At 44.3% G+C, this 547,366-nt stretch overlaps 1 protein-coding gene across 4 annotated transcripts; it reads right to left on the reverse strand.

Moving 5' to 3' along the window:
- Nucleotides 1–5,919: 5,919 nt before the first annotated feature.
- On the reverse strand, nt 5,920–486,328 carry GRAMD4 (GRAM domain containing 4). Of its 4 annotated transcripts, none has more exons than XM_078679714.1 (20): nt 486,059–486,328; nt 300,258–300,468; nt 263,468–263,591; nt 181,774–181,894; nt 142,030–142,088; nt 137,492–137,627; nt 124,765–124,790; nt 111,415–111,506; nt 92,672–92,763; nt 72,655–72,703; nt 70,250–70,321; nt 60,086–60,129; nt 59,871–59,980; nt 53,022–53,176; nt 49,280–49,297; nt 46,549–46,696; nt 39,248–39,341; nt 26,626–26,710; nt 21,275–21,343; nt 6,685–6,927 (listed from the first exon to the last, which is right to left on the reverse strand). In XM_078679714.1, the coding sequence occupies exons 1-20, from the start codon at nt 486,079–486,081 to the stop codon at nt 6,826–6,828; spliced, it is 1,830 nt and encodes a 609-aa protein (XP_078535840.1). In that variant the 5' UTR covers nt 486,082–486,328; the 3' UTR covers nt 6,685–6,825. The 4 variants fall into 4 exon arrangements, with proteins under 4 accessions (XP_078535851.1, XP_078535840.1, XP_078535860.1 ...); XM_078679734.1 differs by lacking the exon at nt 486,059–486,328 and adding an exon at nt 483,631–483,731; XM_078679725.1 differs by lacking the exon at nt 49,280–49,297 and having other exon boundaries at nt 5,920–6,927.
- Nucleotides 486,329–547,366: the final 61,038 nt, after the last annotated feature.

Genomic DNA, 547,366 nt, shown 5'->3' on the forward strand with positions numbered 1-547,366 from the left:
TAGTGGTGTGCACTATACAATCTGTGTGCATATGTGGTACTCTCTTTTAAATGGGTGTTTTGCCTCCTCTCAGCAGGAATTATTCAGACAATGTAGATCGGAGACAAAATCATGGGAGACAACTATATGTACCATTACCCTAAAGTAGACATTCTTAAGTGCAAACAGTAAATGACAAGTAACATTTCAAACTAAATCTAAATGTTGTACATTATATTGACTTACACATGTTTACATTTACAAATAAGCAACGAGTTACAAAATTATATTGCTTTTTTTGAATAGGGAAAGCAGTGAGAGTTTGTACAAAGCCCTAAAATCAGGACACAGGAGAAGCGTATGCAGAATTAATGTAATCTCAAATACAGCCCTAAAATTACTGTGTAATGCCATGTATCTATTGTACATACATTACAATGTAACTACCTCTTTCTGTGCAGCACTGTATAAAGTATCACTTAATGTAAGTGTAACAGAACAAAATGTTCAATAGTTATGTATTCCTCTACATTAAAACAGGTGCTACACAATGTTTTCACTATACAAATCCAGTTATTTTGTACTGAAAATAATCAATCATTGCTCTATTAAAATGACTTTTAATACCATGTTCAAGAAACTCTTAATGCCCATTAAAGTGCTCTTCTGTCTGCATCCAGCAAAGTTTAGCTGGGTAATAGGGCTTTAAGTCCAGCAGCATGGTTTAAAACATTCTGAGCAGAAACATCGTTCATGGAAATTAGTCAAAGTTAACACATGAAATACTCATGTAAATGTATTTCAGGTGAATGCCTTGGTAAAAAACAGAACAAAGAACTACAGTACAAAGCATAAAAAACACTGTTAATCTGCTTTTTTTCACTGAACAGTAGATGTATTTCTACACTGCTTATCCAATCGGCCTCCAATTACTCCAAATATCTCTTGCCAATGAGAAAGTACCAATTCACATTACAGTGTTTATCAAAAGTTTAAATCAGTATAAATTTGTTATTACTAACTAGGCCAGAAATCTATTTACAAAATAGGTATATATTTCAAATTAGGCGCGACTTGAACATTTCTCATTGAACTATATTTCCATTGTTGATTTGCTTTGTAAGACCACAACTGCATTTCAAACAGCTGACCAGACTGACAATATATAGATGTTTACGGTGTGAATTTTCCATTCAAATAAGACAATCATTATAGGACAATATTTCAACATGACTTAGGGTAGAGTTGAAGATTATCCAATTTACGAAAGGAGTGATAGTATCCTAATGCATACAAGTCAAGTGTCAAGAACAGAAGGTATTACAAACTAAACTGTTATGGGGTTTAAAAAAATGATTTTCAAACACCCCTGCAATACTTCACATCAGGATCTAAAAATAGTATTGACTCCAAATGTTTGTAACAAAAAGAACAGCTTTCCTAGTATCAAGCACTGTGCCACCTACCTCTGCAATTCTTGGACACAAAAATCACAAGAATGAAAATAACGTTGACGCATAACGAATCAGCGATATTCTAAACCATTTTAAAATGGAAAATTTGTTAAGAAAGGATAACGTTTTATCTGTTAAAGACACCTGTTTAGTTCCACATAATTTTAGTCTGAGGCTGACTGTGTAAGTGATACTAGATAAAGCCATAGTTCAGAGACAAGGCAATTACTCTGGACTTTTAATTATGATGATAACAATGTAAATGTTAATAAGCCGCTGACATGTAAAAGTGAATTAGAGTAACTGTCAAGACTAAGTGCACATTCTCTTCCAGGAGGCATAATTTTACTCCTCAGTGTATTATATATATAGATAAGGGCGGGAATGTCGTGATACTCAGCCGAGAATACTACTGTAGAGAAGCACTTTGACAATTACAGGATAGGGACAACTATTTACCAACAACGGAAGCAGATTACCAATCCAGCATACGAGAATATCATACCCTGATTGGACAATGGTACGGGAAAGGAATTCTTTCGAAAGAAGAACATTTATTCCTACAGAACAATCACCCAAGATACCCACCTTCTACCATCTGCCGAAGGTCCATAAAGATGCCGCTAGACCACCAGGAAGACCAATCGTGTCATCAATTGGAGGGCTGACTGAAAATATGTCAAAATTAATGGACTCTTTTTTAGTCCCGTGGGTAACACAACTGAGTTCTTATACAAGAGACACGAAAGACTTCCTGAAGAAAATACAAGATGTAAGCTGGGAGAGTGACTTCATTATGATAACTCTTGATATCTCTAGCTTTTATACGAGTATTAGACATCGGGACGGAGTTAAGGCAGTGGGAACGTTCCGTGGCCTTCGATCAGCCAGATACCTGGAACATAGTCAAATGATAATGGAATTCATTACATTTTGCCTTAATAACAACATCTTTATTTTCCAAGAGCAACGGTACAGGCAAATCAGAGGGACGACGATGGGCACCTGCTTCGCCCCCAGCTACGCAAATTTATTCGTGGGCTGGTGGGAAAAGCAGGTGGCCTGGGCCGATGACAAAGGGGAGTGGGTGGACCGGGTGGTCTGCTGGAGGAGATACATCGATGATCTCTTCATCATTTGGAAGGGATCAGAATCCTCAGCAGAAGAATATATAACAGCTCTGAACCAGAATGAATTAAATCTAACATTCACCCATGAAATAAGTTGGGAAGGAGTCAGTTTCCTGGACCTGAGGGTATTTGTTGAATCAGGGACAATTCAAACGGCCCTATATAGGAAAAGTACAGCTGGGAATTCGGTCCTTCATGGACGAAGTAGCCATCCCCAGACCCTGGTTAATAGTATCCCTTATGGGGAACTATTAAGAATAAAAAGAAACAGTTCAATGGGGACAGACTACGAGGATGCAGCAGACAAAAGCATTAAACGCTTCAAATCTCGCGGCTATCCATCAAAGGTACTCCAGCATGCCAAAAGTAAGGTTGATATGACCAACAGAATAACATTACTGAGAGACAGACAGGGTCGTAATTCGAAAGAGGGAACAGGCGCTGTACAGCTCATCACCAATTACTCGGTGGCAGCGAGTAAGGTGAGGGCGATTATGTGCAAGAATTGGAATATCTTGAAGTCAGACGTAGTGATTGGGAAAGAGCTCTCCAATCATCCTCAAATCTCTTTCAGAAAGACGAAGTCTCTGAAAGATAAGCTAGTCCAGAGTCATCTAGCTAAGGAAAAAGGAAACATTTAAAACTGGACTGCATGCAATGCATGGCTCGTATCCCTGCGGGAAATGCAAGGCATGCAGTTCTAGTAAGAGAGTCATGAGAGTCCTGTCTTACCAAGTGCCAGAAAGAAACTCGCACACTAAGATTTCAAAATTCATGACCTGCTCCACGACACATGTGGTATACTGCCTAGAATGCCCCTGTAGCTATCACTACATAGGAAGCACAGTGAACGCTGTAAAACTACGTATATTAGAGCACCAAAGGGCGATTTCCAACCGAGATGAAAACTACCCGGTGGCTAGGCACTTTTCCACACACCACAATAGTGACAGAAATCTCCTAACCTTCTTTTGCCTTGACTGCATCACATTGGACATAAGGGGAGGGGACTACAAGAAAAGACTAAGGCGTCTGGAGTCCAGGTACATTATCGAACTTCAAACGAAAATGCCGAAGGGGCTCAATGCGGGTGAGGAACTCATTACTCACCTGTAGCCCATCACCTACAAAGAGCAGCACCAGTGTCAGGGTAGGTCCCTTGGGGGCTATCGGTGACCATGAGATCTCTATTTAATTGGAAGCAGATGATTTACACTTTACAAACATTGATAGTTGTTCCAACCAGTGATAGGGAAGGGAACAATATATGTGAGAATTTGTCACTGTTTGCCCATTCAGGGCTTAATCACATATCAATGCAATTATGTTCAAAGTGAATCATGCAACGATTAATTTGAAGAATGCTATAGGAGTGGCTAATTGAAGTTTTAACTACACATCTGTGAAGTGAGAGCGGAGACATAATGTTGATGTATTTTATAACGGTTATGTATCGTTTCTCCAACTATACCCATCCTTAAATCACCTCTGTATAATCACGAGATGTAGAAAATGAATTCTGAAAGCAGTTTTCTGCTAACGAATGTTTTGTATATACTTTTGTTATTTAGCCACTCTAAGATGGCGACCAAAATGGAATGTTAAGTCCTTTGTTTATGTTCTTACATGAAAATGCCGATATTTACTTCCGCCTCACCGACACCAGCTGACACTGACGAAGGCTAAGGCTGAAACACGTCTTGTTATTTTGCGTAATAAACCTAAGCAAGGTTTGTTCTAACCTGAGTGCTGGTCCGGTCTTTTTTGACAGTGGAGCGAGAAAATATATATATATATATATATATATATATATATATATATATCAAAACAAAACCCTTTCAGGGGTTGCTTTTAATCATTCCAGGTTGGCTTGAGTTGGTATTTTACTAATTCAAAGCTGTAATATTGTGCCTGGAGTGATAAATGGCTTTTGTTATTTGACAGCTCGGCAAGGACTGCACTGTACTAGTCCTATGCTTAAAGACTTTGCTGTTTAAATGGCGAAAGACTTTGTCATTTTCTATCTCGGCATGGATAGCACTGTCTAATCCTATGCTTAAAAACTTTGATAGAAAAACAGACATTTGAGGTGAGCAGATCTAGAGTGTCGCTGGTGTTGAGAGTGCTCTAACAGGAGCTGCTTTCCACCTAAACTGAGACCTACCCAGAGTTCTCTCCTTTTTTGTATATATATATATATATATATATATATATATATATATATATATATATATATCTCGACAACTCCAGGTAAATCTCCAGGAATAAAGAGACAGCACTCGGGAGGCTCCGTGTCACGTAGTTTATTAACTACAGGCTAAACCACAGACTCGTTTCGGCGATTTGCATTCGTCAGTGTGTGGTTTTCAAATGTCCTCTCACATTGAACCAATCTCTTTAACAATAATGTGTGCCCGAAAGACAGACAGTCACAAAGGTATGTATATTTGAAATGTTCTGATTGGATTTTAATCATTTGCCTTATGACACAAATCAAGTGATAATAGAAGCTTGTAATGTCTTTTAAAGAATAATATTGATGGAGAAATTCTATACTACATTTTCTAAATTAGGTTGTAGTTTACTTTCAGCACAAAATGGCTGTAATACAGTAATCACTCATTCAATTGGTATGTTCTATGGTTTCATGTGTTAGTAGGCGAGACTCAATTGTAATGGATTCAGTAAATCGAGCCACAAACAAATTCAATTGAAATACACACTCAAGGAAATCAATTATTCAAATCAGCTGACTAAATTTGCAAATTGTATATACTTTGAGCAAAATAGGAATAATAAATCTTACTTGTCAAAGGCAAAGTGTCTCAAGCTAAATCATGTACATTTGAGAGGAGGGTGTGCTGTTGTAACTCTGAACTAATATATGAACAGATGTCAATGAATTATATTAAACCCTGTAAGGACCTGCAAGATGGTCTCAAGAATATATTTTAAAAGAGAATCAATAACAATTTGATCCACCAGAAACAGTTGACTAATTACGTATGTTAACCTTGTATTCCCTAAGTATGTGTTTTATGATAAAGTACTATTTTATCACTACAGAAATGTCAGGTGATAAATTATTCAAAGTTGAAAGAACCTGGTTACAAATTGTAAATGCTACAATGATCATGGGCAAGTTTAAGGCCAGGGCTAGAGATAGTTTTCACTTGTAGGAGAAACAAGCACAAATGGCACAGAGGAGAGAGGTACATTGCTACCTAAGCGAGTTAGTACGTATGTGGCTGGTCAGTGCCCATATTGGAAGTCTAAGGAATAACAACGCTGAAAATTAATATGTACAACAAGCAGATACGTATTCAAGTATAATATTAAACAACACATGAACAAAGTTTTTGACGGAAACATTTAGTAAAAAACAATGGGTAAACAATGCCAACAAAAGGAAAAACAGAAATCCTTGTAAAAGTTCAAAAGGAAATAGTGCAGGTAGGCTTTAAAAGCAAGACCCCCATCAAAGTGCAGTTATATTACACAATTACCCAGAGTAATGGTCATAGGGTTTGAATTGTTTTTTTACACTTTCAAAAATATGCACATGTTGCGCTTACTAATGGGACAAACGAATAGGAGACTACTCGAAATACAAGGTGATACATAAAACAAATTCTGTTCTGCTGAATACATGCTGTATTACTTGCTTTGGTTACTCCCAGCAGTATCAACTTTTGGTCATACGAATGGAATCTCTGGCCATGTGGGTGGAGAAGAAAAATAATATGATGTGCCTTACTAATTAGGGAGTTGCTGAAGAATTACAATCACAATAGTCCAGAAAAAAATACTAGATGAAAGATGAAAAATGCACGTCAATCACCACAAATCTTTCCAACTATTCTAGTTTCACCATGCAAAGAACCCTGGACCTCCCTCAGAAAACAAAGTACACATGGAGAGTATTATAGTTCAGGGACAAAGATTATTTTACTAATTTTACTTTAAACACAATGGAGCTTTCGTAGATGAAGAGATTGCAAAGGCAACATATAAAAGTGCTTTCTGTGCAAGGCAGATAGTGATGACAGCGTTTTCTTTCAGCCTTCTAAAAACAAAAAACTTAAAACAAATGTGAAGGCATATATGTATAAAAATATGCAATTAATCTGTAACAAAAAATATAACCCCCATGACCAAATGATTTCAAAATTGATAATGGGAATATTCCAATTTAGTTTCATTCTCAAATTGTTAAGAAGAAAAGAGAAAAACACCAAAGACACGTTCCATCTGGCATGGGACTATGTGTCACCGTTGGATGCTGATGAAGTTATTTTTGTATACTGGCTGAAAATGGTCTCAAAAGCTTCATCTCTGTGGACCATGGCACCAAAAACAAGTGGCTGTAGGGAGAAATAAAATAACCATAAATAATCACATGAAGCATTTTGTTTGAATTTTTATGTTATTTATAACAAGCCCCAAAGCCTCACGTCATGCTACAACACTTCTTGGCACATACTATATCTTGCTATCAAATTAAAATAGCAATCAGAATGAGTACATTTTTAACGTATTAGCGAACACATTCAGGTATACAATCAGATGGTTTAAAAAGGTGTGCTTTAACTACCCTTGTCTAAAAATATTAGAAACGTTTAAAGGCATCCACAACAGGGGACACATTAAAGAGTAGGGTAGAGAGTGGAGAAGTGAAGAGGTGGCAATTTTGGGGATTCGGAGATAATGGTAGGAGCATGTGTCCATTGGAAAAGTGTTTTTTGACTTGCTTATAACTCTGGCGCTGTTTGACAAATCTTCACAACATTTTCCCAAAAAAGTGTTCCACCGATTCAAGTTGTGCATGGAAAGTTTTGGGGTGATACGTTATGTGGGGGCTATGAAAAAGAAGGAGGGGGTAAAAAAAAAGTGCATTTCCTATGTCAATTCTCATAGGGGTTTTGAACACGACTACAGCCTGAACTGCTAGAAGGAATCGCACCAAATTTGGCAGAAAGGCTTATTTTATAGTGATCACGCTTTTGCTTATCTGGTGTAAATCTGTTCTGTAGTTTTGGAGATATTAAAGGAAATCCAAATTTGGATATTTAGAGGTGCGGATTCAACAGTCCCCATGCTGATATCTGATTGGCTGCCAACACTTTAACCAGGAAGTATTGGCAGCCATATTGAATGTTAAAAAAGGAAAGGGGACAAGGTAGCAATACTCTGACCCCCTAACTCTGGTCCTGGGGTCCCCCAGGGATCCCACCAGGTCAAAAAGGAACATTAAAAAAGAAATATTTGCCACGAAATTGTGACAGTCACACATCTGCAGCACAAATAAAAAAAAAACAAGTGCAGTCTCCTGCGCTTGTGTACATTATAGCCCCCCGGATGGGCCAGGTCCCGGGGGCAAGTGGGCATTAAAAAATTAAAAGGAAGTGGGCACACCAGAAACCCCCTCCTGGGGCTTTTATATGCCTATATGCCCCCAGGACCACCACCTCCCCTGGGCAAAATGGAATAATATGCAGAGAACCACGTATACCCCCCCACCCCCACAACCCCCCGGGTCCCTGGGACACCACCTCCCTAGGGCAAATACAATCATAGAAACGGGAAGGGGGTCGCATGCCCAACCCCCTTCCCCCGGAGTCAACAATGGCCATGGGGACCCCAACACCCCCCTTCCCCCCCTACCCGCACCAGCTCCTGATATGTGTCAGGTGGCCCACATAACTGTTTGCTCTGACTTGGTGGGAGCTGTGGCAGTCAGAGCAAACATTAACTCCACTCTCAGACAGCGGGAGTGGTCAAACTACTCCCTCTTGCTGGGAATGAGGTTTTCATCTGTTTCCCTATCCGCCGTCATGCATGTTTAGCAGCTCCCTGTGTGTGGGAGTAATGCTGGCACCACCTGGAGGGGGGGAGCTGGTGGGGACCGCAGGGTCATAGCACACTGGGTGCCCTGAGTGGGCTCCAGGGAGTCATGGCCAGGCCCAGGGAATAGGGTCCCCAGGCCAGAAATCAATACGGGGAAGGCTTGTTTTTCATTAGTAGTATGCACAGGGCTTCCCGCCTTTTCCCCACATTGATGGAGAGATTAACAAGAGGCTCTCGAGCGCGTTTCCAGCCGATTTTGATGACGCGCTATTGATGCAGAGGAATATGAGAACATCTCAACCAAACAAAGAAGCACTCTATTTAGTTAAGAGGAAGCATCCCTGTTTGGTGGAGTTGCACCTCTTTGTAATCTTGTCGACTTCTCTTGACGAGGATTCACATTCTCACAGATTGGTGGATGAAGATGCTGGAGTAACCATCACATTGCCGCGATTACATGCACACAAGGTCACTGGATACATTACCTTGTGGTCCTTTACGGAGCTGTAGTGCAGAATCTGCACAATACATTTACCCGGGGTACCACATACTAATTAACGAGAAAAATTACTCAAGTTACGAAGACTTTTTCGGCAAAACTGGGAACTGTCTCTGAAAAAATTAGGTTCCATTCAGGTACTGGTGCACATTTCACAGAAATTAAATCTCAACGGAGAGCACTTACAAATATGAACAGAGTAGGTGCCCCAGTAGAAGCTCCAATTCAGTAAAGCACAAACGATCCTAACTTCTAGGGCTTGGCAAAAGCAAAGCAAGTGTGTTTTCTCTAGTATTTCATGTTGAAATACTGTCACAAATCCTTAATGGAAGGGACTGCATTGTTGATCTACCGGAGTTCAATCTGATCTGGGGTGACAGTGACAAATGATTTCTTTCTCTTCATTTCCTGGTGAGAGCAGAGTCATTGAAGACAATGGAGAAGCAGCAGCTTATATGAACTGATATAGGCCAGCTGCACTCAACATTTCAAAGTTCTAATATACAGCCTCTGCCTTTCTCTTTCCTTGCCTCTCCAGAACACATGAAGGGGGCAGAGAAAGGCAGAGGCTGTGCTGTATGCCACATCCGAGCTTTCCCCAACTCCCTATCGCTGATCAATTGAGCTTCAGAGGAAGGGAGAGGCTGCTCAGCTCTTGGATCCCCCTGGTTTGGCCAAACTACGAAAAGCAATGTAGTCAAGCCAGAGAGAACCAGGGGCTGACTTCAGCCCCTTTTCACAGCTCTTGCTGTGAATGTTCAAACGCTAATAGCAATGGAACATTCACAGCAACAGCTGTGAACAAAGGCCTCACTGAGCCCAAAGGGATTTTAACCCCCTCCGGCTCTGTGAGGCCTTTGTTTTAATAATAAGATTATTTTGCCCTGATGGGAAGGAATACCAGCCAATAAAGGCCCACTCCCTTGTTAAGGGCCCTCGCCTTCAGCTCAGCCTTTAACGCTGGAGCGGCCCTTTAATGGCCGGTAAAGCCCACTACGGCAGGCTATAATACATTTTTGCAGGGAATAGGGACATAAAACTGTGCACTCTATGGTGTGGGAAAATGGAGATGGATGCCATTAACAAAATACATTCTCTAAGTTTAGTGTGAAGGATCACAACAATAAATGTAATGCAGTTGCCTTGGCTATACAATTATAAAATTTCAATTGCAAAAGGCAAGACATGTCTGCCAAAGGATTTTTCAGTAGCTAATAACCATTAATCAGTCTTGGCCATGGTATTACAGAAGACACTGCCATTGGATCAAAGTCTGCATTTGTCAACAGTGGTTTCTTTAATATAATTAGAATGGGTAACATTTTTCCTACAAAGGGACACCAAATTTTGCAAATGTTTTACAGTCAACAGTGATTAGTGACTCTGGTTATGAGAATTTCCGATTGTTGGAACTTTTCGTGATTATGGGGTACAAGTTGTTCATAGCCATCAATAAATCATTATTACTTATTTCTAAACGACAAAAGAAAAAGCTGTAACAAGGCACTGTTTCCTGAAACCTTGATAAAGTTGAACAGGGTGACTGCCTTGGGATATGCAGTCTTTACCCTGCTACACTTTAGTCCCATGCAGGCCCCTTTGTGGTACTTTACCAGGGAGGTACGTTTCTTTCTTCAAATGTCATAATTATGCTATCTTTTATTTAAAAAAATTAAACATTCAAGAGATGGCTAAGTGTTAAGGGTGGTAAAGGAGGGCAGACCAAAAGGGAGGTAAGATATTTAAAGGGCTCAAGTACTGGTAGAGGTAAAGGAAGGCAGGGTTTTTTAAGGATCAGGGGCGGGTGTAGGTAAAGGGTTTAGACCCTGGTAGCGGTAAAGGGAAGGCAGAGAAAAGGGAGGTAAGAGGTCTTTAGAGTTCAGGGGCAGGGATGTGTTAACTGGAGGTAAAGTGTTTTTAGGGTTTAGGGGAGTGTAGAGGTAAAGGGGGGTAGCAATTAGGGTTTAGGTGTCAGGGGCAGGTAGGTAAGGGGTTTTAATGGTTCAGGCATGGGTGAAGGTAAAATGAGACCAGGTGTTTTTAGGGTTAAGGGCGTGGCAGTGGTAAAGGACGCTAAGTGGGTATTTAGGGCTCAAGGTAGGGTTAAAGGAAGGTAAGGAGTTTTTTTTTAGCTTCAGGCACGGGTCGAAGTAAAGGAAGGAAAAGGGTTTGGGTGGGGTAGAGGTAAAGGGAGGTAGAATTGTTTTAGGTTTCAGGGGCAGACAGAGGTGAAGGAATGTAGGGGTTTTTAGGGTTCAGGCACTGGTCGAGGTAAAGAGGCCGGGGTTTTTTATGGTTCATGGGTGGGTGGTGGTAAAAGGACTAATTTTCTCTAGGGTTCAGGACAGGTAGATGTAAAGGGAGGGAAGTATTTTATAGGGTTCAGGGGAGAATAGAGTTAGAGTGAGGAAAGGAGTTTTTAGGGTTCAGGGCAGCAGCGGCTCCTGTATAAGCGCTCAAGGGCTGTACCCCCTTTCCTGTCATAGCTTCCTTGTATAAGGCCCTGGAACATTTGTCATATAGGTATGAATGCGGCTCACTGAGAAGAATACATATGTCTGAGGTGTGAAGTGTACAAACCTGCATTCTGGACGTCTTAGTTTAGTGAATTTAGAGAGGCTTGAAACAGGTTTTCATCTCTATACCATACCACACGAAAAGCTGTAAAGTTTGGAAATATAAATAAAGGTGTGGTGTAATGACTGTGGAGTCCGGTTAGAGTCTTGAGGTCAGCTTAACATCCTGTCATTCTGGGCAACTCACTTAGTCTCCCCATGCCTAAAAAAACAATACGAATGTGCTCTTGTTTAATGTAACTGATGCTCATGTAAAGGGCTAGAGAATACCTTTGGGTCGAGTTCGTACTAAATAAATTTGCAAAAAAGGAATCCTGATGAGTGCGACCTAACATAACTTTTTCAAGTAAGTGGACCGGATCAGCAGCTGCCTCAAAAAAAGTGCACCAATAAATTGGAGAAAAAAAGAAAAAAATTATAATTTTCTAACTGCTGTGCTGTCTCCTCTGCAGCACCAATGGGGCCAGGGCAAAACGTTTTATACTGTTACGATTACATATGGTTCTTTTATCTCCCATGTAGAACAAATGTGCTTGTTGTGGCAGTAGACATCTAGAGGTCATCTGCAGGGAGAATAAAACAAACACTAACAACGCCACATAGTGTAGCTTTTCATTAATGAAATTGCTGGCTACACAATGAGTGATGTTTGGTGAGTGAGTGTGAATGGGCGAGTCATTGAATGTGGTGGGGTTGACTGTGTGGATAGGTTAATGTGATGACTGATTATATGAATTGGGTGAATGGCAGTGGGAAGCTTGATGCGGATGGGTGAATATGAGTGAGTAAGTGAATGATGTAAGGTGGAAGAAAGCTAAATAATTGTTGTGTGGGTAGGTAGGTAGGGGAATGATCTTACGTGTGTAGTTGAGTGAGTAACTAAGTGGTTGACTGTGAGAATGGTACAGCGGGTAGACTATCTTGTTAAAACATCACGAGTTGACTGAAATACAACCTACTGCCTTCAATAACCTTTTTAAATAACTGAAAGTATAACAGTGAGGCAGTAAGGCAATGTGAATTTGGTGAATGGGTGGGAAGATAGTTAGATGAGAATGTGTGAATGAGTGTGAGTGGGTGAACAGCAGAATGGGTGAGTGTGTGGCTGGGAGTATATAGTTCAGTGGGGAAATGAGAGTGTATGGGTAGATGGATGAATGTGAGTTGATGAGAAATTGTGCTGAACATACGCTGGTAATACTAGTGAAGTTTTAAATGTAATCCAGTTAGCCTCGGGTCTCTTTCCTCTTAGCTGGGTCTGAAGGCTCATTAGACTAATGCATCCACAAAGCCTTCCGACAAGGTTGATGATCTCCACTTAGCCTTTCACCCTCTCTCGGTCGATAAAAGAATACTACTGAGTTGTGTAAAAATGAACATCTGTGTTGACCCACTCTTCCGAGCCAGACTTTCCATGAGAAAATCAGGCATCAGGTTGCTTGCTTTGCTAAATTGCATAGTGCAAATCTGGTTGACTTTTGCCTCTCCACTTTTTGCAGTCACCAGCCGCCACTGGTTCAGGGGTGGGTAGAGGTAAAGGAAGAACAATAGTTACTTACCTGTAAACTGTGGTTCTCCAGTATTGGTGTCTTTCATGGATACACATGCTTGAAGAATTCCCCGTCGTCGAAGTGAGAGTCCCACGGTACATAAAATAGTAGTAGAAACATATATACATAAAGTACATACATATATATATATATATCTGTTAAAGAAGGTGCCTGATATGGAACAGCCGGTAAGAATATGCCGAAAATCTTTAATGAAAGCACTGCTCACAGGTAAAAGCGTGATGACATCATAATTGTAAAGTCCTGCTCCCCGACGCGTTTCGTGCTGTGCTAGCACTTAATCATGGGCTGCATGCTTGAAGTTTTGAAAAACGGCTCGGCACATTTAAAGGCATTTCTGTTGTCAAAGAGCCCGCCCCAATGGGCGTGGCTAACCCCAAAGGCCACCTGGATCTTGTAGTAATGTGTTTTACCCCAGTGGGCTGCATGCCGTTTTTCCACCTCATAAAATGTCAATGAAACCCCAGTGGGTTGTGCACATCAGTTTCTTGCTGTGGCAGCGAGTATCCGCAGCAGAAGCTGCCTCCAGACAATAGTGCCTCGTGAACGTGTGCCTGCTAGACCACGTTGCCGCCCTGCAGATCTGATGTAGAGGCACTCCAGCAAATATGGCAGTAGAGGATGCTACTGCCCTCGTCGAATGTGCTCGTACCGGAGCAGAAAGAGGCTTGCCAGCCCGTTGATGGCAGTAGGATATGGCAGAAGAAATCCAACGAGTGATGGTCTGTTTGGTTGGTGACTGGATGACCCTTGCGCATCCGTCCATAAGCCACAAAGAGCTGGGCCGACCTTCGAAAAGCAGCAGTACATTGGATGTAGAATTTGAGGCATCGTTTCAAGTCCAGGGATTAAAGAGTACGCTCAGCAGGAGACTGAGGGTTAGGGAAAAAGGTTTTGAGTATGACAGGTTTGTTAAGGTGGAAGTCCGAAGGGACCTTGCGCATAAACTTAAGGTTTGAACGTAGTAGAACAGCGTCCTTGGAAAACAGACGAAACGGAGGCTGGATTGTAAAAGCCTGCATGTCGCTCACTCGCCTGGAGGACGTCAGTGCGAGGCGGAGGGAAACCTTCCAAGTAAGAAATTTCAAATCCGCTCAGTGGATTGGTTCAAATGGAGACTTAAGAAGCTGGGCCAAGACAAGATTCAGATGCCAAGAAGGTGGAGGACGCCGGATAGGTGGAAATATCTGGAACAGACCTTTAAAGAATTGGCGAATGATCTGTGAGGAATACAGAGATGTGAAACCATCATGCCGAAAACGTGAAAGTGCAGCCAGGAAAACCTTGAGAGTGGAATGTGAAAGTCCCGACTTTGCCAAAAGGAGGAAGAAGGGCAAGATCTGCTCAGGAGTAGCAAGCAAAGGATCAATGTTTTGCGAGTGGCACCAAACACCAAACACAAAACCGCTTCCATTTCCATTTATAGCTTTTTGTAGTGGAGAAAGCCCATGCGTGGGCAAACTCCCGGTGCTCAGGTTCCAAGCGTGAAGCTGGAGAGATGCCGGGTCTGAATGTCATATCTGCCCGCGGTTCATGGTGAGAAGGTGAGGCAGGGGGCGAAGAGGGAGCAGATCGCACTGGGAAAAAAGAAGATCGGTGAACCATGGTCGACACGGCCACCTAGGCGCAATCAACAGGATGTGACATGGTTGAAGTCTCATTCTGTGCAGGAGGCGAGGTATCAGAGGGATCGGCGGAAAAGCGTATACAAATTTTTTCGATCAGTTGATCGAAAATGCATTCCCGCTCCACCCTTTGTGGGGATGCCAACTTCAGTAGCATAGGCATTTGCGGTTGAGTGGAGTTGCAAACAGATCCAGCTCCGGCTGGCCCCATAGGCGAAATACATACTACAGAGTTGGCTGATGGAGTTCCCACTCGTGATTGTCTGTGGCCGTTCTGCTGAGAGGGTCTGCAAGGGCGCTGGAGATGCCCGGTACGTGAACTGCAGTTAACTGGACACGATCTTGTATTGCCCATTCCCAGATCCGTTGTGCCTGTCTGGAGAGTAGAAGAGATCTCGTACCCCCTTGCTTGTTGAGGTAGTGCATACTGGTGATGTTATCTGTACGCACCAACAGTGACTCTCCTTCCACCAGCAGACTGAATGATTTCAGAGCAAGAAAAATAGGCAAGAGTTCCAGCCGATCCATGTGCCACTTGCGCTGGTCTGACGTCCATTTGCCGTTGACTGACAACCCTTCGAGGTGCGCACCCTAACCCTCTAAGGAAGCATCCGTTGTAAGGGTAAGCGTGGGGGCTGTTTCCTGAAACAGACGCCCTGTTTCAATGTTTGGAAGGTGAGCCCACCATTCCAATGCGCCCTGGATGCGAGGGGTCAGGAAGACTTTGTTGTTGAATGTCCCTGAGAATTGCTGCCATTGTTTGTTTAATTCTTCTTGGAGGACTCGCATGTGTAACCTGCAATTGGGGATCAGCGGTATGCAGGACGTGGTCATACCCAGAAAGGATTTTAACATCCGGACAGAAACGGACTTTCTGGAGCGTAGAAGAGCCACCAGTTTGACAATGCGATCTTGGCACTCCTGCGAAACAAACACCTTTGCTAGATGTGTATATATTAATGCACCTAGAAAGACCCTTTGTTGTGCTGGACGGACATGCGATTTCTCGTGGTTGATGGAAAGACCCAAGTCTTGGAAGACTGACAGGCAAGTCTGAGTGGGTTGTTCTGCTGCGAGAAAGGTTGGGGCCTTTATCAAGCAATCGTTCAAATAAGGGTAGATTTGTATGCCCTGTAGGCGTAGATAAGCCACAACCGGAGCCATGATCTTTGTGAAGACTCTCGGCGCGGAACGAAGTGTGCTGGAGGGGGACCAGAGGGAGGGCGGTTGGGAGGAAATTTGAGAAATTTGAGAGCGTGGCCTTTTGAGATGACATTTAAGACCCAACGATCTGAAGTTATTTTCGACCAAGTGTAAAAGTGTTGGGAGATTCGACCTCCAATTTTCAGAGCAGGATAATACTTGGGCTTTAGAAAGTCATTGTTTTTTAGAGGTAGTACCTCCTCTGTAGTTAGATTTTCTCCTATAAGGCCTGGAATCAGACTGCCTATTCTGATGTTGGTAGGAATAGCGTTGCTTGTTTTCACCATAGGAGCGGTACTGGGAGGAGCCTCGAAAATTGGAGGATGTGCCCCTGCCACGTGCTCCACGAAATGGCCGCTTCCGGTACTGGAGAGATCCCAGGGCGTGAGCAGTGTCCGTATCTTTCTTGATGGACTCTAAGACGTCATCCACATGCTTGCCGAAGAGGGACCCTCCATCAAAAGGCAAATCAAGTACCCTTGCTTGCACCTCAGGCCGAAAAGACTTAGCCTTCAGCCAGCCCTGCTGTCTTAAGGTCTTAAGACTGCAGCACCTGCTAGCTGTCTGAAATCTGTTGAGAAAATATCTATTGCACAGTCTATAATTTCTGAAGATATTTTCTCGCCCTCCTGCACGATCTTTTGTGCCTCTGCCCTGGAGGAGTCAGGAAGTAGGTCGACCAAAGCTGCGATTTCAGACCACATCTGACGGTCGTATCATCCAAGGATGGCTAAGGAATTTACCGCCCTGACAGTAGTTGCAGCCATTGTGGGGAATTTTTTTCCAATGGTATCCAGGCGGCGACCTTCCTGATCCGGCGGGGATGTTACAGGAGAAGCCGGATTACGTGACCTCTTTTTTTTTTGGCAGCGTGCGTAATGACTGAGTCTGGCTTTGGTTGAGACACAAGGCAGGCTGGTGAATTCTCTGGCACCTTATACTTTTTGTCGAGGTGTGGAAGCACGGCCGGGATTGAGTTAGGACGTTCCATGAGTTCGAGTCCCTCCTTCCAAATGAATTCAATGATTGGAATGGTATGCATTTGCTTTAAAGGCTGATCCTTGAAATCATAAAGAAAACAGTCCTGTTGTTTGACGACCATGGGCAAGTGGAAACGCTTTGCGGCTCTCATCATTAAAAGGTGGAAACCCCCAATGTCCACTGGGGGAGAAGCCAGAGGAGTGGTAGGAGGAGGAGACTGAGTCTGGGCCTGATAGTTGTCCCAATCCGCTAGGACAGCGTCATCATCCTGGTCTGTATCATTCCGAATATCATCATCAGTATCAGGATCCTGAGGAACTGGTGATCGTGCCTGTGCAACTTGTAGTGACTCCCGCATCGGAGGAGGCGGATTTGGAGAGGCCTGCGAAGAAGGTGGGAAACGACTATTGTAATCGTCTAGCATGTGTTGAAGGTTAGAGATCAAAGTCACAGGTATCTGTGCCATAGGAACCTCGGGGTCAACATCCTGCTGGTCATCTCAAACTGAGATGTGTGATCCCCTCTCATCATGATCATCATCATCGTCTTGATACTTTATATGTAGCTCCGATGGGCTACTTGCAGGACGAAAGGTGTCATCAGTGTAAGAGCCATCAGAAGATTCCTCCTCTGCAGACGCAAAGAGTTGAGCAGGGGGACCTGTCCCATGTTGGATAGGACTCAGAAGCAGTGGAGGCGGACGTTTTATAGTAGTAGACGTCACCACTGTGAAGGTGGTCGCAGTTGCCAGAGAATACTGCTCCGTCGACGGACCCGTCGACGAGCTAGTCGTCGAAGTCGTCTTCGGGGAATGAGTCAATGATGAACTAGGAGTCGACGAAGAAGCGGATGCCGTCGACGGAGCCGACGCCTTTGTCGTCGACGGTGCTGCCGCCGCCGAAGATGTCATTGTCGTCGACGAGGTCTTCAGTGTCGACAGAGTCATCGACGACGAGGTGGACGTCGGCGAGGTACGAGACGTCGACGAGGCTACCGTCGACGAAGGTAGTAGCGTCGACGAAGGTAGTAGCGTCGACGAAGGTAGTAGCGTCGACAAAAGACGCGTCGACTCATCCTTCATTGACGAGTGGCGCTTTGGTAAGGTCGTCAACGAGGCGGATTTCGAAGTAGGCACAACGTCGACGGATCTTGTAGTCGTCGACGGGCGCGTTGACGAGCTCGTCGACGAGCTGGCACTCGTTTTGGATGACGAGGGCACGGAATGGGACTGCAACGCCAGAGAACTAGGTCCCGTAGGCGTAGAGGCCGGCAGATCCCGTGGGGAGACGGACTTGGGAGCGTCCACAAGCTTCTTCTTTTTAAGAAATGGAGAAGGAATCTCTGTCTCGGACCCACGCTTCAGAGAGGTCTTAGAATGGCAGGAAGACACTCTCTAAATCAGACACGGGGTTGTCTGAAGTCTTCCACCTCTGTAGCAACAGAAGGAGACGGGCATCTCTATCCTTTAGGGTCTTTGAAGGAGAAGTTCTGCAAAACTTGCAGTTCCTCACCTCATGGTCCGTGTACAAACAGTAGATGCATTTTTTATGAGGGTCCTCATGGAAAAGGTGAAGTTTACCAAAGGCAGAACAAGGCCGGAATCAAGATTTCTTTGTAGAAGACGTGTTGTAGAAGATAGATGGTGCGTAGAATGAAGAAACTGAGCAGAGCTCAGGGATACTCCCTTCACATGACGTGCGGTAGAAAATCTGAGGGCTTGAGCTTCTGAGGAGAAGGTTCTAGAGGGTGTTACAGCCTGATTGGCTGGAATGTGGACTATTATAATGACATGGATATGTTACTAAAGTAAACTCTCCCTCAATGCTTTCTATGGGCTAATGTTGTTCTATGGTACTTTAAGGTTTTATTTCTTTTGGATATATTTTGATATCTATATATATACTTATGTGTATACATATATATATATATATATATATATATATATATATATACACACATATATATATATATATATGAAGAAACACTCCTGTTCCGTCAGTGATCGGCGGAACCAAACAGGTATGGACCTCCAGCTATCCTCTTCAAATGTAGTGAACAACAATTACAGGCAAAAGAATCATTCCTCAAGTGAGTTGCAGAATGACGTATTTATTCAATGGAAAGACGACGCGTTTCACTCCACTAGGGAGCTTGCTCACATAACGCGCTCAAAAACACAAGGACAATTTATAGTGGAAATAAAAGTGGGAAAATTCAAAAAAGTGCACGTCTGCTCTGCGTTACTGATGAACATAATAGACAGACTTACTCTTATGTAAATGCATAAAAACGCAAACAAAATGATTTTTTCTAAGCAAACTTGCAATAGATCAACAAATGTGACAATCAAATTAAGGCATGACTAATCAAGTAAATGCAAAATAAGCAACATATATGCGTACGTGTTGACAGGTTAGACAGATGAAGATAGGAAGGCCACTGAATGTTAGCCTAAAAATGCAAAAAACAGAAACTCTCAAAGAACAACGACATAGTGCCAGAAAAAAGAAAGTTTCAAGATTTTACATGAAATTAATTGAAAAAACATGTTCAACATGTTGCGACATAATGTCTAGGTATTAAATTGAATGTGCATTGCATATTGAAAAGACTACCCCTGAAATAAACAACGTCAGATCTGTTGAAGAGTCACAAAATAGATCACTGAACCAACATTTGTATTTGATTGCGTTAGACAAGAGAGAATTTTTATTTTTTTATTTTGTGCTGTCGTAATAGATAGTGACCATAAAAAAAAGTGCAGTGATAAATCATATAAAAAGAAGGCCAGAGTTGTTCAGGCTGTGACCCACAAGAGAAATTAAAAATAAGAAAGTGTACAGCAACTTGATGGCACGCTAGTGACAGCTTTATAAGATATATCCAAATAAGATGTAGAAATGGATAAGAAAATATATATATATGTACTTTATGTATATATGTTTCAACTACTATTTTATGTACCGTGGGACTCCTACTTCGACGACGGGGAATTATTTAAGCATGTGAATCTATGAAAGACACCCCTAATACTGGAGAAGGTAATGTTTTTAAGGTTCATGGTGAGGATAAAAGTAAAGAAAGGGCTATATATATATATTGCATTCATGTATATGCATCATTATCAGAATTGACAACTACATAGCGTAGTGAAGGGATGCATTTTTTTTCAGTTTACGAAATTTTTATTAGGTTTTAACAAACACAATACAAAGCCTTATAGTGGTACATGAAAAAAAAACATAATATAAAACATAAGGCATATGTGGAATGAAAAGTTAAACAGAGAAAGACTAAAGTTTCTATTGCTGCACGCATTACTCAATCACTATTTTGTATCTATCATAGAGCTGTTATTACGCCTGTTAGTATTTCTAGGTTTTCCCCATCAGCTTCTTCATTATGCTGGTCGTGTTCTTTAGAAACAGGTACACTTAAACATCTTTTATATGAATGTCCTTCTGTTTTATCCTTTTGGAATTCTGTTTGGAATATTTGCATGCAAATGTTTCATTGCTCCTCCTCTGTATCATTTTTGAACGTGTTTCTAGGTTCTGTTTCAACTGATATCGATATTGTACCATCTAATGCTAGACTGCTTGATCTTTTTATTGCTGTTGCTTTTAAAGTGATTTTATCTTGTTGGAAAGATAACTCCAAATTATCTGTAATTTCCTGGTGGAATTTCATTTGTGACGAGCATAGGATTGCCATCGCTTCATCCTCCTCTGTATCTCTAAAAATTAAATCTGATCTTCTTTGGCTCCCCTTTACTACCTATCTCTCCTCTAAGTCTCCTAATTGATTACATCGTTATCTTTTCTTTTACTGCATATATTCCCCTTATTCCTATCGTGGATCCCTCCTTTTCTTTTTCCTCTGTTTGCCTCTTCTCCTTCTCTTCTCTTTTTCCCGTTCTTCTTCTTTCAGTCTTTCCTTTCCTTTTCTTCCACTCTTTCTCTGTTTAACTTTATATTCCACATATGCCTTATGTTTTATATTGAAGGGATGCATTTTAAACCTGTGGGTGTTATTAACACACGTTGTAATGGTTGTAATGGTCAACTTGTCTTATTGTAATACCCGCAGGGTGGAACCCTGCATTGTTACGTCTGGTATTCCTGCCTGAGCCTTGTGCTTTACTTCGCTTGCATACATTTCAAAATACTGTCTTTAGGCTATAGGGTAAAAGAAGCCCTTAGAAAAAATGTTGATTTTCTGCGAGTTAGACAAGTTAAAAATAAATTACATTTTAACACTTAGCCATGTTAAAACGTTCCAAAAACTGCAGTATTCAGACGAAAGTGGTTAACATTTCATGAACTATGCTAAGGCATGCAATGCTTGACACCTGTTCCTTTAAATCCAACAAGTTGCATAATGTCTTCCAAAAGGTGTGCATCTCTCACCTTTTGTGTAGAGGGTGTTGAAACAGCAATGCCCATCCCTGATCCTGGCAAAACAGACAGCACTTTATACTGAAAATAAGTAAACAACATTATTATACCTAAAATAGCAAATTGTATACCTTTAATTTATAATTTTAAATCAATAATTTGGCTGAAAACACAGAAGAAAAGCAGGTGTCAAAATACAAGTAAGATATTAATGTTATTGTATATTTATTTTATTGCTTTTGCCCAGAGTCCACAGAATGCATCAAGGCGCTTTGAAAGGAAGGGCGTTACAGGGATTGTGTAACAAAATCAACAGGAAAAATAATTACAGCAATAAAGTAAGTCTCTGAAGCCTGAGTTATCACGTAAAACGAAGGAAAAAAGCCAGATCGAAGCCTTCACGGATCCCAGTAAAGTTATTCGACCCATGCTAGGAGATACTCATTCAGCTTAGCTATACTCAATGAGTAAAACAAAGTGATGGACCGAATACTTGAATCTTAACATATCAGGTTTTACTTTCCATTTTGGGAGAGGGGTCAAGAATGTTTGCAAATCATTGGTCACTGCCTGTAGGGGCACAGGGAACTAAATCAACATGGAGTGGGATGCAGCTAATAGTTATCACCAGTAACTCGCATCAATTATTGCATTCCATTCATCACTTTTTCTCTTTCTCAGTTAAAGTTTATATGAAGTATAGGTATGGAGTGATGTGCGTCTGTAAATCATAATACTACAGAACTGAACTAGGTTGAGAAGGCAAACATATCAAACGTCAATATGCCGCCTTACAGAAGGGATGTGACCTAGCGGTTTGTGTTGGAAGTTTGGACTGGCAGAGGAGTCAAGGATGGTTTACATATTACTGGGACTCGTTTTTAGTGAAATATTAAGAAAAATATTGTTTTACAATTGTTGAAGGAGAAGGGATTGTGACCCCCATCTAGGCTTTGCCTTTCGGAAATCATGGTCCAACCCTCACTCAACGATGGAAAACAAAACACAAGCTACACTTATGCATGTATTCTACACTTACATACATTGCCTATACTAAATGCTTTCGTTTTCCACAGGGCTCTAGTGTTCCTCTTTCCATTTCTCAGCTTATGCCTCTGGGCCTTGCTATGGAATTAACAGATGCTTCCAAAAGATGGTTGTGACAAGAGTATCAGAAATCTGTGGTACACAAAGGGGAGTGGGGGAAGTCTTATAAACCAGCCACGCCCTAATCAGGTTTCCTTTTTATGTACAACCTTGGGACCTTCACCGTTACTTTCTAGTAATGGTGGAAAGCTGTTTCTTTGACGTGAAGAGAAAGGATATGCCAGAATGTCTTGGCTATTTGTAATTTGGGATTTGTACTGGTTAGAGGGCGCTTAAGAAAACAGGTGTTTTTTGAGTAGTTTGGCAGGCTTCATTATTCAAATCCTGATGAGGAGTAGCATAGATATTAAAGTAGCATGACATGTCTGTTAGCAGAAAGTAAACATAAAACGTTGGTTCTATCCAGAGTTCCATGAAAAGCATTGCTCCACTTAAATATGCATTTCAAGTTGATAGACTAGGAGAGGATGAGCACGGTCTGAAGCCATATAATACACCTACATGGTTTTGCAGTAACCTCAACGTTTCCTAGTAAGTTTTAATTACACAATATTCACAAATTTCTCAAAAGACGGTGCTTCCTTGAATCGCCCTGTATGGAAAAACAGAATTCTGTCTTTTATGCTTTGGTATGTTCTCCAAAGATGTAGGCTGCAGCGGGATCCATTGATAGCCAGTGAGGTACTGGGTGAATATACCAAGTGGATTGAAGAGACCAACTCACTCAAGTAGTCACATTTCATTGCTGAAACTTGGAAAGTGTCATTCCAACATACCCAAATCTGAGTCAAGGCTGAGGATTCGAGCAAGGACTGACAACAACAAACCCCAGGCAGTTTAAAGACCAGTGGTGAGTGGTTGCCTGGGAGGAGAATTTGATACAGTTGATGCCTGCCATTCCAACCTCCATTAACAGAGGAGGACATTGAGGGGTGGAGGAGGGGGCGTGTTAGCCTCCCCGCACAGAAACGGAGAGATCTCATCATGCTATGCACTCCAATCAGTGAGCACTAACCACAGTCCGGGGAGACAATCTTAGATTAGAAAGCAGTTAAGAAGCTCATGAATCCAGCGAAGCTTCCTACCAAAGACTCAGTGTGCTCTTTGAGAGACTGCTTTGCGTAGGTGAAAGCAACAGTGACAAGTAAAACTCAAGTGGCCCCCAGCCACAGAACTGGCATAGTATTAGGATAGAATACAGCGCTGGAAATGGAAAAAGTTACCCTGGGATCCCATCCATTGGTGGTAAAGTGGTAGCATTAAGGGGCGGAGTCATAAGTACAGTCTGGCAGTCAAGTTACACACATTAAGAAATTTGCAATAAGGATACATGCAATAGTAAATACATACTGGCTAACTTAATCAGTCATAGAAGGACATTTTAAAATATATCAAGGGTTTAAGGCATCTGTGACTAAGATCTCTGTGTACCAAGCAAGTTCCAGGGCAATATATTAGTAAGATAACTCTGGTGGTTAATGCACTTACTGGAAAGGCCGGTGTGCAAGTAGCTACACATTAAACTAGTCATTAAAAGCACAAAGCTAATTGTCATGCTCCAATGAACAGCGTACAAATCATAGTTTTATATCTTATATACATAGTTGTGTGGGGTACTCTGTTGCAGAGGCCCTTGCATTGCCTGCAGGTCACAGGTTATTTATATACAAGTTCTTTATAGTTTATCGGCAATAAGTAGCTACATGCAAAGTGCAAGGCATACGTTTACAACCTTATCGTTTTTTCGTAATGTTTTATTGCTCTAAGCTTACTAAAGGATACCTTAGGGGAGTAAAACGTGCTTGTTGCAAATGCTGTATAGACTGTTATTCGTATAATCGCTCTTGTAGACTTGCAATTCACATTCTTACAGTACAAGTATATCACTCTTCATTCAAAGCTTAAAAAGGTAAGAAACCAGCGCTACAATTATAGTTTATCTCTTAAGCACTAGTGAAGTGACAGTAGCAGGGTGCCCTTGCCCCATCAAATGCATTGAAAATAAGGTGTTAGGCTCCAGCTAGTGACCAGCCAGGATGAGACTAACAAAGGGAATGATGATGACCCTTTAAATGAGGCATTTCTTTTGGGGCCAGCTGGATCTGAGAATAAGAGGCCTACCTCAGGCTCTGCAATTTGCTGCTCGGAACCCATAACACACTAAGCGTAGTTGCTGTGACACTGTCTATGTATCAACAAACTGCACCAGCACATATTTAGCAAGCATCACTGGTGCTGGCCTGCATCCGGCTAAACATCAACTGCCAGAGATGGCAGGTTCCCCCTGTTCCAGGAGTGTCAGTGAAGGTTACAGGGCAGAAAGATATGCTGGTGGCACCAGCTGAGGCACAATAAAGATTTCTCAAGTGATCCAAAAAAAAGTCCTTGAAGGTCTGAACTGTGCAATTTTGATAACGCTGGACATATCCCCTAGGCCCAATTTGGGCACTTTTCTGTAATATGATAATTTATTGTACACCCTATGGAAATTCCACTCTGCTTTTGAGATAACTTCAAAGAGTACCTTGCTGTGTCGAGCTCAAGCATATCCTGTAGTGTTTTACGGGATCTAGAAATGTATAGCATTAATAAATGGACACAGAAAGGGAACATATTTCATAAAACCTGCTTCTGACTTTTACTTCAAGCTACTTAGTAAGGATTTTTGCTCTTTTTATCAATAATCAGTATAAGATAACTGCATGGGTACATAAAAAAATTACTTAATTTCTGATTTAAGTCTTCTTGTGTTTGCTGCTTAGATTTCTATGCACAGTTTGTAGCCATTTCATATTTCGAGGGAATAAATTACATTTCGGTTATTGCTTGGGCATTTCTTTTCTGTCGGGACTAGTTTACGTTTCTCTTCTAATAAAAAAAAATATCACTACTGGCTTTCCAGAATTAATATTTTTAGGTCAGAAACCCTGAATTGGGCTTTGATGGTGAAGGACTATATCACACGTATAGCTGTGCTAATGATCTGAACAAATTGGTAGCGAACATCACACTGCAGCAAATGAAAAAGGTGATCTGAGATCCACTTAAGATTAATAGGACAAATCATGTTCTTGGGGTCAGAGTGGGTATAATGAATCCAAGGCCATAGTAGTCACATTGTAGCGGAATTTGTTTACCGCTTCAGGCCATTTATTGGCTCACGAGGCACTCAGATTTCTGGGATCTTGGGTGATCTTGTCAGAGTGCAAATTTGATACATGGTATTGAATAAAGAATGCCCTAGAAGGGAGGAGTGCGGTGGCACAGTTAATGCTAAAGCATAAAGTGTTTATAGAACACGTTAGAATTCAAGATGGTATTCAATGATACGTATCTTGTCAAAATAGTTTTCCATATCTTACCAGTGTGACGAGAGAAGTTTGTTTCCCATGGAAATGCAAGGTGTTTAGTGAAGGGACAGAGGAGAGGCAAGTCAGCCTAGAGCGAAGTTGTCTTTGTAGGTAAATAATTTTAGCTGACAGAAGGTGATGGCTTAATAAAGTACACACATAGTACCGAGTTGACATCTCACCACAAACAGTAATAAAGCTCATCTTTGTAGAATGGTACATATCGTTGTCCCTCTGTTCTCACAATGTGAGAACCTTTAGCAAAATTAACGTGTATTTTGAGATCAAAATGCGGTTAGAATATCAGCCTTTAAGATAGGATAAAAAAAAAAAAAAGAGTATCCAAATCGGAGTCTGGTAACATCAATTTCCTAATAATTGCCTTTTAATACGTTTTCTTATGAATTTAGTATGATTGTATTTCAGACCATAAACAATATAAAAATAATATAAACTGTTTGAGAAGTAGAAAACAAGAAAAAAGAAATGTAGCTATGATCTGCATCAATAACAATAGTGCTGCAAATTTGAGAACAGTCATAAGAACAGTTGTTTAAAAGCAACCAATGACGTCACTCATCAAAATACCAGAAATGGAGACGGACTCCATGTGTGCGATGTACGAATATTCATTTTAAAAAAGCACCCTATGTTTTCCTTAAAATAATCTTAGTGTGAAAGAAAAGGCAATAACCAAACAAGACTTTGCATGGAACTCAGACACATGGCACTGGGATGATCGACATCTATCGAGCAAACATGGCTCCTTTTGCAATTATATATTATTTTAAAAAACTGATCCAACAAAACAAAAAACGTCGATAGAAGTCAGACAAGTAATCCTGCTTTCAACAGCGATAAACAACATGCCATCAACAAGCAGTCCAAATATTAGTCCAAACATACCTTCTGAATATCTATGATGTCTGTAAGTTTTATGACCTTATTTTTCTTAGATGAACCAGATTTCGAGCTTTCAAAGCATAAATAACTGAAAAGAGAAGAAAAAAAATTGTAAGACGTGTGCCAATACACAAAGGCATTCAATTTTAACTTGTAGCTCATTTGATCAGTGTTGCTGGTCTAGTATCCAATTGAATACTGCATCTTTTGCAGCTATGCCATTACAATTAAACCCCTTTCAGAGACCTGAGAATGAGTGACAATATACTTAACAGGTGTAAGTGAAAAACGCTTCAATGTCTTAACACCTGCATTTTGATTGAATTTCTAACCTTACTCCTACTCAAACATACTGCATTCTCATTGAGAGGCTACAGAAGCTTTCAACAGAAAAATGGTTCCTGACAATATCACACAGTGCTCTTATTCATGACATGCAAAGCTAATTCAAAATTTGACAAAAGGAGGAAAATTGCCTGCAGCAGCGACAGAGGTGACGCCTAGCAATTTATAAAACAGTATGACTCGGCAAACAACCATTTTGCTATATATTCAAGACGCAATGGAGCCATTTACAGCACATCAGTGTATATTTCTGAATCCCACCGTTACACAGCATGGAGAGCCAGGCCGCAGGTCCACCTTACTGTGAACTCCCATCATAACCGATTGAATGAAGGTTATTACTGATAAAGGCATTTCCAAAGAGAGTATGACCAACTTTTTCTAGTTAATGCCTTGTCGAGTAGCAATCCTGTCATAGTTCCAAGATTATGAGCAATTGCCTAAGAATTAATATTTTAAAGGATCACTTAATAAGCAAAACCGTTTCCTGGCAGCTATTGCTATCTACTGTAGACTTCTCTTAATAGAGGAATGGCTCCTCTTTACTCAACACGGATGCTTGAAGGCAATCCAGCGAGCAATTGAGAGGTCTCTAATTAACGCACCTTAAGACTTCCTCAAGACCGAAATCCGTGCAGCAATATCAGCAAAGCCTTCGAGTTTAACTTTGGCCAGGAAAGCTGTCCATTCTGTGTTGTCCTACTAACAGAAGACACTCTAAGGGGCTTTTGTCCACGGGTACAAGGTCCCTGGAGTGGAAAATTATTCCACTGAGCCATCAGACCTTGACTATGCTGTGCTGAATGATTTAAATTAAACCACGGGAACTACAGGAGTGTGTGCTGTACTTCCAAATGAAATTTTGAATTGGACATTTGATACTTTCCATGACAAAGTAGTTGCCAAGGTTCATGATGTAAGACTACATAAGCATGGCTTCTCTGGATTTCTGCCTTTAGAACAAGCAGCATACTTAAAATAATAACTATTAACCCCTTCGCTGCGGCGGCAATTCCGCCGCAGCGCTAGGGGGGTGGGGGGGGGGCCACGTGGCGCTCCCTTGCTCTTGACGGAACCGCTCCGTCACGAGCCTCGGGTGCGCTGTTCTGATGACGGAGCGGTTCCGTCACGGCCCCGCCCTCTCAACAGAAAGTCCAGCGCAGGTGCGGAATCCGCGCCGCGCAGGCGCACCGAGCGGGCCGTGACGGAATCGCTCCGTCATCAGCACAGCATGTCCGTGGCTGGTGACAGAGCCGTTGCATCACCAGCATGGGAGGGGTTAATAGCAATAAAAACTAACAACAATAAAAAAAAGAGTTGGTACCATTATTCATGGAACTGGATTTATAACTTAGGGAAGAAAGCCCACAATCTTGATATTAGCTGTGACTGAGCTCCCACAAACTTATGCACAAGCAGTACTCTGTGAGGAGTTCAGGCCTTGGCCTCGGTAGACTGGCAGAAATTCTCCCACAGAAAGAGTGTGTGGTTTTTAGCAGCATTAAAAATTATTAAAGTTAAGAAGTGTTAGAAATGGGGGTCTCTAGTTGGCAATGCCTGGCCACTGTCCAAGCAGGGACCCTTCTTCCTAAGTCAGAGTAAGGGGGCTACACCCTTTGATAACCCCTGCTCAACCCTGTGGTAACGTAGTACGAGCAGCTAGGCTTATCTCAGAGGCAGTGTGTAAAGCATTTATGATCATACACAGAAACACAGTGAGGAACACTACAAAAGGACACCACACAAGTAGTTATAAAAAATAAGTATCTTTATATATAGACTTAACACAAGACCAATAACGTTAAAAAGCCACAATACTGTAAAGTAGGATTATTCTTTAAATGCTGTAAAAATAGTTAAAGGTGTGCAAATAGGAGTTCAGTTCAAGGCAGTGGTCTCTGCGACCCTTTTACTTACAAAGTACCTGGATTTCGTAGCAAAACAAACAAAATGTCGCAAACGAGCTGTAGCGATGATTTTCCTCACGCAAGGCCGGCGATGTGTTTAATCCTTGCCACAAGGGAGGATGATGTGCCGGTCTGCGGATGCGTGCGGGACAAAGTGACAAACTTTTTCACGCCAGGCCAGCGATGCGTTGAATCCTTGCCGCAAGTGGGGATGATGCGCTGAGCCTGTTACGTGTGCGATCCTGTTGAGATGAAAGAAAATGGGGCTCAGCGAAGGAGCGACGATCCGGGCATGCTGCAAGGAAAATGGCGGACGCACAGTGCCCACACTGCGATGCGATGATCTCTATGTGATAATCCGGGTTTAGCGAGCACTCAGCGGCCCGCAAACGTGCGATGCGATGATCTTTGGGAGTAGCGAGCACTTTGGGGCCCACAACCGTGCGATGCAACGATTCTTGGTTTGCAAGCACTCGGCGGCAGCAGCGCAGTGATATTTCTGGTGCTCTTCAGCTGCGGCGGCTCGCAAACTGGCGTTAGCGATGATTTCCGCACTCTCTTCTCTGGAGTAGAACTAGAGGCCCTGGAACTCACAGGAGCCTCACCTTCAGATAGAAATCCTCGCAGGGAGGAATCAGAAGGCTGGTGGGGGAGTAAGATGTGCCTTTGACTCAAGCAGGAGGCTAGCTCTCTTCTAGCCCTTGGGTGATTGCTTTAGCAAAATAAAAGTTCTCTCAAAAGTCCTTTTCCCTCTTCTTCGAAGTCCAGGGGAAACTACTGCAGGCCAATCCAAGAAATAGCACACAAGCACAAGGACAGTCCTCTCCTGCAGAGTCCTTCAGTGAAACGAACAGAGGTTCTTCTTGACATCCAGGAGCAATACAAAAATTAGGGGTTTGGGCACAGATATTTATACCCAAAAAATCTTTGTTCTAAAAAGTCTCTAGTCACTGAACCCAGCCAGAACCAGTAGTTCTGCTCAGGACGGGAGCACTTTGTTTACCAGGCTACATCCTTCCTTTCAGAAAGAGGGGGTCTGCCATCAGACGCACAGTAGGAGGTGGAGCCAGCATTCACCTTGCCAGGCACAGTCCTATTCAGGACAAGGAGCTACCCCTCCCCAGTACTCAATGCAGATCTCTCTTTTCAACCCAGGACTGACTCGGCCTGCCTTGCCCCTCTAAACCCAGACAGTCAATACACATAACAGCAAAGCACACTGGAAGGCTTAGGCAAGAAAATACCTACTTTCTTAAAGTGGTATTATCAAACACAGAATATTAAAACCAACTTTGCTAAAATATGTATTTTATTATTCTGAGCTCAGGCATACTAAACTCGAATTTCTACCATGTTCCCTGAGTCAGTTAGGACTATAAGATGTAATAGTCAGACTGCCCATTCTAGCATAAGGAGAACAGGTAGCCTTGCAGCAGTGAAAAACGAAATGGGGTGTAACTCGCTACCAGGACATGCTACACATATCAAGACATGGCCTACCTTACACACACAGTGCACCCTACCATAGGGGTGACTGATATGATGCCACGGGAAGGTTCAGGGGCTGGGAAGTGATGGCACTTCACAGCCAAGATGTCAGTTCTGGACTGCACATAGACACTGCAGTGGCAGGTCTGAGGTACACTTTACAAGCTGCTTCTGTGGGTGGCGCAAACCAGCGCTGCAGGCCCACTAGCAGCATTTGGGTTATCAGCCCTGGGCTTACACAGGCCACACTACTAGGGACTAACAGGTAAATCAAATAAGCCAATCAGGGATATACCAATTCACAGTCATATTTACAAAGGCAGAGCATATGTACTTTAGCACTGATCAGCAGTGGTAAAGTGCCCAGTGTCATAAAACCAACAACAACAGGTCAGAAAAAATACAAGAGGGAGGCAAAAAGTTTAGGTATGACCCTGCAAGAAGGGCCATTTTCAACAAGAAGTAAAATGGATAAAATCCCGAAAACGATGTACTGGCAAAAAATTAAATGACTAAAAAAAGTCACGTTTCTGCAGTTACACATTTTTAAAGTTAATGCAAAAAGAAATGTAGGTAAAACAAAGGTAAACTTAAAAGACAAGGCTATCCTCTTGGGGGCACTACAAAGGGACTTTTACAATCATATCCAGGCTGCCTGCAATGAAGTGAGGGTCAGGCAAACCCTAAATGTTATGTTTGTTATACTTTTACACAGTGCAAGAATACCAACGGTGTCTTGGCACTAGCAATCCAAGAAGCATTAATCAAAGAACAGCCATGTCTTGATGGCTTTCCTGAACAACGTCAGGGAGGTAAGATTTCAGATATTAAACGGGAGGGAGTTCCAGAGCCTAGTGGCTCACACCACAAATCTTCTGCCACCCCAGTTTGATTTGAAAAATCTCTGAGAAAGTATCACTTTTGCCTCTTGTTATCTCAGACATCTATTTGGAGAGTACCAATGCAGTGAACGTTTCAGGAACTGAGGGTCGGTCCCATGTAGTGCCTTGTATGTAATGCACAGGGTTTTAAACTTGAATTGACTTTTACTTGGAAGTCAATGCAGACTCTGAATATGGCTTTCCACCAACTGGAATTTGGGAATCCCCAAGAGGAGTCTTGCAGCCGCGTTTTGGGTCATCTAGAGCCTGCAAAAATGCTTCATGGCTATGCCAAGATATAACCAATTACAGTAATCTAGTCTGGAAAGGACTAGGGAAGTGACTACCATTTTCCTGCTTTCTGTTGGGATCAGGAGGTAGGATTTTCTTGATTGCCATAAGAATCAAGAAACTTGATGACGAAACTGACTTCTCTTGGGCTTCAAAGTCCAGTCTCTGGTCTCTCATAACCTAGGTTTTTTACTTTTTGAGACTGGGATAGGTGCTGTTCCCAGGTCATCTGGCCACCAAATCTGGGACCAGGAGGGGGAAAAGTTAGCAAACAGAATCACCACGGTTTTCCTGGAATTTAGCTTGAGGCAGTGCAAACTCATCCATGAGCTGACTGCTGTCATACAGTCCCTAAATCTGTTTATTGGTGGTAATGGATTTTTGCTATTGGTTACCAAGATTTGGGTGTCATCCACGTACAATGTTAGTGCCATTCCGAAGGATCTAATAAGAGCTGCCAGTTTCGAATCATCGAAAAGCGTAGGACTTAGGGAAGAGCCTTGTGAGACTCCACATGAAAAGGTGAAGGACGGGGAAGTGAAGTTACCCAAAGCAACCAATGGTGTCCTATCAGCTAGAAAGGAGGAAACCAATGCCAGTGCTTTTCCCGAGATGCATTTAGAGTTTTAAGCAGGGTTTTGTGGTCTACCATGTCGAAGACCGATAGGTCAAGCAGGACAAGAGCCACAGCGCTCCCTGCGTCCAGTACTGTTCTTATTTCATCGGTGGCCTTTATTAGTGCTGTTTCGTGCTATGCTTTGCCCTGAATCCAAATTGCACCTTGTCCAGCAAGTTATGTTCCTGTAAATATGATGTAAGCTGGTTGTTCATAACCTTTTCAGGCAGTTTGGCTGGAACTGGAAGGTGTGAGATGGGCCTATAGTTGCCTGGGTCCAGTGCATCCAGGTTGGGTTTTTTCAAAAGGGGTAAAATCAAGACTCTTATTATTATTATTAAAAATTATTTATAACGCGCACTATCACCATCGGTTTCTTGGCGCTCATTGACAAGTAGCGTAGGCCAGAGGCAGAAAGTTAGTCATATGCGGCTTGGAAGAGCAGGGTTTTTAAAAGTCTGCGGAAACAGTCATACTTTGGGCAGAGACGGAGAGAAGGTGGAAGGGAGTTCCAAGTGGAGGGGGCCAGGACGGAGAAGCTCAGGCCACCGTGCTTTTTTCTTTTAAATCTAGGGACCTCAAGGAAGTTTAATGAGGCTGAGCGAAGAGCTCTAGTAGGGATATGACGGGACAAGGCCGAAGTGATGAAAGCGGGGGCTGCATCCGAAAGGACCTTAAAGGTAGTGCATGCCAATTTAAAGGTGCAGCGTTTAGAAACAGGAAGCCAGTGTAGACTACGGAGGAGGGGAGTGACGTGCTGATGTTTGGGCTGGTGGAAAATCAGGCGGGCGGCCTGATTCTGCACCAGCTGCAGTCGTTGAAGGTGGCATGCAGGAATTCCTGCATAAAGAATGTTGGCATAATCGAGCCTGGAGGTGATGAATGCAATGACAACTTGGGTCAGGGCTTCTTTGCTAAGAAACCTGCTGATCTTACGAATCCGCCTGAGGTGGAAGAAGCAGGCAGAAGTGACCGCGTTGATATGCGGTCTCATTGATAGATCATCAGAGATGATCACCCCCAGGCTTTTGACTGAGCTCACGGGGGAGGGTGCAGGCCCCAAGGATGTTGGCCAGAAAGTAGAATTCCAAGGGTGATTGGGGCCTCCCACCAAGACGAGCTCAGTCTTGGTAGGGTTCAGCTTTAAGTGGCTGTGGTGCATCCACTCCGCAATGGTCAGCATGGTGGTCTGGAAATTGGTCCGGGAGGAGGGGAAGGAGTCAATGGGAAAAATTAACTGAAGGTCGTCCGCGTAATTAAAAATTGTGACCGGGGAGTTACGGAGGGAAGCTAAAAGTGGTTGGAGATACAAATTAAAAAGGAGAGGAGATAGTGCAGAGCCCTGTGGAACCCCGCAGGGAAGGGAAGTGTAAGGTGCGGAAAACGTGGAAAGGTGAACGGACTGTGAACGTTGATGAAGGAAAGATCTGAGCCAGTCAAGGGCCACTCCTTGAATGCCGGCGTTAAGGACACGGTCGATCAAGATGTTGTGATCGACCGTGTCGAATGCCGCCGAGAGATCCAATAGGACAAGGGCTTGAGAAGTGTTTTTGTCCGCACCTTTCCTAAGGGTGTCCATGACAGCTACTATGACCGCCTCGGTGGAGTGGAGGGGTCTGAATCCCGCTTGTTGAGGGTCTAAAAAATATGATTTCTCTATAAAAGAGCTAAAACAGCGGGTAACGTAGGTCTCCAAGATCTTTCCTAAGAAGGGTAGAAGGGAAATGGGTCTGTAATTACTGAGTATTGTGGGGTCTGCATTGGGTTTCTTTAATATAGGTAGAACTGCAGCTTGCTTGAGAGAAGCTGGGACCTCCCCGATAGCAAGGGAGTTATTAAGTAGAGCTAAAGGGGGGCCTGGGCAAGCAAGAAAGGCTTCTTTCAGAACCTGCGGGGGACAGCAGTCATTGGGGGATCCCGAGCTGACTTTATGAAGGAGAGAGATGAACTCTTCTGGAGATATAGGTGGGAACTCTGTCAAGATACTAGTATTTGTAGGGGGAAGAGGAGGAGAATTAGGAGATGCCGGAGTCGGAATATTATTTTTTATTGTAATGATTTTTTCTATGAAGTAGGAGTTAAGCGAGTCACAGAGGGTTTGGGTCGGCTGGGGTTGAGGGGTGACTATCTGGCAGGGAGAGCTCATTTACAATTGAAAAAATATCTTTAGTTTTGTTATTAGAGTTCAGAATTTTTTTGTGAAAAATATGCCGTCTTGGCTGCCAAGATAGATAGTTTATAAGATTTCAAGGTCTCGATGTAAGCGACTTTAAGCTGAGGGTCATAATGGCGACGCCAGCGGCGTTCAGTTTGCCGCAGTGCAAGTTTTTCCGCTTTTAGTTGGTCCGTAAACCAACGTTGTGCGTCGTGGGGGCGCTTGGTTTTGATTTTTTTGAGAGGGGCAGCTTTGTCACTAGCCTGACGCAGCCATTCATCAAGAATGTCAGCCTGATTCTCTAATAAGGTCGACGACGAGGGCGCAGTAGAGGTCAGTGAGTCGTAAAACTCAGGCAAGTTGGCCCTTTTCCAATTGCGAGCCATGATATTTGTGGTACGGGGGGGAGGACACAAAGTGTGCAGATGTAGGTGGAAGGAGATGAAATAATGGTCAGACCAGGAGCAAGGGAAAACTGAGGGAGGTGAAATATCGAGGTTTGATGTCCAGACTTGGTCGAGAATATGACCTTTCAGATGGGTGGGGGTGTGAATATGTTGGGAAAGATCCATACCTTTTAGAAGGTCTGTGAATTCTACCGACGGTTGACTTTCGTGGACATCGAATGGCCAATAATTGAAATCACCAATTACCACGATATTGGCGTGGTTAATTGCTAGTTGAGCGATTGCATCACTAAAGAGTTGAGGAAAGAGAGGCATAGAATCAGGGGGTCTATATACAAGGACACAAACAAAGGATGATTTAGGAGAGGTGAATTTTAGTGCCAAATATTCAGTTTTAGGGATAGGAATTACCGTGATCTCAGAAAAGATATGTTCAGAGCGGATGATAGCCGCCACTCCGCCACCAGTCTTCCCAGCAGGCCAGTTAGAATGCATGATGTAGTATCCCGAAGGGATAGCAGCGAGAATGTCAGGGGCTGAATCTTCAGTGATCCAGGTTTCTGCTAGGAGAAGAATATCGATGGAGTTCTGATTCAGTAATTGGAACACCTCAAGCTGATGGCGATAAGGGAACGGGTATTAAGATAATAAATCAATAAGGAGGTGGAGCTGGGGAGGACGGGTCATGGAGAGGAGCCAGTGCCGGAAAGTCGGATGGAACGAGAATGCCACATGTCTGGGCCGCTTTGACGGCACGAGCGGGAATAGGTCCTGGTAAATTAAGGCTCAGGAGGTCAGCGGAGGAGTAAGAGTAGAATTGGGCATTACGACAGGGCCCTGGGCCTGGTCGGCCGCGGACAGGCGCGGACGGGCTTGACTTGTGCGCGACTTCGGCGCGAAGTCGGCGCTCCCGCTGCGCTCGTCCGCTGCGCTTCCTCCATACTGCCATTAAATATTAGGGGTGAGGGAGCACTAGAGCGCTAACCTGCGAAGGTTTCGTGCAGGGCGGAAGTGGTGCCACGAGGCAGGAAGTGCCGCTCCTCGAACTGACCCTCCGCACAAACGGCACAAAAGCCGGGGCGGAACGGGGTCACGAGGGCAGGAAATGCAGGTGAGTTCAAGAAGTGCAAAATACAATTTTAAAAAGCTACAAAGCGTGCTATTAAATCAGCAGCAAAATACAATTTTAAAATGCTTCAGAGCGTGCTATTAAATCAGCAGCAAAATATAATTTTAAAAACAGTCCACAACAACACACCGCCGCAGCCTGGGTCGCCGCGTTTATCACATAGCGGGAAAGACACCTTCTGTAAACAGAGTTGAAAATGGAGGTTAGACTAGTTCCAAGGATCTACAGAGCTTGTTTAAATATCATAGGAGGGAGTGGATCGTAGGGTGAGCCTGATCCTATTTTGTTAATAAGAGTGGTAGTCTCGTCAACAGTTACTGCTCTGAATTCTGCAAGGAGGGGGGCGTTTGGGTGTAATACCCTTGAGATGTTGTGATTATCAGAGTTTGCCCAATTGCCAAAGTGGGGAAGATTTGCTCCACTTTATTTTGGAAGTGCTGGGCGAGTGGATTACAAAATTCCTGGGAGTGGTCGCACCCCTTTCTTTCGGGAGGTGTAGACAGTTTTGTTACCACTCAAAAGTTTTCTTTGGAGGAGTTTTCTGCCTTCTTGATTTGCTTAGAAAATAGGAAGCCTTTTCTGACAGGATCCGTTTTTTGTAGTCGGCTAGTGGTATTTTGTATTTTACCAGTTCCTGTTCATTATAGTTGATACTCCAACCTCTCTCCTGTTTTCTGCACTCCTGTTTTTTTAAGTCTAAGAGTGTCAGAGAACCAAGGGCCAGATGGAGGAGTCCTACTTCTTGAAGATTTTTTGAGGGGGCTATCAAATTGGCGGTTTCTGCAAGCCATTTATTGAAAGGGATAGATGCCTGTTCTAGTTCTAGTGGTGATTTTGTAAATAGATGTGTAAGCTGGAGGGTAAGCTGGTTGCGGTCTACCTGTTTCCAGTTATGATATGATCAAGCTAATTGGTTGGATTGGCTTGTTGGCCCTTGAATAAGTTATCGAGCACACAAATAATAGCACTATCATCGGTCCAACTCAGTGGTAGGATTTACTTGATCTTAAGTGCATTATGGTTGGTAAAAATACCATCCAGAGTGTGGCTGGCCAGATGTGTAGGGCCCTTGACCCTTTGATTTAGCCCAGCGAGTGTCATGGTATCAAGTAATGAGGTTGTGTTTAAGTCCATATCCATGTCCATATGAAAATTGAAATCACTTAGTATAGTAAAATTGTTCTCCAGCACACACGTTTCAAGTAGTGTGTTGAGGAAGGCCAGGAATGTATTTTTCTTTTCCCCTAGTGAGCGATATAGCAACCCTCCTTTAAATGCGAGACAATTGGCTATTTTGAAACTGAAGGATAAGGCCTCACAGTATGTGGAAGGGATGGTCTCAAAGGAGGCTGATAAAGGTGTCTTGATGTATAATAGCAAGGCCACCCCCTTTTTTGTGCTTCCTGTCTTCCTGAAAACTGTGTATCCAGGAGGCACCGCCGTACAGAAGTCCGGGCCTGATGCCTGGTCGGCCCATTTTCGGTAATGAAGAGCAAATCTAGGCCATGGGCCTCGGATAGCTTGGCGATATCTAATTTATGTTTGGGCAGAGATCTAGTATTTGTAAGAGCACCTCGAGGTACTAGTTTGGGTTTGGAGATAATAATTCCTGGGTGGCCAATTGTTGGCGAACAGTTTATGTGTATTTAGGCTATGTTTTAAACAAAAAACGCAGTTGGTGCATTTCCACGGCCTATTTGTAAGAGACCTTTCCAGGGAAAAGCGTGTGCAATATCCAGTGTTAGAGGTAGGCAAGTGATTTAGCATCCGCAGGTCAGTGCTTGAGTAGGTAAAAGGGTTGTTTTTTTGGCTAAGCCAACGACCAGCGTCTCTGGCGCTGGGCGTAGTCCCGGCGCGGGCAGGCGGGCACACCTTTGGCACGCCAGTGCGGGCCCGCTGCGCATCAGGCATAGCATGCCGGTTAAGTAGGTAGCTGCTGACCACTAGAGAGTCACCCTCCCAACCGGAAGTGAGTGTAGCCCATGGGGAAGGAGTTGCGCCCCTCCGCTCAAATGGCACGAATTGCCGCAGCGGACCAAGGACCAACCCGGGAGTAAGCTGTGCAAGAGGCAAGTAAGGTAAAGTAAAAAGGTACGGCGGTTAAATATGGTGCAATTTAAGAAGTATTTTAGTTAAAATGCTGGTGGGAGTAAAACAACATATTAAGATGTGTGTCAGTGGATAGTTTGTCTTTAGAAACGAATTTGGAGTGGAATACCTTCAGCTCGACAAAACCGGATCCCTACTTTTTGCTGTCCCCTAGTAGCCTTGAATGCTTAACTAAAATGCTCTACGCTCAACAAATCAGGAATCAGTGGCTGGTGAGGTTTCATCTTTTTGTATAGGCTTGGTAGCTTTTCCCGGTTCTCCAGAAGTTCAAGGCATCACAGGGCACTTGCTTACTAGCACTCTGCACTTTTTCCCTACACTGGGTCTTCTCCGAGTGGATCCCTAGTTCTTTAGGGCTGGTAGTCAGAGATTTAAATGGAAGCCTAACTTCAACTAACAGTAGTCCCGCAACAGTCGTTTTCTTGCCGTCTCAGATTCCAGAAGCACTGTGAAAGCCCTGAGCAAACACTAGGACTGCAGATACCCCCAACCCATCAACTTCTATAAAACCAAAAGAACATCACAAAGCAATAAATCAGCAAAGACATTGTTTAAATGTGAGGATTTCAAGAAAGCAGGCAGGTATCTTAACCCCTCAATAGTTGCCTGAGGGGAAAACAAAACTAAGGCACCGAAGTATTGAAAACAATTCACAGGCGATATTTCTGCTGAAGCCAGACACGTTTTGGAGGGAATATGCAAATATGGTTTGCTCAGGGACTAATTAGTATACGGCTGTTGCAGGTGATGGAGTGAAAGGAGGGTTATGGTGAGCCCTCAACACCCCCCCCCCCCCCGAGTTAACACAATACAGGAGCCAAGGACGGTGTAGTAAGAGACTCCTACCATCTTCTCGCACGCAGCTCTTTAGTGAGTACAAATGACTACCGCTGAGCCCCAACAACGAGTCTGTGATGACCAGAGACTAAGACAGGGCTAGACATCTACTGAGATTCAACGGATCTTGAAGAGACCTTTTGCATGAACCAATGGCTCAAAGCTGAAAAATCAATGAAAACTATATCATAAAAATCTAAGCTTGAAATTAATTAATTCTGCATCATGGAGTTCCTTGTGACATCCAAGTCTTACGCACTGATACTGCCTCGGTTCATTCTTCTTTGAAAGTTAGTAAAGGAAGACACTATTTCCACAATATTATAACGAAAATAAACTGTTATATGACAGCTGTATTAATAAAAGCAGCAGTTCAGTGTTTCGTTTGGCAGAATATTAAGTGAACAAATCATGGTGACTGTACAAAAATATATATATATCAATCACAAAGAGTGCTTACTTTTCTGTAGCATAAAGAACTCCATTCCGAATGTAGTCTGTAGGCATTTTTCTGTCCCGGTTAATAAGGCAACAACGCCAGCCACTTTCACATGCTAACAAGATAAAAACAAACAACAATGATGAAGGACCAACAGATTCGAGTATATAAATGGTAAACACCAGAATCAATACAACAACATGCTGATGTGTAATTGTACATTATTTTGGGATTTAAGACGTACTCTTCACTAGTTTAAAAACACATTTTGTAAGCACTAAAATACTCCCGAGTGACCTCTATCAACTAGAGCAGCACGTATGACTATGCCCAAACCAAATAAATAAACAAGCATTAGCAAAGCAAATAGGTCTCACCCTGACTGCAATGGCTTTAGCAAAACGTTTAAGTTAAGGAAGTTCCTGGGCAATCGTCAAAAAAACAGCTAAAGCAAAAATATGTGTTTGACTTCAAAAAGTTAACATTGCTATTGTAGAAAGCGGCACTGAAGAGAAGGGAACTGCTCTGTGGGCTCCTTGCGAAAGGTCAGAATGCGGTCACTCAAATTACTGAAATTTACCAATTTCTGAAGCTGTATGCTGTAGCAAGTGGAAGAAATATGTGAATCACACAACCACAGACCAACAAATGAAGAGCGTTGGCGGAGAGCTCCAATAAGTACATTATGGTTATAGCCATAGTACAATCAAAAGGTCTTACTATTAGCAGTGAGAATTTTAGGTGTTCACCACTAGTAAGATGAAGACAATATTGGCAGGCACTAACCGATGAGTACCAGGTATACTTTTGGCGATAGTATACACCCATGTTATTCTATACAGAAACTCAGCAAAAAGTATGATGGCAACATGTTACTAGGACAATTCCAATGCATTTTAAATCAAATTGCTGCTTGCCTGGAATATATACATTTTCGGCAATAGGGGCTGTGCAGGACGAGCAGTGGGAATGTCCCCACAATCACCCTGACAAACGTCTTCAAAGGTTTCCCAAATTGAAAGCAGTGGTAAAGGGCAATCTACAACACTTAGGAGTTGCTCAAATTGAATTTCACTTTTTTGTTGGTTCACAAAAACGTCTTCATCAATCATGATTTAATCAGATTAATTAAGGGTTTGTTCATCACTGTTAGCAGTATCGTTTATTTCTGTTCTTTTATAGGGCACTCTAGTAACAAGCTGGTTGCATCAGGGTTGTGTGTATTTCACTAAAGGTGAAGCGTGCCGTGGGAAAGTGCTACTTAAGTACTCTACGCCCCACATCTGGAGAAGAAAAGGTAAGTCCTCGGCGGTCTTACCAACCTTTGTCAGTTCGGTCCAAGGCAGAGGAGAGGTAAAGGAGAAGACCACTGAAAAGAGCCTTGACAATGAAGGGATTTCACCCCAAATTGAGTGCGCCTTGTACAGGCGACAGGTAGCCGGATCTTTGCAAGGCCAATAGTAGCGGTCTGCTGGCCACTGCTGTGGGAGGACAATGGTAAGGCGGACTGGCCTGTGTCGTCAGGCACAGGTTTTTCAAGTCAATTCGTTTTTTGATTGTTAGAGTTTTCATGGCCTGTGATACGTGATCTGACGCTCCCCTCCTTTGGTAATGTAGGTATTGAGCAGTAAACGATTGGACTTGCTTTTGATTATTCACAATTTTGATGGGGAGCAAATTACCAATACCAATAGCTCGCTACCTCCCTCTCCAAACTGGCACATCATTGCCTGTCAGCTGGGTTGAAAATGTGAGCTGCCTTTTGCAAAGGCAGCACTTTGAAACATTGTGCAGCCCGTTCCGTGAGGCTGGGAAGCTTATAATACAGAGTCCCTCTTCTGAAAATGTTCTTTATTTATCTATCTTTTTCTACTTTCTTTCTCTACTCCCCTTCCTTGGATCTTTCTTTCTTTTCGGTCTAGACTGGTTTTTCATCTTGATTCACTTTTTTACCCTCTTTCTTGCTTTCTCTCCTTTCACAAGCTTTCTCTTTCTTTCAATTGTTTTTATATTTACTTCTTTCATTCTGACTTGCCTTTCTTTTTCCTGCTGTTTTCCCCTCTGCTTTTAATTTCCGTCTTCTACATTTTTAATTTATATATTTTCCTAATTTCAGTTTCTTACTCGTATTGTTTTATTGCTTATTCCTTCTTCTTTTACCCATTGTTCTTCGTATTCTTTTCTTCCTCCTCGTCTTTTATGCACTCCATTTTGTTTTGTTCTTCCGTTTTTCTTTTTTGCATTAATCTTTTCCTTTATTCCTTTTCTGCTTCTCTCTTCCTTTCGTTTAGTTTACCTTTTACTGTTTTTGAATTTTTCTTTACTTCTTTCATCCTTCCTTTTACTTGCACTTTTTCCTTCCTTCTGTTCTATCATTCAGCCTTTTTTCCTTTCACTTTCTTAATTTCTCTTCATTTGTTCCTTTCTTTCGTTAATTCATTTTCTTCTATCTGGTCCTTTTCTTCATTTCTTTTTTGCTCCTGTCTCCGATTTTGTGACACGGGTATTGCGACTATGCTGTAATGCTCACTGGAACACAACTGGAGCACTTGTGCCATGGTGTTTGAGTTGTGTACCCTTTCGCAATCCTGATGTTGGGCAGTGGTTCGGGAAAGATTTCAATGATCAAAATAGCTTTTGAAATGTTGGAGAACCCTGATTCAGAGATAACTCTTGGATGGAGACTTCAATCTGTGCAGAGTACCTGATAGAAAGGAATACCATTCCCATAAACTCCAATAGAATTTTTTCAATTTTAAAGGCCTTCAAGTGTATGCAGTGGTATTTTATCCAGCACTAGATGTGCTGAAAGCAGTCCACCAGTAAGCGACAACCACCTGCTTAAGTTTTAAAAATGGCTTATCAACACACCTGTGAAAGCCAACATTGTGCTGCTCAGAATCTTCACCAGAGCACACCAGAGCAGACCCCGAAACAAGCATTAAAGAGGATTTGCAGCTAAGCATAATCGCATGGTGCATGTTATTAAGGGAGCTTAGGGCATCTATGGACCTAACACCAACACATAGGTATAGTCAGCATGAAAGGAAGTAGATGATTTTAACACTCTGCTACCCTTGAGCTCTATTAAAAGTTTAATAGGACAATGTAACTAATTTTTTTAAGACGGCAGATAAGTCAAGAATGATCATGGGACATGGGGAGTCTGGGATTATGCAATCACAGAAAATCAGAAATAAAAAATATACTTTACAGAGAAATCACTAATGTGATAATGTATAAAAGAAATGTCCAGTGTTGTAAATGGGAACAGAAGAGGTAGGGGACCCCTCTTATAGGGAAATGCGCTAGTAAGCATTTATAAACATCTCCACAAGAGGTATGACCCATGTAAGCAAATATTTATAGAAAAAGTGGTCCTAGACACAATTTGTTAAACCAGACTCAATCAATGTAAATGTTAATTATTCACACTAAGTAAGGGGTCAGATTTAATCTGAACAAACAAAAGGAGATGTATTATTAGCTAATGCTGCTATCAATGCGAAAAACCCAACAAAACAATACCAGAACAATTTATACTGCAGTTTTATTTACATGTTAATAAAAAATTTGGCAATAAGAAAATTAGAAAAAAGGGGGTGCTCAAGTGATGAAAAAGAAAAGGCTGAAGGCACAGGATTTAGAATAGGTTCAGTGCAAAACAAGAAATATATTTACATTGCACAAAAGTAAAGCCTACCCATACAAAGTATATACACACTATCATCACTTGAGCACCCCCTTTTTTCTAATTTTCTTATTGCCAAATTTTTTATTAACATGTAAATAAAACTGCAGTATAAATTGTTCTGGTATTGTTTTGTTGGGTTTTTCGCATTGATAGCAGCATTAGCTAATAATACATCTCCTTTTGTTTGTTCAGATTAAATCTGACCCCTTACTTAGTGTGAATAATTAACATTTACATTGATTGAGTCTGGTTTAACAAATTGTGTCTAGGACCACTTTTTCTATAAATATATAACTACCCAGGTCCTGTTGACTTTCTGGGTCTACCCCATTGTTTTTCAATGACCATGTAAGCAAAGGCAGGTCCAAGTATATTAGAAATAGCAGCCTATGCCGGACACATTGAATGTGAGTGTTGGCAGATGGCATGAGTAAGGCCACTTAAGTCAAAGGAGCAGTTATATGAAATAATTCAGTTTCGTCAAGAGAAATATAAAAAAATTATCTTCTATGTTATAGGTCCCTCCATTCAAACCTGTGCTGTTGGGAGTGACCTAGAAAAGAAATTAAAAGCAGTACTAACATTTATTGGTTTCTTAGCAGATGACTAACTGATATTTGCTTGCATCCATCCAGAACACCACTGCAAGACTCATACTCTACCTCCCCTGCCATATCAACATCACACCCCACCTCAATTTAAACTTCTCATGCACACATACAAAGCCCCACGCAACACAGGCCCAGAATACCTGAACAGCTGCATACACTTTCACCAACCCAACTGACAGACTGGCCTTACTCACACAATACCCACATCTGCAAAAGCAGAACTGGAGATCACTCATACTCCTACATTGCACCCAACATATGGGACGACCCCCCCCCTCCCTCAACCCCCTCCTCACTTCTTGAGTTCCACAAGCAGCTGAAAAGCAGCTTGGAGACCACACCCCTATACACCTGTCCAAGGCCCTGGATACTCTCTTGGGTGATTACTGAGCTATACATATCAAAATGATATAACCTAACATTATAGCATTTTGGAGGGGGGGGTTTAAATAGAAAGTCAACAGTTTAAAATAAAAAATATGCAACAAGAAAAACTTAAATGAAAAAGCAGATATTCCAGAAATTCCCCACAAAGAGTAAGGTTGGAAGAGTGGGCCTGAGATGCTCAGTGGGGATCTCGACAAAATCTTAGTGCGGTCTCCGATTCCAATGGAAGTAGATATTTTCACTCTTCTTTTTGCTTTACTTTCCACATGTGCTGAAATTGGGATGTTTGGGACAAAAATTTAAAAGTGGGAAGTGGCGGCCCTGGACAAAACCTGCATATTGGCAAGGTAAGAAAGCATTTTAATAGATGGACCTCTGACTTTGTTTCTTTTTCTTTACTGCTAAGGAGTAATTTTTTTTAGAAGTCATTTGTCTTCTCATCAGCAGCTAATGACCTTAAGGAACTGGGCATCATCTACTGTTATTAACAATAGACCTTGGTTCCATTGACTTTGGTAATGGGTTGAAATCTGGGAGATACTTTCTGCTGCATGTGTATCATGATGTCCTTCCCAGTATTACATCCTAAAATCAACAATTTCATAACTTTTTTCATACCTTTGGTTGTTCAGTAACAAGGCTAGTTTTGCCCTTGAAACATTCCAGACAGGAGTCGATGTTTCCCAAAGGTAACTTTCAATCATTCTGTACACACTGGAATTTGTGAAATTTCTTCCATTTACTATTACATATTTTCTTATCAATTAGGAGAAGCAAACAAATTTTGGGTTAAAGTTTATCTCCAGAAAGTCCAAAAATGTTCTGCTAATCATGGGTTCATCAATTTGCCCAAGTCACTATTTTGTCTTATTTTTCTCTCATTTTGATGAGACTTTGATTTCCTCTTAGTTAATTCTCATTTGAGTATGATCTGCTGCTTAGCCCCTTCTGTGCGGCCGCGATTCCCCCCGTGTGCGGCAGCCGCACGAACAGGGCGGGGCCGTGACGAACCCCAGGCGTCATCAGCACACGAGCACCGTGGAGCCTGACGGCTGGGGTTCGTCACCAGCATGGAAGGGGTTAAAGTAATTTGTTCTGATATTGTTGTCTGAACACAGCCACTGGAAAGTCCCTGATGGCTAAGAAGGGTGGGTAAGAATGCTGGCTTGATCAGTGTTATTGGTTTATAAGAGGGCAATCATCCTCTGTGCACATATCTATGTTGCCTTTCTTCAACGCCTCTGAAAGAATTTTTCACACTTCACTGCTGGTTGATGATCCTCACATCTTACTCTCTTTTACTCCTCACTCTAGTTTATTCTCTTGAGTATACACCAGCAACGTTTCTGAATTAATTGTGATGTGAGACAGCAAGGAGGGGCAATGATCTACCCCATTGTCCATACTCGTTACTTGCACACTACACTCCACCTCTCATAGAATCCACTTTTTCCTGTCAGAGAACGTTCCTAATCTTGAAAAGGTGGTGAAAGAGTTAATATTGATCACTCTCAAAGCTTTTTGTGGCTGCTGTTTCCCCCTCCTTCATTGGAGGCTCTCTTTTTTCTAAATATTTGTTTTGGGCGTTAGTGGCAAATATGCAACCGCAGCTGGGAGCACCTGAGGAAATTTTGTGATCGCTTGTATATCTGGATGTGCCTAATGTGGTGATGACAGCACTGTGGTGTTGCTGACATCTACAAAATGTGTTGGGTGATCTTTTCTTTGGGGGAGGTCTTTGGAAAATATATGATTGGGAGGAGTAATTCTGCAGGGCAAAATTTTGCTCACAACTTTCTTTTATGCATTTGTAGTTATTGTGACATTTAGTGTCCTAGATGGGGCACCTTGTGTCCATTTAAGACAGTGGAGAATGCTACCTGCCTTTAAACATGGTGCCCATGACAGCCTCTGTTGTACACCATCCTTTTGCCTGGTTTCAAAGAACTAACTCATACCAGTGTCAAATGTTCCACCCTGCCCTGTGCTGGTGGAAATGGCTGGTCAAGGTCTCTCGCTCCCTCTTTCACAACCTGGAAAGCAGGAATAGCCAGGTACAGTCAGACTCCATGTTCCTTTGTTGAAGAATTCTTCCGTATGCTAGTTGCCAGTGATGTCTTCATTCTTTTTGGAGCTACGGTACAGCAGAACCAATCTAATACTGAACAAGTATGGCATGGAGTGGAAACCAATGAACCCCCACTCGTTCAAACTGCAGTATGTTATATACCCACTGTCACGGGAAGCCATAGCAGGCTTTATATACACTCATATATGGATTTACATAACCATGCCAGCATATTTTGATGCATACTTGCTCTTGAATGAATACTTCTTATTCTGTCAGTAGCAGAGTAAGCCTTGATGTCTCAGTTCTTAACATAGTTTAAGATTAAATATATGTATTTTTCGACACATTTCTGCACTGGACAGAGCACAGGCAGGTCAGGCAAACAAGAAACTCAAAAACACATTACAACATTGAGACTGGATCAACATCCGTGTCTTTTTCATGCCTTCACAGGTTCAAAAACATGGAACTCCATGTCCCCTGTCAGGCCATGATTTGCCATGGCTGGCCCTGGATAACCTCAAAACAGGAATGACATTAAGAAATAAGTATAAGATACCTGGCAATGGACGTTCAGATTCTGGTATATTAAAGACTTCATGGAAATTTCCTTTTTTGGTACTATGAAAACGGTTTCCGTCTTCATCTTTGCTCAATCCTGCGGGAGCGTTTGAGCTCACATTGCTTCTTGTTGATCCTGTCTGAACCTGTACAGAGAGAACACAAATGCTCAAGGGTACACTTCACACAGTTTTCCGTTTTCACATGACAAAGTAAGACCAATTCAGAAGTCTAAACTAGAAGCTGTCTTTTCATTCTAGCAATATTGATGCTTAGTGAAGAAAAACAGGAAGGATTTGTCCATGTCTAAAGATCCCATTTTTGTAGCATTCATTTCGTCAGTAAACAAGTTTGATAACCAGGTAAAATTGGTCCTTTAATTGGCAGGACCCAAGGCACTGGAAGCCCTTGATGGGATTTTTTAGGCTCTTTCGAGAAATCCTAGCATTGAAAAGCATTGAAAGATGAACCTCTTTAGGACTTTTGTCACAAAAGACTGCCCATCGATAAATTAGCTTTTAGTGGCTGCTCTTTTTTCATTTCATTGTTTATAATTTGTCTTCAATTCATTATATATTTTCTTTTTATTTATTTTTTACAAACAATGAGAATGACTAACGTCCAGTAATAAAATAGTGTTTTCCTATATATTTTCAAATATACATTGTATTGTTGTTTTGCAGTCTTGTGGATATTATTTCCATTTATGATCTACTCCTACTATATTTATATAAAATATTTATGTATTAACACATTTTAAAATGACTACTTTATAGCTATGTTTATTGTAAAGCATGCCATAATGTACAAAGCAGCCGAGGCTGTAAAACAAAGTAATAAATGAGGTTCTTGATTATGACAAAACATCTGGGGCTGTGACTCTAACAAATCGATAACTGTACACTGATGGAAACGTTACTAATAACCAAGTTTAGCACACATGATAAGCTAAGCATAGGTGGAATAAAACTCGGAAGAATAGATATTCAGACGCTGACCTCTTAAACTCATTACTGAAGACCATAGTTTTTTTGGCCACGTTTTAAGATGAAAAGACGTCTTCAGGGGTAAAAAAAAAAAATTACATTCTGCTACATTCCTCACTTACGAATGCAGACTACACATGAAATGCCAGTCCAGTACTGCTATACTGGAGGCCACTTTGTTTTATCTTGCCCTACACAACCGGCCTGATGAGGGTAAAAAGAGGCTTCCGAATATTCCTGAAACCCGTGTAGTGTATCTAAAGGAGAAGGGGGCTTTATATGCATATTCGATTTATCAGGACAAAGTAAATGGTAACTAGAGAAATTAATATGAATTGAGTAGAGAAAATGTAAGCACATACAACCAAGAGTAATCAACGTACATTTGATATATTCTTTCAAATCATGAAGTAGTACACAACAATGTGCCATAAATCAGAAAATTAGGTGATGGTACGGTGCTAAAGTGCACCAAACATATGAGGGTGAGTAACTGAAGGATCAGCTTAAGAAAAGAGAAAAAACAATTGGCTTCCAACAAAAGTATATAACCCGAGACTGTATGTCATTTATAACATTGAGTCCCAGAACAGTGGCCAACAGGTCAGGCAACTTTTCGACCCGTGGAGTCAATTATGCTGGGCCCTCATCAGGGCAAAGCAAATAGGCACATTTGAAGTAATAACACTCCTAAAAAAGAATTGGAGAATACCACATGAGTCACCTGTAACTGTGCGGTACCTTGAATCACATCCCAAAGAATTTACTGATATCTGCTAAGGAGGGAAAGTGAACAGCAGTGCAACATATTCACTGTCTGCTGAAGTGCAATTGCAGGATTTTCTTGGTTTGATTTATGTTCATATCTCTAGGTAAAACTCACTTACTCCTGGTAAATACTGTTTTCTAACAACCATCCCTACTCAAAATACCTATCATGCTGTGTGACCTTCACATTTTTATCTTCCAGCACAGTGTGTGGGTCAATGTACGCACACCTAGGGGGGTTTCTTGACTCTGTTCTCTATTAACAGTCACAGATGTCAGCAGCCGGGCGTAAGCTCACCACTCTGTAGGGAGTGCTGTGTGCGCAGGTGCACCTCAAAAACAAACCTTTGCATTTTATTCAAATCGGTCATGTGACATCAGTCTGTGCATGAATTACATTTGGGCATCCAGGATCCAGTGCACTGATATGTAGCATGGATATAGATATCTCGATTACTTATCAGATTATTGCCCTAAACTGTGAGAATTATGCTCAAAACCACTACCTTGCGATTTAGGCATGTAGGTCTCATAAATGCATTAAAAACTTTTATTTAATTTTTATAAAACACCAAAAACCAAGTCTTTAAAATATCATTAAAATGGTCTTTGTAGTTTTAGGTTTTAACTAAATCTAATGCACCAAATTTGCCTGAACTACTTGGACAGCTTGTTGATTTTGTGCCAGCATACTCAAACAGATGATGAGTTTGGAAGATGGAACATTAATATCACATCACAAAACTGACGAGTTAAAACTGGTACTGTGAACTCTATGGTCAGCTACGTGGCTCAAGAAAAAATGGGTTAGCATTCAAGATTAGTGTTTAAGTGACAAAACAGGACATTCAATATACACCACGTGCATTAACAGCAAACATTACAAAGGAGCAAATACACACACACACACACACAGAGCATCAGCTTATGAAGACATGTCAGAAATAAATAATGTTTCCAAGCTATGATCCATACCTTGTCATGACCTGATAGCTAGCAGGAAAAGAAACAACAAACACAAATGTGACAGTGACAAAAGAAAAAGTGAAGTCTCTAACAGTATATACAGAGTGACACAGACTTTAGCCCACAAAAAGTACAATACTGTACACAACAAACATACATTTCCAGGCTGCCTTTTACCAGTGGTTAGAGCACACGATTATCCAAGTGATCATTTTGATGATTTTCCAATTTTCAAAAATTTACTTCTGCATTGAAAGTAATAGTTAATGCTGGTTTACATAATATATACCCAGATATAGAATTTGACATTATAACTTTGGTCGCATCCAGGGCATGTACATGGTTTTAAAAGGAGAACAGGCCTATAAACGTTTTTATTCCATTTTCAAACCGCCAGAGTCTTTTTATATTGTTACAGCTGCCTTTAGAGGAATGGTTTAATACCAACTGGGTTTAAACCAGAACAGAGGAGTGTTAAGAGTGTCCTTACGATTCTGTACATAGAAAAAGAGACGGGTCCCACAACTTTTTATATATGTACAGGTGTTTTGCTATACAGGATGATGGGACAAAACAGATTGCAATTTCTGAACTGTGATATTTGGGTATGTCCATTTTAAGCCTTCCTTGCACATGAACTCTTTTGAAACTTTAATTGACTGTGCCTTGGTAAAAACTTACTGGTTAATGAGGTGCATACAATAGCAACAGTTCAACTTCAACCTCAAGCGCATCTCGGGATACAAATAACTATCAAAACAAAGCTCAAAAAGACAGATACATCTATGATTGACGGCTGGGTTGGAAAGATCAGATCTGAAAATGTCACTGGGCATAATGAATGACATGAGACACCCCTCTGTTCACTAAATTACTGCAGAGAACGGTGGTAAAAGTTCACTATCAAAAAAGAATGCCACATCGTTTACTAGATTTAAACTAAAACACATTTTAAAAGAAGCACACCCAAGTGGTCCGGATATTATTTTTAAGTAAAGCCGAACTGAATTGGGGTTTCAATAAAACTATTACACACAAATGAGCTGTAACAGAATTTCTTCTCACTAAAATGTGGAACACAAAGATAATCAAGACACCAACACAACCAGGTACATTCAGGATTATTGACACGTATAACTGGCATGTCTCTTTGCTGCTGCTGAATGAATGAATGAATGAAAATATTTGTAAAGCGCGCGATGGCCAAACGGCTTCCTGGCGCTGGGAGCTCTAAAGAACCGGACAGACAGGGCCAGGAGGATTAGCGGGGGTAGGCCTGGACAAAAAGGAAAGTTTTTAGCGCTTTACGAAAATGAGAAAAGATAGGAATCGAACGCATAGAAAGAGGAAGGGAATTCCAGAACCGGGGAGCAAGAACAGAAAAGCGGGTTCCACCAGTGCGGGATTTGCGGAAGCGGGGAACAGTAAGGAGGGCAGAAGATGATGAACGGAGAGTGCGGGCAGGGGTGTGAAGGGAAATCAGAGAATTGATGAAAGCCGGTCCAGAGTGATCAAGGGCCCGATAAACAAGGCACCCCAATTTGAACAGGGATCTCTGCAAGATGGGCAACCAGTGAAGGGATTTGAGGACGGGAGTGATGTGATGGGATTTGGGCAAGTGAAAGATAAGACGGGCAGCCTGATTCTGGATAGCTTGTAGGCGGCGGGTTTCATAGGCAGGAATGCCAGCGAACAAGCTATTGCCATAATCGAGGCGGGAAGTGATGAGAGCAGAAATAATAATTTTAAGGGAGTCAAGAGAAAAGAAACGAGAGATTTTCCGGATCATCCGGAGGGAAAGAAAACAGGAGGATACCACGGCACTGACCTGTCCATGCATGGACAGGTCCTGTCTGACCTTGATGCCCAGAGTTTTAACGGAAGGAACGGGGGTGGGGGAAGGGCCAAGAATGGGAGACCAGAAAGCAGGGGACCAGGGGCTGGATGAGCCGCCAATCAGAACCAGCTCAGTCTTATCTGGATTGAGCTTGAGGTGGTTGGCGCTCATCCACCCAGAGATAAAAACCATGGTGGAGTGAAAAAAGGATAAAGCGTGAGAAGAGGAGGAAAGGTCAAAGACGAGCTGGAGGTCGTCGGCGTAGTTATACACAGAGACCCCCAGCTCAAGAAGAGATAAGAGGGTGAATGTAGAGATTGAAAAGAAGGGGAGAAAGGGAGGAACCTTGGGGGACCCCACAGGGCATCGGGAGGGAGGAAGCAGAAAAGCCGGGAAGGTGAACAGCTTGAGAACGCCCTGTCAGAAAGGAGGTGATCCAGGAGAGGGCAGTGCCTCGTATGCCCGCTGCGCTGACACGGTCCAAAAGGATGTTATGGTCGACCGTGTCAAACGCAGCGGACAAGTCGAGGAGGATCAAGGCTTGGGGAGAGTTGACATCAGCCTTGGCTTTAAGCTCGTCAAGGACGGCTAACACCACGGTTTCGGTCGAGTGACCTGAGCGGAAACCAGCTTGGTGGGATGCCAGTAGCTGGTTCCGTTCAACATAAGCAGAAAAACAAGAAGTGACATAAGATTCAAGAATTTTAGCAAGATAGGGAAGATGAGAGATAGGTCTGAAGTTAGAGGGAAGAGAAGAATCGAGGCCAGGTTTTTTAAGGATAGGAGAAACAATAGCTGATTTAAATGTAGAAGGGACCAATCCGGTGGAAAGAGAAGCATTAAGAAGAGAGAGAGGGGTGTCAGGGCAAGAGGAAAAAAGGGTTTTGAGAATGCGGGCAGGGGCACAGTCAGTGGGGGAGCCAGACTTGATTTTAGTGAGCAAAGCTAGAAAAACGTCCAAGGAGAGGGGAGGGAAAGAAGAAAAAGAAGATTTAGGCGCAGAGGGGGCAGAGTGAGGAGGAGTAAAAGGAGTGACCAGGATGTTAGATTTAATATTAACAATCTTCTCAATGAAGAAGTTGTTAAGGGAAGAGCAAAGGGCCTGGGAGGGAGTGAAGTGAGGGCAAGCACGATCAGAGGTGGCCAAGTTCTTAACCAAAGTGGGGAATTTCACCACCACCAAGGTATCTACAATCAGAGGAGTCCTTCAACTCAACTTTACTCTAAATAGTATTTTCAAAACCACATGCACAGTTTATTTTCAATACAAGAGAGCAATTGGCAAGCTCCACAATGCTATTCCTTTCAAATTTCTGTTCTGATGTACTACATCTACATTTGCCAGAGGAATCAATGCAATACTGGCATTCAGAATACCATATTCGTGTCCCAATAAGATTCTCCTTCAATCATTTGCCTAAAATCATTCATCTAAAGAATCACAGAAAGGTGAATATGTTCAAGGGTTTTACCACTTTCTAAATGTTGAAAATGTTGATCACAAACTATGGACATCTCAGAAAAGATTACGGTGCAAAAAGTGGCACAAATATTGGGTTCGGAAGGTTCTCTAGAAAGTATCATCCAGTGTTTTTTTTAATCAAGGTTAAGTACACAGGAGAAGGGTTATTCTTATACAATTTTAGAGCATAGCCTTTTGAAATTCTATTTTATTAGCAATATATATAGGCAAAAAAATATAGAAGGGCTAATGCAGGCATGAGATTAGTTCTTAAAAAGTTGCAATAATTAGCTCTACTATATATTGCGCATTTACAATCTACATTTGCAACAAGCTTATATAGTTACTAAGGAAGAGACTAACTTGGACCTCATCTATAAATATGTGCTTGAATCACTGGAAAATGCAAAGTTTCTCAATATGCACCAAAGAACAAACAAAATACGAATTACCCGTCTTGACACCGTAGCGTTTAATCGCTCTTTTAGTTGTGGATCTGTAGGCAAGTTGATCCATATAATGTAAGGTGTGTCATACTTTGATCGAAGTCTTGGACAACGTTTGAAGATGAAATCAATAAGGAAGAACTTGATTCCAGCATACAGCCCTAAAATTGAGAAAAGATTAACATAAATTGAGCAAATAATATAGTTTAATTAGCCCCAGCAATGAAGACCCAGTCAGTACTAAATAAATACGACTAATATTTACATTTAACAGCAAACCAACCATAAACAGCCAGTGAGCACTCATTGAAGCAGATCGATTTTATGGTGCTGGGCAAGATATTCACAAAGATTTGTCAAAACGTGTTGAGAAGTTTATTTGATCAAAGTGTAGGCCGCAAATTGACATTTAGTCTCTGGGTATTCCTACTAAGTGTATATTTTGCTTCGTAGCAAGTCAGTTAAAATAAATTAAGCCATAAACACTTAATGCCTAAGGACGAGACGTACAAAGTGCCAGTGTAGTTATTTAAAAGCAGCTTTGAATTATCATCAACAATCATTGGTAGTGGGTGAACTTTAAAGCAGGCAAGAGGTGAAGATACAACCCATCAGGGAGGCCTAAACAAAGAGAGCCGAGAAATGGGGGGGGGGGGGTTCTCTTTGGAGAATATTTTTTTTTTAAAACCACTAGACAGTATGTATACTGCGGAGCACAATTTCTCACAGGGAAGGGTTAAAAATCCAATTTCAAACAATCTAAGATGTTGTGCCTCCTTATCATTTTTCAAAAACTAAATAGCATCTCACTTCACATCCAAATTCAACTTCTTTTCTTTTTTACCATCTTGCCTGCTTCATGCAGTATTCACCCTTGTAGATGCGGAATTTACTTGAAAGGCACAACAACTACCTTTAGCCTCCACAGCTCCACTGTTAAGTCCAGAACCAGTGCATCTGGCCTGAAAAGATCAGGTCTGAAGTTAATTTAAACCACACGTGACTGTGGAGATCACTCCACCGGCCACAGGGGGTAAGAGAGGTTAGGATGTGGATATACCCTCCGAACTAGACATTAATTACTGTAAGGTATCCAGAACCATCCAGCTCAAGAACTAAAATAAGCTAAACCTTACGTGGCATACACCGCTGAGTGTGTAAAGGAGGCAATTCTTTTTTGTTATTCAACCCTTACACACCCTATTGGTGTCATGCTTCATCATCGGGTTCACCCTGACTCCTAAAGGTCAGGGTGGGCTCGACCGTATTTCAGGGAGCACTTAGGAAATGTAGGCTGGGGGTTTAAAGATAAAAATTATACTCTGTTCCGTTGGGATATGTAATTTTTAATAGTATGCGCAAAGGAAATGAGGCTGAATATGGTCGTCAGTGTGGGAACCACACCCCTCCTTGAGAAGTTTGGACACGGACAAGCTGTGTTATTTAAGCTAGCATTGGGAACAGGAAAAGCGCTAATGCCTGGATATACGCGAGCCGAATAGGTTGTTAATGGGGCAGGACCTTTGTAGTAGTAAGTCCCGACCGAGTGCGCTCCTACAACCCGAGGTAATGTTTTCTTGGTCATTAGGGAGGCAGGGAGTTCTAACGCTGTAGCCTTTTACTTTCCAACAGCGTTTGACTACAAGACCACCCCTTCCCGTGATCCGTGAGAAACGATTATTCCACTCAAATTGGATAAGGGCATACCCAGACCTATGGTTAAACAATGGGTGTTGTGTATGTGTACACAGTGTGTTTTACGGAGTGTTTAAATTACTGTAAGGTTGTGGACCCACTAACACGACGCCAAGTGGATTTTAACTGATGTAGTGAGTGTATGATTCACAATAGGATAAGGTATTTGCTACTTACGAGAGAAAGAGAAGTGTGATAAAGGAACGCATGCTGCCAATAAGGAGAGGTGGGGTCAACGTGACCCAAAATCAGCTCTGCTACATGATCACAGATTACAGATCACAGAGTGATGGGAATAGGAGCACACCTAGCATGAAGGGAGTGCTTTACACAAGGACATTATTTACTGTAGTGCATAAATTGTATTTCTTTTGTGCCCTGTCATATTTCCTTACAGGCAGAGTTTTTACGTACATACCAGAGGAAGAGATAAGTATACCCTCCATTCTTTCACGAGGGGACAGCTTTCTGTTGCTTAAAAAATATACATAGGAAAATCCTCAACCAATTGCAGGGAGGGAATGTTTGTTGTGCCCTGAAAAAAAAGCCCAGGACTGAGCAGGCCATTTTTATGGGCTGAAACATGTTGGCAGATTATTAGGGTCATAGGACCAAACCTCCAAAAATACAAATTTTTAAATATATATTTTAATATTCGCTACGTCCCCGTGAATAAAGGGATACCTGGGGAACAGAGTAGGATTTTTATCTTAAAAAACCCCTGGCCAACATTTCCTAAACCCGATGATGAAGCATGACGCCAATAGCGTGTGTGAGGGTTAAATAACAAAGGAATTGCCTCCTTTCCGCACTCAGTGGTGTATGCCACATAAGGTTTAGTTTATTTTAGTTCTTGAGCTGGATGGTTCTGGATACCTTACGGTAATTCAGGTCTGAAGTTAGCCGACCTGATAATTTCAGGCCTGGAGGCAACTGGAACATTAGCATGGCCTGGAGCAATATCCACTCTGGGATTACAGCTAAGGGCTACTTGCAACAAGTGCCTATATCTTTCCGTCCAGCACTGCTGACAGAAATATACAAAACATCTGTTCATCATTGATCTGTAGCTCTAGGATAATGAGGACTATCATCCACGACTCTAATGACCAACAAAATGTAGAACATTAATTATATGTATTTGTCAGGTTTAGCTGCTGTGTGTGGAGTGGAAATAAAATCCGGTCATGTCTCACCCACATGTTATGATTAACTTCGGCATATTCTCTGATGCAGCACTGAATCTCAGAACATCAAGCATGACTGAAGACCCGCACGCTGCATCTTATCCGGCAGCCTCCAGCAGCACGAGGAACTTATTTCCACAATCACATTAATCTGAGATACTCTCAGTTTTATGGTCTTAGACAATACTGGCATTATGAATGTATGCTCTTCCTGCAAGTCTTGGCTTGTTGCCTTCACTTGCTTTGTGTTTATATTCGGTCCTATTGAACAGAGTGCTCTGCTTTTATTGCCACAATATAAGCAGCATAGTAAACACTGCATCAGATAGATTGCTTGAGAACTTTCTGTTCACCACCTTTATACGGCTGATAGTGCACAACATCCACACCTGGCAGAAAAAATTCAACATATGTCACAGCAGAACAATAATGAGCTAGTGGAAAGAAAAATCCATGGGGGGGCGGAAAAATGAGAAGAAAAGGGATTCCGAACCAGGACATTTATTAGAACAGCAGGTTAGATGGAATCCAGACTTGGAAAAGTGTGGACATAACGCATCATGTTCTTGCAATCCTCACACAGGGCAACCTATTTTACATAAATGTGAATAAGAAGCGTGGTCCTTCTCCAACCACTTATTAAGATCAGACATGACGTCTGAGCCAAGTGGGGTGGTTTAAAAATGTGCGTAGGTGTTGCACCCATATGCGTTTAAGGTATTTTGCTTCCCTTATGGGTGACAAGTGCGTGATTGAGCAGTTTGTGTAGAACATGTAGTGTGCATGCGTACCAATAACCTTTGTATGGTTATACGTGTTACAAAGTGTAAAAGAGCCATGTGTTTCGATAGCTAAATTAGTTTGTATGTCTGTGGCTCAGACCAGAAAGTCTGTGTCTGGGAATGGCAAGTTTGTAGGTCTGCTGACACTATGTATACTGTAAATTTATGCACAACTTCTAGTTTTTGCGCATATTTCAGATAAAAGTATATTTAAGTGTGATTTATTCAGTGTTGGTGTAATCATCTCAACTGTATTTTTGTTGGGCTGTTTTTGTTCTTTGCGAGTTGTATGCCTATAGTTCTATAGCTGTTTGAATAGACCACTGTCAGCCATTTGTAGTCAAGTGAGTTATTCATGTCTTTAGATAACCATTTGCATTGTCGCATAAACTGTGCATGTCTTAAGGAATGGGTGTGGTGATGAAGGCTGTTTATGTTCAATGTTCAGAATGTATGTGATTATCCGAGTTGTAGATACACAGCATTTGTTTTTTCATTTATGAAGTTCCAGCGCCTGTTCTTCAGAGAGTTTTCATCATGAATACATAAAAAAGGGTGCGCACTATAGAAAACAAAAGTACAGACCTTTATCAAACACTCACAGTTCTGAAAGATGCGTTTAACAACATTTCTCATTGACCCTGGAAATCACAGTCAATATGCAGCAACTCTAATACCCAGTATTAATCCTCTATATACAAAGTTTCCACACATTTCATTTTCAAGGTGCAAACATCTGGGCTGGGATCCTCATTTATTTCTTCGAGGAATTTCTGTAGTACCACATGTCATCTTTAGGACACTTGGAGAAGTAGATCTAAAAACTGATGTTTAGTCTAGGATGCAGAAAAACGCTTGGTTAGTAGGGAAGTGAGTCATGGTCTGCTGTCTGACCTGTGATATTGTCCTGAGACATGTCACAAGACACTATGGTATCTTCCCAAGGTGAGCTACACATCAATTTGAAATCCCAAGGGCCTTGCCTTTTGTGCCACATGTGGGCTAGTACTCTCGGCACTTGTGTACAGAGCATAAACATGCATTGCAGACGGTGGTCGAGCTTTGCGCTCCACAGGGGAGTGGGGGAAGGTGCACTTCATTTAGCTTGATCATGGGCATTGCCTCAGCATCCTGGGTGTGCATACCATGGGCCGTAAGATTGAATTGGTGAACGTGCCATTCTATTTCAATGCTTACCAGTTCAACAGAGGCCACATTCTAACCCACATTGTATATCAGTCAGTTCATTAACCCCTTCGGGGCTGATGACGAGCTCAGCTCGTCATGGGCGTAACCTGCCCTACGCTGATGACGAGCTGAGCTCGTCACGTAACGCGGGATTTTTAAAATCGCAGCTCGCAGCGGGAAAACTGCTAGCGCGCATGCGGTTAAGAGTGGCTGAAGAGATTGCTTTCTTCACTCCCAACTGTTTATCCTGAAATAATCAATTAATCCTGGCTTTCAACCTTCCATTTCTTTACCTCTGCGGAGTAAAATCCTGATTGACTGTTAAATGACCTAGCTCTCCATGTTTCCTGCTGTTTTTCAACTTACGCATTGTTTTTTTTTTTCATTCCTTTGACCCTTGCATGTTGATCACTTGGCTTCAGTCTTCTAGTTGTGTTAACTATCATGGATGCATATAATTTACACATGGAATCAAGGTAGGGGTATGTTTTTCAGGACTGTCTTGGAGCCTTAGCATCTTAATGTACTAGAAGACAAGGGTTTTGGATGAGTGTTTATAGAGGCAACATAGTTTCTGATCTTTGTCTCACTTCCCGGACCTATCAGGATAAGTGTTACTTTTTCAGTTGAAGTCTTAGACAGTAGTAGAGGTTTGTGAAAAACTGTATTTTAGTGTAACACAACTCTTTCTAGGACCTTCCCTCCTGCTTCCTTTTAGCTTGAAGTACAGTGTACTGGCGATAGCTGAGGTACAACAGGACTTTGGCATCATAAGCCTGTGGTCAAACATAGCAATACTATAGATCTGTGGTATAGTTGTCAGACATGTTGACTTTAGGGGCGGACACCATTCTTATTGATGTAGGGGTTCCTGCCTATTATGACTGAAGGCTGCTGGGAGGGGTCTAGCCATACCATTTGACTGCTGAAATTGTGCATGGTGAGTTGTACTGAGTTTGAGGGTGACCATCCGGATTTACTCAGTTGCTACATGTCAGATCTTAGGTTTTGTGCATCACTTGTTCATGAAAAGTTTTGCGTTTGGAGAAAAATAGGTAATTTGCTTATGCTTTGATTGTCGGGTCAACTACAGTACATACTTATACATCTATAAGTGTTAACAAAGAATAATTTACTGTTGCCAAAGCAGCATACATTGGGCACTGCAAAAACACAACACAAAGTGTGCATGTTTTTCATGAAGATAAATTTCATTAAAAATAAACAAGACAATGGATACCGGTGCACATATGGTAATCTAATTGTTTTGGGTCTTGTTGCAATAGGTGAGCAGGAATCTGTGTAAACTAGAGCAAAAACGATCATCAAAGCGGATACATGACATAAGGGTAGGTGGTGGCAAAAATTACTGACCTACTCTGATATTGGTGTTATTCAGCAAGCGCCAGACCCAGTCTTATGCTACAATATTTGTATTGGCTCTTGAGACCGGTCAAATATTTTGAGATTCACGGTTCTACCAAATTAATTCAGCCCCAAATGCAATGGCATATTGCAATAATCTACTCTTTGATTACATTGAAGTTGGTTTGGCCCCCTGGAAATGATCTGCTTGCCTAACAGTGCATACACCCCAAAAAAAACAAAAAAACTGTAGCATGCACAGCTTGAAAGTCAGACTTAGGAGTCAAACCGCCTAGAACTCGAATTCTAAACATGATTGTGGGTTTGTTGATCACCCATTTGCTAAATCAGTCTAGGTTGACACAGATCTGCCATAATGTGCTGAAGTCATAAACTGAAACCTTCTCATAGTCGCAGAATCCATACCCATCATTATGATGGCAATGCATTTAGGGGTTTCATATTATTGTAACACTTCACAATAGCAAGGAACTCGCAGTGGCTCGGTCAACATGGTAAGTCAGATTCAAACAACTAATTTGTTGGTAAAGAAATACCACCAATGCCTTTCTCTAACTTCCCTTCTGAATAAACCAATGTAACGGTCTTGTAATGCAAAAGACAAGTAATTACATTACCCATACAAAGTCCAATCATTTTGTAGGGGAAGAAGCAGGATGCAATAAAGGCTGCCCATAGAGCCACATAGAGCTTCTGTGTTATTTCTGGCTGGACCCACATGAACAAGCTGCGAACAAGAAAAGGCCTCATTAAACAGGTGAGTTTGAATGGTAACAAGTGGATACAACGTTTTACTTCAAAGAAAAAATAAATAAGAATAAAATAAACATACTTCTTAATTTTTTCCAGTATGTCTGCCATCTTGCCAAACAGGTTCTGTGTTGAAAGCAAAAGTTGTTAAATTTCTGTTCATGTGTTCATGGTTGAAGACACTTGACACTGTCAAAAAGTAAGTGTGAGGTCTATTTACACTATACAGCAATGTGTGCAATCAGTTAAAAATGTATGCCAAAGTAATGTCTATTTCCTGTGGTGATACAATGCTCAGGATGTTTTAAGGATTGTGCAGTAAGGATGATTATATACATGTACTACTCTTGCATGTTAAATTACTTGTTAAAGCCAATTAGAACATTCGTACTCCGGTTCACATTTTGAGTGAATGGTAGCCAGGCATTAAAGGCCTGCACAGTTTTCTGTTCATCGAAATACAACTTACTAAGAATGGACAGTCCGTACAACTTTGTTAGCAGCATCAGTGCATCGTTTTGGATTCATCTCATATTTTACTTGGGAGGGGATTCTGCAACAATAGTAGGTGCTGTGTCGAGGAGCTAGACATTGATTACTGTGCAAGCATTAAACCTCAAATAAATAGATCATGGCCATCTTTCAGATTCTCTGTGGAAGTGGCATCGAAACTTTGGACTTGGACCTACTACTTTGGAATCACAGATCAAGGATTGGAGGTTTTCCCTTGCAAGGCAGAGAGAGGATTCTGGCCTACCAGATGAAGTAGCCAGTCGCATCTACTTTGAGTTACAAATCAATAAACAAAATGATAGGGTGGGTTTTGTGATGTGTTGGGGAACAAAGATCAAAAGAGGCATAGCACAACTCATTTCATGCAGAACAAGCAGCTGCAGGGATTGAGTATTGAATGTGTCGACCTAGAGGTGGCAGGTTTACAACAATGTCAATTCATATTAAATGACATTGGCCAACAATGGGAATGTGAACTAAATCTGAGAAACAATTTAAGTGCTAAACATTTTTTTAACGAACTATTTAGCAGTAGTGGTTTTCACTGTGGCACAAAAGCAGTAGCAATACTGGTCCCATGCGTCCTGTCCTTCACTGACTTGCTATTGGAGCTTTCAGATGCGTTTTACCAAATTCTGCATGGCTCTTCTTTCATGGAAAACTGACGTTTACTGCCCTGAACTTGGAAACCCTAGTGTGTTTCAAAATTCCAAATTTAAAAAAGCATCAGCTGGCAGCAGAAATGTCTCAATCCTGGCTGCTCCTTTATGGGATGAGACTCTCCTAAACCTTTGCAAACAGCAGGACTAACTAGGATTCAGGAAATCTCTGAAAGCATGTCCCTTAGCTCTATTAATTGGTCTAGCTAGGTTTTCCTCATCTACACAGCTAAGAAGCGCTTGTTAAACAATGTCCTAAGTAAATGCCACAAATTGGTTAGAAGAGCAGCATTTTGTAAATGGGAATTATAATGTATTCCTTTCATACAGATTTATATGTTTTAATTCAGTTTAGAGTTGGATCACTGAACCCTTCATACAATTCCTTCTTTAATGGCGCTTATGTTTTCATACGTATGCACTTATCAAAGCTTTATTTTAAAAATGTAATGGTCAACAAAACATCATATGAAAACACTTGGTGCCTCACTTCTAGAGGAGTTAGAGATAAAGCTCTTAAGTGACAGTACTGTGAAATACGTCGACCAATAAAATATAAGTTACTTGAAATGGACAACAAACAAGTAGCCTCTTTACAAGGCATGCTATCTGTGAAGATGTGTTGCATTGAACAAACAAATCTAGATAGTGCTTGGAATGGGGCAACAGCGTTGAGTTTGAAAGGCACAGGCAGCAGTTGTGTTCAGATGACTTTACAGACTATTGGACAATAAAATGAATACATCACTACTTCATCATAGTTCTTACTAGTAAAGGATGAACACGTAACCAGGCAGATCAGAATTAATGAAAGAAAAATATTGTATATCCCTGTTAACCTTAATATCAATACACTGGCTTGATCAACCTCCTCTTCCTACCCTGAATGTGGTTGAAGATTCTGGCTCCTCAGAAGCGTGTAGTGTAAGTGAACATCCAGAACCTAAATAATTGCATGTGATTGTCTAATGCAGATTTCAAGAATGACAAACTTAAACACAACATTCATTTGTCGACGACAGCCATCATTTGAGGATATAACTATGAGCACTGCCTGCTTGTTGCAGACCAAAGAAACACTGAGTAAAATCAAACAACGACTGACTGCCATGTTTTGTGAGCTCTTGAAGGATGCAACTTCCAAATCTCAGGAAAGGGAATTTCTCCAAGGACTGGAGCTTGGCATGTAGCCAGGGACATTGCCAACCAACTCTGTGAACACCCTCTGACACTTTGTTGAGATGCAGATTCAACAATTCATTCAATGTGGCCACGTCATTTCCATTCCCACCCTAGCTGCATTGGACTAGATGGCTTTTGAACAGAGTTTCTCAACAGGGAACTGTAAATGAGCACTCCATGTTTTTAGGAAGGAAAGCTGCCGCTTTGATCTTGGATGTAGGTGATGTTCTTGTTGACTAAAAGCAGAGCTCTGATATTAAGTGATTGATGGCAGTTTAGACTTCCAAGAAAAATAAATCTGGCTAGGTGTCTTATTGGATGAATGTGACCAGAGTCTTGATTATGACTATCGCCTACTTTGGGATTCAGAAAAGCATAGAAGAGAGAGGTATGTGCCCTTGATGCTTGTAACTGAAAAACATCTTTGTATGAGCAACGATTTGGAAGCATGAGGGAGATAGAAATAGAATATTTTTTTATGCTTTGAGTTCGTAAAAGGAGTATACCAATCTAAGTTTTAGTTAAGGACAAGCTTAATGCCAATTTCCAAAAAATATGCAAATTATGCAATTGCAGATTAGATTTTACCCAGGTCTGATCTAAAAAGTTGTAGGGTTTTGCTAAAGAATTACACGAAGTATTGTGGGTTATTTATCTTTGTTAGGTTGTCATTTTCAGAGTAGCACTCTTTATCCGTGACCTCTGGCTGCTACATTGATCTCTCAGCAGGTACTCTGGCCAGAGCGAATGTAAAGCCTCTGAACTGCTGCTGGAGTGTGTGGCGCCCAGCAGCAAGCCATCCTCATCAAGTGAAGGGTAGCTGACTGATGGGTAGATGTGCCCACCCACACCAGAGGCGTATGGCTTCCACAAAAGGTAGGTGAGCTCAGAAGTAGACAAGTATGCCACACGGAATACTTGAAAATATATATGGAGGTTATATCAGTGTACATACGATTTTGAAAATCTTGCCTGCCTTAGTTAAGGTTTGTGCAGGATCATAGAAAATTAATTAATAATTGCTGGTAAACCAAATTCAGACCAGACTGTCGGTCTCCTAAGGCACTTAGTCCAGGGCCAGTATAGAAGGACACTAAGAACCACTAAACAGAGATTCCTTTTGGTCACGGTGATACTTAAGCTTTCTGTTAAAAACGTAGCCCGTACTTCCTGTTAAACTCTGAGATGCCTTGGTTTCCGGAAACCGGTCATCCTACTTTAGGTCAAAGGCTTTAAGTCTCAAGATGATTTTTAGTAACTCTGGATGGAACGGGGCCGAAAGGAGTAACTTCTTAGCACCTATGCAGGCACTAGTCTATGCATTAGAATTTGCAAAATAGTCTGCTAAGCATTCAGTTCTCTACAAACCTGGCAATGCCAGTTTCTATGTGGCGGTGTCCAATTTTCAGAAGGGACATGTCTGGCAGACAAGGACATAATGTCGCAGTGAGACAGGTGAGCTGCACAGTATGGCAGATATGGAAAGAGAAATTATGAGGGAGCACTGCCAGAGTGGCAAAACAAACAAGCACTAGCATAGCCAACAGGTCGAGCTTGCAGCGGTCAAAACAACTTGCTGCAGTGAAAACAAAACGCTTGCTTTCTGAATACCAAACTTCTATGAGATAATTAATTTAATGCATGGTGATTCAGTGTACTTTTAAACTGCAAAAATGTCACTTATGCTTTATAATAGTGGAAGAGGTGTGGCCCAGCGAGCAGGGCAACTGACGCCGGAAACCCCGGGGTTCACGGTTCGATCCCCGGTGCCGGCGGCAGATCAGCTAAGCACATGTGACTATAGCTCACTTAATCTTCCTGAGGGCCCCAGCGCCCTTGACACCTTCGGGCAATTGTTCACGCTTTACAAATACTGGACATTTACATTTATAATGGAACTCTCTACAGGCGTTTGAATGATACAGTCAATAGCAAAAGGTATGAAAGATATTCTCCTCTAAGAACTGGGAAAGCCCACATTTAAAAATAAACTGTTATAATAAGATCAACAGCTGTGCTACCAAACCCGACCTAAAAAGGCAGAGGGTGGGAAAAGGAAGTCAAAAACACAAGAGGCATGTGAAAGATGATGAAGAATACAACCATATTCGAGGATCAGGTGGGACTTCCTAATGACTCAAAAGTAAAATCTAAAGAAAAAAACTCGAAAGGAAACAAACCTAGATTAACTTACTGTTACTCTTAGAACGAATTTATTTCAGTGCGAGACCACAAATCTGAAAACTGTCCGCTTACATTGTTGGAAAACAAAGATTTCCGAATCTAGGGGCCGATTATGATGGCGGACGGACCTGAGTCCGTCCGCCACCATAGCGTAGGAGGGAACCTCCGCATTGCCTGCGGAGTTCCCTCCTGTGCAATTAGGATGTGACCGCCACCCTGGCGGTCACATCCTCAATCTTTAACATTGCGACGGGTGCAGCTTCAAGCTGCATCCGCCGCAATGTTAAAAGTGCATGCACGGCATTTGCGTGCACAAAGCAGCAGGCACCGCGCGGTGCCTGCCGCTTTGTCCACGCAAATGCAGGGGGGTACCATAGGTACCCCCCATGTGCACCCCCCACCCCCCTTCACCCAGGGGGCCCGCAACGGGCCCCCGAAGTGAAGCTCCGTATGCTTTTCCACGGCGGAAAAGCCGCCGCGGAAAATCATACTTTGTACTCCATCATAATATGGATGGCGGTGTCTGATAGACACCGCCAGCCATGTTAATGCTTTTCCGCTGCGGGCGGAATCCGCCCGCGGCGGAAAAGCGGAGGACAGAGTCTAAGACCCACCAACCATCCTAATATGGCGGTGGGTCTTTCAAGGCTCCGCGGCGGATTTCCCGCATCCTCCGGGCCGGTGGTGGCTTCCGCCGGCCCGGTGGATGCGGGAAATCCGCAATCGTAATATGCCCCCTAATGTGGTGAAAGCACGGAAAGTATGAACAAGGCAGTGGTGGTAGCACTGTGTGAGAAAACATCCCAAGGGAGCATAAGAATGCTTGAAGAGTTCTCGTCTATATCCAGAGAACAACGTGTTTTACTGTTTTAAACAAATATACAGTTTAACATGTATGCATTGATTGAAAAAATGTCCGTAATTAAGCACACCCTGTCACAAAGTAAAAAAAATTATCGCAAAAAAAAGTGCCTTTCAGCAATTACTTCCAGGGATGGTCTAGAGAGGGTGAAGAAATTGCGTTGAATCTGTGGAAAAGTATATTTGGAGAAAAGAAATGGTATTACCATACCACTTCAATGCACATGAAACTGTGCCCTCCAGCACCAGGGGAAGTGTGGTACTTATTCCGCACTTTTAAAATGGAAATAAAATGCAAAAACATTTTAGGCATCTTATTTCTCAAGTACATCTAAGTTCACACTACTATCACAATTCCTGGTTGTAGCAAGATATTAACTTAAATTACAGCTAATGCCCTGCATACTCTATAGCCGGACCTCAGTGATGGATGTTTGCCAGCTAGGACACATTACTTCTTTTAGTCATTTAATTTCTAGGTGTTTTGCATGTTTTAGCAATGATGGTACAAGCAATGCTCTTGAACGTATTTATAGAATTGTTCACATAAATTACGTACTTATATCGTATAATCTTCTGTTACACACGGAAAATGGTGCTTTGATTACAATGCATGGACACTAAAACATTTATTCATTTATTCATTATACTGGGGTCATATTAATAAACTTTATGCACACAGACTTTGACTTCTTGCAATTGTTCCAGCCCAGTATTGAATAATGGAAAACCGTTGTCTCAGCATCACAGACACCAGAGGACAACTTGGACATGGCAGGATGTTGCTGGCGCTCCATTCCTTAAGCCAGCCCCCTTTAATGTTTGCGCTAATGTTTCCAACCTAGTGCTAACTTCTTCCAGCACTTCTACCCAATCCCCAATAGTGGAAATTGCTTTGGCTGTTATAAAGCTCTTCACCAAGTTTCCCTAATGCATAACGCAGTTAAACCTTCCCTACTACAACCCATGCTGTTGGGACGGAAAAGCCACAACATATGTCTCTTTTGCGGATTGCGGGCTTGTTGAACATGAGAAGGGCAAACAAAGGACTACCCTCATAATGGTGGTAGGCTACTGTCTTTACCAGGAGTTAAACAGCCAGAGTACGGGGGCGGCAGCATACTGTGTAATTATCAGTAGGAGTGAAAATCTCCTTTTAACCCTGTTTCACTGGAGGGAGGCCTGCAGGCTCAATCACTTGAAAAGTTCAATCAATCAATCTGAATTTGTAAAGCGCAGCTAATCACCTGAGAGAGTATCTAGGCATTGAAAGGTAAATGGTCCGCTGCTGTGTGGTTAACTCATCCTTGGCAGGAGGATATGTAGAGAGCCTCCGGTCGCTTTGGGAGTGGGTGTATATGTGCCTGTGGATAGTACAATAAATAGAGGATCCTGGGTTCTGTTTTCAGAGACCCAGGCCTGTATGGTTAAAGGTGAAGAGGAGATTGCCCTCCAGACAGATTTGTGCATTGCTGCATTCCTGTAAGTTGGGTGGGACACACTGGGAAAGGGAGAGTGATGCTTCCCCTGTACACTTCAACTGCAGTTCTGTAAGTCAGTGAGAGATCACAGGGAAATGGCCAGAGCACACCTGAGAAAGGAGATGTGGCTAAGAGAATTATAAAGAGTAGGGCTGGGGACCCTGGTCTAACTTTTCAAGAACATATCAAAGTGGAGGACTTCCAGATGTGAACTATTGTCACTCCCATTGCCTGACTTGTGGGACTGTCAGAGTTGGGACACTCCTGCTGTGAAAGATTGCTTTTCAAGAAGAGGGAATAGAGGAGAGGACACTACAAACAAGCAGCATCTCAGCATAACACTTCAAAGACTCAGACCCTAAATCATATTTTGTGTCTGGAAATGAACTATAAAAAGGGGAGCTTGAGACCCCAAATATGGTCTTCTGTCAAGCAACCAGAAAGACTGTGTGAGGAGGGGAAGCTCTGCAGGAGTTTTGTCTATAACCAGGACTGAGGACCAAGGCCTGCTTGTATCCCTGCTGGGTGAGGGGACATCTCCCAAGGCCACCTGCAATGGAACCTGGAGCACCAGTGCCAGCCTGCTTGCCAAGCCCAGCATGCCCTGTGAGGAAGAGGAGACCATTGGAGGGAGCAAAGTCCAGTGGGAAGCCCTATTGAGTAGACTCACGGCATGAATTATGAGGGGACAGGTGCTGCACCAATGGGGTCATTGCCCATGTGCAGGACAGAGTCGGCGACCCAAGTATGGGATGAGGGGCCTTGGTGAATTTAGCCGTCTGTCATGCTGTGTTGATCGGGCTGGAGCCCATGCATAGTATTGAGGCAGCGACCCCCATATGCCAGGAGATGTTGCCATGGGAAAGACTGCATTGCGGTAAGAGCCGTGGCCTCGCCCTGTAGTGTGGTGGTGACCCCTTATGCCTGGAAGGGGCCACCATAAATAATATCACTGTGCTGAGTGGGCGCAAGCCCGTGAACTGCGAGTTGCAGTGACTTCGTATGCCAGAGGGGGTAACCGGGAGCACCAAGGACGTTGACTTGTTATGCTCCCGCCGAAGAGGGACAGTGTTGTGGGAGCAACAGCACACCATCACCCAGACAAGGAATCCCAGAGAGGATTTTTGTAGCAACCCCCCATCCATAGATGTCCCAAACGAATATGTGATGTTACAACGTGATCACAATTATTGCGGTACGGTACATCGCAGTTTTTACAACACAAGTCATTACAACGACTTGCGCTGGAGGGCGCTGGACTTCGGAATAGTATGATTTACTATTCCATCACCAGTCTACGTACAGTAGGGAAGGTGTTGGAATAGTAAATCATACTATTCCTTAGGTTAGAGCGCCATCCAGCTCAAGTCATTGTAACGACTAGTGTTGTAATACCAGCGATGTAAAGGCATTGCGATGCAATGCCCGCGTGGTAATGGATATTTCCAGTCCTAAACACTTACCCAGCAGGATGAACCACAGAGAGCCTCGGGTCGCTTCAGGAGCGCAAGTAAGAGACTGCAATCTGCTCCACTGCTGATGAATATGCCTGACTCACCTGAACTCAGCTGCTGAGAGGGCCCGTGGATGAGGCACACTCAGGAATTTCTAACATTACATACCCACCGGTCTGGGTAAGACTTGATTCAGGCCTGCTGCCACAGGGGGAACTTGCTAAAATTAGCGCCGTAATGCTGGAACACTATTGACTTTAAGCTAGAATCACATTGGTCTCTTAAAATTCGGGCTATTAGTGGGACATACCGTAGATGTTACCAAGAGTGAATGGGGATAATCACAATCTCTAACGTGAGGAGTGAGTGGGACAGAGAAACTCCAAAGAAACACTAGAGCCCCAACCTTAGGGGAGGACTGTATACTTGTTTGTGAATGTCATATTTTCCTTTGTGTGGTTAGTAGTAGAAAAAAATGGATAATTATTTCTTGCATCTGCTGTGCATATTTTGAGTTGTGAGCCTGTATTCACTATCCTGTATCCACCTTTACCCCTGGATCCTTCCCTGTGGGAGCCTTGGGCTACTCAGACCACGCATTGCTGAGAATCAAGTGCAGAAGAGGGATTTGGCCCAGTTGCTCAGGATCTATAGTAGGTCAGGCCCTTGTACATCAGCAGTAAAAGGCCTTAACCCACACATTTGGGCCCAGGAGCCCCTACATTCCCCATGGCCCTCTGAAACGGGTTCTGACACATTTGATCCGTATTATGTGTGCATTACTCAGCAAGTGACCATCTTTTTTAGACACTAAAGCCTAAATGATTTTCATTGCTTGTTTTAAAAGCAGCAGTAACATCCAGTTTTCCACTGTCTTTCAGTTCATATCTTTTTGATTATGTGAACTATGGATTTAATTTCTTACACAACAGTGAAAACATTAATTATTGTCTACTGAACCATCAAACCAACGTGAAAATGGACATGGTGGCATTAACAGAATGAACATATAGAAAAATATTTCAATGTGCAAAGTAAACTAAAAATGATTATAAGAAGACAGTAGTTAATACAAATATATTACTTTTAACTTGTAACAAGAAATGCACTCTGAAAAACAGAAAAGTCTTTAGAAAAGAAATACATTATTATGAATGGTGACAGCACACTAATAAATTCCCAAACACCCAAAATGGCAATTTCCTCTGATGACTGCTTCTTAAAGCATGTTAAGTGTCTATTCAATGGCAGTGAAAATGAACTGGTCACTCATTAACTCTGGGCGTCGATAGCTCATGTGTGCCCTCCTTGCTCGCTACTAAGGCAGTGAGGTGGGAGGCAGTCACTGACACCATCTAATCCGACCCTCAAAACCCTAAGGGTGCCTGGACGATGAGAGTTTAGAGGAATAGGAGGGGACCTTGGGATGATAAGCAAGTAAATATTTGGTTTCAGCAGTAGATCTGCTCAACCATTCCTGAATAAAGTTAGGAGGTATTTCACCACTTAGGCTCATAGAGGTCAGTACACACAGGGTAACACAGGGCTGGCACTTCCATGAAAAGCAGTAAGGTATGAGGACCAAGGTAGTACTACATTGCTGTAACAGGACGAACAATTGCCTGCTTGACGGTATATGGACTGCCCTGGCTGTCAAAATGTTATTTTGCGTGTAGCACAGGTTGATTCTCGCAGTTCCAGAAGGAATGGAGACAGATGCAGTAAAGCCAAATGCTACTCAGGGTGTCCAGGATATGAGAACAGGCAGGAAAACATGCAGACAAACAGGCATGATGGTCACTGCTGTGGTTACCTTCAATGGCTAGTTGATACTTAGCTAACAATGTCTCATTTTGATCACCAGCTTTATTTCTCTTCACCTGGCTAATAATTCCATACTCAGATACAGTACCTGTGCTTTCTGTGCCACATCCAGAACCAGCTGAAATTTCTCTGACACAGTCAAGTCTTCTTTGGGAGGTTCCTTTAGACACAGGAAATAAATATTTTTAATGTCACTGAATCAAGTATATATTTCCTGTTAATCTTAATACTGTTTAAGATCTGAAGATGCGTCGAGTACAAGAGCTGTCATTGCACAATTCATAAGTAACTCAACTGTAACGTGGCAGATGTGAAGAGTTAAAATAAATGCTGCAGCCATGAAAACTTAAAAATAAACCCAGGATGCTTAAATATTTAAATAGTATGGACATTGAAGAGTGGGGGAGTGAGTGTGTATTCCACTTTAAGAAAAGAAAAGGTTAAAATGGCGTTATAGTTCAGGAAAAACGTCAGTTACAACGCAACATGTTAAACAAAACAAAAAAGATTAAAATTCGGCAGTTAACAGTTATAATTAACGGACGTAAACTCCACGCAATACACTATTTATGACCTCAGCTGTTACATAATTTATAGCATCATTAATACCATCACCGATGACATCTAAAATTACACCTTGCATAGTGGGGCGCGAGTTATAGTTACTTCATTTAACTATATCTGCTGGATTTCAGAAGGTTTTTTTAAATTGTTTTTTTACATTTGTTACTTTGGGATTCCATCCTAATGATGGAAAATGAAAACCAATTACAAACTAAAGTGATTTATTAAATTAAATAATGTTTATTGGTATTTGAAAATACAAAGAGAAGAGAAGAATGGCAGGGATCAATCTCAGCTCAATGTGCATGTACAATCCATTATATCGTGTCCTACTTACCCCATCTGCTCTCAAGCATTGCACATAGGAAAAGAATGCTAAAAAACAGAGCGAGCCAGATGTGTTCTCGCTTATAAAACCCCGAGCAGCATCCGTGCTAGGGCAGAGTAGAGCTAGAGCAACATGGCCCCATGCTCTGATGCACACAGTTAGTTTGTGTCATGCCAGTGGGTATGGCATATTTCTATGCTGCAAAGAGAGCAGTTAATGGTGCATGAGAAGCCACCACCAAAGAATTGGTCATGGTGACATCACTCCCTGTGATGACCTCAACGTGAACAGTCATAATATAAAATATTGACTGGTGTCAGGAATCATGTGATGTCACTTCTGTAGATGTAATTGAGATAACATTTTATAATATATACACGATATGGAGCAGGAGCAGATGTGCTCAGGACAATTCAGCATTTAGGAGTCTGGTTTAGTTTAATTTAAAGAAATATTATCTTATTATAGAACATATTGTTGGGTTGCGGATGTGAACCGGGCTGGTGTCAGAATGTTGGGGTCGTAAGGTTTTAGGTTCCTTTAGAGAATGCGGTTAAGGGGGTTCGGTTTTCGGCAGCTGCTGCTGGGGAGGTTGGCAGGAATAAAAGATTGCTCCTACCTGCAGTGTCTTGCTACTTCTTTCACACACATCATGTATATATAGATCAAAAGAAAACCCTTTCAGGCATATAGTGACGCATCCATTATGCAAAAAAAAAAAAAAAAAGAGCAGAGAACTCTGGGATATATATATATATATATATATATATATATATATATATATATAGAGAGAGAGAGAGAGAGAGAGAGAAATAGATGGCACGGATCTTGTGATTTAAAATAAAACACGTGATGATGATGATCATCATCTTTTACTTTTCAACAGCATTAAAGGCAGGGAGGTACCACTGACTTTTATACCCGTTGAATTTTGTAATCCTTCATTTTGTGTCATCGGTGCAATGTACAATACAGAAATGTATCAAAAGCATCTTGTGTCTGCTCAAGTGTATTTTGAGGGGATGTGTGATACTTGTAAATACCCACCCACAGTTATCATTTACCAGAAACCTATGCCATATATCTACTAGTTAATAACCATTGCTTTAATTGCTAGTGCTAGTTCAGCAACAGACAACGGTAAAAACACGCTATTGTCTGTGTGTTAAAGACACTAAATCGGCGATATAAAGGTAGGCAACATAAAATGACAGCATGTTTAAAATGAGGTCCCATTTACACCGTCTTTCTGATTAAAAGGTCATGCGAGTGGTGGAGCACAGCCAGACAAGCACCACTAGCTAAACAATAAGGACAATTTATTGCCCACTGTTTGTAAGCAGGTCCAAAGATAAATAACCACACAAACATAAAAAAGGCCACGAAGGTAAGTGGCACAGGAGAGATTATCGCCGTTTTGTGATATCTGAAATGGCACTTCAAAATAAATTGCACTTTTCATGTTAATTTCAATCCAAATACCAGTAGCAGCAAATTGTATACAAATGTGGTTTACAAACACAAGATGTTCATCTAGCTTTCACTTTGTAGGCTTTTGCAACAAACAGACATAAGGGATAAGAGTAAAATCAAAAACTTACAATAGTTTCAGATACTTGAGGCACAATACTCCACTGTATTCTCCATCCCCTGAAAACAAGTACACAGCTGTAAAGCAAAATACTGCTGAATGTGCAAATTTCACAAGCAATCTATTTACTTGCTTGAATGCCCTGCAGTGACCAAATACCATATTAATATGCTGTTTACCTAGTCTGATTACCATCTATAAGAGGCTGATGATTAAAAACTTTGAGATATATATGGGATCATGGTATCTAGTGACACATACCTATAGCATCAGTAAATTGACTAGATGTTTAAAAATACATTTTTAAACCTGTAAAAAGTTATAAATTACTTATGGATAATCGTCATTATGCCTAGTCTTACTGGCCATTTTCACATTAATGAGGTAGATTTCACTTTCTACAGTATGGAAAAAACATTCCCCCTCGAGCCATTATGGGTACTGTGGAACTTGCTTTCATTCACAGAATGATAGTGATACTAGTCTTTACTGGGCAAGGCCCAAACCATGGACCAGGTGGCAAGGGGAAGCATGAGCACAGAGAGGAGGAAGAACAGGATTAGGACTAATGAAGATTACTGTTAAATACTCTACGAGTTACCTTCTATTCATTCTTCCTCATTCTAGCAACTATAAGTGATGTGTACCAAATCAGAGAGAAGACTTTGCAAGAGTGCAGTTTCAGAAAATGACCAAACTATAGCAATGCAAACCCGAAAAACACTTGCTCCAAACACCCTTTTTTGCTGGAGACACCAAAAGCCAATACTGGTTGCACCATGGCCCTTAACCTGAATTCAATCATGCTGACCATTGACTATGGAGATGCAGAATTGCCAGTCTATTTTTTTTTTAAGAGGGGACTAATTACACTTTGTCAATATTGGACAAGGAAAGAATGCTGAATCCACAATCACTTGTGATTAGAAATAAAGAGAGATGTTGAACCACAAAATGTGGAAACCACCTACAGAACAGTTTATGGAAGAGGCACCACAATTGTTAATGCCCCTAAAGAACACAGTTGAAGCACTATTAACAAAAGAAAGGTGTACCAAAGACACTTCACTCACTCTCAAATGAAAACATGAAACCTTCACACTGTAAGATTCGGAAGGATAAAAGTGCAGTGGAGCCATCATCAAAAGTCAGTGCTCAAAGGGAATTAACTGCTGCACTCCACTATAACGAAACATTGAACCCCCATACTACACTTCTAGGGTTTCATGTTCTTGCAGGTCTATTTTGTATGAACTGCCAACCCACGTTTCAAGGAATAACCCTGTATTAATTTCCTGTTCTCTCACGTTCATAAGCTAACTAGAGTAAACTCTCAGGAGCCTAACCCATAAACTAGGCGAGGAACAGGAGAACTGGATATTACATAAATTTCCAATTAGAACATAGTCAGCTTCCATAGAAGACACAGGTACAACATGGTGAAACAGACTATTACCTCTGACCCACCACCCTTGACCCTACGAGGTACTCAGGAAATCAGATTGAACAAAGAAATGCAGGGGTCAATCGTGCTGGAGTAGCAATGGCAGAACATTCGGTAAAGTTAAAGTCATTGCAGGACCTTCTTTTGAACAAAAGCTGCAGCATAGAGTAATCTCATACAAAGATAGAAACCTGCTGGTAAATTATTCTGTTTAGTAAATAACCATGGACCAATTGCTGCATTATATGACACTCAAACTATGCAACTTTGTTTCTTTTTCAGCTGATGTGCTCATTCTGAATGGAACGTTCAATAGATTCTCCCTTCCAAATGACACAATCTTCTTACAATGTGTTACTCATGGAAAGGAAAGCCACCTGTTTCACTTCCTCTGACTGGATATATCTGCAGGCTTAGTAAACTTTAGTCATTCGGTAGTTGGTAGAAGACTGATTCTGCCTGCGACTCCCTCTCTCGCGCTCAGTCTGTTATGATGCATCTTAAACATCCCAACACTGCCAGAAACTATGCTCCAATAATATCTACCATTGTAACACGTGCAGCAGGACACCACAATCTGCATGCATTCAGTTGGGCTCCTGCTATGTCCAATTCAATAGATAATTTTTGAGGGGTCTGGCTAAAAACCCTTTAATGAACCAGAGACCTAATCTTTTATGCCTCATAGGCGGCACGGAGTTCTAACCAAATGATATCCATTGTGGTCTACTTCTGCCTTCGCACATCCTCCTTGTCCATTAAGAGTGGTAATTTTCTACTTGTGACATTATAGGATTTTCCTTGACTACCATGTAGGCACTTTAGCTCGAGCTTGATTCTTTCAGTTCTCCATCAGTAGAGTGAGAAACAAGCACTTTTGTTGTGTGGGTTACTGGACTCTGGGGTTGGAATTAGAGCATGATTGTTGGGTTAAGATTTATAATTAGGCTTCTGTCCCCTCTACGCTCAGTGGCAGTGTTTCAGGTCTCTTTCAGCAAACTTCTTAGACTTCTAGAACCACTTCAAAACTCCTGGCTCTGGCAATGGAGAGCTCCCTTGACTCGCTTTTGTGTTTTCTTGAGGCTGCAGTGGAGAAATTCGGATTACAGGTGCTCCCATTAAAGAGAAGAGAACCCATAGTGGCTGGAGTAAAAGATCAAATGATGTGGTGTACTGATCTCCTTCCATGGTTCTCTGTTTCCCTATGCCTACTAATGACATAGCAGGAATATTTATAAGATTTGAGAAGAGCTGCATCTTGGTCTGTAACAGGGGCTGTCAATACTTTGACCATCTAGCACCTTCCGCAGGTGCCCTGCAACATTGTGACCCTTTAGACCATTCATGAATGTGATGCTGAACCAAAGCAGCTGTGCCGGAGAGGTAAACCTGATAACCTGAAGGGTACTGCAATGTGCCTAAGCAGGAAGAACTGCACTTCAGTGGAAGGGAGATGGTCTCATATTGGATTGCCAGTGGTCTGGAACAAATGCTCCTGAACCGGTCTGATTATTTCTTTATGGTTCTCCCATCTGATAAGTGCTCTTCTCTAGACAGAGTATAAAACTACCATCTGGATAAACAGAGTATAGCAAAATGAGGAGATAAAAGGAACACAAATGGGAGTATAAGAAAAATGTAAGATAAAGGAAGCCAGGCACAACAATGCTTTGGCGTGCCCCCTCTGTAAGGGTTTTGGGCGTTTTCTTTATTTAAGTGGTAATATTCCCTTTTAGGTGGAATTAATGTGATGGCAGAACTAGTGAGACTAGAATCACAAGTGACATTATCCCACTAGTGACATAAAGCTTTCATGGTACAGTTTAAAACCCAGGAAGACACTATGGAATAGACTTAAGGAAATTCGGGGTAGAGGTCTTGGAGGAGTTTGTGCACTTTTACAGAAGGCAACTTGGTTAAATTATTCCTGGGATAGCGAGGGTTTCATGTGTCGAGGCAAACGTTGATATTTACAGAAGATGGGTGGTGTGATAAGGATTAGAGTGTCCAGGTAAATTTGAGTGATGGAAAATGATGATAGTCGTTAGGGAGAGGATGTTAAAGTATATGCAGGATATTTGCAAGAAAGTTTTTTCAAAAATGTATCACATGCTCTGTTTTTGCATCATAATCAGTAATTTATTGTTAAGCTGATGGTTGTATTGATATATTTTTTTATAGATACCCCTGACGAAGGTTGTATACCGAAATGCATTGGGTTTTTTAAAAATAAAGTCGTGTTGTGCGGAAACGACTCCTGTCTACGAACATTTTTGAATGGAAATGAGTATAATAAATCGATGAGAAATGGAGAAAAAGGAAGATAATCGAGTTTAAGAATGAAAAAAACGGAGAATATAAATATACAATTGGTTTATTGGACTTATTTGGCAGTAGAGATGGCTGTGCAGCTGGAGTGGGATCTGGAAAGGTCCCCCATGTGTTCGTCTGATTTTGCAAGCGCAAGTGGGCGGAGCGCGGATCCAGCGTGCACGCCTATAGAGTTTGGAACAGTAAAGCATGGTTTAAAATGGACTAATTGGAGTGCATCTCAACACTGTTTTGTACATTTTATGAAAAATCCGCCCTACCGTTGGGATGCACCGTGGACTAAATAAAAGGAGAAACTAATGGTTGATTATTGGATAAAGTTTGAACATTCATCATACACAAGCAATGATTTTCAGCACAGGAGTTCTGCTTCCGAGAAACCATCATGAATATTTAATCAGCACCAGACTGATTGTTATATAAATTACTGAATTCGAGTTGGTTTGTATATGACAAACTGGGATGATAGAAACTAGCATGTTTAATACCAGCTCATCAACTGGTTTATTTGTGACAGTCACCAAATGCGGCATAATTTTATTCAGCTTGCAGTGTTGGACAGTGTAAAAACGTTGATATGGATTCATACACATAGCATTCTGGGTAATGTAGTAGCAAAAAACCCGAGGGCCATTGTGCTTTCAATCTAATCCTACACAGAGTTTTCTGTTTACTCTGAGACACGTGACGCACACCGGAGGGGAGTGGGAGGGGTTGATAGATGATTAAGCAGGTTAAAACCAGTAGTAATAGCATCTGCGCACAAAGATGTGTTGGGACATTTCACGATACACTAACGCACTGAAAAGCGGAAACCGAGTGAATAGAGATTTTTAGAATACCATGACACGGTAAGCACGCTGGGAAATAGTGTGAGAGTAAATAGTTTCAAAGAATAACACGGGGTCAAAAGGCAACTTGGTTAAATTTTTTCTGGGATAGCGAGGGTTTCATGTGTCGAGGCAAACGTTGATATTTACAGAAGATGGGTGGTGTGATAAGGATTAGAGTGTCCAGGTAAATTTGAGTGATGGAAAATGATGATAGTCGTTAGGGAGAGGATGTTAAAGTACATGCAGGATATTTGCAAGAAAGTTTTTTCAAAAATGTATCACATGCTCTGTTTTTGCATCATAATCAGTAATTTATTGTTAAGCTGATGGTTGTATTGATATATTTTTTTATAGATACCCCTGACGAAGGTTGTATACCGGAATGCATTGGGTTTTTTAAAAATAAAGTCGTGTTGTGCGGAAACGACTCCTGTCTACGAACATTTTTGAATGGAAATGAGTATAATAAATTGATGAGAAATGGAGAAAAAGGAAGTTAATCGAGTTTAAGAATGAAAAAAACGGAGAATGTAAATATACAATTGGTTTATTGGACTTATTTGGCAGTAGAGATGGCTGTGCAGCTGGAGTGGGATCTGGAAAGGTCCCCCATGTGTTCGTCTCACTTTTACAGACAGCCACATAGTGACGTGACCCCACAATAGAACAGTGTCTTTGTAATAAAATGTAATCTCCTTTCAGGCACAACAATCCTTACTAGACTATGTACAGGCTCAGGGTCATCGCAAGTGCCAACTGTTAGCAGAAGCAGGGTGAAGGAAGCATATCAGTGGGTGCAGCAGTAGCAGTCACCAGTGGTATCCCATACTTCTTGCTTTCTTAGGCATGAGCAGGAGATGGTGAAGAGCAGCCTCTGTGGATATTCTGTACCGGCCATCCATTCACACCAAGCCATTTTTCCCAAAAGGCTACAGATACCGCCTACACTTGCTTAGCCATTTCGGATACAGACCAGCTTTAAACCTCCTCTAGCTTAGAGACAATTCTGAGAACCACTCTGTAAGAAACTGTGTTGTTAGTTGACGGATTGTGAGCCCTGGTGTACGAAACAACCACCATCCTGGTCAGGGTAAGGCACAAGCCAATCCTAAAATAATCTGCGCTCAACCCCACTGGTCGCTTTACGCACAGCAGTCAGGCTTAATTTGGAGGCAATGTGTAAAGTATTGGTGAATCACTTCAAATAGAGTGGAAATACACCACAAAAGAATCCAACAATAGAGGTAGAAAAATCAAGTAGTTATTGAAAAAGAAAACAAGACCACAACACAACAATCCAATTGGTATAACCAGATATATTAAAGATTAAATATTTTAGTGAAAATAACACTAAAAAGCACCACCTGTGGCTATCTGGTCATACCGGGTCAAAGCCACAAGTTCAGGCCAACTGCAACGGAGCGCGGGCTGGCTACAATGACCCACTTAAGCCCGCTGACAAAGAACCTCAAATGCTGTGTTGCAGAGCATTATGTGCATCGGTGAAGCAATGCGACAGTTACAAGCTGTGGTGAGGCTGTGGTGCAAGGTCCTGTTGCCTCATCGTTGAGGATCCGATCGACAGGGCTTGAAAGGCGAAGTCCAGCATTGGGATGCAGCTGACAGCTAGTGATGCGTCAGTTTTGATGGGCTGCGATGCGGAGTCTGTCATCATCAAGGCTGCTGTTGACGAAAGATCAGCAGCAGTTCCAAAAGTAATGCGAGTTGCGGCACCAATGCGAGTGATCGTGAAGGGTCCAATCCACGCATTAGCAGAGATGTGTCGGTTATGCTCCGGATGACCGATCAGCCAAGAAGATGCGTCACTTATGCTCAGAGATGTGCCGCTCAGCAGAGAAGATGCATCAGTTCCACTAGCAAGCACCTTAGGCCCACTTCCAAGGGTCCAGGTGGCACCACTTGGCAGGTTAGACTCACTCTATGGCAGAGTCCAGGTGCAAGGTTGGTGGAAGACTTATGTCCCTGAGGCTTCAAATCAGGAGACCAGCAATCTAGCCCCTGGTGTCACTAGGGGCTCAAGAGATGCACGTCCAGTCCTGTTCAATCAATCAATCATGCCATTTGTATAGCGCACTACTCACCCGGGAGGGTCTCAAGGCGCTTGGGGGGGGAGGGGTATGCTACTGCTCGAACAGCCAGGTCTTGAGTTGTTTCCTGAAGGCGAGATGGTCCTGGGTCAGCCGAAGGTGGATGGGGAGGGAGTTCCAAGTCTTGGCAGCCAGGTAAGAGAAGGATCTTCCTCCGGCGGTGGCTCTTCGGATGCGTGGTACGGCTGCGAGGGCGAGGCTGGTGGACAGTAGCTGGCGGGTGGGCGTGTAGAAGGTCAGGCGGTCGTTGAGGTACTTGGGGCCCAGGTCGTGGAGAGACTTGTGTGCGTGGGTGAGGAGCCGGAACGTGATCCTCTTGTCGACAGGGAGCCAGTGCAAGTTCCTCAGGTGGCTGGAGATGTGGCTGCGTCAGGGGACATCCAGGATGAGTCGGGCGGAGGCGTTCTGGATGCGCTGGAGTCTTTTCTGTAGCTTGGCTGTGGTTCCGGCGTAGAGGGCGTTTCCGTAGTCCAGTCGGTTGGTGACGAGTGCCTGGGTGACAGTCTTCCTGGTCTCGGTCGGGATCCAGCGGAAGATCTTGCGAAGCATACGCAGGGTGTTGAAGCACGATGAGGAGACTGCGTTGACTTGTCTGGTCATCGAGAGGGAGGGCAGCAGGTCAACACAGCAGGACAGCAGTTCCTTCATAGCAGCAGTCCAGCAGAGTGGCAGTCCTTTCAGCAGCATAGCAGTCCTTCCTGGCAGAGTATCCACAGGTCCAGTTGTAATGAAGAGTTGGTGTCTGAGGCCCCCTTTTTATATTCTGGTGCTCTGGTTCTGGAAGGTGGGGAAAAGCTTCTAGACATTGGCCTTGAAGTGCACAGATGCCCTGTCCTGGCACCAAGCTGGCTGACGTGTCAAGTCAGACCCTTTGTGTGAAGGTAGGACAGTCTATTCTAGTGTAAGAGGGGCTTGGCCCAGCACCTCTCTCCCATTCTGCCAGCGGTAGCCCTACCAATCACACCTAAACTTCCATTGTGCCTGGCTGTCTAGGAGGAATCAACAAAGCTCAACTGGAAACTACATCCAGTCATGTGACCAGAGTCAGACTGCAGGCACAAAATGGCTAAGACAAGAAAGTGACAACTTTTTAAAGTGTTATTTTCAGAAGTGCAATTTAAAATCCGAACTCACCAATTATGAACTAGTCATCTCTTTCCATTCGGAAATTACATTTATAAAACATAATAAAATGTAATCCTATGTGAGAGATAGGCCTTGCAGTACTGAACGATGAATTTAAGAGTTTTTCACTTCCAGGAAAAGTAAAAATTATAAGTACATGTCCAAGTTTTCAAATACATTGTATCCTGCCCTCTGGACTGTCGAGAGCCTGCCCTACGGTGACTTACACGTATTAAAAAGGAATGTTTGGGCATAGACAATGGTTTAATATACCAGGCCAAAATGGCAGTAAAAACTGCACACACAGGCTCTGCAATGGCAGGCCTGGGCATGTTTAAAGGACTCATTAGGTGGGTGGCACATTCAGGGTTGCAGGTCGACTAGTAGCATTTAACTAACAGGAACTGGGTACAGGTAGTACCACTTTACCAGGGACTTAAACAGAAAGTAAATATGCCAATTGGGTATAAGCTAATATTACCATGTTTAGAAGAGAGAGCACATGCATTTTTAACAATGGTTAGCAGTGGTAAAGTGCTCAGAGTCCTGAGGCCAGCAAAAACAAATGCAGCCAAAGGTAGGAAGAAGAATACAAAAAGTTTGAGGATGACCCTGCAGAAAGTTCTAGGTCAAACACACTCCTTGTTCAATGTCCTTTAAATGATGTGTAAAAATCATAATGCATACCATGTACATTTATCCATTACAGTGGAGATGTCTCTTTTTGGTTATGAAAAACCTAATGCCATAAAAGCGCCTGCCATACCACTCAGAAGAGGTGGAAGAGATGGACAACTGAACATTCTCTCACATCTTTGATATAGGTAGGGTCATTGCCTTCTCAGAGGATGAGGGCAACCCTTGATGCTAAGTTAGGTGCTTAGGATTTTGCTCCGTTTTTCCCTTGATAAAATCTGGAGGCTTTTCATACGCAGAAATGAATTTAGAGATTGCTAAGGGCTAACACACCCTCTGGAGCAAAAGGGGTGCACTCAAAAAAAGATTATTATTGAAATGGCTATTTTAGCAAATATATCGATTCAACATGGCTCTGTATGGTACGCCCCAAATGTGCCAGTCATTGTTCATAAGCAATTGGCACATTAAAATATCCAGGTTAGTATATATGTTTAACACCCATAAACTTTTAAAAACATTTACACTCACTTGATGATGTCATATGTGAGGTCATTTGAGATATCATTGATGTCACCAGACATGTCATAAGTGATGTCATATGTGAGGTCATATGTGAGGTCATAAGCAGTGCATTTCAGATACACAAGTTATAGTTCTAGCTCAGATAACTATAATTGCTAAATTTCACTGGTTTTCTAAAAAGGAAATCTGAGCCTAACTATAACATTCTTCCAACCTTTGCTTTTTTTCAGTGAATTTTGACAGTTTTTAAAATTAGATTTCCTAACTATAACGTCCATGTGACCTTTGGTTTTTTAAAGTTTTTTTTAAACTAGTAGTCTTGTTTGCAGAGTGGTGGAGTAAGGGGGAGAGGCCTTCAACCAGCCCTCAGGAGTCCCGCTGTGTGGGACTTACTGGAGGTCTTGTTGGCCCCCAAGGACCCTCAGCTGCCAAGGGGACTTCATCCCCCAACAAGTAGTGCGTCAGGAGGTGAGTTTGTAGAGTGGTGAAGAAAGGGGGTGTGGCCTCTGACCACCTCTCTGCAATCCCACTGTGTGGGATTTACTGGTGGTAACAGGAAGGCTTGTTGGTCCCCAAGTATCCTCAGCAGTCAAGGGGACTTAATCCCCCAACCAGTAGTGCACCAGGAGGTGGAGAAATGAGACGGGCCTCGGGTGACCTGCCAGATGGCTTTTTTTCTAGTTTTCTTTTATTCTTTTGTAATTAGGGGAATGAGGCCGCGTAGCTCCCCTTCCCTGGGCCGAATTCAGCCACGAGGAGGTTTTTTTCTAATTTGGGAGGGGCCCCTCTCTCAGGCAGATTTTTTACCCCAGAGACCCAATCAACCAGGGCCTGGCCTACCAGTAATAGCGAAGGGAGGCTGACCTGCACCCCTCCATGGGTCTATTTCGGCCCCATGGGATCACATCCCTTCCTGCATTGCTTTCACAGAGAGGAAGCTGATGAACATGCAGCTAACTCTCTGTGAAAGCAATTCTGCTTCGCTTCCAGCAAGCGAGAGCATTTTTAATGCTCTCACTTGCTGGAAGCAGAGTATTTGCTGTGGCTTGGCGGGAGCGTTAAAGCTTCCTCCAAGGCAAATGAAAAGCTATGTCCCGATGGTGGGCGCCCCTGGACATAGTTGGAGCCGGGGCTAAGGGGTTGGCTGTCGTGAGCGTCATGTATGGCTCCAGGAGGGGGGGGGGGGTTCTTTCTTCTGTGTAGGGACGGTCCCGGGTAGGTGGCGTTCCCGGGGGGGGGGGGGGGGGGGAAGGCCTGGGAGTGGGGTTGTGGGGCCACCCCAATTATTTAAAAAGAAGTTGGCCTGGGAGGTGGTGGTGGTAACTGGCCCCTGGGGGGGGACTCATCAAGGTCCCCCACTACGTATTCATTTCAGCCCCAGGGAGGTGGCGGTCTGGGGCATGGGGGGCCCAAGAGGAGCCCTTCAAGTCATTTTTGGCATCTGGTCCCAGGGAGGTGGTGGTCCCCAGGTGGGTCTGAGATGCCCCCTAATTAACAGTAAATTAGCCACAGGTAGGAGGTGGTCCCTGGGGCACTGATAAGCCCCAGCAGGGGGACCACCCAGTGGCCAATTAATAACTAAGCGTGAGAGCCCACGCTTCATTTTTTTAAGGGGCGGGATCCGCAGATCCAATGAAACTCCCACAGCATTTTTTTTTTAAATGCTTTTTTGGCCCTGCTGGTTCCTATGGGACTCCTCCAAGAGGCCTGAGGGGTCAGGGTATTTCTACCCTGTCCCTTTTTCTGGAAAGTTTTTTCTGGGACCAGTCTCAAGCAGAGTCCCAAGATGGCTGCCAACACTTCCTGGTTTGAAGTGTTGGCAGCCAATCAGATGTCAGCACGACATCAGGAGCGGTCGCGGATCCTCTGCATCCCCGTATATGCAATTGGAAATTCTTTTAAATAACTCTGCAACTACTGAACGGATTTAAACCAATTTACAAAAATGTTACTTACTGATCCAAGACCTACCTTTCTGCCAAAGTTGGTGTAATTCCCCTCAGCAGTTCCGGCTGTAGCCATCTCTAAACTTCATGTGGAAATTAACATTGGGAAAACGTGTTCTAGGACCCCCCCTTTTTTTTCTCGGCCCTGACTTGACGGATCACCCTGAAACTTTCAAGACAGCAGATAAATGGAGTGGCAAACTAGTTTTGAAACTTTTGCGAGGATTCATCAAACTACGCCAAAGTTATTGGCAAATGAACAAACGCTCTTCGTATGGAAACTACATCCTAACTATCTACCTACTGGTGATCACCAGTAGAAAAAATATATACGCCCTTGCAGACTCTCTCAGCAGGTCGGCTACGGACAATCACGAGTGGGAACTCCATCAACCAACTCTGGAGTACGTGTTTCCTTTGTAGTGCCAGCCGGAGCTGGATCTGTTTGCGACTCATCTCAACCGCAAATGCCTACACTTCGCAAGTCGGCATCCCCACAAAGGATCGAGCGGGAATGCGTTTTCGATCAACTGGTTGAACAAATTCGTTTACGCTTTTCCGCCGATCCCCCCCGATACCACGCCTACTCCACAAGATGAGACTGCAACCATGTCACATCCTCTTGATTGCGCCCAGGTGGCCGCATTGTCTGTGGTTCACGGATCTCCTTCTGTTCTCCCAGTGCGAACCGACTTCTTCGTCCCCTGCCTCATCTTCTCACCATGAGCCAGGGCCAGATTTGCCATCCGGATCCAGCGTCTCTCCAGCTTCACGCTTGGAACCTGAACACAATGAGTTTGCGCATCTGAATATTGATCCCGAATGCAGAGAGGTTCTTGCGGGCTCCTTTAACAGTCAAAACCTACAAACTGAAATGGAAACGGTTTTGTGTTTGGTGCCACACGGAGCAGGTCGATCCTCTGCTCGCCACGCCTGAGCAAATCCTGCCTTTTTTCCTTCTCTTGGCAAAGTCGGGACTCTCACATTCCACTCAAAGTCTTCCTGGCAGCGATTTCCTGCTTCCGCCACGATGGCTCCACCTCCTTGTACTCCTCTCGAATCATTCGTCAATTCTTTACGGGCCTATTCCGGATGGTCCCACCTATCCGGCGTCCACCACCTGCCTGGCATTTGCATCTGATTTTGTCACAGCTCCTTAAACCTCCTTTTGAGCCTATTCATTCTTCAGAATTAAAGTTCCTAACTTGGAAAGTTTCACTCCTCTTCGCACTTACATCCTCTAGGCGGGTGAGCGATATCCAAGCTTTCACCGTTCAGCCCCCTTTCCTTCAATTCTCATGGGATGCTGTCACACTTCGTACAAATCCTAAATTTATTCCAAAGTTTCCTTCTGACTTCCACTTTAACAAACCTGTCATTCTCACAACCTTTTTCCCAGACCCTCAGTCTCCCTCTGAGCGCTCTCTTCATTCTCTGGACTTGAAACGCTGCCTCAAATTCTACCTCCAACGCACTGCTGCCTTTCGTAAATCAGATCAGCTTTTTGTGGCCTATGGACCGATGCGCAAGGGACATCTGGTCACTAAACAAACCATTACTCGATGGATTTCTTCTGCCATCTCCTTCTGCCATCAACGGGCTGGCAAGCCTCTGTCTGCTCCGTTGCGAGAACAATCAACGAGGGCAGTTGCTTCCTCTACCGCCCTGTTTGCTGGAGTGCCTCTACATCAGATCTGCAGGGCGGCAACGTGGTCCAGCAGACACACGTTAACGAGGCACTACTGTCTGGAGACAGCTGACGCTGCAGACACTGCTCTGGGTCAAGCGGTGCTACGTGATCTCTTCAGATGACGGTGAGCCTCTGTTGCTTCCGTCCTCCTGTCATAAAAGGTTCTGCTATATGTTTTTTATATGCAATTTTAAATGTCAATGTATTTGATTGCATCTGTTCTTATTGCCTTTTATGACTTTCATGTGTTGGCTTACTGCTTTCTATTCTTATTCAAGCATGTGAATCTATGAAAGACACCCTAATACTGGAGAAGAACAAAAGTTACTTACCTGTAAACTGTGGTTCTCCAGTATTGGTATCTTTCATCGATTCACATGCGACCCACCCTTCCTCCCCTCAGAGGCTCTCTTCTCCTCATGCACTTTTGGTCACTTTGGTGCTACGAAAATCTGAGGGCTTGAGCTTCTGAGGAGAAGGCTCTAGAAGGTGCACAGACTGATTGGCTGGAATATGGACCATATAAGGACATGGATATGTTACTAAAGTGAATTCTCCCTTTAGGCTTCTATGGGCCTTTGTTGTTCTATGGTACTTTTAAATTTCTTATTATATCTATTTATATATTTTATTATATGTATACTTATGTATATATTTTATATCACTACTATTTTATGTACCGTGGGACTCCCACTTCGACGACGGGGAATTATTCAAGCATGTGAGTCTATGAAAGATACCCTAATACTGGAGAACACCACTACTCCACCAATGGGTTTCGACCTCACAGGGTCTTTCTCACGGTAGGTCAGTCTTTCTTTTCATTATCTTTAAATACTCTCTATTTGTAGCTCTTGATGAAGCATGATGGGTGTTGTAGTTTAACATATGTATCCAATTTGCAAGTTACAATTCATCATAGTAAAACTAATTGCATCATCTTATGTTGGACAGTATGTCATTGTATGCCTATTTTGATACATCATTGGTACATATAAGTGGTATATATAATTCATTGATTAATTTCCACCATTCTCTGTATAGTAACAAGTCAAGCACAAATTACATGAGGTCAAACTGTTTTTCATACTTATGTAGTGTTGGATACTTATACATAATTTTAAATGCGTGCCTGAATCAGATTGTATATCTTAATTCATGGTTCAATGACAATAATCAAATCAAATCACACAAGAAGCCAAGAATCGCCACTCAAACACTTGTTTTTTCAACTGGAACGTCTTTACAAAAAAGCGATCAACAAAAGCTGGGAAATCATAGCATTAGAAAAGTATCTGGAAGTAGATCAGGTCCCTAGAGGACTGGGAATATTTATGATGTAGAGACACCTAGACAAGGTCTGAACTTTTAGAGGAATGAGGGTCGAATAACGAAGTGCTCAATGAACATGATGAACATTCTGATCTTGTCTGTCAAAGAATGTCTTTTTATTTAATCATGAGCTTTACCATCAAAAATGCGATGCTGCAATGGGCATTTCCTTCTCACTGAACTACCCGAATATTACAATGGGTTGGTGGGAGAAGAAAATGGCATGGGGAACTGATAACCATGAAGTACTGAAGAACATCATATTTTGGGTCAAATTTATTGATGACCTATTCCTTATATGGAATGGAAATGAGAATGATTTCATGACATATTTAAACAAATTGAACAACAATAATATATAATTATCCTTTACATGTGCAATAAGCAAAACAAATATTAACTTCTTAGACACACATCTATATAGACCAAGGCACAATTCACTCCACGCTATACAGGAAGGAGACAGCCACCAATAGTATGCTCCATGGGGAAAGTTTTCAGCCCACCTCATTGATAAAAATTATCCAGTATGGAGAACTAATAAGGATAAGAAGGTACTGTTCTAAAGATGCGGGAAAAACATTTCTAAAACAATTTCAAGATTGAAGAACAGCGGATATAAAGAAAAAGACTCATTGACATGACTCAGAAATGTTTAACCCCTCCCATGCTCATGAGGAGCTCAGCTCGTCATGAGCCACGGTGCTCCGGTGCTCATGACGAGCTGAGCTTGTCATGGCCCGTGGAACGCTCGCACGCTGGGCTAATTCCCCTGCTGTGCTGAGCGTTCCATTAAACGGGCGTGGTCGTGACAAGCTCAGCTCGTCATGAGCTCCGGAGCACCGTGGCTCATGACGAGCTGAGCTCGTCATGAGCATGGGGGCGCTGTGCGCACCCCGCCCCCCAGCACTGCAGGGGAATAGCCCCAGCAGCCAAGGGGTTAAACAAAATCACGTGCAGATGCGTTAATTACGAAGAAAGAAATACAAGGTCAGCGATGTGATCAACAAGAACAAGCTCCCAGATTAATAATCACCTACAGTAAAGAAAGTAAACAATTATTAATGGAAAACAAAAACATTGGCATTTGATATCCAAAGATCCAGACATGAGTAGGAGCTTAGCACGCACCCAAGATGGTCGTGTGAGCTTAGAGCTCCCGGGCCTTCGCCACCTCCACCGACTATCCTGTACCCTATCCTGACTTAAAGGACGGGTTCTTATTGGCGCGGCCCTGCTGATCGTTTCTCCGTTTTAGGATTTCGATTTGGACCCCGGGAACCGCAGATATGGACTTTTGAACATTTACGGCCTGCTCCATGGTACTGCCCCGGACTTGGTTTCTCTGCCAGCCGGACAGTAATTGAACAACAACGGATCATGCGAGCCTCCCTTGCCCGGTCTTCGACTTTCAGTTTCGTTTCTCGTGCTTAGACCTCTTTGACTTTGCCTCGATCGCCCTGGTTTATCGCTCTCCACCTAACCACGAATCTCCAACTGGTGACCTGGCCTTTCACTACTCATTGCCTGGTGGTAGATCCTCGTCTTTTTCATCAGATTGCTTCAGGCGTATCGAGTGTAGCCATTTTCACTAGGTCTCAGAATACCCTCCGGGGCGCACGTCCCAAAATGGCCACCAAGCCTGAGGGGGAAAAGCGCAAGACCAAACTGGCAAAGCGAGGGGGTTCCGTGCAGTCTAACATTATGGACAGATATACCCTCGCTAAGGGCTCACTTGTTTGCCCTTGCGCTGGAGCCGCTGGCGGCCTGGCTGAGGTGGGAGCCGTCTCTGAAGGGCATTAGGTGGTCTCCGGAGTTGGAAGATCGTATATCTCTATACGCAGACGATATTCTCTTGTACCTTACATCGCCTCGGAAATCGTTGATCGTCCTTTTCGACGTCTTGACTTCTTTCCGTAAAAACTCCGGTCTTGTCATCAATTGGTCGAAGTCTTGCGTCTATGTCCTCTCCGGCGAAGCTCCTCTCCTGCCCCGTGGCTGTCCTATCTCGGTGGAGCTGGAGGGATTCAAGTACCTGGGTATTTTTATTACCTTGGACCCTGTGCTTCGTTATGAACGCAATTTGTTGCCCCCTCTTCAGCGCCTCCGTGATGATGTGATTGCGTGGGGCAGGCTCCCTCTTTCTCCTCTGGGACGAGCGGCGCTATTTAAGATGATGTCGCTCCCGCGGTTTCTTTATGCGCTTCAAAACACACTGGACATTGTACCTGCCAGCTACTTTCGGGAGATTGAAAGTCTACAGAGACAGTTGTTATGGGGGGGCGTTCTCGTATTGCCCTTTCGAAGCTGACGCTCCCTTGGTACGATGGGGGCATCGCGCTCCCGGACGTCCGTCGCTATTATTGGGCCTCTCAGCTGGGGGCCATCAATCACGGCACTTACGCTCCTTTGCCGAACCCGGCTTTTGGGATGGATAAATGGCTACTGCCCGGTGGAGATTACAACAGGGCTCTATACGCGAAATCTGCCGGCAGATCTCTCACGGGCCCCACTAGGACAGCGGTGCAGGTGTGGCATCGTGCTACAGCGGCTATGGGATGGGCTGACAGGCCGACTCGTGCAACTCCGCTTTATGCGTCGGAAAAACTTAGCTCCCTCTGGAAATCGAAAGGTTTTGATAGGTGGGACGTGATCGGTATCAGCAGGGTTAATGATGTATGGGTCAAGGATAGAGTCAAGACGTTTGAGGAGCTGAAAGCTGAGTACGACCTGAGTGATAGAGAATCCTTTCGGTATGCGCAAATCCGACATGCGGTCCTATCCGTTTTTCCCCAGGGCTCGGTTATTCCGGAGGCGTCCCCGCTTGAAGATCGGATATTCGATGGGCATGTCCCTGATAGCACGATCTCGCTCATATATAAAAAGTTAATTAATACCAGACTTGACCTACTGGATAACCTTCGAGAGCTATGGACTAGTGATGGTTTGGAACTCGACGACGAAGACTGGCGGGCTGCGATCTCTTCCCCGAAGGAGGTAGCTATCCCGGCACGCCTCCGGTTTGTCCAGCTCAAAATTCTTCATAGGGTATACGTGACTGGTCCTCGTCTGGTACGCATGGGATTCTCTGCGGATGGATTGTGCAGGCGTGGCTGTGGTATGGTGGGTACCTTTCTCCATATTATTTGGGAATGTCCTGCTGTGCTACGTTATTGGACTCGCGTGCATGAAGTTATGAGTGAGGTCACGGGCGTGCAATCAATGCCTGAGGCGCGGAGATGTCTGTTGAATGTATGGGAGCCGAATGATTATGACCAAGCGCAGCTTCGATGGGTGACCTTGGGTAATATGATTGCCAAGAGAGACATTGCCCAGTTATGGGGCGCCCAGAGGCCACCGACAGTTCTGGTGTGGCAACAAAACATGGACTGGTGCATGTTTAGAGAAAAGACTGTTTATGTTTCCCGTGGCACGCACCGCAAATGGGGGAAAATCTGGGCTCAATGGAACACATACCGTGGTGATATATGTACTCCCCCCCCCCCCCCATCCGGACCTGAATACTGACCTGTCATCCTCCCAACCTGATGTTTCCTCCGCAGGTGTTTAAATATTTTGTTTGTTTCTGATTTCCTCCCCCCCCCTAACCTCATCGTATACTTCTGTCATTTGAATTGCACATGTACCCCCCCCCCCCCCCCCCGGCACCGAGGTGACACATTTTGTATTATATTGCCTTGTTTTTGTTTCATTTCTATGTTTTTTGTTATTTGAATACAATAAAAAGTAAAAAAAAAAAAAAAGATCCAGACATAGGTGAAATGCTGGGAAAAAGACCATTGGTCACCCACAGAAAAAGTAAATCTCTGAAGGACCAACTGGTCCAAAGCCATCTGCAAGAGAAAAGATCAACAACAAACTGGCTAATGGAAGCTAGAATAGGATTCATCAAATGTAATAGCTGCAAGGCATGCAAAATAGAAATCAATAAGAACCAACTGCTGGACACAGAAGTTAAAATGATTCAAATTGAGCAGAACATTACATACAAAACAACATGTCATCTATGTGATAGAAGGCAATAGTGGCCTACAATACAAATGGAGCACAACATACATGTTGAGAAAACGTATACTAGAACATATCAGAACAGTTAAGAATAAGGATGTAAACTATGTTACAGCCAAACATCTGATGCAATGCCAAAATGTCGACTGGAGAATGATGAGATTTTTTGGACTTGATACAGTCACACCAAGTGAACGGAGAGGAGACAGAACAAAAAGACTAAGACGATTGGAGTCTCGCTTCATAATAAGACTTAAAACTAAGACACCGACGGGCCTTAATAATGAAGAGGAACTCTATATACATTTATGAATCAAGAACTAAACAATGCAGCATCTGGTCAACCATCATGGTTGGATGTCACGCCATTGTAACAAGCAAAGGGATTATGTCTTGGTACTAGACCTTTAGACAAACATATGAACCATTGTATAACACGTACATTGTGAATGTAATGATACTAAATCATAACGTCCAAAATATATTGGCACTGAACAGTGAATTATGAATTAAGATATACAATCAGATTCAGGCACGTTTCAAAATTATGTATAATTATCCGACACTACATAAGTATGAAAAACAGTATGACCTCATGAAGTTTGCGCTTGACTTGGTACCCTGTGAGGTCGAAATGCGTTGGTGGAGTAGTGGTGGCTCACCAGTAAAGAAATACAAAGGATTCACTGAGTTTGGCATGTTTGTATCGAAAAAGGAAACATGGGTTCCGAGGTTCAGCTCGTCGCCAGCACCCACAGTTGAGCACGCCAGGTCTGAAGAGAATTGCAGTGACAAACACACACACACACACAGACACAGACTAACACACACACACACACACACTGAAACGGACACTAACCCTGACACACACACACACACACACACTCTCTCTCAAACATATACACAAATGCAGAAAGTAATATTTTATTGAACTATTCAATGTAGGGGGGCCCTGTCTCACGCGAGGCTGCGCCTCTCCATCCTGAACAATGTATATCTGTCAACATGCGCCAAACATTTTTCAGATCAAAACTGGCTTAAATAGTATTCTCTTATTAGAGACTTAAACAGGAACCCGTTTTTAACTCCAAATAGTTAATCTGTGTCAAAAGTATGCCGGTGACCCTTTAAGAAGAATTTAGAGAATGTACTCAAAGTAAATGGTACCTAATTTCCCCATAGTTCAACAATACATCTAACCAGTGCTTAATATGTAAAATAGTAAGTGCCAGGGCCCGACCAGGAAACCAGACTACTGCAGCTTGCACCACCCATTGCCCGTCATCGCTGCCAAAACAACTACTAAACTATTTCTCTCGCCTGCAAGTGTGGCAGTTCAGATTATTCCAGGTCCCCAAAGCTTAGGAGTGGCTGGGTAGCAGGTATTATGATGTTTTTAATGTATATTGTATTTCTAAACAACCGTTGTTCTGCTCATCTCTAAATTAGATGAGCAGTGCAACTATATGGTAAACCTTCGTAAGGGGGGTGTTGACAATTAAGTTCCTGCATTGAGCACTGGAAACCAATTAAGTGCAGGTGCTGAACACTGAAAAACACTGGCTCAAATTAGGCGCTGTGTCTAACAGTCTCCCGCGAGATTGCATAGTAAATCAAATGTTCATGTGCAACTAGTAGCATTAATTTGCAAAAATGACATGCTACATCTAGTCAAGGGGTTCTCTTTGAGGAGCCATCAACTCACTGAAAAATATTAAGCACCGTCTATATTTAGAGTCTGATCTTCTCACACAAACAGCGCTAGTTGGTAGTGGACAGTATGTAGGGACAAGAACAGTCAGGTGCGAGTTAATCACAGTAATCCAGAGAGCTGCTGGAAAATCTTGCAAGGGTATGCCAGAAGTTCACGTGCTTTTAGGAGTACTCAATTTCTTTTTCCAATGACTTACATGTGCGCCTCAAATAGCATTAACTGATGTTCCAAGTGAAAGGATATTAACGACTGTAATAACAAAACACATACAATGTTTAACGAAGGCCAAACAAGAAAAATAATTACTACAGTACCTGGCTATGAGGTAATTAAGAGATAACCTCACAATTGCTAAAAATATGAACATAGGTATGGCCCAGCCATGCCAAACAGCATTCATGTAAATCTGCAATTAAAAGAGAGAAAATGGTTAAAATGCCTCCTTCCAAACGTGATTGTATTCCATTTAATAAATGTGCCCAGGCTATTTACTTTTTAGCATTCCTGCCAGTACGCAAGTCTTACACTTATCCCCACTTTCTTTTTTATATGAAAATATATCCAAGCTCAAGCTTGGTCTTATCATTTTTCTCTTATAGTCATACATTCGACTGAGAAAAGCACAGAGCTGAAATAAATATTCTTTGAAAGCAAATTATGGTCTTAAAAATTACTTAAATCTTTTAAATCAATCTAATAAAATAAATCTTACTCTTTGACACCAATGCAGGTCCTCTGAATGGACGCAAACAGGATAACATTATATGTGCCATCACTTGCAGAATGCAAAGTTGGTGGGATTCAAAAGGAAAGACAGGTTCGACCTTCGGAGACAGTCACATGGAAACAGTTGAGCAGTATAGCTAGAGGCTGACCAGAGTAGAATTATAAGGATCCTACATCCCCCTGTGTGAATCTATAAATGTTTTGCTATTGTTACACTTCACTTGTATCCTCTTCAAGGGGTAGATTGCTATATTTTTGCCTGGTTCACCTAGTCTTTCTGGAAAGTGATACTATGTAACCCTCTGTAGAAGTTATATTGTTAAGTGGTGTGTACCTTGAGATGCCTCAAACCTATGGATCTACATGGGGGATATATTCAGATATACCAGAAATATTCAATTTGAATGGGTTCCTGGAATAGATGTCCACACCTGTGTTGATTCAGTGTTACTCTTAACAGCAAATGGGGGATAATATAATGATCTTGTGTGCTTTGTCTGTCTTTGTACTAGGCACAGTTTAGACACTGAACCCTTGCAAAAGTCCACTCCTAAAGTAAAAGTGGTTATATCTTGCTTAAATCACATTTTAAGAGGGGGGGGGGGACATTTAATTTCCTTTAGTTCAGATATGGGATTGCAATTCTAGGTCTGAATTAAATAAAGTTTTTGCAGGTTACACAATTTCACTGGAAATGATCTTACTGGAATTTCTCATTTGGCCGTATCTATCAATCTTCTTTGATTTACAAAGTATTGGCTAATCTCTGGACTCCAGTTTTTCTTCCTTATGGGCTGGTTCCCTAAGTGCTGAGAGCTACAGAATCCTCAGACACTACAGAAACCTTGCCCCACTGCATTGACTTTGTACATATAGAGACCGAAGCGAAAAGGTTTTGACTGGCTCCAACTAACCACCAGACTGGCTGTCCATCATCTTTCGATACCCAGCGTTACCTGAAGTCAAAGTGCCAGCGAAGGCCTTCGCTATCAGAGATGTTGCATTTTCTGTTTAGTACTGGACTCATTTACCCCCAAAATCTCTGTGTCCACTTTCATTTCATTGGGAATGCTTGAATATATTCAATGTATTTACTTATTATACCTTTCCTTTGTTAAAAACAAAACCTGCATGGGACGTTTAATTTCTTAATCTGTTAATCTCTTAATGATGTGGGAAAACTACTCCCATAGACGAGACAATGGCATATGCCTGGCAACAGTATGGGCTTAGTGTGAAGAGTTTGAAATGCATCAGCTCGGGAAGGGCAGCTGGGGAGGTTCTGGGATCTTCATTAACTTGAAAGGGACATAGGTGAAGCCTGCTCATTCACAGTTTAGTGTAAGGGGAGACCAGAGGAAGGGGGTGCCTTTGTTCTTTAGGCCCAATGCAGCCAGTTTGGCACCTGCCCAGTGGAGGGGTAACTGGTTCCAGAACCATTTTGATATAGCTGAGTAGAGGAATTTTCATTACTATAGACTCCCTTTCAGGGGCAGAAGGCCTGTGCTGTCTTGGATTCCCCTTAGAATGTTGGATTGATTGTAGTAAGGCAAACAGAATTTGCTGCAAAAGTGGAAAGGCTTACTCTCTGGAACTATGCTTGAGCAAAGAAATCTTAGCCAGGTGAAGGTGTGAAAAAAATATACAGCTAAAGAGAATTCTCCAAGAACAAAATGTAAACAATTACCTCTCAGAGATGTTTTGAACCAAACTAATGTGCCTTATACAACGTCTAACCAGCTTTGGGAGAACTACAGCAGATACAATCTGTAACCTTGCCCTCCTACATGATTTTGACTTCCATTTAAGAGACCAAGTCAAAAGGTAGAAGCTTTGACTGGGACAAACCTACTTGGCATATTTGACCCATACTTAACTGTGGTTGGCATGAAATTTGGCCTAGACTCTGGGTCACACACTAACAGTAACTTCAATTGCTGCTTACATTTTTCTTGACACTTTTTCTCTGATTTTTTCAATATCTAAGATCTCTGGTTTCCCGAATTGGATTTTTGTAATTTTAGTGTCGTTTTTTTAAATAAACATTCCTAGATTTTTGTAAACTGGAGTGCAATTTTTATTGTGTTGCGTTTTTGAATTTTTAACTGTTTTGGTACTTCTGAATGCTTCACATTTTAACTCAATTGAGCTTAAATGCTCTGTGCCATAGCTATTTGGGGTTATGCTTAAGTTTTAAATTATTGAAATGTTTGCCTGGACCTAACAGGTTATTAACTGTATTACTTGCAGTGGACTAATATTTACCAAATCAATAGTTCACTTTCTTATAAACGTAATTGATCATCAACTTGATGTGCAAATGAGCCCATGCGTAGTAACTCCATCTTCAAGCCCTCCCTAACACAAATTTGTTGCTTTGTTTCCTTGGTTATTGTTGAATTTTTATCATGAGTTATACACGAAATGTATCAATGTACACTGCGGGATGATTTTACCTTCCATATATTGACATCAAATCGTCTTACTGTATGTATTGGAGACATTAACTCCTGTATGAACAAGTGCAAAGGACATTTCTGTATTGCTGCCGATGTATGAGATTTAACCCTTTTAACATGGTTTAATTAAATATTTTTGGGTTATCTTGAATTTGCCACATTTTCGGTATCCTGTCAATTTTTGTTTTTTTATTTCCACCGTATTTTTTGTCATGCAAATTATATGCCCGCATTTTTATTGTATAGTTTCATGTCTAAGATTTTCAAAAATGCTCCATCTCTTCCCCAGCAAGAAAACCTGTGCTCGCAGAGTACAAAATCATGGTCCCTTGATAATCACACACTGTGACAGTTCCATTCTGACTGGGGTAAGAAGATCAAGAACCCAAGTCTGTGAACTATCCTGTAAACAAGCTGAACCACTTGGTGTGATATGCAGCCAAAACTTGATTGAGGCAAAAGCCTATGTATTAACAGAGCAAAATACCCTCTCATCATAACAATTCCAGCTCCCATGTAGAAATGCTTTAAACACATTTACACAGCTGAAACTGAAGGATAAAGAACTGATAGTACAACAGTCCTAACACACTTGGGGATTCAGAGCCTGTGGCGTTATGCTGCCGATGGATGAGACCTCGCTTCTTCCTTCTGCTCCCGCTTAAATCATCCGGAATCATTGATTTCCTTGGCAGATTAGCCATTGAGTTAATCTGCACCCGGCTTTAACTCATTCCAGCCGCCATATACAAGGTATTCGGCAATTGTGCCTCAACACCACAGGCTCTGAATCCCTAAGCCTGTTAGGACTGTGTATATATAATCCCTGCATCCCTGTCTTGAGGAAGACCCGCTGTGACCACCAACAGGGGCACATAAGGGTCGAAATGTCGACGCGTTACTTAGGTCCAGATTGACCGGGTTTCTGTACTAAGAAAAAAACGCCTGGATTAGAATCAAGCTCTGGCCTTCCCTAAAGAAATAATTGTATATAGAAATTTGCTGACACTGTACACATTGTTCACTATTTTATCACTATGCACAACTTTCACCCATAGACACTTTAAGAATCCCCTGTACACTATTATATTTCACAGTCTTTTTTATAGTAAAAAAACTGTATTGCTTATCATGGAATGAAGTCATTCTGATAAACACTTGATCAAATCTCGTTGAGCGCAGAACTGATTCATTGAGTACTGTTTTTGAGTATTTGTGTGTCAAGAGAGCATACTATTTTCATTTACATCTATTGTACCCCGAATTAATGCCAGCCCTACCTGACAGACCATTTTTTCTTGAATCGTCACCACAGTTAAAAGTCAATAGGTGGTAGACAGGGTGAAGCGATCAGTCGTGCAACAAGTGCAGTGGCCCCGGGGCCAAGAAGTGTGAAGGACCCACTGTGCCCCAATTATGGCTTTCTTAGTATCCAGCAATGGTGCTAGGTACCTTTGTTCCTTGTTTGCACTAAAATTAGGCACAGGGCAACCTGGTTAAAGTACTGAGTGTAGAAGAACAATATGGAAGCAAAATATGAATGCTCTACAAAGAATATACAGCCAGATTCATCATTGAAAAATGGGCTCGCAAAGGGCCAGATTCTGAGAATCTGGCCCTTTGCGAGCGCAATTTTTGCATTTGGGATTCATCATCCCAAATGCAAAAATCGCTAATTGCGAAATCGCTAAATTTCGACGAAATGCATTTAAGGAATCTCTATTTGAGATTCCTTAAATGCAATTCATTAACCATTTTTAAATTGCGAATACGCTATTTTTGGCCGCTATTTACCGAGAAGTCTGACTTCGTGGTAAATAGCGAAAACTTAGAAAAATGCACTTTAGTGCATTTTTCTAAGTTGTATGTTACACACAAACATGTCCTTTGGACATGTGTGTGCGCAACATCAGTCTAAATTTCATTTCAGGGGTGCTACAGGGTGTCCTTTGGACACCCCTGGCACCCTTGAACTCGCATCCTTATTTGCGATGCAAATAAGGAATAAACTCCCCATTCATTCCTTAGGCCCATAGGAATGAATGGGGAGTTATTCCTTATTTGCGATTAGCAATTTGCTAATCGCAAATAAGGAAGCTGTAGAAATCACAATTTTTTTTGCGATTTCTACATGAATCCCGTTTTGCTAGTCCTTAATAGCGATTCCTTAATAATCGCTATTAAGGACTCGCAAGTGGCGTGGCTTGAGCACTGCCGAGCATGGTCGCCTGAGTCCCGAGCTCCGGGCCGATCTCGGCAATTATCCTGGTAGACCCCCTCCCCAGCGGCCCCTCCGACCTGCTGTGGTTCCTGGAGGTTTGGGGGCGACTCGACAGCTGCTGCACACCAGGAGAGCCCCGCGACCGCCTTGATCTCAGCGGCCGCCGGGAGGCTGGAGCGCCGACGGACGGCCTTCTTGCTGTGGGCCTACACCCGTCCCTGATCCCCGGCCTCGATTACAGAGGGATCGCCGAGGGATCTGACCCGTCGCTGCTGTGTGGGAGTCGGCGCGGCCGGGGGGGCGGCCCGGCTCCGGAGGGCACTGCGGACATCCCGCGCAGGCGTCCGAGGGCCTGCGGCTGCACCTGGCTGGCGCGCACGGACGGGGGACCGGACCCGAGTGGAGCTGAGGCGGCGCTACGCCTGGCCGGCGGAGTGTTGTCCGCCGAGGGGCGCCCATCGATTGTGGCAGATTAGACGGTGCAGGCACTGTGTGGGGCAGCACTGGACAAGGCCGCACGTCTGGTGCATTGGGGCCAGGGCTCCCGATTTCATAGCGGAGTCGGCCGGGCACCGGACGCAGGAGTTGGTGCTTGGCCCCCTGAGGGCCCGGTTATTCAATTGGAGGACTAGGAGCTGGTGTAACACCAGGGGCCTGCTAACGCTCCGGGGGGACCGTGCTTGAACTCTGGTGGTGGCACATTGGGGCCCACGCCACAGGTCCTGGACCGCGAGAGGCCGCCGGCCGGCCTGCTTTGGCGTGGCGGATTCCCCTGGCGCAGGACTCTGGCCTTGGTCCCGGATACACGCCGGAATGGCATAGGAGCTCCCCTAGCTGCGGGTCCTGTTCCCTGGATTCCACGGACGTCCGTTGGGTGTCTGGTGGGACCTGGCATAGCTGGCATGCCTGGCGGGTGTTAGCGAACGAGGGAGCTGGAGGGTGGGCCTGCGCTACCCCCCCGGAGTTATCTAGTGGACCCCACCCTGCTTCACACACGAGCCAGCTAAGTGGAGGTGCGCCCTGCAGCCCTGGTTACACTACGGGACAGACACCTGGTGCTTGACGCGATTGTGTGCTCTGTGGTACACTATGGGGAAGCCACGGAAGGGTGCTGGCGTGGCCTCGGCGGACCAAGCTGAGGACTCCCTTGAAGTGCACGACCAGCGATCGGCAGACAGCCAGAGCACGGGTCTCCAGCAGCAGCCGATGGACCAGATCCTCAAAGCCATAGGGGACACGAGGGAAGCGCTACGCCAGGATATTGCACTGGTATCCACGAACCTCGGCCTACTGAAAGCGGATCACGACAAGCTTGCTGACCGCGTCAAGTCTGCGGAGCTGGTGCTGGAGATGCTCGAACCGGCCCAGAAAGCGATGGACGCTACGCTGGATCGTTTGGCGCGAAGGGTGCAGCAGCTGGAGAGGAGGGCGGCTGACGCGGAAGGACGCAACAGGCTCAACAACATCAGAGTGGTGGGTTTGCCCGAAAATGTCGAGGGGGACAATATGGTCTCCTATCTTGAACGCTGGCTGCGGGATGTGGTGGTGCCTGAGGGCCTGACGCACTTCTATACCTTGGAGAGAGCCCATAGGGTCCCGGCCCGACCTCTGGCTCCGGGCCGCCCCCCTCGGCCTGTGATAGCCCGGCTGCTGCACTTCAGGGATCGAGACATTATCCTACGTCAAGCTAGATCAAATGGTCCGTACAAGGTGGACAATGCATCTGTGTCCCTCTTCCCCGACTACTCCCAAGAGGTCCAGCGCAGCCGCTTCTCCTTCGTAGCTGTCAAGCGAGCTCTCCGCGATGAGGGAGTTCAGTACTCTCTGCTGTTCCCGGCACGCCTGAAGGTGCTGGTGGATGGAGTGGCGACGTTTTGTGACTCTCCAGATGACGCCTGGCAGTGGCTGGAACGGTACAGGGCGGGCAAGGATGGTACGGGAACACGGACGGAGGACACGGAGGGCCGGCCACGGCCACGCCGGAGCAGGCGCAATCGGAAACGAGGACTGAGCCGGCGTTCCCCGTCGGCGTCGCAAACGGAACTGGAGAGACAGGCCGCCCTACAGGCGGTGTCGCTCATTTCTGGAGTGGCGGCGGAGGGCCCTGTGTTGGATTCGGGCTCCCGTTTGGGCTCTGATGAAGCGGGACTGGGGGGCTCGGATGGGGGCTCAGAGAAGGAACCTGGGGATTCGCCTCAGGTTACCCCCAGACGGCCGATGGACTGTTGGACGAGTGACCGCCAGGCAGCTGAGAAAGGAACAGTAAGTAGGGGTGCTCGGCCTATGGGGGTGACTATGCCAAGGTTACTGGAGTCCTTTTCAACGGGGTGATGGGTGTGGCTCCTTTCCCTATCTTGCCGGGGTGTTAACGGTGCTGACGGGGGCCCCATGGCACCGTGATCTTGATTGGGCGGGGGTGCTGTTTGGGAGGTGGGGGGGGAGAGGTCCCTTCTTAGTCGGGATCGGCCCATCACGGTGTGATGGGTCTCTGGCTGTCCGGCCGGAGGGTGTTGAGCTATCCCCTCTATCTCACGTAGCCTGTGAGTCTCTGGTGATTTCCAGAGTTTCCCTCACCTGTGGGGGTAGGAGTTTGGATGGGTAACAACTGCTTGGCGCCTGTTCTGGGGGTGGGTGGGTTGGGGGTAGGTTGGGGGTGTTTGATGTTGCAGGGGTTTGTCAGTGTGCCGCTAGGGTTGTTGTGGTTCGGCTGCCGCTATAGATCTACAGATGGCGGCTAAGTTGGAACTGAAATGTGTTACATGGAATGTGCGGGGGCTCAACTCCATGAGTAAGAGGTATAAGGTGCATGCATATCTAGTGCATAGGGGGGTTCAGGTGGCTTTTCTGCAGGAAACGCATTTAACTCTGGCAGAGGGGCGAGCGCTGCAGCGGCGTTGGAGGGGGCAACTTTTCTATACTACCTATTCCGCTCATGCTAGAGGAACGCTGATTTGGGTTCGGGCGGGCGTCCCCTTCCCCTTCCAGCCCATGACGACAGAGGTTGATTCAGAGGGGAGGTTTGTAGCGGTGTTGGGGAGACTGGACGGCCGGGACGTCACGCTTTGGGGTGTTTATGTCCCTAATTTTGACCAGGCCGCGTTCTTCTCAGCGTTATCAAAGAGGTTGATCGGCACGGTGTTCCTGGGGGGGGAATTTAATTCGGTGGTGGATGTGGATTTAGATCGCTCTCATCCCCCGCTGGTTCAGTCGGTGGTGCGCAGGGTGGCCAAGGCCCGGAGGACCTGGCAAGAGCAATGGGGCCTCCTGGACGCCTGGCGTACGCTCCATCCCACCGACAGGGACTACTCGTTTTACTCCACACATCACAATCTCCACGTCCGCCTTGACGCCATTCTCTGTACAGCTGGGGCCCAGGAACTAGCACGCAGTAGCGAATACTTGGCGAGGACTATCTCAGACCACAACCCTTGCTTACTCACGGTCCTTTGGTCTAGACAGCGGCAACCGATTCCCACATGGCGGCTGAATCCGTTGATGCTGGAAGACCCGGTATTTCGCACAGAGTTGCAGGAATGTCTTGAGCGCTATTTTCGGGAGAACGCGGGCACCGCAACTACCAGAGCGATCGAATGGGATGCCTTCAAGGTGGTGGTACGAGGCGCGTGCCTCTCATCCTCGGCCGGGGTGCGTAGGACGCTGCTGGCTGACGTGGAGGAGGACTCGCTCCGGCGGGTGGAGAAGGCTAACCACGCGGCGGGGGGCGATAGGGAGGAAGTGTTGGCAGCCAGGGAACGGGTAGCCGTACAAGTGGAAAGGCTTCACTGCCATGACTACCGGGAATACACGGTCCGGGCCCACGCCGAGAGGGATCGAGCCGGATCGTTGCTGGCGTGGCTAGCAAATCCTCACTCTGGGACCACGCCGATTCTATCCCTGAACACGCCTACCGGGGCGCTGGTTTACTCCCAACGGGAAATTAATGACCAGTTCCTAGCTTATTATTCGGAGTTGCATCGGAGTAGGCTGTCTCTGCTCCCGGCGGGATTGGATGCCTTCTTAGATGAGGCCAGGCTGCCGCAGCTGGAGCAGGGGAATGCCCTGGGTGTCGCGGTTACGCTGGGGGAGATTAGAGCAGCGATTAAACACATGGCCCGGAAGAAGACGCCGGGGGGGAGATGGTCTCCCGGTGGAGTTCTATGCTGCGTTCCTTGACCTTCTGACACCTCAGTTGTTACAGGTCTATGGAGAGGCGTGGGAACTGGGCAGGCTGCCGGAGTCAACAAGGGAGGCGATTATTGTGCCGTTGTTGAAGAAGGGCGGCCAACCCACGGCAAGAACGGCATACCGTCCGCTCTCGATGCTCACTGTGGACTATAAAGTGCTGAGCAGGATTCTGGCCACGCGACTGTCCGCCCATATGTGTTCCCTCGTTCACCCGGATTAGGCGGGCTTTATCCCCACGCGGAGCACCTCGGCGTGTATACGGCGCTTGATACGGGTTATGGACGTTGAGGGGGAGGGCCCTCCGGACGCGGCTGTCCTCTCGGTGGATATCGAAAAGGCCTTCGATAGCGTGGAATGGCCGTATCTGTTCTGTGTGCTGCGTCGGTTCGGGTTGGGGGACAAATTTGTCCGTTGGACGCAGCTGTTATATGCTTCTGCTAGGGTTCGCACGGGTCGTACGATATCCGCGGCATGTGCAGTGACAAGGGGTACTAGGCAGGGCTGCTCCCTGTCCCCGCTCCTATTCGCTTTGGCGATTGAGCCTCTGGCAGCGCGGGCGCCACAGGGACGGCACTACGAGGGGGTGCTGTTGCGTGGTGTTCAGCACCACATTTCTCTGTATGCCGACGACCTCCTGTTGTATCTGACTGGTGTGGAGACTTCGGTGCGGGGAGCGCGGGCCTTGCTACGAGAGTTTGGTGAACTGTCGGGGCTGCGTGTTAACTGGTCCAAGACCTGCCTGTTCCCCCTGACTCCCCAGTGTGCACAGCCCACAGAGCTTGGGGACCTACGTTGGGAGCCGGAATGTCTACCGTATCTCGGGGTTCACGTTTATCATACCCATACGTCCCTGTATGAGGGGAATGTGGGCAGAGCGCTGAGAGGCGTCAGAGGCAGTATTGGATTCTGGCGTACCCTTCCCTTGTCTGTGGCCGGACGAATAGCATTACTGAAGATGGTGGTCCTCCCGCGCTTGCTTTATTTTTTCTGCACACTACCGGTGTGGATCCCGCTCTCCTTTTTTCGGACATTGCGGTCGATGGTGATAGGATTCATATGGGGCTCTGGCAGGAGGCGCGTAGCTTTATCCACCCTACTTAGATCGCGGGAAGAGGGAGGCCTAGCTGTGCCGGATTTTGAATGGTACTACCTGGCGGCACAGCTGCAGTGGCTCACACAGGCTGTGGTGCGGGAGTTTAGGGGTCCGGACGGCCCGCAGGGCAGAATTATACGGCGACATGTTCTATCTTTCATATTGCTTCAGCAGGGACTTCGTCTGGACCAGCTGTCTCTGGAGGAACGCACCCTCCGCCACTGCTGGCTTCGTAGTCAAAAACGGGCAGGTATCCGCGTTCCTTATGCGCCGGAGATCCCCTTAGGCATGTGTACAGCCCTCCCGCACGGCGGGGACTGGTCAGGGCTGGCTGCTTGGGAGGACAGTGGGGTCCACATGGTAGGTGACTTGTACAGGGATGGTGTCTTGCTGTCGTTTTCCGACCTGCAGGAGGCTTTTGATTTGCCGAGAGGCGACTTCCTACTCCACGCGGCTTTAGTCTCTGCGATCCAGAGACGCTGGAGGAAGGGTCTGGCGGAACCTCCCACGTCGTTAGGCTGCCAATATGTCGTGATGGCGGCTGGCATCTTCAAGGCCGTTACTTGTTTATATAGGAGATTGGTGCTAGATGGCCCCCCCCCCACTGGATAGGCTACGGGAACGCTGGGAAACGGACCTGGGCCGACAGATCCCGGAGATGACTTTGCCCCAACTTGTGCGCCGGGCCTGGAAGGGCACGCGCAATGTTCGGTTCCAATTGGTCCAATACTTCACTCTACATAGGGCGTATTGGACGCCGGCCAAGATCCAGCGGGTTTTCGGTGGGGCGCAATCGGCGTGTCCTCGTTGTAACTCAGAGGGTGCTGACTTTGGACACATGTTCTGGGCCTGCGCGGGGCTTGGTTCGTATTGGGCTGATGTTGTGACTTGTCTGAATGAGATTACAGGACGCCAAGTTGAAACTGACATGGGAGCTTGCCTCCTACTCTGGTTCCCGCACACACCATCCACGAAGGTTACCAGTAAATTTTTCGATCTGGGGTTGATCCTGGCCAAGAGAGAGCTCACTCTACACTGGAAATCTAGGGGGGGTCCCAGCTTCCTGAGATAGCGGGGGTGTTTTCAGCAATGGGCGTCTAGTGAAGGGACTCTCCGCTTACAATTAGCCAACCGCGCAGCCAATGATAAAGCACTGGAAACGGCCAGGGCGTGGAGCGCGCTAGTAGTAGAATTACAATCAATGTCAGAAGTTGCAGAGGGCAGTGAGGCAGAGGCTCAAGCGAGCCAAGAGGAGGCGATGGAAGCGGGGAGGGCGGGGACGCCTGCGGGGGGGAATAGCACACTAGGCCTACATACCCGTTACCAGCCGAGGGACTGAATGGTCGCACCGAGGGTAGTGGAGGTTGGACGGAGTGGCATGCACGGGTCTGCGTAGCGTTCAGACCCCAACTAGGCGTGGGAGTTACTGTTTAAGACCTAGGAGGAGACACCTGCTGCTCCATGCAGATTTATGTTGCACTGCAGGAGTAACGTATGAGGCACACTGACATGGGGGTGGTGGGGGTAGAGGGGGTGGGGGGAGCGGGAAGGAGAGGGCATTGACATGTAGGGCGTGTTAATAGAACTATTGCTATGTAACAGGAAACTGGAGGAACCACTGTCATTTGTTTATTTGTTGATGTGTAAAATCAATAAAACTTTGTTTAAAAAAAAAAAAATTAAGGACTCGCAAAACGGGACAATGATGAATCTGGGGGATAGTTATGTAAGAACACGAGTTACTTACCTGTAACTACGGTTATCCAGTATTGGTATCTTTCATAGATTCACATGCCTGAATCATTCCCCGTCGTCGAGGCGGGAGTCCCACGGTAAATTATATATATAATAGCAGTGCCTAAAATTTCTTGTAGTAGGCTGGAAAGCCCAAAGGCCTAACTAGGCCTCAAAACTTAGCAGCCTATCTACATCATTATGTAAAAAGACCTGAAATAGTAGCCTCAGCCAATCAGCTGTCCTCACCCTCTAGAACCTTCCCAGCTCAGGCAGTTCTCCTCAGATTTTCCCAGCACAAATGAGAATGAGTATCCATAGAAAGAACTGCCCTACCGGGGAGGAGGGTGGGTGCATGTGAATCTATGAAAGATACCAATACTGGATAACCGTAGTTACAGGTATGTAACTCGTTTTCTTATCCAGTATTAGGGTATCTTTCATAGATTCCCATGCCTGAATCAGAATAGCAAGCAGTAACATCATGTCTGTCGATAGAGGAAGGTGGGAGCCAAAGAAAAAACCTATATCTATCCCCACTCAACCAGGAAGGTAATAGAGTACAAAACTTGTTAACAAAACATATGCATTAAAACCTTCAAAATATGACTGATAGGACAGCATTATAAATATGTAACTGTAAAGAATAATAAAAAGACTATAAGTTATCCAACCTTAGTGAAGAAGATGTTGCAGCACTGCATCACCAACAGCTGTCTCATCCTGAACCGCCGACTGCAGACAGTAATGTTCGGTAAAAGTGTGGACACTTTTCCAAGTAGTAGCTCGGCAAATGTTCTCCAGCGTCACTCCAGCGAAAAGGGCCGTAGATGTCGACACTGTTCTTGTGGAATGAGCTTTGACCTTCCTTGATAAAGGTCTGTTGGCCTTGTAATGACAGAAGGTAATTGTAGAAGACAACCACCTGGCAATAGTTGCTTTTGTGACAGCTTGACCGAAGGTGTTTCTCCCATAGGCAACAAAAAGTTGTGTAGATTTACGGATGTCCTTTGTCTTCTGAAGATAAAACTTCAGACACCTTTTCACATCCAGAGAATGTAAAACCCTCTCTGCAGGAGTTTTTGGATCCGGGAAAAAGGTTCTGAGTTTGACCGGTTGATTAATGTGGAATTGAGTTGGTACTTTAGGAATGAATTTTGGATTGGTTCTAAGCGTAACAAAGTCCTTAGAGAATTGCAGAAAGGGGTAAGTAATAGTGAAGGCCTGTATTTCACTAACTCTGCGAGCAGAAGTAAGAGCCAACAAGATTGCTACTTTCCAAGTCAGAAACTTCAGTTCCGCTTTATGGATCGGTTCAAAAGGCTTTTTTAGAAGTTGGGAAAGAACAACATTAAGATCCCACTCCGGAGGAGGAGGACGAACTGGAGTAAAAGCTCGGAATAGCCCTTTAAGGAATTGTTTGATCAAAGAGGATGAACACAAGGATGGTTTGTTGGAATTCTTCCTGAATCTGGATATTGCTGCCAGATGCACTTTAATAGAAGAAAAGGCTAGACCTGCCTTAGCCAATGACAGTAGGTATGGAAGGATGGCTTCAGGAAGAGCCTGAAGTGGATGAACCTCATTATCTCCACACCATGAACAGAACCTTTTCCACTTGAAACGATATGTTTTGATGGTACTCTGCGCACGTGCTTGCGACAATATCTTTCTGCAGTCCGAGGAGATGTTTAGGTCCTTGAACTCTAGGAAGTCAGGAGCCAAGCGTGCAAGTGCAGCGATTGAGGATCTGGATGATGGATTTGACCTCCCTCCCTTGTCAGCATCGACACTGTCGGTCTGAGCCGAAACGGAGGTTGTTGAGATAGTAGAAGGAGCTCCTGAAACCAAAATTGCCTTGGCCAACGTGGAGCGATGAGAGTGCAGTGTTCCCTCTTCATCTTTTGCAGCACCCTCGGAATGAGCGGAATCGGAGGATAGGCGTACGCAAACATTCCGGTCCATCTCATCAGGAGGGCATTTCCTCTTGACCCCCGTCCTGGGAATCTGCTGGCATAAAACAGGCACTTGCTGTTTTGCTGCGTGGCAAACAAATCCAGCGTCGGCTTCCCCCAGAGCCGAAAGATCTTCTCTACTTGATGTTGCTCGAGTTCCCATTCGTGACAGCCCACAAACGTTCTGCTGAGGCTGTCTGCTAGAGAGTTGCGAACTCCTTGTACATGCTCTGCCCTGAGGGATATGCCGTGACTCAGGGCCCATTCCCACATCTCCTGAGCTTGCAGTGACAGGGTAAGAGATTTTGTTCCTCCCTGTTTGTTTATGTAGAACATGCTGGTGGTATTGTCCGTACGCACCAGCACGGACGAATTCACAATCCTTGGCAGAAAGGCTTGTAGGGAAAGAAAAATGGCCCTTAGTTCCAAGATGTTGATGTGCATCTGTTGGTACTGATGAGACCATCTTCCCTGGATCCGAAGGTCCTGAAGGTGACCTCCCCAACCTTCCATGGACGCATCCGTAGTCAGGGTGAACTCCGGAATGTCTTGGAGAAAGGTGAGGCCCGGCGACAAGTTGTGTGCCTTTGACCACCAGAGAAGAGCATGTTTCATTTTGACAGTGACTTTGATGCGGTCGTCGAATGATCCCTCGACCTGCTTCCACTGACGAAGTAACTCTTCTTGCAACGGTCTCATTCTGAGTCTCGCCATAGGAATGAGGTTGATCGCAGATGAACACATCCCTAGAAGGGAAGCATATATCCGAACTGAAAGAGACTTTCTTGCGGATATTTGTTTTGCTAGTTTTACGAGTTTGTGTTGTCGCTCCTGTGTCAGGTATGCCTTGCACTAGCATGTGTCCAAGATTGCACCCAGAAAAGTCAATTGTTGACGAGGTTGGAGCTGAGATTTCCTTGAATTGAGGGTCAGTCCTAGATTCGAGAAAAGAGAAAGCGTTCTGCTGACCGCTTCCATTGTGGAGTTTCTGGTTGGACCTTTTAACAGCCAGTCGTCGAGGTATGGGAAAACCTGCATTCCCTGGGACCTCAACATTGCAGCCACTGGAGCCAGGCATTTGGTAAAGATTCTGGGGGCCGATTTTAGGCCGAACGGAAGCACTTTGAACTGGAAATGGACGCCGGCCACTTGAAACCTTAGGAACTTGCGGTGGTTCGGGTGAATAGGGATGTGGAAATAGGCGTCTTGCATATCCAGAGAAGCCAGAAAGTCCCCTTCGTTGAGACAATTCAGAACGTCCTTCAACGTTACCATGCGGAAACTCTGTTTCTTTAGATATTTGTTGAGTTTGCGCAGGTCCAATATCGGACGCCACTCTTCCGAATTTTTCTCCACGAGGAAGAAGCGAGAATAAAACCCCATCCCCTTCTGAGAATGGGGGACTCGTTCTATCGCATTCTTGTGTTGCATCTTTAAGGCTTCTTTGAAGAGTAAGTGAAGACGAGGGGGAGGGGGACCCCTGGGCGGCGTTGTTGGATGCTTCTGCAAAAACTCCAAAGTGTGTCCCTTGCTGATTAAATCCAGGACCCACTGATCTGAAGTTATCTTCCGCCATTGGTGGTAAAAGGCGGAAATCTTGGCGCCCACGGGAAGGAAAAAGTGAGTGGCTGACATCCGGCAAAGCTCATTGGCGCTTGTTAGAATCTCGCCCTTGATTGCCTGAGCGTCGTTTCCCTCCTTGCCGAGAGAAAGAACCAGAGGCAGGCTGCCTGTAAGAAGATTGGTAGTAGGGCTTGTTGTAGTTAGATTGATACTGACGATTTTGTTGGTTGGAATAATTGCCTCTGGATGAGTAACCACGGCCTCTAGCTCCTCTAAAGGACCCCCTCTTGTATTGCAGGGTTCCAAGAGATTTAGCTGTGTCGGTATCAGTTTTAATAGCCAGTAAAGCGTCATCAATGTGCTTCCCAAACAATGACTCACCATCGAATGACATGTCCAAGATTTTGGTTTGGACCTCAGGTCTGAAAGTGGTAGCCTTGAGCCAACCTTGACGCCGAAGCACAATTGCTCCAGCCAATTGTCTAAAATTGGTGTTAGAAATGTCCAGGGCGCAATCAATAATTTCTGAGGCCGCCCTTTCACCCTCTTGTACAATTCTGCGCACCTCCATCTGGTGATCCTCCGGGATCATTTCAAGATATTCCGTGAGGTCAGACCACATTTGTCTATCATAACGACCCATAATAGCTAATGAATTAGCAGCCTTAATGGAAGCTGCTGCATTTGCCGAAAATTTCTTTCCAATTGCATCAAGCCTTCTTCCCTCTTTGTCAGGTGGCGTTGAAATGGGAGCAGAAGGATTTTTGGATTTCTGCTGCGCAGCCTGAGATATGACCGAATCCGGTCGAGGATGACCTATTAAACAAGCAGGAGTATCAGATGGTGCTCGATACTTCTGGTCAATCCTTGGCAAGACTGCAGGAATGGAAGCTGGAGTTTTCATTATGTTGAGGCCTTCCTTCCATATATAATCAATAATAGGTATGGCCCTGACCACTCTCCGATATCCCTCTTTAAAGTCATGTAAAAAACAGTCCGACTGTTCAACTGTGACAACTAACTCAAATCGATTAGCAGCTCTCTGCATAATATTGTGGAAACCCCCAATATCTTCAGGTGGAGAATCTGAAGGGCGGGGAGGAGGTGGAGAAGGCGTAGGGATGACATAATCCTCCCAAGGATCCACAGGTGTGTTATCCGGTAACTCTCCCTCTTCCCTGCGGTCTTCACCATCATTGGAAGAACTGTCGTCAACTTGAGGAAGTGGAGCAGTATGTTGCTGTGGCGACAATGAAGCTCTTGGCGACGGAGGTCTTGGCACATGAACTGGAACAGGTGACCCAGCGGGCGCACCTTGATTGGATGGAAATCTCTGGCGATAATCTGCCAACATAGCCTGCAAGTCCTGTATTAAGGAAGTTGGTAAATGCGTCGTGTCCTCAGACCGAGGAGGTCTAGTATGAGGTGACTGATATGGCGTTGAATAAACATCATGTATGTATTGTTCTTGCACTTCCTCTTCATCATCCTCCTGATATTTAATATTTAATTGAGAAGGGTGACGGGCAATCCCAAAAGGACCATCATCCTCTTCCCCTTCATCCGACTCCTCTTGCATGTATGTCTCCAAAATGTGCGATGGCAATAGTGGAGAAATATGTGAATAATCCTGCCTTTTATACGTTTTCATTTGAAAATGAGTGAATTGTATCTTTGCTGGAGGGGAACCGTGCATCCGATGAGCAGATGTCAGTGCGGAAGCCCCGGTAAACGGAATCTCCGTCAACGGTCCTGTCACTGAAAAAGATCTAGCCGTCGACGAGGCCGGCAATGGTATTTTCATCGTCGACGGGTCCCTCGTCGTCGGGACCGTCGATGGTGTCTTCGTCGACAAATCCTTCTTCGTCGGGACCGTCGATGGTGTCTTCGTCGACGAGTCCTTCGTCGTCGGGACCATCGATGGTGTCTTCGTCGACGACTCCTTCGTCGTTGGGACCGTCGATGGCGTCTTAGTCGACGAGTCCTTCGTCGTCGGGACCGTCGATGGCGTCTTCGTCGACGAGTTCTTCGTCGACGAGACCGTCGATGATGTCTTCGTTGACGAGTTTTTTGGTGACAATGTCTTCGTCGACGACGGCCTCGCGGTCGTCGACGGAGCAGAAGATTTAGTCGACAGGGCCTTCGTTGAGAAGGATTTCGACGACGGTAACTTGGTTTTAGACAGCAATGGTGGAACAGACATCAAAGGTGACGTAATAGCTGAAGTGGTAACCATAGAAGTAGAAGAGGAGGTAGAAGTCCAAGTAGTAGTAGGTACAGACACCAGAGAAATCGTCTTAGCCTGGGTTGTACTCACAGTTGAAGAAGCCGGTGCACTCAGAGGGTTCTGAAGCTTTCTGAGAGGTTTTTAGCTTTTTCTTTCTCTCAGGAGAAGCATTTTCTGCGGATCTAGCTCTCTTGCTGGAAGTAGAGGCTTTGTACTCATCATCAGTGGAAGAAGACTTCAACCACAAAAGAACCCTTGCCTCCCTATCCCGGATAGTTTTCTGAGGGAAGGTACGGCAAATTCGGCAGTCCTTCACAACATGTGAAGGGTGCAGGCAATAAATACAGTCAGAGTGCTTGTCATCCACGTGCACTCTCTTCTTGAAGCAGGTCCCACAAGCTTTGAAAAGAGCCTTCTTTTCAGACATTTTAAGGAATAAAGATCAAAAACTGAGTAGGCACTCAGGGAGACTCCCTTACACACGAAGTGCGGTGAAAATCTGAGGAGAACTGCCTGAGCTGGGAAGGTTCTAGAGGGTGAGGACAGCTGATTGGCTGAGGCTACTATTTCAGGTCTTTTTACATAATGATGTAGATAGGCTGCTAAGTTTTGAGGCCTAGTTAGGCCTTTGGGCTTTCCAGCCTACTACAAGAAATTTTAGGCACTGCTATTATATATATAATTTACCGTGGGACTCCCGCCTCGACGACGGGTAATGATTCAGGCATGTGAATCTATGAAAGATACCCTAATACTGGATAACATATATGCGTATGCACTTTTTTATCAAAGATTCAGTTCTGTTGCAAAACTAGAACCCCCCCAATTATAAAATGTACATTAAGGCACGTTCATTAAATGTAAACTAAATTCAAGAACTAAACACTCACTTACAATAAAGGCAATCACCGAAGTGTAGACAGAATGCCAGTCTGATAAGGCAGAAAGATTCTTCACGAAACTTGTAACCGGTTTGGCACCTCTCTCTAAACAAAACAACGAAAAGCATCAAATCAGTCATGTTTTAAGCATTCTGACAACATTTTCATTGGCATTTTCTACTTACACATATCCCAGTATGTGACTCACATTGCTTGCTCATCTGACTAGTGCACGCGGTACAACCCCAGCAGCAGGCATCACTTAGTGCAGGAACTGAAAACATTAACTTAATGCACTCTGAGTGGCTGATTTGTGGCGTGATGAAACATGCCGCCACTGCTTCATGCTCCATAAACAGTGTCCATTACAGAAGCCTTTATGATGGCTCTAAATTAATGTATTATCTTTTCCTACGCGTCCTCACTTATCTAAACTGTTTCTTGGTCCCAGGCCTAGATCCGCAGACTCTCTGACGCGGATTAGCAGACGAGGAACTGAAAAGTATATACTTATGTTAGTGTACACTACCAGGTCTGTCGATTTCTGTTTTTGTAAACGTCTTTTTGTTATTCTTAGAGAAAAGATGATACACAAAATACATAAAAATGCAAAAGTGTGTCTAAATAGGAGTAATCCCAAAAGGGACGACCAAAAAGAAGTCAACTAAATACATGGCCAGAAAAATCATAATTGCACCAAATACAGCAACAGTCTTATGAGCCCCGCACCCCCCCCGACCCCCAAAGGAAAGGGAGGGGAAGGAAAAGCAGAAAAGAGAGGGAAAAGGGGGTGGCGAAAATTGTCTGGTGTGTCCCTATCGGACTCCACAGTACTGCATTATTTCAATGGTCTACTCTAAACCTAGGCACCCCTCCCCCACACTGGAGTTTCATGTGACAAGAGGGTTGTGATTCCCGACAAAGTTCCGTTGGAAGTTTCGGTCAGTCTAACGTACACGTTAAATTAAACCTCCCTTCAAATTTTACATAGATTAACCACTCCTTAGGCTGTCTAGACGGCCCAGCTGCTTCAGTGCATGTTCCACCATTCACTACCTTAAGTACCTTAAGTCTAATGGGCGCCCACTGCCAACCTTGTTACCCCGGCAACATATACAAGCTGTACATGGAGAGAGGCGTGCATTATTCAGCCACCCTACGACCCTTATACACGCTCAGAAAGAACCAATCTCGCATCCAACAGGGCCACTCAAAGTAGACAGCAAGAGAGGGTATTATAGTCCCATGAAAACCCAAAACCATTTCATTCCACACACACAGCCTCCGTAAAAATTGTATTGGCTATATGCAAAGAAATAAGCCGAGAACAGTCAATGCGCCAAAATTGAATAACTATTCCACAACAATCATGATCACAAAAAGCACCATGAGATGAATGAAGGTAACATTTGTGGAGCGTAATAAAACTCTTGACCCCTCACAAAATGGTTGCCGTCCACGTCACAGCACAGAATCAGCACTGTTGGCAGTGACTGAGGACATACGTAGCAGCCTAGATGTTGGGAACTCGGCAGCCCTAATTCTTTTAGATTTAAGTGTCGCCTTTGACACAGTTTCCCACAACATCCTTCTAGGTCGTCTACACGATATCAGAGTCAGAAGGTCGGCCTTGGCGTGGTTCCAGTCCTTCTTGAAAGGCAGAACTTTTCAAGTAGTGGTGCCACCTTTCACTCACAGGTGCATGCTATCAAACATGGGGTCACATAGGGCTCGATATTGGGCCCTGCGCTTTTCAACATCTATGTTCAACCCCTAGCTCTGTTAGCAAAAAGTAGAGGTTTGTCATTGGTTTCCTATGCCGATGACACCCAGTTAGTTATCGTCTCAAAGGAGTGTCAAGATAATCTTTTTAAATTTAAAGAGGACCTTTTAGCTATTTCTGAATGGATGACTGCAAACTGTTTACAGCTGGATGCAGTCAAGTCAGAAATTCTTGTGATGGGAAGAGACAGGCTCTCTGGTCTTAAAAGTGGTGGCCTGACAAATTAACACCCGCACCTTTGTTAAAGAAGGTAGTTAAGAACTTGGGCTTCTGGATAGATAGTGAGCTTTCATTTGACGCACATTCAAAGGCCTTAGCGGGATCATGTTTCGGTCTCCTGAGAGGGTTGAAACCTCTACTTGACTATTTTTCTCCTAAGGTCCGCCAAACTATTCATCAAACCACAATTCTATCGAGGCTAGATTATGGCAATTCTCTTTACCTAGGTGCAAATAAATCCTGTATTTCTCGTCTCAAAAGAATTCAGAATGCTGCAGCACGTGCTCTGCTAGCACTCCCTAAATCTTGTTCAGTTGCGAACCTTCTGCCTAAACTTCATTGGCTGCCGATAGCTAAAAGAATTCACTTTAAAACTGTGTGTAGCCCACAAAATGTTAACACATTAAGGAACGCCGATCTTAGCGGATCTCCTGGTCCAATATGTGCCTAATCGCCCCCTGCACTCTGCCAACTCTGGCTCAGTTTGTATTCCTCGATTCCATAGAGCCAGAGCTGGTGGTCGTTCTTTCAAGGTCCAGGCAGCGCACCTTTGGAGTTCTCTTCCGATCTCAATTAGAGGACTTCAGAACCATTTGGCATTTCGAAAGGCCATAAAGACCTGGCTATTCCCTGTGTAGGCTACTTCTTTGGGTTGGAGTGGTCCAGTGTCATTTGTTTGGGTAGCGCTGGGACGCCTCGTCACTGGGGCAGCTATGCGCTGTATAAATTTCAAAATAAAATTTAAAATAAATAACATGTTAGAGCCTGTGGCTTTGCACAGAACCATGTAGCAGAGAAAGAACAATAGTCATGCCACACTGTGTGACTTTCGAAATGAATTAATGGGAAAAGTCTTGGTGGATGAGCTGTGGTTTTCAGTTTGCTCTCGGCTGATATCTAGCACTGGTGTAATAATTGGTGTACCACCAACCACAAGTCCTAGTCCTACTAAGCACACGACAGAAGTGTTTGTGGGGTTAAAATCTGCAAACTCATAGCATCTGCCACCATCAACTCGTATTAGATCCGTTACAAGCCTGGTCCTTAATAAAGACAGCATTCTTACTTTTTCGATGTTTAAATTAGTGTTGCAGAGCCCTGAAAAAAGGAGTAGGGACTGGAGAATAAAGACACCATTGCCCTCCTTCTGAGGGGTTCACTGCTGAGGTACATAGTGGAGGTCTCCGCAGCCTTCCTATCTTGCTCTGGGACACAAAACGGCTGCATACCTCTGCATGCATCCAGATACACAAGTAAGTACACACCTACAAAGTACTGCCTGACGTAATGTCCTGCTCCATCCTTTAGACAAGGGCGCTAAGCATGACGGTACAAGCAGCTGAACAGCTTTTAGACAATCAGCAAGCAAAAGGAGGGGTCCTATTAGGTCCGATTACAACTACTTATTGTGGTTATGACCGGATCAGAACTTGCTCTCACTTCACGCGCTCACCAACGAGAATGCTGGCTCTCCTTAAAACCTTGGTCTTTTCATGAATGCACATAAGTTGCTGTGAGGGTACAAAAGACAGTGGGCATTCAGGTTCACTTCACAACTCCCGTATGAGAAATGGCAAGGGAGAGGCTGTGAATTATTAAGATGGCTGAGGTTACCTCAATGCTTTGCCACGCCAACCCACACCGGTTCAACTCAATAGCGCCCCGGTACTTCTCGCCTACCATATGAAAAGTGTGGCAGCAAGTACCTTCGGCACAGAAATTTGGGAGTTCAAAAACACAAAGTGTCTCTGCAAGGCAGAAAATCGATTTCCGCGCAGCCTGACTCGATTAGAACTGGGTATGAGGACTATCAAGCTATTTTTAGCTCTAAAACCTGTATTTCTATTGGGCGCAAATATGGACAAAACCAGATCTGGCTATCAACCGAAAAAAAGCCATATGTTAAGAAAAGTAATGTTCTTCTACACGTGGCAAGTGTGGCATTCATTTCACAGCATGCTCATAATCTGCGCCAATTAGCAGAGTGCGTTAATGGTCTGAGAGAAGGGTGAAGGTAGCCGATATTGTATCAGTATATCGGAGTACTTTGGGTGAAATGTGAGCTGGAGATCCGCCACAGCTTCCTGACCTTGGCTCGGAAACGATATGTCTTGGGAGGAAGGTCAGAAGGAACAGAGCTCACAATAAGGAGCCGCTGCTCTGCGAGCAGCTGCTTTCAGATCAAACAGAAACTGGAAAAATTGTGCGCCAGCAGATGAAGTGTAAAGATCCCAAATTAAGACGACATTTACATTGCGCACAAAGACAGTGTTTAGGGGTGCACATTGAGCCCAGTGGCGCAACACAAAATGATAGGGCCACCCTGCAAATTGTGGTGAGGGTCACTCGTCCCCTAGGCCGCACAGATATTCACTGGTGTTGGGCTCAATGGGGTCCCCCTACGGGGTTGCTCCCCCCCATGCTACAGGTGGCCTCTCGGGAAAGCAGGGTCATTTTGCAGAGCGTTTACCTTTTTCTTAGTCCATGCAGTTGCCTGCATTCTGCAAGGCATGCAATGGCATGGCTTTGGGAGGGGAGGGTAACCAGGAACCCGCCCCCTCCCCCCTTTGCGTGCGCTGTGGGGGCCTCCGTTATGCCCCCGATTGACCCCACTAGGAACGCCACACCTAAGGGACTAGACGAGGAGATATGCGAGCACATAAATTGGCTGGTGGCATTGGAAAGGGGGAGTAGGTGGAGTAGAATTGCTCAAACATCTCAAAGGAAATTGATGGAAAAAGCGAATTCAAAAGGGATAGTGCACTAATAAGGTTGCAAACAAAAATCATACATTTCACTACAGGAAACATTTTAAAATATTAACAGCTGGTGAGGTCATAAGCTATCAGAGATCTAGATGCAAAATTCTTGGCAACTTAAAAAGTTATCATCTGTTGGGGATAGGGGTGGACAATTTAAACATATTGCATCGGGTAATCTGAGTGAAGAAAGGTTTAACATTCTTAATGGCTATGCCATCTTACGAGCCCTTTATTGACAAATATATTCCTGAATGACATACAGATTACTACAGTGGCCCCCTACAGGACTCACTTATTCATTGTCAGATGTTATCAAACCAATGGACATTGAGGCACGTAGAGAGTTAAGCGTATTTTAGTTCCAAATTATGTAGACTGCAAGGGTAATACACAGGTATAGAAAATCTACATATCAGGACCCCAAGCATTTCTTTTGAAACCAGAATACATTTCTGTTTTTGTTTTTTTTACAACAGACAAGCATGTAGCACATAGAAGCCATTTTTCACAGCTTAGTATTTATGTCAACTTTTCAAGGCAAAAGGTCATGGGGACTACCACTAATAATCAGTTGTGGTCAATGATTATCACCCAAGAGACTGATGTCCAGAACCAATTGCACCTCTCATGGTGAAACGAGAATTGGCTAATCCAATAGATCTGGCACTCGCTAACCACCTTTTGGCTTTCACAAGGCTTGCTTTGCTTTGTGATGGTTTTTGTACATCTGAATTGTTGTGGGTGTTGCTGTACACTCAACAGTATTAAAAAAGAAAACACTGGCTAAAAGAAAACATTCTGGGTCTAAAAAAGAGCCCATTGGAACAATAGTCCCTGAGGCTGAAGGGAACTGCGGCGTATGCAGATGTGTTCTTTATGAAGGGTCAGAATGCAATCACGCACAGTCAAGTTAGACAATAACTGAAGTGGGATGGCACTGCCCCCAGCTGTATCTGGTAGTGGGCAACATAAAAATGTGAATGACAAAGCAACAGGCCATTGAATGAAGAAGGCTGACTGAAAGCCCTTATAAGTAATTACATAGTATATAACTTTAGTACAACCCAAAGGTCTTGGCTTACACCAGACTTACAAAAAAGAATGTAATGACTGGGCAAAATCGAAGAATGACTGGTCTTACAGTAGTAAAAGGTAAGCCTCTGTCTTTTATGGAAGCTGCAATTGAAGGAACTGATGAATAGTTCAATATGGTGGATGCTCTGTAGCTTAAAAAGCCAGAAACATCTGAACTGGGTCCAAGATTTCAAAGGTGGCAGTAGATATACCATAGAACTTGGTCTACTATGACAAAGTTAATAAAGTTATCAGGAAGAAGCTCTAGTCAATATCAAAATTGCTACCATCAGTCCATCAGTGAACTCAACTAACAATGGTCACCATTACTATACTTCATTTGTCGCTCCCAAATTACAAATAATTTACAAATACATACCACTGTTAACTAAAACCAACAGAACACACAATGGGTAAATGATTTTTAACAAAGTGTAGTGAACCGGTACATATACCTAGATGTTTTCTCTGCACCATGAAAATCATCGTTTCTAACCTCTTCAATGGCATAAAAGTGTCTTTTAAAAACAATGTACCTAACACAAATGTTGAAATCCTCTAAATTACTGGTAAATGTGCTTTATGTAGATGCATGTCATTATTAAACTGCCAATGAATTCCATCTCAGCTTTGCCGGTTTAAAAACAACATTTAAAGAGGGAAATTGGATGTTGGTAATTTATTATGGTCCCTACAAGTACTAAAACTGAAAACTCTGCAGCAATCAGCTACAGATACAAATACAGGCGATACTGGGATGCGGACCAGTTTATTGGTGTATACATATGGTCAACGGTTGAAAAGAAGAGCACAAAAACATTTTTAATACTAACCTGTACTTGAAAATTCTTTAAAGGAAAGCACATTCATTACAAGAAGTAGATAAATAAAACTGAAAGCTTTAATAATAATTTCATTTCAGATTAATAATTAATAAACAATACTACTGTTGCTGTTAAATCAGGCAGATAACTCACTAGGTTTAGATGTTTAACCACTTGTGTGCTCAGGATGGCCCCCGGCCGTCCTAAGTCACGCTGGGAGTGTGCTCAGGACAGCCGGGAGCCGTCTGAACGCCGCCACTTCCCCAGCGCAGCGCAAATTCCGCACCTGCGCTAGAGAAATAATTAGTGGGTGGAGTTCGGACTGCGCTCACACCCAGTGTGACGAAGGACAGTTGGGGGCCGTCCTGAGCACGCAAGGTTACGCCCCCTAATTAAATCCCCACACTGTGGCGAAATTATCGCCGCAGGGAGTTGGTTAATCCTTATGATCACAACAGTGGAGGTTATCCCTGCCAGCCAGCAAAGTCTCAACTGACCTGGACACCCTTTGTGACCAAAGAACCACTGATGTCATAACATTCCACAAAGAGATCGACTACAACACATTACCTTTCTTTCTTTACAAGCATACAGACAGACACGAAAAAACGAAGGACAATAAAAAACAGATTTGGTTCCACACACACCGTTTAAACTTTTTGCTCATTCTGAAGATGAAACACTACCACACACACGGAGTCTGATGGGAAGTCTATTGACTCTTGATTGATTTGACCTTAAAGTGAAACTCGCATCTCCTTCACTGGAACCAGAACCGTGATCATTCGGATTTCCTTCCATGCACCCGAATGTACATCCCGAGGAACAACCTCATTCCCAAAACACACAGCATCAGCCATCAGTATGGCAGCCCTACAAATCCTTCAATCACATTCCTCACAGGTTGCTTTGCCATTTAGCCTTCATTTTTGATTCAGAGTTATCTAACCATTCTGTAATGTGACATAATTTCTTCTCAATGCAACATTATAAGGACTTTTAAACTTTGACAAGCCCAAAATCAGATGTCCAGTCTTCACTTTTACACAATCACCCTCATTTAATGATTTGATACTGCTACACCCCTTCGCCATGCCAACATCACACACACACCATCACGCTCGGTGACTTTTCTTTTTCCATTTCGGGATCAGTTTGGTTTGACCAATATGTCCTCTAATTATAAAGGAAGTTTCACCTGTGGGTTTATTCGCAAGCACGCACACAGCTTCTGACAGTTTTTCTACAGCCATTTCAATGACTCCTGTAAACATAAGGCTTGTCCTCTCTTCCATTCCACTTGAATATACACAATCGTTTTAACAAGGTTTCACAACCAATTGCATTAAAAATCTTTTTATTTCTTTGAAAGTTAATTGTGTACCATTATCGGTGACAAGATATGACAGCACAACCTCAGAGGCAAAAATATCCCCGAGTACCTTGATAGGATTTGGTATGTCACTCAGTAATGTAACCAAGTATCAACCTCCAAAAAAGACTAAAGCAAACCTCACTTTATGAGTTAATGTGTATAGCTGACAAATGAAGACCAAAAACACAAGGGCTGCTCAGAATCCTGCATTTGTGAGCAAATCTGCACATCTTCCAACCCCAAACCTTGTATTTCCTTTACATATGACACACTCAAATCATATCAAATCAAATGGCGTCCTCATACCTCAATGGCAACTGTAGGAAACTACCATGTTTTATGTGTGGTGTACCCGCAGAGGTCTGCCGTATCTGTTTTTGTTTCCTATAGAACTCTGAGCTCTTTACCCCTGCTAACCAAAAGTAAAACGCCTGAGCTCCACCTCCTTAATATGGTTGAAATGTTATATTTGGCATATTTAGCCTCCCTATGAGTGCCTATTATAACCAGGGCCTCCAAGTGCAATGTCACTAGTAGATTAGAATCTATTGTGCCACGCACTACAGTGGAAGGGCAAACGTGGCTTCCTTTCTACTATTCTACCCTGACTGTAGCCATGTCAAAACAGCAAATCATCCTGTCTAAATAATCCCTATTGCAGGTCAAAACCTCCTTTTTATATATTAATACGTCACTGCTATGTAGGCCATATAACCTAAAAGGCAGGGTGCATGGTATTGAAAATTAGAACATATAGATATTTAATGTTCTAATGTCGCTACAGTGACTACCCCACTCAAAATCTATTTTCTCTGTAGGAAGACTGGCACCAATACGAGTCAGAGAGGAGCTGCCCAGAATCGGTTTGGCGTGACCACAGAGGAAAGTCTGCTTATTATTCTAGTCACATTTCTGGGTAGGTATACAGCCTCTGCACGAGGGGCAAAGGGTTTCAGCATCCAGGATTGAGGCAGAAAGGGACAGTGCTGAATGGTCTGAAGTAGTCAGTCAGAAAATGCAGCAAAAGTGTGTAGGATTACCACTGGGAACTTTTACCCTATTTTTTAGGGAGGAGCCGGAAGTCTCCACCACCCACAAGCTAGTGTCAGGTATACTTGTGGCATCTCAGGTCACCCTCTTTATAACACTCTCTGTACCATAGGAAGAACAGAAGACTGGACCTGCTGCCTGGGATCTAAGAGGAGCCCTGAAGAACTGGACCTGCTCTCTCTTGTAGCTACTGATGTACATAAAAAGCAATGGATGGAGAGCTTAAATTTGTTTCAGCCACTGCTAACTACTCGGGCCGCATCCCAGTCCATTGTTATTTTTCATACCAAACCACCTCAGTTTGGACCCAGTGACATGCAAATCATTCTTAACCCTGCACTTATGGGAACAGTTCAGCCAAATATTTGACTTCTTTATTAAGTAATTGGCACTTCTCTTTATGCAATGTCACACCGGCTCTACCCAGCAGGTTCAAAATGTTTTTCAAAATCAAGTTGTGCTCGTCCACAGTATGCTCAAGAATTATAATGTTGACTTGCTCATGCGCCTTTAAGATGTTGGTCATCATGCTCTGAAAAATACATGCCATAGAGACAAGACCAAAGGGTGTGGCTGAAATGTTAAAATCCTTGGGTCATTATCACCTGAAACTCTGAGTGCTAATTAATATGATGGTAGGTGTGCCGAAGATTCAACTTTGAAAAATATCAATCTTCCTTCAAACTATAACCATCTTGCCAACCCCAATGTAGGGCAACTGTAAACTGTTGATGATATTTTAATTCAGGCTGTGAAGCCCGAAGCACAACTGTAATTTTCCATCTGCTTGTTAAGTTATGACCACAGGGGATACCCACTGCACCAGCCTCATGAGTTCTATCTCACCACCTATGGCCACATCCTTCAGCATTTTCTTCAACTCCTCTCCCTGATAGCAACCGGTAGACTACTTTCACAATGCCTCACACATTGGGTTGCCTGCTTCAATTACACATGTATGTATTTAGCCACGTGATACTCCTAACTTGTCTTCTCTCATCCTTGGCATTGCTCACTATACCCCCCCCTTATTGATGACCTTCACCCTTCACCACCATTTTCTGGTCTTTACCCTAGAGATTGACGACAATGATGATGTGAAGGTCACATGATGAACAAAACCTAGAATATAAGGTCCTGACTTGCTTATGTAAACTTTGCACATGATCCCCCTCTCCCACAACACTATATTTGCCCACACGTATCCTAACATATTGATGCTGCTTCCTTGCTTGTCAGTGGGATTAATATCTTTTCGCCTAAACACAGACCATCATGTTCTCATCTATGATTATTCTGACACTATAGTAAACATGGAGCCTGAATTTACCATAAAGTGTACAGACTATACTGTTAATCAAAAACTCTGCTTTAGGCCTACGACTTCTTCCTCGCTTCACCTAACCTCTTCTATACTCCATACATTAGAGTTCTACGTGTCCTCACCCTCAATTGACACCACTAACTTTGCCCCTAACCCTACACTTTCTTGGCAAATTGACTCTCCTTCCATACCTCCTACATCTTTAAAGCAAATGAATTTTTGCAGTCTGAGCTATGAAAAAGTACTACAACACTGGTTTGAAATTTGCATGAATCAAATCCTTTACTTGCCCACTCACTACAGTTGCTCGACCTTCTATTTCCCGTTGAGATTTGTTTGTACACAACTACTACCTCATCATTCAACTAATCACTCAGAGCAGCTTCAGCAGTTTACCTCCATTCCTTGTACTCTGTAAGCTCTATTTCCCTCACACAAGAAGTCAACTGCTCAACTACCTCTGTGATATTAAGTTCTTTCATTAGCGTCGTTTTTTTCAGCCTACAGTCTCGCCTGCATCTTCGCACTTGAGCACTGGATTTATCAGTTCCTTCGACGTTTCTAGAAATGAAAATTTAATTGCCAATTATCCGAGGCAGGCAAAGAGCTCTTCACATGTTTAATTTTCTCTTTGAGGCAATATGAAACTAGTAGCTCATCACTGCAATATTCACGGTTTTGTCAAATCATATTTTCAATCTGTGTTTAGCTTCCTTATATATACACATATAGACATTCTGTATGGCATAACCTTGGAGGTTTCTGAACTACAGGGAAATATTTAAATATGTGCGGTCTTTCTTTGCCTAAGACACTTATTAACAAGGTTCTCCTTACTACACTCCTTACCAAAGCCACACAATTTCTTGAGGTGTCAGTCCGCTCCTCCCATCAAGTTGAGGGTGCACCTGGATTAGCTAAAAATAACTTGGCGGTTGAATGATGTCTTGGTTGAATTCCATACTGGCCCAAACTCTTGGAATGCTCAGAAAAATGTTTGGTGTTAATGTATAGGCTATTAATAATCAGTACGCTGTAATAATGTTATTGGTCATAAGATGGCAGCGCAGGCTACAACACCAAACTGAAACTGAGCCTTTCTTTGTTTCAATGATGAAAAGAAGGCGGGGTTACAGCACGAAGGCCATGATCTGTTCAGAGAAAGGTTGCCAAGGGCATCTTGAACACAGATGTTCAGGTCTTTTTGCGGGGCACTGGTGAGACCACAGAACGAATTTCAAATGTAACACACGCTGATCTTTGGAAGGTTTATAACGAATATCAAGGTAAGCATGCTTGTTGTCAGCCAAACGCTCGGACACTTTTTGGACCATCAAAAGGGTAGTGTATAAGGTCCATTGCGCTTACTGTTAGCTGTTGCACAGTGGGTAGTAGGTGTAAAAAAACAACTTTAAAGTAGAAAATGGTATTGGTGGCTTTCATAATCAAATATTCTCATTTACAAGACGACAGTCAGATGAAGATGCTTTTGCGTACAGGTTCTCTCCACTATTGACTAGGTCTGGCGGTACTCGTTGCTAACATTGTTGTAATAATCAGGGAGACAGCTCAGTAGTTTAATCCTCACAGACCACAACAATGAAGGTCTTCCCTGCCAGCCAGCAGAGACGACCCATGGTAACCCAAGAACCACTGATGTACGAGTTCAGAGGGTTTGGATTTTTGAGGATCTACATCAAAGCTCTCAAATCTTATGCGGGGCCAGGGACAGGGATGGAACGAAGCATATGCTATACTGTCAGGACTTCTAGTGGTACAGAGCAGAGCCAACCATTTATTAAAAGACAGCAACGAGGTGGATTTCCATTCTGATAGTATAACCTTAATTCCCAAACGAATTAAGATTTAGTAGGGATCCTTGTAGAGTGAAGAAGACGTATTGAATTTGGACCGATAATTCAAACTTTTTTAAACCTGTAAACATACCCTCTATGGTGCCTTGATCTGTGTCGCATTTCCAACAGGTGTCTGAGTTAGTCAATCCCAGTGTGTGTAGCGTTATGGGTATGCAGTAGGTTTTATGTAGGAACTCGTAAATATTTTAAAGATAAACCTCCGACACTCTTTACATAAAAGAATATATGTGTGTTGAGGTATTAGTTGACTGTATGCTTATTATCTATCAGCAGTATGTGTTATGAAGCATTGTATATTGTGGACCTTTATTAAGACACATCCAGAACATGCACTATTGCCGAGTTAAATGTATCGTCTTGATAGCTGGGTGCCATGTCATTCCTTCCTCCCCTTTTCCTATCCTTTGAATCCTGGATTTCAAAAATAGGTGTGATACATGGCAGTTGTATTCGCATTACGAATGCAGAAAATAGACTCTTAGGAGGTGGGAACTATATGAGCTACACCCACCATATCAGTGTCGCTTACGTGGTCAGCTTTGTTGTATCAAAAGATGAAATTATAAATATCTTGTAAATCTTCTTTCTGGTTTCTCATTAGTAAGCATTATTGTAAGAGCAACTACAAAAGTACAATTTGACTTTCATTTCTGAACATTTCTATTCCTTTGCTGAAATGTCCTTTTGTTACATAAAATCAATAAAAGTCACTGGACATAAAAAAAGAACAACTTGTGTCACAAAATTCCAAAAACAGATGGACTAAAAAACTTCTTGTAACTTATTGCAAATTACTTATTTAATTTTTATGTAATTAAGACAATAAGAAAGCCGATGTGCTTTTATAGAGCTAGAACACAACTCGAGAATGTCAAAAGGGTGATATTTCCCTCAGCAATACAGCTTTAGCTGTAACATTAAGTTGTTTGTGTTTCTCCAGGAAGCTACTTTTTATTTTTAATAGACAGTCTCAAAAGGAAAACCAAATGCAATTATCTGGCTAAAACATTTCCTGGCAGAACTTTTACCCATCTCACATTATTTCCGTAAGCATGAAATTTCAATCAATACTTACTTAGCCGTCTCATATTTTCAGTTAACCTGAAAAATATAAAAAAAAATATTTAGCTCTATTGCATATGCTGAAACACACAACAGCACCACCTCTTCTCCCCTCTAGCCCCCACCCCCGGAACCAACCATGTGCCATTTGGTACAAGACAAAGAAAGCAACAATTCATAGTATGAGAGTCACCAAACCGGACTTGCGTACAAATGTCATGCATTTCTGCATTAAAAGTTGTTAAGCCCTTTACTACTTTGAAAGACCAGTCTCTTCGCAATTACTTTTGATGCATACTTTCGCTTGTCAAATGTAAGTAAAAGGCTTGACACGTTAGAAAAGAACCGAATCGTAACATGTTTCTTTTTTGCAATGGGTAATGCTAAACCGGTTTGCTTCAACGAACAGGAGCCCGGACAGGTTGGCAGTCAACACCGACCATCATAGTACTGAAAGTAGAAGCAGACCGTGCTTTTATCGTGGCCTGCTATTTTTAACTTGAGGGCCATTATACAGTCATAAATCATATCATAAGAAGCTTTATGACACTCCTGCCAGACCCTGAGAAAACCCTCTATGGAAAACGTAACCAGAATATTAAAATAGTAGTGGACACTTGCAGCACCCAAGTTCAAGGTCACATTATCAAAAAAGTAAGTTTTAATTTAAATAACTTCCAATCCTATTACCCTACAGAAGGTTGGTGTTATTGCTATGACTGGATTTGCTCCCTTATGTTTAGATTGTGATTCCCCGCCCCCTACTTTACGCTCTACATGACTACCACAACATCCAATCCCCTTTTCAACCCTTTATCCATCTCTGGTTACTCCCTACCTCACTCGCCTCTAGGGTCATGTCTTCGCTAATCTCAACTCTTCAACCATCTGCACTCTTCTGTTCTCCAATGTTCTCTGCATCCCTTTTGGTGCAGTCCGCCGTTCATCATCCTCTCCCCCTACTTTCGGCTGCCTCTGGCCGGTCTATTTTTGTCCCTCTGCCTATGCATCTCTCCATCACAAAGTTTCTCACTTGCTCCACATTCCTTTCTCATCTCCCCTCCCACACATGACGGTATGTCCGCCTTCACTCTTCTAGGTCGAGCAGGAAGCCATTCTGGGGTAATAAACAAAGTTGGGGACAGGATAACATGGGCAAGCAGGTTATGGGAAATCCCATTAGAGTTGTGGCTTGAGTTATCGATGTAGTTAAAGCACTACATTCAGATCGACACTTGGGGAATTTAACCTGTGATTGCATTAATGCTGCAGTTCTGACCCCACTTTTAAGCCACGTACAGGAGAAAAATGCGTTGCTCCCTGCAGATCACATGCATTTAAACCAGGCATGAAAAATAAAGGAATACCTGCTGTGCATGTCAAAAGCCTGCAGACAAAGCCAGATATAGAGATTATCAACTTTTCTAAGAGAAATCACAGTCCATGTAATAGTTCTTAAAATAGCTGCTGAGAAATTACATTTTTCATTTTGAATTTCTATAAATGAATAGCTATATTTATACGGCTGGCCTAGCCATTTGGGCAGTGGGTACATCAGACTGTCAGAAAAACAGACACAATTTACTGAATGTGCTCGGGGTTTTCCCTGTTGTCCATGCAAGAGGGCCTTAGTACAGTCTCGAGACATTTTTAGCATAAGGAAAAACATATTTTTTCCTAAATAGACAGTCATAGCTCTAACATTTGAGTGAGACTCACATTTCAGGAGCAGTTTAGGGTATCTCCCCGGTTTCCATCCTGTGCATACCCTGGCACCAGAAACCACGTCTCACAGGTGTTAGTACGTTTTCCACAGCCGGCACTGTACAGCTGTATTTACATATATGCATCTCTGCTGCTGCCTTCTTATGAAAGTGGTGGATTTAGCCAGTGCCAAAGATATAGGCAGAATGGTTTTATAAGTAAGAGAACGCCTATAGACTACAAGTAACAGTCACAATAATTATCTCCACACTGCCAATAAAGTATCAGAGCTCGGTTCGCACAGAAACAGATATTTTAAAGGTCGCCACTGAAATGTATAATTTATCACTTTATAGAAGGAAGAGACCTTTGCTTACAAATACTGGTTAATCTTTCAGCAGCTTTTGACACTGTTGATAATCACTGGCCAATAAAACTCCCTGAATTCTTTACTGATTTTGAGATCAGATCTTGAACCAGCCCTTCACCTCTCAATCATCACACCAACTGGAGAAAACTAGGAAACACTCGTCAATTGAACAAATGAACCTTGGTGTCGCTCAATTCTTTTTTTTAGCCACATCATGTAATCTACCAAGCAGCTCTCTGCAAATCAAATATTGATGGGCACTGGAATTACCATATATCAATTGACTAATGACAAGCAGCTATATGTCAAGATATCATGCATCAATGACATTATCACCCTCAATTAATGTTGCTGAAAACTAAGCAATGAATGTCAAACTTTTTTATCTGCCTAAATCCCCCAAACAGAATAAATTAATAAATAATGAATTTTATTGGTCATGAATTAAAACCTTATCAATATCAGCATCAACCGTCTACTCAAATTTACCATTACCAGAGTATGGAATGTAAGGGGTATATAGATTGCTTGGGGTGGGGCCGACAGACACCCTACAAAACTTACATGCCAGAAAAAGTATGGAGAATGCCACAAACATCGCCACGGTTCTGGTGGAATGTGCATAGAAGTAAAATATTTATCTTGTAAGGAATAGCAATGAAATGTACACTGAGTAACGCAACTGACAATGGTGGTTTACCCAGCAACCTTTTCCATGCATCTGCCACTGTATGTAATGAACAGGGGCGGTGGGTGACATTTGAAAGTGGTGGGGCACAGTGATTTGCATACTGCACCGTAGCGAGCGCAGCGAGCGAGCCTGAACCCCATAAGGGGGGTTTGGGGGGATAACCCCCCCAAGAAAAGTTTGAAAAAAAAGAAGAAAAATCGTGCATTTTCAAGCAAATTTGAGAAAGCAGGAAGGTTAATAAAGCAATTGTGAAAGTGCAGTTATTCCATTAATAGATGGCATAACATAGGTAGCTGCTTATTCAGTATAACCACAGAATGACCATGCAAGGTTCTACAGCATATTCTAAAGCATAACAAAACAAGTGGAACTACCCCTCCCTTAAACCATACAAAAGAGGATGAATGAACTAGTCAAATAACAAAAAACAGGGGAGGAATAGGAAACATACATGGGCAAAAAAGCGAAATGACAAAGCAAAATTTACAGCGTGATAAAGAAACCTGTAAAATTAATAAAATATCAGATATGCATGTAATAGCAACCCAGCAATAAAAACATTATTCAAATATGTAATCTCTTGTTTAGGAAAGATAGGAATTCTTCAGGCTGCTCTCCCTCCTAGAGAGGGTAAAAGAACTACAAGGACTGGCTACACAGCCATGAACACAGTTGGACGGCTCTCCAGAAGAACCTGTGCACAAATCTGGGGGAGACCCTAAGATTATGTGGTTTTAATGCATTCACCGCCATGTATCTGCAGCAGAAATGCTCTGGGTCTGAGAGAAGCACTGGCTTTTGAGAGATTTTGTTGCTGCCGTCTCTTGCTGCTCCATCATCACAGTCCCTACCAAGACCGGCGTAGCCTCAAACCTATTTGCTCTGGGTCACGCCTTGAGTCCTGCATTGCTTGACAGGTTACTTCAGGCTCGAGGACTCTGATTACTGGTTTACATTTTGCATTTTCTTAGTTACATTGAAAATGGTTCCAGCAAGACTTAATGTTTCAGGTTGGTTTTGCTGCCAACTCTATTTTTGTGGAGTTTCTTTTTAAGTTTTGGCTTTTAGCTAGCTGAAGGCAGACCTATTGTTTTCAATACATAAAAGAGTTTGCGTAACATTTCATAGCAGACCGCCAAAGGGACTAACAGATGCTCTCATCGACCAGTCTCGATGCAGAGAAACGGCGATGCTCCAAAAAGCTATCAAATGGCACCATGCGGCGCATTAGCCAAATAAAAGGCAAAGTAGGACTGAGAGAAAGCACACTTAAGGTCTCATTACTCATGCTAACCAAGTTTGCGCAAGTTAAAACTACCATTTTGGTATGTGTGCGCTTTCAACCTTTTTTGGAACATTTGATTCATGTGCATATGGTATGCTTTTTTACTGTCGTAATGTGAGGAAGGATGCTGCACACTTGTCCTCTACTCACTCCAGAATATTCGTGCTTTTGCAGCGTATAACTGCGGCTCTGTGAGGGTTCACCGCCAGAAACATGGACCATCTCTGCAAAGAGGAGGCTATCCGTCCACTTCCCTCAATGGCCGCTGACCCAACGGAGGGCACATCAGCTGTAGGCCTGCATTCACCCCACTCTACCAGAAGCCACAGGGCAAGCAGAGGGTAGTGGACATCAAATGTGGTTGATGGGGCCTTATTCTCCGGTGAGTTGGAATTCCTTCTAGTACAGCGCTGCATATTGGGCCAAGTTAATCCTTAAAACACCGGACAGCAAGAGCAGCGATTGCACAGGAGCAGTTCAAAGCTGTTTGGGAAGGTATCGAGGAGGGGAAAGACTCAGAACTCAAGCAATAGGTTAAATGAGTGAATACAGACACCAGTGCTTTCCTTTTTAAACAAATAAGAAGTTCTTTTAATCGCATGAAAATATATTGCAGCCTATGTTGAAAAGAACTATAGGAATGCATCCTAAGGGGTTCGACATACAGAGAAGACATTTGAATTAAGCACAGACGCATGTTCAAATGGTGTAGTGGAACAGCTTTCCTGTATTATGTGACACTTGGGTCAGTTGACTTTGCAGTTCCTGTTTGTGGGTTTCAGTCATCTTTAAAAGTCTACCAACATCTGCTTTAACAACTAAGTCAATGCCTCAAACATTGGCGTTCACCTGATGTGGGAAACACTCCGGAAATGTGCGGCTTTTGTCTGCATGGGGTGAACAGCCATGCTCACGGCCATCTGAGCTCGTAGGGACAGCTCAGTTTCACCCTCTGCGATAGGCTTGTGAGTACCGCCGTGGGTCAGTCAAGTCGCTCTGGACAGACGTTCCATCACTCACGGTGGGAGGATGATTTCCTCCGCACCGTGATGCTGGAGCGAGGCCCTTGAGGGCTCATCAAGTAGAGTCTGCACAGGTCCCCTTTCTTCCCCTGTAGCGACTACTGGAATGGGCAACCATGTTCGAATCTGGTCTTTGGTAGGGCTGGAAAGCAGTCTCTCAGGTTCATGCACATTAGACCTGGACACAATTCCTTGGCGATCTGCTTTTGATGGGCAGCTCAGCAACCTGGAACCGGAACCAAGCCGGATAGATCTTTTCTTGATCAGGAATGTTGATCTACCATCTACAGTTCAGGAACCAATTTGAAGTGTTTCTTTTTCATAACTTGCTTCTCATTCTGCTGATTTTGTGTAGGATGACGGCTCTTGCAGCAGGAGTGATTATGCTGGCTCCCAGCAGGAGTACCCGTCACATGAGCACAACTTGTGTGAAGCACCACACCTTGCGGTCAGTTTTACCAGAAGGGCCACTCAAAAGAGAACAGAAGGCTCAGGTCCTGCTTAGAAACTTCTCTCCCTCCAACGACAGCTAGTGACACCACCACCATCAACCAAATAGAAAAGCTGAGCAAGGTCTACTACACAATACCTTGCTAAATAGGTCATAGATTTTCTAAAAGTAGCAGTCTCCATTCATCCACACTTCAGTGTCGAGCTACACCCTGTAGCACATAAATTTAGGCAGTGCAATACCACGGTCTAGGGAGGCTGAATCACAAAATCTTGTGTCACGTGACAACCTTGGCAATCCAAAAAATGATCCCTCTGGCTACAGCATACACATTCTCAAACATCTAGTATGCTACCAGGCACTATATGTACAACGCAGATGGACTTGCAGACTGGGAAGTCATTTCAGTGTCTGTGACATGCTAGAGGAACTTTATGCAAGCAGGCGCTCAAAACAGTTTAAAAGCCCTTTTAAAAGAATAGTGGGTTATGTTGCCACCAATGCTCACAGTAGATGTCCCAGAGATACAGGCTGTGCTCGTGTGCTAACTAGAGTGCGCTCTGCAGGTGCCCCTCTTGGACTCAGAGACAGGCTCTGGGTCTCATGGTCAATTTTGTGTCTGAGCCTCACATACATGAAGAATTTGTTTTTTTCTCTACTAAACGAAAATTAGGATACCAGAGTGACTTGTAGTGACTTAACTCAGGGCATGTAACAAGTTTTTGTAAGGTAGGTGGCAAATGTTTGTTCCGCCCCGCTTTCTTGATGTGAAAAACAACTAGTGATGGTTTTGCTTTTACTCAGCAGGTGGAGTCGCTGTGAAGAATTGTTACTGATCTGTAGTAATTCAGAAAGTGGCTACCTCCAGCTCAGATTTTGCTTTGCTAAACAAGCTTTTGGCATTGCCGTGGCTAGTCGCAGTGGTATTTAATTTTTTATTTTTTAGATATAGTGCACCATGAACCCCTTGTCAACTTCTAAGCACTGTAAATGCAAGTGCTATTAAACCTCAATGGAATGGTAAATTATGTATTGACCTCTAAACATGAAAGGACGCATTGGCCCTGACATATTGATGACATGCTGATCATGAGATTTGTGATATGAAAGTTAAATTCACTGAGCCTCAGTACTTAAAATGGAAATATAGAAGTTCAGCTGCTAACTCAGAGTGCCTGTCTGCTCCAGAGAAGTGCTGGTACTCTCCCTTTGAGTGTATTACAACAGTGCTGAGAAGTGCATGTGCTCTCCCTTTCAAATTAAAGTGGTGCAAGAACTCGGTACTGGGCAGTACCCGCTCATTTTAAGCACTGTTGAGCCGTCTTGCCGACTAAGTAGCAGAAAACAATTCCGCTAATATAACCCAGTTATTACAAAGAGCAGTCAGAAGGGCATATATTAAACATTTATATTAGGGAAAGTTCTAATTAAAATTAATGAGGACACACCCTCCAGTCCTGTACCTCTAATTGCAGGTGTAATAGTTCGATTAGTTCAATTAAGTGAAGTAGGCCTGCCGTGCTGCGCCACAATCCACCCAGGATTGCTTCATAACAAGTGGCAGTTTGAAATCCTGCGGGAGACCCCCTGAGGAGAAAATGGAGGACCCCGAGGGAGCAGGGATGGAATGTAGGCCGAGTGCTCCTCTCCCGCTCATCGTCTGCTCTCCCTGCTGTCTGCAGAGCGCTCCTCCCAGCACAGCGCCCCCTCGCAGTCTGAAGAGGACTACCGGACTCTGGTGGGGGGCGCCGTGACGCTGTCATTCGTGGCGCTGCGTGCGTGCAGGGGTGCTCCTCCACGGTGCCAAGTTTCAATGATATCGTTGTTAGGCAAAGTGTTCCGAGGGCGAGGGCATTATCCTAGCATCACATCCTGCTGGCACGAGCATCCACTGGTGACATTTCGGAGTATTCTAATTCCCGAAATGAGAAGCATATTTATCTCGTTTTTTCTCGTCTAAGGACATCTGTGGGGTTTATTGAAACCGATTGTGCAGCCAGAAAAGCGCCTTGTGTATTTGCATGATGTTTTGATGACTTCTCTCCTGGAGTAACAAACTCAAAATGTTTATTTGCTGTCAGGGTCGGACATGGACGAAAACTAGCCCCGGGCACCAAAATAAAAGGAATTAAATACCAACAAAAGTGTCTCATGTTTGTAAATTGGAGCAGTTCTAAACGTGGAAAGATATGCGGTCTGTTTTTTTTAAAGGTAATGAAGACTGCATGGCTTTGAGATTGCCGCAGGAAATGCTTGTTTTAATGTCATGGAAATCAAGAGTAAAACTCGGCGTAATCCTTGATTCCCACTTCCCTGTGCAGTGCCCCTCACTCACCTATATCATTGCGTGCGTTTGTGCTGTGTTCTCACTTGACTGTGAAGTCACTTCTCACTGCCTGCGAAGCGCCCCTCTCACTCAACGGAATGACTGTGTGCACTTTTCTCCACTCCCTCGCACAGCGCGGTGCCTCTTCCTCCTCGCTGTCTGCGCAGCGCTTCTCCCCCAACTCACTCACAAGCATTATGTCGGAGGGTGGAGCCACACTCAGTTACCACAGAGAGAGGTGCTTGTTGTAGCGTGGGGTCAGCGGTGGGAGGTGGACTGGCGGAGGCAGGCAGCCCAGGATTGCCACCACGTGGATTTCCCACTAACAGACCGCAGTGGGGATGGTTTATAATATATCAGCCAGCCTGTCTCATTCCACAGGGTGTCCCAAATCCGTGAAAAAATATGACCATGAACAGAGGAAGAACGGAACCCACGCACCCGGCGAAATGGCCAATCACTGCATGGCTTCACTCTGAAGCCATGCAGTGATTGGACATTAAGTTGTGGCGCAGAGGCAGTGTGTGTGTGCCACCCCCACGCGCGGCATCCAATGATGGATGCCGCGCGGTGGACCAGCCAATCCTGGCGCTGCATGCAGCGCCAGGATTGGCTAGGGGGGCACATTTGCTGCTCGCCCTGTCGCCCTTTGTAAACCCGGGCTGTGGCAGGTGAGTGGCAGGCGAACAAGTACCCCTGGGTCCCGCAGTGCGCATGCTTCGGCTAGTTGGAAACTAAATCGCACTTGCGCACTAGGGTCTGCTGCAGCCTGAGTGTGTGACTGTCTGACACTCAAGCTGCAGCAGGCCACCCCCCTGCACTCTCCGAAATCGCCGGGTGTGTCCCGGATTCCCGGCGGCTGATTACCTGAATGAATGTATTGATTTTTATGTACATTGTTGTACAGTCAGTAATTTTGCCGGCGGCCGCGATGCGGGTCCATGTGGGCTGGTGGAGCTACGCCCCTACGCCCCAATGGACGCACCGCGGCTGGTAATGAAATGTCCATATAAGTGTGTGAGACTTCGCACTGTGTAACTCCTTGTCAGCTAAGGAAGAGCGAGAGCATGGGAAATAGACTGAGGTTAATCCCATTTGAACACAAATAGTGAACCCTTGAGACGGAGGGTGTATGACTCCGATACGGTTTGTGGATGTGGCTTGCTATATAATCAAACTAGGATTGCTAATTTACATGAGCAGCTACATTTCGTAAGATGCCACTGGTTCTCTAGGCTAGTGCATTGGACAGAAAAGGACAATGACGTGGACTCATCTGGCACGTCTATTTCACCAGAGGGAGCAAATGAACCAGACTGGTGAGGTGAGTTTTAATGGCCTTGTTGATGGTAGACAACGATTATGCTAGTCTATTTCTTAGGCTTCAATGTCTGCCAAACAGATCAACTTGCACATCGGACTTCACCAAGAGTCTGGATAACTGCCTGTCAGTTACGGAGCAGGTTATATGACTGATGCCCTTGGACAAGTATTAGAGGCAACATTTTAACCACTTCCCTTTGCATTGGGGTTTGGTGCCAGATTTCATTTTACTATTGACTTGACATCAAGGTCTTCACAGAAGAGGTCTAGAGGATCGGTGTATACTCTCTCCTAAGTAAACAGACACGTAGGCATCATTCCAAGTTCCATTTCCACTCAGCAAAAGTCAAATAAATGAGAGCCCCTTATTTTCTGCTACTATGAGATTTTAAAAGGAAAGTCAGCAAATATCAAACAATTTGTGTATGACCAGAAATGTCCTTCTAGTGAGGTACTTACAAATACAGTAAATTAATTGGCACAAGTTAATTGGCTCTGTCCCATAAAGCATTCTAAGCCATGTCCCTGAATGGCTTCCCATTCCCATATTCATACATATGTGCTGTGACACAGGCCTACAAATGTGGGTGGCAAAAGTGACTTCTGACTAGCTAGCGTATAGAATAGCCTCACAACTGCAGAGATTACACCAGAGGTGGGTAGAAAAAGAATTACTTAGAAAGGCTGTCAAGCTTCTGATCTCAGAACTCCAATTTAAGAGGATATAGTGGTTTTAAAAGTAGCCTAGCACAAGGAAATGCCAATATGCAGCAAGACAACAACCCAAGAAGCTGCACTCTAGTAAAGATTCATAGTGTCCGAGGAAAGAAAGTAGCTTGCCATGTCCAAAAAAAGCCCCTCGATTCTGAATATTTCTTTATTTCAGTGAGAAGTTTACGAATGTCAACAAGAACCCAAAATTAAAAAAAGTCAAGAGAACTAAGAGTAGGTTTAATGCAGTCATCTGCTTAGAAGTTGCTTCTACCAAGCAACCATCCAGGCACGGGTAGCAATGGAATTTTTTCAGTCTAATAAAGTCCACTACAAGTGGTTGATTTTGGCAGGTTTCTGCAAGATTTTATTGAAGCCAGACCACAGAATTATGTGCTGGAAATTCTGGCCACACTTAGCGAAGCAGAGCTACTTGTGAACATGAATATGATCTGAACATGATTTCAGTGTAGCTGGTCTACAGCTATAGAGTACACTGATTCCACTAAGAAATCCTACTTACCTGTGTGTGTTACTCTTATACAACTGAATAAATTGCACAACACCCATCATCCTTTGAATGCTGTGTTTACTAGCCCCAGTCTTCTCCAGGAGTTCATATTTAAAGATATTGTTTTCCAGTGAACGAGCGGTCCTGCTAGACACACACTCTCCATTGGGATTCTACTCATGCTACTACAGATATTCTAGCGTTCACCAAAAATTCAGTTCCTGCAGTCAGAGAATAAATATAAATGAGCAACTTTAGTCTTCAGGGACCATGGGGTACTCCGGGGGTCCAGATCAGAATTAGTATAATTCACTTTCAATAAATGATCTCCATGAGGAAATCGAATGTTATGTTGCAGAATTTGCAGATTACAAACTTGGGAACGCCAAAGGACATGAAAAGATTTAAGATCATGATACAGATATAGAGAAGAAAGAAAAGGTTGTACAAAGTATGGGATTTTGCTCAGATAAATGAAAAAAATCAAGCACCTTCAGCTTACCGGTCTGCATTGCAGCTAACTGCAGTCTTGAATAAAAAGTTGTAGCGAACTTAAATATAAATTATACTCATAGATCATAATAATTCAGGAGAACATACTTAAAATCCCATGCTCAGTTTCAGTAAACATAAAATAAAACAAGATTACAAAAAGTGAAAAGCTAAGGCGAAAGGCAATACAAGCAATTCAAAACCTGGGTTGTAGCGTGGTTATTTGTGAAAAGACAGGCAAGGATTTTCACATATTTAATGTTTAAAAATTAAGGTAAGAGGGCACGTAGTAATACGAATATGAATATTTAAGGAGGGAGCAATTAAATAAGAAATTAAAAAGAATGTAATGATTAATTTACAGTTACACATACTAAAGTAATGAGGATGGCGATCTAAAGTAGAAAGAATGAAACAGTCTGTTAAGACAATTTATCAGGGGACTGCACCACAGTAGGACTGGCATGATCTCTCTTTGTGCCTTTTAGTTTCTTATATTCCATAAAAAAGAATGTCAAAAGTTGGCCCATGACGATGGGAGGCATTACACATCTTTCGAAAAAACGATGTAAATGACAACCATTTAGATTAAATGTAAGTAGATATATCGCTTGGATATCCTTAACATCGGAAATGGCTCTGGATCTTGTGGATTTAGGAGGGCAATCTAGAAATATAAATATGCATTTACATGTACTGTGGACAAAGGCACTTCTAAAACGTCATTTAAGAATGGAAAGCTCATTCCTGAATGACAGAATGGCAAGATGCAAAAGGTAGCCGAAATATTAAGGGGTCTCTCAACTTAGCAGTGAAAACTATAAAAAACGTATTTCACAATGGGGGTGATAAATGTGACTTAAGTTAATTATCAGTGCATCTATAGCCTTTATTAAAATCGAATGACTTTACATCGCATTTTCTTTGTTTATGTCCATCCAGGTATGTAATGCATGCGACTTGTACTCTTCTGCAGTACATCGTTTAAGGTGTAATCTATCAATGGCCCCAGTGATACCTTCATCTGGACAAGTTAGCTGCACTCTAGCAGAAATAAATTGTCGCATTTCAGAATGGATTGTACAGATTGTCTTTACCTATCAAGATGCAAGATTCTCTAAAAGTCATACTGCATAGCAGAAGAATGATTCTAGGTGCTAAAAATGAGTAAATGCTTTTCTTTGAGAACTCCTCTCCGCTAATCTAATCCTGGCCATGATTCAATATGCTTTTGTAATTGTCAATTTTGACCTGAATCTGTTTGTGTAACTTTGACACTACACCTTTTTATGGCGTTTCTAAAATAGCTAAAGTATAATCTGACTAGTCCAGCTGGTATGAAATGTAGGTTGCCACATTAGTATACCTATAGTTTTATTGCATGCCATATTCCTGATGGAATGTTCAAAATGAATTTCTAGGAATTTTAAAATGGTTTTAACAAATGAAAAATAGACCTTTAAAAACAAATGTTAATTGTTTGCTCTGGCTCATAATAATTTCACCTGGTACGATATGCAAAAAAAATCCTATGTTGTACACCAACATTTAAGCTCTAATTTGAACTGAAATAACATATATGATGGATATTAGTAACAATACATTTTTAAATAAAGTATATATAAAATCCCCATTAAAAACCACAAATGAAATTAGGATTGTGGCGATTTAACTGTTGGAAAAGGCAGCTGGTTTAAGATATGCATGCATGGCCTTTCATCTATGAAAGCTTCTGGAATGAGAGAATTTGTGCAAATTTGTGCACATTTGGATGTTCAAATAAAGGTTGCCAAACAAGCAAAAATAAATCCAGTTTAACGGACACATTACCTATTCAGACTTCAGTAATATTACCTTCTAGCACTAAGTGGCTCTTCTGTCTCCACTGTATTTTCTTCAGGCTGAAACCGAAAATCTTCAATGTACTCGCCGAATCGGTCATTGAACCATTTCTGGATCCTGGAGCAAATTGTGTGACTGCGTGGCTTATCTGAAAATATATACCTTAAATGTTTGAGAATGTGATCACAGAATTCCCAGAAAAGGAAACATTTTACCAAAATGTAACAATATCTAAAGTTCATAAGTCTTTTTGCTATAGCATAATTTAGAAAAACACTTTTTGACACTTAATGATGTGCTTTTTTTACTACATAACTTTACCAAAACGGTGAACTTCTTAGCAGTTTCTGTAGGAATTTTTAATCATGTGTTTATTACAAAGCATTGAAATAACTTTTGTAACACATATAGAATCTTCTTGCAAAAGGTAAAAATTAAAGTTTCTGTTAACAAAATATGTGAATGCAGAATAGCAAAAATCCCCCCACCCCCCCTTCTCCATGCGATGCTTATAGCATTATATATTATCCCAGTGCATGGTACAGTGGCTAGTTATAGTTAATGTAGAGTGGCTACAGAGTTTAATACACTGTGCAACGAGGTGCACAAGTCATAATAATAAGGTGTTGCATAAATTATAAGCATTGGTTTAGAAATATACATTTTTGTGTAGCTTAAGTTTGGTTTGTAGATAATGAATAAAGTAATATTAATGGAAACGTGGTACATAAATTATTAATTTCAGATTTAAAACTAGAACTACTTAAGAATTTATAATGTGTGTATTTTAAATTTCGATTGATTAGAAAAATAAAATACAGTTTTCCCAACTATAACAAAGGTTTAACCTTTGTTATTTCATTGAATTAAAAGGTTTCTTATTTTTAATAAACATGTTTCGAATTGTAGTGTTTACTGTTGAGTGTAGGGTTATTAAGTGTAGTGTGGTACAGTAGAGTGAAGGAGTGTCGTACACTGTACGGTCGTACAGTACAGTGCCATGAATAGAGTGGAATGTAGTACAGTGGTGTGGCATACAGTGAAGTGGCATTAACTGCAGTGGAGTGAGTTACAGTGGAGTGGGGTAGAAAGGAGAATCGTAGAGTGGAGTAGCATAGCACAGTGTGAAGTAAATTGTTCTAAAGTGTAATAGAATGCTGCATTGTACAGTGGCATGGAGTGCACTAGAGTGGGCAGGTGTAGTGTAGAATGAACTAAATTATTATAAATTGGAGTGGGGTTTGTACAGTACAGAGGTGTGTTGTAGAATGTTGGAAAGCAATGTAGAGTGTTGGAAAGTGTCGTAGAGTGGAGTACAGTGTTGTACACTGGAGTGTAGGGGCATAGAGTGGAATAGAGTAATTTACAGTGTAGGGGCATTGAGTGGAGTACAATGTTGTATGGTGGCACGGAGTAGAGTCTTGTAGAGTGTAGTTGCATTGAGTAGAGTGTGGTGCAGTGTAGATTGGAGCATTGTACAGTGCCATGGAGTGGGGTAAAGTGGAGTGGAGTCCAGTGGAGTATTGCAGCATACAGTGGAGTAGCGTGTTCTAGAGTACAATGGTGAATGTCGAGTGGAGTGGCGTAGGATGCAGTGGAGTAAAGTGTTGCAAAATGGAGTGGTGTTTGGTATAGTGGAGTGGAGTGAACTGGTGTGTTGTAGAGTATCAAAGTGTTGTAGAGTGCCACACTGTGTCACAGAGTGGATTAATGGGTTTTGTAGTGTATTAGAGTAGAATGCAGTGAAGTATGGTAGAGTGGATTGGGACAGACGGTCATACAGTTGCTTGGTATAGAGTAGTGTACAGTGCAGTGGAGTAGTGACTCAGAATAGAGTATATTAACCAGGGTAGAGCAGCATAGAGGGAGTTATGTAGAGTCTCGTTGACTACGGTGTCGTAAAGAAAAGTGCTGCACAATGGCATGGAGAGGACTACATTGATGTACAGTGTATGCTATACAGTGGTGTACAGTGTGGTAGATGTGAAGAGGTGTAGACTGTTGAGTGAGTATAAGGCTAAGTGGAGTTTAGTGAAATAGCATGGAGCTGTGTAGAGTGCAGTTCTGTGGCATAAAGTGAAGTGGAATTAACTGCAGTGGAGGAGAGTGAATTAATTATGGAGGAGTGGGGAAGAGTGGAGTGCGGTACAGTCTAATAGCTTAGAGTGGAGTAAAGTGGAAACGTGTAAAGTTGAGTAGTGAAAGTGGAGTAGTGTAGTGGATGGCGTAGTCTGGAGTGACACAGAATGGAGTGGCAGAGCTGAATAGAATACAGTAGAGTATCACACAGTGGAGGTGCATACAGTCGATTGGTGTACAGTGGAGTGGCATAGGCTGGAGTATTATACAGGTGAGCAGCACACAGTAGAGTGGCACAGAGTGAAGTGGCACAGAGTGGCATGAAGTGGCATACAGTGGAATAGGGTAGAGTGGAGTGGCATAGAATGGAATAGCATAGTGGACTGGTGTGCAGTGGAGCAGCGTACAGTTGAGTGGCATACAGTGGAGTGGTGTAGAGTGGACCAGCATAGACCGGAGTGGCATACAGTGGAGAGCATACAGTGTAGTGTTTTTAGAGTTGAGTAGAGAGGAGTTGTGTAGACGGTAGTGGTGTTCAGTGTACTAGCGTATTGTGGAGTGGCATACAGTGAAGTGCTGCACAGTGGTGTGGTATAGAGTAGAATAACGTTGAGTGTTACTGGCTTACAGTGTAGTGACAGAGTGGAGTGGCATATAGTGGAATAGAATATAGTATAGTAGGTTAGAGTGGACAGGCACAGACTTCAGTGGCGCAGAATGGAGCAATTTGCATTGTAATAGCATACAATAGGTTGTCGTAGAGTGAAGTGGTGTGTAATGGAGTGGCATTCAATGGAGTGGCATTCAATGGAGTGACGTAGAATGGAATAGTGCAGAGTCGTAGAATGGAAGAGCGGAGTGTCAGAGAGCGGAGTGTCAGAGAGCGGAGTGTCAGAGAGCGGAGTGGCAGAGAGCGGAGTGGCAGAGAGCGGAGTGGCAGAGAGCGGAGTGGCAGAGAGCGGAGTGGCAGAGAGCGGAGTGGCAGAGAGCGGAGTGGCAGAGAGCGGAATGGCAGAGAGCGGAATGGCATACAGTGGATTAGAGTAGAGTGGACATGGAGAGGTGTGGTGTAGAGAGAGGGGTGGCATAATTGAAATAGATGAAGCATGAAAGTGGGTTAATGGATGTAGATGTGATATGACAGGTTAATACATTAGTAAGTGTAAATTATCATATTTGCTAACATGTGTGAATAGTGGAAGTAGTGGTAAAGTTGTACATTTTAAAATACTTAGTTATATATTGTGCACAGGTATACTGTGAAATATGAGATATACCACAGTACATGCTCATGATAAAGCAATATGCGATTGGCTAACGCTGTATTTATCAAACATAAAACACAGCTATGACATTTTCAGCACTGTTTGGCTGTGTTTTGGGTTTCACTCCATTCTGGGTTAGGGTCTTAGATATAGTTAAGTAGTTGGTTTTATTGTTCTCTACCGTTACCACTTTTTTAAAGTGTTGTTAGGTAGAGAAATGTATTTATATTTTTCTATACATTTTACAGCAGTTTAGGGAGAAGTTTGCATAAAAAATATAAATAAGTAGCAAAGTAATTTGAAGATATTACAGTGGTACACTGTTGACTTTTTTAATGAAGATTTAAATGTGTTAAACGTAGAAAATACACTGTAGTGCACAATATTTGTACAATATAGAGTTTTACAGTTTAAATGAAATTTTAAAACTTTTTTATTTTTTAAGTAGAGTAGTACTCCCGAGGCAGTATTGCAGCACTCCGTACATTTTTTTTAGTACATATAAAAACATATAAATATTTGTCCATACTTAATAAGCTTATACTTACCTATATATAAGGGTGAAAAGTAGGGCAGAACACAGCCAAAGTGTACTTTGAAAAAAATTGCTGTCTTCGACTTTTGTAAAGGCAGTTATTAGCCAATCACATTATGCCTCGTCATGACTGTGTGGTACTTTCATGAAATACTCACAATTTTGCCAACATTTCACAACAGAAGTTTAAATGTCTTATAACTTTAAAAATACTTCTCTGTAGTACCCAAAAGATTATCTGCACACCATAATGTCTAATCCTGTCAACTTTCATGTAAATATGTTTAGCCGCTTTCCCGCTACGTGAGAACAAAAGTCTATGGAAAATGCATTGTTGGAAGAATGTGTTTTAGGACCACCCCCCATTTAGTATTTGCACCTCCTTTACCAATCACCACAAAGCTTTCCATCCTGTGACAACGTAGAAAAAGCATTAGGTCTATAAAGTTTTGTCAAAACACAGGCAAAGTTATTCACAACCAAAATCTTGAGGATTTCCTATACATGGGAATCCTAACTATAACTACAAAGTGGTTAACGCCACTCTGCAACAAATATAAACATATTTATGTTAACCAAGCCTCAGCTGAATGCTCCTGGTTATATTTACATCATGCAGATAATACATATAACACAGTTTTAGAACAGCTATTTATTCATAAAAAAAGTACCTGATCCATTCACTTGCGTTTGTGCTTTTGCAGGTTGCGGCACTGTCGGCTCTTCTGTCCTTTAAAAACAAAAATGCCATCCTTTCAATTGCAGTGTGCTTGAAACAACCACGTTTACAAACAGAAAAAGAAATCCAATGTATATAGGAGACAAATGTGAAAATATAACAATGCTGCCAAATCCTTAAGGTATAAGCATTTCTGAACTTTGCTTCTTCCACATATTTTGAAAGCTAAACTGGATGTTCCTCAACATCCCACAGCAACTAGCTTTCTCCTTGTTTTGCGCACTTTGTGGACTACAATTTGGGTGGGGCAATTCAGTAGAACAGATAGGTCGGTGCTCCAGTTCTGATGTCCAATGAAACTCCAATGACTATTTGTCAGTGACAAATAGAGTATTGTCAATGACAACCTCATTAACTTCTACCCCATCACCCACCAACCTTTCCTAAGACTAATCATTGAGAATGAAGTCCAATAAGAATCTTCTAGAGGACTACCAATGTGGCTCCAGTCCACTCTGTAGCAAGGAAAAATTGATTTTTTAAGTAGCTGACAAAGCTCTGCTCACCAACAATAACAACATTTTTTTTAAAGATCTCTGCCTTCTGATCTTTCTTGTCCTCTCCATAGCCTTCAACGTTTATCATCATACACTTACTCACACTTGAAGACACACAAGTGCTTCTCTACCTCCTGAACCTCCTTCAGTTTGTACAGATTGGACATGTTCGGGATATTGCTGATCCTAACTTCAAAGGAGTGCCTCAAGGATTCCTGCTATCTCCGGTCATCTTCAATCTCGAAATGAAACTACTTAAATGCCTGTTAGTAACAAGATCAAGATCGATAAAGATGCCTGTGATACCCAGCTCTACCTTAAGGTCTCCTCACTATTTAGCATCTCAGAGCCTGCCTGTGTTAACCCAGATCTGAGCATCTACAACCGAACTCAACGCAAGCCATCAAAGACAGAGTTCCTCCTATTCACATGCAGCTCGAAGCAACCACAGATTCACTTTGACATGAACCTTCATAACTTCTTTTCCCAGCTGATTGCCAATGAAACAACAAGTGGAGTAGCTTTACATACAGAACCATCCTTTAAAGAACATGTCACTCAAAAAATAAAGACCACCTGATATCAGTTCTTTTTTGTCTATAAAAAGAGAAACCCTTCTTTTCAGACACACACTTCAGAGCAACAGTGAAAGGCATAATCCTCGCAACTGATCAGAGGCAGTGCTCTGTTCCACTACTTGACACCACTCAGACATCCCTCAAAGACATCCAACGCACCACAGCACATCGTACTCCAGGGTCTTAGGAAGTTTGACCACTTTGCCCTCATACACAAGAAACTTCATGGGCTCCCTCTCCAGGCCTGTACCGTTTTCAAGCCCCGCTGCATCCCTTACAAAGCCATCATCAAGCACACCCGATCTACTTGGGCAGGAACCTAACTGGCACAGACAACACCAGACCAAAAGCCCAGGCAGGGTCAGACTGGAAACGAAAATAAAACAATTAGGACAAAGCTATTAGTCAGGACGTCTGCATCTGTGTTATAAAATATGGATAACCCCCACCCTGAAATCAGAACTGCTCAAACACTCTTACAATTGATAAAAATGCAGGAGACTCATCTCTTCAAGGCATACTAGAAAGTGGCTCACCTTTGAGCATGTCAGTATAAGAGTTTGACGGAATGACCTACTGAGAGCCAAGACACTGAAGAGATGATAAACTACAATATCACACATAATTTCAAATACGACTTATGCTCCTTAGAATATAATTACAATTGTATTACGTGTATATTACAATATGTATATGGGCACCAATTTTCCAATATCCTTTGATTTCCATGCCATCAATTTTATTAAGCAAGTAATAAAATATTCAAATATGCTTCTGCTGGCCCCCATCTCAGTTCCTTGCTTCAAGAGTTGGAGAGGAGGCAACCACATTAGCGGAAAAAGGCTCAAAAACGTTAACCTTCCCCCGAATCCCACTCAAGCTCATAAAAGTATGTTTCTGAAAGCAAATAAAATCCCATCCCACTGAAGCCAGTCAAAACTCACTGTCCATGCTCAGAGGCCCTTGGTCTTAAGAGCAAGAAATATAAGAACCCCATATGTATATGTGGTGTTTGAACTGTTTGCTTCTGTATAATCTGTGTTGGTACATCAAAGAGGTTATATACGAGATAAGGGATCCTCTACCTTACGTTACAAGTATACTGAAAGCTACAGATGAGTTCCGGGGCTATACAGATGTAGGAGGCCTAACTCTTAGGTAGCCTGTAATATTGTTTTAACAGATGGCAGACGAGAAGTTATTCCTGATCCCTAGTCACATCACTACCCTTTCATAACAAACCTTAAAGTTTTGTTCTAGTCTTTCTTCAAATAAACAGGTCTCGCTATAAATATGTAGTAACATGGAATCCATAGCATCTAAAATTAAATACATCACTATACAGCTAACACTCTGCTGTGAAACACGCATGTACTTTAATGTAAGTCACTTTAAGAATACTTATAGGTCATGTTTACACAGATTCCCTTTTTTTCATGTAATCAAGTTAGGAATGCCAAAAACATGTGCATGTTAAATGTCTGCTACAGACCGTACAATTCAAGAAAATAGTACAGAAGAACTGCACAACTGGTACTCGTCTTTTGTTGTTTGGCCTGCTTTTCATAGTGTCAGCTTGCTCTGGCAGCAGGCATTGTGACATCACAACTCAAATGTAAATGCTTATTACAGTTTAGCATCTACATAATTTCTTATTACAATTGACTGGTGAAGACGCAACTAGACTTTAATAGGAAAAATAGAGCTGCTTTCGAGGGACTGCAGGATTCCATACTATACTTTAATAACCATTACCTTAAATGGAACGAAAAGGTCTACTTCCACGCACGTGAAATTTTAATAACAATAATGTAGACTTTGCCCCCATCCACAACACAATGTATTACATTCTTTATAGGACAAACATGTGTTTGTATATCCAGAGTACCAAGCACTGTCTTGTCAACTCTGGAAAGGTGGAAAATCGCTTGTGCTATGAGCCACTCACCACCAATGACTTATGCTACAAGATGTTTGGCTCAAGATGAAGTGTTTATATAGCGGACGCATGAGTAACATTCAAAAGTACACCACATATTACCAAGAACATGATTAATATTAAGTAGAGAATATGGCAATAACTTAGTCATTTCTCATCTACCAGATGAGTCATAAAAATAAGTGATCCGTCAATCTGAAAAGAGGTGCACACAAAGTGTGCTTCTCAAGATGAAAAGATCCCACATTGCTTGCTTCATCTCTGCAACCGCTGTATCAACCACTAGCGATGCATTGGGGCATAAGATGTCACGTAAATGGAGGATAAAGTGAAATAAAAGGAACATGTAACCATGCGGAGGTCTTCAAAGGTTTAGAAACATTATGTTATGAAGATAGCTGCACGTTTTGATCCAACGTCATAAAACCTATTGTGTGACCTTCAGGCTGTGCCTCATTGCCTCTACAAAGTGGGCATCATTAGTCCGATATTAATTGAACAGGTTTCAACAACTTTAGTCAAGACTTTATATTTTTATATTTAGAATGTCATAAAAATGACTGTCACAATGGACATCAGGACAAGGCACCAGATCAAAATAATGGTGAAGTCTCACAACATAGAAGACCAAGGGAGGGCATGAATGAATAGTCAGAAAAGGCAAATAAATTGGCCATGACGACAACTGATTTCTGTACTTTATGCTAATTCCTCAACTAAGTAATGGATTCATCATATTTTTGCCTCCTGTAGTGCTCTTTAAAATTATTTTAATAAACCTTTGTGGTTTGCATTTTGTTGCGGAGTTCAGAGAGCTTATTTTATGAAATGCTAATAATTTATTGTGTTGGGGGTGATGTTGGAGACATTTTCTGATATATTGTTGATGATGACACCGTCCCAGATCTTGCGTAGGCCCTTTATATCAAACTATCTAACAAGGATAGCGCCAACACACATGTTGTATATCAGGGCCGGACTGAAAGTCAAAAGCAGCCCTGGACAATGTCATCGGACCAGCCCCCTCACCGCACAGTCAGTCTCAGGCAGCTCCGTTCGGCTGAGCTGAGGCTTGTATTTTTCATTGCACTTCGCTTCTTTAATGTAACCCATACAAGCATCTAGTGAGAGGACACCAGATAGTTGAAAATTGGCCCCCCTTAGGTGACCCCCCTTAGGTGAAGATCAACCCCTGGCCTCCAGCCCACTGGGGAAATGCCCGATCCCAGTCCGGCCCAGTTGAAAAATCACATGATTGCACCTTCATTTAGCTCCAGCGAAGTGGACAGCCCGAGCACAGTTCACGACACAACAGAAGGCAAACAGATCAGTTGCACTGGCATCAATTACACTACCCGCATCTTCTTGTGTGTATGTCGCACAGTTCCAAGAGTAACCTGCAGGTTGTTTATCGATCCTGGTTTCTGTACACACTTGAAAACACACCTCATGGTCACCCGGACATTAACAGTTTGAATGCTCCTATACTCCATTGAAGCAGAAAGAAAGATAGATTAAGCCGTGCTCCCCATTGCTGGGTCCACACTGTAAACATGACTTGGAGGAAGAACCTGGCCAGGAGCAGCTGAGTTACTTTCAACAGGAAGACCGATAAAGCGAAAGGACATGTCAGAACCACATAAAGCATTACTGATTCACACAATTCTTGAGATAACTTAATGACTATTCTTAAATGATCAGCTTTCTACAGATGTATTATGCCAACAATTTATATCGGGGGCTGTCAGCCTACCTGATTCATAGACTACAGATGGTTCAGAATGCTGCAGCAAGGCTAATTCGCTGGGTCCCCTTCCGTTATCATATCGACCCCCATCGGAGACAGTTACATTGGTTCTCAGTGGCTAAGAGGATAGCATTTAAGGCATTGACCTTTGCTTTCCGAGACATGGGCCCAGGCTACCTTAAGCTTAGGCTCAGCCCATACAGACAGGAACAGACTCTAAGATAACTACCATTGTCTGCTATGTATCCCCTGATATGCCAAGAACTGACAAGGGGGCAGGCCCTTTTCGGTCAGGACCGCAAGATTGTGCAACTCTCTGCCATCTCATTTACGCCAGATAGAATTGGAACATGAGTTTAGGAATACCCTAAAAGCCTGCCTCCTTAGGCAAGGGTAGTTTCTGTTGTTGGCTGCTTCACTGCTGTAGTCTGCACAGTGCCAGGACACCTCTGAGGTAGTTGTGCGCTTTATAAATGCCTATTGTGTTATATGCATCTCTCCAGCACATTTGGCAGTATGAATTGATACCCTACATCTAAATGAGAAACTCCAAGGCCTAAATTCCAACACTGATACTGTTCATTCTCAACAGAAAAGTGTTACTTGTGCCACGGGAACCAAGGTTCACTCAAGTGAAAAGGCCCAAAAAGGCCGATACCGGTCCTGGGTTGTTTGTGTTCCAGTTTAACAGGCATCTGCTTGGCAGTTCGGGCTGGACTGTTCCAATTGGAGCAGGTTCAATATTGATTTTCATAGGACTGGGACTAACCTGAGGTAGCATGGTGGGCAAAAAAATTATCCACTGGGATGTTGCCCGGAGTAATTGTCAGTGACTGTGATTAATTCAATAATTCCATTGATATGTATTTTTCACTGTAAAGCCTTAAGTGTGACGGGAATTACCAGATGGGAGTCCAATGCGCACTGTGCTACTGGAACCAAGCTTCACCGCACTGAAGAGGCCCAAATAAGCCGAAACTGGTCTGGGGTTACTTGAATTCCAGTTCAGAGAGCACCTGGCTTGGTAGTTCAGACGGGACTGTTCCTAATATAGCAGAAACAAGGAAGATTTGAATATGGCTAGCTCTAATCTGAGGTAGCACAGAGAGCAGAAATAGTGGCCTGGCATGCTCCACTGTATAACTACCTGTGGCTGAGATTATTTCAAGCATTCCAGCTATCCCTTTTTGTATTTTTTATTTCTGAGTGAAGATAACAATGGAAGTGGTGGAAGGAGTGAAGAATTTCTGGTGAACAAAGGAAGCTAGTTTTGCTGTAGAGAAATCCCAAATAACGAATTTAAATAGAACATTTGCCTGTGTGCCACAAATGGAATTGTGAGTAGCCCCCTACAACTGTAAATATTGGACTTGTGTCTCAAGAACCATTCCTGAAGATTTGGGCAACAATTATAAAGTCACTTTGTATCAAACACAATTTTTATTTTCTAGTCTCTTTTGATGTAACAGCTCCTTTCTGGGCTAAAAGAAAATCACTGACATTGTAATTACTTTCCAAGCAGACATTAACTGTCGATCTAAACATCGGATTTTGTGGCATTTTCCTTAATCAGTCTCGATCCTTTCCACCAATTTAAAATGGACCTTTTAAGGTCTATTTTCTAAAGTGTACTGAATTATTTGGTTAGTTGTTGCACATGTACCACCTGCATTTATCCGAGGAAAGCCTTGCTTCTGGAGCTAAGCTACTAAGGGAGAGCCAGAGATTACTCAAATATATCACTTGACATATTAGAAGTCAGAAGGTTTTGACTTTGAGGGAGTACAGTAAAAGTTCTCATTGTGACACTGGGATTTCTCCTGCACAGTTTATCAATCAGATTTCCTACAAGCATTACAGGTTACAAAGCTTAAAGACAAGGCAGGTGAGGTAAAAAAAAAAAATCACCAGGCTGCAAAATCAACATTAACAGAGAAGAATAATATTAAACATGCAGAGTTAATGTGCATGAATTAGGCAGTAAAATTTAAACAGCAGATATTAGCTAGCTCGCCCCAGAGACCACAGTAAAAAAATAATTTACTAGAAGGCACATTTGTAATATCAAAACAGGATGTGGCACTCTACAATTATGCAGATATGTTCTAGTAAACAATCAGAGTTACCGAAAAGAATCTTAAGATGCTTTTTAGTTGATACAAGGTAAGTAAGGACATTAGGGTGTAGTAATGCAACAAGCAGAGATCTTCATTAATCACTACAAAACAAGATACATTTGAAAGTTGTAATATAATTGAGAAACTAATGAATATTAATCTATTCAAAATGAGAGGATACGTTCTAATGTTGGGAAAAATGACTATCATAGAGAAGCTCACAACCTGCCAAACAATGCCCAGCCAATAACAGGAGATTCTAAGACGAGAAGAAGTAATAAATGTGCACCAGTATATCGCCAGGCGATTTTGAAATCTCCTAAAATTTTGTCCAACCCCAACAGTCATCGCGTGCGCTGTTTTGAGCCCTCCAGAAAGACAGAGGTGTGGATTTTAATCATAATGGCAGCAGTAACGGAGCCAGTGCTTAATTTGAGATTTGGTTGCAGGTGGGGACCACCAGCACTTATTTTTCCTCATCAGACTTTAACCAAGAGCAAGTGAGAAATTCGGGTCGCCAAAACAAAGGTGGGTACCAGGCCTGTGGAACAAGAGTAGGAACTCGGCTACCTGAGCAAAGTTGGAAAGTTAAACTGAAAGCAAGAAGAATTTTTGACATGGGCCTTGAAATAGGAGTAGGTTATGTGTCCTGGAAAATGGTTGGGAGAAGGGCTCTGGAATCAGGGTGGAAAGGACTGGAATCAGTAGTTGTCAAAATAATGGCAGGAGAACCCGGACTGGTGACGTCAAAAATCACATAGTGGGGAGACCACAGAAAATTGCTTATCGTACAGAGCTTGCTGAAAATCAGGTTCTGGGTTGTCAGATTGTAACTATAGGAGTCCTATAGTGTGCAGTGCCTTAGTCTAAGGAAGCTGTTGGGGGGACATGTGAATTCCTTCCTGCTATTGAAACAAAGGAAGATAAGTAAATTCTGAGTGGAAGAAGAATCAGTAGGAGATATCTGAAGCAAAACAACAGTAAAACTCACAATACACTCACATGCCAAATGAAAACCCAGGAATAGACTAACATTCTGCCAAAAAGGAGTGATCTGGGCAACCCTTATCAAGGATTAAATGAACAATCAATGATTCCGAACCATGGGCCCACACATAGGAAACATTTATGCATGTGCTAAAAAAGGTTTCTGTTTACTTCATCCTCATGGAAAAAAAGCACTTCATAACAACCAAATTATGAGCAAGCGTTTTCTATTTTTACTTCAGGACAGCTGAGTTGCCAGAGGGTGAGGTGGAGTGAAGGGCATATACATACTTCATAACAAAAGCTGCTGAGCACTAAAAGGCTTTGCAAGAGCTTGAATCCACAAATTTGAAATTAACATTTTGCTTTTAAACAATATGCAAATACAATGAAGTCAGGAAAATCAAAACAAACAAAATAGTACAGCATTCATTTTGATTTTCTGCTTGTCATATTTTCTTAGTGACTAGAGAATGCCCTCTTTGACTTCACGGACAGATACATAGAATCTGACTCCTGACATTGGCTACCAGCTATATACAACCTGGTTATCAATTGCGGACTTTTAACGAGTGAACATACATTATCTGCATTATATTTTGCAAGAAATTGGATTATTGTTTGTGTTAGACTTGGCATCCTTGGCATGGGTTTCGCCTGTCTTTTTGCCTCTGCCTCCTGTGTTTTTGCTGTGTGCTGGACTTCGTTTTTACTTGTCTACATGCTTTGATGCTTTGGGCACTTTGCCACTGCTGATCATACCCAAAGTGTGTGCTCAGGGCCTGTAAGTCAAATGCTGCTAGTGGGCCTGCACTGATTGCGCCACCCACACAAGCAGCCTTGTAAAAGGTTCTCAGACCTGCCACTGCACTGTCTGTGCACAGTGTGGTACTGCCATGTCGACCTTGCAAGTGCACTCACTTGCCAGACCCTAACCTTTCCTATTCTTACATGTGAGTCACCCTTAAGATAGGCCCAAGGTACCCCTGGGGTCAGGGTGCAGTGTATGTGAAAGGTAGGACATGGCCTGATGTGGGTAACATGTCCTTATAGTGAAATACAGTACATTTCGTTTTTCACTATCGAAAGGCTATCTGTCCCATGGGATAGAATGGGAATTTATTTATAACATCTTACAAGTATAACTTTCCATTGGGACAAGATAGAAAGATAAGGAAGGGCCAAGGTATCCCCGTCGGCAGGGTGCGGTGTATTTGATAGGTAGGACAAGTGCTGGTGTGTGTAACATGTCCAGATAGTGAACTACAGTGTAATTCGTTGTTCACTGTTTAAATGGGGAATACTTGGTAAACATTTTACGAGCATATCTTCCCATTGGTACAAGATAGAGAAATGGAGTTTAGTATGCCCGAACTTAGAATATAAACATGCATCTTGTATTTATTTATTAAATATGATATTTATATTGTGTGTTTGAAAATATCACACAGTCAGTATTTTCTTGCTTAGCCATCCTGTGTGCCTCTGCTGAGTTGTGCACTGACTGTCTGGCTTTGGAGTGACAGGGGCTGGGGATGTGCATTTACTGTAGACAGCCACCGGGGTGGGGTGTGGGGGAGGTTTAGGTGTGTACTGCCTTTCCTGGATGAGTCAGGGCTTGAATGAATAGACCAGGGCTAAAAGGTACTGCATCATGTTCAACTCCCTCTTTGAGATACCCAATTAACTCCCAGAACAATAGGTCTCATGCCAAGCTACCATGGGGATGAGCAGAGGTAATTTTAGAAGTGCAACCCCTCACCGTGACTAGGAAGAAGGGTCTCTACTTGGACAAAGATACAAACCATTGCAAACTAGAGACGCCCATTTCTAACAGTTTGGGTGGGGGGAGGGACCCCACTCAAGCAACAACCACAACCCTTGTCAGGGTGAACCACAAAAGTAATAAATGAACATGTGATTACCCCCCAGTAGCTTGGCAGAAAGCAGTCAGGCTTAACTTAGAGGCAATGTGTAAAGTATTTAAGCAGAAAAATAGAATATATTTTAATAAATAAAAAAGGATACCAGTACAACAACAAAAAACTATTATAACAAGAGATGTCCAATTTTAGAGTTTTAAGTGATAACACCAACTAACAAAGCACAAACTGTGGTTATATGGTCACGCCAGACTGGGACAGTCACATTATCAGTCCAACCACGTTTGAGCATGGGCCGAATGCAAAGACCGGTGTTTAGACAAAATATCGGGAAAAAATATTGTGTGGGCACAATATCAAACTGTTCACCTTAATCAGCACTTTTCTCGATACTAAAAACATACATAAAATGAAAGGGAAATGGCAAAAAAAATGTGGTTTCTTTTTGGGATATCTATTGCTTGAGGACTAGGTGAACTGAAAGGTCATGTTTTCAGAGAGGCTTATAAATTAATTAAATGACCCTCAGATGGGCCTGTTAACCTCTGGAGTAATGCTGCTCATTACAACAATCCTTCTGGTAGCCTATCATCACGTCTCACCTTTGTCATCAAATACTCTTGTGCAATTGCCCATTCAGTCATATCCTACTGCCATGACTAACTGCGAGTCCTGAGGTTACATCCAATGTATGGCAATATGCCACTTTTCAATTAATGCCACAAACATTACAAGCTTCTGTCTCATCTTACCACCCAGAAGCCAGTGAACGACTCCCAGTAAACATTACAATGAGTTTGGGCATAATGCCTGTGACCGGGTGTAATATGGCATTCAAGAATAAGGAAGGATCGGTTCCAGAGGCCAGTTAATCAGGGTACTGTTGACCGGGTTAGGGGCTGGATGATTGTGCTGTAGGCACTAGAAGATCAGGGATCAGCACTAGGTTCGAAAGAACTATGAGTGCTGGTTAATCTGGAAGAAGATCAATGAGCATCATCTCAGTAGAGGTCGCCTACGGTGAAGGGGAGCACCTTGATGACTAACCATGCAATGAACAAAGTTCCCCAGAGTCTTGGCATTGTTTCTTCTTAAGTTTTCTTTGGGATGACTTAGACAAGGACTCCGGCAACGTTGTCCTTGGTCTTGACTTTCGCTTTGCTTGGCAGTCCTCTTGAGCCCAGGCCATAAATAGTTTACCTGCCTATTCCTTTATGGCCTTAGGATGCATTCTTCTGCAAGATTCGGAGGATTTTACTTCCTGGTACAACTAGAGGCAGATTTCAAGAGGGTACGTGATGGACATTTGTCACAGAGCATGCAGGGATTGAAGCCAGAATGTTTGTTAGGTGCAATCCCTGTACTGCCCCAAGAAATTCACATAAAGATAAAAACTTCACTGTGGTAGTTCCCTGACGAGAGTGAAGCAACGGACTCGTATCAATTGTGCAAGAAAAAAGGCAACTGACTACTAGATGGGTGCTTTATGGCTCCAGTGATGTCAGGGTGGCATTGTTTCAGGCACCAAAGTCAGAGTCCCCTACCATCTGGCGAGCCATTGAAAAGATTTCAAATTCAGTCTGACATTCAAAAGGGGACGAATATGCAGATAGAAGTATGCATCAGAATTATTTTTATCATCACTATTTGCCAATGATAGTGGTCTGCACAACACACATTAAAGCAGATCCACAACTAGCTTAGGAATTAATGTAATTAGGGCTTCCTTTGCAGTATCAGGTAGTAACCTAGCCTTAAGTGCTTCCTGTAGTACTTCGAGAACCTTCTCTGGCAACATGCTGGAAAATTACGGTATAAATGTGCAGAGAGTGGATTTAAGACCTGTGCTTTGCCAGCCTACAGTTCAGCAATAGTGTACATTATCTCTTCTTTGGAAAAGGTGGCGTGTAGCACAGCAGTCTGCCTGCCTGTTATCTTTGTCAGCTCCAGTAAGTCAAAAAAGCAAGCAATCTCACTGCAGTCCTCCTGTGGAGATTGTCTACATCCTTGCATCAAGTGATGTCAGAGGGCAGCACTGATGCCAGGCGACCAGTTTTCAAAATGTTTGTGATGTAGCCCTGTTAACAGTCTTACATTTTACATACAGCTTTTGCCAGCATGCGGTTGTTATGCGTGAACCTACCCAAATACTCCCATGCGTCTCCAATGGCACTTTAAACCCCTAGTAACTCACCTTCCTCAACCCCCAAGTGAAATGGCACCACCTCCAGTAAATGTGAGATGCATAACTTTTGTGGACATATCCTGCTCTAACTAGAAGTGAATGACCTATATAAACGCTAAATACACACTTAGTTTTACCACCTTCATGACTTCCCATTCGGCCACATGGTTACTAGCTTTTCCCTAGTTATCCTAAGTAATTAACGACTGTGCCTTTCAACTTGCTTGCAAAGTCACTGTCCTATAGAGCTTCCACAGTCAATCTGCAGGTCAGAATATTGGTCCTGCAACACCACTCCTCCCATGCCAATCGTAACGGGGAGTGACCTGCCCAGGTACAGAACATTCCCTACAGTTATGTTGATCTTCCTTAATTACCAAAAAATGCTACATGTCATGGAATGCAGAATATCAGAGATACTGTGCCCTCAGGATTCAGTGCGCTCCAGTTACCAGTAACCTACTTCATGCATGGCATTTTTAGACCTGTAACCATGCCTAGTTTTTATCATCTTCTTGGAATAGTACTGCATATCTATATATGGCAATTACCAAGTTTTAATTACCTAAAATACTGCCTGACAAAATATCTAAAAGAGTACTTAAGTTTGGTCTCTGTGGCATCTCATTGTCCGGTGTCCGCTACAGTAATTCCACTCCAGACCAATTCTGGTATTTCTTCATAGTGGTCACCATTTCTTTTGGTGCATTCACTTCTTCTGCCACAAACAATTCCATTCCATCTTACGATTACCCTTGGTGGTACCACCATCCTCGGATGCCCCAGTGAGATTCCAGAACCCAGCTAGTATATACTCTGCAAATTCCAGTCGCTCCCCCCCCCCCCCCCCCCCAACTACTCCCTCCACATGTGTGGGGCATGTCAGACCCCTGTTCTTTCTGTTGACCAAATACAACCATATCTTAGTTTGTTTCTCTCTGGTTCAAAGATCTTCCTAAGCTGCTGCTCCTTTTAAATTTGTTCAGGACACAAACTAAGCGCACACCCCTCACATCTTGGGGTCCCTGCTTATCTGACATGTTGTAGAAAAAAAATCATGATTGCAATAATTGAGCATGTTTGCGATTATAGCCCTAGGTGGTAACCCCAGTGGGAGAGCAAGGCCTAGTGAGCCTGTTTAAAGTAAAACAGCTAAACGGCCTGTTCTGTTGTAAGATCTTTGAAAGACAATTTACAACCAACAGTTACGTAGTTGAATCATCAGCAGATTCCGAGAACCCCACAAACTTAATGCAATTCCTTCAGAATCCTCCCTCTATGTCTTCCACTAAATGCACCAAAATGTGGGTGACCTTCAATAGGGACTTAATCATAGTCCTCCGACCTACGATTTTCATTTTGTTTCTACATGGTTTTCTCCATCTCCATGGTTCTGTCATTTATCTTGCATACATCCTCCCTGAAAAATTTAAATGGTATCAATTTCATTCTGTATTGTCAACCTGTAATTTTCGATAGTGGGAATAATCTGTGCAAAATCTGTCCTGCATCCGGAAGTCTACCTGTACTGAAACTACTTGCCATAACTGCAATGCACTGGTCCATCTTAGTATCTTGCATCACTTTAGGGGTTCTGTCCTTCCCAATTGTTCCAGATTTAAGGAAAATACATACTGTCAGGCTACAATGATTAACCCTCAGTGCCTCTGCTCTCCTGAAGCTGAGCTTATTCAATCAGGTTTCACCCATTTCACTGTTATGCTAAGTCAGTTCTCCGATGTAGTTGGTCCTGGGCCCTTCCTCACTCCATGTCATTAGCTAGAAAGTGGACTTGCATATCCTGTCTGACTGCACTGGCATTTTTAGTCTCACCCAATTTGCTGAAAAGTAAAGAAGCTCTGGAATTCCAGGCCCTGCTTGTTGTACCAGTGTCAACTGCAGATGCTCTTGGTTTTTAAATGTTTCAAGCCTGTCACACTTCCAAGAGTGTTGCCTGTCACCTAATTATTCACACTGTGCACCACTATGCTCCAGGAGTCCTCTATCAAGCCAAGGGACATCTTTGTGCACCACTACTTTCCCACACACTTTTCAATTAATGCCTGTACTTACAGCCTCATAGTCAGTGCAATGCGTATTTGATTGCTGCTCTCCAGATCTCTGTAGATCTCCTAATTGCTAACTTCAATCATCTGATCCAACAGGGGGTGTGGCTTGAACGCTGCAGATGGTGGTCGAGTGAGCCTGTTCAGGACCAGACCGACGGCAATCCACCGGTGCAGTGCCTTCCGGAGCAGCAGCAGACCGGGGCTCCCATGGAGGGGCTGTTTGAGACTGGGGGAGCCTATTTCCTGGCGGCAGAAGACACACGGGCCAAGTGGAATGCCTGGCCCTGGCAGATAAAACATGCCGGACAGAGTCTGCAGAGTGACTGTGGCTGAATTGTGCACCACTCCCCCACCATAGAATGAGGAGATGTGGCGCCGGTGATGGGAGGCCGCACGGCAACTGTCCTGGCCCCTGCCGGGGACACTGAGGGAGGAGAAATGCACATGTGCCCCCGTGGGGCCCCCAGCTCAATGTTGTGCGGACCAGCTGAGCAGGTGCTCAGATCCCCGTTTGGGACACAGTGCTGTAGTGTGAGTTGAGGGAGCAGGTGCAGCTCCTGCTCGATATAGCCCCCCCCAGACCACTGGTGGCAGCAATCGGGACAGCCCCTGGCTGGGGACACGCAGGGGCCAGACGACGCCGGAGCAGTGCCTGCTGAAGAGGGAGCCTCTTTTTACTGTCTGTGGACCAAGCGATGACAGCCATCAGCAGGGGCGGCTGACATACTGTTGGGCCCTGTGTTTGAGGCTTGAAGCTTCAGGGCAGTGGTGGGAGCCCTTCTCCCACTGAAATTTGTTAACAAGGGGCCCATCTCCTGCTGGAAGACAAGTTGGGAGTGCAAGGACACCAGGAGTGGTGCACTACTCAAGGCCCAGTTTGAGGCCTGGCATAAGCGATCAACAGTTAAAAAATCCATTACCTATGCGCCTCTATTCACCCCTTCTCTCTCGCTCCTTGAGAGAGTTGGAGCTACCTGCAACATTCTAGTGGGCACTCTTGCGGGTGAGAATAGCTGGAGGCTGGTGGCTCCTCTGGCCCAACTGGCGGCACATTTGACTACAGAGACCACTATGGTAAAAGAGGCAGGGGCTGTGATGGACACAGGCTGCCCAGTGGTGATATTGGCGCAGCGTAGTAACTTGGGACCCAGTTCAGGACCGGTGTGTCAGATGCTGGAGATGGCTAGAGATGGGGCTGTGTCCTGGATCAGGGGGATTGAAGCAAAGACTGCCCTAAAGTAAAAAACGGTGGGTACGCGGACAACTGAGTTTCACCCTTTGTCCATGTAGAAAATGGATTTCAAGATTCTTAGCAAAGTGCTGGCCCTGTGGTTGCTGCCTTATATGCCACACCTCATCTATAGTGACCAGAATGGGTTTATACCGCACAGGTCCACCTCTCTGAATATTCGCCAGATATATCATATCCTTTAAAGTCAGGTTATTGGTTCCTCCCTAAATGTCCTCATCTTGTCAGTATACCTAGAAAAAGCTTTTGATTCTGGGAAGTGGGACTTTCTCCACACAGTCATGATTAAGATGGGATTGGGTGAAGGCTGGGTAAAATGATGTATTTACTATACTCCAACCCCACTACGAGGGTCAGGACAGGGAATAGCATCTCTTCCCAATATAGGGTCTATCGAGGTACTAGACTGGGTTGTCCTCTTTCTCCTCTCCTGTTTTAGGAGGCAATGGGCTATGGAGTAGTGGTAAGGGTTAGAGACTACATATCTTTAAATGCCGACGACATGTTATTGTATGTCGGGGAAGGCGTAAGGGGTGTTGGGAATGCTTTCACTCTGCGGCAAGAATTCTCTGCCCTGCCGGACTCCAGATTAACAGAACCAAAAAGCATTTGTTCTTGTCTGGCCTTAGGGTTGACTTGATAATCGGTGTTCGGATATTTGGGTATCCAGGTGTTTCAAGCCTTAGACCATCTCAGGAAGGATAATCTGGAGGCCTCAAGTCCAGTGCTCAATTCCGGCATTCTTTGAAATTACCAGTTATGGCTTGGGTCACTTTATCGAAGATGATTGTTACCCAGGTTGCTGTATTTTTTTGTAAATCTCACAGTCAAGATAGCGCGCTCCTGGCTTCATTATTTGGATACCTTGCTTCGAGAACTGATCTGAGAGGGTGGGTGCAATAGGGTTTCCTTGGCGGCGCTCCGGAGACTACTTGGCCGCCCAGCTTCAGTGGATAACCCAGTGGTTAGATGGCCAACATCTCGAAGAACTGGGACCCATATGGTTGGCTGGGAACCAGGGGACCCAATTAGCGAAACTCCTTAACCAGAAAGTAGGGATTCCCCGACCTGGAGTTTTATTACAAGGTTCACTCTATTGCTAGTGGGGAGATCTGCAGAGGACAGCTGGGTCTCCTTGATACGCCCTGGCCCTATCGTTGGTGGGCCTGCCACATGGGAATACCCCTTTTTGCTTTACAAGGCACCAGTTATTTGACTGGATGGCAGCAGGCCTGATGACCATGACTGCTACCAATTGGGAGCACTAATCCCATTCAAGGACTTGGTGACACAATGGGTGCTACTCCCCAGAAAATCCTGATGTATCATGGTTTAGTGCCAGCATTGAAGGACCGGTGGTCTAATAGCCAACAGAAGCCAGAGATGCCATGCTGTTCTTCAGGCCCTGACTGACAACACTGGGGACCACGTGCCACTTGGTGAAGTGGTTCGACCCGGCACAGTTGAACATGGCCATGGCACCCTTGACGAAGATAAGGAAGAGATGGGTGGCGTGGAAGGGACCTCCGGGACTCCGAGTGGAGTGCAGTATTGGCATCTCCCACTCGTATTTCCAGAAACATGAGTCTTAAATGGGAAACAACCATTACAATGCAGTCGTTACAACACACTACATTTATAACGCAGTCATTACAACGCAACAGCCTTTACATCGCATGCCATTACAATGCAGCCATTACAATGCAGCCATTACAATGCAGCCATTACAACGCATGCCATTACAATGCATGTCACTACAACGAATGTCACAACAACGCATGCCATTACAACGCATTATAAGGCAAGTATTGGGAAATAGTAATTTTTACCCCTACACTATCCGACACTTACCCTACTGTTGCACTCACAGGAGTGGGAATAGTAATTTTTACCCCTACGCTATCCAACACTTAACCTACTGTTGCACTCACTGGAGTGGGAATAGTAATTTTTACCCCTACACTATCCAACATTTACCCTACTGTTACACTCACTGGAGTAGGAATAGTAATTTTAACCCCTACACAATCCAACAATTACCCTACTGTTGCCCTAAAAGTATTATGCGTTGTAATGGTATGCGTTGTAATAGAAGGTGTTGTACACGTAGTTTCTAAAAATGCATTGTGATGACATGCGTTGTAAAAGCGTGCGCTGTAATGGATGTTGCGATGTAAAAACTGCTGTTGTAAAGGCATGCGTTTTAAAATTTTGCGCTGTAACAGGTCATCTTAAATACATCCAGTTTAATTATTTACGCATGACATACCTAACACCTCCGACTGCAGGTCATGTATGGGGGGGGGCGGAGTCGAAGGCCTGCCCCAGGTGCACAACACTACGGGAGGATTTGGGGCAGACTTTGGACATACGAGGTGAACTTACCCAGGTTTATGCTCATTCTGGGAGGCTGTACTGTATACACTCAAGGTATTACACCTTACAATTTTGAAGACAGCAGAGGTGTGCCACCTAGGAATGTTCCAAAGACCGCAGGCACACTGTCGGCACCAGATGTGTGGACCTGGCTTTGGGGTTGACCAGTATACAGATAGAAATGCAATGGCAGTCAGAGGAGGGCCCACCAGTTGCAGTGTGGGCCAGAGTGGAGGAACAGACTCTGATTAGAGATGATAAATGAGGGATCAGACGACGCCCACTGGCAGTTCTTTGGACGGACGTTCTGGAGGCGTGGGAAAACTAGGGAGATGACCCTGGGAAAGATGATGGGAGCCAGACTGCACAGTGTGGTGGATATGAGGGCAGCCCTCAGGGGAATAGTGGACACTCTTGATTGAAGGGAGTAGCTTATGTGTCGCACAATGAATCCCCCCTACGTTTAGGGCGCATAGACCCAGAATGAAAAGCGCAGATTATGCCCCAATTGGTAAACCCTAGCCTGATGCATAATTCCATTGTGAGAGTAAAGTTATTGGGGGCACGAGTTGACCTGTGGCCCTACACCTCCCTTCTCCAGTATAACAGATCATAAGACCAAGGTCCCACAAGAATGGGAGCCCCCGGTGGGGTATTACACACAAAGTTCAGGCCCTCAGGAATATTTTATTTTGTGTGCTTTTAGCTTAGAGGAGATTATGTTTTTTGTAACATGGCATTACTGTGGGAGGTTCACAAACATCCATTAGAGAGTCCATACAGAGAGCAGTCCATGATAGTGGACAAGGACATTAATTGTTCTAGCTGATGACCATGTTCATAGGTTAAGGATGAGCTACCTGACACAAGATAACAGCAACATTGTACTGTTTACCACATGTTGATTCTAGGTTACGATTCTGGTTACCGGATGTGCTGGTTTAAGACTGTACTAATTATAGTCTTTTTCCTGGATTGTCATGACTGTCTATGGAATGGTGAACTCATGCACCTTACTGTATTATGTATAAGACTGCGCCTACACACATGTATTTTTGACAGATGCCAATAAAATGTTTTAAATAACAATTATAATATGCTCCAACATCTTGGATTCCAACCCCGGCATTCGGATCTGCTCCATCCATGCCTCCTGCTTTTGGTGCCACACCACACCAAGCCTTGCCTTATGTTGGAACATAAACATCCATCTTTTTTGGGCTCACTTCCACATCATGGCAGGAGGAGGATGCATTGCCAGTTTCCTGCTCCTGTGACTCTTCAGCAGAATGCTGGTTTCAATGCCCGACTCCACTACAGGCCCCAAGGAGTATCTCCCAATCTGAAGGCCAGATTTACACTGATACAATAAATGACTCCTCAAGCCACCTTGTCTACTTGTCATTCTTAAGCCATGTTACTTTTTTAAAGCATTTATGCTACTGCATCATGAAAGAATAGCACAGGAAAAACTAAGGAGTCTGGAAGCTCCATGCTAGAGTTTCACACCGACCATCTTGCCAAAGCATTCCCCCCACTCAACAGTTCTTTTTAAGGAACATTCCAGCCATTTACCTTCTACTTTGAGCTCTGCACTCAATAGAATACACTTGCAGTGACCACATGTAAGTAGATAAATGTCCCTCATTACCAGAAATTATATCATGCATCCCAAAGGTTTAATTCCTGAAGGGTTAGGAAGAACCATGGAGATAGGACATACGAAAACAAGTTACTTACCTGTAATTACGGTTATCCAGTATTGGTATCTTTCATAGATTCACATGCCTGAATCATTCCCCGTCGTCGAGGCGGGAGTCCCACGGTAAATTATATACAATAGCAGTGCCTAAAAATTTCTTGTAGTAGGCTGGAAAAGCCCAAAGGCCTAACTAGGCCTCAAAACTTAGCAGCCTATCTACATCATTATGTAAAAAGACCTGAAATAGTAGCCTTAGCCAATCAGCTGTCCTCACCCTCTAGAACCTTCCCAGCTCAGGCAGTTCTCCTCAGATTTTCCCAGCACAAGTGAGAATGAGTATCCATAGAAAGAACTGCCCTACCGGGGAGGAGGGTGGGTGCATGTGAATCTATGAAAGATACCAATACTGGATAACCGTAGTTACAGGTAAGTAACTCGTTTTCTTATCCAGTATTAGGGTATCTTTCATAGATTCACATGCCTGAATCAGAATAGCAAGCAGTAACATCATGTCTGTCGATAGAGGAAGGTGGGAGACAAAGAAAAACATATATCTATCCCCACTCAACCAGGAAGGTAATAGAGTACAAACTTGTTAACACAACACATGCATCAAAACCTTCATAAAACATCACTGATAGGACAGCATTATAAATAGTTAAACTTTAAAAGAAGAATAAAAAAAGACCATAAACTATCCAACCTTAGTGAAGAAGATGCTGCAGCACCGCATCACCAACAGCTGTGTCATCATGAACCGCCGACTGCAGACAGTAATGTTCGGTAAAAGTGTGTACACTTTTCCAAGTAGCAGCTCGGCAAATGTTCTCCAGCGTCACTCCAGCGAAAAGGGCCGTAGACGTCGACATTGTTCTTGTGGAATGCGCTTTGACCTTCCTTGAAAAAGGTCTGTTGGCCTGGTCATGACAGAAAGTAATTGTAGAAGACAACCACCTGGCAATAGTTGCTTTTGTGACAGCTTGACCCAAGGTGGCTTTGCCATAAGCAACAAAAAGTTGTTTAGATTTGCGGATGTCCTTTGTCTTCTGAAGATAAAACTTCAGACACCTTTTCACATCCAGAGAATGTAAAACCCTCTCTGCAGGAGTTTTTGGATCCGGGAAAAAGGTTCTGAGTTTGACCAGTTGATTAATGTGGAACTGAGTTGGTACTTTAGGAATGAATTTTGGATTGGTTCTAAGCGTAACAAAGTCTTTAGAGAATTGCAGAAAAGGGTGAGTAATAGTGAAGGCCTGTATTTCACTAACTCTGCGAGCGGAAGTAAGAGCCAACAAGATTGCCACTTTCCAAGTCAGAAACTTTAGTTCTATTTTATGAATCGGTTCAAAAGGCCTTTTTAGAAGCTGAGAAAGAACAATATTAAGATCCCACTCAGGAGGAGGAGGGTGAACTGGCGGAAAAGCTCGGAATAGCCCCTTAAGGAATTGTTTGATCAAAGAGGATGAACATAAGGATGGTTTGTTGGAACTCTTCCTGAATCTGGATATTGCTGCCAGATGCACTTTAATAGAAGAAAAAGCTAGACCTGCCTTAGCCAACGACAGTAGGTATGGAAGGATGGCTTCAGGAGGAGCCTGAAGTGGATGAACCTCATGGTCTCCACACCATGAGCATAATCTCTTCCACTTGAAATGATATGTTTTGATGGTACTCTGCGCACGTGCTTGCGACAATATCGCCCTGCAGTCCGAGGAGATGTTTAGGTCCTTGAACTCTAGGAAGTCAGGAGCCAAGCGTGCAAGTGCAGCGATTGAGGATCCGGAAGATGGATTTGACCTCCCTACCTTGTCAACATCGACACTGTCGGTTTGAGACAAAACGGAGGTTGTTGAGAGAGCAGAAGGAGCTCCTGAAACCAAAATTGCCTGGGCCAACGTGGAGCAATGAGGATGAGAGTGCAGTGTTCCCTCTTCATCTTTTGCAGCACCTTCGGAATGAGCGGAATCGGAGGATAGGCGTACGCAAACATTCCGGTCCATCTCATCAGGAGGGCATTTCCTCTTGACCCCCGTTCTGGGAACCTGCTGGCATAAAACAGGCATTTGCTGTTTTGTTGCGTGGCAAACAAATCCAGCGTCGGCTTCCCCCAGAGCCGAAAGATCATCTCAACTTGATGTTGTTCGAGCTCCCATTCGTGACAGCCTGTGAACGTTCTGCTGAGACTGTCTGCTAGAGAGTTCCAAACTCCTTGTACATGCTCTGCTCTGAGGGATATGCCGTGACGCAGGGCCCATTCCCACATCTCCTGAGCTTCCAGTGACAGGGTGAGAGATTTCGTTCCTCCCTGTTTGTTTATGTAGAACATGCTGGTGGTATTGTCCGTACGCACCAGCACGGACGAATTCACAACCCTTGGCAGGAAGGCTTGTAGGGAGAGAAAAATGGCCCTTAGTTCCAAGCTGTTGATGTGCTTCTGTTGGTACTGACGAGACCATCTTCCCTGGATCTGAAGGTCCTGAAGGTGACCTCCCCAACCTTCCATGGATGCGTCCGTAGTCAGGGGGAACTCTGGAATTTCTTGGAGAAAGGTGAGGCCCGGCGACAAGTTGTGTGCCTTTGACCACCAAAGAAGAGCGTGTTTCATTTTGGCAGTTACTTTGATGCGGTCGTCGAATGATCCCTCGACTTGCTTCCACTGACGAAGTAACTCTTCTTGCAACAGCCTCATTCTGAGTCTCGCCATAGGAATGAGGCTGATCGCAGATGAACACATCCCTAGTAGGGAAGCGTATATCCGAACTGAAAGTGACCTTCTTGCGAATATCTGTCTTGCTAGTTTTACGAGTTTGTTTTGTCGCTCTTGTGTCAGGTATGCTTTGCACTGGCATGTGTTCAAGATTGCACCCAGAAATGTCAATTCTTGATGAGGTTGGAGCTGAGATTTCCTCGAATTGAGGGTCAGTCCTAGATTCGAGAAGAGAGAAAGCGTACTCCTGACCGCTTCCATTGTTGAGTTTCTGGTTGGACCTTTTAACAGCCAGTCGTCGAGGTATGGGAAAACTTGCATTCCCTGGGACCTCAACATTGCTGCCACTGGAGCCAGGCATTTGGTAAAGATTCTGGGGGCCGATTTTAGGCCGAATGGAAGCACTTTGAACTGGAAATGGACGCCGGCCACTTGAAACCTTAGGAATTTGCGGTGGTTCGGGATGTGGAATAATAATAATAATAATACTAGTATTTCTAAAGCGCGAACAGCTGCCTCAACTAGGAGGCGTCCCGGCGCTGTGAGGGCTTAACAAGAAAGTTAGCTGGGAGTCTGCAGCCTAGAGAGGCACCGAGAACAGCCATGACTTAACCTGTCTCCTAAAACTTGTTTCTGATTGAGCCTTTCGCAGCTCAGGCGGTAGGGAATTCCAGAGACGGGTCACATTGGCTGAAAAGGACCGGCCGCCCAGTCTAGCTCTTTTGACTCGTGGCACACTCAGTAGTACCTGATCATTTGAGCGAAGACAGCGAGACTGTGTATATCTAGGCAGACGGGTTCTCAAATAATTAGGACATGTGCCGTGGAGGGACCTATGAGCCAGAGTAAGAGTTTTAAATTTTATTCTACTGGCAATCGGGAGCCAGTGTAAGGCCCGAAGATGGGGGGAGATGTGCTCCTTAAAAGGGACATGCTTAAGTAGCCTGGCTGCCGCGTTTTGCACCGTTTGCAGCCTTTGGACCAAGTATTTCGGGAGGCCGCTATACAGGCCATTGGCATAATCCAATCTCGAAGTGATGGTGGCATGGATCACGGTTTTCCGGCAAGACTCAGGCAAAAGTTTCAGGACAGGGCGGAGATTCCTCATTTTGCTCAGGCAGCAACCTGTAACCTGATGGATCTGGGGCCCAAAGGAGAGATTTTCGTCCCACTTGACCCCCAGATTTTTTGCCCCCTGGGAGGGGGAAGGTGGGGTACCCATCTCAGTCGGCCACCAAAGCTCAGCGGGAGGGTGACTGCCTTTACCAAAGAAGATCACTTCCGTTTTTCCCGGATTCAGTTTCAGCTTGTTAGTATTCATCCAGGAAGCCACATCCTGAAGGCACCCCTTAAAGTTTGCAAAAGCCGCCTCTGTAACCTCAGCGTAGGGAAAAACCAACTGGGTGTCATCAGCATAGGATATTGCGGTGACTCCCCAGTTGGCAATGAGGGAAAAAAGAGGGGCAAGATAAACGTTAAACAAAAGGGGGCTGAGGGCAGATCCCTGCTGGACCCCGCATCGCAGCAGCTTACGCTTTGAGGCACAGGTGCCTAAGGTGACCCTCTGCGTTAGGTTTGACAAGTAGGACTGCATCCAACCGAGTGCCTGATCTTGTAGGCCAATGTCTGCCAGACGTTGGATCATTCTAACATGATCCACCGTATCAAACGCGGCCGAGAGATCCAGGAGCATCAGCATAGCTGAGTCTCCTGAATCTAGCGACCACCTCAGAGAATCAGCCACCTCAATCAGCGCCGTCTCCGTGCTGAAGCCGGGTCTAAACCCAGACTGAGTCTCATGAAGGATGTTATTAGACTCAACATGAGCATTCAGCTGGTGATGGATTAATTTTTCCATCATTTTCCCGGGCGCTGCCAGCAGAGAGATAGGACGGAGGTTAGTTAAATCCTCCGCATCCCCATTTGGCTTCTTCATTAGTGGAAGGAGCGTCGCATGCTTCCAACTCTCTGGAAAATCCCCCGTATCTATGGAAGTGTTCCAGATATGTTGGAGCATAGGTGCGATAGCGTCCGCTAAAGGTGCCCACAGTTTAGGTGGACAAGGGTCCTCTGGGGAGCCTGACTTACACCGAATAATCTCTTGCCTTGCCTCATCTAGTGAGATAAGTTGAAATTTCCTCAAGGGGACTGGAGATCGGCCCCCATTCTCTCTATCCTCCCTGGCCGTATGTTTATGCGGGCCAAAGGAGTCATAGACCATCTGTATTTTATTATCAAAGTAGATCGAGATCTTATCACAGAGTGCTATTGATGGGGGGATATCCCTTTCAATGCAGTGGGGCTTCAAAAAGGATTTAACCAATTTAAACACTTCTTTGCTGGGATTCTCCGCCTGTTGAACAATGGAGGCATAATAGCTCTTTTTTTCTTTCCTGATATGCTTATGAAACAGCTTGGAGGCCTCTCTAAATTGTATTTTTGCTAGGGGGCAGTAATGTAGTCTCCATAGTCTTTCTAGCTTCTTACAGGCTCTTTTTTCCACTCTTAGAGCATCAGAGAACCATGGGGCGTAGGAGACGTTCTCTGCGCTGTCACCCTTTTTACTGGCGCTACCGTCTCTACCATGTTGCTAATCCAGTTATGTAGTGCCTGGGCGTCCACGCTAGCATTCATGGTACGCTTAGGCGGGTCATGGGACAGGAATTGATTCATGATGACCGGAGTGAAATTTTTCCACTGCCTCTTCATGAAAGAGTGTTTACTGTTTCTAGGTTCTACACTATTTAATGCTAGTGTGAATGGTATCAGCCAGTGATCTGACCATGCTACTGGGAGTGCGTCATCCACTACTATGCTTTCAAGTGTGGAAGTAGGCGTCTTGTAGATCCAGAGAAGCCATAAAGTCCCCTTCGTTGAGACAATTCAGAATGTCCTTCAACGTTACCATGCGGAAACTCTGTTTCTTTAGATATTTGTTGAGTTTGCGCAAATCCAATATTGGACGCCACTCTTCCGAATTTTTCTCCACGAGGAAGAAGCGAGAATAAAACCCCCTCCCTTTTTGAGAAGGAGGGACTTGTTCTATCGCATTCTTGTGTTGCATCTTTAAGGCTTCTTTAAAGAGTAAGTGAAGACGAGGGGGAGGGGGACCCCTGGGCGGCTTTGTTGGAGGCTTCTGCAAAAACTCCAGAGTGTGTCCCTTGCTGACCAAATCCAGGACCCACTGATCTGAAGTTATCTTCCGCCATTGGTGGTAAAAGGCGGAGATTTTGGCGCCCACGGGAAGGGAAAGGTGAGTGGCTGACATCCGGCAAAGCTCATTGGCGCTTGTTGGAATCTCGCCCTTGATTGCCTGAGCGTCGTTTCCCTCCTTGCCGAGAGAAAGAACCAGAGGCAGGCTGCCTGTAAGAAGATTGGTAGTAAGGCTTGTTGTAGGTAGATTGATACTGACGATTTTGTTGGTTGGAATAATTGCCTCTGGAGGAGTAACCACGGCCTCTTGCTCCTCTAAAGGATCCCCTCTTGTATTGCAGGGTACCAAGAGATTTAGCTGTATCAGTATCAGTTTTAATAGCCAGTAAAGCGTCATCAATGTGCTTCCCAAACAATGATTCGCCATCGAATGCCATGTCCAAGATTTTGGTTTGGACCTCAGGCCTGAAGGTGGTAGCCCTGAGCCAACCTTGACGCCGAAGCACAGCTGCTCCAGCCAATTGTCTAAAATTGGTGTTTGAAATGTCCAGGGCGCAATCAATAATTTCTGAGGCCGCCCTTTCACCCTCTTGTACAATTCTGCGCACCTCCATTTGATGATCCTCAGGGATCAACTCAAGATATTCCGTGAGCTCGGACCACATTTGTCTATCATAACGAGCCAGGATAGCTAATGAATTAGCAGCTTTAATGGAGGCTGCTGCATTTGCTGAAAACTTCTTTCCAATTGCATCAAGTCTTCTGCCCTCCTTGTCAGGTGGCGTTGAAATGGGAGCAGAAGGATTTTTGGATTTTTGCTGCGCAGCCTGGGATATGACAGAATCGGGTCGAGGGTGACCTATTAAACAAGCTGGAGTATCAGATGGTGCTCGATACTTTTTCTCTATCCTTGGAAGGACTGCAGGAATGGAAGCGGGAGTTTATTATGTTGAGGCCTTCCTTCCATATATAATCAATAATAGGAATAGCCCTGATCACTTTGCGATATCCCTCTTTAAAGTCATGTAAAAAGCAGTCCGACTGCTCAACTGTGACAGCCAACTCAAATCTATTAGCAGCTCTCTGCATAATATTGTGGAAACCGCAATATCTTCAGGTGGAGAATCTGAAGGACGGGGCGCAGGTGGAGAAGGCATAGGAATGACATAATCCTCCCAAGGATCCACAGGTGTTTTATCCGGCAACTCTCCCTCTTCTCTGCTTTCTTCATCATCATTGGAAGAAGTGTCCATATCATTTTGAGGAACTGGAGCAGTATTTTGCTGTGGCGACAATGAAGCCCTTGGTGACGGAGGTCTTGGCACGTCAACTGGAACAGGTGACCGACCGGGTGCAACCTGATTTGATGGAAATCTCTGGCGATAATCCGCCAACAAAGCCTGCAAATCCTGTATTAAGGAAGTTGGTAAATGTGTAGTGTCCTCAGACCGAGAAGGTCTAGTATGAGGTGACTGATATGGCGTGGAATAAACGTCATGTGTATAATGATCATGGACTTTCTCCTCATCATCCTCCTGATATTTAATATTTAATTGAGAAGGGTGACGGGCAATCCCAAAAGGACCATCATCCTCTTCCCCTTCATCCGACTCCTCTTCCATGTATGTCTCCAATGTGCGATGGCAAGAGTGGAGAAATATGTGAATAATCCTGCCTTTGATACGTTTTCATCTGAAAATGAGTGTATTGTATCTTTGCTGGAGGTGAACCGTGCAACAGATGAGCAGATGTCAGTGCGGAAGCCACTGTTACCGGGATCTCCGTCGACGGTCCTGTCAATGAGAAAGATCTTGCCGTCGACGAGGTCGTCAATGGTATCTTCGTCGACGAGTCCCTCGTCGTTGGGACCGTCGATGGTGTCTTCGTCGACGAGTCCCTCGTCGTCGGGACCGTCGATGGTGTCTTAGTCGACGAGCCCTTCGTCGACGAGACCGTCGATGATGTCTTCGTCGACGAGTCTTTAGTCGACGAGGCCGTCGATGGTGACTTCGACGACGACGAGTCCTTTGTCGACGATGTCTTCGTCGACGATGAAGTCGGCTTCGTTGTCGTCGACGGAGCAGAAGATTTAGTCGACGGAGCCGTCGTCGACAGACGTCGACGATGGCAACTTGGTTTTAGTCAGCAATGGTTTAACAGACATCAACGGTGAGGTAATAGCTGAAGTGGTAACCGTAGAAGTAGATGAGGAGGCAGAAGTCAAAGTAGTAGTAGGTACAGACACCAGAGAAACAGTCTTAGCCTGGGTTGTACTCACAGTTGAAGAAGCTGATGCACTCTTAGAGGGTTCTGAAGCTTTCTGAGAGGTTTTAAGTTTTTTCTTTCTCTCAGGAGAAGCACTTTCTTTGGATCTAGCTCTCTTGCTGGAGGTAGAGGCTTTGTCCTCATCATCAGTGGAAGAAGAGTTCAACCACAAAAGAACCCTTGCCTCCCTATCCCTGATAGTTTTCTGAGGGAAGGTACGGCAAATTCTACAGTCCTTCACAATATGTGAAGGGTGCAGGCAATAAATACAGTCAGAGTGCTGGTCATCCACATGGACTCTCTTCTTGTAGCAGGTCCCACAAGCTTTGAAAAGAGCCTTCTTTTCAGACATTTTAAGGAATAAAGATCAAAAAACTGAGTAGGCACTCAGGGAGACTCCCTTACACACGAAGTGCGGTGAAAATCTGAGGAGAACTGCCTGAGCTGGGAAGGTTCTAGAGGGTGAGGACAGCTGATTGGCTAAGGCTACTATTTCAGGTCTTTTTACATAATGATGTAGATAGGCTGCTAAGTTTTGAGGCCTAGTTAGGCCTTTGGGCTTTTCCAGCCTACTACAAGAAATTTTTAGGCACTGCTATTGTATATAATTTACCGTGGGACTCCCGCCTCGACGACGGGGAATGATTCAGGCATGTGAATCTATGAAAGATACCCTAATACTGGATAAGCACTGTTCCCTCTTCACACACCCACACCCTTGTTCACAACTCTGCATCACACTTTTCATCCAGTAATTGAACATTGTGAGATCCCACCGATGCAAATGGTGTACGCAGCTCCTAATTTGAGCCAGGGGTTGCAGGTGGTGCCTGTTAGAAAGGGAGGTCTCTAGTTGGCAATGGTCTGCACCTTTGCCCAAAAAGGGGCCCTTCTTGGAGGATAAGGGCATTACACTACTGAAATAACCCCTGCTCAACCCCTTGGTAGCTTGGCACGAGCAGCCAGGCTTATCTCAGAGGCAGTGTGTAAAGCATGTAAACATAACCAACAGTAATACAGAGAAAACACTACAAAAGGATACCCCACCAGTTTTAGAAAATAACCCATATTTATCTGTGTAAACAAGACCAAAACGATAAAAGACAAACATACAGTAATCAAAAATATGCACTTTGCAAGAATACCTTTAAAATGCAGTTCCTTAAAGCCGGTAGCTCCCTCCAGGGCTACCGCGGTGCAGAAAACCACAGAATCAGAATCCAACAGTTCCAGCCGACCGCATTGGTGCGGACCGACGTTCGTTTCAGTAAACTTGTACACAGTACCTTTGGTTCCAGCCAACTGTGGGGGCGATGTGAAGCGTAGTAGTGCGGCATGCGGTGCCCTCAAATCGCGGTGCAGGCAGCGGCTCGGTGGTGGTCGTCCAGCGATGTTGGTGAAACCAGGGCTGCAGTGCAGAGTGAGGCGGTGCTCGTGGCAGTGATGAGAGGTCACAGTGCAAGCAACAGTGCCGGTTGATGGAGGCTGGCAGCGGTTGGCCCAGGCTGCAGTGTGGGGCGGTATTTTCAGAGTACGAGATGCATGGCAGGAGATTAACTACAGAGGGATTTCCCCCCCCCCCCCCCGACTAAATCTTCTCAACCAATCTGAGGTACAGGAGCGACTGCGGTGCTACATGTACTAGACGGTCCGGACAGGATCAGGTCAAATTAGGATATTTGAAGCCGTATAATAGAATTATCGCTGGAGACGAGTGTGTTCACCTGTACTGTGAGGTCAAACTCATTACTCCAGACCACGGACATATATGGATATCTTTTAATATAGCTTTTAGTTGTCCTCATTTGCGGGACCGGAGTACTCTATTGTGCGATCACTTGTTGACTCTGGTGTTCGATACCAACTGACAGATATTTCGAGATTTATTTTTATGATGCTGTAAAGCTCTGAATCCAAGGAAGATAGCCTGAAGGATACAATTTATTCCTAGGATAGTCTGTATCTTCCATCTGCTTAGATGAAAAAAATACTATTGATGAAGCCTCAACAATAAGGTTGGAGTCATATGAAATTTAATGTATATGTATTTATTGTGAAGTTATTGAATATCAACTGATTGAAATAGATTAATATTTTTGAAAATAAAACAAAAAGGTTATAGAAAGGTGTTATTCTTTTTGTGGGACAGTTCTGATGTGAATATGTTTTAAGGGGTTCATTGCTGTATATTTGATTGCAGTGTGGGATTGGGCAGGGCATTGTGTGACTTACGGGTGGAGCCCCAAACCACGGTGCGGTCACATGTGTTTAGGTCAGCAGGCAGCAACGTTGTCGAGACCAGGCGGCGGATCATAGCGAGGCGGCATGGTGCCCAAAAGTCACGGTGCAAGCAGCAGCTCGGTGGCGGCGGCAGTCGTAGTCGGTGAGACAATGGTTGTGGTGCGAAGTGCAGCAGGGCCCTCTGCGGTGCCTTCAGGACACAAAGCCTGCAACGGTGTCGGTGACTAGGTCGGCTGCTTATCCCCTCTGTGCCAACTGAAACCCACAGTTCCAGAGGTGGTAGCCAGACGTTAGTGATGTCTTTGCTGTCCCCGAGTCTTCAGGAACAGGAGACAAGCTCTATTTCAAGCCCTTGGAGATACTCAGCGACAAGTGAAGAAAGTTCAATCCAGTCCTTTCACTGCCCAAGGCAGATTCAGCAATTGCAGCCCAACCAAGCAAAGCAACAACACAGCAAAGGGACAGTACTCCTCCTGGCAGTTCTTCCAGCACTTCTTCTTGGCAGATTCCTTGATCCAAATGAGTTCTAAAATTCCGGGGTCTGGACCCTATTATTTCTCAGTTTCTCTTTGCTCTCTTGGGCAGAGTGTCTGTGCTCAGTCTTGGGCCTCTCTGGCCCAGCTTCCAGACCAGGCACCTTCAGGTGCAAGGAACTCTCTTCCCATTTCTCTAAATGCAGCCCATGTCTATTCAGCCCAACCCTGGCTCATCAAGGAAAGGCAGGACACACCTCAAACCACCAATGGTTGTCTGAAGAGAATGCACATCCCCAGTCGCTATCACTCCAAAGCCAGGCAGTCAATCCACAACCCAGCAGAGGCACACAGGATGGCTAAACAAGAAAATACTAACTTTCTAAAAATTGTATTTTCAAACACAGAACATAAAAATAATCTTTACTCAAAGATGCATTTCTACATTTGGAGTTCAGGCATACTAAACTCCATTTCTCTACCTTGTCCCAATGGGAAGATATACTCCTAAAATGTTTACCAAGTATTCCCCATTGTGACCCTTGGAACAGATAGCCTTTCAACAGTGAAAAACGTATTACCCTGTCAGGGGATATTACACACACCAGTACATGTCCTACCTTTCAAATATACCACACCTGCCCATAGTGGTACCTTGGGCCTACCTTATGGGTGTCTCTCATGTAATAAAAGGGAAGGGTAGGGCTTGGCAAGTGGGTGCACTTGCCATGTCGACATGGCAGTAAAACTGTGTGCAGACACTGCAGTGGCAGGTCTGAGAACCCTTTGAAAAGGCTGCTCAGGTGGATGGCACAATCGGTGTAAATCAAACTAGCATCATTTAATTTACAGGCCCTGGCACTCTCAGTGCACTTTACTAGGGACTTACCAGTAAATCAAATAGGCCAATCATGGAAACAGCAATCCATAATGTAATTTACAATAGGAGCACTTGTATTTCATTACTCTTATGCCTTTTCTGGCATTTGAAGTTTCAGTGCAAAAATATGTTCAGCTCGTTTACAGGAGTAAAGTTAATATGCACTTATTTTGCTGAATTACACACATTCCCCCCGCCTTCCATAAAATTGCATCTTAGTATTGTAGCCTTTTTCCAGTTGGGTTTTGAAGGAATTTATTACCAGAGTAAGATGCAGGCCTCGAGAGGGTCTACCATGGAGCTCTACCCCTGCAAAGGTGTTGCTGACCTTTGTGCCACATGATATACCATGAATGAAGCTGAACAGAAAAAAGTAACCCCCCCCAACAAAAAATACCTGCACACCCAAAAAAATAACTGAATGCAAATTGACCGCAGATCTATGTCATCTGCCTCTTTAGCTAGATTTCAATAATCAGCATTAAAGGGCAAACTGAGGTGATAGATGCCCAGGGTAGCTGAATTGAGAAAGGCGAGGGCACAGGAGGGGACAAGGCCTCTGGCTGCCTATTTTTTTTCTTTTTTCTAAAACAGTCGGAGAAAATGGACCATCTGCTTTTCTTTTAATCTGTCTATACAGATAATAAAAGGTTTGCTTTTTTTACATTACATTGCTCGTCCTAGCCTTAACAATAATACAAAGTTACCAGCAAATTCCATCAGAAAGTTGCTCAAAGGCCTAGGGTTAAGCACAGCAGAAAAGAAAAACAAGGTAGCAAAATCAAACCAAGAAGAGCAGGGGAACGAACTCTACCTTTAACAATGTCTTGCCACATATAGGGCTTATTGTGTGAAATAACTTTATTCGGTAAAAATTTCACCATAAAAGTATACAAAATTATGCCATACATTTTTAAATTACATTAAAAATACATAAAATAGATACTTCATTCAATAAAATCCCATCAATAGTGTGCATAATGTACAGTACACATAATATGTTGAGACCCAACAACCAAATATACCTGTGATATCTCATAACAGTCCCCGTACATAATGGTACCTTTTAACCTATACAGAGATACCATCAAGTATCCTAGCAGAGGCCGGCTAGGTGTTAAGCGGGGTAGGGCGGGACTTCATCCTCCTCATACGTGTCAGCCATGCACTGCCCAGATATTTAGCTACCCCGCATACCATAAGAGCGGAGGACGTATCTGTGCAAAGTACTCGTAGGGCCATTTTGTGGCATCTAAGACCCAACCCCCTACATAAGGGTTTTAGCCAAACCTTCCTGGCAACTTTATATGCGGGGCACGCAAAGAGAAAATGCGCCACAGACTCATTCGGGGCAGCACAACAAGGGCAAGAGTTCAACAAACCTACGACGTTGGTCCACCCCGAAGAAAAGTCATGCACCGGGAGGGTCCCATACCTAAATTTTAAGTAAAGTGCTCTATCCAGAGGCTTTGATATAAGGTCTAAGAAGGGTTCCAGTTTTCTTGTCCCTTTAAACTCTAAGAACCGCTCCATGAGCAAGCCACCCACGCCGCTACGCATTACCTCTGCCTCAACCCAGTCCCAGTAGAGTTTCTTCATCACTAGTTTGGGGGGTGGCATTTGACTAGTGTCAGGATTTCCCGTCAAGCGGGAGGAAACGCCGTGATCAGCGAAACCGGACTACAAGTCCCAGGACGCCTAGCGGGCGTGGTTATGCAAACGGGAGCCGTTGCATAACACAGGGTGCAAACACGCCCATAAAGGAGGAACTCCGAGGAAGAAATGCTGTCGGATATTGAGTTCAGTGCCGGCACGTTATGCAGCGGAGTCAGAGGCGTTCGGAGTGAAACGAAGCAGAGAAGCGGTCTTCGAGAACGGAGGTAGGTTGAGTTGTTACTCCCTGGGCCGTGTCTCCAAGCAACTAACCTGAGTCTGCTTTGGTGCTCAAACTAGCCGCTGCATACAAACGCCGTATCAAGCGGCGGATCCACGGCTTGACATACCAGGCGCTGGTTGGAGCCGTGGCTCCCAGCCCTACCTGCCTTAAAGCGCTACCTGCTGTGACGCACACCGGGAGGTGTTTGCCGCGTCACAGCCACTGGATGTACAAGGCTGATCGAGCGGCTGCTCTCGCCTTGAGCTACTGAATGGTGGGGACCAACTGAGAATTAACACCAGGCGGTGTTAAGAGTTCCAGGGTACATCGAGGAAGAGGTTGAGCGGCTGCTCCCTTCGGGTGGAGACTCCGGCTGGTAGTCTCCCCGTCTCCTCTGTACTAATCCAAAGTACCTCGTCACCCCCGTGATCTCTCGAGTGGTATTGCCGGCCACTGGGATCCCTGCCCTCTGTTGGCATACGCCGGGACCGGCGTATATGCAGAGGACGGTCAGACTTTCCATAAGGCGGGGTGACATAGAGCCTTGAGTACTTAGAGGAAGAGGTCGAGCGGCGGCTCCCTCCAGGTAGAGACCCCGGCTGGGTGACTCCCTGTTTCCTCGGTACCACCATAGCATAACAGTGCCCAGCACAGCATTGGGGGTTAAGAACTTCTACGACGAGTGGTAACGTAGAAGGCTGGAAGACCCAGTAACATTTACTTTGTTCATAGTAGTTTTGTTTAACATCATTAAAACCCCTACTACTTACTTACGTGTTGCGTCCTCCTTGCAATTGTGAGATACCGATCCAGAGACCACCGGGTCGTTACAACTAGTCCATGCATCGCTCAGACCCAGATGCACAACCAGCTGTCTCAGGTTGCTCAACCATCTAATCTTATCACTGGTATGGAGTAGAATGAGTTCATCTAAAACAGCAGCATAGTTTGTAAGCTCCCTGGTCCTTCTCAACCGTACCCAAAATAATAGTGGGCGCAGTCGCACTAAGTCTTTAAAAGAGCGCCTGCCTAAATCTAGCCGTAGAGGGATTAGTGGAGTTGAGACTGGGAGAGCCACCAGGTCCCTCAAGAACTTATTTTCAGCTATAACTAACTCAGAGACATTCTCAAACCCCCACAGCTCAGAACCGTATTGGGCGGCCGGTAAAATCTGACCCTCATAGATTGCCAGAGCCGGTGCCACAGGTTTACTCAACGATTCCCGGTATTCTCTCAAGGTCACCCCTGATACTCTTTTATGGCTCAATAACATTTTGGCCAGATGGTCCTTCCAGTTCATCCAACTATTAACCCGGACCCCCAAATAGTCGAAGGAATCTACCAGCTCCAGAGGTGTCCCATTGAGCGTAAAGTTGTTCCTAAATCTTTTAGAGGGAGAGAGGGCCATAAGCATGGTTTTGGAGGTATTGATGGTAAGGCCTCTATCCGTACAAAAGGTACTAAAACGGTGCAAAAGTTTTTGGAGTCCCACGGGGGATTTGGAGATCAGTATGGTATCGTCCGCGAAGAGTAGAGTAGGTGTTTTTTCCCCCACCAGGGTTGGCGCGTCTGCATCTTCCTCTCTCAGATGGTCCACCACACCATTCACAAAGAGAGAAAAGAGGGTCGGCGCCATAACACAACCCTGGCGGACTCCACTCCTCACGGGCACCCTATCTGTCAGTTGTCCCTGGGTGCCCCATCTAATCCTCGCATAGTTCCCCTCGTGGAGCTTTACAATCAAGCCCAGAAGAGGCCCGGGAAAGCCCATCTTCTCAAGCGTATCCCACAGCCTTGCACGAGGGACCAGGTCAAATGCCATCTTGAGATCTATGAAGGCAAGGTAGAGACTACCCTTATTGATGTTTACAGATTTCCAATAGATGGCAAAAAAACGAAAGACCTGGTCCATCGTGCCTACCTTTTGGCGGAATCCAGCTTGAAAGTGGGAGAGGACATGTTCTTCCTCCATCCAGGTTCCCACCCTAGAGATGATGACCCTGCCAACCACCTTCTGAATCACATCAATCAAGCTGATTGGTCTGTAGTTGGCTGGGTCATCTCTAGCCCCCTTTTTAAACACGGTGACGACCTCTGCCCCATTCCAAGAGTCTGGCACAGGTTGCCCCATAGCAATCAAGTTCATTATAAGTGCAATAAGTTTGGCCCAAACAATAGGATCTTCTAACAGGAGGTCCCCTGGGATCCCATCCGGGCCCGCCGCCTTCCCCGGGGTCAAATGACTAATTGCCACTACTAACTCCAAGGGTGAAAATGGATCCTCAAGCACTAGTGGGAGATGGTCCCTTCTCACCAGGTCCAGAGGGGGACAAGAGTGTTCTTCAGCTCCACCGTACAATGCTGAAAAATGGGAGAACCATTGCTGGCTTGTTATATGGGTAGCTAGTGGTTGAGAGCTCTTCTGTCTGGCTTTATTAATAAGCTCCCAAAACAACGTCGAATTCCTCTTACTAACAGCGGAATTAAGATCCATCCAATGTTGTTCTTCCCAGTCTTGTTTGGCCAATACCATTACCCTAGCATAATCCTTCTTAGCCGCTCTAACTAGTGAGGAATCTTTTTTTAGCAGGGCAACTGTTAGCTCTTTCCGTTTCCCCCTGCACTGAGCCGTATACCAAGGGTTACTGGATATGGAAGATGTCTTTTTTTGTCTTCCTCTTTTCCCCTTGGATAAAAAAATATTGGCCAACTTCTTCTATTGTGTTTTTGTATGCAGTGGCAAAAACGAAAAGCGATTCCTGGGTATTTCCCAATCCCAGTTCTAGGGCCCCCAGATCTGCGGTCAGATCTGCCACATGTGACTTAATACTCACAAGTTGGTCTTCCTGCAGTTGGGCCTTATCCCATTTCAGCCTTCGGTTACCATTGTAAGGGACAACCTCATTGGTTGTCCTCAAGGGAACGCTCTTCACACATCCATTTGAGATGCCCCACCTTAGCTTAGTACAAAGAGGATTGTGATCACTGTCCTGTGTGGGTACCACCTCCATGTCTACCATATTTTAACGTTCAGTAAGATATAGTCAATTCTTGACGGACCACTAAGCCTGTTAAAAGTCATCGCGCCAGCACGGTCGGACATAGTCCTACCATTCAATGCTCTTAGGTTATGATCCCTGGTAAGGGCATTAATTTGTATTGCCCTTGCTGACCATTTTCTAATTGGGGGCAAGGACAGGGATGGAATGGACCATCTAGAATCTTCCTCCTCAATGCCCAAGTGATCATCCCCGCTAAGGGGCTCGAATGTACAGTTAAAATCCCCACCCACTATAGTTTTAGATGATGGAGGGCAATTGGCTAGTGCCAGATCTAAACACGATAGTGTGGGTGAGGCTGTGTCCCCGGTGTCCCTCTAGAGTAGACATTGAATAAATCAAACCTGCTCACCTCATTTTGTTCCCTAATTGAGAGATGTAAAATATCCGTACATGCTGAATTGTGACTAACAACTTCCCAGTTCAAATCAGTTTTAATCCAGGCCAACAAGCCTCCCGCTGGCCTGCCCTTCCCGCAGCTTGAGGCGGGGGAGAAGAAGGTTGAATACCCTGATTTATGTAATGGAACCAAGCTCCAAGTCTCTTGGAACAGACACACATCGAATTTCCCAATGAAAGTGTGCCATTCCAGTAAGGCCATCTTCCTTTTTAACCCCGCCACATTCCAAGATAACAAATGAACAACCCTATAACCTGTAGCAGACACATCGGGGGCCCCCATGTTCCCACTCCTCCCCCGAGCAATGGGCTTTGGGCTGGCTTCCACATACCTAGTTAGATTTATGGTTACATTTTTGCCAACCTTGGAGCCCGGACACAATACCTCTGTGGTAGCTGTGATTACACTACTAGTTGGGAAATTGGCTATTATAGGGTCCAGTTTCCCCGTATCAAGAGAACTGGATTCACTCGAAGCCACTTGAACTATACCCCCTAAGCTGGTATCAAATGGTCGACCACCCATATCTACCCTCGACTGTGATCTTCAATCGCAGTCTTCCATGCCTGATAGCACAGAAAACCTATTCCCTGACTCCAAAGGCGTAAATGGTCTCAAATGGTCCATTCTCCTGTTGTTATTCCTATTGTATCTCGGGGGTACAGTATTCCACCCGAAGGGCTCAACCACATGTGCAGGGTAATGACTGTGAAGTGCATGCCTAGTATTATATAGTGGCAGGGGGTTTAAATGGGTGGGAATCAGCCCATTTGAAAAAGATGGGGAGAACACCAAGGATCTAGGGTAAAAGTATGTCAGGGGCCGTGGGGTAATGCAGTTATCACCACTTCCCATGGGCCAATTTAATATGTAATCCACTGCACGCGGGTCTCTAAAATTAACTACCACCATATCGCCCTCTATGTCTTTACATCTACCACCCAGCCAGGTGAGTCGCCTAACGTGCACTATCTCACCATCAATATTGTGTGAGATGGGTCTATATGAACCCAGCCAATGCATGATTTTATTCTTCAGCTGGGCAAACCCTTCTCTCTTATTGTCTGCTAGTGGTGGAACCCCCGTTAGAACAACTACAAAAGGCACAGCTTGTGGAGGTAGTTCCACTTGTGGCCCTTTGTTCACTGTGGCACTGGTGTGTCTAGCACTTCCCCGTTCCTCCCGAGTGTTCCCTGTGGGGGCCATTGCCAAACCCCTTGGCAATTCACTAACCGGAACTCCTGCCGGCTTGTGAAGCTGTAGCTTTGGCCGGGTAGAGTCGCCCCTACTAGAAGGCTGTGGAGTGGCTTTGGTGATTTGAGATGGAGCTTTAGCGACATTAGTAGAGGGTAACATAAGCAAGGATGTGGGCGAAGCAGCCACGCTTACCTGAGCCTTAGGAGAAATAACCTTAGTACTTATAGCGGTCTCTAAGATCGTAAGTCTAATCTCCACCCTTTTTAAACTCTCTAAAATGGGCTGAAGGAGAGATCTGATTAAATATTCCAAGTTTCCCTGTGGAATTGTGAGGGGTACTGCATTCAATTGTGTCTCCACAGGGACTAAGTCAGGTTCTATGATATTAGTATCCGTGACAGGTAATGGTGGTGCTAGGGGTAATGGTAGGATTGAGGAACTTTCTGGCACCTCTACTGGCGCCGCGACAGGTTTATTAGCGAGTTTTAAGCATTTGCCAAAATCAGAATGGCTAATTTTAGTTTTAGACAGCCCGCCCCCCAACTTCCGTCTTCTTTTACAAGGGGGTGGGCCGTGGATTTTCGCCAAGGGTGGGGGCTTCGGCTTCATCTTTGACAGCTTAAGACATGCGGGGGTCTGGGTGGTTAAGTCAACAGCCGTACAGCTTAATATTGGAGGGAGGGGGGGAGCACTTACAATCTGGTCAGTAGGTACATCAGGAATGAGGGTGGAGTCCCGCAGCAGCAGTGGGACACTATCCATTGCTAATAAATCTTCGATACTACTACTTGGGCTTACTCCCTCCTGGGCAGAGAAGTAGGGTGTGGGGTCAACAAGCAACCTATTTTTCAAGCCCTCTACCGAGCGTCGGCGCTCAGCCCTACGCTCTGCCAAAAGGTTTTCCCTATCACCATCAGTCAATACCCTGGAGAAGTAATTGTCCAGTGTCCCGTTTCTGGACCCCACCCCGACTTGTCCGTGGTGGCGACCTCGGTAATCTGGGCCATGTCCATCAGTTGTTCAAGGACCACACGCGGAAAATGCTAGCGGAGGTAAGAGGGTAGGCCCAGCCCAGCCTCCTCTGGCCTACGAGGGCCTCAGAGGGCCCGCCCTTTGCCCGGGCTTAGCCCCGGGCGCTCCCGCGCGCGTCCCGCTTCGCGGAGAGCCTAGACTGCTATTATAGCCCTCAGCAGGCAAGGGGGCGGGGGCGTGGCCGCTGCGGGAAGAGGCTACAGCTGGTTGAATCGCCTCGAAGTCCCGCAGCGGTAGAGGAGCTGTCAGTGGCACTCCAATAATGCCGGTACGGCGCTTGTATGGCGTCCTTACAGCCCCAACAGCAGAGGAGTCAGGACTCCCAGTCCCTCGCAGGTCCAAACAACAGCAGGAAGTGACAAGTGAGTAGCACCCGCGGAGCGGGTGCTGCGAAAAGTTGTACCTTCGGCAGGCAAGGGGGCGTGGCCGCTGCGGGAAGAGGCTACAGCTGGTTGAATCGCCTTGCAGTCCCGCAGCGGTAGAGGAGCTGTCAGTGGCACTTCAATAATGCCGGTACGGCGCTTGTATGGCGTCCTTACAGCCCCAACAGCAGAGGAGTCAGGACTCCCAGTCCCTCGCAGGTCCAAACAACAGCAGGAAGTGACAAGTGAGTCTTATTTCTGTGGTTTCACCCATATCAAATTTAAAGGGAAAATGATGCAAAAGGAGATGAAGCAACCTGATTAGGATCACTGTCTTTGGTCAACTGTAAAAATGAGATTAATAGTCGTGTGCCCTGGTGCTACAGTTGAAAACAATGCCTACTTGTCCCCTCTCTGTAATGGCTATTGCATCAGCACAGATGATTTGGAAAGCTGGTACCAAGATGTAGAATGCCACAGACGCTCAATGCGCCACAATTCAAAAGGCTATGATGTAAAATGTGCCCAATCACATTATGTGCCATTTTAGGGTCTATCATTAAGGATGCTAAATACGGTGGGGACTCGTGAATTAGCATTCCAAGAACAAGCTTTCAAGGGAAACAGCCAAACAGATTGTGAAAAATGTACAAAACACGTCATAAAACAAAACTACCATTCAGATCAAAGTAATCTTGTTACCTTGTTTTAAGTACTTCATTGAATTTTTGTTCAAGCTCTACTCTCCGCTGTCGTTCTTTTTCCAGTTCTTGCTTCAGCGCCTCCGCATTTGTCTCTTCTCTCAGCTTTCTGAGTTCCTCTTCTGTTGACCAAGCAAATATTTTAGTTTTCCTTTCCATACATGCTCGTACATTGAAATGGTAAACAGTTAGCATTCTAGAAACAGATTTAATGTGAATACGTTATTGCAGGCAACTTTTGCTGAGCAAACCCTCAGACATCACGCTGCATATTCTTTGGATAAGGAATCTTATTTAATAGTTATTAACAAGCTTGACAAACTCAATAAGCTTCACCTTTAAAGGCAAGTGCAAACGTATTGGCTTTGGCAATGGTTGTTTGTGCTGTGTGATAGCACGCCTTTGTGTAATTGCAATGCTTTTACATTCATGTATGCTTTCGGAAACCAGCTTGTTGACCATTTCAAAATAGTATCCGTGTGTAGGCATTGGGATGAATGGGTCACGACGCATGCATTATGATGCACAGATTGGCTATGTTGGGCCGTCAAAGTAAAATGGCAATCTCCATATCAAAATGGTGAAGTACAAAAAAAAAAACACCTCTGGGAGCGTATAAATATGGAGAGTGCAGCCTGTTAGCATTGTATAGCTAGTGAGTGAGGAACAATAATAAGAGTGGTGGCTCCGCCGCTAAGGTGGAGGAGAGTCGCCCCACTGCTTTGCAGCAGTGAAATAAATGAAACATAAAATGACAATATCTCAATGTTATTATCATTTTATGTTTTCCTACTGTGGCAGCTTTGCTGGCGCGGCAGGCTGGGCTTCTCACACAGGAGAAGGGGTGGAGTGGTTTGCCCACTCCAAGTGCGCATGAATGTTTAACCTTGATGTGCACTTTGCATGTTCTCCACCCAGCCTGCCTTACAGCCTGGATGGAGAACATGCCCAGGCTCCCACTGCCTGCCTAAGCGCCGAACCACTGTGCTCAGACCAATCGCAACAGCGTTGTGATTGGCTATTGGGAGCATGGTGCTTCCTGCTTCCTGTTCTGGCCGGAAGAGACAACAGAGTAGAGACGCAGCTTTCAGGTAAGTCTTATTTTTTTTCCCCACCCTCTCTCCCCCCACTCTTTCAGCGTCGCCCCCAACTGTGCCGGCCGCCATTGAATAATAATAATAATAATAATAATAAACAAGCATTTGCAATGCAATAGGTCTCGCATTTGCGAGAGTTTAAGCTATTGCATTGTAAATGACAATGCCTTTTATTTATTTGTTTGCAAAACCAACACATAAATTAAAGGCATTGTCATTTTACAATGCCAATAGCTCAAACTCTCGCCAGTGCGAGACCTATTGCATTGCAAATGCTTGTTTCTTTTTCCATCTAAAGTACACAGCATCTATTATTGTGCTGTTTAGGATAATTTGGCCTCATTGTAGTGTACTTTAAGTGTACAGTACCAAGTACTGGGGCATCTACAAGAATGTGAAAGTATAGCCTAAATACCCTATCGCATCGTCAGTCATCAATTGCTGGGGCACATTCAAATCGTTAATGAAAGAAAAGTATTCAAAATAACAAGCAAATAATCATTTCTTGAAGTCATTCTTCTTCTTAAAACAGTAATTCCAGTGAATACGTTGAGAACCATGTTACACCTATTATACAATAAAAGAAAAAGTATTGTAGCAGCATTGTGAAACTATATTTTCGGCTGATAAGTATTAAATAATTGGCTGCCTTGTGGAAGATACGTTTCATAATTTTTCTAAAGAGAAATGGACTATAGATACCTGAGCCTGATACTGTTCTCAGAATAAATAAGCAGGCAAGTTCCATAAACACGGGTGGCGCACTTGGTGATGACCACAGAAAACTATTCAGGAGCCAAGTAAGCATACAAGGAGTTAATTGGTGTCACTTATTTTGAATCCCTGATGTCGTCTCCCGTTCTCTCCATAACTGCTCCTGCTACATTCTCTTCAGACATAGCACTTTCCACCCACAATCGTTTTACTATAGCCAAGTTATTCCGCGCCTCATCCTAATTTAGATTTGTCAATCGACTTCAGTCCCTTGCACTAACTCTAGATAGCAAGTCAACACTACACTCCCCAGACTAAACACGCACTAGGATACATCTGCAGCATACAATAAAGTCTGATTCAGCATCAATTACTGAATACCATGGACACAATGTGCTCAAATGCCTAAGACCACCTACTTTTTCCTCTGTACTGTTGTAACGTGTTCCTTTCTAAAGGCTTACTCCTAACACAGCAAACAATATAAGCTAGTTCTCTGTTCCACACAGAGTAGAAACAAACTATCTACATAAGTAAGTAGCATACCAAAGTCAAAAACTATCACAAACTCTTGTCTGCAGACAAGCTTAAAGAAACGCAGTTTGGAAAAAGCAAATCCCAGACACAGCCATTGGCACTCTTTAGTTAGTGATATGCCCGCCATGGAGGACCTAGCTTGGCAGTTCACGCTGGACTGTTCCTACTGGAGCAGGGTCAAGACTGATTTTCTTATAGCTGGGTCTAAACTGAGGCAGCATGGTGTGTAGAATAATGATGGATTGGGATGCGGCCCGAGTGATTACCAGTGGCTGAGATTAATTCAAGCATTCCATCCATCACTGTTTAGTATACTTTGGCTTCAGGAAGTCGATGTCACTGGTTATTCTAGAGCAGACGTCTTCAGACTAGGGTCATGAACTGATAAGGAGGGAGGGAGCTGGGCACTCTGGGTGACAGATTAGGGCTCTGGTCAAGAGATGCATGGAAAGCACAGAATGCTACAAACAGGTGCCTCAATCTATAATAGGCAACCACGATCTTTTGTCAGCTGTCTTGGCTGGGAGTATGCATCAAAGGAGAGCTTCCAAATAAGGCTCACCTCTTCATCTATAAGATATCACACGTTTAATGTGTTTATAATAACAGGTCTGCCTACAGCACATGGTAATCATGTACTTTTATAAGCAATAACTAAACTGAACGGATCTCTGATTTTTGTATACAACTTTATTTACATTTATGGATATTACACTGACAGTACATGCCATAAGGAGGAGTCCTACAAAGTTTAGACATCCCACTATCCTCATCAGCTCCTAAATAGACAACGGAAGTATTACTGCTCAGGTGGGAATTACAAATGTATGTAAGAGAAATAGTTAAACCAGGTACTTCATACTTGTGCACACTCACCGCAGGTCCAGACACACATGGCGTGCACAGAAAAAGATGCAAGGGCACTCTGCACAGCGCCGTACTGGGTGAAGCGCTATTTACCTGCCCTTCAAACAGTTTGGACAGGTTGGTTGCAACAGCTCGTGTGCACATCCATGGTGCACTTTTAGAGCTCTCGCAGCACTGCACTGCTGGCCGTTCACTAGCAGCGTCTCACGAGCCACAGGTGCGTAGATTTATTGATAAGGGATGTAAGTATAAAATGCTACATCTGGAATCTGGAGCGTGGTCTAGTGAACCGCCGGCTGGGCGCTCTGTGAGATGCGCGCTCCACTGGTGCAGCGCAAGTGCACGGGCTCCTCTTAGACATTAAAGTGGTCAGTGACACGAGGCACTGCACAGCACTGTACATAACGATGGCATCTGCTGCACTGCGGCACCTATATAAATAAAATGTACTGTGCAAAAACACGACGTGCTGTGCCTCCGTAGGCAAATACATGCTATATGACACATGATGGTTCTTTTAACAACACGAAGAGCACAGCCTGGTCTGTACGGCCGCGGCCCTCACGGAAAACCAGAAGTCAGGCAGGCCAGCCCGGGACGTGGGCGGGGCCTGTAACCAAGCCGGAAGAGGCTGGCGTGAGCTGTGACGCGGGGCTCCCATGCTCGAGGGCGAGCCCAGCGGTGGCGGCCGCATGGAGGAGAGCCCCGGGTCCCAGGAGGGGGCCCGGGTGAATCAAAGAAGGTGGCCGAGGCCGACAATGGCAGTGCGGGCCTCCCAGGAGTCCCAGGAAGCCCCGCAGGAAAAGTGCTGCCGCCACAGAGGGAGTACCCACAGAGCAGTCTGGTAATGTCAGAAGGGCTGGGGGGCTCCATAGGCGCTTAGTTACTGCAGACGTAGCGGTGCAGAGCGGTCCCGCCAGGGAGCAGGGCACTCCAAAGATGGGTTGATTGGGAGGCATGCAGCAGACTGCATGGCTTGTAAGGATGGAAGGGGGACAAGAGATGGGCACATCGCGTGACTGGACGTGCGCGTTCACATTTCCAGTCCGTCCTGCGCGTGTCCATCTCCTGTCTCCCTTGAGAGGCAAGTCCGCGACAATAGGTCTCGCTGGCGACAGCGCTTTCGCGCTCTGGTCGCCAGGCGAGACCTAGAAAGAAGCTGGGGAGGGAGCATCAGGACAAGTTGACGGTGAGGTGGGTTTGGGCGAAGTGGACCTATTTAAGGTATGAACACAGCATATCGCAGATGTAAACTACTTTAAGTAAAGAACAACTCTAAGTCAACGGTCAAAGCCAGCTGAAACAGTAGCCAATGGCTGAAGGAGGCTGTTCAAAAGCCCCTATGCATGGTGTGTGTGTTTTCTGATGGGACATGTCTCTCGAGGAAGCTAATGCGGTCTGTAGGCCAGACCTAAAAATTGAAGAATAATCCCTTCTCCATTGTTTTTTACAGGATTTTTTTCTGATGACCACATTTTATTACTAGAATTCTAAAGGGATGTGCTATGTTTATCACAATGAACACATTGTGGGCTATAATCTACTCAGCTACACAGCCATCATGAAGATTCCTCCTGGAGAGTGGATATCGCCGAATTACCTGAATTAATTCACATTTTCAGAACAGAAGGGTATTATTTTATTGTACGACTCCTTTCATCATGGTGGGAACACAAAACCGCTCAAGATTTTGTGTATATACAACATCATGCACTGAGTAGTTGGGAGACACAGACATGGCTCAAGAGTTAGCAGTAGGTCGGTCATTTACTTTTCTCTTGACGTTATGACAGCAGCGCACCGCTACTACGCCAGACAGCAGCATCAATGTTACTGCACTGAATTTGCCCTGCACCTTCACACAGCCATTTCATTAGAAAGTCATCAACCATTTTTCACTGATCAGACAGATTTTTTTTCGTTTTGCATTGGATCTGTCTACGGTAAGTCGAGGATCTAAAATAATACACCACCATCTGGCCTCAACTGGGACTTCCCTCTGACTCCTTAAACGTTACATCACTTGGTGATGAGACCGATGACAAATTCTGCTAACAGAACAAACGTCATCTCTTCTGTATGCTTTCAAACTCCCCGCACCCTAAATAATGTACTGCTATTCCTACCTAAACCCCTGCATGGCTAAGTCATCTCAACCTGTGTTCTAACTCGCTGGCCTCCTGCAGAGGTCTCTACCTAGATCTTCAGAACAGTGCAGTCAAAAAAGTCCAACATATTCAGAGTTTGGCTACTGGAGTTGCTTTAAACTTTGTGAAGTTTGACGATGCTACCGAAGCAAGGAAAAAACTGCATTGGCTGCCAGTTACACAGACAGTACCGTTTTAAATCTTTGCACCATGTTCCAGTTTGAGAGCAGGGGTTTCGTACAAGAGTCTGGAGCCACTCGCGTAAGAGGTAAGTGATTTATTTACATCTTAGGCCCTTAAGTTACAGCAGCAGGTAGGCCCTCTCTGAGCTCCATCCTCCTTCAAACGTCACTATTTCCGAGCACACACCAATATTCCACCCTCAGCATCCCACCCTCAGCATCCCACTCTCAGCATCCCACTCTCAGCATCCCACTCTCAGCATCCCACTCTCAGCATTCCAGACAATACATCGGACATACAGGGAAGGGACATGCTCAAAAAGGCCATTTATGGATTACAAAAGGCTTGCATTAAAGAGCTTTCGGAGATACCATTTTTCGCACACCTTATGTTCCAACTTGGAACTGCCATTTTAGATTGCCAAGATGAAACTAGATCGTTCCAGGGCCTGTTCTCTTTACTATCTTGGTCACAAAATGAAAACATCATGCGTCGTCTTTTAGGAAATCACGTAAGACTGTTTTTGAAGATCTACATCTTCTTCTCGCTTTCAGCCTTTCTACCGTCTGGGTGCAGTTTTGAATGTCTCTTCATTGCCACGCAATGATGCTGTTGGGAGTGTATGTGCACTTTATAAATAAATAATAACGAAAAAAAAGTGATTTACAATAGTATGTTGCTTGGAGTCCTGTAGAGCCCAGATTAGAAAAGTCTGGATGTAATGCGGCTGGAAGAAGGATATGTAAATAAAGCAGTACTATACAACATATTGTACAGTTTTTTAAAATGTACATGGGCATATTTGCAACGTGAAGCATTTGGAGATAAGGTTTTTATCAGGGTAACAACGTTTTTGGTCAAACGCCAAAACAAAATTATAGACCAAGTCACCAGGCTCTAAATTAAGCCATTGATACACCAGTATGCCATCACGGCCCTTTAAATTAAAATGTGGACATGTTTACTTTGTTTTTCTTTTTTTACCATATCTTACTAAAGTGACATTTGTAGTAAACCATCCAGACTGGAAAGCACTGGGCACTTAACGTGTGGGATACCCAATTGGGATCCTACAAGATAGAATTCAAGGTTTCCTGAGATTCCATTGGATACATCCCTTGATGTGTCCCCCAAATTATGTGTGCTAGAATGCCTGTGAAGCTGCTAATCCCATTATCTCTGTGACATATTTTTTCTAGCATTCATGAGTTAAGTTAAAATTAGCAAAACGGGACCCCTTGAAGCAGACGATTGCTGCAAACCACTGATGCACCATGAGTGATTACAATTTCTTCCAGACTGTAGTTGATCCAAACGTATACCTCTGTCTTACCTATCTTTCCCCAGCTAGGCTCCTCTCAGCGGGACTCATCCCTGAGCCTACCTGAACTTGCTGTGGCGACGCTCCTGACTATTTCTATTACATGGTTTGGCTGTGCCCCTTGGTTAAAAAATTGTAGTCTGAGGTGGTGGGAGTACTGACTGAGGGCCCTCTCTCCATGTTAATGCTTCTGTCGGGTGTCCTTGAGGACTCTGGGGGCACGAAGGCTGATTGGTCCCTCTTGGGGACAGCTATTATGGTCGCCAAACATGACATCATCACTCGTTGGAAGTCCCCTTCTCCTCCCACCCTTTTGCACTGGTGCTGAGGGGTGGACTGGTGCGCATAATTAGGAAGGCTAGAGGCTGCCCCCTTAAGCAAGGCAGAGTGTGGGGGAAATGGCTGGGCCTATGGTTCCGACTAAATACAGGAGTGCTGATGTGGTTGTTGTTTTAGAACACTATGCTGTATCAACTGAATGCCAATGCCTGTAGTACACGCTGTATACTTTTCTTCGACATGCTGTTTGTGTCTTATATATTTTTTATTTTCCTCTTTTCAAAATTCAATAAAATCTGTTAATCAAAAAAAAAATTAGCAAAGCCTAGAGTATTGTTGCTATCCATCTCTGCATTTTGCTGACTGTCAACATTCTATTTCGCGTTTCCTTACTCAGCTGCTTTGACTTTCTTCAGGGATATTTTGAGAAACAATATTTTGCTTTCTGTTTTCTACTCAAACACAATCTTAAAAGAATGAGTAATGTCTAGTCGCCTATGTCTCTAGAGCTTTTCCTTAATCTACTGAATCCACAGACTTTACTAAAATTTGTAAGAGAAGTCGTGTCTTTACACGTATACTCTGGCGATACTGTATTCTGACATACTCGCAAATAGATCTCAGTCTCTACTACGGTAAAGGAAATTTAGATGAACCTATTGACCCCCCCCTATCTTAATTCGAAAGTGCATACTACTTTGTCACACAAGCCATTAATGATACTTGCATGTTGCATCTGGCACAGGGCACAGGTTTTAAAAAACAGTCACCCGTTTAAAGTATATGGTCTGCTTACACCTCCATGTTTTCTTTAACTTAGTAAAATGCATCTGAATATGTGGGAGTGTCTGGCCCACTGTATATTACCAGTGGAAGGCGCTCATTCTCTCCTTTGTTCCACATGCAGTTATTTTTAATATCGTCCACGTATAAATACATTTCCAGTAATTATCGTCGTTCCTAGTGCAAGCACACATCAAGTAAAAAAGAGAAACAACTCTTTGATGATAAATCCTTTAATCCTGTGTAACCAGCTATCAAGTCATTGAAACAACTTCTTGCTTAATGGCAGGTTAATTAATGCCTTAATTGCTTCTCTCTACTGGGCTTCAGGTCTATTACAAAGTGCAGTATCCACATTTGTGTGTTGGCAGCACTTAATCCAACCAAGAACAAATCTAGTCATCAAGGACCAGAGCTGCATACACATTTTTGGGGCGGCACATGAAATCTGTTGAAGGACTTAATTATCACAAGACATGAGGAAGCAATGGCATCGCTGACCAGTGACGGCTGCTGTGCTGTGGCAGTCAGACTTCTAAAGCACCTTAAACTATCCTTGCAGGAAAGGAAAAGAAGAGCAACTGGGGACGCCATCCAAGAACTGCAAGTCAGACCATGAATAATTATACAATAACATGCACATGAGGGGTGAGGCATTCCCCAATTCCAGACACTGAAGCAAATGGGTCCAACTGTAACAACACTCATGGATCAAGAGGGCCTCTCCAATAGGCACCGTGGAATGGACCAGTGTGCAGTGTTAAGATTGAGTGCCCAGCTAGCATTCAGAAGATGGATGAACACACACAAACTAGACCCTCTATCATATTATATCACTTTCTACCACCTACTAGGTGCTAGTTCACTGGATAATTGCTTAGGCATTTAAAGGTGCGCTACACATCACACTGTGGGCAATGGGCATGGCATCGTTTTGGATAATCACTTTGGGGGCGTTAGGCTAAGAAAAAGTAACCATGAAACTAGCCCCACACCTTTAAAAATTTCCTATACAAGCCTCACCTCACACATCTCTATCTATACCAAATTCACATTTCCCATGAAAAGTTAATTTTTTTTCACTCTTGCTTTACTTTTTTGCCTCTATGTCTTTGAAAGGTTTTTAGATTTTCGAAACACAAAGGGCCTAAAATAGACCAAATAAACAATAAAATACAACTTCGTGCACTTTTGAACCAGAAAGAGACCAACGGATGAAACGTATAAACACAATTCCTTTGGAACAAGCACAATAACTTCAAAAAAGCATCCTTGCAAAGAAAAGGTTTTGCAGATATGTGCTAGACCTAAGGTGATAGTGATAAATCTTTCTGTGGAAAAAAAATAACTAATTAAAGTAATCCAGTCTCTCATCCTAGGAGCTGCCATGGGTGAAGAATAGCAAAATTACTCTAATTCCCTTATGCTCGTAACGAATCGGCAAGCCCGTTTTCATTAAACATATTTCATATACAAAGCTACCTCAACTCAGAGGTTCTCCTGGCAGGCATAATGCATTAAAAAATAAATCAGGCAGTCTCGTTAATTTCTAATACACTAATTATCCTTTTCTCATTCAGGCTTCACAGCAACAACGCCATAGGAGCAAATAAACAATGAAATGGAGCTTGCAACAAACACAGATCGAGGCAAAAACTAGTCACGCCATCTGTGCATAAAAAGTAGAACGAAGAAATGCCATTCATATTCCTTGCACTAAAGCCAAATATACCATAAGCTAAACAGTTTTTGGCTGAACTACAACATTGCTGAATCCATATATAAAATCCGACGATCTCAACCCATGAAAAAGACTAAAGAAATAATTCTGTTACATAATTCGAGCTATAAATTATTGATTTAAAAGTTAGTTATGAGAATACACAGCAAAAATGTAAAGCACCACACACACGCCCTAAAGTCTTTTGATATTTCAAATATTATGGGAAAAGAGTGGCTTGCAGGTTTAGAAGAGTACGAACAGCTACTACTCATATGCTCAGGATCGCAAATGTATGTTGAACTGGGTATTAGAGGGTCCTAATCATTTATGTTATATGTTATGTTATATGTTTTATAGAGCACATAGCTGCCCCAGCTTAGTTTACATGTACAAATTAAAAAACGCAAAACTATATAAATGTCCTTTTTAGAGGGCTTAACAAGGATCACAATGTTTTCCTCTGAGCAAGTCTTTTAACCCTTGCCTTCTGGTGTAATCGGTGGGATTTGTGTAACAAAATACCGGTCTAAATTCTTTAATGGAGTATAATAACAATCCATTAGTAAATACCTATGGACTTTACATATTCTTTTCACAATAAATATATTCAGGACTCGTACCTTTCTCGTGATTTTTCATAATACACGTATCGGACCTAAAGCTTTTGAAGTAACTTTCCAAATCAGGCCTATAAATCTTTATTATTGGTTTGTCACCAGAAGCAACCCAGTCCTACTGTATTGCGCTTACGTTTCCCCACAAGGCAAACACCAGGCATACAATCATCAAATTGATAATATCTACAAAATCAGAGTTTCAAGACAGCATATAACCTCCTGTAAGAGGGGCTAAAAATAACACCCCCTGGCCAACTACAGTTATCTGCGAGATTCCATCGAACACAATAACTATTTACAGGCCTTAATGCATTGTAATGAAAATCTGATTATATATGCCTACTGGGTTTCAGCATATGCTTTTTAAAATAAATGTCAGGCCTTGATCTTTATCTTAAAATGTCATAATGAACAAGATAAAAGAGATAAAGAGATTTAATTGTAACCTACAAAACACAGCCCTGCTGCATGACCACAAGTTTTCCATAAGACGAAAAATGCAATACAAGCACTATTTTCAGTGGAAGCACACAACAATTGCCCACTCAAAAGCGGTTCTTGAGGCAATGGGTAGAGCCAAAGCGCCTCCTCTCAGTAGTCAGTCATAAAGCTCGTTTTCTGTTAATTACATAAGATCTGGCAACAGCTGTGCAGCCAAGCCAGCTATAATGACTATGTGCCACAACGTTTTAGAAAAGCAAAAACGATTTCAAAATATAAAAGCATTTCAAAATACAAAAATGACATTTCTAACACAAATAAGTCCCCATCACCTGCTCTGGTAATAAAAATTAAGTTCAGAAATACTGAGGCTGCAGTAAAGGTGATGGAAGACAATTCCGTGTCGATCTGCTGAAGTTTTGAAAATGAGAAGGATACATCTGAAGAACAATAGTTACTTACCTGTAAACAGGTGGTTCTCCAGTATTGGTGTCTTTCATAGATTCACATGCCTGAATCATTCCCCGTCGTCGGAGTAGGAGTCCCACGGTATATAAAAAAGCAATAAAATGCCATAAAATATATAGCAAATATCAGAAATACCAAACCAGGAAGTAAGTAGCACCAGCTACAGCAGAAAAAACTTCCATACTCGTGACTATCCAAGTCATTATGTGTTAGTCCAAACTGCAGCCAATCAGGCGACAGCACCCACCAGAATGTTCTCCCCAGAGGCTCAGGCTCTCAGATTTTCTCGCACAGGAGTGAAGTCCCATGCTATCCGAGAGAGTCTCTGGGGGAAGGCGGGCGGGTTGCATGTGAATCTATGAAAGACACCAATACTGGAGAACCACCTGTTTACAGGTAAGTAACTATTGTTCTTCTCCAGTATTAGGGGTGTCTTTCATAGATTCACATGCCTGAATCAGAATAGTAAGCAGTACTCACATCATAACGCTCGTAGACGTCAGAATATCATATATGGATATAAATATACACAGTAGACATGTATAACAGTAATCATCAATTTCTGAGCAAACGTCTAAAGAGCATAAATGAGGAGGTGGAAACAGAGGCTCACCTTATTTGAAAAGATTGCGAAGCACTGCTCTTCCAACCGAAGCATCTGCATCGTCTGCTGAATCTAGACAGTAGTGTCTAGTAAAGGTGTGCCTGCTAGACCACGTGGCAGCTCTGCAGATCTGTCGAAGTGGCACACCAGCAAAAAGGGCAGTGGAAGAGCTAACTGCCCTAGTTGAATGTGCTCTTGGCAATGCTTGTAAGGGTCTACCAGCCTGTTGATGACAAAGTCCAATCGTAGAGGAGACCCATCTAGCAATGGTCTGTTTTGAAACTGCACAACCGCGGCGTTGCCGCCCATAAGCCACGAACAGTTGGTCTGTCTTGCGGATGGCAGAAGTTCTGGAGAGATAGAATTTAAGACATCTTCTAATGTCTAAAGAATGTAGCGCCCTTTCAGCCGCAGATTGTGGGTCTGGAAAGAATGTTTTTAGGACAACCGGTTAATTCAGATGAAAGTCCAGAGGCACTTTAGGCATGTACGTTGGATTAGTTCTCAATACCACTGAGTCCGTGGTGAACTGAATGAAAGGTGCTTTAGATGTAAAAGCTTGAATATCGCTGACCCTCCTAGCCGATGTTAAGGCTAGTAACAACGATACTTTCCATGTCAGAAATTTTAGGTCCACCTTATGGATTGGTTCAAAAGGGTGACGCATTAGCTGAGATAGTACGATATTCAGATGCCATGCCGGAGGAGGTTTCCGGACCGGCGGAAACATGCGAAATAACCCTTTGAAAAATTGTTGTATGATCCTTACAGAGAATAAAGAGTTTGATCCATCTTGGCGAAACCTAGAGATGGCTGCTAAGAAGACTAAGCGTAGAATGTGCCAAACCTAATCTGGCCAGATGTAGAAAGAAAGGAAGGATTTGCTCTGGTTTTGCATGAATGGGATGCAGATCATTAGATTGGCACCATGTACAGAAACGTTTCCATTTAAGTTGGTAAGTTTTGATTGTGGATGGAGCCCTGGCTTTCGCCAGCACCTCCTGGCAATCTTGTGGAATATTTAGGTGTGCAAACTCCATGTGCTGAGGAGCCAAGCCGACAATTTGAGCGAGTTCGGGTCCGGATGGTAAACCCTGCCCTGCTGGGTGGATAGAAGATTCGGAATGCGTGGAAATTGGATAGGGTTGCATTCCGAGAGCAGGAGTAGTTCGGTGAACCAGTATTGCCTGGGCCATCGAGGAGCGATCAGGATCAACCGGCATGGCTGCTTCTTCATCTTCCTGATTACTTTCGGGATCAGAGGTATCGGTGGAAAGGCGTACGCAAATATTTGATTCCAATTCAGCGAAAGGGCATCCCCACACGAGTCCCTGTGGGGAACCCAACTTGCAAAGTATGGGCATTTCCGGTTCTGGTAGGTCGCAAACAAGTCCAAGTCCGGATGCCCCCACCTCTGAAAGATGCGACGTAGAGATGGTAGATGTAGTTCCCACTCGTGAGTGCAGCCCCCGGACCTGCTGAGAGAGTCCGCCAACACATTGGCGATTCCCGGAACATGGACCGCTGACAGATGGATATTGTGAGTCAGGGCCCAACTCCATATCTCTTGTGCTTGTTGCGACAACCGGGCTGATTTTGTGCCGCCCTGCTTGTTCAGATAATGCATGCAGGTGGTGTTGTCTGTCCGTATTAAGACTGAGGCCCCTTGTAGAGTTGCTCGAAAGGACTTCAGGGCTAGAAATATGGCCTGTAACTCTAGCCTGTTTATGTGCCATCTCATTTGGATCTGGTTCCATTTCCCGCTGACCGTCATGCCTTGGAGGTGTGCACCCCAGCCTGTCATTGATGCATCGGTCGTTACTATGAACCTGGGCACTTCCGCGAGGAAGGAGCAGCCCACTTGCAAGTTGGATCGGTGGGTCCACCATTGTATCGCTCGTCGCATTCGTGGGGTAATTTGAATGATATCCTCGAAGGATCCTGATATTTGGATCCACTGGCGACTGAGCTCTTCTTGTAAGGGCCTCATCCGAAGACGACAGTTGGGGGTGAGAAGAATGCAGGAAGAAAGCATCCCGAGGAAGGACTTGAACATGCGTACTGAAACGTACTTTCTTAGTAACAGTGCCGCAGCGAGTCGGTGGATCTTGTCCTGCCTGTCCTCTGAGATGAATACTTGGGCGAGGTTGGTGTCCAGTGTCGCTCCCAAGAAATTCTTTCTTGTTGCTGGCGTGAGGTGAGACTTTTCTAAGTTTATTGAGAAACCTAGGTTCTGCATCAGCAACAGAGTTCTTTGAATATGATCTTGTGCCATGCCGAAAGAACTGGCCTTGATAAGGCAATCGTCCAGGTATGGATATATTTGAATCGATTGCAACCGAAGATGGGCCGCTACTGGAGCCAACATCTTCGTAAACACTCTGGGAGCTGACCGCAGTCCAAATGGAAGAACTTTGAACTGGAAGTCCCTGCCAGCCACTCTGAACCTCAGAAACTTCCGATGTCTTGGAAAGATCGGTATGTGGAAGTATGCATCCTGAAGGTCGAGTGTTGCCATAAACTCTCCCGCCGAAAGAAATTGGAGGATTTCCCTAAGTGTGAGCATCCTGAATGTAAGTTTCTTTAGGTATTTGTTTAAGGCTCGCAGGTCGAGAATGGGGCGCCATTCTCCCGACTTCTTGCGAATAAGGAAAAACCTCGAGTAGAAGCCTTTTCCTTTCTGATGAGGAGGTACCCTTTTGATTGCTCCTTTCCTGATCATTGTGTTGATCTGGGTGAATAGCTCCTTGAGGTGTGCTGGAGGGGGTCCTTTTGGGGGGCAATTTGGGGGAGCTTTTACAAATTCCAAAATGTGACCTCTGGCTACTACATCCAGGACCCATTTGTCTGTAGTAATTTTGGACCAATTTAAGTAATTTTGGGATATTTGTCCTCCAATTTGGTTCGGGTTGGCAAAAAGTGGTGGCAGGAAGCGTACCTCATTTCTTATTGTCTCTCCCTCGATAGTTAGATTTTCCTCGAGGTTGAGAGAAATTGCCTCTTCTCTGCCCATAAGTTTGCTGCCGATATGGCTGGAATCTTTGGTTACCCTGGGCGGAAGAATAGGAGCGTTGTTGATTGTACCCTCCTCTATTAGAGAAATTCCCTCTTCCTTTTGCTCCACGAAAGGAAGACTTCCGGTATTGCAGAGTACCCAGCGAACGTGCCGTTTCGGTGTCTTTCTTGATGGCCTCCAGCGACTCATCAACATGCTTTCCAAATAAGAATTCTCCATCAAATGGCATGTCCATAATTCTGGATTGGACCTCCTGTCGGAAGGATGTTGCCTTCAGCCATCCTTGCCTCCTGAGAACAGCTGCACCCGCTAGCTGTCTAAATCCAGTGGCAGCAACGTCCACTGCAGCGTCAATCATTTACGAGGAGACACACTCTCCTTCTTGAAGTATTTTCTTCGCTTCAGTTCGATCAGGCTCAGGCAGCTTGTCCATGTAAGGCGAGATGTCCGACCACATCTGCCTGTCGTATCGTCCCAGAATGGCTAGGGAGTTTGCGGCTCTGATGGTCGTAGCTGCAATAGTAGAAACTTTCTTCCCGATAGAATCAAGGCGCCTCCCATCCTTGTCTGGAGGAACAGACACTTGAGACGTAGGATTAGAAGATCTCTTCTGCGCTGCCTGTGCTACCACAGAGTCTGCTTCAGCTTGTCCGATGAGGCATGCTGGAGAAGTATTTGGCGCCCTATACTTCTTATCTACTCTTGGGAGCACTGCTGGTAAAGAATTTGGCTTGGACATGATCTTCAGTCCTTCCTTCCAGATAAATTCTATAATTGGAATGGTCCAACTTTGTTTCTGTGGTGTAGTCTTGAAATCGTACAAGAAGCAATCCTCTTGCTTTGACTCCATGGTTATCATAAACCTTCTCGTTGCTCTATCCATGATCTTATGGAATGAGGCAATGTCCACAGGTGGCGACTCAGATGTAGTAGGTTCTGCCGGAGAGGGCGTGTTTGCATTATAATCCTCATACTCCGACGATTCTGACTCATTATCCAGTTCTCCTTCCTCTTGTTCTTCATGGTCGGAGGACTCTTCCTCCCGTGGCTGAGGAGCTGAACCTTCCGACGCAGGTAACGCTGGACGTCTCTCCTCCAACGGCACAGTAGTCAATGGTTGCGTCCGCTTAGAAAGCGGAGGCACTGTCTGAGGTCTTGGTGTAGATACTGTAGATTCACCAGACTCTGAAGGCGGGAAACGTCTGTAATAGTCACTGAGCATGTACTGCAGATTGCGAAACAAATCGTCAGGCAACTGCCTATCCGGAGCAGGCCTGTCAGCATGTGAAGTGGGCTCAGTGTCCTCCATCTCCTCCTCTACATCCTCCTGTACCTTAATCCGGAGGTCAGATGGACTTCTAGCTGCCCCGAAATTCTCATCCTCATAGGACCCTTCCTCATCGGAATCCAAGAGTTTGTCTGGTACCACAAGCGTAGAGGAAATAGTTTCCGTAGTAGCTCTCTTTTTCAAGAGCGCAGCCTTAGTTGCAGGTGATGGTAATGTAATCCCTGCTGTATGCGCTGACCAAACTTGTAAAGTGGTGCAGCTTGATAGAGGCGGCGTCGACGGGACATCTGTATGCAGTTGACTCTGTTTTTTCGTCGACGGTATCGTCGTCGACTGGGTCGACGACGGTAGCTTCGTCGACGGTGGCTTCGTCGTCGACGAGGATCTCTTCGTCGACGGTAGCATCGTCGACGGGGTCATCGTCGAGGTCGTCGACGGTGGCTTCGTCGACGTGGACTTCGCCGTCGACGGAGATTTGATCGTCGACGGGAGGGCCGTCGACGCCGAGGGCTTCGTCGACGGTACCATTTTCATCGTCGACGGGGATCCAACCGTCGACATTATAGACGTCGACGAGAAACTCGTCGACGGTATCTTGGCCGTCGTCGACGGGACAATTGTCGACGACGAGATAGGCCTGATCTGGACATGAACCAGTGTAGGCGATGAAGCTGAAGACATGACAAGAGTAGGCTTTGGCGAGGAGAAAGTCATGGTGCAGGTAGTCGAAGTGGCCACATGAGAGGAAACACAGTCCCTTTTTGACGTTGAAATTGTCAATGGTGGCACCTGAGGAGGCATTGTTTTCGAAGATTTCTTGGGAACTGATTTTGTCCCAGACTTCTTTGAGGGCGTTGAATCCCCTTTAGTAGGTGGGAGAGTTGTACTCGTAGTACTAGGCCCAGGAGCATCCTGAGAGGATTTAGACTTCTTAACCACCTTAGCCCTTAGAGATGAAACTTCAGTTTCAGCCTTCCTCTTAGTAGAAAGAAATGAAGAGCCAGAGGCACAGCTTCCTACCTCAGACACAGGGTCATCCTTGTCCTTGAGTCTGTTGAGCCACAACAGCAGTCGTCCTTCTCTATCCTTGATGGTTTTAGGGGGGAGGTCCGGCAGATCTTGCACTCCTTGACCTTATGGTCAGGATAAAGGCAATATAGACATTTCTTGTGGAGATCTTCCTTGAAAAGTCTTGGCTTCCCACAAGAGTCACAGGCCCTGAACAGGGATTTAGAAGTAGACATTTGAAAAAAACTTGAAGAAATAGTGATGGAGAAGAAAAAACTGAGCAGAGCTCAGGGAGACTCCCTTCACACGACGTGCGGTAGAAAATCTGAGAGCCTGAGCCTCTGGGGAGAACATTCTGGTGGGTGCTGTCGCCTGATTGGCTGCAGTTTGGACTAACACATAATGACTTGGATAGTCACGAGTATGGAAGTTTTTTCTGCTGTAGCTGGTGCTACTTACTTCCTGGTTTGGTATTTCTGATATTTGCTATATATTTTATGGCATTTTATTGCTTTTTTATATACCGTGGGACTCCTACTCCGACGACGGGGAATGATTCAGGCATGTGAATCTATGAAAGACACCCCTAATACTGGAGAAGTGGAATCGAAGATCTTAACTTCGAAGCAGAGGGAAAGTAAGGAATTTGGAAAATCTGTACTACTAGGAGCATATTGAAACTCAATTTAAACATGGCGGCGTTTAATCATTTACAAAGGAGCATCCATTTGCAGATCTTGAGTATCTCTTCCACGATATATGGCGAGTAACTAGGCACGGTAGAAGGAAAAGTTACAACAATTCAGAAATGATAAGAAAAATACATAGCAAACTTCAAAACCGTTTGACCTAGCATCTTCTGGCGTGCTTTCCCTTGACTTGTCACTTGGTGACCTCCTGTTTTTGACTCCCTTTTTGCAGACTTTAGGACTATCGTAGAGGGTTGCGAACAACATACGGAGTCAGCCCTGTAACCCTAAAAACCAAGGTAATTATAACACAGGACTGTGGATTGCTTGGGATACCGTTGACCCATTGGAATCAAACTATAAAATGTATTTAGACAACTATACTGAAATAAAACAAATAAGGAAAAGAATATGATAAAGCCTACCACATTAACAATGCACCCCCTGACAGTTCTGAAGATAATTCCCCCTCTGATCAGTAGGGAAATTCAGGGATGAACAGGTCCATTTGGCGTCTGTTCTGACGTCGGTCCAGCTCCAACACAGGGATGAGGATGGGGACGGCGTCGGCTGGGGTATGACCGGGGGCGTTGTCTGGATCGGTGCTGGGGAAGGTCAAGTGAGATCGACCGGGGTTGATCCGGATCCAGGCCTGGATCTGCGGGGGCACTCCAGCGCTGGGGCCGAGGCCGCCGTCATCGAAGGCCCAGGAACCCCGACCTGCTCTGACCAGGGCCTGAAGGCACATCGGGGGAGTCAGGCAGCCCAAAGATGAGGTGTAGGGCCTCGTAGAACAGCCAAAGTTGTGCAGGGGACGCCCCAGCTCCCAGAAATGGGGGGGGGAGGGGACGAGGTGCGGAGTTGTCCCTGAAGCAGACAACGGAGATGGAGCCTTTGAGCGACGGCGCTCCGAATCCTGCGTCGCGCCAGCTGACCGATGGGGAGAAGGTGAAGAGCGCTTGTGCTTCTTTGCCTTCTTCTGTTTGAACTTACCAGATGCCTTAGATGGCTTGGCATATGACAAGGAGTACGGCCTCAAGACCTTCCTCACAAACGAGATCGAGAGTGTCGCGGAGCTGACTGCCAGGCCTCCAGCAACCTTCAGGCCCACTCCTGCAAAGTCTTCTGGTTCGGATCGTGGTCACGCTCCAGACACCAAAAGCACATTAAGTGCGGATACGTCACAGACATCATCTTGGAGCAGCAGGGTTTGAAGCCGGTCTGACGTTGGGGCATCTCTCACGCACCAGGTGCAGAAGACCCAAAAAAGATGCTAACAAAAGGTCAAAGAAAGCGAGCCCAAAAAATGGCTAAGGGTTAGCTCTCTCCGGATCTGTGCAAGGCTTGCACGGAAAAAAAAAAGAACTGATGTCAGTGTGCAGGGGCGGGGTCTAAGTAGGCACCGCGACATCCGACGCGCAATAGTACTGCTAAAGAAAAATCTCTGGATCCAGACTGTCTCCTGGGGGAAATTGTAAGGTAAGGAATCTACAACGGTCTCTTTCAGATTGTACTTTTTTCCAGGGCACTTCATTAGCTTTTCTGTGATTTTGTTACATTTAAACTGCTGCTGTGCTGCCTTTGGTCATGAGCAGCTGGAGTTAGGCACAAGGCTTGCCAAATCTAATCTGTTGTGTCTACCCGGCATACACCATGCATGACCTCTGGACATACAAATATAATTGGGTGTGGGGTGAGGCCCTGCACCCAAGTTACAGAGGCCGCCACTGCTCAGTAGGATTTGGGCTGAACCCAGCTTCCTACTCCAATATTCCAAAGCCAGACACTCATTTTAGTCTTTGGCTTTGCTTATGCGTTTTCTTTTTTTTTTTCCAGCAGTGCCTGAAAGTCTAGCACCTAAAATGACTGCTGGTGAACTCGTAAGCCGCTGTTTTTCAGGTTTGCTGTGGAATTTCTATGCATTTGGTTACCTATCACTGCTATCCTGAGGTCAGCCACTTTTGGGATTAGCGATCCATGGCTGTTCAATGTTTTTCTTTCCACAGTGGATACATTGTAAAACTGAGCTGAATCCAGACTTTCATAAGATATTTAAGATTTTCTCTGTAAGAACCCTTGTTAGGCCTATTTAGGAGAGATGGCACTTTTAGCCATCTGTAAATTTGTATACCTTTGTATATTTATGTAAGGCTAATGGTTGCCTTTTGGGAAAGTTTATGCTCCAAATAGCAGGCCTGAGTTGGTTATAGTGCCAAGCTACAGGCTGGATTGGTGTAGTGAAATGTTATGCCCGATACAAAAGGTCTGATCTGTTTATTATGAAAAGCTAGGACAAATGCTTTAGACCTAGCTTATTTATTGTTAAAAGCATTTGTTAAACCCAATAGGCTTTTAACAGTGAATTATCCCATTGTGTTACAGGACAGACAGGTATTTTGTTACTTGTAATCTCACAGATCACTGTAGCAGGCAAGAGCATTGGTGTTGGCCACATACTGTGACAAACCCTGAGGGTTTACACTGAGATGATTCTTATAGGTCCACAGATACAACAGCGGACTCCTAACTCTGCACCTCGCGCTACTTCCACCAAATCTAGGTCCTGCGCAAAACTCTCCAACACCAGCCATTGAGTGACGTCTCTGTGCTCCAGACAAAATACTACAAATGAGGGTGCACCAGGTAATGAAGTCCAGTAGACTAAGTAGTGTAAAAAAATCCTTTATTTCAAATTCCGTTTTTTCTGTTTCATATGAGTAAACAACACTCAGCCAAAACGGTCCAAAAACAAACAGATGTCAGACAGGAACATGTTGCAGGTAGAGGTGGAAGGTGGCAATGACCTGGAAATTGTAAATCTATTTAAAAGACTGCTTTAATCTGATGAAAAGAGCTTACTCTGTAAGGGTCTGAACTTCTGTATGAAATGTATGAAATGTTATGCCAATACAAATAGGCCTGACTCAACTATCGTAATAGCAGGCAAAAAAACAATAGGCTTTTAAGGATGAATTGCTATTACACTGCGCTAAAACCTATTGACAGATAATCTTCTTACATTTAATCTAACATATTACTGGAGTAGACAAGGGTTTTGGTGTTGGTGACCCACCCAAACAAACCATAGAGATAGAACATGTGCACAATATTAGGCCTTATGAGGATTTATTTAGAGGGATTTTATATTTTTTTCGCAACTGTTATTGTGTACATATTTGTAATTTTATTATGGTATACCAGATAGTAATCTAATGGAAGAGCAGATGCCCAACACAATAGATCTGAGTGGGTCATGGTGAGAAGCCAATAATAAAAGGTTAAAGGCCTGAACGTTATGAAGAATTATGATAGGCAGTAGGACCACGCTATTTATTGTGAAAAGCATGTGTTACGGTCAATTCGCATTGAAAGGTGGATTGCTATTACTGTATTAAAGGCTACAAACAGATATTCAGTTACATGGAATTTCACAGACTATCATAGTAGGCAATTAAATCAGTGTTACTCCTTCTGACATACTGTGGGAATCCTCTTAGGAGATAGTGTTTTGCTTTGCCAAGTTTAATTTTGTATACATTTGTAATTTTATGACTGGATGCTTGATGGTTGCCTTCTGAGAAAGTTCTACTTTGTACAGTAGGACGAGGTTGGCTATGGTGACGAGCCAAAAGGAACAGCTGTGGGTCTGATAGGTACACTCGCAAAAGTTATGACAGAAGCAATAGGTCTGTTTATTAATAAAAGTTATAATAAGTTGCAGTAGGGCTGGCTTATTTATTGTGATACATATTTGTTATAACAAAAATTGCCGTAGCAAGGGGTTTGCTGTTGGCACTCACTGACAAACCCTGTAAATAAAAGATCTTCACTATAATGATTTTTCTTGGGTCCTATAGGGTGAGGTTGTATATTATTTTGCCGACTGTAATTTTGTGTCGATTTGTGATTTTAGAACAGTATGCATGATGTTTGCCCACTAATACACAATCCTGTAGGTCTTTGTTGGTTCTTTTGGGTTCTCGCCAATGATAAAGTCTATAATAATCTTTATCCGGAAGTAATCACAACCATAAAAGATAAAAACGAAGTATGAAACACAGCAGCAAAACAATAAAAAACCCATCTGATAATTTAGTACCAGGTCACATAGTCCAAACAGTCCTCAATCTCTTCTGGAATTTCTAGATCTGAATTCCGCTCTCACGAAATTCGGGTACTGCAAAGAGCGTGTGATCAATAGGCAGGAGCTGCAAATACATTAGAGCAACACAGGCTTGTCTAAAACTCAAATCTTTTTAAAGGGGTTTAAGAAACAATCTCCTTGGATGAGTAAAATCTTTACATAAAAACACAAAATGTAGGGTTTCCTGTGGAGACCTATCATCGCAGCCACAGAGACCGCTCTCCTCAAAATGTAAAACAAAGCCAGCCGGGGATGCCAAGATCAGATGAAGCTGAATAAATCTAAAAACAAGTTTTTAAAAATCTGTCAGAGGCACTTGTTGAAATGGAGAGATATTTCTACATGCCCTGGACTGATTTTAAAAAGGCATGCCTTCTCACCGATGGTTTACTAAGCTCATTATCGACGCAGAGAGCCATGGCATGTTTAAAACAAGCATTGAAAATGCAATAGATCTCACCTTTGATTAAGTTAAAGCCATTTGCTTTCCTAATAGTATTGTACAGCCAAGCAAATGGCTTTAACGTAATGAAAGGCGAGACCTATTGCATTTTTAATGCTGGTTTCCTATTGCTAAGACAACAGATTTCAAAGGGCGAATTCTGTCACTCCGTCCCTCGGGGCTATTCATTAATGACTGAGTTCTCTTGTCTGGTTTGTGAAGGTGCATTGTAATACTTTGCAGACTATCATTTTCATTAATAACCAGAGGCATGTCTGTAGATTATTTTTGTAATTACTTCACCTAAAAATGACTGTTGCGAATGATTAAGCCTGTGTTTGTTTTCTATCGCAAGCCTTTGTGGTTAATGTCAGATGTTTGAAGTTGTTGACTTCAGCAGTTTATCTAATGCTCCGAGAAGATTCAAACATCTTGGCCGACCTCAGGGGAGTCGAGCTTATTAACCCACTCCACCACCAACTAGCGTGCCACGAGGAAGGGAAGCCTTACAAATGTCATCCAGTTTCATAACAACACTGGTGGGGACAAGACATCATCAGGTTTTTTTTAACATAACGCACATATGTGAAAAAATGAAAAGCGTTCTGTAAGTCATAAAATACCTAATTAAACAATGTGTCTTGTTGTGATCAATAATACCAGCGGCAGCAGACTCTTCCTGGCTCCTTCCACTCAGAGCGAACGTAGACATTAAATATGGGCATCTTTGCATGTAAGAGGGAAAGGGGAAAGTGTTGGAGGCGGTTGATATTTTGGGGATGGCGACGTGGGCAGCGCTGGGGGACAGATCGAGCGCACATGGGACAGAGGAGAGGGCTATGGCAGAAGATATGCTGAGAGTAAACAAGTAGGAGAGAACAGCAAGCTGGTGGGGTGATGGGCAGGTCGAGGATAGTGAGGTCAGGAGGAGAAAAAAAATAATGATTGTAGGGAATGAGGGCGAATGGACAGGAAACTAGAAAAGTTTTGGGGAAAAGGAGAGGAAGGGAGGGCTGACTTCATGAGGGCAAGGCAGTGGGCGCTGTGCCAGAAAAAAAGATGGCGACGGCTTGTCCACATGGCTGTCCCAAAAGTGGACAAGGTGGTAACCGAGAAGCCTGCTTTCCAATCACGCGCCCATTGTTTAACATAAACGATGACGCAAGTTAATTGAAAGAGGGGCGGGGCTTCAAGTATACTTCTGGAATAGTATCGATTCCAAAAGGAACTCGCATGGCGAGGGCAGCGCATGCGCGCTGCTAACCCTGGCAAGACCTAAAAACAACTCTTTTATTGATGTCCGATCCCAGGGCTACACAGTATTATGTTTAAGAAAAATATCTTCTCTTCCTAGGACAGTAAAGGACTCTTTAATATACCTTAACCAGGGGATTTTGAGCGCATGGTCCAGTGATAGCCAGTCTGAAATTACCAAACAATTAAATTCGGTCTCATCATTCAATCAAATCTTTACCAACACAACAAAGGTCTTGCTGCTAATATATCAGTTATGTGCTTAACTTCAAGTTCTTCATGTATGGCGAATGACTGTGCACCATGTCGGACTTTCAGAATTCATCTCAGATACTTATTTTGTGCAGTCTGTAGTTTGTTAACCGCCATGTACCTCCAAACCTTGCTTCAGTACAGGACCTTGGAGGTGCAGAATTACTGGTAAAGCTTTAAAATCCCCCCTGGAGACCAGGCTCCTAACCTCTGAGCATAATTAGCAATAGCTCCCACTGATGTGTTCAGGTTTCCTACCTTCCCCTCCATCAGATATTTCCAGTTTAGTTTTGCATCAAATAACAAACTTAACAAACTAGCAATTGACTTGGCGATGTAGTTAAATGAGCATATAGTCTCTTCATCAGAGACGGAGGTATCTAAACAAGTTAAGATCTCTTGTTGTCGTATTATAAAAAGGGACTGGTTAAAGGCCTTGGTATCTACCTGCGACCAGCGTAGGTACTTCCCCGGATTAGGTAAGCCAGGGTGCACTAGCTGAGTACCGACCCCTTCAAGCACTAGGGTCAGTGGGTTGTGGCCACTAAATGGGCTATGTAAGATGTTAAAAGCCATAGCTGTGTAAAAGTGTTTAATTCAGAACCTTCTAGCGAATGCTCCATGTGCAATCCCTCTGTTACCGTGCATGTTTGCATACTGTGCAGGTGTTGTAATGTATCTGAACATGGGTGACAGTTCAAATCTCCTGCCTCCATAATATTTTCCAGGGAGAAACCTTCACCCCCTTAGTGAATCAAGGATGCAGCTTAAAGCGGATAGGCTTGAAGGCCCCTGTTTCCTCTGTTTTCCATTGTAAAAATGAATTAGTGTCAATCGTAATGATCTTCCCACTACTAGTTTGAGGCCCTGGAGTACTTTAGAATCCCACTTCTGTGCTTTCACTGAACCACAGTATTCGAGGACTACAAAGATGATTAAACCTCCACTCACTCTGAATCCTCTAGATCCCACCGCCGGGAGAAAAAAGGTCTTCAAACCCTCAATTAAAAAAAAATCTTATTTTCAACTTCCCAGGTTTCCTGGAGGCAAATGATGTTGAAGGATCTGATAAACAAAATCCACCCATCATCTGCACATTTTGCTGCTAAGCCAGCCACATTGCAAGAGACAAAACTTACATTTTCTCCAGTGCCCTGAATGTTGCTTATCTGTGTGATTGTAGGGCCTGCAAGCTAGTCAGAGGACACAGTAATGGGCATCCTACCAGGGTAAAGTTCTGTGTTTGCAAAGGGCAAAACCTCACAGTCCGCCACATGCTGTGAGGAATGCTCTGAAGGGGGCCTACCGTACTTCTGCTGGCATTCTCAGGTAGTCAATCTAAGCCATTAAGGTCCACCTGGGGGGCAAAGGGGTTAGGGAGTGCCTATAATCCACCAAGAGCTCCTTCCCCCCTCCAAAGGCTGAGGGATAACCGGAACTAAAAGGGTTATAAGATCTATAAAAGAAACACATTGGTAATGGTATGATATCAGATTGATGGAAGAAGGACTGGGAGGAGTGCCTCAGTATGTTTCATGCCATCTCAGGGTATTTAAAATTAATAATCACACAGCCTCCCTTAAAGTTTTTTCTAGAGGGCCCTATCCAAGAAACCCTCCTAGCCATCAAAATGTGTCTATAATCTGCCACATTAAAATTAGTATGTCTGCCTAGCCAGTGAGAAAGTTTGTTAGTCAATTGGTCCGTGGTTATCTGGCAGGCAGAGCCGAGTGCTGGTACCCCTGCCAGAACCACGCTGTAGGGGTGACACTAGCTGAAAAAGTCTGTCATATCTTCAGGGATATGTCGCAAGGGGCACTGGCTGGTAACATATGCCTGCTTACGGTATACTTGAGAGTTGGTGGGCTAGGGGTGAGCATACGATCGATCAGACTTGTGGCTCAACTGTCCCACTGCCAAGAGTTTTTAAGTGTGGGGCTGTCCTCTCCTTGGCAAGTCTAGGAGGGCATATCAGTACTTTTAATATGGAGCTGTGGGATTGGAGAGCAGGAGACTTTATTGATGGTTAACAAAACATTTTCAACTCTATCAAGTAAATCTCTGGAGTCTGACATCAACTTGGCAATTTTTTCCCAAAGTGGGGCCATTAGTTCGGACAATATATTGATGATTTTTATCATTAGAGGCTTCCAGAACTCTTCTGTGTCCACCAACTCACTTCCTGCATGTTCCTCCCCGGCCCCCTTCCGAATGTTTAGTGTTTCATCCACCTTTTTAGCCTTGCGTTTCCGCTCAGGGGTTGGGGGAGCCTCCAGGTCCACGCCCACCAGTGAAGCCGGGGTTTCCTTGCTGTTGCTGGGACTCAAGTGGGAAACACTGGAACTGGGGCCATATAAAACTGTCGATGCTGTCCCTGTGGGTTTGGGCCAGCTGGATATGTGACTTCCATAGATGATAAAAGGGATGAACTTCCTGGTCCTAGAGAGCGCCTCCTCTCTGCTCGATCTACCTCATTTGATATGACCCCCACCACTTTTGCTAAAAAAGAGTCAATAGTTATTCGGTTTGGGTCAGTGGAGTTGTAATTGGTACAGCCTTCCTCCTCATTTTACCAAATTTCAGAAAGCACCGATAATGGCATAGACACAGAGCCAAGGCACTTGAAAACACTGTATAGTCGCCTACTCACTGAGTGAACTTGTTTGGAGTCCTGCAGGCGGACAAAACATCTAAATTCGATGCACCCCCTGCGGATTTGAAGGTCTGTTGAAGTGCGAGATACCAAAAATAAACACAAGAGAGTGGGCCCAGCCCTGCCTCCACTGGCTACTGACTGGCGCAGATGGGCAAAGTCTTGGCCAGGGTATGCACCTGGGCACGTCCCAAGCAGCGGGAGCTCCAGACAGGCTAAATACGCAGCTCTGGGCACGGGAGTGCTGTCGCGGGTGGCGGCTGCTGCAAACCACGCTTGGGCTTGAGGTCCTGCCCCTTCTTCCTCTGGTATGGGTTTCCCGCCCAGCGGGAGCGCCAGGCAGCCTAAATATGAGTCTCTGGGCGCAGAAGTGCTGGCGCTGGCAGCCACTGCCTCAAACACTGTGGCTTGTGGTCCTGCCCCCTCTTCCTCTTGTACGGGCTTCTGTAATTTTGTGTCTATTTGTGATTTTGGAACTGTATGCATGATGTTTGCCTGCTAATACACAATCCTGTAGGTCTTTGTTGGTTATCTGGGTCAAGCCAAAGATAACGTCTATAGGCCTTATAGGTTCAATGGGAAAGGTTATGTCAGATTCCTTGGGGACTATCTATTCATAAGGAAAGGTTATTGACAAATTATGTATGCCAGACTTACTTATTATGAAAAGACTGTGCTAAGGCAAAAGGGTTTATGGGGTGGATTTTTTTTACACTGTGCTAAAAGCATGTATATTGGTTAGATAAGCATAACTTTAATGCACTTGTGATTCTATTATGGTATACCTGATGTTTGTATTGTGGGAAAGCTTATGCCCAACACATTAAGTCTGGGTTTGTTTTGGTGACAAGTCAGGTTATATGACTGAAAGATTGTTATGAAAAGTTATAATAATAGCAGTACGCCTGGCATATTGATTATTAAAATCATCTGCTAAAGTCTATTTGCATGTACGGGTGGACTGTTATTACTCTGTATTAAAGCCTAAAGGTAGGTATTTTGCTATATGAAATCTCAGTTTACAGCAGTAGGCAAGAGCTTTGGTATTGGTTGCCCCGCCAGCTTCAAGTAATTAAAAAAAAATAATTTAAAACATATATATATATATACTTAAATGTAATTTGAGTCAGCTCTCTTCGGCCACTTGTCCATCTATGACGGCGTACTGCATGGGGTAATCAGTCATTGGCTATCTTGCCCTTTGAACAGTCGCTTTTTCTAATCACATGTGCACATCCACCTTAAAATAAATGCACTTCAGTGTCAAGGCAGTTGGGCAGTCTTTTACATTTCAATGTTTACCCTTTTATAGTTCTCCTTCCATTTATTTGCTTCTCCTCTTTTTACTGCAATTTTTCTTAAGAGCATACTACAGCTCCCCAGGCAGTGGGAGTGGGCCACTTTATTGCTCCTCATTTAATCTGCAGTGCGCATGGTCACTTCCACTAAGCCAGGCAACTATTATGGAATGTTGCTGTCCAGTGTATCATTGTTTTACCATAACAAGATGGGAAATACGTTCCTCCTAAATGTGGCAGACATGCTGGAACTTTAAAACAACCACCGACTATAGACAATACCACTTGCAAGGCGGACAACTTCTGTTCCACCTCAGAGAGGACCTGGCCTGGCAGCTTGGGCGGGACTGTTCCCATTGGATCAGGGTAAAGGCTGAATAGCATTTAGCTGGGTCCAAACTGATGTGGCCTGTTGTGCAAAATAATAAAGGACCCTGAGGCGGCCAGAGTAATTACCAGTGGCTAAGATAAATTCAAGCATTCCATCAAGCACTTTTTTGTTCACTTTAGTATGTTGCCCTAAGTGGGGTGGGTATGCCCAGCCATGTGCCCTGTGCACACTGTCATTGAAGCCACGCTATACCAGACTGATGAGCCCTAAATAGGGTTAAATCAGTCGTGGGTTGCTCGTCTTCTAGTTCACGTAGTACCTGGCCTGGCAGTTAGGACTGGACTGTTCCCAACGGAGGAGAGTCAAGACTGATTTGCATATGGCTTGAGCCAGACTGATGTGGCATGGTGTGCAAAATAATGATGGACTGAGATGCAGCCCCGAGTTATTACCAGTGGCTGGCATTAATTCAAACACTCCATCCATCCATCACTTTTTTGCATATTTCACTGTTTATACTGCAGCATATTTTCTTTTTTGTACTTTTATTCTTTTAATTTATCCTGCATATGTTGTTAAGTTTGTATGTGTTTTATTGTGTGCCGAAAGTTAATGCAAGAATGAGCAAGTGGATGCATGAGTTCAAAGATGAGTGACAGAGTGAATGTCTACTAACGTATTTAGGGCCTAATACGTCAATGACACAGAAGACATTTTCATTAATAAGCCGGACTTATTGGCATTGCTAGTACTTGTTTCATCCAATGGACAGATCGTCACAAAACCTGAGATGCCGAAACTTAGTTGACAAAATTCACCCCCTTCCAAGTGTCATGCAAATCAGTCCACAGGATTAAAAGTCATGGGCAAATCATTAAATGCCTTCTGAATGGAAAGTGTGACTCAAACAGAACTACACAGAGGCTATAAGACCTTTTTATTTTAAAATATATACGGAGCGGTGGAAGTGGTTATTGTCAGCGAAAATGTGATCTTTATCTAGAAGAAATGGCAATATTTTTTTTTTTTTTAAAGTTCCCTCGAATATTAATAATGCAAGATTTTAACTACACACGATCATCAACTAAATCAATTTTAAAAGTGGTGTGCTATTTCTCCCCAATCATTCATCTATTTTAACAAGGGTATTCTCAAGAGCAGTTTGTGAGAAAACTAAAGCATTTTCTATTTATTTAAAAATAGGATTTTGACCTTGTTAGTGGCCATACAAAGGACGAATCTTTCGTTATGCGGAGTCCTAGATAGCCAACTCGGTCATCTTTACTAATTAGATTACAGTAAAAACGAATTCACTTAACAAATCTCTGGACTTTGAGGTTGCGGTGCTCAAAGCGGTCATAAGAGTGCTGGGCAAGGAAAAAAATTAAATGGAAGCTTGCCAGTCCAGCCAACTGAATAGCCTTTTGTGAGGTATGTATGAATCCTATTCTAGGATGACATACAAACAGTGTTTCTTCGCAGGTCCGGGAGCATTTTAATAAACATCGTAAGCAAACTGTGTTGACCAGAAAATGTAAACTCCTGGTTTGATGAAGTGTGTTTAGAGGCAAAGAAAGATAAGTGGACAAAATTAATTTAAATTAGAATAAAGGAAGAAAGTGGAGTTATTAAATGAATGGCATGAACTGTCATTATACTTCAAGAAGATGATGACCCTGAAGAACTTAAGTTGAAAAGAAGAAAGGGGATTAAGGTACAAAACCCTGGAAGAAAGGGCTGTCGAGTGATCTTGGCTACTGGTCGGTGATGCTAATTTAGGTAGGACGTCTTAAGGGCATATAGTATTAACAAATAGTTTGTGTTGACCTTTGAAATCACATGTTGGCTTAGCACTAACCAGTACAAAGGCTCCAAGTATGATGTATGGACCAAGCACTAAGATTAATGCCCATCAGATAGAGCGGTTAATTGGGGCTAGGTGTTCTTCAAATGCATCTGGCCTATATGGAATTTCAGTAGTCCTCCTTAAATTGGCACGGTGGTGATGTTTTGTCACCCTCACATTTGATCTAGTCTAGTTTAACTGGTTTGTTTCCCAGAATGAGAATGCAATAATGTGCAGTTTTTGCAAGGGTACAGCGAACATCCAAGTTCATTGGACTAATTTCCTTGCTAGATAATTCTAGGGAGGTATTTGTAAAATAATTGCTGATAAGCTTGACATAATGGAAAGATTTCCTAAATCAGATTCCTAAGGAGCAAGCAGGATTTAGGAAAGGCTATTCAACAGCTGACCAAAACAGCCCTCTTAATCAGCTGGAACTGTAGAGCACTGGACAGAAGGGAAGATGAATATATTGATAGTTGGTAGATTTTAAGGCAGATTTCACCCGAGTACATCGTCTAACCTTGAGCAGAAGTTGAAGGATTGGACCCTGGGCTCCTCTACCCGATTATACAATGACATTCAGCACCAGTCAAACTGGCACCTTTTCCTGTAAAGTGGGTTATGGGCTCAGACAAGGTGGTGTTCTTGCGCTCCTTGTTGCCTTTATAGCATCTGAAGGACTTTCAGGCATCGCTGTCTAAGGTATTCTGATTATTGAAAAAAATGGCAGACCATAAAATCTCAAAACATTTTATACTGAGGATACAATTATCTACAATTGTATTTAGGTGGGTTGACAGATTCTGGTGAAATGAATGAGGGTTTGTGTTTTAGGGGAAAAAATGGCAAAATCGTAGGTTTTCATGCTGGTTAGACAATTCCTATTGAGAGTGTACTATCACTAAGTTATTTCTGATGATCTGTGAAATTTCACAATTTTAAAAACATAAAAGGGCTTAACAAAAGACTACTTAGAGCTAAAAAGCAGTGCGGCTATTGTTCACTTAGACCCATATTGCCTGAGCAGGGCTCAAATAATCCTGTTAATCAATGTGCAATTTCTCTGCATTAGGCAGCAGACTGGAAGGACTTAGCAGTGGTACCCTACTGGCCACTCTACATATACTCATCGGCCTCAAAGATGTGTCAGTCAAAATCTAGGATTTGTGTGCTTACTATTGAGCACCCGTATTTCGGTAAAAAGTACATCAATTTCGAAAATTAATGCTCTCCAATCTATTAAGCCATGCTGTGTACAGATTACACAGAAACGAAGGGTGTTTGACAAGTTTCTATGAACGAACATGGGTTATGCAATTTTCAAAGTACAATGATTAGAAAAACTGCAGCTGGAGAGGTCGAATTGCCTTTACAGAGCATGAAGAAATAATTAACTTCCTCGTGAGATCTGCTTCGAATTCTTTGAACTCTACGAGATGAAAAATCGATGCATTAGGAGACTCCTGGTAGAAAACATATTTTCAGTACTCCAGTTATGGAGGAATTGGGGAATTCATTCGCAGTACCATACCTGCATTCAAATAGGTCAGCTGGTGTAATGGTTTGGCCAGTGTAATCACTTTATTGTATGTCCATGTAGCACGTTCTGGAGGAGAAAGAATTCACATGCTAGATGGCCATAATGCGCTAAAAAATTTGCGCCAGGTTTCCTAATGCCATATTAACCACTTGCAGAGCAGAGCGAAAAGGAAAAAACTGCAATGGTAACACGCAGCTAATTAATTAATCTGGTTATCTGAGAAGCAAACCAACAAGGGCGATACACACCAGCCAACTATCCAAACAATATGCTTATTTTATTTCTTTATTGTAGCCTGAAAGCTAACAAGTTTCATTGAATTACATGTAACGCGCTGCCACATGGGCAACATCTAAGAGTCTAATCCAAGGCATCATTTGGTGCCTAAGTACTAGAATAATGATCACTGACTTTACCTTCCAGTTCTTCGATGGCTTTGGGAAATCATGACTGTTGAAACACCTAACAGACTTTTTATATTATTATATATTATGTTATATCATGTCAAAACTAGAATTTCGAATGAACGTGAGGCTAGAGAGACTCTAGTTTCATCCCTGTGTAGGCACACATTGTAGTCGACCTCCCTTTAGTCAAGAAAAGACGACTTTGATAAAGTTCCTTATATTTCTTTACTTTATTTCATTTTTCAAATTTCTTGGATTAAGGCAGATTCGAACAACTGTAGTTTAAATCATTTATCAACAATCCAGTTTAGGCACTGTCTATTGTGTGTGTCCAATGCATTTCGGGCATTAGGAATATGCCCTTCATCAGGGACTTGACACTAGAAGCAAAATAAATGTGAACAGACTTTAGTTCAATTATATTAAATTAAATAAGCAAACAAGCGTAGTCAATATCATTGAATGCTAAACATTTGTACATGAATGATTTCAAAAAAAGAGCAGTTTGCAACATAATGAGCATGAAAGTTGGTACAAAGTTATTCATATGTCGAAGAAAGCGGGGTAAAAAAGACTCGGTGTGTCACTTACATGCCTGTATTCAATGTGTTGGGTGAAATCTAAAAGGAAAGAAAGTTGTAAAAGCCGCGATTAGGATTTCTGGGCTGGGTGTGAGGTAATTCGTGCGGGGTAGTCTAAGGTAACAGAGGAATATGAACTGACCTGCTTGAGATCGGTAAATAAATTCGGTCCGGTACTAGTCTCCGCCAAAACGCCGGCTGAAAAATTCAGTTTGCCGCGTTCATTAAGTTCAAAACTACTGGGTCATGTGACGTGTCACATGGGTATCGGAACACTGTAGAAAAACTACGGTGTGGGGAAATATACTCGTATTACAGAGAGTCTACTGCGCACGGGTTAAAAAAGGAAAATGCTTTAGAATGCTAGTTGTTTAAGTGAATAAAAATATATCGTGATCTCGAAGCAAGGGTGAAAAAACGTGTAAGTCTAAAAAATAACGCATAAAGGGTAGACTAAGGAGGGGATCGAACTGAGGTGTTTGCAGTTGAGAGTCCTGTAAGCTATTCAAATGGCTAAAGGGAGGGTGATTGGAATCGTGCTGAAAAAAATAGTGTCAGTGTGTGTGGTGATAGGAACAAGCACAATGACAACAAGATAGGTATTCAGAGCAATTCAATTATAAATAACATGAGAATTCGATTCTCTCATTGAGTCCTGTAGGTTTCTGGGTTGATAATTTCTGAATCCAGTAGTTTTCTCTTCTGAGCAAGAATTTATTATTGTCTCTGCCTTCCATTTTCAACACAGTTTCAAGAATTATAAATTTGATTTGGGAGACATTGTGCTGGAACTCAACAAAATGTGCAGATAAAGCTGATTTTAAGTTTTTGAGTCGAATGTTAGATTTGTGTTCTGTTAGACGTATCTTCAACTTTCGTTCAGTTTTTCCTACATACAGCTTCCCACAGGGACATTTTATACCATAAATCAAATTGCTCGAGTCACAAGTAGCGCTGACTTTAAGTTTGATAGGATATCCTTGTGTGGGATGGTTGATGATGCTACCTTTCATTATATTATTGCAGTTGCCGCAATTTAAACAAGGCTTGGTTCCAGTGTATGTTCCAGTTTGTCTTGGTTTGTATTGAACAATTTCCCCCAGATTTTTGGCCCTAGTGAAGGCAAATATCGGTGGTTGACTGAATGAATTTCTAAAATCCGGTTCCATATTGAGAATGGCCCAATGCTTTGTAATGATCTGCTTGAATTTCTTACTACTGGTTGAGTATTTAGAGACCACTACTGTCCGTGATTGCTCTTTTTTGATGGTAGGTGTTAGAAGTTGGGCTCTATCCATGTTCTCAATCCTCGCTTTTGTGTTTTCAACTAGGATCTTGGGGTAACCTCTGTTGGTAAATTTGGTTGTCATTTCTGAGAGTCTCTGTTGAAGGGTGATTGAATCTGAGGTAATCCTTTTTACTCTTGCCATCTGTGAGTAGGGCAGATTTCGTATCAGATTAGGTTCGTGGAAGCTGGAATACAATAGCATATTATTCCTATCAGTAGGCTTAACATGCAAATCGGTGATGAATCCTTGTGGGGTTACCGTGATTTTTGCATCAAGGAAGTTAACTGAGGTGTCTGAGATGTCCCAGGTTAGCTGGATACGTGGATCAATTGTATTGAATTTGTTAAGTTCCATTTTCAATGATTCCTCCGTGTCAGTCCAAATGATGAAGAAATCATCAATATATCTTGTGATCATTTTAAGATGTTTAGTCCAGTTTGTGTTGTTGAGGATGTGTTGATTTTCATACCATTCCATAAAGATGTTCGCGTATACGGGAGCCGCTGAGTTTCCCATAGCCATCCCGGTGAGCTGTTGGTACCATTCATTTTTAATCCTGAAATAGCTGTGGTACAAAGTGTAGTACATCAGTTCCATCAGAAACAGTTGAAATTGTTCGTCTAGGTCAGTTTTCAACAACGCTGATTCAATAGCCTCAATACCCATATCATGGGGTATACTTGTGTATAGACTGCAGACGTCCGCAGTGCATAGAAGCACTTTCTCTTTGGTGTTAAATGGTATTTTTTGTAATTTCAATAAGAAATCTGTAGTGTCTTTGATATAAGTTTGTGCTGCTTGTACTGACGGTTGCAGATATTTGTCAATTAGTTGACCAATGGGTTGGTGTAAACTCCCTTTAGTGGAGACTATTGGTCTCATTGGGGGGTTTTGAATATCCTTGTGGATTTTAGGCGTCATTCTTAGTGAAGGGCTTTTAGGATTTGAAGTAGTTAAAAAAGTTTTAGTTCTTTCAGTGATGGTTCCTTGTTTATGAGCACGCTCAATGATGTCTTTCAGCGTGGTTGAGTACTCCATCGTGGGGTTGGTAGCAAGTTTATTATACGTTGTCGTATCCTTAATATGTTCCACCACTTTGTGATCGTACATAGTAGTGTTCATGATAACGATAGCTCCCCCTTTATCAGCCTTCGTAAGAGTTATTTTGTCATTTGAAGCTATTCTTCTCAGGGTATCCAGATCTTTTTGCGTGATATTCCTTGTTGTGGGTTTACGATGTTTGATCTTATTCAGGTCTTGTTTAACAATATTTTCAAACAAATCAAGTGTCTTATGGCTCATTGGTGCCTGAAATGAGCTTTGTGGACGTAATCCCAACAGTTGGTCTTTCTCCTGTGGTGGACGTTCCGGTATGACATTATCAAAAAAATGCCTGAGTCTAAGTTTCCGCATCAACTTGAAAAAGCTGACCTCCAATTCCAGATGGTCTGTGGACGTGGTCGGTACAAAGGAAGTTCCTTTTTGTAGTAATTGCAATTCATAAGTATTAAATACTTGATCACTGATATTGATAACTAGGTGTTCAGAGGTTGAGTTTTCTTTGGTTTCTTCTCTTTCTCCTTGGTTATCGCTGATGTACTTCGAGTGTTGGGAGGTTCCCTTTCTTTCTCCTTTTCTTTTCCCTCTCCTGGGTCTCCTTTTTGGGATATTATTATATATTATGTTATATCATGTCAAAACTAGAATTTCTTCATTTTTAATAGTTTATAGATTCAATGGTATCAGTGTTTTTATAGCACTCATCACCGTGCATGTATCCAGGAGCTTGTAGCCGTTGTGCGAGGTCAGCCCTGGAGGGCTTACTGGAAATATCAGCTAGTCCGCTTCTTGCACAAGTCAAAAAGAGAGTCAAAAAGAGGAGGAGGCTCTGATCAGTTTTGGAAGATCATTGCAGGGTTTAGGAGCCAGGTATGAGAAGGCACAACACCTTGCTCTATTTTCGCGTATGCGTGTGGTGTGTGCTAGTCAGAGTACAGCACAGCAGAGGGGTCTAGTTGGTGAATGCAGCTGTTCTGATAGGCAAGCCTGTGTTTTGGAGTGCTTTGTACAGAGGGTGAGGAGTTTGAAGTGTTCATGCTGTGTATAGGGAGCTAATGGAGTTCCCTAAGGTGTAGTGTGATATGGGTTTGGTGTGGGAGGTTGAGGACTAGTCTTGATGCTGTATTCTGGAAGATCTGAGGCTTTATTGTGAGCTGGTTGGTTATCCCTGCATTCAGGTTGTTCCCACAGTCCAGTCTGTTATGCTAGTGATGAGTGCTTTGGTGGTCGTTTTCCTGGTGCTGTTCTGTAGCATCCTTAGGGTGCTGAAGCTTGATGAGCCAACTTCATTGATTTAAGCTACCATGTCCAGTTTGTTGTCTATTATGATTTCGAGGTTTCTTGCTCGTGAGCTGGGCAATGGTGGGCCGAGGTCTAAAGGTCACCAGAACCAGGTGGAGTCCCATAGCAAAGCGTCTTTCCCGATCACCACCACTTCGGTCTTGTCCGAGTTCAGCTTGGGGTGGCCACATTGGTTATGCATGCGATTAACTTGCTCCTAGTGTGGGGTGTTTTGTGAGAAGGATAGTATCAGTTGTGTGTCATCAGCAAATCAGAGGATGTTTATGTTGAGAATCCAGGTGGCATCAGCCAGTGGAGTCATGTTAATGTTGAATGAGGAGCCCTGCAGGATTCCGCAAATGAGTTCCGGTGTTTCAGAAGAGTAGGTAGACATGTTGGCGATTTGGGTTCCTATGGTGAGGAAAGAGCAGATCCACTCGAGGGTGTTTCCTTGGGGGTCTGCTTCATGGAATCGTCTGATCAGAACGGGATGTAGACACTATATATTAATTGTTGAACTTGGCCATTTTTTCAGGATTATCCCAGAGCTTTTTGCCATCCTCCTGTATTTGTTTCTGACCTGTTATTGGTTTTATGGCTCTGGGCTCTTTACCACTGTTGATCAGTGCTAAAGTGCACGTGCTCTCTCTTGTAAACATGGTAAGATTGGCCTACATCCATTTGGCATATTTAATTTACCTGCAAGTCCCTTGTACAGTGGTATCCCATATACTCCGGGCCCGTAGATTAAATGCTACTAGTGGGCTTGCAACGCTGCTTGCGCCACCCAACAGAATAGCCTTTCAAACCTGTCTCAGGCCTCTGCCACTGCAGGGCCTGTGCACGCAGTTTACTGCCGCAGTGACGTGCATATAAAGGGGAGTTGACGTCTGCAACTCCCCTTTTACTACATATAAGTCACCCCCAAGTTAGGCCCTAGCTAGCCCTATGGGCAGGGTTGTGGCATGCCCTGGTAGTGACAAACAGCCTATTTGGTTTCTCGCTGCTGTGAGGCTGCCCTCTCATAGGTTTGCATTGGGGATTCCCTGATCTGTGCTTCAGTGGTAATTTCTGATATGAGAGGGGTAGCATGACCATGTTTGGTATGTTTGGAATAGTAGTGATAAATCCTGCGTATTGGTGGAAGCGGATTTGTTATTACTATTTTAGAAATGCCACTTTTAGAAGTGGGCATTTCTGTGTGCTTATGTGTCTTTGTGCTCTGCCTGGATGTGTATTCACCATCTGGTTTTGAATGACAGGAGAGAGGGGATGTGTATTTACTCGGGACAGTCACAAGGGGTATTGAGGTGTGTCCTGCCTTTCGTGGGTGACTCAGAGCTAGGCTGAATAGACCTTGGCTGCATTTAGAGTAGCGGAAGGAGTTTCCCTTGCACCTGATCCATGGTCTGCATTTGGAGTGGGGGGAGGAGTTGCACCAGCACATGAATAGGGCTGTGCCTACTTTCCACAATGCTGTCTCTGTCCCCCTGTGGTGTGTCTGGGACCAGGGCTGGAAATGTGAATTGGGGTGTTGTGCACTTCTAAAATATGTCTGAAGTGCCCCCCAGAACAAAGACTTTGGCACTATAAATACAGGGGCTGTCACCCCATGATAAGAAGACACTGCATGGGACTGGAACATATGCTGCTGGCTCTATAGACTGCCAGGAGGAACCGCCATTGGACTCTATTGCTTGGAGTGCTTACCTGCATCCTGCTGAGTGGGGAGAAGAACTGCCACTGTTGCTAGAGACCTTTGTGCTGGCCTGCCGAGCCCTGTTGTTGGTGCCCCTAGCGTTCTCCGGGGACTGGGTGATTCCCTCCCTGTTTCAGCCTTAGTTTCCCTTATCGCATGTGATGCTGGAAGCAGACGGTGTTTTCTGCCTGCTGGCATCTGTACATGCTGAGTGCATGGACTACTGGGAATATAGTATAATGCTTGAAAGCACTCGAATTTCTAATCTCATTCCAAGCCGTTCCCCCAGTGAGCTGTGTGCTATTTGGTGCCCCAGGGGCACAGACAGGCATCCACTTAAGCACCCCCTTAGTGGAGAGGAATCCCCGTGTGCAAGGGATTCCCCAGAGGGCGGCCCACCCATCAACAGCCGCACCAGGAAACGGATGCCGGAGCCTCGTCCTTGGCACCTCTGCCGCATCGGGCCAAAGGGAAGCCAGGGACTGTAGGAAGGAACCCAGAAGCCAAGCCGCACCCTCACAGCTGAGGTGAGAGTGAAGCAAGAGTATTGTTTGAGCCCACAGGAGCAGCTGACCAGTGACTTGTGCCTCCTGCTACAGAGAGCAGCGAGGAGCTGTTGAGGCAGTTAAGACTCCAGTGGGAGGCGAGTCGAGGACCGGAGCAAGCTGCGTTGGTTTCGGAGGCTGCTCCTCCCAATCGCAGCAGTTGCCGTTTCCTAAGCCCATTGCGGGCAGCTGCTTTGTGCCTGGTAGCTGCGAGGGATGCTCCAAAGTTATCCCGCAGCCTCAGAGTCCCTGTACGCCCCTGTGTTTGTGTATTCCCTAGGGAGGGCACCGGATCATTGTTGCGCATGTATCTTGGGGACACTTGTGTGGTGTGGGGATACTGCACTGTGGAACCTTGACAGAGGCCCCCTCCATTCTCCAGTAGGAAGGAATCTCCTCAACATTACTGCATTCCTTGTGGTAGGCGGGCAGGTAGCCCAGGAGCCTACGAGGGGAAAACAGTTATCACATAACCTGTAGTGGGAGCGCGGGTGCCACTTCTAGTGTTGTGCTAACCCATGGTAATGGGTATACTGGTGACTATTTTGTGTTATGCCTCACTCTAATTGCCTCAAATGTTTGCCCTGATGTTATGATGTATGTTGTGTTACATTGTCAGGGTTACACCATATGTACAGTGATGTGATGATGGATTTATGATGTATGCACTCTAACAGTATTTCTGTAGTTCACTGCTGGTGCGGTTATGACAATTGCCCGATTGGCAAAGGGATTTGTGTGACCTATGTGAAATCATGAAAAGTGCCTGGTGGCACAGTAATTTATGTGATTGTGATCTAATGTGGTTTATGTGCAATACAAAGAATATTCTTATATAGCCTTAGGTAGAGTCTCTTTTTTGTGGTGTGCCTAGTATCTCACTGGTGTGAGTGTGTGTTGCACGAGTTCTTTACACATTGCCACTGGGATAAGCCTGACTGCTCTACCAAGCTACCATGGGTGTGAGCAGGTATTATCTTTGGTGTGTAACTCCCTTACCCTGACTTGAGTGGTGGGTTCTGTCTGGCTTTGGTGAATACCCTAGCCAACTAGAAACCTCATTCCGAACACAAAGATGTGGAGAACGAGACAGAAATGTCAACGTGGCCTACTGAAACACTTAAAACACTAGCCTAGTGCTTCATAATCGCACGAATTCCATTTGCCATTTTGTAAAGCTGCACACCTCCTGTCTTAGACCATTTATATAGTGCTGGGATCTATTATACCAATGAATAAGTCCAGGACAGGAATATGTATCCCTAGGTTGCAGGAATTACGTGAGACAAATTATTTTAAAGAGATATAAATATAAATACTATAAAATAGGACAGTCGTTTACCATTTTCCCAGCCCTTGATACACCTTCACCGAACAATGGATTGAGGAGTATCTTAAAATGGTAATCTGGAGAATAGTGTCACAATAGGGATCAAAACCCAACCAGATATCAACAAAGGAACATTCTGTAATGTTTATTGACGTTGATAGAGATGCAAGACAGGTAAGGATTAAAGTGAGTGTGTTAGAAAGAGGGCGAGAAAGACATCACAGGAGTGTATATACTTACTGCATATTCAACAATTAATGGGTTTCCTAAGGTGTCAGTTACCAGAAACAAACGTGCTTACTTTAAGGTAAGTGATAACTTATTCGTTTTCTTAGAAGTTACAGCTGGTTAACAACTTTCTTTTATCATGCAGGGGAGTTGAAATAATTTCTATAATCATATTTCTCCTAAAGTTTGACACTTTCTGCTGAGTATGCAGGCTTCTGTGTTCATTTTAATGTTTTCCTAGCAGGAATCCCTGTCTTTAGGTTTGATGTAATTAAATAGAAAGCCGAGATCTGCATTTCGCTCGGGGAAACTGCATTAACTATCCGCCTCATTCAAAATGCATGTTGAATTAGCATATTTACAGTGAATAGTTGAATGTGCACTGCAGTGATGAATGGGTAAAGGCTTCAGCTTACTGAAAGTACAATGCAGAGATAATATATCGCTCTTACAGAATATTAAAAACCAGAACGGCCTCGAGCTGACGAGCTCTCCGGTGTAGCACCTGTGTGCCTTGGAGGGGTACTGTGACCTGTGACGACCTGGGCTCCTTCTCAGCAGCCCCCAAATACTTTTTTCATGTTCCTAAACAACTATATGCTCTCTACTGGCAATGGGCTAAACCCTGAAACACTAGTGTCTAGAGATATCTGCACTGCCAGAACCAACAATGGTTAAAAACTACAGCGACTCGAAAGTGCGAACTAACTGCATTTACCAGGATGCAATGGGGTCTAACAGCGCTGAGATGACAAGCAGGGTGCTCCCGCCCCCTTTGCTATTTCTTCGGCCTCGAGCGGACGAGCTGACGAGCTCTCCGGTGTAGCACCTGTGTGCCTTGGAGGGGTACTGTGACCTGCGACGACCTGGGCTCCTTCTCAGCAGCCCCCAAAGACTTTTTTCATGTTCCTAAACAACTATATGCTCTCTACTGACGATGGGCTAAACCCTGAAACACTAGTGTCTAGAGATATCTGCACTGCCAGAACCAACAATGGTTAAAAACTACAGCGACTCGAAAGTGCGAACTAACTGCATTTACCAGGATGCAATGGGGTCTAACAGCGCTGAGATGACAAGCAGGGTGCTCCCGCCCCCCTTTGTTAAAAACCAGAACGGGGTAGGGCAAGGCAGAAGAAAGAACTATGGCATCAATATTCGTGTGCAATGGAAATAAAATATGTTTTATGATAAACCACTGTACACATTGCTTTCTTCCTCCCTCCCCTCCCCCCCCCATATTAAGAGATGGTAGAGATGAGGGAACTGGCCGATGACTAACGGGCGGTGCGGTGGTGAGGGGGCGTTTCAGAAGGTCTCCAATTGTAGTTGGAGTTTTCCCACTAACTACTAACCTGAGCCCTGCAGGGACGCTGGAACTGGGGATGTGTGGGGTTGCTAAAGCACCCCCTAATTTTAGAGAAGAGAAGATTAGTAGCAGAAAATAAAACAAAGCAGCCTTTGTTTTGCATTCTCTTTGTTCATACATTTGTTAGGTGTAATTAAAGTGTAGGCAACTTTTTTTCCAACAAACTGTTGCTATGTTCATTATGCATGTCTATGTTAAGTTTCAAAGAAAATGTTTGTATTTGGTTACTTTGAAACGAAGAAAATTGTAGCTGGGGCACAGCGAAGGGGAAAGATAGAATGTTTGTTAAGATGTTACACAAAACACACAAATGTACAATTGATTCAAGACTTACATTTGAATGTTTTCAGAAACTTCCGATCTAACTTAGTAAGTTTACCCTGCGCCCAGCGCCCAGCGCCCAGACACAATGTTCATAGTAAAAGCTCAAATGAGGCTTTTCATCACTTTGTATGGAAGTGAGATGGCAACGAAGATTACAATCTAAATACATCAGAATACTTTGTGATCCTCACCTCGTTAAATCCACGCTTCTCTTGTTATACTCTATCACACCGTCTATGGTTACCTTCCGGCAAATTTACCTCCCCATCCTGAGTTTTACACAAACTTTTGATTTTACCGCATGATAAATTTGCATGTTCCTATTTTTCAAAGCGATACCAAAGGCGATGATGGACAGAGCGTTTGAGCACACCAAACACTCACTCCCAGTCAACTGATCTGGGTTGAATCCATCACCGTTCTTTAGCTCACTCCACCACCCCAGTTCAGACATGGCCATATGCAAATCAGTCTGACCCTGTGCCTCATGGGAACAGTCCAGTCCGAACTGCCACGCCATGTCTTCCCTGGACCGGAAACAAGCATCGTGGGACCGGTTTCGGATTCATAATCCTTATCAGCCAGGCTATCCTGAATCCAGTGGTAGAGCGAGCAAGGGACCAAAGCTGCAAAATTCGAAATTGGAACTTCTTTCCTCTGCACAAAATTCACCGAAGTCCAAGTGCAATTTGTGTGGCACTTGGAAAGTTAAATTGTACACAAGCAATTGTTTGCTTCAGAATTGGAATTATATTCTTATTCAGAAGAGAGCCCTACATGTTTTGTATTTTGCGCAAAGTAATGCACAAAAACCTAGTACTCGTCATGCAGTTGCAAAGCATTCAATTATTTTACATTCCTAATGGCAGCAGGTAACCATTTTCAGAGTATAAGTGGTCAATTTCATTGAGTTTACACTCTGCATCTCAAGAGTTTGAGCATCGTGAGAAGTAGGCAGTGGTCTAAAGGAGCCCAGTTTGCTACCCCAGTATCCCTTTGATAATGGACCACTTTTTGTGCTACTGTGCCCACTGTTACTTTATGGCAGAAGATTCACAATGCTGGCACACTGCAAATGCAAATGCTAAATTGAAGGTCTGGGTGTACTGTGCAGAGCAGTGTCCAAGCATTCAGTAGTGTGAACAATGAAGGACCCAGTCAATTCGTGCCCAGTTCAAAGCATTCCGCTGGAAGTAGCCTATTCAAGAATCTGGACTGGAATGATAGATTTTTTAAAAAGCTTTCAACAATGCTTCTGATATTTTCCCTCATAGAATGTCTTGTCTGAGCAGAAGGTGCATAAACCCACTGGTTTACCCTAGCAATTAAAATAGAAAATGCTGTGTAACTGTAGGTTAATAGAATCCTTCTGTTCCTGCACTTAAGATGTATACACCCAGAGTAGTCTGTTGTGCACAAGGTGTTGGGGGGAGGGGGGAATTAGCTCTAATTATAGAAAAATATCTCTAGTGTCATATGTAGTTATGGAAATTTCTAGAAAACATTTTAAAATGACGCTCTTAAAACCAGAGCTCAGCTACCACACAAGTATTAGATGTTGAAAATGTACTGAGAGTATAGCAAATGAAAAGTCACCATGGCCTTCCTTTACCTCTACCCACCCCTCAGTTCACCCGCACCTCCCTTTAACTCTACACATGCTTACAACCTCAACTCACCCTGGCCTTTCTTTACCTGTATCTGCCACTGAGCCCTCAAGTCACCCTGACCACCTTCTACCTAATACCCAAGCACTCAAATCACCCTCACCTCCTTTTACCTCTACCCAACCCTGAGCCCTAAAGTCACCCTCACCTCCCTTTACCTCAACCCATCCCTATAATCTCTTTTTAACTAACATAAAAAATGTGCTACTTAAAAAATACTTACCTGCGTGGTAAAGTACTCTGTGGTAAAGGTACAAATACTTACCTGCATGGTAAATGCTGAGAGGTAAAGGCTGTTTCCCCTCAGGGAGGACAAAAATGTTTTGGGACCACTGTTTGTTGTTTTATGCCCATCAGTATGTTTGGAGGGCACCTTTGTCTCTGACATTTTGCCACCTCCATTTCCCCCTCCTTTCAGACAGTCTATACTTATGTCTCGCCTGAGACAGCACATGCGCTGTCCCTTGCAAAACATTCTGCTTACTTAGGGGGCTTTCAGCCCACCCATTGCTTACCCCTGGTTGGCTTCACCCTCAGTCTCATTTCCTTGCTTCTATTTGGTCAGCAAGTGCCAGCTTTACTTCCGTTTCGTGTGTTTGTCCCGATCCTGGAGCGAAGCCTAACTATTGCTTCCCTTGCCTAGTCTTCTAATACTACTGGTCGCTTTCAGAGGTACTGTTTAGCATGGCTAAAATAAATTGACAAAACCAATAGCTCTCCCATAGGGTAGACCTTTGCAATGCTTTTTGTTAGAGGACCTGCTGGCTGGGATCTATCTGGTGCTCAACATCTAAATGGCAATCCAATTGAGGGGAAAGAGAAAATATGCTAAGGAGGCATATTTTTTCTTTTTTTTTTTTTAAACTGTTCACACCCTCTATGTAAGCTATGTATGCACTTTAAGAAAGTCAGATTTATCTGCCTGTATGAGTAATTACACTTATACCGATTTTAAAAGCACTTACAAAAAAGTTTTAGTTCTTGCAAATCACCATTCATCCCAATGAAAAATGTAAAGAAATGTAAGATGTCAGCGCGCTTTACATCTTTCTCACACACAAAAAATGATACAAGTGTATAAATCAATGTACAGAAAATGTTACATAAAACAATAAGGGTTGTTAGATGATGTGGGAGTTATATCGTCCTTACTGGCGGACTTTATATTTTAAGAGTGCATGGTCTGTAGAAACAAAATCAGGATTTAAAACATAAGACAGTGGTTGGGGTTATCTTTAGTAATAAGACTATTACTGCTTAAATAAACTTTTTTTAAAGAAATGTCAGAATAAAATAATGAGAAAAATAACAAAAAGTTCCAAAACCCATGCTTTAAAGTTTGCATGCAACACCTTGATGCCGGCTCATAGCTCACTATGCTATATTAGAGGGATTGCAATTTATGAACTGCAAATTACAAAAGGAGCTCTGTGACAAAAGCAGTAACCAACTGGGCTATCTGCATAAATACAACTATGTGGTCTGAACGATGTGCTTTGCAGCAAGAACATTAATGTTTATGGATCAAAACTATGACTAAACAAACAGATTTCACTGGCAAGTGCATTCACCACCAGAATTATCTTGCTATTATTATCCTCTAAAAATGCTCGATACAAATATCTTTGCAGCAGGTGCCTTAGCCCCATGAGATATTTTAAAATGTAGTCTCTCTGTGACCAATTAAGCCAGAAAAGATTTAGTGACACGTTTGTGCTTGTTGTCAATTCTTTGTGGCACAGTTAAAAAAATAAAAAAAATGTATAAGTTGAGTGTCCGCCTCTGTCTTTCATGACGCTGCATCTTGTGACTACACCCCATTTCCGCTGATGCACTTTGACCCTCAATTTAAGTGTTGCCGGAGTAAATTGTTTCCATTTCTAGCACTGGTGATGAACTCATGACAAATGCATTCACTGTTGCATTACATCTCCAAATCTAGTACAACTTTCTGGTGTTTGTTATGAAGTCAGTAAAACGACCGTTAAAAAAACAAAAAAACTAAACATGATTAGATAACCATGTTAGTTTTCTCTGACATCGTGTTTAACAAGTATCTTTTCGTTAATTTAAGTTCAAGCACGCGTTTTCAAAATATGCAAGTGACCTTTCCCCAACGCTAGTTGCCATGGAGACTGAAATGTTATCAGTGTCTCTCTCTAGCACTCGCTCTCTTTGAACACTACGCGATAGTAATGGTTTACAAAGAAACCCCCTTAAAAATTCCAAGTGCACAGCATATAATTGTTGATGGGAAATGGATATGGGGTTACTTCAAAGGCCTAAATCTGTTAAGGACTGCAGCCACCTCTCCGAGTTCTATGCACAATTAAATGGTAAATACTCGAAAAGCTGAAATGTAATATCCCTTCGAGGAGAAAGGCGCCACAAGCTTAGGAACAGCGGGCTTGCTTTGTTATACAGGGTTTTCTGCATTCTTGACAAATTTACAAGAAAGGTGTATTTCAGGTTATACCTGAGTGCCCAACATATACCCAGGAGGTCCTAATCTTTGCTAGATTTTTGAAAAAACCCATGGAAATGTTAATTGTTCCAATTTGGATTAAATGTATGTGTTCGATTTGGGGGTCTCTAGTTGGCACAGGTAGATACTTGTGACAAATAGGGACCCACTCCTCTAGTCAGGATAAGGGGATTACACTCCTAAAATAACCCCTGCTCACCCTCTAGGTAGCGTGGCGCGAGCAGTCAAGGCTTATTTCAGAGGCGTTGTAAGTTAAGCAGTTGTGACCACATACAGTAACCCAGTGACAACACTACAAATGGACACCACACAAGGTTTTATATAAAAATTAAGTATACTTTATATAGAGTTACCACAAGACCATAAACAACAAAAATACACACTATGATTACTTTAAGATGGTAGATTTAAGCTTAGTTCAGTTCTTAGATGCGACACTGCGTCAATGTACCTTCGGTTGCATTGCGCTTCCACGACAAGCAATGTCGCAGCGATGGGAAATGCGGCAAAGTTCAGATACAAAGAAATAAAGACGTGAAGATCTTCCAGATGCGGCACGCTTCTCGGGGATGCGAGAAGTCCACGGTTCGATGCGTGGACTGCAGCGGCGACACCCTTACGATGCGACAGCTCCAGCGGCGACGCTCTTCTCCACGATGCGTGAAGCTTCCGCTCAATGCGACTACAGCGGCAACATCCAAGATGCGACGGCAGCAGATCCGACTGCGGCGCGCTTCTCGGGGATGCGAGGTGCTCTTGATCGAAGCGGTGCAGTGCGACAGTTCCAGCAGCGACACCCTCCTTCAGAGTTGCAACGGCAGACACAGCGACGGCGACACACTTCTCCTGATGCTATGCAGTGTGACAACTACAGCGGCGACACACTCCTTCGGAGTTGCGACGGCAGCAGCAGCGACACGCTTCCTCTTCGTTGCGGCACGCTTCTCTCCGATGCGGTGCAGTGCGACAGTTCCAGCGGAGACACCCTCCTTCAGAGTTGCGACGGCAGGCCCAGTGACGGCGACGCGCTTCATCTCATTGAGTCGCGCTTCCAGCTCGTTGCGACACGCAGTTCCTCAGAAGGCCCAAAACAGCAGCAGGCACTTCCAAAAGAACTCTGGGGAGCTGGAGGTTGAAGTCTTTTGTCCCTGAGACTTCAGAAGGAGGCAAGCTCTTTTCCAAGCCCTTGGAGATCCTTCACAAGTTGAAAACAAAGTACACAAAGTTCCTTTCTCCTTCCTTTGGCAGTAAGGCAACCACTGCAGGCCAATCCCCCAAGCAGCACTTCAGCTTGGGAATAGTCTCTCCTCAGTTTCTTCAGGTTCCTCTCCTCAGTAAAGGTTTCTTCTTGTAATCCAAAGTGATCTAATTTCATGGGATCAGGGTCCCAATATTTATATTCCAAAATCCTTTGTTCTCTGAGGGGAGAGGGGCCTTTGCCCAGTCCAAACCGGTTCTGAAGCACTCTGTTTAACAGACTTCTCCTTTCCTTTCACAGTGCAGGGCAGGCACATCAGACGCCCCACAGGAGGTGGAGCCAGCATTGTGGAAGGGAAGTACAGTCCTGGAGCACTTTGTTTACAGGACCCCTTCTCTTCTTTCAGTGTGCAGGGCAGAGACATCAGCCGCTCCCCTGGAGGTGGAGCCAGCATTGTGGAAGGCAGGCACAGCCCTATTCAAGGTTCAGGTGAAACTCCTCCTTCCCATCTAGATGCAGATCTCTATTCACCACTGGGTGACTCAGCCGGTCTCCTGGAATTACCCAGCCATGTCACTCACAAAACCTGACATAGGAATAGACAGCCTAGCAGAGGCATGTCTGAATGGTTAGACAAGCAAATACCTACTTTCTAAAAGTGGTATTTGCAAACAGAGAATATTAAAATAAACTTTACTAACAAATGTCAGTCAGTCAGTCAAATTCACTTTATTCGATTTGTTAAAAATCATAAAAGACTTTAAAACATTTATATACAAATTTACAGATTTACAAATTACATGGATTTACAAGGACCAAGCAAGGGCATTATATACAACGCTAGGACACAAAAGCAACGCAGAAAAATGATTGAGGTGCGGCTCAAAGAGCTAGGTAAGGTCCCTCGATGCCACCAAATTTGTTTTCACTCTATGAGCCGCCACCAAAAAGCTGGCTACACCAAATATGATGGTAATACTGCCCAAGGACTGTAAATAAACTAGAGCCGGCCTAACTTGAACGAAGCCGGCTTCTCTTAAAATTGGAACCAGATATTTTTTCCTAGCATCCGAATATAAACTGCAAAACATGGTAAAATGCACAGTGTCCTGGTGGGAAAATTCATCGCATTTGCACGGAGGGCCCTCTTTTGGTTTGCTCCAGGACGGGTAGCTGCCTAGGAAATAATGAATTAAGTTAAATCTGAATTTAATTAACAGATGTCTATGGAAGGGCTTGGTTACAATTTGGAGATAAGGCTCAAGGGAAGGGGAAATCAATAGCAAATAATGTGATCTGACGGTTGGTTTGATCAGTTCTTGCTCCTCCGAGCCAATCTGGCCTATCCATAAAGTGCAATTTGGTCCAGTTAATGTCCTCCCTCCTGATACAGGAAGGGGAGTTAAATAGTTCCGGGCGTCCTAGCTGTAAGAAAGTGTGTCTCACATACTCCAGCCAGGCTATTCTCTTTACATGGTCCAAGGTCATGACATCGTGCAAAATAGCATGGTTAAGGGTTAACTCATCATTTAACCAAGTCTTTAACCAAAATAATAAAGGAGACAGTCTAAGTTTATCAGTAACGTAATCTAGGCCCACCTCCCCATGAATAGAGAAAGTAGGAGTAGACTGGGGTACAGAGAGAAGACGTCTCAGGAACTTGTTTTCCACTGTTTGTATTGCGTCCTGAGAAACGTACCCCCATAGTGAAGACCCGTACATAGCTATAGATATACACTCAGAATTATACATTTTTAAAAATGCCTCCCTGGGCCTGGCCCCTAACCTATTTGCAAACCCTATGAGGGCTGAGGAGACTCTTGTCAATGATAAGCTCTTGATCTTGACTTGATGTCCCCACAAGCCCTTATCATCGAAGCTGACCCCGAGATAGGGGAAAACTGTCACCCTAGACACTGCCTCACCCTTGCAAAAGAAGGATATAGACTTAACCCTGTTTCTATGGCGGCCCACCACCATCGTATGGGATTTCTTCGCGTTAATCTTTAAATCCAGATGGTCCATAAAGGCACCAAAGGATACCCGTAAACGCTGAAGACCCAGCCCAGTACGTGCTATCAGGACTGCGTCGTCCATGTATAGGAGAGCCGGGATGTTAACTTCTCCTACACGCGGAACGTCCCCCTCCAGTGCCTCAAGATGTTTACCCAAACCGTTTATGTAGATGGTGAAGAGGAGGGGTGCCAGGATACAGCCCTGACGGACTCCTCTCTCCGATTTAAAACGGTCAGTTCACCTGCCTTCCTTAGTAACTTGCACTGTGGCAAACAGGTCCTGGTGAAGTGATGCCATGAAATTCACAAGTGATTTGTCAATCCCAGACTCCAATAAGATTTCCCATAATTTTGACCTGTTCACCAAGTCGAATGCCGAGGAGAGGTCCATGAAGGCCAGAAACAGGGACCCCTCCCTGGCAACCATGTACTTGGATATTAATAGGTGAAGGTTGGAACACTGGTCCAGGGTACCTCTATTTGCCCTAAAACCGTACTGGATATTTGATAAGTCTCCACACCCCTCGATGTTACCTCTATGTTTGAATAACAGGACTCTGCCTAAGATCTTAATTGCAGAGTCTAGGAGGGAAATGGGCCTATAACACCCTGGGTCGTCCCGTTGGCCCTTTTTGAAAATGGGCACGATGATTGAGGTGGACCAGCTACTAGGGAAGACATTTTCGTTTGCGGCTGTAAAAACGTGGGTTAAAACCCCTGCCCAAAATTTTGGGGAGTACCTGTAAAAGTCGGCCGGAACCCCGTCCGGCCCCGAGGCTTTCTTCTTAGAGGTCTCTAGGATAGCTCTCTCCACCTCGGCTAAGTTAAAGGATAGGGGAGCGCACTCCAAGGCCATCCACGGCTTCTTGGGGGCACCAAGCTCAGTGTCACCATACACCTCTCCAAAGTGACTAATCCACTTTTCGTCTGGGACAACACAATCCAGGACCGTGTTGTCCACATCTGAAAAGAGAGGTTGGTTAATTATGGCCCAAAACTGAGAACTATCGCGAAGTACATCAGTAGACATTAATTTTTCCCATGCCATATTCTTTATATCATTTTTCCTCCCGTTGATGGTGGCCTTATATTCCTTTCTCAGGGAGGCCACCGCTAACCTATCTCTCGGGGAGGTTTTTAGGGCTGCCATTAACGCCTTATGTGCTTTGGAGCATTTTGTGTCAAACCATCTATGTTTCTTGTTCGCCATCTGAGATGGTTTGGCCCTCAAGGCTCTCGAGATTTGAACACAAATACATTCAAAAGCCCCCATAGTCTCTTGAGCAGTTGCACAACAGTCCTGGCAAGTTGTTATATACCCCTCAAGGTGGGGAGTAAGTCATCCATAAAATTCCCCGGTACTACATTGGCCCAGTTAAGCCTTCTCCCTTGGTCTGCGGGGCGTAGGGCAGGCCCAGGAATGTCAGGACGGGGTTTAGATACCATGTGGTCTTCCCAGAGTAAGTTAGGCAAGACCGGGTTATGGAAGAAAAGCATCAGCACCAATTTGCGCAGTTGAAAGCTTCAGTGTCAAACTCCTTTAAGATGCAGGCGCTGCATCGATATTGGGGGCACAATGTCAGTCGATGTTGAGCCATGCACTCTATCGAGGCTATGTCAATCAGCCAATGCATTGGCGTCGAAGGGCAATGCATTGGTTCCAAAAGACGCTAACTTGGCAGTGCATCGCTTTTTTTGCAAAAAAACTGCAGAGCCAACTTCTGAGGCCCAGAACTGGAGGGGGTACCTCAGGCAAGGGTAGGACTCACAGAAGGCAAGTCCAGCAACACCAGAACTGCCAGAAATCTTGTGTCCCTGAGACTTCAAAAAACCAGAGGCAAGCCAACAAGCCTTTGCAGATCACTTGGGGGGGAAGGCAGAGTCCAGCTCTCCTTTCAGCAAAGTCAGAGAGCTGCAGGGCAACACTAGAGAAAAGCAGCCTTCCAAGTCTGCAGTCCAAAGAAGAGTCATTTAAGCAGCACAGCAGTTTTTCTGACAGAAGTTCAGTTCAAGTTCCAGAATTGTCTGATTTTAAGAGGTCAGAGGCCCAGTACTTACACCCAAAAGTGCCTTTGATGTGGAGGGAGACTTCAAAACAGCTCTCTGAAGTACACAACTATCCCTTTCAACCCAGTCCTGTCAGCATGGTTGGTTCCCTGTCTAGGAGCCCAATTAATTTTCTAGCCCCATATTTCAAATTAGTTAAAGTTTTTGTATGACTTTAAAAATAAAAATGATGCGCAAGCACAGAGGCTGAGGATTGCACTCAGCACAGCCTCACTCACTCTTTTATTCTGAGGATTTAAAATGTCCTGGTACGCATGTGCAGACAGCCTATCTCACAATGACTGCTACCAATGTTGCCAGCCTGATTATCTCCCAGCCCTGAGGCTGGTGACATCGGCCCAGTAAAACGATATCCTCCTAGGCTAAGCTTCTTCCCCTGACAACGTTGCAGTGAATTTACGCCGGGAGCTTGAGGCTGAAGCTCTGCAGAGGCAGGTGCTCATGTTAATCAGGGACTTGAGCCTCAGTCACCTCAACTTTTCACAACTCGTCATAGGTTGGGCAGATGCACAAATAGAGCCACATTTCGGGGGGCTCCTAAACATTTCAGGTGGGGATAATTCTTCCAGCGATAGAGTGGAGATGCAGGGGCTCTTAGAAGGGGTGAAAAAACAAAAAAGCCTTGTTAGTAAGTAAATGGTCTTTTGAAGACCTGTGAAGTACTCTGGTGCGGCTGTCTGTTTGCACGGGAAGCGGTCTCATCCCGGGCTGCCACACACGACCGAGGGGCTGTAGGACCAGCAAGCCTCGGGACCCTGTGAGGCTTTGAAAACGGATGAGGCAGAAAATGCAGGTGGGAACTTGAGCACTTGAATGTGAGTGAGGTTACTCTACAGACTTACAGCGCTCTGAAATGGATTCCCTCGTTGACCTGCACGTAAGTGCATCCCTACAGCACCTCCAAAGCCTTAGTGGACACAAACTGACTGGCATGTCCTAGCCCCCACTCTATTCATAAATAAGGTCATCACATATTATTCAAATTTTCCAACCGATGCACCATGTCTCGCCGGTTCAAGGGTACCATTACTAATGTTTGCAGACGACACATTAATTTTATCTAAAACCCAGTCAGGTCTACAACGTGCCCTTGATCGATTTGTAGTTTTCGGCAATGACCATGACCTTGTGGTATACGCTGAAAAAACCAAGTTCATGGTATTGCATCGGCACAAACGTATCAAGGGCAGTGTAGCACTGGACAACGTATTATTGGAATAGACCGATACATTTACATACTTAGGGGTAACTATGGGTAGGAGGATGAACTGGGTTTCCCAATTAGATGTCTTAGTTCTCAGGCATAATCAGTAAGCTGGAGCCCTATTAAAGGAACACTGACTGTCGCATACAAAACCCATAGGGCCAGCAGTAGCTATATATAATGGGAAAATTAAATCTTCCATTATTTACGGTGCTGAACTCTGGGGGTTCAAAAATCTATTACCCCTAGTACAAGCACAAAAAAGGATCCTGAAATCTCTGACTGCCCTCCCACAATCTACACCCCTAAAGCCTTTGCTCTTAGATTTGGGCTGTACTGCCCTTGATGAGGTCGCAGGTTTTAGACCCCTTGCTTATTGGAGGAGGCTCTGGACCACCCCTGAATTGGCACCATATGCTAGTGCATTAATGCACATCAGGAGTGCTGATTTATCTTCTAAAATCAAATGGCTGCAGAAGATCAAGTACAATTTGAAGGAAATGGGGCTTAGTCATTTGTGCGACGACCTAATAAAAATGATTTCAAAATGCTTTATTGGGATATGATTACTAGAAAGACCCTGTCAGTGGTGGGTAGTACCTCGCTTACAGGTATCTTCTTAGATCACAAGTTTGCATCAATAGCAGAACCATACTGGAATTTGATCACAAAAACTAATGATATGACATTTATATCACTAATTCCAAGTGGGTACTCTTCCCCTAAGATCTTTCGTTGCTAAATGGAAAAAGCCCATGAATGTCAATTGCTCTTTTTGTCATACCCAGGAAGAGTCAATAACCCACGTACTCTTCGTGTGTCCGGCTTACAAAGGCCCCCGATGTAGGTGGCTTATGACATTGTGCTCCAATCATGCCACTAGATCTTGTATGACAGCCAGGCGCAACCTGACAACGATCACGCGTGCAGACATTGTTATTGCCATTGCGAAATTCTTGAGTTGGTCCTGGGCACTGAGGAGGAGAAAATTGGAGGTTGTTGGGGAATTAAACTTAGTGCCTGAGTGTCCTAATCTAAACTGGCCTTCCTCCAGAGATTAATTGTAGAAAAACACTATAACTGATTGATTTTATTTATCTTAACTATAATAGATGTTAGGATTTCGATAATGTCGGTATTAATTTTGTATGCAATGTATGTTTTTAGGATGTTACCCCTTTTATTGACACTTTTATGTATGTATTGTGTCTTTTATGATTGTACATTATCGAATAAAGACTAACTGATGATGATGATGATGACGGGGCATGTCTTTCAGGTTCATCCAGTACCCCCCAGAATTCAGCAGAGTAGCAGGAGAACAGCTGTAGGCATTAGGTGCACAAGCGTAAGATTGAGCTGTGGCCAGTTAAAGCATTTAAATTACTGAAAATTGCTTTGTGTAGTGCTTCACTTGCTGATTGAACAGAGCGCATTGGGGATTCTGTGTTTAGATAATTTTTCATTTATTTCAGTAGTGCTCTGTTTACGCTTTCAGTAGTGCTCTGTTTACGCTCCAGTGTATATTCAAAAAAAGTAGCTAGACAATTAAATTCCAGACAAAATTGATGCGCAGTCTCTCACAAGTAGTAAAATATAAAATTAAAATTGTTAAATATTCATTCTGAAATAACAACTAATCTAGATGGTTTAACCCAGGCTGGTGTGTATACGGTTATCAGCTTGTGTCTGCTATTCTGTGTAATGGCTGTCAGGAAGAGTGTATACTGTCCATAGTTACTGGAACTTTTCATAGGTTGCCGGAGAGGTACTCATTTTACAAATTGACAGAAAAGCAGGCACACACAGTCACTTCTCGTACAGCATATACAACAAATCTACATATATACACAACACCACACACAAAATAACAGGCAGACAAACAAAAGAAACATTCTAAAAACATGGAAAATACTTGCATGCATTGGGCAATAATTATATGTTAAAGCAATCCATCAAACCCTTTTCCATTTTGTGACCCCCTAACTAGGCTGCATCTGGCTTTGTGGCCAAACATCAAGGGTCATGGTTGTTAATTTAAAAAGGTTGCTTTGCTGAGTTGTCAAATGAAAATACAAGTGCAATGATCCTAGATTATGCACTGCAAACTCAGATTACACTTTCAACACTGTGGGAACTCTTTTGTGCTCCCTTAATAAGCATTTATGTACCTGAACATTATTTTCTTGTATGTTGGCTACCTTTCAGTCCCCTTGCGTGCCAATATTATGTAGCCTTACAAAATGAGATCCAGTACGTAAAACTGGGCATGAAAGTTAACAAGCATATAAAGGTGCTGCGTTGTAAAAGTCTCACCAGTGCCTCAAAAAAAGGAGCTTCTACAACATAGTACAGATGCTACCTGCTATTAAGTATGCTGCTTTATTTAAAAGTGAATGAGATTCCACCACAATGGTATATGGTCACTTGCTGAACAGTGAGACCTGAGTTCTAATTAAGGTTTGCCCTCTTGTTGCAGAACTTCATTTACCCAAGCCCGAACCCTCTATATGATAGTCACGCTTTCTTACTGCGCTCCCTCCTTCTAGCAAATTTGTGTCTTCATTTTTACGCCACATCAGTTCCAGACTTTACCAGCCACCACTGCCGGTCTGCCAGGTTATCTGTGGGGGGTAATCAGTCCTTTTTGTGCAGACAGGACACAATACCTGTTTAAGTTAAGTGTTAGCCACTTCCTTCCATCCAGACAAGGCCATCAGAATGCAGATGAATGGAGATAGGTACTCAGACACACCTATCCTTCCTAGGTTGTGACTGTCTAGAGGGAATGCACAAAGTGTAGCTGTCACCCACCCCAGACGTGTATTGGAGACAGGCTGCGAGGCACACAGTTCGAAGCACAGAGAAATGTCCCCTTTCAAAATTGGCCTTTCTAAATTAGGAATGTTAGATCCAACTTCACCAGTAAGGAGGATTTGTCATTAGCATTCCAAACATCCCAGGACATAAAAAACCTAAAAGTACATGTCCTACCTTTCAGTACATAGCGCTCTGCCCTTAGGGCTACCTTAGGGGTGACTTATCTGTAATAAAAGGTATGTTTAACGCATGGCAAGTAGTTTTAAATGCTAAGTCAATGCTAATGTAAAAGACACACACAGGCACTGCAGTGGCAGGCCTGAGACAGGTTTGAAAGGATACTTATGTGGGTGGCACAATCAGTGCTGCAGGGCCACTAGTAGCATTTAAATTACAGGTCCTGGGTATATAGTATACCACCTTACATGGGACTTACAAGTAAATCAAATTTCCCAAACAGGTGTAAACCAATTACACCATGTTTAGAGGAGAGAGTACATGCACTTTAGCACTGGTTGGCAGTGGTAAAGTGCCCAGAGTCCTATAGTCAACAAAAAAGTGGTCAGAAAAGAGGAGGAGGAAGGCAAAATGTTGGAGGGACCCTTCAGAGAGGTCCATGTTCCAACATGTGTTGTGTAGGACTTTAACTCCTTTTTTGACACATTATCAACTACAGAATTACCAATTTTGTATTTAGAATATAAAATTGTATACAATAGTATAAAATGGACAAACTTGGTTCACTAAACAGAGTACTGTACACATTGTTATTTTTGTAGATCCTAACACCAAATTTCATATTCACTTACTTGTTTCTTGACTGTTTTGGAAATAAGCACTTACGTTACTTAGTAGTGTGTCCTCTCTTATTTTAATTAAGCCTTGTTTGGGATAAATCTGTGACTGGCTGTGTTTGTCACGTGATCTGGCTAAACTAAGCAATGAAGCAGGGCAACTTTTCATCTATATGAAATGTGAAGCTAAATACCCCATCGCACCCACAAGTATACTGATCACTCAATGAGGAAAATGGAAGTATGGGACTCAACAATGCAGCCTTTTGTTTAAAACTCCAAAGATATGAACATTGTACAACAATAACTTCATCCCTTAGGGCATGCAGATTTTGAAAAAAAATAGATGTTGGTATTCCCGAAGTTCTTGGGGTCAATACCTGTCACCAAGTAAACCAATCACCATGAATCACTGAAAACACACAGGAGGTAGGGGCACAACACCCCCTATTTAATACGGAGCATGGCTGCCCTTGTCGAACTTGGGAAATAAAGGATGATATATCCCTGTTAAGCATGTATGCAATAGGTAATGGGAAGATTATAAAAGTAAACTATTAGTAATTAATCCCTTCATGTCTTTAGTATGCACATAGGTACTGGCCTGGGGATGCAGCAATTAACACATCAGAAAATTAAATGCTAAACTCTTTTTGCACATGAATACAAATGAACCAAACATACTGAAAGGAGAGCCTAGTAATCTGTAAATAAACTCCATGGTCCAAAAAGTTTATTTGGAAAACGGTAAGAGGTAATAAATGGTGTGAGCTTAAAAGGACACAGGTGCCTTGGACTCTGTGCTCCAAAGCAATTATTTTCTGACACTCCAACGTGACACACTAATATAAATAAAAGATTCCCTAAAATAAACGTAAAACCTAAATTGTTCCTTGTGTATACTGGAGAATAACTAAAATGAGGTGAGATGCAATTCTTAAGAGACGATCTCTGTGTAACACATTAAAATCAATATAATAATCATCACACCACCACAGAGTAACTTTGTTGTGTTAGTACAAGAGACATTTTAGAGGAGAAAAAAGAAATTCAACCAGAATAAAAACCTACAAAAGATCTGTTTTGTCTGAAGCCAAATTTTAAAGGCTGACATTTCTCATGTACAACATTGTTCTACCATTCCTTGGTTTCACTGCTACCACAGCAGCACCACACAAGGCACTATTAAGCATATTGTGTAACTTCCAATCCTTCAGCCCGCAAGTCAAGAAATTTGGCCAAATTGTTACATGAGGAATTATTCCACTTCTTAAAATTGAGAAAGTAACGGAATTGAGCACTTCTAAGTAGGGCTTATTCAGGTGGTGTTGACACATCCATTCAAGAGAAGCTAAACATGCAAGACTTATTTCTACTGTGAAATCTAGTACGTAATGGTCAAGACTGTTTTACTAAAAACTTGTGCAACAGTATTTACAAAATGTTAATGGTAGACACTCAATTTATCCTTGAGAAACTATATCCAGTAATCTATATAATATGGTGTTTTTAAAAGAAATTGGCAGACTGTGCTAGAGATTGACACTAGAACATCTATAGGTAGACAAAACCCCAAAACAGGATCTAAATAAAAGTGTGCGAATCTCACATACAGAACACAACACATTACCCTTTAGAAAATATGATTCACAATAGGAGCTTGTGTGGCTTGAGAAAAAAACGATTCGACAACTTGGAGAGATCTGTAAAAACAGTTACAATACTTTAAAATAAAACTACTTTATAAAAACTGAAAAAATGGAAGAAAGGCACCAAATGGGAGACAGTTAGCCCAATTGTTTGCCAGTCAATAGTTGCTCCTAAAATGACTGTCTTAACATATGGGAAAACAAAAACACGTGAGCGTGGATACAAGTGGAAGTCAAATAGCAATATGCAATGCACTTAAATTAACACTAAAGACTCTTGAAACTATTCTACACTCGATACATTTACACATACTGTGAACAAATAAATGTATTACACTTGATGACAGCTGGAGTTTGCAATGCAAACTGAAAAGTAATTGACAAAATATTACACATTAACTTGGAATGTGTTAAGAACTCGAGCTATTTGGCTTTCAAATGCAATTATGGAAAGCCTAACCCACTGTGCAAACACAGCCACTTGTTCTCCAGCTGGAATAATGGACTTCCTAAATATGTTCTGATGAAATGCATTTTTTTGCAAAGGCCATGTCTGTTCACATAAAGGGTGCTAAGCACATGACAGAGGGACTTTATGCAGCGTTGCATACATTTCATTGTGACCTCACAGTATATTTCTTTATAGTGTTGGGATGCAGGGCGACAGTACAATGGGAGACTGGGAGACGAGATGAAAACGATGAAGGTTATGAGAGTTATGGTAGACACCTGAGAAATACTGGTATGCTTCAGTGCAACCAAAACACACATTTTTATTCAGTTTCCCTGCGTTGAGTGGTACGCACTGGGGTCATAATACAAGTAGAAGTTGTTATCTGAACGAGTACTGAAGCCTTCTAGAGTAGGAATGTTTACTTTGAAGGAGCATTAATGCACTCCTCTGCTGAACTCCAACCATATTAAAACGCACATTTACAGCTGGAATGGAGCAAAATTAGTGGGCGTGTTTACCACCTGCATAACTACAATGACTATAATGTACTGGGGCATGAGAACTGTGCTACTGAACTTTGCAATAGTGACTTGACAGGCCAACTGTGGAATATAAAATTACAAAGCAAACAAAGCAATGAAAGACCAGCAAGGGATATTAAAGCACCCAATTGACATTTAAGCTGGTTTGTTAGTGTGGATTCAAAAACATTTCACTGGTCCACAAGCGGACATACCATCCAGATAGGTTTTAAAAACAATGCATACATTAAGTGATGGGAAATATGGAATAATATGTTTATTATCCATTGCAACTTTGAAATATATGATTTTTCAGTCCTCCCCTGTACCATTTTGAGAAAAGACCGGATACATACAAGTGAGTCTTTCCCGGCTCCAAGTACCGAAGATAACCCTACATGCATTCTCTACTGGCCTGAATTCTGAGCACCTGGTCTAAGATAAAAGGTTGGGCTTCCTTGACATTCCAGTGTAGTTCAAAGAATGAAGGTCTTGCTCAAAGAAAGGGGCGGAAAAGGTGAGACTGAAGCAGTGAAACTCAAGATGCAAGATCAAGCAAGAGTTGTTAATTAGACAAAATAAACCCTTTAATAACATCTAAATATTACTTCTACGATAAAATGCAAAACAAACAGTAAGAAAGCATACAAAAAAAATGTACTGCACCAAGAAATTCATCTGTACTTAAGCCCATATCAGATCGCTTTGGACTGTGAGGATCTCTAGGTGCTCTCGCCTGCTTTCTATGGAATCAGTGGCATACTAGGGCTTTTCACACAGGCAGGACAACAGTACTGGCAGGGAAAAACTAAATCGAAGGATTCATGGGGGTTGGTCCTAACCCTGAGTAGACTGTCCGCTCCAAACTCCCACATCACTGAAGCTCCTGAGCAGGTTTCCTGCATGAAGACACTTTAGTAAGTTTAAGTGGAGCACCAGTCCGGTCCAGTCCATTTAAACTTTGCAGCAACCCAATACCAATCACAGTTCATGTGTCCTCGAAGTTTAAAATCCTAACCACAGGGACTACGGTGATATGTTGTTGAGCGGAGAAGCCTTGTAATATCCCTAACAAGCTTTGTGGCATATCTTGACAATGTGCCACTATCATGGATTAGTCTAGGAAGGCTGCTGTGGTTAAATATTTTATATCCCAACCAGATATATGGATTTCTTGCCATACTGATTGTATGAACTCTTTTGCATAGAATCCGAAAATCCAGCATTGGTGAGTTCCCAACCGGTCCTATAATGGGCATGCCTGCGGCTAGATAAACAACCTGTGAAGTTAATGTATGCTCACGGAAGCAAAAACAGTGTCACTAAAGGGTTTAAAAATCACAGAAAATGCCAACTATACAGAAGCAATCAAGCAAGAACATTTTTTAAAACATCTACACACTTGGTCAGAAAATATAACAATAGGGATCATTTTGCTTTAGGAAAGCGTTAAAGAGCAGCCTGCTTAAAGGCAACCACCAGTATAGCTCCTGCTTATATAATTGTATTTGTGTAACCGCATAGTTAACTTACAAAGTCATTTATATGTCTAAAAAGTATGGAGAAAAAAAATGTATTGATATTTTATTTTTCCATTAAAACTTCTTGTTAATTTGCTTTAATGAGAATACTTCTGCCTATACCAAAACACTTGCTACCACTGAAGGAGGGCTTTTTGTTAAATATTTCTTTAGAAATTGAGCTTTAGAGTCTTGGGAAGTAACTTGGCAATAGAAAAGAAAATATTAACTTTGAACTTTTTTGATCTCCCAGAGTAGGCATGTCAGAGGAAACTAAGCTGATCGTTTTACATTAACTGGGAAGCCGGAAACTAATTTGTGTTAGATTCTACCTGATGATTTGAAATCATTTCATGAATATGATGTGTATTCGTTTATTTTTATAGAGTATTTTGTATAAAAATAGTTTTTCTTTCCTCAATATACAATGAGCTTTCATTGGTCTATAGGTCATGTGGTAACCAGCTTGATTTTATTTCTGGATGTGTGTTAAAGAAAAGAAAATGTTTTATAGCAAGTAAATAGCAAGTAAAAGAGGGGGCCGATGGAAAATTCAGGCACAAGCTTCCAGCTCTAGGGTAATCTCTGGTTTTCTTGGTCTCAAATGTATGATTACGCAGGAGAAAATATTACAGAGGGTTCCTGTTTCAGAAAGACTTTTTTTTAATCTTTCAGAGGACACAATGTTTATAGGTCATGCTTTCGAAGGGAAAATATCTTATTACATAATGTACATCTTCAGAATGTGCTGCATTTAGTAAGTAATGTTATTAAAATTCAGGAGAATACAAAATGAAGCATTTATTGTATTGAGATCATGCTATCGTGGTTTAATGCACTGGCTTACTGATTGCAAGCATGTCACATTTAGTTCAGTGTAGGAACGATTTTAACTCTATATCCTGATATTACAGTGAGTGTTTGTTGTCTCATTTTAGAAACATGTAAAAACAAAAAAAGGCCATATTATCCACCTGAGCTTTGTGCAAATGACTGACGGTCTGAAATTGTGCTACAAAATTCAACAGACAAATAAATTAATTATAATCAATTACTGGTGTTGAGAAACTAAGGGGTCTACAGCAAATTATCCTGGTACTTGCCCAAAAGTCCACTGTAATCAAGTCAGTTCTAGCTTCCTACTTGATGGCTAACCTTTTCAGAAAATAAACCAGAACTTACAAAGAATATTTTTATGCCCTGAAATTATGATTCCAGTTATGACTCATCACTTGCTAAATAAGGTTGGAATACTCTCACTTTTGATATAATGCTTTTCTATGAACTTCCAGGCAAATCAAGCATTAGGAGCATATTGTGATTTATTTCAGCATGCAACCTATGTAAAAGTTTTCAGATGACTTTCCATTTCTAGAGTTGAGTTTTGTACATTTCATTCAGTGCCCTTGGCATAAGAGCTAGGTATATCTCATTCGGCAAGGAAGGGTGTGTACGTGCGTGAGGTAGCCCGACAGGGTAGAACTTTTGAACCTGGTTGAGATTTCATTTTTCATGGTGACAAATTGTAGCCAGTAGCCTGTTCTTCCTCCTTTCCCTACCATTCAACAATTCTTGGCCTAGGTTTGATTATTTGATCTACACCAAAGAGATATTTTTGCCTCTATTGTAAGCCACCTTTCTCCTTTATGTGTACATAATTATGTGTCCCTTTATGTAGACATCATAGAACGACATAATAGATTTGGTTTCTAAAAGTTTAATTTAGTTTCTCATCTTTGAGGTCTTAAATTACCTAAAATATAAGGAGTCTGGTATTCAGAGACACTGAGTTTAAGTCCTCTGGAGGACAAGTGTAAGAATCAAATAATTTCATATAATATCGTTGGATCGGTTGTACTAGGCAGGTGAGCATATTTCATGGTTAACATTAATTTTCTAGAATAACAAGCTTTGCTTAGTTTCTTCTCACATATTTTTCATATTTACAATGTAACTATTCCCATAGTTCAAAATAAGTATGTTATTTTAAGAACCTTAAGAGTAAATTGGGATAATAGTAGGTGGGGCAATTGCAATTCGAATTTTTATGACTTGCATGAAAATTACATACAAGAGTGTGGTATCTTTCTGCCATGCATTGTGGTTAAAATGGTGTTCCAAGGACTGTTTTTGTATTCTTGGTGTTCCAGGTTATATAGAATATGGAAGTTAAGATTTAAAAGAGGGTTGGCAGAGGACGGTTGTTGTGTAGTGGCTGAGGTGTACAACTGAACTCTATATATCAACAACTGTGAATTACTTCTTTTCCTCATTGGATAGGACTAGCCAGAACCCCATTGTGTTTCTAAAAACAACTCTGTTGTGAATCTTGAGTAATGCTGAATTCAACCCCTGTCTGTCACTATACCGGATTTTAAAACATTTATGAAAGCAAATTACTGTGTTGTTTTCCTGGAATGTTTTATTTTATTTTATTAACTACTGCTTTACAAAGTGTTGAGTAACTGAATTTCACAGTGATTGTTTCTTGTGTTTGACCCACTCTGCCTCAGCACAGAACACCGCAGTCAATTGGCACGTTCGAGCTACATACTGCTCTTCCCAGGCTCTTGCGTCTTCTATTCTGGATGACTCCCAGCAGCTGTGGAACCTTTAAGATAATAGGACAAGTTTGCCTTGGACGCATTACATGCTCCATGGAGTGTAACCTCACAGCAAACTAGAGAATGACCCAAGGTATTCTTGCAGTCTGTACCATTAAGAAAATACTCAGTCGGACTGTTCCTACTGTGATAAGTGAAAGGTAGGATCAATGCCTCATGTACAAAGTCTTCTCCTAGTTCTTCATATATGCCTACCTGATGTTGCAAGCAGTGCTTGAAGTTAAAAATTCAAATTGGCAGAGCAATAAATCAGTGCATTATCCAATCTGCACTCAGTACCTCTGCAACGGTAAATGGTAATTTTTATATAGTTTCTATGTATAACATAGTTTATGTCTCGTCTTTCTTAGCCATAATCAGAATTTATAAAGTGTGGTTAATCATCATTTTCTTGCAAGTGATGTAATTTCTTCAAGTATTTTGTCAGATACTGGTGAGTGGTGTTTTTCGAAGTTATAAAGCAGAACATAACACTTTCTCCTTTTTTCTTGTTGAATCCTGGTGACCCTCTATTGAAATGGGAAACGTAGAAAAATGTCTTCACTGTTTATGCATGCTTCTGTGGTATATCTTGGAGTGCAGAATGCAAGAAATATTTGTTGTTGCACTTTAGGACCGTAGGGTCAAGTGGTTTTTGAACATTTGCTGGACTTATCAACTGATGAGACTCGTGACTTGAATGAATATGAGATTTGTCTAAATAAATTAGATTTACATTTTTTACCAAAAGTATCCCATTCTTTAAAGATGTATTTTTTAATGAATGCTGATACCTGGGAAAAGAGTGGAGGAGTACATTACGGTGTTGAGAAGATTGGCATCAACATGTAATTCTTGCAGGATGAGTGGGAGAAAGCACCCAGTTAACAAATAATGCAGAAGTGGTAATTCAAAAAAGAAAATTACGGAAATAACTTTTGAAGATGATTTTGATTGTGAAGGAAAAGTCTTGCAGGTGAAGGAAAAGTCTTGCAGGTGAAGGAAAAAGCAGGTGCTCTCTTGGAAGTGGTCCAAATAGAAGATATGTTGTGCGCATGTTCTACGATTCAAGAGCAAAAACATTGATTCCTAAAGAGGCATTTGAAAAGAACTTAAAAGGCAAAGTCACGCTAGGGACATTGGGGTAAACCTATCAAGTTGTTGGGATACTTTTCGGGGTGCATCTATTTCAAAGGAAGGTATACAGTGGGGAAGATTTAGGTTTCAAGGAGTGGTGATTCGCTCGTCAGTTGGTTTCACCAGAAAGATCTAATGATTTTGCTTCATTCTAATGAAAGCCCAGTAGAGAGATTACAATGCAAGGAACAAACTAATGATATTGCCATTAATAGTCCAGATTATGACAAGGACTTTCCTGAAGTCTTTCAAGAAAGGTTGGGGTGTCTTAAAGGGTACATTCATAGAATCAAAGTAAACATGGGGCTGTACCTTTAGTAAGCAAAGTTAGACGGATGCCCATAATTTTAGGGACAAGATGAAGGCGGTGTTAGAGTAGTTAAAGGAAAATGGCATATTTGAGGAAGTTGAAGCAACTGAGTAGCTTGTGCCCGTGGTCATAATGTACAAAACCAGTGGCGAAGTAAAGGTAATTATGTGTGGACGTGCGTGAACTCAATAAATGTGTTGTGGTCGAACATTATCCATTACACAACATAATTGAAAGGTTGTCTATGTTGAGGGGTGCAAAATGTTTCATGTCCATTAATCTCACTTCAGCATATCATTTGAGGCTGGACCATGACTCACGATTTGACAGCATTTGTCACACCATTTGGCATGTTTAGATTTCTATGGATGCCTTTTGGGCTTATTTCTGCTGCGGCTGTCAAAGGGTGATGGAAAATGTGCTGGGAGGGGCGAGTGGAGTGAAAATCTGTCAAAATGACATTGGTGTTCTGAGATGAAGTGGATGAAAGTGAAATTGTGCAAGATGTGCTTAGGGAGATAAAAGGAAATGGATTAACTTTAAAATCCAAGAAATGTAGATTCACCCTTAATGACATTTATTATTTGGGACACAAAATCACTTCTTAAAGTATTGAACCTAGCAGTGAATTGGTAAACACAATTAATAGCATGGACCGCCGGTGTGTAAGGAGGAAGTTATTAAATTCTTGTACACGTCAGATTATTATATCAAGTGTCCCAATTTTTACAGAAAAAATGAAAAATATAAGATATGTATTTCAAAAAGATTTGGTGGTTCAGTGAGATGGTGAAGATGAAGGTGAAAACACATTTATTCTATTGAAATCATGTGTTTGTGTAAAGCCTCTTGTTTACAAAGTTTTGAATCAGGTCATAGCAATGTCAACATGTCTGATGCCAGTTCAAAGTGATTGGGGGCTGCTTTACTACAAAGATATGAAGTGGTGGAGTGAACTATATTATTCATCTCTAAAGGTTGACAGGAGCAGAATCAAACTATTCTGTGATAGGGAAGAATGCACTGGCTGTTTATTGGGAGGTGCAGAAGTTGAAAAATGTATTTGGATGACCAAATTTGAGATTAACACGGATCTTAAACCTTCGAAGGTAAACCATTTTGGGGGGATGGGGGGGAATAGATGTAATCTAAGAAAGAATAAGGAGGTCGGAGGGGTCTTTACAGTTATTTCACTTTGACATTTGTGCCTGGAGTGAAGAACAATTTAGGCGATTGCTACTCTCGCCTTGTCGGTGCAAGTGAGAAGGATAAGTTGGAGGCCGTAGTCAATGAAGATGATTTTAAACATTTTCTGATCAGTGATAGAATCATAGAGGAAGATGAGTGGTTGGAAGAAGTGAGGGTGTGGAATTGCAACAAGTGATTAACTATCTCAAGGATGGCTGGAAAGAATGGGATATACTACAGTATAAATTGTGTATATTTTGGATGGTCAGAAATGAACTTGCACATCATGGTGGTTTGCTAGTACTAGGAACTAGATTAATTACGCCGGAATCTTTGCAGGAGGACTGGACTGCATTTGCCCCAAAAGGTTATCCTGGCATTTCAAAAACTAAAGAAAGGCTCAGACACATGTATTGTTTGCAGAGTATGGATATTCAGGTTGAGAGATCTGTGAGAGAAGGTGTGGAGTGTTTGAATTGTGATGAGAATCAAATGTAGAGTGCAGCCCATGGTTTTTAGAAAGTTACCTTAAGAACATTGAGAGGATATTGCCTTAGATATCATAGGTCTCATAAGGATCTCGAGCGCTGACAATTATGTTATTGTATTGTGTGATATGCACTCAAGATGGCCTGAAGAGAGAATTACTAGTTCTGTTGAGACACAAGATGAGATTCATTTCCTTGCTCAGTTTCTTCAATGACAAGGTTTTCCTCCATTTTCTTGACCGCCAACAGGTGTCCAGAAAAACAGAGAAATTACTTTGTGATAGGGATATTGAGCTCAAAAAGACTGTGCTGTATCACCGTGAGGCTAATGGCATGCCGGAAAGGTTCCACAATGTTTTAAAAGAAACTTTATGAAGAGCTGTTTTGGGTCAGTTATGTTCGAAAAAGATCAACAAAAAAGAATTACTTAAGAAAGTTAAGAATCACAGAATGACATCTCATATGACAGCAGGTTTTCACACCGTTTGAGTTGTTTCACATAAGGAGGGCTAATATTTTGATTTGTCCTTCCTGGGGGATAAAGTCTGAAAATGGTCTGAACATTGAACATAATACAGAAGAGAGAAGAGCACTAGAATTAAAGAAATTGGTTGAGAGTAAAAAGATAGTATGTCTGTAAAGCTGTGAAGAAGACTTTAGTGAAGGTGGGTGATTTGGTTAAGCTAAAAAAATCCACAGAAAGGGACTACTCAATCGTTATACAAATTTTCATCCCATATGAATGTAATTAAGGTTTTCAAAAATGCTGTCAGAAGAGTGAAGAGTGTTGGAAGAGACCGGGTTATTTGATGGACTATGTAGGAGTTCACACTTTAGGTTAAGGACAGTGTATGATCTCGCACTGTGGTTAAGGTAGCTGTAAATTCAGAATTTTTAACAATGCAATTCATAACTCTAAATTCCAATTGTAATGGTATACTTGTTAAATATATTATGTTCCTATGCTTCCAGCTCATGTAAGGGGTGTCTGTTTATAGTTGCAATATTATGGCTTCCTGTTTAGTATAACTTATTGTTGTTTTGGAATTGTTTTGGAATGGTTTTGTTAATGGGAGAGAGGGGAGTGGTATCTTCCTACCATGGAATGTGGGTGCCCATGGTGTTCAAAGGAATGTTTGTATTCTTGGGAGTTCTTGGGTGTACAGAATGTGGGTAAGTTATGATACAAAAAGGAGAGAGGGTTGGTGCAGGAGTTTCGTGGTGTGGTGGCTGAGGTGTACTACTGAATTCAAAGAATCTACATATCAATAATTGGGGACTACTATCTTTCCTCAATTAAAATGTAACATGTTTTCAAAATGATGCATCATTTGTTTGCTGAGAAAACTTTAGAAGTGCAGTAAAAGTTACACAAAGTTCAAGTTGTCCATCTTGTAACCAGCCCAGGTCCTCTGAATTAAAACAAGCATTGGCATAGCAAATAGGTCTCGCTTTTGGGAGAGTGCTGCTTAAGGTTATTGTAGGATGTTGCCATAGATACTCTTAGAATGTTGATAGAGACACTTGCCTAATGGTGATATGGGTAGTTCTCGCTTAGAACAGTAAAGCATTTGTCAATTGTGCTATAGACGGTGGCGAATTGGTGTAATTGTTGTGTTTCGGTCACTTGTAGAATTACTCCAGAGACAACTGGGCATAGTGCTGTGGTGCATCAGGGACTGCTGTTGTAGAGACCTGGAGAACAGAGCTACACACATTTGTAAAGTGGCATATTATACACACCTGTAATGGTGCTATCCAAACTCATGGGAATGCACTATAGACTGTTTTGTCATTTTGCTGAAAAAACCTTGAAATGCGGCTATGGACTCTCAGAGAGGTGTTATAGACTACAGTAGAATTCTGGTCTACACACTGGAGGGATGCCACAATGGTCACTACTAGAAATGTTCATATAGACCAAAGCGATGTTTTTTCTTTTTTAAGTTTAGACTGCTAGTACATGCACTTTTAATAAAGTTCTATAGACACTTGACTATAGTGCTAAAGACACTCATTCATGTATTTCACAATCTCTTGTGGAATGATGATGCTGATACTCCAGTATTGGTGTTTCAGTTGTATAAAGAATAATGCTAAGACACTCAGCGAGGGGTGCAAAAGAAACTCACTGAATGGTGTGCTAGATAATATATTGGTACTAAATATGCTTTAATAAAGTGGTGCTATCTTTACTTCATGGAATAGATATTGAAGGAATGGTGGACTGTTGCTGCCATATTCAGCGATATAATAGAAAACTACCATGGACCTTGTGGAATGGTGCTTCCCACTCTCATGGGATTATGGAAATAATTATGCAATGGTGCTATCGACATTCATGGAATAGTTCTGTATGCATCGGTGAAATGGTGCTAAGTCCATCCACAGAATGATGCCCAAACAATAGACAAGGGGTCCTATAGCTCCGTGCGGAACAAAGCTATGGAGACAAAGATATACACAATTGTAGAAATGCTATTGCATGGAATGGTGCTAAAGATAATCACAAAATGGTTCTATAGTCAGACACATAGGAGAATTCTACACAGTAGCGGCATTCATTTACTGACATTAATTAATAGCGGTGCTATAAGCACTAAATTGACGGGTGATACAAATACTTTAGTGGTTTTATTTACTGAAAATCATAGTGGTGCTGTAAGCACTTATTGAATGGGTGTACAGATACTCTCTGAATGATACTATCTACACATGTAATGCAGATGATGGTGGGGCATAGCAAGAGAGCCATCATATACAAATAAATAGAAAAGAAGCAGGAACTTGGGATGCCCAATACTGTTTCCAGAGCAGTGAGGGTGCAGTGGAGTGAGGAAGTGCTGGATAACGTCAACACTTGGAGATAGGGAATCAGTGTCTGAGTATCTGAAGGGTATTGAGTACTTAAGAGTTAGTTTGGTCCAGAGACTTTGCATGTGGCACGAAATGCTCATGATAAACAGTAGGGTCTGTAGCTCTTTACTGAATCAGAGGAGGGTGAGGCCAGTCCTACTGTGGAATGGAATTTAGTTCCACGGTTTTGAAGTGTAGATTAAGAAGGCTTGATCCCTAATTGTTGCTTATTTACATTTAAGTCGTTTTAGACTTAGCAGGTATTGGCTGCTGGTGTTGGAAATGGAGATCTTCCCTGCTAGGTAGGCTGCTGATATTGACATAAGATAGATCTTTGGTTAATGGAATAGTGTTCCTGAAGATCATGCAATTGTTTCATCAACACTCAAGAAGTGGTGCTTAAGGTTCCTGTAGACAAATGTGACAGACAGGGTGCTATGGAGATAAAACACCAAAGGACTAGTGGTGTTGACTGTTGTGGAATGGTGCTATTGTCAATCAAATAAGGGTAAGATCCACTCACATGGGGAATAGTGCTATTCACGTATTTTTTGGCAGTTTTATATAGCGCAAACACGACCAAAGGTATTGGAGCTTTACACGAGCACCAGTTACATTACACAAGTACTCCTTTATTTTTGGTAGCCGCAAGGAGTTTAATTGATTCACAGGATGTTGAGCCAACGCCGAAAATCAAACCTGGTTCTTCAGCTCCAAAGTGAGCAGCTCTGGCCATTAGGCCACATCCTATCAATGGCATGATGCTATTGGCCCTCGTGAGTGATAGTGCTGGCTCTGGTTTGGTGCTTCAGTTCACACTTTTGCAGTGGTGCTCTCAGAAACCAAGTTATGGTGCTGTCAACCCTCTTGGGATTGTGCCATCTATACTTCTACAGTAGCTCAGTAAACACTAAAGTACTGGTTCTATTGGCACTTGGGCAATAGCAAATGGACACTCACAGAAGGCTGCAATTGACTTTCTTGGAATGGTTGTTACACACTTGTGAATAGATGCTATAGACTCTTGTGTAGGAATGGGATACACACTTGTGTCATCGCAGAATAGCTTACCCGAGACTCATGGAATAATGGTACGGACAGTAATGGAATGGTGTAGCCTGGTGTGATCGACCATTAACAACTACAGACCCTTAATGATGCATCCTATTGCCAGTCATGGAATAGTCCTATACCTCCCGCAAATAATGTCTTCCTCATTCAGATGTACGTTCCAGCCAGCAGCATAGCAGTCCTGAGGACAATCTATCAGGGGTTTTGCTCTGCACAACTATTTGCATCTTTTTTGTCACTTCTAGAAGTCACATCTCTCAGGGTATTTTCAAGTATAAAACACCAGAAATCACTAACAGAATCCAGCCCCGTGAACTCCCACAGACCAGACTTGCAGAGAAAACCTCGTTTTGAGAAGGCACAGAGATGGACATCAAAGGCAGCCAAGCAGGCGATAGATATGTGAGCATGACTCCTCTGAAACATGAGCCAGACCCACTGACTGTCACTGAGCCCTGGGGGGCTTGGGTGAGTCTCCAAAGAGGCAGCAGTTGTCCTCCACTCTTGCACCCACAAGAATTGAGAAACCCTAGACAAATTACTATCCGAAAACGACTACCCCTGGAAGACTGTGTATAAAGCAAAGGTAAACCTGATTTGTTCCACAGCATAAAATCTGGGCACACAAGTAACTTGCCAGTTTCGTGAAGGGGCACGGGGGTCTGTTAGCCGCTAAGATCAGGGGTGTTTTCTAGTTTTTGGTATAAATATAATAAAATCACAAAATGAATTCGGGGAGCGGAATGAGAGTTACGGCAAGAGCTGCCGACTTTGAATCTGGAGAACCAGGATCCAGTCTCGGCGTCTGCTCAACACCCTGTGATTCTGGGCAAATAGTGTAATATTCCCCTCCCTAAAAAGTGAATGTGACCTAGTGTAATGCGACTGGTGCTCATATAAAGCACTCCAATACGTTCTGGTCGAGTTAGCGCTATATAAAGCTGAAAAAAACAGGCAGGCAGGGGAAAATAGTGATCTGACAGGGGCAGGGGCATTTTTCAGCCTCGTGTACACGAAAAAGAGAGACATCAAAGGCCTTCGGACAGGGAGCCGCTTCTGAGACAAGTAGAGATCTGCTTCAATGGGAAACGGGCTGCAGAAAAACAGTGTCCTCGCAGACTGGGGGCGCTACAGGTACAGTCAACACTTGGAGGGTGAGCCACATCAGAGACAAGTGTCTACACTGCACACATCAGCATCACACAGACTTTCTCTAACATGTCACTCAGCGACGACAGCCACATACTCCCGCAAAATACAAAGAAACCCCAGAGACGGACCCGTCTCAAAGGCTGCACATACATGACGACACCAGCGACAGGCTTCAACCCGTCAGACACAGACCCGGTAGACTCCAGCACGTGATGACGACAAGCCTGCATTCAACATCAGAGACCGACCTACCCCGCACGCAACATACAGATGCAGTGAGACTGCAACTCCCCACATATAAACATAGCCCGACAGACACAACCACCAGAGCCCTGTACACAACAACAAAACAAGAGTTTCCTCTTAATTTGTCCTCCGTTATTTGTTTCCCTGCCTTTTTTTTTTTTTTTTTTTTACAACGACTCCGATTTACAAAAGTACTCAATAATGGACAGTAATACAGACGGTGACATCATTTGAGAGTGCAAATTCATAAATTATAAGAAAAAAAAGTGGAGTTGTACCCGTAGTGGATGTAAAAACATTTAGAACTTCTGTAGGACCGGACTCCAAAGCAAAATGCGCTAATGCGAACTCTTTTCCACAGGTAGTAAAAGTGCAATAATATTTCCAATTATTACTGGTACAGACAGCATGTTTTATCCCCTTCACTAGCTCCTTTGATGCCAGGTGGCTGAAGAACACGTAAAAAGAGTTTGTAATCAGAAGCGAGAGCTGGCAGCCCACACGGTGCCAGAGAGTGACATGCCATATCGGCTCCCTTCACTCGGTCTCCAATGAAGAGCCAATATCACACGATGGAACAAAACATGAGCTGGAAGCCTCGCAACCAGTGTTGCAGATCGTGTCTGCAGTCTCTGGCTGCCGACTACGGGTTGTGAAACCTCCAGAGGAACTACAGATAGCACCCTATCCTTGAGAGCGGTTTGTGTTTTTCTTTTGGTGGAGTAGTTTGGGTCCAGTCGGAGTGCCTCAGGCTGTGCTAGACAAACACAAGGACATGAATTCCCAGACCCTCCTCGCAAATGTTGTTAGACGTTGGCAGGTTTGAGCAGCACAAGGACCCAATCGTAGCGCGCCCTAAATACGACTCGGAAAACAATGATTGGGGAGATGATCAGAATCGTATTGTTAGCAGCAATCAAATGTTACTTCCGAGACTGGACGTGGACTCTTGGCTAAAGTTGCAGATATTGGTGCTGGGGAAGTAGGTTCGAGCCTCGGCTCAGCATCCCGAGATTCAGATAAAATCACTTAATCTCCCCGTGCCTACCTGTGTCCTTGTGTAGCGTAACTGGTGTTCAAGTAAAGCGCTCCGATACCTTCAGGTCGAATTTGCGCTAAATTAAACTGCTGAAAGTAAAACAAAAAACACGAGCACGGGGGAGAGGTGGGGGACGGGCGAGTCACTCGCGGGAGCGATAATTGCGACAAGATGGGCTGCGCGCGCTCCCGCAAGTGAATCTCCTGACGTGCACGCGTTCCATTGAAGGCAATGTAACGCGTGCACATGCTTGGCTGAAAAGCCTAAGCGCTCGGAAAAGGTTGTTTTCCTTTGCAGCGCATGCGCCATGCGAAGGCTTGACCTAAAAAGGGATAGCTATCCTCACTTGGTGCTTATGTGGTAGACAATATACAGATAGCACTCCACACAGTATGACGGCATTTTGGGTTGGTCAATGCTTATTTTGATTTGTCATCGTTTTTGCCAAACTTTATCGTTGGGGAAGCTGTGGGCCCTTAGCAATATTAAACAAGCATTAGAAATGCAATAGGTCTCGGATTTATGTGAGTTAAAGCTAATGGCATTGTAAATGGCAATGTCTTTTAGCCATGTGTTATGGAGTGTACGCATGTGGTGTGTAGTGGAATTATGTGGGTTGGATTGGAATTGCTAGTTGTGGAATTGTGTGGCATGAAATTGTGTGGTGTGGATTGTATTTGTGTAGTGAAATGATGTGGCATGGTAGAATGTTGTGGGTAGTAATTATGTGGTATTGAGTTTACTGGAATTGTGTGGAGTGGGATTGTGTGTTATTGAGTGTAATTATGTGTAATGGTATTTTGTGTTGTGGAATGGTATGTGGTGGTGGAGTTTTATTAATGCTTGTTGTACGTGCGTCTACCTGTGTGGACTGGTGCATATGTTGGTGTTTACACTTCTATGTCTGTGTTTTGTGTTCCTCTTTGTATGTGTGTGACTGTACATCTGTGGGTGCCTGTGTGGATTGGTGCATATGTTGGTGTTCGCGTGTGTATGTCTGTGTTTTGCGTTCCTCTCTCTATTACGGTTTGTCTGTGGGTGCCTGTGTAGACTGGTGCATTCGTTGGTGTTCACGTCTGTATTTCTATGTGTCGAGTCTCTTTTTGTATATTTGTATGTGAGTGCATGTGTGGACTGGTGCGCATGCTGGTGTTCGCGTGTATTTCTGTGTTTTATGTTCTTCTTTGTGTGACTGTGTGTGTGGTTGCCTGCGTGGACTGAAGCCTATATTGGTGTTCACGTGTTTATTTCTGTGTTTCTCTTTGTGTGACTGTGTGTCTGTGATTGCCTGGTGCATGTGCTGGTGTTCACGTGTGCATTTCTGTGTTGTGTGTTACTCTGAGTGTGGCTGTATGTCTGTATCTCTGTGGACTGGTGCACATGCTGGTGTTCGCGGGCGTTTCTCTTTTTCTGTATTCCTTTTTGTGTGACTGTGTGTCTGTGATTGCCTGTGAAGACTGGTGCATATCTTGGTATTCGGGTGCCCATGCTGGTGTTCGCGCATGTATTTCTGTCTCGGTCCTCTCTGTATACATGTGTCAGTGTGTTTGTGGGTGGTTTTCCTATGTGTGGTTTGCCTACCTGCGAGCGTGCGCATATTCCATATATACATCTTGCATACAGACATTTGGCCGTGACCGTGCACCTCGGGTCGAGGCTGCCATTTCACGATATGACTATTATTCATAACGGGCTGCGAGCTCCTCCCGAGCCAAAGCCAGGGCAAGGCCAAGAGGTTTCCGGCTAGAGCTGCTATACATTAGCAACAACTGCTGTGAACCCAGATTTTTCTAGAAAAGGGTGCACTTGTCGGTTTTGAAAGCCAGGCAGTGTGTTTGCACTATAGCCCTAGCGCCAGGGCCGGCGCCGTATTCCGGAGGCAGCAGCGCTGCTCGGTCCCAGAGACGGCTCTACCCTCGGTCTGAGCCTGGCCTGGTCTCCCTCCTCACAGCGCGGGGCTGTGTCAGGAAGCGCTCCCTTCTCTCAGGCAACCTTAGGGCGCCCTCGCCCCTACTCTCCCACAAAACCACATGAAACACAACGAGCATCCCTGTAAAAAAGAACTCATTTGATTACACACCCCTCTCGTTATCTCTCAGCGCAGACAGCCAGGTTGTGAAACCCACAATTTATGAAAAATACTGACCAAATCTCATGCTGCTGATGGGAATTCCCTGACCTAAAATACTGAATTGTTGAAAAGAGACTCCGTTACTCTAGCCAGGCAGGCAGCATGTGCTTCTAAACAAGGACTGTGTGTTTTTACAGTTGCAGTGTAGCTTAACTGCCTACAACGCCGCAGTGCTGGAAGAAATGTAAAATGTACAACTGCGCCCTGGGCAGAATAAAAATAGCGCCTTAATTGTGTTCAACAAGCTCGAGCCACTGAAGAGCGCAGGGACGTGTTAGAGTGTTTAACTGCGCTTAACATGTGGCTTCCAGTAGCTTAAATGTCCTCGCGTGCTAGGCCTTCCTATAGGTTTGCATTGTGTGTACAATAAAACATTAGTAGGCGAATTTGGCGCAAGCAGTCCCCTCAGAGCTCCACAAATGAGAAAGAGGCATTACCTCTTCCGGGTTTACGGTTAGCCGGGACCTGGCTTTCCCCGCACCACTGTATGACCTGTGTACACTTTCTCAACATCAACCCCCTGAAGAAGGGCTTTGCAGCGCGAAATGCATCGGGGATTTAAAATATTGTGGATGTTGATGCATGTACCCACTATGGATAATTGATGGATAAGCCTTCGTAATTTCACCATATGAAGTTAATATGATGGAATACTGAAATTTGTTGAAGAACTCACGTTATATATCTGATTAAAAATCTCATTCTACTTTGGATTACTTATGATTATTGATACATAGCACAGACTGTGCCCAAGAGTGCTCCAGGTTATTCTTACACTTCGTAAGATTCTTGAGACATTACCTCACATTTACCACTGGAGAAACAGATCCCAAATTGGGCCAGACGGTGAGAAATGGCGGACAAAACGCAATTTGTTTAAAGTAAATTGTGATATTCCACCTGATGCGCCATGCTCTTACCGCCACCTCGCCTCACAAACCAGTTGAAATGCTGGCACTGTCGAAGTAAACCACGCACTGCACGCACTCTCTCTCTCTCTCACACACACAGGCACGTAAAAAAAACATTGGTCAGCTTTTGGAAGCCGGAGCTGCTTACGTTTTGCATCGAGCTGGGTTAATGAATCCAGCGTGTTTGCAGTTGCAGCCCAGTGCGTGCACGGAGCAAAACTGTTACCAGAGCTCTGCAGTTGCTCTGCCAGACAGATACATGTATTGTCCCGCTCCTGCCATTTGTACTAATGTTTGCTTACAGTAAGTCCATATATATAAAAATATATTTTTAGATGCAGTTTTTATATTTATTTTCTATTATTTTTTTTTTTACTGAAAACAAACCCTAGCCACCTGGAGGTGTGAGTGCGTGCAGATAGCTGGCTGAGGTGCATTTGATGACTTTGTTCTGCTTACAGGGGTGCATTGCTCTGTGGCGTGGCTTTGCTGGCTGTCTTTGAAGTATTAAGACATGGCATCTTGAAATACAACGGGGGTTGCCGTTGATAAATAAACAGGGCCACATGCCTTGCAGGAAGAAATGACAGCAGTGGCTGCTAGCGCCGCGTCTGTTCTGCTTGCCACACACACTCATTCACTCGCCTCTTCCTCTACATGGCTGTTGGATCGTCCTGCTGCAATATCCTTGTTTATTTTATTTTTGAGGGTTTTCAGAGACCATGGGTTAACAGATCATTATTTCCTGCTAATGGGAAGGACTGGCATGGGGTGAAGTTGAGCTATTAATTTTGTGCATTTCTGCAGGAAGGCGTCTGTTCTTCTGGGGTTGATGGGGGACATACTTTCTTGCAGCGGGCGGATAGCATTTGAAAGCACGTGTTATATCGGTGGACGCATAGGCGACTCTCTCACTGCAGATTTCTTTTATTTTTGTCTTCTTTTTGGAGCAGCGTGCATTTTCTTGTATTTCGAGGGAGGTGCGTTTGGCATTGAATGCATGCCTTCTGTAGCCTTGCGAATTTGCGCAGTGGTTTAGTTGGTGCACCCGCTATGTTTTTTATTTTATTTTACTGGCTTTGGGTGGAAGTAGGTCTTGTTAAATGCCTTCTTACCTCCAGGTGAAGCAAGGGCTGGCACTGGGTGCGCGCGGTCTGTCATTCTTTTACTGGGGCTCTGAGGTCTGTCGCCTTTTTGTTTGTGTATTAAGTTTTTCTTTTTTCCCCTTTTCTGTCAAGTTGTCTTGGCGCTGCGTACTTGCATTTCTCTGCCGAAAAAGCCTTCTACTTTCAGCGATACCTCCAGGGGTAGGCCACGGCTTTCTCAATGAGACTATATTTACTTAGCAATGCAATGCGATCGCGAAAACGATCCAATTGTAAAAAAAAAAAAAAAAAGCTTGTGACTGGTGCGCGCGCGGGCCACTGCGAGCATATGTCTTCAATTATCCGCGTCTGGCTGCGATAATTGAAGACATATGACCTTTGGTGCGCGTAACAGACACCAATAGGCCATAGGCGGAGCTACGCGACCGCCCATGGCCTATTGCGTGTTCTGATTTAAAAGTACACACACGCAAAGGCCAATGAAAATGGGCCTAGGAAATAACACGCATGAGCTGTGTGGAATTTACAGGTCCATTTTCAAAACCCGAGAAAAGGTCTCTGGCTGCGCGACACTGCTGCGCAGTGTACGCTAGGCCGAGACCTAAAAATGGCTACAAGTATTTTTTTTATCTCAAAAAGCAGACATTGCTAAAGCGGTCTCTTGTATTCAAGAGAAGTATGCCGTGTGTGGACATGCTCCTTGTGAAAGGGAAAAAATGTTGTCACTCGCAGTGAAGATAGCAAATGACTTAAGTGGGCTGACCTACTGTCTCTTGATTTGTGCTGTAGTGGGTGAAAAAAAACGAGAATGACACAATAGGAGATCAATAGATGAAGAATGCTGGCTGAAAGCTCCTTTACTGTACCTATGATTTTAGTAGAATCCAAAGGTCTTAGCTAACACCACACCTAACAATACAACACTGATTTTAAATGTTTTTGCCTAGCTGCCATTGTGGTCCTTGGTACTGGGTATGACATTTTTGTGTGTTAAAGTGCTCCTGTGAAACAGGAGAATGCCATCACTTGCAGTGAACTTACTGACCCAATGTTCCATGCTGTATGCTGTAGTGTAGTGGGCGGAAGAAATTTGTGAATAAAAAACAATGACAAAATCAATAGAAAAGGATAGCTGGGAGAATAAATAAGTATATTAAGGATATAATCCTAGTAAAATAAAACGGTCTTGGCCAATGCCAGACCTAAAATGGAAGATAGGCACAGTTGGAGTCAGAGAACAGTGGATAACGTGCCATCAATAAGCCATTGGTGCCGCATTGTGAGATTGGTCGATTTGGTACCCACTTGCTTTTTCTTTAATAGAGCTAGAAGTAGGAAGCACTGGTAGTATGCATCCAATTTACAAGACTAGTAAGCGTATTCTGTGAGATTTTGATGCTTAGTGCTGTAGACCCTTCTTTTGCAGATCAGCTGTCTGTAGAGTATGGCAGCAGGGGCAGTCACCTACCCGTAGCTAGTAAAGCAACTCTAACGGGGCTCATCTAAAAAGGTATGTACACAGTACCCACCTTGAGAACCTTGAGTATCAAAACTGAAGTAATTTTTAGCCCTAACTTTCCTCTTCCCTCTACCAAGACTGACTGCCTTTTCTTTAATTTTACAATTCTATTTCCATTCCCCACCTACTCACTTCTTCCATCTCCTTCCTTTACTCACCATGATCATATTTCTAATGCAATTGGGGTGCTTTCTTTTTCATTTCTTTCCACTTACCCTCACAAGACTTAGCCGTCTTTTTCATCTCATCTGAGAGATTTGGGGAGAGGATGTGGCCTACTGGCTAGGGCGGTCGACCTCAAATCCGTGGAACAGGGTTACAGTCTTGGCAACAATGCTCAACATCCTGTGATTCTAGGCAAATCACGTAATCTCCTTGTGTCAAACAAAAAATGAATGCGTCCTTATGTAACGCAACTGGTGCTCATGTAAAGCGCTCGGATACCTTTGGGTCAAGTTGCGCTGTATAAAACTCCGAAGGAGAATAAAACTAGAGCTCTTCTTACAGGCCTTTTGGGGAATCTTGAACTATGCTAGCTGCTCAGTCATTTTGTTCCTACTTTCAACCCTTATTTACACTGGTTTACACAATAGTGCCCACAAACCTGAATCATGTTGGAAAAACCCCATGCAACCTGACTTTTGCCAGAAAGAAAAAACAAATTAACATCGGCTCTCAGCAGGTTCAGAATCTATTATCAATTCATTCTTCTTATGGCCGGGATCTACTTCATTTCAATTAACGAATTCCAATCTACATAATTCATTTGTATTCGCTCTATTTTCTGCCATCCACCAAATCACATTATTCAAGTTCTCCCTCTTCTTCCTTAGCAAGATTCAACTCTGCCACCTTTTTTCCACCATGTCCAACCAACTTCACTTACCTTCCTGATTTCAATACCATATGAATGCTTTTTTCTTTTGCATATTATGCCTACAATCCAAATACTAGATAATACACTGCCTCCCCAAGGCCACTACCACTGAAGCTACTTGTGACTTCTTTCTTCCTTTTTGATGTATCCATCGATACACACTTAATATCCTACCATGTTTTATTCCTCAATCTATTATTTTTCTCTGTCACATTTCCAAGCTCTTTCAAATATGCTATGTTTTTTCTTATTTCCAGAAAATCGTCACTTGATCTATCTTGCTATGCACCTTTCACCATATTTCTCTGGTTTCGTTTCCTAATAAACTCCTGGGATGAGTAGAATATAACCAAATGCATTCACATTCTAAATCTTGTTTCGTTACTCCGGGCTGGTTTTGGTTCTCGCACACTCCAGAACCTCCTCTTTTCTAAGTCACTATCTGCTTAAACTGTGCATCCTCTTTCTTTTTCCTCTACCCACTTGTCTTCATATTTCCACCACCTAGGAAGTGTTTCATCACTTCATAATTTGCTGCTCTCCGTAGTCTGGAGTCCTATGGTACTGATGTTGCTTGACTATCTTTTCAGACACGTATCCTTGGTATATTGGGCCAGTCAAAGTATAAATCGTCTCTAAATTTTGATTTGTGTTCTCTGGTCAGAAATGACTCTGCAGTTTGTGTCCAGCTAACATATCGTAAAGGCTCAAAGACACTATTCCCTCTCGTCACATATTCATACCATTGTTATTTACATTGATTTTCAATAAGCACAGAACAAGCATGCCATTCTGATGATTCATCCCAATTCTAATAGACTCCTAATTAAATTTCCATAGCTCGCCTCCCACATCTCTTTTCTTTTCTTTCTTCCTCCATCTGCTCCTCTCTTTCTTGCTCATGTTTCTGTTTCATGATTCCCTTTTCTTTTTCGGCTTCTATTCTAATATCCATGCATAGTTTGTAATGTATTCATAGCCAGTTCCACCCCAAACCACTTCTTCTTTATATTTACATTTCCTCCTATCCCATACTGTTGCTCTGTCATTTTTGACTCTTTGATCATACCTTATTCATCCAATGTTCAATTACATTACAATGCTTTGAACTACTTGTAAAAATCAGACTGCTCCCCCCACATCAATGCATACAGTCCCTCCCCTTCTATTCCAGCTGCATCATTCTTAAAAAATTTCCTTTTTCTTTTGTCTGGTGATGCTTAGCATTTAACTTAATGCCTACACTTTCAGGAGTTTTGGACATCAACATCGGTACTCGAACAAATTATCTGATGACAGTCACCTTGGAGGTTTGTCTGCTTCATGAACTTCCAAAGTTGTACTCAGCACTAAGGTGGTTTTCTGAAATTATACTATTTTTTCTGAATGCAGCCAATAATCTTTTAGCAGCACCCCTGTTAGTATATTGTGTGCGACACTGGTTGGGGCATTCTACTGGGTAGGCACTGTGGTGACTTAAACGTTATTTTTAATAATTGGTCCTGTGGTTTCAGTTCATATTTATTCATTTTAAATCGTTTTATTATGTTTCATTATTTTATTTTCTGACAGTGCTTCTTTTACTATTGTCTGTGCAAATACCTAAGAAGTGGCTTTGAACCAAGCCTACTGCTAAAAAATGAGCGGCACCCTAACTCGGAGGTATCCATGGGCCTTCTAAAACTGCTTTCAGGCTCTTAGAGAAAATATCACATTCTTGTTTTCCTCTAACTCTTTGCAGAAAAATTAATTCCTCACACCCATTTAGTAAGATGTTGATTTATACTGCCACACTATCACTTGCAAATTATACCTGCCACTCGTTGGCAAAAGCATTTCTCATGGTTTGTTTTGCACATTTATTTATCGTTTTCTAAACCACTCATAGGTATTTCAAATGTGCAAAACTATCATAAAACTCTTAATAATTGTACTAACTTGCATGGTGTTGAATAAAAGATGCTTAATTTTAGAAATGCAATGTGTTAATTCCAATGTAAAAACACAGATACGAACAATATTACTAAAGTTTTTAATTGAGGTGCTAAAGAGTGAGAGAGAAATATGATCCGAACAACTCTCATGCAGCAATTTTTAAAAAAAATATAAAGAATGTGGGGTACAAACGAACAGGTAAACAACATGAATAAAGTAACATACAGAGTAGAGTTGCAACATAAAGAGGAAATTCGGCGGTCTCGTGATGAAGATAAGAATAGACCACACATGCTAGCAATCCTCCTCTCTATCTGCAGCATGAATAGTGGCATAGGCAGAAACTCGTAACAGATCTCTTCCAGTGTACACTGGCACACGGGCCTTGCTGCCTGGGGTCATGTGGCAGTGTGGAGTCCCCGTTGCTGAGGTAAATAAGTTATGGGTAAGAAGAATGTCAAAGTGATAGGGTGCGAGTCCGTTTTGCTATTGAAGTTGGCTGTAAGCAAGAGCCTGCAAGGTCATGTGTGGATCGATGTAAACAGGGGCGGGCTGGGTGCCAACCAGAGAGAGAGATGTCAGGGGAGGGCAGAATCACTGGGTGGGGGGGGTGGATTCTGAGCAATGCCCACAGACTGGAAAAACATTCTTGAACAGGGCGTGGGGAGCACCAGGCAAAGCAAGCTGTGAAAGTTGATGCATCACTGGCGCACAGCCTTTCAGACATTAAAAAGAAACCGTGGGGGGCCGGGGGAGGGGGGGGGGAGATCATAGGAGTAATGACGAGCACCGCCTAAGAAGGCACTCTTCCATCAGAGACGAGCACGCATCACATCAAGAAGACCCGGGGCACATGATGCGTGCCAAGTCACAAAGGAGCATCTAATATTTCGACCGGGAATGGAAGCTGCTTAGGTAAGAAAAACATGCATCATCATAGAGAAATGGGAAACGTCCTCCAGCCCCACCCCTTCCTAATAATGTAGCTTGTAATGGGGCCTAAACACAGTATGAACAAAGAATGCACGCACTGATAATACAAGAGAAATAATCTTGGAATAGATGCTGTACTTACGTAAAAAATGTTTTTCTAGTAAGGCAATTTCCAAGTGGCCTTTGATCTCATTTAACCGGTCGGAGTCCGTCCTATTAAAGTCAGCTAATGCAGAAGAAGCCATGAGGAGGGTCCCTGGGCCAGCCTGCGAAGGAATTCGGATAACATTAAAATTGCTACAAGAAAAATGTGAATCAACAATAGCAGTGATGACATGAAATAAGAAGAAATCTAGTGAAACCGGTTTGGAGGGCAATCATTGTGCAGTCATCGCCCTGCCTGTCCAGCAATGCGAACAGACAAAACGTAAACAATCCCAGAGCCACCCTTTAACACACACCGATACCTGGGGACTTGCCACGTCCCAGTTACGAAGTCCAAGATTGCACAGAACCAGTGAGCACCCCAGGAGGGTTTGTGAACGCAATCTCTTACCTGCCACGAAGAGGTGAGTTTACTGGGGCCGAGTCCGGTCTTCCTTTCACTCCCCACAAGGTAAAACAAAGCCCTGCTCTACAGACATGCGCTCTGCTGCACTCCTTGGCGGGTGGTGCTCTGTAGCCTCTTAGTGATTCAGACAAACAGCTACAGAAATGCATGCCAATGCATAATGCTCTTCGTCCCTGGGAACCAGCTGAATGAAGCAAGCCGGGTCTCCTCTACAGATGCTCAGCGGCAGCTGCATCAGGGCAGGAGCTGCCTGCACGAGGAGGAAGATACCAAGAGCAGCAGGGGCGGAGGGGTACTCTACGTCCCGGCGCGCGCTGCGGTCCCGAGCCCTGGGGCAGCATCCAGCAGCCGCTGCACAGCGGGGACAGGGCCGTCCGGGGACACGGCAATAGGAGAGCCTGACAGATGCGCCTTGGATACCGAGGCAGGTGCGCCTGACCCAGTTTGAAGCATCAAGGAAAACACTGCGGGGAATGCGGAAATCAAACTGCGACTCAGCGACTGGTGTTCGAGTGGCTGCCAAATTAAGTGTATGTGAGCCAGACGACACTGCGAGGCCACCAGACTGCGGTGCACGCTGCCAACTACTGAGCACCACGGGCTCACCGAACACATTCAATGTTTATTGCAGGTTGAATATTGTGTCACACCGGCAAAGCATTGTACTTTATTCCAATTATAGTGCTGCTCCATTAATACAGGAAACGTTTTTGCAAACATTTCCGAACACTTGACATTAATTAATGGATAATATTTCATTATCCAACACTGAAAGCTTTCCAAATTCATGTCGCTTATTTCTGGTTTTTCATAAAAAATAAAATATTGCTGGTATCGTTATAATTAATATAAAACTATTATTATCAACATTTATAGATCGCTGCAAATAACTATACAGGTGCCTTGGCAATGACAGAAGCAAAATGCCTTCGGTCACAGAGAAAGGGGTTGGTGCGAGATTATCCATGCTTTAAGGGCCTTTCTGAATGTAAATAAACTGAGTGAAACGCTTATAAAGTGTTAGCGTGTTCCTTAAACAGGGCGCCGGAAAAGAGACATCTCGCCGCCCTTACCGGTCGCACCAGATCTTTGGGACACAAACCGGTTTGCATCAGCAGAACGCAAGGAGCGTCTAGGTATGCATCTCACAGACTCGTGGCGTAGACACAGTGGACCTGGCTTACGAATGGCTCTATGCCAGCGCACAAAGCTTCAAACATTATGCCTTCGGAAAGAGGCAACCAATGCTAAGCATCTTAAGCCTCTGGTGCGGAGGAATGAAGCGACATTTGTAATGCTGGGCTGACAGCAGTGGTTTGAATACAATAAAGCCGCTTCAAGATGTAATCTGGAGAACCTTTCAATAGCCCAGCTTGCTTCAGATTGTATACTATGCTACTATAGGTCCAAGCGGCTGCTCATTTTAACAGGTGGTGAGGAGGTGTGGGGGTGAGCTCAACACACAAAAAACAAGCACTGGCAATGCCAATAGGTCTCACCTTTTGGCTTTACCAATGTTTTTTTTGTTCAGCATTTAAACACAAACAGTGACATGCCTGACCTCGCGGGACTCCGCAAGTGAAGGGGCGAGGGTGAGAGCAGTAGAATCGGCACCTCCTCCGAGTAGGTTGCGGCACCTGTGGACCAAACGCTTGCGACAAGTCCTCCGTTGGCTATAATTGACGACAGTGGGGAGACCAGCCGAAAAAGTACAATCAAAAGTACGGCATGAGGTGGGAGAAATACAACATGGACAACGGGAGGGGGCGGGAGCATGTTGAACACGGACAACGGGAGGGGGGGCGGGAACAAAAGTAGTGAAGTGTGAGAAAATCCTCTAGAAATCCTCTGTAGAGCTCCCATGTGGAATGACTTTAACCTACACTTCAGTTCTAGTAAGAGGAGCACAGGGAATGTGACAATGGGAGGGAGGGAAGGAGCATGGTGAACACGGACAACGGGCACTGTGGGTGGCGGGAGCAAAGTGAAACAGGAAAATAAACAAGCGAAACCACGACCCACGAGAAATGCAGCTGCCACCCTGCGCGCCGCTGCTCGCTCCCGCAAGCAAAACGCGGTGGTAGTGAACATTTCCCAAAAAGGTGGAACATGCGCCCCCCTTTAGCCATTTGCAGGCTACAAAAACAAAATGACACAGGCAACAGCCAACCAAATGTGTGGGGGGTCAGTCAGACCAATTCCCAACCTACCCTCAGAAGAAGTAGTGGCCCGTGGAGGGAGTGCAGCCGTAGGGCGGGGGAGGGGCAGGGTGGGGGGTAGTAAACTCCGCCTCACGGCCGACCGGAGTAATGTAAAGAAAGAAAGAAAGAAAACAAATGTAATTGAAGGCGCTGAAATGCATTTGGAGTCTTTACACCAGTATCCCACTGGATGACACCATCAGAGTAATTGGAAAAGAGCTGGAAGAGGCTGTCTGGGATTACAATACCTCTAAGCAGTTCATCATTAAATGTGCCACTCTAGCGCTGAAACAAAACTTTTTTTTAATACAAAGAGGAGCTGCTCCTCCAGACGACAGGGACTTCTATGGGCAGTACATTCGCCCCAAGGGTAGCCTAACTATGTTTTTGACTTCAAAAAGAGATGCATCTTGTCGGCACATAATCCTTTTTCATCTGGTATTACCTTTTGGAAAAGGTACATTGATGATATCCTTGTCATCTGTATTAACTGCTTGGGCCCTACCTGCTGTTGTTGGCCATTTTCCCTGCATTGATTGTAGTGTTTGCCATCTGCACTCAACGACAAAAACCTTGGAGTTGTTATCAAATAAGATATGGACGCAGAGGTTGCATACAAGTTGCAATTCCAGTAACGTGATCTACTTGATCACAAGCCCGTGTGGCTTATGTTATCTGGGAATGACAACCAGGAAAATCAATCAGCGCATTTGTGAACACAGGAACACCATCCGGTGCAATAAGAGTATCACCAAGATGACAGAGCATTTCCTCCAGATGAACTATACTATGAATGACTTACATTGGACAGTCATTGAACAAATAAAACCAAACAGTAATACTCAAAGAGTGCTGTTTAAGAAGGAGCAGTGGTGGGTCTACCGCCTTGCTACACACAAACATGGCCTTAATGATATCCCCTGTAGTCATGGGCGTCCACAGACATTTTTCCAGGGGGGGGGGGGGGGGGGGAGGCAAAATGTTAACCTCATCACCATCCTCTGACATGATGTGTGCCAGGTGGGGCACAAGAAACACTGGGGCGCAGAACTGGGATAGACTCAATTAAATGCCAGGAATCCAGGACATGTGACTGACCCTGCCACAGGCCAACAAACACCACCTGTAGGAAAAACGCTAAACTTTCCGACAAGGTGCTTTATCTCTGTCTGCTAAGTGTGCAGACTTCCGGGTCCTCGATCCAACACCAATCAAGGATGTCTTCAGCACGATTCGATTTTTATCAGAATACTTTAAAACAGCCTATGATTAAAGCACCAGATTAAATATACTGTATGCACAGTATATGTTAGGGATTATTGTAGCACACATATTTACCAATATTGGCTTCTTGGTGCTAGAATTCATGATAATTTTTATCCAAAGTTAAAGCACAACGTCAAAGTTAGTAATAAATAATGCCGCAATCACACGCTAGTGATTTGCCAATGGGTGCTCCCTTTACTAGAATTCCCCGGGCATTGCTAAATTTTACACGCATTCAATGAATTCATACAAAATAAAATGTCTAGGTCCAAATGTTAGCTATATTTTTGAAAAGAAACTTAGAGTCCCTCTACGTGTAGTCAGTGTCAAACTGACAATGTGCCCACGTTTAGGGATACAATAATGGCCAGCTCCCTTATGCGGAAACCCGGCACCGTAAATGTGTGGCACATGCAGCGCCCGCCGTGGCGGCACATCACAGGTCCAGGGATGCTGAGTCTTACACAGTGGTCTAAGTGGGGGAAAAAAAGTAGGGGAACATTGGGCGGAGAATCAAAGGGGGGGAATAACCCAAGGATTGGATCTGTGGGTGGAGCCAGAGGTGTGGCCAGAATGAGCAGACATCCCAATTTTTAGTATTTGTTTGGAATTTCACGGCCCAGTTTAATCAACCAATGGATACACATGATTATTTAAGGTTATAATGAGTTATTAAATTTAAAATATATTCACAAAGTGGGATATGCTTCTAATCACAGAATGTACCAAATACGATAAAATGTGGAAACACAAGCAATTTGTCTCCAAGCCATGGAGTTTGTCATCAGCACTACTCCCTTTTTCCACAACAGCAGTTCAAACATGAATGGCAAAATATCCTAGTTTGCAAATGTTTTCTCTAAAATTATGGCTCTGCCATATTTGCCTCATAATGCAAGATCTGCTTCATGATCTGACCATTTAAACTAATAAATAGTTTGTAGCTCAAACATATCAAAAGTTAATATAAAATGTGACTTGTGTTGCTGCGGAGTGGATGGCCTATTGAAAAGGCTGACTGGTCACCTTTCTCACTGCTGCGTTTGTATGTTACACTGGTACTAATAAGGCAAAATCTTTCCAGAGACTGTTAGCATGTGCACACACGTCAAAATAATAAAATATCTGAAAATATACTGCATTACGCTGCAGCCTTTCTTTTAATGCATAATTTAGTCAACACTATGGCAGAATGTTGTCATCCTTTGCTGCATAATTAATTCCAGTGGCCCCACAGGAGGCAGCACATGTTGTAAGTGCTTGTGAATGAAGCCGGGTGACTGTAAGTTTGCGAACTTAGTTGGTGTGCGTGCAAATCCTGCATTGCCAATTCCTGGTAAGTTGCAGATACTACTGCTGAAACAAGGCCAATGGAGGTACCTATGGGTGAGGGCAGGTCCAGCCATAGCACTAGTGGTGTCCTGTGCACTAATGTCTGTTAGTGCCCCACAATGACCACCTCTGCCATGGATTCCCTCACTACCACCCTTTAACTGTGCCCCCCAAGTTTCCATAACCACTCTCTCTCAGATGCATTTAATTTGATTTACAGCGCCACTCATACCATTGTAGGGTGTCAGCGCACTTTATATCACACACATTACACATAGACAATCAATATGTGTGCAACTCACTGTATACAAAATGTTACATAAGACTAAGGACTACAAGGTGTAGGAGTCACATGAAAACCATACTAGTAGCCCGTATAGTTTTATAGTGCTTGGTCTGGAGAAACACAATACCCGGAATTTAAAACGTAATCCCATGGTTGAGGGTTCTCCTTAATAATCAGAATTGATTTCAGTCCAAAAGAACACTTTTTGGGACATTAGGATAATCAAAGACTGGGGGCGAGGGGGAGGAAGGAACATAACGCTCTAATTTATACCTTGCAGTTTGTATGCAGCTCTTAGATGACAGTTAATAGCTCACTGTTCTAAGTTCAGATTTTAACTTATAAACTGCAAGTAACAAAAGGATCTCTCTGACAAAAGCAGTAGCCCATATTTATTTATTTATTTAGACATTTTTAAAACGCACTGTTACCCGAAGGTGTCCTGGCGCTGATTGATCGCTAGTGGGCATGGGCAGGGGACTTAGCGTGTAAAGAGCCAGGTCTTAAGGGCCCTCCTGAATGTGAGCAAGTCAGGGATCTGTCTGAGGCTCGAAGGCAGCGCATTCCACACCTTGGCGGCACCCAGGGATAGACTTCTGCCTCCCCAGCGAACTTTCCTTACTCTGGGAACTACAACCAGCCCCTGCTCGGCTGATCTTAGAGCTCGCACTGGCCTGTACCACTGGAAGAGAGGGGTCATGCATTGGGGGCCCAAGCCATGCAGCGCCTTGAAAATCACGCAGAGTGACTTAAAAACAATTCTTTTGCGAACTGGCAGCCAGTGTAGCTTTACAAGATCCTGAGCTACTGAGGCGAACTTGGGGGTGCCAGTAATCAGACGTGCTGCTGCATTCTGCATAATTTGAAGTTTATCTAAAAGCCCCTTCGGGCATTCAGTAGCAGACCGTTGCAGTAATTTAACCGGGACATCACCAGTCCGGTCACTACTGTCTTCTTGTGTTCCACCGGAAGAAATGGCAGGACTTTCCGGATAGTTTTGAGCACATAATGAGTAGCCGAGGACAGTGCATTGATTTGTGGCCTGAAGGACAGAGAGTCGTCCATCCATACACCCAGATTCTTTACCTTTGCAACCGGAGAGGGGGGAGACCCCATTTCCTCTGGCCACCAGCGAGGGGACCAAAAGTTATCTCCTGACCCAAACAGCAGCACCTCTGTTTTTGCAGAATTAAGCTTAAGGCAGTTTCCTGCCATCCAGTTACTCACCTCCCGCATGCAGCATCTAAACCGATCTGCTGTGCTGTCCAATTCTCCCGGACGCAGCGACACCACAATCTGCGTGTCGTCAGCGTAGGATGTAAGATTGAATCCGAAGGATCTAATCACTGGCGCTAGGGTGGAGACATAAACATTAAAAAGAGTCGGACTCAGGGATGACCCCTGTGGGACTCCGCAGGGGAGCACAAATGGCTCAGATTCAAAGTCCCCCAAGGCCACCGACTGAGTCCTGCCGGATAGGAAGGCTTGCAAGATGTCGAGTGCCTTTCCCTGAATCCCACTGGCCCTCAAAAGGTCCACCAGTAATTTATGGTGGACCGTGTCGAAAGCCACGGATAAATCCAGCAGGATCAGGGCGGCTCTGCCCCCCGCATCCAGTACCCTTCGTATGTCTTCGGCTGATTTAATCAGCGCCAATTCTGTGCTATGTCCCACCCTGAATCCATGTTGAGAAGTGTCCAGCCTCTCTCCTAATCCCAAAAAGGTGCTAAGCTGTTTATTTAGTATGCTCTCAATGATTTTAGCTGGGAGGGGTAGTCTGGCAATGGGACGGAAGTTGTTTAAATCCGTTACGTCTAGGTTGTTTTTTTTTTAGAAGGGGCAGGATGGAAGCTAGTTTCCAACGTAGGGGAAATTCCCCCTTGTCCAACATGACATTGAGCAGGGGGGTGAGTCCCGAGGCGATGATAGAGGGAGCTAGTTTGGCAATCGTGGCTGGGCAGGGGTCGTGAGGGGAGCCTGATTTTATCCTCATTAGCCGATTTGATACCTCCTACTCACTATTAGGGGAGAAGCTCTCTAGTACATCAAATTTCCTGTTAGTCTCAGGATGCGTTTCTGAGGTAAATGGGTCTGAGGCGTTGGTCATGATTTGGCTGTCCAGGGGATGAAAGATCTTCTCTACCTTACTCAGAAAGAATATGGCTAAGTCTTCACATAGTTGGAGACTAGGTGGTATATCTACTGGTTTGGGGGCTTCCAGGGAGGACATGGTGTTAAATAATTCCTTAGGAGAGTTATTTGCTTCCTTGATACGCTTAGAGAAGAACTCACATTTGGCCAGGCGGATCATCTCCTTGTAAACTCTCAGCTCTGCATTGAGCAGTTTTTTATCCTCCCTATAGTTTTTCCGCCACACTCTTTCTAATTTTTTACAAAGAGTTTTGTGGTCCCTAATTTGTTGTGAGAACCAAGGAGCGGAGGGGCTTGTGCGAGTAGAATGCTGGATCGTTGGGGGTGCAAGTTGCATACAGGCAGCCTCCAGCCAGCTCGTATAGTCTTGGGCTGCTTCCTCCACGTTTCCTGTGGGGGGCAATAAAGAAGATTTCAAAAGGCCCTCCAGTGTCTTGCCTTCTATGTTTTTCCATTTCCTAATCTTTTTAGGGGGAATTTTGGCCTTAATAGGTCGGGGGGGGGGGGGCTAAGGTAATGTTGAAATGGACTGCGGCATGGTCCGACCAGGAGACCGGCTGAACTGCCGTGACCTCTAGGTTCGGATGGTTGGAGAATATACCATCTAGGGTGTGCCCAGCCTTATGAGTCGGGCCACAGACCATTTGTTTTAGCTCCACCCCGTGTAACAGATCTAGGAGATCCTGAGTGTCTGGGTCTGAGCCATTCTCTAGTTGAAAGTTACTGACCTATTTACATTATGTGCACTTTGTGATCTGCATGGCGCATGTTCTTTGCAGCCGGTACATTAGCTCTCTGAGCTACCTTTCCATGAGTCAAAATGTCCACTAGACAAAATTCTGATCTCTCTCTAGGAAGAACGTTAATCACCAGAGTCATCATGACATTTTTATTGTTGCCGAAAATTGCTGGAGGCCAGGAAGGAGGCAGCAAGCGTTTTTAAAACCATAATATACTTGCAAACATGATGCCTCCACCTAAAGTCAGCACCTGGTGCAGTCACACCGGTTGCACTGCCCTATAGGTGGCCCTTCTCAAGGGTCCTGTGACCTCAGTGACTGTTGTTCTAGGGTGTGCTGCTTTATAGGTCTGCCCGCAAGACTGGAGGTGAACTTCAGTATGGATAGTGGTCGACAAGCCTTGAAGGTTAACCTACACTTATCATGCTAGGGTCCACCTGCTGGTGCGAAGACACCAGAACTTCTAAGGTGTTGCGAAGCCTTCTAAGGTCTAGCATGTGATTGTGCTCTCACAGGAGAGTGGTCTGGCGAACTGGTTATTAAGGCTGAACCTGGTCCCCAGTTCCAAATTCAGCAGCTCCGACCATTGTGCCACATCCTCTCCCCCACTGAACACCATACCGCCCCACTGAGAAAAACTCAGACTGCCTTCAACTACAACCCAATTGTTGCCCGCTATAAACACCTGGATGCGACTCAATTTAAATTACGCACTAGACAAGAGCAATATGTGGCCTACAAAAAAAAAGTAGCAACATCTTGGAAAAAGCAAACACTTTTTGGGAATGCAAAATGTAGCAAACCATGGGAAATGTAAGCAGGAACAACATGGTTACCTTAATGCTTTTACACTCACTATTCAGAAATCAGTGAGTGCTTTTGCCTGAAAAGTTAAGGACACGAGTACAGGGCCCTGAATGGACCCATTTAAATGGCCATTTCTTATATCCTTACAAAACTTAAGCAGTATGGTAAAAAGACCACATCCCTGGACGTAGAGCCGCAGCACACATTTTGTTTTCCAATCCTCACATTGCAGTACCTCCAGGATTGGTGCACTAGTTCCAAGTCCAGGGAAAATAAAGACAAGAAAACAAAAATAGCGCTTCACTGGCAAACTCTGTAAAAGTGGCGCTAATGTGTTTCAGTGTGAATAAAATCAGTTTGGCCGGTTTGCTACCACTCTGTCTTACTTTATTTAGTTATTTTTCATATTTTTAGCCTTTTATTCCCAATGCTACACTTTGGAATTAAGATGTCAGAAAAATATGACATTTCCAGCAAAAGCGTCTTTCTTTTTTGGATCCATTTCACAGGGAAGCAAATAAAAGAAAGGGGAGGAAAGAGAGTGAGAACCCCGTCTTGAAGTCACGGTTTTTATGGGCGTCCGCAGGGGGGACAAGGAGGGTCGCTCCAGGGGGGGCAAGCGCCCCTCCTTGCCCCCCCCCCTGCGGACGCCCATGCCTGTAGTTCTGTACTGAAACGATGATCTTTAAGGCCTCTTCCAACTCAATGATGATCAGCACCCCTTTATTTGGTGAAAGCAACTTATTAATAATACACGGTTTACCTAGAGAAGGTATTTGCGTGCAGCATCGCGCTAAGCGCTACCTGTGCAGCGCTTCGTTTTTAAAGCTATTTCTGGAGCTTATTTTCTGTTTTAATTAAACGCGCTCATTTGGGACATCTTAGCGCCCCCTTACCTGCACTATAATTGGCACCCCCACCGCCGCTTGGCGGGTCAGGACCCTCGGGTAGGTTGGATTCTGGGCGCCATATTGGAGTGGTGTGGACCCGGCTGGGCTACATCGTCGAGCGCTCTAGCGCTCAGGCTGAGGCGAGGGACGCCTACTTAAGGCAATCACAGTGGCAGCTCCCTCGAGAAGGTATTTGCGTGCAGCATCGCGCTAAGCGCTACCTGTGCAGCGCTTCGTTTTTAAAGCTATTTCTGGAGCTTATTTTCTGTTTTAATTAAACGCGCTCATTTGGGACATCTTAGCGCCCCCTTACCTGCACTATAATTGGCACCCCCACCGCCGCTTGGCGGGTCAGGACCCTCGGGTGGGTTGGATTCTGGGCGCCATATTGGAGTGGTGTGGACCCGGCTGGGCTACATCGTCGAGCGCTCTAGCGCTCAGGCTGAGGCGAGGGACGCCTACTTAAAGCTCCCTTTACCTCGCAGCAGGTCTGCGCAGCGGGTGTGCCTGCGCTGTGCCGGAGTCTTGCCAGAGTCCTGCCCGTCTGCGCTAAGGTAGCGCGGGGCGCGGCAGGACTCTATGACTCTCACCGTTTAGGATGACCACAATGGCTATCAGGTACTGCAGGGATGACCTGCTGGCAATTCGAGGCCGGCCTCTGGAGTGTCGCCCGCTCCCAGTGGGGCCGTTATGTGGCCCATGTCACTGCACGTGCTGCAGCTGGATGTTACCATCTCCGTACCGTTTACGATCATTTGAGCTATCAGCTTTGACGAAAAGATCACCTGGGGTGCGTGATGTCACTATCTGCAATCTTAATGTCAGGTCCCTGGTTAAGCATTATGCGGAGATTCATGAATTCCTGACTAATGAGTCTCCTGACGCTTTGTTTATGACAGAGACCTGGCTGCAGGATGCGGACACTTCTGTCTTAAACCTGGCCTTCCCCCCGGAATACGCGGTGTTCACTCTTAATCGTGGCACGAGAGGGGGTGGAATCGCGATGGCGGTTAGGTTGTGCTTCCCCTGTGATTGGAAGGGCGTGAAGCTTTCCGGTTGTGAATGTGCCAGTTTTAAAATTTCTTTTAGCTATCAATATACCTTCTCTGGCCTTTTAATTTATCGACCTCCGGGTTGGGATGCTGCCTTTAGGGCCGCTCTCCCGGATTATATTAGCTCTGAGGCGTTAGGACGTGCAAACTTCAATGTGCTTGGTGATCTTAATTTGCACTTTGATTGTCCATCCCTACCCTCTATTCGGAGCTTTCTGTCTGACTTAGAAGCCCTCCAGCTCCCTCAATTGGTGACGCTCCCCACACATCGAGATGGGCATGTGCTTGACCCACTCTTCACCAACTTAGAGGGAGTTAAGTTACACAGCCCCATTCGACTGGTGTGGACCGATCACTTGTTAGTGAAAGCGATCATCCCTATGTCAGAGCCCCTTTTTACCTCTCAGAATATAACTATCCCCGCTCGACAGTGGCATAAACTAAAGTTAGAGGATTTTTATCTTCTATTGGAGAAAGCTCCGCTAGATCCTTTCACGAATGTGGATGGGGGCTATGACTTGTTCTGTGAATGGATTTCTCATGCGCTTGACTCTCTTATCCCGTTGGTCTGGTCGAAACGCCAGGTTAAAGATCATAGCCCTTGGTATGACAGCACACTAGCGTCTCTCAAGAGGGAGTGCAGGCAAGCCGAAAGGAGCTGGAGAAAATCTTTCGACCCCGCGCTTAAAATCTGTTACGCGGGTAAAACTAAAGCATATCATAGAGCGGTATGTAGAGCGCGTGCAGCCCACTATGCACAGGAATTTCTGAATAGCTCCAACCCCTCTAAAGCGATATTCAAGGTATTAAAAGACCTTTTGGCTAAGAGGAGCACTGCTACAGAAATACGCTCTGACCCCCATTGTGAAAGCTTGGCATCTTTCTTTATTGGCAAAGTGCAAGCAATTCACCGCACTTTTCCTACTGACCAGCCAACTCCAGAATTATGCAGTGGGCCCAAGGAAAGTGGTGTGGAGTTGGTTACGCTACCCCCCCTATCTATGGAAACATTTAACTCCCTGAGTAGGAAAATCAAGTCGGGTTCCCCTATGGACCCACTTAAACCGGCTCTGTTGAGGGATATGTCGGCGGTGTGCCGTGCTCCTGTGCTGGATCTTATTAATCTGTCGCTGGCCTCTGGAACTGTGCCCACCAGGTGGAAACAGGCGGTAGTTACGCCTATCTTAAAAAAGGCTACTCTGGACCCTCTCAAGCCCGAGAACTACCGCCCCATCTTGTTGCTGCCATGGGTTACTAAAGTAGCTGAGGCCCATGTGAATGGGATCCTGGCAGACCATCTTGCCAGAGCTAACATCTTGGATCCCACGCAAAATGGATTCCGTGCAGGTCACAGCACGGAGACTGCTCTACTGTTTATGGTCGAGCATTTGCGCTCCGTGTTGGATACCGGTCGAACTGCGGCACTCCTGTTATTAGATCTGAGTGCCGCGTTCGACACGGTTTCACACGGTATCCTCTTGCAACGACTTGAGGAAGTGGGAGTTAGGGGCTCTGCGTTGTGTTGGTTTCGTTCCTTCCTTTCGAAGAGATCATTCCAGGTCGCTATCCCACCCGGCAGATCTAAATCATTCCCGTTGACACTAGGGGTCCCACAAGGGTCATCTTTGAGCCCCACTCTATTTAACCTTTACGTTAGACCGCTGGCTGCCGTGGTCAAACGCTGGGGCCTGACAATGGTCTCCTATGCGGATGATACGCAGCTGGCGGTCACTTTGAGTGGGGACTCTGATGTGGAGGCCCGCATGTTTCGTGAGGGTATATGTGCCGTGGCAAATTGGATGAATCAGAACTGTCTCCAATTAAATACTAAGAAAACGGAGGTCATGGTGCTGGGAAAACTGGCCGGGTTGTGGAACGATAACTGGTGGCCGCAGGAATTGGAGACGACTCCTTCACCTGCACTTGAGATAAGAAATCTTGGGGTCTGGTTGGATCCGGGGCTCAGTTTTACGTGCCATACCAAGAGAGTGGCAGGCTCTTGTTATGGCATCATCAGAGGACTCAGGCCAATACTCAAGTTCTTTGATGCCTCCACCAGACAGCTGGTGGTTCAGGCCTCGGTCCTGTCCAGGTTGGACTACGCCAGCGCACTTTTGGCCGGGATTAACCAGGCAGAACTTATCCGACTACAGCGAGTGCAGAACACCGCCGCTAGAGTGGTGGTGGGACTGCCTAAACGATGCTCTGTCTCTAAGACTCTGCGCTCTTTACACTGGCACCCTATGAGCCAGAGGATTAAATTTAAGGTACTCTGCCTGGCTTTTAAAATCCTCAACGGCATGGCCCCACAAATTCTGACTAACCTTCTAAGTCCGTATGTTCCTTTGCGGCCCCTGAGATCCCTGGGTATGCACCTGTCAACGGTCCCTCGTTTTAGATTAAGCAGAATGGGCGGACGCTCTTTTCGAGTGGTGGCCGCAAAGTTATGGAATTCCCTGCCTGGTGAGCTTCGGGCGATGGATAATTTACTGCAGTTTAGGCGGGCAATAAAAACTTTTCTGTTTGTCTAATCTGCCTGACGGAACCTGCTCCTTTTTTTAGATGATGTGTTGTGTTTACCTTCTTAAAGGCGCCAGGACGCCCCTTTGCTGGGGCAGCTGTGCGCGGTACAAAAAACAAATAACATAACATAACCTAGAGATAACTTTTTTGAGTGCTGTATGTATGTTTTTTTCCCCTGTGCGACCTGTTAATGGCCCCTGTATTATGGGTGTGATGGCGTCCTTAATTACCCCAGGGATAGCATTGGTAAAAATATTTGTATGATTGCTAAACTCCAGTCATAGCTGTAACAATGTTGCACACTCTAGCCCCTACTTTTGAGACTGACAATTCCCTCAGTACCATGCGATGGTGGACAATTGCACACAATTTGTTAATCCATCAGGATTTAGGCACATAAATACTTGTACTTTGGGAATATTCTTCCCTTTACTGTACAATCATTTTTTACACAGCTCCGCCGTAATAATAGCCTAATTAGGGAATCCAATTGGTCACAAACAGCATTGACATCAGCCTGCTCAGCAAATATTGGACACAAAGTTTGCTGTTGACAATAGCAAGCTACCGTGTCGTGGAAGTTAGCATTCTAGCATTTTTAGGGCACGTCGAGGGGGCAGGTGAGAACGTTGTGACATCACTAACCTGACACCGCGAGTTCCGGTTCCCTCGACGCGGAGGACGCTTTTTAAACTGCTTGGAACAGGACCAGGACCAAGGTATCATCGGGATCCTTTTGCCAGGTTCGCTTAGGTGCCATACGAAGCGTTGGACTTTGGAGTAGTGAGTACTTTCAGCGATGGAGGACAGACATTTCTGAAACATTTTAATTTTGTATCTTATTCCTAATGGCTGTTTACTTCCTGTTCTAGTGTGTGACTATAAGTCCTCGTTCCCCGCTGGGATCCATGTCGTGAGTTGTTTCCACGCTACATGTAAGCTAACCTGCTATTCATCTGCAGCTTCCTTTCTTTTTTCGAATATCTCACCAGATGCCATAAACCCTACGTCTTCGTGTTTTTATTTGATAGTCATGTTCAATTGGTTACTCTTTACACGATAATACACTATTTTACCGGCAAAGCTTGCGCATTTTTCTGAACAAAAGAAAATAAGATATATGCACTTGAAACGATTACTTGCACATTTAACAGAGCACCAAACCACAGGATATTTAAATTAATACTTATGATTATACAGAGACAAGCACACAATTGCGGAATGAAGAGTGTCACTCGCACAGCAATTTATTTTAATTGTTGACTAGATGTACTCTGTTTATTGGCAAATGTATTTCTATTTTGTGCTTTATTTTTTCAGAGTAATGACGCTTTCAGCAATTCTGGAGGTGTTCCAGTAACCGTAAGGTAAGCAGTCAATTTTCTCTGCCACAGGTTAGGGTGCAGCTTAGCGAGTGCATACTGCCGTGGAGTTACGTCCTGAAAAAAAGCCTCGCTACTGGCACTTGTGAGGCTGAAACATGTATAATTCTTTCACACAGTGATGTGACTGGTCAATTTATGAATGAATGAATGAATGGTGATTTATAATGCGCAAGAACTTAGCCCCAAGGGGCATCAAGGCGCAGGTAACAGACAAGAAAACAGAAAAGCAGAAAAAGAATAAGGTCAGGTTAATAGGCATGGGAGAAGAGCCATGTCTTTAAGAGTTTACGAAAGATCGGCAAAGAGGATTGATAAGACAGTTCAGGCGGAAGCGAGTTCCAGAGTCTGGGAGCTAAAAGGGAGAAGGCTCTTCCTCCCCATCTTGCCCTGCTAAATCTAGGGACAGTAAGCAGGTTTCTGGAGGAGGAGCGAAGGGATCTGCTGGGGATATAGGGGCTAACTAAAGATTTAATCCCTTCCGGACCTGACCCAAATATCGCCATATGGGCCATGCATAGAAGTTTAAAAGAAATCCTGCTTGGATAGGTAGCCAGTGGAGATCTTTTCTAGCCCTAGTGGCAGATGAGCGCCGAGGCAGGTTGAGAACCAGCCTAGCAGCGGCATTCTGGGCCACCTGAAGACGTTGAATCGATTTTTTATTAATGCCCCCATAGAGCGCATTACAATAGTCAAGCCTGGAACATATCAGGGCTACCGTTGACTGTTTACGTGCCTCCAAGGACAGATAAGGGGCGATCTTCTTTAGTGTCCGAATGATGGTACAGCATGTGGCCACTGTTTTGTTGACCTGTAGGTCAAATGAGAGGGCCGGATCCATTAATACGCCCAGGTTCCTGGCCGATTGTGCCGGCTGGGGGCAATCCCCAAGAGAGTCAGGCCACCAATCTTTGTTCCACAGCTCATGACTCCCTCCAAAGACCAAGACTTCGGTCTTCTCTCCATTCAGTTTGAGATGGTTACGTATCATCCATATTGCTACTGCTTCCATACATGCTCTAAATCTGGGGGCGGAGTCTTGTATAGGCTGGGAGGTGGAGACGATCTGTGTATCGTCGGCATAAGAAAGTACTTGATATCCAAAAGATCTTACAATTTTAGCAAGGGGGGTCACATATATATTGAACAATACAGGGCTCAAAGCGGAGCCCAGTGGGACCCCACATTGTACCGCCTGAGAGGGAGACAAAAAATTACCCAGTTTTACTCTTTGTTGTCTGATGCAGGAAGGAAGAAAGGAGATTCAGAGCACTGCCCTCGACACCTATCTCCCTCAGTCTGTCGACCAGGATTGAGGGGGACAGGGTGTCGAAGGCCACCGTGAGGTCAACAGAACCAACAAAGCGGTTTGGCCTCGGTCTAACCCTGGCCTGATGTTATTAGCAACTACAGTGAGGGCTGTCTCTGTACTATGGGCTGTACGGAACCCATGTTGGGAGACATCCAAAAGTTTATGGGTCTCCAGGAATGAAGTCAGGTGGCCGTTTATGTCTGTTTCAAGAATTTTGGCCGGTGCAGGAAGTAAAGAAATAGGCCTAAAATTTTTGAGAACTTCAGGATTCAAGGAGGTCTTTTTTAACAGGGGTTTAACGACTGCGGTTTTCCAGACTATGGGGAAGATCCCTTCAGTAATGACCATGTTCATAATCTCCAGTAGTGGAGGAAGAACAACCTCTCTACAAGCTTTGAGAGTTTTTAAGGGACATGGGTCTAGATGGGAACTGGACTTGGTAGTATCGAGGAGACGGTTAAGTTCTTCCAATGACATCTTAGGGAAGTTAGTCAGACGGGAGCAGAGACTTGCTTCCGAGACCACAGACATAACCGGGCCATGGGGCGAGGGTAGAGTGGTAGGTTGCCCGGTGTTCAGGTCCGAGTTTAGTTTTTCTAGGGCAGTGTGTATATCGGCTATTTTAGTATGAAAAAATTAGCGATGTTATCACATAGCGCCTGTGTCTCAACCACTGAGTTAACGACCCTAGGTGAGGATAAGGAGTTGATGATTTTAAAAAGCTCTCTCGAAGATTTAAGTGCAACAGTGGTGTTGATAAAGTAGCTCCTTTTTTCTTCTATTATCGCCCTTTTATATTCCTTTAAGGCCAGTTTGTGCTGGCTTTTCTCTGGAGCATTGGGATGGGCAATCCAGGATCTTTCTTTTTGTCTACATTTCTGCCGTAACAACCTCAGCTTTTCAGAGTACCAAGGGGCAGAGGGGCTCTTCCTGGCAGAATAATGTTTCTTAGGTGGTGCTAGAGTGTCCATAGCCATGCTCAGTGCCCTGGACAAACTACAAGCAGCGACATTAGGGTCCGACCTATGTAAAGGGATAGCCTCTGTCAAAAAAGGAGCTAAGGATATGTTGTTAACCTCTCTAAAATTCCTTATGATTTCCCATGTTTTGGCATTTTTAGGTATAGGGGAAGGTGTGATTAGATGGAAGGGAACTGCCCAGTGGTCTGACCAGGATAGCGGGATCGGTAGTTCAGTCCCTACCCTGTTGTCATTTGAGAAGATACCATCTAACGTATGTCCCGCAAGGTGTGTGGGACCATCTACCCGTTGGCTGAGGCCACAGGCATTCAGACCCTCCACCAATGCCATAGTGTCAGGGTCATCAGACTTTTCAAGATGAAAATTGAAGTCACCCAAGAGGGTAAACTGCGGCCTGTTAATAAATGGCTCTAAGATCTCAAGTATATCATGAGCAAATGGGGCCCTGGGGCCCGGGGGCCTATAGCACAGAATGCCAGAAAAAGAAGATGTAGGGGCAAGCTGTATAGAGAAGTATAGAGCTTCAAATTTATCCAAGGGGGAGGAGAGGGGGTCAATACGACATGTAAAACAGTCTTTACAGAGAATTCCCAACCCCCCACCTCTGCGCCTTTCCCGGTCCATTCGGACCAAGGCATAGCCCTCAGGAATGGCATCAACCAGATCCGGACCAGCCGTTTCTGAACCCCCAAGTCGTTATAAAGACCCAAGGAGGTTCCCTTAACGATACGAAATCCTTAAAAGCTATGTTATTTTTAACCAGAGACCTGGCATTAATAAGAAAGCCAGGTTTCATTACAGAGCTATCTTGACCCTTATCTGACAGAGTCCTGGTTCGATGTTTTCTGGCCGATCGCAGCCTTACCCTGGGCGATAGGGTAGTACAACTACAAATAACATTGTTTGGGGATCTAGTATGATGGCAAGGTAACGGTGGAGGTCTAAGCGAAAGTAGCGTGGCAAGGGAGTATAGCTCACCATCGGGTGGGAGTGTAGTGCGAGTGATGGTCTCCCTTGCCACTGGCGCTTCCTCGGCGCAGACGGGCTAGACTCTGGCGCGACTCCGGCGCAGGTCTGGCGCGTCCGCTGCGCAGAGCCATGCCCGTCCCCTTTTATACAGAGAGCTGTTCTGCTGAAAGCGCTTCCTCCCTATCCAAAATGGCCGCTCCAAAAACGATCCCCGGGACCGGCCGACTCAGCCCTAAATCGGCTGAGAGCTGGCCCAAGGTGAGGGAATAACAGGGAAACGATATCAATGCTCTCCTTATTCGAGGCAAAGTGCAAAAGTGTAATTTAGATAAAATGATTAATAAAATTGTTAAAAGATCGTGGCACAGCAGGGAGAGGGTACAGATTTTTCACACAGTACCGTACCAAGCAACCTCCCGGATTTCCGCCTCAGGAGGGAAGAAACACACACAGCAAGGCAGAACCAAGCTAAGAGTGCCCCTTTTATACAGAGAGCTGGCCTGCTGAAAGCGCTTCCTCCCTATCCAAAATGGCTGTTCCAAAAACGATCCCCGGGACCGGCCGACCGGGGCCCTAAATCGGCTGAGAGCTGGCCCAAGGTGAGGGAATAACAGGGAAACAATATCAATGCTCTCCTTATTCGAGGCAAAGTGCAAAAGTGTAATTTAGATAAAATGATTAATAAAATTGTTAAAAGATCGTGGCACAGCAGGGAGAGGGTACAGATATTTCACACAGTACAGTACCAAGCAACCTCCCGGCTTTCCGCCTCAGGAGGGAAGAAACACACACACAGCAAGGCAGAACCAAGCTAGGAGTGCCCCTTTTATACAGAGAGCTGGCCTGCTGAAAGCGCTTCCTCCCTATCCAAAATGGCCGCTCCAAAAACGATCCCCGGGACCTGCCGACTCAGCCCTAAATCGGCTGAGAGCTGGCCCAAGGTGAGGGAATAACGGGGAAACAATATCAATGCTCTCCTTATTCGAGGCAAAGTGCAAAAGTGCAATTTAGATAAAATGATTAATAACATTGTTAAAAGATCGTGGCACAGCAGGGAGAGGGTACAGATATTTCACACAGGACAGTACCAAGCAACCTCCAGGCTTTCCGCCTCAGGAGGGAAGAAACACACACACACAGCAATTTATCTGGTCTATCATCCATTTCACCTTTTAACCTGGTCTTACCTTTCCATTATTAATAATCTTGTGGACTGGTGAAGACAATTATAATTTATCACTTGATCACACTTTGCACTGTCACCTTCACTAAACCTACCAAGCTGTAATCAGGCGTTGATCCTAGACATTAATTCATCATACACAATGGGATAATATAATTCAATAAATCACTTTGATCATCATTAGATTAAATCCACTCTAGTTAATAAAATACAGAACCTGACAGATACAATAGCCCAAAACATTAATTGATACAGAGAAAAATATACACAAAAACCAAATGATTATGTCTCATCTGAATCCGAGAGACTAATTCTTTTAATATACATTTTTGAAAATAGCAAATATAAATACAATATTTACAAATGGGGTTCACTGTCAATTAGTGTGCACAGAAAAGAGTGAGAAGTAAGTGCTCGTGTAAGTGACCAAGATGGTCAGTGAAGAAAATAGAATTGTTTGAAAGATAATCACATATGAGCCTGCCCTAAATCGATAGCTCGCAAGAAATGTACTTCTTTCTTGTTTGGCAACTGATTAAATAGTCCTCCGTTTTCCTTAATTGGCACAGGAGACAACGGGAAAAAAGGGAGGAGGGGTAGGGACAGGACAATGTAGGTACAGGCTCCGAATGAGGAAAATGTTGACGTTTCGACCCTAAACAGAAAACTGGGTGACTGGGTTCCTCGGGGGCGGGTCTTCATCAAGACGGGTAAGGGGAGGTTGGACTCAATGTGCACGTAGGTATAATGACCCCAATGTCAATGGGCACCTGTAACAACAAATGAATATACGGACTAAATACCTCTCGTCCTTCTTGGAAACCAACGAGCTGTTGCGGCACTCCCAAACTGGCTTTCGGCCCGGTCAGGGTACTGACTCGGCGCGGATTGCTATGGTAGAAGAGGGCAGGTGCATCTTAGATTTAGGAGGATCAGCAGCTCTGGTCCTCCTGGATCTGAGTGCCGCATTTGACACGGTGGATCACAAGATCTTGATCCACCGGCTGGAAGAGCTGGGAGTAAGAGAGTTTGCGCTCACCTGGCTGACGTCATTCTTGAGTGAGCGAACATATCAAGTGTGCGAGGGCAATAGAAGATCAGTGCCCACCCCCCTTCAGTGTGGTGTCCCGCAGGGTTCATCGCTGAGCCCTACGCTTTTTAACGTCTATATGGCCCCACTGGAGGGGGAGGTCGCACCCTTTGGAGTGAAACTCGCAACATATGCGGATGACACCCAATTGATTGTTTCGCTATCGCTCGCAGAGAGCCACGGAGAAAAGTTTGCCGCCTGCCTTACCAACATCATGGCATGGATGGCAGACTCGAGACTCAAGCTTAATGGCTCTAAAACAGAGGTGATGCTTCTGGGAAATCTCTGTACCTCCCTCCCCAAATGTATGTGGCCTTCTTGTCTAGGGGACCCCCCCGACCCCGAAAGAATCCATAAAAAGTCTTGGTGTCTGGTTAGAACCGGAGCTGTCAATGCACACTCAGGCGAAAAAAACTGCAGGGAGCTGTTACGGTCTGCTCCGTTTAATACGGAAAGCCATGCCCCTTCTCCCCCCAGACTCCAGAAAATTATTAGTACAGGGCCTTATTCTGTCAAGACTAGATTATAACAACGCCCTCTTCTTGACAGCGCCAGAGTACACTCTGAACGTGCTCCAGAGGGCACAGAATGCAGCCGCCAGACTGCTGACGAATACAGCCAGAAGAGCATCAGCTAAACCGACCTTGAAAGCACTTCATTGGCTGCCCATAAGAGCGAGAGTGAAATTCAAAGCGCTCTGTACCGTGTTCAGAGTCCTCCAAGGGACAGGTCCTCCGATCCTAAAAGACCTGATCCGTCCCTACAAATCATCAAGAACGCTCCGCTCTGGCGAGGAGAACCTGGTGGTAATCCCGAGAGCAAAAAGAGCAAGGACTGGGGGACGTCGTTTTTCAATAAATGCTGGCCAGCTGTGGAACTCCCTCCCAACAGCAATGAGGAAGGAACCCAGCTTGGCCAGATTTCGAAAAACTCTGAAAACTTTTCTTTTCCCCCATAACGACTAACATCTCAGGGTGCTGATCAGAGGAGTTCTGTCTGAGTGTACATTTAGTGCTGGGACGCTCAAGGGCAGCCATGCGCTTTAGAAATCCATTTTCATTTCATTTCATTTCACTGTCAGAAAAAACGTAACACCACTCAACGAAAAAGTGGATAGGGGCACTCACCCTTCAATGGTGTGCCACTTGTGCAACGTTAGTCTGCACCCAAAAAGATTTGTCAGTCTGCTGGAAAAAGCACTAGAGGGAAAAGACAAAGTAGCCATTAGTGCTACCAATAGTTATATGAGTCAATCATATCACACGTACTTTTATGTGAAAATGCCCATCGTGCATTTTACTAAATGAAACACAAACACTGCATCTGTTGAGAGTTATCTTATAATAGGTTGGTGATGTAGTGTGGTCCGCGGTAGGACGTTGATGAACTTTAGTGATGATGAACAACAGTGTTTATCATTATTTAAGTAAATAGCGTATACCAAGGTGGCGATATATTCTAGGGTATTTGTGTTTCATTCAGTAAAATGCACGATGGGCATTTTCACATAAAAGTACGTGTGATATGATTGACTCATAACTATTGGTAGCACTAATGGCTACTTTGTCTTTTCCCTCTAGTGCTTTTTCCAGCACACTGACAAATCTTTTTGGGTGCAGACTAACGTTGCACAAGTGGCACACCATTGAAGGGTGAGTGCCCCTACCCACTTTTTCGTTGAGTGGTGTTACGTTTTTTCTGACAGTACTTTGAGGTATTTAGTCCGTATATTCATTTGTTGTTACAGGTGCCCATTGACATTGGGGTCATTATACCTACGTGCACATTGAGTCCAACCTCCCCTTCCCCGTCCTGATGAAGACCCGCCCCTGAGGAACCCGGTCACCCAGTTTTCTGTTTTGGGTCGAAACGTCGACATTTTCCTCCTTCGGAGCCTGTACCTACATTGTCCTGTCCCTACCCCTCCTCCCTTTTTTCCCGTTGTCTCCTGTGCCAATTAAGGAAAACGGAGGACTATTTAATCAGTTGCCAAACAAGAAAGAAGTACATTTCTTGGGAGCTATCGATTTAGGGCAGGCTCATATGTGATTATCTTTCAAACAATTCTATTTTCTTCACTGACCATCTTGGTCACTTACACGAGCACTTACTTCTCACTCTTTTCTGTGCACACTAATTGACAGTGAACCCCATTTGTAAATATTGTATTTATATTTGCTATTTTCAAAAATGTATATTAAATCAATTAGTCTCTCGGATTCAGATGAGACAATCATTTGGGTTTTGTGTATATTTTTCTCTGTATCAATTAATGTTTTGGGCTATTGTATCTCTCAGGTTCTGTATTTTATTAACTAGAGTGGATTTAATCTAATGATGATCAAAGTGATTTATTGAATTATATTATCACATTGTGTATGATGAATTAATGTCTAGGACCAATTGTTGATTATAATACTCGATACCCAGGTCCTTTGACTACAATTGGGTTACCCCTTGTTTTATAACAAGTAATCAGGCGTTGAAGCACACCAGAGAGGCATTTGGCCTCTCTGGTGGGGACCCAATGATCAAGCATGTCACCAACTAGGTTGGTGAGTGAGGGTTCCTTTTAGATATAAGAATGACACTCTCTGCCGGTTTGGCATTATTTCTGGCCCCACCCTTCTGTTTTTGTAGTGCGAGTCAGACCCAAACAGAAAAGTTTAGAGTGACTACAAGAAGCCTCGCAGAGCAGCGCATGTGCGCTGGCTCAGGATCAACCTAAAAAAGAACTTACCTGCCGCTGCCGTCTCAGGGTTCTACTGCTTCAGTTGGATTCCCCGGTCCTGGTGCACACTGCCAGGCTCCTAGACGCCAATCACAGCACTGCTCTCATACTGATAACACAGCATGAGACAGCAGCGCCGTGATTGGCCTGAGTGGGCTTAACGCTTGCTCAGGTCCTAGGATCCTGTGCCTCTAATCCACCTGGCTGTACAACACAGCTCGGGTGGAGAGAGATCAAAATGCGCATGTCGGTTTGGCCAGCCTTAGACAGCTAGCCAAACCATCATGCGCACTAAGGGGTTGATTAGGATAGCGCTTTTTCCGCATCCTCCGGGCCGGCGGAAGCCACCGTCGGCCCGGAGGATACGGAAAAACCGCAGCGGACCCACCAAAGACCCACCGCCACATTAGGATGGCTGGTGGGTCCTGGTTTCCGTCTGCAGCTTTTCCGCCGCGGTTGGCTTACAACCGCGGCGGAAAAGCACTAATATGGTGACGGTGTCTCTCAGACACCGTCAGCCATATTAGGATGCTCAAAAAGAAATGCTTTTCCACAGCGGGTTTTCCGCCGTGGAAAAGCATATGGAGCTTCACTGCGGGTCCCGTTGCGGGCCCCCTGGGTGAAGGGGGGGTGCACATGGGGGGTACCTATGGTACCCCCCTGCATTTGTATGCAGTAATCGGCAGGCACCGCGCGGTGCCTGCCGCTTGCTGCATACAAATGCAATGTATGCATTTTTAACATTGCGGCGGGTGCAGCTTGAAGCTGCACCCGCCGCAATGTTAAAGATTGAGGATGTGACCGCCACCCTGGCGGTCACATCCTAATCTGCACGGAGGGACCGCCGCAGCCCCTGCGGACGGTCCCTCCTACTCTATGGTGGCGGACGGACTCAGGTCCGTCCGCCATCATAATCGGCCCCTTAGTGTGAACTACTCCCCCACCCATGCTCTCCTCATGGCCCCGCCCAGCCATGGCTTGCCGGCTCAAGCGCAGAAAGAAAAGTAAAATAATTATAAAACCATTTTATTTTTCCTTCCCTCAGCTGGCTCTCAGTAGCAGGGGACGACGCTCCTCTGCCATAACGGAGGAGCCTCCTGCTGGAGCAAGGATTCGCACGTAAAGCGACTTGCTTGTATTTAGGAACCTCGAATATTGTTAATAAAATAACCAACATGTTTGTTTTACTAATTTTGCATATTTTACATCAACATGGGGTGTCCGAGTGAAGCTTGCTTATGTGTTTGCTAATCATAATACGCTTGCATTTAAGATGGCTGCTGCTACGCGAGGGTTTCTGTTGCGCATGTGTCTGTCATACTCACGTGACATGACGTACTCTTTGCTTTGGAGGGAAAACTTTTGCTTCTGCGCACTAGTGCTAATATGGCTGCTCTATGTTCTTACATGCGAGAAGCTTGCACTGCTGCTTTCGCCAAGCTGTTCGTTCTGCCTAATCCTAATGCTATAGTTAAAATTAAGATAATAGGTATAGAGTAGAAATACATGGTATACAGTGTATTTATTTAATCTGTGTTCTAAAACGGTTTATTTTCCATTTCATGTCGCACTTTGAAAACTGGCCTGACTTGTAACGCTGTACTCCATATTTGTTGAAACTGCGACTGCGCGAAAATCTCAAGTCTCTGGAATAGTGACCTTTGGACTATGGCCAAGGAACTGACTGACTAGGAGATGCTCATGGGAACGTGGACTTGTGAACCCAAATTTATACAATGTTAAACAATGTATTTACCAATAGAACATCCATTGTTGGGTGGAATAAAACCTCATGAGAACCTGAATTTGATGGGCGGGAACATAAATTTAAATAAGAGATGGTAAAAGTCTTAAATTTGGTGTGGTGTGACGACCTCTCCTCCTCTTTTGTCCAATCAAAATTGGGGATCCTTACACTTGCAACATTGGGGGTGGTACACTGACCTGGAAAATAGTATAACTAGCGTAGGTTTAGCTAGAGAAATTGTCCGACTTGTCCGAATAGCTGACCTGTAACTGACCCAACACACTCAATAGGTGACTAAGAGCAGAGGGCTGCGGAGCACTCTGTCAGAAGATTCGCTGACCCAATCGGGGTCCGGAAGCTGAGGTGCTGGCGGAGCACTTTGTCGGTGAAATCGATAACCCAATCGGGGTTCTGACTGTTAGCCGCAGAGAGGGAGTAGCGCAGGCGTTGCAACTGAACTGCGGGTGCGGATCTTAACCTTTGGTGATCCGGGCCTGATCCAAATCTGGTTTATCCTGTCCTGATTCTGATCTGCACCTGCTGGCCTACTGGCAACTGCAACTTTTGGGGTTTCTGTCCTTAACTGACCCGTGGCCAGGGTTCGTCTTCACACCATTCTAGGGAAATATAAATCTGCGTGGGTATCGTCATTATATTTGTGTGTATTTTCTTTACCTTCCCTAAATCGATAAAAGCTTTGATTGCATATGTTCCTTTTGTACCCTTCCCTTTTAGATGATAAATTCGTCATTTGATTTAATAGTGTGTTCCATTTTCTTAGCTTCCCTATAGTTATATGCTCCAATTGTTGTCGTGATCGCATATTATGTTCCCTCTTCATACCCACCCATTGATAATTGCTTAATGTTGTGCTATTTAGCATGTTCCTTCTTTTCCCACCCTTAGAATTTTAAAACAGACTTACACAATTTGTCTAATAGCATGTTCCCTGTTCTTACCTTCCCTTTAAACTGCTAAATGATTGGTATAATATATCTTTTGCATAGCTATACATTATTTCTGATTTTCGTTATAGAGAGTCTTATCGTGTTCAATCTGTGGATCATGACCATTTATGAAGTTTAGATAAAGAGTTTAAAACTTTCCCGAGTCTGTGGTTATTATATGAGTGCATATGTTATTTGCTACCTAATTTAAACAAACTCCCTGATCCAATAGGTTACAGGTACCAGTGACAAGAATTGGTAAGTCAATGGTATAGGACCTAGTAGGAAAAATATCTGGTAGTTAGAGCGTAGGTTACCCGATTTAAGAAATGTGCAATTGATTATGGGCCCAGGTGAGTATGGTAAATTTATAGTCTGGTGACCTGCGCGCTCTATCAGTCCTGTGTGAGCGGGAAGCAGAGGGAGAATTTTTGTAGCACTCAAACAGAGTAGGGCGACAACTTATTTTTCGTGACTTATGAGTTGGGTGCTCTATATTGGAGGACAGTATAGTCCCAGTCCAAATTGCTGCATGTTGCAAAGATTTGCATTGCATTTAATATTTCAAACAACAACTTATTATGAATATTATTTGTAAAACTGTTAACTCTTCACACAACTGTACAGTTAATATATAAACTGCATTGTGTATCTGACAGATTAAATACATTCCAAATCCATAAGGAAATTACTCTCTGGTTCTGAATGAAAAACCTCAATGCATTTCAGACATGTGTTGCCCTTCATCTGGGGGACTTGGCATGGGTAGTGTCAAAATTCCAATGAATTTAGTCTATCCTTTAGGTCCTGAAGTTATGAAGAGCTTTGTGAAGAAAGGTTTAAGTCCACTTAAGTAACCGCTATCAATCTTCTGTTAACCCCTGTTGTAATTAAATGAATTGCCCTTCTGCTACTATCAGGAAGCCCCGTGTACTGCTGTGACAAACACCGAGAACTACCATCCACTTTAATATGCACCAGAAATTAGAACTGCAAGAGCCAGCAAATTACCAGGGAAAGCGGATCCAAAGGCCAACTCGGATCTTAGATCCCATGCACAAGCCAAGCCCTTAAAATGTTTGCTATGTAAATCATACAACACACATCATATAAACATGATAAAGTCTTTACAAAATTAAAAAAGTGTATTTATACAACACGTGGAAGCTCAGACATCAATACGTCAATTAAATCACTGCACTGAAAAGTATTTTATTAAAAGGGATAGTTTTTAAACATGAACCATTAGTGAACTAAAAAGGGTGATGTCATGTAAACCCTGCACAGATTATTCAAGAGCAATTTATAGGCTATTAAATCAAGCACAATAGGTTTTTGTACAACTGGTATTCTGAACTTACGTTTGAAAGTGCTTTCATACGCGATAATGAAGAAAGTTTTTAAAATACAGCCAGCAGTGGTGTTTCTGGATGGCACCAGTCAAATATCCCAATCTTATAGTTCTCTTATGCCCACTCCTGGGTTCTGAATGCCCACAAAACCCAATCCTTGGAAAAGGTTTTCACAATATTAGGAGAGCAACCTAATTTCCTTGTTCCCACTGAACTTTTCATTCTGAAGTGCATATATCTGTATTCACTCTTGTTTTCAACTACTTTCCATATATATTATTTCTCAATACATTTCCAGACGTTGGTGTCTTTTCCCATAAAGTTCTTTTTATTAAGTAACCAATTCCATCAAACTTAAAACAGAAAACAGACAACAGCCAGCGCATTTCATCCCTTATTGGAACTCCATCAGGGCCGGTCCGTCCGTGAGCCAGAGTTCTCAAATGTTTTGGGGCCCTTTTGTGCCCTCTGCTCCGACCTCCTAGGTCTGCGGAGAGCACGAGGGGTCGAGGAAAGTTTTGGTGAAACAAAATATTTGCCTAAGATCAATTTAAGCGGGGGAAGCCATGATTTATCCAGGCTTTCTGGTTTCACTTTGTACAAATCAACCAGTAAATGTTTATCTATTTGTCTTTCCTTATGTTAAGGCTTTGTTTTTACCTCTTTGCGCTATATAAAAACTGCCAAAAAATGCACAAACTCGTCCTGGATGGTATTGGAGCGCTTTACAGAAGCGCCAGTTACATTATATAAGGACACCACTCATTGTTTATTGGGATGGTAAGATTAAGTGAGGATGTTGAGCCAACATCGAAACTTGAACCTGGTTCCCTAGTTTCAGTCATCGACTTTGGCCGTAATGCCATGTCCAGGGTACATGGAAGGAGGCAGGCAGGGAGACAGGAAGAAGCAACATGAATCCTCGGTTCCTTATGTGATGGGCTCGAGGTTCCAACAGGACTTTGAGCTGAGCCATAGCCAGGGTTCAGGCTCGAGCCTTGCTCAAGCTTTCAGTATCTCGCCCACCTCTACCAAAAATTATACATACCCCATAAACACCTACTGAAAACAACACTTCAACAGAAATGAGTAACAATCAGAAAGTCTGAGAGTCTGCCCACTTTAAATTTTCAGGTATCTAATCCCAGCTGTCTGTCTAAGGGTTGCCTGGTCCTTTCAACCCATTTATTTTTGTAGCTCATTTTCCTTTATCATATCATTTTTATTTCCTTGTATGTCGCCCCTTTAAGGCTGCCTGGCCTCATTCTGTTTTAATATGTCATCTTTGTCTTAACTTATCTTATTTGTACTTGTGTTTTATTCAGCCACTTTTTCTTTGACTTGACCACAGCATATCCCTGTGCGTGGGACCAGAAGCCAGTGATGCTCCACCACCTCAAGCGCTGCCTCATCTGTTTTGAGGCCTATCAAAATAGCACCTGCAGTCTGGATGCACCAAATGCAAGCCCAAGGTGTGCTTGTCTCAGCACTTGGAGATTTTAACCTACATCTAGATGACCCATACAATTATGAAGCTCGCAACATACTTGAGGATCTAAACACTACTGGCCTCATTCAATATGTGACCGGTGCAACCCACAATGCTGGAAACTTGTTGGAACCTTCAATTCAATTAATCTTAATTACAATTATGCATCATAATCATAAAAGATAGAGACATAAAAACATTAAAATATACAGTCAACCTTAATTCGATCAAATCACACATTCTATATACATTATATCTAACTATCTAACCTACCCCACATAAATCTCCCCCTGGCATGTGCCCCATATGTTGTTATATTAACAGGAGCTCCACCAACTGCACCCAATGTGAGAGAGACCAGACTCGAACTCAGAAATAAATGCCTGTTCTGGCTTGCAAAATACAAAAATTTTGAGCATGCCAGAGCAGGAGAAATAATTATGGTGCGAAGAGTAGGGTGGGTGGGACCACCCAGGAAGTTAGAAGCAGGGGAGTGCATCATTACTAATCTAATCTTAAAAGTCCCAATTCAGTTAGAAATTTACTCCACACTCCAACCAATCAGCAGACTGCCCCAACAGGTATTAGTCTCCGACCCCTAGACTTCTTCTATCCACAGCAACACAAGCTACCAACAGATAGTGTAGCACCGATATTGCAACAAACGGGCCCCGAGATCGCAAAGGAGAGAAGATGGGAACTATATAGTAGGCACCCTCAATTTAACATCGGGGTGAATAACCGGTTTCAAGGTTTGGAGGAGGTGGACTGACTGGGAGGGGAGTACCAGTATAGGGGAAACCTCACAATCCGGCGGCAGACCCAGAGCCAAAGGGAAGCTAGGGATTACTGTGGGCCCCTTTCAGCTGGTGTGAGTTGTGTGGACGATGGTCCATCCTGTGGTATTCCACCTATGATCATACAGGAAGGGGGAGCCCCAGATGCATCATCATTAGTAGTCCGGATGGACCCTCTTGGAGAATTGGCCATGGTAGATGGCAATCCTTGCGGACTGCTTCCCAAAGACTTGCTTGCCCTGGGTGATACTGGTAATGTGCTACAGCGGAGAGCCAGAGTATTGGGTGACAGTATTAGAATTCTGTCCTGGAGCCTGGCCGGAATGAAGAACAAAATTACCTTGCGTAGACTGGGGATGTTTTGTGAACAGTTATGATGCCTGCCTGTTCCAGTATACGTGGGCCCGGGAGGAATATCAGAGAGCGGGTTTTGCTTCCTTCAATATCTTGGCTACCACGAAGGGCAGGGGGAGACCGTTGGGTGGCCTAAGTATCTGGGTGGGCACACACCCTGGCGTTAAAGCTGAGCAGATTTCATCCAATATGGACGATGTGCAATGTGTTCTTTTAACACTTGCCTCAAAGGCACAAATAGCCCTACTCAATGTCTACTCTAGACCTGTATATAATGGACAAGAATCAGGTGCTATAGAGGAATTGGGACACTTTATACCAACTTTGGACCCAGCAGCTGTACGGATAGTAGGAGGCAACTTTAATTGTCAGTTTGAGCCTCTTATAGATCCAACTCTAGATGGGCCCACGGGGGAGGATCAGTATTGGTCAATACCTGACCCACAGATTCCACCAGTTAAAGCTTGGTCACAGCTGCTCATGCAACTAAATTCTCTTACTCTGGCATTATCATTGAGGGCATGCAATGGGAGGACCAAATCCGACAAACCAGGCCAGTTCACGTTCAATAGAGAGGTACAGAACTCGCTGCTTGATTATATCCTGGTTGAGACTAGAACTTGGGACAGGGTCCTTGACTTTCAGGTCCACCAGAGGCTAGATAGCGACCATAATGCTCTAGTAATGACTTTAAAAGCAGGGAGTTTGGGTCTGTCTAACCCTCTACCAGCGTCTAATAGGGAGCAAAATGCACTAATACTGTCGAACAATAGGCTGAGAGTGAGGTGGTGCCATATCCAGAAATGTCAACCCAAACTGGCCAATATATATAACCAGGCTCTACCACTATTAATTGAAATGGGGAAGGTAGGAGGAGCTGATTTTCCAAATAGGGATACAGGACAGGCCCCTAAAAGTCCATGAGCAGCTAACGATAAAACTGTTCGATGCATTCTACCCGGTGGGAAAGCCAGTGGTAAACAAGGATTCTAAATACCCCTGGTTCAATGCAAGCTGCCACAAAGCCAAACTGGACCTGCTAAATGCAGTGAAGGCAAAGGATAGGTCAGCAACTAAGCAGTGTAGGGCAAGGTATAAGTGAACTACCAAAACAGAAAAGAAAAACTGGGAAGCAGAGAAGTGGGAAGACCTCAGGATTGCTCTGAATGGCAAAGATTTGAAAACATTTTGGGCAATAGTAAGCTCTGAGGAAGGGGAGGGCGACCTGCCCTAGAATCTAATATAGCTTCCGCAGTCTGGGAAGCACACTTTGGGGCACTATATGCTGGTCAGAGCGAAGTGGGTACTTTTATTGCCTCGCCGAAGCCCTTCCATGAGTATCGATTGGAAGGTGCTTGGGAGATAACCTAATAAAGCACCTGGCCTAGATAAGATACCTGGGGATCTTTTTCGGACGGAACCGAAAATGTGGGCCCCGTATTTGTGTGTCCTCTTTAATGCCATCGTAAAGGGCATGGATACCCGGATACCTGGCGTGGGGCTGAGATAGTCCCCATACACAAAAAAGGTTTCCCTCATCCACCACCACTATTTTTGGCACTGCACTATAACCCATCATCTCGATTATTTGGTTAACAAGTGTTTATGGGAAGGACCCAGCCATGGTACTAGGTATTAATATGGTCTCAATGATCAAGAGATCCTTTTACCTATGATGGATAACCAAATGATAATATTTGAACATTGCAAGATGTTGATGGGAATCCTCTGAATACCTCTTGGGTTCTACTCACTAACCACTACGGATATTCTATTTGTTGTTTGGCTCACTTTCTTCTAATAATTGATAGTCATTTTTGGTACTCTTTAGACCAGTGTGACACATTGAGATAGTTTCTCATTTAGACCCCTAGGTTTTTGTTGTTTCTACATATTGTTTAGGGGGTGTAAACCTAGGCTAGGTCTCAAAATGCCCTCAGACCCTCTCTCTACCTGTATGTTGTGGTATTGAAATATACAAAGCACAGGCCAGGGGGGCTACCCTTTATGGGGCTGAATTGTGGGGACACTGCAGGCCCCCTAACCTCATGAAAATAGAACACAATTTCATGAGGCAATTAGTGGGCCTTCCTCGTAGTACCCCCTTAGTAACCCTCCGTTCGGATTTGGGCTTGCTACCCATCGACAAGGAGATCGCCTTAAGGCCTATTACATTCTGGCGTAGGCTTTGGGCAACACCAGAGCTGTCCGGCTACAGAGGGATGTTCTACATAGCCTAACCAACAAGAAAATCCTGTGGCTTAACCACATAGGGGATTTCAGCACAAAGTTAGGAAGGCAGGACCTCTGGAAAACACCTGAATTATCATGCCCACTAATAACTAGGGTAGCTCTTGTGCGGCTCTACAGGCACCATAATTTGACAACCCTCCAAGAAAGGTCCACTGGTGACTGGCTGACACTAGAGTTTCTACAAATAAAGGCCGAATATAGAAAAGAAGAGTACCTGGATGTGATCTATCCTCCTCTGGCTAGGAAACTCTATATCCAATTTAGACTGGGGACTCTTCCACTTATGACATTCACTAGTAAATGGCCTAAAGGAAAGAAGGAAGAATGTTCGGCGTGCAAACACAAGGTAGAGTCTGAAATTCACGTGTTTTTCCTCTGCCCTGCATATTCTGTACCACGCAAACGTTGGCTAGCCCCAGTATGCAGAAACCTAAGGTTCAGGCATGGTCTTCAGGCCTACAGGATATTAAAACACGACACCTATCCCCCTATTGTTTTTGCGGTCTCGCGCTTCCTGAATGGTATGTGGTATAAGCGCAGGGGCTTTCTTGAAGTGATTGTATGGAGAGCCCTAAGTGTGCCCTTTTTAAACAAACACATTTATGGAGGCTTATACAATGGGGACATTTGCACTATCCACCAATTCTTTTTTTTAATTTAACAATCGTAAATGAATTTTACATTCATTTATCTGATTTTAGGATAATGGATAGCCAATATTTTTATACTGTAACAAATGTAGGAATATGATTGTATTGTCTGTTATCTAATTTTTATTCTTTTTCCTGTTTTATGATTGTAATAATGTACTTTTATGGCCCGAGTTGGCTGAAATAAAGTTATTAACTGGAACTATATACATAAGTACAGTTTAAAAGAAACAACAAGCCAACCTATCATTCACATCATTATAAGCTAGGCACACATTCTTTTATTATTGTATAAGGCTCCTTCTAGATAGTCAGCGACCGCCAACATCACCACATGATCAGGTAATAACTGTAAATGTAAAGGTAAGTTGAACTTGTATAAATCCCTTCGATTTTAAAAGTTGTAATAAATACCTCTTACACATAAATTCATAAAAAGTACAGAATAACACCGGGTGTATTAGGGTTTGGGACAAGCAACTGTCACAAGGACAGGTTAAAAGTGCATGGAGATCATACTGACCCAGGGGAAAACAGATCACTGTACAGATAGAACCCAAGCAACATTTTGTGAACAATGATCTGTCCCCAGGATGATTAACTCCTTTGAGGTATGGTTCAATACCAGTGACAGTTTTCAGGAGCAGGCAGGATGTGTTGAAGTATGTCTCCAACGCCCTAGCTTCCTTCTCATCTTTTAGTCTATTTAGAAATCGATCCCCAAAAAGGCTCCAATTCCCTTTAAGAAGATGTGGTCTGCTAAAAATGTCCATACAGAGTAGGGAGCGGGCGGCAGCTTTAGCATATTTTAACCATGGTATCTTGTGGCTGTAGGTACACCCCAAACAGTCCTCAATCACACTCCTGTAGAACCTCCGTCTCATCAGCCCAGACTAAAATCCAAAGTAACAATGGGGCCAGTTTGACTTGATCCTCAACATACTCCAGACCCAATTCCTCATGAGCAAAGAAGGATGCACTATTTAAGCCCAGGCTCAACAATCTTCTACAGAATCTGTCCTCTTCCTGCTGGATCACCTTGCAATTATGGAACCCCCATATGGCTGCATCGTATGTCAAGCCTGGAAGACACTTCATTCTATAGATTTGCAGTAAGGGCAGAATAGGCTTATTACATATCAACCAAGAAAATCTAAACAGAGCACTACAGGCTGGACTAAATTTAAGTTATCGATTAGAAATACAGGTGAGCCAATTGTTCTGCTGTTCAAATAGTACCCACAAGGAAGGGAAGGTAGGAACCCTAGAATCATCAGCATAAAGCAGGTTGGGCACACTGACCGACTTTATCTTGGGCAGATCCACCCCTTTTTCAATCAAACATGTGTTCAAGCTATCTATATATACCAGGAACGAGAACGTGCCATCACACTGCCCTGCCTTATGATTGGGATGTCTCCCCCTCCATGCCTTATCTGACACAAGCATCTGCGTCCATGTGTAAGGCTCTAAGAAAATTAACCAAATGCACTGGTATTCCCAATACACTGAGGATATCACAGAGCTTCGTCCCGTTTACAGTGTCAAAAGCGCTGCTGAGGTCCATGAATGCAAGAAAAATGGACTCCTGTTTCGCCACTACATATTTCCCTATTAAGAGGTGAAGGTTCATGCATTGTTCCAACGTGCTCATCCCTTCCCTAAACCCACATTTGACAGGGGAAATAATGTCAGACCCATATTTTCCAGCTCTAAAAACCATTGCCAGTGTGCCGAATCTCCCAGCAACATGGTCTGATCACCATCTTATAACTTTGATTCTCTAGACTGCCCAGTCCCTCCCTATGCATTACAGCACCTCCCAGTCTTAAGAAAACCTGATCCTGGAAGCTAGTCATTGACTATAGCCTAGGCATAGCTTTTACCAACTCTCACCCGATCTTACAGGGGACACCACTCCAAGTGTGGCTAATTGTAATAAATTGATCCTTAATACCCTGGACGGCATACCCCCTCTTTGAGAGCCTGCTCTCTGACAAGAATGGACCCTTCACATGCCTAGCAGAGAGAGGACCTCAAACACCACAAGCACTACTGCAAGTAGCTGTAGAATACCTAGAGATACCCTAACTCAGCTCAAAAGACACACTCCTACAAATCGGCTTCCACATGTACACGATTTGCCATCAATTATATACCAGGTCTAGGACCATCACTGCATAAACAAGCTCTCTACAAGTTTCTCTGACAAACCCTTTCAGGGCACTTACCTAAATAGGTCCTGTGTAATTGAGGAAAAAGTCTTCTTTCTTAACAGTACCAGGCTACCTTCAATCTTCAGGTCTTTATCAGGCCCATACTCATTGTATCCGCTGTCCTAACCAACATAGGGCTAGATGTAGGTAATCACAATTTACCGATTCTTAAATACCGAATTTTACTGATTCGGCATTTAAGAATCGGTAAATAGAATGTAGGTAACAAATTGGTAAATTTGACAGATTCTGTAATATTCGTTATTACCGATTTGGTATTTTCCGAATCGGTAATAAGGAATACCTTCCCATTCATTCCTATGGGCCTGGAGGCCCATAGGAATGAATGGGAAGCCATTCACTATTACCGATTCGGTAAATACCGAATCGGTAATAGGGGGAGCATATTCAGGGGTGGCAGGGTGTCACATTGACACCCTGTTGCACCCCTGAATAGTGCATGTGTGCACATGTGGCGCACATACATGCCCTAAGGGCATGTATGTCTGCCACAAGGCACTTTTAAAAAAGCACAAAATTGCTTTTTTAAAGGTATTCGGTATTTACCACCAACTTGTAGTTGGTGGTAAATAACGAATCCTGTAAGCAAAAATGCACTCACTTGAGTGCCTCCTACATGGCTTTTAAGGGTTCGGTAATTTACAGATTCCTTAAAATAAGGAATCCGTAAATTACCGAATCCTTAAAACCTGCCTCCTACATTAAAAAAGGCTAAATACCGGTCGGTAACGGGATAATTACCAATTTTCGGCCGTTACCGACCGGTATTTAGCTACCTACATCTAGCCCTTACTCTTAAACTTTGATGAATCAGTTCCCTCAATGAGTTCAACAAGAAACAAAATGTGTTTTTTCTATGTCCTCCTTCCAAGCATCTCTGGAAAAGCCTTCTAGTGCGTTCATGGCCATTTTCACAAGAGTGTGCATTATGATATTTTTGCGATTCAATAAAAGATTATATCAGAGTAACTTTGTGATTGAAATATTTTACCACTTCCAATAATGTGAACAATAAACGCAGCACATTTTTCTGGACCTATCCAAATGAATTTTCTCTATTCTGTACACTGTCCCTTGTAAAACGCACGTTGTTGCCATAAAAACAAATTATATGGAACTCCTTTAGATATCATCCCACAATATCAGACAATCAAAGCTAACAGTTTGTAACGGATCTGGCTTATAATACTGCATTCTTTTTTTTGCACTGGAATCCAATGCGTTTATTTATTTGAATAGATATAGAATAGAACTGTGCAACATTATTTGCTCATAGCTGAAAATGTAGCCTGTGTTGATAATCAGTATCACAAGTGCTGGAGCACCATATTGTCCTTTAAACATCTTGTGAAAAGTGATGATCTTGTTTTCCTAAATACCAGTGTTCTGTGGGATACCTACCTAAGTAACTATACCGCCCCAGTGCCTTCAAGATGCACATATAAACAAATTATGTTGCTCCTGGCTTAATCTTCCACATCTTTGTGAGGATGACTAAAACCATAGTCTCCAAAGTTTGCTCGTTGTAATTTAGGTACTGCGGCTATTGTAGACAGATCACACTTTGTTCGTTTGAATTATTTCAAACAACTGGCATAGCATAGTAAAACATATAAATCAACAATAAAAACAATACTTACAGGGTCTCTTATTTCTTCATTGTCTCGTGTAGATGTTCGAGATATTTTCAGTGGAATTTCATCACCATATTCAGTGTCTGATGCATTTGGAGACTCGGCTAAATCTAGAAACTCGTCTCTTTTGTGACCTCTGAACCTTATTTTGTCCAATTTCTTTAGCATGTTCAGCACTGAAACTTTTTGCTTTACTTTAACATGATGGTTGGGATCTCTGGAACAGAAATGAGAATAGGTTTTCAGTGTTAGAATGAAAAGCATCCACCAATATATGAAAGTCAGGCACTCAATCAGTATCAAATAGTAGATTTCTGATGTTCCCATACAAACAAAACATGTATAACAATGCAAAAAATTACAGCCTTCCTGTTACCAATTTATACATTTAAAGAACTGCCCTTTAAAAGTACAAATATGTTTGGGATTGAAAGTCATAACTGAGGGTGAATATACAGGAAACGTCAGGACTGTTAGACCCCTTCTCAGGTGTTTGCCAGCGGACACTTTCATGGTTACATTTTTAGTCTGGATTATATTAATTTGAAAATCTATGACAAATCAACCAACATGAATATACAGAAAAAAATAATAATTAAAATATACATACAGCAAATCACATTCAATATCACAATTAAAGGATATACAGCAATATAAACTAGGCATCGTATTTTAATACTTTAAAGCCAGTAAGACCTTCACTTCAAAGCCCCACCCAAATCTAACCTTGTTTCGACAACCACCAGTGGCACCACAACCTTCACAAAAAAACTGGTGTACAATATTACAACAGTAAGTTGCTTGTGTTCTGATAGAGAGAAATACATTTGCCACAAATAATAGTAGTAAAACCCCATAAAATAAATCTAGTTATCAATTTGTATGGTTTTTGGCTTGATTCCCATTTAGGAACATAAGAAGCCTAGGATGACTACACAGAACAGAGATAGCAATAGTAATATTTATGTTTAGATAATTAGTAATTATTAAATTGTTCTCCACTACGTGGTGAGTTTGCAAATTTCTATAGAATTCTCATAGGGGTTTTCTTCACTCTTGATACACTCAGATCCTGACAGAGGCTCCATTACAAGTGGTATACTCCTTCTGATGACCCAAGGATTCTGCCATTATGGTCAAAAAAGCCCAATAGAAACCAAGTAAGCACAAGCGTCTCTGACCCATGGATTTCTTTAAGTGTCAAATTACAATTCTCCATGTTAGACTCATGTTTTGATTTGTTACCTTTGCCTCAAATTGTAAAGTGGTCTGATATCCTTCGGGGTCAGGTTTGCGCTACATAAAACTTTATAAATAAATAAAGGCACAGAAATACACTTTTGACTATCACATTGGATTCAGTGAAGATCAACTAAAATCCACATACTAGACGATAGTCTGTGTGCTACACCACAGTACATGTAGACATAGCAAACTTGGAGGTATCCAAGCAAACACATACAATACCCTCATACAATGCACCTTAGATACACACATACAACACAGTGATGCATACGCACACCTCTACCACAACACATTCAGTCATACATGCACCCGGAGTCATGGATGCAGGAGAGTTTGTCTTGATGAGTGAGTGTGGGGTAATACACTGATGAAGAGATGATGTGAAGGTACATTTTCAAATATGACCATGCATAGGTTTCCATTAGATGAATCTATCAATACAAAAGTATGGTGCATAAATGCAAGAGAATTGTTCATTGGTAAATGCATATTTGCTGGTGAATGCGCAACTGACGGATGAATGTATAGTCGACTAGGCAGATTAATGCATCTTTTTACATAGCAGGATTGGTTCATTGGGAGATGACCATATGGCAAGTAGATACATGGAAGGGCTACTGAACAACGAATGTAGCAACTGCCGGTTTATTTGTTTACACTCTTGAAGACTCCTTCATAAAATGATAAACATACCTTGTTTGTGTGCTATGTATGACCTTTCACGTGCTAATAATAATTTAGATCTGCTGCGCTATTCTGCATTAATGTGCTTATTTCAGGTACGCGATCCTTCAGCAGTTGTGCCCAATCAACAAATGGGTGGAGAGAAATTCTTATGTTGTGGACCGAGTAAGGCGTTTGACTCTGCTGCCACAAGTGTGCCAACCCTGGATGGCAGTGGAGGAAAAATCTGTAAAGGTTTTCCAATAGCCCTAAAAAACAGCATCAGCTTGAAATGGCCAAGGACGAAACTGGGCCTTCGAATTGCTCTTAAGGAAGTGGAAGATGCAAGCCAACTCCAAACACTAGCGCTCCACTGGCTTTTGGCTAAGTTTATGCAATATAAAAACCACATAACAGTTGGGCGTCCTATAGGGCAGAGGGGACATGCCCCGGGAACGTTTGAACATAAAAAGAGTCTCTGCTAGGCTGAGTAAAGGACAACCTGACAGACACTCTTTATTTTCAAGTCAGGCAGCCAGGAGCTAGACGTGGGCAGGCTCCTGGCTACCTGAGCTGAACTTTGCTGGGCTGAGGTTGTCACAGCTTCTGTGGCCGTGATCTCTTCAGCTGGCAAAACATCTCAAGGTCCTCCCCCTCGTGACAAGGGGGAGCGTCAGTGATAGCCTCATTCCTGAACTCTTGACTTTAAGCCCTGGAGTGCCGAGGGCTGAGTGCTATCAAAGACACCTCATCAGAGAGTGGATGGGGTCAGTAGTTTCTGACCCCATCCTACTCTGCGACGAGATAGGGACTGCTGCATTCTCTCACTGGCTGATCTAAAGTCAGCCAATGAGGAGAGGCAGCAGTTCCAACCCTTATGGCACCTCTCACGCTTTCCTCCCAGAGAGCTTCAGCAGGTAAGTGTTGTGTCTTAACCCCTTAAGTGCTGCCGTCGGCCAACGGTCGTCACGGGCACTACCTCCCCAGTGCTGCGTGCGACCGCTGGACGTCCAGTTCAGCACCGGATAATGGACAGCGCAGCACTGGGGAGGTTTGTTTACTAGCTCCCAAGTGGTTAATTGACTGTTTGGTGCGCGCATGAAGGTCTGAATGAATGTACGTTTATTTGCAGGTGAGTGCTGTGAATGGTGGGGTGTGTTCTCGTGTCTGCTTGTGAATGCTAGGGGTAAGTGTATGTGTGTGTTGGCCCCCACCCATTCTAAGTTGTAATTACCGTCTGCCACTACTGCATACATACATACAAATATCTTCCTTAACTACAATTATTTTACCATGATGGACTGGACAAGCAAAGGCTGCAGGGGTGCAGTTACTGGTTGTTGGTAAGAGTGAAGTCATCAGACTCTAAAGCAACAGCAGATCAGGAACAGAGCCAGGAGCAGAAGCAGGCACCTGCTCCAGAACCTAAAAACGTGGATGGAGGTATGCAATCTATAGCAGCTAGTTTAAAAGAAAACCCCAATGAATGACAGTGCACTGATGGGAGCTGGGAAGTGCATCTGAGCCTGAAGGAAAGGAGTATGCCTAAGAGAAGAAAAACCAACTAGCCCCATATCGAACTCAGATAGGATTCTACAGGCTATGGATGCTGAACGAGTGCCCAGACTTCTACATAGTGGACGAAGCCACTTCTTCCTAGGGGCAGCATACAGGGGGCAAACAAAAAGAAAATGACACACACTTTCACCCTGCCTAATACACAGTGGACAGTGCTCTGGCCCTCCCTTACCCCATGATGTAGTTAGGCACCTCAGTGGTAACGAGCCAACTCTTTTCCATCAACTGAGAGTTGGCTCGTTACCACTGAGGTGCCTAACTACATCATGGGGTAAGGGAGGGCCAGAGCACTGTCCACTGTGTATTAGGCAGGGTGAAAGTGTGTGTCATTTTCTTTTTGTTTGCCCCCTGTATGCTGCCCCTAGGACGAAGTGGCTTCGTTCACTATGTAGAAGTCTGGGCACTCGTTCAGCATCCATAGCCTGTAGAATCCTAAAATCTGATCTATCCCCCTTGATAGTAATAGGGGTTGCAAAATACCTAGGTTGGGCTTGGACTCTACGCTTGAGGTTGATTAACTCGCACTAAGTTCCCAGTTAATTAAGCAATAAGGTCCCAACTAGACTGTCATTTTGTATTAACTGTCTTTTTTCTATCATGTTTAATTTTTAACTCTGCAAGTGAAGTCGTGCATAAATGATTTAATTCGGTCTTAGTTCATGTTTTTAACTTCACATTAAGTTATTTTTTTAAACAAATTGACGTGCACTTTAGAAATGAAGATATAATGTTGGATGTGTAGCATGTCTTTTAAGATAAATATTCGAATAAAGACTTGACTTGAACTCAGATAGCACATTGCTTTTACTGTCATTTGTTTGGACCTGCTTTAAGTGATTTGGAATCTGAAGCTTGAAAGCAAAAGCAGAAGGTTCAATGAGATTCTGGTCCACTCTGAAGTTGCCTGACTGAATAATTCTTCATCTTCAGGAAAGGAACTCCTCAGGGAACACGCAGCCGTAGATTACATTCCAGAGGGCTGTAGCACGTTGGTCTGCATCATTTCAGGCACAGGAGCTATCTCAACTTCATGCATCAGAGGAGGATCATGATTCTTTGACTGCAGGCTGATGCCTACAGCTGAAGGTGGGGAGAGTACACTTGTGTAAGCTATGTAAGGAACCTTATAACATATAGGGATGAAGCAAGACGAGAGTGGAGAAGACCATAGAAGCACATGCCTCCCCTCACTTTCATGTGGTGACACAATCTGATACCACTATAACCAGCTACCACCCTGGTGGCCTTCATAATTCATCAACTATTGCTGAGAATTGAGTGTTTTCACAATCTACAATAACTTTTGAAGGCACTGAGGCTCGCTAGCTACAGGATCCTATCTTGTTTTTCTCAATCAAATCAAATGGTTTTGAAAGAGCCACAGATCACCCTGCAATAGTCTGTATAGACAATCAGACAAAAAGTACAGTATATAGAAGCTCTTTTCAGATCTGTGACATATTTAATCTATAGTCCTTTGGTTTCAACAAGAAGCAAAGGGCTAAATGTGGAAATGATCCTCAGCTGACGATTAAGAATAATAAAGTACAACTTTATTATAAGTGTATTTTATCATAACAAAAACGTCCCATCCACCTCTGTAATCAACTTCCAAATGAACCTTTATCAGGATGCACATGCTAGATTATTATATCACAAACTTCAATGAAAGTATAGAAGATTCCATCATACTTAAAGCAATATCACAGGTCTCCCCTATTGCCAACCACAATACAACAAAATTAAAGAGGAAAAAAACCTTTCATATATTTAAGTACTATAGATGCAAATACAATATAGAGATACTGTACACCACACAATATCTCATGTAGCTTAGTTTTCAATTCAGTTGATCATTTTTCATGTCGACTTCCCACTTCTCCTAAAATTCTCCGTGCAGGCGATTGCAGGTTTCCTTTACATTTTGTGTTCTGTGCATTTTCAAACAACAGTTTTCCAGGCTTAAAATCTCCCACCGAATCATGCTGGAGAACCATTATCCTTCTTAAACTCCAAATTTGATTATCCTCCAATATCACAGCATTTCGGAATTACTTGACTACACTTTCTTGTATTATATTCTTCCAATCCTTTCCTTGCAATGTAGCCATTTGAATCCATCCCTTTAACAAACTGTTAAATCTTTCCACTATACCCTTTGATTCGGGATGGTAAAGTGAAAATCTTTTATGTTTTATTCCCCTATTTGTAAGAAGTTCTTCCATCTCATTGGAGACTAGTTGCAACCCATTGTCAGTATGGATGTATTCCAGTATCCCTTCTCTGGCAAGTAGTTTTATTAAGAATGTATCACGTTACGTGTTTCCACACTTTGAAATATTTATATTTTTGGCCATTGTGAAAATAGATCAATTAAAATCACATAAGACTGACCGCTCGCACTCTGTACAGGTTCCAATATGTCCAGAGCAATTTCTTGCCAGGCTTTTCCAGGATAATCCCTCACCACCATTGGTTGTACTCTTGTCTTGCAAACGTTACCACTTGACATACACTCCTGACACTCTGATCAATATCGCCCACTGAATATTGAGCCCAGGCACCAAAAATGTGGTCGGACCTTGGTGTGCTAACTGAATCGAATTGTCTTGAATACACTTAGGAGTAATGAGTCTTGTCCCTCACCATAATAATTCGTGCTCTGCTGATAATTCAGCTCCAACGTTCCAAAACTTTAAACATCCCATGCTCACACCCTGTTTGGAACTCCACTCATTCTCAGTTAGGTTAATAATCTCTCGCAAAATCACATCAACTTTAATAAAAAAAACTTCCCACTCCTCTTCGTTTAAAGTTCATTCTGCGACCTCACATACATTTTAGTCATCAAGATCCCATAGCTCATCCTCCTCTCATCCTGCGAATCTGTGACCAAGCATGAAAGGTAATTTGCCACTCTATTTTAAGCTCCTGGAATGCATCCAACCACGAAATTGAACTCATGTAACGTAATTACCCACCTACAAATCCTGAAAAATATTGCGTCTAACCGTTTATTCCCAAAAACATCTTTAAGCAGTTTGTGGTCAGTTTTTACTACACAATTAGTTCCCCATAGAATTGTTTTTCATTTTGTTACAGCCCATTAAATGCATTAAGCGTCCCTCTCTATAACAGAGTATCTAAATTCCGGTCCTATTAATAGTCTAGAGATAAACATGATTGCTCTCTCTTGATCACCTTCCTCTGGTTTTAAAACCGTACCTAACCCATTTCAACTAGCATCCGGCACCAAAATGGAGAATTTAAATGTATTAAAACTCTGCTACAAAGGAGCTTCAGAGAACGCAATCCAAACTCACTGGTGCATTCTGGTGTGCACAACAAATATTTCCCCCCTTTTTTTAACAACCTCAAATTATTTGTGTGGCTGGCAAACCAGGGAACACATTGATTATAGTATTTTGTCATTCCTTAAAATGTTATTGCCTTCCTTGTTTCAGGTATTGGAAGTTTATGAATGGTCTTTACCAAGCGTTTATTGGGTCTCACCACTTCTCTAATTCAGCTTACGACCAACACAAAGAATTTTTTCACAACTAATGTTGCATTTGTCTTCCTTCGAAGTAAGTCTTCTCTCCCTTAACCTTTTTAACACTCTTGTCCAAATATGCTCATGTTCTTCTTGTGCCAATCATTAAATCAATACATCATCTTGGCATATTTGTATCCTTGAAATGTCCCTTAACATATCTTCATTTGCCCTTTGAAAAACAGGGGCAGCTGATATCAAAACGAAGGGCATCCTTGTATATTTAAACAAAACAAAGAGCATGATAAATGATGTTAGGATTCATGGAGTCTTCTTCCAATTTGATCTGTTGATAGGCAGATCGTACCTCTAGGGTGGAAAAAACTACAGCACCCTTCAATTGTGTCAACATCTCCGTGATATTGGGAAGGGGATACCAATAATGACCATAGCTTTGTTCAACCTTCTCAGATATATGCATAGACTTGCATCTCCTGATGCTTTACGAGCTAGCACTGTAGGGGTTGCCCATGGTCTATGATTCCTTCCTTCTTCAGTTTGTCAATTTGATCTGCCATGGTTTGCCTTAGAGCAAACAGGACTCCTCTCACTTTACTCACACTGGGAGTATCATAATCTTTTAATACAATTTTATGTGTATAATTCAATAAGCAACTTATTTTTTCTGTTAAAAGAGAATTTACAACATCATTTGACTAACTTGTCATCACACACACTCTTTTTCAAATCTGGCTTTGTTGATTCCTCACTTTCATTTGTACAGGAATTATCATTTCGCACTGAATCCACAGATTGTGATTCAACGTCTTTTAAAACAGTGGGTATATCACTATTTGGATCCAACATCATATTCAAATCACATTGGTGGTACCAACTGAAGATGCGGTCTCCTTTAGTAGAGATGTAAATCTTCCCAGCGGTGAACCTGCCCTTGTTTTCAATGTTCCCTATGAAATATCCATCCAGCTTATGGGTTGTCCCCATAAGCTATAGGCCAAATATCAGGCTTAAATATATTTACTGTGTTTATCAATTTATCTAAATAGAATTATCTAGGGACCAGGAAATGTTTAGCACATGAGTCAAATAGCATTTCTTCTCTAAATCCATTATTATAGATACAATCATTCATAGTCACATACATCATCCTGCTTATCTCCGGTTTATCCAGAAACTATAACATTTCCTGAAATGTCCAAGCTTCCCACATACACAACACTTGGCAGAACAGGCTGGACCAGTTTTGTCATTTGCCAAACAACCTGGTCTATCACAATGTAAACGATTGGCGAACAATTTGTTTGGGGTTGTCCACATTTCTTTCCCAACTACACTTCTTCAAACCACAGATGGTGGGTTTGGGCCCACTCTGAGGTGTTATTTTTTTTTGTTAAACTGTATTTTTTCTTAAGACTCTCCGCTATCCTTTTTTATGAGATCAACGCATGCAAAAGAATGCTCAATTATTTTTTCAATATATAACACTTAAGCCAATTTAGGGTAGTCTTTCTGCCACAATTCATTCTTGACCCTTTCAATGTTACATCCTAGCATGAACTGGTCATGGATGCGTTCATCAATGGAACCTTCAAATTTGCATGACGCATCCAACTTGCTTGCATAAATAAGTAATAGTTTAGCACTGTTTACTGAGGTTGTTGTGCCCTCCTATCAAAATGGTACTGCTCCAGTACCATACTAACCTTGGGCAGGTAATGATTGCCCAACTACTTAATGCATAATTCAAATTAATTTAAACTCTACGCTTCATGATCTACAATGTCAGGCAGATGTTCAAAACCTGCTTGTCCTTCTGGACCTAGACAATGTAGTAACAAAGAGGTTTTCCTCGCTGCACTCAGAGGTTCCACACACCCTAGCATAATGTAAGTACACCTTCTTCCATTTTTCCCATTTGATCACTTGCTCTGCTGGAGAAAATAGGAAATAATGGTAGAGGAGTAATGTTTTGCATTATGCACTAACGCACACTGAATACTGATCCCACTTGAAATCGAATATTAATTACTATGCATACTGTTCTTAGTATTCCTAGCTGTTTTTAACGTAAATTCTTACACAGGAGACAATAAAACAATTAATTAAAATAACAAACAGAATGCACCAGTATCCTATGAAATACCAGAGTATTCCCTCCACAGCTTACTTCGTGGCATTAATAACATTCGATTTACCTCCATTCAAATCCACAAACTGCCCTCGTACCCTCTGGTGCCTGAATCCACACCCGAGCAGTGTCTGTTTTGTCTGCGTCACCCTCACACCTAACACGGTCTCCTCACAGAGTGTAAAGCTCAAATGTGGCAGGGGTACAGATGACATAAGGTTACCAACCCTCACAGAAATAAATACACTGATGCGGCACAGGTGACGAAAGGTCACAGACGTAATCCAAACCAATAAAAATGCAGCTGCGAGTTAATCCAATAAAATGTTGAACATCGCTATAAAGCCTGAACAGCTATGCACTGCAAGTTACTCGACACTGGCAGTGACAGCCAGGAACTCCTCACAGCGGGTACCAAGATAGCAAAGATCATGCACATGAAGAGCTCGATCTGCTGACTGTCACATGTAGACAAAGAAGTCTGTGCGTGCAAAACACTCCAAGATGACGTGCAGTGAGCGCGTGTGAATCCCATTCTTGTCTCCAATGTGGAAAGAATAGTTCGCTCATGACTGAGAATAACATATAACTTAATTATAAGTATATTCTATCATAGGAAAAACATCACATCCACCTCTGTATTCAACTTCCAACTGACCCTTTCTCATGATGCATATTCTAGATTATTATATCTCAACCATCCATGAAATCATGGAAGATTATATCATATTTAAGGCAATATCACACTAAACCTTGCTGTACTTGGCATAGTAGCAGAGCCACCGACATAGATCTTTATTTCACAATGTTGTATGTCACATACCTAGCTCAGGGGTCTCCAAACAGTAGCTCGTGAGCTACTGTAGCTCTCCAGGTACCTCTGAGTAGCTCACCTGTGTGCAGCCCAGCCTATTAAATTAGAACACTTTTGTTTGGTTGAATTATTATACATATAAAAAAATGAAATTTAAAACACTAATAACTCACCTGGGTGTGGCCCAGCTTATTAAATTAGAAAGCTATTGCTTGGTTGAATTATTATAGTTATATAAAAATATATATATATACACATCACTAATATTAGTAGCTCTCAATGCATTTAATTGAACATAAGTAGCTCTCAGTACAGAATAGGTTGAAGACTCTCCTGACCTAGCTAAACTGAGTAAATAGCAAACAATTCATCACAATTTTACCAACAAAAAGAAAACATACGAATAAAGTTAAGTTCTTCCTCCTCTGCCTTTCACTGCATAGGACTGGTTTTCTAAGGCAATCTAAGTGCTTGTTATCATTTTAATAATTAAATCTGTGGACGATGTTTCATTATCACTTGTACCAAACGCCACGAGAGCTCAATATGCCCCATACAACTTTTACTCATTTCTATATTAAAACCATGGTTCACTATGTACTCACTCAACATCCGTAAAGACATTCTGACATCACTTGTGAGGTAAGCATCATATGCAACCGCTAATCCATATGCGACAGCTAGTAAGTATAATATTCTTAATATGGTTTGTTAGAAACATTCAAATCAGGATTAGAGTGCTCAGTGCTTAAGTGATCACACAGTGACAGGAGTTTGTGCATTCAGACTAAGGATGCAGAGGGGGCGCTTCTGTTGGTGCAGCAGGTGCAGTCCACCGGGGCCTGGAGGCCCACTGAATCCAGTTTACGGTTATATTTCAAAGAGCAGTCATGGGGCCCATTTCTTTCCTTTCATTAGAACCCATGACCCACTGGATACGCTACTGAAAAGATGGACTTGGGTGTGTCCATGGGGCACCATTGTTTTAATAAACGAGGTTTCATTACAAACAATTCAGAACCTGTGCGTTTTTCTAGTTATTGCTGTCTTTGCATTAACACAGTATATATACTGAAAGGACATCTGAATGTCTGCAATAATATAACGGCTAAATCGCTGAACAATACGAAAATTCTATGGGTATCTTTGTCTAAATAACAAACTCTCTACTGATTTAAACTAGACTCACAAATATGAATTGCGGATGTTAAGAACTAACAGTTTAATCAATTGGAAAATCAACACGCCATGCTAAATTATTACTGGACATGAACATTTAAACCTGCAAAATTTTAACATTAGTTAGTAAAAGTGTAAAAACACTTGCCTCAGCATCTGCAATTAAAATATCTTAAAAACTATGTATGTAAAATATGTATTATACTTGGTAATTTCAACAGTTTTAAAACTATGGGGTTGTACACAGCACCGATATGTCACTTTGTGGCCACTACAGAGTGTTGCTGGAGTGGAAAACAAAAGAAATGAAAAAGCAGAACATGGCATAAGCATGTGAAATCCATCAACATGCAAGGTTTAAGTGAATCCTTATCCCACATTTCCACGTAGCAAAATGTCCAAATAATACGGTTGGTTTCACAATATGGGTTGGCCAATAAGCCTTACATTGATATTTATAGACTCATGAATGGGACGTTAATTATTTTGATTTGTTGCTACCTATTTGCCTGCCTCTCCAGATAAATCACATTGAAACGATGCAGACAGGCCGTTCATGTTTTATGGATTTTTCGTTTTTTTAGTAGCCTTTTGCCAAGGCTTTCTGGCATTTGTTAATGCATACTATGACGCAGCAAAAACTGCTCCAACCAGTCCCCGCCACAACTCACCCATGTGTATGTAACTCCAGCTAATATGACCTTTTTAGAACTGTGCCCTTCTTTCCTTGACAATGGTAGGAATAAAACCTCCATAATGTTTGCGCAATGTGTGTTCTAAATGAACTATGAATATTTGGAATCTATTATTTCAAGGTCAGTTTATGTGAAAGTCCCAGGTAGCATCTTTTTCTTTGTCTCGTGTGAAATAAAAGATAGAGATGCAACGGACATAGTGTGACAGCTCAGCATTTTGTCATTATTTTTTTCCCATTTCAAGAACCTGGCAGGATTATGAAGATGACTGAGGCGATTTAAAATGCACGTTTTTTATGGATTACCCTTACTTTTTATATTATTCAGTGTAAACTGTATAAACTTGAGCTTTGAGAACTATACTCAAGCTAACATAGGTTACTTGGATTCACAATTACAATGGTCCCCAATACTTTATGGAGGATAGGTTTAAGACTTGAGAGCACTTTACCAAGAGTATGCACAATGCATGAAGACAATGAAATAGGTTAGGGAAATAGGATGCTCCCACTCTGGAACTCCCACCCTCCCAGAAGAGTTAACCCAGCTGGCAAAGAATTACATGACCATCGCATATGGGAGTTGGAACAACTACTAGATAAGGATGGATGTATCCCCGTCACAGAATTACAGCAGAAGTAGGAGGTTTTTTTTTAATAAATACTTAAAAACCAGAAGTAACTTTGCTGGTGCAAAAACAGTCATGGATGCTTGATGTTGTATTTCGCTATAAACCCCACAGCGGCAATAGTGCACACGTTTATAAAGTATTACTAGAAACTACTTTGCCGGAACACTCTAAGATTAAAACTGACAATATTTTAGTTTAACTAAGGAGGTATGGTGTAAAATTAGTTTAGATATGCCCAAAGTCCCTATAACATCATTTCTAACCCAATAATTTTATTGTACATGCAAAAAAATCTACATAAACGTTCTGAAGAATACTGCAAACCGTGCACAAAATCTAAAGGTACTAAAGGCCTCTAGATAAATGTAATCTGGGAATGTTGCATAATTAAAGCTAGACCCACCTTATTCAGTGATAATCTGGAATATATTCAGACAATAACATTATAATTAGATCCTTCTATGGCACTTTTAGGCAGATGGTATAGCATGGTTAAATAGTCCATATTGGAGATTGTGTTTTAATATAATCTTTTCACAGTAAATATGTCAGTCCCATTGTCTTTATCATAACTTAATAAAAACAGACCAGGTCAAGGACAATTCACATACCTGTTCCCATGAACCAAATCGGGCCTATAGCTTTTATAACTGGCTTTTTACCATAACAAACTCAGGTCTCTTGTATGAAGCATGAGGGTTCCCACAATGCAACAAAAGGCAGTTATATTACAATTAAGTAAACAATAAAAGTTGTTACAACAATGCACAAGCCCTCAAAATGGTGCGTAATAAGGACTCACTCAGGGAAAATCTTCTACCCCCAGTTTTTGTAAGAGAGAATAACTAATCCTAAAAGCCTTGCCTACAATGGTAGTCTGTGCGATTCAATGTAAGAAAATACCATCCTGCAGCCTTTATACAATTAAGCCTTCAATTGATAATTGCTTCAATGTATGATTGTCACAATAAACATGTGAGGTCTACAGACTTTGTCATAACTTTTCAAAATAAGCAGATCACACCTAGGACAAACATAACTTTTCCCAGTGAATCAATCTGACCTATAGCCTTTATAATTGACTTATCACTATAACAAACTCCGGTTTACTGTATTGAGCATAAGCTTTTCCGCAACAAAGCCATCTGCCCTGCAGTCAAAATTATAAATATGTACAAAAGTACCTTCGGCAAAACAATATACGGTTTATCTTAAGAGGGCCTCACAACCAACCTCATATTGCAGATCTTCTGCCCCAAGTGTTTGTCTGAGGGAGGAATCAACACTAAAAACTCTGCCTTCTATAGTATTGTGGGAGCTCCCATGTACGGTCAAAATGTTTTAACACTGTGTATTAAGAATAAAAAAAGTAACTACTTTCCACGTTAACATGTTTTACAAATAAAAAGTTATAGAAAACTGCAATTTTATCTTTTCGTAATGAGCAGATCATACCTATGGCATCTGACATAACATTTTCTCAATTAACCAAGCAGACCTACAGAATTTATCAGTGGGTTGAAGCCTTAGCCAAATTAATTCTACTGTAATGAGCATAATCTTTCCCTGACAGTAACCTTTAGGCATGCAGTCATAAAATTACAACTATGCATACAATTATAGATGAAAAATAACATACAGCAGCTCCTAAGGTGGCCTTGCCAGGAATCTCTCAGTGGAAATCTTCTAACCCCACTGTTGGTCAGAGAGTAACCAACAATAAAAGTGTCAGTCAAGAAAATGCTTAGTTTGGCCCGAATCTTTAAAAAACATTTTAAAATTAATTATTCTAATATATATAAATACAAATAATATCACATTGTACAAACTATACATACAATGTTTACATTGCTTAAGATTATTTTATAAATCAGTCCGTTTAAACACTTAACGGCAACCACCAATATTACATCCAAATTTAGCATTTCAGTTAATAGCTCTACTGTTTGCCTTCATTCATGGATAGCGTATTTAAGAAAAAGTGACTTTAAAGTAGATTTCTAGGATGAATGTGCAGGTTGTCTCACAAGTAGAATTTCTGTGTTCATCCATCATTACTAATGTTACCGTGTTACTGCTGTGACATGGATTTAAACCAATTTTTAGTCCTAGGGTCCCTGTTTTAAGTGTGGGATTAGGTAGAGTGTCAAGATAGGGAAACCACTCTAAATTCTGCTATGAATTTAGCATAAATTGAAAAGAGGGTTCCCCCTGTAAATATTGCATATCCTGTTCTCTGGCTTTATTTTTTAACCAGAGAACGGAGATTGCTTTTTGTGGTTCCCATCTGGAGATTTTTGAATTTTACATTTAAACCCAACATCCTACATGTTTCAACCAGGTATTTTCTGCCATGCTTGGCCCACTTCAGCTCACTGTGCAAGATCTCATTTTTGCACAGCAACAATCGCTGTAGCCCTTCTCCTGAATCAAAGAGCAGCCAGAATCTTACTGTCTCGGCATATGCTGAATAGCTCAAAGATGTTATTCCGGTTTCCATTCGGATTGCCTGGTTTACTGCAGACCTTGGTAGTGACAGCAGGCTTTTCAGACATTTCCCCTCTTCATGTTCCCAGTTCGATTTGCCACTTAAGATGAGCAATTCAACTCCATACTGGAATTGCGGGCGGCTCATGGTCGCATAGGCAGTCAATAACGGTCTTAAGGACCTATCTGCAGAACATTTATTCATTTTTTTAAGAACATTTATTGATGCCAAGTTTCTCCCTTTCAGTGATTTGATATGATCTTTCCACGTTAGACTTTTCGCAAACCATACTCCTAAATACTTTTATTTATTCACGGTTTCTAGATTATTGGGCCTCAAGTACCATTCAAATATAAACTTTTTCCTGAATCCCAACACCTTTGTCTTGTCCAGATTTATCACTAGCTTTGTTTTATTACAGTACTCTACGAATGAATCAATTTATTTTGTAGGCCTATTTCGGTCATATCCATTAGGACCCTGTGATCTGCATTTACAAGGCATACCGTAAGGGTACCATTCTTTTTTGGGCTGAGACCCTTTGATGCAGCTATTACTGATGGTAGGTCAGGGAGAAAAGCAAAGGGGCCAGCACACACCCCTGGAATAACCAATTGCTGGTTAGGATTTTCCGGTTCAGTCTTCCTGCTGTATCAGTGGCTACTTGGGCCTAATTCTGTGGATAAAAACCCTTTATGATTGTCAGGAGGTTTCTTGGGATTTTTAATTGAGTCAACGTTTCCCACAAACAAACAATAAAAACCTTGCCTACTACAATAAACTGTGAGATTCTGTGTAACAAAATACCGGTCTACAGGCTGTAACATAGGGTAATAACAATTGGATCTCATCAAAGCCTATTGCTTGTGATGTAGGCTTTCCACAATTAAGTTATTCCTGCTGCCTTTGTCGAAACCTTTCATAATAAACAGCCCAGAGCTATATCATCTGACATAGCCTTTCACAAATAATCAGGACTATAGCTTTAATCGCTGCATACCACCAAAAGCACCTCATGCACAATCTTTTGAGCATAAGTATTTGCACAAGGCAAAAAGCGTAATACAAGCACTCATTCAGCGAAAGGACACTTATCCTATTCAATTAGGAATTTGTAGAGTAATACAGCAACATGGCGGCAGAGCCTAAGCCCCTCTCTCAGCACTACTTCTCAAAGTGCATTTTTTGTTGATCACACATGGTGAATAGCCACAAATGTGAGGCAGAGATTGAAAGGGCTGATATTTAAATGTTTCATACAGGAACAACATGCTGCTTTCTGCCACTTCAGAACGCAACACAAAAAGTGGTAAAATCATTTGGGATTACAATTGGAAAAACAATGTACCTAATGATGATGTCTTTGGTTTAAAACGATCAGGTAAAAAAAGTCAGACATCATTTGGAGGGAGGACCACTGGTACTTGCAATGTAGTGTGATCTCTAGCTGGTAGGCAGACAGTTCATTATGACCACATGCGGCATGCTGTTATCCATTACTTACTTCCCAGGTCGCTCACCGTTTTAACTGGTGCTAGGAGTTCTCATGCTGTGTTGGGGTTTTGTGCCCTTACTTAATCACTCCGACATAATTTTGGTGCATTGGGGAGTAGGACCACTACTTGGCAGAACAAAATGCATTTTCAGAGTTAGGCAGTACCCTCAAGGAAGAGTGCTATCAAATGTGTCAGAAGAGGATGTTTGTGTTGTAAGTAGTAAACCTAAGCATATACAGCAAAAATTGGACAGTAGGTGGTTTTGAAAAAATCCTATGCCATACATCTTTTCAATCTGAGAGAAACAATCCCATGACGCAAAGTGAAACAAATGAACACTCAAGGGCAATTAGTGAATACCACAGTACCTTACTAAGAGGCTAAAACATCTAAACAGCATTCATCAGCAAGTAAAAAGTAGCATTGCTACAAAACAAACACATCAGAACATGCAAGATCTCAAGCTACATATCATACCTGCAGTCTAACAAAAAGGCTACTTTATGGGCCCATCACCAAAACCTAATAATCAAAAATGAGACAATATAACCATCCGTGAAATGTTGTGGACTTTTTGGACAGCCCATCTAAAGAATGTAAAGCTTTAAAAACAGAAAAGAAATGTGTGAAAAGGGCTAACCCAAATCCCACTGTCACTCTGTACTTTGTCTGCCTCCTTCGACATGTGGCATGACATGACCAATATGTCTGGAGGAGAGCTATTTGAGATGGTGGTTCACCACAGTGCTCCCTGCTACCTAGTTATGTATACTTAAACTTATGAGATCTTCATCAGTCCTTACCCACTTTGATTGGTTCTAGTAAATGACCATGGCAGATTATGAGATGATCATCTAGAGCCTAAATGACCAGGCAGATATGTCTGACATGGTCTGTGTGTCACTTTGCTCAAAGCCACACTACCAAGCTCCGCATTCTAGCCGCCTCTGTCTGCATCATATATTTGGGAATACCACTCCTTTACCTTCTGACCCAATACGCCCTGGCCATGTGGCCTTGTTAAGCAGTCACAACCACCTTCAATTACACTGATTTCTTGGTATGTCCAATAGAAGTCTCTTGGAAAGTACTCATCTCTATATCTTCCCTCATAGCATTACCCACTTTAAATCACTAATCACGTGAAAGAGCTTTTCAACTAAATCAGCACTAGGCTGCGATGGCCCCATGTCTATCTGTGGTCATAGTCATAAGACCTCTCCATGATTACCTTGGGGTTACTTTCCGAACACTGGAGGTGTGCGTTCATCCACCCTCGAGTAGGAGATTTGCCCGGACTCTGCCCACTCATGCCCTTTGCCCCACTCTATAAACCACTTCCCTCTCACCCTATACACGACTGCTGATATGCACTAAAAAAGCGTATATTAACTGGCTCCCTGTAGGACACTTGTTTTTATTGATCTTTTTATGGACCTGAAGTGTCTCGTGTGTGCGCACACATGATCCCCAGTCGTTTGTGGGATCAATTTGTGTAGATCCCTTTTACCTCTTCTAGTATCCTCAGTCTATGTATATGAGATGAGTACATTCTGGTACTGGACTGAATGCCCATGGGGTCAAGGCATGCAACGCGTTCCGTCTACCATTCCTCCCTCCCACTGTCCTTTTTACTGCCTCTTGTGTACACTCTCCCATCTCTTCTTCTGAACTTACTTCTTTTACTGACTCTACCCTCGTACCTCCCAGTGTGTGCTACCACTTTTAGGCTACATTGATTTTTGAGTAAATGTTAGTTAGACAGTAATCAGTTTACTGGTGAACCAGCTGGAGGATGTACCCATTTTGTGTTGAGATACAAATGCTTAATAAAGTATTAGGATTTTTTTTTTTAAATGGCATTTTTAAGACATGGTGCTTTATTCCAAGTGAAGATGAGGCATGTGTCTGTATGTTGGACTTTTTTTATTTTTGGAGTTTGGCTCAGTATTATTTGGGCACTCAATTGTGCATGGAAATGAGGTAGTCAATTGATAGATGCTTTTATTACATACATAATGACAGCTCTATTACTCCCAAATATCACCCCAGATGTCTAGCAATTCATTAGGATTCATGTTGGCTGAAGAAAGTCAACAGGTAAAGGTTAATATGATTATGTGGTCACTACCATTTTTCAAGGGGCAAATGAAGTTAGTTACCATTGATTGGGCCAGATGTAACAAACAAGTAGAAACCCTGAAATACTTAAATGGCCATCAAAAGCTACTGATCAGGGTCAAACCGATTAGCATGGACAGTAAAAGGCACCAAAGATAATGCCTTGAGGAGCCTTTAAGTCCAAATTTAATTTTATGAAGGGAGAGATTCCAAATGTATCACAACATTTCTTCCTTCAAGGATTTAAGCCATTTGGCCCTTGGAGTAGCTAAGATTAGCCTTGGATGAAGGGGGCAGGTACAATCTGCATTCTCTTCCTATAAGGAAACCTATTCCAAGATGGCAGCTGTCGTCACTTCTGCAGGCACATGCCCTAACAATAATTCTGGCTTTTTTACTTTACCATTCCAACACTGTTGATGGCCATCATCGAACTGTAAAGCAAAAATAAAAAACAGAGTGTGCAGGAGCACAAAAAGAGAAGCAAGCAGTCTGGTAGCAGTTTGCATTTGTCTAGCCCTTAAAACAATATAATTAGATAATAAAGTTGGAAGCAAGGTGGGAAGGAGCAGGAGAGTACCCTACAAGATGGGGGGGATTAGTTCATGGTAGGAGGAGAGACCTGAAGAGGGAGAAATGATAGGGAGAAGAAGCGACATGGAAGGGAAGGGAAGAAGGAATGAAACATGCACACCCCTGGGGTGGTCATTGCAAATTAAAAAAGTGTTCATAAAGGGCAACAGTGGAAGCATACAACTCATCAGCAACATAAAGCAACAATATTACAATACTCCAGGAGTGGAACAAACACAAGAGTAGGGAGGAAAGCTATTGAAAAAGTAACAGAGAATTGGAACGGACAAGAAGGTCATCAAACCATGAATGGGCCAACCCAAAGCCTATTTGTTGTAATGTATTTTAGACAATAAGGTCTTCAACAACAGACCACTAAAGCTGCCTGCCAGCAAGTCCTAAAAAGCAAAGTGTTGGAAATTGGGTTACTGGTTGAGGTGGTTGAAAGCCTACTCAAGCACCAACCACCGGTCCACCGGGTCTGTTGAAGACTGAGGATCCACTGAAACCGCCGAAAAAAACGTCGTTATTCGAGCGGGGCCCTAATACGGGGTTCAGCCCGAGCCGTGGGGGGAGCCGAGCGGTGCGTGTGGAGACCAGCGGCAATCAGCTGAGAGTGCGGGGATCAGCTGAGAGAGAGTTCGGCCACAGGTGAGAGCTGCACCGGGAGCTTAAACAAATGGTGGCTGTGCGAAAGCGAGGAGAGAGACTCAGGGGTGGGGGGGGCGGCAGCCTAGGAGTCAGGCTTTCTTCACGAACATTCCGTTGGGAGTGCAACCATACAAATCTGCTAGAGCATTGACCTGGAGGGGGGTCATTCCAACAGGTTCTCCGTATAAAACAGCATAAACAGTACAAACTAACAAACAATCCAACAATCAATCAATCAATCAAAACAACAATCAGCATAACAAATATAACAAATAAAATAGAAACATCAAAAAATCTACAAAATAAGATCTGACTCAAACTCAAAATACATCCATCTTATTCATCACAACAAAACAGTCGAAAGACAAACATGAGATCTGGTAAAGAAAGGCGGTCTGTTACAAAAGTCATTAATAACAGGAAAAGGAAAAGCGCGATTTTAAAAGAACCAACCAGAATGCAGGTTACAACATCAATAATGCCGGGCTCAGAAGCGACAAAAATCGACAAGGTCTCAGATACACTGGTGAATATAGAGGATGTAATGAGCACGCCAGCAAATCAGAAAAAAAACTATCTTCAGCCCAAAATATACTCAATATTCTCTTTTGTAAAAGATGCTGGGGCAGTGTTTAACCTTAGTATTAGCAAGCAGCTGGGCCTCCCTTCCCCAATGCATCCAGAAATGGAAAAATAAACGGAAACACTACTAAGGAAGGGTACTACACCAGAAAGCAGGGGTGAGGTTCAATCTAGTACAAAAACCAACGATGAAAAAAAAGCTATAAGAGATCAAGAGTGGGCCCAAGTGACAGAATGGGATGCCCCGCAAAATGATAAAAGCAGTAATAAAACAACCGGGAAACGGAACAGAAAAAACTATGCCCATAGAAATTTTGTCTACCTCCTCCCGCCGGAGGCTCAAAAAACACCATCAATAATCACATTGGAGCCAGACATTAAAATACGGTCCAACCAGTGCACAACAACTTACACAGTCACAGCACCCGTAGGATCTGCAGATTCACAAGCACACTCAGTCGATCCAGAGAACTTCAACTAGCATTACCATTTCAGACAACTTTCCAACCAAACCAGCAAAAGTTAAGAACCCACAACTAAGTCTGGATGCCAGCACCCTTGTTTACACAAACGAAAGACCCAATAAGACCCCTCAGGACAACGAGGTCCAGGGAAAGGCACCAGGAACCATCAACACTGATAATAATATTGACAATAATACCATCATCAAGCTCAAGTCGTTAACTCCAGCATTCATCAGACTACAGTCAGAACCGGCGTTCACTACACCAGGCAGCAGTATAGGGAAGGCTGGGGGTGAACAAGAAGAGACACCAGCTCGCGTAGTCAGTAACGCGTCCTCTCTTACGAATGAAGAATGGGAAAATCTTGGCGCCACATACTCCTCCGAGGGTAAAGGTGACACAGCCGCCCAAGAATCAGGAAGAGCAACAAGGGAGTAGACAGCAGAAACGCCAATTGCAGAGAGTACAATTTGGGCATATCTCCTAAATACAATGCAACTTACACACAAAATCCATGAAATACCACTCAGACAAGATGGATATATAGCTCACCCTTCTTAACTGTCTAGCCCTGCATGTTACAAGCATTGATAGTAAGTTGTCGGAACTATACAACCTTATCAAAAGAGCTCAAATCGAAACAATAATTCCTCCAAGCTGTACTTGCCATTTAAACATCGATAAGCTTGCAACATTGCCAGCAGTGATGGGTGACCTCTTAAGAGACCTAAAAAAACACTAACACAACCAACACAGGTAAATTAAATTAAATTTCAATAATAACAAACAAAAAGGAAACTTCAAAAATGATAAGGCACCGCTCGCCCATGATCATAAAGAGCAGCCAATAATTGATAAGAAAAGAATGCTTCGGTCTCTTCCTCAGTTGTGGCCAGAATTGAACCATGGCCAGCAGAAGAAGCGGCCATTGAGCCGGAACAACAAGTAGAACCAGGAATGCATGATAGGGACAACAAGTGCATACACTCGAGCTTGGTCTCCACAAGTAACATGGATGATCCAGAACATCCAAGGGCTGAGCAGAGATCCAGCAATTGCAGCAGACAAGCCAATCAGTCGAAGGGGAACTTTCACCGAATAAATGGCAATCATCCAAACAACATCAGAAACAGAGGGGGAAAGGGAGGAATAAAAATCCAACTATCAAAACCTTCTTTCAAGTATCAACAAAAGCTTTGAGTGGATATCAGCCAGAACAAAGAGTAAGCAGGGAGCCATCAACCCAACAGCCTGAGGCGAACACCCATCGTTGTACCATGCTCCACAGGATCAGAAGATGCAGGAATTGCACACTTAAGGGAACACAAACTCCCAGAGAGTATTAACATAACTGAACGGGCGGAAAACAACCCGGCATCAACAACTACTGGGCGAATCACCTCTGCGACAACAGCTGCCGTAAGGTTTTCATCAAGCAAACAGGAACAGCAGATCTCAACCAAAATAGCAAAAAAAACAGGCCCAGTCGGACTTACCTGCCCCAACACAGGGAGGTGGAAAAAAGAGCCATGCACTGAAACAGAAGACAGAGTGGGAATTGAAAAACAGTCACCCCTAACCACAGGGGGAAGGGAAAAGGACCCGCACAGTGCAACTCCCCAAACAACTTCCGACGGGAAACGCCCCAGTCAATTCTGTTCATCCCAAATTATAATTCTAAAGGACGGGACGACATCCTCAACAGAGGAAATATTCTCTGAATATTAACCACCATCAGTAACCTGTCTGGGATCGGTTCACAAGACATGGAATCTGTTGAATTCTAAACGTTCAAACACCTTTTGGAGCATGAAGCAACAAAAACAACTTGGGCAAATCGGGAAATAGCAGAGAGAATTCTTAAAGAGGTGCACCAATTAGAATCTTGGGGGGGGATCAGATTACAGATTCACCACAGTCGGGTACCCAGAACCCCTACTCCGACATGAAGGGCCTATTAACAGCAGGCCAAGCAATAAAGGTAACTTTGGACCCACCAATTCTGTGCTTAAAGGGACACGCAGTACCTCCGTTGAGGCCACGTAGAACAGCGGAGCAACTACCCAGAATGCACGGGATAAAAGAGGAAAGGACACACCAAAAGACTAGTCATGGATAGCAAAAAACATAAACTGCAGACCTGAGAATCAATGACAGAGCAGAAAAGGCAAAAAATACTTTAAATCGAAAGTTCTGCTCCTGGAATATAAATGGTCTTGGTGCTAAAACCTTTGACAAAGTCCTATTGATGTACCTCCAACAATTCGATTTAATCCTCCTACAAGAAACATGGTTGGAAGATCCTTTTCATCTACAAGGTTTCAAATCATACCATCTTCCGGGAACCAGAAGTTCAAAATGTGGTCATTTGAAAGGTTACCTCACGACTTATGCCTCAATCAAAACTATAACGTCTGTGAAGGATCTAACAAGTAAAAACCTTCCAACAAATGGAATAAAAACAATTCACATGGAAATATCAGGCCTTGGAAACAAACAACAGTTAATACTTGTTAATACCTACACACACCCCCCTTAATAAAAAAATAGGCGCAAAACAGTTGGTAGCCGAACTAACCAAGCTAGTCACTGAAGAGGCATCTCAAATTACATCGTTTCAGGTGACTTTAATATGTGCCTCAAAGGGGGTGCTGACTCGGACAGGCTGGCAGCAGATCAACATGTAGCATGGGGGATCCCACGCCAGGACGAGTGCAGGTGGGGCAAGCTATCTAAGATCTCGAGAGACCTTCTGAACGAACTGGAGAACCGGTCTCTGGTAGCATTAAATGGCTGATTTGCGGGTGATCGCCCACAAGCTGCAACTTTTCATAATGCCCTCACAAACACTGCAATAGACTACACTTTTGCTTCTCAATCGCTTTTTAGCTTAATAAAAGGCTTTAGGATTGGAATGCTGGATCACAGTGAACACCAACCTCAAGAATTCGTAGTTGGCGCCCATGGAACGTCAACTACTCACCCAATTGAGAATCAAAATTTAAAGGTCACATCAACCACCACCGAATTAAATGCAACACGCGCAATCCAAAAAAACTTCTGGCCCTATCGAAAAAAAGACGGTAGTAAAGCAAACAGCTGAGTATGAACAGTTTAACAGCCTGGAAGAACTTCTTCGAAAGCTTTGACTCAACTAAGTCCAAAAATGAGCCAACAAAAGAAAAAGCAAAGCCAAAAAAAGAATGGGAGGCACAATGCAAGCTGGCAAGCAACCAAAGAATTTATCTTTCAAGACCCCAGAACGCCGAATTAAGGCAAATAAAGAGCGAAACTAACAGCGCACTGCGTAGTCTCCGCCTACACGGCCCAGTTGATAATATACAGTCTGAACTAAGGAGGCTAAAGGCACGCAGAAACAAAATCATATGGCTTGCAAAAAAGGAAAATGCTGACACAACATGGGCAAAACTGCTATATGATGCAAAAAAGAACAACAGCGCCAGGTTTTGGCAGACAGTCAGCAGCTTAGAGAACCCAACAGCTCCGGGAATAAATTCGCACATAACAGAGGATATTTGGGTAAAGTATCTAGAGCGCCACTTCAATACGGATGCTGGCAAAATCAAACAAGACACGTCAGCGTATCAATGCGACCAGCAGTTCTCCAAACTCCAAGGATCGGAGCTCACCCCCTTCTTCTCAAATAAACAGCTTGTGAATAGAATCTCGAAAAGCCGGAAGGATGGAGCATCTGGACCCAACGGCCTACCACCAATCATATACAAGCAGGATCCGAATTTCTGGGCTGAAGCGCTACTACCCCTTTACAACGATATTATGGAACTCGAAAGAATTCCTGATTCCTGGAAGGGGGCAATTATTTCACCGATCATAAAAAAGGCAGCATGACCAAGCCAAAAAACTGGCGGCTCATCGCATTAATAGACATCGAAGCCAAACTCTACGCAGGCCTCCTACTGAACGAACTTACGGACTGGGCACAGGAAAAAGCCCTAATTCCCATCAACCAAACTGGCTTTCAGAAAAGCATGGGACTACAACACATATTCTTGTTCTTTCGCTCTTGATAGAAGCTACTAAAAATATCAACAAGCCACTATTTGTCTTCTATATCTATTATAAAGCCACTTTCGATAGCGTTGACAGGGGAATACTTTGGGCGAAACTTTCGAGGTGGGGAATAGCTACAAACCTCCTGAACCAGTTAATTTTGCTTCACTCTGAAACATGGGTCCAAATTAAAGTGGGAGCAGGGGAGTGCTTGTCAAGGAGAATACCAACTACCAAAGGGCTGAAGCAGAGCTGTGTCCTGGCCACGACCCTGTTCAACCTCTTTGTGTCCGACCTCACCAATGAGCTGGACAATTGCAACCATTGTGCCCCGAATCTGTGGGGCTTAACTCTTTCAAACCTTCTGTATGCCGACGACCTGATACTTATCAGTCGTACTCCAGTCGGCTTGCAGCATCTGATAAACATCACAAGCAATTTTGCAGACAAGAACGGGTTAAGTATAAACCTTGAAAAATCCAAAATTATGGTATTAAACCAACGGAACAACAAACGCCAACCCCGATGGACGATGGGGTGGGAAGGCTGCTGGAGACGGCTGAGGAATACAAGTATTTGGGACTAATATATGATAGGAACGGCTCGTTCAATAAACAGAAAACAGCCATCAAAGGTAGAGGGACTGCACTGGCAGTTGCACTAAAAAATATCAAGCATAAAATAACCGGCCCCAATCTTCTTCCTCTACTAGAAGTGCTCCGAGCAATACTTTTACCTTCTTTCACTTATGGTAGTGAATCAATGAGAGGGAGAGACAAGGTTACCTTGGATAATGCCAAGGCCATGAGAATAATATTCAATCTCCCACAGTTCACTTCGCCAGCTCAAATAAGGCTAGAGTTCGGTCCCCAAAAGCAGCTAATTTCACGGAAGGGTGCCTATGCCAAATGCTGGTACAAAATAAAGGGAGCCGAGCCAGGTACATTGAACTCACACTTGTGGAAGGAAATCACAAGGAAAAAAAGACAGCCTGGCCATGAGTTACCTTCATTCAGCAATTAGGCTGCTTGCTTTACAGGACCTATGGGAAACTAGCACGTCCCAAAAAAGTTTCAAGGACCTGGTAAATAAATCAGTAAAGATTGTATCCCACGAAGATGACAAAGCTGCACTTAGCAGGAGGGCCCATGGTTGGTTTGTAATTCAGAGCTATGCGAGGGCCAAGCCTCAACTATATCTAGGAACATTATTATTAAATGTGGATTCTTAACAGGTTTCTCGAGAATCACAAAAGAAAGATTCTTGCTTCTGAGGTTGGGAATTCTACCCGCAAAGTGTCACCTTCCACCAGCAATGTCCGGTCGGCCTGTAGCCTTGTTCGGTTTATTAGTGCAGCAAAAGCTAAGCTATCCTTGGAAGTACTCTAACAAATTGGTCATCAATTCAGGCCCACCGCCCTCTGAGCAATTTACAACAACCCTGTTTATAAGAGATTGTCCCTGGTAATTCTGTTTATCACAACGGTTCCGTTTTCATGCTGCCACTTTTGGGCTTTGGGCCAGCAACAGCGACATAAAATTCTTTAATTTATTGTCATCCAAGGATCAACAACATGGGCCAAGGAATAAGCCGATCAACATATATGGAAATTACCTGGCAAGGGGTGCAACAAACTGGTCAAGCAAATGACACGATGAACTACAGACTGCTACTGTCAACAATGAACTCTGTTGCCCGCTGCAGACTTTAATGCTATTAAGATCAAAATCTTTAACACTAATTTTAAAGGAACTGGGATTACAAAGGAACCCTCAGGAATAAACACTCCGAAAAATGTTGCATTTTTACGCCATCTTAAGCACCTTATTGGCTGTATTCACACCAGTTTTTATTTCCCTCGACATTTTTATGGAATTACTGCAATTTTTTAACAGCATTTAACTAATTCTAGCATTACTAATGATGTTGTTTTGTTTTTTAAACATATGTTTTAACTGTTTGCAAAGATTTTAATTATTTATGCAATAAAGAGATTACTTACTTGTCAAGTTGAAACACAATCAAACACACAATTAACTGCGCTGAACCCTCTGGTAACTCGGCACAAAAGCAGTCAGGCTTAACTTAGAGGCAATGTGTAAAGTATTAATGCAGCACTTCAAGCAGTAATAAGGTGAAAATACAACAAAAGAAAAACCCTACACAAACTTAGAACGATAGAGTAAAAGTTATCAAATGTTTTTAGACCAAAATGTCCAAAATCTAATCAGCAGAACAGCAAATATGCAATTTTAGAATCTAAGAAAAAAAGGCATTGAACACAATACGCTAGTGGGCCTGAGTTAAGGATGCAGTTCCAGTCCTTCTCACTCAGGCAACAGGGCCGCAGAGTAGTAGGGCAGTGGAATAGCAGTCCATCTTGCAGCAGATCTGAGTAGCAGACCAGAGTCTTCCACAGGGCCAGAGGTGTAATAAAGTGTTGAGTCTGCGGGTCTACTATTTCTACGTGATGCCTTCTTTCAAGAGGGAGAAGTTTTTAGAGAATTCACTTTGAAGTTTCCCTGCCTCCCGTGCCTGACCCACAAGCTGGCTGCATGAACAATGCAGTGGAGACAGGTCCTTTGTGTGAAGGGAGGGCACAGCCTATTCCATTGCAAGTGGGGCTGTGCCCAGCTCCACCCCCATCCTGTCAGTTGATGGCCTATCCAGGCACATCTAACAACATTATTGTGTGGCTGGCTGGGAGGAATAAGCAAAGTCCAACTGCCAACTACATCCAACGATATGACAAAAAGAACATATTGCAGGCACCAAATATTTAGGGCAGGAAAATGCCAGCTCTCTAAAAGTGCCATTTTCAAATTTGTAACAATCTGACTTGATCATTAAAGAGGATTTTTAATCCCAATTTCTCAGGCACAAAACTCAAACTTATTATTTGCTCCTAATTTAAAATGTTACTACGTATTAACTGTAATAAGGGAACCCAATGTTATTCTATGCGAAAGGTAGGCCTTACAGTAGTGAAAAATTAGTTTAAGAGTTTTTTCACTATCAGGACATGTAAAAGGTAAAAGTACATATCCTATGTTTTTTAATGCACTGCACCCTGCCCTATGAGCTGTTTAGGGCCTACCTTAAGGGTAACCTACGTTATTAAAATGAAAGGTTTAGGCCAGGTAAAAGGTTCATTTTGCTAAGTCAAACTGGAAGTTTGCACTGCGCATACAGTGTGCAATGGCTGGCCTGAGACAAGTTTAAAAGATTACTGAAGAGGGCAGCACTATCAGTGCTACAGGCCCACTAGTAGCATTTAATTTACAAGTTCTGGGTACATGCAGTAAATGTGGCAAGTGGGTGTAAGCCAATTTTACCATGTTTACAGGAGAAAGCACAAGCACTTTAGCACTGGTTAGCAGTAGTAAAGTGCACAGAGTCCTAAAAGCCAAAAACACAGGTTCAGAAAAGAGGAGGGTGAAGCAAACATTTTTGGGAGGCTTCTGGAGAAAGAGCAAAGTCCAACAGAAGGTTTTAACATGGTTTTAAAAGTGCAAGTACAGCAAATACATTTGCAGAGTTTGGGGGGAGGTCGCTTTAATAAAGTGATTGAAGGAAAGGCGTCATAGGGATCAATTAAGGCAGTTTCTGCATTTACAAACATTGAGGTACTGGTTTGTAGTAAAGCCCCAAGTATTTTCTAGCACTTCCAGCCTTTTACCATCACATTAGGTTTAATAAACAAACAGGTGTTGGTACACACGAAGACCCTGGTGTATTCTGGTATTTATGATCAGAAGCTTAATATTTTGTCTCAATTTAAAGTGAATACAACACTGCTTGTAGGCAATCACCTTTTGGTAGGCTTGTTTTACTCATTGATATGAGCCATTTTAAATGTACCAACCACGCCTACTCACTGTGTTTTAAAATGTTGTCCTTTACGTCGCTTAAGAGCTCGTCTACCCTTTAATTTGTTAAAAAGAAACTTGTTGATTTACAATAGGTTATGTATCGCAAATACATGCATTTGACAGGATGCAGCATCGCCAATATTAACTTGCAGATATCCATGCATAAAGGGTGAAGGCATAGGAGTGCAAAGCTTGTTAAAAAAATGTATCTTTAAATTGCTTCACGTCTGTGTTTTTATTCCATGCCAAGTACTATTTAATATTTATATTGTCATGCATTGCAATATAAATATAGACTAGAGCATTGCCTCGAACATTCACAGCTGCACTGTGACGTGAATGTGGATTTGGAATTATATCAACACTGCACATTACACAATTAGCCACATGCATAGAATATATGTGCGCCTCAGTCTGGAAAATAGACCCATTGCCATTAAGGGTATAGAAAGGGTTGCAACACCTCTTCCTGGGCCAAAATCATATGTATGCACATTTTCTATGCTAGTCTCCTAGTTACTATTTTTTAGGTCGTGTTCCCTGCCTGGGGAGAAGAGGGGGCAAAGAGGATGAGATGCGTGGGTGTCCCACAATGGTTGGTCAGAGCCAAGCCATAAAAGTCTCAAAAGTGACCGGATACTGCATTGTCTAGTAGTCTTGGTAGTGTGGTCATTTTCAGATTTTTTCCAAACCACGTCAAAGTACCAAGAGTTACGGCAACATGCCGGCCTCACACCACCAAATCTCGATGGATTTGCTCGTTTTATCGTGAATTGGTCTCCCTGCAATTTAAATGAGCCTGGCTCACACGGTTGGGTGATGGGTTCCAAAGAGCAGTTACACTGGTACACTACCAGACATGCAACACGGTCACCACTTTTTATTGTGTGACCTCATAAAGAGCTAATAAGGTGTTCTACATACAAACGAGGCAGTGCTGAGCAGGCGTCCATAGTCCTACTGGTCAAGAGGTACCCAGACATTAGGATTTGACAGCCATAGGACGAGTGCTTACTGAAACGAATCAAGGCAGCATTAGCTTTATGCAAAGTGGAGGTGCTAAGTGAGCCAAGCAGGACAGACTCAAACCGCATACCCTGCAGAAGCTTCACAAAGAAGAAAGGTCACAGCTACAGTACACAGTCAAAATAACGGGGACTACAGCCTGGAACACTGGAATATGGATAAAGACATTATCACCCAGAAACTGTTACATCTCTAAAGTGTGTTAAAAATCAGCATTTATAACGTAATTGGTGAAGATGGGGAGAATGAAAGTGCAATATAGATCTCTGAACTATCAACATCATAGCTTTGCCTCAAATTTCCATTGCAGGCAACAAATACTGACTTCTTGACATTAGGCAGAATTGCAAGGAGATTAGTTTAACCGTACCAGAAGGGCGAAGCACCAATAGCTTTTCAAGCCTAACTGATGGCCGGAACTCAGACTGCAAGAAAAACAAAAGCTCGGGCAAAGCTAACAGTTATGGAAAATCAGATGAATTGGTTGTATTTTATATTTATTGTGACAGGACGCCTATTGTCATGCCTTCCTTTGCGCGAGCTTGGCTCAGCAGCAGGAGAGCAGAATCGGGTCTGTGGCTGGCAGCATCCGTTTTGTGCTGCCCAGGTCGAGAAAGCTGGTACCGGTTAGACCGGTGACCCACATATGTCCCTTTGGAAGGGTGGAATCATACCTCCCACACCAGTTACTGGTGTGGAGCTATGATTCTAAGGTATTTGACATCAAACATGACATGTTTCTAAGCAGCCGTTTTAAAGTTAGCATTTACCACGAGGTTCTAGTGCACTTAAACACGTATGTCTGGCTGCATCACAGACAACGCCGGAGAATGGTCTCCAAAGGCAGCAGAGGGGGCTCTGCTCATGCAGGGGCACCCTCTCACATAAAACCCAGCACCCTCCCTTCAGGATTGTTAAGGCCTGCCATAGGGGTGACTGATAGGTATTTAAGTGTAGTGATTTAAATAGATCGTGTGAACCTATATCTTAAGTAAGTGGTGCAAGCACCAGCTTACACAGTCTGCTGTAGCAGGCTGGTCTTGTCAATTTGGATGGCCTCGCAGGGGTGGCATAATACATGTTTCATTCCGTGGGAGGCCTCTGGGGTACCTATGCCCTGGGTACATGATGGTGTACCCTTTACTCTGGACTGATAAGGGTACCCCAGAATTCAATCTGGAGTGGATCTAAAGTACATGAATATCAATTTAAGGGAGAAAGCAGATAGACTGGGGTCCTGAATAGCAGGATCCCTGCCAGACTAGTCAAAAAAACTCCAAAACACCAGGGATATGTGGGAGTAACCATGTAGTTAGATGCTACCTTCCTACGATTATAGGAAAATATCATTTGAATTGGTACAGGAAAAGGTGTCATGGGCTGTGAATTACTGTAGTCTGAAGACACAGAACATACTGGCAAACTTAAGAAAGAAAAAAATATAAAGAATGGAAAGAAAAGAAAAGCATTGTCAGCGTAAGCTATTGACCTAGCATGGCACAGAAGAGCACTCACTTCCTTTTAGGAGGATGCATAACTGTGATCAGGAAGAACTTATTCCATTACTTCCAGTGAACCCGAGCCAATTGCTGAAGTGAAATGTTTGCCTTGGTGGCAGGGTCGGGGGGGGGGGGGTTATGGGAGAAGCTAAATGTGAATAACAGTTTGACCAAATAATTTTAGCTTACTATACTTAAATGGATACGTATATATTTTTTATTTATGAACATTTGTATTACATAAAGCTGGCGAAAAAACTAAAGCTGTCTCTAGGTCCGAGGTAAAAAGAGCCTGTCTTGAAACACAGATTGGACACAATTCAATGTAAGTAGGAGGGCACAAGCAATGTGCCATGAAATGTTAAGAAGAAAAATTAAAGGAATGCTGAACAAATAGATTTTCACATTCCAGCTGCGAGTCAGCCCAGCCAATAAGTAGACTGATCGCATTTAAAACAAAAGTAAAGGTGATGAGTTAAGAATAAACATTCTAATAGTAGTGGAAAGAGGCAGCAACATTTTTTTTAGGTCTGGCTTTGGCCAAGACCTTTTGATTTTCCTAAGATTATATGACAAAATACATAGAGGCTTTCAGCCAGCCCGCTTCATCCCCCAGTCTGTTACTATGTCATTCACATGTGTCTGCAACCCTCTACAGCAGTGGTTTCCAAACTTTTGACTCCTGAGGACCCCCATTGAGTGACCATTGGAAGCCGGGGACCCCCAAGCAATTTGTAGGAGTTAAATTTCAAATATTAAAACAGTAATTAAAAAAAAAAAAAACACACGTGTTCACACAAAACAAATACTCAAAGTACTAAGTACTTTGGGGCCAGATGTACAACCATTTCATTTAGCGCCTCGCAATTGGCGACACAATGCAAGTGGCAAATTGTGAGTCTCTAAATGAAATGTGCAACAGTGTGTTTAACACTGTTTGTGATTCCCAATGGGGTCGCAAATTGCGGGGCTTATTAATATTAATGAGCTTCTCGCAATTTGCGAGCCCATTGGGAATGCCAGCCCTTCCAGCGATGGTGGCCTGCTGGGCTCTACAGGCCACCATGTCTCGGACTGCTTTTAAATAAAGCAGTTTTTTAAAAAATGCAGCCCGTTTACCATGCATTTAAAAAAAAAAAAAAAGAAAATGAAACGTTTTAGTTTCATTTTTTAAGGGCGGGCAGAGGTCCCTGGGACCTCTGCCTGCCCTTAAAAAATAATTTTGCATGCATTTGCAAAGGGGAAGGGGTGCCCTGGGGACCCTTTCCTATTTGCGAATGCATTACCATCTACTTGAAGTATGTGGTAATTGCAAGTGTTTTGCGACCGTAAAACATTTGTACATGGGTTTGAGACTTGCTATTTGGAAGGGAATGGCCCTTACAAATAGCAAGTTGCAAAACCTATTTAGCGAGTCGCAAACAAATTGCGACTCGCGAAATAGGCTATGTACATGGCCCAATAGGTTTTTGCATGCGCAAATGGGTTCACGAACCCATTCGCGCATATAAAAACGGATCGTACATCTGGCCCTTAGTATTTTATATTGAAGGAACAGCCCCTCTGTCACATGTATGTCATTTGTTTTATAGCATCTCTCATACCATTGTAGGATGTCAGAGCACTTTACATCACACACATATAGAGACCTTGAATCATACATGTAAATCAGTGTGTATATAAAATGTTACATAAGGTAAAGGGGACTACAAGGTTCCCATGTCATTCATACTGGTAGGCATTTTTAAAGAGTGCTTGGTCTTTTTAGCAGCATCAGGATAATGAATAACTGGGAAAAAACATAAGTTACTAACTGGTACCATGCAGTTTGCAAGCAGCTCTTTGACAGTTTATAGTTCCCTCTGCTAGATTTCGATTGCCACTTATGAAGTGCACAGTAACAAAATAACATCTGACAAAAGCAGTAACCACAAACCTATGCACATAAAATACTGCTTTTCTAAAATGCATGTTACAAGTTCTTTGCAGTAGGCACATTAACCCTCTGTGCTACATTAGTTAAGCCAAGGCTGCCACTGAACAAAACTCGCCTCGCTCTCCAGCAGGTACATTAATCACTGCCATTATCTTGACACTTGTATTGTTGATGGAAAGCTTCTAATTACACAAGAAACTTTTCTGTTCTTTTAAAACTGCTGCCCACGGACCCCCTGGGAATGTGTCACGGACCCCTGGGGGTCCGCGGAGCACAGTTTGGGAAACACTGCTCTACAGCATACAACATGGGGCAGTGGGGCGGCCCACTTCTGCCATTCACTTTGAGTGACGGCATTCTGACTCTTCACAAGGAGCACACCTACACACAAATCAGTTCTCTTTGGTGCCAGTTACTACTATTACAATGTGTGCTTTTAGAGACCAAAACAATTTTGCTTTTAGCCAACTTTTTTGTTTCGCGATCCTATTGCCTTTGCCACTGCCTGTTTTGTTTACTAATCCTCAGAGAAGAAGTGATTTAGTTTCCAAATTCTAAGAATTTTATAGTAATCTGTTGTTTTTTTAATCTTATTTTTGACGTTTTACAGCGCTGTTGATAACAAGTGCCACTACTAACCAGCTTACTGGAATTGAACTATCAGACTAGGCAGGATAGTAGGTTTTGTTAACCATGTCGAGGTACAAGGCTCTAGTCTTAGGGTCACTAACAGATCTAAACAGACGTGCTTAAATTACTGTGTTATTCTACTGCCCTAAGCATCTGAATGTTTAAAATTCCTGAATATACAAAATATTTAAACAATGAAGCAATGTTTGCATATTGGCTCCACATCTACCAAACAAATAAAATGACAATAATATTACTCCATTTACTGCTCCCTTAAAGCTCTACATTCTCAAACTGGAGACACAAATAGAATAGTGCAGATGTTCTCCAGTAGCAACAGTGTATAAACAACGTGCGTAAGCATTATGCTTTGATTGCAAGTATTTTCCAAACGTATTTAAACTCTACCAATCTAGCATTTGCTTCACAGTTTATCAAAATACAGTCTTTATTGGATCAGAAAAGTTCTTGCACTTCAACACTTTGCGTGCACTTTAATCAGGGTTCAGTACTCTTCAAAAGTAGATGAATCTGTTCTAGTATGAACATGTTTGAGAAGCTCTATGTTTCCTCCACCCGGAGGTCTGAACAGGTTTCTTTCACATGCTTGCACTCGTGTATATATATTGGACCCAGTACCTCCTGCCGTACATTATAAGGATACTGCTAGTCACAAAGGAGTTACACAATCATAGAGAGGAAAGAGGATGAAGGCAGACTTCCTTCATAAGGCGATGGAACTTCAAGGTAAGGTACCATCTCAATTTATTGTATGGCAGAGGGTAGCTTGTTCCTTATAATGCATGGGCTCACTATCACTGTTCTCGCAAACCACTTCAATCTGTGCTGTCTTTTATGTTCACTGCAGACATGATGAATAAAATCAAAATCTGTATTGCACAAAAAAAACACATCGATGCAGTTAGTAATTTTCGCTAAAAGATATTAGAATCAGTTTAAAGCAAATTATATTAAAATGATGTAGCTAAATTATGTAAAAAAACCTAGAGACTATCTTTTCGCTAATGACAAAGCATGGAAAAAATAAACATCTTGCCTTAAATATTAAATTTCTACTGCTCAATTTTCCTTTAGAAAATCACCAGCAGGAGGAAAACCAGCTCCCCATTTATTACTTAAACTGCAAATGTAAGGAGTCTCCACAATTTGCCTTGCACCTTGGCTGGTGGCGCAGGCACTAAGCATTGTGACTGCCGAACTCAACTAATAAGTTATTACAGTTGAGCAGCTAAGTCATGTTTTTTATTACAGGTGACCAGAGGTATCACAACTCCACTGTAATTAGGAAATTAGAGAACATTTTATATACTGATTGCGGCTTCCATGTGTGTCTTATTGTTGGTATAATTGTTTTTCTGATGTTTACTATTACTATTATTGTTACTAATGGTGGTAGTATTACTTTTGCCATTGTTGGGAGAGACTGTGTGTGTGGCCTTATTCTAGTCAATACTTACAAGCCAGGATGTATACAGTAAAACAAATGAACAGTATGTTGCGGGGTGTATGCAGCAAGCCTTTAGCTTGCCTTATGGCGGATTATGGAACTGAGAGATATGAGTTGTGAGCTCCTTTAACATAACATGTGCATTAGTAAAGCACACTTCCACAAAGAAGGGTATCTTGGCGTAGAATAACAGATGTTTATTGTTATCCAACTCAACGGTACTCATTTTATCGACATCAGAAGGATGAAAGGCTGAGTGGACCCACCAGGATTTGAACCGGTGACCATGAGGTCGAACACAGGTGCCAACAGTGGATGTATTAGTCCTCTAAGCCACCAGCCCCGTTCAACAGATAACACAGATCGCATCCACATTGTAAGCTGTGAGGATGAGGTTTTGTTAGAGCTCTACAATTAGGCATAAGAAGATGTCCATAATCAACTGAGACCTTGGGTTTAGTCGAGGGCACCTGCAAAAGTAAAAGTTCACCAAATATAATCACTTTTATGGTTGAAGGCTGGATACCCTGTTGGTGGTCCAATAACCGCTCCTGGGACACATTATACTATATGCAGTGCAACCAACCAAGCCAGACTTAAAAATAAAGATCATTCCAGTAATTGAATGTATACAAAAATACATTATTTAACTAATGGATACTCAATATGAAATAGTTTCTTCTGCATACGTGAAAATAAACATGTACTCTAATGAATACCAAACTACAGCTCTTTAACCAGCTCATATTTAGGTCATGCAGAAAATGCTGCAAGGGCGAGAAATTTCAGTCCTCTTCAAATTCCTCTATTTCCTTGCTGGCGAAAGCAATGAGATTTGCTAGGAAATTATTCTGTGGTCGTCTTAATGCTTAAATTCCCATAATTACAAATTTCTATTTTTAATACAAATCTGTGATCCCAATCATTGATAGTCCCTGAGGCAAGTACCACTTGTTCACTAATAATGGCTATCACTTTTTTTGGTGAGAGTGCACATGACTAAAATCAAAATCTTCCACTGAGCAACTCCCTGGGAGTAGTGGAACCATGTTTTTTGTCATGTTCTCGTGGCCATAAGGTGCTTGGAAGCCCAGAGGAGCAGTGCTTGGTAGCAATCATGACCCTACCGCTCCTCCTATTAAGAGGTCTTTAAAGGACCAGAAAAAGTGTGCCACCAAACTCAGTCATTGCTACCGGAAAACGCAGTACATGGTGTATGTTTTTATTAACTGTTGAAACTTGTAAATGAACCTTGCAGAACCTAAGTGTCATGAAGCCAATTCAGCAGCTTCAGGACACCTAACACCCATTATTTCAGTGCTTCAGTCTGAAAATGTATCGGCTCCGAATCTCGAAATATTGCAAGTTCTTGCTCAATGGGATCGTGTGCTCAGGAAATGAAGTAAATGACATGACATTTATATAATACAGAAAAACAATAGACAGTTCAGCTAATGAATGGTCCCCGTAAAAGACTCGAGCAAAGGACCTTGAAAGTTACCAAGACAGGAACATCCTACGCATGGCTTCCTCATAACGAACACACATTAATACAATTTATTAATACAGAAACCATGGAATATGCTTCTATTTCACTGATCATTCTGAAATGAAAAAGCAAACAGAGGCATGCATGTGGGAAGGCTTGCTCACATAAAATAAAAGTGGACATTTCTTTCTGCAAATATGAATAAAGTCATGCAAGCTGGCTAAGGCCTAGTCATGCTAACTAAACTAGGTCTAAATAAGGTATTTTCTAATGGGTAAATCACTCCTACAAGGTGAAAAGTGAGTTATAAAGCTTAAGGCAATTTTCAAAGCGTTAGGTTTATTTAAAGTTCATGTGCATACTAGCTGACAACATATACCTTAGTCCTAAATGCAATCTCCTTAAGAGCCCACCTTTCGCACTTCTAAAATCTTTGATCCAGCATCCTAGCTGATCTGAGTGGTCCAGCTTTCTAACAACAATTGGGAAGTAGGGTAGTGGGCCAGCTTTCCTGGATGTAGCAGAGGAGGGGAGAGTGTAAATACAAATATTTCCTCGTTTTAATTTAAAAAGATTAGAACAATTAAATGTATAAAATGTATTACTAGCTCTCCTCTAGATGGGCTCGTAATTTGTATGACAATTTTATTAAAGCACCGAGGTGACTTCCCTACCAACCAGGGGCGGCACCTCCGTTGGAGTGGTGGAGCATCGCCTCACTTAAAATTCCCCCAAAACCCCAAAGATGAAAAAAAAAGGCAATTTATTACCATTTTATTTTTCATCCCCTGTCCCGAACAGACCATCAGGTGTGGGCGGGCCGCTGCAGGAGGGTGAAGGGTGGGCTGTCTATGCACTGTTTAAAGTGTGCATGTCTTTTTGGCTGGCCTTCTGGCGACGACCAGCCACACATGCATACTTTAAATTTATCTAACACAGCTGTCTTAGGAAAGCTGGGTTACAGCAAGTGCAGGCCTTCAGGGCGTTGTGGAGCACAGAGTGATTTACTCCCTCCAATCAGAGCGCTGCTCTAATGCTGCATAAGTGCAGAGCTAGGATTGGTCAAGGGAGTTGCAGAATCCAGTTCCTGTAAGAGTAGGCCGGGAGTGGACGACCTAGTGTTATTCTTCAGGTAAGTATTTCATATTGTGTCTCGTGCACCCCCCCCCCCCGCACCCCCCCAACCCTGCTAGATGCTAGCTGCCACTGCTACCAACATTTGCAGAGAATGGAGCATGTTTGTTCAAAGGGGAACATTATTCAATGTAGGGTGGAAAATTCATTTGCATTTTATTTTGCAGACTGAGTACACAGTCCTATGAACCTTGGAGGTCTAGCATATGGGAATGTATGACGTTAGTATGCCATCCATTACCCCGCAGTAGGTTACAACGCGGACGTTACATCGTCCACGTTGTTACCACGCATGGCTTTACATCGCAAGTCGTTTCTACGACTTCCACTAGATGGCTCACTGGATTTAGGAATAGTATAAATTAGTATTCCTACTCCAGTTAGCGCAACAGCAGGGAATTATTTGGATTTAAAATCAAACACATTCCCTGGTGTTTGCGCTATTTAGTGCAAGTCGTAGAAACGACTTGCGATGTAATGCCATCCGTGGTGACAACGCGGACGGTGTAACATCCGCATTGGAACCTACCCGCGTGGTATTACCAGCGTTATAAACGCTGTTTCCCAGCATATGAAAACTGGTTTTTTTGAGGGGTCATAATCAAACAATCTGTGATCAACAACGCCTTGATAGATGTCATTCTAGAAGAAAACAACCCCAGAAATAAGGGATTTTATCGGATGCAAGCAGTTAACAAAAGGCAGGTTTATAAATCGTTATAAGAAAGGAATACTATGGGTTACAAATCTTAAACACATATTAAATGACAGTATTCAACCGCTCACGGACTGCTGCTGTTTCCAGGCACTGAGGGCAGGTCGTCGTGGGATCCCTGCGCTCTGTCAGCGCTCACTCTCCCTGTGTGTTTGTGCTCGAAGGGGAAAGGACTTTGTGTGAAGCAGACGCCGAGGGACTGCGAGGTCCAGCAGGCTCTCTGCCTACCCAGCTGCTGCCTCTTCCCTCGGCGTTCCCGCCCCCCGCCTTGGACATTTAAAATACTTATCGCGGCCCCCGCTCCGCGGGTGCCGCTCACGGACTGCTGCTGTTTCCAGGCACTGAGGGCAGGTCGTCGTGGGATCCCTGCGCTCTGTCAGCGCTCACTCTCCCTGTGTGTTTGTGCTCGAAGGGGAAAGGACTTTGTGTGAAGCAGACGCCGAGGGACTGCGAGGTCCAGCAGGCTCTCTGCCTACCCAGCTGCTGCCTCTTCCCTCGGCGTTCCCGCCCCCTCGCCAGTAGTGATTTAATTCCGATCCCTTTCCCGCGATGCGGGACGCGCGCGGGACATAGCCAGGGCGAAGCCCGGGCAAAGGGCGGGCCCTCCACGGCCCTCAAAGGCCGGAAAAGGTCGGGACGGGCCACCCCCCTTGGTTGCCACATTGTAGGCATACTATATAGTAGGTAACGACCCCCTGTAAGATTCCTGTGTTCCTATTAGTGGACTCTTTCTCATATCAAGGCCCTACATCCCTATACCACCATGAACCATTTCACCTATGTAGATAGCAGTGGGCAAACGTGCTCCCTGCTAGACGAGCTGAATCTCCTCTGTAAAACCACATATGCCTCATTGGATACTCCCCTTCTGCCCAAAAATGTTAGTTTACTCTCACATAAGGCTACACCTCGAGATCCATCCATTTTGGATAATAAATTCTGCTGTCCGAATACACAAAGCAATGAGTCCCCTCTGATCCCATCTCCATCCACTGCAAACTCCCCAACGATCCCTCTGTCTGCGGACTTCCCAGAAGAGATAGCACCCCCGTCCCAACTCCAACTAATACCCATTATCGAACAACTGCTTACTTCTATGATAGCACCCCTATTAGAAAAAATGAACCTGTTAGGGGAACGGCTTTCCGAGATAGAGAAAGCCATTATGTTAAATCCGCTGGTTGGCAAACATAGTCCTACAACCAATTGCCCTAAGACTTCCCCTATACATCCAGGCTCAAAACCACTTGTGCAGTATAAAAGGCATCAAATAAAACCCACTGGCCCTACTGCTTCAGGGCAACAAACACCTAAAGTCCCCACTAAAGTTTCCCTCCCACAGCTGACTGCATCGAGAGTGGGTCAAAATAAAACTAATTCTATCAATTTACCTCCGGAAGCGGCACCATATGTGTGCATCCTTGCGGGTGTACCTTCGCTGCCACCAGGAAAAATTGAGAGACAATAAGACTTAGTCAATAAAACCAAATTTTGGCTCTCAAAAAATAGACCCTTGCCTTCCAATTTATACGGAGTAATAAGGAGTGTTAGAAGGGTTGGTTGGCTGGGCTCTCTTCCCAAAGACGTTGCGGGGGACCTGGTACTTGTGAGATTCAGGGATCGAAACATAGTACCTTATTTGAAATCCTGCCCGCCTCGAGTAAGAGACGGCCCAATATCAATATGGGACTTACATGACTTTTATCCCATAATCCCGTGCTTTCCCCCCTGAATATCTGGATATATAACAAAGGCTAATCACGAACTCCTGTGCTTAAATCACGAACCCCTTTGATACTGCCATATTCATAGAGCGGAAAATAACTTTTTATGTCATGGACCCTTCCTTACTGTACGCTGGTCATTTAAAATGTATTTTATTGTAAATTGTATTTTATCATGAACTTTTATGGTTTTGTTTTTCAAAAGCCGAATAAAGTATATTTGAATTTGACAGTATTCAACAATGAGAGAAACATTTTTTTTTAGAACAGCAAATGGTTTAGGAATAATAATTGACAAATGAAGTGAATTTGGGAGAAACTCCTCACACAAGAACGGACTCACTGGGGGAAATCAAGGACCATATGCCATAATAAAGTGGCACTAACACTTACAACTTGTGTTCAGCCATAAAAAGACTGGGGAGTTACAAATAAATCTGTGTGTGCACCACTGACATACCAATCCTTTCACTACTGGATCCACTGCACTGGAACTCTCGGCCTGTGCTGCGTTCTCTCTCTACTCCTATTGTTCAACTACTCATACTAGAACCATACCTGAAAACATTTACATATTCATAAATGTAGGTATTTTCAAGTTTGTGTTCCACATACATCATTCTTCTGATCCTTTCACATCTCAATATACAAAAAACTGTCTACGCCCTTTTTACTGTTGAGCAAATCCATCAAAATTTGCTGCTACTGTAGATAAAACAATACATAACTGCATTGTGTTATGGTGGTATGTGTAGTGTAGTAGCTGCAGTGGTGAAGCGTAGGTACTATAGCACCAACAGTAAGCCTGTAATATTGGATTCAGTGCTATTTTGGTAGAAGGGTTGCAGTTCTGAACCTATTGTGGTATAGTTTGTTTGGTAGTTCCAGCTATAATGTTGGAGTTGTGCCCTCGCCATGCACAGTGTTTTCATTAATGGCTTCATTTCTGATGTCATATGTGATGTTATCAATAATGAAGAAAATGTTCTGAGTGGTGCAATATGTGAGGTCTTGAGCACTGAATGGAGAAATCATAAATGAAAGTTACTTCAGTTAACTTTAACAGGTGTATTGATTTTTTAGTTTAAAGTGTAATGTTTTTACTGCATTTTCACCTAACAATGTCGTCACTTCAGCCTTTCTTTTTCTAGTGAATTTCTGAGGTGGTTTTGAATGGAAAATTATATATTATTAACATACCCAAATAGAACATCACTTAAATCTTTGTTTTTTTTCCCCAGAGTGAAATTTAGTTTATTTTAACGTAAAGTAACAGTGTCACTTTGAGTAAAGCAGATCTACTGGCTTTGTCAGAGTCAAAACAATATAAAAATAAAAGGCAGACCTATTGGCTTTATCAGGAGGTCAAACATGTCAACATATACAAGGCAAACCTACTGGCTTTGTCAAATAATCAATACAATAATCAATAACCATAAACCAATATATCCCTTATTAATACACAAATTAAAAAGCTTAATCATAATAATTGTCAGAAATATATTTGAATAATACAATTTTTATTTCAAACAATCATAACAGCATATTCATAGGGGGCTGCTGTGCTCCTTGCAGACCCCCACAACATCCCTACCTGAGTTCATGTGTGATCTGCCACTGCTTCCTTGGCCTGAGCTCCATGTGGAGTATAAATGAACCTGAAACATTCAATTAATCATTCAGGGGTTTGTAAAGCGCGCTACTCACCCGTGAGGGTCTCAAGGCGCTGGGGGGGGGGGGGGGCAGAGCGGCTCCGGATCAGTCGAAAAGCTAGGTCTTGAGGCCCTTCCTGATCGTGTGCAGGGTCGGGGAGCGTCTGATGTTGACGGGGAGCTCGTTCAAGGTCTTGACTGATGTAGGAGAAAACTCTCCCACCGGCTCGGTTTCTACGGAGCAGGGGACGTCTGCCAGGGCGAGGTCGGCGGAGCGGAGGTTCCTCTTGGGTACATGAAAGGACACACTCTTGTTGAGGTATTTGGGTCAGATGTTGAGGAATTTGTAGGGGTGGGTGAGGAGTTTGAAGGTGACCCTCTTCTCGATGGGGAGCCTGTGGAGGGCTTGTAGGTGTTGGGTCATGTGTACGTGACACGGTGTCCCGATGACAAGTCTGGCCACAGGTTTCTGGATGGTTTGGAGTTTGTGTAGAAGATTTCTGTTGATTCCGGCATAGAGGGCATTTCCGTAGTCCAGTCTGCTGGTTACGAGTGCGTAGGTGACGGTCCTTCTGCAGTTGGAGGGGATCCATTTGAAGGTCTTACGGAGGATCCGAAGACAGTTGAAACTAGTGGAGGCGACAGAGTTGATCTGGCAGTTCATGGAGAGTGAGGAGTCAAGGACAATGCTGAGATTCCGAGCGTGGTCTGTAGGGGTGGGAGGGTCCCCGAGGGCAGAGGGCCACCAGGTTTTGTCCCAGGCGGAGGTGCAGGGTCCGAGGATGAGGACCTCGATCTTCTCTCAGCTGAACTTCAGACAGCTGTTTTTCATCCATGCAGCCACATTCTGTATTCCTTCCTGGAAGCAAAGTCTGGTGTCTTAGGGATTCTTCATGGACGAGAGGATGAGCTGGGTGTCATCGGCGTAAGATACGATGCTGAGCCCATGCTGTCCGACGATGGCGGCCAGGTGCCCATGTAGATGAAGAGTTCGGGCTAAGTGACTATTCCTGGGGTACCCCGCAGTTGATCTCTGTAGGTTCGGGGATTAAGGGAGGGAGCCGGACCCTCTGGGTTCTGGCGGAGAGGAAGGATTGGATCCAGTCGAGGGCGGCTCCTTGTATCCCTGCGTTGTGAAGGCTGTGTGCGCGATGGGAAACCGTGTCGAAGGCTGAGGAGAGGTCCAAGAGGATGAGGGCCGCAGTGTGACTCTGGTCGAGTAGTATGTGGATGTCATCGGTGGCGCCAAGGAGGGGAGTCTCGGTGCAGTGGTTGCTGCGGAATCCGGACTGGAAGCAGTCTATGATGGAGTTGTCTTTGATGAAGGCGTGCAGGATTCTCTCGGTGACCTTGGCTGAGAAGGGGAGGAGAGAGATGGGCCAGTACTTCTTCAGGTCTGTAGGGTCGGCCAATGGTTTCTTGAGGAGGGGTTTCACCTCTGCCCGTTTCCAGTCGTCTGGGCAGATGCCGGATTTGAGGGAGGCGTTGATGGTTCGTCCTATTTCAGGTGCGACGGCGGTGGCGGCCCTGTGGAATATGTGCGGCTAGGGCAGGGGTCTGTTGGGGCTTCTGAGTGGGTTTTCTTCATGGTCGCGGTGATGAGTTTGAGGATGGCGGGGTCCCAGGTCATGGTCAGCTTGTCGGCGGTGGTGGGTGGGAGGGTAGAGTCCGGCGCTGGTTTGCTGCAGTTGTCGTAGAGGACCTTGATCTTCAGGTGGAAGTAGGAGCTGAGCTTGTCGCAGAGTTCCTGGGAGGGTGTGACTTCCATGGTTTCGCTGGCACAACTTCCAGTATAGATTGTTTCAGGATAGATTATTCATTAATATTCATCATACATCAAAATATTGTTATTCTTAATCATACCCAAGGTACCCAATAAGTAAAGGAAATTCCCCGGGTGTACTTAAGCTATTTTAAAGATACACCTAGATCCCTGCAATTATTCAGGACCAACTTATCTAAGAACTCCTTGTGCTGCTCGAATCCATAAAGGTGGTATTTAACTACCTTGATCTGAACAATTTGCCTAGGATGAAGCATGCCAAAAAGTGATCTTTCCAATAGCTTTAAAATGAATGCAGGTGTTGAAAATCCCTCTCAGTATCAATACCAGACATTTATTTTGTAAAGATGTATTCGTAAAGAAGGTACGCCTCAGTTTATTAGCTCACTCTTTTTACTTGAGTACCAGTGTTGTTTACAAAGCCTTGTAAGTGATCGAGCTGGTTATGAGAAGGCATAGGGCTGAATAAAGCATCACTGTAGTTTCTTCAGCATTTGGATTACATGGGCAAATTTCAGACTCCTAATAAAATGTGCTACCCTATGTAGGAGACCTTTAAGGGCTATTGAATGGACAAGCGCCTCCATTCAGTTGAATGAGGACTTCCTAAATCAGCTTCTTGAAGGCAGGGTTTCACTTTTCCAAGAAAGGAACATGTTTTTGGAATGAGAGGATTGTGTACAGGGTGAATCCAAGGAATTTTGCAATGTCTGTTACTTGTGGGCAAGGGGGGATGAAGCCATCTAGTTCTTCAAACCCTGCAACTGAAGTAAAAGAGCCAACACTCGATTTATGGTTCTTACAATTGTAAATTTTCGATCTGATGATCGCCACGTGAGAATTAAGGATTATGATTTTTAGGTCATGTGGGAATACTCTTTGCACATAAATCTACATATAAAAAATTTCTACATATTGGAATGGAGCCTAGTGTGGTAATGCAGATTTTTTTTTCTACTGTGCATGGAAAGCATTTGCCCTACCCCCCCCCCAACTCACCCCCACACAGAGAAAGTCCCTCCCACTTGCCCTCCCCAACTGCAGGTGATGATCCATTCCACACCCCATTACGAATTGGAAGTTAATCAAGGTCCAGGCTGGAGTAAATTTCCACCCATACTCTGGCAGGAAAGGGTCTGATCCACAGTAGTAAATTCATTTATGATGGTCAGAAATACTTTTGTGAGTTCCAAGTGGAGGTAAAGGAGGTAGTTTTTGGCTGTAAACCTATGCTGAATAGGTGAATATTTCCTTCATAACAACCATCTGTGCTTTCTAAAGCACTTTTATCCAGTTCTGCAATTAAAGTATTAAATTAGTGGGGCGCAGTCTGTTTAAACAAAATAAAAAACTCCCCAGTGCTCAAACTATGCAGTTGTAGAAGCAAACTATCAGCCTGGGGATTACCAGTACTGCTAAATGGCCCAGTGGGAGGTTGTGTAGGGTGCTACACCTTAATAAAGAGTAAGGTTGCTGTGATTTTGTTCATAAAATTCATCCGTCATTTCGAGAGCTAAAAATTATTTAGTTGAAGTCCCTATTTTGACAAGAAAAGTAGAGGAATGTAAAAACCCTACTGAGAAAGAATAAAAACTATGTGAAGTCAAAACTTTTAACACCTTGCACGCACCAACTGAAATAATATTACACAACGAGCCGTTTCATTTTGTAGGCACATGCCTAGCACTGAGCTGTAGTAGGGTGGCAGCAGACCAGCAGAAAATAGCCCACAGGAACACTGCTATAATTAGCTTTGAGTCTTACTTCTGTATCAGCAAAAACGCTTGTTCTTTACTAGTGTAGACTGCGAGGGTGGTCCACAGGAGCTAGATATGCAATAGGCTGGCTGATGTCACGGATTAGCAGGCATTTAAAAACGCAGTGGATTGACCTTATACGGCATTTCACTGTGTTGGGAGTAGTTATGTAGTGGTAAATAATTTAACTTGATGTTTTATTTTGAAATAATTCTATTTTTGCAATATTTGGTCGTGACTTTTTTCCTTTTTCATAAAATCTTTATTCGGCTATAACCAGCCACAAAAGAATGCATCAGTTCATATTAAAAATACAATACAAGGATCCAATGTAAATGCCGTAAACAAAAGAAACAACTACAAGCGTAACACGCATCAGCAATACAATTCATGATTGAGTTTCAACAATAATCACCGTGGGAAAAATAAATGAGATAAAAAGTCATTTTCCAACAATATTTCGTATCCGAACTGCAGAAGAAATATATTTATAAACCATAAGGCAAGTGAATTCGTCATTTAAAAGCTGAAGATGACACAGGGCGGCCTGACACTTTCTAATATATAGGAATTTTAACAATGGTTTTAAAAAGGCGTGTCTTTCATTAGTGTACGATTTACAAAAAAACAAAGTGCAATGTGCTCGGAGTTGATTCTTAGTCGCAGGGGCATACATCTAATTTGGCATCAGAATATGCATTTCGAGGATATGAAACTAACAGATGAGAGATTCCAAACCTGAACCTGATAAGGTAATACAATTTGGCGTGGCAAAGTGGAAGGGATAAATAAAACTCCATGCCTGGAGAACAGACTAAATGTGAGTGGTCAACAACCCTTTTTAGGTCGAGCTCTCTCGACCTATTGTCAACGAGTCGGCTCTCAAGCGAGACAGAGCTGGGCACGCGCGTCGATTTCACATCGTGGACGCGCATGCCCAGCCCCCCCCCCCCCCCCCCCCAGCCGTGCACATCTCCAGATTGCCAGCCATGCCTCTCTCAGTCCCGTGCGCGCGCACAACCACACACACGCAACCACACACACGCTCACACACACAGGCGCACCCCCCCAACCTGCTCACGCACACACACACACACACAGTCACACACGCACATCCATACACTCCAAGTGCCCATCTCTGTCTCGCTAGCCTGATGCACCAAAAAAGACGTCCCCCCTACTCACCGGGCTGACTCAGGACTCCCCCGCTGCTCTCCAGGCCGGTCTTTCCTCCTCAGGTGTGTGTCAGCGGCTCAGGCTTGGCAACAGGCGGGGCTCTCCATGATCACGCACCGCAAATCTTCCGGCTGGCTTCGCAGATGACGAGTTTCCTAGACGTCCAATGTGCACGCTCACGGTACACGGAACCACGCACAGCGTGACTGAGTGTGCGCCCGTACAGCTGAGGCGCATGCTCGCACGCTCACGACATTATCCTTAACTCGCTCCCTTCAGCAGGGCCGCACTGGGAAGGCAGGCACTGAGCGATGATGGGCCGGGGTCTTAGGGTGGTTAGAGTTGTGTTTTTAGGGGCTCCGTTACAGCCCACGACTACCAGTGCATGTCCGTTGTTTCCTTCCTGTTGCTGGAGCAGTAGGAGCTCTGTGCTTTTTCTGACCCCTTCCCTTGTCACCTCGGCCCCAATGTCTTCCAGGCCTTGGTGGATGAGCGGTGTGTTTGCCTAGGCCTGCTGCAACACCACCTTTCCCAGAGGAACAGGCGTGCTTTCTCTTCCGTTTGTTTTCCATACGACGTTGTCCGTGCCCTATTTACTCCCTCCCCTCCTTGTCCGTGATCTCTTTACTCCCTCCCCCCGCCCGTTGTCCGTGATCTCTTCACTCCCGCCTCCCTCCCGTTGTCCCTGCTGTCTTTACTCCCGCCCGTTGTCTGTGATCTCTTCACTCCCGCCTCCCTCCCGTTGTCCCTGCTGTCTTTACTCCCGCCCCCCACCCGTTGTCCGTGATCTCTTTACTCCCGCCTCCCTCCCGTTGTCCCTGTCTTTACTCCCTTCCCCCACCCGTTGTCCGTGATCTCTTCACTCCCGCCTCCCTCCCATTGTCCCTGCTGTCTTTACTCCCTCCCCCCGCCCGTTGTCCGTGATCTCTTCACTCCTGCCTCCCTCCCATTGTCCCTGCTGTCTTTACTCCCGCCCCCCACCCGTTGTCCGTGATCTCTTTACTCCCTCCCCCCGCCCGTTGTCCGTGATCTCTTCACTCCCGCCTCCCTCCCGTTGTCCCTGCTGTCTTTACCCCCCCCCGCCCGTTGTCCGTGATCTCTTTACCCCCTCCCGTTGTCCGTGATCTCTTCACTCCCTCCCCCCGCCCGTTGTCCGTGATCTCTTTACTCCCTCCCCCCGCCCGTTGTCCGTGATCTCTTTACTCCCGCCTCCCTCCCATTGTCCCTGCAGTCTTTACTACCGACCCCACCCGTTGTCCCTGCTGTCTTTACTCCCGCCCCCCACCCGTTGTCCGTGATCTCTTTACTTCCTCCCCCCGCCCGTTGTCCGTGATCTCTTTACTCCCGCCTCCCTCCCATTTTCCCTGCTGTCTTTACTACCGACCCCACCCGTTGTCCGTGCCCTATTTACTCCCGCCCCCCACCCGTTGTCCGTGATCTCTTTACCCCCGCCCGTTGCCCGTGCACGTCACGTGGTGTGCAGCATGACCCTGGGACGGGGCTGCGAATACAACAGTGGCACCTGGTACTGTCACTGCCAGTGCTGATGGAGGGAGAGGACAGGAAGGACCCTTGCTCATGTGAAGGTCATGTGAATGGCATGTTAGCACAGACAGTAAATACAGAGTGTGAGCTGAGCCTCCAGCTGAAATGGGCGGGACCAACAAAGGTAAGTGACAGGCGTCCAGGCTGACATTGTATAAAGTATATAAAGTGTTGAAATTAATTTAAAGTCTATATAAACCACCTCCCTCCATGAGAACATAACATATCATAACATTACGTGACAAAACATGACATAACATAACATAGCATAACATTACATGCCATAACATGCCATAACATACCATAGCATATCATACATTTATCAATCACGCATTCATCCCCTGTGACATCTTGGCACTAAATAACAGGTGCGTTTGTTATCCAACTCAGTGGTACTCATTTTATCAATCTTGTAAGGATGAAAGGTTGAGTGGACCTTTGGCCATTGGCCCAAACACAGACTCCTGGAGGGGACGCATTAGTCCACTGAGCTACCGGACCTGGGTATGACCATTAATAAACCATAAACCTCTATGCTCCTTAACTATAAACAGTACATATACATCAATGTAAGCGTTCCTAAACCATGGATAACCAAACTTACAATGTCTACATCATGTACGTCCACGCCCAGTGTGCATCAACCCAGCGTGACCTTCATGGCGGTTTATAATCTGCCGGCAATCATCCCCACTTATCATGTATAGACAATGTACGTCACTGCTGATTGCGTATCACACAAGGACATCTCTGCTGGTCCCACATGAGACAAACAGCCATAGTTCTTGTGCTCCCCATGCCACCTCAGTTCAGACCCAGCATTATGCAAATCAGTCTTGACCCCCACCCGTTGTCCGTGCCCTATTTACTCCCACCCCCCACCCGTTGTCTGTGATCTCTTTACTCCCGCCCGTTGCCCGTGCCCTCTTTACAAACCTGTCCGTGATCTCTTCACTCCCGCCCCCTGCCCATTGTCCCTGCTGTCTTTACTCTCGCCCCCCACCCGATGTCCGTGATCTCTTTACTCCTGCCTCCCTCCCATTGTCCCTGCTGTCTTTACTCCCGCCCCCCCACCCGTTGTCCGTGATCTCTTCACTCCTGCCTCCCTCCCATTGTCCCTGCTGTCTTTACTCCCGCCCCCCACCCGTTGTCCGTGATCTCTTTACTTCCTCCCCCGCCCGTTGTCCGTGCCCTATTTACTCCCGCCCCCACCCGTTGTCTGATCTCTTTACTCCCGCCCGTTGCCCGTGCCCTCTTTGCAAAGTTGTCCGTGATCTCTTCACTCCCGCCCATTGTCCCTGCTGTCTTTACTCCCGCCCCCTTCCTCACTTACTGGATTTGCAAGCTAAACGAAGGTGCGGATTGCAAGGTAATGCGCAAACACATACAAGTTTCACTGCTAAATAGATATTCACGTTGGCTTTCATTTACCAGCATTTGCAGTACAGTAAGTACAAAAAAGAGCATTCACTTTGTTTTCGGTGGAAATACCATACACAATGTTCCAGCCCGTCCATAGGTTAATATTTTATTGATCAGTAAATATAGAAAAATAACACAACAAAAAAATGTATTTAACTTTAAAAACATTACACATCATATCACAACTCACCACGACATTCCACACCATGCCACTGCCCTCACGTCACTATACTAAGCACAACTCTCACACAAACTTTACAGTACTGAACACAGCAGATACGTTGCTCTACAACATACCTTAAAAACGTTGCCAATATGTGTGACTCAACACTTATAAGGTCCCCTTCAGCACTCGCAAAACACGTTATTTCACCGACCAGTACATTACAGATGGGACACGCTATTTCACGTCCCTTCAGCACCCTGACACACCCTCTCACACCCCCTCAGCCCTCTCACACCCCCTCAGCCCTCTCACACCCCCTCAGCCCACTCACACACCCTCACTCACCCACACACCCTCACTCACCCACACACCCTCACTCACCCACACACCCTCACTCACCCACACACCCTCACTCACCCACACACCCTCACTCACCCACACACCCTCACTCACCCACACACCCTCACTCACCCACACACCCTCACTCACCCACACACCCTCACTCACCCACACACCCTCACTCACCCACACACCCTCACAACCCTCAGACACCCCAACCTCACACACCCTCACCCTCACACACCCTCACCCTCACACACCCTCACCCTCACACCCTCACCCTCACACACCCTCACCCTCACACACCCTCACCCTCACACACCCTCACCCTCACACCCCCTCACCCTCACACCCCATCACCCTCACACACCCTCACACCCTCACACACCCTCACACCCCATCACCCTCACACCCCATCACCCTCACACCCCATCACCCTCACACCCCATCACCCTCACACCCCATCACCCTCACACCCCATCACCCTCACACCCCATCACCCTCACACCCCATCACCCTCACACCCCATCACCCTCACACCCCATCACCCTCACACCCCATCACCCTCACACCCCATCACCCTCACACCCCATCACCCTCACACCCCATCACCCTCACACCCCATCACCCTCACACCCCATCACCCTCACACCCTCTCTCACACTCTCTCACACTCTCTCACACTCTCTCACACTCTCTCACACTCTCACACTCTCACCCTCACACCCTCACAGCCCCACACTCACCCTCACCCGTCCTCTCACCCTCACTCACCCTCCCTCTCACCTGCCCTCTCACTCACCCGCTCACTCACCCGCTCACTCACCCGCTCACTCACCCGCTCACTCACCCGCTCACTCACCCGCTCACTCACCCGCTCACTCACCCGCTCACTCACCCGCTCACTCACCCGCTCACTCACACTCACCCTCACTCACCCTCACCCTCACTCACCCGCTCACTCACACTCACCCTCACTCACACTCACCCTCACTCACACTCACCCTCACTCACACTCACACTCACCCTCACTCACCCTCACCCTCACTCACCCTCACCCTCACTCACCCTCACCCTCACTCACCCTCACCCTCACTCACCCTCACCCTCACTCACCCTCACCCTCACTCACCCTCACCCTCACTCACCCTCACCCTCACTCACCCTCACCCTCACTCACCCTCACCCTCACTCACCCTCACTCACCCTCACTCACTCACCCTCACTCACTCACCCTCACTCACTCACCCTCACTCACTCACCCTCACTCACTCACCCTCACTCACTCACCCTCACTCACTCACCCTCACTCACTCACCCTCACTCACTCACCCTCACTCACTCACCCTCACTCACTCACCCTCACTCACTCACCCTCACTCACTCACCCTCACTCACCCTCACCCTCACTCACCCTCACCCTCACTCACTCACCCTCACTCACTCACCCTCACTCACTCACCCTCACTCACCCTCACACACCCTCACACCCTCACACCCTCACACACCCTCTCACCCCTCCCACACCTCTCACCCCCCTCACCCCCCCTCCCACCCCCTCACCCACCCTCCCACCCCCTCACCCACCCTCCCACCCCCTCACTCACCCTCCCACCCCCTCACCCCCCTCATCCTCACATACCCTCACCCACACACCCTCTGAACCTCACACACCCTCACCCTCACACCACCCCCCCCGCACACTCACACCCCCACACACTCACACCCCTCACATCCCCTCACCCACCCTCACACCCCCTCACTCTCACACACCCTCACACACCCTCACACACCCTCATTCACACACACCCTCACACACCCTCACCCTCTCACACACCATCACCACTCTACTGCCCTCCCTCTACCGCCCTCCCTCTACCGACCTCCCTCTACCGACCTCCCTCACTCTACCGCCCGCCCTCACTCTACCGCCCGCCCTCACTCTACCGCCCGCCCTCACTTTACCGCCCTCACTTTACCGCCCTCACTTTACCGCCCTCACTTTACCGCCCTCACTTTACCGCCCTCACTCTACCACTACCGCCCTCACTCACTCTACCGCCCTACCTCTATCTATCTATTGCCCTCCCTCACTCTATCGCCCTCCCTCACTCTATCTATCTATCGCCCTCCCTCTATATCGATAGCCCTCCTTCTATCTATCCCCCTCCCTCCCTCTATCGCCCTCCCTCTATCTATCGCCCTCCCTCTATCTATCGCCCTCCTTCTATCTATCGCCCTCCATCTATCTATCTATCGCCCTCCCTCTATCTATCTATCGCCCTCCCTCTATCTATCGCCCTCACTCTATCTATCGCCCTCACTCTATCTATCGCCCTCACTCTATCTATCGCCCTCACTCTATCGCCCTCCCTCTCTTCCACCCACCTCCTTCTCTAACTCCCTCTTCTCTTCTCCTGTGCTGATCTGCTGTTCTCTTCTACCCGCCTCCTTCTGTAACTCCCTGTTATCTTCTCCTGTGCTGATCTGCTGATCTCGTCCACCCCAACTCCTTCTTTAACTCCCTGTTTGCTTCTCTTCTCCTGTGCTGATCTGCTGCTCTCATCCACCCCACCTCCTTCTTTAACTCCCTGGTCTCTTCTCCTGTGCTGATCTGCTGTTCTTTCACCCCGCCTCCTTCTCTAACTCCCTGATCTCTTCTCCTGTGCTAATATGTTGTTCTCTTCCACCCGCTTCCTTCCTTAACTCCCTGTTCTCTTCTCCTGTGCTGAACTGCTGTTCTCTTCCACCCGCCTCCTTCTTTAACTCCCTGTTCTGTTCTCCTGTGCTGATCTGCTCTCTTCCACCCGCCCCCTTCTTTATATCCATGTTCTCTTCACCTGTGCTGATCTGCTGCGCTCTCCTACCCTGCCTCCTTCTCTAACTCCCTGTTCTCTTCTCTTCTCCTGTGCTGATCTGCTGCTCTCTTCCAACCCGCCTCCTTCTTTAACTCCCTGTTCTCTTCTCCTGTGCTGATCTGCTGCTCTCTTCCACCCGCCTCCTTCTTTAACTCTATGTTCTCTTCTGCTGCGCTGTTATGCTGCTCTTCCACCCACCTCCCTCTCCAACTCCTTGTTCTCTTCTCCCAAGCTGATCTGCTGCTCTCTTCCACCCGCCTTTTTCTTTATATCCATGTTCTCTTCACCTGTGCTGATCTGCTGCTCTCTTCCACCCGCCTCCTTCTTTAACTCTGTTCTTTTCTCCTGTGCTGATCTGCTGTTTCCTTCCACCACCTGCTTCTCTAACTCCCTGTTCTCTTCTCCCATGCTGATCTGCTGTTCTCTTCCTCCCGCCTCCTTTTCTAACTCCCTGTTCTCTACTCCTGTGCTGATCTGCTGCGCTCTTCCACACCGCCTCCTTCTTTAACTCTGTTCTTTTCTCCTGTGCGAATCTTCGGTCTCTTCCACCCGCCTCCTTCTTTAACTCCCTGTTCTCTTCTCTTCTCTTCTCCTGTGCTGATCTCCTACTCTCTTCCACCCTCCTCCTACTTGAAACTCCCTGTTCTGTTCTCCCGTGCTGATCTGCTGCTCTCTTCCACCCGCCTCCTTCTCCAACTCCCTGTTCTATTCTCTTCTCCTGTGCTGATCTGCTGCTCTCTTCCACCCCACCTCCTTCTTTAACTCCCTGTTCTCTTCTGCTGTGCTGATCTGTTCCTCTCTTCCACCCACCTCCTTCTCTAACTCCTTGTTCTCTTCTCTTCTCTCGTGCTGATATGCTGCTCTCTTCCACCGTGCCTCCTTCTTTAACTAACTGTTCTCTTTTACCGTGCTGATCTGCTGCTCTCTTCCAGCCCACCTCCTTCTTTATATCCATGTTCTCTTCACCTGTGCTGATCTGCTGCTCTCTTCCACCCCACCTCCTTCTTTAACTCCCTGTTCTCTTCTCCTGTGCTGATCTGCTGCTCTCTTCCACCCGCCTCCTTTAACTCCCTGTTCTCTTTTGCTGTGCTGATCTGCTGCTCTCTTCCACCCACCTCCTTCTCTAATTCCCCGTTCTCTTCTATTCTCCCGTACTGATCTGCTGCTCTCTTCCACCGCCTGCATCGCTAGCTCCCTGTTTTGTTCTCTTCTCCTGTACTGATCTGCTGTTCTCCTCCACCTGCCTCCTTCTTTAACTCCCTGTTCTCTTCTGCTGTGCTGATCTGCTGCTCTCTTCCACATACATCCTTCTGTAACCGCACACACATACATACAACCACACACACACACACACACACATACAACTGCACACACAACCACACAAACATACACAACCACACAAACATCACAACTACACGCTCAACCACACGCTCAACCACACGCTCAACCACACGCTCAACCACACGCTCAACCACACGCTCAACCACACGCTCAACCACACGCTCAACCACACGCTCAACCACACGCTCAACCACACGCTCAACCACACGCTCAACCACACGCTCAGCCACACGCACAGCCACACGCACAGCCACACGCACACCCAACCACACGCACAGCCACACGCACAGCCACACGCACACCCAACCACACACCCAGCCACACGCACACCCAACCACACACCCAACCACACACCCAACCACACACCCAACCACACACCCAACCACACACCCAACCACACACCCAACCACACACCCAACCACACACCCAACCACACACCCAACCACACACCCAACCACACACCCAACCACACACCCAACCACACACACACACATCTATCGCCCTCCCGCTATCTACCTATCGCCCTCACGCTATCTATCTTTCGCCCTCACTCTAATTATCTTTCCCCCTCCCACTAGCTGCCCCAGACCATCAGACAGGCCAGTTCATGGACCTGTTTCAGAAAGAATCTGAAAACCTGGTTGTTTCCTAGGATGGAAAACTGGTTCTTTCACTGCCTATTACGGGCTGGTAACGTGCTGACCATCACCATTTCTAAAAGCGCCAGGATACCCATAGGGTGACAGTTTTTGCGCTATACAAGTGATTTTTACATTACATTACATCTATCGCCCTCCCTCTAGCTATCTTTCGCCCTCCCTCTAGCTATCTATCGTACTCACTCTATCTATTGCATCACCACAGCATCACTCAGGGGTACCACAGCATCACTCAGGGGCACCACAACATCACTATGCGCCACCACAGCATCACTGAACGCCACAGCATCACTCGTCGCCACCACAGCATCAATCTGTGCAATCATTCAACAACTGGTTCAAATATTTTCTCTCAATGTTTCAAGCTTTATTACAAATGTCATAAAAAGATGTTAATATTTCACTTCTGTTCTTGGATTTTCGTCACAATAAAATACACTGAACATAATCTTCACAAAAGTTATTTACAAAAGTTTAAGCTATTGCCATTATAAATTACAATAACTTTTATTTAAGTATTAATTATTTAGAAAAATTAAAAGCCATTGTTATTTGTAATATCAATACATCTAAGTCACATAAATACAAAACATGTTGCATTACAAATGCTATAGGTGTCACATTTGCAAACGATAAAAGTATTGGCATTGCAAATGGCAAAGCTATTAATTTCGCTATTTTCAAAACCAACACATAAATAAAAAATGTGTCATTTACAAGACCAATAGCTCAAACTTTCCTAATGCGAGACCTATTGCATTGCAAATGCTTGTTTTAGTTGTTTCCTGTATGTCTCTCAACAGATATGAGTGAGCTAAAAAGTCCCTTATCAACTTTGCCCTTGATGTTTTGGCAATATTCCCGGTATTCTCAAAACAATCCAACAACCCCAGAGTCTCCAATTGTACCGTGACTTCGGAGAAAATGTGCCAGTAAGGCCAAAAACCGAATACCTGCTTTCTTCATCTATAAACTCGAGATCTGGTTAACATCCTTACTGCAGCCATGATAGCTATAACTTACTTGCAATTTAGAAAGAAATTGAAACATCTAAGAGAACTATCCACATCATTTTAGAACTACACACATTACATTAGAAATACCAGCTAGCTGCCCATTATAAGTTAATGTGCTGTTCCCGGAGCCCCTCTACTTGTCCAGACCACTTGCTTTACAGCTAGGTTTTACATTACATAAATAATCCTAGATACATATATATGCATGCCTACAGTTCATATTACAGTGAACATTATGAAACATTCAGATCGATACGGTCGAGTTTCCTTTTACAGAATCGGGCACAATTTTATCTTGGCATGAAGAGATATTACTTATCCGAATACTTAAGTAAGAGGGAGAGTACAGCACTAACCCCTCACTAAGGTGCATTGGAAAAATAAATCTTAACTACTTAACAAATAAAAACGGTGACCAAAAGTTAATGACTGGTTGTTCCAGTACTCCAGTTCCAGAGACTCAGAAGGAACAGCACAGTCCTTAAAATGTTTAATGGTCAAACTGAATCACTGCAAAAAATAGACAATCACATAGGAAAACAAGCGTTCCAAACGGGAAGAATGTCATAACGCACTGCGCTTTAACCACCAGTACGTAGAAAGAACGCTGCAACATAGCGAGGAACCCATGAGATAGAGTACAAGCATATCACGCAACAGAGAGTTAGATACGGCCACATTCGAGTTGACAACACAAGAGTAGAAATTCGGAACATAGGGTTGTTTACAGGAATTTTGAAATTTGCAACAATTATTGTTATAAAACATGTAATCAGAGAGATAACGGTAACATTCTAATATGTACTTTGATTTATTATGTGTCTATAGATAATCCCTGATGAAGGCGCATTAGATCGCCGAAATGCATTGGATCATGTATAATGTATTGGGATGACAAAATGAAAACAAGTGAATAGTAAACTTGATGAAACATTGAAATAAAACCCACAAACAAGAATAAAACAGAAATTGAGTTCAGAGAATTATTTATTTGAATCACAGTAGCTGAAGGACATTCAGCAGACCATTGGTGTCTCAGGTGACAATCTTACAGGCCGTAGGATTGCAACTCGTTCAATATTTGTCCACACTCCAGGAGGGGAGTGATACCGGAGAGCACAAAGAAATTTTGGAAGAACACGTAGAAATATAGGCTGTGCACTACCCTTAACTATTGACTGCAGAGACAAAGACATGTGGTTTGTGTGATAAGCAACCCAATCCAAGCCTAGATGAATACAATGTGGTTTATCAGAGCCGTATATTTTAGCCTGCAGGGTTCTGCTGCAGTCCGTAATTTGAAGCGGAGGGATGTGCCACTCAAAAATCAATGCAGCTGGACACGAAAGTATACACTGCTGAAGAGCGAGAGACAAAAATCGCAAACACTCTGGTACTACGTAAAGCTGAAACCAAAGGCATGCGCCTCCACACAAAGAGAATGCCCATATGCCATTCACTGCAAAATTACAAAGAATGCAGAACCCCAAGCTCGCCAAGCGGCTTGCATCTCCTCTCGCCTCTGGGGGGGAAAAAAACGTAAACAAAAACCACAGAAAGAAGAGTACGTTGGGCGTGAAGAGACTTGCTCAAGTTCGGCAGAAAGGATCGGCGATAAGTTTGATGAGGTCTCAAAATTAAAAGACTACTTGTCATGGCTCAATATGTGGGTTTTTTTTTTTTAAACCTTCATCTGTTTTCCAACTAAGTATCAAGTTAAAAACAAGTAAAGCGACATGAGCTCCAATTAAACTTACGGCGCAGCTAACTATGCCCGCCACCTCGGAAAGCCCATGAAAGAATGAAGATCGCAATTCTGGGAAGTTTGGTTTGAGATGGGGGGGGGGGGGGAGGGAAAGGAGGAGCAGGTAGGCTTTCCAATGAGGAGCCAGTAAACCAGCTACCAGCACGCCCTCCTACATCATGCCAAACAAAGATGGTGTCTGCCTGTCCAAATGGGCCGTCCGAACAATGGACAGGGCGGTAACAAAGAAGCCCGATTCCCAATCACATGCCAGCGTTTACCCTAAACGAGGACGCCAGCCAATGGAAAAGAGGGGCGTGGCTTCAAATCCCCTTCTGAAATTGTATACATTACAAGAAGCCCTCGCATAGCTAGTAGCGCTTAGCACTGCAACGCCAGGCGAGACCTAAAAAGGGTGCAGACAGCAATATAAACATGCCCACAATAATGGAGATGCACTATTGGACAAACACAGCAAGGGCAATCATACAAGAATGGCACTTGTTACAACACACTCCACAAAGTCCAATAAAATACAACAATCAATAGACAGGCACAGGGTGCATCCTCTAAACACGACATAATAAACTAGAAAAATATTATTTTCCTTTAAGCCGGCCTGAAGCATCCAAGATATAGAGGCCCACACAAGACCCCCCTGACAGACGCAAAAAACGTGGTTGCAGCATCAGTACAGTTGCATGATAATTATTTGTTCTACACCTTGTGGGTGGCAAAACCTCTCAGAGGAGCTCAACCCCTCAAAAGGGGCGTCAAAGCATGAGGTGAGAAGTGGAGTGTTGCCCTATCACTCTGTATTCATTGGCCAATTCTTCAATTAATACAAAACTCCCGAAGGAAAGGTTGCGACTAGGTTATGGATTTGCCAAATTGCCATTTAATTATTTGTTCCTCCCTTGAAACCAGAACCATGGGAACTAAGGGGCAGTGAACCACGAGGTGGTGAAAGGGAACACTAGACTATCACTCCTTATTCAATAACCAACTCCCCCACGGTTACAAATCTCCTGCCGGACTAGTGCAAAGCATGTGCAGTGCACTAAGTGTGTTGCTGTAGTGCTGTGCAGCAGGAAGGCCAAAAGGTCAATGGCCACGAACGCTGCTCTGCGGATCTTACAGTTGGCTTTTGGACTCTTTTGCAGCAAGTTCGCCCCTTTTTATTTTCTGTATAAAATGCAGACTCGCTCGCATACTGTTTGGAACTCACCCTAGGTTGTAGGGCATTTCTTGTGCAGGTCAAGTAGATTATAAATCAACTCAGGCCGTACATTTCAGATTCCTTCTGGATGTCTTCAGAAGTCATTTTAGAGTTGCCTACAGATATTCGCATCACAGTCTAAAATTGGAGAGGTCATTATCAGGGCAGATATAAGAAAATAGCTTTCCCTGGTTCACATCTGGTGCAACTATTAAGAAGGGTCAAGTCAAAACATCCATCTGTAAACAAAATCATAATGAAGTAGAGTGTAAAGGTTTAGCACAAAAGGCGGACGTATATTCGGGGTCTATAAGGAACTGTTCTGTTACAGCCAACTCAGCTGATGCCTTCATCCTTTAAGCCTATTCGAGCCACAATGTATGCGGTCCCTGATTCTGCTGAAGTCTGATTCCTCATTTCAATAAATCAGGACCGGAAGCTCAGCATTTTTGGTTCACAATACAGACAATACTGACTTCCTCCTGGCCACATAAGTAATGATCATGGCCGTAGTCTATTATTCTGAGTGGCCAACCCTTTCCAGCTATCTGATCAGATTCGAGATACCCCCATGGGGAAATCCAAGAGTCAGGGCTCCAGCTAATTCCTTCCACAATACACCACTTGCTCTCATGCTGTACATTCTGTCCCTTTTTCATATTTGTCAGAAAAAAAACATTGGGAAATCTGAATCGGCAAAATTTCACACAAGGGAAAAACATGTAAAAAGTGTGTGCCTACAGCAATTTGCCTGGTTAGGACTCATTTCAAAAGGTGGCAACACTAAAATCCATGGGAATTCCATCCCTGAAAATGTCAAACCCCTTGGTATTTCTCACTGGTGAAATTAGCTCCCAGTTGTTCTGCCACACACTTATAAAGGGCTTTTCTATTCAACCAAACAATCCACACCAGTATCCATGTATATTGCCATTGTTTCTGCTTAAGCGTTCTTCTCCACACACCCTACTTTGAGACTTTTCTACTTAGGTGTTGCTATGACACAACCGGAGCACATCTCTGAATCATCTGCACAATACTCTTCTTACTTTGCTTAGAGCACTCATCACCCCAGTGACACAACGGTAAATGCTGGGGCACCCCTGCAGAATGTGAAGGGGGGCCCGGAGTATCCCATAACAAACAGATATTTATTGGCCTTGGTCGGAATGGGCACCCTCTGAAGATTTGGGGGTTGGTGAAGGATTAGGGCCCCCCTGCACCGCTGCATAAGCCTGCATTACACCCCTGCATCTCTCTCTGGAATCCCCTATACCTGCATGGATGTGATCTCTCTGCCAAAAAAATGCTCTTTGGCCACAAAAGTGGCAGCTGTGCGCTATGTAAATTGCAATCTTAAAATACCGCCAAGGCACTAAAAACCACAGTGCAATATGGCAAGTATACGAGTCAGTTCTTAGACCAGGAATCAGAACTTCGTGACACTTGTATAGAATCCCCAAGGTTGTTGTTCTCCACGCACCACATTTATTTAAAAAAACTTTGTGTGAAAACAGTCTATGGGGTGTTAATAAGATTGAAAAAGTAAAATCATTATTTAAAGGAAAAGTACAAAACAAGCCACCCAACTGATCAAACGCCAACCTTGGTTGTTTGATAAATAGTTTATTCTGTGAGGAAACACTGGTTATAAAGAGTTTGCAAAAAATAACAGGTGGAACACAGGATCACACAGATGAAATCTGCTTGAGGTTCCAAGGTATACTTGCTCAGGTGGGACCCTCGAGGATCAACATTGTGCCACAAAGGTTCAGATATGAATCAGATCTTTAAGTGATATGAATATAGAGCTGCAAGAAAGTTTCCCTATTGCAGAGCTGCAACCAAAGGTCTACTTTTGCTCAGAGTGCGTTGTATCAATACCAACCTCAAACTATGCATAACTCCATGCCACAACTTCATAAACTGGGGCACATACTTTCACCTAACAAAAAAAACTGATAACGTACATGCGTACATGCAGGCTTCAAAAGAAGGATACAAAGATAAAGTTTACATCTTGGAGTCCTACAGCCAAGCATCTGGTGTGATCAGGAAATGGGGTGTTACCAAAATGTGGGGTTGGAAGGAGTGAAAGGTATGACGAGTGTGAAAAGTCAGATGGGTGCGTGAGAAGTGGCGATCTCGCCCACTCAGTTTCCATTGAGGCTTTGAGACAGTGGCATAACGAAACTGGAGGTGGCCCCCCTGCAAAGTACATGGAGCCCCACCCTACCCCCATACTCCGGACGAAGTCAGGAGCTCTAAGGCCAGTGGACCGAAACCCGTGCACAGTGCCAGAGGTGGCCCCGTGGAGCTCGGGCCTCCGCACCGCGGGGACTGCAGTGGTTATTGTTACACCACTGCTTCAAGATCAGCGGTTTAAGAAAAGTTGAAAAGCAAATAAGAAACTATGCAACTAGCAGAGCCTGACCTTTGTACATTCATTGAATGCCTGTGAAAGAAGGAGCATGGCTGGCTATAAATAAACTGCTCGCGCCTTTTGCTAAACTTTACATCATGGAAGGTGGCAGAAGCAGAACAGCAGCAGGCTACTAGACCGATCAATCATCAAAGCACACATGACTGACGACAGGGCTGAGCTCACAATCCAACTGAACACATTCGGGAGACTCCATGCTTCTGTGCTAAACATTACAGTACATCTGCCACAGGGATCAAAAGAGCAGAGAAGACGCATGACGCGTGGAGACTCAGGGGGCCTGGCGAGCTGCTTACCTCTTGCGGGCAAAAGAATACACAGACTGCTCATATTGACAGAAACCCTTTCCAACAATACATTTCTATACACAGTGCCATGGTCAGCGGAGTATAGCCTTCAAAGCAGCACAGGGCACCTGTGATCCGCAGGGAGACATCCTCTGGCATACTGCGGAGAAGGTGGAGGAGAAGCGTGGCTCAATGGTTAGAGCGGCAGACCCTGATGCAGAGGTCTGGCCCGGGACCAGGGTTCAATTCCCGCCTCGGCGGCTCTTGGACTTAATTTCTCCGGACCTGATAATTCTCGCCTCGGTGCCTACTCTAATCATGGGTCCCACTCTGTGACTCTGGGCAATAGCTTGCTTAATCTCCACAACGGCCCCAGCAGCGCTTGGATGCATGGCTTCACCTTGGGGTGCCCAGGAGTGGGCATTTCACAGGAAAGCCAGGATGGGTTCCACAGCGGTATGAATACGGCGCAACGAGACCTCTGGGTATAAGTGCGCTATATAAATACAAACACAAACTGCCCTGCTGCAGAAACATCTCACAACCTTGTAGTGCTCTCCAGTATCTGTTACTAGTTGGCACAAGTTTATACCAACCAATCTGAACAGTATGAAATTACTTCAACCCTGTTAGTGCTAGAAGCTCGTCTGCAATGTAACAGATGGCACAAGAGAGAATGGTCTAGTGCGGGAAATATCGGGAGTGAGGAAGGACAATGTTCTATCTGGTACACATCGGAGATATGGTTCACAAGTACAGCTCTTCACAATGGTTAATGTATCAGGTAGCAATCATACGAATGTTCCCAGGCTTATATACATATATAGGATGCAGCACCATGGAAAGTGTGTGAAATGTTTCGACTCCCTTCAATTCTCAGGATATCAAGATTATATATATATATATATATATATATATTAACAAAATCCGGCTCAATTGCCCAGTCCAATGGCGCTCTGATATCGGTGCACGACTCCCAAGCAGAGCCCCGCTTGTATAAATTGCACAAATCCTCTTTTGAAAAAGAAGAACGAGTCAGCACTCACGGAGCCCAATCCTTTTTATTCTTTTGTGAACACAGCCAGCATAGCACAAAGCAACCAACGCGTTTCGCAACAAACAGTTGCTTGCTCACGGTCAAAGCCACAAAGTGTATGTTCCACCTATATTGGGCGGACTCACCAAAAAATTCCCTGTGTGTGATGTCACTTCCTGTTACCTACACAGGAAGATGGATGGGACTTGTAGTTTTTTTTACATATTGTTAAAAGTGAAATAACATTTTATCGTAAAGGAACTTAAAATAATGGTACATTTGGTAACCCATGTGGATTAATATAAACCATAAGTCAACCCGAAGGCTGCTCCAATCCCCTAGGTTTCGTGTACATGTAACCCCACATTTGTTAATTAACATCGCGGTACATTCTAAGCCAAAAAATGTCGCCCTCCAATGGGCATTTCATTCATTGCAAAAGTATAAGGCATTTCATTAATGGCATGATTAAGTGCAGTTTTAAGCTATTACTTCTTCCATGCAACGCAAAAAAGAAGAAGAAGAAAATTATGCCCTCCAGTGGGCCAATTATTCATAATTTGCACATCATTCCTAGATATGTACCAATTAAACCAGCTAACATACCATATCAATGTAGTATGGAAGAGTGGAAATTTAAAAAAGGGGGGGGGGGGGAAAGGGGGATTTTTATATATTCCATTTTAAGCTCAACTTTAACACCTACTGTATTTCTTCCCGTCATCACACATTTATTCATTCAATTATAATGTTCAATCAATAGTATCTATTATTTACACTTCATAGTTGTTGATTTTCTCCCCTTGGAATTGTCAGGACATGTGCTGAATGATTATAACTTTTTCAATAAAATTGTTCAAAGATGTACATATAGTTCTTCACTCTGATTTAGCCCCCACGGGGTCATTGTTCGGAAATTTAAGATTTGTCTCGATTCCCGGCATCTCAATTTCCGCTCCTGATCACCTCCTCTCTCGTGTGGTAATATGCATTCAAGTGCATATACTTTCAAAAGTTTCCAGTCGCTGTTGTGCATGATCTCCATATGCTTTGCTACAGCATTACTCCTGTCTTTATTTGTTGTAGCTCTTACATGCTCCAAAATTCGCTTCTTGAATTCGTTTTTGGTACTCCCAATATATTTCAGAGAACATGGGCATTCAATTACGTACACCACGTGAGTGCTTGTGCAGTCAATTAGTTGTCTTATTTGCCACATTTTTTTGTTCGGTAGCATCACTTCTTTTTTGTTAGTAGCAATTTGACATATTTTGCAGTGCTGACATTTTATAAAACCCTTGGTTTTGAGCCACTGAATTCCTTTTTTCTTTTTTGAGTGGTCTTGATGGTGGCTTTGTATTAATCTGTCTTTTAGGTTCCTTGCCCTCCTAAAGGTAACCAAAGGGTGTTTACCCATAATCTGGCTTGTTGTTGGATCCAGATGTAACAATTTCCAGTTTTTCCTGAGTATGTCAACGATTTGTTTAGATTCCCTAGTGTAGTCCAGAATCAATCTTATTTCTCTTTTTTCCACAGTTTCCTTGTTTGATGTTTTATTCATTTCCTTTTTCGTGATTAGGGCATCTTTTCTGTTTTTCGTATTAGCTCTTTGCCAGCTTCTTCTTATAGTGTTGGTATTATAGCCCCTGCTTTTGAATCTTTGTGCCATTGTTTTACTCTTTTCTAGCCATTCACTTTCTTCAGAACATATCCTCCGAATTCTCAAAAACTCGCCGTATGGTATGTTCTCCTTTATTGATGGTTTGTGGAAGCTGTCATAGTGCAAGGTTGCATTGGTTGCTGTCTCCTTTCTATGTAAGGTGGTCTGGACTTTGTTGTTGGCGATATATATTTCAGTGTCTAGGAAAGTTGCCTTCTCTCTACTTATTTGGTACGTAAATTTGATGTTGGAACTAGATGAATTTAAAATTTGAAAGTATTCTTCGAATTCTTCCTTTGTTCCTTCCCACACAATCAGAAGGTCATCTATGTACCTTGTCCATTTTGCAATTTTCTCCACATATATATCGTTGTCAGGGTGCCACGCCACTTGTTGCTCCCACCATCCCATTGTGAGACATGCATATGCAGGGCTGAATGAGAAACCCATGGCACAACCATGAATCTGTTGGTATATTTCATCACCAAACAAAAAAACATTTTGTGTCAAGCACATTTCAATCATATCGATTAACATCTGGTTATGCCTATTAAACTGGATGTCGCGTACCATTAATTTAAGTTCCTTTACGATAAAATGTTATTTCACTTTTAACAATATGTAAAAAAAACTACAAGTCCCATCCATCTTCCTGTGTAGGTAACAGGAAGTGACATCACACACAGGGAATTTTTTGGTGAGTCCGCCCAATATAGGTGGAACATACACTTTGTGGCTTTGACCGTGAGCAAGCAACTGTTTGTTGCGAAACGCGTTGGTTGCTTTGTGCTATGCTGGCTGTGTTCACAAAAGAATAAAAAGGATTGGGATATATACTCCGTGAGTGCTGACTCGTTCTTCTTTTTCAAAAGAGGATTTGTGCAATATATATATATATATATATATATATATATATATATATATATATATATATATATATATATATATATATATATAACAAAAAAAAGACTGTCTTAATTCTGCACTCCGACATAAGAAATACATTTGGTATCTCTTTTAGGGGCACTTTGTGTTTGTGTGCATGTTTGTGTGTCGATCTATCCATCTATAGATATACACTGGGCTTCGCTTTTAAAGAGAGGTCCGAGATAACCTTGTAAGCCGGTGCAGTGAGCGACTGCACCTGCCAGCAAAGGGATGTCTGGGGAGGGAGGGGGTGGGTTCATGGGACACCCCCGTCCCCCCAATTGTCCCCTCCAGAGGGTTGCCCTCCGTGGGAGTACTGACAGTGCACCACCTTTTTGTGGTGCACTGTCAGTCAGGATATCCCCCCCCCCCCAGGATTTTGGGACTTGGGATGGCAAATTGTGCAGCAAAAAGCCACATTTGGCATCCCAAACCCCCAAAATATGCACTATTTTTGCAGCACGCAGAAAATGTGCTCGTCACTAAATACGGATAGGACACTACTGGTGACTCTGACAAGTCACTTTATGTGACCTCGCAAAGTATCCAGCAGCACCGTGCCACAGAACAGAAGGGTGATACAAAAGGGGATGATGGACGGAACGTTTGAGCAAATCAAACACTCACCCCCAGTCAACTGATCTGGGTTTAATCCATCACCATTCTTTAGCCCACTCAGCCACCCCATTTCAGACATGGCTATATGCAAATCAGTCTGACCCTGTGCCTTATGGGAACAGTCCAGCCCGAACTGCCAAGCCATGTCTTCCATGGACCGGAAACAAGCCAGTCCTGGGAAGCTTGATTCCGGTCCAGGGAAGACATGGATTGGCAGTTCGGGCTGGACTGTTCCCATGAGGCACAGGGTCAGACTGATTTGCATATGGCCATGTCTGAACTGGGGTGGCGGAGTGAGCTAAAGAACGGTGATGGATTAAACCCAGATCAGTTGACTGGGGGCGAGTGTTTGTATTGTCAACACTCCGTCCATCACCCCCTTTGGTTTTTCTTTGTTCGCCCTAAGTTGGCAGGGTATGCACAGACGTGAGTCCCTTGCTCACTTTGCCACTGGTTTCAAGCAAGCCCGGCTGAAGACGGCTGTAATGCCAGAAACCGGTCCTGGGAAGCTTGATTCCGGTCCAGGGAAGACATGGCTTGGCAGTTCGGGCTGGACTGTTCCCATGAGGCACAGGGTCAGACTGATTTGCATATGGCCATATCTGAACAGGGGGGGCGGAGTGAGCTAAAGAACGGTGATGGATTAAACCCAGATCAGTTGACTGGGGGTGAGTGTTTGTATTGTCAACGCTCCGTCCATCACCCCCTTTGGTTTTTCACAGAACAGAAGGGTGTCTTGTGCCAGAGCGAGAGAGCCCATCGAAGTTTGAAAACTACTCTCTCTGGCATCAGACATCCACTATTTTTAAGGTGCACCGAGAAGTAGGGGGTGGGTATACTGGAGACTCAGGGGTGGGGCGAGGGGTGCCATGGGATTGTTGGGGGGGGGGGGGAGGGGTGTTTACCACAGGAGAGAGGAGGAACAGGAGGGGTTGACAGTGTAGAGGAGAGGACGAGGGGTTGACAGTGTAGAGAAGAGGATGTGGCGTTACAGCCGGAGCTGTTGACTTTGCACTGGGGAGCCCAGTTTAAGTCCCGGCACCAGCTTAACATCCTGTGATCCTGGGCAAATCAATTTATTTCACCAGTGCCTAAAAAACGGGTTCAATGTACCTGTACCTGAAGCTTATGTAAAGCGCTCCAATATGGATCAAGCATTTTCACATCATCACGTGGTCGGGGAACATGGCGGCTAGCTGACGCCAGTGGGGAGAACCCTTGTGTGAGGCGAGAGGAGTCCAGCGCTATGGAAGTAGGGAACAGCAAAGAAAGAGGACGGACTGATCAGTGTTGCCGTGTTGTCGTGATATAGTAAGTGGAGAGAGCGGAGTGAGGGCTGCGAGCTCTGACGGAATCGCGAACGAGGATAGAGGAAAAACAGTGCTGACAGCGGCTCTTTACATATCCGTAGACTGGCAGCAGTTATCACCGTTACCACCGCTACCACCGCCATGCTACGGTAAGGTCTTGTATGGGATTGGTTTCTGGAGTCAAGCTATCCTGGCGGATGACGGCTGATAGCCAGAAACCAGTCCTTGGATGCTTGATTCCAGTCTGGGAAAGACATGGCTTGGTAGTTCGGACTGGACTGTTCCCATGAGGCACAGGGTCAGAGCTGATTTGCATATAGCCAGTGTCTAACCCAGGGTGGTGTGGAGTGCAAAAAAAATGGATTTAGGCCCAGATCCTTGTACTGGGATGAATGTATGACATTGTTCTACATTCTGTCCATCAACTGTTTTTTGCAATTTGCACCCCGAGTGGGCTGGGTATGCTCAGACGTGAGTCCCAGGCTCTCCACACCACTGGAGTCAAGCTATCCAGGCTGATGAAGGCTGATAGCCAGAAACCGGTCCTTGGATGCTTGATTCGGTCTGGGAAAGACATGGCTTAGTAGTTCGGACTGGACTGTTCCCATGAGGCACAGGGTCAGAGCTGATTTGCATATAGCCAGTGTCTAACCCAGGGTGGTGTGGAGTCCCTTGCTCACTTTGCCACTGGATTCAATCAAGCCGGGCTGAAGACGGCTGGAATGCCAGAAACCGGTCCTCGGAAGCTTGTTTCCGGTCCAAGGAAGACATGGCTTGGCAGTTCGGGCTGGACTGTTCCCATGAGGCACAGGGTCAATACTGATTTGCATATGGCCATGTCTGAACTGGGGTGGCATGGTGAGCAAAAGAACGATGGATTAAACCCAGATCTGTGACTGGGGATGAATGTTTTGCCATTAAGCAACATTCCATCCATCATCTTGTGTGTTTTGCTGTTCACCCTATGTGGGAAGGGTATGCCCAGACGTGGATCCCGTGCTCACTACGCCACTGGAGTCAAGCTATCCTGGCTGATGTTGGCTGATAGCCAGAAACCGGTCCTAGGATGCTTGATTCCGGTCCAGGGAAGACATGGCTTGGCAGTTCGGGCTGGACTGTTCCCATGAGGCTCCCTTGTGTGTTTTGCTGTTCTCCCTACCCCCGCCGGCGAGAGACGTGGCTCCGCCCCTATAGGGAGTTGGAGTCGGGCGGCAGAGTGTTGGAGGAGGTTCCACACAGCCAAAATACTCCATGCGGGTAAGAGCGGTATCTTTTTGCCTGCCGGTGGGGCCAATTTTGCGCATAAAAAATTTGAGAGGAATAAAGACTTTAGGGTTAGAACTGCTGAGCCTGGACTGCCGGATTTGTTGGTTTGCTTCGCAGACCAATCTAACCCTCTCAGGGCCTTTACAGCATAGGGGAGGGGTTAACATTTATATTAAAGGGGGGAAGAAGTGGATGGAGAGTGAGTCTCACCCCGAGCCCTGACCTCTAATGCACACCACCCCATACGTTTAGTTGAAGGGGGGCTAGGGTATCTATATCAGACCACGCTTCTCCGGATGAACTAAGCCCTCGGTGTGAGACTATAAACATTAAAGAGGGGAGGTCTCTGCCAGAAAGGAGTAGATATCGTCTTCTTTTCAGGAGCTGATCGAAGTTGATAAGTGAAAAGAAAGTTGATGAATCCCCTTTGGTGGTGTCTCCTAAGACTCTTGTTAAAAAAACTCCCAAAAAGCTCAAATTAAAAAGTGTAGGTCAAGAGAGGTGCGGTCGCTACCTAAACCACCTCCTTCTCTCAGGTCATACTTTAAATTAATGGAGCAGGTTGCAGGTTCACAACTGGTTGTGGGAGAGAATAAGAGCTTACTAAAACCAGCGGTGAAAACGTTATCCCCCGTATCACAGGGTATCCCATTGAGGCTTGAGAATCGTTTCGCTCATCTGAGTTATCCCAGAATGGTGTAAGGCCTGAAAATGATGCAAATGGAGTAACTTTGGACGACGCTGCGAGTCTCGCATCGACGCATGCTTCTCGAGATGAAGCTGCCTTAGGAGTCCCAGGCGGTCAGTTGGTAGACTTGTTAAATAGCTTGAGACAAGAAATCTTAACTGAATTTGAGTCTTCCGAAAGTAACCAAAAGGAAATTCAAGATAGAGTGGAGATTCTCGAGCAGACGTTTGATGGATTAGCTAAACGTATGGAGAGTCTGGAAGAGGAGGTGTAGGTCTTGGGTGAGGCACTGCTACCAATCTCAGAGAGATCGAGAGGCTCAAACAAGGGAATAAGGCACTACAGCAGGATATGGAAAGAGTTGAGCTTCAGGCCAGGTGAAACAACATCTGCCTTCTGGGAATTAACGAAAATGCAGAAGGGGCAGATATAAAAGGTTTTGTCTGTAGGTTGCTGGGGGGAGCTATTTCCTGATAGAACAGATATAGATTGGGGAAAAGAGCTCCGGAGAGTGCATAGAGACCCGTATAGGTTATAGACTGGGAGAGGAAAGCCCAGAGGAAGATATTAGTTTATTTTCTCACCTATTCAATCAAGGAGCTTGTCCTAGCCCGGGCATTAAAAGAACGGTCATTGACGTACGGGGACTCTACCTATCTAATACGATCTGATATGGGCAAAAGAACAGCAGAGCGGCAGTGGCTTTTAGGCTAAAAAATTAACGAACTCCGGTCCAGGGGCTCGCAAATGCAAATGAAATTCCCCGCCATATTGAAGATCATGTGGCAGAATAAAATGTATTCAAGATTATAGATAGGTGTTAGCGCACTGCCCTAGTATTTCATACAAATTGTTATCTGTTGTGGGTGCTCCGTAGGTGGCGACCAACATCCCTAGACGCCTTCAATAAACCAAGAACTGTGTCTTTAGTGGAACACTAAAGACATCCCTTTGGGCACATCTTCTTTCCTCCGTTTGTGAAAAGAGGATTCCAAACAAAAAAGTTCATTTGATTATATATGCGGTTTTATTTTTCTTGCATTACTTTTTCCGATTGTTTTAGCATTCTTTTACTTTCATTCAGTTTTTTACTAGCGACAAAGTCATTGTTCAAATCCAATGCATTTCGGGCGTGTTCATAACGCCCTTCATCAGGGAATTAACACTATAATGTACATGGTATTAACGGTGGTGTCGGTAATAACACGCATTGGGTTACGTTTACCTTCCGATGTTACTAGATCAACTTGCATAATAACATGATACACACACAGTACATTCATGACTTTTGTTTTCATTTTTTTGAATTTATAGTGTTGATTCCCTGATGAAGGGCGTTATGAACACGCCCAAAATGCATTGGATTTGAACAATGACTGGCGCTAGTAAAAAACTGAATGAAAGTAAAAGAATGCTAAAACAATCGGAAAAAGTAATGCAAGAAAAATAAAACAGCATATATAATCAAATGAACTTTTTTGTTTGGAATCCTCTTTTCACAACGGAGGGAAGAAGGTGTGCCGAAAGGGATGTCTTTAGTGTTCCACTAAAGACACAGTTCTTAGAATAAAATGTATAACATTCGAGAGCCGGAGGAAGTAGACGCCCTTTTAAAGCAGATGGGAGGATCAGAATAGAGCTTGGATCTACATCAGTTTAGGCAAAAGATATATAACTTGTAAAGGGGGAACTTATTCAGTTTAACATAAATGGTGATAAGCTTCTTACACTCTATATCAGGATACACGTCACATGTTGGATGAAACTCTTATGTTCCCAAAATACGACACCACGACAGCACCATCTATGTTTGGGGGTACAGGGGCTATGTAGTGTCAAGGTAGGTTTTTGGCACCTGGACTTGTCTCGTTAGCATAGGGGTATCTCGAAGGCGCTAGCGCCCTAAGAGATCAATAGGGGGTTCCACGGGGCGGGGGGCACAGGGTGTTGGGAGCATGTGGGAGAAAAAAGAAATAATTAGTGTCCTTAATCTGCCATATATTATCTTTATTTTTTTGACAAAATATTAGTTTCTCTTGGCCTTCCTTATTAAAGTGGAGTCAATGGTTCTTTCATGTGTTAGATTAGGAGGGAGTTTTTTTTTTAAACTTAATAAATGAGTAAGAATTTGGTGCATCTCACCTCATGGAATGTGGATGGGGTGAGATCTATGAGAAAACTGGCCCGTATCATGCAATCTCTTAAGAAATCTGAGGCTCATGTTATTTACTTACAGGAGACCCACTTAGAAAAAAGCGAATGTTTGACCACGTTTAAAAAATGGTCTTGGGTTCAGGATGTTACCTGTTCCAATCAGAGGGGTAGTACAAGAGGAGTAGCTATAATAATAAGATCAAATAGTGGTATTAAACTGGAACGTCACCATACAGATATGTCTAGGAGATGGATATTGGCTAATATTAAGATTCAGAATAGGGCTTTAGTGTGTGTTCGTTATTATGGTCCGAACCAGGATAACACAGATATGTAATTAAATTGGAGGCCGTCCTTTTGCCAACTAACAGCCAGTGATCATTGGAGGTGATTTTAACTTAGTTCAAAGACCTGATTTGGATAGAACATCTAAAATAAAATATGTCACCCCCTTGCACTTAAAGGCTATACTTAAAACCATGATTTAAGAACTAAACTTAGTTGATGTTTGGAGAATTAAGATGGGGGTAAGAAGGGATATACTTTTTTCAGCAAGAAATATGGCCACCACTCCCGCATAGATTATTTTTTAATAGATCAACTTTTACTTGTGGGAGTTGAATAGGTCAAACATCTCCCTGCGACCCTCTCCGATCATTCTGCGGTATGCCTTTCTTTGAAATTTCAGTAAAAGAGGGCTATAACAAGATGGGCCCTGGATCGGACAATTTTACTAGATGAGGCTGTCCAATCCAAGATGCAAGAAGAGGTTGCGACTTTTTTTAAAGAAAACAATGGGTCAGCGAAAATCCAGGTAATCTGGGACACGTTTAAGGCGTTTCTGAGAGCCTTGGGTATATCTATTATGATGGGGAAAATCGTAGTTCTAGGCAGCGCGAGAACAACCTCTTGAAAACATTCAAATCAAGGAGCTAGAGCTGCAAAAGACTTCCTTAGAATCCTTTAGTAAGGTGCCCCTTCTCGCTAAGGAGTTCAGAGTACCTACAACAAGAATATCAGGGTGTTTTGGATAAGATCTTATTAAATAGATGGAAGGTCAGTAAACTTCTGAATTTTTTATATGGTGAGAAGAGTGGCCAGCTTTTGGCTTGGAAAGCTAAAACCGATAAAGTTCAAAACCAAATAAGGAGCCTAAAAGAGAGTTCAACTGGTCATATAGTAGATACTAATATAAAAATAGGGGCTGAAGTGCGTGGTTATATGGCCAAGTTATATAAAGAGGATATTATGCCAGGGTTGGAAAATATTGAGAATTTTCTGGGTAATGTTGGACTCCCCTCCCTGAATGAATATCAAAGAGTCTCTAGCCTCTGGGATAAGCGAACAAGAGATTTGAGCACAGATGAGAAGGATGGCAAGGGAGAAGGCGGCCCGGCCAGATTGCCTTCCAATAGAAATATACCTATCTCTTGAGGATAGTGTGGTATCTGTGTTTAAAAAGCTTTTTGATACTATTTTGAGGGATGGGGAGGACCCCCCGGCATCTTGGGCTGAGGCAACAATAGTTTTAATCTTAAAACCAAATAAGGACCCGTTGCTAGCAGAGTCCTATAGACCTATATCCCTGTTAAACACGGATTATAAAGTGTTCACGGGGATATTGGCAGCAAGAGTTGCTAGGACAATTAAGAGTGTAGTCGATAGAGATCAGAGGGGTTTTATTCCTGGTAGGCAGCTCAAGGAACTAACTTTTTTAATGCTTGGCATAGTGGATCTGGCAGAATCCTTTAACCTTCCAATAACACTGGTGGCAGTTGACGGTGCTAATGCGTTCGATCAGGTCCCTGGTCATATCTCTGGGAGACCCTAAGAACTTTTGAATACCCTAAGAACGTAATAAAAGCGGTCCAGTCACTATATAGTGCACCTAGAGCTAAAGTTTTAGTTAACGGGGAGTTAACCGATTGGTTTAGCATTATGCGGGCAACAAGACAGGGATGCCCATTGTCCACCCTGTTATCTAACATTTATATTGAATCATTTGCAGCTTTAATCAGACAAGATTCCACCATCCTTCCATTTAGATTTAAAGACTTAGAGGTTAAATTAGCTTTAGATGCGGACGATCTTATTCTGTATATGCTGGATCCCAGGAGGCTATTCCTTAGTTTGATGGCCAAAGCAGAACTGTTTGGGAAGGTATTAGGGTATAGTGTAAATAGAGACAAAACCGTAGTCATGGATTGGAACCAACCGTCTGAGACCTCTGGGGTAAAATATCAGATGCACTATCTTGGCATTATAATCACCCAGAAGCTAGTTGATGTCCCTATGGTTAATTGGAGGAAGACCAGCCAGGAGGTAGGGAGATTATGGACTAGATGGCCAAATCTCCCTCTTAACCTATATGGCAGGGTCAACTTGATTAAGATGATCGTACTCCCTAAAGTCACTTTTCTTTTTAACAATATACCCCTCCCATTTGATAAAAAAGAGGTAGCAAAATTAAAGGGCAAGATAGACAGTTTTGTTTGGGCCTCAAAGGGTCCCCGTATATCCTGGACAAGGTTGAGGAGAAAGTTGGAGATGGGGGGGACTCGCTCTTCCAGATTTATGGGTATATGCACATGCCTTTCAATTCAAGAACTTTCGGATGCTGCTAAACAAACCAGATGATTCTGCATTAGGTATCCTCTATGGGGCAATGCTTAGTGATCTGGGGGATGAACAAGAGTAGTTCCTTTTCAAGTTTGGGGACCCAAATTTGTTTTTTATAGTTAGAGTGAAGATTTTGTTGCAGGCAGTGAAGAACTGGCTTTATATACTGAAAAAACGTGGATTACCCTACTATTCGGATTATGCATCAATTTGGGGTTCCCCAGGCACTCTCGCATGTTTAGACGACTTGCTCAGCCTACCACTGAAACTAGCAGGTATCTCACGTTGGGGAGATTTAAAAATAGGTACGGATCTGGTTACTTGGGAAACTATGACAGCATGCACTTGCGGACAATTAACCAGATTTAAATTCTATCAACTCTCTGCTTGGTGGGCAAGGCAAAAATGGGAGGAACAGACTGACGATGCTTGGTTAATTCAAGCCATGAAAGTTGGGGGTATCAATAAAGAAGTGGCCTTGTGGTATCGAACTCTGATCGAAGCAGAAGACGATATAGATCAGAATATCCAAAAGCTTTGGAGTGATGATGTTGATAATATCAATTTGAGTGAGGCTTGGATGGGCTCTTTTGCATTGCTTCGAGAGACCCACGTTAAACCCACGTTTCACAAACGAGATCATCTTTTTACCCTAAACCGGGTTTATTGGTCCCCAGCGAAATTAACAAAATTTTCCGGAACTCAGTTTGTTTCTTCAAGGTGTCAAGATCCTTTAGCAGATGATCGCCATATGTTTTTAACTTGCTCAGAGATCACTAAATTCTGCTTAGATCTTTGTGAGTTTTTGTCGGATGTAATTGGATTTCAGATAGAAGCAACTCCTTTACTTATATTTTTTGGAATAGGCCAAGACGGTCTTCTTGTTTCAAATAAAATGGCTGCAAGATTAATTTTTTTTGTTATCTTATTGGAAAGACGAGCGATCTGCAGAGCGATCTGCAGAGCCTGGAAATTAGCTGTTCCACCCCTCTTTTGTCAGTGTAAAAATAATATACACATAAGCCAACAGGACATGGCATGTGACCCTAGAAGTCGGGAAAAGATATGGGCCATGTTGGTTGATTGGGGTCAGAGGAACGGGGTCCAATGATTAAGATAATAAATAGCTGTCGGTCCTGGTCCCCTTCTTCTGTATGCTATGTTTGAGAGGGGTAGGAGTGGAAGCAGCTAGATTTCTTCTGTGGAAAGACTATTCCCGTCCTGCCCTCAGTAAGGGAAAGGGAGTATCACCAACAAGTTAATTGGCAGAACGAGGACCAAATATAACCATTATATAAGTAGCAAAAAATAGAGAGTCAAGGGGCAGCATGTCCCTGGAAACAGGGGGCAGAGGGTTCCTAGCAACAGTGGAAGATGCTCTGCATTTTAAAGGCAGATGCCAGAGGAACTCACACCTCTGCTGCAGGCTAACCTTTTGCCCACCCTCCTTTTACTGGCTCAGAACTGAGCAGAACCAATAAAATGTTGTTGGGGTGGAATTTTTGTAAAAATAGTGGGGGTTTTATGAAAGATGATAGTTGACCACGATTTTTTGATAATGATGATCAGGGCACAAGTCCTGAAAAAAGAAGTGGGGGGACTCTCCAAGTTAGGTGGTGTCACAGGAAGTGACATCATGTCAGGAAGTGACATTACATGTGCAGCAGATGTATCATTGGCACGTATTGCAAGATTTAACAATTGAAGCTGTAAAATAAGTGGGGGGACACCGTCCACCCGCCTTTTACCCCGACTCGTGCCCTGAAAAGCAGTAATCCATTCAGCTATCCACATAAAATACAGATCTATGATCTGCACAGTACGTTTCATTTGCAGCAGGCATACTAAGCCTCTGTGCTACTTTATGGAGAGTCCAAAACGGCACTAGACAAAACTCCAATCTCTCTCTCTAGCAGGAGCATTAATCACAGGAGTAATCTTGACATATTTGATGTTGCCTGAAACTGGGCGCACAAGGAACTCTGCTGAAGATGAGATGTTTTTAAATCGTATGTTATTGCTAAATACTGCACCCCCTCCCCCCGGGTCAGCGCCCAGTGCGGCCGCACCAGTTGTACTGCCCTAAAGCCAGCCCTGCATGGCACACAACAACAGACACATACCATAAACACACAATTCAGACCCTATGACTTTTTCAATGATTATTAACTGTATCAGAAGTATGAAAAAAGTGATTTCGTTGTGCCTAATTAGAATTGAAAAAGTTTCAATTCAAATTATTATGAGACTGAAATCAACTTTACTAAGGTCTGCAGAACAGGTAGCAATCTTTTGAGACTCTCGGACACCTCCTTCCCTTCAAACCACTGTATTTATTTATTTATAAAATTTCTAGAAGCGCACAAATACCTTGCGGTGTCTCGGCGCTGGAGTTCGTTAAGATTACAGGGAGCTCCTACAGGGACTTACTGGTTGAAAAGCCAAGTTTTTATGTGCTTCCGAAATATAAGCAAGGAAGAACTTGATCTGATATTAAGGGGGAGCTGATTCCACAATTTCGAGGCAGCAACTGTGAAGCGTTTGTCACCCCATGTTGCTTTCCTAGTACGTGGAATATCAAGTAGCTGAGATGCCGCAGAGCGTAGGGAACGATTGGGTTTATGGAAAGTGATAGATTTTTTTTAGGAAGTCAGGTCCAGTATTGTTCAATGTTTTATAAATGATGCACAGCGCCTTAAACTTTGTGCGGCTTCTGACAGGCAGCCAATGTAGTTGGCGAATAATGGGAGAGATGGATGAGAATTTCAGTGTACCAGTTAAAATTCTCGCAGCAGCATTTTGCACTAGTTATAATTTATTCATGACTTGTTCCTGTGCAGTCAGCCATAGTCCGTTGCAATAATCAATTTTTGAGAGGACTAGCGTAGACATTAGAGTTTTACCCGAGTTTTGAGGAAGAAACGGAAGAAGCTTTTTTACCATTCTCAAGGTATAAAAGGACGCTGAAACCACTGCATTGGCATGGCTAAGGAAAGTAAGCTTATTATCGAATAGGACTCCGAGATTCCTAACTTTTAGCACCGGGAGAGGTGTATCTCCCAGCTCTACTGGCCACCAAACTGGTGACCAAGACGGGGTCAGTTCACCGAAGAGCATGACCTCCGTCTTATCGGAGTTTAATTTTAAGCAGTTCTGGTCCATCCAGGTGCAGATCGCTCTCATTCCTTCCTGAAAGTTAGCGGCCACTGCAGCTCCATTTCTATGAATAGCCAGGACTAATTGAGTGTCATCGGCATATGAGGTTATTCCTATGCCGAATGACTTAATCACCCTCGCTAAGTCCGATACATAGATATTAAAAAGCGTCGGACTTAACGAGGAGCCCTGAGGAACTCCACATGGCAAGGTGAAATCAGGGGAATAGTAGCTACCCATTTTCACAGACTGTTCTCTGTCTGATAGAAAAGATGCCAGAAGAGTCTTAGCTTTGCCTTGGATGCCCATGGCCCATGGCATCCTGAAGTGTCACACTCGGTTAGATATTTTAGGCACTTCTTTCTCTCCACATCTTTCTGAAAGCCTTCATTTGCATATCTCACATGTTCCCACGATTACTGGGAGCGCATATGCAAGTATCACTGAGCCTTCTGCCTGTAAGGCCTGGGTTTGGCGTGCATGCATCCTGCACACATTGATAATGCACTGACAGGCACTGTGAGAAACTCGCACTGCCATCCCCTCTAACTTCAACATTCTCCATCGTGAGACATCATAAACACACCCACGACCTGAAATAGCCCCTACCTATTCATAGTAAAAACTACAACAGAGTCATACGCTGCATGAAATAATCTACAGAAATAGAACATCTTGAAAAAAATGCAAATACTCGCTGGGTGGGCACGAGAAATTAAACAAGAAATGTAAACTGGGTTTGCACCCATGTCATATAACCGTGGGTTATTTGCTGTCATTGTTACAAATCAAATATGCACTGGTTGGTAATACCAATACGGTAGAATTGGGGGTGTTGCATTTCCTGGCCCAGTCAGTCTCTCGCGTGGCATGTTGTGTGTTTTGTATTTTTCAGGCATCTATTTAATGCGGTTCAAGGCTCGCAACCCTCCCTCTCCTCACAGCCGGTCTATGCATCTCTATAGGACGCAGCACTGGAAGCCCTCATCCAGATGAAACAGGCGCTCAGCAGTCCGCAACCTGTGTGTGCATTGCAGCCCAAACTCTGACACCTCGGAAACAGGAGCGTCTTCTGCTGCCAGCCTGGGACATTTTGTATACAAGGAGGGCACCTGCCAAGTGCCAAACTTCCCCTTCAGGCCAATCCCGTGACGACTGCTATGGCCAACCAAATCTTAAAAAGTTTGGGCGGCCGTGCGGGCAAGTAACATCGTCATCTGAAAAAGTACAGCTTTTGAGCAGGGGGGACGGCGTCCACCCTGTAAAATGCCGTCCACCCTGCAAAATAAGTGGTGGGGACGGCGTCCACCCTGTAAAATAAGTGGTGGGGACGCCGCCCACCCGCGTGGTACCCCGACTCGTGCCCTCAGAAGGATATCCTGAAGGGTCTGGTCAGTGCGCTTCCGAAGGGCCTATTTACCTCTGTGCCCACATCGGTAATAGGGTGAGGGTCAGAGGCAAAGTGATTCTCTGCATGGGGCAAAACCATCTAAAAATAGCCTTGATGCTACATGTGCACAAGCGCTATCAGTATTACAGAGAAGGAGCACATTCATCTGCGGCCCCTCCTATACTACCATAGTGCCCAATGAATAATACAGTCCCCCAAATAATGGAACTAAATAAGTTGGCTGATGCGTTATGTATTACCTCAAGAACTTCACATAAAGTTTGGTATGACTGGACATTAACATTTACGAACACACTTTCTTTCGGCTTATATCTGCTGTTTGGAACGTTTTATTCAAGGTTTGTGCTCGCGGTAGATATTATAGGCAAAACAAACATGGCTATTCCATTTAAACAACATGCATTAAACAAAGAGGAATCGGCGAAAGATCTCTGAACGGGAAAAACTACATACGTGTACAAATGACTGCCTAAAGTATTTAGGCATTATTTCAAAACCCAATTATAAAAGATCAGTGCCACTTCGCTTTACATAAACAGTCTAATAGTTAAGCCTTTGAAATACAAGAGGTGAATTGAAAGCATCACGTGGGTCACCGCAGGGTTCAAATAAATGCACAAACACAAATCAAATGCTCAATGTTCTGTATGGCACAACACACAGATCCATTGTGTCGATATCCCCAGCAGCCAATTTTAATCCTGCCATTAACACAACCAGAAGAAAATCATTACCAATCTTTCCTAATGAGATATGGAACAGATTACACAATGAGAAGTACAGCAGAGGTCACCGGAGACGCCCAGGGATGATTCAGGGGCTCAGGCGAGAGCAGTGCCCGGTGTTTGGGATTGACACAGCCGAGAGCTGATACACCGGCCTCGCCTGCACTGCACCAGGGACCAGTCCAAAGCTGACGTCATAATTATTTGGTGATAAACTACTCTTTTTTTCTTTCTTTCCCTTACCCTTCTACTGCCTGAAATCGCCAAAAAGATGGTCCATCCGGGGTACTATTAAAGAGCTACAACAATGTTGTCCTCAACTCCCACCGATTAAAAAAAGAAAAATAAGAAAAAAAGAAAAAGGATTACGCATATAATGAGATTCTCAGTAGGGAAACAGTTTTCAAAGAACAAAAATATGGAAAGCTAGTTGGACAGTGCTTTTTAAATTACAAAGTTTACTAACTAGGTGCAAAAATCGTTAGTAAACACGTGCAAACTTAAAATTGTGCATAATTAATAGAAGCAAAACATGATTAAGAACAATTGTTACTTACCTGTAAACAGGTGGTTCTCCAGTATTGTTGTCTTTCATAGATTCACATGCTTGAATATTCCCCGTCGTCGAAGTGGGAGTCCCACGGTAAATAAAATAGCAATAATGCTAAAATATATATATATATATGTATAAACATAATACAAGAAAAAGAAGGAAATACAACTGAAATCCTCTAAAAACGATTCCTACATAGGAATGCAAGGTAAAGAGAAAAAACCATTTGTAACACATTAGTGTCATTATGTTAGTCCAAACTGCAGCCAATCAGGCGCCAGCACCCTCTAGAACCTTCTCCTCAGAAGCTCAAGCACTCAGATTTTCGTAGTACAAAGTAACTAAGAGTGCATGAGGAGAAGAGAGCCTCTGAGGGGAGGAGGGTGGGTCGCATGTGAATCTATGAAAGACACCAATACTGGAGAACCACCTGTTTACAGGTAAGTAACAATTGTTCTTCTCCAGTATTAAGAGGTGTCTTTCATAGATTCACATGCTTAAATAGAATAGAAAGCAGTAACCTCCTAGAACTGAGATTGCTAAGCATATGAAGAAAGAAATCAAGACAGTACTATAATAATAATACAGTCATATAACATCAAAGCAATCACAGAAAACAATAAGGAGGAGGGAACAGAGGCTCACCTTACTGAAAAAGATGGCGAAGCACTGCCTGTCCCACTGCGGTATCCGCTTCATTGATGGCATCCAAACAGTAATGTTTGGTGAAGGTGTGCCTGCTGGACCATGTCGCTGCACGGCAAATCTGATGAAGTGGCACACCAGCCAACAAGGCGGTGGATGAAGACATCGCCCTCGTAGAATGAGCCCTCACTGAAGACTGCAATGGTCTGCCCGCTTGTTGGTGGCAGAAGGCAATGGCTGAGGAAAGCCACCGGGCAACAGTGGGCTTGGAAACTGGATGTCCCCTGCGCAGTCGTCCGTATGCAATGAATAGTTGGTCGGACTTGCGGAAAGGGGCAGTTCTTGCAATGTAAAATTTAAGACAGCGCTTGATGTCCAAAGAATGTAGGCGCTGCTCCGCCGGAGAGTTTGGGTCCGGAAAGAAAGTCTTAAGGAACACAGGCTCATTCAAATGAAAATCCGTAGGTACTTTAGGTAGGAAAGAGGGGTTGGTACGAAGTGCCACTCCTGTAGGTTTGAACTGTAGATAAGGCGGTTTGACAGTGAAAGCGTGAAGGTCGCTCACGCGACGAGATGATGTCAAGGCCAGAAGAAGTGCAACCTTCCAGGTGACGAATTTGATATCGGCCTTATGGATAGGCTCAAATGGTGACTTCATAAGTTGAGATAATACCACATTGAGGTGCCAAGCTGGCGGAGGGCGACGCACAGGTGGAAACTTGCGGAAGAGCCCTTTGAAAAATTGACGTATAACTCGTGATGAACAGAGGGATGAAGAGCCATCATGCCGGAAACGAGATATTGCAGCTAAGAAAACTCTCAGAGTTGAATGAGAGAGTCCTGACTGAGCGAACTTTGAACTGAAAATGTATTGGTCCCACTTTGAAACGCAGGTACTGGCGATGTTGTTCGATGATTGGAACGTGAAAGTACGCGTCTTGAAGATCTATGGTGGTCATAAAATCCTTGCTGGATAGAAGACGCAGGACTTCCAGTAGCGTCAGCATACGGAATGATTGAGACTTTAGGAACTGGTTGAGAGCCCTCAAATCCAGAATAGGTCGCCAATCTCCGTTCTTCTTGAGTATGAGGAAAAATCGAGAGTAAAAACCCTTCCCTCTTAGATGTTTCGGGACCACTTCGACTGCCCCTTTTAACACAAGAAGACGGACCTGATGGTAAAGCTCCTCGAGATGTGGAGGAGGTGGGCAACGAGGTGGGGTGCAAGGAGGAATCTCTGTGAACTCCAGGGTATGACCCCGTTTGACAATATCCAAAACCCAGCGGTCCGAGGTGATCAAGGACCACTGGGCATAAAACGGAGAGATTCGTCCTCCAACAGATTGAGAGTGGCAAAAGTCATTGACGTTTCTGATTTGCGCCACGATAGGACGACTTTCCTCTGTATGTTTTGGAGGGTTGTTGTCGAGACTGCTGATTGGGCGTGTAACGTTGGCCGCTCTGATTGTAGGAATGGTATTGCTGCCCGCCTCGAAAGTTGGAAGAAGTGCCGCGTCCGCGCGCACCTCGAAAGGACTGCTTACGAAATTGCAGCGTGCCCAAGGACTTCGCTGTATCGGTGTCCTTCTCGATGGACTCAAGGGCATCATCGATATGGGATCCAAATAATGATTCACCATCATATGGCATATCCAGTATTCTGGCTTGGACTTCCTGCCGGAAGGAGGTGGACTTCAGCCAGCCTTGCCGTCGGAGTGCCGCCGCACTTGACAAGAGGCGGAAACCTGTGTTAGCCATATCGACTGCACAATCGATGATTTCTTCCGATGCCCTTTGACCATCACGGAGAATCTGTAGTGCGTCAGCTTTGGAAGCATCAGGTATGAGTGCTATGTAATCTGCAATGTCTGACCACATCTGCCGGTCAAAACGTCCCAAAATGGCTAAGGCATTGGCTGCTCGGACAGACGTGGAGGCCATGGTTGAGAACTTGCGGCCAATTGCATCCAAGCGTCAACCCTCTCTGTCCGGAGGGGCTGTGATTTGGGACGCCGGATTCCGTGCTCTACACTGTGCGGCCTGAGTCACGACAGAGTCCGGCTTGGGATGAGAGACCAGGCAAGCTGGAGAACCAGTTGGGGCCTTGTACTTCTTTTCAAGGCGCGGAATCTGTGCAGGTTAGGAGTTTGGAGCATTCATCAAATTTAGGCCCTCTTTCCAAACAAAATGTATAATAGGGATTGTGTGTACCTGCTTAAAAGGTTTGTCCTTAAAGTCGTAAAGAAAACAATCCTCCTCGCGTTGTGATCGTGGGAGCTTGAAACGCTGAGCCGCTTTATCCATTAAAAGATGGAAACTGGCGATATCCACTGGTGGAGACTCACTCGAGGTACCAGGTTGAGGAGAGGGCGGCTGCGCCCGATAATCATCCCATTCAGCCATATCCTGGTCACCTGCCTCCTCATCCGTGTTGTCTGGGACTTCACCGTCCTCACGGTCTGCGTTCGCCTCATCATCATCCGCATCCTGCGGGTACATAGTGGTATGGATGCTTATAGATCTATGAACCTGTGAAAGTGCAGGTGGTACGACAGGCGGCAATGCAGGTGGAGGTAGTGCTACAGGAGCGGGAGATTGCGCAGGTGTAGTCTGCGGTGTTGCAGGAAAACGGCGATTATACTCGTCCAGCATATGTTGGAGATTAGAAATTAAGGACATTGGAATGGTGGCCACAGGAGCTTGAGTGAACTGCTCCTCTTGTTGATAGACTGGGTCATTGTCATCATTAGAGTCTGTGTCTTGACATTTAATTATCAAATCAGAAGGGCTACGTGCTGCCCCAAAGGTGCCATCTTCATGCTCTGAATCTGTATCATGCTCCGATGTAGTTGCGAACATTGGAGAAGGTGGTTGAGGCTCTGGATCAGAGATCTGTTGGCAGGGTACTGTAGTGCGAGGATGTGAAGATTTTGCGGTCTTCAATGGCACTAACGGCAAAGATGCAAATGAAATCGGTGCCGCCGCCGACGGAGCCGTCGCCGAGGCTGATTTTGGAGTGGTCAACGGTAATTTTGAAGAAACCTTCCTCGACGGAATGGTCGTCGACGGGGTCGTCGACGGTATCACCGTCGACGGGCGATCCACTGAAGATATAGTCGTCGACGGGGCCGTCGTCGACGAGGCCGTCGTCGATGCTGGTACTGACTCCGTAGACGGAGTCGCCGTCAACGGGCCTGCCTTCGTCGACGAGACCTTCTTCGTCGACGAGATCTTGGTTGACGGCGTCTTCGTCGACGAGACTCTAGTCGGCGGCGTCGTCGACAACGATGTCTTCGGGCCTTTCGTCGACGATGATTCTCTCTTCTTCGTCGACGAGATGGGAATCGTCGACGGGACAGGTTTAGACGACAACAAAACCCTCGTCGACGTCGAGGCTGTAGACGAAACCGTCGTCGACGAAGAGAAAGCTGAAGTGGTAGTCAGCATCGTCGTCGAAAATGCAGGCAAAGCTGATCTCGTCGTCGGAGCGCTCGTCGACGCTCCCGTCGACGGCGGGACTTTGAGAGGTGTGAAAACACCTCGAGAGGCAGCCAAAGACGCCTGAGAGCCAGGTCTCGTGGGCGTAGAGGTATATCAGGGATGCCAGTAAGCAATCGTTGAGTCTGCCCTCGAATGGAGTTTGCATTAAATGATATGTGAAATACTGTTTGGGAGCCGTGGGCGCGGCATTTGAATGTTTTAACAACCTAGAAGCAAGCAATGAACAAGGCAGCATGAGACAACACCGCCGAAAGATTTCACAGTTCGGTATGGGCGAAATTTGCAAATTTGCGTTCTGCGAATTCGCGCGAAAACGAATTCGCAATCCGCAAAATCCGCGCGAATTTGTGGATTTTTGTTTTTGTGCGTTCGCTGGGTTTTTTGCGTGTTCACGGGGCTTTTTGCGTGTTCGCGGGCAGCTTGCATGGCGAAGTTACCCATGCAGTCGTGTATGGGCACAGCACCCTCTGGTTCACCCCTGCCACCCTCTGGTTCACCCCTGCCACCCTCTGGTTCACCCCTGCCACCCTCTGGTTCACCACTGCCACCCTCTGGTTCACCACTGCCACCCTCTGGTTCACCACTGCCACCCTCTGGTTAACCACTGCCACCCTCTGGTTAACCACTGCCACCCTCTGGTTAACCACTGCCACCCTCTGGTTAACCACTGCCACCCTCTGGTTCACCCATGCCACCCTCTGGTTCACCCCTGCCACCCTCTACTGAGACCTTTTGTAACGCAGCGGCAGCACAAAAGATGCGCCATGGTGCTGGGTATTAACAACGTGACGCATCTCTCTGTGAGATGCGTCACGTTGTAAAGCCCTGCGCCATTAGGAGGCGTTCCGACTCAGCCTCCTAAAAGTGGCTGAGTGAAATCTACAAGATTTCACTCAGTCACTTTTAGGCCAATGCTGCGTCAAAACCCTTCGCCTGCTTGAAGCAGGCGCAAGGCTTGATGTCGCATTGGGGAGATAGGGCAGCCCCTGAGCATTGCTGGAGCTGCGTCGCAAGCGCGACGCAGCTCCAGCAACGCGCTGCTTTTACGGCACAGATGCGTGACGCATCTGTGCAGTTATTGCCACATGGTGCGCCGCATTGTAAATGCGGCGCACCATGGGTGGCGGAGCTGCGGCGCACAATAACTGGCGCATCCCTGGGGATGTGCCAGTTATTGTAAATCTGCCCCTATACATTTAGCCAACGAGGGAGCACTTAAGTACTCCAGTTGAGTAGAGGTATTGCACAAAAAGGTGGCATCTTCGTGGACAAACATGCAGGGCGGGATTCATTCTGCCCCCCGTTAGACTCGTTTTTTTGTGCCCTTCTGCCCTCTGTTATTCCCTTGTTTTTGTACCCTTCTGCCCTCTGTTACTCGTTTTTCCCTTCTTTTTCTGCCCTTCTGCCCTTTGTTAGACTGCTTTTTGTGCCTTTCTGCCCTCTGCATCACCACATTATCACTCAGCTCCACCACAGCATCACTCAGCTCCACCACAGCATCACTCAGCTCCACCACAGCATCACTCAGCTCCACCACAGCATCACTCAGCTCCACCACAGCATCACTCAGCTCCACCACATTATCACTCAGCTCCACCACATTATCACTCAGCTCCACCACATTATCACTCAGCTCCACCACATTATCACTCAGCTCCACCACATTATCACTCAGCTCCACCACATTATCACTCAGCTCCACCACATTATCACTCAGCTCCACCACATTATCACTCAGCTCCACCACATTATCACTCAGCTCCACCACATTATCACTCAGCTCCACCACATTATCACTCAGCTCCACCACATTATCACTCAGCTCCACCACATTATCACTCAGCTCCACCACATTATCACTCAGCTCCACCACATTATCACTCAGCTCCACCACATTAACACTCAGCACCACCACAGCACCACCACATTAACACTCAGCACCACCTCAGCTCCACCACATTATCACTCAGCTCCACAACATTAACACTCAGCACCACCACAGCTCCAACACATTAACACTCAGCACCACCACAGCACCACCACATTAACACTCAGCACCGCCACAGCTCCACCACAGCACCACTCAGCACCGCCACAGCACCACTCAGCACCGCCACAGCACCACTCAGCACCGCCACAGCACCACTCAGCACCGCCACTCAGCGCCGCCACAGCACCACTCAGCGCCGCCACAGCACCACTCAGCGCCGCCACAGCACCACTCAGCGCCGCCACAGCACCACTCAGCGCCGCCACAGCACCACTCAGCGCCGCCACAGCACCACTCAGCGCCGCCACAGCACCACTCAGTGCCGCCACAGCACCACTCAGCGCCGCCACAGCACCACTCAGCGCCGCCACAGCACCACTCAGCGCCGCCACAGCACCACTCAGCGCCGCCACAGCACCACTCAGCGCCGCCACAGCACCACTCAGCGCCGCCACAGCACCACTCAGCGCCGCCACAGCACCACTCAGCGCCGCCACAGCACCACTCAGCGCCGCCACAGCACCACTCAGCGCCGCCACAGCACCACTCAGCGCCGCCACAGCACCACTCAGCGCCGCCACAGCACCACTCAGTGCCGCCACAGCACCACTCAGCGCCGCCACAGCACCACTCAGCGCCGCCACAGCACCACTCAGCGCCGCCACAGCACCACTCAGCGCCGCCACAGCACCACTCAGCGCCTCCACATCACTCAGCACCACTCAGCACCACCACTCGGCACCACCACAGCACCACTCGGCACCGCCACAGCACCACTCGGCGCCGCCACAGCACCACTCGGCGCCGCCACAGCACCACTCGGCGCCACCACATCACTCGGCACCACTCAGCACCACCACTCGGCACCACCACAGCACCACTCGGCGCCGCCACATCATCACTCGGCGCCGCCACAGCATCACTCGGCGCCGCCACAGCATCACTCGGCGCCGCCACAGCATCACTCAGCGCCGCCACAGCATCACTCGGCGCCGCCACAGCATCACTCAGCGCCGCCACAGCATCACTCAGCGCCGCCACAGCACCACTCAGCGCCGCCACAGCACCACTCAGCGCCGCCACAGCACCACTCAGCGCCGCCACAGCACCACTCAGCGCCGCCACAGCACCACTCAGCGCCGCCACAGCACCACTCAGCGCCGCCACAGCACCACTCAGCGCCGCCACAGCACCACTCAGCGCCGCCACAGCACCACTCAGCGCCGCCACAGCACCACTCAGCGCCGCCACAGCACCACTCAGCGCCGCCACAGCACCACTCAGCGCCGCCACAGCACCACTCAGCGCCGCCACAGCACCACTCAGCGCCGCCACAGCACCACTCAGCGCCGCCACAGCATCACTCAGCGCCGCCACAGCATCACTCAGCGCCGCCACAGCATCACTCAGCGCCGCCACAGCATCACTCAGCGCCGCCACAGCATCACTCAGCGCCGCCACAGCATCACTCAGCGCCGCCACAGCATCACCACTGCCACCCTCTGGTTAACCACTGCCACCCTCTGGTTAACCACTGCCACCCTCTGGTTAACCACTGCCACCCTCTGGTTAACCACTGCCACCCTCTGGTTAACCACTGCCACCCTCTGGTTAACCACTGCCACCCTCTGGTTAACCACTGCCACCCTCTGGTTCACCCCTGCCACCCTCTGGTTCACCCCTGCCACCCTCTGGTTCTCCCCTGCCACCCTCTGGTTCACCCCTGCCACCCTCTGGTTCACCCCTGCCACCCTCTGGTTCACCCCTGCCACCCTCTGGTTCACCCCTGCCACCCTCTGAGACCTTTTGTAACGCAGCGGCAGCACAAAAGATGCGCCATGGTGCTGGGTATTAACAACGTGACGCATCTCTCTGTGAGATGCGTCACGTTGTAAAGCCCTGCGCCATTAGGAGGCGTTCCGACTCAGCCTCCTAAAAGTGGCTGAGTGAAATCTACAAGATTTCACTCAGTCACTTTTAGGCCAATGCTGCGTCAAAACCCTTCGCCTGCTTGAAGCAGGCGCAAGGCTTGATGTCGCATTGGGGAGATAGGGCAGCCCCTGAGCATTGCTGGAGCTGCGTCGCAAGCGCGACGCAGCTCCAGCAACGCGCTGCTTTTACGGCACAGATGCGTGACGCATCTGTGCAGTTATTGCCACATGGTGCGCCGCATTGTAAATGCGGCGCACCATGGGTGGCGGAGCTGCGGCGCACAATAACTGGCGCATCCCTGGGGATGTGCCAGTTATTGTAAATCTGCCCCTATACATTTAGCCAACGAGGGAGCACTTACTGATTAGACAGTAGAAAGTACTCCAGTTGAGTAGAGGTATTGCACAAAAAGGTGGCATCTTCGTGGACAAACATGCAGGGCGGGATTCATTCTGCCCCCCGTTAGACTCGTTTTTTTGTGCCCTTCTGCCCTCTGTTATTCCCTTGTTTTTGTACCCTTCTGCCCTCTGTTACTCGTTTTTCCCTTCTTTTTCTGCCCTTCTGCCCTTTGTTAGACTGCTTTTTGTGCCTTTCTGCCCTCTGCATCACCACATTATCACTCAGCTCCACCACATTATCACTCAGCTCCACCACATTATCACTCAGCTCCACCACATTAACACTCAGCACCACCACAGCACCACCACATTAACACTCAGCACCACCACAGCACCACCACATTATCACTCAGCACCACCACAGCACCACCACATTATCACTCAGCTCCACCACATTATCACTCAGCACCACTCAGCACCACCACAGCTCCACCACGGCACCACTCGGCGCCGCCACGGCACCACTCGGCGCCGCCACGGCACCACTCGGCGCCGCCACGGCACCACTCGGCGCCGCCACGGCACCACTCGGCGCCGCCACGGCACCACTCGGCGCCGCCACGGCACCACTCGGCGCCGCCACGGCACCACTCGGCGCCGCCACGGCACCACTCAGCGCCGCCACGGCACCACTCAGCGCCGCCACGGCACCACTCAGCGCCGCCACGGCACCACTCAGCGCCGCCACGGCACCACTCAGCGCCGCCACGGCACCACTCAGCGCCGCCACGGCACCACTCAGCGCCGCCACGGCACCACTCAGCGCCGCCACGGCACCACTCAGCGCCGCCACGGCACCACTCAGCGCCGCCACGGCACCACTCAGCACCACTCGGCACCACCACAGCACCACTCGGCACCACCACAGCACCACTCGGCACCACCACAGCACCACTCGGCGCCGCCACAGCACCACTCGGCGCCACCACCACTCAGCGCCGCCACAGCACCACTCAGCGCCACCACAGCGCCGCACCACCACTCGGCACCACCACAGCACCACTCGGCGCCACCACAGCACCACTCAGCGCCACCACAGCACCACTCAGCGCCACCACAGCACCACTCAGCGCCACCACAGCACCACTCAGCGCCACCACAGCACCACTCAGCGCCACAGCACCACTCAGCGCCACCACAGCACCACTCAGCGCCACCACAGCACCACCACAGCACCACTCAGCGCCACCACATCACTCAGCACCACTCAGCACCACCACTCGGCGCCACCACAGCACCACTCAGCGCCACCACAGCACCACTCAGCGCCACCACAGCACCACTCAGCGCCACCACAGCACCACTCAGCGCCACCACAGCACCACTCAGCGCCACCACAGCACCACTCAGCGCCACCACAGCACCACTCAGCGCCACCACATCACTCAGCACCACTCAGCACCACCACAGCACCACTCCACACCACCACCACAGCACCACTCAGCACCACCACAGCATCACTCAGCACCACCACAGCATCACTCAGCACCACCACAGCATCACTCAGCACTACCACAGCATCACTCAGCACTACCACAGCATCACTCAGCACCACCCCAGCATCAATCTGCACAACCATTCAACAACAACTGGTTCAAATAGGTTCTCTCAAGGTTTCAAACTTTATTACAAATGTCACAAAAAGATGTTAATATTTCACTTCTGTTCTTGGATTTTCGTCACAATAAAATACACTGAACATAATCTTCACAAAAGTTATTTACAAAAGTTTAAGCTATTGCCATTATAAATTAAAATCACTTTTATTTAAGTATTAATTATTTAAAAATTAAAAGCCATTGTAATTTGTAATATCAATACAGCTAAGTCACGTAAATACAAAACATGCAAGACCTATTGCATTGCAAATGCTTGTTTGTACTTTGTCATCTACGAGATCTTTGCAATGTTTCAAAAAAGAGAAAGAGAGAGAGAGGGAGAGAGAGAGTTAAAGAAAGAAAGAACGAAATAAAGAAAGAAAAAAGAAAGAAAAGAGAAAGAAAGAAAGAGACAGACAGACAGACAAAGAGCAGGAAAGTGAAAGCGAAAGGGAGAGTGGGAAAGAGAGAAAGAGAGAAAGAGTGTAAGAGAGAGGGGAGAGAGGGGAGAGAAAGAGTGTAAGAGAGAGGGGAGAGAGGGGAGAGAAAGAGTGTAAGAGAGAGGGGAGAGAAAGAGTGTAAGAGAGAGGGGAGAGAAAGAGTGTAAGAGAGAGGGGAGAGAAAGAGTGTAAGAGAGAGGGGAGAGAAAGAGTGTAAGAGAGAGGGGAGAGAAAGAGTGTAAGAGAGAGGGGAGAGAAAGAGTGTAAGAGAGAGGGGAGAGAAAGAGTGTAAGAGAGAGGGGAGAGAAAGAAAGAAAGAAAGAAAGAAAGAAAGAAAGAAAGAAAGAAAGAAAGAAATATAAAGAAAGAAATATAAAGAAAGAAAGAAAGAAAGAAAGAAAGAAAGAAAGATAAAGAAAGAAAGATAAAGAAAGAAATATAAAGAAAGAAAGAAAGAAAGAAAGAAAGAAAGAAAGAAAGAAAGAAATAGAAAGAAAGAAATAGAAAGAAAGAAAGAAATATAAAGAAAGAAAAAGAAAGAAAGAAAAAGAAAGAAAGAAAAAGAAAGAAAGAAAAATAAAGAAAGAAACAGAGAGAGAGAATGAGAGAATGAGAGAGAGAGACAGCGAAAGAGCAAGAAAGTGAAAGGGAGAGAGAAAGAGAGAGAGACATGGAAAGAGAGAGAAAGAGAAAGACACAGAGGGAGAGAGAGAGAGGATGAGAGAGAAAGGGAGCGAGAGAAAGAGGGAGAGAGAGAAAGAAAGAGAGAGAGAGAAAGGGAGCGAGAAAGAGAGGATGTGAGAGAGAAAGGGAGAGAAAGAGGGAGAGAGAAGAGGAGAGAGGGAGAGAGAAAGAGAGAATGAGAGAGAAAGAAAGAAAGAGACAGAGAAAGAGCAAGAAAGTAAAAGAGAGAGAAAGAGAGAGAGACATGGAAAAAGAGAGAGAAAGACACACAGAGGGAGAGAGAGAGGATGAGAGAGAGAAAGAGAGAGAAAGAGGGAGAGAGAGAAAGAAAGAGAAAAAGAGAGAGCGAGAAAGAGAGGATGTGAGAGAGAGAAAGAAAGAGAGGGAGATAGAGAAAGAGAGAGAGAACAACGGAGAAAGAAAGATAAGCAGAGAAAGAGGAAGAACTTGAAAGAGAGAGAGAAAGATGCATAGAGCAAGAAAGGAGAGGAAGAGAGAGATAGATAGGAAGAGAGAGATAGATAGAGAGAGAGAAAGAGAGGGAGAGAGAGAACGAGAGACAGAAAGAGAGGCTGGATCTCTGAAGGGCCAGATTCCTGAGTTGCCCCTACAGAACATACAGCTTTTTATTTTTAGCAAAATGCATATGAAAATTGTGCTGTAAAGGTCTCTTTTAGTTTAACCCCTCCTGACAACTCAAAATGGGTGAATTTGCCATCCTCTCCCTTCTTCCTGTTTTTTTTATATCTGTAGTGCTTCCTGATGAGGTTTAATTCCTGGGACAGGTGCCTTGTTGCCTACTTGTAACTATTCTCTGACCCTGCTTCAAGGGTCAGAGCAGGGTCAGAGAATAGTTGCAAGTAGGCAACGAGGCACCAGGAAGCACTTAGCAGCAGGTGCCCAAGTTGAAGTTAATTTCTTTGTAACCCTTTTGTAAAAGGTTACAAAGAAATTAGGTTCAACTTTTGCACCTGCTGCTGTAACCCTTGCTTGGCTGAAAATTCGTCCCCGCTGATTCACGGATTTTACCGCTTTTTCGCAAGATTCGCGGATCGCGAAATTGCGGAAAATCCGCAAATTCGCCCGCTAAACGGATTTTACGCCCACCCTTAGTTCAGCCACCAAGTGCACTGCACATTTTCCCTTCCCATTTTGAAATAATTTAAAGTGCGGTTGATTGTTCAACAGGGGCACTTAAACTTTAAGGCTTTTAATAAGACACAATTATTCTGGCTTTTAAAACAAGGGTGCAGTGCTTAATTTGAGCCAGTAGTTTACAGTACCCGGCACCGGCATTTATGACAATCTGTCACATGGTGGAACTGTTGCCTAGTTAGGAGACCCAAACAGCAACAGTCGTTTATTAATTTAATATATATTAAAAATTACTAATACCTCAAAGCCTTTCTTATAGGTTTGGGGGCCTGAAGTAGTCAGAATTGTCACACTTGTACGAGTCTGATGGCTATTAGCTGGTTATTACTGTAATTGGCAGAACTGACAGCGGCAATGGGCGGTGCAAGTGGAAGTGGCCCGCTGGCACTTTTTTTTTTTTTTTTTTAACAAATCAAGCACTGCAAGGGCGTGTGTTTGTCAGGTAGCAGGACCCTCGCCCGTTGCCTTGAAAAGGTGAAAAAGCTCCTCTAATATTCCCCCTCGTGCACCCAGGAAAGAAGGAAAGCTCGCAGGGCCGGCGTAGAGCATGGGCGAGCTGGTCCCAGGCTGGGGGTGCCAAATATTCTGAGGGGTACAGCAGGTAGCTGGCTGACATAATGTCAGGCTAACAGCCACCCATCCATCCCACTTGTTCTCAATCGGGTCCAGTACAACAGGACTTTGTAATCAGCCCTTAATGTACCTTGTTACCACCCAATCAACTTTCTGCCCTCCTCACATCTTCATCACAGCTCCTGCTGACACACCGCAACACCCCCCCCCCCCCCCCCCTCCCCAAACAAACACATTTTCTTTCCGCCCAGGGCACGACCGGCCCTGCTCCCTAGCACCCGCTTCCATAATAAGATGACAGTCCATCACCAGACTCTTTATGCAGTGCCACAAGCTGGTAGGCTCGTAACACAGGATACGCGTTACGTGGCATTAATAAAACACTCCCAAGGTCTCTTTGTGTTGACTACCATCTCAGTAATGTGTCATCTGCTGGTTCAGGTTTCCCTGCTGAGCCCATGCTGGTAAGTGGTTAGGTAATACAATGTTACCAAACATCGAGCCATGGGCAGACTGAGTAATGTTCTCAGTATTTGTTTTATCCAAGGTTTTTTTATTTTTATAAAGAACTGCTACCTCCCCAGAGTGTTCAGAAGGCATGCGGAGAAGAGCGTGCACTCAAGAGGCAGTGACAAGATGAACTCTGTCACTGCCTGAAGTGTTAGCCAGCAACCGGGCCATGGCATGCTAAACTATGGGTTATCAAACCTCAAAACATAAATGCCACCTGCAAACCTTAGTTTAAGAGAGATTTTGGAGTCTTGGGCCTCGTGTAAAAGTGATCTCTGGCCAAATCTTTTGCCAGGCAAGTGAGAAGCATGTTTCGGGAGGCCAACCGTAGTCAATTAGTAGGGCAGGATAACCAGCTGTATGACATTTCCCCTTTCAAAACGTCCCATACTATTACTTTGGATTGAAATTAATTCTTACTAATAGAGTTTTGCGCAATTAATCCGATTTACATTTTTTGCTGTTAAAATTAATTTTTTAAGTCCTTATCGTATTTTTTAATTTAATAATTAAAATGTTTACATCTTGCCCCCAAATCCTAAAAACCCTTACCTCGTATATGGATATACATATTTAATGAATATAGCTTACATTACATTTAAAAAAAACTGAAATTCATTGAAAAACCCAAAGGTTAAAGTGAAGGTATAGTTGGCTGAAAATGTCAGTTTAAAAGTAACATTTTAAACTAAAAAATAATCCCTGTAAAAATCCAATTGCAGTTAACTATAGTAACTAAATAGAACCCCCATGCACAGTGATGTCATCAATGATCTAATTTCAGATGTAATCAGTGATCCTTTCAATAACATCCTAGAACATGTCATGTGTGATGCAATATGTGAGGTCATAAGCAGCGCTTGGTGAGGGAACAAGTTATACTCTGCCAAACCACCCACCACCCCCCACCACGAAAGGTGTGGGTATAAGACCTGCAACCACCAACTCTACCTATACGGCTAACCTTAATGAACAACCAACCACCCCACCTTTTATTTAAATTACTTTTCCAATCTCATTGGAAATGCTGCCTGTTGTGCATTATATACATATCTTTGGTGACACCCTCAAATAACATTTGATCTATAGTGTGCTCTGAACGCCATATTCACAATGCTCCCCACCTATATGAGAGACAATATTACAATAAAAAGGAGTATCATTTCATATAAAGCATGCCTACTGGCTTTGTCAAGGTGTCACCAAATCAATATAGATAATGCAGACCTATGTTAACATCAACAGTACCCACAAGGGAGGCTCCATCAATATCGTAATAGGCCCCTTAATTTTCCGAAAGCTGAAAAGATTTACACCAGATCAAAAAAAGTGTACTTTCTGGGAAAAGGTCTAGCTTTCTCCCTAATTGGGTGCAATAATTCAGCAGTTTTTGCTGTAGCATGGTCAAAAACTCCTATAGGGAAGTGCATTGGAAAACGCAGTTTTGAGACTCCAAACACTTTTTAATGGCCTCTGCTTGACAGATTACCCCGAAACTTTACAGGCAGGTGCAGAGGCGGATGAATTTTATTTGGGACAGTTTAGTGAAGATTCGTCAAATTGTGCTACTATAATTAACAAAATAAAAACACTCTTCTGATGGAAAGTCTGAGCTAACTATAACTATGACACCACTGTGTAGGTAATAAGTATAAAAAAAAGGTATAGGGGAGGGTTTTACCCCCATTACAAACTACACTAATATAAAAATAGATTAGTGTACTTTTTAATGGGTTAAACCTTCATCAGACCCTCTTTTTATATTAAAAACAAAAAGAAAAAGAATTTAGTACTTTTCTGAACACCAAAACAAATAACTTTATACTACATTCAAACCCTGTAAAATGTAATAAACCCTGCACATCTATCCTATCCAACCCCTACCTTCACCATCTCATACATAATTACACCTACACTAATTCTACCTATGAACCCTAAAAACTCTATGGTTACATAAAAATAAATTCTCATCTACCCCACCATATATACAGGCAAACATATATATTCACTGAAAGAAAACAAAGGTTAAAATAACGTTTTAATTAGGTGAATTTTTCATAGACAGCATTAACGTTCAGAACTAAAAAAAAAAAGCACAGAAATACAACAGTAATAGTTAGGAGATCAAACTATAACTTGCGACCCCACCATACACTGCTTATGACCGCACAAATTACATTACTCAAGACATGTTCCATGACATAAAGGAGGGACTCAAGCCAAAGCCACGATGAAACCCGGATGTCTATATCTGCCAGCCTCTGTAAGAGCACTGATGAGATACTGTATCAATAACGCAGATAGATTGAGCAAGATCATGCAGAATGAGGGCAACACTTTCCCTCTCATGCATTGAAGATTAAATGGTCTCAGACACTTCAAGGAGAGCCAATGCCATGCTATGATGGGGTCAAAAACCTGATTGGGACAGATAGAGAATCCTGTAAGTTTCTAAAAAGTTGGATAATTGGATACTAACCACTTTCTTCAAAATTTTCATAATCACCTCATGTCATCAGTAAGGGGAGGATTCATGAAAGTTGCACCACAAGGGCGGTGCATCTAGAGAGAAAGTGAGTGTGACTGTGAGAGAAAGACAGATTTAAAGAGGGGCAATTGTGCCCACTTCTGGTCTGAACCCAATAGGGCCTTGGGAGGGGCGGCCGACCAGCGGGACCTCAGTTGGGCTGGTTGGGCTTTGTGGGCTCCTTTTGGGCTGGTTGGGCTGTTCTTGGGCTACATTTGGGCTGGGTACATAGGTTGGGCTTTGTGGCCTCCCTTTGGGCATGTTGGGCTTTTCATGGGTACCTTTGGGCTGGGTACATATTTAGCTGGACATTTTGGGAAACTACTCCCCATTTTGGTGGTAGTGACCCAGCAGCCGGTTGTAGGCAACCTGGGGGGTTTCTCCGTTTTGTTGGGAGCCTAGATACTTGCCTTTTACCTTCTAGTTTGATAGTGTAAGGTGGATTGGCGTTGCTGTTTGGCTGCTCGGTTTTTACTGAGTGGCGTAGGTGGTTTTGGAGGCTTTCCTTGCTGATTTCGCCGTGTGCTGTGGCTTACCGGCCTGGCGCGATGTGTGGCGGGTAGCACTCGTTGAGTATTTATTGGAGTGCCCTGGGACGTCGTCGTGCTTGTGGCCCGGCCCGTGGTACCAGAATTGCGGGTGGCAGCGTGATGGCGGCTATGGACGATCCGAGGGTGGTGGAGGCGCTCCGCCTCCTCGAAAACGCAGGCCGCACTGACATTTTGCGGCCTGGAGAGAAGGTAAGGCTAGCCGCGGCGGCTGTTTTGGCCGTGGAGCCGCCTCGTGTGCGGCGGCGGGTGGGGGCAGAGGGAGGGGGGGCGAGGCAGGGGGGACAGAGGGGCTGTGCAGCGCGGCTGCAGGCAGCAGCTCGTGGCGTGAGGGAGCGGGGAGCAGGCGGGGCGCGGCCCCAGGCCACCATTACAGTTTGTTGAAGTGGATGGGGGGCAAATCGTGGGGTAGCTCCGGCGAGAGAGGCGTTGCGGGTGGGTGGAGTCCAAAAAGGGGTGTGCAGCCACAGGTGGTAGAGCCAGTGTTGGAGGGTGCCCCCGCACAGGAGAGCGACGGGGGAATCCCCTTTATTAATTAGCACCTCAGACTTTGAGGGGGAGGTGGGGGTGGGGGCGGATGCGGTGGGGGTGGTTTCGGGGTTGCACAAGGGGGAGGTGGGCATGTGGGGGGGCAGGCCTTCGTCCCCCGGGGTGGGGTTGGGTAGCAGCAAGCGTGGTTCTGTGCATGAAGGGTGCGGGTGAGGATTTGGCAGACGGGAGGCCAGGGGGGAGCGGGGCTGGCGTAGCGTGGGGCTCGGGGCGGCGCACTCTACGGGGTCCAGGCCCGTGGGGGGGAGGTAGGGGTGGCCAGGGGCCCGTGGGGGGGGTGGACCTGGGACGAAAGGGGGGGGGGGTGTCTGGTGGGGGATTGGTGGGGCGGGGGAAGGGAGGTCTGTGCGGCGGGAGTTGGAGTCGGTGTGGAGCGAAGGGGAGGAGGAGGGGGGAGATTGGGGAGACGGGGCGGCGGGACCACATGGCGCGGCGGGGGTGTCAATTGGCGGGGTGGGGGGGGGTGCCCCGGGGTTGTGGGGGGACGCGGTGGCTCTGGGGGGATGTGGGGGCTTTTTAACCCCGGCATGCTGGACTCCACCCCTTTTTCTCAACAGGAACGCGTGGCGAGGTGCTCAGGAGAGCAGCATGCGGCTCCAACCCGCCGAGAGGATGGGCTGGCTCTCCTTCATGCAGGGGGTCGCGCTCCCACGAGGGACCGGACAGTAGAGCCCTCGGGAGGCGGAGTGGTAGGTTCCTGCCAGCACCACCCCGAAGGGTCGAAACGGCTACCGGGGGACGGGAGCGGAGGTCAGTCAGTGCTGATCCGGACCTCGAAATGGAGCTGGATGAGAGGAGAAGGGAGAGTGTTGACTTGGGTGAATTGTTGCGCAACTGCAGGGAGAAGGCAGGGCTTAGTAGGCTGGAGCCCATGAGGGGCGGCCGATTGCAAGACATGGATCTGGAGGGGACTCAGCTGGATTATGACAAGGACAGCTCGGAGGAAGGGGAGATTCGGGAGGGGCAGGGGCGGGACGGGGGGGGGGGACACAGAGTAATGTTGTTGCTAGTGCTTTGCAGGCCCCGAGGAGTTGCGAAGCGGAGAGAGTGGCGGCCCCCCTGCTCCACTGGTTAGGCGGCGGGATCCAGTGCAGACGCAGACCTTCACGCCAGGAAAGGATGGTGACGGAGCACAGAGCGGGTGGGGTGGGGCCCACCGGGGTACGTGTTTGTGGGCACTGACGCAAAGGGAGAGGAAGAAGGGGTGCGCCTTAGTAAGGGGACGTACGTGAAGGACACGGGGTGGGCCCGGATGTGGCGAGCATCGGTGGGGCCGGGGACGCTAAGCCGGACGGGGGTGGAAAGGGGGTTGACGGGGGGGGAGAAGAGCCACGACATACCAGTGCGTAAGCTGCCGTATATGGGCATCACTAAGCTCCTGGGGGCACATTTGTCCTTAGCCACCAAGGAGAAGATTTGGAAAGGGGATTATGTGGAGGACTTGAAGCGCTTACATCAGGAGCATATGGCGAAGGAAGGGTCGAATGAGGAAGAGCATAAACTGGCGAAACGGCTGAAGGTGCCTCTGACCATGGAAAACTGGTCAGCTGGGTTTTTGATATTTGCCAGCGTGTACTGTGAGAAGTACCCGGAGCGGGCGGTCGCACTTTTCAAATATCTAGACATGATCCAAAGGGCGCAGGTCATGTATGGGAGCTACGCGTGGGTGCACTATGACAAGGAGTTCCGGGAGCGATTGGCAGGGGACCTAGACTGGAAGTGGGGTGAGATCGACGCAGACTTGGACCACCAGACGATGGGGGGAGCGAAGTTTGGTAAGACCATCTACACGGCCAGCGGCTTGTCGCTGGCGCCTCGTCCCTTTCAGGCTCGCCCCACCCGTGGTGGGGTGGGACAAGGAGGGGCTGCCACAAACACAGCGGTCGGAGCGTGTTGGGATTACAAAAAGGGCGCGTGTGGCAGACAGCATTGCAGATTTCGGCACGATTGCTCCAAGTGCGGGTAGCGCCACCGAGTGGCGGCGGATGGCGGGCTCCTTTTGGGAGGCGCCCATCCAGGATTTGATTATTTCTCCTATCGGCGTGGTGCCGAAGAAGGAGCCGGATTCAGCACCTGTCGTGGCCGGAAGGGAAGTCGGTGAACGATTACATATCGACTGAGCTGTCCTCGGTGTCGTACTCGTCCGTGGATGTGGTACGGTGGCTGGTGGCATCGGTGGGAGTGGGAGCACTCATGGCAAAATGCGACATTAAGTCGGCATTCAGGCTGCTGCCGGTGCATCCGGAGGATCACCAGTTGTTGGGGATCCAGTTTGATGGGGACATATTTGTGGATAAGGCGTTGCCCATGGGGTGTTCGATCTCGTGCACCTTGTTTGAGCGCTTCAGTACCTTCTTGCAGTGGGCATTTTCCTGGCACACTGGTAATGAGACAGTGGCGCACTACCTGGATGACTTCTTGGTGGGACGGCCTGGTTCGGCGGACTGCCAGCAGCAGCTGGACGGATTTACGGAACTCATGGGTTACCTGGGTGTGCCCGTGGCGCCAGAGAAGACGCAGGGTCCCAGTACAGTGCTGTCATTTCTGGGAATAGAGCTTGACTCTGTGGCCATGGAAGCACGCCTGCCGGAGGACAAGAAGGTGCACATGATGGAATTGGTGGACGGCATGTTGAAGAAACAGAAGGTGACGGTTCGGGAAGTCCAGGTTCTGTTGGGGCATCTGAATTTCGCGTGTCGCGGCGTTCGGGCGGGCCGTATATTTTGCATGCGGCAGGGTCTGGCGCTGTCCGGTCTCACGTTGCCGCATCATCACCTCCGATTGTCAGCAGGGACAAAAGAGGACCTGCGCATGTGGCGAGCTTTCCTGGAGCACTTCAATGGTGTGCCCTTAGCGCCCCCGGAGGACTGGGAATGGGATGTAACTACCTCGTCGGATGCGGCGGGGGTGGGTGGTTTCGGTTTGTACTGGCAGGGGCAGTGGTGTGCGGAGGAAAGGCCGCCACCTTGGCAAGGCAGGGGACGGAGCATTGCTTTCTTGGAGCTCTTCCCGCTTGTGGTGGCAGTGACAGTGTGGGCTCAAGAGTTGGCGCACAAGCGGGTGATTTTTAAAGTAGACAACATGGCGGTGGTGCAGGTCATTAACAGACAGTCCGCCTGGGACCCGCAGGTGCTCAAGCTGATGAGGGTCTTTATTATGAGGTGTTTGGAGCATGATATTCTGTTTCAAGCTCTGCATGTTCCCGGGGTGGACAATGACATTGCAGATGCTTTCTCTCGTTCACAGTGGCAGAGGTTCCATGGGCTAGCCACGGAGGCGGACGAACACAATACGCCAGTGACGCTGGGGCTGTGGTACGTGGGAGAGACCGGGTCGTACAGCTGGTAAGAGCATCGGTGGCAGTTTCCACCTGGAGAAGATACGAGCAAGCATGGCAGGACTTTCGGGAAGGTGGGGCGGTGCGGCAGGACGATCGTGGGTTGCGGTGTGAACAGGTGGTGCAGTTTATGCTGTGAATGATGGACAAAAGGATTTCGAAGGTGACGATTGCGGGCAAACTGGTGGCAGTCGCCTTCATGGGGAAGTTGTGGTGGGGGTATGCGCCGACCACGGGGGAAGTGGGTGCACGTTTGCTGGAAGGTTGGGTGCAGGAGAAGGGTGCCAGAGTGCGTTGGCAGCGGTCCATCACTGCGTGTATGCTCGTCACTATGATTCGGCTTTTGCTGTCAATTTGCCACAACCGGGAGGAGACCGTTCTGTTTTCCACGCTCATGTCGTGGATGTATTTTGGGGCGGTTCAAGTCTCGGAGCTGGTGGGGACCAGAAGGGGGCCTGGGGTCTTGTGGGAGGACGTGGAATTGAGAACCCGGGAGATGGCGGTGAGGTTACGACGCTCTAAGACCGACCAACGGGTGTGGGGAAGTGGGTTGTGATGGGTCCGGTGGAGTCCGGGGCAGTATGCCCGGCGGGTTGGGGTAGGTTGTTGCGGCAAGTGGGGTCAGGGGAAGTTTTCAGTCGAGACGACCATAGAAGGGTGACGGCGGCTCAGTTGTTATGGGTCCTGCGGCACGCCCTACGCGCCATGGGTGAGGACCTGAGGGTTTTGGGACGCACTAGTTTCTCATTGGGGCGGCGACGGATGCAGCAAGACAGGGTTGGGGGAGGGAGGAACTCATGCGCTTGGGGCGTTGGAAGTCAGACTTATATCAGGCTGAGGGGAGTGGAGTTGGAAAATAACGCTTGATGGCATCTTTTTTCTGTGGCTCACATATGTGTCTTATAGGTGCGGGGACGGAGGAGGCTGTCATGTCTATCCTCATTGTGGGGCATTCCTTTGTGAAACGGGCGGAACGTGCAGAATGGGAAAAGGACCTGAGTTTTAATCTGGGATTGGATCCAGGGTTGTTTGTCAATGGCAAGGAAAAGTGGGTAGGCGGTGGCATGAGCTGTTGCCAGCATTGCGTAGAGTGTTCAGGAGGGGAGTGTGTCCAGATGTGCTTGTTATAACACCTAGGGGAAAATGATTTAGTGCAGTGCAAGGGACTGGCTTTAGTCAAACAAATGAAGTGGGATTTGTTGGAAGTGAGGCGCCAGTGGTCAGGCTGCCATGTTATAAGGTCAGAATTGGTCCCGAGGCCGATATGGAGAGGAGTGGAAAGGCTGGTGGCTATAGATAGGGTGCGCAGGAAGATTAACAGGGAGAATCTGTGTTTTTGCGAGAAGGAAGGTTTGGAAGGATGGAACATCCGAACCTACGCTATGGGACAGTGTACATTTTTCGGGAAGATGGGGTACACCTATCTCGGTATGGGATGGAGTTGTACATTGTTTAATTGAAGGAGGCAAGGAGGTGCTGGATAAGGCCATAGGAGTATGCCGCTATCCTAAGAGACAGGATGCCCAAGGGGGGGGGGGGGTCAAAAGCCGTCAAGACCACTTTTGAGTAGCGTTTTTCCTAAAAAGTGCAGGGGGGAGTTTATGAGGTCTGGGTTTACAGTTGGGTAAATATAAGAAGTTATATAGTAGGCAGGTAGGAAAGTTGAAAATTGCAAGTTGGTGTTTATAATTGTTGCAGGGGGATCCAATTTTAGGGGTGGGGGAGCGGGGTATGTTAGAAAGTATATATTTAGTGAGGTTTAGTTTTGTTCGGCACAGGCCAAGGTTATGTATTTGTAAGGTGCACCTGTTTCCAATAAAGCGGCCTTTTACACACCAAGAAGCTGGTCTGTGGTATGTGCTACCCCTCCCCACCCCACTATGGGCCCAAATTGGACACTAGACAAAATATTATATGAGTAACCCAAGCTCAAGACCAGCTAGGAGTACCCTTCCAAGAATCTTCATACTAGAGTCAATTAATTATAGAAGTCTGTAAAAAGATTGGGATTGTCGATCTCCCCTTCTTACATACATTGGGATAATTATGGTAGTCTCCCAGGAACCAGGAATTCAATCACTTCCGTTTGGGAGATACATGAAAAGTGGGCTACCCATGCATCAGTGGGATCACAACGTATATTTTTGTCAGTGAAGTGGGGACGATTGATTATATCCCCAAAAATATTTTTGTCTCTCACTGTAGCAGTTTCTTGAAGTACTTCCTATGCTGAAGCTTGCATCTCTTTTCCTCATATACACCATTTCCTTGCTATTTTTACCGCCTCTGCGGAGCGTGCCTGCTTTTTTAGAATAGCCTTTAAATTCCTATGGGCTGAAGAACATTCCAAGTTAAACCATCTGTAAAGGGACGTTACTCTCAGAAATTACTTTAGATTAGCCCTCAAAACCCTGTAAAATGTGAGGACTCTGTAAGCTATATGATAAACATGCAGTCACCAGGGTGGTGTGATGGGTAACAATCTAGGCGTTAAAATGTTCATGGCTTACCTTTTCCCATTTAACTTGGACACGCTTTTGGCAGGGTACTCTAATTTGCTTCTCTTGTACGATTTAGCTGATGATTCAATGCTGGCATGAGGGGACTGTGATCACTAAACATTTTCACATAACATTAAAATCTAAAATGTAATCTGTGAGATCAGGACACAAAGATAAAATCAATTGAGCTCCTCCTCGTACCACCTGTAAAAGTGGGGAGTTCACTTACTCTCTTTAGCTGAAGCGAAATCGATTTTTAAAATAAAATTATTCAAGACTTTACCGTACTGCAAATTGATGAAGTGGGTAGGGCTTTCAATTTTTGAATTCGTAAGACCACAAACCCATCCCCTCTAAAACCACATAAGTGTATATTGAAATCCCCTACCCACAAAAACATAGTCTTGTGTTTAGTATTCAAGAGAAAAGAGTCTACAAAGTCAGCAAAGGATTGTCATATAGATATGCTTTGCCTTCACACTGTGTTAAGTTAGCGTGAGCTTCTTAGGAGTTTATACGCCATTTTACCTTTCTGCTGCTTCTGCACACGGCACATATTGTTATTAGAGCTTTGAGCCTAGTAGAATATTTTGCTTCACACGAGAATAATATATTTTGCAATTGTGTCAGCTTTGCTTAGTAAGCTATGTCTGTACAGGGAGTGCCGAGACCTTCAAGGGTTTTTCAACACAGTGGTTGTTGTGAGGTCTGATCTTCGCACGTTCTAGAGATAACATACATGCAGCTGCGGCCAACTCTGGCTTTAGGCGCGCTTAATATTGCACTACACAGAGCATGCCACACACTTGATGCTTTGCATGCAGAGAGTTGGTGGAAGATGATGTGATCCCTTACCACTAGGATCAGAGGTATGGGGCCGCCCTGCTAAAACCCAAAGAGACCACCTTTAGATATAATATAATACACTAGCAAGGGAGGGTAAGATTTAGGTGCTATTTAGCCTTCTTCCCTCTAGCATTTTAACATGCTTTCTCCTTTTGTATTCTATGGACTAGTAACGATGCTGATTACTTTGTTTCTTATAATATGTTTGCTTGTATTAGCTAAGATACTGCGCTTGAGAACACTGCATTAGAAATAAACATTTCAAACGTGCACGTGTCTTCATTGACTCCTCGTTCTGGATTGATATGTTAGTATACCGAAAGAGTTTATGTGTTCCACGTTACTGGAGGTGTTCCAAGTCCATGTTCTGGGTTGTCTAAACATTGGGAGTTTGTAAGAACCAATGAGACACTGATTGCTAGTCTGGTAGGGGATTTTGGGTACTAAGGTGAGTTTTGGCACACCCTAATTCACTGAGGTTCCATGTCTCTATGCACAGTTCTGTGTAGGAGCAGAATCCCTGCGACAGGATCAATGACTTCTATTGATAAATGCTTAAGATTGTTAAAATAATAATTTATCAGCATAGTGTCATGGTTGTTCACGAAAGTGAATAGGGTGACCAGAAAAAAGGGCGAGGGCCACATTTTAAACACTTTATCCGAGGGTATCTGAAAGTCGCCAATCCATCTTTAGCCCTTCCTGCAGGGGAGGCATGAGCTGGCTCCAAAACCGCATGAAAGCCATTTAGATAGAAATCCTTCGACATCCATGTTTCCTGGAAACATAGAAGGTCTGAAAGATAAACAAAGTTGGTCCAGTCAGGATTATTGAGTTAATCTGTCCCCAGCTATATCCCAGGAGATAAAGCACCAACCTGCCTTTGTTGGAGCAATACTAAGCTCTCCATTACTTTGGCATGTGCAGGGAGGGCGGTACTAATAGATACAACTTCAGCAAGGAGTCAATCCATTTGGTACAAACCTGAGATCGGATCAAAACTATTCGCTGTGGGAACAGTGTGGAAAATAGGTGGAAGAGATAGGCAGGTTTGACACCGGTCTTCCTTGGGGCCTATGAAAGAAACCCAAAGAAACTGCTTCAATCTCACTTTGAGGGCAGCCCAGTTGGTTAAGTCCAAATTGTACGTAATGTGTTTTTGCCACCCCCTTGTTTCTGAAATGGGTGACGTCACAGTCATTATTATCCTCTTTGTGAGTGGAGTCTACCCAAGCAACTCTACAGACATGAATTATATGTTCATCAGCTACCTCTTCCTCTCAGAGAGGCAGTGATTGTTTTGCTACCCAAGCCTGGCAAAGACCCCTTGTTATGAGGGTCTTACAGGCCACTGTCATTGTTAAATTTAGACTATATCTAAGCAAAAATGATCGCTTTGCGACTCGCCTTACTACTGAATAAAATGATATCCCCGGTCCAATCTGCATTTGTATCCCACAGATCTACCTCCTTGAATCTGCGTAAGCGGTTTGCGGTAATACACAGAATTAACCCTGCCATTCCAGGTGCAGCAGTCCTGTTGGACACGGAGAAAGCATTTGACTCCTTGGAGTTGCCCTTTTTACTATCGGTAATGCGCAGGCTGGGTATGCCCAGGGAGTTCATTGATCCCACAGCCCTTCTATACTCCGCCCCTACTGCTAGGATACGCATAAAAGGCTGACAATCCCACTCCTTCATTCTATCACGTGGAACCAGGCATTGTTTCCCCCTATCACCACTCCTATTCATACTAGCGATGGATCTACTTGTCAGACAGTTTCAGGAACGCCATCTGCAGAGGGGACTCCAGTTTAACACTGGGCCCCTTCTGGTGTGGTTATATGCAGATGAAATTATTCTCTATGTTTGGGACCCGAAGACTAACCTAGGCCCGCTAATTAGCGAGATTATTAGGTTTGGCAGATTCTCTGGCCTCTGAATAAACTGGCACAAGTCAGTGATATTCCCCCTTACTACAAGCACAATGAGATGGGATTGCGAGTTCCCACTTGCCTGAAGCACTGACTCGGTTAAATACCTGGGGATTAATATTCATTTGGATTCCTCCAAAATAATTCAATTCAATTACGGTAAGGCTGTACAGAAAGTTAAACTGCAGGTGGGCAAGTGGCTACGACTCCCACTCTCGATTGCAGAATGAGTGGCATTGATCAAAATGATTGTTCTCCCCAAATTCCTGTATCTTTTTAACAATATCCCTATCCCACTAACAAATCGGTTCTTTAGGACATTACGCACACACCTCATCTGACTGACTTGGGGAGGGAGAAGGCCTAGGGTCCGCTGGGAGGTTATGACATTGCCTTACCACAGAGGAAGATTTGGTGTTTCCAATCTTCAGCTATACTATTTAGTAGCACAGTGCAGCTATGCACGCTCCTGGTACCATCCAGATGCCAGGATTCCGTATCTGCGTCCAGAGGCTTCTTATCTGGTCTTACCAGACTCCCTTAACAGTACTACTGCTGGGCTTCCCGCGAGACCCGAACAACATCCAAACAGTCTCTACTACTAGTAGTTGGGCCTGGCAGAAGCTTATTAGAGTTAAGAGTTCCCCGGTGCTACTCTCTCCTGGTCTACCGATCCCAAACAACTGTTGGATACCCATCACAGGGGAAAAGATGGTGTAATGTACACTTTCCAAATATGATTTGCATACGGTAGGTGATTTGTACATCGGAGGGCAAAAATGGTCTGTCTCGGAGGGCGTTAGGTTTAGTGACACCTCCTTCATGAACAATGTTGTACTTACCAGCATGCGGTCGGCATTGAGGACATTTGTACCAGGATTCCCTTTAGAACCTCAACCGTTCTCTCCCCTCTCCACGGTTTTGGATAGCACGGGGGAGGGGGGGGACATTTAATCTCCAAGATGTACAGGGCATGCGTAGATACAATCCCAATAAATGAGGCCAAATTAAGGGCTTCCTGGGAGGTGGATCTGGGGCACCCCATTCTGGACGAACAATGGGCAGTATGTTGCAGTCAGACCAAGGCGGTATCCTTGATTAGTCGTCATTAACTGATCCACTAAGTTTCTGAGGATAACATGCATTACCCCTGAGATGGCACAGATCCTTGACCGAGACAGATCCCCTTGATGTTTAAAGTGTAAATCTCCACATGCTGACTTCGCCCATCTCTCCTGGAACTATGGCAAAATTAAAACCTTCTGGGCCGCAATTTTCCAAACACTAGGGGAAATGACTGATTTAGACATCAAACCCACCCAGAGATGGCACTTCTGGGCTATGTGGCTAACATTCCAAAGGCTGTGTGGAAATGTACCGCCATTGGATTACTTCTGGCCAAGAGAAATTGCAATTAAACGGGGGCGCAAAACTGCTCCAACACTACAGGACTTGCTAAATAGTCTTGTGTATTGCAACACCAACTATGATCTATACTCCACTACGCTGCCCAGAACGTCCCGCCCTAGTCCCGCCCTGTATTGAAAGTCCAGAGCAGAATTACTTCCTTTGTTGGTACATTTCTGCTACACTATTAACATGGTAGGAAGGAGAATTAAGATGCAACAGCACAGGGCTTATTATTCCCTGATGCAGCAGGTCTTATAGAAGATAATGTTCTCGCTCAGAGAATATTTTGAAAATAATGGGGCCAATTGGTGCTTACTACAGCATATTTTTTCAAAGACATTGGTTAAAAATCCATAAGTTACCAATAGTTCTCAAAGGGCGCCTATACAATATAACAATACATCAACGCATATAGAACTGGTACCTTCACAGTTGTGTTTTTTAAAATCTCTATTGAAACAACTTTGAAATAACTGGATCCAAAGAATACATCTTACCGACTGATTTAGAAAGAAATAGAGTTGAAAACGTGTCAACTGCTAGTACCCTTAGGACTAACGTTTCCCTCCGATACTCATCTTCAAAACTAGGACCCTCATGGAACCCCTCCATGCCCACTGCATCCACAGAAAAGTATACAAACCTACCTACCTGTATCAGGATAATCTACTAATTTACTACTATATACAAGGCAGTGGAGACCATCAGGACCTGGATGCACCATAACAGTCTCAAACTCAGTGTGACAGAAAATAAATTCTTGCCCTAAGGCCACAACACATCCTCTAATAAATACACTTAATATGCCCTTCACCCACCAAAGAAACCTGGAAAGCGTATAAAATGTGACGCATACACTCAGAGGAGCTGAGGTTCCATGCAACTCAAATTCATATACAACCCTACTATGCATAATCCCATAAAATCAGACCATGGCAAAAGGTGTCCTAGTCTACTCTCCTTTTGACTTTAAATACCTCATACTCTGGAATTCTCAGATACCAAATCAAACAACTGCAAACACAAACAATGACAACCAGTAGTACAACAACTAAAATGCGTTCAACAACTCTCCAAGTTTCTTGATCTCACCTACTCATGCTAGGAAGGATCTGCACCCAAATACTTCTAAGACCAGATCAAAAAAATTCCAGCCTCAAACGACTTTGCTCCACAGCAACACAACCTTCTGTAGGCAAAAATTCAAAGAAACACAAATGTGACAGACTATTTGCAGCCATGGCTCCTCAATGTGCCCAGTGACATTTAACATAGGACCAACTTACTTTACACAGAAGCTCAAATGGTATGTAAATCAGATAATTTCCTATTTTTCTTATGCACACCCCATTCATTAATATGCAGTAAAGTAGATGTTATATGTGCATCTTATTGAATGTATCTTATGTAATAGAATATTCATTGGCTTACTAGGAGGATGCACTGCATTTTCAACCTTATTGTGTCATATCTCAGCACTGAATGAGTGTGGCTTTTCTGTCTAAAACCCTATGAAAGCCCGTTGGGTTGTAGGCGAAATGGACAGCGGTCCTTTCTTCTGCTCTCTTCTTTTTGGTCAATAAAAACATTTAATACTAAAACCCTATGAAAAAAAAGGTTTAGGGGATATGCACCAGACTTTTCTTAGGCTTTTAAACTGAGCAGACTCTGCAGCAGTCTGTCATTTGATTTATAATTAGTTATGGCTACTTCCTTTGTTTGGCAGTTTACCTTATGTTGCTCCTCTCACATGATTTTATTTTGAATTGATATTGAGATATTGATTGATATTAACTAGCCACTTTTTGCCTTCCGTATTATTTAAATTTTGAATAAACCCACAAGGTTTAACTTGGATCTCTGTATCTTGTAAGTTTATTTGATTTAGCTTGAACTAAATCTTACGAAAACTTTCTCGATCCTACACCTAAATCCTCTTAATTAGACTATCAATATTACCACAGAATACCACTTGAAGGTAAGGAATGCCCCTTAAGTATTCTATTATATTACTGGTACATCACTTGATACCACTGAGGCGGCTAAATCATTTATAAACATCCAATGCAGAGAAGAGTGTGGGAATGAAGAACTAGGATAAAGGCCGAGGGGTATCCGATTAAAAACAAGGTATCCAATAAGCACTGTGTCACAGTCCAAACAATCAAACAGAGGGATTAGTGAATCAGCAGTTTAGATTCAGACATGGGATCTGGGAAAGAAGTTGGCTTCTGGGGTAGGTTACCACGCATCTTACAGTAAAGAGGGAGTTACAAATATGGAAGTCGATCACAAGGGAAGTTAGGGAATTTGGAGTCAAAAGCTAAGGATGTTTACATGTGACATGGCACAGAGCCTTAAGTAGATTAAATATTTTTTGTCAGAAACACAGGATGTTTTAAGGTCGACTGGTCATAAGCACAAATTCACACCTTGCTCCGCATCTCTTCAGATTTGATATGCTGTAATTAATCACATGGAAATAATTGTTATGGCAAAAAGATCCAGCAAAGATGAGTAATAGAGAAGGAGTGATGGTCAGATATATTTGCTTCCAGCAGGCTGTTATTTTGTACTCGCACACCCCTTAAAAATAAGATGGAAGGAATACACAGAATTTATTTAGAAGCTGTCCTCACTTGCACTAATGCCAGTTCAAATCACACCGCTTAAGTAACACACCAACTCTCCGCAAAGAGGGGCAGGGCAATATTGGTTACTGGTTGATCTAGTTGGGAACCTCAAAAACCCAATTCATCTTTTACACAAGGTTATGTATTTTAGATTTGATGTACGACAAGTCTCACCTCAAAGGCTGTGGTGTCTTTCACATGGAACATTTTTGTTGCAGCAAGAGCGACTCGGACTGACCGAACTGTACATAGTTCAGGATTGTGTGCGTGTGGAGTTTCATTGAGATGTGATGACAGAAACCAGAATGTGATGAGGAGGTGATTGGAAACAACCTTAAAAATACTACACCACAAACTGCTACCCTTTTAAAAATCTAGATACATTAGTACTACACAAATTTAAAATTGAGGCAGGAGATAAATAAAGGAGCGTTGTTCACTCTTGAATCAATAATAAACAAATAAGTAATGTCACTCCATCAATCGGATGACAGTGAATATTGTAGTATGTTATGATTGCATTCACTGTCTGTTTTTCAATCGTTGTGTTAGATGAGTTTTAGTTTGATAAAAAAAAATAATGATTTATTTAGGTAGGTGTCAGTGAGCGTAACTAGGCCGCATTGACAATCATTCATAAGATCTTGCAGAAAAGTGTATGTTTATGTTAGGTGTACGGGTATTCCACATGCATGTGTATTTCTTTAATACAAATGTATAATAATTTGTTCTGCTCTCCAGAAGGAAGGATGCGTTTCTGTTACCAGTTCAAGGTCACTTAGCACAGCTCTGCTGGTAGTTTAACAAGCCACAGTTTTAGTGCGTTTCCTAATGCAGGATTTCCTTCCATAATTAAATATTTACAACTTTAGCCAATAGGATACTTTAGGAAGTAGGAGTGACTAATGGTATTGTACCAACAAACGTTTTCATGAATAAAACATGTTTTAATCCAACCTTTCTACTTAATATCATGCTACAAACGCAAGCGCCTTCTGTCCCTGAAACATTATAAAAGAGGTTATTTTGAAGGAGAGACAAATGTTGTTCGGTCTGCAGATACCTTCGGCCTTCTGGAAAGGCAGCCTATAGGTCAGTCTATTTTGTAGATGTATTTAGGTACTTATAATTATGCGAATTTGATTTATTAATTCATCATTTTGCTTTTTTTCCCTGGGTTTTATATGGCACTTACTTGACCCGAAGGTATCAGAGCGCTTTACACGAGCATCAGTTGCAGACGGACACATTCATTTGTGTTGGGCACAGGGGGATTAAGCATAGCTGCCAAGGTTTCAGATTGCTTATGTGTGACATTGTCATAATTTCAGTGTAATTATGAGTGACAATCAACAACTATGAGTGACACTTTCTTGCGAGCAAAATCATACAATGAAGATGAGGGAAACATACATTTCAGAAATTACATCCATTGAAGCAACAAGATACTCTAAGATCTTTAAAACTGATGCAAAGCACCAGAAATTAAAGGGCACTAAGCTAGTAAAAAGCAGGAACTCACCACTGATCCTCTTAAAATACAGTTTTGCGAATATGCGGGATTTAGATTCTTTTGTGAAAACTGTCACTAGACAAAATGCGGATCTTGCTCTAGCACTACATTATTCATCAGTTATCTTGACATTGTTATTGTTTCATGAAAACACCTGGACACACAAGGAATTCAACCCCAATAATACCAGTTGGTTTGACATCCATGTTATTTTTCTGGGCCTATGCAGAATGTGACCGTACTGGCATATTACAGTCTATTTTAACCCCATTCTTAACTAGGGTGTCTTCATTGGGCAGGAAGAGCATGGTGTGTGTGAGTCGAAAATATTAATTACAACAAACATGCCTTTAAGCTTAATGGAACTGTGGCGGCCTAAGACAGTTAAAGCACATGTTGCAGTGACCATCAGATGAGTGAACTGTGCACACACAGTTTAAACTGGTTCTTCCTGAGAGCCACACCTAGTTATAGTCGAGCAGAACCATAAATAAGGTTCTGAAAGGAGGAATCAATAAGATGTCAACAAAGGAAAAAATGACATTGCGCTAAGTAAAACCCTAGCCGATCTGCACCTTTCCATCAAACAGAAATATCATTGTTTGCCCCGCCAGTACCAAATTCCATGAAAGGGGAGAGTTACTTTTCTGCATTTTTGTCAGCTTCACTGTGTACTTTGTGAAGAACTCCACACAACCTATCCTTTGGCTTCAGACACAGAGCACACAATTAACATAAGGCCCACAAAACGGCTTTCATGACACAGCTAAACATGACGCACAACAGACTGTATGTCAAATTCGGTGTGCTGAGTTAGTTAGACACATGCTACACTTCTTTTCAGCCAGACCTTTAAAATAGAGGCAGAGTAGGAGAGGAGTCAGGCTCCGTAGCTGACATGCACTGACACTGCCCAGTCCCGTCCCGTCGATCTTTGAGAGGCACTTTTTTCTCATTATAGGCTTGCCTACCTTTGTAAATTCACTCCTTGTATAAAACAAGTCTTTCAACTGGGCAGTGTCTACGAGCTTGAGAACGATCTATATTGAAAGTCCTCTTGAACCTCTGTCTTCGGTGGGGCGGGGCAGCGCGGCAGGAGGCCCGAGCAGCAGCAGCAGGAGGCAGATGTCAACTGAGGCCGACACACAGTGGCTTCTTATGTACTTTAGGCCTGGAAACTCAGCAGAGATTCACCCCGACAACAGGCATCTCGTAAGGCTGGGATGCAAGCAAACAGTTGAAGCAGTGTTCAAGCCAGGCGCGCAACACCCATTTAAATCACCAAGTGTAGTGCACTTCGTAAGCAACGGGTGATCTTGTAGTGAGTGCTTGCTGTGCAGCAGAGCACCCTCCACCGCCAGATTCAGATGCCCGGCGATGCCACAGCCTGAGCCGGCACACTGAATAAATTTAATTAACCCACCGAATACGCGGCTACATCTGCATCAATAATCATCTACGCCAGGTTATTCACGGAGCACTAGTGTGTTACTGTGTGAGACTCGGCCGGCTATGTGCCAGAACAACAACTTGAAGTTGAACTAGTCAGTGGTGGAAGCCACTGGGCAGGCCAAAGTACTAGTACAACTTACTTGTTCTGTAGTCAGTCACCGTCGTTTGGCAGTCTGAGTGCGGTGCTTCACTGCACAGCCCTGCGCGCCCCCCCCCCCCCGCAGCGCCCAAGGTCTCTCATCCGCGCCCATGATACTGAGAGAGCTAATGCGGCTGGGACGCGGACAGCAGAACTCCAGTGGTAGTGAGTCGAATCCCGCCACTCTTGAATCCAACCTCACTTCCACCAGGATGTGAGGTCCCCCCCCCCCCCCCCCCCCTGCGGTGCCAGCAAGTACACAACCACTGCTGAGGGCAGGCCCCCGCCCCGGGTCTCGCTATTGGGCAGTGACTCACTGTGTGACAGCCGTGCTGTGGGCGGGAATTTCAATCGGCAGAAGGCAGCCAGGCTAAAAGAGATGTAACATTGTAGCACTCAGCAGCCAAGATCATTAACTGTTTACGCAACTCTACTGAGCCTGCTCTGGCAAGTCTACGGGGAGCTGCAGAGCCAGCCAGTGACGCACAGGTATCACAGGCGCCGGTGCGCGTGCTAGCAGCCTGTTTCAGGGCTGGTAAGACCGTGGCATTAAAATGCATGACAACGCATTTCAGTGCGGTGATGCGGAACACCACACTGAAATGCGTTAGAGTCACGCCTGATGCGTGATACTTGGCAGGCATGATTAAGTGATTTTCTCAGAATCACAGGATGTAGAGCGTCCCTGCCGAGACTCGGACCCGGTTCCCCAGCTTCAAGATCGACAGCTCTAGCCCCAAGCTACCTCCTCTCCCCAAATGCTTTCTGTAAAGAGACTATTTTTTAATACACGGATGAGGCTATTAAGTGGAGTATCTGTTCATGTGCAGGTTTTATTAATAGCCTTGGGCTAAGTCTATGAGAAAGGCAGAGAGACCATTCCTTCCTAATGGCCCTTTAATTTCTTAATTTGAGTGTCAGCAGTTGCACAATTATTTCCAAGTCATTTCTTTTATATCACATAATTTTGTGACAATCACCAGGAAGATCTTTATATTTCTTTAAACAGTGCAAAATTTTCTTATTAACCTCTCATGGGAAAAGGTGTTCGGGACAGTAATCCAAGGACAATATATAAGTACCTTATGTTACCCAAGCAAGTCACTAAAAGTTATTCATTAAAATATAAATCTGAAGAGTGTAACAATGTTACTCATATGTAACAATATTACTCATGTATAAGTCTAAGCAAAATGGATGAGAATTTGCAGGCCAATGTGTCCATTCAACAAGAGTAATACCAGGGTCCAGAGGGATTACTATATTGCATCCCTTTCCCAACTGAGTGGCCCTCCACAGGTGGTTTGGGTACAAAGGTCATCACAAGCCAAGGGCAGTCACGTGCTTCTCAGCCAGGGGGTTGAGCCTCTTAGCTACTGCACATCCTCAGCCTTGCCTTGCATGTTTCACCCACACCCATCCAGCCAGGAGACACCCATGTCCTGCACATCTCACCCACTGTCAGTAGACCCTAAACATATCCTACATCTCAATATCCAAAAATAAATATACCCCAAATCAGGGGTGCACAAAGACTATCCACTAACCAGAATCAGAATTTCGAGGTAACCACTGGTTAGATTGAATACAAGTGCATTCATCACATGTGAACATTGAGAAAATCTGGACAGGATCTTTCCCTCTTAGGACAATGTTGGAAACTCCCATCCTTCGCACATGCAGCACTTACAGAGTCACACATAGCCCATCCTCATCTCAATGCTTTCCGTGACTAGACCTTTCTCTAGGCTCTTCGCTCTGTAAACCATTCCCATGGGGTGGGGCTGAGTGGGAGGAGAGCATCTGTTCACTTGGAGAGAGAGAGAGAGTCTGAAAAGTGATGGATCAGAACACGCCACAGGATTTGGGAGAGAGGGGTGACATGCTGAGGAAGGACAAATGGTGCCACCTGAACCACGCAACAAAATGACAAGGCGCAAAAACCCAGTAGCAACTTCTGTCCCACATATACAAACGAACTTATATAAATGTGCACAAAAAGACACATACGCAAGCGCACACCAATAAAGAAGCACTGCAAGGACCAGTGAGCAGTACACCGCCATGGAAAATCTGGCAGGAGTCTGCTACTGCAGAAGTTTTAGACACACAGCAACCCACTCTACTAGGCCCACCATCAAGGAAGCACTATGAGGATCAGTATCCAACCATGGTACTTCTGGCATGAATCTGCTACTGCTGAAGTTTCAGACACACACACACACACACACACACACACACACACACACGTGTGCACACGCACTACTAGGAACAGTGAACAGTACACAGCCATAGAAGCTGTCATGAGCCTGCTTCTGCAGAGTTTCCAGACACATTTTGCAAGTAAATGGCAACTGCAAAGCGACTTCTGTGCTACTTGTCACACTTAAATGCATGATCTGTAATTAATAAGCCAAGAGCTCCAGGACAAATGCTAATTTGCAAACCACTTATACATGCCCTTCATGACGTTAGCATACAGTGTTAGATCTCTTTCTCTCAATAGCATCCAAACAAATTAACCACTCGTTATTTTTATACTTAAAACATGCTTGGAGCTTATGGATGTGCATTTCCTCTCATCCGCACCATGAAAGTGTCACACTTCAAATAAAATAAAACCAAGATGTCCCTTCATAACACATGCAAATCGACTTTTTTCCATCACAGCAAACTTGCTTTACTTTATAAAGACATATGACTTTACCTGAACAAAAATATTACTCTATTTTCGATAAATATCGAATCGGGGATCGTTTGGAAGGGGACTCCAAGTCACAGGACCCTTTGTTTTCTACGCTAGGAGGCACCCTCACCCCCAGCGCTAATATTGCATTGCACACTCACAGCGCGGCACGGGTGCGGGCTACGCAGGACTGTCCTGTGCCCGTCAGCGCCAGGAAGAGGCACGGCAGGACCATCCCCCTTGGCCCTGTAGCAAGGTGCTCCTTGGAACTTTTGGCTGCTTTACATTGCACCCAGGTATTTTCTGTGCATATCCAGGACCCCGCTTGAATCTCTATACAAGCTTCGTTGGGTGACATTTGCCTCTACGCAGTTAAGGTCTTGGATTCTGGACTGGCGGGGCAAGTGTGAAGTCCCTCGCCCTCTGGTAATGGACTATTTTGTGTTTAATTTGGCCTTTGCAGAGGGCGGTAGATCATTTGTTTAGGTCTCTGTTTTATTTACAACTAGGGGGGTAGTGGTGAGGGTATGTTAGGCCTCTCCGAACCCATGCTGTTTATAATGTTCATCTGGTGCGGAGCGGAAGGTCCTCTCACATGCCCCTGGAGTAGGTGCTTCTCTTGATGCGGAATGCTAGATTTTGGTAGCCTCAAACTGTATATTGGCCCATCGCCTTAAGCATTCAAAAGAGACATTTAAATTACATTTTCCAGCTTTGTTTTCCTGTTTGACATTGATCTTATCAATTCAATATCGGTGACTTAAGGTGTGTTCCCTCCTTAGAGCAGGATACAACTGGCCTTCTGTTACTTACAGAGTGTCCCCCACCATGGTGAAAAGGAAAGCATCTGGCGCTTTACTTGCCTCTGCTTCCCCATTAAAGTCTACTTCGATAGATCAGAAGTTGGAATGGTCAGTGGGGGGTTTTAACCACGGAATTTGCTCTTACAAATGGGAGAGTCTCTTTAAATTCAGGTAATAGCTCTGTGCCTTTGGATGATGTACCCCTGGGCCCTGTGTCTAATCCCCCGGCCCTTTGCACTAATGAGGACTTTGTGCAGATAGGAAAGGCCGTCAACTCCCACACTGGAGGGAACCCTTTGCACTAATGAGGACTTTGTGCAGATAGGAAAGGCCGTCAACTCCCACACTGGAGGGAACAAGGCAATTGTCAAGTGCAAAATACCCAAGAGAAGTCAGAGGTGCGGTATATTTGATGTAGCCACCCAGACAGATCTTCCATTTGCTGATGCATCAGTGCTGGCTCAAGGGATTTCTGTAGCTTAGTTAGCAGAGTCCTTAGCGATGGGTATGCCTACTTCTTCATCTGATTCTGGAAGTCAAGAACTATCCTCGGATGTTCATCTCCCCAAAATTAAGACCGTTACAGACTGAACTCTTCCTAATTTTGCACGTTTGGGCAGTGGCGTAACGAACCTTGAAGGGGGGCCCCCCTGCAGGGTACGTGAAGGGGCCCCCTCCAGACTTAATCTAGAGCTCTCCCCAGCAGAAGTGCGGTGCTGACGGGGCCCCCTGGAGGGTCAATCAATCAATCAATCAAAGCATTTGTGTAGCGCGCTACTCACCCGGAGGGTCTCAAGGCGCTTGGGGAGGGGGGGTCCGCTACTGCTCGAACAGCCAGGTCTTGAGCTGCTTCCTGAAGGTGAGGTGGTCCTGAATCAGGCGGAGGTGGGTCGGGAGGGAGTTCCAGGTCTTGGCGGCGAGGTAGGAGGAGGACCTTCCCCCTGTGGTAGCTCTTCGGATGCGGGGAACGGCGGCGAGGGCGTGGCCGGTCGATCGAAGCTGGCGGTTGGGAACGTAGAAGTTGAGGCGGCTGTTGAGGTATCCTGGGCCTTGGTTGTGAAGGGCTTTGTGTGCGTGGGTGAGGAGACGGAAGGTGATTCTCTTGTTGACCGGGAGCCAGTGCAGGTCTCTCAGGTGTCCGGAGATGTGGTTGCGACGGGGGATGTCCAGGATGAGTCGTGCTGAGGCGTTCTGGATCCGCTGGAGTCTCTTCTGGAGTTTGGCGGTGGTTCCGGCGTAGAGGGAGCTGCCGTAGTCCAGTCGGCTGGTGACGAGGGCCTGGGTGACCGTCTTCCTGGTCTCGGTGGGGATCCACCGGAAGATCTTGCGTAGCATGCGTAGGATGTTGAAGCACGATGAGGAGACGGCGTTGACTTGTCTGGTCATGGAGAGGGAGGAGTCCAGGATGAAGCCCAGGTTGCGTGCGTGGTCTGTTGGTTTGGGGGTGCTGCCTAGGGCGGGGGGGCCACCAGGAGTCGTCCCAGGTGGAGGGTGAGGGTCCCAGGATGAGGACTTCCGTCTTGTCAGAGTTCAGTTTCAGGCGGCTGTTCTTCATCCATTCGGCTACCTCTTTCATCCCTTCGTGTAGGTTGGCTCTGGCGGTGGTGGGGTCGTTGGTGAGGGAGAGGATCAGCTGGGTGTCCTCGGCGTAGGAGATGATGTTGAGGTTGTGCTGGCGTGCGATGGCTGCGAGGGGACTCATGTAGACGTTGAAGAGGGTTGGGCTGAGTGAGGAGCCTTGAGGCCCCACCGCGGGGGCTGCAGGGGCCTGTGTTACGCCCCTGCGTTTGGGTGCTCATGAAACCCAGCTCACGTCCTTACTGGCCCAACAAGCTTCGCCTCTGCATCACTCCTCTAATGATATTTTGTCCAGAGGTGCTGATTTAGCCCGGCAGCAAGACCCCTCTAACAAGCAGCCAGCACCGTTGGTAGGGATACACCTCTCAATTAGTGGTGCTGCCCATTCGGGTCACCCACTAGCTCACTCATTATTTGCGTCCACTAAAGTACCAGTGAGCATTCCAGTGAAAAGTCTTAAGGTCGGTGTCCCCAAGGATAATGTAGTAAATGTTGATGTGTCGCCCAATTGGACTATCTTAGGTCTTCCCCCAACTGTGTGTCCCTATGTAGTGGTTTAGAATGGTGTACCCCCCTTATGTAAAGAGACATATGGGGAGTTGAGTAATAAGGTTCTTTATTAGTTTGTAGACATAGGAACTTACCCCTAGCCCTTACCAGTGAAATCTTCTTTACCCAAAGAATTGGTTGTATAAGACCACTCAAGGGGGCTGTGCCATTATTAATGTTAGATCCCACTCTTTGGCATGGGCTATATTGGGTTGGAATTCTAGTAGGAATGGCCTAGCAAAATTTATAGTCCCAGTTCCCCTAGAGTTTTTCTATAAACACACGCTATTTCTGTGCTCGTTCAGCAATCACAGCCTCTGGTTATTGGTGGGGGGGGTTGGCTGAAGTTCCCTTGGGTAGGGGAACAATTACAGTATCATCCACTTCCGCTGTTGCCTCATGTGTCCGTCCTAAGGCTTGTTTTAATGTAACTGTTGGGAATCAAAATTATGTTCTATCTGAAGGGGAGTGGCTGTCTCAACCTCCTCTGTGTAGTTGCTGTAGTCGAAAACCACATTAGCCTTCCACTGATTTTCTGCATCCCACTGCAGTTTTAAGTAAGGAGCCCACAGTAAAACAATTGTAATAGCTGTTCAACAGTTGCAAGTGGTAGAGCATCTCTCTATATTTTCGATGGCCCGGGTTATTTAATATTGTCCTGAGGAAGTGTCTGAACAAATGACTATAACATTTACAGGAAAACAGAAAATACAACAGCGTTTGCTCAGAAGAGCAATCACAGGGGCACGGCAGAGCAGCGCTCCGCATAGGGCTAGAATAGACCCAGAAACACAAGAGCCACCAAATAGTGCCTGCTCTAAAGCAGAAGAGGAAAGACCTCTCCCAGTGCATAAGATCTAAAGATAGATATAGGGCAGGTTCCAAAGAAAAAGACATGTAAAAGGTAATCACAGATGACTTCAAAAATTCAGTGTTCAACCTACTTGACAGACAGTGCTCTGAGAAAAGGAGCTTAACCCTTGCCTTGTCACCCTTAATGATGTTCTGTGGCATCGTAAATAGGGCGGACAATCCCAAAGCAAGGAAGGTTTTAGAGATGTAATCTAATCATTGATATGTACTTCCCTTATCCAAGCTAAGACAATCAGAGATTATCTCTCTGCATAAGGACGCCTCTGGGTTAGTCCAAACGCTAATCCACAACGGAGGGGCCAGATTGATCGTATCAGTTATGTGTGACAAATGTAACTCAGAGTGAATGGTAAAACTATAGCCATGACGGGGGTAGGTACAGGACCCTTCAGAGGACATGATTCTCCTCAGTTTGAAGAGAGGAAGTATTAATATAGCCCTAAACCTAGGGCCCCATATGTGGCAGCTGGGACACTGGGCAATATAAATAGGGCTCCCGGTTTTATGGTATTTATTTTTTTGCCATTTCCAGATGCATTTTCCATATTTATTTTTTGCTAATTTTCTCTGTATTTATCCATATTAATTTGGGGTTTTGTGAAAAATTAAGCTGAAATTAGCATTTTTCCACATTTATTTAACCAATAAATATGAACATATACGTGAAGATCCGCCAGGTTTCCCTGCTGTGAGCACCTGCACTTACATGAAAAAATGCAAATTTCAGTATCAACCTTGTGCATATTTACTGTTGTTAAAGCCGCATTACTAAAATTCCTTTACTTTTTAACCCACTTATCTAACAATCCACACATCTATTGGCCTGGCAGTCATGGCAGACAATATTTAGAATTACTCAAAAAGCAACACAATTTATGTTTTTATCCACATTTAAAAATAAATACACAGGAAAATTAATGTTTTCTGTCTGTATTTATCTGTAAAAATAAGTAAACCGGAAAACAGGGAGCCTGGATTATAAATTGTAACGTGTGGAGAAATGGTCCCTTTCCCAGCAACTATGGGAAGGTTAAGGACAGCGCCAGCCACCCTACTGAGCTTCAGTCGAGAGCTGATTAAATGCGAGTGCCAGCTACCCCTGGAACTAAAAATGACACCCAGGTAACTAAAATCTTGCTGAGTGACTGGTCCAATATAGAAAGCCTGGAAATGTTGGTTTTATTAGGCCCACAGGGCATATTATGAGATGTAATAACACTGGTGACCAAGTCAAGGCTGCTCATGAAGGAGACAAAGCGGTCCACTAGCATCCGCAGAGCATTGGGGGTTCGTGCTGGTAGGACCCCGTCATCTGCATTAAGCATTGGGGGTACCTGGATCTGAGCAATCCTAGGGATGTCTACGGGACTCCTGATTTAATAGGGGGCATAAGCCATTAATATAAATAATAGAAAGTAGCGGGGCTAAAATGCAACCTTGGCAGCTCCCCTCACAAGGGAGAATTCAGGGGTCATCTCTCCACTGGTGCCCAAGCACATTCTTTCTACTTGGCCGGTGTGCAATGAGTGTAGAAAGTTCACTGGTGATCGCTTTACCCTCAATTCCAGTAACAACAGCCATAACTTGGACTATTCACACAGTCAAAGTCTGTCAATAGGTCCATGAAGGCCAGGTACAGTGGACAAATTCCTGACATAGATGTATTTATTAACAATCAGGCTCAAGTTTTGATATTGTCACATTGTACCTAGCCCTGGACGAAAACCAAACTGAAAAGGAGAGAGGATGTTCTTGTTTTGGGCCTGTGTGGCGAGTCAATTAAAAAACACTCTACCAATCATTTTAACTGCATTATCGATACGTGAAATTGGCCTGTAGCATTTCGGAGACATACAATCGCCTTTCTTGAAGAGGAGCATGATCAGAGATAGAGCCCAGGAAAGGGGGATATTGGAATCAAGGAATGGTTAAAAATGTTAGTAATCAAGGGCACAATCTATATTTGAGAAGGTCAATTGGGACCCCATCTAGGTTTTCCCACCCGAGCTCAAATGCATGGCCACTTCAGCTTCAGATAGGAGCACAAATAGGGGTGGCGAGTACTGCAGTTTACTATGCAATGAAGTATCCAGTTCTTCATTTGTGACTATGCAATACATGGCGCTAAAGTGCGATATCCAATCACAACCCATGGTATTACAGTGCATGAGAGGGCTTTCAGGAACTTTTCTAAGCCTGATTCTTTTGGCTATTTCCTAGAATGTTCTGCTGCTATTCTCTGCTGCGGCACGCTGGAGGAGCTCCCGGTACCTTTTGCGCAGGTCAGTATTCCTGAGTTTTAAAGTAGATTTATTGAACAAATGGGTGTCCCACAACTCTGGGGGTGGCTGTCAAGGCCTTCCTTAACCTACAATTGGCCATTTAGCACCGACTGTCAAACCAACGTGGGGCCACCTTGACAGGCTGGGAAGGCTTGAGTAAAGAGTGCTTAATGCTAAGGATTAAGCAGTCGTAATGGGCTAAGATATCGTCCCCTCTAGCATCTGCTAAAAATGATGGAACAAACATAGGTGTGACCTAACTACAGAGATTAAGGTATATCCTGGGTCTTTAAAATGACAAATAAGCGTTAGGCCGTCGGTCGAGTGCTGGGTGTGGGCAGCAACTCTTGGGTCCATGTATGCTTGCTCCAATGACAAAAACCTGTAGCTGAAAGAGCATTGTGGTCACCCCACTCTATCTGCACAACATCACCTTTTAAAAACCAGGACAGGACAATCTTGGTCACAAACACGCTGGCTTCTCTGATGCAATCGCATCTAAGGGGTGAGCGAGGGGAGGCAATGAGTCTGATGGTGCAAGCCACCTTTCGTGACGAAACTTTCTGTCGTGACGTCAGCATCCCCCCACTTCTTTTTTTAGGACTCGTGCCCTGGTTACATTTGATTTTTTTGGGAAATGTGATCGTCATTCCCCACCCCCACTCTATCCTTAGCACTTTTTCAATTAGTTTGCAATTAAGAAATGTAGGGAGGCCTTACTGTATCTCCAGATGTTAAGCAGCCCTGATATTTGTCTATGTAGCCTCCTTAAGATGTCTTTACCATGTAGGAAATCGACGAAGGGGTAATGGCTGGGGAAGCAGTTCGCTGCCCACCGAATGCTCTTTATGCGGCAGTTCACCTTGCACTGTTATTTGTTACCCGACTCAATAAGAAGGTTTAATGCCCCCATTTTTTAATTTACTGTTGTATATTAGGATGATTTTTATCCTTATATAAAGGTTTATGAAGCAGGAATCTGTTGCCTTTTTAACTATTTTCATTAATATTTATCCTGTTAAGGTGGGTCCTTTGTGTATCTTAAATTATATTATGCTCTTTTATGATCTTTATCTAAAGATCGAATAAAGATACTTGGACTTGACAAATATTACAATGACATTTCTAAATACTTTTTTTTACCTAAACCTACATCTGCCAGCGCCAGACAAACTCTAGCAGGCCTTATAGCACATTTCTTGACACTAAATACCAGCTCGACCAACTGCAAGAGAGCTGGCAGGATTTGTGCACTTGCTGCTGTAATGTTTTTAAAACGGCAAACCGCTCAATACATTCGATAATAGCAAAGTATATCCTATGACTCATTAAGTCATCTTACTACTCCACCAAGAATAATTTTCGTTAGAGGTTTACAATATGGCAACATTTCTAACAAGTGTAGTTCATGATCTGCATTACTGTTCGTAAAAATATACAAATTATTTTTGGAGGCAAAGCGAGTTTAAATCACCCACGGGGTGCACCACAGAGCCAACCATATGTCTGAAAGGGAAAGAGAATCTTTGAAAAGGTATAAAAGGCAGAGATGATACAGAATTCATTCCTGTACGATCCATGATATACAGCAAACAATATTTTAGCCAGAACCAAAGTATTGTAGGTCATTCGGCAAACATGAGCTTTATATTCAGCATTTACAACATAATGAGGACACATCTTGAAGAATTTTTGAGTCTGGTGGGAGTTCAATGCAACATGCACAACATAATACTGTGTTTATAAGTACCTCAATGGGATTAAATATATATTTGTTCTACTTTCGCTTTGCCCCGAATACTTTTCCCAAAGGACCAATCTGCATTAAATTTGCAACAAAGGGCTTGAAATGGATGGGCCAAGCGCATGCCAAACAGAAAACGAAACATATATATCACAGTCCATAGGAATACTAAAAACAACACTATTGAGTAACCAGTGTTTTTTTTTCTTCTTACAAAAAGGAAAGGTGCTTTACTACACACACTACTTAATACTGCACATTAATTCACCAAAATATACAGGTTGGAGAGTGGAAATACTGTTGCTGATGATGATACCATGTATCAATTGATACCTAAAACCCCCAAAATATCACCTGGCATGTTCAACACTGTATAATGGGATAATGGGGTGTGAATATTAAAACTAGGCCTATTAGCTTTTGTCAAGATGTCATCACAATCACAAAAACAGAAGTATGTTATTTAATAGGCAATGAAATCAACGTTCAAATGCCCAAGACACACTACTTTCCAAACACATTGCCTAACAAGCATTTGCAATGCAATAGGTCTCGCATTATTAAAGTTAGATTGTTAAAGTTACATTGCCATTGTAAATGGCAATGCCTTTTATTTATGTTTTTGTTTTTAAACATTTACAATGCTAATAGCTTAGCCCCTTCGCTGCGGGGGTAATTCCCCCGCTGTGCTGGGGGAGAGGGGGGCACGCACAGCGCTCCCATGCTCATGACGAGCTGAGCTCGTCATGAGCTACAGTGCTCCTGTGCTCATGACGAGTTCAGCTCGTCACAGGTGCATTGGTTCCCGTGGAAAGCTCAGCACAGCAGGGGAATTCTCCCCGCACCTGAGCGTTCCATGGCCCATGACGAGCTGAGCTCGTCATGAGCACCGGAGCACCGTGCCTCATGACGAGCTCAGCTCGTCATGAGCATGGAAAAGGTTAAACTCTCGCAAAAATGAGACCTATTGCATTGCAAATGCTTGTTTAAAGGACCGCCCAGACACTACTTCTCCAACCCACCAACCTTCAGCTATAGGACAAAACTGCAAGCTTATCTTAACAAGTCCATACCTGTATACATCGTGCTTCGAAGAGCAGCACATGCGCTGCTCAGGAACGACCTTAAAAGTGTCTGTTTTAATATGGTCGGGTATACAGGGAAGAGCCGATTCTGCAGCTAGGATGGCTAGAATGTTCAGGCAGTGTTGGATAGTTGTCAGGGGCTATTCATTCGTTGCCTTTTACAGGATAAAGAACATTCTTTTCTGCTCCTAAAAAATGTAATAGGTGTCAGTTATAAAGGGCTTTTATGTTAAGCGCTACACATGGAACATTGTTTAATGTAATGGATACCTAGTGTTAAGTGGTCCTTTTTTTTCAGTGACTTTGTGTGCATGCGTGTGTATGTATGTGTGCGTGCGTGTTTATGTGTTTGGGTTTGTTTGTGTGTGTTTGTATGTATGTATGTATGTGTGCGTGTGTGTTTGTGTGTGGGTGTGTTTGTATGTGTGTGTGTGTGTGTGTGTATTTATTTATGTATTTGTGTGTGTGTGTGTGTGTGTGTTTTTCTCTGCAGATTATAGGTTCACATCTCTGCTGGGCAGCCTCTGCCTTTCATCCTTTGGTGTCATTGTCCCTCTGACACGTCATTGGTTTTACACGAGGAGGGACTTAATACCACTCAATCTTTAAAATCATTTCAATTGATGACTAATCGTCATGGTTACTTATTTGCTAGGGAATCACTTTAAAATATAATGGCCTAAATCTGCCAAATGATGAGAAATGGCACTGTACCATTAAAAGTACTGCGTTCTTGTTAAGAAATGTTAGTACTGTTAATCAAAAGTATACCAGGCTTCTTGAAACGAGCCGACTGCAAGATGGCTGTGCTAGGATAGCTTCTTAAACTTAACTGTACCTGTCAAACTGCCTCATATCACGTAGCCCATCACCTATCCTCTCACAATGTCAGTGAAGTGCACCTCCATTTTATTAGTACTGATAGCGCAGGACATATACCTGGGCATACTTAAAGCTCCTAAATTACAAAAATATAGGAAGTAACTTGCCCCTCTAACCCTTAAAGCCAGAATTAGATCAAATCCCTGTGCAGTTTCTGGCTTTCCATTCCACAGTATTGTGACAGGAAAAGCATCGCCAAGAATGTGAAATGTCTTAGTTTGTGTTTTGGTGACACAAACCCGTATGTCTCGGGTTTGCAGTGCTCCAATAGGGCTCCCAGGGGGGGCATGTTCGCGCTCTCTCCAGGCACTGTCACTTAAAATTAAAAATTAATAATGGCCAAATCAGCACGTGGCTGTAAGGGATGGATTGACTGGTCGATTTGAAGGTTTCGAGGCCACGCTGCGGGCCCACACAACTCGCCCTTTCACTTACTACTGGGAAACGAACAAAGGGATTAGTGAGGAAGTCGCAACTGCCACACAGAATGCCAGAAAAATGACAAGAGAATGTGAAAGCCATTTTCTGGGTTGTGGGATATATATGCGTTTCCGTGGTAACTCCTGTTTGTTTACAATAACACCACTCAAAGCCCCTTCGCATACAAGCAATGGTGGATTTGCTCCCACCTCCTTAAGATGGTTAAATGTCTTTATTAGAACACCAGAAAACATGGTTACAAAAAGAAACAAGCCATTTACTGTTACATTTACATTAGTGGAGAAGCGTGGCTCAGTGGTTAGAGGCGGCAGACCCGGAAGCTGAGATCAGCCGTGGACCAGGGTTCGATTCCCCGCCTCGGCGGGTCTCGGGCTCAAAAATTCCACGGACTCGATAATTCTCGCTCCGGTGCCTACTCGACTCACGGGGTCACACTCTGCGACTCTGGGCAATAGCTTGCTTAATCTCCACTACGGCCCCTCGCGGTGGGATGCCTGGCTTTCACCTTGTGAATACCCTGCCGGGGTATCTCACAGGGGAATACCAGGACGGGTTCCCTAAGCAAGCGCCTTGAGACCCCTGGGTGATTAGTGCGCTATATAAATCGAAATACATTTACATTTACATTTACACTGTATACAACAGTGCCTCGCAAGAGAGACGCATGGTCTCGCTGACTCGAACCTAAAAATAAGTGACCTATACTGAAAAAACAGTGACTCGACTATCGAAAAAGATAGTGACTCGAAATCAGTGTTTCAACCTCAAGGAAACTCCTTTTACAAGAAGCATTAGTTCGGAAAGTTATTCAATCCTTGCACTGTGAACAGAAATGCTACAGGTAGTCAAACTATTTACTTGACTGGTAAAAGAGACTATGCAATGGCCGAACAATGCATAAGCTTAGAAGCAACTCGGATACTCTTATAGGCAGCAGTAACACACTCAGACTACAAAGCGCATGCAGCTGAATAATGCAAAAGGGTGTGTGCGGATGTCCTGGTTTGTTTTCGAATGCACCCGTTATTGTTATGTTCGCATGTGATTTGTAACACACTCATCCCACAGCACGAATCAGAGTATAGATTATTAGTGACGGACAACAGATCTGCAGAGATTTGAATGGCTCGGCCCACATATGCCCCTGCATACTAATAATGTTCGGGAAGAGAAGCTTCTAGGTATGCATACCGCCTGATGTATGTACACTCATGTCCCAGTCACATTCCCTGATGACATTCCACAGAGCCAACTTCCTCCTTCGCTTAGGTCGGTCGCCCTTCGCTGTCTGCCCCTAGCCTGCCCCCTATCCGAGAGACCTGCAGAACAATCGACTTAGGCTGAGCCTCGTAGCCCCACAATGAGGGGGTCTTTACCTGGTCTATGGGCAGCTGCACGGCGTTGCTGAATGGCTGCAGGAGCGTGGACCCGGTGGTGGTCGTCACCATGGTGATAATCCCTCCGGTGCAGGAGGCGGCTGAAAGATGCAGGGAAAGACGACGAGGATGCTTCGGTCGGCGGCCGGTCCTCCCCCGGCCTCCGTTTTAGCAAAGAAGGCGGATCTGGAATCAGGCTCAGCAGACTCCCTTCAAAAACTACCAAGAAAATCCAAAACAATAGCAACAAAAATTTAAAAAAATATATCCACCCGGCAAGGAGATTTCAAAGAATGGGAAAGAGAACGAACATTTTTTTAAAAAAAAGCTGCGCTGGAGGTGACATTAGAGGGCGACGTGCTCACTTCATGCTGGTCCCCGAATGGAACGGTCGGATCGCCCGTGCAGAGCGCTCCCGGGAGCTGGCGAGTCCCTGCTCTACCGAACTCTTGTGAATCAAAAGGCAGGCAGCCAGGGAAGGCAGAGCAGGGGGCGGGCGTGAGCAGCGGCTACAGGAGCTCGCGAGGCACATTTTCAGGAAAGACGATTCGCAAAATCCCTCTGCTATCTTTTTAGCATATATCTGAGATATTCAGCGTTTGCTTTGTTGTTATACAAGACTCGCAAAAACAGCCATAACAAGTTTCGTATGGGCCAGGTGCGAGGAGGCGCAGAGCTGCTTTGGCTGGAGCGTCTGGTCACTGCGCATGCGCGTTTGAGCTAGTTCCTTTGGGCGGGACTTGCGTCTTCGGAAGTCTCGCGCACGCGCCCACGGAGTGCCTGAGAGCGGGGCTCCCATGCCCGAGGGAGAGCCCCGGCTACCGAAGTCCCGAATGGCGGTAAGTGGGGCTTAGTTCTAGGGGGGTGCGCTTGTGTGTGTGTGTATGTGTGCAATGGCGGCGGCGGCGGGGGGTCTTTGTATGTGTGCGTGCGTGTAGGTGCGCTAGTGTGTGTGTAGGTGCGACGGGGGGGTGTGTGTGTGTGTGCCTGTGTATGCGTGTGGCTGTGTACACGTGTGGCTGTGTATGTGCGCATGCGTGAGTGTGGGTGCGCGTGCACGCAGTCAAATCCAGCACAACAGAAGCGCGTGGCACCCTTTTGTCCCTCATTCCCCCGAGACAGGCAACATTAAGTCTCCAGCCTGGACGCATCCTTCGGATGCTAATTCCAGGCGAGACCTAATAAAAAGCAGTGAATACGTTATCTTTTTCAATGTCAGTAAATCATTTCATAATCCAAATACCGAGCTAATGAATATTGTTTCTACCTTTAAACATGCAGCCACTGGAATCCAAACCAAGATGTTTGCAACCTAGAGCCATAAGTCTAAAAAACCCTAGCTCCAAGAAAGCTTTAAAGAAAAAGAAAACCCTCCCAAGGCCATACATGGAAGACAATGTGCTTCCCACTATCCAGAAACCTTTAAGGGGTCTTGGAGAGTTTGCAACTGCTCCTGGGTGCCCCTAACCATAATAAACTTGTGCCACGTTGCTCCTGCTCTCCCTGGAACTAATAAAAAAGAATAAAAATAAGGCAGTCCTTATTTTGGGCACACTTTTTTGTTTTAACTTCTGCCTTGCGCCACAACATACTGTTTTTAAAAATATATAATATATTGGATACCCAGCTCCAATCGAGTGCTGAGGGGGAACCCCAAAGCCCCATGGCCCCTGCTCACTTCTGGCCTGGCACAGCGCTCCAGAGTTAGCACAGGAGCTAGAAACTGATTTCCCCCAAGGCGCCGTCAACACAGTTGGGCGACTTCTGTCCTTCACCTTCTGGTACCCCAAATACAACATAAGCAGAAAGTAGGTGCTCTAGAGTTTTGGGCCTCCCCAGGCATGGTCGGTGAGTATGGCAGTGCTGTCTCCGGGGTGGTGGCGGTAAACTCAAATTGTGAGCTGAGCAGCAGGAATGGTCTTTTCTGTCCCCAGGGCAGTGGCCATGCCAGGAGCTATTGAAACAGGGGCTCAGTGGTATTCATGTTTCACTCAGTGCCCATGGCAAAACCCCTATTAATCATAGAAAATAACCATGTTAAGGGGAAAGTTAGGGGAGAGGATGTGGTATGTCGGCTAGACTGCCGACTTTGGTGCAGGAAACTAGGGTTCGAGCCTCAGGGTAGAGTCTGCATCCTGTGATTCTGGGCAAATCACTTAATCTCCCTGTGCCTGAATGTGTAAGTAACCGGTGCTCATGTAAAGCGCTCCAATACCTTGGGGTCGACTTTGCGCTATATAAATGGGCAAAAAAATAAAAAGTTGCTCGGCCATAGCATGACGTCTGCCAGCGTCCAGAGCATGAGACATGGAAACATTCCTAGTACCAAAATCACTATCAGCATCAATATGAGTTGCATGCAGCTAGGAAGTGCAGATATGAAGGCAACCTGTGAAACCAGAAGTCAAACGTATAATAGGGCACCAAAGTCATCCAAAAACTTGCTGGCTCAAATAAAGTAACATTCAGCAGGATGCACTAACAGCCTGGTGAGGGTGAAATCAGGGTAATTCGGCTTGGAGAGTCATATGATAAAAACAGAAATTGAATTCTTCTTTGAGTGATTCCAAATGCTGTCATCCACGTTTGCCAGGACAATAGCTGTGCAGAATAATGGGTAAGTGGTTAAAAAAGAAAGGAGTTTTAGTAAAGAAGTAGATGTGCACAACCTTAATAATTTTTTATTTCATGTTTTCATATTAGTGCATTGATTTATCATCTGTGGGTATTCATATCATTGAAACATTTTAGGCATTCAAGCAAGCATGCACATATATCAGTTACATAAATGTGGAAATATACTAGTTTCAACTTCATTTCATTTTTTCATGAAACCCAAAATAACTACGGATAAATACAGATAACATGAGCAAAAAATAAATATGGATAATTCAGATGGAAATGTAAAAAAAAAATCCCATAAAACCGGGAGCCCTATTTATAAGTAATAATTCACTTCAAAATGATTGTTTAATGAGGCCTTTCCCACATTTACAAAAATCTCATTATACACTGACGACAACCCGCAGGTTTTTTTGTGAAAGAAGTGGACACATATTGGAGAAATGATGGTCTGAATGGCTGAAACACAGATTTGAGACAGATGGTCGTTGCTTTTTCATGGGCTCTATTAAGATGCAAAGATCAGCAAATAAAAACTAAGATCGGTGAGGTGTCTCTAGTCAGCTGTATATTCAGAAGGAAGGTGACAATCTGTCACTAAGAGCGGATTTACTGGCATCCATCCTGCTATGATGCAAATTTAAGGTGGCTGAAACCATACTTCGGCCCCAATTAGGAACCATCTATGGGAGATTTTCAAAAGAATCAGCTATTTTAACTGTGTAGTTATAGTGAATACTGTTAGATCATAAGAAAAGCATTTTAGATTTACAGGAGCTTTGGTCTCATCGGACTAATCATTGTGATACTTTCAATAAAAGTGTGCATGCACATGACTTACATCTTGTACCATGCGGTTGGGTTGGGTGAGTGGCGGGATGAGGAAGCAGAGTGTTAGGTCATCCTAAAATTCCTTTGCTTCATCCACTGAAGGCCATGCCATGCGTGGAGTAACCAGAAAGCATGGACAAAAGCCATGAGGTGAAAGTACACCATAAAAAACACAAGGAATCAGGAGCAAATGAGTGACAATGCCAACCAGTGATAAGCGATTGGCGGGCTGTAAGCCCACAGTAAGCTGATAATAGCCGTTTTCACAAACAGCCTGCACTGCCTAGTAGGCAAGACCTAAAAAGACAAAAATTACTGGTAAAAATTAGCTTAATGGGTAAGTTACAAAGCAAAACCAGACTAGCCGCTAAATTCAGAAGTTTGTCACCACCTCTCTCTAGCCAGTGTGCTTCCTCATCCCACCAGCACTCCCAAGTTCATCTCTCGCCCATATTGCTTCTGAGAGAGCACAAAATCTGAAAATGTTTAAGTGCACCATATTTACAAGCACGTAGTTAGTTTAAATATATTTTGCACAAGAGTGTCTTATATCCAGAAGTGAAATATACAGAGTGTTTAAGTAGAGTAACAATAATCATAGCGATGTGAAGACTAATGTAGAAATGTTAGAATGAATATGAAAACCTCACGTTCTCATGTTAAGTGATCATGTAAGAGAGAAGTGAAACCTTGCAAACCAGTTAAAATGTGTAGGCCACATGGCGATTCACAGTGAATATAAAAGTGCTGCTAAAATAATGTGAGGTGGGGTTGACATTGTTCTTCAAAAGGTATTATTGAACTTAGTACTGAAATATATGTTTATAGATGTGTTACATTATAGAAACGTGTGTTAGTTAAGAATACTGTTTAAATCAAGTTAAATGTTTTCAGAGTGCAGGGACTCGCTTCATGTAAATCAAGTAGGCCTGAACAGATAATGTCGTTTCTTTGATCTGCAATGTGCTCGTTAGAGAAGAGGTCGAGAGGCACCAAGTACAGAGTTTTACACATGTTTTATGGCCTATAGATATGGTGGAGTCTGGAATTTGAGGCCCACCGTAGGACGGTCTGTATGCAGGTGCGAGGGGTCCTAATCAGTCGTAATGAATGGGGCTTTGTTCAGTGGCGCCTGGCGCAGGCCTGTAGGAGTTTCCAGGAATTTCAGGGGGTACCATCGCGCTGGAGAAGAAGCCTGGGAACCAAGGTCAACTTTAACGAGGGTCCCGAAGAGTATCATCATGGAGTTTTGCCGCTGAAATTGATACCACGTGAGGGGCGTCCCGAGGGGCGTTCCAATTGGAAATGTGATTTTGTATTAGGGAAAGCGACCCGGGGAGGAGAGAGAGCAGATGATTTTGGGAGCCTAAGAGAGCGGTTGGGTAGGCAGATAGGCTGATCACAAGAGACCGATTTACAGAAGACACAAGGAGAAGTGCGTGATCTTCTTAGGAAGTCACTACGGCTGACACCTTTTGGGGTAAAAGATCTTGTTAAGTAGGGATGTCACTTAGTCTAGTGTAGGGACAGATTAACCTGAATTTCTTTCTGTAATGACTCTTAAGTTGCAACTTGTATCTATTCTTGCAACTCTGATGATCTTTGAACTTGTGCTCATTATTTTGTTTTGTAGACTTAGAGCATTCAAAGAATATATGTTTGTAGTGATACCAGTGTATCTTTTAAATCTTATCTTGAGAAGTTTGTATATTCAGTTATCTTTGACTTTACATTAAATCTTTAAACTTTATCACTAGTCGGTGGTTATTTAGAGTGGTGTGAATTCTTAACTGATTGACCTAGTAGCAGATTACCTTTTACTCAACGACAGGTACCAACGATCCAGTAAACTTGGTTTGGGATCTGGTAAGGTAACTATAGACCAGAAATCCCGGGTTAACAGTTGGTAGCAGATTAGGATGGTTATCTTCTTGAGGAAGGTAATCTAGGTAGGTTAGTTTACCCCAAGGCCCCTAGACATCGAGAGACGAGCAGCGGAAGAATCGTGCGCCGAAGGTGCAGACGGTGCGAGAAAAGCAGCAGTATCGGAGGAGAGCGAGTATAACAAGGGTCATGCGTGAACAGATTGCGGTGTTTTGTGTTGTATTTGGATTGTAATGTCATGCGGAGTTGAATGCCTGTAGAGTGATTGAGAGAAGGTTGTGAGCGCGCGCAACCTGGTAAACTGGTTACCTGGTAAACGGGTGAACTGGTGAATCTTAAGTTCAGGCCAGAGCTTAAGTGGTTTTGGGTGTATCGAACATCCAGAGTAGTTGTCGACCATAGTACAGAAGTCATGAGGTACCATTGACCGCCGTGGGACCGAGATAGGGGGAGTGTAAGAGTGAGTGTATGAGTAACGGACGCTGGTCGAAAGTTACTGTGTGTGAGTAACCTATCAGAGAAGGCGATTGTCTGGAAGTAAACGGAAAGACATTTCGTCAAGAAAAGGTGACAACTACAGAAAGACTGTGGGCGTACAGTCAAGAAAAGTGATCGCTTGGACGGAAGTAATCATTTTTCAGAGTATGAATGGGATGCATGCATGACCGAGGAGACGAGCTGAAAAAGGAGGGGAACTGCTGCAAAGGGGGACGGGTGACGTCGGTTAGAGCCGCGCTGTGATTGAGCGGTTGGTGTGACGTTAGCTAGAGCCGCGCTCTGGTTGGGCGGCTAGAGTGACGTCGGAGAAAAGCCGCGCTCGGATAGGTCAGTTAGCGAGATCAGCGCTGTGATTGGTAGATTGTCATCAGGAAGTAAACAAACGCGGAGAAAAGAGAAATCATGAAGTGCTTTAAGTGTTTGAAAGGGATTTTTAAAAGAAGAAGAAGTGAATATTATTACGGGGAAGAGGCACCGCCGGAGGGTACACCAGCTCATTATATGGCAGCGAATGTTGGGCTGCATACAATACTGTGGATTGGGGCTTGGAATAAGCTTACGGAAGGAAATGAGGAAATGCAGTTCCCGAAGTATGGGACGTTTAAGTTAGAGGTGTTACATCGGCTAAAAGCAACCATGTCCTCGTTGAAACCCCCGCCTAGACCAACCCAGTTTGAGGCCCTTAATGCATGGATTAGGGCGGCGCACGACAGGAATTTGAACAGGCGTCAACAAAGATTGACTCGATCGGTAAGAGCAGTGCGAGATTCTAAATGGGACGAGGATGCAAAGAAATGGAGAGTACAGGCTATTGAGGTGGATAAATTGTATCCAATGAGGGAGGTGGCAGGGGAAAGGAACCTCATGGAAGAGGATGAGGAGAGCGATTCGGAAGACAATTTGATAAACAGATTGCTGTTATATAGACCACCTCCGAGAGTTGGGGAGATTGAAGATAGAGGACTCGCAAGGGAAGATGGGGCTGCCATAGAGGGGTTTACACCACTCCCTATATCGGAATGGACACCTATCAAAGGCGAGGAGACACCCCAAAACAACACAGTACAGAGTGTAGTGGGAAGGTTTGTGGTACAGAAGACGCCAACCACCGAAAAGGTTGAGTCTTTTGGATTGCCAGACGCTCTTCAAGTGCCTGTTACCATAGGACCTATAGTATCGATCTATAAACCTGAGAGAGACAGAGAGGAAGAACAGAGGCGGATAGATAGAGAAAGGATTGAGATGGAAAGGAGGAATAACATGACAAATGCATGGAAGCAATTGCCAGGATCGGTAACGTGGAACACCCCATTCGATACAACTGTGGGTCCCAACACAGGACAGGGAGGTCAGAGAGGACCGATGGACCTGAGGGGACCACGGCCGAAATCCTATACAGAATTAAGAGCTGACTTGAGAGAATGGGATGGGTCCGCAGTAACCCCGAGTAATAGGTCAAGAACAGAACCCGAGTGGGAAAGCCGAGGTAACGGGACTGTATCTCATTGTGGGGCCAGCGAAAGCAGTCAGGGGCGAGAAGGTCAAAGTCAGGAGAATAGAGGAATTACACGTCCTATAGCTGGGAGGGAACAGCAGGCACAAAATGGTAGGAGTGTGGAGTGTGAGGAGATGTCCCGCCTCTGGGATAAAGGTGGAGACCAAATGGTACAAGCATTCCAGAATAGGTTTAGGTGCCTTCATCATACTCGGAGAAGACGTTCAACATTGGAGAAAGGAGAACAGTGATAGGTCCCGCCATGCCTCGAGTAATCAGGAAACACAGAGGAATAGTGAAGAAAGAGGAAGTAACGGAATGTCTTACTATACACCCAGAGAAAGTGGGCAGGACGGCGGAGGTGGGAAAGTGAAACCCAATGGAGTATTTCACCATCCACCCCGGGAAGACGGAAAAGCATGGGACCTAGAGAGATGGGAGCATGGGAGGACTCCACATAACACACCAGAACCTAGACGTAGAACTAGGAGCTGGGATGGGAGAGAGGTGGAAGGAGCGCCTAGAGCTGAAATACTAAAAGCTGCGGTAAAGGTTAAAAGGCTTGATGTCTCTAGCCTAAAGTCCGATCTAGATGAGATTATAGATGGGACAGTGCCTTTGGAAAGGATAGAATTGTATGAACAAGATGAGCTGCTGTTCATGGCAAAGGATATTACTAGGAAGGCTAGAGCAATTCATGAGAAACTGACTAACTTGGCAGACAGGTACGTTGTAGATTTATCTAGAACAAGGGCATTGCAGAGTAACCATAGATTGCAGTACTCAGACCAAGACTTAGATGAGAAGAGAACTACCGGATTAAAAACACACATAAGGGAATTGGTATCAGGAATAAGAGTGTGGAGAGAACTGGACAAATGGGAAGAAAGGTGGGCGAAAAAGGGCACTGTCAGACAAAGTATGAGAGAGATGTCTCCTGAAGGAAAGATAATGCAGATGGAGGCATTCCCTTTGAGGGAGATATCGAACGGGAATTATGTACATGTGCCCTGGAGTAGAGGAGATTTAGCTGCATTTACCAACTCATTTCCGAAGCTAAGGGAGAATCCAGTTGAGTGGTATAAGCAAGTAGAGAGGTTTGTAAAGATCTCTAAGGTATTGTGGATTGATTTGAACACCTTGTTCGACATTGTGGTTCCAGGGGATTTGTGGGTAACATGCAAGATTAGTGTCCAGTGGCCAATTGAAGAACCTGAGAGGAATGCTAGAACTAATGGACCGTCAGACAGTGTCATGGAGAAGTATGAAAGAGTAATAGCATGGTTGAAGGATAAAGTGCCTTCACAAGATATAGACTGGGTAAAAATAGACCGAACAAGACAGGAACCCAAGTAGACAGTTCATGAGTTCTATGAGAGATTGCTGAAAATATTCAAACAGTACAGTGGACTCGATGTGATGGATCCCAAAGACATAGGACAGTTTGTGTCAAAGTTTGTTTTGGGGCTGAGACCTGATATTTGTTTGATGATCCAACAACATTTAATTTGTTGGCAAAACAAACCACTAGACGAGATCCTGCGATATGCGAGATACTGCAGTGACGAAATAGATTCTAAAGCAAAGAATCTAAAGGAGAAGTTGATGGTAGTGCAGATGCAGTCAGCAGGGAAGGGTGGACAACAGAAACAGGGAATGGGACGAAAGTCAAATGGTCAAAACAAGGATAATGAAGAAAGCCAGAGACCTAGAATAGACTTTGCCACTTTAAAGAAAACGACAAAGTGCCATTTGTGTCACCAGGTGGGACATTGGAGACGCGAGTGTCCCTTTAACACTGAAAATGGAGAGCTAGAATTAGAAGAACAAGTTCAAGAGGTTCCAGCTCAAAAGGCGACAGTTGTAGGAAGCAAAGTGGCCAAAGGGGGGACTTCGGCTCCACGAGCCCAGTTCCCACAGCCACCGAAAATAGCGACAGGGGGAAAGGTCTTTAAACAAATGCCTCTCTTTATTGAGGAAGAAAAATTTTATTATATTGATCCATTAACAGGACAACGTGTGAGTAGCAAAGAGGACTGTACCCTCGGGGCAGTCCTAGAGGTGGATCAAAGAGGGCCGTTTGTTGAGGCTGAAGTGGCAGGGTGTCCTACAACGTTCTTGGTGGATACTGGAGCTACTCGCTCAACTCTGAGATCAGCAGTAGTTCCAGACTTACCGATGTCAGGGGAAACAATTCAAGTGGTAGGAGTTGCAAACAAAAGGATGACTAGTCCCTTGACTGAACCAGTGTCCGTGAAAATAGGAAACCATATGAATGAACATCAGTTTGTAGTATGTGATTCCAGTCCGGTATGTCTGTTAGGAAGAGATTTGTTGTGCAAATTGAATTGCACAATATATTGCACACCGCAAGGAGTGGAGGTACAGACTACAGATGATGATGCTACTTTCAAGGTAGCCAATTCAAAATCTTGCATAGAACTATATCCTACTCTGACTGTAGAAGATCTTCTCCAGGACTTACGAGATGCAGTGGCGTCAGAGGTATGGGATTTCACAGGTGAAGAAATAGGATTGAGTAAAGGGGTAGAACCAGTAAAAATAATGGTAAAGCCAAATGCCGAGTTTTCAAGAACGCCTCAATACAAATTGTCCCAGGAAACGATTGCAGGAATAAAACCTGTGATCGAGTCAATGATTCAACAGGGAATACTAAAAGAGATCGTGGGAAGTCCTTGTAACTCCCCGATTATGGGTTTGCAGAAACCTAGTGGGAAATTCAGAATAGTTCAGGATCTTCGGAAAATTAACAATATAGTTGTCTCATGTTGTCCAGTGGTACCGAATCCATCAGTGATACTGTTTCAGATACCATGCCAAGCAGAATGGTTCACAGTGATAGATCTTTGCCAGGCCTTCTTTTCAATCCCATTGGATGAAGAAAGCAGGTATCTTTTCGCTTTAAAAATGGAAAATCGTGTCTTAACATGGTGTCGAATCCCACAAGGGTTCACAGACAGCCCATCCATCTTTAACCAGTTGTTGAAGAAGAATCTCGAAAATCTAGTACTGCCGCAGAATTCGGTTCTGGTCCAGTACATAGATGACCTAATTGTTGCGTCAGAGACCGAGGAAGCTTGTAAAACAGATTCCATTGCCTTATTGAACCATTTAGCTGAAAATGGACATAAGGTATCTCCGAGCAAGTTACAGTACTGTTTGACCGAAGTACAGTATTTGGGACACCGGTTAGAAAAAGGAAAACGTAAGGTGTCTCCAGATAGGATTGAGGCGATAATGAAGATGAATGCGCCTACGACACAGAGAGAAGTTAGGATGTTCCTAGGAATGGTTGGTTATTGTCGACAGTGGATAGTTAACTTTTCACTGAAAGCAAAACCCTTACAGAAACTGACGCACAAGGAGGTGAGTGATCCGGTACCATGGGACGATGAATGCCTAGTGGCATTCCTGCAGCTGAGAGACGACTTGTGTCGTGCTCCGGCTCTGGGGATGCCCGACTACGAGAAGTCTTTTTCACTTTATTGCTGTGAGAGAGAGGGATGTGCCTTGTCAGTCTTGGCACAAGCCCATGGAAATGCCCGTAGACCAGTTGCCTACTTTTCGGCTACATTAGATCCGGTAGCCGCAGCGTTGCCCGGATGTCAGCATTGAAAGGTGTGAGAGTATTGTCATGGGACACCAGTTAGTGGTTTATGTACCACATTCTGTAGAATTGTTAATGACCAGGACAAAGACGCAGCATCTGACAAATAGTAGGCTCACGCGCTACGAGCAAGTTATCCTTGCTGCGGAGAATGTGACCCTCAAGAGATGCTCTGTTTTGAATCCTGCTACATTGATGCCACTTCCTAGTGTAATAGAGGGCGAAGAATGTGAAGATCACGATTGCCTTGATGTGACTGAACTAGGCACGAAGCCCAGACCAGATATTGTGGATGAGCCGTTGCCTGACTGATGAAATTTACTTAGTTGATGGCTCATGTTTAAGAGACGATACTGGTCGGTTGAGAGCAGCTTATGCTGTTTGCACCATTGCTGGAGTTGTGGAAGCCGCTTGCCTGGAAGGAGTACATTCCGCACAGGTAGCAGAAATAATTGCATTAACTCGTGCCTGTATAGCAGGTAAGGGAAAAAGAGTCACCATATACACTGACAGCCAATATGGTTTCGGTGTGGTTCACGATTTCGGGCAATTGTGGTCTCAGAGAGGTTACATGACCTCTTCTGGTTCGCCCATTCGAAATGGAGAATTTGTGCGGCTATTGTTGGAAGCATTACAAGGTCCAACCGCCATTGCTATAGTAAAATGTGTAGCTCACACTAAGAATACAGATTTTGTGTCACAAGGTAAGATATGCTGATGAAGTCGCCCGCTATTGTGCGGAGCAAGATTATTCTTTCACAAAGGTGGAACTTGATGGGGCTGAAGAAAAGACAGAATTGAGCATGATGTTGGAAACAGTAGATACTTGGGAGGATTTAAGAGTAATGCAGGAGAACGCACCTGAAACTGAGAAAAAGGCATGGGAGATAGCAGGTTGTGTGCGAAGCGAAATGGATTTTTGGATTTCAGCAGATGGGAGGGCTGTGTTACCTGAGGAACTAGCGAATCCCATGGCGAGACAAATACATGGTCCAGTACACTTAGGAAGAGATGCCATGCTGAGAGTGTTCAGGCAGACTTGGTATTGCCCTAAGTTTAGAATAGCAGCAGAATCAGTATGCAAGCGATGTGTTACCTGCCAACAGTTAAACATAGGGAAAAGAACACCAGTTACACTGAGTCACATTGGGAGGTCTGGGGGGCCTTTCAATAGAATGCAATTAGACTTTATTGAAATGCCAAAAATCAACCGTCTTAGGTATGTTTTGGTGGTTGTATGCATATTTTCCAGATGGGTTGAAGCATACCCTACACGCAGGTGCGATACACTCACAGTAGCCAAACTGTTGCTCAGGGAGTTGATACCACGCTTCGGGGTGCCTGCCTCTCTGGAATCGGACAGAGGAACACATTTTAACAGCGAAATTGTGAAGATGCTGTGCTCTGCATTAAAGATCGATCAAAAACTGCATTGTAGTTATCGACCAGAGGCCTCAGGGATTGTGGAACAAGTAAATGGCACCCTGAAGAGCCGACTAGCTAAAGTCTGTTCATCTACATCTTTGAGTTGGCCAGATGCTCTTCCTTTAGTGCTCATGAGCATGTGTAGCACACCCGACAGGAGGACAGGTCTCTCTCCACACGAGGTGTTGATGGGGAGGGCTATGAGGCTTCCTACAGTCCCAACTGCTGCCCTATTGAACATTACAGATGATCCGATCCTGGATTATTGTAAGGGACTATCTGACGCCATCCATTCTGTGTCCCTTCACGTGCAGGCAGCTGAAGTTCCATCATCAAGGAACCTGTGTCATGATCTGTGCCCAGGGGACTGGGTGCTGATCAAGAAGCACGTCCGGAAGAACTGCCTAGATGTACGTTGGCGTGGGCCCTATCAGGTAATCCTGATCACGAATACCGCGGTGAAGTGCGGAGGGCTGCCAAATTGGATCCATGCATCCCATACTCGAAGAGTCCCAGCACCTCTAGAAGAAACAGCTCCTCTCCCAGACGAAAGTCCAGTCGTGGAAGAAGAATCCCAAAGGGGGACCGGACAAGCCGTGGGGGTGTCGGAAGAAGTTGGGAGCGCATCTGATCCAGAAGAAGAAGGAAGGCAGGACGGCAGTGAAACTGAAGACGCAACCGAAGGAGAGAGCTGCAGTGAATACGACTCAGACACAGATCAGTATCAGAGCGATCAAGAACCGAATGTGAGGACGAGAAATAGGAGAACAAGGCATGAAGCAGCCACTTGGCCGGAAAGAAGGAGGAGGCTAAGCTTGAGGTCAGCTCGGGAAGAAACGCTTGCTCCTATATCCGAAGACTCGGATCTGGAAGAAGATACCCAGGATCAAACTCAGGAAGGTCCAAGAAGATCAAGGAGGGTGCGAGTGCCTAGCAGAAGATACTCTACTCCTGATTGGACCTACCTCGTTGCAGATGTCCGTGGGACACAGAACCGGGAGGGTGAGGGAAGTGACCCTGATCAGAATTGAACCAATTATCACAGTGTAAATAAGGTTCCTGCTACCAGGAGTGGAGGCCGAAAGATTGCTGACACTCAACATCGTCTACCCTCCTCTCCTGAGCGGAATCAGAAAATTGATTTTAGAGACAGTTGACTTTCCGGTTTGTTGTACACAATATCCAATACTAGAGGGAACTCTTCTTCGTTTGGAAATGCTTGAGCGAGTAGTGGAAATTCTTGGAACGCTTATTGTCTTGGATTAATACTTTGTTGCGGATGTCTTCGAAGGGGCGCAGAACTGGGAAGGTGAAGAAAGTGACCCTGGTCAGAACGGACCCCTTTGTAACTGTGGATGTAGAGTTGGTAGTACCAGGAGTGGAGATTGAAAAACTATTAACTCTTAATTTTGTTTGTCCTCTTGTTCTGAGCGAAATAAGAAGAATAATCCTAGAGACAGTCGAATTTCCATGTTGTTGTGCGAAATGCCCAATGCTTGAGGGAATCCTTCTTCGTATGGACATTTATGAGGACGTAGTGGCACTTCTTGGAACACGCATAGTTTCAGATTGATAAAAGACTTTTTGAAAAGAACTTTGTAAATATTGCTGCAAGATAACCTAGCGCTGAGTGGAAGAAGAAAGAATGGTAGGGACTTCCTTTTAGAGGACGGAGAAGGGCTAGGGTTGTCTATTTCTACCGGACTCTAGACTGTTTTGCGGAGTAAACCGTCAGCTTCCAGGTGTGTTCGAAAGAGAGACTTTGTTTGAAAGAAAGACATTGTTCGAAAGAGAGACTTTGTTCAGAGAGAAGGAGACGTTGGAGATAGAACACCTAAAACTACACTGTTTGAGAGCATGGAGGCCGGCAACCCGAACCGCAGGACAAAATGTATAGTTGGTACACTTTTAGGGGTAGTGATTTCTCTTATAGTTTTAGTGGTTACTATCTCATACATAGTGGGACATGAGAGGGATGTAACTGTAGCCAAGGAAGTCAAGGGAGTGTCAACACAGAGAACAACTACTGTTAATTATAAGGGAAACATCAATGATAAAGACAAAGTTTTGTTGGATGCGGAAATCAAAAGGTTACATACAGATGAATCACAGGGGAATTTTAGGTCAAATGCTTATGCCAAATTACTTTATGAGTACATTGATGTCATGGAGGCGAAGAATTGCTACGTTTGTATGCATTTACCAGCTTCTGTGGATGAGGGTATCAGATACCATCATCTTCCATTGACATATGGAATCACATGTAGTTTGTTGTTGAGCATATTTTATGGACGAGATGGGTTCGAGTATTATTTCTCGAATTTTGACTCGGTGTTACCCGAGGTCCCAAATTATAAGCATCTGAATGCGTGGGACTATTACAAGAGCGAAGACAGGTTAGAGAAATTTTTCATTCCATGGAAAACATTAGATACATCCCATGCCCGAAGAAACAATTTGACTTGTCATGTGTCAGAAATCGAGAAAAAGTTTATAGGGCAGGTGGATACTCGATACAGAAGACAAAAGATTCAAAAAGCTTCAGGACAATGGGAAACAGATTGGACCAAGGAGGAAAGGGAACACCAAAGGAAGGGTAGCAAGGGTCCAATTGCTTTGGATAAAGAGAAAAGGGGGAAACTATGTATTCATAGAAGTTACTCCTATTATGAGAATTTGTTTGTAGGGGAAGTCAGTTGTGAACATGCTTTCCAATTGGAGTATTACTCCAAGGATTTCTTGAAGGAAATGCAAGCAATCCCAAATGTATATTTTGTATGTGGAAGAAATGCCTATGTGAAGTTACCAGATAATTGGTACGGATCATGCTATTTAGCAATTGTCTTTCCCAAAATATACCATGCCGAGAATTTAGAGACAACAAAGAGAGGAAAACAAGCTAGAGGGAGAAGAGATCTAGGCGCTGAAGAAGTGGTGGGGGATGTATTTGGTGTGGTATTCCCCTTCTTGGGATAGATATTGAATGACATCAAGCTTAGGAGATTGGCTACAGTCGTAGATAGGTTATCTGCCAGTACTGCTAGATCCTTAATGCTGGTGGAGGATGAGATGCAATCGATAAGGGCAATGGTTCTTCAGAACCGACTTGCTTTAGACGTTCTGTTAGCCAAAGAGGGAGGAGTTTGTAAGGCTTTGAAGGTCCAGGAATGTTGCACTTACATTCCAGACAATTCAAAACCTCTAGAGAAGTACATACGAAACATTACTGCAATTCACCACGAGATCGAGGATCTGACAAACGTAAATGTGTGGGAAAAGGTAGGTCATGGAATGGGTAAGGTTGGAGGTTGGTTTGCCAACCTAGGAAAGGGTATCGTTTGGTACATACTGAAACCCATCATCATAATTGTGATTTGTGTGATCACATTGTGGGGATTGGTGCGTCTGTATCAATGGTATAGAGCAAACAGGATGCAGAGATCTATGAGAGAACAGGAGAGAAGACTGACTGCAATGCAAGATACACAATATAAGAGTCTGAAGGCATTGGAGACAATGAAAAGAGGTGGTACTACAATGACTTCACTTTGAAGGATCCTACATTTTAGTGATGATGTTTAGATGGTGATGACTCCTGAAAGTCATCAAATGGGGGACTGAGAGAGCACAAAATCTGAAAATGTATAAGTGCACCATATTTACAAGCACGTAGTTAGTTAAAATATATTTTGCACAAGAGTGTCTTATATCCAGAAGTGAAATATACAGAGTGTTTAAGTAGAGTAACAATAATCATAGCGATGTGAAGACTAATGTAGAAATGTTAGAATGAATATGAAAACCTCACGTTCTCATGTTATGTGATCATGTAAGAGAGAAGTGAAACCTTGCAAACCAGTTAAAATGTGTAGGCCACATGGCGATTCACAGTGAATATAAAAGTGCTGCTAAAATAATGTGAGGTGGGGTTGACATTGTTCTTCAAAAGGTATTATTGAACTTAGTACTGAAATATATGTTTATAGATGTGTTACATTATAGAAACGTGTGTTAGTTAAGAATACTGTTTAAATCAAGTTAAATGTTTTCAGAGTGCAGGGACTCGCTTCATGTAAATCAAGTAGGCCTGAACAGATAATGTCGTTTCTTTGATCTGCAATGTGCTCGTTAGAGAAGAGGTCGAGAGGCACCAAGTACAGAGTTTTACACATGTTTTATGGCCTATAGATATGGTGGAGTCTGGAATTTGAGGCCCACCGTAGGACGGTCTGTATGCAGGTGCGAGGGGTCCTAATCAGTCGTAATGAATGGGGCTTTGTTCAGTGGCGCCTGGCGCAGGCCTGTAGGAGTTTCCAGGAATTTCAGGGGGTACCATCGCGCTGGAGAAGAAGCCTGGGAACCAAGGTCAACTTTAACGAGGGTCCCGAAGAGTATCATCATGGAGTTTTGCCGCTGAAATCGATACCACGTGAGGGGCGTCCCGAGGGGCGTTCCAATTGGAAATGTGATTTTGTATTAGGGAAAGCGACCCGGGGAGGAGAGAGAGCAGATGATTTTGGGAGCCTAAGAGAGCGGTTGGGTAGGCAGATAGGCTGATCACAAGAGACCGATTTACAGAAGACACAAGGAGAAGTGCGTGATCTTCTTAGGAAGTCACTACGGCTGACACCTTTTGGGGTAAAAGATCTTGTTAAGTAGGGATGTCACTTAGTCTAGTGTAGGGACAGATTAACCTGAATTTCTTTCTGTAATGACTCTTAAGTTGCAACTTGTATCTATTCTTGCAACTCTGATGATCTTTGAACTTGTGCTCATTATTTTGTTTTGTAGACTTAGAGCATTCAAAGAATATATGTTTGTAGTGATACCAGTGTATCTTTTAAATCTTATCTTGAGAAGTTTGTATCTTCAGTTATCTTTGACTTTACATTAAATCTTTAAACTTTATCACTAGTCGGTGGTTATTTAGAGTGGTGTGAATTCTTAACTGATTGACCTAGTAGCAGATTACCTTTTACTCAACGACAGGTACCAACGATCCAGTAAACTTGGTTTGGGATCTGGTAAGGTAACTATAGACCAGAAATCCCGCGTTAACACTTCCCCTCTCCCATGCGCTCCATGCTGCTTCAAGCCCCACGACCTGTGTTGCTCTGCCCCAGTGATACTTCCTTTCCTACCGATGCCCCATGTTGCAACGACCGCCCACTCCTCTCAAAAATAAAAAAATTAACTCTGTGCTTTTTTGGGGGGGAGGGGGTCATTTACAGATCTAAATCTGATCACCTCAGTTTGGAGCTGCATGTTGCACACACCTATGAAATACTGCAGGCAGAGGCCTACTTTTTTTAGTTTGTCAATGCTGCACAGCAACGGGGATGCTGCGTTTGGTGTGCATGAATTAAAAGGTTTGAACATATTCCTGAATAACAATCTATTCGAAATATGGATGTGTATCATTAGTCCACTAGTCTAACATGTCTAATGAACCAAAAAAAGGACAGCATGTACCAACATTAATGTCAAAATTAGGTTAGAGTTTGGGTTAACAAAACAGTAGAGTGCAACAAGCAGGTTATCTAAGCATGTGCCAGAAACTTTATTGTAAGGGAATACACTCTAAGCTCATTAAGACTATCATCTCACCTATATTTTCAACATCTACATAAAGTCATTACCGGCACTGGTCAATCAATTTCACCTCACATGTTATAACTATGCAGATTACACACAAATTCTCCTTAAACTGGAAAGCCCCAAAGAAATTGGAAACTCATAAATTTTCAGTTGCCTCAGAGTGGATGACATGGAGCCATCTCAAATTGAATGCTTCCAAAACGGAAATACTCACATGTGGTGACTGGAAAAATTGTGAAACACTCGCCGCATGAGCCCACGATCTGGAAACACCGCCTAAAGTATCAAAGGAAGTAAGAAACTTCAGAATTACCATGGACTCCAAGCTATCAATGAATGCCCTGGAGGACAAACTAGCAAGATCAAGCTTTGTTACTATAAAAACTCTGCGACGCATCTTCCCCCACCTGGGATTTCCACATAAGGTCCAGTCTACTATCTCTTGTTCTGTCTAAATTAGATTATGCCAATAACCTTTACAATGGATAATCTTTAACAACTATGAAAAGACCACAACAAATACAGAACTCTGCTGCCAGACTACTCTTACATATAAACCACAAGCCCACATCTACGCTGCCTTGAAGGCCCTAAATTGGTTACCGGTTGCCAGAAGATCCACATTCAAGCTTCTTTGTATCACCCAGAAACCGATACAAGGAACAGCACCGCTCATCAGGAATAAAATCACCATATACATTCAACAAAGGACCCTCCACTCCAGATTGTCACCTCATGTCAAAATTCAACCATGCAAGAAAATAACAACTGTGGCACATACTTCTCTGTTCAAGCAGCCAAACTATGGAACTCCTTACTCTTAAACTTAAGATCCACAGATAATTACCTTATCTTCAGAGCACTAATCAAGAGTTAGCTCTTCCCGACATAACCACCATACTCCAACAAATATACAGCATATCCCTGTGTATATAAGCATTTATTTGGACTAATTATGTGTACCTAGATATGTGTATTGCTTTGTATAAACATGTATAATATTTTGGTTTATAGATACATTGGTATTAGTTAGTTCTGCTTAACAAATGGACATATTAGTTATGGTTATATTTTATGTTTAGCATCTATATAAAAGGGACTCCATGAATAAGTAAATCATTATCATAACTATCTACAACTGCGTCACTATTGAATTAAAATTATTTTTTTAATAAACCAAATAAATTAACTAATGTACAGCAACACTTGAAAATCTGTTTATTAAATAGAACTTCTAGCTACATAGATTATCTTCTTTATACATATATACCTTACATGTACTTGTGTATCTTTATATTTATTACTTCACTTCTAATTCAGCATTTCCAATGTACTACCCTATAGAGCCCCAAAATAACCCTTTGTAGACTCTTCCTACCTTTACCTCTCCTTGCATCATTTCATACCTTTAACTATTTGGATCTCCCAAACAAGCCTTTCTAAATCCTTCCCTCTGACTTCCCCCCTCCACCTTCCCTTTACTCATCCCAAACCTCCACCTACTGCTAGGAGCGCCACAAAAATCATTCTAGAACCTTTGCTCTTCTATACCCCCACTATCCTTTTCAATTCAACGAGCATACTAATATGTCCACTGCTCAAAATAACCCTTTGCGTGCTCGTGACGGAACCGTTCCGTCACGAGCCTCGGGTGGGCTGTGCTGGTGATGGAACGCGGCGCTAATTCCGCGCCTGCGCTGACGTTCTAAAGAGCAGGGGGGGCCGTGACGGAACCGTTCCGTCACAAGCACAGCTCACCCGAGGACCGTGACGGAGCAGTTCCGTCATGAGTACGGGAGCGCCGCGCGGCCCCGCCTCCCCCTTAGCGCTGCGGCGGAATAGCCGCCGCAGCTAAGGGATTAAGTTCATATTTCCCTATATAAATTTCCCACTAATCCCGTTTGACTTCCGGAGTAGCGTGCTACCGGTCGAAAAGAACTTCGACACCTCATCAGGGGTAGCAAGCCCTATATAAATGCAATTACAAGTACATTACCATAGAGTGAGGGAAGGAAGGAAAGAAAGAGGTTATAGAGAAGGAAGGAAAGAAAGAGGTTATAGAGAAGGAAGGAAAGAAAGAGGTTATAGAGAAAGAAAGAAAGAAAGAGGTTATAGAGAAAGAAAGAAAGAAAGAAAGAAAGAAAGAAAGAAAGAAAGAAAGACGAAAGAACAAAAAAGTAAGAAGGCAAGAATAAAAAGCAAGAGTGAAAGAAGGAAAGAAAGGAAAAAAGAAACAAGGAAAGAATGATAGAAAAGAGGAAGGAGGGACATTGGAAAAGAAAAGAGAGAAATAAAAAATAACAAGAGGATAACTTAATATGGAATAGTTTCACTTGAGACAATCTGCTATGTTGTGAAGCAGCAGTCAGAGCAAACCAATTGAGACAGAATTTACAACAGCATTGGCAAGAGATGGGATCTGATTAGGATAAAAACGTGCATCAGAAGTGTTGTGCTATCACATCAGGCTCTAAACACAAAGGCACACTAAAGGAATTCTAAATTAAAAACACAAGCACTGAAGAGAAGTAGACTGGGAGTGGATGTGCTTCCTGTGAGAGAGCAAAATGCAGTTACTCAAAGTGAAGTTCGCCAGTGACTTAAGTAGGCTGACCCACTGCTCAATGGTATATGCTGTAGAGGGTGGGAACAAAAGACTAATGGATGAAGAGGTGGCTGAAAGCCCCTATATACAAGTATATTACACATATTTTAGTAAAATCAAAGGTCTTGGCTTACGCTAGACATGAAGATATTTGAAAACGGCCACACACTTGGAAGACTCTTAAAACTTATGAAACTAACAAGTGGCAGGACTTCTTTAGCAAAGAGGTTTTCAAACATTTGAAATATAAAAAAATGATATATAGGTTTGGAAAGTTTCCATCAGTGGATTTAAATAAATTCAACTTGGATCAAACAATCGGACATTAACAATTGCATGCTGTGCAACTATAACACAGAAACGATCCTGCCTCTCCTGTCCACATGCCATTCCTTACCAAAAGAACGCTGCATTGTACATTTAATCACATGAGAATTCGTACTTGGCTACAGGTTTTGATCCAGTACTTAAATGGTAAGAATACTCAATTATTCACAAAATATATGATATAGGTTGAAATGAAGCTGAAAAAAAAATGATTTACTCATTTTACTTTCCGCACAACATAAATTAAATGGGACTGCAGGACCCCCGATCCTAACCACTTTGGTTGACATGGACTGCTTTTCTTACCATAAACACTTTTTACATGCCTCTCTGTTAAAGGAAGTGCTACCAGACAAAAAAAATTGTGCCATGCTAAAAGAAGTATTAATAGGTATAAGAAACTGTGCACTTGCAATAAAACATAGAAATTATTTGCCAAACTTTTTTTGATTTGCATTGTTCTTGAATTTTACAGTGCATGGATTTTAATTAGATCATGAACTTAGACACAAAGTAATTCAACAACTTTTTTAAATACATTTCTTTTAAGTGATAAACTGTAAATTATAACGAATATTTGCCATGGTCTTAATGAATCAAATTAAGATTGGTTGATTTATTGAATCTAAAACGTTAAACTGTGTAGTGATGAAACAAGATTGTGATACATGATACTAACAAAGGACAAAATGGATATTGGTAACCATAGACAGTTGTCAATACGGAAAACCAATGGACAGAGCATGGCTGTACTACACTTAGCTTTGGTTGCCATCACAAGTTTTGATATTCTAAAAACCGCACAGACAACATGCCTCCAAAGCCCATTGATGCCATTGACACGGTTAATGTCCGACACATTTGCGAGTGAACATTACCTGTAGGAGAGAAAGATGCATAAGCAAAATAGTTTCCAGGGTGCAGTTAAGTTTGTTTACTATATTTACAACTAAATATGTTTTCACAGTATTTATGAACTTCCAAAAGGGTGAAGGAAATGAAATTCTTCACCCTTCCAAACTGATGACTCACTGAAGAAGAGTATTCGATCCAATTACTAGAGGTAAATAAAAACTAAAACGTCTGAGAACAGCATATAGCTCTCCATTGCAATGCCTGGCCAGTGTATCCTTTGGTCAAGGGGGACTTCTGGTTATACCACACTTCATAATTTAATACAAAGGACCTCCAATTAATGCTAGTTTTGACTCATTGACCCCTGTAAAAAATGTATCTTCTTGTTCAGCTGGTGATGATATTCTCTTGCTCAGCTCGGGAGTCTTTTTCTTTAACCTTTGACGCAAACTTTGGCAGACTACAGGGCCTGGTCTCATCTAGAAGACTCATGAAAAAGGATGATCTCCAGATACCAGTGAGTTGCAAAATGAAACATGGATGGACAATAACTTTGTATTAAAAGAAATGTATACTATTTTCTGCTGTACTTGTATAATATTGGACAGCAATGAATTATAGTTCTATATTATGTCCGGGAGACTAAATTTAGAATATTCTGTGGTTTACTTTCTTATTACAGGTGTGTTCCAAAGTTATTATTTGCTTGTAATAAGCATAGCACATTGGTGCTCCCTTGAAATAACAATAAAAGCAAGTAGTGCTGCTACATTGCCCTATGCCCTCAGGGAAGCACCCGAATACGATTAGCATCAAATGCGGGGTGCTCATAAATTATGCTCAGTCAGCACACTATCTTCCTTATAACTTCTCAACAAAAGATCAGAATGGCAGCTCCTTGCAAGTGGAGGATTCCTTTCCATAAAGATTTTTTGTAATAGGTGAGTCGGCGAAGTACTTTTTTCCATCCACACACTTTGTTTTTTGCCTTATAGTTGACAGAAGATGCATGGCAAAGCTGACACTATATGCCACCCTCAACTTTTTATCCTTGAATACTTTACATTCAGGGACTTCTAGATGAGATGCCAACATATGAAATGTGTGCAACTGGATTATTATTGGAAGGAAAAGATAGCAGGTAAGGCAGCAGACCATACAATATGAGGAAGAAAATACTCACATGACACATATATTGCAAGTCACCACTGAATTCAATGATCTTATAACGGCACTCAACATATGGACTCATTCTTCATATGGTCTCAGAACTCCACTGAGACTTCCAAAATGCATATAATGTATTGTTGTGGGAGAGGGGGATAGTTACAATTAATGTTATTAGCAAATCATACCATAAAACATACAATTATGTTATATGCTTGATTGCGGATATTAAAAGAAAACAAGCATTGGCAAACGCCAATAGAGCACACCTTTAATAATGCAAATGCAGAGCTGCTGGCTTTATCAATGTTAGTAAAATGGTATTAAAAAATGTAAAAGGAAAAAAAGTAATTTAAAAGCAAACATATCTTATGGTATCTCAAAACTAGTTCCTGAATTCTGTGTTTTCAATCTTTATGAATTTCTACGGTTTATTTTCCAAATAATGTTACCTCCGGAAACTTTGAATATAATTAAAAAAGAGTAAGGCAGTATCAGAATGTAGATGGAAACAGCTACCGAAGCCTAATATATTTTCCAGAGGATTCAGCAATTTGCTCCTCCGTGGTAGCTCAGGGAGCAAATTTATGGAACTAAAGAAGAAGTGTCATGCTAGGTACACATTCTGCCTAAGACACATGTTGAGTGAGAGGAGCATATGGTCCTTTCAGAAGTGCCATAAAAGACGGTCTACCAAAACTTGTGATTTAATGCAAGATGTGGAAATCAGAAGTTAAAACAAAAATATCCCTTAAAGTCTGCTTTCAGCCATATACCAGCAAAAATCTCTTAGTTGTTGTGTTCTTCCAGACAGGCTGGGAGTGATGGGGAACAACTCATCACAAGGGGTGTAGAGGGCTGTATTTGAGTGGGGGCAAGCAGCACCAGAAGGAAAGAACAAAAAAAATATGTACTCTCATGGAGTGTGTATTAAAAGGAAAAAAGGTTTGTGTGACAAAACCGCGCCTTCCTGTCCCACGCGTTCATTAACAACGTGGGCAGAACAAAGAATGCGTCTGAAAAAGCGCATTCCATCTACAACGGAAGTTGTTACAAAGACTTACCTTAGGGGGACGCAGGACTTTGGAATAACATAATTTACTAGTCCCCGCAACAGTAAGAAAAGCATTAGACTTTAAAAACAAATGCCGCTTTACTTAACGCATGTCGTTGTAACGACTTGCATTGTAAATGGAATGCGTCGTTCAGACAAATTCATTGTTCTGCCAGAGTTGCAAAGGCAACGCATTGTTCAGCGGTCGTGTTATTTGCTGTTTCCTGGAAAAAAGTAGTTCCATAATATGAACAATGAAGGATTACAAGTCATCCAATCAAAAGGACCATAAAGAGGATAGGCTCCAAGGGTGGGACAAACACAGAAGAAGGCAAGCCATCAAAAAAAAAAAAAGCAATTGAGAGTGACAATAAAGCCAACCAATGGCAAACAAAGGCCTGGATGTACATACAATAAGTTCACAATAGGTCTTTCACAACCATACAGCTTGTGCTGCTTGGTAGGCTCGACCTAAAACCAATATTAAATGCATACAAAGTTCAAGGGTTTGCGTCACATCATTATACAAGACAACCAAGTTAGAAATTTGCAGAGGATAATGAATAGCAATTGTAAATGTATAAGCGCTTATGACCCTTGACGAGGCATTGAAGTACTTTGTCTGCAAGTAGCATACTACTCCAGAACCTAGGATTAGTAGTAAGTTGAAGTTTCAGTTAACAATCATTTACGAAGTTCTTACCCTGACAAAATGAGACACAAAACATTAAACGCGAGTCAATGATCACAATAATGAATGAGTAACAACAACACTGCAATGCCAAGCACTTTTATGCCATTTTCCGAGGCAAGAGTGTATATTTTGTTTGATTCATGGTATTCCATTGAATTATCAGTTCAGCACCTATTGACAAAGGGCCGCAAGTAACCCTCGGCTAACCCGGTCTTTTCATTCACAACCCCCAAACATGCCTGTTCATGATAGAGGATGAACGATGAAGCAAACAGGAGTTACATAATGCAAGCACGTGGGCCGCTCTATTGCTCTACGGTGCCCTACGCCTAACTTCCTCGTGTCGCGGACTCTACCTCTTCCCCTCAATCTCTCCCTTCTCGCTTTTCCCCTCTGCTTCACACCCTCTGCCGGTTCCTTCTCAGGATCCACCACTGATTTTTCACACTTGGGATTCGCACGTGACCTGGCTGCGCCCCCCAAACCACCCTCCTCACCCTCCTCCCCCCCAACCCCCCAGCCTGTGCCCTTTTCCCCAATTCAAATCATCAGCCCATAAATACAGTCTTGTCTTTTTTGACCCGACAGTTTCTTTCATGCCCCTTTATGTCTTATACATTTTCACCCTGACTTCTTATTGTTACAATTTCCCTTCCATCACGCATTTTAATTGTAGCTCTATATGTGCATATTGTATTTCAATTTAGTGTTGTCAATAACTTCCTGTATCTTTTTACTCGGCTGAGAGGATGTCATTATCAAAACTATAAGAGACACAATGACTACAGCATTAGGCGTAACCTAAAAAAAAGTTTGATTCGCCTTCTAAAAGGCAGTGTGTGAAACACAACACGCCTGAAAGCACTAGTCTGTGAGGTCCCTACCTCTTCCAGGCTCATCACAGGTGAGTAATGTTAAACACTGCGAATGGAAGGAAATAGGAAACCCCTTCCACTCCTAAAAACACATTCCTGCATTTCCGTATAAGGAAATTTAGCCCGAAAATCAAGACAACAGCTACACTGCTAAGGAGCACCCGCCTATTAACTGCAGTAAAATGAGCCTGAAATGTTGAGCTCTCTGGGCCGTTATATTAAATGTGGCTTTACCAGGCACCTGTCAAAGATGATTAATGGAGTCAGTGTATTTTTGGAACCCGTCAAAGTTAGATTATTAAGAGAAAGAGCGCAGAGTGTTTGATTACCCATGCTGGCTGAGACACCACTTACATGTAAAATACAGCAGCAGTGGTTCCAGGCAGCTTTGTGTCTGTCAGAATCAAAGAACGAAGCAAGATCGTTCTTAGGAGAGTCCAAGGTCAAAAGGGAGGTGGCCAAGCCCAAGAGGCTTACAGGAGAGGCACACTGGGTCATCCAGCCATGGTCACAAGGGCCAGGGGGCTAGAGGTATTTTCGGTCCAATCTTTGGGTGGCCATGGTACTGGCTGGATGCCCATAGACCGAACACAAAATTAGGGGGGAGCTGCCAGAGGACGTAAGCCTGCATGCAGCACGTCAGTAAAGGAGTCTATTAACCACTTGGATGCTAAGGGATGTGCTAGGAGGTCCATTGACTTTCCATTGAAATCAATGGAAACTCCATGACGAGCTGAGCTCGTCATGAGCGTCGAAGGGGTTAATGGGCCCAAGGCGTGTGTAAGGCCTGCAGAGGGGTGGGGGACCTCGTACTTACCTTGCTATGGCTCACAGCAGGGTAAGGCAGTGACAGAACACAGCACTCGCAGCCAAGGCCCGCCGTTTGGCGGACACAATGAAAAAGTATGGTAGCGAGTTGGGTCTAAAAAAGGTGATGGTTAATACCCCTCCCCTGCATAGAAGGTGAAACTCCAGCTCAAAGGGCTCCAGTTAGCTGCAATAAATGCAGGACTGATGCAATGCTAAGAAAGACTTAAGATATGCCATAAATGTATCTGTACCATTGATTAATGACTTGATTTATGGTCCTAGATGTATTCACGGCCTGGTGTTGCTTTATGGCCTTTTGATTGAATTAGGACTTAACTGATGACCAAGTTTGATTTATAACGATTTATTGTCTGGATGATTGATTTATGATATCAAAATGTGTAATTGACTTATAATGCCAAGTGATGCAGGTGGATTAATAACCCAAATATGAGAGAAGCATGGGTGACTATGTACAGCACATGAATAAAGCTGCGGCTGGTAACTCCTAACAGATCCAGCATGTGGCATTTCAATTATGTGCAGGAGTGGCCATGTGCAAAGATTATAGCTAAAGCATTGTTTTGCTACTAATTCGTTTAGTTTGTTCCAGAGGCTCATGCAAAAGGATTACCAGGAAATGCCTGGTTCTCTGGTTTCCAGTAATAAAGGAGATCTTTTTATAATAGTGTAGAGTGAAAAAAAAGCCTGGGAACTAGATTACAGGACATTTTTTTTCACCCAGTTCATAATCTGTTCCTGGAATGGTTTACAATGTCAAGTAGTGTTACAACAGGAAAAGTCCTTGTTTGTTTCACACACTATTGTTTTAATGAGGTTGTGTACAACACTCATTTAAGAGAGGCACTGAAAGAAACAGTTTTTGGGGTGTGTTTATATTTAACTTCTAGGTTTAGGCCAAAACAATGTGTAATTGTTGTTAAGATTGTAGCCATAACTGGATTACTCCGGCAAACATAGTGAAACTGGGACCATAATACCATAATCACAGTTAATGCTAAATTAATAACGCAAAAAAGTAGATGCACAGACAGGAATGGTTTTCCAAATGCATTTGGACGGGAGAGTCCTGCGAGGCATTTTTGAGACCTGTGAAGCAGAGTAAACAACTTTAACAACGTTTCTGAATAGAAATTAGATACACGAGTTTACATGGTTGGCACTGTGTTTACCATTCTGAATGCGTCCGGATCAGCATATGAAACTACTTCAAATTCAAGACCACACATTTGTTCACCGCACGAGACATTTAGACAGCACGAATCAACGCCATGTTAGCAGAACCCAGATGAGCCCGGGCTGCCATCCAATGCACCCAGTTTCTCAAAGCAGTGGTAAATGCAAAAGCTGTCGCCTATGTGATTAATAATATGTTGGTTTTTGCTGTAAGTTGTAGCTTGGTGAGCAGTTGTGCATTATAAATTACTGAAGCCCCTTTTAAGATTTATATTATATATAATAGATTTCACAAGCACATCGCAAGTGCTGTGCAGACGTAACCCAAAAAGTGAAAAAAGGTAGCTCGTTCAAGAACAAAAGTGACATTTTCCTAACCCGTTTTAACTGGCCATACAATGAAGGGATGGATTCTACAACAGAAGGGTGACACAAGGGCAGGACTGGAGACAGTAAAGTAATTTGTCCCTGTGTGATGCCAAGGAGAGGCGACCTAATGTGCAGATTATTATGTGAGCTAGATCAGCCACCTGGCCAGATACTACGCACCAGAGTCATGTGTTCAGGTTTATTTTGAATAGCAGGCACAAAGATAACCATCAAGTCTCAGATGGCCTTCCTATTTTGTCTTAGGCATGCCGCGTTCTTGTTTTAAGTCATAGGCCTGCCGGCTACGTAGCCAGTTAATCAGGGCCGGACTGGCTACCGGGCGTTATGGAATGCTGCTGACCTGAGGGATGATTTCGTTGATGGGGACCTGCGTGTACTGAACGAAATTTGTTTTGCTCTAATTATTTCGAAGTACACGCAGGTCTCCATGAACGAATGGTAAATTATCCTGCCAAGAAAGAAACATGCTTCATCTGTCGTTACTCATTTTACATGATATCTTAATAACAGAACAAAGCAGAACCACTTGTGCCTTCTTGAAGGTTGCTGCGCACGACTGAGCTCACGGCAACGTGAACGTCGTTACATCCGGAAAGTCGAACAATTTGCGGGGGAAGCACCTATTCGTCACAAAATATAAGAGGCACCTAAGTGAAAATTATGTTGACTGAAATTTGTACATTCCACGGCAAGAAGACTCATGTAAAGTTTTCTAACATTAAGCTGAAGAAAACACAACAGAGGTGCAACGGAAATTTTGTGCTTCGTTCTATTTCTTTTTTCTCACCAAAGTTACGACTTGCTTAGTGGATTATGAAAATACGAGGTCTGATGGCTCTAAATAAAATTTGAACAGATAAGCTAGCACAGAATGACTAGCATGATAACATTGGCTGTGCAGTGTGCAAACAATTATAATAATTAGCAGTCCTAAAATTGTTAAAGAGATATAAAGCACAGCGAACAAAATAGCACAAGTACACAGCGTGAATGCCAATAGGTCTTTAACTTTTTCAGCATGTTTTCTGGATATTACTGGTGCCATTATGAGAAGTTTCGTAGCAAAAAACTCCGGTATATGAAAATGTAATGGCGCGTGACGTGACCGAATGGCAGCAGCCGGCGAAGCGGTAACAACAAACTAACGCAATGAAAACAGTGGGGATTTATGTGACTAGCGTGCACAAGCTAGAGTGTTAATAACGTTAGCACTCCGCATCGCATCAAAATGTTTAGTCACTGGGAAATTTGCGGTAACTCAGTTATTGTAGGCAATTTCACATTTATCTTTACTTTGTTGCCAACTCTGTTTTTGCAGGGCAGAAAGAATCCCTGAGACCTCAGTGCTGTGATGCACAATCTTGGTTAAGGCAGACTTCTCTAAGAAATTATGAAGCAATGAAAATCTTAAATCTGCCATTCTCCTTTTCTGCTCACTTTCATGTAAATGTAAGTAAATGTATTGCGACTTATATAGCGCACGTATCACCCGAAGGCATCAAGGCGCTTGCCTTGGGAACCCGTCCTGGCTTTTCCCTGTGAGATAACCCCTACTGGGTATCCCCAGGGTGAAAGCCAGGCATCCCGCAGCGGGTGGGCCGCCGTAGGGGAGATTAAGCAACTATTGCCCAGAGTTGCAGCGTGGGACCCCATGATTAGAATAGGCACCGAGGCGAGAATTATCGAGTCCGTGGACATTTTGGGCCAGGACCCTGCCGCGTCGGGAATTGAACCCTGGTCCCGGGCCAGACCTCTGCATCCGGGTCTGCCGCTCCAATCAGTGAGCCACACTCCTCATCCCTAGGTTGATAATGAGGTGCAAAGAAAGAAAACAGAAGCAGACATTCTGAAGCTGATTCCCGTGAACAAATGTGTGCAGCCAGGGAAAGTCAAGTAAAGGCGAAAAAAAAAATCTAGCCATGCGCGCTGCCACGACGAAAGTATGCGAACATTAGTTAAAATGCGTTGCATCCCAGGCTTTACCTTATAATCTCACCGGGTTGCCAAGTTTTAGTCAGAAGCAGTAGGTAGTTAAACTAGAAGTCTCCACCCCTGTTAAAGCTACAGCAGTGTTCACAGTAGGATTAACAGCAAGAGGAGGGCAGGGGTGAAGGGAAGGGAAAAACATGCAGCCAATAAGCAGGCTTGCATTAAAAAAAAAAAGTACCACACAAAAGCGGATGTACACAGTACTTCAGTGCAGGAACTGAAAAGAGCCTCTTTTGATAAATTAAATACAATAGTTTCAGGTGAAACCTAAAAATAGTGGACCTGACTTGCAGTGAAAGGGTCAAAGCCACGATGCAGGTGGTCTTCGGAAACACGGTGGCACAGTGCTGTTCATGGAACACTGCTAAAGTAGTGGCGCTTTCAGAAAAAGCAGACCACAATGGGCTTCCCTATCGATTACTCTTCCTGCACTTACCTTCCCCGCATGTTTCCGAATCTTAGGCAGCTGTCTGCCAGCAAACAGACGTAGAGGCTGAAACAGGCTTCACTGAGAGTTAGAGGGGTAAATAAGGATTCCCTAAATGTACATCACTCTACACGAAGCAAGCTAGACTGGTAGAGATAAAAGTCCTCACACAAGATCTACTTTGAGGCACCTGGGACGAATTTCTGCTAGAGAGAGGAAAGACTGTCAGATTCGTGACTGATGGAGATAGGCTTGATTTAGTGGCAGCACTGGGGCACTGTCCCACCTGCACTGCAGCATTACGAAGAGCAGAAGGTGATGGGGAACTTCCAGGCCCGGAAAGTACTGATTTCATTTCAGCAACCATCATCTGTTAAAAAGCAAAATCAGGGGCAGAAAGGCAACTCCCAAAAACCTGACTTTCTCAAACAAACAAGACTTCGGGGGTTTGAGGCACATCCAAAAAAAGAAAAACAAATATATGAACAGAAGTTTAGAGGGCCAGGGCGAGCAATAAAGATGATTTCACTGTGATACAGTTGCCAGAGTAGAGCAATAATCTGTGAATTTCTTGTTGTGAAAAGTCCTCGAATCCCCTGATTACATACAGCACTTAGTGTCACTAACCATGCATTTAATATCCTAAGTAATATCAACATCATGAATGAAAGCGCTTCAAGGAATTAACTTCATGTCTGATGGCACTTGGTAAGTTCATGACGGAAGGCATTTGGAGCGTTCATTTCATAGCTCATGGCACTGTGGGGCACTCCATGGTAAATGCACGTCTGATGGCACTAGAGATTGTGCCCCAGCTACTGAGGGTCGTTGGGACAGACAGGTAATGGCAGTATGTATGTAGTTCACGCCTAAAGGTAACTGGAGCATGTATGTCCGGGCTGATGCCACTTTTAGATACATTTGTCATATCAGGGAGTAATATAACTGAAGCACTGACTTATTGGAGACATTCACTTCTTTTCTGATGGCAACGGAGGGCTCACCTTGCTGATGGCACTTGACAATATGTACTTCATGACTGAAGGTAATTGGAAGGGGTGACTTTGTGTCTGGTGGTACTAGGGAATTAACAACGGGTGGCATTTGGGTTATAAATTTCAGTGCTGATGGTGCCAATGGATATTTAAGTCACAGTGAGTGACACTTGGGTTAATTCATTATGCCAGACAAAATGGACTTCATGGATGATGGAACTTGAGAGATTGACATCAGGGCAAACAGCATCCGGGGCATTCACCTTTAGGACTGATGATACCTGAAGTTAATTCCCCTGGTGCCAAACAGACATTGCCTCCAAGACTGATGGCCCAATAGAGGCTGCCCCCTTCCTCTTGGATACCACTATTACAGAGGGTGGAACATACTACAGTATGGGCAATAGAAGATATACCAGTCCCACAAGGGATAAGGACCATACTCCTGCCTCCTCTACTGTTAATTTGGCATGGAGTGCTGGGAGGCCATGAGTGAAGAAATAGAACCCATGGAATAGAGATTCAGTGTCTCTCGTCTACTTTTTTTGTTGAAAAGTCTAATTCTCCAGCAGAATAGGCAACTACCTGAGTTTGATTTATGTGATAACACTCTGGAAATACTGGCTCATTTAATTGCTATGAACTATGTTGAAAAATAAATAGCATGAAAAATACCATTTGCCACTTAAAGGACTGTGATTGTTAGTATGCACTACAACAACTCTTGAATTCTGATAATCTGCCATCAACTATCGAATATATGATGAAAAGGCTTTTTAAAAATGTTCTTTCTCAACTTGCTACAATCAAAAGCTTTCAAAAGCTTTGTTTTAAAATTGGTTCACTAACATAAGGCCCTGTTTCAAAAACCGTCTAGAGAACATAGACTTCTGTAGAAGAGGAGCCTTTGCTGATGAAGTACTCATCAACGAGACCCTTGCTTGTTGCGTTATTGCCTATTAACAACTCTGCCTCCCCAATGGCCCTTCCTCATTCATATCAGGCAATATGAATGTTACTTCTTCTGCTAATATCTCACATACTGCTTCTGTTAATATCTCACATACTGCTCACCTTCCTCCGGAGGCCACAATTTGTATGTTTTAACTGATGGTCCCAAAACATACACTCATGTGTGGTGGACCCAATTGTGTGTCTGCCGTATATCTCAAATAGTTCTATAAAACCTATGGAAATCCGAGATTCAAAAATAACAATAATAATATACCATGTCTGTATAAAAACAAGCAATTTATTCGCAATCAATAAAACAATATTTGTACAGTACTAGTACCCAAGTAAATATACAGTATTAAAAAATTAAAGATTAAAAATGACAAGTGATTTCACAAAATTACACATATTCAATAAAAGAACAATAGTACAATAAACACATATAATCACAGAGTAATAATTACAATTACAGACAACTACAACAATTATTACTCTGTGATTATATGTGTTTATTGTAGTATTGTTCTTTTATTGAATATGTGTAATTTTGTGAAATCACTTGTCATTTTTAATCTTTAATTTTTTAATACTGTATATTTACTTGGGTACTAGTACTGTACAAATATTGTTTTATTGATTGCGAATAAATTGCTTGTTTTTATACAGACATGGTATATTATTATTGTTATTTTTGAATCTCGGATTTCCATAGGTTTTATAGAACTATTTGAGATATACGGCAGACACACAATTGGGTCCACCACACATGAGTGTATGTTTTGGGACTTGTCCTAATTCTCTCAGTAATTCCTCCTTGTCCCCTACCAGTAAGGAGGCCTCCCTCTTTTTTTGATATATTAACTGATGGTCCTCCATTCGCTAGAAATTTGTTAGAGTCTTATTTGCAAACAAAAAGAAAAGTTGTTCACTGGCTTGAGGCACAACTGAATAGCAGGATGTATATTTCACTACAGCATAAATATGATCAGATACTTGGGCAGGGTAGGTGATGCTTTTAAACTCTGTGCCAGTGACTGCAAAGTGGTTAATTTAAAAACTGCTCAGTTGTAGGTTCTGTGTTGTCCACGTCATATTGTTGTTAGACTCACTGTAGGAAGATCAAACTGATGGCAGTTTTTTTTCGTTTTTTTTTTTTTATAAATAGGACCTGGTGGACTTTGCCCTCTCTGCAGGGTCACCCCCAAACAGTTTGCCTTCACCCCTGCAGTATTCTGAATCCGTTTTCTGCTGGCATTAGGACCCTGTGCTCTTTCTCACTGCTAACCAGTGCTACTGGGCATGTGCTTTTTCCCTAAAACATAGTAAGATTGGCTCACACCCAATTTGTCCATTTAATTCACTTATAAGTCCCTAATATATGAGACTACATGCATCCAGGGCCTGTAAAGGAAATGCCACTAGTTGGCCTGTTACACTTACTATGCCTCCCTCTACAGTAGCCCTTTGAAACATGCCTCAGGCTTGCCATTGTAGCCTGAAGTGAAGATTTAAACTGCCAATTTAACCCTGAGCCATCTTTTTTTAAATACATATAAGTCACCCCTAAGGTAGGCCCTAAATGCCTTCAGAGAAGGGTGCATTGTGACATGTGGTTTAAGTTTTATATGTTCTATTAGAGAAAAACTCCTTAGCTAGTTTTTCACTACTGTAAGGCCTCTCTCTCCCATTGGGTGAAGACTTTCGCTGTCAGTAATGAGCCGTCTCATGCACAAAGGCCTGGAAGGACACGGAAAAACAAGCACTGGTCTTTGACTGCCTGCCCCCCTCTCCTTGATCTGTTCTAGGGACGTTCTCTTGCTCCTGAGGCGGAAGCCAGGAGCTAGTTAGCTATTTTAATACATTTTAAATTGTTTTGCTTGTACTTTTTAATAAAAAATATTATAACTGCTTATTTGCACCAGACGCTTTTATGAGTGATTGAATACACCCACCTCGCGCCACGCCCTTCAGGGACCTCATAGTTATCCTCGAGCCGAGTTGGGCACTCTATTTACAGGGACCTAGAGGGGCCGATTCACTACAGCGGCCATCTTGGGGAGGACGAGGTTGCCACGCTAGTTGCTGGGAGGTAGGGCTGGACACGACGCGCTAAAGCGCATGAATTGAGAGGCACAGAGCAGCTGGGTAAGACCTAGGGACGTTCTCTTGCTCCTGAGGCGGAAGCTGGGAGCTAGTTAGCTATTTTAATACATTTTAAATTGTTTTGCCTGTACTTTTTAATAAAAAATATTATAACTGCTTATTTGCACCAGACGCTTTTATGAGTGATTGAATACACCCACCTCGGGCCGCGCCCTTCGGGGACCTCATAGTTATCCTCGAGCCGAGTTGGGCACTCTCTTTACCGGGACCTGGAGGGGCCGATTCACTACAGCGGCTATCTTGGGGAGGACGAGGTTGCCGCGCTAGTTGCTGGGAGGTAGGGCTGGACACGACGCGCTAAAGCGCACAAATTGAAACGGTCCCCCTACGCGCTAGCGTACGCGCCGAAGGAGCGCCTAAGGAAAGCCCGTCTGTGCCCGTCCGTGCCAGGCCGGGCTAGGACGTGGCTTAGGGCTATAATAATGGAATCCCCACTCCCTAAAACCCTCTGTTATAGTGGTGATCTGCTAAGGGCACTTAAAGGAGATGTGAGGGCTACCTGTCCTATAGAGACATTACCAGAGGAGGTAATATCCTTCTGTCCTCATTGCAAGCCTTTAAAGCTAGTGAGAGATAATACCAGTTTTACATTCGCCCTGTTAAACTGCCGATCTCTCCCGAGGCACGCGGTGGAGATCCATCTGATCCTAGAGGAACGAGGCCCAGATGTACTCTTTTTAACTGAGACTTGGCTGACCGATTCATCCGACCCGGATATAGTCCAGGCGCTCCCGCTCAACTATTCGATCATCAGGCAGGATCGTCTGACGGGGCGGGGAGGAGGTGTGGCAATTATCTATAAGAACATCTTTAGATGTAGAACCTCTGAGAGTTCACTTACAGAATGCGAGAGTCTTGGCTTCTCCATATCCTTTTCGCCCACGTGTACTTTATCAGGGATTTTGGTTTATAGACCCCCCCGGGTGATTACCACGACTTCTGTAATAACCTTCTAGATAAGATCTCTCTAAATTAGTAGTGCCCCTAATTTTTCCATCTTGGGCGATCTCAACATTCACCTTGATGAAGTCGATGCAGCTGCATCGCAGTGTCTGCTGGATACCTTGGGAGTAGTACATTTGGAACAAATTGTGACAAGCTCCACTCATGTAGCTGGGCACCTACTAGACCATTGTTTTACTAACCTTGCGAACATCGTGTGTGATCAGCCGTACTTTGTTCCTTGGTCAGACCACGCTCTACTCTCTTTTGTGTGGTCTCCAGCAATACAGAATCATAGGGTTACCCTTTCAAAGAAAGTTGGCCGAGTTTGGTCTAGACTACCGGTCAAGGACTGGGAGGCAGCCCTGAAGAGGTGCCCGCCTATTCCCCATGAGGACCCAGTGGTAGCTAACGAAGCCTTTGACAACTGGCTTAATTACACCTTAGATGCAACCCTCCCTAAAAAAAAGATGCGGCATCGGGAGGGTCATAATAAACAACCGTGGTACCCTGGAGAACTTAAGGAGCATAAACAACTGTGCAAACAAGCAGAAAGGAAGTGGAGAAAGGACTTTGCACCCGTGGCGAAAACGGAATATAAAGCATCCCTGAGATCGTACAAAAAATTATTGAAATCTACGCAAGCAGCATATTACCAGGGTAAAATCTCGGAAGCAGCTAATGCCCCCAGAGAGATCTTTAAAATCTTTCAATCTCTGGTCGCTACTCCTAGGGTTACTAGTCCTGCTCCGGACCCTCAGAAACATTGGGAGGACCCAACTGTTTTCTTTGCGTTCAAAGTGTCTAACATCTACTCCAGCTTTGTGCCAACTCCATATATTCCAGACAAAATGGAGAGTGGTAATGAGAGGTCTGAGGGGGGAGCCCCTAACTTATTTGGAGATCTCAAAGCCTTTCCGCTGCTAGATCTTGTTATTGCTGAAAGTCTCCTTAACAATTTAAAATCGGGGTCTCCTCAGGATGTTGCTCCTCCGGCGGTTCTTAAGCAGGTATCGGAAACAGTATGCCCGGTGATAATGCAGGTCATTAACGCGTCTCTGGCCTCAGGAGTAGTACCCCCCAACTGGAAGAAGGCAAAGGTCCGGGCCCTGTTAAAAAAACCTAATCTGGACCCGGAAGATCTGGCTAACTACAGGCCTATTTCGCTGCTCCCGAGTCTCAGCAAAATAGCTGAAAAACACGTTAACCAGGTCCTCTCTTCATTTGTTGAGTCTACGGGCTCATTACATTCAACCCAGACTGGATTCAGAGCCAAGCAATGAACAGAGACAGCTCTGGTGGTGGTGGTGGAGGCAACTAGGGGTATTGTGGATTCGGGAGGCTGCGCTGCGGTGGTTCTATTGGACCACAGCGCAGCATTCGACACTGTAAACCACTCTCTCCTGCTGCACCAGCTACGTCTCGCAGGGGTTTCTGGATTGGCCCTTAAATGGCTCCATTCCTTTCTATCGGACAGATGCTTCTCCGTCTTTGAGGATGAGGTGTCATCGAGCCAGCTGCAACTGAGTCACGGCGTTCCCCAGGGATCATCACTCAGCCCCACGTTGTTTAACATTTACATGAGACCTTTGGCTGAGGTGGTGCTTCCCTGGGGAATCCAGCTTGTCACCTACGCCGATGACACGCAGCTGGTCGTTTCTTTGGTGAGGGACAATGCCTTAGATCAGGGGATCAACAATCTGACCCCGTGTCTCACCAAAGTCCTTGAATGGATAACCTCGTCTTTTTTAAAGCTAAATGGGGCCAAAACGGACATTATGCTGTTGGGCTATAAAGCCCCAATCAACTTGGACCCCTGGTGGCCGCATTGTCTGGGACCTCCTCCGGAGCCCAAGACCAAAATAAAAAGCTTGGGGGTCTGGTTGGACTCCTCCTTGAACTTCCAATACCAGGCCAAGAAGGTGGCCGCGACCTGCTACGGATTGATGCGAGTTCTTAAAAAAGTCCTAGATCTGCTTCCATTTGAGGCCAGACGCGTATTGGTCCAGTCGTTGATTCTTACGCGATTGGACTATGCAAATACTATCTATATGGGGGCACCAGCAGCTACCATAAAAATTCTGCAATCTGTGCAGAATTGTGCAGCTGGCTTGCTTATAATAGTCCCCAAACGATGTTCGGCGAAGGCCTCAATTCGGTTGCTTCATTGGCTACCAATTCAGGAAAGGATTGTGTTCAAGACCATGTGTTTGGCACATAAGTCCATCCATAATGCTGGCCCGTCAATTCTTGATTCCCTGTTTCGTCACCATCAAATCGGTGAGATCTCTTAGATCCAACCAACGAAATCTGCTGGTAGTACCCAGGGTGAAGTTGGCCCGGATGGGCGGCCGCCTGCTTTCTGTCCAAGCATCCAAAGGATGGAATAAACTCCCAGACAACATCAGGCATGAATCTAATCATCTGGCTTTCAGGAAGCGACTAAAGACATTTTTGTTTCAATAATGTCTTTTTAACGTCCTCTGGTCTTACAGCGCTGGGATGCTCTAGGGTAGCCATGCGCTAACCAAGAAAGTATTCATCATCATCATCATCTTTCCTCCATCTGTTCTCTCCTCTGTCCTCTCTTTTCTTTCTCCCTCATCCCCTTAGGCAAATTCTCTCCTCACCCCTCCCTCCCCTCGTCCCTCCTCACACAGCCCCCTGTATCTTTCGCTGTCTCTGTACCCCAGCCCCCCTCCCTCCCAATGCCCTCCTCCTTCTTTAGCTCCCCCTTCCGGTGGTGTCCTTGGGGCTGCCAGGTCTCCTCACTTCGCCTGTAAATTCTTAAAGCTCAGATGGTAAGTGCAGCCCACAGGCCTGTCATATCATCTCCCCTCTCTCATCCTCTCCTCACCCCCCACCCTGCGCTCAACCCTCCTCTCTCACTCAGCTGCCATCTGCACCTTGCCACTGCCCCCCACCACCCATCTCAATCTGCATATGCTCTCGTTCTTATATCTATATGTCCGGTACCTACGTGGCTGCCAGGCCCTCCATGTCCCTGTTAGGCCATCCTTGTCCGTCCGCTCCACGGAATGTTTCAGCTTTTTGTTCCTCTGTCTACACGAGGCCATGTGCCTCAATGTTTTACTCTTCTCTGCGCTGTCATGAGTAGATAGGCATCGTGAAACCCTACGTGTATATTTATCGGGGAGGGGGTCCCTGCAGTCCTTGTGTACACAGTTTTGAGAACAGTAACACCCGCCAGTGAGAGGGGGAGAAGAGGGGCAGAGCGAGGCTTGTCCAGAGACGGAGGCAACGGATTGCGCACTCGCTTTTTACTCTCAGGAGCGTTATTAGTTGCCAGCTGTGCGTCGCCCCACTTGTCATCCCCTGGCGCACCCCCGCCTTGGTTCATACCTCCGTACGTGACTGTTTTTCTGCCTCTCTGTCAGTACTGTAACCCGTGATGACACGCGCAGCGCAGCCATGCTGGCACCGCACAGATCGGGGTGCACACGGTCCCCACCCCTGGCGCCAAACGTGACATCACGTGATGTCGAATTGTAGAAGGCCTACACAATTTCTCTGCCTTTGGACGCCCTAGCCATTCTGCCGCCCTAGGCGGCCGCCTAGTCCTGCCTAATTGTAGAAACGGCCCTGAGTTTATGGACTTGTGTTCTGTCTTCTCATTGTTGGCTCCTCTCTCTTTTTTAACCCCTGTTTTACACCCGTTTGCCCAATGCTTTATGATTATTTTTTTATTTTTTTAGGGGTGGGCACCCCTCTATGCTCAACACCCAGTGACCGAAATAGAATGTATTATTTTAATATTAGTGTCCATTACACGCAACCAGAGTAAGCTATATTTAGATCCAATGTGCTGATCTGCCAAAATGGTGCCTGTTATCCTGTTAAATTTCCTCACTTCAAAATGGCGCTCGGTGGAGTGCCGCTCTAGTTGACTGTGAAGACTTTTGGGCTGCAGAAAGTTTGTCGCTTCCCTTTAATAACAGCGTTTTATGGCAAGCGCGGGGATCCATTCATACGGCACAGGTAAGGTGTTGGGGAGAGAGAGTCAGTTTAAATTGTGGGGTTTCTGGTGTGTCGATACTGCTTAGTAGAACTGAATTAGCAGTTTCGTTCAGTCTTTTCTTAAAAATAAGCATGGTGATTAAGTCCTGGTAGTTTATCAGGGCACTATGTACTTCATAGTACTTATTTTTTACTCTTAATTTCACAGTTAGTGACAGCCTGTACTGGTTAGAAATTAGGACAATTTAGCAGGACGTTTGTAGGTATATGGTGAGGGGGGGCTCTCTCTTTTGCCTGATTTTTGTCATTGGGATGCTGATTAGTCAGTGTTAGGAACTCTACATGAATACTCCTTGAAGGTAATCATTTTAAAATGTCATTTAGCAGGTGTTTGGGAAGTGAGCTTTTTTTCCCCATTATTTTATATCAGCTCTTGACTAACTGTGTATTCTGTGATGTCCGAATTGGTAACCGGTGTTGAGACAATCAAAAGTTAGGGATAAAAAAAAATCTGCCTTGAGCTGCTTGTTATAATTACAAGAATAGTCTGTTTTTAACAGTGTGTTTTAAGTGGCAGTATCAGACTTACTCTTTGAAGTTGTGGTATCCAGTGTCCTCTGGCATGTACACGCCTGGAGGACATTCAGCAAACATTCACTTTATTGCCAACTACAGCTTGGTTGTATTCTTCCTATGAAAAAAACTCAACTACATTTTTTTTAAAGTACAAGTGGCACAGTTCCCTTAATATACGTTTTGTTTTTTGAATGTATGTGAGCACTATGTTTTTCAGAGAGCCTGCCTGTACACTACATGTAGGGTGTTTTTGCAAGGGCATAGTAGGTGATTTACAATTCACTTGGTGCTTAAGAAAGTCAATGACCGAGGGTCATTGTGTGTTTTTTTGATATTACTATTGAGTGCCTTCCCTGCGAAAAGGAGCTCCACCAATGATGAGAAGCAGGAGCTAGCAGGATTGTTACCCAATAGCTCATGGTGGTAGCTACTTTGTGTGTATGCAAAAGCAAGCGCCTAGTGTGACATTGAATTTTTGGGCTGTGGACACGCATGGTCTTCTTTTGACCTAAAAATTACAATGGCTTGCCCTCTTACCTCTTAGTTCTATGTCTGAGACCTTAATTCAATTATTTAAAAAAAAGTTGTTTTCACATGAGTGGGAAGCTGTTTTTTTCTTATTTTTGACTTATTTTGAGTAGAGGGCTCCTTTTTGTATCCCCTAAACTCCCTTTTTGCGCCTCCTTTTAGTTGAGACCTCATTTCTCCAGCCTAGGCCCCATGCACAGAACGCAGATTCACAAATCTATTCCCGGAAGCAAGACTGACATGCAGGTCTGTCATGCATAAACTACACATCGTTCACCAAGTTGGAATGGTGTCTTATGAGTGAGTGACACATAACATAGGCATAGATCACTCCACAAACATGTCCACAAAGGGTGTGTGTTCAGGTGGGGAGTAATGTTTAGACTATTTACCAACATCTCACAATGACGTTCACAGTTATCTCTGCACCCAGCTTCAGATATTTCGGGAGTCAGGCACGTGATTCTCTACTTAATTATAGACAATGTATTAAAGGATAAATCAGCGAACTACTTGAGATGCCATCTTGTGAATATTAATAAGCCAACCATTTCTATACCAGTGTCCCTTACCAGCACAACTGCACACTGAAGGCGGAAAGGGTGAAAAGTTAGATAGTGCATGGTATTTTATGTAAGGGTCCAGCTGCCCCTTTAACCCGCTGCACACTTGTGGGCTGCAGTCTCAGGCGGGTGACCTTCGAGTGGATCCCCTCTGTGGCGTCAGTGCACGTTTAAGTCACCACTCAAAACACTTCGTCCAATATTTAAATCAAATAAAGAGCTTTCATTTTTCAGCAAAAGAAATCGACCAGAATCACGGAGCAAGTGCTATTTAATATTGGCAAAATTAATTTTACCGCATACCTACAGATCAGTGCCATTTTGGGTACATTCTGTAGCAGTCTAGTTGTTCTGCCAGCCGGCAGAACCCCGGAAGCACCCACACACAATGTTTCACTCTCTGGCCAGGCGTGGCCAGAGGGTATAAATAAAAGGGCCGGGGTCGCTCGTGGCTTCCGGTCCAACCAAGTATAGCACTGAGTGTCTCTCCGTTATTACTGCCTTTCCTGATCGTAGGCAAACTGCTGCACCTCCCCTGTGCTGTCCGGAGCCTGGTCAGCGCTCTATCAGTGAGGTCCCCACACTGGCGACGAGGATGGGATGTCCTATTTGAATCGGGCGCCAGAATCCGAGCCCGGTGACCTGCGTCAACCTGAAGCGAAGAAGTACGGCGACGCCCAGGGTGCCTGCCTCGAATTCACGAGGTGGGGACGAGGCGCCAGAGCGAGGTCAGAGCAGCGGAGCAGGACGGAGGTGAGCAGCGCTGCATAGAAGAGGGGAAAGACTCACCGGAGCGTCCAGCGTGTCTCCGGCTCTTGCAGCAAGGCCCGCAGTGAGGAGAGAGACAGCGCGCATGCGCAATAGCAGGTTGGAGCCGCACGTGTGCAGGGAGGCAGCCACGCGTCGCGGTGAGCCAGAGAAGCATCCAGTGAAGGCAGGCCCCGGGAGAGATTCGGAGCAGCGCGAGCAAGGGCGTGCAGAGGCGGCAAGGAGGAAGAGCAACCCCATAAACATTGGCAAAGGCAAGAGAGTATTTGGACACGACTACCATAGTGAAGGCACTACTAACATTGGTAAAAAGCAAGAAAATGTCGATCAAATGCCTGCGCACACACTAGTGGCAAGATCATTGAAAGGGGTAGTATCACTGTGGGTAGAACCAGCAACACCCAGGTTCCTCAACGTCACAGTTTGAACCACCTGATCAACAAGCATTGATACAGACAGTTTGAGACCCAGACAAAAGGAAGCAAATACAAAGCATTCTCACGTCCAAACACACTTCGCCACTGGCCACGGTGCGCCATGTCCAATCAACCAGCACCGAATGCGCCTCAGCAACAGGCCGCGGCGCCAGCTCAGCCGCCTCCACCGCCAGTGCATTCGCAAATCCAGGCACTACCCCCATTCAGTGAGTTAATCGATCCGTCAACTGCCGCACCAAGGTGGACTGTGTTGGTAAACTGATGGGGCCGTCAAGAGATCATTGTTGTTTCATTTCGGGGCGATGAGATCTACAAGTTGTTTAAGCATCTCCCAAACACTGGACCCCCGAATGACTACGATGCGGCGGTTAGGACCCTCAATGCCCACTTCGACCCCCAGCTGAACCCACACTACGAACGTTTCAAATTTCGGCAGTCGAGGCAAAGAGAAGGGGAGTCAATGGATGCTTTTCACGCAATGCTCAGAGAGCTGGTGAGCACATGCCCAGAGGATGATCAGACGAAAGAAGTCACGGCACAACTAATCCAAGGGTGTTGAAGCAAACCACTGAGGACACTCATACTCCGACAGCCCTGCATCACCCTGAAAGAGATCTTGGTTCTTGCACGCTCCAATGAGCTCTCTGATGTTCGGGTGACGGCCATGGAAGCCGCCCTCAATCAAATCGGCGAGTGCACAAGCGAGTGTGAAAACGGAGAGGGTGGATGCTGTCCGCACACCGACGCGGAAGATGGTCTACAAAGACGACACGACAAACCCCGTGTGGATTTTGTGGCCGGGAGGAGCACAATCAGGATGGTTGCCCAGCCAGAGGACAGACGTGCTCCAAGTGCGGAATCCCAAATCACTTCGCGAGTGTATCTCGAGGAGGGTTCTGAGGCAAGAATACCACGGGGAAGAGGTCCGCAGCTGGTGGCGTAAGGCATCTATCGCTAGAGGAGCCAACGGGGACACAAGCGGTGAAGACGCAGTCCCGCAATATTCAGCGTCTGGACAACTCGTCGACGGAGGATAATGAAGAATGCTACTTCGTATCGTTTGCGAGCGATCTCAAGAGAAGTCGAAGGCCACAGCCCAAGTGCAGTATCGAAATCGACGGATCGTTAGTTACAGGTCTCATTGACACAGGGGCCATGGTCAATGTAATAGGATTGCAGCACTACAAGAAATTAAACCCGAGGCCGCAGCTCACTCCATCCAAAATCCGCATTCTGACATATGGGAGTCAGACCCCACTTCCACTCCGTGGGAAAATGGTAGTCCATGTGAAGGCGGAAGACAAGGAAGTTACGAACACATTCCATGTGGTCGACCGAGAAGCGGACCTACTGGTGGGAAGCCATACCGCAGAAGATCTTCAGCTAATAGCATTTGCAAATGCGGTGAAGATGCTCCAGACCGAAGATATCCTGGAGTTGTTCCCACAGCTGTTCACCGGACTCGGGACGATCAAGAGGCCACCCGTCAAGCTCCACATCGACACTGCTATACAACCGGTAGCCCTGCGACACCGGAGGATCCCGTTCCATTTGAGACCGCTAGTTGAAAAGGAGCTCCTGAAGTTGGAAGAACAGGGGGTGATTGAGAAAGTGTCGGGCCCCACCCCATGGGTGTCGCCCATGGTCATAGCAGAAAAACCGAAGCAGCCTGGCAAGATCAGAATCTGCATAGACATGAGGATGCCGAATCGAGCAATTAAAAGGGAGAGGCACCTCACACCGACAGTTGACGATATCCTTGCTGACCTGAACGGCTCGCAATGGTTCTCAAAGCTGGATCTCAACGCCGGCTATCACCAACTACGGTTAGCGGAGGAGAGCATATACATAACAACTTTCTCAACACATCTAGGCCTCCGCCGATACAAGAGACTTAGCTTTGGTGTGTCATCAGCTGCGGAATCTCCCAGAACACGGTAAAGGAAATCTTATCCGGGCTTCAAGGTGTACTGAACGTCAGTGATTACATTTTAATCCATTCTAAAACCATTGAAGAACATCATCGACGTATCAGGGCCACGTTACAACGACTTGCGGAGCATGGTGTGACGCTCCACAAGGAAAAGTGTCAATTCTTCAAAAAGACAATTGACTTCTTTGGCAACGTCTTCAGCTCTGACGGAGTGAAAGTTGATCCCCGAAAGTCACAGGCCATTCAAGGTGCTCCTGCTCCAACCAGTGCTTCTGAAGTCCGAAGTTTCTTGGGGATGACAACATACTGCTCGAGGTTCATTCCCAACTTGGCAATCATCGCTGAGCCCCTAAGAAACCTCACCAAAAAGCAGACCCCGTGGAAATGGACTTCCGTTGAGGTCAAGGCATTTGAGCAAGTGAAGGCGGCCTTATTAGACAGCACCACGATGGCCTATTTCGACACGACCAGACCAACCGAGATGTTAGTCGACGCCAGCCCTGTTGGGCTAGGGGCGCTACTCGCGCAAGAGACTGAGCCTGGAACGTGGGCGCCGTTGTCGTTTGCCAGCAAAGCCCTCACTGCCACGGAATCGCGATATTCACAAATCGAGAGGGAGGCTCTAGCGGTGAAATGGGCCTGTAACCATTTTCACCTGTACGTAACCGGACACCCGTTCAGAGTGGTGACGGATCATCAGCCACTTCTTCTTTTGTTCAAGGGCACGGCGCCACATCCTCCACCCCGAATAGAGAGGTGGGCTATCCAGGTGCAACAATATCAAATGGACCTAGTATACCGGCCTGGAGCCAAGAACCCTGCCAACTTTTTATCTCGTCATCCTGAGGGAATAGATGTATCTGAGGCTGAACAGGAGTCGACGACCGAGGAATTCATCAATATGATTTCCCAATGGTCATGCCCGCGGGCCATGTCCATCGATGTGATCAAGGCAAACATGGAAACTGATGTCGTGCTACGACGAGTGGTCCAAGCATTAAGCAGAGGAACATGGGAAGGCTTCCTCCGTGACGTTCATGGGTGGAATGAAGCAGACAGAGTGACGTTGGGACAATTCTGGAAAATACATGATGAGCTCAGCATCACCGACAAGGGTGTAGTACTCAGAGGAGCCCGAATTGTGATCCCGAAGGATTTGCAAGAACAGGCTACCCTTCTTGCGCATAAGGGTCATCAAGGCACAAGAAGAATGAAGTCGAGAATGAGGGGAGAAAGTATGGTTCCTCAACCTCGAGGAAAGTGTTGACACGGTGGTTCGCAACTGCCAGTCATGCCACCTCACCAGCACGTCAGAAGCCCCTGCTCGCGTCATCACAGAAGATCCTCCACCGTCCCCATGGTCATGGGTGAGCCTTGATTTCGGCAGTTTCCCGGATGGAAGGGTCACAGTAGTGATGATAGACAGTTACATCAAGTACCCCATAGTGGAGGTCGTGCCATCGACGAGCTTTACCAACATACAGCCGATTCTGACCAAGGTTTTTGCACTATTTGGACTGCCCCAGGTCCTGATAACGGACCTCCATTCCAAGGGAATGAATTTAAAGAATTCCTGGAAGAACTTGGGATCAAACACCACCGAATCACCCCCCAGTGGCCGCATGCAAATGGGGAGGTTGAACGGTTCATGCGAACCATCAACAAAGTACTGCGCATTGCCATGGCCGAAAATAAAGACCCCGAAGAAGTTCTTCAACACTTCCTGCGAGAATACCGGAGTACCCCGCATTGTACCACGCAGCGTTCGCCATGGTCTCTCATGCTGACCAGTCCAAGGCGGGAAATGTTGCCCATGGCGGAGACCTGGGTCTCGGAGCCCTATGACACGCAGTCAGCCCAGGAGAGAAGACAACACACCAACGACAAGGCCAGTCGGCGGCGGAGGGCTCGTTCCCGGATGTTGGTCCCCAGAGATTTGGTGCCGATACGTGCCAGACGACCCGGAGGAAAATTCCGGACACCGTATGAAGCGGGACCATGGACTGTCAAGTCAACGAAAGGAACAGCCATCACCGTTGAGAGAAATGGTGAGTTAGTGACCCGCAACGTGTCGTGGTTTAAGCAAGTCCCTCCAGTGGTCGATGAACCTACCGGTGCGGAGGTGGCACCAGCGATAAGTCCGGACGTGAGTGTCGTGGAAGCTGGTCCGAGCGGATCGCCAATGGCCAGCCCAGGAGCACCCGCGCAAGCTGATGGTGATGAAAGCTCGAGGCGAGAGACTGAGGACAATCAACGGCCATACAACCTGAGGCCAAATCCTCGGCCAAGCCAGAGACTTGCTAATTTCTTGTGTTGAACTTTATTTGAAAAAAATGTTTATTAAAAACTAACTTGGGATGGGATGTAGCAGTCTAGTTGTTCTTCCGGCCGGCAGAACCCCAGAAGCACCCACACACAAGGCGTGGCTAGAGGGTATAAATAAAAGGGCCGGGGTCGCTGGGGGCTTCCGGTCCAAGTATAGCACTGAGTGTGTCTCCGTTATTACTGTCTTTCCTGATCGTAGGCAAACTGCTGCCCCTCCCCTGTGCTGTCCGGAGCCTGGTCAGCGCGCCTAATCATATCATGAGGAGATAGACGATAGAAAATTAACTGAGCACATGCATAGGGCCGGACTGGGAACCGAAACCGGCCCTGGCAAAGTGCTCGGCCGGCCCCACCTCCCCCCGGGGGGTTGGGGGGGTGCGACCGCGCTCTTTGCTAGGGCCGGTTTTCGGCCGATTTTGTTACAGTGCCGTTTTTGCAGCTATGCTGCAAAAAACGACCCTGTAACAAAACCGGCCCCCTGGGGCCTAAAACAGGCCCACACCCTCACGGCCGACCGGGGGATTGCCCGGTGCCTGCAACGGCCAGTCCGGGCCTGATGCATACGCAATGTAAAATACGACAAATGAAACTAAAACAAAGTCCAGGCGTTTCGCAAGTGAAATACGAGAGTTGGCTTCTAGCCGCATGCTCGAATACGAACAAAGTCTGTTCTCCGAGGAAAAGAAATTAGACATATACTCTTATCCTCCAGGGTTGCGGCTCAGTGAGGCAGGGGACATATTTAGAGCGCTAGTAAAAACCCAGCCTGCACATTTTTAGCACAGTTACAAGACGAAAACGGGATTCCTGTGACCTACATTCGCCCAGAAAATAAATGGCAGGTTTCTCAAAGGAGAGCGTGCTCACCCACGCGCACCGAAGATGTGTGTGTGTGCGCGCCATGAGTGGCTCACACCTGAAGGCGGCGGAAGTGTCAAGATGCTTCACTAATGTTTTATACGTCAATTCCCCTCCAACACTGCAGAGTATCTCTAAGGTATGTCCTTTCGTTCTTCGCATACTTAAAATGATAAATAAAGGCCATGTGCCTTTATCAATATTTAATAAATCTCCCCTTCCTGTACACAGTGTGAACAATACTGGCATGTGGGGCGTTTCAGACTGATGTGGGGGAGCTTTGACAAAGGCTTGAGGCATAGCATGCTTCTTAGGTGCAGACTGACAGCGCGGTTGTCTGCAAAACCAATTGTTAACAATATTTTTGAAATGTAGAGTGAGCTTTGGCTCAGCCCAAAGAAGTACTTCTCAGTGCTGCAATCCATTAAAGACCATTTTACATCCCAAAAGCACTCTAAATCATCACACATTAAATTCTCTCATACATGCATTGCATACAGAAAGTAGTCAGTTTTACTATGTTTTTACACTACAGCAGGCTTTATTTATGTTTTAATTAGTAATCAATTTGCATGCTGGGCCTACTGACTTTTCCAATGTGTGTTTCTCCAAAAGTTCAGACGAATGTCCACAGATGTAGGAAGTGGAGCAAACCTGTCACTTTTCTGGAGTTAATTTTCAATTATATTCAAAATAATCTTTTGGCACCACTGCCAAGAGCATTTTGCTGGAAAAAAATTGTTAATCGTTTGTTTTTCTAGCATAGATCAAGCACCAATGAGCAGTACCGGCTTTACACAGAGCCCTTTGTGCTGTAACAAAAGCCCCAAATATATATATTAACCCAAAAAAAAATATATATATATTATAGTTAGCGTCACGTCACATTTCGATCCTCCAGGCCTAACATCAATGGTCACTAATGCGGCAGCGTCAAGTATATTACTGCAAAATGGAAGGCTGCAGTTGTAGTGAACGGCAGCAGATTTCCTCCCAATCAAGAGAAAATCGAGGTTTCTGTTACACTGCAGCAGCCAAAAATTTCCTTAAAATCTCCTGTACCTAAAAAAAAAAAAAAATAAGAGCTCTGTTACGGTGACTCTATAGCGGTCCTCACCAAGATTATGTGGGAACAAATTGTTCAACTGGATAACTCAGAGAGAGGAGGAATTTAAAGGCTGTAGCAGCACAGTCAGAAACCAGATGTCCTTGCATGCATTAGATAAGCAGGTGAAGTGGCAATTCCACTGAGCACATCCTGAAAGACTTCAAGGGGAGTAAAGGCCGCAGTACCTCTGGCTACTAGGCGGCCCCACAAAAAATAAAATGCAGAGAGTCTACAATTAACACCAGGGAACAAGTCCTAAAAAGAGACGTGGGGGGGACTAACCTAGTTAGGCAGCATGCAAGTGACATCACGTGCACAATATCACACATGGCATCAAAGGAATTGACATCATAGGAAGTGGCATCACGAGCCACAACTTTACAGGAAGTGGCATCACAATAAGTGAAATCAGATTTTAAGCCCTCACATATATATTGAGCAGGTCTATCACGAGTCAATGTCAGTGCAATTCGAGTATACACACAAACCCTCCAGATTTAGGCAGAAGATTCACTTTTGTAAGCTACATATAAACCTATGTTGCTTTTGTCAGCGTAAAGCTCCTTTACCTAAGGTTTGAACAAACAAGCTCTACTGTCAGCCTACTCAACGAGGCATAATATTCCATAAGGAGCACATTTCCATTAGGATATGATGGCTTTAGCTGCCTGCGCTCTCCAAAGGGGAGACCATTCTCCTATGCAAAGTATTCTTTCTCAGCCTTACCCACATGCACTCATTTTAGGAGATTGGGGCTCATTTTTCACCAACAGACTGACTCAAAACAAGAGAGTATGACAGAAAGGGAAAATAGGAGAGCGATCAGAAAACAATGATGAATGCATTAAAGAGGCTGAAAAAAGAACTCGCAAGAATAAGCAATTTTAGGGTAGTGAAGAAAAAAAAGTTACTGCAAACTTGGAATTCAGCAATAGGACCCCAAGAAAAAAAAAATGCATATTTTTTCCCGCCAAAGCCACGCCAAAACTATTCAATGAGGCTATTTTCTCTTTGTACGTGTCCAACAGAATGCAGCATACATGCAAAGAGGAAATAATGAGGAGAAATGGATATATTTCATCTTGCTATGCTAGCCTCAGGTAGACTAACCAGTTTGGTGCAAACCTATATTTACAAGTCTTTGTAAATATGGTTTTCCGTCAAAATACATCAATGGATGCACAGGGAGGCCCTAGCACCACCCATATAATGCCTACTTGATGAAAGGTAATTAAATGCAGGGCAATGTGTGGTACTGTAAATCCCCAAACAGATTTTACATTGCGGTTCTGCCAGAAGAGTGAATTAACCCCCATGCAAAATCTGGGCCTCGACTTATATATTTATTTTTATTTAAATTCTGCTACAAAGAAAGTGGCAACAAGAAGAACACCAACAGTAAATCTCTTTCTGGTTAAATGGTTGCAAAGACTGTATTTTAAAATATCTTATGGGGGTAAGGCACCTGCTGCAAAGATCTGTGTGATCCCGTAAATCGGAGTGAATAAAAATGGTAAGATAACTCTGGATGGAGGTTAATGCACTTGCTGGAAAGATATGCGTTTATTCTCAGTTTTGACTCAACTTACCAAGCCAAGCACATCATGCAACATGCAAATGACAGATTTTATTGTATGTATCTAATTATGTGGGTTACTGCTTTGAACACAGAGATCCTTATGTTACTTGCAGTTGCATTATAAACCTTTTAATGTAGCGCTGTGAGCTATTGAAGATGATATACAACGTCTACACCTTGAAATCCCCCACTTTTTTATGTAACACATCCTGTACAATGATTTACAAATGCATATGATTTTAATGTAATATGTATGTGTGATGTGAAGCATTCTGATACCCTGCATTAGGATGAGTAGCGCTATACAAGAAAACATAGTGGTACTTCAATTATTTCAACTCCTCCTCAGGGGAAGAAAGTGCTACAGAAGTTACATTTATTTTTGTGTAAGTACTGGGAAAGACCAACATAGCTGACATTCTTACAGTGCATGTATATCTCTTAGACAGGGACTGAACAAAGTGAAAACTACCTCTTAGGTATATGTGAAGTGCTAACAAGGTGTGAGCCTGTTTTTCCCTTCTGCTGCATTTGCTTCTAGGTGCGAGGCTCCTTACTGCTCCCAGCCAGGAGACTCGAACTGTAGGAGGCCTGATGACCCTCCAAATTCAATCTTTGTTATTGGCCCAGCAGGAGTCTGGAACAAGAAAGCCCCATCCATCCCCACCTGCATGTTGTTGCTTATCAAAAGCAGACAACGTGCGGACGCTGCTGAATGTATTCCGGTGTTTGAAAATTACACCAGGATGATTTCACCAAATTTTTCCATGGGGCTCAACTTCTTGACCGGGTGGACGGCGTCCAACCTGTGAAATTAGTGGGTGAACGCCATTCACCAGCATGTACCTCCGACTTGTGCCTTTATTGACACAAAGTCTATAAAACCACACGCTGCCTTCCGAAAAATCAGAAAGGCTATTGTTTTCAAACAACACTTCCTATAATGTATCACAACAAACTGATGATTAATGTCATGCTGGTTTACAATTGTTAATGTTCTTCCGCCCAACCTCGATGTAATCCGGTTACTTTTGAATGTTTCATTGTAAAGCGCCCTAATTCCGTTGAGGTTCACTTGAGCTACATAAATGTGGAAATAAATTAAACAAACTGTACTTAACAAATATCCTCAGGGACTGTATAGACATAAAAAGCTGCAGTGCGTTTTTCCCAGCTGAATTTCATCTACCTCTGCCCCTCACCCCCAGCCCCATGTGTTAAGACTTCTTAGGGACACGGGTGCGACCAAAGGCCAGGACATGTGCCCCTACTCCAGTACTGTGCGTTAAGTCTTCTGCCATGCCCTGTGTGCACTGGGCACGAGGCATGGCCTTTCAACAAACATGGAGTCCAGTGCCCTTGCATACAGTGCCGGATGGATACACTGAATGGCCTCCAGGAATGTTGTGTTCAGGACATCACTGAAAAAATAAATGGGCATGGATTTAGCACAACAGTTTTTGCACTCTCACTTTAGAAGGATTGCATACTGGAATAGTAATGACAAAAAGTTAAATCTGTGAACCTGGTCTTACTTCCCTCCACTAAACATTCTGCATGCCCCTTTTCAATGCCCAACTCTGATGGGCAGAGTTTAACTTTGGAAAGTTTTATGCAGATTCGCCCCAAGGTATCAAAGTGATAAGCAATCGAAAATGTGTTTTTTATGGCTACCAACAGCAGAATACAACTGTACCAACCGGTACTGAAGACAGAACTGACCCTGCGGTGAAACCAGTGCATAGCTATCATCAAAGTCAAGATTAGTAGTATAAGGGAGACACACATTGATGCCATGTGCCCCACAGTTTAGAGGGGAATGAAAAAAAGTTTTGTAGCAAAAAGTTGTTGCCTTTTCAAAGGATAAGCAACCTTTTCTACCTTTCTGGATATCACCCATTTCCATATCAAATCAAAATCAATGCAGCAAAAAAATTCAATAGTATCAAAAGTTTCCCTCATCGACCATATTATTTACATTCAAGGATTACTTCGCATAATTTTTCAATTCAATTCAAAAAGTACACCTGTAGACACTAAAGTTTCTCAAAAATACATTTTTAATTATATCAAAAAGTTTGTCATTATTTTTTGTTTTTCTTTTTTTAAATAAGTCCTTTTATCAAGTGACAGAATGTAGACTTCAGTCCCACAGTACATATGTTCATTGATAAATATTTTTCTTATAATTCATACTATTGCTAAAAAAAACACATAAAAATACTAATATTACTATATCCCCCTGGATCACTTCACTCATACACACTTATATCAACTATCATACCACTCCTTTCATTCTCACAGCATCAATACAAACTATATCACAACTTGGTACTCAAGATGTCTCAATAACAATGTATGAGACCCAGCACTAGAATGGTCTACGCGCGTTTCGGTGGGTTAAATGATGTCCGACAACCACCTTCTTCAGGACCTTGTATGATATAACACGTGTGGGTTCCAGGGGACGTGTGAAATTTTAAAATTCCAACATCCCAGTAGTGTAGATATTTTTTATTATTCAAAATTATCAGTTTTGGGGTTCGGGGGATCTTGTTAGTAGTTCTTGCACACACAGCTTTAGGTCCGCATATTATCCATAGCCAACTGTTCTATTCCAAATTTCTAATGCCCAGTGGTAGTATCATCCTTAGGAATTACGTCCTTGCAGATTCCCATTAATCAAGTCTGTTCTGTGGGTATTTTCACAATAACTCTTAGTAGTCCGATCAAATATTTTGTACAATACCTTCTCTATTTTCGAATCTACAACCCTCGTTGTCCGTCACCCCGTAACGCCTCCAAAAAAAGTTTTATGCAGATTCGCCCCAAGGTATCAAAGTGATAAGCAATCGAAAATGTGTTTTTTATGGCTACCAACAGCAGAATACAACTGTACCAACCTGTACTGAAGACAGAACTGACCCTGCGGTGAAACCAGTGCATAGCTATCATCAAAGACAAGATTAGTAGTATAAGGGAGACACACATTGATGCCATGTGCCCCACAGTTTAGAGGGGAATGAAAAAAAGTTTTGTAGCAAAAAGTTGCTGCCTTTTCAAAGGATAAGCAACCTTTTCTACCTTTCTGGATATCACCCATTTCCATATCAAATCAAAATCAATGCAGCAAAAAAAATTCAAACCAGCCCTACACTGCAGAAGGCCAAGCCTAGATTGAGTCACAGCAACCCATCTGTTAGAAATAGGAGTCTCTAGTTAGGGGAAGTATGTACCTTGCCCAAGTAGGGACCCTTGTTCTAGTCAGGATAAGAGAGTCATACACCTAGATAACCCCTCTTCAACGAACTTCCCCCCCCACCCACCCGGTAGATTGGCACAAGTAGACAGGCTTATCTCAGAGGCAATGTGTAAAGCATGTGTACAGAGCCACACAGTAACACAGTTAAGACACTACAAATGGATGCCACACCAGTTTAATTAAATAAAAGTATCTTTATCTAAACCAAACAAGACAAAACTGATAGAAATCCAACATACATATATCAAGATATCACTTTTAGAACGATTATTGCACTAATAAAGCTTATATAAACATATAGCTCCAACTGAGGCTATTATGAAGTCGTGACAGGCACTAATCCCAAGTACGGCGCTGACCACAAAGTGTGCTGGCTGGCCACGGAGCCACACAAAACCCCAATGGCCGACGCGGCCCGCCCGTTTTGCGGAAGTGCGCCACTTCCGCAAAACGGGCGGGCCGCGTCGGCCATTGGCCGACAGCAGCACCAGCGAGGTAGCGTTGCCGTCGGCCAATGGCCGTCGGCAGCATGGAAGGGGTTAAAGTCCACAAGAAGTGAGTGCACTTGCCAGGTCGACATGGCAGTTAACAGCTGTGCTTGCAGACACTTTCAGGTGCAGGTCTGAGATACATTTGAAAGGCTACTGGTGTGGGTGGCACAATCAATACTGCAGGCCCAGTAGTAGCATTCGATTTACAGGTACTAGGCACACAAAGTACACTTTACTATGGACTTACCAGTAAATCAAATATGCCAATCATACATAACCAATCATAATCACAATGTACACAGGGAGCACTTGCACTTTGACACTGATCATCCTTGGCAAAGTGCCCAAAGGCATCTAAGACAGCAAAAATGAAATCCAGCACACAGTTAAAAAAATGCAGGAGGTAGAGGCAAAAAGTCAGGGCAAACCATGTCAAGGATGCCAAGTCTAACACAATCTAACCATGTCATTAGTGTCTCATCTAAAATGCTAATGTAGAAATAAAAAATAAACAAATATATTTTCTATATCCAGTACAAATAAGCACCATGCAACAATGGTTACCAAAGTCGAAGCTTTGTCAAGATCAGTCCAATTTCTTAGTCAAGCTGCCAGATTGGGACAGATGTGGCCTTTCACTGTTCCCAACAAATAAATGTGCATTAAGACCACAAGGATGAATGTGGTTGGGCTGCTTTGTATTAATTCAGTTTCCACTCACTGTAGAAGCCAGGCTCTCCTTGTTGCAGGAATAGGTACCAAAACTCTAGCTGTGCGTGGATCAACTGAACACTGATAGGTTTTGGACTGGATCTGCTACAGACGGCGCTAGAGGAAATTGGTGCCCTGTCACTTAACTTGATATGGGGCACTTCGGTACTCATGCGTGGGAGGAGTTGACTGTTGGAAAGTGGATGGGAGAGGAGCTATTACACCCTGATGAAATTTGTAAACTGCATAGGAGGGAGACATTGCACCATTAACATGAAGAAAGAAAAAACGTGCCCTCATGCAGACTCCAACTACTGGTTTGTGAATAAAATATCCAAAAGGAGGTAAAAAATAATCTCATTGATTTGGGAGTCACAGCTCCAACAGAGGTGCTTAGAGTGGGCGGCTCCAAAATGATAATAAATCCAACAAGCAGCGACTTGCCCCTCATTGTTTATATTATGCAATAACAGAAAAGAAAAATCTTGCAAACTGCTAATGTGGTCTCTGCCAGACATAAAAAGGATAAACAGGCTGAAGTGCGTGGAAAGAAAATAAAATCAAGCTGAGATCCAATGACCTGGAATCAGTAGTTAAGTCAAGTCAATCAAATCCTGTATCATCCGGACTGAAAGCTCAGAGGATACATGCGTCCGGTGCAGGCCACCATAGGAGGGGGATCTGCAGGGTGGCCCACATGGGCACCAGCATAAATGAGAGGGAAATGAATAAAAAGGGAGGTAGGGATTAGATGCTATTAGAAGAGAGCCACGAATACAATACCAGGCCCAGCAACAGTGCGAGTGAATCGCATTCTGCATGCCTAGGAATTAAGAAAATAATGGAGACATCTGGACCAAGGGACCATGTAAATGAATAATACATAGAAGGCAACAGAGGAGACCAAGCTATAGTGCACAAGTGACTTTGGGTGCTCTGCTAAGGGATTCTCTACTATGGACTAGAGAGACTATATATAAAGGCCAGTCACTGCTTGCAGGTTAGGGAGTCCTCGCACTCATCATTTAAATGCTGAGAAAGAGCCTGGGTTCAAAATGAAGGCTTTTCTAACTTCACAATGAAATGTATTTGGCCTAAAGGCTTAGGGTAACACACAGACTCCGACTCGAGCTATCAGGAGATCTGTGTTTAACAATGTAAGTCAGAGGAGCCTTCCATCCTGACCAAAGAGGCTCTGGCACCATGCACCAGGTTTTTTTTTTAATCTAAAGTGGTCAGAAAAACGTGTGCAGTTTCCAAACTTTTAATTAGACTTGAGTTTGCAGTTTCATCACTCCCTGAACATGCCCCTATCCAGTTTAACAAGACCGTTGACATTAATTCTCATAACGAAACACAATAAGGTGGGAGAACAGGGCAAGCTTTCTTCGAGTCACTTGAAAGGGACAGTAATTACATAAACAGATGTCAGAAATCAATTGAGAAATTTAGTAGTGATCCATCCTGCCCTGTCCGCCTCCTCCTATAGAACCAGTGCACCCAGAAGATACCAGGTGCACGGGCCAAACACAGGCAGAGATGACAAAAGCATATTCAAGCCAACATCCCTCCTGCACTCTCAAGCATCCCACACCAGTTGGCTGATCCCACCAGAAAGCACAGCAAAATGGGTCTTGGCCGCAGAGTCGTCTCTGTCCAAGAACCGGACACTCGTTCGTAGCAAGAGCGTAATCGTGGGAACTGGCACAACACGCCACGGACCTTGGGACTCGGGCGCACGCTGACATAGGCAGAAAAGCACTTACTCACCACATAACGCAAACTCTAAATAAAGAACCAACTACGTCCCTGTAACTTTTTCCGTAGCAAACCACAATCTACCTACCTGCTCCCAAATCCAACACTGGCCCTTTTTGCGGAAGCAAGTATCTACCCAGTTTTCAGAGCAGTGTTCTTTCAGTGAAAACAATCGATATCAGGAGGAAACAAATACAACATGACTGGCCTTTGGCAGGTACAGTTTTCACAGGGGCACGCTGAACGCAGCGTTCCCGGGAGATATGCCGGGTAAAGCACTCCTGCTTTCTCAGGCTCACCCGGCTCTGTGGCAGCTGACAAGTTCTGGCTGAGTAGCAGTGATGCCACGGCACTGATACGCATTAGTGGGACCGCCTGTTCGGAGTCCTAAAAGTAAAGCCTTGAACTCTGCACGAGCTCCATCACTAGTGTTTTTGTAACTAACGTAATCAGAGAGGCAGCGGCGGGTCAGACACCTCTTCTACGGCTGGGCCTGGCAGCAACTCAGGGGAATGTTACAAGCATCCTGGGGAAAACTGTGCGGATGTTCAATGTTACAATATTTATTGTTTCTGGGACTGACACTAAACCTCTGCTATCTGAACCAGAATCCAACAATGTTGCAAGAAACAGTAACATTCGGTGAGGCTTGAAAACAAATGCTTACATGGAAATGTTCACAGTTGAACATCTATCTGCAGGGGCTCGAGAGGAGTGGCTGGCACGTGGGAGTTGTATTAACAAGTGGATGTTCGCAAGAATCGTGGGTAATCAATGGTCGGGCGAAGTCAGCGGGCGCAAGGGCTGGAGGGGCGTGTCAGCGGTTGAAGGAAGTCCAGAGTTGCGGAAGTCAGGGTGCTGCAGTGAGGGGACCCCAAGGAACAAGGGAAGTGAAGTGGGGGGACCCTAAAGGGACGGGGCAGTGAGGGGGACCCTAAAGGGATGGATCCAAAAGGTATAAGGCAGTGAGGGGCCTCCAAGTAACGGGTGCAGTGAGGGGCCTCAAAGTAACGGGTGCAGTGAGGGGCCTCAAAGTAACGGGTGCAGTGAGGGGCCTCAAAGTAACGGGTGCAGTGAGGGGCCTCAAAGTAACGGGTGCAGTGAGGGGCCTCAAAGTAACGGGGGCAGTGAGGGGCCTCAAAGTAACGGGGGCAGTGAGGGGCCTCAAAGTAACGGGTGCAGTAAGGAGCCTCAATGAGGGGCCTCAAAGTAACGGGGCAGTAAGGAGCCTCAATGAGGGGCCTCAAAGTAACGGGGGCAGTGAGGGGCCTCAAAGTAACGGGGGCAGTGAGGGGCCTCAAAGTAACGGGTGCAGTGAGGGGCCTCAAAGTAACGGGGCAGTAAGGAGCCTCAATGAGGGGCCTCAAAGTAACGGGGGCAGTGAGGGGCCTCAAAGTAACGGGGGCAGCGAGGGGCCTCAAAGTAACGGGGGCAGTAAGGGGCCTCAAAGTAACGGGGGCAGTGAGGGGCCTCAAAGTAACGGGGGCAGTGAGGGGCCTCAAAGTAACGGGGGCAGTGAGGGGCCTCAAAGTAACGGGTGCAGTAAGGAGCCTCAATGAGGGGCCTCAAAGTAACGGGGCAGTAAGGAGCCTCAATGAGGGGCCTCAAAGTAACGGGGGCAGTGAGGGGCCTCAAAGTAACGGGTGCAGTGAGGGGCCTCAAAGTAACGGGGCAGTAAGGAGCCTCAATGAGGGGCCTCAAAGTAACGGGGGCAGTGAGGGGCCTCAAAGTAACGGGGGCAGCGAGGGGCCTCAAAGTAACGGGGGCAGCGAGGGGCCTCAAAGTAACGGGGGCAGCGAGGGGCCTCAAAGTAACGGGGGCAGCGAGGGGCCTCAAAGTAACGGGGCAGTAAGGAGCCTCAACGAGGGGCCTCAAAGTAACGGGGGCAGTGAGGGGCCTCAAAGTAACGGGGGCAGCGAGGGGCCTCAAAGTAACGGGGGCAGCGAGGGGCCTCAAATTAACGGGGGCAGCGAGGGGCCTCAAAGTAACTGGGGCAGTTAAGGCAACCTGGCAGCACAAGGTTTGGCGAAGTAGGCCAAAGCTTTGGACTGCAGGGAGGCAGGTGATGGAAAGTGGCCTTGCAGAGGCTGGTGAAGTAGAGGACGGATGCCCACGTCGGAGATGTTGTCTACCACCCTCCCCGGCCACCCGCCTGGCGCACTTCTTCTCACGCACAGCCCCCGCAGCAGGAAGCGGCCAGGTGTGTAAGTCGTACTCAGGGTGCCGCGCTGAATAATGCATGCAGGTGCGGGGCTGGGGTTACACGCCGCCCCGGGGACGGGAGAGGCGCAGATAAATTATTCAGCTGGCAGAGCTCCGGCAGAAGGCTGCGACTGACAGCGGTGGTAATGCCCTTCCACTCGTCCCCCGAGCCCCCACCTCCTCCGTCTGAGCTCCTCTGACAGCTCTGCCAGTGCTGCGACGGGCACACAAAGCTAGCCTGGGCGCCCAACTCTGGCCTCGAGCCTTCGCGGTCACAAATGCACGCACACGGGGGGCATTAAAAGTTCCCTTACCCGAAATCAGAGCGAACTTTCATTCACGCTGTTGTCCCCGCCGGACCACGCAGCTGCGGCCGGCGACCATGGGCTCAGGCTGGGTGCAGGGCCCGGGCTGGGAGGCGGTGCAGCGCGCGAGGCTGGAGCCCGCTGGTCTCAGGGGTTCGGTCCCAGGGCGCCTCTGCTCTCTTTCAACCCGCGCGCTCCCTCGCGGCCGCCCTCTGACAGCAACAGGCGCGCGCCGTCTGCTCGCAGGCGCCTGGGGACCGCGCGCACTCGCACGCAGCTGCAGCGCATGCGCAGAGCGGGGCAAAACACTTTCCTCGGCTCCTTGAACACACTGAAAGGCAGGTCTGTGGGAGGGGAAGACGAATTGCCCTTGGGCCACGGCGGGAGGCAAAAAGGCCTGCCTCACCTATCGATGTCCATTGCATTTCTCTTTTGAGTGATGACCCTTAATTTATAGCGCCGGAAACAAATAAACATGAACAGATACAACTTACCTTTATATTACATGATACACTTTAAGCCCTGAAAACTGCATGTGGGGTACTGAAAAATGCTGCGATCACATTTGACCCCCTAAGTCCATGTCATCACTGACACTGTTTCCATACCTGCTCTTTTCACCTGCAAATGACTGTTCTTAGGTGTGTCTATCTAATTTAGTTCAAAGGAAACAACTCGAGACTACAACACACAGCGTGCATTAATCTCACACTCACAAGCTTTTGACTCCTAAATAATTTGGCCGGGTGAATTATACGTTAAACACTCTTAAAATGCTGCGCCTTCAAATTCGCTGAGCGGACGTTTTTTGGGCAGTTCTGATGGCCGATCTAAATCAACATCTGAATTATCTAGTTTGCTAGCCCAGTTTGACTTGGTTTTCTACATATTATCTGGCACGCAATCGAGCAAAATACTATACAGATGTTTTATCTTACAATCTATATAATCAATTGCCTCAAGCAAAGGGATCTTGGTCAGGGGCACCCCCAGTCTATGGGTTTTTAAAGAATCCCCTTACTTGAACATACATAAAATAAGAACTGTCTGGTATTCTGTAATCCCTCCGTAGTTCTGAAAAGGAGCGCAATTGATCTGATAAGAAAATATCCCCAAACTTTGGGAGGCTATGCAGCTCCCATTGTTACCCCATCGTGTCACAGAAAATCGGGGGTGAAAGTACTGAGCGCCAAAGTGGAATATACTTACTGTACTTTAAAATCTTCATGAACTTTTGGATTCTCCCCCAGATTTTCCAGGCATTGATGATCATTTTAAATCGCACCTTCTTAAAATAACTAGGCTCCAATTGACGGAGCAACAAAGCCTGCCCCTTCCCCAATCGCTAGCTTGTAAATAGTTGGGGGCTTACAAGCCAATTATTTAGCTGGAAAAAAGGGAGAATGATAAGGGCCCCAGGTGTGAGATTTGCCAAGCCAAGGTGGTTCATATTTTGGTTTCAACAAGTTGTCACCCTTAAAAAATGGTTTGGGGAATTTCTGGGAGAAGGTAAAATATGGTTTGAAAAATTTCTGGAAGAAAGTACTGTGCAGGAGGGTGTGTCTCATACCCCACTGTTTCGAGTGTGGCTGGCCCTGATTAATTGCTATCTACAATTTAGAACGAACGTTATATGATTGTAAAGGGAAACAAGCTAGGAAGTGGGAAAAAGATTTGGTTCCCTATGTCGAACTGGTTAAATAGGGACCATAATTCAGGAGTTTGATCGCACTTTTTAGAATTATAGAGATTCCCACCTATTCTCAGAAATAATGGCCATCTGCAATTAATCGATGTAGTAATTTATTGATTCATATCAATGCTATAAGCTTTTTTTTAGCTTATTGTATGAATTATTAATCTTACTGTATGAATTTGGTATTACCTGTATATTGTTTATTGTATATTGTATTTATTCGAAATGCTCCTCTCTGGTGAAGTACAAAAAAAGCCACTGACTCCAATCTGTGTCTGTAATGGCATTACACAAGATGTCATCTTACAGGTTTCCAAGTTGGTAAGTAAAACAAGGTCACTTTCTTGGTCGAATCCCCCAGTGGTTGGGGTCACTTAATGGGCATTAATGTGGTCAAAAGGATTGGTGAGGCGGTGTGGTTCAAGAAACCTGTGAGAGTTAAACTTATCGATCTTCATGATTAACATGAGAAAAGAAATTGGTTCAGGGGCTTCACACCTTACAAATCTACTTCCTGTAGCAAGTTTTACTTATGGGCTGGTTGCTAGTAGTTATGCCAGGCCATCTAGTCGCTGATTGGCTGAAGCAATCAGTTTGGAGGCCAGAATGGGCCACCTGGTAGGTTGCTGGCAGGCCAGAAAGACCAGAGGCTGGTTGGTGTAACTCAGTCTGACTTGTCTCTTTTCCAAAATTCTGCAGACCCACACCTTCATGAGGGATTCATAATCAAAGACAAATGGCTTGCCCGTGAGGCCCGGAGAGCTTAACCCTCCTTGTGATGAAAAAGGGTTCAGGCAGATCAGGTCGTTTTACCCCTTTTCTAGGTTTGCCCGGCGTTAGCCGCTTCTCACCCAACTCACGATTACCAAATAAAGAGGCAGGCGCTGGAGACTGGAAGGCAGGAAACAGGAGTTTATTTCCGACGGAACAGAACACGTCAAATCAGACAACAGGGTATCTTCTCGAGGTGCTCTCCAACATCTCTGAGGCCTGGCCTCTTATACACTGGTTTATTACTTTATTACATGCAACACATTCTTGGTAATGCTTTGAAGTACGGAAAAGGCGTCTTTGGAATCCCCGGTTCAGGCCCGTTCCCACACATATCTACAGTAGGAGTCCCCACCCCAATCTCAGCATGATGGCTATCGCGCAGCTGGACATTCCGCTGGGAACAGGAACGCGGGCGATCGATCGGACCTAGGGGTGTGAGGGCATTGATTAACCCCCCGCTCCTTTGATGTGAGGCGAGGTCCTACTGTAGGGGCAATAAACCGCATCTGTTGGGCTAAGTGATGGCCTGGAGTCGGGCCGGACAATCGGGCAAGGAGGAAGAGGTTATCAAAGGGCCCGTTTTATGGATGAGATGAAAGAGTGTGGGGGTTTCGGCACGGGATGTGGCTCAGAGGCAGGGTCGCGCTGGAGGTGCGTTATGGCCCAGGCAGGAGAGATCGGGGGCTGTCCGAGCGCGGGGGATGCTTAAGAGGCGAGAGGGTAAAGGGGGGGGGCGCGCTGGCTATCGATAGTGGGCAGGGAGATCAGGGCATTCAAAATGGCTGCTGCTTACGCGCACGTATGGATCTGAAAGGAGACAAGATGGCGCCGATAATGTTTACGCCATGATCTAGATTTTAACAGTCCTCCCTTTTCAACATATCTAGCCAGCTTGTTAATTTACGTCAATCCCCATTATATTTCTTATTTCGAGGTCATACAATGCTTTCATGTGTTCCGTTTTGAAGTCCGAAGTCTTAGGGCACATGCAGTTAGCAATGAGCGAACACAAAGTTGGCAAACATTGAATACCTAGGCAACACCCACACAGTATCACGACCGGTATCAATATAAATGTGAACAACCTCCATCCCCAGTCCTTCAAAGTGCCCCAAAACCAGCTTCCAAGCGACCATCCTTCTCTGTTCCTGGTGAACCTCTGAGGAAAGTCTGTGGAGGTGTTCGATTGCTTTGTAGACTGAGGGCAAGTTATCTGGCACGTAGGGGCAACAGCTGGATCCGATGATGCGGCATGCTCCTCCACGGTCAGCTAGAACTACATCTAGAACAAGGCGGTTCTGAAGAGCCACCAGGCGGACTGCCTGAAGCTCGGCCGTATTGTTAGTGAGGATGCCAGCCGTGATGTTCATGGTCGTTTCTACTGCCTGGGTCAGGTGGCGGATGGCGCGGCTGTTTGCCATTGGGCCCCACAGAGGAACAAGTCCCTTCACTGCATCCAGGAACTGTGCTCCAGTGGAGTCGGCTTGTTCAATGTCTCTTGCGCGCTTCTGCCGGTGATGGTTGGCTGGGGCCACGTACGTTGGAGGGCGAATGAAGGCGACGTAGCAGGTACCCCCCAACTTTTTGGAAGCCAAGTGTAAGCTTTGGTGCCACAAACAAAGTACATATTCGGAGAAGCAACAAAGGAGGGGGGATCGATGGAGTCCAATGTTCTGGTGATGTGGCAGGAACTGTGACCCACCGACTGTGTTCCCAAGCCTTCGAGGCACACGAGGCCCGTGACATTGATAACAGACAGAGCCACCGTCAGAGTGGCAGCAGTTCGTTTCCGTAAGTAGGAGAAGGTGGGTCTGGCTGGATTATGGAACACCTGCATTTCGACTCGCTCCTTGGCAGGGATGTCCATCTGGAAGGAGGAGCCAGAGGTCAAAGGACAAAAGGGATCAGAAGTCCTTCCGGTTTTGTTCGGCCAGAACCCGTGGTAGAAGTGTGACACTGTTTGACCAGAAGTGGCGTTGTCCTTGTAGCTCTCTTACAAGAGGGTCAACCAGGCAAGGCAAGAACCGTGAACTGAGAAAGGGGAAGGGATGAAAGGGATGGAGTGTCCAGTGGCATGCGGGAGCAACCCGCAGATCCAGCAGTTTGTGGCGTTGGCGGCAAGGTTGTGTTGGTGCAACAGTTGCACAAAGGAATTGTTCCAGAACTCCTTACGCCTTTCTCGGAGCTGAGGCGAAAGGGAGATCAGGTGATGTTCTTTCATAGTGGTTGGCTGTGCAGTGGTCAGCAATATCTGATGAGCGGGTGCGCTCTCTTCCATGATCCAGAAGGAAGTCATGAGGAGGAGGCAAAAGAGGAGGACAATGAAAAGAGCGATTGTCTTCGATTTGTGTATACTGTCAGTCTTTGGGTTTCGATAACGGGTATTTCCTGTTGCTTCCGTCGTCTTCTTATCTGGCGCTTCCATCATCTTCTTATCTGGCGCTTCCATCATCTTCAAGGTGCTCGGTAGTGGGCAGAACCGCTGACTTTGTTTAGCCTCTCTTCGGGTAACCCTTGGTTGTGTTTAGGCTACCGTTCTGAGATTCAACTTAGTCTGTGGTCTACTTAGCCGAAGCTCCCTCCTTTCGACGCAGGAAATACCCTTCCCTGGATGGCACAGTGGGATCAGGGAATTTTGCAAGTTCGAGTGCCTCGGTATCAGGATAACAGTTCAATGATGGCCGGTCTTTGTTCAGCAGTTCTTCTTGGGTGCTGACGTTTTCTGTCGTGGTCAGGGTCGAGGAGACCTTCTTACAGTGGTGTGCATGCAGCCAGTGTCGCTTCCCCTCCACTCGAAGAGCCGTTCGGGTGGTGATCAGTACTTGCCAGGGGCCCGTCCACCGGGGTTCCAGACTCTTCGTCCGTTGGAAATTCCGGATCAGCACATAATCTCCTGGTTGGATATCGTGACCCGGACCCCTGGAAGCATCGGGGATGGCCTGCTGCACCTGCTGAAGAATGACAGACAATGTTTTAGTCAATTTGTACAAGTAATCGGACAGTAGGTCGTCTGGGACGTCGTGAATGGAAGTCGGTTTAGGGGCAGTCCAGAGATTCATGGGTCGCCCAAATACAACTTCGTAGGGGGTCAAATGGTGCTTAGTGGGAGTGGAGCGCATCGATAGCAATGCCAGTGGGAGGGCATCTGGCCATTTAAGTCCTGTGGTGGCCACTATCTTCGACAGTTTTTGTTTCAGTGTGGCGTTGTGTCGCTCAACTAAGCCAGCAGATTGGGGGTGAAAGACGGCGTGAAACCTCTGTTTTACCCCCAGCCCTTTCAAGATTAGTTGGATAACTTCAGCTATGAAGTGGGGGCCGTTGTCGCTCCATAGAATTCGACAAAGGCCGTAGCGAGGGAAAAACTCTTTCAGTAGTACTTTGGCAGTGGTCATGGCAGTGTTATCACGGGTTGGATAGGCTTCTACCCATTTGCTGAAGGCACACACAATGACTAATGCATACTTCAGGTTTTGGCATCTTTCTAGTTGGATGTAGTCCATCTGGAGGATCTCAAAGGGATGGTCGGGGACCCCAAACCCTCCCCGGGGTACCACAGTTCCTTTCCCAGGGTTGTGTTGCAAACAGATAAGGCATTGCTGGACCAGGCGTCTGGCTGAGTCGGGGATTTTGTCGTTGTGCCAGACCTTGGAGATGAGTTCGATCATGGGGGCAGATCCTATGTGCGCAGGGGAGTGAGCCATAGTCAGTATGGGGATCAGGTATGAGTTGGGTAGCAACCATTTGTTAGTGTCCTTTGTCCGCCAGCAGCCTTCATCGTCTTTCAATCCCACCCGTGCCCATTCAGTCAATTCGTGTGGTGAGCTGGCCATCTGGATGTCCCTAATCGTTTCCCTAGCGTCAGTCCATTTTTCTGCTTGTGACCTGGTCACATACTTGTGTGTCGTTGTCCTATTCTCAGCTGTGGTTCGGGCAGTGATGTCGGCCAGCGCGTTTCCCTGTCCGACTAAGTCTGTCACCTTCTTGTGTGCCTGACATTTGATTACCGCTAATCGTTTGGGGAGGAGAACTGCTTCAATCAGGGCAGAGACTAAATCTCCGTGGAGGATGGGCGTGCCGTTAAGAATCCCCTTTCCCTCCATAAGAGTCCAAAATGGTGAACCACTCCGAAGGCGTACTGGCTGTCCGTGTAAATGTTTGCAGTAGTCCCTGTCGCTATAATACATGCTCGTGTGAGGGCAATCAGTTCTGCTGCCTGTGCGGATCGCTGTGCGATGCGGGCAGTTTCAACTACGGTTTGGGCTGTGGTAACTGCATAGGCAGCTGAGGTGGTGCAGTCGGGGAGTTTTATGCAAGAACCGTCTACCCATAGCTCTCCGTCAGGGTCTGTGAAAGCGGTGTCCCGGAGGTCAACTCTACTCCTAGTCTGTTCGTCTGTGAGGGTCACACAGTCATGTATAGGGGGACATTTGGGTCGTTTTCGGGTAGAGGCAACAAGGTGGCTGGGTTCAGTGTGGTGCATCTTTTCAGCGTAATGTGGGGTGCAAGCAGGGTTAGTTCGTATCCGGTCAGCCGTGCGCTAGTCAGGTGTTGCGTCTTAGTCTGGTTTAGGAGGATGTCAACAGCATGGGGTACTAATACCGTGAGGGAATTCGAGAGTACGATCCCCTCACTTTGTCGGATAGAGACAGCAGCGGCAGCTACGGCTCGAAGGCAGGCAGGCAAGGCTCTTGCTACGGGGTCAAGGGTGGCAGAGAAATAGGCACATGGTCGTTGCTTGGGGCCAATGGTTTGAGTCAGGACAGATAAAGCGCACCCCTCCCTTTCGTGAGTGTAGAGAGAGAAGGGCTTTGTGTAATCGGGGGTTCCTAGGACCGGTGCAGAACAAAGGGCGTCTCGAAGTTCTTTGAAGGACGATTGGCATTCGGGGGTCCAAGGGAGTGGGAAGGGGACATCTTTGGCTAGTAGGTAAAGTAGTGGCTTTACAATAAGGCTGAAATTTGGCAACCACTGCCGGCAGAAGGAGGTGAGGCCTACCAGGGAGCGGACTTGTTTCTGGGTCTTTGGGACAGGGGTGTCTAGAATGGCCTGAATTCGATCGGGTGTAAGTTTTCTCCCGTCTTTGGACAAGAGGTGGCCTAGGTAGGTGACTTGGGGTTGGCAGAATTGCAACTTCTTCTTGGAGACCTTGTGGCCATTTTCCGCAAGGAAGTGCAGGAGTTGGATGGTGGCTGTGACCGCAAGTGGAGTGGTGTCGGCTGCCAAAAGGATGTCGTCGACGTACTGTACCAACACCACTCCCTCCGGTAGCTGAACGGCGTCCAGCTGCCTCTTGAGGGCCTGGCTGTAGATGCTGGGGCTTTCTGTGTAACCTTGGGGAGCTCTACAAAATCTATATGAGCGGGATTTTAATGTGAAGCCGAAAAGGTAGCGGCTGTCCGGGTGGATGGGGATGGAGAAGAAAGCGTTTTTGAGGTCTATTACAGTGAAGGTGGTGGCTGTGGAAGGAATCAGGGTCAGACTGGTGGCGATATCTGAGACTACGGGGTACTGAGGTACAACTACCTTGTTGACCTCTCGAAGGTCGATGATGAAGCGGTACGCTTTCTCATCTCCCTGGCCCTGCTTCTTCACAATGGGTAGGATAGGGCTGTTGCAAATATTGCTGACTACTTCCTCTACCACTCCTGCCTCTACCAGGGACTGGATTATCATTACCAATGCCTTCTCACCTTCGGGCGATATCTGATACTGTGGGAGGTTTGGGAGTATCACATCTTGGCGGACAGTTATGCGCACGGGGTCGATCATCATTCGTCCTACATCGGCGTCAGTTTTAGCCCATAGATACAGAAGTAGAGAGTCAAGTAAGGATGCGTCAGTGTCAGAGATGGAGAGCATGTGTCGTGCATGATGAGGTCTGAGCAGAGTCGGGTTATCGTACAGAATGACTCAAACCCCGTCCTGTGAACACCTGATAGTAGCTCGGAAATGCTTCAGTAAGTCAAGTCCCATAATGGCATTGGGGGTGTTGGAGGACAGCAGAAACGTCGTGTCAGTGGGGTTACTGTCCAAGTCGAAGAAAACCAGTGCGGATAAAGGGTTAGTGGAGGGCGTTCCATCAAAGCCTATTGATGTTATGTGTGAGCCAGACAAGGGTGCCCCTGGAATCAGTCGTTTAGATAACGCACTACGTGTCGCGCCAGTGTCTACCAGAAATGGAGACTTCGTACCTAGGACCTTAGCGGTGACGTAAGGACCTTGCTGGTCAACATAGAGCTCGACTGGATCCCTTCCTTGCCCTTGGCAGTCCTATGCAAAGTCGTGAGCGTTGTCGCAGTCAGACTGTTGGCACTGATTCTGTCGGGGGCGGTCAAATGTGTTCGGTCTGCCAGGTCTGTCATTGTTGGTGTCGTGGGTGTGCCCTCGTCCCTGCCCTCTAGTCTTGGGGCCATTTGCCATGTTCCTTGTCTCTTTATTTTTAATCATTTCCAGGAGGACCGGACATTGAGACTTCCAATGGCCAAATCCTTTGCAAAACGCACACTGGTTCTCATCGAGGTCTGTTCGTGGAGCGCCGGGTGTGGGTGTGCGGTCTCTAGGGGGTGAGTTTCTAGGGGCATTTGGCTGGTAGTTTCCTCTATACCGTTCCCTTCCTGTCGTCACTCCTTGCAATTGAGCAATCATCACTCGTTCTTTCAAGTCCTTTTTCTTTTTCTCAGTCGCCCTCTCGTTCTCGTTCTTTTGGTGTTCGTAATACTGAGCCATCTGAAGGATAGCTGCAGGTTTGGAGGCCCCCCAACTACTCTCGCTCGTCTGTAACTTTTGGGAGACCTCTTGCGATAGACCCTTTACGTAGTTTTGCACGAATAGGTGTTGTCCGGTTGCAGTGGTCATGTCTTGGCCACTGTAGTCGGAGAACACCGTCTCAAATCGGGAGAAGTATTCTGATACGTCTTCCTGGGGTTTCTGACGGCAAGCCGTGACTACCGACCAGTCTACCTTCTTCTCTGGGATCAATGTCTTTAGCTTCTGAACTATTTTGTCCGGGAGTTCCAGTATGTCTTTTACAGGTTTCTTCCCAGGCTCCCGTTGCCTATCTAGTTCACTGAGTTGATTCCAGGTATGTCCGAACAGATCTGTGTGGTCGGCTTTTCGGATTTGCTTCCACACATCAGCCGGCAGACATAACCCGAAAAACAAGTCAATGTCCGCTAGAGTCATTATGGTTGAGCCCAAGGCTGTACCTAGTTCGGTATAAAATGCTGTCGGGTTCTTTCTTAAATCGGGCAGGGTTTGCCTAAAAGTTAAAATATCTTGCCGATCCCATGGTTGATAAACCCAGTTGTACACAACCCTCCCCTTTGCATCTGCATGGTTGATATCGTCGTTCGTTCCCTGACCTCGTGGGGGAACCCAGTAGGTGGCGGCTTCTCTGATAGGCATCATAGTGTTGCCTACTTCTGATGAGGACCCAGTCGTTTCGGGAACTGTAATCTTAACTTCCGGTTTTTGTTCCGCCAGGTGGCGGAAAACCTCAAGCGTTTGCATGAAGAGGTCCGCCGCGTCACGCTCGGCCTCGTCTCCGATATCGACTTTTCTATATAACGCTGTCAGTTTAGCAGGACCCCGATTCTGATACCTATCCTCATATGCGTTCAGAGTGTGGTAACTAAACCGTAAAATGAAATGCCGTCTGTGGCTACCGGCATGTGAATTGTGCATATCCATCGTGTATTCTTCGCTCTCCTTCCGGTCTACCAGTGCCTTTACTATCTTGTCAATTCCCTCCCGTTCATCTTTGCTCAATCTATTCGGTCTAGCCGGTGGCTGCTTGTTAGTCTCGGGTTCATCTGATGTTGTTACTAATGCGGCCGGAGCGGAGGCCGTGAGGGCTGGGGCACTAGCTCCAAGGTTATTCTCTTTTGCACTCGGAGCTGGCAAATGCTGTACTAGGGGTTGGGAGGGGGCATATGGGGGGGGCATATAGATGATCGGAGGACCTAGCAGCAACTCATCGTTCGCCCGTTGTTTGGAGGGCAGTTCAGGGTAGAGCGTAGAGGGGGTTCTAACAGGGCACTGGCCTGTCGACTCAGATTCCTGCTTTTGTCTGGCTTCCTCTCTTTCTTTTATCTCTTCTTCTAGTTTCTTAGCGGCCAGGTGGGCTGCCTTTCGTAACTCTTTTCCTATTCTTGCTTCTTCTCTTTTCTTCCGTTGCTCTGCTTCTTTGCGCCACATGCCGAAACTATCAAGCATAGTGGGCGTGGTTTTATTGTTACAAAGGGCTGTTTCCAGCACGCTTATTTTTGCGTCATCGAAGGATCCTATCAGTGGCCACTGACTTTCCTGATCCTTTTTAGTATATTTATTCCATAACTTACTATAAGCTACGGCGACTAGTCCATATTTTAAAAACATATCCTTATTAGGGGTGCCCTCCAGAGGAGCCGGATGATCCACCTCTAATAAGCGGTCCGGGCTGAACCAACTACTGACCAATGGGGAGAAGATAGGCATGACGGGTTACAACGGGGACAAAAGTCTGCACTACCTATCCTTCACTACTTTGTGAAGACTGGACAGAATATTTCTATTCTGCAGTATTCGCAAATAGGGAATACCCAAAGAGAGAACCAATATCGAACAATTAATGTCCGTCCAATCAAACAATCAGTGGCGAGAAAGAAATAGGCACGACGGGTTACAATGGGGGCAAAAGCCTGCGTTACCTATTCTTCACTATCTGCAAAGGAGGACAGAATACTTTTATCCTTCCCCGTTTGTAGACAGAGAATTCTCGAGAAAACAATCCTCGAACAAACAATGTTCGGGCAAACAATCAATCAGTGGGGGAGAAAGATAGGCACGATGGATTACAACGGGGGCAAAGGCCTGCGTTACCTACCCTTCACTACCTGCAAAGGAAGAGAGAATACTTTTATTCCTCTCAGTTTGCAGACAGAGAATCTCCAAGAGAACCAACAATTCGGAGAGTAATACTAGTATTTTCCAATCAAACAATCAAATATTTCCAGTTTGTCATGTTACACGACCTTACCCGGACCGTATGGACAGTTTCTCGTCTTCCGCTTCCAGCGCCCGATCGTCCTCTATTCTCCGTAATTGCTGTGGCACTCCTGATGGTTCCCAGTCAGGACCGTAGATCACTCGAGAGAGGTCTGCTCGGAACCAGTGAAGTTCGTATGATCGGCTGCCAGACGAGGGTCTATCGGGCAGGTGCACTTCCCGATCGTTGCAGTCGTTCACTCCGTCGTCGGGACCTCTCCCACTGGATCCACGTGTCGCTGATGGGCCCCACGTTTGGGACGCCAATTGATGAAAAAGGGTTCAGGCAGATCAGGTCGTTTTACCCCTTTTCTAGGTTTGCCCGGCGTTAGCCGCTTCTCACCCAACTCACGATTACCAAATAAAGAGGCAGGCGCTGGAGACTGGAAGGCAGGAAACAGGAGTTTATTTCCGACGGAACAAAACACGTCAAATCAGACAACAGGGTATCTTCTCGAGGTGCTCTCCAACATCTCTGAGGCCTGGCCTCTTATACACTGGTTTATTACTTTATTACATGCACCACATTCTTGGTAATGCTTTGAAGTACGGAAAAGGCGTCTTTGGAATCCCCGGTTCAGGCCCGTTCCCACACATATCTACAGTAGGAGTCCCCACCCCAATATCAGCATGATGGCTATCGCGCAGCTGGACATTCCGCTGGGAACAGGAACGCGGGCGATCGATCGGACCTAGGGGTGTGAGGGCATTGATTAACCCCCCGCTCCTTTGATGTGAGGCGAGGTCCTACTGTAGGGGCAATAAACCGCATCTGTTGGGCTAAGTGATGGCCTGGGGTCGGGCCGGACAATCAGGCAAGGAGGAAGAGGTTATCAAAGGGCCTGTTTTATGGATGAGATGAAAGAGTGTGGGGGTTTCGGCACGGGATGTGGCTCGGAGGCAGGGTCGCGCTGGAGGTGCGTTATGGCCCAGGCAGGAGAGATCGGGGGCTGTCCGAGCGCGGGGGATGCTTAAGAGGCGAGAGGGTAAAGGGGGGGGGCGCTGGCTATCGATAGTGGGCAGGGAGATCAGGGCATTCAAAATGGCTGCTGCTTACGCGCACGTATGGATCTGAAAGGAGACAAGATGGCGCCGATAATGTTTACGCCATGATCTAGATTTTAACACTTGCTTTGGCAATCCAGGCCTGGGCTCCAGGAAGGTGAAAGTCACCACCAGGCACCCTTGGCAAATGAACTGGGATGCAAGCCCGTGTCCCTAGCAAGCGCAGAATGGCTCCAGACAAGGGGTGGCGGGTGGGTGAGGCGGACGCTCTTGCTCCATCTTGGCATGGAGCTGAGACCAGACCTCTGTGAAATCCCGGCTGGGACCAAGGATCTAGGTACTGGATTCTCCAAGGCGACAAGCCAGACAGAGACATCTGCAAACAGCCTGGGTCTTTGTTTGTTCAGCAGCACTACTGAGGTTGGGGAAGGTGTGGCAAACTTAGATAGGCAGCATTTGATTGTCTTTCCTTTGGATGCCACCAGTCTCTCTTGAAGGCCAACATACAGAAGGACACACTTCCCATCCTCTTGCTGGAAGTACTCAAACTAAATGGCAGAGAAATGAGGGCGAGGGGGGTTATGACTGTGATGACTTGATAGAGCAAGATTTCGCATCGCGACTTGCTCGAGTCAAGAACCTCGAAAATCTATTATAATCCCGTAACAAATTGTTTGTTTTACTAATTTTATGTATTTTTAATGTGCGTAGGTATCATAGCGAAGCTTGCCTATGTGTTCTACTAATACGATTAATCCTTGTCCCTAAAATGGCCGCTGCTTGCCTTTTCGTTCCTGCGCATGCGTGAGGCATAGTCAGCTGACATGACGCAGTCAGAATTCGAGAGGGAAAAGGTGCGCATGCGTAATAGCAATAACGTGCTGAAGCTTTGTGCTGCTGCTCCTGTGATGTTATTCGTTGCACTTATTCACTAATGCATAGTATATTTTTATAATGATGAAACTAAAGTACGAACTTATAACATGTAATACATTCATTTATTTCTGTGTATTAATTTGTTTTCGCTTACTTTTCATGTATCCTCGGCACTGAGGGGTGATGGGGCTGGGGAGTCCATCTTGGAGGGTACTTCTGCGCAGAATCAATCGATGGTGCGGTGGCATTGAAACCAAGCCAAAGAAGGTTGATGCCAGAGCCTGCCTGGGAACATGCACCTTCACCCAGCAAGAGCATCTAGATTGTATTATATTGTAACACATTGTATTCTTTTGCATTGTATTCCCTGCGACTTCTCGTGGGAACCCCAATCTTGCTAGGCGGCACCTTAGCATGCAAAATAGGCCATAGAATAGTCTGTTCTGATTGGTGTGTTAACAAAATCCTACCTTAAGACCAATCGAAATTTGGGGATTCTGACACTTTGCAACATTGGGGTGTGGTACCCTGTCCCAAAACAGTATATCTAGCCTAGGTTCACCTAGGGAAATTGTCCGACTTGTCTGAATAGCTGACCTGTCACTGACCCAACGCACTCAATAGGTGACTGAAGATACAGAGCGCTGCGGAGCACTCTGTCCGAAATTGACCATAGACTAAGGTTTTACTAAACCTTAAAAGTGCTGGCGGAGCACTTTGCTGGGAGTTCACTGACCCAATCGGGGTCCTGACTGATAGCTGCAGAGAGGGTGGAGCGCAGGCGTTGCTTCCAAACTGCGGGTGCTGGTCGTGTCCTGGTGGTCCTGTCCTGATCCTAATCTGAGGGTTTCCTGTCCTGTCCTGGGTGTCCAGTCTGCACCTGCTGTCCATTGAGGGGTATCCTTCCTTGAGGGTTTCCTGTCCTTAACTGACCCGTGGCCAGGGTTTGGTTTTTCACACCAGTCTAGGTAAATATCGCTCTAAATCTCTTGAAACTGCACCTTTCTATTTTTCTGTCTTTGCTTCAATAAAGACATATCTTTGCATATGATAAGTTTTTCCATGCTTTCGCAACTCATTGCATCTCATGAAACGTATGCATTTAATTTCATAGCGTGTTCCTATGTTGCCCTTCCTTTCCAAACCATTTTTCCTCCATTTGCAGTTTATAACTTGTTTGATGTGTTCTATACATTTTTCTCACTAAACTGAATGAAGAGATTTTCTGAAGTTATAGCGTGTCCTATTTTTCACGTTAATCGAACTGTTTAGATTTCTAAGTTTCCCATTCCATAGCATAAATGATTATTGCCCTAGTTATTTTTCATCACCCATTTTTGACTCTTACATGATTAGTTTACTAGCTTAGCAGGTTCCCAGTCGCATTTCTCTTGAATCCAAATGTTTTGTTATCTTGCTTACTGACTGTCTGCTCAATGTAAGTTGGATTTATACACTGATTGAATTTTAGATAAAACCTTATAAAACTTCTAGTTGTCCGTGGTCATTTTATGAAAGTAAAGTCATTTATTGAAGTATATATTATTTGCTGCCTTTCCTTTTACAGCTAGCTCCCTGATCCATTGTGGTCATAGGTACCCGTAACAGTGGATGGTAAGTCGGGTACACTAGAAAATAGAAAAGGAACTCACAATTATTGGTAGTAGATTGTGAGGTCATCCGATCAAAGTATCTGGTGATTTGAAATATATGGGCCCGAAGCCGGAAGTGGTGAAATTATTGATCGGGTGACTCGCGATCTCTAGCAGTAATTTTCTGGTAGCAGAGTTATGGTTAGGGAATAGTTAAAGGTGAGGCAGGACTAGTTAGTCTAGCTAAGTCGGAAGCTGCTAGTATATTGATGCTGCTACAAAAGTAGGCACTTCAGGAGATCTGATCAATCACTTGAAATGTTTGCTTTGAAAAATTATGAAATGTTTTAAACTGTTTTTCTTATTGTTGTATTGATATATGTATTAACCTATTTCGTCCGTAAATTGTTAAATGTTTGTTGGGAATCCCCGGGGAATTGAATAGCGAGTGGTGAATAGAATCCATTCGTGTTGAGGTCACCTGCTCTAAGGAAAGTTGGTGCAGGTTAGGCAGAACTGGAAGCACTAACTAGGGTTTTTTCCGAATGCATGTTTGAGTAAATGTTAGTAACGAGGTTCATTGGCAAAATTCCTATTGTGGCGTAACCTAGTAAGGGTCACATCGGAAGAGCAGCAGGTTCATCGAAGCTTGGGTGAAAGCAAAGGGGCTCGCTGGGGAAACCTTAGTCTCGGATATAACCCGGTAAAGTGGATGAGTCTAGGGGAGTAACAGGTTCTCCGATGCTAGAGTGAAGGGTAGGCAGAGAAGATCTATCCGTAGCGAGTGAAAAGTAAATGGAAGTAGTTTACTTGCAGTGAAAAATTTCTTTCTATCTAGACACTTGAGCAGGGTGGCGAATGTGTAATTGTTGTAAAATAACCAAGCACTAAGCACTTTAGAAAGTAAGAAAGTTTCCGTTACCTGGTAAAGGAGGGAGTCAGTCACGAAGCCGCTCTGACGTCACTCCGTGCCGCGCTGGGATTGGTAGAAGCAGCGGGCTGGTAGCGGGGCTGGAATTGCAAAGGAGGGGTGAGCGCCGAAGCGTGAGAACTGTCTCGCGAAAGGGCCGCGCACCCATTGGTCGAAAATATTTGAACTCGTGCATTTATTGGCCGCACGAAAATAAAAGACGCATTCGGATTGGGAGTGACTTGTAAACAAAGCCGCTTGCAGAAATCGTATGTGGCACACGTATACTCCGGAGACTAGACCCGATCCAAGATACCTAGGCTTTGGAAGAGATTAGTTGAAGACTAATAGATACGACATTATGTACGGAAATAAGAGAAAATTGTCCCTTGTAAATAAAGTAAAGAATTACTTCAAAAAAGACAAGCCAATTAAAACTAGAGAAGGTGTTGTCATTCCGCCACCAAATACTCCCGCATCTTTCATGATGTTCGATAAAGGGTACAATACCTGTGTATGGTTGGAAAATTGGGCGGAATACACGAAAGATGACGGAGTATTGGCGTTTCCGTTAGACGGAACATTTAACAGCAGAATTCTATTCAATTTGAGAACCCGAATGAATGATTTACATCCCAGACCTAGATTAACGTAGTACGAAGCACTAGAGGAATGGGAAATCGAGGCTTTCGAGAGGGACAAGCCCCGAATGGATAAAGGGTTAACTAAGTTTTACCCAAAATTAAAGCAGGAAGCCCGAGCCAAGAAGATGAAACAGTGGAGACAGAATATGATTGTTGAGGGACTGTTTCCCATGATGCCAGCAGAAGATCCTCCTGGGGAGGGGAAAAGGACAGAGAAATCCAAACACTGGGGGCCCCTCAGAGAATCAGATGACGAATTATTAGATGACATATGCATGAGAAGTCCGCCTCCTTATAATGAAGGACACCGACCTTCAAGTGCAGGGGATATTCCCCGGAGACCTCTACAAAGGGAAGAGGTCAGGTCCGCAAGTGTAGGAGGGGGTTATCTAATTCCTCCTTATACTGAGAATCTAGGACCCGTAGAAACCAAAAGTATTTACCCCAGGAGACCCATTGGTGGGGAGACGGGATATTCACGTGAAGGAGATTTTTTTCCTCGTCCCCCCCACGGAGGTGAGGTGAGATCCTTAAGTTCAGGAATGCCGTATTTACAGCCACAGGAGGAGGAAGAGCTGAGGATTCTAGGCACAGGAAGTTTGTTCCCAAGACCTAATTATGGCGGAGGACCAAGTGAAACACATCCCACTGCCCCGAGTCATGCTCCCACTCTAACCCCACAGGTGTTACATGACAAATCTTTGGACAGGTTATTAGAAGAGAAAGAGCGAGAAGCGCTAGCAAAGCAGAGAGCTGAGATAATACAGAAAATGTCACAGCTAAATACAAGTCCTGAAGCTTTGACGATCCCAGTAACTATCGGACCAGTGGTTCCATTGTACGGGGACCGTCAAGGGACTCCGAAAACTCCAGTAATTACTCCTGTCATTGCACCGGCCAGACCAGAACCCTTAATTGTAGATGACCAGACAAGTGAGTGCGAGTCGGAGGTCTCGCTGCTAGATCTGCCCGTTAGAAATGCCGGAAAAAGGATACAGAAAAGACATAGGGCCAGATGTAGGTAAAAAATATTTACCGTTCCTTAATTACCGAATTTTACCGAATCGGTAAATAAGAATCGGTAAATAAGAAGGGGGGGTATGTAGGAACATCCAGATGTTCCAATTACCGATTCGGTAATAATCGGTAAATAAGATTCGGTAAATATTGAATCGGTATTTACCGATCGGTAATTACCGATCGGTATGGCCAATGCATTCCTATGGGGCAAAAGTCCCATAGGAAAGCATTGGAAATACCGATCAGTAGTTACCGATCGGTACTTACCGATCGGTAATTACCGATCGGTAATTACCGATCGGTATTTCCCGCGACGGCCAGCAAACAAAAGTGAAACTCAACACAACAGCCAATCAGGTGCAACCACCCTCCCCCTTCCTGGCAGGAAGTGTGCACACAGGCAGCTGCAACTAATTAGAAGGTTCTGGAAAGGCAGTTGGAGCAGAGAGACTGGGAGCAGCAGCAGCAGCAGGCAGAGCTTGTGAATTGAGAACACTTTAAAATGGAAAGCAGCAGGGAAAGTGAGCAGGCAGAAAGAAAAAGGAAACTTAAGTTCAGTAGTACTGAATTACAGGTGCTTGTTGAGGAGGTGGTCAAGGTACACCACAGACTTTTTGGAAAACAGTCCCTCACTGTGGCAGAATCAACTAAAAGGAAATTATGGCTGGACATCCTTGCTAAAGTTAATGCTGTGGGAGTGACCACCAGAGTGACTGAAGACTTAAAGAAGAGGTTCTATGACCTAAGGAGCCTCACAAAGAAAAAATTGGCTGATCGCCACAAACAGTCACAGAAAACAGGTGGAGGAAAGAACACTGCACCCCCACTCACCGAGCTTGAGGACCTGGTAGCCACAACCCTGGAGTCTGAAAGTGTCCATGGACTGGGAGAAGTGGACAGCTCGGCTAAATCTGCAAAAACAAAAGGTAAGATGCATGCACAGCAATCCCCCTCCCACCCCCATCCATCCCTCACCTCTTGCAGCTCAGTTACCCCAGTCCCATGGTGTGTGTGCAAAACTGTAGCAATGCATCATGGTACATGTAGTCAGTGTTTGAAAGAACATGTGACATATGTAACCAACAAGAAATTTAAATCTTTGCAAACAAAATGAAGGGCAGGCAGCATGTTCAAAGTGCAAATTGATATGTTTAATTGTAGTGGCTGTGACACATTTGCACCTAGCTGATATGTGCCCATATGTCCACAGGTCACACATCCAGAAGGCAGTCCGAGGAGGCAGAAGGCACGGCACCCCAGAGGGATGACAGTCAGGATCCAGGGCCCAGTGCATCCCAGGACACAGGGGTTCCGAGTGGGCAGCCACCCTCCCAACAAACAGACATCAGTGAGGAAATGCATGGATCCCCAATTCCCTCACAGTCACCACTATTGGTCTCATCTCCAGAAATGCCTGCATCCCTTGAATTGATAACACCTGTTGCACACCCTAGCAGGAGGCATGTTGTTTCCCCACTGCTGCAAATGGAGATAGGTGCTGAGGAAATGGTGGGTGTAGAGTCACATGACTTGTCTGAGGCTGACATCACTGCCACACTGCAGCCCGGCACAGAGCCTGTTCCACCTACCACTAGAAGGCGCACAGTCCAAGGAAGGGGTGCAGGTGGGGAGGGGTCCAGTGTCTTCCAAGGCCTGGAGGGATCGATGGTCAGGATACAGAGGATGCAGGGCAAGGGCATCATGGCCTATCAGAGACAAATGAGAAACATGAACAATAACATTCAGGACATTGGCAAGGGCATACAAGAGCTTGTGGAAGTGAACAAGTGCATGGCAACAGGCATACAGCAACTGTGCACTAAACTTGACTCAGAAATTGCTGCAAGGCGCAGGGACAAGCAGCGCGCACAGAGAGCAGAGAAATCCTTACACCGCCTGGCAACAGCCACATCCCTGCTATGCAGGCGTAGCATCATTAGTCAGGAAGTCCTGACTAATAATACCAACCAGTTAACAAGGGGCATAGCTGGAATGACTGGTGCGCTGGAGGCCCTACTCAATGCACAAAGTGCACGAAATTCTGCTCTTGACGTGCCGGACAGTGAACCTAGCACCAGTAGGAGCAGCACAGCTAGCCCACATGGTGTTGAGCCAAGGAGGAGCAGCAGGCGACAGGGTGAGGCTACAGGCCAAACGCCCAGTGAACAGGCTGAGCCACAAACACCTGGCAGTGCAAAGCGTGGCCGAAAATGAAGAGTTTTAACTATGGCCTACTGCCTGTGGACATTTTTTTCTTTATTTGTTAAAGTTACATTTGCACATTTGTGCCATTTAAACAAGCCTAGTGACAAAATGCAACTATGGTGGGTGGATTCAAGACCTGTCTGAGTGTGTTTGCTCACTGTGAGCATTGATGTCAAATGCTTACTGTTGCTCTTTTTTTCTTTACCATCTGTTTATGAACTCTAAATAAACAGTAGCTTGTGCTTTGGCTATAGCTCAGTGTCTTCACTTACTCAGAAATAGTTGCGTGTAATCTCCTCACGTCTATATCTGCCATCACTTGGTGTTGACACTCCTGCAGGATGTCTTTCAGGCACAGCATTGTCGTTGTCGTGATCCTCATAGTCAGTTAACTCCACCTCAGTCCCCTTCTTAACAGCCAGATTGTGCAACATGGCACAGGCAGCAATGATCTTACAGCATGTGATGGGGGTATACTGCCTTGCACCTCCACTCTTGTGCAGGCATCTAAACCTGCTCTTCCAAATTCCAAATGTTCTCTCAACAACATTGCGTGTGCGCTTGTGTGCCCGGTTGTATCTCCTTTGGCTGGGTGTTGAGGGGTTGAGGTAGGGGGTTAGTATGAATGAGCGAAGGGCATATGCACTGTCTCCTGGAAAGAAAAGGGAATAATTTACTCACATGCATACATGTACTGCTAATTGCAATAGGTCTAATAGGTGTTGCACACTGTGTCTTACCTAGGAGGTAGCCTTCACCAAATTCCCCTGCAGTCAGCCGTTCATAGATGCCACTGTTCTGAAATATATATGAATCATGGGTACTTCCCGGGAATTTTGCTACAAGGTCTGTGATGTAGTGCTTAGCATTGCAGATCACCTGCACGTTGATGGTGTGGGTTGATTTCCTATTGCGGTAAATGTATTCTGTGAGAGCAGGGGGACAAATGGGGATGTGTGTGCCATCAATGCATCCGATGATATGGGGAAATCCTGCCATCTGGTAGAAGTCCGATTTGGTTTGTACCAGTTCTGCATGGGTGGATGGAAAAGAAATGTAATGGTCCATCCTGTGCAACATGGCGTCAAGGAATCTGTGAAAAAACCTTGAGAGGCTGCTCTGGGTCACCCCTCCCACCGCAGAAACCACGCTCTGGTAGCTCCCTGACGCCAGCAGGTGGATGCTGCACAGCACCTGTAAATGTGCTGGTATTGCATGTGCCCTTGGGGTGGGGTGCTCCAACAGAGGTTTGAGGTCCCTGATGAGCTCCATGATGGTGTCTGGAGCCAACCTGTACCTTTGCAAAATCTCTTCCTCTGTGAGCATGAACAGGGTCACCCTCTGCCTGTAGATCTGCTCCTGTCTCAGCCATTCCCTCTCTCCTTCCTCCTGTAGCCGTAGCCGTCTTGCAATTACATAGAATGCCGCCATTTTGCAAACAGAATTGCATTTTGGGTCCATTTTTATAGGCTGTACCTGGTTTACACCTGATTTGAATCAATGGTAAATACCGACTCTTAAATACCGATTTTGGCCCAAAAATCGGTATTTCTGAGCCTCCCTACATCTCAAACTTCATTTTTACCTATTCTTAATTACCGAATCGGTATTTTGCCGATCGGTAACTTTACCGATCGGTAACTTTACCAATCAGTAACTTTACCGATCGGTAACTTTACCGATCGGTAACTTTACCGATCGGTAACTTTCACAAATCGGTATTTTACAGATCGGTAATTTTACCGAATCGGGAAATTTACCGATTCGACCTATTTTCTGTCACCTACATGCCGATCTCCACATACCGGTCGGTAACGGCCAAATTCGGCCGTTACCGACCGGTATTTGGCTACCTACATCTGGCCCCTAATCCTTTTAATACGAGGGAAATTCAAATGGAATCGACCTCGGGTACTAAGAGTGTCACATTGGTGACTCCTGAAGAAATCGAAAGATGGAGTCAAGAATTTGAAAAACAAGCGTCCCCAACGAAACCTTTAGATCTCTACAAGCTGAGAATAGAAATAGAGGAATTGATGGCAGGAAACGTAGGATTAGACAGATTAAATACCTACTCCGAAGACTAAATGCTGTTTATCTGCAAGAGTCTCACCCGAAATACTCGAGTACTTCATGAAAAACTGACAGACACTGCTGCTAGCATGGGAATAGATATTTCAAAATCGAAACCTCTGCAGAAACCATATAGGGCCGATTTCTCAGACAAGGATTTGGAAAACTTGAATGTTTCAGGGAAGAAGGCACAGGTCAAAGAACTATTGACAGTATTACAAAAATGGGGAGATGTGGAAAGATGGAAAGCCAGATGGGCCAAGAAAAAGGATGAGGCCAGGTCTAGGCAGGCAACTCCCGAATTTGTTCTAAAGGAAGCTGACAAACCAGAACAGTTATGCCCTATGCGCGAAGTACCAGGTGGAAAATATGTACACGTTCCATGGTCCAGACAGGATATTGTATCCTTTACTAATGATTTCCCGAAATAACGAGAAAAGCCCGTGGATTGGTATAGGCAGGTAGAAAGATTCGTAAAAGTGCAAAAATGCCTATGGAAGGACCTGGATGGGTTCTTCGACATAGTGGTCCCTGTAGATCTGTGGACCGAGTGTAAAATAGCCATAGCTTGGCCTAGTGAGGAATACGCGAGAGATGAAAAAACAGGAGAACCATCGAAGGAAGTAATGAGAAAATATGATCAGGTAATTCAGCATTTGAAATCAAAAGTGCCCGCAAAGGAAACTGATTGGACCAAGATAGATAGAACCACGCAAGAAAGAGACGAGACAGTGCATTCCTTTTATGAAAGGCTGTTGCAGGTGTTCAAAACATACAGTGGTATAGATAACATCGAGATGAAGGATATGACACACTTCATTTACAGGTTTGTAAACGGTTTAAGGCCCGAAATCTGTCAATGGATAAAGGATAATAAAATCTGTTGGCATACTAAAAAGATAGATGAAGTCCTACGGTACGCAAAGTACTGTGAGGACGAGATGGCAGAAAAGAAAAAGGCTCTCAAGGAGAAGGTTATGTGGGCTCAAGTAAAGCTCGCAGAACAACAGGAAAAACAGTTAAACAAGATGAACAAAACTACCCCGAACCAAAGCACTGGGGGTGGGGGTGGAGGAAAGCCCAGAGCGAAAATGAGTAGAGAGGAAGCTAAGAAGAAATTTCCTTGCCATCAGTGCGGGGAAATTGGACACTGGAGAGACGAGTGTCCCAATTTACAAGATGATAATGCCCAAACACCTGATTTAATTCCACAGACGCAGAATGAAAAACAAAGAAAGGCCCAGCAGCAGGTAAAAACGATCCAAGTGCCCAGAGCGCCAAAACCTATTTTTAAAGGAAAATCACCACAGGGTGATGACGTAGAAATCTGGGGAGGCAATGAAAATAGAAATACAGCAACTTCGCAGTATTTACTGAATGACACTTTCTTCTGTGACGACCAGTATTGACGGGGCCTGAGAGGGGAGGACGAGGAGTGCGTACTTGGCGCCTCCTTGCCGGTGGACCAGTCGGGACCATACATTGAAGGAAAGGTTGATGGAAATGATGTCACCTTTCTTTTGGACACTGGTGCTACCCGTTCTACTGTAAGAACAGTGGACGTTCCAAACCTACCCCTCTCGGGAGAAGCCATCCAAGTAGTGGGTGTATCTAATCAACTGATTAGTACACCTGTTACCGAGCCCATGGAGATCTCAATTGGAAATTTCAAACAAATGCACAGATTTGTTGTCTGTGATACCAGTCCGGTAAATTTACTGGGACGTGATTTGCTGTGCAAAATGAATTGTACCATCTTTTGCACACCAAAGGGCGTCGAAATTCAAACTCCAGACGAAGACGGTATCTACAAGCTAATGTTAATTAGACCTGACTCAGAAATAAAACAACTGACTATACAGGACTTACCTGAAGAACTCCAGCAGACAGTGAAGCCAGAAGTATGGGACTTTACAGGAAAGGATGTGGGATTAATGAAAAACGTAGACCCCATACAAATAGCCATGAGAGAAAATGCAGTATACCCCAATACCAAGCCTTACCGAATGAGTGCAGAAGTAAGAGCAGGTGTTGCCATTGAAATACAGAAATTGCTAGAAGCAAATATCATACAGGAAGTAATGAGTAGCCCATGCAACTCACCCATTATGGGCATCAAAAAGCCTAATGGCAAGTACAGAGTAGTTCAGGACCTAAGAAAGGTAAACAAGATAGTGGTTCCTTGCTGCCCTATTGTCCCGAACCCAGCAGTGATCCTGTATCAGATTCCCTGGGATGCTGAATGGTTTACTGTGATAGACCTATGTCACGCATTCTTTTCGATCCCATTGCATCCAGACAGCAAATTTCTTTTCTCATTTGCTTTCAACAGTCACGTGTATGTCTGGAATAGGGTCCCCCAGGGGTACACAGAGAGCCCCTCTATCTTTAATCAGATCTTGAAAAAATGTCTTGAAACTTTAGTCTTACCTGGAAAGTCCGTTTTGGTCCAGTACATTGACGACCTATTGGTGGCGTCCAAAAGTCATAGGGACTGCGTGGTTGACACCATTGCCCTACTAAATCACCTGAGTGAAAAGGGACATAAAGTGGCCCCTGAAAAATTACAGTTCTGTTCGAAATCAGTGAAATATCTGGGACACCAGATAGAAAAAGGCATCAGAAAAGTTACCTCAGAGAGAGTCAGAATAATTCAAAATATGCAGTTACCCCGTACTCAGAAAGAAATCAGAATGTTCCTCGGAGTTGTAGGTTACTGCAGGCAATGGATTGTGGGATTCGCAGTCCTTGCAAAACCTTTGATTCAAATGACAAAGAAAGGAGCAAAGGACCCAGTGGAATGGAATGACGAGAGCCTAACAGCTTTCACAAAGTTGCGTAATTGTCTGTGTACAGCCCCTGCTCTAGGGATGCCTGACTACTCCAAAGAGTTTGGCCTATTCTGTGACACTCGTGACAATTGTGCATTGTCAGTCCTGACTCAGGAACATGGCACGACCAGAAGGCCTGTGGCATATTTCTCTGCCACATTGGATCCAGTGGCTGCTGGATTACCTGGATGTTTGAAAGCAGTAGCTGCAACATGCACCAGTTTAGAACAAAGTGAGTCCATTATCATGGGACATCCTGTAACTGTGTATGTTCCACATGCAGTTGTGATTCTATTGACCCGAACAAAAACTCAGTATCTCACCCCTAGTCGGCTGACTAAATATGAGAGGATTCTCATGGGTGCTGCAAACATTGTCATCACCAGATGCAATATTTTGAACCCCGCCACTCTACTCCCTGAATCAATGGTAATGGAAGATAAGGGAGATGATGAGCATGACTGTATTGATCTGACAGAGTTCAGTACTAAACCTCGCCCAGACATTAAAGAAACTCCTTTGCCTGTGCATGATGAGGAATGGTTTGTGGATGGTTCGTGCCTGAGGCATGAACTAGGGGGCCTAAGTGCTGCCTATGCTGTGGTCACTTTACACAAAATTGAAGAAGCAGCTTATTTATTTGGAGTAAAGTCTGCACAAGTAACTGAATTGATCGCTCTGATTAGAGCTTGCAAATTGGGAAAAGACAAGAGAATAACAGTGTATACTGACAGCCAGTACTGTTATGGGGTGGTGCATGACTTTGGCCAGTTATGGCTACAAAGAGAATTCCTGACTTCATCAGGTACCCCCATACGAAATGGAAAAGTGGTTCAAGACCTTTTAGAGGCAATCCAATTACCAAAGGAATTGGCAGTGGTCAAATGTGTTGCTCATAAGAAGGGCCTTGACCCTGTATCTTTGGGAAACGATTTTGCTGATCGGGTGGCAAAACAATGCGCCATGGAGCAGATGCGAATAAATCCGAAGCGGGGTGGGGCTGGAAACAGCTGCCAACTTAGGATGTTTGAAGAAGTGCCTACATGGGATGAAGTGAGAGAATGGCAGCATGTGACGCCCTGGGAAGAGAAAGAGAAGTGGAAAGAACAAGGTTGTAGACCGAGACGTGAGGATGGTGTCATTGTGGGCCCGAATGGTATGCCTGTGTTACCCAGACAACTACTTGCCCCAATGGCCAGACTGATACATGAAGGATCACACATTGGTAGGGATGCCATGGTTCTGGTGGTTCAACAGACTTGGTACAACAAGAAGTTCAGGAAGGTAGCAGAGTCCCTTTGCCAGAGGTGCTTGACATGTCAGCAGTTCAACGCTGGCAAGAAAACAGTAGTTGAGCTGGGGAAAATTGGGAGATCAGGGGGTCCTTTTGTGAGAATACAAATTGACTTCATTACCATGCCCCGTTGTGAGGGAAAGAGATATGTCCTTGTCATTGTCTGCCTGTTTTCAAAATGGGTGGAAGCCTACCCAACCTCCCAATGTGATACCATATCAGTAGCTAAGATGTTGCTGAGAGAGCTAGTACCGAGGTTCGGGGTTCCAGTCTTTATTGACTCAGATAGAGGCGGACATTTTCAGAATGAAATCTTGGCTCAGCTCTGCAAAGCATTTTGGATCACACAAAAGCTGCACTGTGCATATCATCCAGAGGCTTCCGGAGTGGTAGAACAAATAAATGGCACCATAAAGAATAGATTGGCAAAAATATGTGATTCCACTAGCATGAACTGGATAGCTGCCTTGCCTCTTGTTCTGATGGGACTCAGAAGCATTCCAGATCGGAGAACAGGCCTGAGCCCCCATGAGATCTTGATGGGAAGAGTGATGAGACAAGCATGGGTACCAGGATACAAACTGTTAAGCATTTCTGATGATTTGGTACTTGAATACTGCAAGCAACTGGGTGACCAAGTGCGTTCTATCTCTCGCCAGATTGGGGCAGACGCCGTCGCCAACCCGACAACACCAGTTCACAAATTGGTTCCTGGTGACTGGGTTAAAATAAAGAAGCACACTCGTTCAAGTTGCCTTGCACCAAGGTGGGGAAAAAAGCGGCAAGTAATCCTGGTAACGACGACTGCTGTAAAGTGCGCCGGCGTTCCCAAGTGGATCCATGCCAGCCATACCCAGAAGGTGATACCTGACGAGGAGCCTGGAGCAGAAGGTCGTCCAGCTGAGGGGTCTGCAGATGTTGGTCCTGAAGTAGCTGACGACAGACGACCGAGCACCAGCCCAGTGGAGGGTCCCATAAACGTTGGCCCGGAGGTAGCTGATGACGCGTGGCCAAGCACCAGTACTGCTGAACATCCAACGGAGGCTGGTCCAGAAGTAGCTGATGACGAGCTGCCGGGAATCTGGCCAGAGGATTGGATACCCATTGTCGAGCTCCCTGGAGACCCACTCAGAACAAGAGAGCGAATAGGAGAAGACAGAGAGTGGAATAGAGAGGTCGAGCAAGGCACAGGCGAAGACCCTCAGATCATTGAGATTCACATCAAGTCTGAGGACGAAGAAGAAGGTCAGACAGGGACAGATCAGGTGATTGACACCCCTCCACTGACTCCTGAAATCGAAAAGGGACAGACTAGACATAGTGTAATAGTTCGAGCAGAAGAAAATCAAGGGATCGAAGTGCTTGAACAGGATCAGATAGAATTAGAAGAACGTGTTCAGGACACAGAAACAGAGACATTCAAAAGCAAAAACAATATTTCACCTGAACCAGGTCAGCTTAGTAACCAGGCAGAAGAAATAGATACAAGACCTGGGACTAGTCAGACAGGAAGGGAAGAAACAGAAACCGAAGCGCCACCGACAAGTGAAAATAAAAGAGCATTAGGAGAAAGCTCGATCGCAGTGCCAGCCAAAAGACTAAAGAAAAAGAAGCACATTGAGCCAAGGTATGTTAAGAGACTGAAATTAAGAATAAAAACAGTCCAAGAGAAACTTGCAGATCTAAGAAGAAGTCCCCGAATTGCAGAAATACCTGAAGATAGCTCCAAGAGAAGGAGTGAGCGAATAAAAAGACAAAACGAAAAATATCAGGACCCGGAGTGGACCTACTTAATCTTGGAAAATTTTGAGGAACTTGACATCACTGACGAAAGTGACGGAGAACCGGTTGCTGAGTACTCTGAAGAAGAGGAAGACGAGCTCACCTGAGGTTGCACAGAGTAAGCTATCTGTGTAAACTTACAAAGAGGGGTTGAGAAACTTCTTCTGAGCCAAAATGTCTGAGTCAAGAACGAATGGAAGGCCTAGTTGTAGTTGTTGCAAAACATGCTGCAAAGTATGTATATGTAGTATAGTTATAGTTATATTAGTTTGGATAGGACTAACAGTTTTCATTCCCTTTATGGTTAGTAAAAATACTAATATTTCCCCTACACAGATTACTGACACTGAAGAACTGACAACACGAAGTGAAGAAAGACGTGAGAAAGCACTCAGACAAACAAAACGAGACTTAGATGCATCAGATGAGGAAGGACTACACTACCACGGAGTTAGGAATCAGACACACTCAAATGTTTTCGCAAACTTGTTAGTACATTATGTAGAGACTATGGAGATAGAGGATTGCTATGTCTGCATGAAGCTACCTACTTCTGTAGCTGAAGGCGTGACATACCATCACTTGCCTCTGACATATGGAATTTCCTGTAGTATTTTAGCAAGCTTATTTTACAAAAGAGGACCGTTACAGTACTATTACTCTAACAATGACGTGATTTTTTCCGAACTTCCTATACGGGGAAACTTGAATCCTGTACATACCAAAAGTGACGTTACCCGTTATATGGGGGAATACTTCCTGACTATAGGTACTATAGACTTAAATGAAGCACATAGAGACAACCTGACCTGTTCATTGCATGAACAAGAGAAAATATTTTTAAACATGGCAGAGAAGAGAAGGGAGAGTTTCCAAAGAAAGGCAAATGACAAAGGGCAGAAAACGCCTAAATGGGCTGAGAACATGGAAAGCACCTCAACTGGTGGGGCGGGACCTGCTCTGTTGCTGGATTTCGAGAAGAAAGGGAAACTCTGTCTTCACCGCGAGAAGACTGATTATTATAATAACATTTTCATTGGTTCCAGTCAATGTGAGAACAATTACAAGGTAATTGGAGGTTGGGGTTTCAAAAATGGGTCAGAGCCTGTGTTTCCTGGAATTTATTATATATGTGGAGACAAAGCTTATTTCAAATTGCCGGATCACTGGTATGGAAGCTGCTATTTTGGCATTGTTTTCCCGAAAATATACCATGTGAATGAAATTGCTGGAAGCAATGAAAACACTAATGGCTTAGTGCGTAGTAAAAGAGAAAGCGTAGGTGAAATAATGGGTAGTATTTTTAGTGCACTGATACCTGGAGTGGGAGTGGTTCTGAACACTCACAGAATTTGCAAATTGTCCACAGTAGTGGATGTGCTGTCTACTGATACAGCTCATGGATTTCTGCTGGTCAATACCGAAATGGTTGCGATCAGATCAATGGTTTTACAGGACAGACTTGCTCTTGACACCTTATTAGCAAAGGAGGGCGGAGTCTGCCGGATGTTGAAGGCGCAACATTGTTGCACTTACATTCCGGACAAAAGCGTGCAGCTCAAAACATATGTGAAAAACATTACTAATTTGGAAAGGGAACTCAAACCACTCGAGCTTGACAGTGCTTGGAAGAGACTAGTTGATGGTCTCTCAAATGTAGGTCACTGGTTTGCTAACTTAGGTAGAAGCTTATTGTTCAAAGTACTGATGCCAATTGGAATTATAGGTCTTATCCTATTTTTCATATTCGTCTGTTGCAAATGCAGAAGGCATAATAAGAAGTATCAAGTGAATGCAAGAGGAGTGAAACGGAATGCGGATGAGCTTGAATTGGAGGAAATAAATAATAAGATATACAAAAGGGTGAAAAATTCTCACCCTACCAAAAATGAGAAGGAAAAATTGAATCGTATGTTGGAAGAGATAGAGTTGTACAAAGTGTGAAAGAAAGTTGGCATCTGGTTCCATTTTTTGTGATGATAGTAAATATCATCAAAGAGGGGATTGATAGAGCAAGATTTCGCATCGCGACTTGCTCGAGTCAAGAACCTCGAAAATCTATTATAATCCCGTAACAAATTGTTTGTTTTACTAATTTTATGTATTTTTAATGTGCGTAGGTATCATAGCGAAGCTTGCCTATGTGTTCTACTAATACGATTAATCCTTGTCCCTAAAATGGCCGCTGCTTGCCTTTTCGTTCCTGCGCATGCGTGAGGCATAGTCAGCTGACATGACGCAGTCAGAATTCGAGAGGGAAAAGGTGCGCATGCGTAATAGCAATAACGTGCTGAAGCTTTGTGCTGCTGCTCCTGTGATGTTATTCGTTGCACTTATTCACTAATGCATAGTATATTTTTATAATGATGAAACTAAAGTACGAACTTATAACATGTAATACATTCATTTATTTCTGTGTATTAATTTGTTTTCGCTTACTTTTCATGTATCCTCGGCACTGAGGGGTGATGGGGCTGGGGAGTCCATCTTGGAGGGTACTTCTGCGCAGAATCAATCGATGGTGCGGTGGCATTGAAACCAAGCCAAAGAAGGTTGATGCCAGAGCCTGCCTGGGAACATGCACCTTCACCCAGCAAGAGCATCTAGATTGTATTATATTGTAACACATTGTATTCTTTTGCATTGTATTCCCTGCGACTTCTCGTGGGAACCCCAATCTTGCTAGGCGGCACCTTAGCATGCAAAATAGGCCTTAGAATAGTCTGTTCTGATTGGTGTGTTAACAAAATCCTACCTTAGGACCAATCGAAATTTGGGGATTCTGACACTTTGCAACATTGGGGGGTGGTACCCTGTCCCAAAACAGTATATCTAGCCTAGGTTCACCTAGGGAAATTGTCCGACTTGTCTGAATAGCTGACCTGTCACTGACCCAACGCACTCAATAGGTGACTGAAGATACAGAGCGCTGCGGAGCACTCTGTCCGAAATTGACCATAGACTAAGGTTTTACTAAACCTTAAAAGTGCTGGCGGAGCACTTTGCTAGGAGTTCGCTGACCCAATCGGGGTCCTGACTGATAGCTGCAGAGAGGGTGGAGCGCAGGCGTTGCTTCCAAACTGCGGGTGCTGGTCGTGTCCTGGTGGTCCTGTCCTGATCCTAATCTGAGGGTTTCCTGTCCTGTCCTGGGTGTCCAGTCTGCACCTGCTGTCCATTGAGGGGTATCCTTCCTTGAGGGTTTCCTGTCCTTAACTGACCCGTGGCCAGGGTTTGGTTTTTCACACCAGTCTAGATAAATATCGCTCTAAATCTCTTGAAACTGCACCTTTCTATTTTTCTGTCTTTGCTTCAATAAAGACATATCTTTGCATATGATAAGTTTTTCCATGCTTTCGCAACTCATTGCATCTCATGAAACGTATGCATTTAATTTCATAGCGTGTTCCTATGTTGCCCTTCCTTTCCAAACCATTTTTCCTCCATTTGCAGTTTATAACTTGTTTGATGTGTTCTATACATTTTTCTCACTAAACTGAATGAAGAGATTTTCTGAAGTTATAGCGTGTCCTATTTTTCACGTTAATCGAACTGTTTAGATTTCTAAGTTTCCCATTCCATAGCATAAATGATTATTGCCCTAGTTATTTTTCATCACCCATTTTTGACTCTTACATGATTAGTTTACTAGCTTAGCAGGTTCCCAGTCGCATTTCTCTTGAATCCAAATGTTTTGTTATCTTGCTTACTGACTGTCTGCTCAATGTAAGTTGGATTTATACACTGATTGAATTTTAGATAAAACCTTATAAAACTTCTAGTTGTCCGTGGTCATTTTATGAAAGTAAAGTCATTTATTGAAGTATATATTATTTGCTGCCTTTCCTTTTACAGCTAGCTCCCTGATCCATTGTGGTCATAGGTACCCGTAACAGTGGATGGTAAGTCGGGTACACTAGAAAATAGAAAAGGAACTCACAATTATTGGTAGTAGATTGTGAGGTCATCCGATCAAAGTATCTGGTGATTTGAAATATATGGGCCCGAAGCCGGAAGTGCTGAAATTATTGATCGGGTGACTCGCGATCTCTAGCAGACTAAGAGTATGTTAAGGAGTAATGAAGATTACTGGTAAATACTCAATGCCTGCCTTGGTCTTGTCTCTACCTGGATAACCAGGACTTCCCTGATGCTAAATAGCAAAAAGACCGAGGTGATGGTATTGGGAAGGAATCCCCAGCTTTGGGGGCCTCAGCATTGACCTGACATGCTGGGAACCAGCCACGGCCCGTGGAGGGAGTTCCAGTGAGGCAGAAAAGCGGGGGAGGGGATGGGCAGGGTGGGGGGGTGCTAAAAACCGGAATATGGATAATGGGAGGTAAGTAAACAATTTAATAAATAAAACGAATTTCGGAGCGCGCTCTGCATCGCACAGGCCGCGGTTGCTGGGAACACCGCCTACTGCCACCAATAAAGTAAGGGGCCTCGGCCTCTGGCTCGGCTCCACCTCATCTAGGAAGCCACAAGTGGGAAAAGTAGCCTCCACAGTCTTTGTTATCAGGAAACGGCTTAAGATCCAGTGGATACTTCCTTTCTCTGCCCAGAGAACAGTCATCCAGGCCTGTACTTGGGGAAAGACAAGGTAACGTTAAGATGCCTGCAGGTGGTACAGAATTCTGCTCTGGGCTCTTGTTTCGCCTCCCTAATCATTCTTCAGCATCTGGGCTTCTTTGACAACTTCACTGGCTCCCAGTGGACAAACAAATAACTTTCAACGCTCTCTGCTATATACACAAAATCTGTGCCTGTTCAGGGCCACTGTACTTGTAAAATCTGGAGATTCCCTACTATCCTGCTCACACCCTGCACTTAAGCAATCAATCTCTTTTTGCAGTTCTGAAAGTAAACACACCCATCTGGGTGGCCGATCGTTCATGGCCTCAAGTTATGGAACTTCCTCCTCAAATCCCCGAGATGCTGCGCTTCCCTTTCCAACTGCTGCAGAAAATTAAAGACTCTGCTCTTTTAGCTCCTTCAGACTGGTCTACCCATAGTCAAAGTGCTGGGAAACCCTGGTGGGTGGCTACACGCTGTATAAGCATTCAATAAGAATAATAATAAAAATAAATAGTCAGAGTGTTACTCTCATGTCCCTCTTTCTCATCCCATTCATAACAGTAAGAGGATGCTAAAGGTGAAACATGACTCAACCATTATACAAACAGAATTACAACACCATATACTGATACTTCTACACTCAGTGCTTGTTGGTGGACATCAGACAACTAGTCCATCAGGACTGAATTAAGGACTTCGGATCCCAAGCAGCCGCTTAACAGACTTCAGAAGCGGAAACGTCTTTAAGCTCAGCACAGGAAGCTGACATAAGCTAAACAAACATGAACGACAAAGGGAAGGGGAATATCAGACAAGAAATATCCAAAACAAATGTGGACCTAAGCTATAGGGCAGGAGCTCTTTGACCTTAACCAGAAATATCAAAAGTAATGAAAAGAAGATCAGATTTCCTAAAAGGTTTTGAAAGCTCAAGGAATGTTAGAACTGCATTCAGCAAATGTAAGACTCTTTCATCTTCAGAAATAAAAAATACCTCGTGAAAGCAGTGGAGGAAGAAGACACCTGAGCAAGAAATGCAGTGTCAAGATGCAGAACAATCCTACCAGGAGAAATGGACAAAAAAGGTTGTCTGCATAAAGTGGCAACATGTTCCTCGATATGTGCAGCTAAGCTCACCACTACTAAGTATACAACTTTAACAATAAGAAGCATGAAATATATTTCAGTTATAGTGTCGAAGGGATGAGATTGCAAAGCTCTGAGCACTAAAGGCAAACACAAAAGTAGAGTCAGGAAGATGAACAAGACGCTTCCGAGCAAAACACTTTAAAAGTCAATAAACCAGTTGCTACCTGACTCCAATCCAGCACATAGATTGTAAAGTTGGCTTTAGTGCTGCTACTTGGGATTTTAAAGTAGACACCAACCGCTTCAATTGAAACCCATAGCACAGTAATTGTAAGGCAGACAGAAAATCACAAGACAGAGTAGAGACATTCTTGGATAGAAACCTCTTTGGAAAGGAAGACCAGCGTCTGGAGTAACATCTTAGGGTTGGAAGGATATCTAGATATCTGGATAGCTTGAGCTAGGTGAGAGGGATCCCCTTTTCTTTGCAACCCCATCTTCGCATCCTCTAAACTAATTATGCAAGGTTCTGGAGAGGACTACCCTTATGAGATTGAAGCTGAGATGGAATCGGAGGTAGAATACAGGGAGGGTGAGACTTTCGGTCCTCCAATATGGGAAACCAAACTTGTCAGGTTTGTTTGTATCCTGAATAGAAGTGGTATCATTGGAATCTGAGGAAAGGCATGCAGTGTTTCCTAAGGATATGGGAAGGACAGAGCATCTGCCCCTAAGGCTGTTGACTTTTTGGAATGAGAAAAGTACTTTGAAACTGCAGCATTGTCATTTAAGGAAATCAAGTTCACAGGTGGTGTTCAGAACCTCCTGGAAATCACCTGAACACCTGAGAATGAATGGCTTGGTCCTGGTAACTAGGAACATGTGATTATGTCTGTCGACTCAGGAATTGTTCACACCTTGATTTTCCACTGTCCTCAGTGACAAAATATTTTTTTCCACCCACCACCCTAGCTGAAACCCAAGGAGATCCAGTTATAGAGATCTTGTTCCAGAGGTATAAAAGCTTTGTGAGCTGCTGATCGTTCTTTTCAATTGGAGGTTGTCTGACTTTCTTGAAGTGACCAATTCCCCTGGACAGAGTCTGTGCACAGAGTCATACCACTGCTCTGAAATTTGTTATTAAATCAGTCATTCAGGTTTAATGTCAATTGATTAAAATCATACAATATTTTCCAATCATAGAACATCTTTTCATACATTTGAAATCTGAAACCATAGCTTTATATCTGAAGAAAAGAAGAGGAAACATTATAATCGTATTAAGAACAAAATGCAATGTGCGGCCCTCAACAGTAAAGCCCAGAAACTGAACGGCTGCATCCATGAACTTCACCATATTGAATGATATTTGAGTCTTTTCATCGCTCATAGGCTATTGATGAGATATCCAATGTTCTTTTGGGGAGCCTTGATCGTCGTACCACACACTGAGGTAGCAATTTTTGGTTTAAAAAAACACAGTAACCCGCACAAGGGAAATTATACACAAGTTATAATTTTTGCCAAATAATGCAACAGTATTTTTCAGACATATATCATAAATACGTTCAAACAAATGGTGAAGTCCAGATCTTGAAAGTTGTGTTAGGAGCCTTTTTATTCAAGAAAATCGGAAATTCAAAAAATTGCTAGCTGCCAACGCGTTTCGTCACCACCGTGATTTCTTCAGGGCTCTAAAATCGGTAAAACTGTAATGGATAGAGCTTGCATCATTCGAAACAGAGATACACCAAAGAAAAAGACACTTAAAACAGTGTTTTCTGATCCCCTCGCATTCGGTATAGTATTCAGGTTTGTTCAATATTTTATGGCAATTTTCCGTATTTGTCATCAGTATCACAGGGATTATTGTCAAGGGTAATGTGGCGATTCCCCAATGGTATCTCTCTCCTTTACACATGTAATTTTTGAGGTTTCATTGGACCCATCATGGTTACTTCAGTAAATAGCGGGCATTTTTAGCGTGCCGCCGACGTCTCGTGTAGGGTCCTTTCCAAACGACTCGTTTGGAAAGGACCCTACACGAGACGTCGGCTTGGGGGCCTCAGCTTGAATAAAAAGGCTCCTAACACAACTTTCAAGATCTGGACTTCACCATTTGTTTGAACGTATTTATGATATATGTCTGAAAAATACTGTTGCATTATTTGGCAAAAATTATAACTTGTGTATAATTTCCCTTGTGCGGGTTACTGTGTTTTTTCTCATTGTATGTGATGTTTTACATCACTTTTTAGAGGGTGTTTACGGGTCACTCCCTCAACCAATACGCACAGGGTTCTGATCATTTGACAATAGACTAGATATAGTGGAATAGTGTGCAGGTAGAATATAGCTCTGACCCCAGTCTTGCAGTGTTTTTTTAAGCAATATTTGGTTTGTCTTTCTATCTTGGTTGCCTCCATGTGACATCTTGTCAACTTGCAATATTTGTTGTGGATGACTAACACTGCTGATTGTTTGCATTAGTTATTAGCTTATTAGGCTTATTCAACTGGGACAGTAACATAAGTTGGAAAATATAGACTGTCCCACCTGAAAGTTCATCAGAATATAGCGCCTCATTTTGAGCGATCCACGTTGATTCAGGAATGGAGTTGCCTAAATCTGAGGAATCGTGAAAATCAAGCGAGTCTATGAATTGCCAGAATATTTTCAAGGACCCTGACCCACTGAGCTGAACAATTTGTAGCCATTGATCCTCTGTATGGTCCTGTGTGTATCTCACACTTGTTGTTTATAATGTTTCCTTAAGTGCTTAGCTTCCATCGTGGGTGCCCGATTAAAGGGTAATCTCCTGATTTGACAGAGGGCCCTATTTAGGTTTCTTTTTGAATTGTCAGTTTGAACATATATCAACAGTTATTGTTAACACCATGTGTAAAAGGATGGATAAGCTGCTTTGCTCAATGGATTTGTTGGTCCAAAAAGGACTTTGTGATTTGTGACTATATATTCCTTTGATTGCATGAAGTTTGGATTACGCTGATACTGTTTCCTATCTTGACCCAGTTGATAAAGATGGTACTAGGTCAGAGCTTAATTTATGCTGGTGGTTGAAGGTGGAGTCCACTGACACTCATTTTGGGGGACCAGCACTCATATTTCCTCATCAGATGTTGATCCAGAGCAAGAGAGAGAAAAACACAAAAAAGGAGAAAGTAAAAGTCAGAAAAACGATGACAAAGGGAGAAAGGAGGCATGGAAAGGTAACTGCAAGAATGAGGTAATAGGGTATGAAGTGTTTGGTGGATCAAAGAGGCATGAGACGGAATCAAGGCTAAACAGCTTGGTTATTCAGCACCCAACATTTGATATAACTGACTGTGGACTTCGGAACAAATGTTTGGGCCCAGCACATTATGTTTTTTTTTACAGATTAAGCACTGTAGTAACTAGTTGAGCTAGCAGTGGAAAGGTGCTTTAAAAGTTGCACTCACTCAGTCAATTTTCATAGTGATAAATATGATTGATATCTACAGGGCTGAAAGATGACACTGGCCCTCTGGGCAGCAAGGACGCTCTCAAGCTTTGTCATTACATTAAAGGTGGACAGTAGTGAAAGAGCTCAGCTGAAACAGAGGTACAGTTTAACACTGGATTGGTTGAGGTGACCATTGTGTTTAGTTCATGGTTTTATCACCCAGGAGCCTTCTATTCGTAATCGCACGTTATAAGAATGTAAAGCTTTCAGTAGGTTGTAGCCCAACTGGCCCCAGGACTGCGATGGTGGAATCTCTGCTGGGATACCCCAAATGTGGTCTGAGTGGGCAAAAAAGTTAGGTTAAGAGCAAGGTTTAAATAGAAATTTCCTGTTAATACTGGGAATACGTTTTTCTCCCTCGTGATGTGTGTATTGAGAAAATAGAACACTTTCTCTAGTGATTGCGAATTAAGATCCGCCTTTGGTTGCACACCGATTTTAAGGAGGAGGAGGTAAGTGATAGGGTTGGCAGTTTGGGACTACTTCAACTGCGATGATCCTATGATGATTTGTTCAGTTGAACACTTCAAGATGTTTGAGATAGAAGTAAATACGTTGCCTTTTGCTCTGCCCCTGTCCTTTTCTTTAATTGCTTTATTTGGAAACTATGGTAGCCTAGAAGTGCTACAGGATTGCTCCATCAGGTTTCTTGAAGGCAAATTATGTCACTATGTCCCAGAAAAGAGAAACAGTCAGCTTTATCTAAGAGTATGGATATATCTGCAAAATTCTCTGAGAGGAGAACTTCCTTAACAATAGCAGGCTGAGAATGATGCTTTACTGAATCAGATTAGGAATAAAACATGCTCGGCTAGGAACTCATCGGATCAGTTAACTGAGGTTACCAGCCAGCTCTAGTCTTCCCCAGAAGGTGAATTCTGGTTTCAGTTTTGCAATATGTGGACCTTTCCCCTTGAGCACGTGAAACATTACATTTTAGGTCATTTATTGGAGACATAATGGATAAAGCACCCTGATGACCCTTTAAGAGTGATTTTAACATGGATCTAATGCGTGGGTGAATGGTGCTAGTTTTAATGAATGGATTGGGGTATTCATCACCTATTGATTTAGTAGGAATGATTGTCCATGCCTATAGGTCTTCCTCACATTTCTAAACTAAACTCAGTGCTTCCAGACTGGGTCAGATAACCTTTGTAGACTATTTGCCTGAGTGAACGGCCCTATTTATAAATGCAATGCCTTCAATATTATCAGTGTTTAGCCGTTTCAGATGTTGAAGGGACTTAAGTAGCTTAAAGATGTTCCCTCTGCTTAAAATATCTTGTTAACCTCTTGACGTGTACTCTGGAGTCAAAAAGAGGGAGCGGCAACCACATCCCTTTTGCGCCAGCCTCATTTGGGGTTGGTGCTGAAGTAGATTCGAGAGGGTGGCCAGGGTAATATTTTTAAGAAGAGGTAGGCACTTGAAGGGCTTGTAAGAGTCATCAGTAAACTTTGGTGGATGTTTGGAGAGGTAGAAGTGGGTAGCAGGGATTTGTGGTACTCTCTACTTTGAACTTTGCTACCCTCAAGGACATGTTGGTTTCTGATATTGGGAGGTCAGAGTCAGCTCAAGTCTACCTTTTTCCATTCCTCAGATATGTTTGCTGAAGTTGTATGAACCAGAGGCGTAGTTGCTGTTTGGAAAGGGGGCCAATGAATTGATGAGCCTATGAGTGGAGTGAGTTCTGAGCTTGTGTGAAACTTAGTGGAGAAGGGGGCTCCTCATGTTTCTGAGGGGTTCAGATGGCTCCACATTTTCACAGTGATTGTGGCCCGTAGGCTTGGGAAACCTGGTAGTGGATCAGCATGCATGACTGCTGGTAGAGTTAGGTTGGTTGATGTAGTAAGTGAGCTAAATGTCACTGTAGGAATGTCAATATTTGCTTCCGCACAGGGGAGTTTTTGATCGATAGAAAAAAATGGAAATACTTTAGTACTTGTTCTGCAAAAGTTCACAAACGTTTTTGATCTGTGTTGCCTTTTAGAGTTTCTTCTTTTGTCTCCTTGTTAGAGGTTTCAAAACCTCCTAGGTTGTGGTGAAACTTCTGTTGACTTATGTGTGGGTGACCCTCTAGAGAAATGGGGACAGTGATGGGGGAATATTTGTGTAGTGTGTGATCATAAAGTCTTGGAGATAGTTGCTTCCAGGGGGGTGAGAGGTGAAGAATTGTCCGTTTGAGAGCCCACTCTTCAGAATACCATGGGTGGCCTGAGGACAGGACGAGAGGAGCTGACTCAGTTTACCCGCGATACCAAGGAGGAAAGAAGTAATGGCAGTTCAGAGGGTTTGTCAATAATTGGGCAATAATTACATGGTGGTTGGCTAGCATTGATGCAAAAGCAGCATTAGCATATTTGCTGTGCGACTGGATTGGGCACGAAATGTTGTTCCTCTTTTCATAGATTTTCAGCATGTGCCATTAGGGCAAGGCTCTTTACCAGTCAGTACGCGCACTTTGATGATGATCACTTGAAGCAGAGTAAATATTAACCAAGAAGGTGTGCATTCCTAAACCCTTGTACTCATAATATGAGTTTGCCCTGACCCATGGTTTGCACCCAAAGAGAACATTGAAAGGATTTAATGGACAAAACCATAAATATTCCACATGCATGGATTAACATCATTTACACTAACCAAATAATGTTATCTTGACAAAAACTCTTTATGAAATGAGGATTCCACACTAGTTCTTGGTGAAAAATACTTCATTTATTGTTTCACGTAGTTTCTTTGAATTTTCTTTTTTTCATTCAAAAATTGTAAACAAGTTCAAAACGGCATTACTGAAGCAAACTCCAACTCCAATGCATTTCGGGCATATTGAGGCCCTTCATCAGGGAGCAATACTGAGAAGTAAAACAAAAAAACATAATGTATTCTGATGCTGTGAGCATCAACAATGTAGTATGTATACCCATATTATTCTGGTGTTTCATGATGCTCAACACGCGTTAAAAAGGTGGTATGTCGTGTGTAATGAATCCGTGACTCTATAGTGTCACCTTATAACCTTAATACCCACATAGTGATAGGTAAAATAATCAAAGAAACGCATCAAAAACGAAACTTACATGCCGTCTGTTGGTGGCAAGCTAACAATCTATGGAAGAAATAGTACAAAAAGACGAATAAGTCCCGAGATAACCAACATAATAGTCCTCCTAGTTTAACCAAACTCCTATGTCCCTGGTACATGACCAAACTGACCTGCAGATGCCAACGTCCAGCTAAGCAGCTCAACAGCTTTTCCGATTAGTTTGTCAGAAAACGGCACGCCAAACGCATTTCCGTATATTTCACTGAGCGCGTTCTGATTGGATGATAATCCGATCACGTGACCAGAAAAAACAAACAACAGACTGTCCGACGTCAAATGACTATCCAATCTCTTATAAGTATCATAATCCTAAATACAGGTATCCAAAATCAAGTTGGTAAAATGTAATAAAGAATAATCAAGGACTATAAAAATTCGGGACTATAAAAGTTCAGAGACTAAAACATGTTTTATTACGAAGAAAAGATGGAGTGAAATGAACCCTATCCAGTCCAGTGGTGGTGTAGGTAAGAGCAAGGTGTACTATCGAACATTCATAAAGGTCATGGTCTGGGTGTAATACATGTTGAAACATCAATAAATAAACAATGAGCAATAAACAAGCAACAGGGGTCACACTAGTGACCAAGGAACGCTCAGTCTTTTCATGTTAAATCGTTACAAATAACAAGACAGTTCAATGCGATCATTAAGACCGTTAGGTTTATGTGACGACAATTTTTGGATCCATACATTTTCTCGCTGTAAAAGGTACTTTGTATTGTCTCTTCCTTCTTTCTTCTCCACGCATTCCAAAATCAGAAATTTTAGTTGGGATACACTATGGTGTTCTTCATTGAAATGAACAGCAATGGCGGACATAGTGTTCTTCGTGCGGATGTTAGACTTGTGCTCTGTCAGTCTTACTTTCATTCTTCTCTCGGTCTTTCCGACATATACCTTCCCACAAGGACATTTGAGTAAGTATATAACATTTGCCGTGTCACATGTGGTTGTTGCCTTGAGTTTTATTTCATGGCCCCTCATGGGGTGGTTGATCCTATTGCCCTTAATGATGTTGTTACAACTTCCACAGTTTAAACAAGCTCTTGTTCCTTTGTACACTTCAATCTTCGGTACTTTTTGTTTCAATATTTCTCCTATATTTTTGGCTCGTGTGTAAGCAAACAAGGGTGGTTTTACGAAAGCTGTATTAAAATTAGGTTCCAAATTGAGTATTTCCCATTGTCTCATGATGATCTTTCTGAATTTGTAACTCAAAGTTGAATATTTTGATACTGCCACAATTCTTGTCTCTTCCTTGGCTTTCTTGGTTTTTCTCCACACATTTCTTGGATTCTTCAATAATTTTTTCCGGATACCCTCTGTTGACAAATCTTATTCCCATCTCTTTGATTCTGTTTTCAACTTTCGTATCATCTGATGTGATTCTTTTGACTCTGGTCATTTGGGAAAAAGGGAGGTATTGTTTTAAACTTGTTTGGTGAAAGCTTGAGAAGTGCAGCATGTTATTCCTATCCGTGGGTTATCTGTATATGTCAGTCTCAATTGTAGTTTCTGTTAATGAGACCTTTACATCCAAGAATGTTACCTGTTTATCAGAGATGTCCCAAGTCAATTGTATGCGTTCATCCGTGTTGTTGAGTTCGACTAACGCTGCTACCAATTTCTCTTTCGTCTTTGTTAAGATGTTCAGTTCCTCATATTCTTTCATGAATATGTTTGCGTATGTCGGAGCCGCCGAATTTCCCATAGCAGTTCCTACCAATTGTTGGTACCATTCATCCTTGTAGCGGAAATAACTTTGATATAAAGTAAATATCATAAGTTCCATAAGAAATGTTTGGAATGGAAGTTGTAAATCAGTGTTTAATAGAGCTTTTTCCACCGCCTCTATACCCAATGAGTGAGGAATTGATGTATATAATGATCGAATGTCAGCTGTACATAAAATTAGGTTCTTTCCTGGTTCAATAGTAACAGTTTTGAGCTTTAACAAGAAGTCAGTCGTATCTTTGATGTAGGTTGTCATGTTTTTTACTGATGGTTGAAGATATTTATCCAGTAGTTGGCCAATCGGCTCGTGTAGACTGCCACAGGTGGAAACGATGGGTCAAAGTGGAGGGTCTCTAACATTTTTATGAATCTTTGGTATCATATATAGCACCGGACTCTTGGGATGTAATTTGATTAGGAAATTTCTTTTTGTTCTGTCATTTATGGTCCCCATCTCATATGCCTTGTCGATGATGTTCTTCAAAGATTCCATATATTTCATAGTGGAATTGCCCTCCAATTTCACATAAGTGTTACAATCGGCTATGTGTTCCATAACCTTTTGCGCATGCATTGTGGTATTCATGATGACCAAAGCGCCCCCTTTGTCGGCCTTAGTGCATATGATCTCATTTTTAGCTGCCAATTTCTTCAGGGTATCAAAGTCCTTTTGTATGATGTTTTTCTTGGTTCGTGCCCCATACTTTAATTATGATAAATCTTGCTTCACCAGTTTTTCAAAGAGATCCAACGTCTTGTGACTGACTGGTGCCTGGAATGTGCTACTGGGTTTTAATCCCAATAATTGATCCGGTTCACGTACATCTTGTCTGGGTAGTACATTGTGGAAGAAATGTCTCAATCTAAGTTGTCGCATCAATTTGAAAAATCTAACTTCTAGCTCTAGAGGATAAGTATTGGTGGTGGGGACAAAAGATGTACCCCTTTGTAAAAGCTGTATTTCATTCGTGTTCAACTCATAGTCAGATATGTTGATAACCAATTGGTCTATGTTTGCGTCTTTTTCTTGTCTTTTTTCGGAACTGTAGTACTCCTTGTGTTGGGGTGCTCTTTTTCTTTTTACTTTGTTGTTTCCCCTCCTGGGTCTCCTTTTTGGGCTTGGCCCTGCTCTAAAAAAGAACTTGTTGCTGTTCCGGCATTGATATTTGGTTGTTCGTTTTCAGTTGTGTTATGTGGACTAGTTTTTGGTTGTGATCTCTGTGTTCTATACAAGGTATCGCTGCCAGATGATGAAGTGTCCGTGTTTTGTGTGTATGGGCGGTTTCTCCTTTTTTGGGCGTATACCTCCGCCCAGGTGTATACTTCACCCAGTTTATAATCGAGGGTATCACTCTTGAATTTCCGAATTTTCCTTTCATTTATGTCACGTGAATGTCTCTCAATTTGATCCTTGATATCCTCCAGTGTTTTAGTTAGATCTTCTTCTGACATCATGCTGGATAATTCGGTGGACACTTCAGAGATCGAGTCTTTAGCCAGTTCATCAAGAATACCTGACAGTTCTTCTATTATTAAAAGAATAAGATCCAGGGAGCACTTATTCAAAATTGCGTACCATTTATCTTGAAAATGCTTGGAATTTTTACAGAGAGATGGTTTAAGAGCGATTCGTAGGCCCCGAGGTATGCGCTGTGATCGATGGTATCTTATTAGTGTGCTAGCATGTAATTTCTGATTTATCTCCCTTTTTGATAGATATATGAGTTGTCTCACATTTTGTTCCTTGGTGCGATTCGTGGACTCCTGTGATAACTCTTCCCTGATCAATGCGTAGATCCTTTTGGCTTCATCTTCCTTAAAAGCAAACGTATCGGCCCTTGCTTCAGTGCTTTTTGCGATTTCCTCGTAATTGATATTACTCATGATGAATGGTTTCTGCGTGCTACCTGTTTCCGTTGACGAAAAACAACTTTGAAACCAGATTTTATGGGTCAGGTGCACAGCCTAGTTTTACCTTCTTTTTGCAATATACTGTGATATATTCATAAATATTTAAAGGTGCTCTGCAGGTGGCGTCCTCCATCCATGGACGTCTAAAGTATGAATTGAGTACGTGCTCCTAATAGTGCATTAGTTAAATCCCTGTAGGCACACTCATGCTCCTCTTTATGAAATGAGGATTCCACACTAGTTCATCGTGAAAAATACTTCATTTATTGTTTCACGTAGTTTCTTTGAATTTTCTTTTTTTCATTCAAAAATTATAAACAAGTTCAAAACAGCATTACTGAAGCAAATTCCGCCTCCAATGCATTTCGGGCATATTGAGGCCCTTCATCAGGGAGCAATACTGAGAAGTAAAACAAAAAAACATAATGTATTCTGATGCTGTTAGCATCAACAATGTAGTATGTATACCCATATTATTCTGGTGTTTCATGATGCTCAACACGCGTTAAAAATGTGGTATGTCGTGTGTAATGAATCCGTGACTCTATAGTGTCACCTTATAACCTTAATACCCACATAGTGATAGGTAAAATAATCAAAAAAACGCATCAAAAACGAAACTTACATGCCGTCTGTTGGTGGCAAGCTAACAATCTATGGAAGAAATAGTACAGAAAGACGAATAAGTCCCATGATAACCAACATAATAGTCCTCCTAGTTTAACCAAACTCCTATGTCCCCGGTACATGACCAAACTGACCTGCAGATGCCAACGTCCAGCTAAGCAGCTCAACAGCTATTCTGAGTAGTTTGTCAGAAAACGGCACGCCAAACGCGTTTCCGTATATTTCACAGAGCGCGTTCTGATTGGATGATAATCCGATCACGTGACCAGAAAAAACAAACAACAAACTGTCCGACGTCAAATGACTATCCAATCTCTTTTAAGTATCATAATCCTAAATACAGGTATCCAAAATCAAGTTGGTAAAATGTACTAAAGAATAATCAAGGACTATAAAAATTCGGGACTAAAAAAGGTCCGAGACAAAAATATGTTTTATTACGAAGAAAAGATGGAGTGAAATGAACCCTATCCAGTGCAGTGGTGGTGTATGTAAGAGCAAGGTGTGCTATCGAACATTCATAAAGGTCATGGTCTCGGTATAATACATGTTGAAACATCAATAAATAAACAATGAGCAATAAGCAAGCAACAGGGGTCACACTAGTGACCAAGGAACGCTCAGTCTTTTCATGTTAAATCATTACAAATAACAAGACAGTTCAATGCGATCAATAAGACCGTTAGGTTTATGTGACGACAATTTTTGGATCCATACATTTTCTCACTGTAAAAGGTACTTTGTATTGTCTCTTCCTTCTTTCTTCTCCACACATTCCAAAATCAGAAATTTTAGTTGGGATACACTATGGTGTTCTTCATTGAAATGAACAGCAATGGCGGACTTAGTGTTCTTCGTGCGGATGTTAGACTTGTGCTCTGTCAGTCTTACTTTCATTCTTCTCTCTGTCTTTCCGACATATACCTTCCCACAAGGACATTTGAGTAAGTATATAACATTTGCCGCGTCACATGTGGCTGTTACCTTGAGTTTTATTTCATGGCCCCTTATGGGTTGGTTGATCTTATTGCCCTTAATGATGTTGTTACAACTTCCACAGTTTAAACAAGCTCTTGTTCCTTTGTACACTTCAATCTTCGGTGCTTTTTGTTTCAATATTTCTCCAATATTTTTGGCTCGTATGTAAGCAAACAAGGGTGGTTTTACGAAAGCTGTATTAAAATCAGGTTCCAAATTGAGTATTTCCCAATGTCTCATGATGATCTTTCTGAATTTGTAACTCAAAGTTGAATATTTTGATACTGCCACAATTCTTGTCTCTTCCTTGGCTTTCTTGGTTTTTAAAAGGTCATCTCTCGCAATTTTCTCCACACGTCTCTTGGATTCTTCAATAATTTTTTCCGGATACCCTCTGTTGACAAATCTTATTCCCATCTCTTTGATTCTGTTTTCAACTTTCGTATCATCTGATGTGATTCTTTTGACTCTGGTCATTTGGGAAAAAGGGAGGTATTGTTTTAAACTTGTTTGGTGAAAGCTTGAGAAGTGCAGCATGTTATTCCTATCCGTGGGTTATCTGTATATGTCAGTCTCAATTGTAGTTTCTGTTAATGAGACCTTTACATCCAAGAATGTTACCTGTTTATCAGAGATGTCCCAAGTCAATTGTATGCGTTCATCCATGTTGTTGAGTTCGACTAACGCTGCTCACAGTATATTGCAAAAAGAAGGTAAAACTAGGCTGTGCACCTGACCCATCAAATCTGGTATCTTGACAAAAACTTCATGGTTTTACATTCAAGATATGTGCATTGTTGTTTTTAACACTTGACTCACACTGTATAATGTTGCATTAGCTATTTTGGGAACAAGTTTAGCTTGATCACGGTAATTGCAAGTGTTCTGGGAGTTGAAGTTTACGGGTTGGGTTGTTCGGGGGCGTGCAGTCAGTATCAGGTGCCTAATTCCTTAGCACATAGGAGGGAATGGTGTGGTTTCGGAATCACGGTTTAAAACGGGGGGGGGGACTATGTGGCGGAGGTAAAACCTATTTGGAGTTGGATGTCGAATTGTAAGAGGTTCGTATTTTTGGCAGGTATGTGATGTGATGTGTGTGAGTCGGGGTAATTGGAGCATGTTGTGTATGGTTTAGAGCTTAAGAATTTAAAGTGAGTCTGTATGCATCTGTCAGGAGAGATTAAATAGTGGGAATGTTCATGGAAGTGCGTATGAAGAGTGGCAAGCATGTCTGAATTGAGGAGTTAGCGGGATGGTGGGGAGAGTTAGGATCATGTAGAGACGGTAAGGATCGACACAGGAGTGTATTCACAGTGAGTAAGAGGCATGAGAGGAATAGGTACAATAGGGGGCGCAAGTATGGGATGGATGATTCATTTGTTTTTTGGTTGTTCACTGGGGGTAATTATGATTTTGCACACGGAGATGAACATTTTTCTGTTAGGATATTTTTCTGTTAGAATACTCGTATGGCAAGGGTAGAGGAGGTTTTTTAACACTTGTTTATGGCACAAACTAGGTAATAAGGGAAACATGGACTATTATATATGTGTTATTAAGGATAATGTAGTAATGATGTCTTTTTAAATTGTCAATTGCAGTTACCCCTGAAGAAGAGCTTGATATAGCTCGAAATGCATTGGGTTGTAATAAAGAACATTGCCTTGGATAAATCATGCATGTTTCATCGTATTCTTGAAAAGAGGTCCGGATGGGCACATCTTGAATATTAGAAGCTATTGTAACCATCATGACACCTTACATGTGGATTCATAAAAGCACCAACAAAGCATTTGAAATATTGGAATTACATGCAGATGTAACAGGAGTAAAATGGGCAAGCATTGATGCAAAAGCAGCATTAGCATATTTGCTGTGCGACTGGAATGGGCACAAAATGTCGTTCCTCTTTTCATGGATATACTTGGAGTCTGCCAGGATGAAGGTGATTATCACAGCTAAATTTGAAATTCTATTGGGTATTGAGGTAAAAAATGTGGTTAAGGTCTCTAATAGGTCAACCTGAATGTATACTTTGCCTGATTGCTAGTTTGAGGTGGAGGTCATTGCCGCCAGGGATAAGCAGAGAGCAAACAATGTTTTCTTTAAGTTCGGGTTTCATCAATGAGTTGCGCAAACCAGCAGTGGAGTCTCCAATGGAAGTTCTAATAGGATTGGTTTGTATACAATCTGGGAGGCTTGAATGATTGACAAGAGGGCTCATATAGTGTCCATGACATTGGTAACATCAGGATGGGAATCTTATAGTCTTGGGGTGTTGTTCAGTGATTCATGGATTAGAGGTGCTGGAGTGGCTGCTGAGGCCTCTGTAAATAGGGAAGGTGTTGTCTCTATACAGTCAGAGTGCAAGAGGAAGTAACTGGAATGCTGTTGAGTGATCTTGGAGGTGGGTGTTGTAGCCGTAGATTCTAGATTCGACTGGGGTATGAATTATTGTCTGAGCAACTACAGTTTTATAAGTTGTAGTAGATGTTACTCCATCACAATGTGTGACCTGCCTGATTCCTGAACCTTTAATTCAGATTGGTTTAAGATTTCCATAGTTGATAAGACCCTGTTTAAATGGGGGGAAAACGCTCATTGAGGGTACTAATAGAGCTGTAGTTGAGAAGAAAAAAGTGACAAGGAGATCACTGTGTGAGGAAAGGATAACAGCACCTTCGGGAGTGTTTCTGGAAAACTGAGCCTTTAAGCTGGCCTCAATTCTGGTTAGGATCTTCGTGTATTGGGTGGGCTTCACAATCCTTATATCATCAAGCACAGGTCATGGTGCGTTAGTGGGTGCCACCACCATCCACAGCACAAATGTAGGTAGCTGAAATTATCAGGTTTTTTACGGGCAGTTTGTCTTTTGTTAGGGGATTTTAATTTTCATATGGATCTAGCAATGGATCCAAATGCTGTTAGAATCCAAGATGTTGCGGCATTGCTTGGTCTTGTCCCTTATATTAAGAGCCCCACCCACAATAAAGGACATATTCTGGATCAAATCTTCTCTACCAAACCGATTGAAGTATCATCTCCACTCCCAGTGTTGTGGTCTGATCATTTTTTGTTAAATTTTAAAATTCCCTTTTATACGGCCACAGGGCAGAGAGGACAGAGTAACGGGTTTCGACAATCCAGAGCCTTCCACCGTACTTCGGTGGAAGCAATGACTGAAGCTTTCCGCCTTCATCCTTGCAGGCTTACTGATGATCTGGAGACAGACCTGGAGATGGTGCAAAAGTGGCTAACGGATAGACTTGATGATTTGGCCCCTATGAAGACTGTTAATTCAGCCCGTCACTTGGCCTCTGCTCCATGGTTTACCTCCTCATTAAGATTAATACGCCAAGAGTGTAAAAAAACTGAAAGGCTCTGGCGAAGAAAATATGACTCTGAGGATAAACAAAGATATAAAGATATGATTAAAATGTATCATAAACAGATTGCCGAGAGCAAGCAAAGCTATCTGGAGCATAGAATAGATGAAGCCACTAATACTAGTAAGGAGCTTTTTAAAATAGTTAGGGAGTTCACCTCACCGGCTGCCTGCTCTTCTGCCCACTCACATTCTGAAGAGTGGATAAAACAGCTTGCAGTCTTTTTTGCTAAAAAAATCAAGACTATTCAGGAGTCTTTTCCGGCTGTAGACCCCACACTGCCAGTATATAGCTCTACTTCTACCTCCTTGGGTGAGGATACTATGCCCTTCCTTTCGACATTCCCTCAAATGTCCTGTTTGACCTCGTTTGATCTTTTATCTCGACTGCAGTCAGGTTCGCCTATGGACCCCTGCCCGGCTAAATTCTTGGGCAGAGTAGCTGCAGCTGTAAATAGTTTGTTGAACCCTCTGATGAACATGTCTTTGTCTACGGGAGTGGTTCCCTTAGCATGGAAGCATGCACTGATTTTGCCCCTAATCAAAAAGCCAAATTTAGATCCCTTGACGCATGCTAATTACAGACCGATATCCCTTCTCCCTGCTCTAGCTAAGGTTGTTGAAAAACACGTGCAGCTCTCGATTACCAACTATATCGAGAGCAACAACCTTCTTCATGACACACAGTCGGGGTTTCGTGCTAATTACAGTACAGAGACAGCCCTTCTGGAGGTCACTGAAGCTATCAGGGAGATGCTCGATCTTGGAGGTAAGGCTGTACTAGTCATGCTGGATCTGTCGGCGGCTTTCGACACCGTCCCGCATGACGGTCTCCTTTTAAGACTCCAGGAGATCGGGTTTCGCGGGACGGTGCTGGACTGGTTTAGATCTTTCTTATCTGACCGCCGACAGGTGATCTGGGCACCACCGTTCTCCGCTGAAATGCCGTCGCTAGGGGTGGGGGTTCCTCAAGGATCCATTCTGAGCCCCATCCTTTTTAATATCTACATGGCTCCTCTGGCGGCGGTGGCGGAGGCTTATGGTGCCCAGGTCATATCCTACGCTGATGACACCCAGCTCCTGTTTACTTGCAGGAAGGGAGAGGCATTTGATGGGGCTAGAATCAGGGACTGCCTTGACTCCGTTTTTTCATGGTTTCAACAACACAGCCTTAAATGCAACTCAGACAAGTCTGAGTTGCTTTTTTTTGGCTGTGCTCCGGATCCATGTTGGAAATCTTGGTGGCCTCGAGACATGTTTCCTCCAGACGCGGTGTCAACGCAGGCCAAAAATCTGGGTGTGATCTGTGACGTTGATCTGTCATTTAGATCCCAGATCAATGTATTATCAGGGAAATGTTTTAGCATCCTGCGGATGCTCAGGAAATTTTTGCCGCTGCTGTCACTGCAATATAAGAAAATTGTGGTGCAGGCACTAGTTGGATCACGTTTCGACTATGCTAATGCACTTTATGCGGGCCTGCCGAAGTATTTGGTGGCAAGATTGCAGATAGTCCAAAATTCTGCTGCAAGGGCAATTTTTGGCCTTCCACGCAGAGCTAGAGCCTCTGGCTTACTTAAAGAGTTACATTGGCTACCGATTTGCAAAAGAGTCATTTTTAAAACTTTGACTCTGGCATTTAAAGCCCTGCATTCTGTAGGCCCTTTGTACATTAGGAAGAGACTGGCCTTTTATGTCCCAAAGAGGGTGTTGCGTTCAGCTTCATCTGCCACGATTGTGGTCCCTTCCTTTAAACGCGCTCGGATGGGTGGTCGTTCCTTCCGCTATCTAGCGGCCCTCCATTGGAATGGGCTTCCGATCTCTTTGCGGAAAGCCAACAGTCTCCTGATGTTTAGAAAAGACCTAAAGACGTGGCTCTTTTCTGCGTGATCATCACGACTTTCTGAGTTGCGGGCTGGATTGACTGGTCTCTGATCTCTTTGCTAAAGCGCCGGGACACCCATTTGGGTAGCCGTGCGCTATAAAAGAGTGGGTACATAACATAACATAACATAACAGTGAATACAAGGTTGTTGCGATAATCAGTCCCAGGGTATTAGTGAGTAAATTGACCTGCCTACGGTCGTGATCCATGCTGCTGGTTGGCAGCTTCAAAATAGGTAGGCTTCCATCAGCCACCCAGATGCATGCCCAACCGCTCCCAGCTCCACAGGTGAAGAGGAAAAAGTGACAACACAGTGGAAGGCCCAATTTGCTGTGGCACAGCTGACAGAGAGCAACTAGGCCAGGCTATAGTTCCAGTGAGTATTGATTCAGGTGCCAGAGGATAGGGCGTTGTCCCAGATAGGTGCTCATGGTGAGGGTGCCTGCAGGTGCAGGGCCGATGCTACCTAGGATCAGAAGGGCGTTACAGAGGAAAATTGTCCTACCCACAGCCTCAGAGAGCTTAAAGGTGGTAAGAGGAATCCCAGCAGGCACTGAGACAAAGATTCAAAGTGCTGCGGACTGAGCCAAATAATGTGAGAGCCATGGCAGCATTGCAACATTGCTTGGAGTGGCAACCAAGAGCGTACTGGTGAGGGAGAGTCCGGGTGCTGTGGGTGGGCATGAGTACAGCAGTTTCCACAAAACCATTTGTTGTTATAGTCGGAGGAAGTTGGGTTCCAGTAGAATTCCTTTCAACAGATGTGGAAGATGAAGCCACAATGTTAATTGGAACTGAAGAAGAGGAAGAACCAGAAGGTTCATGTTCCATTGGAGGGAAGAAGGCATCCACTGGCAGAGAAGATGAGTAAGGAGAAGGTGCATGTGAAGTCTGGGCCACAGGAGAGAAAAAACACATACTGCCATATGTCCTTGTATCACCAGCCATTCCTTCACTGGTGCCAAAGCCTAGGCCAGAAGATCTAGAAGCAATTTCTGCAATTTCTCCATTCTGTCCTGAGGAAGACAGGCTAACCCTAGTTTGGCCCTGAAACTTGCTCCAGGTTGAGACTGGATTTAGAAAATTTAGGAATTTTCCTGTGTGCCTTTAGACAAGATATTACTGCCTGGAGGGATTACCCCACTGCTTAAACTGATGCTCCGACCACCATCAACTCGAAGTACTGCATCTTCCTTGGGGATCTTAGCTTCCACCTTGATGACCTCAGCACCGCCAACACAACTGACCTCCTGGAAAGCATGGGTAACATCGGCCTCAAGCAACCTGTCACGACCCCACCCACATTGCAGGACACACGTTGGAACCCATTTTTACATCCAATGACAGAGTCAAGTACAACCACATCTCATAGCTCACATAGACCGACCACTATAGCGTCCACTTCAACATCTCAGGGCTTACCTACACTGGTACCATGCCCCCCAGCACCAGGCGCAGAAACTGGAAAAAGATGTCAGAAGACAAGTGGAAAAACACTCTCAACTCCCATGTCCCAGACACAACATCCGACCCAGAACAGGCTGCGAAGAACTTCTCTCTGTAGATCACAGAAAGCACCAATGCAATCGCCCCTGCCAAGCTGGCTAAACCCATAGGACCTGCCAAAAGAGCCAGCTGGTTCACCGCTAAGCTGAAATCCACCAAACTCAAATGCCGGCAATTAGAAACAAAGTGGTGCACCAGCAAAGCATCCAGTGTTCCAGATATGGGAGTAGAATTAGCCTACCTAAATCTGTGTAGCAATAAGACATTGGAACCAGGACTTTTGTGAAGACCCTGGTGGCTGAACTGAGACAGAAGTGCTCCCCCCTCACTGCCTTAAGTTTGTGCTCTTTTTTGGTTTGCTCTCTGTGCCTGACATAATTTATTCAGTTATCCTCTGTGCCTGTTCTGCTACCTGTTTGTATCTTGTGACCTTCAATTGTGCGCTTCCCCCGCCATTCACCATTTTCTCCCACGGCCTTGTTTCTGTGCCTGATATATATATTTTTACTTAGTGATCCTTCTGTGGCTGTCATTCTAATAGTGCACCTTTTCCCACTGTTCACCGTCTGCTCCTGCCACCTCCAGATTTCCCCCGCTTCCCACTTCCCAGCGCCTATCCCAGGACCTACTTAACGGAGGTCGCAGTGCAACTCCATTGAGCATACACAGTATCAGCTCCCCTCTCGCACCATCAGAGGCACCCTCACCTACAGGCCACCAGGACCATGTCCCAGCTTCTGCAACACCATTCCTGACCTCATTACTCCAATTGCAATTGACTCCAAGCATTGCATCTTCCCAGGAGATTTTAACTTCCACCTTGATGACCCCAGCAACACCAACACAACTGACCTCTTGGAAAGCAAGGGCAACATCAGCCTCAAGCAACTTGTTACCGACCACACCCACATTGCAGGACACACCTTGGACCCCATATTTACATCCAGTGACAGTCAAGTACAACCACGTCTCACAGCTCACATAGGCCGACCACTACTTCATTCACTTCACCATCTCAAGACTTACCTACACTGGTACTATGTCCCCCAGCTCCAGTGCAGAAAATGGAATAAGAAATCAGAAGACGAGTGGAACAAAACTCTCAACCACCTCCCAGACATAACATCCGACCCAGAACAGGCTGAAAATAACTTATCTCTGTGGATTTCAGAATGCGTCCATGCAATTGCCCCCGCCAAGCCCGCTAAACCAAAAGGAGCTGCCAAAAGAGCCAACTAGTTCACGGCTAAGCTGAAATCAACCAAACGTAACAGCAGGCAACTAGAAATGTAGTGGTGCACCTGCAAAGAGACAGTAGACACACTAGGTGAATTATCGGCTGAAGAGACTTAATCTTGAAGGGAGTATATGGGTCTCACTTTTGTACATTCTTGAAGTTTATCAGCAAACCAAAGTATCCCTGAAGTGTTTGGCACTAGAACAGTCTACTAATACACCCCTTGACCTCCCTGATTCCACGTGACTGGCATTTAAAAAAAACGTTTTCCTTAGAAACGTTAGCCATTTTTGTATTCACCAGTTGTTACATTAAATTCTCCCATAGCATTTACACTTGTGTAATGTCTATTATGGCATCTCAGCCTCATATTTGATTTGTATTCCATACCTACCACCCTTGGTAGCCTACAAAGAAATCATACCAAGAGTCCATAGATCTCATAACGCAAACTTCCCTCAGTGTAGGGTGCCATGTCACTGTGTGTGTTACAAATGCACTCAGCCTTTCCTCTGGGAAGGAATCCAATATATAAGGAGGATAGCGGTCTATCAGTTGCAGACATATCTACATGATGTGAATCCTACTTGGTCCACCTCCACAAGAGGATATATATCTGCAGCTCTGGGGCACCCCATCATGGCTCTGTTAAGTTCTTCCTATTCAGGAAGCTAATAACAACCTTCGCCCTCACGTATGCTAGAAGTTAGCTAGGAGTACAGACCCCTGTACTCCGCCATGCATAGCACTACACCTTACGCTAAAGCCCAAGTTTTCACTTCGCTTGGCCATCGGCTATGCGACAGACCCTGAGGGGACTTTCAGTAGCATGCGACATCTTTGCGGGCTATACCCAGGACCAGATCAAGGAATCTGTTGTCTGCCTTCTTTTCTGGTTGTTGTTTATACAACCTCAGTAGGCATATGCAGGTGGTCTGGAGGTGCTGGCGGTTTAGAGTTCACTCTAGATCCCTCACAACCTGCATCCAGAAGCCCTCAATGACTGGGCAGCCCCAGACCATATAGAAAAAGTCTGCACCCACTGGATGCTTCTGGGACAACCTAAGTCTGTAATAATGAGAATAATTCAAGTTATGTGGCAAGAGAAACATACAGTGAAGGTAGCTGAATTGTGTGAACTTAAACTGTGTGTTGCATGTGTATTTGTATGAGAGTTTTAGGGTGTGGTCCCACTTTATCCCCGCGAAGGCTCTACAGAGTAGATTTTCACATTTAGCACGCAGCTCAGCTACTTCATCTGTTCTCATGGAGAGTGCAGTACTATACAACCAGGAAGCCATAAGACTCCCTCAGCCAAAGGTCAGCAATGTCTGCAGCAGTCATGAACCAGTTTTTTGGCTCTAGCACTCCATACAACCATCAGACTGCCTTGCCAATACTCCGTATGTCAGGAATTGGGTGCCCAACATCCCACTATGTGTCACTAGTTCCTTCACTGTTTGGAATGCCCCCTCAGAACAGTAGTCTCACAGCGCTTCCACCTCTTCTGTCCATACTGCCATTCGCTGGGCCATAAAATAACCTCCCCTGGCCATCGGGAATTCCACCATCGGTGCTCACCAGGGCCTATAGCAAAGTTGGTCTCTACTCCAAATTCCTCCCCAGCACCTAGGAGCTATGCAAAGGAACCTCCCCTGGCAGGGTTGGATCAGTTTACCCCCCAAAATCATGGCCTGCAGAGTCCCCTCTCTTTTTCCCATCCCATGGTCCCCCAACTCTACCTGATTGAGCTACACAAACAAGTGCGCAATCCACTGCACTTGTGCAGCATAATAAAAAAGCTTGAAGTCCAGGACCCTAAGCCCCCCTCTCAAGGTTGGCCACTGAAGGGTACATAAAGGCACTTAGGAATGCTGCCCATCCCGAATTAACTCATGAAGCAGACCAGTGAGGGATCTGAACCGTGCCTTGGGTATCCAGACAGGCAGGTAAACAAAGTAATAAAAAACCCTGGGCAACGTGGCCATTTTATTCAGGGCAATGTGTGCCATAATCTGGAGTGTCAGTGTCCTCCAAAACACCACCATACCCTGTAGGGCACACAGCATTTCTCCAAGCTTACCCTCACTGATGTTGTTATCCGCGTGATATATTTTAACCCCCAGGTATATGAGGGACCTAGGCGCCCACCTCAGTATGGGCTGCCGTATTGCTTATGAAGGCTCTGCAAGCCTAAGGACCACTGCGAAAGTACAAGGTTTGTGCCATTTTGTTTGTAGGCCAGAGACTTGGGTGAACACCTCCAGGCAACACATGCTTCACTGGATACTCCGGCTGGTGTCCCTCAGGTAACTATGCATATGATCTGTATAGAGCAAAGCTATAGGCTCCCTGTCGTGAAGTGGGAACCCTTTTTCCTGTTCTTCCTCCATCACACATTCATGTCATATGCCCTGACAGATCTCAAATGCCTCTGAAATGCACCTGCCTATTCGTACGCCAGCCTGCGCATCTGTATAGAGTAGCCAAACCCATCTTTTCTAACCCGCTCCTAACGCCAGCCAATGCCTAACTGCCCACTGGTAGGGCCACTGCAGGATGTCAAGCGCTTACAGCATCCGTGCATTGTATCCTCTATGTTCCACAAGAATGCAGTGCAATCACCGAATATTTAGTGAACTGTTGCGATTGGCGGTAAATCCATTCTGGTCCTCGTGTATCAGGTAAGCAAGGTGTGGCTGGAGTTGGTTTCCTAGGAGTTTGCTAGGGAACTTAATCTAAATTTAGAATTGACAGGAGCCGATCAGCTGACTTGTCTAATGCATCTCTTAAGGGTTTGGGTATTAAAACTATAAGGGTATCCCTTGTATCTGGTAGGCGCACACATTCCAACACACTGGCATACATCTCAGCCAGCTTTGGGACTATTTGTGAGGTATATGTCTGATAAAATTCGTCTGGCAGGACATCTGTCCCTTCGTTTTACCACAACCTAGCTCCTCGATGGCGGCACTAATTTTAGGTACTGTAATGGGGCCATCAGACATGTTTTCTCCCCATCCGGTAGTCCTCCTGAGGCTTGAGCTGGGAGTGACTAAATGGACTAACTATCTGCTAACAACCCTGTTTTTTAAAATTGAGATTGAACCTTGTTTTTAAATATAGCACTTACTCGACCATTGCTGGAACAGTGCTGGTACTGCACGAGTAGCGGGACACGCACTCCCGGGGTCCGCTCCGAGTCGCGAAACCGCCATTTTGGGAGGAGTTTTGGGGAGCGGGCTAGTCTTTACTGGCCGGGGGGATAAAGGTGAGGATGCCGCAAACTCGCAGCGAGCCCCCCGAAGGCGCGCCCAAGGCAATCCCATCTGCGCCCGTCCGCGCCGGATATGTGCCTAGTGCCCTGACCCCTGTGCCTTTTCCCACAACTAAACAGAGTCTGATAACATATTCACGGGAGGAACTGCTAAGGCTGAATCAAAAGAGTAAAACCCCCCGTTGTATAGCATATAACCTAAAGAAAGAGCCAAAGAGTTGGGAAGAGTGTAAACTACAATTTAGCTATGAGACAGTGAGGAACCTAAAAACCCACGAAAAATTGATTGAGATGGCCAACAACAACGGGATTAAAGCAGTATTAATCAATGCACGCTCACTAGTGAAGCATAATGTAGAATTTGTGGAGCTAATAGATAGTCATAAGTTAGATGTGGCCTTTATAACTGAGACTTGGGCAGATGCAGCATCTGATCCAGAGCTGCTATTAGCGCTTCCCACTCATTATACTAGAATTTCCAGAGAAGGCTTGAGAGTAGAGGGAGGTGTGGGCAGTGGCTCACCGGATTATGAAACGCTGCCTTTTCAGATAAAGATCAACAATAACCACACATTTAAAGGGCTCCTCCTATATCGTCCACCAAAAGCACAAACTTCTTTGATAGAAAACATTAGCCCATTTCTGGAAGCCAGTATAAACTGTTTAGACTATACAGTTCTAGGAAATTTTAATTATCATCTGGAAAAGGAAGATGATAACAACATCATAGCACTTATCAATACCATGGCTAGTTTCTCCCTGAGGCAGATTGTTAGGCAAAAGACACTCATTGCAGGGCATACACGGGATGGAAAATTTACATCGAGTTATAGGGTAGAAGTGTTGGAAGTCATTCCAGTGACGTGGTCAGATCATCAAGCCATCCTATTTACTGTGCGGGATGACTGGCAACAAATAACACCAATGAATACCCAGACCGCCGTGGTATATCAGGATTGGAATAAAATCGATCAACCACATTTTCAGGATCAACTACTGAGAGCAAAACCTAAATTGGAGTTAGACTCCAACGTTATGGTTAACAGAGTAAACTCCTGGGTAAAAGGAGCAGTAGATATAGTGGTCCCCAAAATTAGCTTCCTGTCTAAAAGGAAAAAAAATCCGAACCTTGGTTTACAGAGAGAGAACAGAAAAAAGTATGTAGAAGATTCAAAAGGAAATGGAGAGTCGAATATGCGGAGGCAAAGAAAGTTGAATACGCACATGCTTTATCAGATTATAAAAAAATGATTATTGAGGAAAAAAGTAAATATTTCACTCGGAAAATCCTGGAAGCTAAGAACTCCAGCAAGGAGTTCTTTAGTACTGTGAAAAAACTAGCTAAACTTCCAGGAATTCTTCAGAAGATAGAGAACCCGGAATTCTGTAACATCTTAGGAGAATTCTTTACCAATAAAGTAGAGTCAGTATACAAAACATTCGGAGATAGCAGTAATTCATCCGCTGAAAGAAATATGCCAAGGTCATATCCTTCAACCTCTGGCATGCGATTTTCCTTTCTTCCACCTACTGAAGATCAGATCACTCAAGTAGTGAAGACAACCAAGTCAGGAGCTCCATCTGATCCGTGCCCGCTTAACGTCTTTCATCTGTTACCAGACATGATCAGTGGGCAACTTAAAACAGTTTTCTTGGAAATAATCCAGTCAGGCCTATTCCCAGATTTATGGAAAACAGCCTCTGTCTGGCCTTTGTTAAAGAAAACTAACCTTGATCCTACAGAACCAAGTAGTTATCGGCCGATCTCCAGGATTCCCTTCTACTCTAAGGTGTTGGAGAAACTACTTAATAGGCAGATCACATCCTGTATCTCTGATGGAGATCTTTTAGATCATTCGCAATATGGTTTCCGAGAAGGCCACGGAACTGAGACCGCCCTGGTGATGGCAGCAGAAGAATTAAGAAGCACATTAGATGATGGAAAGAAGGCCGCCTTGATTCTGTTAGATCTATTGGCGGCCTTCGACATGGTCAACCATCAAATTTTAATTGGCAGACTAGAAGAATTGGGATTCCAAGACATCGCCATTACCTTATTGACATCATTTCTAACAAATAGAACGTTTGTAGTAGAAATTGAGGGAATGGCTTCTAAATTGTTCAAACTGCTGTGTGGGGTGCCTCAGGGCTCATACCTGAGCCCTACACTCTTTAATATTTATGTGGCCCCTCTGGCAGCAATTGTAAGGCAATGCGGTTTTTCGGTTATATCCTATTCCGATGATACACAGGTGGTGGTCTCGATATCAGATAACATCGAGGAGACAGCCGACTGCTTTAACAATTGCATGCTACAGATTAATACCTGGATGCAGAATAATTGCCTTAAATTTAATAGTGACAAGACAGAGGGTTTATTACCAGGGTCTAACCCCTCCTTCTGGTCCCCAAGATGGTGGCCGGCTGATTTGGGCGACTGCCCATCGCCTGTCACAAAGGTCAGGAACCTAGGGGTAATATTTGACCAAAGATTAACCTCTGAATGCCAAATCAGTAAGCTCACTTCTACTTTCTGGGGCATTTAAAAAATGATAAGGAAGATCCGTCCGTTCATCCCTTTGGATACACTAAAAACGGTGGTCTCAGCATTGGCCATATCATGACTGGATTATGGAAATGCCCCTTATGTGGGACTCCAGTCACAGCTTTTACTCAGACTCCAACGTATGCAAAATGCAGCGGCAAGACTGATTTTGAATATGCCTGAACATGAATCAGTAACGAATCGTTTGAGGGACCTCCACTGGTTGCCAGTGGGAACAAGGATTATATTCAAGACACAATGCCTGGCATATAAGGCACTACAAGGGAAAGGGCCACTGTATTTGAGAACACACCTCAAGAAGTACATGCCATCCAGAAATCTAAGGTCGGCACAGGCACAACTATTGTCATTCCATAGGTACAAGCAGTTACGCTGGGGGGGGGGAGTTTCATTGTAGGAACTGCAAAGGTGTGGAACTCTCTCCCCTTGGCGATAAAAAATAGCAAGTCTCTGTTGTCATTTAGAAGTCTGCTGAAAACATGGCTGTTTAAGAACTAATAGGTTTTCAGGTACTATCCCACCACAGAATTCTAGCTTTTCCGTTAGTCCTAGCACCAAGACGCCCTTGGGCATATCTGCGCTTTATAAGTCTGTAAAAATCAAATCAAATCAAATCCGGAAATGGCAGGAGGGTAACCCTACTAAAGAAGGCACCCAATGCCTCTCTCAAGGGTGGACTCCCAGCTTTATACAATTCCCTGTAATGGTCCATGAACACTGCGTGTATGTCAGCCTGCAACTAGACGCTGGCCCCCTGTGAGTCAGTGATTTGTGTGATCAAGTTCCCTCGGTTCCCAGGTTGGGCAAGCCAAGACAGCAGTCTACCGGCTCGCCCCCCTCCAACTAGTTCCAAGAATGGGATTTATCCTGCACCTCTTGGTGCTTCTTACACATCTCTCCAAGGGTCCACAGGGCCTCTGGATGGGTTGCACTCTCTGCCTCCAAGTGCCAGAGAGTTCCCCTCGCAGCGAGCAACCCACTCCCACTCCCACTGATTGACTAAGACAATGCCCCTGGACAACCACTTTAAATCAACACTGATGTGGGAGGCTATGCGTGCATTAAAGTAATCAGAAATCACATTAGTCAGTGGATCCCGAAAAGTAGGTTCACATAAATAGTTAGGTGCAAGTCTTCAGGTCAGTATAGGCGCTATGCGACGTCCCACTGCAGTTCCAGCCACGTGAGGTTATGTTCCATGGGACTGGCATGATGGCATTTTTATCCAAGAGATCCAGAAATTCTCTCAGTGGAAGTCTATTTAACTGGATGTTAGACTGTCAGACTGTCATGAAAAATCCTGTCTCTAGAGGACGGGCAGAGAACTCCATGACATATCCTGCCCTGATCACATTAAGAGCACATTTGTCTGAAATGTTGGGACCAACATTGGCAGGAGTACTGGTTCTAATTAGGAAAATCAGGTTGGGGTTTCTTGAATTTCAAATTCGATTTATTTCTGTGAAGACAGCTGTCTCCTCCTGGGTTTCTACATAGAGCTTGTCATGGTTAGCAGAGGAAGATTTATTTGGCTGTTTGCTGAAAGAAGAAGACAGATGGCGTTCCTTGAAAATGTTATGAATGTGTTCTTCTAAACTCGAGCTAAACAGTTAAGTGCCAGCTGTCAGGAAGCAAGGCTGGAGGTGTTGTTGATGATGTCAAGTCTGGTTTGGGTGCAAAGAAGCAGGACCTTGAGGCCATCCATGCTGAGTACCTTTCAGCTGAGGAAAAGCAGACATTATTACAGCTCCATACACAGCAACTCTTAAATCTGAAGGGCTTTTGAACAAACTTTTCGGAGTCTGATCTTTCAGGACAGTATAATCCGCCATTGACTTCCTGACCACTAAGTATGCCACCAACGTATCTACTGGCACCAGGTCAGGAAAGAAAGACCCACACTCTAGAAGAGAATAGAAAATTGACATAAAACTTGGAACACTTATCCTACCTGGATCTTGCCATTTTCTGAGAACAGTATTGTTAAACCTGGCAACCTTGGATTGGTTTCCCCTGATTTTTTGCCATCAGATCTCCTGTTTTTTTGCTGATGTTGTTTTGCTAGCTTTAGGACTCTGGGAACTTTTCAACTGCTAACCAGAGCTAAAGTGCCTGTGCTCTCTACTTAAAACCTGGTAACACTAGCTTATCCACATTTGAAATATTTAATTTACTCATAAGTCCTTAGTAACGCGCACTACATGTG

The sequence above is a fragment of the Lissotriton helveticus genome, chromosome 1_1, assembly GCF_964261635.1.
Source record: "Lissotriton helveticus chromosome 1_1, aLisHel1.1, whole genome shotgun sequence".
In the NCBI taxonomy this organism is placed as follows: Eukaryota; Metazoa; Chordata; class Amphibia; order Caudata; family Salamandridae; genus Lissotriton; species Lissotriton helveticus.

Coding starts and splice junctions, on each gene's coding strand:
- GRAMD4 (XM_078679714.1), bottom strand. CDS start 486,081: ATGAAAGTTCGCTCTGATTTCGG. Junction 300,469..486,058: donor AAAGTTCGCTCTGATTTCGG/GTAAGGGAACTT, acceptor TTTCTGTTCCAG/AGATCCCAACCATCATGTTA. Junction 70,322..72,654: donor CTCAAGTATCTGAAACTATT/GTAAGTTTTTGA, acceptor CTGTGTCTAAAG/GAACCTCCCAAAGAAGACTT.